This window comes from Callospermophilus lateralis, chromosome 1 (genome assembly GCF_048772815.1).
Source record: "Callospermophilus lateralis isolate mCalLat2 chromosome 1, mCalLat2.hap1, whole genome shotgun sequence".
Lineage (NCBI taxonomy): Eukaryota > Metazoa > Chordata > Mammalia > Rodentia > Sciuridae > Callospermophilus > Callospermophilus lateralis.
The window spans coordinates 22,557,347-23,134,062 of record NC_135305.1 but is presented as its reverse complement, the minus strand read 5'-3'; the positions used below and the strand labels follow the sequence as shown (position 1 = coordinate 23,134,062).

The 576,716-nt window shown below is 39.5% G+C and overlaps 2 protein-coding genes, 1 non-coding gene and 2 pseudogenes across 5 annotated transcripts; 2 read left to right on the top strand and 3 right to left on the bottom strand.

Moving 5' to 3' along the window:
- Positions 1–44,057: 44,057 nt before the first annotated feature.
- On the bottom strand, positions 44,058–44,131 carry Trnaa-agc (transfer RNA alanine (anticodon AGC)). The gene has a single exon. It is a non-coding gene; the product is annotated as a tRNA-Ala (tRNA).
- A 113,293-nt stretch (positions 44,132–157,424) lies between these two features.
- Mkln1 (muskelin 1) lies at positions 157,425–494,202 on the top strand. 3 transcript variants are annotated; one of them, XM_076833142.2, is made up of 20 exons: positions 157,425–157,584; positions 158,297–158,443; positions 183,175–183,299; positions 361,814–361,883; positions 370,769–370,911; positions 372,248–372,336; positions 378,627–378,736; positions 380,451–380,643; positions 399,105–399,182; positions 402,137–402,202; positions 416,503–416,615; positions 427,998–428,210; positions 434,904–435,125; positions 437,455–437,584; positions 461,843–461,990; positions 465,063–465,177; positions 467,832–467,971; positions 473,118–473,220; positions 480,485–480,539; positions 489,380–494,202. In XM_076833142.2, the coding sequence occupies exons 3-20, from the start codon at positions 183,283–183,285 to the stop codon at positions 489,499–489,501; spliced, it is 2,127 nt and encodes a 708-aa protein (XP_076689257.1). In that variant the 5' UTR covers positions 157,425–157,584; positions 158,297–158,443; positions 183,175–183,282; the 3' UTR covers positions 489,502–494,202. The 3 variants fall into 3 exon arrangements, with proteins under 3 accessions (XP_076689257.1, XP_076689248.1, XP_076689240.1); XM_076833133.2 differs by lacking the exon at positions 158,297–158,443; XM_076833125.2 differs by lacking the exons at positions 157,425–157,584; positions 158,297–158,443; positions 183,175–183,299 and adding an exon at positions 319,337–319,464.
- On the bottom strand, positions 343,814–344,133 carry LOC143402970 (immediate early response 3-interacting protein 1 pseudogene; annotated as a pseudogene).
- Positions 440,893–441,912, top strand: LOC143411722 (succinate--CoA ligase [ADP/GDP-forming] subunit alpha, mitochondrial pseudogene; annotated as a pseudogene).
- Positions 494,203–501,159: 6,957 nt separating the features above from the next.
- On the bottom strand, positions 501,160–574,944 carry Podxl (podocalyxin like). The gene is made up of 9 exons (XM_077109930.1): positions 574,728–574,944; positions 548,471–549,142; positions 510,755–511,342; positions 508,856–509,124; positions 508,516–508,587; positions 507,045–507,195; positions 506,753–506,814; positions 506,396–506,563; positions 501,160–505,136 (listed from the first exon to the last, which is right to left on the bottom strand). Exons 1-9 carry the CDS (start codon positions 574,942–574,944, stop codon positions 504,942–504,944), a joined length of 2,394 nt encoding a protein of 797 aa, XP_076966045.1. The 3' UTR covers positions 501,160–504,941.
- Between the last annotated feature and the right edge of the window lie 1,772 nt (positions 574,945–576,716).

Genomic DNA, 576,716 nt, shown 5'->3' with positions numbered 1-576,716 from the left:
TAGAGGATGGAGTTCTTGATTATGTTGAAAAACAAATTAATCTTGTGTAAAATCATAACTCTTAAAAAAATCAAACTAGAGGGCTGGGCTTGTGGCTCAGTGGTAGAGCACTCGCCTAGCATGTGTGAGGCCCTGGGTTCTATCCTCAGCACCACATAAAAATAAATAAATAAAATAAAGCATTGTATTCAACTACAACTAAAAATAAATATTAAAAAATCAAACTAGAAAGTTAAATGACCAAAATATATTTTGAAAAGCAGTTTTTCTTGGTATACATTGCATAGACCACTATCTTATCCTACTAATAATATAAATAATATAAATACCTAGATCTTCCTGGAAATCAACCTATAAACAACAACAAAATAAAGGATTAGGGAAAATGTTTTTGATATTCTACTTTGTAATACAAATGATGATTTAAGAGGTTTAAAATTATTACATAAATAAATAGATGGTCAAGGAAAAGTAGTACAATATTACTTGTGGAGTTCAGCTGGTGTGTATATGGGGTTCACTGCAAAATTCTTTCAATGCTGCTGTATGCTTGAAACTTTTCATAATAACATGTTAGCAAAAATTATTACTAATCCCCCACTCAGGAAATGATATCCAAAATGATTCATGGCCTACAGCTGGATATAACAGGTCAAGGAGGTAGAATAAAAAATAGAGGAAATATCAAAAATTACCTGGGGAAAGACCAATGACTCAATGTGCAAGGCTGGGGGATTTACTATGTGAAAAAAACCCTTTGAATTTTTGTTTCACACTTTCTATTTAATCATAATCCTTAAAGAGTAAATCAAAAAGTTAAATGATTGAAAAAATTGGTAAATTTAACATTAAAAAATGAAATTATTTAAATAATTAGATTAATACTGTCAAATTTCCAAGTAGGCAGAAACTCCCAAGTCCAGGGTAACAGGCTTGGGCCCCGGGGCAGGAAGGGAGGTGTTATTTACCCAACAAAGAATATCTAAAGGTTCTATATCATAAAAAACCCATAAGCAAAATTAAAAGTCAAAGAAGCTAGAAAGAATATTTCCCAAGTATCTTATATACAACCTTATTTATAAGGTTTGTTTACAGAGCAACCCTCGTATTCCCACAGAAAAACTGAAATAAACATGGACAAAAGAAAACATTCACAAAACATTCAGAAAAGAAAAAAAAATGGACTCAAACACATGGAAAAAGTTAACTTCATTGTTTAGAAATTAAAAAATGTGCTGGGCATGGTGGTGCACACCTGTAATCCTAGAGACTTGGGAGGCTGAGGCAGGAGGATCACAAGTCCAAAGCCAGCCTCAGCAACTTAGCAAGACCCTCTTTTAAAATAAAATAAAAAGGACTGGGGATGTAGCTCAGTGGTAAAGTGTCCCTGAGTTCAATACGCAGCGAGAGGGAGGGAGGGAGGGAGATTGATTTTTATCGCCCTGTGCCTGACACGGAACAGGCATTCATTACATGGCTATTGAATAAATTAATCAAAAAATAATTTAACATGTTTGTCTAAAGATTAAAAACTGATAATACTCAATGCTAATAAAGATAATAAAAAGACAGTGAGAAGGACATTTGATAACTTGATAAAATGTGTATAGTTTGGTACAAAAGCATTTCAGAAAACAATTTATAAAATGTATTAAGAATCTTAAAGTTTAGTTCTTTTGATTCAAGAAATTCATTATAAAAATTTTACCCTAAGGAAATCATTCAACAAATGCCTAAGATTCATATATTTAAAATAATAATTATTGGAATTAAAAAATCATTTTTAAAAAATGGTCTTTATAAAAATGAACACAGCCTGGTGTTTAGCCGTCGTGGTTGGTGGACAGCAACTGAGCCAAGATGCTGGAGTCTGCTGGCTCCTCATCAGACTGCCCAGAGGACCACGAGGCCTGCTTTCCACAGGCATTTTGAAACAAAAGCTGTTTCAGGAGGATATTGGGATTCCAGTGCATCTCAAGAGTGGGTGGCTGGTGCCCTCCAAACAGAGATCCCTGCGGTTCTTACGCTTGGGGTAACAGCATATGCCCTGCATCAGCTGGCTACGTCTTCACTTCTCAAAAAGCCCTGGCTGCCTTCAGTCATCCCAGCACTCATTTGGATCAGTGTACTTCAGTTTCTATGGATCAGTAACATGGTTAGTAACTGAGTTCTTTTATGGTGATTTATATTTACTGACTTAGGTACTAACTGCCACCAAGAAAATTTTTGCCATGAAAAAAACAATGGAAACAAAATAAAGCCTCCCAAATTAGAGAATGTAATGCACGGTGGTATTAAAGATGTTTTTTAGGGAATTTTTAAGCATATGAAGGATGCTTATTTAAAAAGTGGAATACAGAATGTTGCTATACAGAATGATGCTTCTCCCATGCACTGTTTATGTAGGAAACTAATGGAAAGAAATACACAAAACCTTAACATATGACATCTGCAATAATAGCTTTGGGAGTCAGAGAAAAATTTACTTCTGTATGTGTGGAACCTAACAAAAAAGTAAAATACTTGAAAAAAACAAAACAAAACAGAATAGTATGGTGGATGGGGGATGGGGAGATGTAGGTCAAAGGGTACTAAGTCTCAGTTATATGGAATAAATAAATCAAAAGTATAGCATGAGGACAATAATGTTGTACTCTGAAGAATTCTCTAACAGTAGATTCTAGGTGCTCTAACACAAAAAAGGTTAGCTATATGATATGGTTTAATTTGGCTTAATTGTAGTGAATGTGTGTGTGTGTGTGTCTGTGTGTATATATAAATATATTTTGTACCTTAAATACATGCAATAAAAATAAATGTTTTATGACAAATATAATGAAATTTAAAATACTATACAAAAAAATTCAAAGAATAATCCATCAGTTTGGAAAGAAGAGGGCACTCAAGCTGGACTGTCCTCTGAATCATAGCTGCTAATCAAATTTTGAGGTCAACGTCCACGTAAACTGACTTCCTGCTCGCTCTCCTCTCACACCTCCACTTTCTCTACCTCTACGTACTCTAGCACTCCCAAATGGGCTTCCCCTTGGACCTGCACTTGCTCTGACATTTCATTCTGTGGTGAATGGTACTGGTGAGCCCAGCCCCCCATCCTGACTCTGCCTTTTCACCTCACTACTCTTGAATCCTCTACCACCAGAGTGTCCTCATCAGAGTCCCTGGATTATAGCTGAAGCTTTCCATCTGGTCTCCTCTTCTGGCCTGACCTGTCCCCTTCTCCCTGGCCCACAAAGAGTCATTCTCTTTACTGCAGCCCAAGTGATCTTTCTAAAGCCCCCATCTGCCTGTCATTCTCCTGGCTAGAAATCCTCAGGCAACCACAGCAGGGCACATTAGACCTGTGTCAGCAATGGCTCCTCAGCTTCCACTCATCATCCCTCCCCATGGCCCACCACACCTCCCAGGGCCTCTTGCCTGGACCCTATTGCCCCCTCTCTTGTGTTGCTAACCTCAAGGGCTGTCCTTCAGGAGGTGTTCAGGCAAGTCCACATAGCATGCTACTTTTATGTCCCCATAGCACTAATCACACCATCCAATGTTTCAACCACTCAAAAGTTGAGTTCCTACTCTCATCCTGGAAGAGCTACCAAAGGTTTCGAAACTTTCCTCAGCAAGCCGCTGACCTATTTTATCACCCTGACAATTGAGAGAGTCTATCTTATCTATCAGTGAGTCAGCAAATTTATTAATTGTATTCCTTCTGTCATAACAATATCTCTTTGGTTTTACCTGAATCTACTCCTGGTAAGTCTATCACAAAAGTGTTGCTGACATCCCTAAACACAGGGGCCATTCAAAGAGCAAGAGGTTGCTTTAGGTAGTAGGGCAGGCCCCAGGGCTGTCAGGATAAAGACGGTTACTACTCTTAGACAATCAGCAAGAAATCCCCCAGCCCTTTTGAACTAAGACTCTCAGTTACATTATCTTTTCCTAGAAGGGTGTGGAACTTCTGCTGCTTGTGTATCAGCCCCTCACAATTGCCCAAAGTCTTTTTTTTTCAAGTGTGACTCAAATGGGACACAATGAGTCTGACTAACGTAAAGTCTTATTTTCCTTACCCTTTTATATCTTGCTTTTAATACACCAAGAATCATGTCTTCCCCCCTCCCAACAACAGTCTCCAGTATTAATTTAGTTGATGAGCAGAAAAGGCTTTTATTTTGCACTCAATCACCTTCTGTCGTGCATATCCCCACCACATTTTTTCTGTTAATATAGAATCATTTTTTCAGTTTGTTATCATTGTTTCCAGTTCTACCTAATTAAGGTAATATGCCCGACGGAAAAACCAAAAGAAAGGAGATAGATTTCAGTTTCATACTGTGCAAAAAGTATAGGCAGAAATAGGTCTGAGGAAAATTCTCCCTGGTGGCTTACTATTGAGTCTATAACTCCCTCCCCGAATCACACTTGCTTTAACAAACATGCATGATTAAATGCTTAGGGATTCCGGGTTCTCCATTTGGAGCTTCTGATAATATTAACTATTCTCTTTATTTAGTCAGCATTAGTCATGTATTTTCTCCACCCTTTGTCCTGTTCTCTGGCTGTGCACCCCCACCCTAGCAACCACAGAAAATGATTTCTTTTGACCTGGCCACTTCCCCTTTTATGAACAGTGCTTTAATCATGTGAAGTTCTCTGTCCAGGTCAGCCTCCTTCACCTGGGGCATATGGATGAGCTTCACTGGGTCTGTGAATGCCTTGAAAATGGAGGGAAATGTTTTTGTACAGGTGTGGTAAAAGAATTCATGTTTCCATCATAACCTCAAAGGGGCCTAAGCATCCTGTGCAGGTTAAGAACTCTGACTCTAAGGCATTCAGGAAAAAGAGTAGTAAGCTGAATAAATAGCACCAGTGCAACATACTCAACCTTTTACTTAACTACCTCCTAAGAGAATGAGAAAGTCTATGATAATTACACATCAAGCCCTTTTCGCATTAATTAAGAACGTAAGTTGAGGGTATAATGGCACAATGACATTATACAGAGGCAATAATCTAACACTTCAAATATCAAGTAGTATTGATAAAAGCAGAAACTGAGAATTGTTATCTAAGCTCAATATACTTACTGTCTTGTCCTCTTCTGAAGTGTATTTAGTAACACTGGCAGAAAACATCATGAATCATGATTTCTCTTCACATAATATTATTGGTTCCAAATACATACTTTTTACTGTTAATAATCATATTATTTTTGCTATAATATACTGGTATCTTTCATACTTGTGTTTTAAATAACATTACAAAAAAGTCTATTTAATATATCAAAACCCAAACAGTCTCCATTATATCAATATGCTGCAAAAAAAAAAAAAAAATCAAAACTTTCATGATTGTCTATGGGTTATGTTACTTTATACATTTATTATCATACCCCAAGTATTTTCTACAGGTGAATAATAATAAAAAAAATCCTCCTTAAAGCTTTTCCTTATTTGAAATGCCATTTAGGAATTTAGAAGCAAGCACTATTGAACGTCGGAAATTGCTGTCATCTGTACTCACAATTGAGCAGTTGCCCGAGGATCCTCAAGCGCAGGATGGACTTGTCCTGGAAGTAGAGGGTTGAATTCCATTAGCAGAGCAGGCTAGTAGGAGTGTCAAGGGCCAGTACTACCCTTCTCAGCCCATCTTAATTGCAGCCACACTGATTCTGGAATCCTACAGCACTAACAATAGAAACCACACTAGGTTGTTTTCCTAATTCCTATGAAATGAGTCAGTAGGTCAAACAACTTACCCACTCTGGAGAGAGAACAATCCCTCCAACTACACTCCCTGTTTTCAGTAGCCTGTTCCCTTCCTCTGCGTCTGGATAAAAGCACTCCCAATAATCTTTTGGACCACTGGGTCCAAAAGGAGACCCATTATGGAGATCATCAGGAATTTGGGATAGTTTTTCTTTTCCTTAGGAGGCAAAAGATCCAGATAGGAGGGACCTGTAGATGAAGTTTCTTCACTCAGAATGGGTCAGCAGTAACTTCTCCATTGAGACCATGCAGTCATCTATTTCCTTTACACAAGAGGATGGTATTATGTTTAAAAATAATGTAGAAAAGCAGTACCCATACCTCTAAAAGTCCCCCGCAAACCACTTCCTTCTATAAAATACCCCTTCCTTCTTAAAAGATCCAGTTGCCAAAAGATTGAATAATTATTCAATTAATCCACATTCTTAAAAACCCCTCAGGGTCCTCTGAGGTCCTGCGGTCGGTTCCACACACCGTGTTATATGAAGCTGAAGTATGTAAAAGCTTGCTAGCAGTCTTTATATTCATGACTCAAGATGATGAACACTGTTTTAGCAGTCATCTTCGGAAACTACCACCTACTCACCGAGGATAACATTTCTTGAGTTAACGACCTTCTGCATAGGAAATCACCAGCTACTGGCAATGGATCCATAATTCCAAGAACTCACCCATGCAGGCAAATACAGGGACATACAGCTCTAAATAAGAGTCGAGAGATCTGCTGTGACAGTTCTTCAGTAGGAGACCAGAGACACTTTTGCTTTCTGTATCCACAGTACTTTCTTTTTAAAGACAAGGTTTCGTTTTGATCTTGAGAAATTCTGACTGATCAAACCACCAACTGAAAACCTGCCATTATAAGCGAGGGATTTCACAACGCTCATTCCAAAAAACCGTGGCTATTCATTTCTGGAAGTGATTCACTTCAGAAGAATCAGTTTGTTGGGGGTGGAGGGAGCGTTAACTTTTAGGAGCCAGCCCACTCTCTGAGAAGGGAGCCGGCAGGGCCGCCACGTGCCGTGCTGACCCCATACGACTTCCTCTGTCACCCTCCCTCGACATGACTTGCAAGGACCAGCTTCCTGTTGTAACTCCTTTGGCAGAAAAACCCTCCTTGGTCTCTGTGCCCCCCCCCCCCTTGATCAAGCCCTCCGCTCTGAGGATCATTTTCACATAAATCTAGAGGGCAGTAGCAGCATTCTCCACCTGTCAGCATTCAGTGGCTGGTGAGTAACTAGCATATGGGGACCCACTTCCTGTGAGTATTTCCAAAAGACTTTATGATATTTCCTTTAAAAGAAAAAAGTGGGGAAGACAACTACTCAGAGAGGAAAAGTAACTCTGACGAGCAAAGCTGAAAGCATGCAAGGAGATCACTATTTACCAGACACGCCTAGTTTTAATTTGGTTTCTCAACCCCTGTGTAATTAAGACAGCCAAAGAGAACAGCATTTGGGGGTGGGGGGTATCTCACAAATGCTTAGACCTTCTGTGAGCGTGACCAGAAAAGTAATTTTAAGATTCAAGTGAACCAATCTGAAGCTGGTTAGAGCATTAACCCTTCCAGGAAAGAGAGGTTTTTTTGTTTGTTTGTTTTTCTTCTTTCTTTTTTGGTACTCAAATTTCAAATAAGGAAATCATCTTTCCTATTAAACACCATAAAACACAGCCTCTACTGCCATCCCTGGGTTTGTGAAAAGAAAGCATTTTTCAGATTTGTCTGTAACAGGAACAGAAAAATACTTATTTGTAAGACATGGTCACATTTATAGACAGTGGCCCACGTGGTGTCCACACCAAGGCTCCCTTCAAAACCGTCCACTAAGGGCCAAGATATGATATTTTTGTATTTCTCTTGGCTTTAGCCAAACTTGTTAACTTTATGTCATAGAAAATAGAACTTTTTGACTACTGGACAAAACGAGTATGAAAAACTGCTTTTATTTCACTCTAAAAAGAGTATCAATGGTGACAGCTCATTTTTGAAGTAGAACAGCACAGGTACAGCTAATAGGGCAGTCTTTAAAGCCTGCCCTTCACTTCCAGGCTATGAGGGTGCTTCCCTCCTGGGTGGAACCATGGGCAGAGGGAACTGAGAAAGGGAGGGCAAGGCAAACACATCCTTGACCTTAAGGGGAGCTGCAGAAGAAGAACCCAAACCTACCCCTGCATTTGTTCCACGGTATTATTAGGCTCTGAATTTAAAACATGGTAACATGTGGCCACTTGCACCCAAACTCCCTCATTTCTCATACTTAGATATTAAAGATATATATAACATATAATAAAACTATCTGCTCTAGAAGAAAATTTTCACTAGTGTGACTTTTTTTAGTTTTTACCACACTGCTATTTTTATATCATAGGAAAGAATAAAGAGTAGAGTTATAGAAATCATTTGTGAGATATAAATATAATTTTCAAATTGAAGATGAGTAAAACTAGCATCTATAACTGGAGGTAAAAATTTAACTTAAATCAACTTCACATCACAATCATCCCCTCTGACCTCACCCTTGAAACCTTACGAATCTAACAGAAAGGAATATTCCACTGTAGTCCTAAACAAACAGGAACTCCACACCGAGAATAACTTTAAATATTTACAACTTCAAAAAATCCGGTCGATATTGAATTTGGTGGAAGAAAAAGCACTGATTAGAGGCCTGACAACTACTCAACTGCTGAACTCGCTCATTTCCTCTCTTGCTAAAAGGAAGCTCCCTCTCCCACTGAGTCACGTGCACCATGCTCATAGCTCTCAATGCCACCTCTGCGCGCTCTGTGCCCACTTCAGACTGATTAACAGGATAAAGTTCCTCTTCAGTCCTGGGTGCCAATGCAGAGGTGTCACAAAGAGAAAGGAAAAGAAGAGAGAAACCACCAAAAGGTCATAAACAGATGCTTGGGGGAAGCACAGGGCTCATGGCTCACCTAACACTCATGGCAGCTGCAAAGATACTGCTCTCCTTTAGAAATGCTTCTTCATTTGGGGGCCATTTCTGAGAACCCAGGCCTTGCTGTCCTTTTCTGTGCGCTGTGTACGCTGTTCAAGTGTACAGAATCCACCTTCCCCAAATAAAATAAAACCCTCAGACAATGTTCTTCATGTTTAACATTTACTCAAAGTTTTCTTTTAAACAACAGAAAGGAACGCCAACTCTCGTGTGGCACTTTAATAGACAGGAGGAAGAGTGGCCTCACACTGGAAGGGCACCAGACCTCAGGGAAGTCCAAAGGCCCTGTGTTCAAGTTCGGGCTCTTCCTTTTGCTGATTTGCCCTTGGGAAGATCACCCAACCTCTGTAAACCTGCTTAATCATGGGTGATAACAGGGAGCTGAGACAGGGCTGGCTTGGGCACTGCCCAGCTAAGCTTCACAGCAACCCTACAGGTAAGTTCTATTATTATCCCCATCCTACAGACAAGGAAAGGAGGCCTAGGGAGCTTAAGGACTTGCCCAGGGTTACACAATCAGTAGGTGGTGGAGCCAGGATTCAAAGCCAAGAAACTTAACCTTGACCAGTGTGCTCTAACGCCTGCCATCCGTAGAACTGCCAGTGATAACCAGCAAGGGTACCCAGTAAGTATAACAGCACTTAGGGAATGACTTTCTAAAGCTGCAAAGCTGCTACAAGTGAGGAAGATTTTTAAACAGGTCACATGCAAATATACTCACTTTCTTCAAGATAATTTGTAATAACTAAGTACTAATAACTCTAAAACTACCACATTAGTTTGTCCTCTGAAAACAGTTTGAACTAATTTGCAAACTACTCATTTGCACAATCTGTGACACTGAGTTTTTCAGGTAAAAGAGATTCAGAAATTCTGTTTTCAATTAAGGAGGGTAAGTGAGGCTCCTGGCAAAGCCAGCTCCCTGCCTGGTGAAGTCCTGCTGTGTCACAGCCCCCAGTGGTTATGAACACATGGGGCACCCCGAGGACTCAGAGATCCATCACTCATGTGATGTGTGTGTAATACTAATCCTCAGAAATGTGTTAGTTATCAGTTTTTCTCCACTACAAGTTCTTAGGCTTTAAGATGAAAAGATAGAGGAAAAAGTTTTTTTCTTCCCCTGTATTTATTTTTATTCAAGGAAAAACAAAGCCTCAGTTAAGTTCTATCTATGGTGAATATAGCTAAAGCTCTACATAACTCCCTTTCTCTCTTAACTTGCTCATACACATCCTTTAAATGCTAAAGCACACTGTCCTTCCCAAGTGCTTGTAGAGTCATAGGAAGAAATCTACATCAGATGCCACCTTAGCGACCTCCTGGGACCCACCAACCATTCAATCTTCAAGAAAAAAAGTCATTTCTTATAGGATCTTCTAGCCTTTTCAATATTATTTACTCCACACTTGGGTTTGGCCTTATTATTTTTACTTAGAATTTTTTGTAGAACACTTGCCTATAGCATGAGCAAGACCTCAGGTTCAATCCATAGCACCACAAATAAAATAATGATGATGATAATAAAAAATAGAAAAGAGAGAAATACTTTTTAGTGTTCTATATCATGTTGGGTCACACCAAAACACCTGAAAATGTATTCTTAAACTCAAAGGTATTTGTTAACAAGAAAAATCAGGGAAAGAAAGTATCATTTAAGAGAGCAAAGCAATTGTATGCAATATTCTGGAAAATTTATGTACGTTAAATTTATAAGCTGACACTTTTCCCCCAAAGATTTATTTGCTGTGAAAAGTTACTTCCTGTACTATAATCATAAAATCAAATGTTATTTACTCCTATCATAACCATTCACACACTTCCTGTCATAAAAACTTGAACCTGGCTGGAATACTAAATAAAACATTCAAAACCTACAGGTAGGAGGTGACTTAACGTAGATATATTAAGTTCATAATCCACTCTAAAAAAGAGGTGAATCACCCACCCTTGGGAAAACCAGCACTAATGCTTTATCACTGTAGCTGACTAATTCCACAAATGGCCCACAGAATGCACTTGACCCTGAGCTCAGTCCATGGTTTTGTGGAGGCTTTCAAGGATGCCTCCCAGGGTTAGTGTGTGGACTGAGCTGCAATATACTTGCAGAGTCCATGGCTCAGAGTTAATATTATGAGGATTTTAAAGACTTCTGTAGTGTCGATGTGCATATTTAAAATGCACATGCACATTTTTCTTTGATGCCTGCCTACTTTTTAAAGAAAACAGGCTTCCTGGGCTTCTGTGTGTGTCAGTGGAAAAAGCTGAGCCAGTGTATACAACCAATGATAGAAGAAAACGTGCTTGAACAGATTTGTTTACAAAACAGGGCCCAGCAAAGTCTGTCTCTTAGTGCCACAGCAGGATCCATCCAGCAAGACAAACACACAAACACACAGGAGCCCAGGGAGCAGCTCTTCCTTCTGACAGGTGTGGTTCACCTGGGCAGTGTGCTACAATACAATCATGTGGCTCAGGCTTGCACTGGGAATATACTATACATTCCAGTTTATAATACACATACACAGCTACACACTTGTTTATAGTACAATAGTTTCAACTCTCCTTCCTCTGTGGCATTAGTCTCAAAGTTATGTCTGCAGCACTAGTCTCTTCTCCATCTTTAACACACTTCTATCTGACTAGGAAAGTCCCTTTAAACTCATCAAGAAACAAGAAAACATATATAGTTATTTATTTTACCTTTACTGTACAGCCGTCCAACCAGGCTTGAGAATCCAAACCCTGGAGACTGCCTTCACTGAGCCAAGCCAACCTACCACCCAGTCTAGCCGCACTTGTCAATGTCTGCTGCTTCTGTCTTCTCTCCCATTCCTACTTCCTATAATCATTTCAGACCTTTGTCACTTTGTTCCTGGGTAGTTGTGACAATGAGCAACTGTGTGGTAGAAGATGCGCTAGGTGGTAGAAGACTGGTTCTAGGCCCAGTTCTGCCACAAGCCATGTGACTCCAAGGGGGTTACATTAATTCCCATGGGCCTCAGTGTTCTCCCCCACAGCATAATAACCCACTTTAAAAAGGCCCCACTGTATCAAGATCCTTGCTGACATAACATGCATATATACACTTGTGTATATATTAAATGGTTTTTTTGTTTTCTACAAATATTCCTTCAATCAAAGGTTCAAGAAGGGCTATTTTGAGGAAGATTTAATGGGATTTGTAATGCAAAACCTCAAATGAATTCTGACTTAACTAAAGACAACTCTGGAATATAAAGTGTGATTGTTGAAAGCTTGCTTTTTCTAGTGACTACAACCTAATCTAAAAAAATAAATTAGTCTCCCATGCCAGGAAGAAACCCAAGGAGGCATGCCTTGAGGAGACTCAGCGTTAAGTCAGTAAATTCTGAGGCACTCATTGTAATTGATCAGAACACTCTCAGCGAGCCTCATTCCCCAAGACGCCCTCTCTGATACTGTAAGACGGCTCCCCCTTTGAAAAGCAAATGTATTACTCCTTGTTGAGAAAAATCCAGAGCTGTGATCCACATGCTATAGTTCTGAATCCTTTTCATGTCCTTTGTATAGCTTGATCAGTACAAAATTCACCTGTAAACATATGTGAAAGCCTTTCTGGAATTTAGAAATCTGAAACTGGAGCCTGAGGGAGCAGAAGTGAGATGCCAAGGAATAGGTGGCTACTTGGCAATTTGGAACTTTTAACCATGATTCCAAAAGATTTTTAACACAGCATTGGCTTTCCAAAAAAGAACTGTGTAGCCCTCACCCACAGGCAATCTAATGATGCCGTTGAAGTGTCTATTAACCATGGCCACCGATAACGGTATTCTCCCTTTGCAGACTGAACAGTCGCTGAATGTGCACACAGCTAGGGCAGAGCGAGACTGCCTTTCCATTTAGTCCCTAGAAGCAGTGAAGCCTGTGCTTGAGACGCTCTGGGTGGAATGCTTGTTTTGGAGACCATTCAGCGGATAGCATTGGGTTTCCTCCATTTAACCAGGTCACCCAGGCATGGAATGCACAGCTCTGCCAGACAGGGAGCGTTGTGGATGCCTGAGAAACAACAGCTTGCCCGGGCTACTGAAGAGAAGAGAGGCCATGGTTTTCTTTTTCTCCGCTTTGAATGGCAGCCTTGACGTCACAACAGCTAGGAACTACTAGAGGGACAAATAACAAGGCACAAGCCAAAAGGGCCTTGCTCTTGTTGCAGTGGCAGGGCCATTTTAATCTTGTTCTGATACCTTCTGTGGCTGCAGTGTCGGCTTGAGTGGAGATGAAGGCCTGGAGCTTACACATAAAGGCAGTATCTGGGCTGGTGAAATAGACCTTTGGCTAGTGCTAATTGCCTTCAAAACCTGGCTCAATGACAGTTCCTGAATTAAACTTGTTTCAGACAGCACAGACTTCCCAGGGAATGCTTGTGGGATTTTGCTGATGGTTCAGTCACTGGCACTTTCCCTGAAGGCTAAACTTCCTGTATTGAAAAGCAGATCTCTTTTAAGAGCGTTGGCACATAAGCATCCTGGAAACACAGGAGCTCATGAAAGCAGGCAGTCTTTAAAGGACTAGGATAGAAACATCCTTTAAGAGGTTTTATAATTTAAGTTTGAGCACGTGAACATGTGCATTAGCACCCAACTGCAGGTGTCTGAACAAATGGGTGAGCGATGCTGGATGCTGGCAGGCTACCCTCACCCTTGTCCACCGATGAGTTGCCTGTATAAGTCACCAGAGCAGTTTGAAAAGTATGATTACAAAGTATGTTTACAAATTATTTTTGGCTACATGAGTGTCAGATAATTTATTTCCATTACAAATGCAATGCTAACCCTAGGCGTCCTGACAATCTGCAGACTGGATCTCAAAAGTTTCATATGAACAGAAAAGAACTTTCTGTTGCCACATATGTGCTCTAAGTCTATCTTTGGGGCACTAGAAACTTTCACAAAACCTAAACCCACAGTGCTCAGGGTTCTTTGGGACAACTTCTACTGAAAAAACCAGAGGTTGAAAGGGATGTCTGTGAGGACTCATACCCAACGTGCTGGAGGAGCGGGGATAGAGCACAACATACCCAGAGGCAATGGAAGCACCTGCTCTCACTTCTGTGCTCTTTCAAGAAGTTCAGTGAAAGGAACGAGGCTTCTGAGATAGGAAATCCTATCTTAATTAAATGAGCACTCCCAAATCACTTTTTCCTAAGGTCATCATGTCAATCTTGCTTCATGAGAATGATCTGCTATTGAGACTTACACACTTTCGAAACAAAAGAAGATAAAGTTCTTATCCAAGAGTCTTTCTTACAAGGCGTACAACAGAGCATTACCCTTCTGCTGCTTCCAGGTGCTCCTGTCAACCCATGTCCTCTACAGGTATCTGGGGCCTACAGGTGTTTGGCCTTTGGATTCACATGATTTTACCTACGTAGATAGCAGCAAACCACTGTCCTGTTCCTGCTATCTAAAAAGATCTGAGTATGTTCAGAGATTAAACAATAGAGAAGGAAAAGCAAAAATGACCTTTTTTTGTTGTTGTTGTTATACTCAAGAGGTTAAACTTATTCTAGCCCTATTTGGCTATTATATTCAAGAGGCGAGTTACTGTAGCCAAACCCTTGTTTTTATAAGAGCTTTTTACAGTTTAATAACTATAATTAAGTTTCCTCTGAACTGATTTTTTAAACCTAAGTTTTCAAGAAGAGAATGATGGGATTTCTCAAATTATTATGATTCCAGAGGGGGGACAACTTGTTTTTATTGTTCTAGTATAAGGGATAAGACAGTAAGTGAGAAAAATGTTTTTAATCTGTATTCTGATTTTTAAATGTTTTTATATTTTTTAATGTTTTAATATTTTTCAATGTTCAAATTCTTAGTTATAAACTGCAGTAAACAAGCAGACATTCATTAAGAAGTAACTGCTGAAAGGGAGATATTTCAAAGAGCGGAAAAAAAATAAAACATGATGTGATTAAAACCCTACACACGTCTTTACTCCAAGGCAAACACTGTGGCCATCTGGGTGTTCAGAAGGTGCCAACCATGGTTGGGATCTAGATTTGATTCATGTCATAAAGCAAGCACCATATTTAATGTGTGAAGACCAGAAGACCTAGAACCCCATGGAAAAGATGGTGGTGACGTATGCTGGCAATATTAAAATGAAAGGTTTATTTTAAAATTATTTAAATATGCTGATTGAGAGCTGGGATTGTGGCTCCGTGGCAGAGTGCTTGCCTTGAGTGTGTGAGGCAATGGGTTCGATTCTCAGCACCACATATAAATTAAAAAAAAAAAAAAAAAAGGTCCATTAACAACTAAAAAATAATAAATAAAAGAATGAATAAATAAATAGGCCGATCAATTACAAACCTCGACACATAATGCTCTAATGTCTCACCCTTCATGAGAAACGCTGCAAAGATCATTTTCAGCTTTAACAAGTTCCTGCTCTAATTTTCTCTTCATTTGCAACTCCTTTTGGATCTTAGTGCTAGCTGTTTTTAGTCAGAAGAACCAAAAAAGATGAGATTTGTTCCTAGGGGACCCAAAGTCAGACCCTGAGAATTTATACCCTGGACATGCAACTGTTACTGAAAGCTCTGTTTTTTCTTGCTTTCCTGGGGACTGAGAAGAGCCTGAGTTCCATAATCCTCCTTTCGAGTGACAGGAAATAGGAAATGTGCTGTGCCAAGCTACTTCCAGCACACATGGTGGGCTTGGGCAAGCTGACCTGCTGTCCAGGGCCCCTCAGCAGGGCAGCCTGGTGGCTTTCTTACATCACATGCTCTCTTACTACCAGTTCTGCATGAACACAGCTCAAACCCATCTCCAGGCTGAGGACACTGATGAGATTTTCCTGTGAATTTTCTTTCAGAACTAACATGCATTGTAAATGCCACATAAATGAGCTCTCCCTGTACCAATCCCTCTTTTGTACAAGGCAGAGATAATTATATTCTAGATCAACTTACTTGTAAAAAAAATGATTTTTAGAAAGTTTTTTCCTTCTCTTTCTCATGCCCCACCCAAGGCATCATCTAATCTTCTAATTCACACATGAGAAATTTGTTTTCAGGGTCTGTCACTTGAGTGTGTTAGGGAAACTACCTATCTACTTATGTATCCTTTATGTACTTGACAAAAACAAAATAAAACCAATTTCCAAGGGTGACTGCATAGTAGACCACTTTACAGAACCAAGTCTTTCTGCCTGTGAGGTTACCCCTGGTAGATAACAACAGAAGAGCCACACTGCCCTGGGCTTGTGGATGTGCGTGTAGCTGACAGGTGCCAGGCTCCCTGGGCTCACCGAGACGCGGGCCCCAGCAGTGGGTGAGCCTTCCACTCCTGACTGTCATCACTGCTGCTGCTGCTGTCTGCGGCCTGTCTCTTCCGCTCCTCTGCACACTTCATGAAGGCGTGATGGAAGGAGGGAGAGGCAGAGGAAAGGCAAGGTAGGAGGCAGGGGACAGAAAGAACGGAGAAGGAGGGAAGGAGGGAGGCACAGAAAGGCAGAGCAGCCACTACACTGGTTCTAGTAAACAGGAGTACTTTTGCAGTTTCATCTGTTTTTCATCCCTACAGTTTAAATTTCTATGGAACTACTAACTCATCAAAACTTGTCATAATCCATGACCCTTTAACATTAAAATAAAATCCTTATTTATGGCAGAGAGGCATAGAAATAATGAATGATCCACTCCTAGGCCTTTCTTGTTTTACCTGCCCAGCACCCCCACAGCAGCCAGGTTCTGCACTGCCCCGTCAAGTTCTCTGGTGTGAACACAGGACGGGTATAGGAGCTGTGATACATATTCAGCATTTTTTCCATTTTTATTCATTCAACATGTCTTGTAAACACAAAGCTCAGACTTTAACTTTGGAGATATTTTGCAAAGGAAGAATTCATTCTTAAGCAATTCTCCTAATTTTTACCATCTATATATACAGAGGTTTCTGGTAATGACACTTTTCAATTGGGAGTCATTTATTACCAGTGAGCAGGGTCACTAAGATAGGTCATGTCACTGAGGGAGGATGCTCATGAACCCCCGGATTCCAGGTTCTGGGGGAAACGTAATATGCCAAGGGTTCTTCGTCAAACCACATATGCTATAACGTCAGAGACTAGGGCAACCACACCAAAAAGACCTCAGAGGTCAATGAGTCCCATGTCCTCCCTATCCAGATTTTAGAGCCAGATCAGAGGTCAAGGGACCTGCCCAGGCCTCCTGGTTTCTTGTCTTGTATTCTTTCCCTAGCAAAACCAACAGCACTTTACAATCACAGAAATCATTAGTCATTAATTAATCATTAAAACTGTAAGAAATCATTAATCCTTGCAACAAACAACCCATTACTGCATTTCAGGTAAGGAACTGGAGGTAGAAAGTGGTGACTTGACTGGCCCCAGCTTACACAGTTCATCACTTAATCAGGCACAGTGGTGGTGTGCAACTGTAATCCCAGCAACTCAGAAGGCTGAGGCAGGAGGAACCCAAGTTCATGGTCAGCCTGGACAACTTAGTGAGACCTATCTCAAAACAAACAAAAACTTAAAGGAGGGAAAAAAAAAAAAAAAAAAGGCTCGGACTTGAAGACTCCTGGACCAGGCCAAGGTCACATGGTTTAGCAAATCTCAGCAACTGACTGTCATCAATGAAATGGGATCAATGTCACCTGTCTTCTCACAGTGCATTTGTGGGGCACAACTACCTAATGCCCCTCTGTCAAGGTAGTGGAACATAAACTTCTACCATCTGTGGCTGTCCTGGGAATCATGAGAATCAACGGCAAGAACACATGCTCTCTAGAATCCTGATACTAGGTGTCTCCTATGATGACCCTCCCTCAAAGATCCAAACCACACCAGGCCACTCAGCTTCCATTCTGCTGAAACTCCTCTCTCAGTTATGTTTCTCAATCAACCCATCAGAATGTATCATTGGCTGAGGGACGAGTCTGTCTAGCAATCTTCTGGTGAGAAAGGTGATAAACCACTGCCCACACTCTCTGTCCTCAAGCAATTTATAACTCATGCAATTCTTCTTTCTTTTCCTGGATATTTACATCTTTTCCTTGATCAATGTGGCTTTTTCATAAATGCAGGATGCTAATTACATCATACAGCAAGAAGGACAGGAAGGTGCTAATTCAGGTGGCTGAGCTAGTTCACCTGGGTCCTGGCCTGAATCACCACAGTGTCACCAAAATGTCACCTCCCCATTACACCCTCCCAGTGGCAGTTAGCTGAGAGCTGCAGACTCAGGGAAGGATAGCATGCATTCCAGCTTTGTCTGCAAGAGACCTGTAAGCCCAGCTGCAGCTGTAGCTGCAGCCTTGCAGCCACAGCATAGGCTTCACCCTTTGGCACACCCTGGTGAGAGACAGGATCAGGGGCCAGCAGTCCATGACCTAATCCTAGTGCCCACATGAATTTGTTAAAGGCCCTCAGAGAAAAATCATGTTTTCCCTGGCTGGGGCTTGGCATCCTTGCTTTAAAAAGGATTCTTCAGTATTTACTGCAGTAAAATTAAGTACTTTCAAATTTCTGCCAGATCCCCTGGAGATATATGGTTTATTAACAAAAAACAAATGTGACACTTGAAAGCCATGCCCACTCACTGGGTGGCTGCAGGCAAGAACATAAACTGACAGACATCATTTTCAATGAGTGCAGAGTGGGCACCAGGTAGGGAGGACGTGCCCCATGAGGACTGAGGCTGGGCTCAGAAGCAAGACTAGGTACCATGGAGACAAAGCCCTCTGCTGGGTTCAAGGTAGAAAAACTTAAAATGGGATCTCAAATGTCTGAACTTTTAAAGCTGAAGGAGCTGGGATAAGCCAAGAATTTAAAGAAGGGCAATGCCACACAGGAGCAAGGACACAGCTTTTAGAAGCTGACCCCATGGATTCAAATCCCAGGTCTACCTTTATGAGCTATGGTTTCCTCATCTGTAAAGCATGAATAAACAGAACATACTTCTCATAGATTGGTTGAAGATTAGAACAGTTAACACAGGCAAAGTAGGTACTCAGTAAACATTAGCTAATAGCTAAAAGCTAACGAAGCACTATAATAAAATGTAATAATTACATGCCCTATGCGTTTCATTCGACAAAACAAATTTATCTACATGGTTTCATCTGGATCTCACAAAACTCCCTGAAATAGATACTAATCTGAATACTTAACCTTCACACCACACTTTTCTCCATTTTCTTAGAAGCTCCTATTCTCATGTCTTCCCTTGTATGTCACATTTCAGCAAACTGACTGTGCAGATATGCAAACAAACACATTTAAGAAATAAAATGTAATCCCTGTTTATAAAACAAAACAAAACCCATAACTGATGGGTTAACAGCAGTCAAGAAACAGCTAGAGGGAGAATGCATCAGACACTGCCGACGTGCTGACACTACCACCCCAGAACTCTTCCCAGAATCAGACTGAGCAGCCACCTGCTACTCAACAATGCTCCTGGATTTCTCAGACATCCCAAGCTCAGCATATCTAAAGCACAGCACTTTGCTTTTCTCTCCCTCTTCCCATAAATAAGATAGTGTATAGATTGGAACATGGTCATATACTAGAAAATTACAGCCATGTAGATGAAGGAACTGCACCTATACCCACAACACAGAGGAATTTCACAAATGTAATGTGGAGAACAAATCTCAAGCTACTAAAAGTCCACAATACAGAATAAAACTATTTTTACATATCTCAAAGTATCTTTAGCAATGCATATTTATTTGATAAAAATATTTGCCTTAAAATCAAGAAAACGATAAATAAATTAAAAATTTTATATAGTAGGGAAAAGCAGGAGAATGACAGAATCTATAATGTGCAAATTCTTAGATAGGTAGTGGTTTGCTGACATACATTTTTGAATTATGCTTTACAGTCCATGTTACCTCGAGTGTCCACTTATATGTTACCTATGATCTTCTGTATGTATATACCAAATATAAATTACAAAGAATTGCTGCCCACAAAATTTGTACTGAAAGTAACTCATATTTGAAAACAATGAACTGAGAAAAGAAAAAAAGTAACTCTTGCTTAATAATATGAGGAAATTAATTATACTAATCAATTGGTGATAGAATATCATTACTTTAGCAAGGATGAATAAAACCTAATAAGTGAATCAACAAAAAAAAAAATGACCAGGTTCACAGATCAGAACAAGTATATTTAATTCAAGGCTTTCTTTCTTAAAAGCAAAATTAACTGGTGCTACTTGCTCAGTATTATTTGGCAGATGGACTTGGACTATCTGTGGCCAAGTGTAATAGGACCACATCCCTGCTGGTCTTGGCCCTCTGGAGGCCAAGGCCGCCCAGAAGCCCTGGTGTCCTGGTGTAAGCCAGTCCCTAAGCTACTCTTCTTTCTTCCATTAGCACTGACTGCAGAGGTTTGCTACAGCAAAACCTCTGTTCCTTTTAGAAAATCTCAGTTGCAATTCTTAAAACGAATACAGTATCTGAGGTGATTTTAAAAGAAAGTGGCCGAGCTCAAAAAAACAAAACAAAACAAAACAAAAAAACACCAGGCATGATGTGCCTTGTTTATCCATCTGTTTGAACAGGCATTAACCAAAAAAAAAAAAAAAAAAAAAAAAGGCCGTATATTTCTTCTCCTTTTTATGTAAGAGTTGGATCTATGTGAATGGCCAGGGAGGAGGAGATAGTTTGGTTTAGATTTGGCATGTGGTTTAGGAGAAGAAATGTCTTTGTAGCTGGTCCTAAATATTAGGGTAACTTGGACTGAGTTAGTCTCCAAGGGAGAAGTTGCCACATGTTAAAACAGAAGCGACTGGGCTTGGCAAGGCAGGGAATGAAAGAATTACAATTAAAGCAACACTATCTCCATCATGGCAGATCAGCTACCTGGGAGAGCCACCGAGCAACTGGCTTCCTCCTCCCTCCACGTTTGACCAAATCAAGCACTGTCTTTTCAAATCTGTCTTCACCATATTACTTGAACATCAAATGGTGGAGTTAATTTATAATGAATTCTTAAAGAGAAATCTCTCTCCCTCCTTACTAATAAGTAAATTTTAAAATCCAGATTAAAATTCAAAAAGAGGGGCACCAGCAAATATTCTGAGTTTGGGAAAGTTAGGAGGGAACGTTTTCCAATGTATTAATTTTATAGCTCCATGAAATAAGATTGCCTTCCGTTTGGCTACATATGCTACCACCTCTCATTTAAATGTTTACAAATTACATTCCAACTGCATCGGTTTCACTATTTTGAGTGGTCATTACCAATCATGAGTGACCTTGCTCTGAAGCTTCTCAAAGCCCACAAAGGTGGCCATCAGGCATAAAACAGGCTGGTAATGAGTTCTTACTAAAGTTTCTGCAAGGCTTTGGTTTGGATATCAATTTCAAGGTGATTCACACTGATAATGATGGAGTTTGTAGCTATTTTGGTCATTATAAAAGGCAGCATAAATGAAACAGAATAATTATGTACACAGACCCATGTATTCATGTATTTAAGGAAACACATGAGCCTAGCAAGTATTCCTCTTCTAGACCATGCCATCTTTTTTACAGGGAAAAGAAATTCACATTATTTACTGTAACTCTGCTAGGAATCATCTTCATATTACTTGCACAATTAAAGATAAGAATATAAGGAAAGTAGAGATCAAACACTGAATGCCACCTAATTCTGACTTACATTTTTTTTGGTCAAACTTTAATAATAATTTATCATTTCCCAGAGGAAAAAATAAGCTTATATCACAGTACTGAAGAGAATTATCATTGATATCCAGTTATGAGAATCAAAAGAAATGAATTTAAGGGTAAAAAAATGCTACAAAATATAAACAATACAAATTTCAGTTTATATGGCTCCCTGTGTATTGTCATATATTTTATTTTAAAAGCAAGGAGATATGTTTATGAAATTGGCGACAAAATAAAGTAGGAGGATGGGTGTGTGAGGAGAAGTAATGAGATGATTCTGGAATAACAAAAGGAGAGAGAACTTCAGAAATGTTTTAAAAAATATATAATCTGAGGATTTCGTCAAAGCACTGGTATCACTTAGGTGTTATCCTAGACCACTGAGAAGTACAGGCGCTAGATGGATTCAGCTGTGGGACGGAGCTGTGGAGAGGCCTCATCCGGGCTGCTCCTGGGAAGGAGAGCTAATGGCAGGGCACAGAACTCCCTGACTGCAGCCCAGGCAGGTGCGCTCAACTTGAAGAATGGATAGAAAAACGTCCTCAAACTGTAGCTTGAGGGCTAAATCCCCATGAGTCCATAGTGTCCTCACAGGTCTGTGCACTCTGCCCGGCTCTGCAGTGAATTACAGAAGGGATATGGTGTTCCAACACACAGCCATTTGGACATGACCGCAGAAGGCACAACGAGCCCATTAGTCACTCTACACACACACTGAGCACATACCAGGCACTGCGTCTGATAGAAGTGAACCCAGTGAGCAAAGTCCATGCCCTCACGGAGCCTGGCTCTACCAGGAGGTACACCGGGGCACAGCAGCGTGTCTGAGAGCACTGGCTTAGGAGTCATTCCCATGAGGTTGAAACTCCTTGTTCTGCTACTTAGCCTGGAAATGTTATGTAACTCCCCAATCACTGCTTGCTTTATATATAAAATGGGGAGGGATCAGCCTTACCTTCTTTGGGCTGTTGAGAAGACTCAAGGAGATATTTACAAAGCACCTGTAATGATACCTGGCACACAACAGACCTAATAAATGCCAGAGAACCAAGGGACACAAATGAACTTTGCTATCTTCTTCCCCCAAAAATGTGAGACAAGAAGCCAACCCACATTACCACTCTGTCCTATTACTACCTGAATCTGGGCATTAGATGACCACTAGTGTCAGTCACAGGAAAGTGCAGTGACCAAAACACACCTCAGCAGGAGGCCTACAATGTTGCTGTAATAAGAATGTTGTTTTTTAAGGAGAGAAGTAGCGGTGGGCAGCCTCTTCAAAAATAACTTACAGCGTTTTCTTTAACACATTATTGCACCATAATGAATGTTCTGGACATAGCTCCAAAGGGAGAGATGGACACCCTAAGCTGAGCAGTAGCAGAGTGGTATAGTTAGGAGCACTACCTCTGCAGCCACACTACCTGAGTCCCCTCCTCACCCAGTCCCTGCTCTATTAATACCCATTAGCTCTGCAGTGAAGACCATACTGCCTATTGGGTGTCAGTGTTTAAAATCTATAAAATGGGGATTATGTTATTATGTTAGAACTAGGTTCTAAGAATTAAAATTACTAACACCTGTAAAGTTAATTACAACAATCTTTGACAGATAGCAAAAATTCTGTATTAGTAATGATGATGCATGGCAAACCCAGTAATGTTATTACCTTGCTGATTAAAACATGGGACACAAATAGTAAGAAATCAACTGAACCACGCCAGAGGACCCTTCACACTTTCTCTTGGCTCTCCTGCCAACTTTCTGCATCACTATGGGCACACCATGTCCCTTCTAATTTCACTTTTTTCATCTACACAACAAGCAATATACAGGTACACTGAGAATGCCTGGAGAAGCGGACACAGCTGTTTGCTAGTACAAGTTAGGCATCTCTAATCTAAAAATGTAAAATCTCATTTTTTTGAGCACCATGTTGGAGTTTCAAATGGAGATATCCAAGAGGGTTACAGTCTATACAAGTATCCCCAAACTGAAGGAACCTGAAACCTGAAACACTTCTTGTCATAGGCATTTCAGATAAGGGACAGTCAACTGTACATAACTCAAATTTCTACATCTTCTTATCTGTATCAGTCAAGATTCTCCAGAATGGAACCAATGGTGTGTGTGTGTGTGTGTGTGTGTGTGTGTGTGTGTGTGGGTGGTGTGTGTGTCTGTCTATGTAGAAAGGTGGGGAGATAAAATTTATCTTATAAGGAATCCATCTGGCTCATCTGATTATGGGGACTAGAAAGTCTAAAATCTGCAGGGCATGCCAGAAACCCAGGAGAGCTGACATTGCAATCATGAGTCTGGAGGCAGAATTCCTTCCTCCTCATACGACTTCTGTCTTCTCCTAAGGCCTTCAACTGACTAGGGAAGGTAATCTGCTTTACGCAAAGTCTATTAAATGTTAACCTCATTTTTAAAACACCTGCATAGAAACACCTAGCCAAATATCTGGGTAGCATGACCAAGCTGGGCTGAAATAAAATCAGCCATCACACTGTTTTTTCAAAAGAAGGGGTACTGAGGACAAAGACTTTTGACCATAAAGAAACTTCACTTCCTGTTTCAGATAATATTTGGGGTCAGAGAGTCTAGTGAAGTGCACTTTCCTTAGAGGTGAATTCAAAGTCTGCAGAATGCTTCAAACCAGCATCCAGAGGATGCTGAATCTGGGCAGTAGGATGAGCCACTGGGAGGATGCATACAGTCCCCAGGAAAGACAAGGGGCAGAACCAGGGTCCATGCACAGTGATGTGTCAGGTGGATAACAGGAAAGGTGGGTTGTAAAGCCAGGAAAGCACCCCCAGCTAAAATGGCTGCCCAGTCCACTGTCCTGTCACAGTGGACTCCATCCCAGTATGTCCATGCCACTCCATCCCAGGCAGTTCCAATATCCCACGACTCTCTAGGCAGTTCCAATGTCCCACCTCTTGCATCTCTCTAGCTTCCCCACACTCATAGTGTCCACTCATCCAGGTGTGGCTCCCCTCCTACCTGCATTATCAGGACATTCTGCAGACTCCCCACTTCTGGCCATTCACTGACCATGCTACCATGCTACCCACACGGGGACATCAGGCTGGGCTTCTTCAGGGAAAGCCCACTGCAACTCCTGAACCGCACTCTTCAACTGCTCCCCAGGGATTTATTAGGCTGAGATCATTTAGTCTACGACATTTAAGGTCCTCCCAGAGCTCACCTCTGCACACGTCTGCCATCTATCTGATTGTCACCTTAGTCACTTCTACACATTGCTGCCCAGCAACTCCAGGTCAGTAACTGCCTGTTCTGTATGCCAGTGCTTCCCGTCCCTATGGATGCCTCCGCTCATGTCTCCTTGGTCAGGGACATTCTCTCCCAAGTTCTCAACTACCTTTCTTCCAATGTCTGCCTCAAATGTTCCTTATCCATGTGGCATTTCTACATCTTCCTGCTACAGATTCGATTTCCTTTCTACAAACCTGTGGCAGGCATTAACTTTTTCTTCTACCTTTATTATACATTTCTCCCCTCCTCTGCCCTCATTCTAATTATTTCTTCTGTGCACAGAACCTTAGCTTCAAGCTCTCAAGGGCAGTGTCAGCTCCTGGTCCACAGGTCCTGTTGTGGAAAGGCATGCAAGTCCGCCTATGGACCCCAGACTCCTGCTGACCACTAGCCTTCCCTGTCTGCAGTCACGCAGCACGGGCTTCCGATGGTGCCCAGCACTGAGCCACACTCAAGTGAGGTCATCCACAAGGAATGCCAACTAAGCCACAGGATAGAAATTCTGTCTGTCTGGAATGTAACGAAGGGGGATGAGAAGATGCCTTCTCCCCTACACCCAGAGGTGCAAGACACCTTCAAGTTCACTGTCTCTGCAAGCACTATACATCTTAGCATGTAAAGTATTTAGTGTGACACAAGTACCCTCTCTTCTTTTTGGTGTGTGTGGGTACTGGTATTTGAATCCTGGGGCGCTCTACCACTGCACTACATCCCCAGCCCTCCCCCTATTTTTTTACTTTAAGACAAGACCTCACTAAATTGCTGAGGCTGACCTTCAACTGTGATCCTCCTGCCTCAGCCTCCTGAGTTGCTGAGATTACAGGCAGGTACCACCAGGCCTGAAACGAGTACCCACTTTAAACTTTCCAGATGTGGTGGCACAAATCTTTAATCCCAGCAACTTGGAAGGCTGAGGAAGGAGGATCTCAAGTTGGAGGCCAGCCTTGGCAATTTAGCAAAACCCTATCTTAAAGGAAAAAATAAAAAGGGCTGAGGATGTAGCTCAGTGGTAAAGTACCATGGGTTTAATTCCCAGTATTGAAATTTTTTTTTCAAAAAATAATCTCCCTTGGAGAATACAAAGTTATTCTAATAATGTTCAAAACCTTTTTGGACCTCGTATTTTATGTAGCCATGATTTTTTTTTTATGGAATGAAAGCCTTATTATGGAATGAAAGCCTTTCAGTGGATTGAGAATTAGAATTTCAGAAATAAATCCTAGTCTCCTCGACCTTAAAATAAGGAAATTTTTGAGGGCATTCATTTCCAAAATTCTATTATATAATCTACATTAAAAATCATGAATACAATTTGTATTTTCCTACCAAGGCTTAAAATTTGACTTTCACACCAGCTGATTCTAGAAACACCCTGGTACTGACCTCTGCTGTGGCACCTGTCAGTCAGCCTGCAGTGTTACTTCCATATATGTAATTTGCTCCACTACATGGCATGCTCCTGGAATGCCACGTCCATGACTTGCACACGCCCAAGCGAGGTACTTACTCCTGGGATGGAGCAGATGGCCCACGGAATGCTGACAAGAATCAGTGACTTGCCAGGTGCAGTGGCACACATAATCCCAGAGACTCAGGAGGCTAAGGCAGGAAGGCTGCAAGTTCGAGAACAACCTCAGCAACTTAGTGAGGCCCTAAGGACTTAGAGAGACGCTGTCTCAAAATAAAAAATAAAAAATGGCTGGGGATGTAACTCAGTGGTTAAGCAACCCTAGGTTCAATCACCAGTTTAAAAAAAAAAAAAAATCATCAGTGACTTAAATCTGTGGTTGGATCATCTATCTTATCCATCAGAGCTTACTGTTGGATCCTCCTTCCTCCTTCCTGCCTGGAGGACCAAGTTTCCCACAATTGTGGATTAACAGAGAAGATGGAAGACTCTTAAAGCTACAGCAGATGTAAACTTCTCAATGAGTTCCTGGCAGAGGGAGTATCATGGTGGTGAAGTTTAAATTCTTCCCAGCCAACACTCACTGGCATGTCTGTCTGTCTCCTGCCATGTGAGTTAAAGGTATTACCTTCAGAATCACACTTTAGTTTATTTAGTACTCTTGAAATAAACACAAAAGAAAAAAACTGAATCCCTTTAATCAAATCTTTAAAAAAGACAGTCAAAAATCTACTTAAATATCTAACATTATTGCATGAAAGGAAATAAAAATGCCAGGAAGACCTGCCTATTCAGCACTGTGCCCTTCACCAAGGGAAACCCACATCTCCAGTGTCGTCAGTCACACAAATGGAGTGCCAACATCTTCAGAAACCTGCACATGCCTGTCCCAGACTCAAAACACATATTTCCAAGAAAGTTCATTACAAGTTGGTAAAAAATTGGGAAAAAGAGTTCTAAATGAAATCATACAGAACTCTCACATTTTACATAGTTTGTAATGGGTTTAAGTAATATCACATTTCCACATCATGAACAGGAGTTCTACGATCTGGCATAATGTGGCAAGTTCATACTGTTGCCTGGGAGCTAAGCAGAGTATGGAGAGACTCTCAATCATTTTAGATGATGCCACATTTTACATAAGTATATAAAAACTGAAAATAAAAATAACCAAAAATTTTAGAATGTTTCAGTTCCAATACAGTTTTTATGGAAGACAAAGCATTACTTCATATTCTCTTAACTAGCTAGTTCTAAAAACAGCATATATTTATTCCACTGATGGGGAAACTGAGGAAAGAAAACTTTTTTCATTTTGCTAAGAGAATTCTACTTCTCAAAAGCAATTAAGCCATGGCCCTAAGCTGGCTAAATTCTCCTGTAACATATTCTCATGAGACAGTGGCTAAAAGGCTTATTGCTTAACTGAAGGATAAACAATGTGAATTATTCTGGTGATTGGTTCGAGAAGCTGCAGCATAGCACCGAGCAACTTGGACATCTGTTCACATCCTTGCCCAGGTTCTCCCCTGAGATGGCAGTATGTACTGTAAATTAACAGGTACCCTTGATTTTGTAAGAATAATATTCCTGTACACCCCCACACGGACTGTACACAACCATATGCTGCCATATTCCAATTGTACCCAGAGGAATGTGAAAATCTTTCCATGAAAAAGTAAAATCAATAAAAGTAAAGCTCCCCACTTTCCCTGCCAATAGTGTCCTCAGTAACAAAAGGGACAGAGACAGCAACACAGAGATTACAATACTCTCAGACCTAATTCAAGTGGAATTCTAAATGGATAAATGCACGTTATAAACTTTTTGTCACAAGTGCCATGCATGCTTATGTTACTATTCATTCTGAGACAGGCAGATCTTCAATGACCTTCTGGGTCACTGACTAGGGAGAAAGCTGGCTATAAAAAAGAGTGGGAGAAAAATAGGGGGGGGGGTGTGCTTCCTTCCACTCCAGACCCCCTACTGCCTTGAATGAAAGAAGACAGATGGCGGCCACCTTCCCCTTTAATTAGGAGGGGCAGCTCACAAGGGAACAGCCCTGCGCACTTGGCACCATCTTTACAAGACTGTTTCGATAGTAATGCTCTGCTCACTCACCCTTGCCTCAAACTGCTCTTGATCTTTAATTTACAAACTGAAACTCTATAAATTTTAAAAATAGCTTTGGCCATACCAGTATATTAAAATTAAAAAATAATTAAAGATGTTTTCTGAATTAATAATTTAGGGACATTCAAATGAAACACAGATACTCTAGGTCCTATCACCACAACTCTGAGATACAAGATGAATCCCTCTGACACTGACACTCTAACTTAAATCTACACAACATTCCACACTGGATTTAAAAGACCCGTCCTGCTTCTACTTCTTGATTCTGCACCAAGTTATGCTGCCGCTCCTTCTACCTTCACAACATTATTATTAAGACAGGAAAAAATTCAAGAACAGTCTGTGGCAAAATCAGTCTGCTTTATAAGGAAAGATAAGTTAATTATAAATCACAAAGACTCTGCATTTCTATTTGTTTTGCATTTTCAAAACCACGGAACTTTGTATTAAAAATTATAGAAGGCATGTAACATCTCCGGAGACAGGATAAGCATAAAAAACAAAGAGAATGGAAGCCGGCCGAGTGTCATATTTAGGCTGGGGCTAACGAACATCTGTGTAGGTGAGAAGCCTCTTATTTATCTTCTGAAGACAAATGAACACTTTCCATCAATCTACAATTCACAAAACTTTCTGACATAAAGCTCAGTTTCTGCTGACTTAGATCTCTATACATTTTGTCCCATCTTTATGTTAAGTGTTTTTCCCCATCATCATTATATAATGTATATTCCCTCTGCTCCTTTCCGTTTCCTAACAGGTTATTTAATTCCAGCCTCCTGCCTGTGACCCCTTGGCACCTGGCTTCAGCACAATTTCCACTTGGGGCCCCTCTGCCTTCACATCTGCCCCAGGGACAGGTATCCTTGCTGCTTCCAAATGGAAATCAGAGTGGTATACTGGGGCAGTCTTGATAAGGAGTTCCTGGCCATAAAACAGTCTTGACAGTGTCACTGCCATTTATCTAATGACACAGTTCTTGGGTTATTTAAAAAAAAAAGGAAAGAAAAAAAAAACTTTCTGTTTTCTCCTTGATAATACATTTCAGTCTCTTGCTATCTCTAAAAAGCAAGCCAGCATGCTAGATATGGGAAAAGAGAGAAAAGATAAAAGAAGTCATTAGCTATTTAACAAACTCCATCTCTCACTTTCCAATGAAGGGGGGAAAACTTGGCATTTGCCAGATATTAAGTGTCTAACAATGTTAGCAAGAAAAAACACGCAGAAGACTGACTAACATAAAGAAACAAACAAAACTTACTTTGTGTTCCAGCACCGTGAGCAGATTGGGCATAAGATGACGGCGATTCCTTCCTCAAGGCCCCTGCTTTCGTTTTAAAAGCTCAGTGTGTTCTCACACCCAGGTTTGCCCTGGGACTCACAGCGCCTGCGCTTTTGCAGATGCCCCAAGTTCACAGTTCACCTCAGAGACACTGCAGATACTTCTGGGGACCAGGAATCCCTGGGGCAGACTAAGACGACCTCTGGGTGCCACGTGGCACCACTGCTGCTGTTACTACACTGACACACACACCCAGGACACCCACTTGTTACCTCTGGAACCCTGCGGCCAGCAAATGACTGCTATCACGAATGCCCAGAGACTCAAGCCTCTGGCATTCTCAGGTTCAAGGTTGGAAAACGCATTAAGACAAGAGCCACGCAGTCAGCAGTATTCTGCGCCATTAACTTTCTTGTTTACGCCTGTCCAAATAAGAACCAAAGGTATAAAACTCAAGGGACTATCTCACTATTGGTTGTGACTGCTATGTGCTGTGCTTTGAAAGGACTGGGTCCCATCTTGCCCTCTCAGGGTACTTTTAAGAACTTTAGATCAGAAGTATTCTTATTTCCTTCCTATGTGAGGGTCAAAAAAAAAAAAAAAAAAAAAACAGAAAAATCAACTAAAGACAGAAAAAAAAAAAAATCAAAACCCCAAGACAGTTCTGCTAAACATTACTAAATCTCATCTATTTTTTTAATCTTAAAACACACCACACACATATAAATGTGAAGTTTGTTTTGAAAAATTACTTCATCCATGTACTGTCCAGCTCATAAAAACAAACCTTCTTTTCCAGCAAAACGGGACACTTTGACCTTGTTTACTGCAGTGTTTTGAAACTGCTGTCTCGTAACTCCTGACATCACTGGCTGTGCATTAGCACCTTTCGGGCTGCTGGCCGCACATGCTGCTACCCCGCTCTTCATGCCCACGGCGAACACCCACACAACAGTAAGGACGGTAGCATTAGCCATGAGCCCACAAAACTCATCTCCCTGGCCACTTTTACAGGAGAACAAAAGCACTATACAACTGATACTTTTTAAGCCCCAGCATCCAAACCTAGTCCCAGCCATTCTTTCTCCTGACCCTCCCCCTGCCCAAGAGACAGGCTTCCTTGTTCACCACTCACCATGACTGGCAAGAATTCCTGCCACACAGCTTTCCTCACAGAGGATCTCGACCTACTTTTCAACAATAAAGAACTCCCTCAAACTTTTCTAAAGGAGAATTTGTTTTATTATATTTTAGAGCTTCAAAGAGGACTGCATTTCTCAGTTTGATAAATCCAAATTTACTGATATTTTTCCTTTTATGGAACGTGGCTTTGGAGCTGTATCTTTGTTGCATTTTAAAAGAAATTATTTTCTCCTGTAAGTCTGACACCTCTCTCTTCTGCCATCCTCAATTCTTAATCTAAATATGTTCAAATCAAAGCAAAGGATACTTGTAGCCACTGAAATTAAGTCACAGTTACATCTTGGCAATATCTGAAACTTTCCTCTATGTAAAACAAAGTCTCGGTCCTACAGTGATAGTCTGATTTTATAGAGTAATTAAAAACCTATGTTAACTATCTGATATCAACTGATAGCAATCTTGTTCCTGTACTGAAACCACTAAGTCCTTGCAGTCATCAAGACATAAAGAACATAAAATCCACCTTTGAGCAAATATAGCCCTTGTCAGAGAGGAGGAAAAATACCAGGGTTAATAAAATCAATTAATTCGGGCTAAAGAACTACTAACAAGACCCTCCAAATGTCATGCTGTTACTATGACAACTTCAAACTGCTTTGAGTACAAGTGATACGATTGTAAGATCGAGATAAACGAGTCATCCCGCTTGCTACAAGTTACTGTCACTAGGACCAGACAGAAGAGGATTCCACAGCCACTGGCGCGTCTCAAATATCAGATCGTTACCTTTTGGGAGCTGTTGTACTCTTCACTCGGCTTGTGAAAAGAGTAGCAAGTAAATGACTCTCTCAGTCCTGTGACTGTTAGTGCTCCGCCATCTATCTAGCCGGCACATTATTTTTTATAATGAAAGCAAAGTCCAACTCAATCTGAAAGGGAAGGAACCAAAAAAAAAAAAAAACCAAACCTCTAATAGCCTCTCATTGCCAAGTACAAATGGGCAAGCACACACTCTGATGCTTAGGGGTTAACAGTGAAGATGAAAAGAAAACATCATTTTTTCCCCTCAAAATCCCTGCTCTGAGGTATTTAGGCTGATTTACAGTTTACGTAATCTTGATGGCTCAATCAGGAAGTGAAAATTTTAAGTGCGTGTGCTATGGACGGGAGAATCATGTGACCCGCAGCAATGAAAATTATGCCCCAGATAAGTATACTAAGAAAAAATAAACTTAATATGAGTTTAAAAATAGCATTTTTTTTCGAAATACCAACCCATGAATATATTATGGCTTTTGAGAAGCAATAATTTGTTTGGAAGCCTTGAAAATAAATCCCCGGGACTGTTTTAAAAATATTACAAGATCAAAGAAGTGCTCAGTGAGAAATTAAAGCTTAATTATCAAAGGAATTGTTTCTCTGAAGATCATATCCACTCAAGGCTTATGTTAAATGCTACTTTTCAATGCTATCTGCAGATCATATGATACATAACGTCATTAAATAAAACAGTTGCAGCTACATATAAACACTTTTGCTTTATTTAGCATATAGTGGTATTAGTTCCTGCAGCACAAAAACTGCTTAGTTTTATCCAGATTACACACTAAGTTCTATAAATTTCAAAAAGTCTCTGTATCATATTTAGCAAATATGTTCTCAAGAAGAAAATGTAAAAGCCATAGAAATTTTCATTTGAGCTTGTGACAGACCACCCCTGGACAGTCTGAATTATTCTTGTGAGTTACATAAGTTGTGGTGCCAATACTGGACCATGTACATTCATCTACACTAGAAATCAAAAGGTGGGAGATGAAGGTTAAAACACCGCAGGTGTAATGGACTGACTGGCTGATAGACAACTTTATATTACAGAAACTACTTAAGATATATTTAGGGCTACTTTTCTAAAACAGAATATATTAATAAAAATATACTGAAATTAAAAGTTTTGGCCTCTGGCTGTTTTCTCAATGAAATTTCTGTTACTAATATGTTAATAAGTAATTATATATTAATACCAATAGTAAAAATGTAACAAGTATTTGTAACTTCCAGTCATTACTGTTATCACTTTAATGCATGTTCCAAAGTAGTGTTCACAGTTTTATTTTAGCCTTTTAAAAAAAATTATAACAGCTCTGGGCAAGTGACAGGGTAAGGTCAGAGACATGAATCCATTCTGAATTTTCTTGATTATTAGTTCATCTTCCTTTAATTCTTAAACACAAGCAGTGGCTGGAGCAAAGAAATTATCAGCGTATACAGTAATCTTACAGAAAACAATGTTACAGTAGATCAAGAAAAGTCAGGGAAGGTAAGGAGCATTGATTCTTCCAAGGTGGGGTATTAAATAAATTTGTCATCATCTTACTAAACTTGGTATCATACTTGCTGACCTCATTAAAGAAAGATGAACTGGTCACCAAGAAACATCCCAACAATCACCACAAACCTAGCTCTGCCACTTGTCTAGACTTTAATTCTGAAAGCGTATTCTTCTCAACTCCCTCATTCCTTGAGTCAGGAAACTGGCAAAGTTAGGAGATTCTGCTGTGTTACATAGATAGCTGACTGATAGCTGAAACCAGACTCAAGATTTCTCAGTTTCTGGGCTGGTGTTGTTTTCACCAAGTGCTGCCTTACAACTTGGATCTGAGATTCAAGTAACTACCAATGAGCCAAGCCCTGGATACTTCTCTCTCATTAATAACTGAAGTGGAGTCAAGACAGAAAGCTTCACTCTGGCCCACTCTCGCCCAGTCCCCAGCTCTTACAGGCCCACTGACCCTCCTTCCTGTCTTTACCTCCTGGTCCATGCTGAGCATCATGGCCAGGAAGAGCAGGGCAAGTTCTGGGCAAGGGCAAGCTTGTTCAACTGTGAGGGTTCCAGTCCCTCTGCCTGACTCCCTCACGCAGCCACCTCATTTTCCCCAATGGAACAACCAAGGCACTAAAATAAGGAAGAGCACATATTTCAGTTCACACCAGAGCTGTATAGGGAATACAGATAAACACAAGAACCAAATAATATTTAAAAAATTACCACTTCATAATATTCACCAAAACTAATTCTAAGAGTAAGAAGTTAAATGTAAACTGGGCATACTGATGCACGCCTGTAATCCAAGCAAGCTGGGAAGGCTGAGGCAGGAGGATCAAGTTCAAAGCCAGCCTCAGCAACTTAGTGAGACGCGGTCTCAAAATAAAAAAAAATTTAAAAAAAGGATTAGGGATGCGGCTCAGTGGTTAAGCACCCCTGGGTTCAATACTCAATATTTAAAAATAAATAAATAAAAAGTTAAATATAAAAGGACAGAAAGGCAACTATTTAAGTATAAGGAAACATTTCTGAATTTAAATGGGAAAGTTAGACTCAGCTTTATAAACTGCAGTGGAAAAGGCAGCACATGGCAAAGTGAGCTGAGTCACCTACTACAAATGTCAGATGTTAAAATCCAGCAAACACAATCAAAAGGAGAGCAAAAAGTAACATACCTGTAATGGATGACATATAGTTTTTGCAAAGGTAAAATATGCTAACAAAAATTCACACAAAAAGTCAATTAGTAGGAAAAAACTTTGAAATACATGAGCAAAAACCAAGATTTTTTTCATCAATCAAATTCACAAAGATGAACATCAGAAAGAGCAAGCCACTGAAGGAAAGAAAGACCACCAAGGCCCAAAATAGTTTTGACTCATGACATGTCAATAAATATCACCTAAGGAAACACCTACAGTCACACAGGGAAATAACAAGAATGTACTTCAACATGAAACTGAGAACAACCTGAACATCCAAAAGTGGAGGGATGTACGGGACAAAATACATCAGAGTAAACCCACGTGCTTAAACAGGGGTTTTCCAGGAACACTTAATGATATTGGAAATGCTGGGTATTAAATTGCGCATAAATGTGATGTCAATATTATTAGGGAGAGGGAGGGAGGGAAGGAAGAGAAACGGAGAAGGTGCTAAGGAGGGAAGAAGGCCAGGAAGGAAGGAGTGCACAGAAGAAGGAGAGAAGCTAGTTTTGAGATGAGAATGAAAAATAATACATTAAAAAGTTTATGAAGCTGGATGTGGTAATTCCAGTGGCTTGGGAGGCTGAGACAGGAGGATTGCGAGATCAAAGCCAGCTTCAATAACAGCAAATAAATAAATAAATACAGTTTATGAAGGGGCAGAAAAGAGAATTTACATTTTCCATTAACCTTTATAATCTTGAGATGTTTGATATTTCCTATAAGAAACATTCCTTTTATAATTGGAAAAAGGATATGTAAACTAATGAATACCCTATAAATATTTCTCAGCTCCATAAAGTTGTTATTTGTGTGTGTGTGTGTGTGTGTGTGTGTGTGTGTGTGAGACAAGGTATGCTTATATGATATTTAATATGTAAAATTTACATTAAAAAACAGAAGAATATGAATTAAAATATAAACAGTGGTTGCCTTTATGCAGTGCTATTGTGTTTATTATTTTTCTATACCTTACAAATTATCTATAATTGTCATGTTGTTTTCATAATAAGAAAAAAACCCCACAAAATCACAATTATAGGACTGCTGAATGAAGAAGTTTTACTACTCATAGTTAAATTTCAAAATACAGAATATCAGTAGACACAAAAATCTGCCCTACTGCCAATAAATTTTTTTTCTTCAACTTAGAGGAACCCATGACACACCTTCAGAAAACAGTAGGAACTGGTGGGTGTGTAGGAGGTGGGAACAAATCATATTTCTTAGCTGTCAAACTGTTTTCTCCATGTAGCAGTTCAGTAAGAGTCTTACTGAAACATGAGAATCTTGATAGTGGAAACATTACAGATGCTCTCCAAGTTACGATGATTCAATTTACCATTTTTCAACTTTATGATGGTGTGAAAACAAAATGCATTCAGTGGAAACCATTCTTCTTGCATTCTGATCTGTTCCTGGGCGCTGGTGATGCTGGGCACTGCAGCTCTCTGTCAGTCATGTGATTATGGGAGTACCTCTACTCTCCAGTGCACTGTGTTGCTAAGCTACAATGTTATGCAGTTTAGGGGTACTAAATGCATTTTTTACTTACACTACTTTTAGCTTTTGATGGGTGAATCTGGACATAGCACCAGCATAAATGGAGGAGCATCTGTACTGGGAAAATGGCCCAAAGGTCATAGGCAAAAAGTAGTAAATGAACAAAAGAGGAAGGCAGGAGTCCATGAAAGCAACAGAAATATCAAGAGATTAAGATGCAAAAGTCATTAGATCCGAAAGAATTTGAAGATTGGAACTCACTTTGTACACCCCCACTCATAGTGATACTACTATTCATGGTATCTAAAATGTAGAGCAACCTGAGCGTTCATCAAACACACAACAGATGCTACCAGGATGAACCTTGAAGACCTTATACTAAGGGAAACAATCTAGTCACAAAAAGACAAATACTGTGTGATTCTATCACATGTGGTACCCAGTCTAGTAAAATTCATAGAGAAGGAAAGAAGAATGGTGTTTTCTTCTTTCTTCCATGAGGGAATGGAGATTTGTATTTTAATGGATATGGATTTTCAGCTTTGCAAGACAAAAGGAATTCTGGAGATGGACAGTGATGACAGTTGCACAGTAATGCCATTGAACTACACGCTTAAGAATGGTTAAAATGGTAAATTTTATGTTGTGAATTTTACCACTAAAGTTAGAAATAATTTTAAAAGTATATATATATATATATATATATATATATATATATGTATTTTTACATGAAGAAACACTCTAAAAAATGTGTATGTGTACACGCATGTGCATGTATTTGTATATGTACATATATATCTGAAAGAAAGAAATCAGACGTCAAAGTCTTGCAGGAGGTTCCTGATTTGGCACACATGAAAGTTTGAAGAATATCAATGGCACAGGAATCAAAATAGATATCGTTTCTGATGCTTAAATTTTAAAAATGTAATTATAGAAGTCAGCCAGAAACACAGATCAAAAGTGAAAATAAGAAGGAACACTGTGTTTAACTTGAGAAGACTATACCATGGTTCTCTGTGGTTTTATGAGACCCTCTCATTACAGCCAGCTTGAAAAACTCCTGCAACTTGGAAAGAACCTACAAATCTAAGCAACATCATCAGCTAACAGGAAAAAACAGAAGCACGAGGGAAACTCTGAGTGTCCCGAGAATATAACCTATACCCATGGCACACTATTCTCAAAGAATTAAAGGACTTTGGAACTGGACAAAGGTCCTAGGGAGGAGAGGTTTCAGGATCTAACACACAGAGAGGCTGCTCAAGGTTGCTCAGTAACACAAGACTCAGACACACCCTGGAGGATTAGTCATGTTTTGCTGTTTATCTCTTAAGTGGGTAACTTTTTAAAGGTAAGAAACATAGAATAATTGGAATGTTCTTTCTACAAGTCACTTGGCTTAGTTGATTTTGTTCAAAAAATGTCTACTGAGTTCACAGGACGTAACTACCCCTCTGAAACTAAGCTAGGTGCTGGATGGTGCCTAAGATACTGCTATTCTCCTGGCAATTGGGCAGCTGCAAGTTAAAGGAGGTACAGTGTGCTGTTGCACAAGTAAGAGGGGCTTTAATCTGGTTGGTTAGACGGAGGACGGAAACCTGTAAGTGGTAATGTTTCAATAATAAGAGCAGTCACAGGTCTGGGGCTGCAGCTCAGTAGCAGAGTGCTTGCCTGGCATATGTGAGGCGCTGGTTTGATCCTCGGCACCACATTAAAAATAAATAAATAAATAAATAAAGTCATTCTGTCCATCTACAACTACAAAAAAAATTTTTTTAAATAATAAGAGCAATCATTGTCACCAACTTGGATCAGTTTAGAACCTGTTGAATATGAGGTGCCATGCTAGGTATCATAATGGCATCTAAAAAGAAGCATGGAGCTTAGAATGGACAGAGAGAACCTGCGAAGAGCAATGGGCAGAAAAAGCCAGAGCAGTGGGACAGGGTCATGGAAGACCAGGAAGGAGAATATATCAAACACTGATTATTACAAAGAGGTCATGGGAAATAAGTACCCTAATCTATCTAACAATCTGACAATAGAAAGCACTTTAGGGAGCTTACCAGGTTGGCTAGAGCAGGATCCATTTGGAAATGCCAGAGGAAAAGAGCCTAAGTGTTGGGCAAAAGCACAGAAATGGAGATAGCAAGAGAGATGGTTCTGGACTGGGGTTGTGGCTCAGAGGTAGAGTGCTTGCCTGGCATGTCTGGGGACCTAGGTTTAATCCTCAGCACCACATGAAAATAAATAAATAAAATAAAGGTATTCTGTCCATCTACAACTAAGAAATAAAATTAAAAAAAAAAATAGAGATGGTTCTTCCCAAAGTGGAGGCCTGGCAGAAGTAAATGGAGAGGTAAATAAAAAGCAGGGTGATAATGACAGGTTAAAATTTTTAAAAATGGAGAAGACTAGAGGTGATTTCAGTACTCAAAGGAAAATGTCAATGGGGATGACTGGGGTACAGTCAGAGAGGAAAACCTCTGAGAAGGTGAGATTGGAAGCAGACGGGGATGGGGCCCAGAGCCTTGAGATGAGGAAGGACACTCGCCCGCCCCCCGCCAACACACACGCAAACACAAGAGCAGGCAAGGAAAAACAGGCAGCTGCAGACAAACCATGCCGAGTTGAAGAACCTGAGCGGGTTCATCTTCTGGATCCTCTTTTCTCTGAGGCACAGGAGGAATCGCCCACCGAAAATGAGTGTCCAAGAATGGGTCACATGAGTGGAACTGCTACTAGATGAGAGAGGGCCAGCTGGCACTGATCGGCCTCCACAGACAAGAAGATACCGTGATGAATAGGTTTCTCCCACATGTCAAATCACAAGTGCCACATCCCATCCTCCATGTGTCTGTGTGGCATTTACCAAAAGCTAAGAAAATAAAGGAAAACTCACCTGCGCTGAGCAGGCCTCATGAGAAGTCTCCTCTTCAGTATAGTAGGATCTGGCAAGCCGGCTGTCATCAGGAAATCCATTTTCCTCAGCCTCTCACCTCCTACACAGAACAAAGACAAGGTGTCCAGTGCCGGTGTGCAGAAAGACACTAGTCTGCAGTCAAGCTGGTGTGTATGGGCAACCAAGGCTGCATGATTTCATGGTCCATGCTCACTGGAACTTCTGGTTTGATCTGAGTTGGGTTTTTGTTTCTGGGGTCATCAACCCTGAAACATGTGAAGGCGTAACTACTATGAAGGCCAGACTCGTCCCCCTGCCAGCATGGTGCAGAAATGTCAAATGGGAAAGGCCTGTCCTGGCCATGGCCACTTCTCTCAGGCATGGCTCTTATTCCTTCCTGCTCCTGCCAGGAAATGCTAGAGAGAGCAGAATTGAGGCCAGGAGCTGAGCACAACCATGCAAGTCCAAACACAGTCTAGGGAAGGCAGTATTTCAAGTGAGTGGATGTTGTATTTTTCCTGAGTGTGGAAAGGCGTGAAATACATCTTTCTTTATAAAATCCTTCTGTAGAGACAGAATTCCTGTAATTAACATAAATCACTTCTGGTATTTTCAAGACATACATCTCCCAAAGAACTCAATAGAAAACCATTTAATTCTATATCCTTTTGGGTGAGAATGGTAATACAACAGTAAAACCAGATCAGTTCAGCCAACTGTGGAGCGCTGCCACAAACAGTGAGATCTCTGAATTGTAATGTGATTCTTTGGCTTTTCATGACCCTTTTTTAAAAGAATCATTTTCTTGTGTTCTTTTATTATGAAAGTGGGATAGTGGTACCAGCCAACAGGTACATGTGCGGTGAAGCAGGCCCAGCTCTCAGTGCTCGGCCTGTTCCAACCGGCCCTGCAGGCAGGTACTCTCCTTCTTCTCCCCACTAACGGAGAAGCACATGGAGGTTATTCCTTTATCTCTGGCCAGCAGCAGAGCACATGTGCCAGCCCAGGCTGTCCAGTCCCAGAGTCTTGTGCTAACCACTTCACCACACCAACGTACCACAAAATTACCACTCAAATTCTGAATTTTGGTTGTCAGAAGAGAAAATCATCATTTATCCTACCTCTGTGCTATCATTATATCCTCAACGTCCTCCAAAGGCCCATGTGTTAAAGGCTGGGCTTCCAGGCTGGTGCTATTGGAAGGCAACTGAACCTGCAGGAGGCGGGGCCTTGTGGGAAGTCCTTAAGGGGCTGCCCTGAGACAGATTATGGGACTCCAGCCTTTTCCTCTTTCCCTTTACTCCCTAGCTTGTGACATAAGCCATAGGTGTCCAACATAACATGGTTCTTCATCATGGGCCCAAAAGCAATAAGGCCAACTGATCATTAGTGGGGCCTTCAAAACTGAGAGTCAAAATAAACCTTTTTTCTTTATAATTATCACAAGCATTTGTTACAGTGACATAAAGTTAACTAACACACTCTTAGAATAATAGTGGTATATTTCTTACTCTCTTAATCCTTTGATTTTCAAATCAAGGCATCTGTTAAAAGAAATAAAAGTTTTCTTATATTCAAATTTAAAAACTGTACTATATTTAAGTAAGTAAAATTATACACAAAAATTTTTCCAAGCAGAAATTCTACCCTTAGAAAAGGCTTGTTTAAAGTCGGATCTGCTTTTGTATATAATATGTTATTAAAACAATTTTTTTCCTCACAAGCTTCTTTACATTATGAAAAACATATTTTCTAAGTGTCCTGGGTTTTGTTCTGGTCACATTTACTTAGAATGAATTCAAAATCATTCATTTTTCAAACCTGCATATACCCAATTTTTCCAATATGAAAAATAAAGTTAAAATATTTGGTTTTCCTTGAAGTTGCCTGCAAGCTCAGGCTGGACCTTAGTTTTTATGATATGTTTCTGTGCAGATAAGAACAACATCATATTTAACATGGGAATGCTGGAACTTCTGGGGGCCTCAGCACGGTTAGCTTCAGAAAACAAGCAAAATAATGTCTTCCGCCACACCCAGCTTCTGTCAGTAACCTTAGACACAAATATTCCATGATACACAAGTAGAAGACTATGCCAGTCACTTGAGGCTTATTAAGGCTGGCCAACGTGAACTGTTATTTCCTAGACTTTCCACATGTACAGACCTGTGATCTATACATTTTTTAGGTTCCTCTAAAATAGACCAATGTACATGGACAACCGATTTTCAACAAAGGTGCCAAAGCAATTCGATGAGGAAAGTGAAGTTCCTTCAACAAATCAACTGAGAAAGTATATGAAAAACAACAACAACAACAACAAAAAACCCCTGACCTCTACCTAACCTCTACCTAACAAATTAACTGGTGACGGATCACTACCAAAACATAAAGGCTAAACTGTAACTATTTTAAGAGAAAGCACATAATAGATTCACAAACTTGGAGAAAATAAACAGTACTTGGTTAACAAAGAATACTCAAAGAAAATTTAAAAAATTTTAATTAAGTTACTATGATAGTAACTCAAACCTGTTCACCAAAAAAGTCACTTAAAGAAATAAAAGGTATGCTTCAGACTGGGAAAATATATTTGCATGAAAATTTCTGACAAAATAATTTTATCCACATAATATGTACACAAAGACTCCTACCAATCAATAAGATTTTTTTTTTTTTTTGGTGGCACTGAGGCTTGAACCTAAGGCCTCATGCATGCTAGGCAAACACTTTACCAGTAAGCTACATCCTCAGCCCTAATTAGAATTAAGAAGAAAACAATGCAATTTGAATGTAGGCAAAAAAAAAAAAAACAAGCAAAATATTTAAATAGGCACATCAAAAAATATATGTAAATATGGTCAATGACTACATGCTATTAAGCAAATGCAAACTAAAAAAAAAAAAACAAAAACAAACAAACAAACAAAAAAAAACAGAATGAGATGCTACTGCATCTCTAGTGGAATGACCTAAATTAGAAAAGCCATTATACAAATGCTTATAAAAACTGGAGCACCTAGAACCCTCATGCATAGCTTCTTACTCATTGCTTATTGCATGTAAAATGGTACAATTGCTTTGGGAAATGACTTGAAGATTTCTTATAAAGGTAAACATACAATTACTATTTACTTAGCAATTAAACCTAACCTAAATCTAAAAAGGGATGTGGGTAAAGAGAACTTGTTGATAGCAGCTTAATGTTTATAATAGCCAAGAAATTTTAAAAAAACTGAAGGTGTTCAATAAGAGAAAGGATTAACAAATTAGATCTATCAACTCAGAGGAATATTTGGCAATAAAGGAAGAATGAACTGACCTTAAAGGTGATACTGGCCCCCACCTCTCTCTACCCTGAGGTGATAAGCTTTCTCTATCATGCACTTCTAACCATGACATGCTGCTTTTCCATAGGCCCCAAAAGCCAATATGTCAACATATCTCTAAGACTGATGAGTCACAATAAACCTCTCATCCTTATAAGTTGACTCTCTCAAATATTTTGTAACAGTAACTGAAAGCTGACTAATACACCTGGCTAAAAAGTATTTCAGATTTACTTGCTTTGATACACTTCTAATAAATCAACTAGTCAAAGAACTTCTCATTTCAAGATGGTGATCAGGGCATATGGAAGACTCCATTACAGTTGTAAAAAGGTATATGAATCCACCATAATAAAAAAAATATCAGGGGCAAAGGAGCTTTCCATAAATATCTGGATATCGGAAAGATGAGGGAGGAGCACTGCCTGATGAGCTAAGCAGAGGCAGTTCACACTGGTGGGCTTTCCCAGACGTACTGCTGCTGTAGAGGCAGACCAGTGGCTGTATTCAGGAGAATCCCAATGAGGTCCGAAGAAAACAAATACAACAGAGGACAGAAGAGACAAGGAAGATAAAAGGAAATTAACTGAAAATATATAAGCCATTATTCCTTCCATGCCCATTTCCTGTGCTTATAAGAAAAGACTAAGGTTTACATGTCTCCAGGCAAAAAACAAAAATAAAAAAAGGCAGATGATTCTCTAAGGAAGCTAGATAAATGTCTGGTGAGGACTGAACAGTGAGTGTGGTTATGAGAGCTCTCTTCACTCTGACAACTGCTAAGTGCCAGGGCTCTGAAGGCCTCGTACCACCCAGGGTAAAGCCTGCTCAGGACAAGAGGCACCCCGGACACACAGATTCAAGTTGGCCACAACACCACTTCATTTTTAATGTGAATGAACAACCAAAGACAAATATAGATTTAGAAAGCCTGTGATATGGAAGAGAAAACTCAAATAAACACAAAAAGACCTTGAAAGACATAGAAAATTCAAGGGAGCAATTTTTTTTTCTTTTTTTAACTCAAGCAACTTTTAGGATTTGCCTAGCATGCACAAGGCCCTGGGTCCAATCCCTAGCACTGCAAAACAAAACAACAAACCAACAAACAAAAACTTTTATTAGTAACTCTAAAAACATCTAAGAGGCAATCATTACATTCACTCATCAATGACGACAACAGAAACAATCCAAAAGAAAGAGCTATGAAATTAGAAATAAGAGCCCCCCAAAAATAAGCACTTAGGGAGCCCTCTGTGCATGTGCTTGGGTTCCCTAATCTCACAGCTATAATTCTGATTAATAATTCTACCTGACAGACAGTACCTTACCTAAGATGTACTGTTCTATACCACTGTCAGAAATCTGAAATGGCACGTGTAGAATGTGTCTGTGGCAAGAGCAGTGGCACAATGCCCCACTGCTAAGAAACCAGAGTCTATTTTTACCTTCTCTGCTAGCTTACAGCACGCCATGTAAACTTCCCTTAACACCAGTTTTCACCTTGCCTTTAGAGAGAAGGTAACCAAAGGTCATGTTTTCAAAGTGATACATGAAGACTCCCATAAAGAAGTAATGGGCAAAGTCTAAAACAGCTTAAGGGGAAGACTTCCAAATGCTAACCCATATCAGTGGGCTAGTAATGGACATTTGTGAAATCTTCCTTGCAGAGTTTCACGAACCTTCCATCTGGATGGTCTGCATACTGTCCTTCTTCAAGTAGAGAGAGGGACTGGATCACTGATTTGAAATGCTCCTAGTCCCAAAGCCCCTTTGTAAAACATAAAATCCTGTCATGTCCCATTTACTACTCTAAAATAAAATTCAATGATAATATTAACAAGTGGACACAGCTTTTAAAACATCAATACCCTAGATGTAAGGTAAACTAGGAGAAACTAAAAGAAAAGCAATTTATAATATAAACAACACTTCCCATTTCATATGTAAACAATTTTCAGGTCTAATTAACTACATTTTAAGATAGATGTTTCTTAACTTTCTTGAATTTCAGGGAAGCTTTTCATATTAGAAGTATAGGGGGAAAAGAGGTGAGATATAGGTGGACAACAGAATGAAAATGAGTATACACTTTTGTGTTATTTTTTGTGGTGCTGGGGATTGAACCCAGGACCTCGTGCATGCTAGGCAAGCACTCTACCAACTGAGCTATATCCCCAGCCTGAGTGTACACTTTAAAGCATGCAAACTTGTGTTTCATGTAAAAATGGAGTAAAATATAGGCTTAAAAAATGATAAACTATTTTTCACTGATTATTCAACAGGACAAATGAAACTCACACGGAATGATACAGGGCAATTCTTTGTATCCTTTGCACTGCAGGACATGTAACATATCTGGCTCCCTCCCCTTCAACAGCCATCATTTTATGACCAGAACACCCTCACATGTTTCCACCACGTCCTCCTGGGGGAGGCACTGTGCCCTTGAGAAGCCCTGGCTACAGGGCATTGAAGTTTGCTCCCAGCCTTCCTACCCAATCAGACTGAGCATCAAATCCTGAAGGACAAGTCAGTAACACACCTGAGAAACAAGTTAATTTAACATGGAAAATGTCTATGACGAAGTTCATTTGGTTTAGATTCACCTCAATAACTGTCACCATATTCAACACTATTTCTTCTGTTGAATTAAGGATGATTAGTGACTCCATGCAGAATATAGAGCAGAAAGTTCCAGCTTTCTGACTTTTATTTAGATAGCGTAAAGTTGCTCCAGTTGGAAAATTGTTAACATCCAAATCTGGTTAATTAATGACAAAAAGGGAGTTTTTCATAGAATTCTACAATGCTCATTTCCTCCAAACAAGACTTAGTGCATTCTTTCACATGTGGTCATTACAGGAAGAGGGGAGCAGTTTACTGTAAATGCATTCTGATGCAATTCCACCATCTCTTTCAAAGGCAGGATTCATCCAAGTAAGGCTTAGTCACGTCTTCAAGAAAAATGCCACTGCACTGAATGTACACAGACTAAACCACATGCCTAAGGAGAAAGATGAGCTGATTCCAGGATTAGAAAACAAACCGAGAGAGGGGTGGTGTGTGTGGGGGTGGGATTTGGGGGTCAATCATATAGCTTCACATCAGAATGAACTATGTGGTATGTCCAAAAATTTGGCCTTCAACTCAGGAAAAAGTCTGACAGATGTGTTACAATCATTGTTTCACAAATCATATGCAAACAGATTTCCTCTTTGCCTAGCTTTTAAAGCAATGTCCTAAAAAATAATATAAACCTCAGTCCTAACCCAGGAACTTGTGTGTCATTAGCATCCCAGCAACTATGGCTATTTAATTTCTAAAATTTTGAAAAGGTAGTCCTATACTTTAAAATTTGAAACTGAAACTACATTTTTAAGAGAGTGGATTCCACATGAAGAGGGCGAAACTGGGTAATACTATAAAGCAGTCTAGATAGAAAAACTTAAAAGACAGTTCTGAGTTCTTCCTAGTCAAGGACCAGTTCTTCCAAAATCTCAAATCTACCCAGAAGAAAAATAAAGAATGATCTCTATGGTTTACCCTTACCTAGATCACCAAGAATTCTTCTCAGGGCCAGACGCACACATTTGTTGTCATGGAGGAGTCAGTGCAAGCCCAGGAGTCACAGAAAACTCCAGGCTGCTGGCAGTTGGAGCCTGAAATCCCCTTGATGAATGAACCGCACGGTGATACACACACTCTGAGCAGGCTATTGGCTAAGCGGAGACAAGGCGTGCGCAAAGCTGATTTGCCACCTTCAGGGCAAGCCTCTTATAACCCATCTCAGGAAGAGGATGGATACACTACGCCCAAGAGAGTCAAAACTAGAGAGGGTTCGTTTTTCTGTGGCATTCTCCTGAATCCTACACAAACCACGAGGAGAACAAACCACAGAGTGATCTGCCTCCTTCAATAGGCAACGCCAGCGAAAAAAGAAATGTGATGTTGACACTGGCAATTTATAAATAAATCTCATACCACTGCCAAAGTTTGTTCGTGTTGCTCAGATGTAGGTGCATGATTTTACGCCAAGAATTGTGAGCCTTGGTTTGGGGGTTCCATGTTAACTCTTCCAAAAGATGATAAAACTTTCAAAAGGAAACTGCTATGCTGATGATTACAAGAGAAAAAAAGAAAGAATAGTGTAACTGATCTTTCTACAATTGGAGGTTTTCAATATGCCATCCGTGGGCCACCTGGATTAGAATTACCTATGACTGGACTCAGAGTCTCTAAGGTAGCACCTAGCATTTCAGGTTGTTCTTGTCTTTAAAGTTTGAGAACTTCCTTTTCCTGTTGCTAGAGCTGAACAATTATGTCAATCTTTTTTTTTTTAATTATTCACACATTTCTGATTCCTGTTGAAATCAGGAGCAACAAAAACTATGAACCTCTTTAGAACAACTTGTGGCTGTAACTCCAGGGAAAAGGACAGGCAGTCTGGGTCTGCCTGATCACCCCTGCCCCACTGCTCTGGGAAGAGAGAAGCTCAAGCTGAAGGAAAGTGGAAGATGCAGCACTTGTGGATGAATGAACAAACACAAGCATCACCTTAAGTGATGGTGCAAGTGGAAAACACAAAGCACACTGCCAAAACAAAAGGAAGACAAGGGCGGGGTGGGAGGTGCTGGCTACTTCCTGTTCCAGGTTTGGCATCAGGAACTTTATGCCTTGCCCAGAAGTGCACAGTGGCACAGACCAGGTGCCTCATCGCCAGCAGGTTCACATGGGCTGCCTTCTCCACAGAGGGCTCAGTTGGATCCGCATAACCTCTCCTCAACAGCCAACAAACCATGAAGGATTTTTAAATATGGAAATGTTTTTGGAATGGAAGCACCTTTCCATATTTCTTATTCTCATGCCTTCTTTGTTCAGTCTAAGGTTATGTAACTTTTCAGATTTCAGAGTAGCTTTACATCATCTCACCTCCCAGTTCATTTCAAGTCCAAAGTCCTGGGCAAAAACCTCATCACTAAAATACAGATAGGAAAATGTGATGTGAACAGCACCAACAGGTAGGAAAATAGTTTTTCATTTAAATAACAAGAGTTTAATCTTTTTCCAAGAGGCATGATGTTTCTGAAGAAACTTTCTGGATAAGGGGAGCTCAACTTAGAAAACAGTGTATTTATGAACATTTTTCCAAATGCCCCTCTTGTTTTAAGAAAGATAATTCTGGACTCTGACATCCTTAAACAAAAAGGAAAGAAGTTGACTTTTAACTCTTTAGTATGAGCTGATCTAGCATATCTGGTGTTCCAAGTATTGTGCTTTACAAAAAACCTGCATCTGTCAGGGTAGTGTTCTCAAATTTTGCATTAGGACTGAGGCCCTTTGTGTTCCCCTGTTGCACAGTCCAGATGAAAGCAGAGCATTCCTGACTGATGTGGCAGGCCAGGGGACCCTGTGCACACTCTGTTTTTTACCTATTCACACACACCTATGGTAAAGTTAACTTGTGCCATAGCGAAAGACTAAGAACTAACAGTAAAGCAAAACAATTATGACAATATACTATAATAAAAAGCTATGTGAATGTGGTCTCTTAATTTCTGGAACTTTCCATTTAATATTTTCAGACTAAATTGACTACAAGTTACAAACCAAGGACAGTGAAACTATGGGGAGCTACTCAGTCAACTTTTTTCTAGAAGCATGGTTAAGAGAAATACTGGCATCAAAGTAGTCCTCAATTACTCAAAACATACCTATACTTCAGGGGTTTAGGACTGAGGTCACTCCCCCCACCAAGAATACTGCTGCTAATAACAATAACCAGGACCTTACACAAAATGATTTCACTTATAATGTATATGTAATACCATATATGTGAAATGAAATGCATATTGTAACCATGGTGCAATACTAGTAATTCTATAAGGAATAAAATACTAGAAACATGAGTGATCTTTCTGTTTACAATTGTAAGGAGGAGGAGGGTTTAGTAAGAGGAGGATGAACCAGACTGAGACTCTTAAAGAGCTTTCAAACTGATGATGCTAGTATTTATGCTTTATTTTGCCCCAAACACACTGTGTTCTTTTCTCTTAATATGATGACATCATCACTCTTGACTTATAAGCTGTTGCAGATACCTTTGAAGGTGCTTCAAAATTAAACAAGAAGAACAAAAAGCTTAGAAAGAAAGATTGACTAAAAATATTTAAGAAATGTGATGAGTATATAATTGCTTTAGAATGAATAAGACTACAAGAGGCAGGAAAAGAAGAGAATGTAATAATCAAAGTTCCTCCAATTTGACAAAAAAGGTTCTGTGTTGGATATATGACCTGAACCAGGGTAGCCTGACTGCTTGTGGGGTGGGAGCTACCAGGGGCTGACCAAAAGCAGACAGTGTGAGATCAGCCACATGCATGACCGGGATGTGTGCAAGGCAGCATCTATGATCTGGGAAGCTCCAGATGGTAAACCTGGTAATAATCTGCTCATCAATATTGCAAAGAAGTAGCTATTTGGACTGGTTGATGACTCATTGAGTGAGAACCCAGAGTCAGGTGTGGTGTGGTGTGTGGTCAGCTTCGTGGTCTGAAAGCGTGAATAGAAGCAAGCTCCCAAATGCACAGCGCTGGCCAAGAAGGGCCAAGCCAAACCCTAGGGAAGCCCAGAGTAAAAAAGCAAGCCCTCCAGACCTCCATTCTAACAATAAAGCCATTCTTGTGCACAAGATTCTTAAACTCTATTGGAAGGAATGGGAGGGATAGAGGCTAGGTATCACAATTCTGAAATTTTTGTTACCATTAATGTAAGTTTTATTAGTTTTATGTATTTTTAATGTTATGAACGTGCCAAAGTGAATCTGAAATAGAATAACATTTAAAGATTTTTTAAATGACAATATAGGCTTTGATCTTACAAAACAGATGGATGACATTTAAAAATGTGTGTGGTGGGGATGTCAGGCAGGTGAAACCCAGTTCTACAAGCAGGGCAAAGTGTATAATAGAATGAAAAGGAAGGGATTTGGGCTATAACTGAAGGTATCCTTTCCTCTTTGGTACTTGAAAATATTCAAATTAGGCTAATATGTGGTAATACATTATTGGGTTGCAAAATAAATTCAGTGTACTAAAAGCAGCAGAATTAAAACAAAAAAATAAGAGTTTATCACACTCAGTGTAACTACATTTGTGTGTGTTGTGTGTACTTTTTCATGATGTAAAATAGTCGTTTCTGCCAGTTATAGGAAAGAAAATGGTCTATCAGAAGAGATTAAAAATCATGTTTGAAATGAGGTGGGTGGATCATGTACAGATTTAATTTTAATTGGGGCTCTGCCATATGTCCTTATCTTAGAAACTAATCCACAAACCACGGTTCATTTGCATTACACTAAGCAACAATTCTAAAGATATCATGCAAATCATTGTTCACTCATTCATCCAGTTTAGTGTCTACCATCCCTGAGGGGTTATGGAGACAGGATAAAAATCAAAAATGCAGAAGCAAAAAAACAAACACCCGCCTCAAAACCGTTAAATATTGGAGCCGTATAATAATAGCTAACATGTACTGAGTATGTATTGTGTACCTGAGAGTGTTCTAAGCACTTCACACATCATTAACTCATTTGATCCTCTCAATAATCCCAGAAAAGTATATGTTAACATTATCCCTGCTCTACAGATAAAGAACCTAAGAATGAAGTCAGTTACTTATGAGGCAGAGTCCGTATCTGGACCCAGGAAGTCCGGACCCAGAGTTCTACTCTTAATTGCATGGTATCCTGGGCTGTTAATACCACACCCATGCAGAACTGACAAGAAGACTGAGCACTGGTAGGAAGAACATGAAGCACTACTTCCTGGGCTTTGCCAGCCAGCCTTGTTCCTCCCACCAGTGACATACAACACACAGTCTATGCAACACAAGACAGCCTTTGCCACATTGTTCCCAGAAGCATTCTGAACATGCTTCCCAGCAAAAAGTAGTTCAAATTCCTTCTTCCCTGTCTAGAAAATTTATAAGATGTTATGGGCCCTTACTGACCTGTAGTAAACCTAACTATTATTTAAGAGATAAGAGGCATTCATTCAGGTTTGGTTCTTAAACTTCATGTCAGTCAATCATTTCCAGCATCTCCTTCAGGTCTTATTTACAGACTAGTGGTCCTATAGCTAGTGCAACTGCGGCTAGTCTGGCCATACAGACCTCTTAGGGGTACCTCTGTTCTTTCCCCATGCAATGTTTCTTAGTGGTTTCAAATAGGATTCCAGGCATAAAATACACTGAGACAAGTGTTTCACCATGTTTCATAAAAATATGAAAAGATATGTGCCCAAAGATTATTTTCCAGTCTCATCCACCCACCCTTGTCTTCAGTATATAGTAAACCTTATAACAGCGTCTATACAGATAGGAAAATAAGCAAAAATCAACACTATTGTTGGTAGCCTGATTCCTTTCTGAGAAATCTGGTCCTTGAATAAGAACCTTAATTTTTAAATGCTGAGTAAATATAATAAGCACTTGCCTCTTGTATAAGTCAAGTTAAAAATGGCCAGTGCCAATAAATTTTGGAACTAAAGGAAATCAATACTTGGGTTTTCATTTTTTGTCTGACCACTGTACCTTGGTCACAAAAATTTGAAAATTTTCTCATGAATGCACCTTTTAGCCAAATATAACATCTTTCAAACTTGTTATGATTAAAATTAATGCATAAAATGGCTTGTACCTTGTGACATGGATAATTAAATTTTAGAATAATTCAGAATTTTTTCAAAATTTAATGAAATATTCAAATAATTAAAAAATCTGAGGCTTCAGTAGACTGTGACAATGCTTCACCATACTTTATTTATATATTTATATACACACTCTCTAAATAATTTTATTAATATTGAATACAAAGAATGTTCAACATTTCCTTTGGAAAGATACAGCTAAGATAGGGTATGGTCAAAATAAAATTTCTCATTGAACAATACTGTCTACATGCCAATGTCAAAGTCAATCTAAGAAGCAGGAAGAGCTGGGTGCAGTGCTGCATGCCTTTAATTCCAACCACTCAGGAGGCTGAGGCATGAGGATCTCAAGCTCAAAGCCAATCTCAGCAACTCAGGGATACCCTCAGCAACTTGCTGAGACCTTGTCTCAAAATAAAATATGACAAGGGCTGGGGATATGTCTCTGCGGTTAAGCACCCCTGGGTTCAATTCCCAGTACCAACAAAAGAGAAGCAACAGCAGGAAATACGATGCTATTGTCCACCATTATAATACTGTTTAGGTATATTTAGGTTACTACTTTTAGTGAACAGATTAATCTGTATATTTCTACCAAGTATTCATTGTGTCTAAAACCAATACTTTCTGCATGGCTGGGACACACTTTCTGTGGTTTTGAAAAATAAAAGGATGATTCAATTATGTACTGATCTAGTCAGTCAACTTCTAAAAAATAAGTTTTGGATAAGAATGGTTAATGTCTGTACTTAACAATACAAAACGTTTTACAAGTGGTGGAAACGCACTGGGACTTTTTTTTTTTTTTTTTTTTTTTTTGATGATGATGGTGATGCTTGGTTTTTCCTGCTCCCATCACCCTGTTTCATTAGGGGCTTGGAGAGCAGGAGTACTCACTTGTAAGACAGTCCAATGGTTATGGCACAGTGGGAGGGGAATCAAATGCAAAACCATAGCCTTGGCAAACACAATGCATTCAGACAACACATTAGTGTTTAGCATCAAAACTGCATCTATACCAGCAAAAAGTGATGCAGACAGTAACCTTCTAGACAGCAGCATTTTGTCGGTTGAAGGAATTTGGCAGAGGCCTCTCTAGAATATAGAAATTAGAGGAGTTGTTTTCTGAGTAGAATTAAGGGCACACACAACTGAAAAAGACAGGGAATGTCTCAAGGAGCAAGGGCTCAGTACGTATATTTTCTCACACTGTTAGAGAAGAAAGTTGTTCCAGGCTTAAAAATGATCCTGCACAACCTTTCCTAGCACTGAGGTGAAGTGGGGGCTTGTCTTCCTGTCGGTACACATGTGAAGCTGTCCTCAAGCTAGCCGAGTGGAAATCAGTGAACCGGGTGTAAGTAGGTAGGCTTTGCTTTCTCTAACACTTTGCTAAAATGAACACTTTATAAGCAGTATGTTTTAAAAACTGCGTAACAGACTGAGCCTTAACATTCATTTTTGAAAATTACTAAACTTCTAATTGAGCAGGTACTATCTACTGGTCAGTACTAGTTTTGCCCTTTCATAGCTCTGTGGTCTTGTGCAAGTCTCATCTGCTTTCAGAGACCCAGTTTCCTTGTCTATAAATTGAAAAGCTTAAACATCCTCTCACCTTCCTTCCAGTCCAAGCTTAAATGGCTATATAAAAATTATTCTGTAACTTATTTTCTCTCTCAAATATCCTTGACCTAATCTTACATTAATTTCACTTTAAAAGGGGTGTGTGTGAAAATAGTGGGGGAGGAAGGCTTGTCAAAATGGATTTAAGTGTTAACTGTCTGCAGTCTTGGACATTACAGATGTGCAAGCAGCTCTTTAGACTTTATTCATCTAGCCTAACAAAGTTAAGACCTATTGAACAAAAACTCCCCATTTTTCTCTCCTCTAAGCCCCTGACAACCACCATTCTACTCTGAGTTTGACCATTTTAGATAACATCCTATAAGGAGAATCAGGTAGTCCTTCTGTGACTAGCTAATTTCTCTTAACATAATGTCTTCAGGTTCATCTATGTTGTCCCATTTGGAAAGACTTTCTTCTTTAAGGCTGAATAATATTCCACTGGGTATGCGGGGCAGGGATGGGGAGGATACACATACCCTGTTGTCTTTATCCTTTCATTCATTGATGAACATATAGGTTTTTTCCATAGTTTGGTTACTGTAAATAATTCACAGTGAACATGGAAGTGATCTCTTTGAGATCCTGATTTTAATTCTTTTGGATATACACTCACAATGGGATCACTGAATCCCATTTATAATTGTATCCAAAAAATGAAACACTTGCAAATAAGCTTAACATTTAAAATACTTGTACTTGAAAACTATATCAGATTAATGAAAGAAATTAAAGGTGGCACAAATAAATGGAAAGATATACCATGTTCATGGATCCAAAGATAATACTGTTAAAATTCCTATTACCCAAAGCAAGCTACAAATTTAATGCAACCTATATTTAAAACACTGAAATTCAAGTGGAGCAACAAAAGACCCCAAGAGTCAAAACAATCTTGATAAAGTATAAAGCTGGAGGATTCACACTTTCTGACCTCCAAATGTATTATTACAAAGCTACAGTATTTACACATGATTTTAGAGTGGACAATTAAAACAATAAGGCAGACATACAGTATTTACACATGATTTTAGAGTGGACAATTAAAACAATAACGCAGACATACAGGCCAGTGGATGATAAAAAAGGCCAGAAATAACCCAAACACATATAACCAACTGAACCCAGAAAGAACAATCTCAAATGGTATTGGGAAAACTGGACATCCACATGCAAAAGAACAAAACTTAGAATCATCTTACACTCTACACACACACACACACACAAATCAAATAAAACGAGTTAAAAGATTTAAATGTAAGTCCTGAATTTATAAAACACTTAGGGGGACACATAGGAGGAATGTTTTATGTCATTCGTTTAAGTGATGATTTTTTTTTTAAATATATGACAACAAAAGCCTCTGTAATGAAAGTGAAGGCAGACAAGCGGGACCCGACCCAGCTAAAAAGCCCTGCAGAGTCAAGGAGGTAACCAGGACCATGAAAAGGCCATCAGATATCTGATAAGAAGCTACTGTCCAGAACACATAGAGAACTCCGACAACTCAACAGCAGAAGCCTACCTAATGACAACTGGGCAAAGGACTGGATTTCTTCAGAGATGACATATAATTACCATCGAGTACATGAAAAGGTGCTTGACAGGTTCTTTAGGGCAACATGAAGCAAAACCACAATGGGATATCCCTTTTACGCCTTTTAGGATGGCTTTTATTAAAAAAAAAAAAAGTGCTGAGAAGGATGTGGAAAAATTGGAATCCTCGTGCAGCACTGATGGGAAATGGGAAATACGCTGTGGTACTATCTGATATGGCACTTCCATTTCTCCATATACTTTTCCTAATCATTAACGTAGGCACACCTGATATACAGATGCACAAATACCATGTTGGTTACATGCATTTTAAATAGCAATGATACTTTTAATTACTCTATTCTATTTCTGAGGACTATACAGTAGATCCATAGACTGCAAATACTTACTAATACAAAATTATTAAGATAATGCTCTGAAATTAGGAAAACTAGAGTTTTTTTTAAACCTTTTATGACTTCTTAGTATTATCTTTGTATGGCTATCACAGCTAATCAGCTATGTAAAACCAAAAGCTTTTTAAAACTTTAAACATTGTCACAATATTATTTGGAGCCAGTTAGTACCAGATTCTGATGAGACTATGGTCATGATTTGATTCCCAGATAGGTATAACCTACCCCAACAGTTTTCCATATCATGCAGGGGTCTGTAAAACTGGGGTGACAGTAGGGCTTCTCCTTATGCTGTCAGCCAATGCCTAGCACACAGGATATATTCACCAAATATTATCAACATGATTGTTTTCTTTGCCAGATTACCACCAAAAAAATGTCAAATAGATCAAAACCCCTAACCATAAGAAACAACTACCAGAATTCACTGAGTGCTTTAAGTACCTTTGTATACAGCAACCACAGGAGTAACAATGTATTAAAAGTACTTACAAAGTACATTATTTCAGAGCAACAACATAAATACTTAAGATCTCAGCATTGTTAAGCACTGAAGTTCAAAAGCAGCAATTTTTAATATACCATCTCATCTGGTTTTGGGCTACTATTTTCTTTTATTCACCCTTTTTCCTTTTAAAAAAAGTTACTTGATGAGGTCCTTGTACTTTTCACGATTCCTCTAGTAGGTTTCTTAGTAAAAGGAATAACAGTTTCTATTTTCACTTTAGTTTCCTTCTCAGAACAAGAAGGAAAATGGCCTGAAAAGTTGGAAAAGTCTACAATATTTTTTAAAAATATGTGCTTTTATTCTCGTTTGGGGTTATTAAACTCAAGAATACTTATTTTATGTTCCCAAATATGGTGTAGATTTCTGCCATAATTTGTCCCCTTGAATCACCATTCCTGTCCTTGGCCCTCCTGCCATGCTCTGAAGCCTGTGCAATCCTGTCCCTCCATCCCTACACCTCAACCTCCTCATGTGGAGCAGAGAAAAGACAAAGGCTCCTGAGCCAGAGCTGCAGCAGGGGTGAGGCTTTAGCTCCCTCTTCTGTATGCTCTGAACACTATTGGCAAAGGGGACTTACAGACATCCTCGGTGCTTCTCTGCTGCTTATGGTTTGGTTAGGCATAGGACTGGAGGTCACTCTTAGAATATTGTCCAGAGGGCTGGGCATACAGCTCAGTTGGTGGAGTGCTTACCTCACATGCCCACAAGGCTCTGGGTTCAATCCCCAGCACACACACAAAAAATAATAATAATCCTTTCAAATAAAAAAAAAATCTAGCTAAAGGCTCTTTTTAGAAGTTCTTATGTTTTTTTTTTTCCCTCTGGCATTTAGGGATGCAAATAAAGTGATTTTGAAGTATGTATCTGAAATCTCTCTAACATTACTTCTCAGGCACCTGGCTCTTACCTATGTTGTGCTAATTTTTTAATTCATCAACCCAGAATGGAATGGGACAAAAGAATGACCCACAGCTAATACCAAAATGTTAGGGTAGCTTTTAAATTACTTGGAAGAAGTAATCAGAGAAGTATGAGGAAAAAGTAGAAGGGTGTCTCAAAAGGCTAGAGGAAAGACAATGCCAAGGGAAGAGAAGAATGAACTGCAGTGGCCATCACAAGGCCAAGGAACTGAGAAGTTCCAGCTCAAGGGCAACTTTAGGGCGAGGCACATGGCCCTCTTTGGAAGGACAGAGAGGTCTGTCTGCAAGGCTTTTATATCAGAGCTGCTTGTTTAGTTCTTTGAGGATAGGACTTATCATCACTACTGCAAAACTCTTCCCTTTTCTGCTTTTCCTCATCTCAACAGAGGCTCTCAACCACCTGTTAGTCCAGCTCCTCTGGCCTTTTCCTAGGACTGTCTTCCAACTGCCCTGAAATGATCCAACTGCCAGATCCTCTGCATTTCCCAGACCTTTCTACACCCTCTTTCAGGAAGACATGATGCACTGTCTGTATCTCAAGACAAACTACATAAATGCAGAAGACCTTACACAATGGATTGGTTCAGTTAATCTTCAAGGTAAATGGTGAGCAAAGGAGGAAGAATACACCTGGGGAAGAGATGTCCCAGGAGTTAACATCCCTTACTTCAAAGCTAAGAAGAAAATGTCAGAAAATTTTACTATTCTATTCCCTTAATTTACTGGAAAAAAAATTCATGAATCATTAAAAACTGTCTCATTAAAATTCAGAGGGAAATCAAAATGAAATCCTAATGTTTTTCAAAGAATTTTTAGGGGTACAGGGGTGCTCTACCACTGAGATACAACCCCCACCCTTTTTCATTTTTTATTTTGAGACACAGTCTTGCTAAGTTGCCAAAGCTGGCCTCAAACTTGCAATCTACCTGCCTCAGTTTCTAGAGTCACTGGGATTACAGGTGTGTGCCATCACACACAGCTTTTTTTTTTTCCTCAAATGATTTTGATACAGACATCTTGACATCTAGCAGCTATCAAGTCTGCTTTATTCTTCTCTCAAAATACATCCAAATCTGAGATACTGTGTAACAAAGTGATCCAATTGTAATGTGTTCATCAATAGCACTAATACTTGGCTGATTTTCAGTGAATCTGCTGTATTTACAATGACACAGAAAGACTTTATTAATCATAAGTGAAATGAGAGCATATGAGAAGACCAAATGAGCAACTCTGGCTTGGCTTCAACAACAAAATATGTAGAAACTTCTATGACTATTCAAATGAGGTTTTTTTAGAACAGAAAACTAGGGTATACTGTCTTGCTTACTCTCTGTCAACTTTAGAACTATCCCTCAAAAACAGGTGAATTATTGGTTTAGTTTTGCTTAAGAGAACCACTTTACACAATATAATCTTTACAATTTGCTGAGCCCATGGAGTAATCTTAGGTATGCATAATTATAATTCCTTTATGAATAAATGTACCTTTGAAATCAATTGAGAATTTTGCTAAATGGGTACTGCAAAGAAATTACTATGACATTCTGACTAGAGCTTTCAAGTAAAGAAGCAATAGACTTTTTTTCTGTTCTTTTTAGTTATACATGACAGTAGAATGTATTTTGACATATTATACACACATGGAGTAAACTTCCCATTCTTGTGATTGTATGTGATGTGGAGTACACTGGTCATGTATTCGTATATGAACAGAATGAATCAGACCTTATTTTCCTATCTTTCCTATTCTCATTCCCACTCCCTTCCCTTCATTCCCCTTTGTCTAATCCAAAATACTTCTACTCTCTCTGCCTCCCCCTTATTGTAAATCAGCACCCGCATATCAGACAGAACATTCAGCCTTTGGTTTGAGGCTTTTTCACTTAACATGATAGCCTTCCGTTCCGTCCATTTACCAGCAAATGCCATAATTTCATTTTTCTTTATAGCTGAGTAATATTCCGTTGTGTATACATACCACATTTTCTTTGGCCATTCATCTGTTGAAGGGTACCTAAGCTGGTTCCCTAGTTGAGTTATTGTGAATTGAGCAAGAAGCAATAGATTTTATATTTTGTTTTCCAGCACAAGACTTGTAACTAGGACCAAAACGAACCTCTCCTACAACAAATCAAGCTGCAAAGCTACTCCATTTAAAAAGTAAGTTCTTAACTATCTTGGAAGAGTAAAGTATCATTTCCAAAAGTTTTAAATGAATTCAGGCCTGTGAGTGTTTTATTTCATAGTCCCATTACAAATGTATGAACCTCAGGACTCAAGGTTTTACTATGATATCCCTCCTCTGTCCCCACTGCCCCATGTGGTCTCAGTTCTTATCAACATACTATGAAAACATAAGGTCCTAAAATGTGATATTCAGAACAGAAAAGTAGTGCAACACTACATTTAGCCAGCAGGTGTCTCTATGCAGTACATGGCACCAACCAGTACAGACCCCATGGCTGCTCTAACTGCAATCCCTGCACATTTAACGGCATGGATCATGAGATTGGTCTATCAGAAGAGTTATGCTTCTGAGAAACTGAGTATAGCGTCTAAACATTATAGGACTTAATGAAGAATGAGTTTTGAAAACGCTATTTAACATGCAAGACCTAACAATACAGACGGATCTATTTCATTTAAATGATAAGTAACAAGATTCTTGGCTCTTGGTCAGGAGGAGAACATCAAAGTTCAAACAGAAATAAGGCTGAGGAGGGACTGGTATGTGAGAAAATAGAAACAGAAGCTGTTTCTGTTAGCAAAGGAAGGAAAGAGTTCAGTGCACAAATAGAGCTGAGGCAGGTCTGAGGTGTGTGGGGGACACAGACTGAGCACATTGGTGTAGGACATGGGCAGAAGGGCATGAAAGTGTGTATCCCGACCACAGCACTAAAGTATTACAAGTCCGTCAAAGGACAACTCACTGAAGAGTATGAAGTACAATGTGTATGTTATGACCAGCCACAGAAGAGAGAAAAAGACAAAAAGTGACAGAATACAATAGACTAGAAAACCCCCATATGCATAAATGTATTGCTGGGTCCTAAGGTAACCTATAGTTCCTCCTGTGGGTTCTAGAAGAAAGGCCTGAGAGCCATCAACCTATTCAGTGGACCTCCAGGCCCACCTCCCCTAAGTTAATCTCATCCACTATGAAACAGCTGAAGGGGAGACCTCAAATATCTAACTGCCATGTCAGACTGTGGGTCCTGCTTCCAGCATCTGTACCCCACTCCAAGTAAAGAGATGCTGAAATGCTGAAGGAGAGGGGTCAGGGAAGGCAGAAAGGCTGGACAGGAGGGGATGGCAGCATCTGCAGCATTCCCCAGGGCAGGAGACCTAAGTCTCTGAACAGAGGCCAAAAATATGCAGGAATTGGTACAAATCCAAAGAGATGTCAAACTGAATTAGGAGAAAGGCAGCATTCAACATTAAATCCCATTACCAAAAAGGAGTACTCGACACATGGTGTGCCCCTTGTTACTGTTAGCTGAGCGTGTCAGGAGGTCTCATTGGCACTAACAGCTCTATGACGTGAAGCTGCTACCAGGCAGGTTCAACAGTTTGGATTTTCCTACTCCAAGTTATCCCTTGCCACCCTCAGGAGAAATGGGAGTGCTATTCTTAACGTCACCCTTGCTGCCATTAGTGACCATCCCTATGCAAGTTCCATGGCCACCTGTAAACTAAGCTGCTCCATTTCCCAATGATAGTTAACTTTAAGAATTTTAAAGAACCTTGTTTTATTTCAAAACTGAATCTGATCTGACACTAAGAAGGTCATCATGAGTGGATGTTCAAAAAACAAAAGCAAATGGGTGCTCAGAGATCAAGACGTGAAGTTTCTCAGGATCATTATGACAGGCCATAGAGGGGCCACATCAGAACTTCCAGTGATGTTCATGGCTTTTGGGGCAAAGTTCATGGTTTTTTTGGGAATTTGTGTGTGTTTCTGGGTATGTGTGTGTGAGTATAATTGGTGTGTTTGGGGTTTGGGTACATTTAAAAGAACTTATTAGAATAATAACAAACATTTATATACTACTGACTATATTTTAATGTGCATAACAAATATATACATAACTCTTTGTTAATTTCGGTTACCTGCTCAGTGCTTTAATTTGTTCCATTAAAAGTACTTCGACTTGTTTCATTTTTCGGCTGGAAAAGACAAGGAGAATACTGTTAGTGGCCAGCACAAATGCATAAATTTCTCATCCTACTTTGCTCTTTTCCAAATCTGGAAGCATTAAACTACAGCCCATTATTCTAGCTGTCTCATGCTACTGAGATTCTAACTAGAACCATTATGAAGACATTATCCCTGCATGTATAGTAACAAGGGATTTGAAAATCAGACACCTTAGAGCTTCAATGGAAATTAAGCTGACATGGTAAAAAGTTAGATGCACAAAAAAACAATTTAGAATAAGATCCCCCTTGACTCTGGACCCTTCTGTGTTTAATACAATTTTTCAAGACATACTGTCTCTGAAATTCCTTTTTTTAGGTAAGCAACACCTCCCCATCCCCAGTTGAAATAACTGTAGTTCTAAAGCTAGGACCAAATGATGGATGCATTTTTTAAAATTTGCTTAATTTTTTAGAAACATTCTATGGAAAGCATTTTTCAAAAAACGGGGTGTTTTTCAGGAAAAGCACCTGTTCAGAGAGACTGCTCTGGGTGACATTCATCCTGCAGAACTCAGGACTATCCAGGCTCTACCCCGTACCTCTGCAGGCTCCAAAAGTCTATCTCACTGAAGTTCCAGAATTGATCATGTTTATCAATACCTACTCATGCTAATGAAGTTCACAAGAACTGACAAAGACATAATGTCTATGTATTCATTTACAGGGCAACTGTCAGGGCTACGGTTATAGCCCAGTGGTAGAGCGTTCGCCTCTCATGTGTGAGGCATCAGGTTCGATCCTCAGCACCATGTAAAAATCAAATAAAAGTATTGTGTTTAAAAAAAGAAAGAAAATGTAACTGTCGAGGCAGCCTGGACACTTGCTCCATCTAGTTTGATCAATAGATTCCCAATTCTTCAGTCAAAGGATAATTTCCTGAGAGCCAGCAAATCCCAGGACAGTCAGAGACTAGGCCCATCTATGTCAGCAGACTGTTTAGTGAGACTACTGGAGCAACCCCCAGCTCAGTGCTGGGGCCTCTCTCTTCCTCCATGTCCACCCTAGTCCAAGCTGCTCCCATGAGACACAAGGGTCCCTCCACGCCAATGATTTTGCATCCCTTATTTCTTCTTTTTGGAAATTATTCACATACTCTGCTACCATTCCTTCAAAATCCCCCCACATGCCTACCTAGTATCCAACCTGCAGATCCTAGCTCAAAGTACATGATCCCACAAGTAGGACAAACGACCCTATTTTAAGCTTCAGAGGGCCTTGATCTCCTCCTCTGTAGCCCCTATCACAGTTCATAATACATACTTACAAAACTAGTTAAGTTTATCAATCTCACTAGACTATATATAAGCAGCTCCATGAGGATGACACTGAACTTATTTCATTAACATGGCTCACAACATGGTTGTTCAATATGGCTTACGTACGGCTCTGGTCTATTAGAACCCACTGTTTCCATCACCAACACCTGGTTAATTCTGCCAGCAGACCATGTGGGCTTTGCCGAGTGGGCATCATCGTCCCCACTGTGCCCACTCCAGGAGCACTGGTAATGAGATAGGCTCTGTTTACACTGATGTCTATATAGATTTTTTTGTTTCCTATACTTAGATGAGCAAAGTAAATCTTAAGTTATTAAAAGAGAAATTGCATAGAGTTCAAGACACGTTTAAGTAGCAACTCTGCAGAGGGGAGTCTGGCAGTGAGTAACTAAGAAACACCATCAACAAAAAAGAAAACACACACATCAGTCAAAGGAAGCCCTTAACAAGACAACACTGGCAAATGGATGTGCACACTCTCTCAGAGCAGGACAGGAAAGACTGAGTTTGCTTCAGGCACTGCCACAACTGAGGAGCTGGGCAGAGGGGAAATGTGATGGTCCCTAGAGAAGCGCCCTTTGCTACACCCCCTCCCTTCCCCAGGGCATGGCACACAGGAGACTGGGGTATGCTGACTCCACTATTTATCCATTTGCCTTACAACTCAACAATTAAGTGGCATTTCCCAACTCACTGCATAGAATTTTTAAATGGCTCACAGCTGTGGCTAATTTTTAAAAGCTGTTCCTCCTAACATTTCAGTTCTCTTAGGAGATGGAATGAGAACACAACTAGTGGAAAGAAACCCCACAATGCAAGGGGCTCTAAGATTCATATCTAGTCATGAGGTTCAAGAGGGCCAATTCCATTCATTTATTCAACAAACAGTGTGTACTTCAAATAAGCCATGCATGGTTCTAAGTGCTGGGGACACACTGAACAAGACAGAGCCCTGGAGGTAACATTCTGGGAAGAGACAAATAATGAATCTGTAGGAAAATCATAAAGCATGTTAGCTGACAGTGCTATGAAGAAAAGCAAGCTGTGTATGGTGGGCCACACCCACAATCCTAGCTGCCTCCAGCCTGAGGCAGGGGAGCACAAGCTGGATTGTTTTGATTTTGGAGTACTGAGGATTGAACCTGGGATCCTTTTCCACTGAGCCACATCCCAGCCCTGTTGGTTTGATTTTGTCTATCTAGACAGGGTCTCACTAAATTGCCCTGGCTGGCAACTTGCAATCCTCCTACCTCAGCCACCTAAATTGCTAGGGTTACAGGCATGCCCTACTGTGCCTAGGAAAATTCTAGGCCAGCCTAGGAAACATAACGAGACCCTGTCTCAAAACAAAACTTTAAAGAAGGCTGGGGGTGCCGTTCATGGTACAGTGCTTGCCTACTCTGTAGGAGCTCTGGGTTCAATCCCCAGCATTGAAAAACAAGAAACAAAGAAAAAAGCAGAGGACAACACATGGGAGTGAGAGACAGAGAAAGAGAAACAGAGAAAGAGAGAGAGAGAGAGAGAGAGAGAGAGAGAGAGTGTGTGTGTGTGTGTGTGTGTGTGTGTGTAGAGATAAACACTTAGTCATGATCAAGGCAGGCCTAAATGAGAAACTGCCCTAGGAGCTAAGACCTGAAGACAGTAAGCAGATGTTTTGGGAAAGACTGTTCCAAGGCAGAAGGGTCAGCAAGTGCAAGGACCACGAGGCTGAAGTGAGGTCTGCCTGTCCTGGAGCACACAAAGGAATCGGTCGCAGGAGGTAAGGTCAGAGGTTAAGTAATACCATGGCCCCAAACCCTTTGGCTTTTGTCTTGGGAGCCGTGGAATGCAGCTGTGGTCTTCTGGGCAGAGGTACTGAGCTCTGGCTGCTGTGCTGGGAACAAACTGGAGAGAGGGCAAGGGAGGAAGCAGTAGGACCCCTCCCTGGGCTCTGGGGACAATCCAGGAGTTAGGGATGGGTGTGGCTTGGGCTACAGTAGCAGCAAGGGGATCCTCAGAAGTCCTTGGGCTCTTCCTGGAATCTGAAGGAAATGCCCTGGGGCTAATTCTGACTCCCTTAAGGGCTGATTCCAGGGTCCTCATACTTTCATCACTGCTACAGTCTGTATCTTGGTCTCCAAAGGCCCATGTGTTAAAGACTTGGTCCTCAGGGTAACTCTAGTGCGAAGTGGTGGGACCTCTGAAAGATGGGGCGTTGTGGGAGGTCCTTAGGATGTTGGGGGTGTGCCTTAAAGGGAACTATAGGAACTGGGACCCTTCCTCTTTCTCTCTTTTGCCTCCTGACAGTGAAGTGAGCAGTTTTGCTCTGCCCACCCACCCCACCATGATATGCTGCCTCACCACAGGCTTGAAACAATTTGGCCAATTGATCATAAACTACAACCTCCAAAACTGTGTCAAAATAAACCTTTTATCTTTGTAAGTTAATTATCTCAGGCATTTTGATATAGTGATGAAAGCTAGCTAACACAATCACTAGTTGTATTTGTTTTAATTATCACTTTCACAAAAAAAAAGGTTTTAATCTAGTACAGAATACATGATTATCACAGATAGTGGAAGAGATCAATAATAAACAAAAATCTCACATAAAAGAATTGAACATACAAGTACTTCCTATATTGGGTCATCACCATATATTGGCATTTTTCTTTAATTCTAAAAAACAAAAGACCTCTTCTCTATCTAAGGAGAAAAACCATTCTAGTCATCTGGCCATGCTGGTGGTCAACGCCATTAACACACATTTTTCCCCTTGAACATCAAGGGACATATAGCAGAATAAACACCAAACAGAGGTCACCAAGCATCAGGTCCATGTGGTCTGATCCTGAAATGATTTGGCTGTCTCAGTCTGGGGTCAGCTCAAAAGCAACACTTGGGACATCCTTAAGGAAGCCACACTTTTCTGCACTAAGACTTGGTCCTTGAGGAATGCATGATGATTGTGATGGAAAGTAAAATACACATGGTGAAATTCTCCAAAGTCTGTTGATGAATGGGAGGGAAAAAGAAAGATTCAGGGAGGTCCCTGCACACAACTGTCATGAAAACCGTTCTGCTCTAGGACAGGGACTCAGCCCTTCACCACAACGTCAAGCCAAGGAGGATCTCACCAGCTCAGTAACAAATCCTTGTCCTTCCCCAAACAGACTAGTTTAACCCTTTTGGTTAGCCTGGTCTCCAAACCAAATTAAACTCTGAGTTTCAATTAAACTCCCTCAGCTAACGTGCCCTATTTGTTCAGCTTCCCTCAGACTGTGGCAAGACAGGTAATCGCTCCTGGAGAATCAGGGACTACATGCCACCTTATAGCAGAGCTTTGCAAACTTCAATGTACACGTGAATTGCTTGGGGGGCTTGTTAAAAACGCAGATTCTGATACAGAGAATTCATGTGAAAATATAATACGTATAACTGTGTACATACTTCAACTCTTAACTTCTGAGCTATTAGTTCACCCTAATTCATACTGATTGATATTTCACAGCATATATTTCTTAGTTTGCTTCTGAAGAGTAAAAGTGGTGAGTTTTTTAAATACTATTTCTTTAGAACAAGGACCATCAGCGTATTTCTCGGGCAGCCCTTTAGAAACTTTTTGTTTCTCTAAAGCCCTCAAATGGCTAAGAGAACCTGGTGTGATAGAAACAGGCCGAGTGCAGTCCTCAAGTGAAGGAAAGGCTGCTCCCTCCTCCCTCTCCAAGGCTACAAAACCAGAGAGGGGGGCACCCAGAAGAAAGGAGCCCCAGGACAGACGGGAGGGTACTGTGGCAGAAACAGGTTTTGGAAATAAATCTCGGAGCATACAATCAATCATTTACAGACTATGAAAGGACCAACTGAAATTACCAGAGGGTTGCATACAGGAAAAAAAAAAAAAAAAACCCAAAAAATATTAGCCATAATCTATTAAGGGTAAACGTGCACACAGCAAACTTTACCACCTACACATAAAGGTACATGGCAGAGAACAGACAGATTCATTTTCTACAGCCCCTGCAATTTGAACCAGAAAAGGAGACAGGCTTGGGTGTAATATAAGGAGGGGGGCGCAGACAACTGAATAAATCTGAGAACCACAGAACCACTGCTAGTAACAATAATTACTATTCGAAAGGACTTCCCTAAGCCACACTGGCACAGTTCCCACAGACACTTGGACCTGTGTGCGTGACTCTGCTTCTGTGGGGTGTCCACTTCAGCACTGGCCACCTGGCCTTCCTCTCCCCATTCCTCCTGAATGTGGGGCCAGAAACACATGCCCATCCTATCTCCTACACAGCCTGTCCCTCTACTTCCCCTTCCTTCTCTGGGCTGCTGCCTGGGGTGACAACAGAATGGTCTCAGGGCTCTGTAAAGTCCAAGCCAACCCAGACTGGTGTCAGGGCAATGCCCAGCAAAGAGGCTGAGGCCTCTGCACAGTGGGTGGCAGGTCCACCTGCATATGAAACACCAGCCCCTGAGCTCAGTGGACATTCTCCATAAGAGAAGGGCATACTCTGGGAAGAGTTCATGAAGGCCTTTATCTTGCTTTATAAGACTTATTTTAAAAATAGCTTCAAAATATACATTTTAGAATTGTTTGCTCAAGTTTTGTAGCCTAACATCGGTTTTCTAAATTATCTCAAACTTATTTTAGTACACCTATTTTAAAAACACACTGTACTGGTAAAATAGAAATGGGCAGTATGGTCCAGCAATTGGCCACACGTACATTTTTATCATAGGGCTTTCTTCTTATCTTCCAGGTTTTAAAGTGGCCTGGGCTGAGTGACAGAGAACACGAATCTGCTTCCAGTTGACAGCTACTCATGCCAAGCCTCAAAAATCCCTAACCAGACTATGGCTGGTGCTGAGGAACAGGACATCTGGGGTCACTCTAGATTTGAGGCTGTATGTACACAGGATCTCATTTTCAAAATGAAACTGTTTTAAACACACTTAATTTTTAAAAATATATATTTTTAGTTGTAGATGGACACAATACCTTTATTTTATTTATTTTTATTTAATGTGGTACCAGGGATCGAACCCAGTGCCTCATGCATGGTAGACAAGTGCTCTACCGCTGAGTCACAACTCCGGCCCCTAAACATATTTAAATTTCCAGCCCTTATTAAAGGAAACTAGTGGAAAATAAAGGGCACAATTCAAGGTGAGTGTTTGCTGTTCCCAAGTTTCTCAGTTAGCTACAGGAAAAAGAACGCCTGATTCCACCTATAAGGCAAAGGCCCCCAAAGGCCTGTCCCCCCTCCCTCTGTGTCCCACATAGCTGCTTGCTCACCTTCCTTGCATCACATGGAGGAGACACACTGACAGGGTAGGTTGACAGAACAGGCTCAGCCTTTGCCCACCACATCCCACACTGCCTCACACAGGAGAGGCCTGATACACACCTGTTCTTCTGCAAAGACAACACCCCGCACACCTGCTCTAAGGAGAGGGCTTAACTAGGACAGCAGGATTCAGTGTTAAACAGGAACTGTCAACAAGAAAAACATTATATAAGCCGCGAGCAGTAACTAAACGGGGAGCAGCCCGACGCAGCTGCCACTGAAGGAACACCGCCCCCCTTTGCAGTGCCTCATCTCCCTGGGAAACAGACCAGAGATGCCCTGCAGCCACCCCTCACCCTGGTGAAGCTGAGGCCAGAGCCTGATGTGCCCCAGGGTGAAGGCAAGGAAGAGATCTCTGTTCCCAACCACAAGACCCAAACGAGACTTCAGGGCCCCTTCCAGAGGGCCTCCCCATCAAGTGCGGCACCCCACAAATGCCTTGTCGCCCTCCTGGGCTTGGCAGAAATGTACACACCACAAGGGAAACACGGAGATCTTTGGAAAACAAACCAACAGGGAAGGGGACACAATCCTTAATTGGGGAAAAGAATGAAAAGATCTTTTTTTTTTTTTTTTAAATATGAAAACGTGTGTCTAGAATTGAGAATGAAATGAAATGACCAGAAAGACTGGTGAGCTGAGGCTGGGCTATAGCGCTGATTCCAGCGAGAACCGAGTCCACATGGGCCTGGGCGTGCTCTTGCTTCCATTCTGCCCACCCACAGCTTCTGGGGCAAACAAATTCTTGGCTGAGCAGGTACATGTGGGAGGCCTGGTTATTTTCCAGCCATTTAAGAGCTTTGCCCGGAACTACTTAATCAGGATTTTTCAAGGTCATACATTCAAATATGGTGCTATAAGCCTTACAAAACAAATAACTCTGGGGTCCACAGGGCAGGAAGGTGGGGAGAATGAGGAGGGCAAGAAGGAATTAACCCTTCATGTGATCCAGCTTTCTATCCACTCTTACCTCACTGCTGTTGCAGTCAGAAAATTGGCAAATGCGTGGCTAAAAGAAATAGTAGCTAATTTTGATATCTAATCCTTGCTTTGTAGCAGACACAATTCTAAGTGCTCTGTATGCATCTGACCCTCAGCCATCCTTTGAGTGGGTACTACCTTCATCATCACGCCAGTTTTACAGAGGCTAAGTGACTCACCTGGGCTACTGCACGGGGCAGGCTCTGCATCTGCACTGTGCTTGCTCTATGCTTCCTCTCTGTGCCCTGCTGTCCTTTCAAAAAGGCAAAATTTTAACAACAGCCCTTTCCAGTTTACACACACACACACACACACACACACACACACACAAATATTCCTAAAAAGGACAGAACAGCACCAATCCTGCCACTTCATAAACCACAAAATTTAGGAGTCTACAAACTGCTAGATTAGGATCCAGCCAAAGCTTCCATCCCTGGTAAAGAGTAAGGCTGCTGGGAGCTACACACTTTGTGTTGTTGGCTGCAGGGAAGCTACACTGTTATCTTTTTAAAAACTAGTGATAAGAACTCGGTGGTTTCCAGGCATGCTGTGCACCTGTCCAGTTCTGACTTGTTCACTGCAGGGTGCCTGGAACTCTCCAGGACCTGGCACAGAAGTGGGTTCTCAAGATGGCTAGCGTGGGCGAATGAATGAATGGCTGAGTGAATGGCTGTGATTCTTTTAGATGTGGGCTTTTGGGGAAAACTCATAACACATGCAGGTTATCAAAGGAGCAGACAAGTTGGGCAAAGTTATCACTCAAAAAGTCCGAATCGGAGCAAGTAAATCATTGTCAGTATTAATTTCTAAAAAGACGTCTCAAGTGTGTTTAAACAATTTAATGTGGAAAATGGTACTTTTTGAGCTTAAAAATGGATTCCATTTTAAGACACATGTAAGCTACTATGTTTAATGCAAATGGGAATCTGTTTAGAAAGGTAAAGGATATGTCTAAGTTTTCCCCTGAAATCATACTCTCACAAAATGCAACACGCCCTACGACACCAATCTTTTCTCTTAACAGTCTCATATGCAACTCCTGTGAGTTCCTAGAGGCCTCCCAACCATCTCTTCCGAGAAGCTACCCTACCTCCAAGCCAGGGAAGCGACCACCTTGTATTCACTGAAGGCAGGTTGCTCTTTCTTTCTGTACACAAACGCACACTCTGCATGACTATTTTTTTCACTGTCACTAACTGGTCCCCATCTCCATATTCCATATAGAGCCAAACATTTTTTCCTAATGTAACTCAGGCGCCCAGTCAATACTCCTACAGAAATACCCCAAGGATACCACAAACACCTGTTTCTAATGTTCAAATATAGTTTAGATTTTTTTTAAAGCTATAAGTTAAGAAATTCACCCTGAAGCAATTTACAGGTGAACTTTTCATGAACTGGATATCATTACCCGTTAACGTGGCAGGTGCCCGTGAGCCCACAGGGTGGTCGCCCGCCCTCCCAGGAGACTGCTCTGCCCGCCTGCTGCACACACGTTAACTTCTGTGCCTGCAACACTGGTAAGAAAGCCAGAGCCCTGGCTGGATCCTGCAAAAAACACCCGTGTGCAGAGCTGCACCTCAGTCCAGCAAGCAGGCAAACACAAAAACATGCCTCAGTGAGGGCCGCCGTTAGTGCCAGCCAAGGCCCAGGGCATCCACAGGGCCTTGCTTTCGTGGCGCGGTAAGAAGTCCTTTGTGACAGGGTCCCACCTGAGAGAGGGCAAATATTTATTCTAAGAATGAGATGTTTCCTGTATGACTCTGATAAGGACTGTGAACGACGCTTTCCTCAGTTTAGTCACAAGGTTACAGTCTTGAAAACAAGCATTTACTACCTGAGACTGGGTGGACAAAGAAGAATCTTGAAATCTGAGGGCAACTTTTTATTTTCATTTTTTTATTTGTTCTTTTTAGTTTTACATGATAGGAGAATGTAGTTTGACTATATATATATAATATATATGGAGTATAACTTCCCATTCTTGTGATTATACATGATGTGGCATTTCACTGGTGGGTATTCAAACATGAACACAGGAAAGTTATGTCTGATTCACTCTACTGTCTTTCCTATTCCCAGCTCCCCCTCTTCCTCCCCACTCTGCCGTGTCCAATCTGGTGAAACCACTCTTCCCCACCCCTGCTCCACTGTGGGTCAGTATTGGAATATTAGAACAATCAGCCTTTGGGTTTGGGGGAGTGGCTTATTTCACTTAGCGTGACAGTCTCAATTTCCATCCATTTACCAGCAAATGCCATAATTTCATTATTATTTATGACTGAGTAATATTCCATTATGTATATGTACCCCATTTTCTGTATCCATTCATCTATTGAAGGGCACCTAGATTGGTTCCATAGTTCAGCTATTGTGAATTGAGCTGCTACAAACATTGATGTGGCTTTGTCAGTATAGCATGCTGAAGTTATTTAAAACAAACAAACAAAAAAACTCTTCTATGATTTAAATTATCTGTAAGAAGAGCAGAGGCAGGATTCTCAATGAAGACACTGACAGGGCTCTCTGTGGAGACTACAGTGAACATGGTTTTGGTCATTCTGCAAAGACTGCTCCAGGTGAGCTTGTCATGGTGGAACAGGGTCACTAACAGAGCCTCCCCTCTGACTGGACCCCAGGGCACTGGGCAGGTGTGTGTAGAGCAGCAACGACACATGCACGAGGGTCAGAAGTCCCTCTTCCTGGCTAGCCAGGTGTGGTGGCTCATACCTGAAATCCCAGCAACTCAGGAGGCTGAGGCAGGAAGATTCAGAGTTCAAGATCAGCCTCTGTACTTTAGTGAGACCCTGTCTCAAAATAACAGCAACCCTAAGTCTCACACCCCCGAGAGTGGGGTTGAGAGGCCCCAACAAAGGTGAGAGCAGATTTTCCACTCACCTTAAAAGCTGGGAATCCCCACCTGATTTGATTTGATTCAGAAAAATGATCAGGTTCAGCCTAAGGTCACAGAGCTAGTAAAGCAGAACTAGGATTTAAATCCAAGTTTATCTAATCCCAAAGCCCTGGCTGAGGTGAGCCATGCTGCCTCTGAGAGTAAACTTGTTCAAGCATGAGTTCCACTAACAGTGGGTCACTGGTAGTCTTCACAGGAGGAAATCAGTACATAATTTTTTCAATTATTAATATTTACTAAGTGAAAATTTCTGTTTCTTGGCAGGATTATTTGAATGGGCCAGATCAACGGGATGGCATTTACTATTCTTCCCTCCATAAAACGAATGTCTGGGAGATTATAATCCAATATGAAGATTTTGCACACACAAAAAATAACAATTCAGGTTAGCCTTCAGCATCTGTTGACATTTGTTCAGACCTGACATAAGGAATTATAAAAGGTGGCTCGCTTGGGTCAAGTCCTATGAGTAACTCAGGCAGCTATGCAGTTATGCAATCCCCATGTCCACTAGCTGGCACTCAGCCAAACCTGGCCTGCTAGTGTCTCTACCTACCTAAGCTTTGAAGGTAAATCTGATACAAGTCTTATCAATACTTAAGATATGAGGGTCTTGATGAGAAATCTCCGAGGACTAATTAATTTGATATAAATCAAAGAGCTTTTTATTTTCAAGTTGCACCCATTACTGTGGTCCAGATTTCCACAAGTGACTTAATGCCACCACCCAAAGTCAGTCGTTTTACATTATGATGTACTTCCTACTCATGAGACGAATGGCTGGAGTTAAATGTGAAAGGATGCTAAAAGGCCTTCTATTTATCCTGCTGGAGGTCAATGAAAAAGTGAAGGGCCAGTACCAACCTGCAAGGAATCAAGCAGACTTCCCTCAGCAGTTTTCCTGGGTACAGACTTTGGGAGTGTTACTAATACCAAAGACGTGTGCATCCACATGATCTGGAAAGGTGTCAGCAACAAAGAGTGTCAGCTCTGCCCAGCACCACAGCATCCGAACCTGCATTTATATAGTCCCAGGAAATGTGCACACGTGGGGCAGTTTGAGAGTACTGTGCTTCAGTATGTCACCAGTACGAGAAATAATATGTTGAAGTACAGTCAGTTCTTGGTTCTGTGACTTGAATACTTTATTAGGCCTTTCATATTTCAGAGGAGGAGGCCAACCTGGATATTCCATCCCCAGCCACCATCTCATGGCCACCCCTCTAGACAATCAGGGACTGGCACAGGCAGTGTTCCACAGCAGGTTAATCCAACAGATTTGGGGAAAGTCTGTTATATAGAAGAAGATCATCCAAACAACTATAAATTACCTGGTTCAGACTACAACTCACTGGAGAAAGAGGTCAAGGGTGATTCCCCCGCCCCCCTACTTTCTGGTTGTGACAAACAAAAGAGAAGCCTGTACTTAAAAAAGGATTCAACTAAGAGATAAGTGAATTAATAATTAGTCTTACTCATAAAAGAAAATTCAACTTTACTAATAAAGAAGTGGGCCTGAAATATCACCACAGCAAAAGCAAGAAAAAGAAAATCGTGGGAATCAAAGTCCTTAACAAGAGTTGAAGAGATGAAAGGATGGGGAGGGAGGAAGGCACTGCAAAAAATAGAGGAATTGGCTTATCAGGGAGTTCTTGGAAGTGCTGAAAGATCATTGATCAGGTCTGAGTAAGGACTGATTTTCATGTACTTGAAAGAGGGCTGCTCTTCCCATGACAGCGGGACTTTCTACTCTCTCCTATCAAGTGCACACTGACTTCTAAGGCTGAGATCCTTAATTTTTGGGAAAACGGGTCACAGACCCTTGTGAGAATCAAGAAAATCAAGCCAAGAGCCCCAGAAACACAGGACCACAGACGCAGTTTTAGCAGGACCGTCCACAGACTCTAGCTGAGTTATCTCTATCGTCTGGTGAAACAGGTCTTATTAGCCGGATTTCACTGTCATCAGAAAAGGAGCTGAGAGCACGTGGGTCGCAACCGACAGGACCATCAACAGACCTCTCTCTCGGAGGTCACACCTCCAAACCCACTTCTGACTCTGATTTACAACCAAAAACGGGACTGCTGAGGCCTGGGGGGAAGGAAACGCTTCCTTATTTACCCAGGGTAAGATGGGGAAAGGCATTTGAAGGTGGGAGAGAAAAGACCAAGGGCCCAGAGAGGGCAGCCCTGCCTGCCTCAGGCAGAAGCAAGTTTGGCCAATGGAACCTCCTTTCTACAGAACGCGCTGCTGCGGTCTGGATGTGGTTGTTCCCAAGGGTTCACATCTTGTGTAGGAAGCTTAGTCCCAAGTAGTGATGCTGGGAGTTGGTGGGGAACCATTTAGAGGTGGAGTCTGACAGAAGGGCACCGCCATTGGAAGGGCCAAGTGGTTCTCAAGTAGTTCTCCTGGGACCCTGGTCAGTTCTTGGTAGAAGGCCCCTCCCTACTTTCTGGCTTTCTGTCCAGTCATGTGACCTCTCCCTTTGACATGCTCCTGACATGATGCCATCTGCTGTTAGGCCCCGACCAGAGGCTGAACTGATGGGGTCATTTGATCTTAGACTTTTGATCTCACAAATTGTGAGCTAAGAAAATCTCTTTTCTTTATAAGTTATCCAGCCTTGGCTATTTTCTTACAGTCACCAGAATGGGCTAATATACAAGTCAAACATTCAAGTAAGTGAGTATTGCATTTCTATGTAGAAATCCATCTTTTTACAAACCTTGAGCGATGGGTTTCACACCCTCTCGATGGGTTTCACTCCCAGGAGTGCAGCCCCTCTCTAGCTCTTATAGAGTCTTCTCAGAGCCGCAGAGCTAGGCTATGGCTGAGGAAAAATGGAATGAAACTCCAACTCAGCTTCTTGGGACCACTCCTTCCCTTCAGAGAAAAAAAAAAAATCTCTCCAGGAGCAGCAGTTACCATGGCCCTTATTTCAGGATTCTAGCCTGGATATTCTTGTCTGCTCCTGTGAAGTCTCTGATGCTAATTTCACAGACTGGAGGTGAAGGTCCAATTAAATTCAGATGATACAATTGCCCAGCAAGCCCAAGGCACTCTATATAGTTCTGCATGATTTAGGAGTACCGGATTCTCCGATTCCCCCTCTACTTCAAAGCACTTAGGAAAAGCCTATATACAGTGAAGGGTAAGGAGCTTTTCCATATTATATTTGATTATTCAACCATTGAGACAAAAAGCTTCTTGCTAACCTATCTCTAGGGATGGTTACCAAGATAATTTGTCCAGTCTCTGTATTCATGGGAAATACACCACTTCAGCTCTCAAGTTGGAGTTCTGTAAACCTGGCAAAGTTTCTTCGAAGCTATTTCCTCATTTTTAACATCCCTGGTGGGAGCCACTACGCTTGGGTCAAAGAGGTGGACATCGAAGAACCCATGGAGGCACTTGGCCAGTCTGAGAAAGTGCTTTAAGTTCAAAAACTATAATATAAAGAACTATTCTAAAAAGTAGAAAGTGACAAATCCAAAAAAAGTTCATATAAATGTGGAAGGTGCTCAGAGAAGTAGGAGGTCATTTTTGTGGGGGAAGGGGAGAAGAGAGAAGTGGAGTAGACATAAGAGAACCATGAAGAAGATGGGCACTGGAGCTGCGGCTCAAACTCCAACGAGAGATGAGCAGCAACGCCAAGGGGAAGATTAAACTGGGCTCACCCTGGTATTCACTCTAAAGCAGGAAAGTAGACTAATACATCACATTCAGTAAGATCTGTATCCCTGACAACAATGGCAAGAAAAGGGGAAAATGGAGAAGGGCTTGTAGCATTTCTTAGAATATTTACTTGGCTCAAACATAACTGTTCCACGAGCAGTCTGGGTTTACAGTGCATGCTAATCAGATCATCTTCTGTCATTAATGATCTTTATTATGTCATAGGTATTCACTGCCCAATCATAAAGCTTTGTGTGTACTTCATATTCCAAGAGACTAGACAGAATCACAGTCTTATCAGTTTTACTTCCAAACTAAATGCAAATTTATTTTAATCTGTTTACCTATACATTGAAAAGTTTTCTTCTTTAAAAAACGCCTTCATATTTTTAAAAAGGCAAATAAAGGAAAGGTGCCCAGTTACCCAAGAGAAAAGATAAGAGGAACCATCTACAAGCAGAACAACATGAATAAAAATATAAAAGGCAAACTTCACGTTACAATAAAATATTGGATCTACTTCTAAAGGAAAATTTGTTTCTCTAGCAAATATGTCAGCAGAGAAACCGGGCCAGCTGTAATATGCCTTAAGCAGTGAAAACCTGTTTTTTCCTTTCTTTTTGTCCTTTTTAAAAGACAACTTGTCACAGTGAGACTTTTTTTTTAATAACAGCATCCATCCTTGTGACAAATGTTCGCCAAGGGTGTTGGGGGAGGAGGAGGAGGAGTGGTGGAATAAAAAGGCCCACCAGGCAGGAGAGGCCGGCCACAGCCAGACGCCATCTGCTGACGACAAGGGGAAAGGAAGAGGAGGGAGGCCTGAGAGCATCCAGTCCACTCATTCTTCAGCCCATTTATTCTTTTCACTGATTTATTTTGTCTTCATTGTTCTATTTAGTTGTTGATACACCAAACAGAATTTAAGAAACACTAACATTCTGTTATAGAAATGCTTGCTTTGGATCATGATGCTATACAGGGGCTTGACAAAAGCAGAAAAGAGCGAGCCATGTTCTAGAGGAGACAGGCTTTTTCAGGCCACACTGTGGTAATCTGGATTCTCAAAGCGATCATCAAGTTTTAAGTGAACTGAACGTGGCCTTGGTATAAATTGTTCTCAACGTGGGGTTTCAAATTTTCCAAGAGTTTGTCCTGTGAAGATTTTTTTCAAGAACAAATGATCCACAAAAATAGTGGTGCCCACTTACAAAATATCTATTAAGGAAAAAGAAATGTGGAGAGATCGTAAGTGATCTTCAAAGAAGATGTACCCAAGATTTGGTGATCTGGTGATGGCCCGTGAGTCCTCTGAAATGCTCTATTCAAAAATTCTCATGACACGAATAAAAAGGTTATTCCTTAGGAGAGGTCCATGTGTGGTACAGAGAATGCTCAACTGTCAGCCAGAAAGACCTGAGTTTTAATGCCAGTCCTATCAAGAGAAACTTGGAATTTTCATTCCTGTACCTCAGCTTCATCAATAGCAAAAGGAGAGACACCATGTTCTCTATTTCCAGGAAAGCCTGATATTTCTATCAAGCTTACTGGTTAATCTCTCTTTCTCTCTCTCGCTCGCTCTCTCTCTCTCACACACACACTCACACACAAAATAAGAACTCAGATTGTAGACAGTGTCTTCTCAAAAGACAATCTCCAAATTAGTCCTACTCAATCATACATTAACAAGAAAAACTGGGATCAAACCACTCTCCTGAATTTAGTGCTTACCAATATCCTATGAACGTCTTTGTATGTTTGCTACTTATTTATCTGTAAAAATTAGATAGTGGCATATTCCTGCACTAGTCTCCTTATAAAACTGTTCTAAAGTTTGTCTTGGGCATAAACCTGGAAAGGTCGGATGTAAAGATTAACTCATATTAAACAACACAATCCTATATCTCACTTAGTCAGAATTGCTTCTTGAATTAGAATCTAGTCTTAAATTTCAGTTCCTGTTGGTTTCTGACTTTATTCCCCAGTGTCCCACTGGTAGCTTATCCCTTAATACTTAACACTCGACTCAGCTGTTATCATATGACCCTGCCTCCCCTTTTCGACCAGGGATCCTCAGGTCCTACTATGCTGCCTTGATCAACATGGCCTCAGGAGTCCTTTAGTTAGGTACAGGCTTGCATGGGGATATGGATGGCACCCCCACAGAAAATCCCCATCTTCCAACTGCAAAGGTCACTACCCAATCCTTCCAAGTCACCAAATATTTATTGAGTTCTTACTCGAGGCAATGCACATACACCTAACTTGAATATCTGCAGCATTCCAATATTATTTGATTTCCCTCTATAGACTAAGTAAGCACTGTAGACCAAGATGTTCCAACTAACTAACAGAAGGCAATTAACTGAGTTACTACTGTCTGGCTGTTAAGGCAAATCCTTTCTCCTAACTCTATGGGAGATGAGAGGATGCATCAGAAACTAGACTTTGGAAATTATGCCCCAGAGTTTATCCTTGAAGGAATGATTTCACAGAAAGCAAGGCAGTGCTACAGCCTTATGATAACTTCCTTTCTCCAGGCCCCTGGGAAGAAAACCTGAATAAGGTCCAATGTAGAGTTTTCATGCTGATTGCAGCAACTTCAAACGTAGACTTGTCAACACAAAGTTTTGGTTGTAACAAATAGCACTGTTTCGCTGGAAGACTATGAACAGTATTTCATAAAAACCTGAGAAAAAATACTCAAGAGAGAACTTCACACGAATTATGTCAAGTGATATTTTGACAATAAAACAGAGAAAGAATCAATTTAGAGATCCAATTTCATTTTCAGATACATTTCAAAAACTGGGTTAAATAAAATTAAATTGATTTCTCGACATCTTTAGACTTTCAAAGTGCTAAGTGTGCACTGTGAATTTCCAGGAGAGATATTAGAATGCTGAATTTCCCCAAATTTATTTAACAAAGAATCCTTTTTCATAAAGCAAATCCTGCAGATCCAGTGTTCTCAGGAACATACTGGGAGGTTTCTGTTCTGATCAATTAAGTGCTCCACTCTCCGAAGACAGAAATTGAAAGAACATGAAGGGTCACTTGGGCACCACCAGAAGGAGCCTTGGCTGATGATCCAGATACCCATTTCCACTGCAGGTCCTGCTGCCAACTGGTTGTCTGCACTCCCCAGACCTGCTGGGACCCACCTGCCCTCTGGGCACTGGCCGCCAGCCTCCATTCACCCCAGGCCACCCAAGCCCTGCCACACAGCCACAGCCATCTCTTTTATGTTGAGGATCTCAGAAATGCTGGCTGCAGAAGCTGCCCTGCGTGACTTACCATGTAACAAAACCTTCCTTCCACTGTCATCCTAATTTCTATATCAGGTAGTAAATATGGGGAATGTTCAAAAGTTACTGCATTTTAAGAAGAATATTCCAAATTTTCTTGAAGTTTTCTTTGATGTAGATGTTGTTGGAAAAAACCGAGACAGTTCAACACTCTCTTCAGACTATTCTCTTTTCACAGAAATGTCTTAAATTAGCAAATGCAATTAAGTAAATACTGAAAACTAGAGGAACAATACAGGTTCTTTGAAATTAAGAACAAAGTTTTTCTGATAAATATTACTGCCTGAAATACAGTTAACATGTTTGTCACTTTTAAAAAGCCACAAATGAATTTCTTTGAAAAACCCAAGGTCTGTTAAAAAAAAAAAAAAAATCCACAAAATTGGGACTCTGCCAAAATGTGAATGTTACAAAACCATGGGCCACAGGCCTTTCTTTAGATTTCACAGTAACTACTAAGGCAAGGAAGGAGCTTTTAGGGGTGTGAAGACTGAAAGATCAAATGTGGATTCAAAGGCCGGCTCCACCTGGAAAGGTTTGGGGCAAGTTATTTAATTTTTCTTTAACCTTAATTCCTAATCTATTGAATGAGATTATTAAGAGTTTTAAATAAGGTAAAGCCGAATTTGCCTGGCAGACTAGAACCTATATTTGTTAGCATCAGGTTTGCCTAAGAGTGATAGGAAACCTCAAATATTACCAGCTTAAGCAAGAGCTGTTTTTCTTTTTCTGGTAAAAGTGCAGGAAGCTGTTAGGGCACCCCTCCTGTTCTGCTGCTCTTCCACTCTACCTAACTTCATGGTCTCAGTGGCATTCACATTCCAAAGAGCAGAATGGGAAAGGGACAATAAAGGGCAAAAAGCTGTCCCTTGAGGAAAGTTCCTGGAAACTTACATCCTGTTAACCAGAATTCAGCCACCTGGCAAGGAGCGCCAAGCACCCTGCTGTGGAGTAGGGATGGGCTGCTGTATCAGGATGGGTGTGGGTACTAAGGCAGCCAGCAGGCTCAGCCACAAAACCCAGTATAGGCTCCTCACCTGGGTGAAATGGCTGCATCTTTCCAGAAGTAACTCAGCCCTGAAAGGCTGGATTCCTGAACTGTACAGGTGGTTAAATTCTGTGAAAATCATCCTTGCCTTTAGAAAACCCTACCTGAGAGTACCAAATATGTCCAAGAGTTTAAGTCATCATTTCTTAAGCTCTGTTCTACAGGTATTAAGAATGCAGCATGTAAAAGGTAATTTAATACCAAGGACATTTTTTTCCCAAAAATCCATTAAATTTTTTGAAGAAAACCAAACAGTATGTCCTTTTCAGTCTAAGCAGTTTAGGATACGATTTTCCCTAACTGGTCACCCACCCCCCTTAGTTTTCTTTCCTGGGGGAAGGAAAAAAAAAAACCTCAAAAGAACAGATCCTGGCTATTTGCTTTAATAGAAAGAAATTAATTTTGTTGCATTACAGGGTTCAGTTTTCAAAACTCGATGCTTCATTTTTACCCTGTGGGCACTCCATTTTGAGGCTGTGCTCTCCGGGAAGAGATGAAACACGGAGACCTGGCAGTGGATAAAAGCAACTCTGTCCACACTCCCACACTGCTGGCCCTTCCCACCTCTGTCACTGCAAGGAGCTGTGAGTCAAGGATGGCTGAGGAGAAAAGGCAGGATGGACCCAAGGCCACGGGAGTGACTGTGGGCGGTGTGTTAGCAAGCTGCAGGGCATCACTACCCAACTCAGGCCCCATCAGCACCAGGGCTCGTTTTTTCTCCAAGACAAGCTGAAGCAGGGTGCCCCAGACCTTGAACAATTTCTTGTCAACCTCATCTTTCTGTTCTAATTATTTCCAATAATTTAAGTCATCATTTCTTAAGTTCTGTTCCACAGATATTAAAAATGCAGCATGTAAAAAGTATTTTAATACCAAGGACATTTTTTCCCCTAAAATCCATTAAATTTTTCAAAGAAAAACAGTTTTATACAGCTTTCTCTGCTATTCATTCAATAACCTGCCCATACACAAAGGTGTGCCAGACCCAAGTCCCTGTATACCAGGGAGTATCAGGACTCAAGTGACAATCACAGGAAGCCAGCCCTGTTCTTACTCAACTGTGTTGATTCTTTCTGTCCTAAGAGACCCTAAGATGACTGTATCCTTGATTTTTATTTTAAGGATTTTTTTTTCTTCATTATTTTATCGACTTTTTTTACTAAGTAATTAAAGCACATATTTATGAGTTACATAAGAAAAGGGTACACAGTGAGAATCCTTTTACCCATCTCCCTCTTTCACTTTTTCCCTCCCCAGAAGAAAGTATTTTTACTGTTTCCTATGAATCCTTCCACATCATGAATTTCCTAATGTACACAGTGGCATAAATACATCCTGTTTTGCATTCTGTTTTGCAATTTTTTGTCAACATTCTTTCTAGTCTAAAGTAAATAGTGGCATTTACTGTTTCAGATTGGTGCTATTTAACCATGTATGGACATCTATAGTCTCAAGTTATATTCTGGTGTTGAAAAGCCATAGGCACCAGTTTTCTTTCTCACAATTAACTAACTATGCAATACTAATTCTCAACAGTTAGAAGACTTGCACCTTAGAGGAAAGTATCAGAACCTCAAATGAGAAGGGTATGAAAATGCATGCTCTTCACTCACTCCCAGAAATCCCAGTGTCCTCCTGGGGACACTGACTATGCCTCATTCATGGGAAATGCAACTGAACCAAATGTCTAGAGTAGCACTGTCCACAGAGCCTTCTGCCATTGTGGAAATAGTCCCCATCCACGCAGCCCAATACTGCAGCCACCAGCCACCCACGTCTAATGTGCCCTCGAAATCTGGCTGCTAGTTCACCCGAGGGGTTCAATTTTGAAATTTTTAATTTAATTTAAATTTCAACAGCTACATGTGCCTGGTGGCAATAGACTAGAGGACAGGAAAAGACATCAAGCCCTGTTATAAAACAGAGAAACAATAAAAACTGTGCGTATATGACTATGCAGGGTAAGCACAGAGGATTGAGCCCAAGTACATCTTCTGAACCATCTTTTCTTAACATACACAAAGCTGAGTGGACTAGTTCCAAAAATAATTTGTTTAGTTAAAGTTGGAACAGACATTAAGATATGCTGCAATTATCTTTAAAATCTGAAATTAAAATCGAAGAATTTACCAAAATTCTTCATTTGATTATGCACTCGGTTTTAATTTTTTCCTGGCATGACGTTGCAATGTGGATTACATTAAATTAACAGTTTCTGTTAGGTGAAAAAAACAAACTGTGGAACAGTATGCACGACATTATGCCAAGTGTGTGTGTGTGTGTGTGTGTGTGTGTGTGTGTGTGTGTGTTTATGAATAGAAGCCATTGAGACCAGTTCAACATAGCACTCTGCAAGGGTGGGCATGTCCTGTGTCTGGGCTGTCTGTGTAGCCACCAGCTATTGGGCACCTGAAATGTGGTTAATGAGATAGAGGAACTTAATGTTCAGTTTTATGTAGTTTTAATTAATTTAAACACCCCTAGTGCCTAGTGGCTTATTAGATGGCACAGCTCTAGAAGGAAAACCCCCATGCTGTTAAACAGCTACTGCCCAAGGGACTAGGATGGGTGGAAGGAAATAAACTTTTACTTAAACTTTATACACCACTGAATTGTTTGGATTACTGAGTTCAGCACAACTGGCATATGTGATACATTAAACAAACAGGAAGGGGAGGTGTCTGCTTGAGTTGATAGAACAAAAGACACTGAATGTATTTATTACAAAACAGACTGGGAGGCTTAAACAATGACATTTATTGCTCATAGTTCTGGAGGCCTCCGTAGGAGATCAAGGGCCAGCAGACTCAGTGCCTGGCGAGGCCTTGCCTTCTGGTTTGCTGAGTCCTACAGCACACAGAGAGCAAGCATGCAAGTGAAGGGTTAATTTTATGTATGTGAATTTCACCTAAAAATTCCTTAAAAAGAGAGGAGGAAGGCCAACAGCCACCACTGAAACACTGAACCACACAGAGGGCCGAGCAGCACACTGGCTCCACTCACCTCTCTGTGCGGTGATGCCCCGGTGGACCCCTTCCTTCCTATTCTTCTCAACCAAGCTTGAGAGATTTCTTTCTCCTAACAAAACCTTCCAGAACTCATCTTGAACCCTCAAGGCTGTGAAGGAACCCATCTTCAACAGGTCTGAGCCTGACCTCTCCAACACTCTGCATTCCCATTTCCATCATCTGCTGCTCTAGAAGTTAGCCTCTGTTCATGTTTCTTCATCTTGGATGCCACCCCCGACTCCCCCAAGAACTCTCACTCAGTATTCCACAGGAATCTCACATTGAGGGAGATGCCATGTTCCTTTTCCACAGTGCTGAGGAGATCCCTCAGGAAACTGCCCCCTTGACTACCCTGGCTTCAACCAAACAGGGTGGTTGCCTCTGGACATCAGTGCCATCATCACGACTACAGTCAATGGACTGAAGAGCCCCTAAACTGACAAACAGTTGGATTAGATGAGTTAGCTGATTTCTCTAAGGTATCTTACCATCATACAGAAACCCTGGTAGGAAAATTAGATTAAAAGGCAAAAATAAAGGAACAGAGACAAATGGTTTTCTTCAGCCCTCCCTGACCCTATCTGCCACCTCCACTCCAGCCTCTTATCTGACTGTGAAACCCTTTTTTCATAGAACACCTACTGACATCTCCCACTAGTAATCCTCTCATCCCTCCCTTTCCCCATCTCATTAAATAGCACATCCTTCTACCTAGTTCCTTGATCTAAAAATCTTGACATTATTCTTGGTTCTTCTTTCTTTAGACCTCACAATTCATCTGTCAACAATCTGTACCTTCAGTGTCCCCAACCCAACACTTCTCCCACCTCCCCCTGCTACCAGCTGGTCACAGCAGCTGCTGCCACCTTTCACCTGTACCATACATTTTCCTTTCTTGCCACCCAAGCCTGCCACCCGATAGTACTCAATGACCTTTGAAAACTGAAAGTCAACACTTCTTTCCCACAGGTACAGGGCAGCACATTACCTTTGAAAATTTAAAAGTCCAACACATCTTCTCCTATTCAGAAAAGTCCCAAGCCACTGGCAATTAATAGCAACCAAATCTCACCTGCCTATCAGGGCCTACTAGGCCTCCATGAACTGCCACTGAGTATCCACCTCTCCAACTTCATTTCCAAATGCTCTAATGCTGCCTCACCTGTTCTCACCTCCTGGCATGCTATGATTTGAGTGTCCCCCAAAACTCATGTTGAAATTTAAGCCACATTATGAGGTAACAGAGGTGGGGCCAGGTGGGACCTTTAAGAAGTGGTCAGATCTTGAGGACTAAACCCTGCTTTAGTGGATTAATCCACACATTGGACAATGGAGTAAGGGATTTAATGAGATGTCTTGAGACTGAATCTGTTAGAAAATTCAGTTTGATTCCGTCTCTTGTATGTGCCCATTGTGCCATGTGATGTCCTGTGCTGCTCTAGGACTCTTCAGAGTCCCCACCAGCAAGAAGGTACCACCAGATGCAGCCTTTCAACCTTGGACCTTTCAGCCTCCAGAAGCATCAGATGAGTAAACCTTTATTCTTATCAATCACTCACTCTGTGCTTTCTGTTATGGCATCAAAAAATGAACTGAAACAGGACCCTGAACTTGCAATTCTCTGGGCCTGGAATGCTCATCCTCACTTCAATTGATTGTCACCTCCTCACTGAGACCTGGGGACAGTCTAACAGCAGTCTGCTCTGACATCCCCTCTCTCTTAACCCCTCTACTTGGTATCATGTTTCTTCTGGCGCTTTAACTGACACCTCCCACACTAGAACAAGAGCTCCAAGTGGGCAGGGATGTTGTTTTGTGTCTTTAGCACACAGGGCAAGACCGGCTAGTAACAATGCCCAGTAAGTACCTAGGGAACACACGAATAAGTCAAACCCATAGGACAGTTTCTTGGAGTCATCTGTGAGTTACTTGTTTATGGTAAAAGGAGCTGACCTGGGACACCTGAAATGACTAGGGTAAAAATATACAAAACTGGAGCCTGGTTCTTATCAGCAGTGTCCAGCCCAGGAGATAAGCTACTCAGGTTCCTCAGAAGATGCAGGGGGCTGACCAACTGCAAGAGAGGAAACTGGACAAAGCTGCTATCTTCAGTGATCCAAAAGTGGCTTCTGTATGATCTTGATGGTAGATAATTGCATATTTTCCCCTTTACTTATAATTTACCTAAAAATTTAAACCTGTTTTAAGGCACATGTTTGAAGCCAGCCTTTATGAAGGGAACAGTGAGGCAAATAAAATGTTTTAGTGATAAAAATGGAATAAATAAAATATTTTGGTGGAAGCCTGTTCCATATGAGAACCATAGTTATAATAAATGCATTACATACTGAATGCCACTTGTATGAGCTGCAGGCAGACTAGAGATACTGCCATACCAGAAATCATTCTGTAACCATTGGAGAAATAAAATTACTGTACAACATATGGTTTTTAGGTAGCTAGTTCTCTAACATCTCACTATACACTTAAGGCTAATATTTAATATGGAATTGAATTCTGCATATGAGCAGCCCTTTGAAGGAAGTCAGATAGGAGAAAACAGAGAAACTACTCATAGTAATTAAGAGCTCAAGTTGGCAGCTCCACCAAACCCACACTGTGACTTGCTGTTAAGTGACCTTGAGCAAATAACTGCACATCTCGTTGCCTCAATTTCCTCCTCCGTAAAATGAAGACAGTATCAGCCTTGCAGGATGTTTTCTTAAAGATAACATGAAACAATGTAAATAAAATGCTCAGTACAGACTCTAATAACCTGTATGATGTTGTAGTGGAGTTACCCATTTAGGTGTCTCTCCTTAATGGCCAGAAGGGCAATGCTGGTTCACTCTCATGATCTTGGCATCCCAAATACCTGACTCTGGAGCCAAATAACAAATGAATTAATTATGCTTACAAAATGTCCCTAGTTTTATGTCAAAGTCAGCTGAAGAGGTAAGCCTAAAGGAAGAGAAAATACTGAGAAGAGTAAAAAGGCAAGCAGGTGGTGGGGGCAGCACTCAAATAGGGGTCAGTGGGCAATGGGCAGCAGCCCTCCAGGAAGGAACAGGACAAACTGCCACCCACAACTTCTCAATACTGCACAAAAGCCCTGATGAGTCACGCTCAGGACAACACTTCAGAACACTGTTAACAGTAAAGCTGACCTATCTGGGAAATTTCTGCTCATTTCTAACCAGAGAGTTGCAGTTAAACTGTCCCCTGTATTATCTGAAGACTATACCCCAGGGGCTATTTTGGCAGAGTGCAGAGAGCAATTTGGCAGTCAAAGGAGAGAGTTATTGTGTGAGCCTGGTGCCACGGCTAGCTTAAGATCACACAGAAAAGCCCAGGGCCACACAGCACACAACACTTACATGCTTGCCATACAAAAGAGCAAGGAAGGGGCATGCCACCCAACATCAGTTCCTCACAGAAGGAAAGGGACACACATTCAAAACTGTTTTCCTGGGGTGGGGATGTAGCTCAATGGGAGCGCCTGCCTAGCATGCATGCAGCCCCTGTCTCAATCCCCAGCACCTCAGAAACAAAAGGAAAATGGCCCATCAGATGAAGACGAGCAGGTGTGGGTAGACAGGGGCAAAGGGGGGGGAGTTTAAGTTGGGGGTGTAATGGCAGAGGTGAGGGGGTCCCTGTGATGGTCTCTGTTAGCTCTGTTAAGTAGAAAGTAGGTCATGTGCAGAAGGGAAGTAAAAACAGAAGCAGGAAGAATTTTGAAACACATGGATTAGGCCTGCAGCAGTCACTACAAAAGACTGACAGTGAACCAGAGAAACACAGTGCACCTGCTAGGGAGCACCCAGGCGGCCAGCCCTATGCGAACAGGTCCCAGTCTGCCCTGCCATGTGACTTTCTCCAGCAATGGTCAGCAGCCCAGGAGACAACACAAGGACAAAATGGTCAGGAAGTGGAGGGTCTTGGTAAGAGAGTGAGTTAAGATCTGAACCACAGAATCTAAGTTGGCTAAGGAGGGAACTAACACCTGAGTAAACAGCAAAGGATCCCATGGGACGTACACAGACGGGGTCTACAGAGTGGGGGTCTGGGGTGAGTGGGGAAGGAGGTCACTGGCAGAGAGGTGCTCAGAACCCCAAGCAGTCAGAGAAATAGATGGAGCAATAAAATCCAATCAAGTTGGGGCAGAGCAGACAATGAGGTAGGCATTCATGATGAGTGGGAGAAGTGACAAAGTCAGCAGGTTACTAGTTACAAGGTGGGCAAAAGGGTGATGCTCTGAAGAGCAGACTGTTACATGAAAGTGGAAAAACAGTGACCCACCACAGCCATGCCACACACAGGTCCCCATCCTACCTTCTGAACTGTCACACATCTGTGCTGGTAAAACCAGTCCACCTAAGCAGATAATTCCAGCAAATTTTTAATCTGAAAAATTCCTATCAATGTGTCCTCTTCTTTTATACAAAATAAATGTTAGTGGTCTACTTATAAAGGTTACCATGGATTTCCCATTAAACAATCTTTGGGGAGTGAAAAATTCATTTTAAACTTTCAAAGTGGGTCACACATCTATCTACACGCTTTCAGGGTAAATTAATATTTCTACTAAATCTTTAAATAACAAGATTTTATTATATCTATACTAACTGGAAACAAGGGTTTGCTTGAAAACTGGAAATCTATGACTTTGCCATTTGTATTGAAGATGCAGGGATCTGATTTTTTTTTTAACTATCTCCCCATCATCCAATATTTCATCACTGATTCAACCCATGGACTCATATACATAATGCAGTTCTGTTTTTGTTTTTGTGGTACTAGGGTAAGCTATATCCCCACTCCTGGCCTCAAACTTGCCAGCCATCCTCCTGCCTCAGCCTCCCAAGTCACTGGAAGGTCACTGAGAGTAAGCAGAGGCATGTATCACTGTGCCTGGCTTAGAATGCAGCATTTTATGTTACTGAAGAAGTATTTCATGGAGAAATGTGGCTCTTCTACTCCTCTGAATAGGCTTTTTGTCTCCTTTGGGAAATGTCATTTACATCCACATCTCTATTTTTTATTTTCCCAGCAAGATGTTCCCTGTTCTTTTAGAACACTCTATGAATAGCTCTGTTATTGCACTTCATACATTGGAATGTCAACCAAAACAAGCTTCATAACCTTGGGCAAGTACTTACCTCCCTCCTTAAGTCCCTTGTTAATTTACTCATGTGTAAAATGAAGAAAATAATAAGACCTTCATCAGGCTCTTTCAGCAATCCATGAGCTAATGCCTGGAAAATAACTGGAATCATGCCTGGCATACATCAACTGCTATAGAAATGTTTGCCATTATTATAATATTTATTTTCATGTCTCTCTTTCTGGATTTGTTAGCACCTTCAAGATAGAGACTAGGTCTTAATCTCAATGCCTAGTACAATAACTGGCAAATGGGAGACATTCAGAGATTGAATTTAAGAATCAACCAGTTTTTTGGCAAGTTGTATTCCATGTATGTTCGATATGTCAAAATACATTCAACTGTCATGTATAAATAAAAAGAATAAAAAATTTAAAAAAGGAACCAACCAATTTTTATCTCACAAAGGAAATTAAAATGTATATTAAAAATAATGAACCCAAGTACTACCTTATTTATATTCATTTTGTCTGAAGAATGATTTCAGACAGTTCATAGAGGTACAGCCTTATGTTTGAACTATGTAACTTAAACGCATGACATAGAAAATTTTCACTTTTGCTATAGAAAAAAATCTAGAGCCTGGCTCCAGAGTCAGCTATGGTAGTTTCCTTCACAGATTCAGGGTATCTAGGGAGGAGGGCAGAGAATAATGGTAACAAAGCACACCCATTTAACCTGCCACCATTCTACAGCAGAGACATCTCAAAGTCGTTGGTGACAGAAAGGGAACAAGGAGGACACACAAAAAATTTCAAGCTAACTATTATTCATCAAGCCCTCAGATATGGGGGTGAGTTGGAGAGGTGGCCCCCTTGTTCTCCAATAGAAAGCAGTCATTTTCCATAGCTTGTCTTGACTTAGGACCAAAAACCTCATCCTATTCAAAATCAGCACTGCTAATATTTTAATATTCCATCTCTTTGCAGATATGTATTATTTCTAAACCCACTGAAAACTAGTCTATCATCAGCTAGTAAGACTGGCCTCCTTTCCTAGGACTTGGGGAAAAAAAACAACAAACCAAACATCTTAGTCACCAAAATGGAATTCAATGAATGTCCAAGTTAATAACTGGGTGTGCTAGTGTTTCTCAGAGGAACACAGGTTTTTATCACACCCTAAGGTCAACCAAGTAGAAACCCATATAAAATGGTTGAGGTGAAGAGTCAGGAGAATCTTCAGCAAACTGAGGTCATTTCTACTGTTGAGTCCCTCATTCTTATCCATGGATGATGGCCCCTCTACGCTTTCCAGGGGACAGTAAATTTCAGAACAACCCGAGGTGAAGTGAAATGTATAAATACAAATTCAAGCATGAACATGAAAAGAAGAAACGTACTTAACAAACTCTTCTCCACACGCTGGAGGATCTATTAATGACACCAAATTCGGACACAGGTACAGGGGAACTAATACCTGCTCTTCCTAACAGTGGAAATGCAATCACTTTGAGCAATAACTCCAGTTCTTTTTTCCAAGTAAGCCAGCATAAAATGTACATAGAAAGCATTCCATTCAGAGAAAGCCAAAAAGAAAAAAAGCACAACACACACACACACACCCCTACACACACCTTAATAACAGCATGTGCCTTCTATATAATTCACTGTTGGGTAACTAAAAAATTTTGTTAGTTCATGGAAATGTCATGTTAAGTTTTTTACAAAAAGGCCTAAGGATCAACCAGGAAAATTCAGGAAAAAACTCTTTTTTCATGGTTGGTTGTTGGTTGTCAGGTTTTAGATGGGTGGAAGGACTTGTAAATGCCTGAAGAGACGGTCTCAGCTGCCTTCCAACTTCCCTGATATTTCATATTTCTTGGAATGTTCTCAGGAAGAACAGAGGCCCATGAAGGACTGGCCGTGGCGCCAGGGACCAGGCAGAGACCATCCAGGGACACCGTTTTCCGTATGTCAATTAATAGTTTCTTTTCATTTGGGAAAACTTCCATTTGGGGCGCTGTGCAAGTGGGCTTGCAGGCTCCCGACTACTCGAAAGGGTTTGTGTCACATGTCCCTGGAGGGACAGAATAGGATAACTGAATAACACAAGTATAAAACCCCAGTCTCTCAGAAGTCATTTCACAAACTCAAGAAAGGTCTGGAGCAGCATAGGTGGCACTTACAGATGTTTTCTAACTTTTTTATATTATATTAATTTCAGGATGATCAATTTTATGATTATTAGGTAGACCACAGCTCTTAATTCAGCATATTTCCTCCAGAATGGCTCAACTTTAATCATTTTTTTTTGAAGATGACTTCAAGGTATTAGAAACTGGCCTCAACACTAATTGCAAGAAGTGTACCTGCCAGACTGGAGCAGTAAAAACATGTCCTGACCCCTGAGCAGGAAGGACGGGAGAACCTGCAGCTAACCTGACAGGGCTCGGTTAGTTTGGTAAAAGATAGGTTAGGAGAAATTTTGTATGCAAAGTTCTTTACTTGCTGGGCATGTGCATGCACACATATACACACACAGACCCAGAAAATATCCAAGATCTCATAATTAACAGGCCTTTAACCTACCTGAGAATAGTGATTATTTTTCTATAGCTTACCTGAAGATACTCATTCTTGCTCATCCATACTTAGAAAAAAATGAGTGATATAAAAACAAAGTAATGGTACATGGAACAGACATAAAGTTAAGATATAAAACATGCAATAATATCCTACATTCTACACATATATGAAAACTAAGAAAGAGAGACTTATTATAGTACATGTGGGAATCCCCCACATGCACCAAAAAATGATTTGACTGACCGAAAGTAGAACTGAAGGCCAAGGAAAGGATTTCCCCTGTGGTTGACTAAAAACATGATTCTTATTTTGAGTTGCCTTTCCAAGTGGTCATGAAGTGAGCAGAAGACCTCTTAAAACGTTTTTATTTTTTTTTCTTCTTTTTTTTTTTTTGGTGAATTTTTTTCCTTTGGTACTGGATTATAAGATGTGGCTTAAAGACAAACAACACTAATGCCCTTAAAATGTCTGCAATAAGTTCACAGTAACACAAATAAGAGGGCACACTAGGTTCAAATGCTCTGAAAAAAACCCTTCAACCAGTCCACCTTAATGATGTTCACAACTATGTGAAATGCATGTCTACCAAACAGGCCATCTCTGGCATCACAAAACTTATCACAGAGAATATCACAGGGTTTTTTTTGAAGCACTAAGTTTCCCAAAACACATAAAATGACGGTACAATAAACAAATACATCATTTCAAGAGCATTCGGAGTATATGCTAACACAGTCATCTATTCTTTCATTCTTACTGAGAATGGATTTGAGGTAAACATGAATAAAGTCATTTGAGCAGAAAAGAGTTATCAGACCAAAAATGACTTCATTGAGAATTTCACCTCAGAAACAATTTTAAAACAGCAAGATTTCTGAAATCTTAGCTCCTCAGGTTAAACCACTTTAAGGTGGAAGAGGCATGCACAAGGCTAAACTACTATGGTGTCAGAATTAGGCCAGGCAACGTTAAACTAATAAATCTTCATGATAATTTTATACATAGAAATATTTCCACTAAATTAATTAGAAAAAAACATATATTTTTGTGTTTACTAGATAAGCTTCAGGAATGGATAAGTGTTCTGATTAGCTATTGCCCATGACAGTGAGAGAAATGTGTGGCTTTCTTATGCAGAAGAACAATCTGTGCGACCATATGAGCAGAATGAGCAGCTGATGCAGTTTGCAGATTATGAAGATTTTCATGTAAAACTAAGAAACCAAAGGTTCAGAGACTGGAAGAAAGAGTCAATGTACCTACTAATTACTTCAAATCCTTCTTAGAGGTCTGGGCAATGTCTATCTATTTTTGTGCTTAAGACTTTAAATATAAAGTCTATACAATCAGAGTCCAAAAGAAAATTAGGCATAGTCTAAAATATTACAGGGTGCCAACAGGTAATTAACAAGAACTTTTAAATTGAGATTACACTGTGCTTAGTGACTTTCTTCCAGAGAGTAGAGTATGGAAAGAGGAGAAAATAAATTTACAATGTAAACACTAGGCAAACACTAAACCCTGGTCAAAAGATCAAGGTCAAGATCCACAGAGGTAAGTCACACAGACAGGTTGCTTCTTTCATGTGGATGTGATGAAAATGCCACTTTACTCTGGTCTTCCTCCCCCAAACCCACACCTTGCCTAATAATCAAAAAAAACGCCAGAAAATCCCAAACTAAGGGACATTCTAAAAATATTGGCCTTGTAGTCCTAAAACCGACAAGGTCATCAAAAACAAACCCCTGAGAGACTGCCCCAGACCAGAGGAAACTAAAGAGACATGATGACTCCCTCTAATGAGATATCCTGAGAAGGGATCCCGGAGCAGGAAACAGACACTACCCAGAGCTTCTGGATGTTTCCCTTGTGTCTGAGGGTGGATTGTTAATAGTAATATACCAGAGTTTGCTCCTTACTTATGACACATGTAACGTGACAATGTGAAAGTCAGCAATAGGAGTAGCTGAGTAAGAGACATATGGAAACTTCTATATCATCTTTGCAAATTTTCTTCAAATCTGTAATTATTCTAAAATAGTTCATGTAATAGATTTAAACTGAGAAACAACCCGCAGCACCAATGTATGGTACTTCAGATGAGCACTGTGGCACTGGTTACACCAACAGGGACAGGCCCAGACTGGGGTCCTGACTGTTCTGCAAATTGACCAATGGACACCCTGGCCAAGTTGGAAACCTGTCTGAGATGCCAGGAGACCACAGATGGCCGTGCATACGACAAGAACAAACATCTCAGAATTGCCTCACACCCCCATCTGAAGTGAAAAACAGGCAATTTTATGCAACAACAACAAAAAAGACAAAGCCTAAACAGGCTGGCCACAGGCCATCAGTGACAACACATGACAAAGCAGCCTTCAGACTTCATTAGCAAATACCATTGGCAGAATCCAAGCAGGTGCGAAGAAGTGACCCTGACTACACAGGGCTCTGTATCCTATTTCTTTACCATTCATAAGGGACATCAGGAATAGGAACACACAATTCTTTTAAAGCTTTATAGAAGAAAGTAGCCCATGTGACATAAATTATCTATTTTTAAGACTGTCTAGTCAGGAAATGCGTAGTACCATTTCACCATGTTTCGTAAGGAGGTGGTGAGCCTTTAAGTGCTAATAGGTACAGAAAAATATTTTGTCTTTACAGAACAAACGTGGCAAGATAGTGTTTGGTGCAATAGATTTATTTAACTGCCTTGAATTTCAAACCAAAAGGAAATCTGGGGATTTATCTGCTCTAACAAAAAAGTTCCAGAATTTATAAACTAGATGAATGTAGCATGTATGTAGCACTCATCAGGCCAGAAAATTAAAAACAAATGTCTTTAAATGTTTTCAGAACATCAACACACTGTCAATCAAAATCATAATAGTTTTTTGGAAACTTGGCCAACTTATCTGAAAGCTCATCTGAAAGAAAAATGATGCAGAAATAAAAAGATGCAGAAAAAAAATCCCAAAGAAACAATAACGACAGTTATGATGACGGCTCTCTGCCACACAAACTCATTCCACAACTCCGGTAATTAAAACTGCATGGCAGTCATCTAGGATGGGCAGATACACCAGTGGAAAGGAATGAAGCATCAGGTAATCAATCACACATCACAGACTGGCTCGCTATTCAAACATTCATTGAATACCTGGGTAAGCACCGCACTGTTGACAGTCACTGGGAATGGTCAAACTAAACACCGAAACCAAGTTGGCCAAAAGGTTGAAGATCTAAAAATTGGCAACTATAGAGGAAAAAATTAAGTGAGGTATTTTTCTCAAGTTTTACACCTAAACACATCTCATATAAATAACTATATAAAACTCCTAGCATTCCTAGAATATAGCTGAGTATCTACATAAATTTCATGATGGAAAAGATATGAATCCTAGAGTAATCCATTGTGAATTATGTTCTCGTACATGTTAGTAGGTGCATGGTTAAACGAATTACAATCTAGTCAAGTAAGGAGTGGCTAAGTGGACATCAAATTGTTGATGAAGAAATCTATTAGCATTTAAAATTTCAGTACTGAATAAAAAGGTAAGTTATAAAAGTATATACATAGTAAATAGACCTCCATGTAGAAATTTAGAAAGACACAGAAAACATCTACCCCAAGAAGAGGTCAATTTTCCTCAAATTAATCTATAAATCTAATGCATGCCCTCAATCAAGTGAAGGCTTTACATGGAATAATTCTGAGTTGTTTATGGAAGAGCAAAAGGCAAAGATGAGGGATAATTTTAAAGAAGAACGTGGAGGGGGGGTTTAAACCAGACAACAGGATGTAACAAAGAAATGAAGACATAATAAAGCAAGTGTGAAAGTGAATCAGGAAAATAAGAAATAAACAAGCAGAACACACAAAAAAATATTTAGATGGACAAAGCCGGGATGGTCTGCATGCACATGGTACAGGAACGGTCGCCCGCTGGATGTGGGGCGCTAAGACCACAGAGGTCATGGGAAAAACAAAACCATAGATGGGCTGTGGATGAAAACTGCAAAAAGCAAAGCCTCATAACTCTTAGTAGAAAACAGAGGGAGGAGAATATTATATAATGTATATAATATAACTTTGATCCAAACAATAATTTTTATAAATAAGACACAAAGAAACAATGCCCACAAAAAGGAATCAATAAGTTGTACTGCATTGAAAGGAAAATCTCATTCAACAAAAGACATTATTTAAAAACTGAACAACCAAGTCTAGAACCTGGAGAAGGTACTTGTATACATACAGACAACAAAGAATTGATATGCAGAATAGAAAAATATTGCCTACAAATCAATAAGTATGAGATACCAATAGAAAATGGTCACATGATTAGAACACGTACCCAAATAGCTAGTTAATGCAAATTCTCAATTTTATCAGGAATGAAGAAAATTCTAAATAAAAGTACAATGAGATACTATTTCATACCTGTAATACTGACACAATTAAAGTCTAGCAATGACAAGTGTCCACAAGACTGTTGGGTGAGATACAATTTCTTCGGAGAGCAACTTCCTTAGTGTCACTAAATTTGAAGTTGCACATGTCCCAAGACCCTGGAGTTTTCTGTTTACATATCCCAGATGAACTCTGGTACATGCAATAAGGAGGGAAATGTGAACAAATGAACACAGCCACATTTTTTAAAATATTTTTTCAAGCTGAACATGGAAACAATACATCCATCTATCTATCTATCTATCTATCTATCTATCTATGGTGCTAAGGATCAAGCCCAGTGACTCCCATGTGCTAGGTGAGCACTCTACCACTGATGATGACGGCTCTCTGCCACACAAAATCATTCCACACCTCCTCAGCCCCACATTTTTTCCAATAGTGAAAAACTGCAAGAAACTAAGTCTGTCATTAGGAAAATGTATTTAAAACCTGCTCCAGTCTGGCTGGGTACAAATAACGGAGCCGCCACAAAGCCTTGTAGGTTCAAACAGCAACTCTTTGTTCCTGAACTCTCACCGGCACTCTATACACACTTCCCGGGAACACACTCCCTCCACCAGGCTCCTTGCACCAATTCTCCGAACACCACCACCCCCCCCAAAGAACTCAACGGGGAACTCAAAAGTGGAGGCAGCAGGAAGGATCCCGGAGCCGGGTCACCTTTCAACCATTCCCTCTAGCAAAATGCCAGGCGTCATTCCGACTAAACTGTGCTCTCAACATCTCCCTGCTTCTGTTTAATTAAACAACAAGCATGTGGCTTAGGGACCTTGCCTGTCTTAGGTTGTCCAATACTACATATGGTCCTTACTCATCATCAGATGAGCTGACCTCAAGGCGTCAGCCTCCTGTCTTAGGTTGGTACCACTGTAATTGGATCTTACCCGTCATTGACCCCGGTCCAGCATTCAGCCATACTTGTGGATAGGCCTTTGCACCAGTGTGGGGGGGGGGGGTGAGGTTCTTTACCTCACCTCTGTTGGCCCCCAGATTTGGCCTTTGCACCAGTGGGGGGGTGAGGTTCTTTGGCCTTTGCACCAGTGGGGGGTGAGGTTCTTTGCCTCACCTCTGTTAGCCCCCAAATTTGGCCTTGGTGCCAGGGGTGGGGGTGAGGTTCTAGCCCTACATTTTTTCCAATAGTGAAAAACTGCAAGAAGCTAAGTCTGTCATTAGGAAAATGTATTTAAAACCAGTGACATTTATAAAACTGAATACTATAAGAAGACAATTAAAATGAATGAATTAAGAGTTATAGATATTAATAATATAAATAACTCTCAAAATCATAACATTGGGTAAAAACACAAACTGGGACAACATGTACAACATGGAGGCACTGGGGTGAACGCGGAGCTGTGCGGCTGGGGTCCCCCAGCTTCCAGGAGTGCTGCACCCAGAGACCTCTGTGGAAGAGCCCCTGCATCTCACACCCCTTCTCCGGGGGCAGCTTTCACCCAGCAACAGTCAAGGTGAGGCCATGAGGCCTGGCTCCCACCCCAGCTTGGGGGATCCTCAGAGGCTCCCTACAGGTTCCCCAGAGGCCTTTCCTGTGGCCACACTGCAGCCCAACTTTTCCCTCTGCCCTACCCTGCCTCCTCCTCTTCCACAAGCATTGGTCCCAACATCTCTCAACAACCTTCCTCCAACTCAAACTTCATAGCCTGTGCTTCCCTGGAACTGACTTGCAATAAATACAACTCACATCTTTTTTTTAAAAACCAGGACACAGCTTGCCGTGAAACACTGCCACTTGTGTTTGAGAATAAACACACAATTAGTAATATAAAAACATGCAGGGGCACGTTCATCTCTGGAAGAAGACAGGTTTAATGACTGCATACCATTTTAATTATTACACTGGATAATGTACACACGTTAGTTACAGTATTCCTTATGCTTTCTTTGTATTCCTGAAATATTCCTTAATTAAAAAAAAAAAATCACTGAGAAGGAGCAGTGTGCCCCTGTCAACCAGCGTCTACCTTCTTTCTGCTCCAATGAACAAGTGGATGGCATGCAGTAGCAACAGAGTCTCAAGGTATTCCTGCATTTGAAACAAGAACAAATCTCTTGATGAAAGCAGAAGAGAGAGAGGGAGAGAGAGAGTGCTAAAGAGCTAAAGAGTTCTTTTTTCCTTTCTTTCATTTTAAAATGTAGCAATCTTGAAAATTATTTATCATCTTTATGAATCTGCAACACCTCATGGTGTACCAGCAAAGATCACTTGAAATAGGCTGCTAGACAGAAATCACGTATAATTTCCACAGCAATTCCACTTATCTTTCTTTTCCTCAAGAAATTATCGAATTCCAAGTAAATGGCAGTGAAATTATAGGGACAACTTTGATTCTGTCAAGTTTTACACATAATGGCACCATGATTTGACTAGAGCATTTGACTCTGAATTTGTATGGTACATAATTGCCACAAACAAACCATGGAGAAAACTTCTAAAAAGTAGGATTCAAGAATAAAAGGAGATGCCTAGAATTATTCTTTCTAAATTTAGAACATGTTTCAATACAAAAACGTGTTATGGTATAATTATAGTTGTATAAAGTACAAAGTGCTCATGATTTTTCTATGTGTAATGTAAATAACAAAATATAGAGACTGCATGAGATTTTTCAATTAAAGAACACATTCACATGAATATTAATGTAACTGAGACATAACTGAATGTTTCTCCACGTTTACTACATAATTCTGCAATGGCCAACTTCACTGTTGAGCTCTAATTTTGGTTTCAAATTTTAAAATTTCACTGTGTAATAAAATGAGTTCCACAGCCCTAGGGTTGGGCCATAGGAACAGCATTTTTCCTCTTTCCCACCCAACCTTCTGAGCTATGTATGACATCAAAACATCACATGAGAGAATCCAGAAGCTCAAAAGAAGAGACTAAAAACTGGAGGGTGGGGTGGTGGGACAGGATGAAAAGGTTCAAAGATGCTTCTTCCAACTTACTAATTTGAGGCAAACAGGTTTTATATAGATATCCAAAGCATCAAGCACAAACAATCCAATCTGTGTTTAGCCTATCATTAGTTATTCAGAACCAACTACTGAAAAATTAAATTTCAGGTACCGTATGTTTGATATAAAATGTTTATAAGCAAGAACTGCAAAGGAGAATGAGAAAAAAAAAAAAAGTCAAAATTCTCAGACATAGGCAGCAACTGTTGTTGAATAAGAATTAAATATCTTCTTTTCACCACTGTAATGTTCCAGGTATAACACTGTCAAAAACAAACCAATCAAACAAACAAAAAACAACTCTTTTTATTTCTGGTTTTCCCAGTTATCTTTCCATTTCTCAATTTTCAGTCACTTCTTAGGAATCCAAACCTCAGCTCTGGTTAAGACAACACAGGCACGCCCTCTTGTGGTAGAAAAAGAAACTGCCTGATCATGCTGTACTCAAGCCCAAGGTAATCCTTCCTTTCAACTTCTGAACCAAGTCCTCGACTATCTGCATTTTATAGAAAAGGAAACAGCCACCTGAGGCCAAGCAACCTGTTTCCTGGTGGCATCAACCAGAGAACTGGGTCACATTTCAAGGCTGTTCACTTCCCACCACAGCTCCTGACCACAGGGTCTATTCATCTTGTAATTTTTGATACCAAATTTCCAAGATGACATTTAAAGCAGATATTAACCACATATTACTAAAACATAAATCTGAAGCAACAGGGAGAACCTAATTTTAACTTCTACAGTCTTAATGTAATTTCAAAGCAACTATTTCAGTTGTATTTCCAGGTTTAATACAGCATATCTGTGATCATTAACAAAACAGGAAAGTGAATAGTGGGCAAAATGTTCATAAGAAAGTTCTTTTTCCAACATTATCAAAAAGTATATGAACAGGATTCTATTTTGTGTATCACCAATCTACTTGTTCCTAAAAGTATGCCCTTAAAGGGCAGGCAGAAATAATAAGAATTTCCAAAGTAATGAACAGGTCATTTTCATTTACATCCTCATGTCAATGGATATGAACAAGGGGATTAATACTTTGTGTTAATGGCTTGTGCCAAAATTTTTTAACTCACCGATTTCTGAACACCTATACATCTTCCTCATGAATTTATAAAAATAAAAGAACCTCCCCCACAAATTTGTTTTAAAAGTTAAATTAGCTAAAGGATTAGGGAGTTTTTTCTAATATTTACCCTTCTTATTCTCTTTGTACCAAAGAAATACAAAAATGCCTTTTATTATGGAGTTGGAAAATCAAGTAGAGAAGAAAATTAAAAGGAAATAACTAAGTTCACAGGCCATCTTTTTTCTACTCTGTAAATATCCCAAAGTGTCCAACAGTGACTTCACCTGTGAAACTGATCCTGCCTAACCAGACTGCCATGTCAGTAGACCATGCTAGCTGCCACTTTCCTCCCAATGCTCTGTGTATGTCCTCCCTAAAGCTGGAAAATAAGTGGGCCTAGGAAGATCAGCCTTAAAGCTCACTCATATGCTGCACTCCCCTGATAGAACTCCAAAGTGAGTTGTGCTTTCCTAAATCAATAAGCAGAACAAAGCCCCCGGGTATCTTGTATTCTCCACTTCAGTGAAGGATACCACCACCTGCTCAGAAGACCAAGGCAGAATTTGAATTTTTCTCCTATATTCTCCATATCCCACCTGTCACAGAGTCACATCACTCCTAGCTACTGAATCCTGATTCTATTCTCTCTTCTTAAATCTAAGACTACAGCTTTCAACCAAGCCCTCAACAATCCCCCTCCCAACCCTGGACTACGGCCAAGTTCTATCATCCTTGGGAGTTCGGCTCTCACTTTCCCTGGTCCAAGGCCCCCAGCCCCTCTGCACATATGCACACTCTCCTCTCCACTCAGGGAGGTCAGACACCAGTCCCCACCCGAGTCCATGCTTCTGTTGTCCTTTCACCTTTATCTTTAGGGGGCCTAACAAATATGAGTGCCCTATAAATCTCTGTTGAATAATGGACTTGCTTTGAGGGAGGAAAAAAGGAGAAAAAGTACAGTTTGGCTAAATAGCTGGTACTTTATTAAGAAAAATGACTTAGTGAATTTCATCAAAGAATTGTTTGTTTCTGGGGCTGGGGTTGTGGCTCAGTGGTAGAGTGCTTGCCCAGCATGTGTGAGGCACTGGGTTCGATTCTCAGCACCACATATAAATAAATAAAATAAAGGTCCATGGACAACTAAAAACTTATTAAAAATTGCTTATTTCCAAAACAGATTACACCCCCTCCCATTTCCATTAGTCTTGGGCAAAATCATGAATACAATGTTCTAGAGTCATTAATTTTTCACTAAAATGAGGAAAGTGATCAAGCTCCTACTTTAGGTATGAGGACATTTAGGTGCCAAGTCATACAATCACTAGCTCCAAGGAGTCTTGATTTCTGCTCTGGGGCAGAAAATGGCCAGCTTCAGCAGGAACTGTCCTGAAGGTTTCCCTTGGGTACACTCTAGTCTCCCTAAAGAATCTTATGCCCATTATTGATGTTATGTGGGACTGTACACAGATAGGTGGATACCCAAGGGCACGCCTCTCTGTGTCTAAAAAATAAAAGGTGTTAAGCCAACATCAATTTTCTCCTGAAGAACTGAAAGTTGGAAGATAACCCACCCCCACAAATCTGAACTATTTTATAAGAACAGAATCATCTGAGCATGTTGCACATGCCTTGTGATCCCAGAAGCTCGGTGGCAGAAGTGGACGGATCACAAGTTCAAATCCAGCCTAGGCAATTTAGTGAGACCCTGTCTCAAAAAATAAAAAGGGCTGGAGGTGTAGCTTAGTGTATAGTGACCCTGAACTCAATCCCCAGAACAGCAGGTAAATAATAAATAAATAGAATAGAATCAAAATCTAAGAGGCTACAATTCCTTCTTTGAGGAGTGTTAGCAGCTACCAGGCATAATACCCATCATTCTGCACCAACGTTCACAGCATGGGAAATATAGCTATCACTGGAACCTGAATCCTAGGAAAGACACCTAGTAACAATTTGTGTTACAATTAGAATACAGTGGGGCACAGTGGCACACACTTGTCATCCCAGAAGCTCATGAGGCCGAGACAAGAGAATCACAAGTTCAAAGCCAGCCTCAGCAACTTATGAGGCCCTAAGCATCTTAGTGAGATCCTGTCTCAAAATGAAGAACGAAAAGGGCTGGGGATGTGGCTCAGCGGCTAAGTATGTCAGAGTTCAATCCCTGGTACACACACACACACCAAAAAAAAAAAAAAAAAGTAGAAATTTGGTGAGTATCTGACATAGAACCGTCATTCACTGAGTCTCAAAACAAAGTATATCAAAGCAACCTACTACAATGAAATTAGCAATATAGCCCAGTTCCCTGAATGGTCATCCTTCACAGAATTTAAAGTTTTTGAGTAGCTACCCATTTTTGGTGACTTTATTGAGGAATGCCTACATGCCACAAAAGCCACCCATTTTCAGGGTAGGATTTGAAGACCTTTTCTAAGTTAACAGCTGTACAGTCACCATCAGGATGCTCTCTCTACTCCCACAGTTCCTCTCCACACCCGTTTATAGCCAATCCACCACCAATACCAGCCCCAGTGACCACTGATCGGCCCATGGTTTGGCGTGTCTTCAAACTTCCAAGTCAGCGGTGTACCACAGCCAGTCATTTTTTGTGTCTGGCTTCCCTCACTTGGTATACTGTTTCTAAGGTTCATTCATGCTGCACATTCAGCATCACAGACCAGGACTCAATTCCCCTTTGTGGCTGACATGGATACAGCACATGCTGTTTATCCATCCATTAGCTGATGGATGTGGACTGCTTCTAGTTTTTTGTCTAATGTGAGTAACACTGCTGTGAACATCTATTTGGTTTTTGAATGGGTACAATTTTTATAACTTTGAGATATAACTGATAAACAATAAATGGCATATATCAAAAATATACAACGCAGTTAGCTCTGACTTATTACATACCATGAAATGATGAGCACAATGCAGACAATGAATACATACCTCACTCCCAAATGTTTCACTGCAATCCTCCCTTGGGAATCCTCTTCCCTTCTTTCTCAAGCCATCTCAGACAACTACTTATCTGTTCTCCATCATTGCACATCAGTTTGCAGTTTTTAGAACTTTATCTAAATGGAATCAGACAGTATGATGCTTCTGGAGGGCGTCTGACTTCATCATTATCCTGAGATCCACACGCAATGCTATCTGTATCAAAGGTCTTTCTCCTTTTTGTTATCAAGTAGCATTCCATTGTACAGATAAACCAAAACATGTTTATCCATTCATCTGCTAAAAGACACTTAAATTCTGTATAGCTTTTGACAATCACCAGTAAAACTGCTATGTACATTGTACATAACCTCTGTCTCAATATAAACTGTCATTTCTCCTGACAGCCTACTAAGGAATGGATTGAGTCCTATGTTAAATGTGTGTCAAACTTTTTACAAAGTTGCCAGAAATTTTTTCATCATGGCTGTACCACTTGATACTCCTGCTAGCAATGTGTGAGGATTTTCCACATCTTGGTCAACACTTTTACTCTCAGTCTTCTGAATTTTAGCCATTCCCATGGTTGAAAAATAATCATAGCAATATCTTATGATTTTGCCCTACATTTCCCTAGTGACTACTGGTGGTTGTGCCTGCATAGTTTAGTGGTCAGCCAATGATCTGGGCAGTGGTTGTGCCCACACATCCTACACCTAATAGGCTTCCACATGCTCTGCTGATGAAGCTGTACTGGGGTTGATAAGAGCATTCATCAAGTTGTACCCACTTATCCTTGGCTTTCAATTTTTGCTGGACTTTCCTGACCTGAGCTGCCAAGGAACGGGCAGAGAGCTCATCTCAGTCCTCCTAGGGCTCTCTCATTTCCAGAATCAGCCTACTAAATTTCTGGTTGGTGGCTCCAGCAAATTGAAAGTTCAATGTAGCAAATCTGTAGGTTTTCCATTATGAACTGAGCATGCCATTTTGAACAAGCAAACAACCCTCAACCCCACTCCTCCAAACAGAGTCTATGTTGGCTTGTAAAACTGTATTTTTCATTAAACGAGGCAGGGGGTGGAAGAGAGCAGGAGCCCCAAGCAAGAAGGCCACATATGCTCCCATTTTTCTTACTCAAAAGCTCTAGCATATTCGTAACACTTCTCAATTTACTGTCCTCCTTTCTGGTCGATAATCCAGTGCTCAGAAATAACAGTTTTGAACAATCTTGTTCAGTTTTCTACTTGTTTTATTGTGAAAGAAAACCATCCATCCTCTTCATTTCATCATTAGTGGACAAGATGACCTTGGCTACCCATTTTTAACTTCTAAATTTACACTAACATAATGTAGGATAATAATACAAAAATAAAGTGTGACTTTAATTCCACTTAAAATATCAAATATAGAAATGCTCTCAGGTCTCTGAAATCTACAAAACATAACTTGAATATTTTCCTTTAAGACAGCAACTCTTCCACAGTATCAGCATGCTAACACTACACTAAAGTACCAAATATTCCAATGTTCAGTCATTCTGAGGCTCCTGGGAGATAAACTGATTGATTGCTTGGACCTCAGCCAAGGTTCTTGACCACAAAGATTTATGATGGCCCCAACAGGATGAATTCTGTGGTGTCATTACCAAAGCCTGACACAGGCAAAAAGCAAATTTTTGCAGATTCTATTAGCATTATTTTGTTCTATAATTACTCAACCAAGATTTTGTCACATTCTACTTTTCCCCAGTTTTTTCAAATACAATGACAAAATCCTCAAGTCTCACTTGCATTTAACACCACTCCTTCCTGGTTACAAACCAATGATTTACAGCTGAGTATATTTTTTCACCTGATACCTCATTTGATCTTCCTCAAGGCTGCATGTGGTAGCAGAGCAAATATTATCCTCATTTTATCCTGCTGGTACTGAAATTCAGAGGGATTAAGAGTTCCCAATCATCTATAGCAATAGCTTATGATTTTGACCTTCCCTAGTGACTACTGGTGGTCGTGCCTGCATAGTTTAGTGGTCAGCCAGTGATCTGGGCAGTGGTTGTGCCAACACATCCTACACCTATTAGGCTTCCACATGCTGGAGCTGTACTATACTAGTCTAAAATCTAGATGTGCTAACAATGTTTCATTGTGTAACTCTGGATATGTCTCCACCTCAATTTCTTCAAATGTTTCAGTAACTTCTTAAAAGTAAGGAAAAGATAACAGAAGCACATTTTATTCTTCAGGGCCACCCAGAATCTGCCTTCTACTCCAAACTAAATAAAACTGCTGGGGTCAGAGCTTTCCCCAGAGCTGGGGTGCCTTCCCTGGCTACTGTCTGTAAAGCTGGGCTTGGACCTGCCCTCAAATCCTCTTTATCTCGCTTGCCTGTGACCATTTTTTGTTTTTGTCCTTTAGTCCCAGAAATATAACTCAATAAGGGAAGAGAAAAACATAATAAATATGATTCTTAAATTTATCAAAAATAAAAGGAAGGAAAAAAATTAGCCCTGAAACACCAGATTTTTCAATACTTTCAGTTGAAGAGAACTAGTTTTAATACATGTTGCCTTAGATTTTTAATTATAGGATGTGACTGACAGTGCTGAACAAAAAACAATTGAAAAAACAAAGGGTTGTTCTTTGAAAAAAATAAATAAAATTGACAGACCCTTAGCCATGCTAATGAAGAGGAGGAGAGTGAAAACTCAAATTACTAACATCTGTGATGAAAAAGGAAATATTACAACGGACACTACAGAAACACAGAAGATAATTAGAAATTATTTTGAAAATTTGTACTCCAATAAAATAGAAAATAGAGGCATATGATATGCCCAAACTAAACCAGGATGATATATACAATTTAAACAAATCAATTTCAAGCAAGAAAATAGAGGACGCCATCAGAAGCCTACCAATCAAGAAAGTCCAGGACCGGAGGGATACACAACTGAGTTCTATAAAACCTTTAAAGAAGAACTAACACCAATACTTCTCAAACTATTTCATGAAATAGAAAAAGAGGGAACACTTCCAAACACATTCTGTGAGGCCAATATCACCCTGATTCCAAAACCAGACAAAGACAAATCAAAGAAAGAAAATATTTTAAATGAATATAGATGAAAAAAATTCTCAATAAAATTCTGGCAAATTGAAAAAAAAATATCAAAAAGATAGTGCATCGTGATCAAGTAGGGTTCATCCCAGGAATGCAAGGTTGGTTCAACATACAGAAATCAATAAATGCAATTCATCTTTGAGTGGACTCAAAGATAAAAATCGTAAAAATCATCTCAATAGATGGTGAGAAATCATTTGATAAAATAGAACATCCATTCATGTTCAAAACGCTAGAAAAACTAGTGATAACAGGAACATACCTAAACATTGTAAAGGCTATCTATGCTTAAGCCCCAGGCCAACATCTTCCTAAATGGAGAAAAATTTAAAGCATTCCCTCTAAAAACTGGAACAAGACAGGGATGCCCTCTGTCACCACTTGTATTTAACACAGTTCTTGAAACTCTAGCCAAAAAAATCAGACAGACAAAAGAAATTAAAGGGATACAGGTAGGAAGAGAAGAACTCAAATTATCACTATTTGCAGACAATATGATTCCAAATAACCTAATCAATAAATGGGCCAAGGACCTGAACAGACACTTCTCAGAAGAGGATATACAATCAAACAACAAAAATATGAAAAAATGTTCAACATCTCTAGCAATTAGAGAAACACAAATCAAAACTACTTCCTTCTCCTGGTGTCTAGAATATCAGAATGTCCACTCAATGTCCAGCCCCAGGTCGCAGGCAGCCCCTCTTCTCTATCTACTTTCATTCCTTTGATGGTCTCAACTCCTCCTATGATTCTGAATTACAGCTAAGTGCTGATGACTTCAAGTTTCCTCTTCAACCCTGACCCTTGCTGACTTCCAGACTCTGCCTATTTGGCGTTTCTGCTCAGATGTCTACAGAGGCATCTTAAACTACATGTGGCCCCAACTGCTCCTACTGCTGTTCCAAACTGTTCCTGCAAACCTCTTTCCCTGCCCCATCTCGGCAACAGGCAACTCCACTCTTCAGCTGTTCCAGATGACACCTTTGAGTCCTCCTTGACACCCCTTTCTCTCGTCCCATATCCAGTTTCACAACAGATAACTAGAAACGCCATCATTATCATCCCACCCCTTTGTATGACCTCAGGCACCACTGTCTCTCATCCTGGTCCCAGCAACCAGCTGGAATCAGGTGTCACTCTGCTTCCACCCTTGCAAATGCTCCTATCCCACAGGATTCAAATCATAGTTTCAAAAAAAAAAAAAAAAAAAAAGCAGGGGGCTGGAATTGCAGCTCAGCGGTAAAGTCCTTGCCTCATACATGTGAGGCACTGCGTTCAATTCCCAGCACCACATATAAATAAGCAAATAAAATAAAGGTCCAGCAACAACTAGAAATATATATATATATATATATATATATATATTAAAAAAAAAAAGAAAGATCAAGTCACTGTCTTCCTAAAACCAAATATTCTTCTCATCTCATTCGAAGTCCAAGCCATCACAATAACCACTGCTTATATGATGTGACCATCCATTTCCTCTCACCTTCTCCTCTTCTCATGTCCCTCACCACCCATCCCCCGCCTCCTCATCTTCCAGAGGCCAAGCAAGCTCCTGCCCTGAGGTCTCTGCACTCCGTATTCCCTCTGCCTCCAACACTGTCCCCTAAATATCTTCATGCTCTTTCCCTCGCCTTCTTCAAGGCTTTATTCAGATATCACCTTTTCAGTAAAGCCTTCCCTGAACATCCCATTTATCACCGAGTCCCCAACCCTTGACTGTCTCATGTTTTTCTGGAGATATTTCTGCTCTCTAGTGTACTTACTGTACATTTACCTATTGATTTGTTCTTAGTCTTAGTGTCTCCCTGCTAGAAGGTCAGCTCCACAAAGCAGGAAGCTTTGTTCACTTTGTCTGCTACCATATCACCAGTGCCTAGAATACTGTTGGGCACGTGGCAGGTATTCAACAAATACTTGGTCAAGCAAAGAATCATATTCTTAAAACAATACGGATTTGTATTAATTGATCCATATGCAGACCACAAAGTTGAAGGAATACAGACTGCTAAGTAATGTATGACTAAGGATGTCGATCATAATAAGACCAGTTCTATCCAAAAGAAACATAATTCAAGTCATAGTAATTTTTTTGTGTGTGTGCTGGGATTGAACTCAGAGGCATATGACCACTGAGCCACATCCCCAGTCCTATTTTGTATTTTCTTTAGAGACAGGGTCTCACGGAGTTGCATAGCACCTCACTTTTGCTGAGGCTGGCTTTGAACTTGTGAAACTTGTGATTCTGCTGCCTTAGCCTCCCCAGCTGCTGGGATTATAGGTGTGTGTCACCAAGTCATAAGTAATTTTAATTTTATAAAGCAGAGACATGGAAAAAGTAAAAGAAAACAGATGAAATTAATTTTAGTGACGTTTTAACTCAAAATATCCAAAATATCGTTTCAACATGTAATTAATTCAAAAAATATTAATAAAATATGATAGTCTTTTAATATTAAGTCTTTCAAATATGGTATATATTTTATGCACAGTATATCTCAATTAGTAATAACCATATTTCAAATGCTTGATAAGTAAGTGTAGCCAGTGGTTACCATATTAGACAGCATAGATCTGAACCAAAACTAAATAAATCCATTGTGGTATAGATTATTTATAGATTTATCCACTATTTTTAAGATTCCAGGGCTGGGGCTGGGGCTGGGGCTCAGCAGTAGAGCACTTTCCTGGCATGTGTGAGGCACTGGGTTCAATTCTCAGCACTGCATATACATAAATAAAATAAAGGTCTATCAACAACTAAAAAGAAAAAAAAAATTATTTAAAAAATTGATTCCAAAACAAGGCTCTGATACAACCTCAGGGTATACTAGTTTTGTCAAAACAGTCTCAAAGAATATAGCAAAAGGGCAATAGCTTTTATTCTGAGAAACCACTTACATCAAGTTAACTGACTGAGTGCCTTACACCTCACCTGGGTGTTTTGACTAGTAAGAATGAACAGCCTTCTTCTTTAGTCTTCCATTAAGAAGCAAAGTTAATCTAGAGAGTCTATAATCTTACCCACATTAGCACACACACACAAAAAATCACTATCTTCAAATAGAAAGAACCATTAAAATGCAATTTCCACTAAACTAGGTTAACTAAAACTCATCCTGCATTAAAAGACAATCTTTATAGAAATACAGTTGTGGTTAAAAAAAAATTAAGTTGCCTTACTGATATATTTGAACCTCTAGACTCTTTTAAAGTAAGTGAAATAAAGCACTAAGGAGATTGCTTTGAAGTGTTTAATATATGCATTTGAGTCTTTGCTATGTTTCTTAAAAGCTGAACTATTATGTGTAGAAAATATTTTCATAACTTTTTATCAGAAGATTAATTTCTCCCAGGGTCCCATTATTTATAAATACTCAATAAGAATTATCAGTGTAACTGCCACCATTTTTCAACAAGTAAATTTAAAGAACCCAATTAAGTGCATTAGATTTTAAAACTTTAAAGTTCTAACATGTTACTTTTTTTAAAAAGCAGTAAAACAAACCAGGCAGCATCTACTCACTGGATGTTATCAATCATCTCCTGCAAACTGGCAGCTCTGAGCTGGGCTCCATGAGGCAGAGAAACTCCAGATGGCGAACACCCAATCCTCCTAACCCTGAAAAGCATGAATAAAATACATGTATGAGAAAGAAAACTTGCTAGACAGACTTCTAGCAAGTGACTACCTGGATAGGAAGTAATCTCTGCTTCTTTTCTTTCCTTTTTTAAAATGAGGACTCAGAGTAAGTTAATTCATGGCCTTGGAGTATTGGGGAGACCCAGTACTGCAACACTTGGTATCACAACTGTTTTTCTGTTTGAAGAAATCTCAGAGAGATACCTAAGTGGCCACAATAAAATATGCATCCTGCACTGTGCCTGTTGGATTTCCTATCAGTCTGATAACCAAGTAACTAAAGACCAAAACTAAGACACTTTTGAAAGTGGAAAGGGGAAAAAAATTTACTTATTGACCAAGTAAACTGATTTGATGATGTTGATTTTATTCTAAAAAATAAAGCAAATGTGTGATTACTACATTAAAGCAAATTTTAAAGGTTTCTTTTTATTATACAAGCACTAAAAACATCATAAGCAGATTAATTTTGGTATATAGTCATGCACTATAATCAGTTTTCTTAACAGAGAATGTATCTCTCATGTCATATCACCAATATTTTTCCTAGAAAAATAATTAGTACATTCTCATTGTTTAATTTATCACAAAGTTGCCACAATATTTTCAAAGTTTCACTTTAGTTGAATGCAACTTTATGTCTCTACTGGCATTATCTTTAACAAAAAGATGCTCTTGACAGATATTGAGGAATCACTGTAAGCTCAAAGCAAACTGCTGAACAGGATAATCTCAATTCTACATTTGTACCAAAATGGAATATTTCAGCTTAGATTATTTTCAGATACTGTCTTTTGCATAAATTGGTAGGTTTTTCTTCACTTTTGCCCTCCAATCCATTCAATAGAACATACTTCATCACAGGTAGTTTTGTCCCCTGCAATGCAAATCTCCCCCTATCAATTCTTACCTTAAAAGTTTTCAAAGGCTTACTCGCTCTGAGGCTATAATCTACAATCCCTAACAGGGCCTTCCGACCTGGTCCTGGTCCTGGTCCTGGTCCCTTCCTACCTCCCAGAACACAGTGGTCTGCTGTCAAATCCCTCAAAGCACTAATTTCTCCCCTGCCCCAGGGCTTTTGCAGGACCTTCTCAGTCAGGACTATCTTTTTATCCTAGATGCCTTCCTATACCCCCAATTTAAATTATACCATGCTACTTTCCTCTCTCAAAGTATTCTATATTTTTTCTATAAAACTTTCATCAAAACCTACAGAAAACCTATAAAAACTCCATGAGGCTGAGGCTATAGCTCAGTGGCAGAGCTGCTTGGCCTAGCATGTGTGAGGCACTGGGTTTGATCCTTGGCACCACATATAAATGAACAAATAAAATAAAGACATTCTGTCCATCTACAACTACAAAAAAAAAATGTTTAAAAAACTCCATGGGCTGGGGATGTGGCTCAAGTGGTAGGGCGCTCTCCTGGCATGTGTGCGGCCCGAGTTCGATTCTCAGCACCACGTACAAACGAAGATGTTGTGTCCGCCGATAACTAAAAAATAAATATCAAAAAATTCTCTCTCTCTCTCCTCTCTCACTCTCTCTTTAAAAAAAAAAAAAAAAAAACTCCATGGGCTGGGGTTGTAGCTCAGTGGTAGAGCACTCTCCTAGCATATGTGAGGCACTGGGTTTGATCCTTAGTGCCACCTAAAAAAAATAAATAAAATAAAATAAAGATACTGTGTCCATCCATAATTTAAAAATATTAAAAAGAAAAACTTCATGAGGATGTAGAGATCACACCTCACACCTTTAGCATCTCTTTTTTTTAATGACCAGAGATAAAATTAATTGTGCACATGCTGTGTGCCACTATCTCAGCTAAAAAATTTATTGTTATGCTGTGACATTAATCCCAAAAGTAACCCAATAAAGCAAATACTGTATTAATTCCAAATTTACCAGAGGCATTTAGAATTACTTGCCTAAGGCCACAAAGCAAGTCAGTAAATAGAAACTTAAACTCAAGTGTTTTAGTCAGCTTTTTGCTGCTATAAGTACCCGATCAGAACAATTGTAGAGGAGGAAAAGCTTATTTGAGGGCTCATGGTTTCCGAGGTCTTAATTCATAGGAGGCTGGTTCCATTCCTTGGGGCTCAAGGTGAGGTAGAACATCATGGTGGAACAACATGGCAGAGGAAAGCAGCTCATATGATGAGCAAGAAGCAGAGAGAGAGAGAGAGAGATCTCCACTTGCCAGATAAAATATATATGCCCCCAAATCACACCCCCAATGCCCCACCTCCTCCAGCCACAACTTATCTGCCCTCAGTTGATCCCTATCAGGGGATTCATTCAATGATTGGGTTAAGACTCACAACCCAATCACTTCTCGTCTGAACCTTCTTGCATTGTCTCATACATGAGCTTTTGGGGGATGCCTCACATCCAAACCATAATATTCCACCCCTGGCCCCCAAAAGCTCACTCTCCCATTTTATAGGAAGCTCAAGAGTTGAGTACCTCTTCCCATTTTCACATGAGCTCATTTCAGTCAGGCCTCTGTCCCCACTGCCCACCTGCAGGTACTCTTGTTAAAACGGCCCATGACTTTCATCTTGAAATACCCAACAGCCAGACAGGAAGACAAGCACTGTAAATGAATTGATTTCATCAATTTAAACTGTTCATCACAACCATTATGAGGCAGATACCACTGTTACCCAGAAGAAATGTCCAATGAGTTCATTCACAGCCACTTGGGCAAAAAGCAGCTCAGATCATTTCACTAAACCTAATGGTCAATTTCCAGTTCTTACTAGACCTTTCAGTGGTACCAACAGCTGACCACTCTCCTCTCTGAACTCTTTCTCTGCCTGGTTTCCAGGCCACCTCATTCTCCTGATTCCTTTCTACTTCACCGTCTGTTCCCTAGCCAGAATTCTCAATTTTCCCAACTTCTGCATGCTATGACCCAGAGCTCCCAGTTCTCACACTTCTTACACTTCCCCTTCCTGGTCACTTCAACAAGTCGCATCACTTTAAATACCATCCACAAGAGCCTAGACCTTCTTCCCAAATTCAAGATGCATGCATTCAGCCACCTACTTGGCATCTCCCTAGGTGTCTAATAGACATTCCACTCTAGGCATCACACAGTGCCAGACTGCAGATGAACCCCTTGGGCTGACACACTATGACAGGCTTCCCCATCTCAGTAAATGACAGTTCAATCCTCAAGTCATCCTGAACTTTTCTTTGGCTCCCTCTCTTAAAATACACCTAAATCCCAGCTCTTCCTCCCCACTTCCACCCACTCTGCCATTCGCACTTCCCTCATCTCCATCTGGAATACTGAAAGAGCCTTCCAGCTGGTTCTTCCCTTACCTTACTGTACACTGTTTTCAAAGTGAAAAGCCAGTCTGGTCTTGGAGAGACAAAGTCAGATAATGCCACTCCTTTGCTTGAAACTTTCCAATTGTACTCCTTCTCATTTATACAGTAACAGTCGTGCCAACAGCACATAAGGTACATGACTGGCCCCATGCTGCCTTCTCCCTTGCTCATCCCACTCCTGTCCCACCACCTTCTAGCAGCTCCCGGAGGATATGGACACACTTGTGTTCATGCTGCTCCCTCTAGAACATGCTTCTCCACAGACACCTGCATGGCCCACTCTCACCCACTTCAGTGCCCACCTCCCTGGGAAGCCTTTTCTGGCCACGCTCTTACATGCTTCTCTTTATCAGCATCATGCTTTACATTCCCTAACCCTGGTTTACTGTTGTTTAGATTCCCTCATTCGTTCCCTCCACGAGATCTCTCTCACCCACCCGACTTTTCTCTTCTCTATGGAGAATTTAAGCTCCTCAAGGGGAAAATTTTTTTGCTTCATGCAATCCTGTATCCCCCTGGTGACAAGAACATGCCTAGCACATAACAGGTCCCTGATTCATATTCAATAACAAAGGGCTGGAAATGATATGTTAATCCTACCATGGGTAGGCAGTTCAACTCTTGTCTCCAGACCTACTGTTCGAGCAAGCTCCTGGAGAGCACAGACCACGTCAGTTACAAATTTGCGCAATAATTGCACATAGTCTTGTCACTATTGATTATATCTGCTTCTCGAATTTTAGTTTCCCCTATATTACAAGAATGCTACTAACTTGAGGAATTAAGTAGAACACTTTAAAATATGACCTTCGGTCTCAATGACCAACACTTAACATTCTCAACTTACCCGACAACTGCCTGCCTGACTGCTTCCTTCTTGGAGGGAGGCGTATGTCTACTTAGTAATATTTTACCTGTGGTTCTGACAGAGGATCAATATCCAAAATATAAAGAGAAGTCAAAAAAGCTTAACACCAAAAAAAAATCACAACCCTATTAATAAATGGAAAAGTGAGCTGAACAATACTTCTTGAAAGAAGAAATACAAATGGCCAAGAAATCTATTTTTAAAAAAAAGTTCAACATCTTTAGCAATCAGGGAAACATATATCAAAACTACACTGAAAGTTCATCTCACTTCATTCAGAATACCAGCCATCAAGAATACAAACAATCAGGGCTGGGAATGTGGCTCAAGCGGTAGTGCATGTGTGAGGCCTGGGTTCGATCCTCAGCACCACATACAAATAAAGATGTTGTGTCTGCCAAAAACTAAAAAATAAAAAAATATTTTTAAAAAAATTCTCTCTTTAAAAAAAAAAGAATACAAACAATCATAAATGCTAGAAACACTGGAGAAAAAGGAACACTTCTACACTGTTGATTTCCAATATGGAAATCAGTCTGGAGGTTCCTCAAAAGACTAGGAATGGAACCACCCTATGACCCAGATATACCACTACTTGGTATTTATCCTAAAGAATTAAAGCCAGCTTAGTATAGTGCTACATGCATACTTACATTTTATGGCAGCACAATTCACAATAAACAAACTTTTGAACCGCCTAGGTGTCTGTCAGTGAATGGATAACGAAAATGTGGTTATCCACACAGTGGAGCTTTATTCAGCCACAAGAATTAAATTATGTAATTTACAGGAAAATAGATAGAACTTGACATTATGTTAAGTGAAATAAGCTAAACTCAGAAAGTTAGGGGTCATATGTTTTCTCTCATATGTGAAAGCTAGAGAGGAAAAATGAAAAGAAGCGGGGCGTGGGGGGGTGTCTCATGAAAATCAAAGGGAAATCAGGAGAGTATAGGGAAAGGACCAGAGGGAGGGAGGAGAGGAAAATACTAGCTAGAAATGATATTGACCAAATTATATTGTTAATATTGTATATATGTATGAATATGTAACAATGAATCCCACTGTTATGTATAATCATAATGCACCACCAACAACAAAAGAATACCTAAAAAATATGCTGCCTGTAAGTATGATCTTAGAGCTACACCAGAGCTTACACTGCTCTTATTATTTGCTGCACTGTCTGTACAGACACTTTGTAGCTATGCAGATGCTTAAACAAGGCTGTACGAAGAAAAGTGACCGAGAGTGTAGGTGTGGCTGTATTCTTTCTGCAAGGCTCTTCTATGGCCCTGGAGTGCAGCTCTAATTGTCTGAACTCTCCTGAAGGTACAACTGCTCCACACCCTAGTGTTTTCAACTTCCTCTTCACAACCAAGACCATCTGCCAAGAGCTACATGACACTCACAGAGAGACAGTCTGTATTCTACCTTTAACCCCCAGACTCTAAGCCTCCACTTATTCTTAATCCATAGTGTCCAATGAAAACATTTTATCAATCTTTTTATCAATATCTGTGTGCTCAACTAAATTTCACAGGTAAAACTGGAGCAAGTTGGATTTTGGCCCAAACATTTTACTCTTGAACACTATTGAACCTTGTTTCATTTCACAAAGGATTGAAAATCATTTGCATTCTTTTCTGAATTATCATCAACTGATAGTTCATAAAACTAACACTAAGGAAATTAAGATAGGAAATATTTATGATCCCAGAACACATAAAAATATTATCTATAGGACCTAGTATAAAAATTCTAGAAGAACAATATGTTATCAATAACATAAGAAATGATGAAGAACCAAACTTTTAAAATCCCAGATACTTAATCCACATTATCATATTTAATCTTCATTAGAAACCCTTTATGATAATAGGTATATATCATCACACTTCAAAATTACCCAAGTCAGCTCCTTAAACTCCAGGAGCACATCTTATATTGCTGGATAGCTGTGATTTGGCCTAAAAATCAGAAATTATTGGTCAGTTTTTACCATATGAGCATGTGATAATTAATACCTTACTAGAACTGCGTATCTGGTATACATGTAAAGATCAATCTTAAACCTCCAGGGCAAGTGAAGTTGTAATTTTCTTGTTGACTCACCCTAGTAGGCCAAAGGAATACAGCATTCTTAGCAGAAACTGCACTACTATGACCATATTGGAGTTTTTCAGTTTCGATTTTCTTGGGAAAGACAGATAGTTGGCTATATTTGTCCCTCAAATATCTCAGGCACAAGCTGTTTTTTCCATGTCACATTTGTTGGAAAGACAAGTTACTCCCACTATAAAAACCTGTATTAATGAACACAAGCCCTGAAAAAAATAAAGCTTCTATTGTTGCCCTTCACTCTGAACGTGAAGTAGACTTCTGTGTGGGCAAAAATATTAGCCCAGTTCTCAAAAATTCCATGAAGAATGTTGTTTTCGTCCTTTCAAGTTTAAAAGTTTCACATTTATCATCAAAATGAAATATCTCTACTGTAGTCATTTGTTAGAGGACCTGAAGGGAAACAGAATAAAACTCGCCCCCATTCAAAAACCATATAAAAAACATCTAATATTTTGCAGAAAATAAAACCTAACAGTCCAAGTAACAAGGGCAACTTTTTCTAAACTCTTTTCTAAACTTTTTCTAAGCACCAAACAGCAAGCTGTGGACTCACAGCCCCCTGAACTCCTTTCCACTCGCCTGCCGCGTGCCTGGAACGTGCACCTCCTGACTGTGCCTTCAGAGAACCTAATCCACGTGAGCTGCACTCCTAGAGCCTTTACGCAAGTGTGGTTGAAGATATTTTTCACTAGGTTTGTTAAACAAAAAGATCCACGTGATAAATTTCTGCTCAAGTTTAGTTCCAGGAAATGTTTGGTTTCTGCAGATGTTTACAAGCTTCTGGTTGTCAGAACGGGAAAACTATAGAATTCTGTGCTTCTTTCTTTCCCTTGCTTCAGCAACAAAAAAGTGTAGAATCCGATATACTGTCCAAATCTTTTCAACATCCACATAGAACACTTAGTCCTTTGACTTTTCTGGTCAAGGGTGATTGTATTTTTTATAATGTTATTCACCTTCTGGCCTGAAATGCGCAAATTACTTTGTTTTCACAAGCATGAAAAACTGCAAAATTTAAAAAATAAATACAATGTTGACCTGTTAGAAGTTCCAAAATAAATGGAAGAAAGAAAAAAGCACTGTGGTGTTGCCTCACAAAGAAGATGTGTATATACACACACACACACACACACACACACACACACACTCAGAATCACATTCTTGTTACCCAAAAGAACTTTTCTTCCATAAAGAGACAAAACAGCACTCTACTATCTTTATTCAAACCCTGTTTGTTAGTTGGGATAAAATACTCAAACATGCTCATTGGTTGACTTTCCCCAGCAACACTGAAAATCCTGAAAGGTTTTAAAAACTGCATCAGTAAGAGGTTCTTCACACACTATTCTGAAAATTTAAAACATTTTAGAAAAACCTAAACTGGCTTTATTACAGGTGTGCATTATTAGACATTCTACAGCAACCCAGTATGGATTACCTGGGTGGCTGCTGTCAGGAGCAGCAGCAGCCAAGGAATGACTAGTCCTTCAAACTATGATATTCTTAGGGACTAAAGAGATGAGTGTCAATCAAAATCTTGAAGGTATTTATTCATTATACTATATGTATAGTATATACTCCCCCCTACCTCCTCAAGAATTAGAATAAAATCACAACAAAACTTCAGATAAGAAAATAAGCATTGTAGGAAGTTAAAACCAAAGCCTTAAAAATCTAAACAAAAAATTAAAGTATACAAATTTATAGTACAGAGGGCTACTTACACTGAGTCATAAATTTGACACAAATTCTCTGGTAGACAAAGCAAAAAGGGGAAACCAACTCTGTACATGATGGGAAGATAAGCATAGGGGAGAAATATAACTTGTCCTGGTACTCAAATATGAGAAGTATTTTTCTAACAGATCACTCTATAAGCAACAATCTGGGGTCTTCAATATTGTCCCTGAAAGATACACTGACTGTCCATCCAGAAATCTCTTACAGTAAAGAGCATATACCACAAAAATAGAAAACCCTAATAACTTAGATAAATAAAAAGTCTAGAGTCCGTCCACCGGAACTTTCTATATTGGTGAAAAAGTTGTATCAACATAATCAAATATAATAACCAGGAACCATATAGGGATAATGTGACTAAGAAACTAAATTTATTTATTTATACTGGAGACAGAATGCAGGTCCTCACACACTACCACACTAAGCTATATTTCCAGCCCTCAATTTTTCATTTTGTTTAATTTCATAGTCATATTAGAAAAGTAAATATCTACCCATTAGACAGTAGAGCCTAAAATTTTAAGTTCAGTAGCAAAAACTATTTTGATGCTGGAAAATGTATAATAGAATATGACAATTTTTTTTAAAAAGATGGCATGTTTATGTTGAAACTTTTAATATTCACAGTTGATATTATTTATGTATGGCTGATAAAAATGAATATTCTTCTAATGGGCAAAATTAGAGATTGAGGGTGATATGTCAGAGTTTTAACCTCAGAGCAGCCCACACAAACATTTTTTCTGTATTTTGTTTGCAGGCACTGTTGGCCATGTGGGACTTCAAACTGTAGATACATTCTGAGATACCCAATTACCAAAGGCCACACTTATCTATGCCACCTATTCAGGAAGCACAGAAGAAAACAGAGTGAAAGCAGGTCAGTTTCTGGTATTTTTCTCCTCATTGGAGGAGACCTTACCAAATCAACAGGCCATCCAGGAACTATTTCTCTGGCATCCAGACGGCCACTCAGGTGCACAGCTGTACCAGCTTAAAAGCCTCACATCCCAAAGAGAAACCAACACCAACTAATGGTCTCAGCAGAGCTTCCAGAGTTCCCACAAAAGACATACCACCCTCTTCTGAAAAGGGAGTACACCCAGGGAGGCTCAGCTTCTAACTCAGGTACAGTTCTTCCCACTTCAAGATACATTTACCCAATAAAGGTCACAGTTTACCACAACAATGTTGCCTAGCAACATGGCTGACTTTCCCTTTTTATCCAGCCAGAGGGAATGAGTAGTAAGTTCATCCAAGTTGTCCTTACAGAATGATAAATGGTTTTTCTCTTCTTTGGCCACCTTCATTTTAAAAGAAAAACCCAAAATATCAGAAATAGGAAATAACTTGGTTAGCTTCAGAAAAAAAAAAAAACTAACAAAATCATATTTAATTGTTAAATAAAGGAGTTTTTCTTTTAAAAGCTAGGAAATTCAATGAAGATGATCACAATTATCACTTAATTCAATAATGTAATAAAAGTTTCAGTCAATATAATAAAAAAAATGAAATATAAAAATGCAAATAAAACTGTCTTTACCTTTAAGTGTTAACTGTTTATTATAGAATTATGTAGGAAAACTATTAGAATAAAAAATAAGTTCATCAATGTTACTGAATATATGAAAATTAGTAATCGTCAAGCCAAAAGTCAGTTTGTTATTTTAATAGAAAAACTACCACTTCAAAGTGTCAAATGAAACTATAAGCCTAATTTCAAGTCAAGAAATACACTACGTTTATGGTTGAAAGACAGTAAATATCCCTAACTTGTACCATAATTCAGTATGATACTAATCAAAAATCTCTACAGGGATTTTCATGGATCATAGTCAGTTGATCCTAAAATTCATAAGAAGGGCCAAGGATATCCTTAAAAAATTTGAAAAGTCAGGCAATTTGCCCTTCAGGTATCTGAGATACATATTAAGCCATGGCAAATAAAATAGAAAGGAAAATGGAAAACAATACAGCACCCAGAAGAAGACCCATAAGTGTTCAGAAATCTGATATGTGACAGCAGAAGAAATGCCCATCAGTGGGGAAGGAGTGACCTGGGATTCCTGAGACATAGGCCATCCATAAGGAAAGATAACTGTATCCTTGTTTCATACCACAGAGAAATAATTTCCAGACTCACTAGAGACTCAAATATGGAAACAAAACTTTGAAAATTTTCACAGAAAAATTTCCTTGGGATAATGAATGATTTTTTATATAAAATGCCAAAAGTAGAAATAATAAAGCAAAATGCCAATAAATGTTTTAGATAACAATCAACAGAGTGAAAAGCAACTAAGGAATAGGAGAAAAACCATATAACAGATAAGGGGTTAAATCATCATCATCATCATCTATCCCAGCTCCAGAAACTGTCTACTATCAATAACATCAGTAAACAGTTTAAAATTATCAGTCACCAGGTATTATGTTGGTTCCTAAAGACAGAATGGTGAACAAGAGGAAGTTTCTGTTCCCATAGAGCTCATAGTCAACTGTGGTTCTGACAAATAAATAAACTATTACAACAGCGTGGTAAGAGGGCTGGGCCATCAGGGAAATCTAAACAGGCCTGAAGGATAAGAGTTAGCCAGATGCCTCTGTCTGCAAATAAGACAAAATCTCCAGTCAAGCAAGATGTACTATCTTCACATAACAAGAAACCCCAAGGCAGAGTGGCTCAACACTGCCAGCATAGGCACAAGTCCCAGGTGTCCTTCTGTTCTTCCACCCTTAGTGTAGGAACTGGCATCTGCCTAGCTCCCTTCACAGCTGTAAGATGGCTGGTGCTCAGCCTACAGTAGGAAGAACTTCCCACGGAACTATCTTATCAGGAAGAAAAACCTTTTCCAAAGCTCCCACAGACTTTTCCATGTGCCTTATGGGCCAGAACTGGGTCACGTGCTCATGCTCAAAACAATCAACCAAGGATAAAATCTTCCTGATAGCTGAAGACTGGGGCTTGAGCCCACCTTCTCCAAAGCATGCAAGTATGCAAAGCATGTGGACATGCAGAGTAGAGTAGATTTTTTAACAAACTGTTAAAAGAGGGCAGTGGAGAGCTGCAGAGAAAAAAAAGCCAGGAAAGCAGTATTTCCCTTGCTTATGATACTGCATTTGATGCTAACAAGATACACAAAAAATAAGAGATCACTGTCCTTAAGCAACAGCATACACATATTCAGAATTGTAATAGAAAAAAATTACAAATAACTGAAGTTAATATATGGGAACTAAATAACACAGGGCTAGGAAATCACAGAGCAACAGAGGTGGGTAACCCACAGGCAGTTCTGAAAAGAGAATTATGATGTGACAGAGAAGTTAATTTGTATTTAAAGGCACAAAAGTAAAAACTCAGGTCAGTTTACCTGTAAGAGACTCTGTGGCGAATGCTGGGGAGATGCATGTGCACAAACAGCGACCATCCTGACACCCACCATCCAGCAAGGTGCTCACAGCTCACAGATAAGGAGTTAAATCATCATCGGCATCTATCCCATGCTGAGTAGCCGACTATGTGCAGGAGCAATGCAGGCTGCCATCTGAATACTATTTGACTTGAAGTTGCCTATAGTTTCTTAGCAGAAGACACCTATAACCCAAATTGTTCTGATGAAAACTCCTGTTTTCAATTAATAGAATGGACTGGAGCAACATGAGACAGAGTGTGGTTGCTCATAAGGCTATGGAAGCATCCAGGCATGCTCACTGAAAACCAAAAGGAAGTACAATTCTAAAAGGCAATGAATGGTTTGCTGCCTAAGTATTTTGCCTATTGTTACTTATAAAGAATGTCACATGCATCTGAAGAAGTACTCTGGTGTATTTTAAACTCATTTGTCACTGTATTAAGAGAAACAAGGGGGCTGGGGTTGTGGCTCAGTGGTGGAGCGCTCGCCTGGCATGTGTGAGGCCCTGAGTTCAATCCTCAGCACCACATATAAATGGGTAAATAAAACAAAGGTTATTTTTTAAAAAATTAAAATTAAAAAAAGAGAAAAATAATACATCTTTAACTTATTAATCTCAAGAAAATTTGCACAGAACTTCAACTGTAATATCTTTCCTGGGTTTCTTTTCCAAGTCCCATGGAAAGATGCAGGACAAAAACTCAAGTCCACCAGAATTGTGGTCTCTGTGGCCTCCTAGAGCTGGCCATCCAGAATGACAGTTTTTGTGTATTTAACACCTGAGACAGTTCAGGAGCGAATTCTTCTATTGACTAAGAGTGTAGACTTCCTCCGTTCTCTACTTTCCTTACACATGTGATAATGACACCCCACATGTGATAATGACACCCCCCAAAGCAACATCTCAAACACTACTCACAATGATACCAAGTCTGAGGGAGGCAAACAGAATATCTACAAAGCTAAGCTATTAACATTCCCATCTCCAACATTATCACTTCCTGTAACAATCCATGCAAAGCTAGTTTCCAGGACTGTTTTCTGCTTTATTTTAGTTTGTTTCAAACAAGATTTTCATTGATGTCTGATAGTATCCTGTGCGCCACCTAGTCTTCATGGCACGCCTCACAACTTTGCTTACCCCATTGTTTTATTAAATAAAATAATTGATTTTACTCCTAGGTACAAATGATGTTTAGCACATCAACAGTGTGACTAGCCACTATACAAAGTAGGTAGCTAGTGCTGATACCTTGCAGAAGACTCCTACTTGACTGAACTCTTGTTGACAAGCAGGCTTAGTCACACAGAAATGGGGCAACAGAGACTCTCCCACCAACCCAAACACAGACTAGGCTGAGTGCTGGTTGGCAATGTCATCCACTAAGGACGGGGTCAGCACAAAGTATCCCAGAGTCCATTTCATGGAATCATAACATTTTAGATACAAATGGCTAAGTCTGGAAAGAGTTTAGGAATGAATAAGTGGTTAAGTACCTGAAATCTAGGCAAGCAATAAAAAAGACATTAATACCAGGGAAAACAAAAAGTTGTGCTGAAAAGAAAAAGTATCTATAGATTACATGACTCAGCTGGGAAAATGTCTAAAAATAATAATGTAAATGCTGAATACCATTCAAAATTTAATTACAACAGTGACAAGAGAGAAGGGTCTAGCTGGGCACATAGGGCAGTGTGCTTCAGATGGATTCATGAGAGGTCAAAGCTTATGGATATTTAATGGGTCAGTACCACCTGGCAGACAGTAATTACCTGTCAGATCATAAGAAAAATAAAGCCCAAAAGATAAGCTCATGCCTACCTGATATTAAAACCCACGTGCATTCATGTACACATTTCAAAAATAACCCCATTGTTTTATTAAGCAAAAAAAAAACAAACTGATTTTACTCCTAGGTATAAATGATGTTAAGCACATGAACAGTGTTAACTCATTACGCGTGTGTATGTGTGTCTGTGTGTGTAATAAATCTGAGGATGAAGAAGTCCTAATTCTTTCTTCTAAGTTACTTTTCTAATTATTTACAAATATTTGCTTTATTTAGAAACAGTTCTTTAAAATATGTCTAATAAATTAGACACGATTAAAAGTGAAGTTCCTGATTTATCAAGAATGCAATGCTATAGTGAACTATTTTCAATAACCAGCAACTAAGTAATTTGGCACTAGATGGCACTGTACTGGATAATTTTTTTCCAAAAAAACAAAAATTTTAACACAATGACATTCAAACTGATTTGTCAACTTAAAAGGATTATTTCAAGAGAAGGGGGTAAGATTAAATTATTCCTGTTTTTTAAGTTTATTCATGGCTTTAAAAATAGCTATGACTTAGTGAAAAAGAAAACCAATTAATCAAGTTAAATATTTTTAAATGAATTTATTATCTTATGTAACTTTCCTGATATTTTCTAAGCAGATTTGTATGTCTCTCTTGTTTCCATTTCAACAAATGAGCACATAAATGTATTTAGGTCCAAGTGTGGCATCTAAATATCAGTTTGATTGGGGGTAACTACACTTCGCAGAATCCCTTTCATCTGTGGCACTGGTTAGAGCTGACCACAAGATAAATTTCCATGAGAGTGTAAGGAGGAACTGCAGCAGCAGATACTTCTCTCAAAGGTTATCACTCTCTTTGTGGCTAGATACAGACAATGGCAGGTTCCAGCTTGTCCTTACATTCCTCAGCTCCATGTTCTTTCTGAACCTCCTGATGAGCCAGGTCTAGGACCTCTCACTTCTTGGTAGGAAGCACCAATGTGACTCTCAAGAATTATCTCCTAATGAACCAAGACACATTTAGTAATCTATGATATTTCGCTAAATAACTGAAGTCGTCCTTGTCTAGCAGCTTCAATACATTGATGTTATTCTGTTAATTATACGCGATTATATAAACTTTTTCATTTCACATATTACATAACTTTTTTTTTTCAAGAATAAAGTACATCACAAGGCAGCCGGTGATCTATTTAAATATTTAGAGATATTTAAGTAAGTTGAGACCACAATGACTGAGCAAAATAGTGAGCTAAGGAAACGCAACTCCATCACTTCTTTATTATCAAATTTATCATGTAGTAGTTTTACTCATTTTGCCTGAAAATTTTCAAATGTTTACAGCCACTTAGTAGCCAAACTCCTGAACCTGAGAGTCAACTAGATGGCTCCTTAGTCATCATGATACTCCAGACCTAGGATGGAAACCTGGGGTAGGACAGGTGCATGTAACAGGCTCAAAAATTGTGTTTTATTATAAGAACTGATGAGCTGGGCACAGTGGTGCATGCCTGTAATCCCACAGCTCAGTAGTCTTATGCAGAAGGATCACAAGTTTAAAGCCAACCTCAGCAGCAGCTAGGCACTAAGCAACTCAGTGAGACCCAATCTTTAAATAAAATACAAAATAGGGCTGGGAATGTGGCTTAGCGGCAAGTGCCCGAGTTCAATACCCGATATGTTATCCTCTTATCAATATGAGTCTGATTTAACTCCCCAACATCTGAGTTACCACAAAGTTATACAAATTAAATCAAAGAAAACAAGAAATGTAATTTCTAGTCCATTTCGCAGATAACAAGATAAACTTCTCTGCCCTGTTGTTTTAGACATTTGCCTCTGGCAACGTAGTCTAGCGTCATATAATCTGAGCGACTGCTTCCAGAGATACTCCCCAAACCTTGTCCCCTGAGTCCATAGGGCAGCATTCTGTTTATCTACGTATGTGGTCACTGTTTACAGAGGAGTCAGGTACTGCAGTGTCTGTACCTTTAGGCCTCCAGCACCCCTCTGACATTAATAAAACTGTACCAATTCTGATACTTAGATGAGCTAGAGGTAAAACTTTGCCAGGTTGAGAAAATGAAAACCTTTTTTGAGGTTATACATCTAGCACACATCAACTCCAAGAACTGAATCTGGGTCGGGTCTGACTGTAGAACCTGATTCTCAGCTATCAAATGATGGTCCATTTTCTCCTATTAGATCAGACAATTTAAAAATAAGGTCTGTAACCATTTCCTCTTTGTTCCTCCCCAAGCATGTAATATGCTTTGCATTTAGTACATGTCAGCAATTCTGTTGACTAAACATATTCTGTGTTAGAAAGTTAAATGAAGAGCAATCTCCTTTTAAATAATAATTCCTTGATGGGTACATTGGTACACATGGATTATCCCAGCTACTCAGGAGACTGAGACAGGAGTATCCCAAGTTTGAGGCCAGTATGGACAGCTTAGCAAGACCCTATCTCCAAATACAACAGGGTTGGGGATGAAGCTCAGTGGGTCCACAGGGCAACATTCAGTGGTAGAGCACCTCTGAGTTCAATCCCCAGTATAATAATATTCACTATTATTATTTAAATTGGAGCAGGAATAATAATAATCATTATTTTTATTATTATTCCTGCTCCAATTTAAACTAGAAAAGACTATGTTTTATAAAACTCAGTAATGGTATAGACTATTAAGATGAAAACCAGTAACACAAACAGAGTCATGCAATCCCTATGTCTCAAATTTCTCCCAGCTTTTAAGATTCAACTCCACTATAGAACAAACACTAACAGTATCAACCTGCACATGCTGTACTCTGTGAACTGTATCAACTCCAGGACCCACTGAAGTCAAGTGGGCCAACCCCAGCTGTGCACTAGGGACAGAAGGCTGTGTAAAAACAGACCACCTTTCTGCCCACTCCCCTAGAGATGATTTCACACTTGGGTTTTGTCACCCAGTCTTAATTAAATTCACAGGAATGTTCTCCAAAGAAGACATCACATTCTGCTTTCTCTAGTCTGCTACTAAGAATCCCTTGCAGTAAAAAAACAGGCTGAGAATTTAGTCAGGGTTGACCACAACACAAATCCTATCCATTTGAACTATCACTATCTTTATCACTCAATGATCACTGTAGGTGTGAATTATTAAAAGGACTCTCTCCAGCCTCCTTGACCCTCCCCCCTTCTGGCCACCAACTCCTACAAGTCCACGCTGCTGGTGAAGCCATTCCACCTCTAAAGCTCCACTCTCTCTCTCTCTCTGAGGCAGAGAGAAATCCTATTCTCTGGGGACCCCAGATCTTTCAGGTCAAAAGCTTTCTCCTCAGCTGCTGGACCCATCCCTAAGCAACTCAGGCTTCTCCCTTCCAGAATCTTCCCTGAGCATGATCTCAGTCTCACCCAGTTCTGTTTAGCATGGATTCTCATTCCTGCTGAAAGTCAATTTTTTCTACCACTCTGCCCAGAATCACCCACTCACCTGACTCATCAACAATCACATGCACTGTATACTTTAAAAATATCCTTTGCTATATCTTGAGCATTTTTATTCCTTTATATTTGAATAGAACAACAGTGCATGAACATTCGAGTACAGTTTAAGTCCCTTGGCATGAGGCAGGCAAATGCTCTCTTTTATCTGACTTTCAAGATGAGAATTTTTTTTTAACCAGACATTAATTAGTTGTTTTTAAATTAATGCAGAATGAACAAGAGAACAGCCTCAAGTCAGAGGAGGTCTGTACCAGCTACCCACCTGGAAACTGAAACCTGAGTATGAACCACAGTGGGGGTTGTAAAATTTTTAATCCTATTAACCTTCAAGGAAAAATGAAAAAGAAAGTGGAGAGAAAGCACTATCTATCCTCCCTGTTTGGTATTATTGCCTGAAGGGAGATTTCAGGATGGTTTACAGTCCCTCTGATTTACTGTTCTTTGTTTTTATCACTACAGTAGAATGTGATCTGATCCACTCTGATGATCCCAGAGAATCACTTGTCCTTTTCCAAAGCATCCCCTGCAAGACTGAACCTGGCTTCTGGTTCTCTTCTTTCTTTAAACTCATTCCAAGAAAGGGCTTCTGAGAATACCTTTCTAAAGTCAACACAGACTTCAGACTCTGGGTCTCTCTAACAACTGGTCATAAAATGAAGGCAAAACTCACCATCACCAGAGCTCTCATAGCTTTCAGAGCAATGCACTGAACCAAGATGCAGATAAACTCCGTCTTCACGCCACAACAAAGGCCTCCCTCATACCACCACGAAGGTCCTGAGTTCTGGAAATAACCGTTCTGTAAATGACTTTGATTACTTCTCAAGATCATCTATTCAAATAACCTTGATATATCACAGTCATTGCTTAGATCTTCAAACAAAAATGTTTTTTCACTGGCACAGTATAGAGGAGAGGACTCAAGAATTCAGAGAAACATTTGTAGATTAAAAACAACAACAGAAAGACAAGAGCAGTGCTTAAGCAAAGCCAATCTCAGACTGTAGCTTTTGGCTTCAATTATAATAGTCACATTACTTGAGTAATATTTGGATTTTAGGAGAACCTTAAAAATGAATGGTCATATATTTTTCACTTTTAGAGTTTCTCCTTTCCTATTTGTGATTATTTAAATAGACTCTTACTCAAGAAAGCATTTTCCTTCAGAAATCTATCCTATAAATCTACCAGTTTAGTTCTATGAACTATCCCCAGATCAATACCAAGTTGGAAAAATACACCAGACAACATTAAACAAATAACTATGAACTGAATTAATTAACAAACGTAACTTTCCACTTTGGGCACATGTTTAATTCTGTTCTTAAAAGTTAAATACTGAATAAAAATCATCTGATGTCATGAAGAGCCTTGTACATTTGCTGAGCACTAGGAAAATCTTAAGAAGCACAATTTCATTAAATTGAAAGCAAAGAGACTTGACTCCTTTAAAGTCATAATTAGACATAAGACTACGTGGAAAACTGAAAGGTCATAAAAAGAATGCTGTGTCTAGTGTCAGGAAGTCTAGGATTCAAATCCTGGCTCCGTTATTTCCCAGCTGTGAGAGCCCACACAAGCTATACTTGAGCTCTCTGAAAGGCAATTTACTCAGCTATGAAATGATAATAATAATATCACCTCAGAGAACTGTTGTGAAGGTCCAATGCATCAAAGTATTTGCAACCAATGTAGCTCTTGATATACCGTAAATGGGACGTATGTAAACATACAAATTCCCTTCTCCCAACTCCTCTTCATGGTTGTGGAACAGTTGTGTTCTTGGGGAAAACAAAACAAAACTGTGTTTAAAGATCTTTAAGAAAAGATCTGAAAAGAGCCAGATGTGGTGATATAATCCCAGAGTCTCAAGAGGCTGAGGCAGGAGGAACTCAAATTCAAGATTAGCCTCAGCAATCTAGCAAAACCCTGTGTCAAAATAAAAAACAAAGAGCTGGGGATGTAACTCAGCGGTAAAGCACCCTGAATTTGACCCCCAGTTGGGCATTAAAAAAAACCTGAGAAATTCTGATATATGATAAACACATGAACCTGAAAACACTTTGCCAAGTGAAATAAGCCAGTCCCCAAAGGACCATTATTGCATGATTCCTGTTAAGATAGCATAAGAAGTCCCTAGAGTGGCCAAACAGAAACAGAAACAGTGCAGTGTGCCATGTGGGGGCTGCAGGGCAGGCAATGGAGAGCTGCTAAACAGGTAGAGCTGCAGCTGGGAAAGTGGGAAAGTTCTGGATGTGGATGGTAGTGATGGACATACAAACACGGGGATGTATTAATGTCACAGAACTATATCATTAAAAATGGTTAAGATGGTAAATATTATGTATAGTTTACCACACACAGAAACAAAATACAGCGCTGTGTATTTAAAAGAAGAATTATTTGTAAGTAATCATATTGCAGTTTACCTGTTCCAGCCCTCAGGCCAGAGAATCTATGGGAAAAAAACCAGAGAATTCCACTGCTCAGGCCCTATCTCAGCCAGGCCCTCCTTGCTGGGAAGTAATCCACTACCTTCCCCTAGTCAACTCTCTGTCCCTACAATGGCTGTCCCAAGCATTTTTTCTCTAAATAACCCATCTTACCTCCTCTTGCCAATGACCCTGCTGATAACACATGGTGATTCTCCCTCAACTCTCTGCAGAGCCACTTCAAACCTAACTATTCACAAAAATCAGCAAGCCCATTTCTAAGCCTCTGAAGAGAAGTTCACACATTTACTTCCCTTATATTTTTGGACTCGTCCTCTTCTCACCACCCTTGGGAACATGCTTTTCCTTTGATCTATCATTTTTTCTTCTTCTATTACTACTGTTCACACCACCTTATGCTAAAATAAAGACCTTTGTTCATCTGTAATCATCTGTAATTGACTTCCTATTTCAAACTGCTTAAAAAAAAAGTCATGCACACTCATTGTCTCTATTCATTAACATCCACTACACTCAGCCTTTGGAATGAAGTTCCTAATGCCACAACTTTTCTAGCCTCTGACCTTGGTCTCATTTTTATCTTCCATCCCATCTTGACCCCCTGGTAGCATCTTGTATTACAGATGACCACCCCCTCCCCTCGCCTGTTCTTGGGTGGTTCTTTTCCTGTGTGCTTTTTTTATGTCAACGTGTCCCCAAGTCCTCTGTGTGGCACTCTCTCACCTTGCTCAGTGAGTTCTCCTTGGGTAAACTCACCTATTCACACCATGTGACTCCACACTAGTCATCTCCATTTAGGACTTGACTCACACACCAATCTTCCCTCCCCAAGATGAATGAAGTACAAACTTCCTCAATGCTGACTACATGGCACTGCTCGTATTTGTTTCTTGCTCCAAACCCATCACTAAAACCTACCCTATGAAGCACAACATGATCAGAACTCTGCCTTACTCTGCTTTCAGTCAGGTCCAGATATCTCCTTTATGGCTGGTGCAGTCTTCTCTAGATGCAGGTCTCCAAGCCTCAATGCTGAGTGACTGCACTCAGAGGGACAGTATAAGTATCCACTATGAGGCTTGGGAACATCACTCACTGGTTCATGTTTATTAGATTTGGGGATACACTGTCAAGGATGGCTCAGCCTTTCCTTCTAAGGAGCTACAAGTAGGTATTAGAAACATGTTGTAGAAGTTTATTGACAGAGAATCCCAGGATATTCTAGAGACAGAGAGGCATGAAAGAGGATAATTTACCCTGCAAGGGTATGGCACTGGGAATGGAAGAGGTAAGGCTAATGATGCCCCAAAGAAAATGTACAGGAAAGAGATAGTGATAAGATGACAGGAGATGAGAAAAGGAAAATATATGAACCAAAATAAAGTTTTTGTCCACTGCCCAAGTCCAAGTAATAAAAGTCATGATAAGAGAATCTTTGCAAGTATATTCAGATCTCTAGTTGTAAAAATAAACAACATAGCCATTTCACACTCCCTTTTTATTTCCTGTCCCACTCTTACTCACAAACATGAAGGAAAAGCTTAATACCTACATAATGAAAACTAAGAACCTACCTGGCATTACTGCCAGTTGGCACCAGCACCCCTCTTTGCGCACCCCCCCCCTTGCTGCGGCTAACTGTGCTGCTTCCCAGCCTCCCTCCTTCTGCTATTCCTCTGCCACCCAACCCTTTTCATCTCCTCCCATGCTCACCACCCAAGCACTCCGCAGCTAGACCTCATCTGAGGCTGCCCTACTTATTCAAAGATGATCTGACTGAGAACAAGCCTATTTTTTTTGTGTGTGCTAAAAGGAACTTATCAACAAAAGTTCTTTGATGGCAGCATAAAGATTACTCTCTAATTTGGAATCATAGTAATTATTGCAATTGTGGTTTCGTTTCTCTAAGTCTTTAGTAGAGCCAAAGGTTTTTTTTTTTTTTTTCTTAAAAGAAAAATAACTCTATGGGAAAAAATAAAATGAAATCAACATCATCACACCATGTAGTGAAGAAAACTCAATTTAATTTCTGAGTTTTTCAGAGTTTTATTATATAATTTCCTAGTCCATTTAATCTCAAATCCTTATAGAAACCTCGATATGTTCATGTCACATAAGAAAACTTCTAAAAAAACGTTCATATTTTTGCTCTATCTTAATTATTTTACTAATTTGAAAGCTCATTATATATACATTAATAGGTATATAACATAAAATATTTCAATTTAGTATTTACATTTGTCATTACTATTTTAATAATATTTAATAGGTACTCATTGCAAGTTCAGTTAGCAAACCATGAATAATAGAGTCATGCTTGAAGGCAGGAGGTAAAGACAAGGAAAGATAGGTGAGGTGGTACCTTGTGGTTTTAAACTCACACTGACTGGGGGAAAGGAGTGAAGGAGAGGGAGAGCCCAGAATAACTAAAAACAGTATCTGAGTGGTTAAAATTTAAAAAAAAAGAAAATACTAGATTTCACTTACAGTTAAAAGATTCCCTGAAAACACAAGTGAGGCAAAAATCCTCCTCCATTCCTCTCCATCCAAGAACTGAGCAGAAGTAGCATTCCTGGGATGCTTGGTGATGCTAAAAAGAGGTAAGAAGATGTAAGATCTCAAAATCCAAGAGATGAATGGCATGCCAGCCACTCATCCTCCCACCTCAAGCACTTTTTAAAAAGTTAATCATCGAATTAAATATTATAATCCAATTTCCAAAATTGTTCTACTCCACTTAAACTGCTGTCACCTATAATAATCTTGCAGGCAAATGCGTTCATTTCATACATCATTCTCTTCAGATTCTGCAACATCTGATGCTCTGATCATTCCATTTTTTTCATTCCTGCCAGGAACACAGCTGGCTCTTCCTTCTCTCTACAGTTACAGATCTGGTTCCCCTCCCTAATCATATTCCAAGCCATGCTTCCACCCAAGGCCTGGTCCTTGGTAGTCTGCTCTCTCTACATTCCAAGCTCTTGAAAAACTGAGTCATCATTGCTGGGGTGGCAAGAAGAGCCTCTTTGGTTAGTCATTTCAGGGCTGTGCATTTTCAACTCCTTAGGAGCTTCCCCGGAATGTCTAAGACCAAACAAGTACCCTTATCCCCTCAACATTGGTCCATCTTACCACAACTGTACTGATCATTCTGCAGATCCTCTTCACCCTCTTCCTGCCCCTCGTCCTTGTGCTGTATGCCCTGGTCTCTGTGTCCTACCTCTCCCCTCTCACTACACCCAACTACATCCATCATCACTTGACTGACTTCCTCCCTGGAATCTACCTCCTATTTCTTCCTTTCTTCAACTCATATTTGACCTTGCTACCAGATTCATCTTCCTCTAGGTACCCTTTCAATATCATACCATCACCGCTCTTCTTTAGAAGAATACAGTATGGTGGTTTAAAATCTATTCCCAGATTCTTCAAAATTCCCCTTTGCAAAAGGTAAAACCTAGCTTCCCTCCTCTTGACTGTGGGCTGAATTTATAGCTTGCATCTGAGGAAAAGGCTAGGTCAAAGAGGGCATGGGAGCTGCCTGGTTTCCTTGCACTGTTTGATTTGGGGAGTGAAGCTACCATATCATAAGAACACTCACACAGTGATGTAAGGGACTCAGACCTCCCACCATGGCTGTGCACCAACCTGCCAACCATGTGAGGCACCATCTTGTAAGTGCTTCCTGAAGCCCACACCAAGCCTTCAGAAGACTGCATCCTGGCTAACGTTTTGACTTCATCATCAGACAAGACCAAGTCTTTAAGACCCTGTCAACCTGCTCCCATATTTCTGACCCACAAGAACTGTTAAGAGATGATAAATGCTTACTGGTGTTTTAAAGCACTAAATTTGGGGGTAATTTGTTACATGTCAGGGGATGACTAGTTCAGAATGCTCTCTGCTGCCAAGTACATCCAACCCACACTCTTCCGTTGGGCCCACACATTTATCCACTAACTGCGCTTATTTTATCCTTGAATACAAACACGACTTCAGTCCAGGCCAGTTATTTCACTGACCTCAACTAAAATGACGTGACATGCCTTCTTGATCCTTTCTGCTAACCCAGAGCCAGCATTTCCTTCTAGGCTCAATTCAAAGTCTACTTACCAGAGAATTTTTAGTGTTTTAAGTGTACATAAATAATCACACATATAATATATAAAATTACATTGCATCATTTAAGGTAAAAGTATGACTTCCAGGGTTTCGGCTGTTGTTTTTAGTTGTTTGGCTTTTTAAATTTTTTTCTAGTTGTAGATAGACATTTATCTTTACGTGGTGCTGAGGATCGAACCCAGTGCCTCACACATGGCTAGGCAAGTGCTATACTACTGAGCCCCAGCCCCAGCCTCACTTACCTTTATATTTCCCATATTAATGGACACCCAGAAAATTTTAATTAACTTTTATGTTTCTTTAAACAAAACTTTGAAGATCTTGTGACTTTAAAACCATGTCATATAGTTTAGAGAAAGAATACGGCAGCATATATTACCCCAAACCCACATGGCCTATGAGTAAGCAAGGATATTCCCTATAATATCATTTGGAAGAGAGAAAATTAAAAGCCACAGAAAGATAACAGGAAAACTTCAATCAAATTAGGGCACAATAGACTGCCATGGATTTATTTTTTAAAATGAAATAGGTCAACGAGTAGTAACCTGTTCAGATATCCATGGCTAAATGGAAAAAAAAATGCAAGTTGCATAAAGAAAATGAAATATTTAAGAAAAAATTTAGGACTGAGGATGTGGCTCAGTAGTAGATCACTTGCCTGGCATAGGCAGGGTCCTGGATTTGCTCCCCAGCAACAGAAAACAAATAAATAAATATTAATTTAAAAGAAATGTGGAAAACTTTAAAACACAAATGAAGTCTTGAACAAATAAATGACTTAGTTTGGACAGAATAAATTCATATTATAAAAATGTGAGTCCACCATAAGTTAATTTGTTAATTGAATGCAATCCCCATATATACACCAACAATTCTGTAATGAAGTAGATAATTAATACTGAACCTCATATTGAAAAATAAATGAGCAATAACAGCCAAAAAAACGCTGATGTGCTAGAGAGCAGGCTTAGTCCTTCCAGACATTATATTATACTACAAAGCCTTGGTAATGGAAAGCATGGTCCTGACAGACAAACCCATGGATTAATACAGAGGGGTCGACAAAACAAACCCATGTAGAAATGGAGCTTTAGGACTGTGCAGGACAAAGGCAACATCTAAAATCACTGGTACAAAAAACTGACTCAATAAACTGTTAAAAAGATTGTCTAGCCATTTGCAAATAGATGAAATTAGATTCACATCTCTAACCATACATCACAATATAACTCCAAATGGAACAAGAACCTAAACATAAAGTAATGAAACCATATTAGTACTAGTAGGAAAAAATGGTAAGTTCCTCTTTAAGCTCAATGTAAGGAAAGGCTTGAAACTATGACTTGAAACCAGAAAAAACACACGACCGATCAGTTGATTAAACATTTTTTTAAAAATTCTTTGTATGACAAAAAAAAAAAAACCAACAAAAAAAGATAAAAATGGCAAAAATACTTGTAGCACATCACAGATAAAGGGCTACAATCCATAATATATAAAGAAGTCTCAAAATTAAAGAAGACTATCTCAAAAGAAAAATGTTATTTTACACACATGTGACATGTATACACATATACATTTAAACACATGAAAACACATTCAATTTCACTCATAATAAAAGAAATGTGGGATGGGGGTGTGGCTTGGTGGTAGAGTGCTTGCCTAACATGTGTGAGGCACTGGGTTTGATTCTCAGCACCACATACCAGCAATTAAATAAATAAATAAAAGGTCCATCAATAACTAATAAAAATATTTTAACAAAAAAAAAAGAAATGCAATCACAACTACACTGAGATGCTATTTCTCAACTATTTAGATTGGCAAAATTTGTCAGTATAAAAAATTGCTCTTGTGTACAACTAAAAAAACCATATTTATCTTTTAAAAAAATTGCTCTTACCAGGCGTGCTGATGCATGCCTGTAATCCTAGAGGCTCAGGAGGTTGCAGCAGGAAGATCATGAGTTCAACTCCAGTTTCAGCAACTTAATGAGGCCCTAAGCAACTTAGTGAGACCCTGTCTCAAAATATAAAAAGGCTGAAGATGTGGCTCAGAGGTTAAGCACACCTGGGTTCAATTCCCGGTACCAGAAAATTTTATACATATATATATATAGATAGCTCTTGGCCAGGCTATGGAAAAACAGCTCTCTCACACAAAGCTTGAAAACATGGTCGTTCTAAAGATGAGGAGGGAAAAGAACACCACAAGCAGCATTCTCCAGAAAAGGAAAGAGATGCTCAAAGACTGACAAGGATGTGTGGAAGAGACACAGAAGCCAGCCAATGTGGGACAATTTGAGCATCAAAAGATAACTTATTAAGAATAATACAGAAGGCTGGGGTTGTAGCTCAGTGGTAGACTGCTTGCCTATCAAGTGTGAGGCACTGGGTTTGATCTTCAGCACCACATATAAATAAATAAAATATTGTGTCCATCTACAACTAAAAATGTTTTTAAAAACAATAATACAGAAAGTGAGTCTACACTGACATTAATATACAAATCAGAGATAAGAGTAAGTTCTTCTTTGGAGAAGAAATCCAACTAATAATGAAGGAATGTTGAAAATTCTAAAATCATGACTAGGTGACCCATCATAAGAATAACCAATTCAGGCAAGGGGCATCAATGGATTCTATCTAAGGACTAGGCATCGAAATTCAAAGAGGAAAAGGATAGTAATAAAACCTAAATCTTTCACTTCATAATAGTTATTAGTTGGAAAGCGGAGAGGAGCAACTTTTCTGAGACAATACTAGAGAGACCTTGCCTTAGCCAAAGGACCAGAGTTAACATCAGGACTGGGCCCACAGACATCATGTGCCTCCAAATCGATGCACTGAGAATACCATGTTCCTCCTGCAGCATTTCTACCCAAAGTGCAAAACCTGAATCTAGCCATGAGGAAACATCAAACAAACCAAAAGTGAAGGACATTCTACGTGATAATTGGCTAGTACTCTTCAAAAATGCCAATGCCAAGAAATACGGAAAAATCGTTCAGATGAAAGGAGACTATATATAATGTATGCTCTGAGAAATTTTTCAAACAGGACACTTTAGGGATAATTGACAGAATCTGAATAAGGTCTGTAGTTAGATATTATTATTGTATCAGTGTTAATTTTTGAAACAGAGGAAGGGAGTAATAAAATGGGTATATATACTTTTTTTTTTTTTTTTTTTGGTGGTGGTGGTGGTACTGGGGACTGAACCCAGAGGTACTCCACAACCAAGACACATCCCCAGCCCTTTTTAAAAAAATATTATTTTATTTCAAGACAGGGTTTTGCTAAGTTGTTGAGGCTGTCCTTGAACTTAGAATCCTGTATGTGTCTCCCAGGAGTTGCTGATATTACAGGCATGTGCCACCACACCTGGCTACGTAGCTATTCTCCTCCAATTATTTTTTTATTGCTGCTTTATAGCTGTACACAACGGTGGGATTCATCATTATATATTTGTACATGCACACAATATAATAATATAATTTGGCCAATATCACTCTCCAGTATTTTCCCTTTCCTCCCCTCCTCCCTCCTCTGTTCCCTCTCCTCTACTCTACTCATCTCTCTTTGATTTTCATGAGATTCTAACTCAACACATTTCTTTTCCTTTTTCCTCTCCAGCTTCCACATGATAGAAAATATATGAACCCTCACTTTGTGAATTTGGCTTATTTCACAATATTCTCAAGTTCCATCTGTTTTTCTGCAAATGACAACTTCATTCTTCTTTATGGCTGAATAAAACTCCACTGTGGATGTATGCCACATTTTCTTTATCCATTCATCCACATGGACACCTAGGCTGGTTCCATAGTTGGCTATTATGACTTCTGCTGCTATAAACATGGCTATGCATGTATCACTGCAGTACAATGACTTTAATTCTTTTAAGATAAATATTAAGAAGTGGTGTAGCAGGGTCATATAGTGGATTCATCCCTAAACTTTCTCAAAAGAACCTCCATACATATTTCCACAGGAGTTATACTAAATTTAGTGTTCCTTTTCCTCCACATCCTCTCCAGAATTTATTATTGTTTTTATTCTTGATGACTGCCATTTTGACTGGTGTGAGAAAAAAATCAAGGTGTGGTCTTGATTTTCAGTAGCTATTCTTTAAAAAGTTCCATACAAACATAAAGAGATGACTTTTCTAAATAAAAGTAAAGATGAAAAGTATACATATTGATAATAGTGATAAATTACTCCTAAGTAGGGATTTGGGAGTTGGGATTTGGGAGATGGGAAAGGAGAAGACAGGATCAGAGGATTAAAACAAAAATTTTATACCCCAGTTTTATAGTTCTAAATTAATCTGACAATATTATGGGAGGTTACTATCTTTTATGTTTTATGTTCTTTGTGATTTCTCAAATGTTCAAGACAGAACTTGAGATCAACAGACTTCATTTAATACAAATTAGCTTACATCCATAATTCCATACCAGTAATCTCATGTTAACATTAGCTGGTTAAGATGGAAGTTTATGAAATTATTTTTCTCTGTAGAAAACAGTCTGTGTGTGTGTGTGTGTGTGTGTGTGTGTGTGTGTGTGTGGTGTGCTAGGGATAGACCCAGGGCCTTGTGCATGCTAGGTTAATAATACAGTCTCAGGAAACTATGAGGGGTTCCTCCAGGAGGCAAGTTTTAAGAAGTGTTCATTGCACTGTTGTTCACAAAGGAAATATTAGCAGATAAAAAGAGAAACTGTGGCATATTCACACAGTGGAAAACTATACATCAATGAAAATGAATGCACTACAGCTACACACATCAGCATCATTAAATACTAAAATCTTAATGTTGATTAAAAAACATTAAAAAGAAAGAGGGACTGGAGTTCCGGCTCAGTGGTAGAGCACTTGCCTAGCACATGTGAGGCACTAGGTTCAATCCTCAGTACTACACAAAAATAAATAAATAAAATAAAGATATTGTGTCCATCGATAACTAAAAATATAAATAAATTTTTAAAAAGGATAAGGAAGAAATGGAAGAATAGATTCAGTGTGTCTTGTTTACATACAGATCAAAGACAGGCAAAGCAAAAACCTTTGTTATATTTAGATATGTAATTCAGAATTAAATTAATAAATTAAAGAAAAGTGAAGAAATTAATAATACAAATTTGAGGATAGTTGTTAACTGCAAAGGAGAAGAGAGGAGGACCCTGACAAGGGGCTTTCATAAGGCTGCAAAGGGACTGGCAAAATGCTATTTCTTAAAGGAGATCGATGTTCAATTTTATTGTTCTTTAGACCATACATATGCACAATATGGATTTTGCAGAACAACATTATGGTGAAATGTTTTAAGTTTTAAAATGAGTAACTGTGAAATGATGTTAAATGAGAATAACTTGATGTGAAGGTGTTAAAGGATTCATTTCCACTTACCTGATAGTAGTTTTCCTAAATATGAATAAACAAATCCACCCCTGGCTGAAATGACAATTTCTATTCCCAAAAGTTTATTACATATTTAAAGCAAATGTCAGATGGCAAAAATAGGAGACTGTAACCTCTTCAAAAGTCACCCACTATGTGAAAACATTATTCCTAAAATATGTATAACTTCATATCTGTATGCACATGTTCTTATGTATACATATACTGTGACTTGTGTGTACACGTATACACACACACACACACACACACACACACACACACACACATGTCCTAGCTCTGTCTGCTCAAAGGGTTTCTAATACCATTCTCCCAAAACAAAGAACCCAGGTGGCTCAAAGAAATGGTTGTTTCCAGAGCTGGGATAGGTAGTTACAAAATAATCCTTAATGGGACTGAGGGTATTGCATTGCTCACTGGTAAAATACTTGTCTAGATATGTGAGACCCTGGTTTTTACCTCTAGCACTGCAAAGAAAGAAGTTGGGGGTGGGCCTTGAATGTTATGATATCAGGAGAGCTCAAAAAACCAGTAACAATAACAACAAAAACCAATGGGTACTTGGCACAAAGAAAAACAAGCCAGCTTAAAGGCGCTACCACTGGCCAAATGGTAATTAAGCAAAAATAAGCACCTTATGAAACCATGAGGGGATAGGAATCCATGAAAATATACTAATAGTAAATAGGAAAATAAGTGAGGGATATTTGCTCATTAAGTGTGTCTCCCTATACACAACTTACTGTTGCACAAGAAGAACAAAAAACACTAATTATACAGTGGAGAAATCAGACTGACACCTTCCTTGCCCAGTGATCAAAATTAGCATAACCAGAGAGGGACAGATGGCCAGCATGTGCTTCCAGATGTCACAGCTTGAGACACACAACACTACCTATGCAGTATCCTATGAGAATGTATAACCTTGAATCAATCCATTAGATGAGGAAACAGCTGACAAACACAAAAATGAGGAACTTCCTATTATTTTTTAACAGACTAGTACTATGTTTTTAAAAAATGTCAATCTGACAAAAGACCTAGACATATAGAAATATTGCAGATTAAAAGACGTTAGATCTGAGACTATTATATCTGACCCAAAGGGGAAAATGTTATTAAAGACTTTATTATTACATCAACTGACAAAATCACAACATGAATAGCGGTTTAAATGGAAATACTTTAACAATATAAATTCATGAAGTAATAACTTAAGAGAATACTCTTATTTTTAGAAAATACACATGAAATATTATGGAACAAAGGGCTATGGTATCTTCAAATGATTCAGAAAAAAAAGTAAACAAATACCCAGAAATATGAAGAGAATAAGAGAACACACACAAATAATAAACAGAGAAAATGTTAATGTGAAATTGGGTAAAACATCATTTTGGCAAACATCATTTTTTAATGGCTATCCTCTAAATGAAGCTATTCACAATTATCATAAAATAGATAAGATCAGAAATCTTCAAAAAGAAACTAAGAGAGCTTAAATATATTAACAATAACTTTATTCCCTAAGTATACATTTGAAAGAGGTGTCCCAAAAACAACCATGCTACATTTCAAGAAAAACACAAACAGAAATAAGCTGAAACATGCAAAAAAAAAAATCATCTTTCTGCATAGTAGCCTTCTCTAGAGGCAGGCTGTGTGAGGCTCTTTATTTGGGGGTCTGAGCCCTAAACTTTCCTAAGCTTTGACTTTTTTTCTCCCATATAATGAAAATGATAATTTGTACCTCCTAGAGTTGTTATTGAAAAGATTAAAAGGAATATAGAAGAAAAACATTTTATCCAAGTGCCCAACACATCATTATTTCTCAATTATATTCTAACATATCTGATATACAACTATGGGGTTTTAGAAACAGATTTCAAAGGGAACTAGAAGAATCCAGCACCATACTACCATAAAGAAGTTCTGATTTCAGACCACTGGCCCCAGTTTCTTAGGCAGAATGGCCTCTGAATGCAAAGTGCTCTCTAGAGATTAAATTCTCTTTGATGGAAATATCCATTGAGAATATTCAATTCTTGCCCCTCTAAACCCCACAGCAATCTTCAACAAGCCACAGAGCATCTTCTACTGCACGTGAACATGGAGTACTTCATCTCCCATAAGCTTGCGTGGCTTGGCTAGACTCCTGTAGTCTCACAGATGCCCATCAACCCTGAAGGAACTGATAAAATCAATCTCTTTTCTAGCAAAGTCACACCTGGGCCTCCTGATGAAACAGTACAGGGTTCCTCTCCTTTTGAAAGCCTGCCTGAGCAATCAGTGTTGAAATGTTAACTTTCCAGAAGCATCTATAAGTGAACCATCTGTCTTCATTAACCACAAGATCACTAACGGGACACTGGAGTAATTCCACACTCAAATGATTAACAGTGGCTTTCAAGAGAAGAGGAACTAAGAACCAATCAATAACTTTGTGTTAGTCACATGAAAACAGAAAATAAACTGTGGCTGAGTTAACTCTAAAATTAGCTTTTCATGCAACATTATCTCAAAATGCTCAAAAAAGAGTAATTTTAAAGGATTCGAATATCCTAGAAGTTCACTATATAATTACAGCTGTCCCGCAGTATCCATAGGGGATTGGTTACAGAACCCCCAATACCAAAAAACATGGATGCTCAAGTCTCTTATATAGCACAGCCTAAAATCAGGAACAGTGGTGCACACCTATAATCCCAGTTGCTGATGCAGGAAGATCCCAAGTTTGATCTTGGGCAACTTAGTAAGACCCTCAGCAACTTAGCAAGACCCTGTCTCACAAGAAAAGAGGGGCTTGGGACATAGCTCGTGGTCGAGCACCGCTGTTCTACTATGTTGTTTAGGAAATAAAGTCAAAGTTCAGTAGAGATGTGATTCTTTTTTTTTTCCCCAGGTATATCCTATCCATGGTTGGTTGAATCCATGGGTAAGGAACCCACAGATAGCAAGGGTTGACCATGTATAAAAATTATCATATAGACAAACTGCTATAATGCATAAATAATTTACTAATAACATAACATTCTAGTATTTATTCAATAAGGTTTTTCTTTCTTTTTTTTTCGAATGCAGGGGAGGGGTTACAGGGACTGGAACCCAGGGGCACTTTACCACTGAGCTACATTCCTAGCTCTTTTCATTTTTGAGACAAGGTCTTGCTAAGTTGCTGAGGGTTCTTGAGGATGACTTGAAACTTATGATCTTCCTGTGTCACTGGGAATACAGGTGTGCACCACAGTCCCTGGTTGATAAGGTTTTCTTTTAAGACCTTCACATAATCTTCAGTGAAACCTGAGAATATGTCTTTCAAAAAAAAGGGAAAGTAGCCACTTGTTGCTGAATGTTTATTTTATATTTTCTAAAAATACTAATCACCTCAATATCAAATTAGTATCACTACATCTTCATTGTAAACTGAGTCCCATTTGCCATCTTCTATACTTTTCAACTAAAATAAAACTATAGGACTAGGGATATAGCTCAGTTGGTTGAGTGCTTGCCTCACATGCACAAGGCCCTGGGTTCAATCCCCTAAGCACCACAAAAATAAATAAATAAAACAAACTACAAAATTCTTTGCTTTTAGAGGAAGATAGACTTACCCCCTTTCTACAAGAGGAATATAAAAACAACTCTTCTTAAAGATCTTCCTTTGTGCTTTCCCCTTCCTTTCTATATTTCCCCAAATTTCAACATTTTCTCTATGACTTTCTAGGTATCAGCCCCTTCAAATCTCCCTCTCCCCATTAGCAGCTCCCCAAAAAATACCTTCCTACACTAGGAACTCTTTCTACAAACAGCAAATTTCCCTTGTTATGGACTGAATGCTCTGTCAACATCTAATTCCTACGTTGAAACTTACCTTTGATGGTAGTAAGATGATTAAGATTTGAGGGGTAATGCAGACTAGATGAGGTGACAAGGGTGGAGCACTCATGAATGGGACTCTGGGATTCCTTTCCTCTCTGCCACCTTGAGGACACAGCAAGAAGGCGCCATCTATGAGCCAAGAAGCTAGCACTCACCAGACAGGGAGGCTAACTGTGCTTTATTTGGGGCTTCCAGGCTCTAGAAGTGTGAAAAATACATTTATGTTGTTCATAAGCCCTTCAGCTTATGTGTGGTAGTTTCTTTCAGCAGCCCTGATGAACTAGGACACCTTATAAAACTGAGAAAATAAAAATTTTCCTCCATCTTCTTAGCTTCACATCTCCTCTAAATTTGTTTAGGATACAATAAGAAATATTCTGCACACTACAAAACTAATAATAATCACAATAAGTCTATACCTGTTTATCTACTGTTTTATGTTTTTTAAAGTAACATAATTACAAGATTCAAAAAGTAAAACAGAATTCAAAAGGTAAAAAATGGTATTCTGGAAAAAAATCTCCTTGTCCCCCAAATACCTAATTCTTTCTCTTAAAGACATGAGATGCTACAATTCATTTTCTATCCTTCCGGAGATTTTACAACCCTCTATGTGCAAATGTTTATAAATTCTCTTGCACATTCTCTTTTGCCTTGCTCTTCCTTAAGATTTTATCTTAAACAAGAAAGCATATCAGGATACAATGAGCTGCTTCTTTCTATTTTTATAGCTACATATGACTCTTTAAATATGTATAACCTGGTTTCTGTGGTTCTAGTCTCTGGTCCCACCAATTAATTCAATATATGTTGTGCCAAATTAGTCTGCTTTATTTTAAATTTAAAAAAAAAATACACCTTCCCCAAATTTCAACATTTTCTCTATGTTAAGCCATATTACAGCAGCAACATGAAGCTGCTTGGGTGCTGGAACTGTTGCACCTGTGAAGGTAAGTCCTCCTTAGCAAGGGTTTAAAAATGAATTGTGATGTCTGCAGCTAGCACTCAAGTAGTGAGTGAGGCCAGTGATATAAATGTACAACCTTGCCACATTGAGTTTACATGCTCTGGAAACCCACCCAGAGCATGAATGTGGTGAAATGGTAACTACTGGTGAATCGGGATAAAGGGTATACAGGACTTTACAGTATTATTTTTCTAAATTTTTAAGTGTTTACAATAAATACTCCATGGTACTTCCAAGGGATTCTCCTTGTGTGCACCTTACACCATAAATTGTTCTTTTCCCAACTCCTGAGCCTAAATCTTAACTTTGCCCAGCCTATCCCTGAGCTCTCCCCAAAGGAAATGTGCACCTGTTCTTCAGCTGTTCTTAACTACCAGTCCTTCAAACTGCTTAAATGTCATGGTTCTTGGGTGTTCCCCTACTGCCGTGGTCCTCCCTTCTCTCTTCTTGCCTACAACACCCTTTGGGGCTCTCAGACATTCACTGAACCTCCCATTTCATGGCCTGTTCACTTTGAACCCCACTAGAGAAGAAATGACTATACCGTAGACAGAAAAGCCCTAGATGAGCAATTCTTTTGTAATACCCATAGCATCTGGTTCAATGCTAGGCGCATGATAGGTGTGTTCAAAAAAAGTATTTACTGATGTTCGGCATGGTGGTGCATGCCCATAATCCCAGTGACTTTGGAGGCTGATGTAGGAGGACCTCAAATTCAAAGCCAGTCTCAACAACTTAGTAAGAATCTATCTCAAAAGAAAAAAACTAAAAAGAGCTGGAGGTGGAGCTCAGTGGTAGAGCACACCTGTATTCAATCCCCAGCACCCCCACCACTGAAAAGGAAGTATTTATTGAATAATGGGTTATTTTAAACAGTTAAAGAAAGGCTATAGTCCTGAACAATGGGAAGTAGGTCTCAAAACTCACTACGATATCTTCTCAGAGAACATCTCCAGTCTCCTGGGCTTTTCTCCAATGCTTTGTTTGTTTGGTTGGTACTGGGGATTGGACCCAGGGGTAATTTACCACTGAGTTACAATCCCACCCCTTTTTAGTTTTTCTTTTGAGATAAGGTCTCACTAACTTACTTAGGGCCTTGCTAAATTACTTAGGCTGGCCTCAAATCTGCACTCCTCCTGCCTCAGCCTCCTTAGTTGCTAGAATTATAGGTATGCACCACTGCACCCAGCTTTTTCTAGTACTATTAATATATCTTAAGTCTCTTATTCTTTTTTTTTAAATATTTTTATTAGTTGTTGATGGGCTTTATTTTATTTATTTATATGTGGTGCTGAGAATTGAACCCAGTGTCCCTCACATGCTAGACAAGTGCTCTACCACTGAGCCACAACCCTAGGCCCCTTTCCTATCCTTCTTGACTGTGGCATCCATCTTCTCTACCAAAAAATTTCAGAATAAGAATGCTCTCTACTAAAAAATAGGAATAAGATCTACTGAAGATAAAACACTAACAAATTGCACTAATACACAACAAGCAGCAGCTAAATCTCTCCAATTTTTTTCCACCTCTAGCCACATCATAGACTTGAGAGGCACCCTCAAATACAACCTTCCAATAATACAATTCCAAAGAGTCTAAACCCCTATTCCAACATCTTGTAACTTACAAAATGTTGAAATCAAAGCTACTTTATTACTCAAATGCTCTTCTCATGCTGTTCTGCCAATTTTATATCTAAATCTCCTAACTTTGACTCTCTGCCCCAAAAGCACAATGGATAAGGAGGGGAACATCTAACTGTAGTCAATTATGCTACTAACCAGGTGTGCAAATTTAAGTAAATTGTCTCATCTATCAAACAAGACCGAATTCAATTATCTCTGAAGGCCATGATAGTTAGACTATTCTATGATCCTTGCCTATGGCACAAGTCATAGTTCCTATTTAACACAAATTTGACTATTACATTTTGAAACCAAACTGTTACAGTTTAAGCAATTTAAAAAACATTAGTGTAATCCAAATGATATTTTTGCTTATGAAAATTTTCATAAATAGAAAGAATCCTAGCTGGGCATGGTGGCATAGGCCTATAATCTTATCGACTCTAGGAGACTGAGACAGGACGATACCAGATTCAAAGCCAGTCTGGGCAATTTAGGGAGATCCTCTTCAAAATTTAAACAACAGGATGGGGACATAGCTTGATGTGAACTACACCTGGATTCTATCCTCAGTACCACAAAAAATACATAAAAAATAATCCTGAAATTCATTATCTACATGATTACTATTACCTAAATTTTGGCAGAGTGGCCTTCAAACTTCCATCTGAACCTATTGGAATACCTACTGAAACTTATTCAAAAGACCTTGGAACTCTACATTTCACATGTATATTCCATTCGACATGAAACTGTTACATAAACACTAAACTCTTCAGAAATACTTTGTACCTTTATAGAGTTTCACAGACTACAATCTTCAACATCAGAGTAAAAGTTGTCTTTAGCTTAGGACTGTCATTAGGCTAAAAAAGGTAGGTTGTTATTAGGTCATCAATACAAAGCCAAAGGGAAAGGAGAACAGAAGAAACAGGGGAAAAAAAAAAACATAAAGAAAAAAAGTTGGGAAACCAAGTGAGGGAAGAAGAAAAAGAATAAGTGGGAATACAGCTCAGTGGCAGAGCGCTTGCCTAGCATGTCTGGGTTTCATCCCTGGTACTGCAAAAGAAAAAAAAGAATAAATGAGGAGAGGAATGCCCCCAAACTGGCTGCCAGCACCGAGGGCACAGCAACATCCCACAGAACTTTCAGATAGAGTTCAGATACTTTTAAGGTTTTTATTTGTTTTCTTTTTGTTTAGATTTGGACAGAAAGTTTACCCAGTAGGAACATGTTTACTTGTGTCTGCTTTTAGCCTTCAATTCTGGATCAGGAAGATTCTAACACTTGAAAAGTAACCCAGAGTCCACAAACCAAAATATGCTGGATGGTTTACCTGTAACATCCATGACTCTGCATGTTCCTCTTGAGGAATCTTGCCAGTGCTTAGGTCTCTTACTCCAAAAGAGCATGCTGGTGGGAAAATGTGTTTAGCAAATGATATGTATACTTATAAAATTCCAAGTCCTTGCTCGAAAACAAACACCGCCCTCCAACAACAACAAAAATACCGTCAGAACACAGGCACTTCCAGTAGACTCTTTGGATGCCACTGTGGCTTTCCACAAGAATGTAGGGCTGCTGCCTGGGTTAAGGGGCTGTAACCACTGGGACAAGAATGATCCCAGGATATCATGCAGCCACTATGTCCCACACACAAGAGCAAACACTCTGCAGTTACTAGTAGGGTGATCTTTAGAAAGTTTTAGAGCAATTCCACTGTTTGGAATCCCAAATCTTTGATTTATTTTTTGTGGTGCTGGTGATGGAACCCAGCGCCTCACGCATGCTAAACACATTCTCTACCACTGAGTTACATCTCCAGCTCTGATCTTTCTGAAAAACAAGAATCTAGAAAATATTCTGCAGATGATATAGAATGATTAAATGGGGGTACTGATTCACTCATTAAGCCTATAAAGTCCTTGTTGCAAACTGCTTTTTAGGTAGTAATAGAGATAAAATGGCAAAAGGTAAACCCTTCTGTTCCTTTTCAAAAAGAATTAAATTAGCAACAGAAGGAATCTCAATTTAGAGCGGGAGCAAAGGGAAATTTTGGTATCTCTTCCCATGAAAATAGGAGAAGCATATACATACATTAGCACAGAAACTTCACAAACTAAAAGGCGTAAATTACATATTTCAAAGATAAAATCCCCCCAAAAAAGCTATGATGGCATTCATATAATATATATATATACCTGTATATGTGTGTGTGTGTGTGTGTGTGTATATATATATAATACGACATACGCACACACACATATATTTCACTTGTTCCTACCAAATATCTGCATTTTCAGGCAAGAAATACTAAGATTGAAGAGCCATCACTATTCTTCTGTGATAGAACCTATATAAAGATGTATGATAAAATTCTGAAAAGCTACAAAATAGGAAAAGTTAAAGAAACAGAATCACACTGAGGAAAAGGATTACTAAATGATCTTAGCACAGCAATAATTAAACTCTTTGGAAACAAAAACTAATCACAAATTTTTAAAAAAACGGAACAGTATGGGCAATGACTGCATAATACATCAATATAAATCAGAAAGCAAAAACAACTGCCACTGGCCTTGACAGTGGAGAGATAAGCAGCCTGCATAGTTGTGAACGTAACAAAAATATTCTCAGTGCCTTCTAACAAAAACTCCTCTCGGAACAGAACACAAGCACTCAAGGTCACAGGCCATGTACAACTGTGCAAGAGAAATATCTGTGTGTGTGTGTGTGTGCATGCACACATGCACATGGTAGATCCAGTGCTGAGCAAGTTCCCAGAAACTCCCCAAGTGGTTTAAATACCACCACAGAAAGGATGTCTGTAGAAGAAGGCTGCCTCCTGCTGGGAGATGAAAGGCAGCAGAATGTTCCAAGTTGAGTGGGTCAAGATGGGCAACTTGGGCTGGGGTTGTGGCTCAGCAGTAGAGCACTCACCTAGTACGAGCGAGCAGTGAGGTCCTGGATTCGATCCTCAGCACCACATAAAAATAAATAAATGAAATAAACGTATAGTGTCCAACTACAACTAAAAAATAAATATTAAAAAAAAGGGTGGGCAACTTTTCCCAAGTGGTGGGTTCAGATTGGACTGCTGTGGCCTCAAGGCAGATGGCAACAGTAGGCAGAAAGGTGCCCGGGCAACCCACTCTAACTCCAGAAGGAGGAGGTCTGGCCACACTGCAAACAGTCTGGTTCAAGTCCTGGGTCTTCTCACACTGAGCCTCAAAAACATCTCCCCATTTTCCATTCACAGGCATCCTTCAGAAATTTACAGTGCTCCTATGAGGGTCTGCAACCTTATCACCATGTTAGTAAACTCCATCTAGTATCTGAGCAGCAGAAAAATTTTTCTCCATCCATGTCCTCATCTTACAGAGGAGCACAGACGCACTCCCACAGCCAGTGAAAACCAGAATTCATGGAAAGACCAAAGCACACAGCACAGTATTCAAGCAGCCATTAATCACTGTTAAAGGTGACTAACACAATTCCATCTCAGTTCTATTTTCACTTAGATTGCCGAAAAACAGAAAAAGAACTTCTGAAAAGAAAAGAGGAGGAGGAAAATGTGGAGGTAGGACTAAAGGAAACCCACATGGAGGACTTCAGTCAAAAGCAGCCAACAGGAGAACCAAATGCCTGACTGAGAAACAAACCTCAGGAGTTGGGAGAAAAGGAAAAAAATATACATATAAAGTGTCTTCAACATGTTAACTCTCTAAACATAGGAGACTTCTTAATGGTCTTAAGGAAGGGGTCAGAGGGTCAAACCCCAGGGAGGACAGAGGGAGGGAACCACAGAGTGACAATTGGCTCATAGTTGTCTCAGCACTCACTCAAACTGCCAACTCCAGCCCCAAACTGTCAAGTTGAAAGAACTCAAAACAGCTTCACAGATTTAGATGTTAAGATTATGTCACAGATATGATTCAAGAAATGACTGCATTTTGATTCCTACCACCAAAAATAAAATAAAAAACTTGTAGACTTCAGTAGTAAATCACATGCAGTTCTTCTCAAAGTAACAAACTTACTTAGAGCTATATCCATGAAACCTAGTTTAAAATCAATTACATGCATACTACATCAACTCCACAGTTTTAAGGTTCAACCATTTCATAAAAGCAGCTTAAAAATACAGAATTTCAAGACAAAACTAAAACATGTGGATGTGAAAAGCAGCGAGTCTCTGCCTTGGCCCAGCTTTACGGCCTATGCTGCCCAAATGGTTTGCTTCTTAATCCCTAAAACACACTCAGAAACAAGTATCATATGTGCCTTTCAGAAATCTGATTTAAGCAAGTTAACCATTATTAAAGCCATCTAAAAATGTAAGCACTGCCTGAGTTCTGGGCATAGATTTGAAAAACCCTTGACATAGGTCAAATAATAGTATCTGGTGACACTCATCGGAGATAAAAAAGGAAAACTCACTAATTTTTTATTTTCTAACAAAAAAGCCTTTACTATTAAAAGTAGTCTTGATAAAGTTAATACTTCTTTTAAAAGTTTTTAAAACTTAAAACATTTCCTCTTTCTCCTCCCATTCCCTACTCCTCATCTGCTGGGCTGTATTTCCCTACTCTCAGAAAAGGTTATACATGTCCCCCCTCCCCCAAAGTCTTCCTTATCTTTCCTCTCCAATAATCTACTCACCTTAGCATACACGGTCAAGCCCACTGGCTTCAACTGCCTCAGACCCTGAGTCCACCTGCCTCTTGGTCCCTAGGAGTCAAGACTTCACACAGCAGTTCCAGAGCACTATCTGCCCTCTCACAGGCCTTGGGCTCTCCACCAGCCCCACCTTGCTGAACACATATCTTGCTATGCGCGAGGGTTGCTTTAAGACAAGTCTCCTGTACCTCCATTCCCCTTCCAAGAGATTCCAGTCCTTCAGAGCTATATGATTTCCCAAAATGCATAAAAAGGGAATGACTGTATCTGATGTCCAGGTCATCCCATCTGGGCATCTCCTTCCTACACACCATGGCTCTTCCAGGGGGCAGTTATCCTAAGAGATGTCTGACTAAACACTGCAACTGTCAGCTATGGACCCATGAAGTTTCAACAACAACAACAACCAAAAAAAAAAAAAAAAAAACCTATTTCTCATAAATCCTTTTATTTAGTAAGCCCACAATTATATAATGTGCTACATTATACTCTGTAGCCGTATCTTAAAAGGCTAAAAGGCACTTGTTTAGATGTAATACAACTTTAAAAGTTTAAGGGAGTGGCAAACAGTTTGGTCATTTAGCAATATTAATATTTTAATATATTTTTACTGGATACTTGTTTAGTTAAGCAGGAATACCCAACTGGAGTTTTAAAAGAAATCTATTTTAAACTGCTAAATCTCGGGGCTAGGAATGTAGGCTGGGTAGCTGAGCATATGCAAGGCCCTGGGTTTAATACCCAGCACCAAAACAAAACACAACAATAAATAAATAAATAAGAAAGAAACTCAGTTTACCACAACAAAATTTAAATAACATAACCTTGGAGAAATCAAGCAATGATAGGTGCTGCTACTTGAAAAAGGGTGGGGGTTGAGGGGCAAAGAACGTTAGATTACTTAATAAAATGGCTCTTAAACCCTGGCCCTCAGAGCAGTTAAAAGCAGCATTACCTGGAAACCTGTAAAAAATGCACATTTTTGAGCCTCCCTAGATCCACTGAGTCAAGAAACTTTGGGTGGGGCCCAATAAGCCCTCAGTGGTATTGATACACACTGAAGTCTTAAGAACCACTGGTCCAATCCAACTGCACTCCCCGGAAATGAAAGAAATGACATGAAGCCAGTAACTTCCTTAAATTTTTCCATAAAGCTAGTCATTATAAACCATTCTCAACTGCCTTTCAAAGTAATTCTTAAACTAAACACCTGAACCCAAGCAGTTGGTCCTACAGATCTTCTGGGCAAGAGACATCTTGATTGTCTGCAGTATTTTTTTTTTTATTGGAATGTTCATTAAGAATTTTATTCACAACAGCTCCACATTGTTACTGAAACAACATATTTTTTTTTTAATATTTATTTTTTAGGTGTAGATGGACACAATACAATGCCTTTATTTTTATGTGGTGCTGAGGATCGAACCTGGGTCCCGCCCATGCTAGGGAAGCACTCTACTGCTGAGCCACAATCCCAGCCCTGTCTGCAGTATTAATTCTAGTAACATTACTAGATACTCACATATGGGCAGATAATTTTTTTTTTTGTCCTATGTAACTTAGCATGGAATACCTAAAAAAAGCCTTCACATGACTGAGCTCTCCACAAAAGTAACAAGTCAAATCCCACAGGCTTTTTTTGTTTTGTTTTGTTTGTTTGCTTGGTTAACTTTTGTTGCCATTAGCAGTGTTGGGCTCTGCCTTGTTATCCTTGTGTTTTGGTTTGGTTTCAAAGGCAACAGTAGGAATTAATGGGACACATGGTTGACAGTTTGTTTGGGGGGTTTTATTTATTTAAATTTTTGGCCCCAACAAAAAGTAATCACAAAGAACAAATGGACTAGAAATTGGTTAAAAGAGAAGTCCCTCCCCTCAAAACTCCACATTTTGTCTTAGAATGTATTCTATGACCAATATTTTCCTTTGACAATAGATATGTACCTCCAGTTGTGTTTTACATGCTCTATTAAAAAATTAGTTTCGTTGGTGAACATGTAGTGATAGCATGATAGGAAAACAGCATGTGTCACAGGAACAAGCTGTGGCAGATGAAGGCTAAAGCAGAGGATTACAAGTTCCAGGCAAGCCTCAGCAACTTAGTGAGACCCTATATCAAAATGAGAAATAAAAAAACCTGCAGATGTAGCCCGGTGATAAAGTACCCCTGAATTCAATCCACTATACATAAACAATAGTAAATAAATAAATGTAAAAACCATCTTTTGCCCTACATTGACACCCCCACCCTACCATGAAATTTAATAAAATCTACAATTTTCAGCTTTGGGGTTCTTGTTAGAAACAGATGTTTGATGTATCAATATACCTTTTTTTATAAATATTTCAAAGTCTAGGAGTCATTATCTTACAATTAAACATCTGTTTCTATTTACATGTTAAATATCCTTGTGGGGAAATCTATGACTTGGGTGTTAGGATCACCTCAGACTGCGATTTGAAGGTTTAAGAAATAAACGTTTCCATTCCTGTTCCTCATACTAAAGCTGTTTACCCAATGTCATGCCATTCTAGAGCTAATATTTTCAGTCCTCTTTTAGACTCCATTGAAATATATAATTACCTTTGATTTTACAAATCAAAATTTCTAGTTTAGTGTGTGATTTTATTTTTCCTGAAGAAGTATCATGGCCTAGTGCACAAATAGAAATGATGACTTCAATTTGATTTATACTTCCAACACTCTGTATGACCTGAGCACCAGATCTTCTTGTGACTATTTTTCAATCTGTCATCAAATGAGGGTAATAACTTGTGCTATGTATCTTACAGGAAAGAAATCAAAGTCACTGAGTTGACAGTGCCCCTGGAGAGGTCACACTTCTCCAAAAAATGGGGACTCAGTGTAGTTACTGGCCTTCAGCCTTTTCTTCAACTCTAAAAAGAAAACAATATTTCCAGGGAACCTGCCATACCACCAACTATACAATATACCCTCTGAAGCTAAACTGCAGGGATTAAATTACTTGAACATTATTCGATTCAACACATATTTATGACCATTCCTATGACCATTCCATGCCAAACACTACACTAGGCACTGGAGACTCAATGACCAGCAAGACAAATACTGTCCCTGCCCCTCACAGTCTGATTAAACTATTAATTCAACTTACAGCACTTTCACTTTGTTTATACAACAAGGGCTCATGTCCATTTGTAAATAATTGCTCATAATCATAATTACTCCCAACCTCCCCACTGTGTTCCTGAAAAAGAGACACGTGAACAGCTCAGAGAAGGGACAAATGTTGGCCTTGCAGAAGTCAAAAATATCACTCAGCAAGCACCATACAGTCTGTGAAGGGGAAATATTAGTGTTAAACCCTAGAAGATGAATCAAGATCTTTCTTTTAGAGGTAGGGTATCTTAGCTTAAACGTTTATCTGTTAAATAGTTGCTTATTTAAAAATAAGCAAATCCTCTGTAATACAGCCGTCCAAAACATTAGCAGCTGTATCAATTAGATATTCAGTTCCTATGTCATACTAGCTGCATTTAAGGTGCTTAGTGGCTTCAAGTGACTAGAGGCTAACAAACTAGGTGGTGTAGCTTTATAAATCATTTTGATCATCCCAGAAAGCTCTCCAAGATGGTGCTGCTCTACAAATACCTCTGTATACTGAACCTGAAAATTACAGTTAATGAAATATGATGAACCATCTGTGGTCTCTGCTATGGCAGTTAATGTAGTACCATTTCTTCCTGCCCAAATAAGGTGAAAAGTAGTATCAACAGTGAATATCTCACCAAGAAAATCCACACTGTCCAAATGGCAGATGAAGACTAAAATTAGAAAACAAGAGAAAAACATTATATTCAGCCCCCTTTTTTTCTATTCCTTTTAAAAGAGTGTCAGTAGCACTGTATTCTCATCCTGGGTAAGAATGTGCTTTTAGCCAAGTAGTTCAAAGACAAGGACAAGATGAGAACAGTTCAGAATGAAGATGGGTGACATGAGCAAATACCAATACAAAAAACGTAACTTGAATGGAAGTAAATTCAATTGGGACAGATGCAATAAAAGTTTTGTGACAGTGACATACAGATTAAAAAAAAAAAATCACTGTTGCCCCTTTTAAAGAACCGAACTTAGAAGGGGTGTGCAACATGGAAAAATACCATATGCTGGGATAAATATAATGAGGTTGATACTGAGAAATAAAGATGATATGGAGAGGATTTTTTCCATGGTTTCTGAGGAGAAACCAGAGAAAATTTCCTCAAGGAGGAACCCCAAAGTGAAAGAGCAAAATAAGCAGAGCTATGCAAATGAACCCCAAGTGGACTGGCAAGGCTGGAAGAAACTTGTGGTAATAAGGGGATGGGAGGGAGAGAGGGAGCCCAGGCTGGTGACCTACTCCCACACAGATCTCAGATACTTACATTCATGTCTGGTCTGCTTGGGCGGACCTTTATTTAAGTGTCCCTCACCAAAACTGCAAACAACATGAAAACCAGTTCTTAACGCTTTATATACCATACAACCAACAATATCTGATAGCAATCAGAAGAAGGAAAGGAAAATTCTTAAAAGACACAGTACCAGACTAACACAAACTAAAATCCTTTGTTTTCAGAGAGAAACTTGTTTTCTGTTTTATTTGAAATATCCCGAGGAGATATCAATGAATACACTTCAAAACAAATGAATCACTCATCCCCACCCCACATACACACCAATGTTCCCCCAAGAGTTTGCCTGGCAAGGAAACAAATGAACCAAGGGGAGAAGTGAATTTTTTCTACTCAAGACCAAAGAAGTTGGGTTTTTGTGTTTTTTTGTTTTGGGGTTCCCCCCCCCAATCCAAAATTTTCATGGAAGAACTTCTCTTTTACTCTGTACATTGCATGGCACTTTGGGGCTACATCCATCCTGTGACCACCAAAACCACACCGTGTCCACACCTTCTACTCATGTAAATGCCTGGAAAGCATCTGCAGTTTCTGGACTCCTCCCTCCGTTTTATACATACGTTCAACTCAAAAACAGAAAACTATACTTGCAGGGAATTTGTTCTCCTCAAATTACTAGGATCCTCTTGCCTTTCCTCACAGTATACTTCTAGAAAAGAGAGCCCACAGGCCTTATAGAGTTCACCAAGTGATCCCTCCCTTGCAAACAAGTAAAACTTTCCAGAGGAAATGCGTGTGTAAAAACTCACGTGGTCTTAGTTAAGTAAAGGTACAGGGTTTTTTAGTTTTTGTTTTGTGGTGCTGGGGATTGAACCAGTACATGGGGAAAGTGCTCTACCAACTGAGCTAAATCCCCAGCCCCCGCAAAAGTACATTTTAAACTCTGCTTTCATGGTTGAAAGCATGGGCTCCAAGATTGGCCTCCCTGGGTACTAGTCAGGGTGTCCAGATCAACTCTCACCTAACCTCCTAAGCTTTCCTTTCCCAGGCTGTAAAACAGGGACAACTACAGGGCCTGGCAGAGAGGGACCCCCCCTTGGTGACATATCAGTAACTGCTAATTACTTTCATTAATTTCACTATTTCTTCCCTATGTAGTCCATTCAGCTCCTTCCCTCTTTAAGTTCTCACTCCTCACTACCCATCAGAATCACGGGGTGGGAGTGTTAAAAATACACTCTGCCCAGGCCCCACCTGGATTTGGGTTCGGTTGATGTGGGGACTGCCTGGGTGTCAGAATTATTTTTAAGTCTCTCGGGTTGGTTTTATGTGTAGTCAGAGTCAAGAACTACATTTTTCTCTAGGTCCTCAGTAATAACACACACCTGTGAGGTCCCCTGGATTTCTAAGTCGATCAGCGCAGACCAGCGTCCAGCCCGGAGGGGCGGGGGGCGACGCCCGCACAGAGGCTGTGACGACGAACCCAAATACCGGTCACCAAGGACCAACTGCGACCAGTTCCAGAAGATCCTGCCAGGAGACGCCGCGGCAGGGTCAGTCGGGGGCGTCGACCCCTCCTCGCGCCCGGCCCCCTCCCGCCCCAACACGTGACTTGACACGCGCCAGCTGCACGCGGTCTCCATCAAAACAAAAACAGAGGAGGCCGGCCCGGCGGCGGGAGCGCGCGGGGGTGCCGGGGAGCGGGGAGCGGGCGGGTACGCGCGCGCGCCCCCACCGCCACTGCCCGGCGCCGCTCCGGGCGCCGCCGGCCGCGCGCCCCGGCAGCCGGGGGCGGGAGGGCAGAGGGCGCCACCTTGTTTACTGCCCGGCCCCGCCCGCGCCCGCGCTCCCGGCCCTCGCCCGGAAACGGTCTCCGGGGAGCCGGCCCGCGAGTGCGCACCCACCCGCGGCGCGAACGCCGGCCTTGCGTGGGAGGCGCCCGGCCCAGCGGCCGAGCCAACCCCGCCGCGCCGCGCTCTGGGGGCGGCCCCGGCCGCTGCGTGTCAGCCCCCGTCACGACTCTGCTACGCACTTCGCCCCCAGCTTTCAGCTCCAGCGCTTCCGCAGACCCCCTCACGTGGCCGCCTCCTCCCTGACACGGCGCTCGCCGGCGCCCTGGGCTGCGGACCCCGGCGCTCTAAGGGATCCCGAGCTTGTCCCCACCCCGCCTCGGACGTCACCCTTCTCGGACCACCCAACCCACACCTTCCGCCCCGGGCGCGGGGCGGGGAGGGGGGGGGCGCGGAGACAGCTCCAAGCTGTCAGAAGCCTACAGTTTTCCACATGACGAAGCTCACCCTCACCGTCGCCACTCACGCAGCAGCGGAGCTGCGCGCTGAAACGTACATTTAAAGCGCGGGGGGGCGGATCTTGATTTTTCTCTCTAATCTGGGGGGGGGGGACATAAAACGCAGTTCTACTCAAACGCTCGCTTTAAGACTCCCCACGTCAGTCCTACCAAATGCAAGACTTACGAACAAGAAATGCCCACCCCAAACACCTGCTAGGTAACCTGACTTCTGGAAACCTGGAGCCCCACCCACCCCGCCTGCGGGGAGACCTGCGCCTGGGGTGGGGTGGAAGTGAAAAGGCCCAGTATCCTGAAGTCTCAGGGAGTGCGCGGGGACAGAACCCCTGGCCCCACCCGGGAGCGCTCGCACCCTCCCGTCCCCCATCTCCAGAGCAAACCAAGCCATCCTGCGTCCCTCCGGCGAAAAGCCGGACCGAGTCAAAGGTCTGGGTTCCAAGGGGGTGCTTTTATTCCGGAGAACCAAGACATTGCGTCCTTTCCAGTAAGCACGCCCCCCGCCTTATTTCTTGTTGACAGCAAAGGTGGGGGACGTGGGAGAAAGGCTAGAGTTAGCTCTAGGTTCGGGATGTTGGTCTCCGCGGAGTGAAGAGGTGGGATCTCGAAATGGAAACAGCCCCCCCCCTCCCGCCGCGGTCCCTCCCCTCCTCCTCCTCCTCTTCTTCTGTTTACCTCAAGTTTGAATTTTATCTGCGCAACATTAGCTGGAATGCGGACATTGAAAAAAAAAAAAAAAAAAAGAACACTCGTTCTCTACCCGGCAGCAGCTCGGAGGAGCCATGTGGCATCAAGCCACCGCAAAGGGGAAAAAAGTGCTCTTAGCAACACAAACATGGCGAAATAGCTCCGACATGCCCGTTTCACGCCACAGTCCTACCTTCCCTCGCTCGCCAGCCGAACATCCTGGCCGGGAACTGCAGACCCTTTCCCGGGCCGGCGAAGGGGCCCAGGGGAGCGCGGGGGTGGGAACGCGGGGCGTGCGAAGGGGGAAATTAACGAGACTCCACGGGGGAAATATCTCGAATTGACTAGCAAACCCAGCTGCCTCTCCGGGACTCTGGGGACCCCTTTTACACCCCTGGAGATCGCAATAGAGAACAGAATTCTCGTCTCCAAGTCCTGCTGGACCGGCTTTCCCCACCCTACCGAACTTACCTTTGGGCAGAACGCACGCCGCTCGAATCCCTTTCTCGTTCCTTCCTCCCGAAGGGGACGCGGCGGAGAAAATGATGCGCACGTAGGTTTGTGAAGCAAATTCTTCGAGAATTTCCCTTGGATGATCACGAGGAGCGATGGAGACGCTGGAGACAGGTGCAGGGCTGGCTGGGGCTGCCGGCTAAAACTTATTCTCCGCTGGTGGGCGGCGAGGTCCCCGGCCAGGGCCAAGGACCCCCGGTTCCCTGCCCCCCGGCGTCGCCCACTTGTCACGCCAGGCTGCTGCGTGCGCTCGGCTGCAGGGGAGGTGGCGTAGTTTCTCTTCCTCCCACCTCTTCTCACTCACTTGTTTTTGTAGCCGTGGGCTCCCCTAATGCTTTCCTCTCCACAATGTTGTTTCATTATATCATGTCCATCATGTGACACCGGAGAGGCCTCTCTATGGAAACTTAAAGGGGCTCCCACGTGACTGCAGCAGCAACAACAGCAGCAGGACTGGCGGCGGCGGCCGCAGCGTTTGTACCACCACTCACCGGGAGCCCCTCGCAGCATCCCGAAGGGGCTTCTGGCGCTGCAGAAGCCCAGATAAGGGAGCCACAGCATCCGGGAGCTGTGGCGTCGGTGCGTGCGTGGAGCCCGAGCTCATTACATAGCAAGCCCAACAGAAGGAGCGTCCTTAAATCCTTTCCTACAGTCACAAAACCCACGCTCAGTTAAAATGACATTTCGTGGCTCCTACTTTACTTCCCCCAAGAGCAATGAGTTTTCTATCAGGCCTAACTGAATATTACAAAGTCAGAAAGAAAAACCGGATTTGTTTCTCTGCGAGTTCAGTCACAACATCAGTGGGAGAACAGAAATGCCAAAACAATAACAACAAATAGAATCAGGCATTTGATACATAATTACCATCATCACCAGTTTTAAAGCATTCTGGAATTACATTCCTCTGGTAACTGTGTCGATGCTCGCAGGAGACAAATGCAATGCAGTTTTTCTCTTCCGCAGCTATATTAGGGCTTTGTTGCTGACAACAGTAAAAACTTGTTTGTGTCAGGAAGTGAGGTATGAAGATATGACCTGGAAGGTACAGACAAAACCAAACTAGCAGTTTTTGCATTACTTTTCTGACCACATTCTTTCAAATGGTGACAAGAAGACTGGCTGCTGTAAGATGCGTGTTTAGTGGGAAATAATCAGAAAAATATACTTATCCCTTAATCATGCTGTACATGCTAGACAGTAGAAATTGTGTGTGCGTGTGTGCAGAGAGAGAAACGTGCATTTTAATGATATTTTGAACCACTTATTTTGTCCTCATTTCTGGCATTTAACTTAAGTATTTGACAAACAACTTTGAAAGACTTATTCAAGTCCTAAATGTGTGGAAACTGTAGCCCTTTTGAGTACGTACTCTCGGTATTGTTGACTCACAACCTTTTAGGAGTTTCTACCCTAAATTCCAGGTCTCTGTCTTAAAAGTTTTTATGGACCAGGAGATGTTATCCTATAAATCTAGGCTAGATAGCTATTTCTGCGTTTTGGTTCATTATTTTCCATTTTATAAGGAAAACTGGGTTGGCGCAATTATGGGGGAAAAAAACTTCACAGGAAACTTAACAGAGAGATGGAAGATCATCCTTTCTTCTGGCCTTGCCTTAACTATCTGCCTTTCCAGCTCATCATTTTCCCTCTATGATAAATGATCGCCACTACCTCCCTTCTAATTCTATAAGTCCCCCAATTTTTACCTTCCAATCTCATGCCTAGTTCTTTCCTCCTTCTCCTTTTCTGCTCCTGCCTCCCAATTCAGCCCTTTTTCTTCCCTGGCGCCTAGCTCAGGCCTCCCCAGATACTCCCTCCCAGTCCTCCTAACCCTGCAGATCCCCAACCCCCACCCCTTTCCCATTTGGTCTCTCTTCTCAGCAACTTTACCTCCTTACCTCTCTTTGACCTCCTTCACAGTTTGGCCCTTGACTTCGGGGCCTTCTTACCTTTCTTTACCTGAAATGATCTGCCCCTTACCCGGGTCTCCTTCACACCCTCCTCTCTGGTCCTAACCCTTCTGCGGCCAAGCCCAGCATAGCTCCCCGGCTCGGCCTGGTCAGCTTGAGCTGTATTTTGTTCGCGTGCCCCTGGCCTAGGAAAGGAGTGTGTAGTGTAAAGTGGGGCCAAGTGTCCCCGCCGGGCTGGGGCCACTGCCTCGCCCCCTCCGCCCCTCCCGAGTCCCGGTTGTGGCGCTTCCTGGGCGGATGGTTTGGACTTGCTGCAGCAGCTGCGGTTCTGCTGTGTCATGCAAGAAGGAGGCGGCGGCGGCGGCCAGAGCTGGAGTGGGAGGAGGGGAGGAACCTGATCCTCCGGTAGCGAAGGGCTGGAGGCAAACACCGAGCTCCCCCAGAGCCGCCCGGGAGCAGGGAGGGCTCCGCTACCCCGAGGGGCCCTCCCCTCGGGGCCGAGGGTAAGTCGGGCGGCGCAGGTGGTCGCCTTGGGAAGGGAGCGCGCAGTGGGGTTAGGAGGGGCGGCGGGAGCATCTGGAGGTAGCCCGGCCCAACCGAAGGAGCCCAGTGTCTAGCTGAAAGGGACCCAGGCCATAATAAGGATGGCAAGCCAAACGCAGCAATAATTACTATTCGAATAACGCCCCTTAGTTGGTCCTGGCTACACAGAGGGTGGAGTTGTGCATCCCGAACTCAGGGCTGAGCTGGAGGCAATGATTCAGGGTTGGAGAAACATCATCCCGTCAGCCCTGGCGCTTTAGGGTCCAGCTGAGTAGCAAAAGCCAGCATACCTCATATTCCCCTAGCCTTGCTGCGCTTTCTGGGTTGTCTTATTGAAAACTAGGGAAGGGGATGGGAAACCTGCCCAACCTCACTTTAGCCACAAAAATAATGCTCTTGGCCAATGGCCCTGGAAAAAACAACCTCTGGTGCAATTAAACAATCAATAGGAAAAGAGCTTCACTCCCCTCACCGCCCTCCTTCACCAGGCTCCTTCGACCAGGGTAATTCTTTGGGTTTAAAGGAGAAAGAAAATTTGTTACATTCCTTCCCACCCAGCCCCCGCCCCCATGAGCCTCTTCATCAAGCAGACTGCAAACAGCACACCCCTGGCTCACCCCACCTTCAGAGCTGAGCTTCTGAGAGAGGTTTCAATACTGTTCCATGTTGCAGGAGGAGACAGCCTTAAACTCTGAAGGATTTCATCTCCGTTGCCCTTTACCCCCAGGGGATTCAGAAACCTAGCATTGACAGCAGCGAAATGTGGGGCCAGGCTGGGCACAGAGGAACATCACTCCCCCACCCCATACAATTCTCAGGGTAACTATTTTATTATTGTTAAGTACTAGTATTCCTTTCCATTTCATTTCTAGAAAATTCAGAAAGCACTTTCTGAAACATAATTTTTTTAAAATGTCAGTCATACATTTAGAAGTAAGGGGTTGACGGGATTAACTGAAAGGCTAATGACTGTCTCAAAAGCACATGCGGTTGCTAGGGAACTCAAGCTCATCCCGCTCTCTAATCACCAGCGTGTTAGGTGGAAATCAAACTGCTCAGGGTGTTATTAAAATGAATGGCATTTGGTTAAAGACTTTCTTGCTATGTTGTAGCATCCTGGATTATTATCGATTGCCTCACACCCACATATCTTGTTTTCCTAATTTGATTTCTGTATTTGCGTCACTGCCAGGGACACTCAGACTAGACCAGTCAGGTTCACTTCCTGTTTCTCAGAACTGGTTTATATTTGGTCTCAAAGCACTAGCTGGTAAAACATTATCAAACTGGTCCTCTTGGAAAGAAACCTCTGCTTTCCGTTGAAAACAAATTATCCCAATTAAATGCTAACTCCCATGGAAAACGTCATCATTTGAGGAATAAGGTAGACTGCCAACCTACTTTATTAAGAAAACCATTCTTGAAATGTAAAGCCTAAAGAAAAAACAAAAAAAACCCCACATCATCTTTATTTCTTTTACCCAGAATCTTCAGTCTTCAGCGTTGGAACTAAAACAAACTCAAGTAGAAAACAGATTTAAATGTGATATTTCTAAAATGAAGCACAAAAAAATACACATGGAAACTGGGGAAGTCATTTTGACTAAATAAGGCATAGAACTGAATGGAATCCAGGCCCAGGAAGGACAAATAAATTAGGGTTAGCACTGTGGCACTCAGAGAACAAAGTGTAATTACAGGACTACGCTATCAATAGGAAACCTCATCACTTTGTGTACCAATCATCTCTTTTACCAAGTCTCCTATGTCCCTGGAAAAGATAACCTTGTTTTGTGGATTTTTCCCACCTCATTCCTTTCCCTTTATAAAAACGGTATCACAGAGGCAATATCATAAACATAAGACTATGCAAGTACTTGGGTTCTGATGTGATTGATATATTTAAAAAGCCCCTTGGAAAAGTTATATGTGGCATGAAGAAAAGATTGCCCGCTCAAAGTTGGGAAACTTGCTCCCACTTCTACAAACTCAATGAATTTTGGCTAGCTACTAGAGTTCTTTCAGTGAGTTTCCCTCATGGAAGCATAACAAAGTGCTAGACTAAAGGACCTCTAAGTTTCTTTGCATTTACAAAATTCTTTGACCTCACTACATAATTTCAATTTTAGCTACATTTTGCAAAGTTAGAATTTTACACTGAACCTTTAATACCTATCTATAGAGATACTGAGATAAATGATTATGGGAATGATTCCCTGCTGATCCATCAGACTTCAGTGTCAGTTGCCAGATAAATAGAAGCTACCTTGCTCCTGACATATTTACTCCCTCTTTGCCTGATATTCGTAGGGAAGCACCAGGGTAGGAAGTTCAAAACATATAAAAGTGTAGAAAAAGGCCTCTTCCTTATTTTAGATGTAGTGAAGCCAAAGTACTTTGATGAATAAAGTGGTGGAATGACAGAGAAAGAACTATATAAGAAATAATTAGCTGAATCCTCATGGAGCTTTTTGCCTGTATTTTAATTTATAAGAGGTAAAAACATATGTGACTAAGATTTTAGAATTTTCAGATCTGAGATATTAAGAAATAGCATGAAGAAATGTGAGATTTGTGGCAGAAAGAAAAATCCTGACTTTGAAACCCAACTCTGCCCCTTTATCTATTCATTATTGAGTGCCTGCTGTGGGTCAGGCACTGGGCTAGGCCTTGGGAATACAAAGATGAATAAGACCACAGTCTCTGACTCGAAGGAGCTTATAGCATAATGGGGAAGCAGATGAGTACACGGGGAGGTGGTTTCTTCAGTGGGGCTCATAGGTACCCGAGCTCAGAAGATGAATCTTGAGAGGAGTACGGAAGGATGAGTGGAAGTGATCCAGACACCTGGGCGAGTCAAAGGGAAGGTGTTCCAGGCAAAGAAAGTGCTTGTGTGAAGACCTTAAAGTAAAAAGGTGTGCCCAAAGACTTGAAGGCAAAGGACAGTGCCCAGAAGGTAAAAGGTTCTCAATGAACACATTGTACGAATGCAAGGCAGAAGTCCTGAAGGATGCATCCAGAAAGATCAGCACAGTTTTGTAATGTGAAAGATTTTGTTTATCTTCCTCAAACATTTGTCCTTATCTTGAGGCCAATGGAAAGCCATCAATTAATTTTAAGGAGCATGAAGTGATCACATGTTCATTTAAAAAGAGCACTCCAGTTTGCAGAATTTATTAGTAATATTGTGAGCAGGGAGACTAGTTAAGAGGTTATTTTAGCACTATGGGAAAGAAAAGATGGACATCTAACCTAAGGCAGCAAAAATGAAGATGGAAAGAAGCAAAGGACTCAATAAACATTCTAGGCATAGAGTCAGGGAATTTGATTGTTGATTATATCTGCAGGATTAAAGAATAAGGAGAGATTTATGGCTTAGGTAAATGGGAGAACAGTGGTATCATTCATCAAGATGGGGACCTTATGAGGAAAAGCAGGTTGAGGAAGGAAAGTAATTAATTTTAAACATGTTGCATTTGAAGTGTCCATGGGATGTCAAAGTGAAGCTGTCTTCTACATAATTGAACAGATTGGTCTGGAACTCAGGAGAGAGATCTATGTGAGAGTCATCAGAATAAGTATAGTTCCACAGAAGTAGATGAAATCCCCGAGACACAAGGGATAGTGAGAGAAAATAGGAAGACCTGCTATAAAACCCTTGGAAAACGCCAACATTTAGAAGTGTAGGGAACAGCCGAGCATGGTGATGCACACATGTAATCCCAGTTCCCTGGGAAACTGAAGCAGGAGGATGGCAAATTTGAAGTCAGCCTGGGCAACTTATGGAGACTTTGTCTCAAAATAAAATAAAACAGGCTGAGGATGTAGCTCAGTGGTAGAGTACTTGTCTAACATGTGCCAGAGAGCTAGGACCAGGAGCAAGGAGAGCTTCAGGAGCCAAGGGAGGAAATACCAACAGTATTAAATGCTAGAGAGAGGCCAAGAGAAATGAGGACTGAAAAAGTCTTGGATTTAGCACAAGGAGGTCATTGGTGTGTTTGGCAAGAAGTATATTGATAAAAGGGGATAGTAACCAGATTGCAGTGGGTTGAGGAATAGATGAGAGCAGAGGAAGTGGCTAGAGGATGTTCTCTTAGATAAGAAGGCAAAAGGGTAAGTAGGAAAGGAAAATAAAGATATTTGGAAGTATTTTTGTATGTTTGTTTGTTTGTTTTAAAACTCATAGTCTATGAGGTTCAGGCTGTCTAGGGAAAAAGGGGAAATAATATGGAATTCCAGATTCTTTTAGCCTTCTTCAAATTATGTGGTTTCACCATCCACCAATTGCTCAAGCTAGACAAGAAGTAGATTTTTTTGTTTTGTTTTGTTTTTCTCTTTTCCTCCGTTTTCATGTCCAGTCCTTGAGGAATTCAGGTCAATTCTATCTCCAAAGCATTTCTGTCTCTACTGCTACCACCCGGATGTAGACCACCATTATCTCCTTCCTGTGTTCCTGTAATAGTTTTCTAAATGGTTTTCCTGCTTCCACACTTGTCCCCATTCTCCACAGCACAGCTAGAGACATAAATCATACATCATAAAACATAAATCAGATTATTTTGCTTCTCAGAATCCTTCCGTGTCTTCTGATTGCACCTGAAATAAAGTCCAGACTCCTCTCCTGGCCTCCAAAGCCCTGCGTGGCATCTGAGACCACCTCTTCAACCTCATCCCCAACCACTCTCCCTGACTCCAATCACACCAGCCTTTTCTCTATTCCTCAAACACACTGAATTTACTCTTGTTTCAAAGGACTTACTCTTCCTGGAATATCCTTTGGGTCCTTCTGATCTTTGTTTACATGTTATCTGCTCAAAGTGGCGCTTCCTAGCCACTTCTGCCTGAAGTACCCTTCTCTGTCCACCTTTCCAACCATCCAATGAATTTTTTTTCACAGTAATACAACTTTATTGCTGAGACTTTATTACCATTTGTTTCTATTGGTTATGGTTGAGGACTCCTTCAAAATATAAACTCCACGAGGATTCCTGACACATAGTAGGTACTTAAAATGTCCATTGGATGTTTGTAGAAGGAAAGAAAGTGAACAGATCAGGAGAAATTAAAAGCATCAAGAAACAGAGTCTGGTGTGCTGAGGAGTGGCCAGTGACGATGGATTGCTAGGCTTTGAAGATTTCAGAAGAGAAGGTTACTAGCTGTGTGACCCTGGACATTCTCATTCTCTGAACTTCACTTTATGGTTAATGATATTACATGTCTCCATGAGCTGTTAGGAGAACGACATGAAGTAGAGTGGACAGACACACACTGTGGTCTTGTCAAGCTATTTCAGGAAGTCAGTACTTGCACAAATGGATTCATAAGCTCTATGGTTCATCGTGGAATTTACCCCCTTGATAATTACTTGTTATTAGAATTAAAAATGGACAAAATTGTAACTTTTTAAAAACACCTGGATATCTGATGGGAACTGGAAATTAGATTAGAACAAAGCATTCCCACCAACCAATAAGAAAAATATGAAAAACTCTGGAAAATTGGGCCAACGGTGTGATAAACAGATTTCAGTTCAAGAAGTACAAAAGGATCTTAAAAATATGTAAAAACACTTACCTTTTCTCATACCTATAGATATGCACTTACAACTGCATTGAACATATTATTTATACATTAGGTTGACAAAAATCCTAGCATTTAATAACATACTTGGCTGGCCAGCCTGAGAGGCAGGCACATTCTTATATATTCGGTGGAGGAAAAGTTGGTACAACCTCTGTGGAGGGCAATTTAGCAATATTTATCACAGTTTTAAATGCAACGCCTTGGACTTAAGCAATTCTACTTTTATATATTTATCCAATAAATAGGCTCACACATATTTTGAAGGATGACTCTTCTAGAACCTTCAGTAAAGCATTCTTTATAATCATTAAAGACTGAAAACATCCATTAATAGAGAAGCAGTTAAATAAATGATAGTAGAGCTATACAAGTGAAAGGTAGGCAGTTATTAAAATTTGTGAGGCAATTCTAGCTATATTGATGTGAAAAGATCTTCACAATACATTACCAAGTAAAAAAGTTAAAAACAACACACATACTTGACTAACACTGTATCTTTTTGAAAGAAGTTTTACAGAAACACATTAACTGTGGGAAGATCAAATACAATAGGGCAGGAGCATTTGTAGAAAGACTGGTTGAAAGGGCACTCTAGTGGTTTGTGTGAGAGATGATGGTTACTCAGGCAAAGGCAGTGATGTGCACAGGAACAAATGATTAGAGTCAAACAACTGTTTTCAAGAACTCAATGACTGTATAGGGATGGTGGTAGGGGGAAGGAGTTACTGTTATGGTGGGCTTAAGAATTCTTCCATGATGGGACACATGAGCAGAAGTGTCTGTCGGCAAGATGGGGAGTCCTGGGTCAGTCACAGAATTGCAGGGGAAAATCAGAAGTTCTGTCTAAGTGGAGATGTCCACTGTAGACTTGTAGATATGGTTCTGGAGCTCAGAAGAATTGCTGGAGGGATGAATTTGGAAGCATATTGCCTAGGGAGGGCAGATAGAATCAAAAGAAAAGTGGCACCAGGACTAAGCCCTGAACATGTAGAGATTGAATAGAAAAGAAAGATCTGGCACTGGAGACCCCAGAAACCCAAAAAATAAAACTAGGAGAACACAATGCCACAGAAGCCAAGAGTGTTAAGGTGGATGGACTTGTCCTTATTCACTGATGAAGATCAAGAAGGAACATCACAACTCGTTTCTGTTATAAATTTTAAGCTTCCAGAGCTTATTTTATATATTTTTGTATCCCAGAGCCTTGCGTTGTACATCACACATGATAAATGATCAGTAAATTTTTGTTAAATTTTGGAAAGAAATATATGCACAAAGAGAAAGGCAGACATACAGAAAGCAAAAGAGTTTATGTTTGGATCTCCAAAAATTAAAGATTAAAAAATAAACAAATAAAACAGATTCCCTTGAAGTTTGCCACAAACTAAACTTGATCTTAGGCAGTAGGGAGTCCTGCACCCTTTGTTTGCTCTCAAGCTGGCACGGGATAGGGCGTTCACAGTACCATGTTGTTGCCTTCCAAAAATATTTTGATAGGTGATACCTGTGCCTGGTCAATCTGAGTCATTTTTTTATCTTTATTTAGGTCCTGGGTGATGACAAAAAGAGCAATTTGCTTTCCCTCGTCTATCCGATCCCATCACACCACCCTGAATCAGTTGATGGAATCTGGGGAATCCATTTCCGTGCCTTAAATTCTGTAAGAACCTCTTACAGAAGCCACCAGCTTCTCAGTTTGTTATTGACTCTGCATACAGGTGTTGGCTGCTATCAGCAGAAGCCGTAGAGAATATCACAGAGAAAAAGTTGCCTTGGTTGGGAGAACATGGAAATCTACAACAAAGTGTCCTTGAAGTAGAAATTTTAGAAACTAAAATAATACATGTACTTTAAGCGATACTAAAAATGCTGTGACATCCTGTGTTATTTAGTTAGACCAGAGGACAGCAAACTTTTTCTATAAAGAGCCAGACAGGAAGTATTTTAGGCTTTCCTGGCCATGCAGTCTTTCTCAATTACTCCATTCTGCCCCTATAGTGAGAAAATAGCCACAGTGATAGGTAAATGAGCAAGCCAGTTGTTTCAATAAAACTTTATTCATGTACACTGTAGTGTTTATTTCACATAATTTCCCCATGATATGAAGTATAGTTCTTTTCTTGATTTTTTTTACCCCCAACTGTTTTAAAAATGTGAAAACAATCCTTAGCCCACAGGCCACATAAAACAAGGCATGAGCTGGATTTGGACTGTGGGCAGTATATTAGCAACCTCTGGTTTAGACACACATGAAGATGATATGATGAGAACAATATTCAGATTTGGACTTATAAAGAAAATAATGTGTTGTGTGTGTATATATGTATATATCTATCTTTATTTTAAACTCTCAAATTTACTTGAACATATAAACACATTTGCCTACATCTGACTTAATTTGGTAATAAAGTGTGTCTCTTCAGTTCAGTAATGCTTTGCTTTCTCTTCCTGGTAATGGACATGTTCATGGTTGTAGTACAGCCTTGCACCACAAAACGGAATTTTGGTCAACAACAGACCGCATACACAATGGTGGTCCTATCAGATTATAATACTAGGGCTGAAAAATTCCTGTTGCCTGGTGATGTTGCAGCCATCAGAACACCGTAGTACAACATATTACTCATGGACGTTAGTGTAAACAAACCTACTGTCCTGCCAGTCGGATACAAGTACAGCACATGCAATTTAGTAGAGTACCAATACTTGGTAATGATAAACAACTACATTACCAGTTTATGTATCTATTATACTATACTACTATTTTTGAGTATATTTCTTATTTTTAAAAAATTACAGTAAAAGAGTCTGCTGTTACACCAGCATCGGTTTCATACGTCTTTTTCTCATATTTGATTTAATCTTTTTTCTTCTATCATGGCCTAGAAGCAATAGGCTATCTTACATATGTGTGTGCATATGCACGTGTACACTTGCATATCTACATACACACACACATATACACCATATAACCTAGGTGGGTAGTAGGCTGTATCATGTAGGTTTGTATAAGTACACTCTAGGAGTTTGCAAAATGACAAAATTACCTAAGGACACATTTCTCAGAATGTGTTCCCATCCTGAAGCAACTCATGATTTCAAATAGAGCAAAATGAAGAATTCTTACTAGTTGGCTTTATAAATACCCAAATCAAGAGAGAACTGAGTGGTGCAGTTAATCACATTTCGAACTGTATTCATTCATTCAGTAAGTATGTATTAATGATCTACTTCTTGCATAGGGCAATTCATGGTAATATGGAGTTAAAGAGGTTAGATCCCTGAGAGGTAGGTAGGTAGGTAGGTAGGTAAACAAAAAAAACCTAGTGACTTATAAGTTTAGTGAAAATGGTTTGGGCATGTCACTGTATAAATGTAGACATTTGAAGCAGTGGATAGGCAGTCAGAAAAGGCTAAGTTTAAATCTGAGCTCTTCTGCATCTCAGCTGTGTGAACTTGGGTTGATTATATAAACCATATAAGCTTCAGTTTCCTCTTTTAAAAAATAGAGGTAACAATAACTACTCTAAAGGAGGTTGTGGGAATTAAATAAGGTAACATGTAAATTATCTAGCATGGTAACTGGTATGTGATCAGCAGTCAATAACTCCTAGCCATTGTTGTATTACAGCAATATGAGGATATATCACTTGTTCACCCAGAAAACACAGTAGGAGGTGGGGAGAGCGTGACCTTGTCAGTAATGAAGTCATGGATACATATGGAAACCCACAAACCTGAGGTTTGACACCTGGTAGAAAACATTTGGGTGAAAATAAAAGCAGAAGTAACATTGTCCCAGGAATATGTAATGAGGCACCAGGCCAGTTGACTTCCCTAGCAACCAGCAGCTGGATTGTTTTAAGAAGCTCCACCTACAGGTCTGACTCCCCAGCCTGCCAACACTGAGAGGCCAGTTCTAACTGGAAGAAAGTGCATCAAGGATAAGAGCCCCTACCACCTTGCTTCCTTCCAGTCAGGTCAGCTGTGAGCCTTGGACACATGTAGGTCCTTCCTACTATGTCTTCCAGCCGTGTCTGACCAATTCTTGGCCTCCAACATGACACTCCTTTCTGGCCATTGTGCCTTGCATCTAGATCTCAGTAATGTGGGGGCCTGTCCTGGTCCCTAACTTACTTTTACCATTATTTTGATGTCTTGTTTAGCTCAGCTTTGACCAGTCCTCTTCCCCAGGGGGCTATATTCTATTACCCACACTCTTGCTGTGATCATCTTAGACCATGGGACACAGGTCCCTTATCCTTCATGGATAACCTGCTGCTGGAGTAAGTCTGGACTGCTTGGTATTAGTAGCTTTCTGAATTTTTACTTTGGTATGGGACACCAGATCTTGCACAGCCTAGCTTCCCTAATCCAGGCCAGCTCCTATATTCACAGCCTGGCCCTGGGAATACCCCTACCCTGATTTTGACTCACACCCTTTCTCCACCGGCCATGTGCTGTCAACTAGTTCTAGCATGCCTTTTGATCCCATTATGGCAGCATTCAATAATGCTTTCCAAGTAAAGATGACAAAATTATTGGCATAGGAGTGTAGTGGAGAAGTTCAATTGATCTGACATCATCAACTGACAATATTGTTCTGTTGAAAAGCGAGCATCAAATAAAGTTGGCACAATTTAAATTTAAACTAATTGCTTATTGAAGAAATACTATTCTATGCCTGATTCTAACCAGTTAAGAAGAATGTGTTAGCAAAGTAGAAGTGACAGTCAACTTGAAGTAAGTGACCACAGCACCCTTGAAATTGTAATAGCCAGAGAAGGCAACTGCATTCACTAACCTCATGTGAAGACAAAGACATCATATGTACATGAGACTGTCTGGGCAGGAAATAGGGAATAAAAGCTCAAGAAAGATGACTTGAAATATATGTTCTTGTAAAATCAGTGATTTCAAGGAAGAAAAAGAAAACATTAGAATGCTTGCTGAAGAAGTGATCTGATAAACTCGTGGGTTTGCGGGGTGGGGGTATTTTGTTTTGTTTGTGGTACTGGGCTGAGCTGTATCTCTAGCCATTTTTATTTTGAGACAGCGTCTTCCTAAATTGCTGAGGCTGGACTGGAATTTGTGATCCTCCTGCCTCAGCCTCTAATTTTCTAGGATTACAGGCATGTACCACCATGCTCAGCATTAGCTCATATTTATAAAGGACATGCAGGAAAGACAGGAGGAAGGATGTATAGTAGTCCTGCCCTTATCTGCAAGAAGGTTATGTTCAAGCCCCTCAGTGGATGCCCAAAACCACGAAGAATACCAAACCCATATAAACTATGTTTTTTCCTATACATAACATACCTATGATAACGTTTAATTTACAATTTAAGACACAGTAGGAAATCAACAACAATAACTAAACTAGAAAAATTATGACAATATATTGTAAGAAAAGTGATTTAAAACTAGTGAATTGTTTATTTCTGGAATTTTCCATGTAATATTTTCAGACTATGGTTCACTAAAGGTAACTGAAACTGCAGAAAGCAAAACCTCAGATAAGGGGGAACTACTGTATGATAAGGGCCCATGAGAATAATGCTTGAGGGGTTCATGTCCAGAGGCAGCTGGAGTCTGGGAATAGTATTGAAGACAAAGATTGGTTTCCATGTTTACTTTTGCTTACATTTATAATAAAGAATAATAAAGAATGAGGGGTAGGGCTATTGAATGGGGCAGACTGACTGATGTGAATAGTTAATTAAACAAACAGATCAGTTCAACTGTAGCCTTCCCTAGATTCTAAGGTACAGATTCTTTTTTTTTAATATTTATTTTTTGGTGTAGATGGACACAACACAATGTATTTTATTTTTATGTGGTACTGAGGATCGAACCCGGGTCCCGCCCTACTAGGCGAGCACTCTACCGGTGAGCCACAATTCCAGCCCAAGGTACAGGTTCTTTATTCCCACATTTTTAATATTTCTAAAATCAGAATGTATCTTCAATAGGCACCTGTAATGTGGTAATGTTTTTTTGGAAGATCTTGAGGCAGTCATTAAAGCATGGTGCATCCTACCATAAGTTGATTTTAGAATACAGGAAATTTGGAATTTTATTCTTAGCTCTGACAGTATTAATTGCACTCAACAGATTAAGGGGTCCACTTTGTGTCCTGAAAGTGGTAGTACTGTCAGTGGTCACTGAAAGATAGGAAAGCATCAGAAAGAAGTTTGGACGCCACATTCAGAAGTGTGTTATTCCACGAAGGATACAGGATTGGATGAGCACTAGTGAAGAATAAGAGTGCCAAATACTAGGACCCAGAAAGGCCAATGGGATTCAAAACCTTCTAAAGACAAGGAGACCACTGTCATCCCTTAGAAGCCAAGTCACTGAACTTGTCACAGGGGGTCTGGATGGAGATAGGAAATGTATGTTGAAAAGGCCAAGGTGGTTAAGATGCAGAAAAGGATAAACAATTATAGAGATATTCAAGATGGGGTTAGATGGACAATGGCTTCCCCTGGGCCGGATTTTTTGAACTGTGCCCGGCACATGGTACCACTATGTCCTACCTCTTCTGAACCAATTAGGTGATTGACTTTAAACCCTGATGCCCCAGTTTCCAACTCCCTCAGCTTCTACTGACCCCAGGGAAGCCTCCTCTGAGAAGGTATTTAGAGGTCAGGGAACACAAAACAGGGGAAGATATTGCAAACTGATTGAGACTTGGGTCAATAAATAAACAAGACAAGGAATGGTCCAAATAACTAAAGAACCAGGTAGCCAGAAGACAGAGACTTGGCCAGAATAAATTCAGGGGAGAGTTGAGGCTGTTGTCTATTTGTATCACATCTTTGAAGTCCATGTTAAAGAAGGAATTCAGAGAACCTATAGATCAGTTAACCATGGAGGAAATTGTTCCAACCACATCTGATCAGACCTCTAGAAACTGCAATGTGTCCAGGTGGTCCATATATATCTTGAACATAAAGGGAAGGGACCATGTCTTTTCATGATCTGAGCTCTAGCATATGAATAGAGGTAAGATAAACCAGCTTTTGAATGACAGGGCATCTGTCATTTTCCATAAAAAAACTCAGATATTGATCCTTTAAAATAGAACATTAGTTGCCATCTTACTTGCTTTACAGCTGTTCTTTCCCCGAAAAGTTCTGGGAAAGCTGGGTTCTCCAGCACTACCTTCATCTCCCTCCCTGACAGGGCACGTGGCCAGGTTAAGCCAAGCAGTGAATAACATCCCTTCAGACTTAATGACTTACTCAAGTATGGGCATGAGACCTAAGTCAGTTTCATCAAAGAGAATGTCAGGAGTTTTGCTGGGAATGCTAGACCAAAGATGCTTCCTTCCAGAAGTTAATGCACAAGTAACCCTGAAAATTCTTGGCACCATCAAGGGACCACAAGAGGAGAGTTTGTTGAGATTGGAGCTGTCACCAGTGGCTAAAGCAAAGAAATGAAGTGAGCACTGTCAGGTCCTGTCCACATTGTGTGAGGTACCTGACCAAACAGACCTGAAGTCTTTGAACTTTTCACTTCCAGGAGCCAGAAAATTCTATTTTATTGGTTAAGACACTTCAAGTTTAGGTTTCTGTTTCTTGAAACGGAACCATCGGAACCATCCTCTCTGGTTCAATAGGATGGAACAAACACAGTTAAGAAGGAATGGAACACGTTTCAGATGAATTAAGGGGTTCATTGTGGAAAATGACCCACATAAGAAAAGTGACATGCGTTGAAAAGAGGAAAATGCCACAGGCATTGCTTGATCCGAAGGTGGTAAAAGGCCTTCGTGAACAAAAACATTAAGCTTGATGGTTTCTAAAAGAAAAATGTTGATATATCTGATTACTTAGAACTTTTAAATTTATGGAGATAAAACAACATCACAAACAAAATTAAAAGGCAAATGACATGTCTAGGACTTTAGATAGAGCTATGACAAAGGGTAGTGTCCTTAACATAGAAAGAAATCTTACACAATTATAAGAAAAACTCAACATCTCAAAAGAGTGAGTAAAGAGGCCAGGCCTGGTGGTGGGCCACATCTACAATCCTAGCAACTGGGAGGCTGAGGCAAGAGGATTTAGATTTCAATTTGGAGGTCAACTTGGGCAATTTTGTGAGTTGCTGCCTCAAAATTAAAAAAATAAAAAGGACCGGCATGTAGCTCCACAGTAGATTCCCTGTGGGTTCAATTTCCAGAGCTCCCCCCCCCCAAAAAAAAAGAATAAATAAGAACATGAAAGGACAAAAAGAAAAAAGGAATTCAAATACTCAACAAAGATTAAAAAGATTCAGTCTCACAGGTAATTAAAGAAAATGCAAATTAAAGTAAAAGCCTGGACTGGGGGTGAGACTCAGAGGTAGAGCATGTGATTAGCGTGTGTGAGGCCCTGGGATCTCCAGCTCTGCCCCAAACAAACAAACAAACAAACAAAAAACCAGCCAGATGCCTTTGAGCCTTGCAAATGGTCAAAAACATTTATAAGATGCTTTCTTGCATGGATAAAGATTCAGGGAAATAATGGCACTCCTATTATATTGGAAGCCTGAACTGATATAAGCATTCCACAGAGCAATTTGTCATTGAATGTTAAAAAACCTTAAAATAGGGCTGGAGTTGTGGCTTGGTGGTAGAGTGCTTACGGCTTGCCTGGCATTTGTGAGGCCCCTGAGTTCAAGCCTCAGCACCAGATATAAATAAATAAATAAAACAAAAGATCCATTGACAATTAAAAAAAAAAATTTAAAAAGGGAAATAAGAACATAATTTTTAAAGAATTAAAATATACAAACCATTTAACACAGTAATTTCATTTTTAAGTCGTTATTCAAAGAAAATTATTGGAAATGCTCACAAAATTTAATGCAGAAGAACATTTAGTGTCATTTTTTTTTTTTTTTTTTTTGGTGGTACTGGGGATGGAATCCAGAGTCTCACAGCTGCAATGTAAGGGCTCTCTTCTGAGCTGCATACCAGTCTTTTAATATATATTATATTATATTATATTATATTATTTTTGCAGAACTGGGCACTCTACCACTGAACTACATCCTCAGACCTTTTTATTTTATTTATTTTTAAATATTTGAGACAGAATCTCATGAATTTGCTGAGGCTGACCTTGAACTGACAATTTTCCTGCTTCGGCCTTTCAAATTCCTGGGATTAGCTTGGCTAGTACAGCATTCTTTATAACATTGAGTATTTGGACATCTAAGTGTCAAAAAGAATTATTGCATACATATTGGTATGTTCCTATGATGGAATGTATGTATACAACAAAAAGTGGGTTTGGGAAGATGTCATGGCATCAGAAAATGTTGGTCATTTATTTTAAATGTATTTTCTCAGGAAAAAAGACTAATAACATATTAACAGTGGTTATATCTTTTTGGGGTTTGGTGGGAGGGGCTACTGGAGATTGAACTCAGGGGCACTTGACCAGTGAGCCATATCCCCACCCCTATTTTGTATTTTATTTAGAGACAGGGTCTCACTAAGTTGCTTAGCACCTCATTTTTGCTGAGGCTGGCTTAGAACTCGTGATCCTCCTGCCTCAGCCTCCCCAGCCACTGGGATTACAGGTGTGTGCCACTGCACCCAGCAACAGTGGTTATATCTTGGTAGTGAACTCAAGTTGATTTTATTTTCTTCTTCATGACTTATGTATATTCTAAATCTACCTCAGCAGACATACATATTCTTCCGGTCAGGATAAAGAAAAAGTTTAAGGGACTGGGGGTATATAACTCAGTGGTATAGCACTTGCCTAATCCCCAGTTCTGCAAAAAGAAAAATGATAAGGAAGAAAGAAAGAGAGAGAGAAGAAGAAAAATTTAAGATGAAATGGGATCCCAAGGTGAATGATGGCAGTGTAAATTTAAATAAAATTTAAATTTAGATAAGATTCAAATTTAAATGAATTCAAATCTTCAGATCCATATAAACTATATCTAGGGATACAAAAAAATACTTCCAGATATGATCATAGACACATTGTGAAGAATCACTGAAAAGAGAAGTACCATATGCCTGAGGTTAGGCAATTATGCCAGTTTTTAAAAGGGGAAAAGTGAATTCTAGAACCTATTCACTGATAAGTTTAGGTTGCTTGGGAAAAGAAAACCCCTATAAGTAAGCGCCAGCATGGGTTCACTTAAGTTAAATTCCTGCAAATCACCCTCATTTCCTTATCTCCATATTCAAGTCATGAGTCCCCATTCCAGACCTCCAGAATAGGCATCATTATTATTCCCATTAAGCAGAAGCCACAGGTCAGAGATGTTAAGTGATTTGCCCAAAATCTTAAACCTGGTTTGTTTGGTTTTTTGGTTTTGTTTTGTTTTGTAGATAAGGTTCCTATGTCCAAAGAGTAGAGGCATATTTGTAGTACCTGACATTGTAGAGATTTTCTAGGGATCCTGGTAGACAATATAATGGGACAAAATTATACAGTCTATTTAGTAGATGAAATGATTATATACAAAAGTGGATTCATAGGACTTAGTTTACCTGGAGGTTTCTAAGTGGTAATAATAATAATAATACCACTCACTGATACTTATTGGATTCAAGGTTCTGGGCAGAAGTGCTTTCCATCATTAGCTTTATTAATCTTCCCTAACATCTGAGAAGTACTGATATCCTCATTTTACAGATGAGTAGACCAAGGCTCAGAGTGGTTTATAAATTCACTTGTGAGTACATAGCTAGTAAGTAGAGCAGCTGGGATCCAATCACAGAAAATCTGGATGCAGAACCAATTTGCTTAACTGTCATGCCAAAGTATTTTCTTTTGGTCCTTGGCTCCTATTATAGTCAACATTTTATTTTATTTTATTAATTTATTCATTTTAACAAGCATTGAACCCAGGGGCATTTTCCACTGAGCCACATCCCCAGCCCTTTTTATTTTTTTATTTTAAGACAGGGTCTTGCTAAGTTGCTTAGGATCTAGCTAAGTTGCTGAGGCTGGCTTTGAACTTACTATCCTCCTGCCTCAGCCTCCAGGGTCACTGGGATTATAGGCATGTGCTACTGTGCCTGGCTTTTCTTTTTATTAAAAGAAAGTTTTTTTAATCTTGAGTAGCAACTCGAAAGGCATACATCTACTAAGAACACAAAGCTGAGAGAATCCAAGGAAAGCAAGAAAACCAAAATATACTGAGCACTCAGTAGATATTCTACCCTGCTTGTTTTAGTATCAGAACCACTTTGCAATGTGGACAGGATTAGCTCTCTTCTCAGTGTTAAGCTCATTGAGACTCAGAGAGATCACATGACACATTCAAAGTCAGTAGGCTACCTAACAAAAGCAAAATTTGAATGTAAAATGCCTGACTCCTAAGCCCTTGCTCTTTTTTTTGCAGGGGGTGGGGTGGAGGTGGAAGGGTGCAGGGGGGTACCAGTTATTGAACTCAGGGGCACATCCCCAGCCCTATTTTGTATTTACTTAGAAACAGGGTCTCACTGAGTTGCTTAGCACCTTGCTGTTGCTGAGGCTGGCTTTGAACTCATGATTCTTCTGCCTCAGCCTCCTGAGCTGCTAGGATTACAGGCATGTGCCACCACACCTGGTTAATCCTTGTTGTTTTTACTACTTGGCAATAAAAATCAATGTAAAAACATAATATTTAGTGAGGAAAAAATGTTAAATCCTGCAATTGACTTTTAAAAGTGTAAGATTTGGGAGACCTAGTTTGTAAAACTTTCCAAAAGATGTCAGGATATTGATTGTGAAGCACCTGGAGGCAGCAGTATGGCCTCAGGACACATATACAATCTACAATCTCAGGTGGTGGGACCACAGGGACCATGTCCTGAACAAGGGAAAGGATGCTCCTACTGGTTTGTACACTGCTTTACTAGATGAGGACAATTGCAATTAACTTTGAATGCAACATTTTTTTTTTTGTACCAGAGATTGAACCCAGGGGTGCTTAACCACTGAGTCACACTCTCAGCCCTTTTCTATATTTTATTTAGAGACAGGATATCACTAAGTTGTTTGGGGCCTTGCTAAATGCTGAGGTTAGCTTTGAACTTGAGATCCTCCTGCCTCAGCCTCCCAAGTCACTGGGATTACAGGTGTTTATCACCATGCCTAGGTGAGTGCAACACTTTAAAAGAGATTAGCTATGGATACTTGGAGGGAAGCAGCCACCTGATAATAAAATACCTGCCTACCAACAAACATCATACACATGTGAAAAGACCAGATTATTTTGCAAAACTGAAACAAGTGGGAAATCCCCAAGGGGGCAGGGGAGAGGAATCTTCAGTTAGCAGAAGGACTGCTGTATGGAAGAAACTCTTGTTGCATCAGGTACAGCTCCAGAGGACAGAGAGCTGTGGTCAGAAGAAGAAAAGTTTAGGTTGATAAATGAAAAGCCAAAACATGATTGCACCTGGGATGTCTTTTTGAGCGTTGCAATGCTGGTCTGCTACTTTAGACATAGCAGGTGCTCCCAATGAATATAGGCTGAACCAAATAGAATGCTTGGCTGTGCAAACACTCAGAGGTTGTCTTGTGGACAGAAGCTGGATGGCCGGCCACCTGCTGTACTTAAAACTCCCATCCCTACACCTGGCCCTGCTCCACCTTCTTCCGCCACTACCTGGACTGCCCCCAGCCACACTTTAAAAAAGAGGCTTAGCTAGGTCCCTTGCAGACCAGCTTCTAACTCTCTAGACACTGTTTGTCTCATCTTCTAATTACAGAACCTCCTTGTCCTTTCATCCTGGCCCATCATTACCTCTCAGAAGGTGGCTTCTCCCTCTATTGACAGACCTTACTCTGTCCCACTCCTGTGCCACCTCTCTGCAGGTTCGTTTCTAGTCCTACCCAACCTCTGTTTCTTCTCTCCTGACAGCTGCCTGCATGCTTTCATTCTGGGCTCATGGTTTGTCTTCCCCAGGACATCCCATCCATTATGAAGGCTTATCTGAATCTGTGCATTTAGTCCAACCTCTCTCCTCATCTGCAGACCTGTCATTCATTCATACTGGACACCCTGCAATTGCTTCAAACTTAAAATGCTACTAATCATCCCCTCCACACCTGGTCTCCCTGTGTTGAATGTAACTAAACTTTAACCTTGGCCTGTCTCCCGTACTGCCAGACTTCCACCTAATCAATCATGGTGTATTTGATGCTGTTTCTAAATCCCCCCCGATTTTGTCACTATGTTTTTTTTTAAGAGAGAGTGAGAGAGGGAGAGAAAGAATTTGTAATATTTATTTTTTAGTTATCGGCGGACACAACATCTTTGTTTGTATGTGGTGCTGAGGATCCAACCCCGGGCCGCATGCATGCCAGGCGAGCGCGCTACCGCCTGAGCCACAGCCCCAGCCCCCTTGTCACTATGTTTTTTCTTTTCTTTTTTCAATACACGGTATTGAACCCTGGTCTGTTTTCCCACTGAGCTACATCATTAGTTCTTTCCCCACCCTCCACCCCTTTATAATTTTTTTTTTTTTTTTTTTTTAAGCCAGGAGCTGTGGCATACACCTGTAATCCTAGCAACTTGGGAAACTGGGGCAGGAGGATCATGAGTTCAAAGCCAGCCTCAGCAAAAGCAAGGCACTAAGCAACTCAGTGAGACCTTTTCTCTAAATAAAATACAAAATAGGACTGGGGATGTGGCTCGGTGGTTAAGTGCCCTGAGTTCAATCCCGTCCCCAAAATTTGGAGATAGGGTCTTGATATGCTGTCCTGGATGGTTCAAACTTGCAATCCTCCTGCCTTAGCCTCCGAAGTAGCTGGGATTATAGCTGTGTGCCCCTCACCTGGCTATTCACTACTTTTCATTCCACTGTTGCCATAGAGACCTTAATCCCTTCCTTATAGACTGTTGCAGTGGGTTCGTAATTGACCTTCCTGGCCACGTTCTCTCCTTAATCTAGTTCAGCCTCCATCTTGCTGCCAAAATTCATATTTTTATTTTTGAAACATGAATGCTTATGTCTCTCCCTTCTTTAAGGACCTCTAAGGATTACTTCTCATCTTCTGTGTAAAGTCCATATTCCTTAGCTGTCCATCAAAGTTCTTGAAACCTACCTAGAACCTACTTACCAATCATCTCCAACCTGCACCAGACCGCTTCCTGTTCTCTGAACATTTTCTCTTTTCACACCTTTGAGCCTATTTATTTATTTATTTATTTTGCAGTGCTGGGGATTGAACCCAGGGCCTTGCACAGGTGTGGCAAGCACTCTACCAACTATGCCTTTAAAAAAAAAAAATTTAGTTGTAGATGGACATAATACCTTTATTTTATTTATTTATTTTTATGTGGCACTGAGGATTGAACCCAGTGCCTCACACATACTAGGCAAGCACTTTACCACTGAGCCACAACCCAGCCCTCTTTTCTCATCTTCTTCCCCTTGCGGGGTGGCGGGCGGGGGGGGATATATTTTCTCCTCTTGGCCAACTCATCTCTTCTCCTCCAGGGCCCAGCCCAAACTTGAGCACCTCTGGGGAAAGAAGCCCTCTTCAGAAGACAGGTCAGGGTGACAGAGATGGTATTTGTCTATTGTTTTTGTGGTGCTAGGAAGGAAACCCAAGGTCTCATGAACCCTTTAGCCATATCCCCAACCTCCATGGTGTGGTATTTAAAGCAATGGACTGAATGGGCAGTGTCAGAGGTGCAAACCCAAGGTGACTTCCAACATTCAGAGATCAGAAGAAAGAGCCCAGCAAGAGACTAAGAACAAGAAGGAAGGAAGACAGCAAGTGTCAATAAGAAGGGACCAATCATCTGTGCTAAGAGGCTACAGACCATTGGAATCAACATCATGGAAGTCATTGAGACTTCCCAGCTGTGTGTTTAATGGAGTAACAGGAACAGAAGGCTGATGGGGTTGGCTGCAAGAGATAGAGATGAGGCAGTAGATGCTTCTTGAATGGGTGAAGCCTGGATAAATGAAGAAATGATATGTCAGAGAGGATCCCATGAATTTGGAACTAATATCAATGAATTACTTTGAACTTGTATTAAAGTAGCTGAAAAATTCCCAAGTAAAAATAAGGGTGTGATTTCAGGGTCAAAGTTTTTCACAAGTGACAAGGGAATGCAGAGTATGATCACTGAGGCAGTCGATTAGTCTAAGGACAGTTCTGTGTGAATTCTGTTGTGTTTGTATTTCTTCTCTCTCTCTCTCTCTCTCTCTCTTTCTGGCCTCAGTACATACAGGCCTCCATGCCAGCCTTCTCAGAGGGGAAGATGGAGTCCCAGGAAACAGCTGTTACTACAGGGACTTGGTGTAGAATTTTCAGAGGCCATTTCCAACTACCTCCTCCTGGTGTTGCCAATAAGAAACTTATAAGGCTGATTCTGTCCTTTTGGAGGCTGGGCAGCTCCAATCTGAACAGTCTGAAAGAGGTTAAGAGGAAAAATCCGCCCCATCCAACCATGCATTTGAAAACACTATGGGGTGTGTGTTTGTTTAGGTATTAGAGTTTAAACCCAGGGCACTTTACCACTGAGTATTATTTTAAGACAGGTCTCATAAATTGCCCAGGCTGGACTGGAACCTGCAATCCTCCTTCCCAAGTTCCCAAATCACTAGGATGGCTGGGGATATATCTCAGTTGGTAGAGTGCTTGCTTAGCGTGCACAAGTTCTGGGGTTCAACCCCTAGCACTCCCTCCCCTCAAAAAAATCACTGGAATTACACATGTGAAACCACCATACCCACTTGTATTTTGAAGTATTTCTACATACAAAATTTTTACAGTAAAATATAATGGAAATGGGCTAAGAGACCACCTAGATTTGATGAAAAAGTCCGCTGTTTCTATTAGTCCCTGGAGTATAATAGTAATGAAATATGGATAATACAAAACTTGGGGAGACCAGAGAAACCTTGACTGTGTGCTTTTCCCTCTGGGATATTCCTTAAATAGTGAGTACAGATCCACATAGAAAGTGTTTTTACTTACACGACTGCAGACAAGACATTTCCCTTTATAGAGTCATTTACGAGGATCTCCAGGCCTGAGATGGCAAACAGGACCAGTCGTAGAATACCTAAAGCACCCGCCATCATACAACCTTCTGAAGTTCTCCAGATGCATAGAGTGATCTGATTCATGCCATTGCCCATGCTGTCCCCCATACCCGGAAGGCACAGGTCCTCTTCCAGGAGTGCTTGGCTCTGAGACCACCTCTGTCCAAGGACTTCCTTTTTCTTATTCACTCAGGGACTAAATCAAGGGTCAGGCCTGTTTCCTCCCCAGGGAGAGCCATTCCTATGACCTTTTTAGGTTGGTGACTCCCAGTGCCTGAGGGTACCCCACACAGATCAAGCCAGATTTCCCCTCTGTGCTCCCCAAACTATTCTTGTGCTTATCTCTATCTCCTCACCTTCCACAGTGAACAGCAAGTGTTTAATCTGGCTCTTTACTAGGCTGTGCGTTTCTTGAAGTCTTTGATTTTGTCTTTTCCATGTTTTCATCCTTACCATCTAGAGTAGTGCTTGATATCTAAAACAATACATTTCGGGCACAAGATGTTTCTCAAATGAATGCGTGAATGCTTGAGAGTGTGAGGGAATGAAAACGTGATTAAATACATTAAAAGATCAGAAAAACTCTCTGACCTGAAGCTCATGAAAGAGCAAGAGTGTCAGTGCTTTTAGGTATGTGCTAAATTTGTATAGGTAATGGCGCTTCCCAGGTCGGGGCAACAAGACCATTATGACATAACTCCCACGGAGAGGGAATGACACCAGAGTGGCTGGTGGTGCCGGCTGAGAGCCCTGCTGAGGGGAGCAGAGTTGGCCGGGAGTTGACTGGTTAGCTCTAGATTCATGAGAGCAGCTGGATCTGAGGAGCACGTGACTATGTTGGTCCTTGTTATTTCTCCCTAAGAGATTTTTTCATTTTCGAATGTAAGGGCAAGATACACCTTTAATAAACATGCTTATCCAAAATGTGGCTTCATTGTTAATAAAAAGTGAAAAATAAACCAGCAACGACACCTCTTAAATGGAAGTTACATTGAACCAGTCATTTCATTCCCACCTCCCTGGATTTCTTTCATGCCTCATTTATAAAATGATAATAGCCCTTACTAGTATTTACATTATAAAAGCGTTGTTACTCTAAATTAGATAGTCCTAAACGGGGAGGGTGTCTTCTGTGAAAGACAAGCATTATACACAAATGAGGTATTATTATTTAGTTTTTCCTTTTCAGTCCCCTCAAATGAGAATTAGATGGAAATTCTGCTTTAAGCAATATCTAGCAGGTAAATGATGATTGACTTTAGGGAAATGGAAAAACAAAAACAAAAACTCTTCAGCTGAAAACTCGGTTGGCCTTCTGTGCACTAACCAAAAATATTGGGCTAATACGTGCTGTTTACTAGTGTTCTCTCCCTTTTCTGTGCTCTAATCACAAACTGAAGACAGTTAAGCCTTTCGGTTTCCTCACAGTGTGCACTTCAGAGAACCTAGATGTCCCGGAAGGATCATAATTTAGAAATCATGTTTCCATTCTTCAAGTCACTAGCTAGTCTTCTTATTCACTCAGGGACTAAATCAACGGTCAGGCCTGTTTCCTCCTCAAGGAGAGCCATTCCTATGACCTTTTTAGGTTGGTGACCACCAATGCCTGTGGGCACCCCCTTAGCAGCTCCTGGGCCAGAGCGTCTTTGCTGTCTCCTCAGAATTCAGGGTCATGATGGTAGACGAGGGGGTTAAAATTGGGGGACTGTTGTGAATGTCAGAAACTTCGTATCATGAAGGCCTGAGAACTAAAGCCGGGCCTCAGAAGCATGCAGTGTGGAGATGTGGACATGTGGACAGCGTAATCGCATTGGGCCTCTGAGCTTTACTTCCTTTCTGGTTCTTTGGTCCCTGTTCTTGCACGGCCCCCTGGACTCCTGAAGCATCCAAAGCCCCTCTAGCATCCATCCACTATGTCCTGGCTCACCTTCACTCCCTGGGACCAACCTTCAGCATGGCTTGCCATTCTGGTCATCTGTTTTCCACCTGACCCATTTATTTTAGCTACTGGATTTTGCTCTCAGAGAGACTCCCTGCTTGCATAGCTGCCTGGCCAGCTGTGGGGCCAGCTGCCTGTTCCTGACTCCAAGGTGACCAGACTCCTCTCCCCTCCCCTGGCTGCTCCCATTACATGAGCCATGACAATAGGTGAGAGATAATGACTGTGAGAACCGTGTCTGACCAGATTTGTCCCTCTGTAGGGCATGTCGTTGGTGGATTGCTCAGAGAGGTCAGCGTACCTTCTTGCATCTCAGCAGGCCTTGGTCCAGGAACACCTACGAGGAGAACATAAAATTATAAATAAATGGCTTTCCTTACAGTTCTGGCCTAGTCTGGGGCTGGTGGTTGGACCATGTCTGCCCAGAGCACTGCCACGGTGGTCAGCTGAGCTAGTGTAAATAAAAATCCTTGCAAATGGGCCTCCCTTAGGACTCAATTTCCTTCCCTTGGGAAGAAGGTCTAGGGATCATGTCTTCTTCCACTTTGAAGGCAAACTTTTGACACACTGTCTGAATTCATTGGTTCCGTGGTCTCCTCAATTCACTGTGACCTGACTTCTGTCCCCACCAGCCCAGCTCCTTACCAAAATGGTCAAATATTTCCTTGGTGCACCTGTGGGTGCTTCTCAGTCTTTCTTACTTGATCTCTTGACAGCGTCTGCCTTTGTTGCCTCCCACCCTCGTGTACATGAAATGTGCTTCCCCTCATCCTCTGAGATAAGCTCTGCTTCCTGTCGCCCCCTGTCTCTCTGGCTGCACCTTCTATCTGCTTCTCAGGGTCCTTCCTCTGTCTACACTGTGAGCTTCACTGTGGATTCTATGGTCATGCTGACGATTTCTAAACCTGTGTCTTCTGACTTCTGGATCAATCGCCCTCTGCTGCTCTGACTGCTCAGCAGGCATCAGAAAGGAACCCATCCGGGGCTGAATGGGTCACCTGCTCCCCCACCTACTGTCCATGTCGTTTTTCATGTTTTCCACTGTCTTAGGAGAGACATCACTATCCACCTGTTGCCCAAGCCCCAAATCCGATCTGCAGTCACAACTTCTCCCTCTTTGAAATGTCAACATGTAATCAATCACCATTCCAGCGCAGTGTACCTCCTCGATAACATGGCTTGCACATTTCTGCATAATGCAGTCCTTTTTGCCTTTCCAGTCTCATCCTTGACCACTTTGCCTAATGCCCTCTGCCTCACCTGCATGGAAGTGCATTCAGCGCTGGAACTCAGCCTGCACGTTCCGTTCTGTTATTTCCACAGCGTGTGCTGTGCCTCTACCTGAAACGGACATGCCACCTCCTTAGGATTAACTCTTTCTGCTTAGAGGTCACTGACTTCCCACTTCCCATCATTTTCTCTGTTCAACACACTGCTTCCTTAGAGTTGACTTTCCTGTTTCTACCTCCCTCTCTATTGTGAGCTTCCTGGAAGCAATGACCATATTTTATCCTATTCCCAGCACCAACAAAGTATATGGTACAAAATAGATGACTGAATGTAAATACCAAAGGTATCATTGTGAGGTATAAGATGAATTTTCAACCAAAGGACACAACTAGAATTTTAATAAACAAAAATTTATCAAGTCCCTTAATAACAGAGGGATGTAAAAATTGGAAATATTTAGAAGAACTGGGCATACCTGTAATCCCAGCGACTTGGAGGCTGAGGAAGGAGGATCACAAGGGTGAGGACAGCCTCAGCAACTTAGCAAGGCACTAAGCAAGTTAGTGAGACCTTGTCTCAAAATCAAAAAATAAAAAGGGCTGGAGATGTGGCTCAGTGGTCAAGCACCTCTGGATTCAATCCCCAGTACACACACACACATACACACACACACACACACACACACACACACATACATATATTTTAGAAGAATATATCAACCTTAAAAACATGAGCAGAGAGCAGTTGATAGAGGCAGATTTCCAATCTGTCACTATGGACTTCTTTTTCAGAATTCAATGTGCAGACTCTCTGAGCCGAGCTTTGGGGTCACCTAAGTACCCCATCCTCCAGATTCTTCGCAGGCTATTGGACTTGGAATTCACTCCATTCTTGAGAACATGGGGATTGGAATAAGGTAAGCAGTAGCTTTTCAGCTTTTTCCTCTATTGTTTTGCTTTCAACCATGTACTGTGCCTGTAGTCTCAGGAGTCTTCGTTAGGAGATGTGACTGGCTTCCTGGCAACTCTACTTGTCTTTAAGGTATTTGAATATCCTATGTGGACAGAGAAATGTGAAGTCCTTTCAAATTTTCTTTTTTTGTTTCATGACTAATTAAATTCTTCATCATTGCTCTATTGATTTTTGTTCTAATATAATTCCATATAGAGAAAGGGGGGTGTTGAGAAATCAGAAAGACTTGCTGCCCACTTGGGAAGAACGTTTGGGTCAGACGCATACCGGGAATGCAGGACATGCGCATTTTGCTTTAGCCATACAGCCTGTAGACAGTCCCCACCTCCATCCCTTTGTCCAACTTCTCCAGTCTTTTATTTGCTTTCATTTTTCATAAAATTGAATACAACTTACATATCTTATTTTTCATTGTCTCTTTCCCCTTCTAGAACGTAAGCCCCAGGAGGGCAGAGATTTTGTTTTGTACAGCACTTAGAATAGTTCATGGAAGGCACTCAATAAATATTTGATGATTGAATGAATGATTTTTTTTTTTGAGATGGTATCTCACTAGTGCCCAGGCTGGTCCCAACCTTGCGGTCCTCCCTCCTCAGCCTCCCATGTAAAATGTTCTTCCATGTAGCTAGAAATACAGCTGTCAACCACCATACCAGGCCTAAATGATGTCTTTAAAAAAAAAAAAAAAAAAAAAAAAAAAAATATATATATATATATATATATATATATATATATATATATATATATATTCTGGTTGTAGTTGGACAAAATACCTTTATTTCATTTATTTATTTATATGTGGTGCTGAGGATCAAACCCAGGGTTTCACACGTGCAAGGTGAGCGCTCTACCGCTAAGCCACAACCCCAGCCCCTAAAAGTGTCTTGTTTTTAAGAGGCAGATGCATACCCAGGTTTCTAGATCCAGTACAGGTCTGGCTTGCAACCATGGGCCCCTTACACTTTTATTGATGACTAAGCTGGTGACATTGATGGGCATACTGAACAAAGTTACAGATGACACACAACAGTCAGGATTTCCTCCCCCTAGCTCCTGACAAATGTAATAATGACTCATATCTAACAATCCAAAGCTAATGGGTACAAATATAAAGTGCTCAACGATCCCCAAATTCAATTATACAAGTATAGAGTGGGGGCGGGATAGCTTACAACTGCACATGTCACGAAGATCTAGTCCCCTGTTGATTGTGAGTGGATGATGAGTCAACCTGGTGTGATGTTGCTTCAAAAAAAAAAAAAAAATCAATCTTTTGTGTTAATAGAAATATGGTGTTCAAAAGGGAACTAGTTCTCTAATACTCTCTGGTGATCAGACCACATTTGCTCTATTTTATGAATGCTGGACTTCAGACATTCAGACGTTGAAAATCAGGAGATTATTCAAGAAAAGTAAAAAAGATTATAAAGGATCTGGTAAACAGTGTTAATCAGAAATAGCAAAAGGAGCTAAGGTTATGTGTGGGATGTGAGAGGAAGGTGAGAACTGGCAGTACATAGCTGCCTTCTGAAGTTCCAGGGACCGTCCCACATTGGACAGATTTGATTTCTTTTGGGTAATCCCAAATGATGGATGGAAGACCAAAGAGTGGAAGATGTAAGAATGCATATTTCAACTCCCTGAAACTTAGCAGCAACTCAATTTGCTTAGCAACCAAATGGACAAGCATAGGATGTAGTAAATTCCTGACCCTGGTGGTACGACACCCAGAAGTTGGGTAGCCAGGCCCAGAAATTCAAACAGTGGGGTGAGGGAGCGGGGAGAGTGGGGTTAATCATCACAGAGAGCACACGTTGTGTGTTGTTTATGTGGCAAGTACCATTGTAAAAGATTCCCAGGAGTTTTCTTTCTAACTTACCAATCCTATTAGCTCCATTTTACAGATGAGAAAAATGAGGCATAGAGGAATTTTTCTCAAGTTCTTACATCTTGGTACAAACCATATCCAGGATTTGAACTCAGGCAGTCAGATTCCTGCCTTAATTACTATTCTATAAAGACCTTTACTTCTAGTAACCCATTCTTTCCTGTAATCCAATTCAATATAGTCATCAAAACAAGGAGTTTATTATTTCAAAGAGTAGGTGATTCTACAAGTAGTTTCCTTCTACATGTAGTATGTAGGGACTAAATTCATCTGGGCATTTTCCACTCTTGGCACACTGGATGGAGCTCAGCTTTGGACCTTACAGTCAGCAGGTGCTCAATAATTATTCAGTGAAAAGAATAAACAAATGCAAACTCATAAGATTGGCAGAATCTCAGTACATTCTAACTGGAGAAAAACAAGCACTTCCTGTGTGATCTACTGAAGACACCAAGCCAAAGTGACAATCCATCTAGCAAAAGGCCTCAAGAATTCCTGCTCCATTATTTGGACAAGGCTCATTTGAATAAAAATTAATTGAGTAACTATCTGATGCTGAGGATGCAGAGGTGACTCAGATACACTGTTGGTTGGGGATTGGGGTGGACAGGTAAGCAGATCACTATTGTGTGTATGTGTGCACACATGCATATGTTTTAAGTATCATGGAAACAGAACAAAAGAAAGGAACTGATTGTTCTTGGTTGAACAAGATGTCTAAAACTTGATTATGTTTAAAAAATAACTTCTTTAAATTTTTTTTTTTAGTTGTAGTTGGACACAATACCTTTATTTTATTATTTATTTTTATGTGGTACTGAGGATTGAACCCAGTGCCTCACATATGCTAGGTGAACGCTCTACTGCTGAGCCACAACCCCAGACCCTAAAAATAACTTTTATATATGTTATCTCGTTTGAATTAATTCTGCCTTCCTGAAGACCACACGAGACAGTGATCCCTTCTAGTGTAGAAGATGAAATAGAGGGGCTGGAATTGTAGCTTAGTGGTAGAGTGTTCACCTAGCATGTGTAAGTCACTGGGTTCAATCCTCAGCACCACATAAAAATAAATAAATAAAATGAAGGTATTGTGTCTATCTATAACTAAAAAAAAAAATTTAAAAAAAAAAAAGATGAAATAGAGTCCCAGAGAGGGTCAATGTGATCCCCAAGGTCATGCAGCTGGTACTAATAGTTAGTTACTCTGGGCTGAGGCTCTGTGCTAAGCCCTTTTAGAATCTTGAAGCCTCACAAAAACTCGGTAAGGTAGTTATTGACATCATTGCTGGCTTATAAATGAGAATATTGAAGCACAAGATTTAAATACCTTGCCTAGAGTCACATAGCTAGAAAGTGGGTAAGTCGGATTGGCACTTGCATAGCCTGCTTCAGTGGGCACACCCTAACCCACGGCTCTAAAACACTTTGGTTCCCTGAAGAGCTGGAACCACACATTTGGACTCTGACTGCAAGTTCAGTTTTCTTTCACAGTACCTGGCTCTTAAGCAGCTGTTGCATCTAAATGAGAAGAAGTAGGCTGGGGCTCTAGCTCAGTGGTAAAAATGCTTGTAGAGCATTCAGGAGGTTCTGTGTTCAATCCCCAGTAACCCCTTCCTAACACACACACAGTGGTAATGTGGACGCAAAGAGGTTCATGTAGGTTGTGCTCTCCTGGTATTTCCTGGTATTTCGCCATATGGTAAAATCTAGAATGTACATTGACCCAACAACTGACCAGTAGCATGGCTCAAGCTTTAGACTTTCTGTGTTAAGTCTGCAGGGTTTTTCATGGCAGTTAGAATTTGGCCTGCTGTTCCCCAGGACAGTGCTCTGGGTTCTTGGGGGATATGACTTGTTACTCATAGAAACTAGCCACCAAAACTTACCCTGCAGCCTTCTGAAATGTAGTTTAAATTTTTCTAAAAGGAAGAAGACGAGATGTAAAATATTAAGAATAAAGCAAGTTGAATTCAAAACCTTGTAAATTAGCAAGAATGGAGATACAGCTAAGGAGAAATAAAGCATATAATTGCTTAAATTGTCCAAGCGTTCTCTCTATAATAAAAATTCTTGGGTTGAAAAAAAATAGTTCAATCCGATATTATTGTGCTTTCTTAATTAAGCTGGGCTGGCTCTGTGGCAAATCTAACTGAGAAAGAACTGGTTACTAAAATGAATGAAGTAGATTACCCCTTCCTCAATAATTACCACTTAGGCCAATGTGGATTTGACCTATGAGATCAAAGCTATTGTGTTTTTAAGATACCCATCTCCCATAATTTTTGGAGATGTGGTAATTTTAAAATCAGCTGCAGGCCGGGATTTCTGTGGTAGGCGGCAGGCAGAAAAGGTCAAAGCTCCTCGGCATTCTTTCCTTCAAAGTAGGTGGGGTTTTTTGGTTGGTTTGGTTTTTAGCGTTTTGTTTTGTCATTTATAGAAACTTGGTAGATTCGGCTGATTATCTTGGCCTTTGTGTTTATGGATTTCTATTTTCTTGGCTTTAGGTCCCTGGAAACATTTGTTCCACCAATGGCAGAAGAGTGAGTTTTGTCATATTTTATTTTTGTTGTTCCAATTGATTCCTAATATCCCTTAGTTCAAGTCTACTTTCAAGGTGTCTATCTCATAGCCCGTCTTTATGTCTCCACAAATAAAATGTTCCTGGTAATAATCGTTGTGACCTTATAGGAACAGTTGATGTGAGGCTCCCCTGTTGATGCTCATCAGGATGATTCTGTAATAACAGTAGCTAGAACATTGAATTTTATCACTGGATGTAGCATTTAGCATACGAAATTTCAAGTTTCTTAGATCAATTATTTTTGAGTTACCAAGTAGCTGTAATCTTATAAATTTTTTTTCAATTCATTATTGAATCAATAAAACTTGGAAAATTCTTTTCTCATATATTCCATTCTTTAAGCCTGAAAGTAAATTACTTTGAAAAAACCACATCACAGTTTCTCATAAAGCTAAGAGCAAATGAATAGAGGGGGCTCTGCTAGCAATTGGGATGTACCTCTAATTAGAACTCTCGGTATTTTCAACATATAATTTACTAAAAGTGAGGGTTTTAATTCCAAACTTTGAGTTCATGGGGATGAAACAAGTGACCCGTGTTGGAAATATGTCAAGAATCAATTTTCTCAGGTTGACCTTTAGCTCATTCATCGTTAAATCAAAACATTGTCTATGCCTAGATTTCAAGATGTCTGAACTTTCTTAAGTTTCCTAAAAGATCAAAGCAGAAGGCTAGCACTGCTTTGCCGTTGTGGAGAACAGATTGCCCTCTCCCTTCTCCCGGACCCTTGACTTTGATTTTGCATGAGAGCATGTTCCACCTCAGCTAGCAACATTTTTGCTCCACTACTGAGTCATCTTTTACCTCCTGTACATCTCCCAGGATGTGGGGGGAGCAGGGTACCTTGTTTTCACAACCAAAATAGATGGATATCAACCTTGAACCAGTTTGACCTACTCTCCAATACCAGGCTGGGTCCTAGACACGGAGGACTGTTACAAATGTTCTCAGTTGTCATTATTCATAATGTAAAAGTGGATAACACAAGACTTGGAATAGCTTAATTACTACGTAACCTTGAACAAGCAATTGAAACTCTTTCAAAAATAACTATCTCACAAGGTTATTGTACTAAATGATTGGGATTATATATAAAAATACTTAGCACAGGGCTGGGGCTGTAACTCAGTGGCAGAGCAGTTGCCTAGCATGTGGGAGGCACTGGGTTCAATCATTAGCACCATATAAAAAATAAAATAAAATAAAGGCACACTGTCCATCTACAACTACAAAATAATAATAATAATAATAATAATAATAATAATAATAATAATAAAAATTTAGCACAAAGCCCGGAAAATAGTTGCAAGACTGAATTTATGTGAAGCATATAATAATCCATGGAAACTCAAAAGAAAAAAAATGACATTATCTTCCTCTAGCAACTTTTTAATTAGAAAGTTTCACTTTCAAATGAATAACTACATCTACCTACTTTCTTTGAAGTCTACATTCAGAACAAAAAGGTACTTCAATGATAATCCATTAATATTTCAGAACATTTCACAACAGTTTATATAGGAGAAAGTTATGTGAATAAAAGGAAGAATGAGAATTAGATAAGTAACATTTCTCTATTTAAAAGTGATGGAGAGATTATAAAGCATCGGGATGATTTTATAATTATATATGCAATTATGAAATATGCAGTTATTTTAAGTTTATTTGGTTATTAAAAGTTTTATTGATCTGAAAGGACTGATTTTAAAAGACTAATTGAATGACTAACCATGTCATACTTCATATTAGTTTTTAATATACTAAAAATACCCATTAACTATCTTTCTTTCATTGCACCTGTCCTGGCATACATTAATTTTAGTGATACAAAAGAAGCAATTCAATTTGATAAGTGTTTGTTCTCACTGCATATCAGAAAATAGGAAAAAGAAGCATTCCCTCTGTCCTCTGAACCCTGAAAAAAGGACTCTCCCACGTTGTCAGGAACTAACACTGTAGCAAAATTACAGAGAAATTTTGTTAGGAAAACTTTGCTCATCTGCAGGTTATTTGACTGAAATCTGAGGTGCCATATTTCAGCACAAAGGTGACTTTTGAGGAGAAAGTTTGCGCCAAACTGGATCAGTTGTTTCTATGTTACGTAAGAAGGAAGGGAAAAAAATAACCATTTACTTCCAAGCTATAAATTCAAGATGATTCTATTACACCAAAAGACAGAATTTCCAAGCCACAAACTTGATGTTAGGGATAGATTTTCATAAACTATTACCTGTACCCACTCAAAACTAAATATAATTAATACTAAATGAGTCGCCTTGCCTAATTATATTTATAAAGTATGAAGTTATTTTATTCATTGCGTCAGAGTTGAATTATAGTTGAATTGTAAAAATGATATTGTTAAACAAAATATTTCTCTTTTAAAATAACTTTTTTCCTGATCATGAAGAATGCATGTGGGGGCTGAGGGTGTAGCTCGGTGGTACAGCGTGTGCTTAACATGCATGAGGTCCAGAGTTCAGTCCCCGGCCTCAGAAAATAAAAAGGAATACATGTGCAATGTAAAATATATATGTAGAATATATAGTACAGCAAAATAAAGAAAATAAAAATCACCAAATCACTCAAAAAATTTTATCACACAGAGATAATCGCCATGAAAACTTTGTAGCATTTCCTTATAATGATATTTATGCAGTGTCTGTGCACTGGCAAGGGCCTAATGTGCAAGCCTCAAAATACTGACTATATGAAATGCACATTAAATTTTATTATAGAAATTTCAAAACATAAACCAAAGTTGACAGCATAATGAACCCCATGTGCCTATCAACCTACGCTTGCCAATCAAGAACCCCTTCTACTCTCTTGTTCTTATTTTTTCTTTGTAGTGCTGGGGATCCAACCCAAGGCTTTGAGCATACTAAGCAAGTGCTATGCTACTGAGCTACATCCCCAGTCCTCTTTACCATTTTATTTTGAGACAGGGCCCTGCTAAATTGCCCAGGCTGGCTTCAAGCTTGTGATCCTCCTGCCTTAGCCTCCTGAATAGCTGGGATTGCAGGCTTGTACCACCGTGCCATCTTATTTTGAAGTAAACTCCAGATTATTGTATCATTTCATCCATAAATATTTCAATCTGGATCTTTAAAAGATAAGAACTTTTTAAAAATTCACCATTTTCACATCTAAATTAATGAATTATTTAAAAGTATGAAATATTCAGTGTTCAAAAATTGTCTCATTAATTCCCTAATGTTTTTAAAGCTTGCTTACTTTGTTGTTTTGAAGTTTGGGGTACTGAGGATTGAACCCAGGGGCACTTTACCACTGAGCTACATCCCTGGCCCTTTTTTTATTTTGAGACAAGAGTCTCAACTGAGTTGCTTAGGGCCTCACTAAATTGCCCAGACTGGCCTCAAATTTGAAATACTCCTGCTTCAGCCTCCTGAGTCACCAGGATTACAGGTGAGCAGGCCACCAAGTGTAGCCTGCAGCTTCCTTGTTTGAAGTTTGAAGCAGGATTCAGATATGTTCACACATTGAGATTGGTTGATGTTATCTGTCTGGTCTGTCTGTCTCAGTCTGTCTTAGCCTCTGTCTTTCTCATTCATTTTTTTTCCCCAGTGTTGGAATCAACTCAGGGCCTTAAGCATGCTAGACAAGCACTCTACCACTGAGCCACATTCCCAGCCTAATATGCAAGAGAGGTGGGAGTGGAGAGAAGAGGATGGGGGTGGGAAGAGAGGGGAAGAAGGAGAAAGAAAAGAGAAGAAACCAAACCTGGTTGTTTCTCCTGTAGTTTCCCATGGCTGGATTTTCCTGCCTTCATCCTCATGGTATAGTTAATGTGTTTCATGTTACTCCATCTTTTGTATTTCCTGTAACCATCTACAGCCTTCACCAGATTCAGTTCTTTTGCTTATTTGCTTCACAGGTTGTGGTGTTTTGTCATTAGGATGTGGGTAATGTCTAATGAGCTCTTCATTTGTGATGTTACCTAGGTCCACTAGTTCATTAAGGATTGGAAAATGGAAGTATTTGAATCTTATTATTCCTTGAGTTGGTATTTTGACATGTGTCAATAGTGTTTCTGATGTCTGGTTGTTTTAAATAGCTTTTGTTTTTTGTTTCTGTTTCTCAGTTATCATTAGAACTCATTCCTTGAAACATACTTAATGTATTACAGTATGTCTAATTTTTTTTCTTCTAGTTTTGTTGTTGTTGTTGTTTGTTTATTATGGTACTGTGGATTGTACCCAGGGTCTTGTGCTCATTTCTTCTACTTATTGCTCAAATGATTCCTATTTGGTCTGTGATAGCACTTCAGACTGTCTCCTGACTTCTTCTGACACAATTCCAGGTTGTCTTTGATAGTTGCCCTGCTATTTGGTATAAGATGACCTCGGCTCACCTTGTATATTTCCACATAGTAAAAATATGTTTGTATTCAAAACTTCAGAGTGTGTGTGTGTGTGTGTGTGTGTCCGTCCAAAAGCCATAGGGCAGAAACAACTTTCTATAATAAGACTAGAAATGAAGCAAATGTCCATAACTGGTTGAATAAGCTATAATACTCCACACAATGGGGTTCTCTGCAGCTATAAAATGGAATTGGGAGGCCAAGGCAGGAAGATTACAAGTTCAAGGCCAGCCTCAACAACTTAGCAAGACCTTCCTTAACTTAATGAGAACTTGCCTCAAAATAAAAAGGGCAGGAAATGTGTCTCAGTGGCAAAGATTCTTGGGTTGAATCCCCAGTACTGGGAAAGAAAAAACATATTGGGAATCTTTAAATATATGTATTATAGACTGATCTCCAGGATGTATTGTAAGCAAAAACTCAGGGGAATGCTGGGCAGAATGGCACACTCCTGTCATCCCAGCTACTCAGGAGGCTGAGGCAAGAGGATCACTTGAGCCCAGGAGTTCCAGACCAGCCTGGGCAACATAGTGAGACCTTGTCTCAAACAAACAAACAAAGAAAAAAATATGAGGAGAGAAAAGGAAGTAAAGAATACTACCACATATGTAAGAATGAACATATATGTATGTGTGTGTATATATATATATATACACACACACACAAATATATACATGCATATATGTATACGTATTTGCTTATATTAAAAACACACAATAGAAGGATAAACATCACAAAAATCATAGTTACTTATAGAGAAGAAGGGAATAAATTGGAGGGAATAGGGACCAAAACTGGACAGCTTTGAATTTACCTTGCTTTGTAGACTTGAGTTTGAAATCATGTAAATATTTTACATAATTATGAAAATATTTATTTTAAAAATGCAGTTCCTAAATGTTTTTAAAAAGACCTTGTGTATCTAATTGGTGGCCTACAGATAACTATGTAAAGTGACTTCAAAACATACTAATTTAAGCCACACACACAGCATGTGCCTGTCCCAGCTATTTGGGAGACTGAGGAAAGAAAATTGCTTCAGTCTAGGAGTTCAAGACCAGCCTGGGAAACATGGTAAAATCTGGTCTCAAACAAAACAAAACAAAAAACTCCACCTAATTTGGCTATATATCCCTATTCCAATATATACTAAAGAAAAGGCAAAAGCATTTTTAAAGAGTTTTTAGTAGTTATGAGTCAGGCATGGGCATAGGTGGGATTACGCCTGTAATCCCAGCAGCTCAGGAGGCTGAGGTAGGAGGATCCCAAGTTCAAAGCCAGCCTCAGCAAGAGCAAGGCACTAAGCAACTCAGAGAGACCTTGTCTCTAAATAAAATACAAAATAGATCTGGGGATGTGACTTGGTGATCAAATGCCCCTGAGTTTAATCCCTGGTACCCCCCCAAAAAATAAATTTTTAGTAATCATATTGTTGATGGTAGTGTCAATATTGCTATTCTGGGAAACATGAGGTAAGCTAATATGAAGGACTATTATATCATGCTTGGTGTCCTTGGGAGTCAGGATCCACCTGGGAGAAGAGGAATACAGATGTAAAATAGAAGAGGTTAGGTACAACCCTGCAGGCCTGAATTTGAATTAGAAGTTATTGATATAAACTGACAATATATATTTCTCTATATAGATATATTTCCAAGCTCCTCTGTTCACTGAAAAGACCTAGAAACAAAACCAGCAGCAGTGAGCACCTCTAGTATCTATATTATGATCTGGCTGAGGCTAGAAAAATATCAACACTTGTATACATAAACACACATCAGAAATATATGTTCACATATATAGTTAATGTACATTTAGCTATTCTTTTATTTTCAGTTCTTTACACTTAGATTTAATGATGCGACAAAGTCTTTGTGCATCTCTTATTTCCTAAGTACAAATTTCTGTAAGTGGATGAAAATGCCCAGCAGGTAGGAACACTTTGAAGCTCTTGATTGATTGTCAAATTGATTGTCAAATCGCCTCTAGAAAAGTTATAACAGGTTCCATGCCACGTGACAGGGTGGGAGAGAGTGACTGAGTCACTGTGCTCACAGTGATAGATAATTTTTGGACATTTATGCCAACATGTTTCTGTCAATCTGATAAGTGAGCTAGAACTACTCCTGTATTTCTTTGATTTCCTCTCTTTGATTTTTCTTGTAAAGAATTTTTTTATTATAAGTGCCACATGAAAAACCATATTGACATAACACTCTCATAGTTATGTTGTGAATTAATAATTATGTGTCAACAGAGATTGAAATGGCCTCTTCAAACTTAATGTATTACTTCATCATTAATGTTTTGTATTTATACTTTAGTTGTACAAGTACACATTACAAATGTATTAAGATATGACTTGTTATAGATTTTTGGTAATTTTGGTAGGTACCTTTGAAATTCCTGAGGATTTTCATTGTAACCTCATCTTTGCAGAACTCATTATATGTGAAACTTATTTCCCAGACATAGTTTAGGAAGTTAACTAACTTTGTAAACACTATTTTATATATCTTATACATACAATTCCCTAGCACTATTCCCAATCACCTATGAAAGCCAAAAAATAAAATAAAAATAGTAGCTTACAGACAAAATCACCTACTGCTGCCGCTAGAGACCTCTTAAAGTTCATCTGGTCTAACCCCTTCATTTTATACTTTGGAAAACTAAGGCAAAGGGCAGTTATGTAACTTTATTAAAGTCACACAGCTTCTTTGGGATAAAAACCCAAATCTGATTGAGTGCAGTGCCCTGTTCATGTAGCTTCTCAGAATGAGCAAAACTTGAAGGTAGTGTGCAAAAATGGGAGTAGCCACTGTGCTAGGGAACTGGAATTTGGGTGTCTATCTTCAAAATTATGTTACATTTTCAATAAAAAACCTTACAGAAAATGGATTAATAACAACAGTGTAAAATTAGATAAAATGTAGTAATATTTGAGAAGATAGAAATAAAGTATGGTGTTTCTAATATTTAGGAGGGATTTATAGTAATCAAAATATATGGCATCTGAATATACACACATACATATAATATATATAGCATATATAACATAACATTATATATGCTATAAAATACATATTATATAGCATATAATGCATATATTTTATATAATGTATTGTATATGTTATATATAGTATATGTATATGTGTTTGTATAATTCAGGTGTCATATATTATACATATTATATGTATATATAATATATTGTATAATATATTATATATATGCTATATGTGTATATATTCTTGTGCCCTGTTGAAAGCACTTTATTTGCATTATCTCATAATCTAAAATGCAGGGAGATTCTATGACTTGCCCCAGGTTGCTCCAGAGTGTCAGACTCAGGATTTGAACCTGGGCAGACATAGACATACTGATTCACTTGAAGTTTCAAGTCTCTACTAGCAATTGCATTGCCATTGAGGGTTGGTGATCGACTAAGTCTTATCAGTTATTTCCCTACAAGGTCAAAGTGACACCTTAGAAACTCATTTGTTCGAGTGAGGACGTAACTTTAGCGGTAGAGAACTTGCCTTGGCATATACCAGACCCTGGGTTCAATCTCTAGCACTGCAAAAGGAAAAGGAAAAGGAGAAGAAGAAATCTACCACTTTGAACACTATGATGAAATTTCTTGGTACAAAATTTCTTAGAGATAGTTCTTCTAAGCCCTCATCTGTCACTTGCTCACTATGTGATTTTTCATTCCCTATCTTCAAAATGGGTGTGATAATATCTATTCATAGTATTTTAGAGAAATAAATAAGGTAAATTGCATTCATTTTTAAAAAAAATTTTTTTTTAGGTACCAGGGAATGACTCGGGGGCACTCGACCACTGAGCCACATCCCCAGCCCTATTTTGTATTTTATTTAGAGACAGAGTCTCACTGAGTTGATTGGCACCTCGCCATTCCTGAGGCTGGCTTTGAATTCACAATCCTCTTGTCTCAGCCTCACAAACCACTGGGATTGTAGGCTGCACCACCATGCCCAGCAAATTGCATCCATTTTTAGCAGAATATCTAACACATAGTAAATATTCAATGAATAACTGATATCTTCAACCATCACTGATATCCTTGTTGGTATTATTAATGTCATCATTAACAACAGTGTATCTTTCTCTCTGTTGACCTCTTTTTTAATGCAAAAGCTCTGGGAAAGGATGTTGCATTACCCTTGGGGCTAGTGACTCATTAGTTGTTTTCCTCCTGACAGGAGTGAGCAGAGAGGTATTAAAGGCAAGAAAGGAAGGGAGATATCAAAGAGAGGTGGGAGACCCCAAAAGACTATTGAAGCTATTTTCCCCTAGAGTAGGTGGGATAAGTTTACAAAACAGCTCATTTGAAGTCCCGTGCTCTTTTATGAGATCCTGGGATCTTTCTTAGGATTCCAGGAGGCCTGAGAGGGAATGAGGAAATTCCCTCTTAGCAGACTGCAGACACCAACTGCCCAGGGACTCCCAGACCCCATGGTCACCTGCTTATTAAGCCAAGTTTGCAGAAGTAGCAAACAACCTTCCACAGTCTCTTATGTTTACTGTGCCTGGAAATAGGCCTTTTGCCATGGAAAAGTTCCTTATTGTACCCATAAGCCCAGGACTCGAATTGCACAACATAAAAGGTCTTATTAAGACTTCTTGTGGGGGCTGGGATGTGGCTCAGCGATAGAACACTTGTCCAGCATGTGCAATGCCCACAGCCCCCCAAAGACTTATTCCTTTATTTTTTTTTTTCCTTTGGTATTGGGGATTGAACCCAGGGGCACTTAATCACCGAGCCACATCCCCAGCCCTTTTTTGTATTTTATTTAGTCAGGTCTCAACTGAATTGCTTAGGGCTTCAGTAAGTTGCTGAGGCTGGCTTTGAACTTGTTATCCTCCTGCCTCAGCCTCCCAAGACCCTGGGATTATAGGTATGCACCTGTGTGCCTGGCTCTGAGTGCCTTTTCTGAGGTGTCCTTCCACTCTTAACTAAGAGGTTAGATGTCTAAGGGTGGCCTGCAGTGACATCCTCGTACGTCCTTCCAGAACCTTCAGGTGGTCACTGAAGTTAAGGCCACCAGTTTCTCCCTCAGGTCCAAGGATCTTTTTATCTCCTGTATTTTATTTTTCATCTTTATGGAAAGGACATAGGCAAATGGTACAAAATAAAATGGTGCACAGGGTATTCAGTGAAAGGTACATCCATCTCACTCCCAGTGCCACGGCCCAGAGGGCCCCACCGTTTCTGCATCCTGCTATTCTGGGTGCTTGGGATCGGGCACAGACGGCACAGTCAGGTCCCTGCCATCTAGTAGGAGTCGATGGCCACAAACCAGACATGTGATCGGACGATCACAGAGCATGCTAGAAACGGTGAGTGCTACAAACAGAAATGGGCAAAGGTGGGGGCAGCGTTAGAAGTCACCGAGGCCACACTGAACAAAGTCCGGAAGGAGAAGAGGGAAAGAGCTGCTGTGGGAGGGGAGTGTCCCAGACCCCAGGAGATCAAGAGCGGGCAAGTTACACATGGCATGGGGACAGGGTTTGATTTTCATTTCTAAAACGCAGAGCCTCACAGAACAGGTACTCTTCGGAGCACCTGACATCTGTTAACTCTCTGCTCGTCACAACAAGCCCAGGAACTCTTGTCATCCATTGTAAAGGGAAACTGAGGCATAGAAGAGTTAGGGGAGGTATCCAAAGTCACAAAGCTAGCGAGTAGTGAGACCTGGACTTTAACACAGGCTGCCTGGCTCTGGGCCTAGTCACTGCTCTCCGTGCCCCACAATAGGGCAGGGGGCTGGGAGAGGGGTGGGGCTGGTCCTGAGAGTGAGGTGGGACCCTCAGACAGTCTTGAACACAGGAGTGACAGGTGCATTTGCTCAGAAAATTCTGACATGCCACATGCTTACCTGTTTATGTACCTGTACATGCATTTGTCCTTTAGGTTGGACAGTAAACTTAATGCTAAACCTTAAAGCAATTTTCTTTCTTATAAATATTTTTTAGTTGTTGATGGACCTTTACTTTTTATTTACTTATAAGTGGTGCTAAGGATCAAAGCCAGTGCCTCACACATGTGAGGCAAGCACTCTACCACTGAGCCACAACCCCAGCCCCAAAGCAATTTTCATTTATGGAAAGAAGAAGGAGGTTTGCTATTACATATGCTTTAGTTAAAGATGATATCAAACAATATTTCGGTCATGAGTAATTGCTTCTATTTTTAAAGTCCTACAAATGTCTGTTCTGGGGCTCTGGCAATACTTGTACCTGTGACCAGGTTTCCTTAGGACAACAAATCAACATTTTGTTTCAACAATTCATTGGTATTTTACATTCACAGGGTTGTGCAACCATTGCTACTCTCTGGTTCCAGAACACTGTGGAAAGAAAGTCCCACACCTGTTACTCTCAGTTCTCCCCTACCCCTGGTTAACCATTTCAATTAACAATGATATCTTAGCCACGGATCTATATTCCTCTCCATGGATTTCCCCTTTTTGAGCTTTTCACAGAAGTGGAATTATGCAGTACATGACCTTTTATGATTGGCTTCTTCACTTGTTTTTAAGATCCATCCCTGTTGTAGCATTATTAGTCCCTCATTCCTTTTTATGGCTGAATAATACTCCTTCTATGAATCTACCACATTTTGTTTATCTATTCATCAGCCTGTGAACATGTGAGTTGTTTCCCCTTCTTGTCTGTTATGAATAATGCTGTAAGAAACCTTTGTGCACATGAATTTGTGTTAACATCTTTTACGATTCTCTTGAGTATGTTCCTAGTGAAATTACTTGGTTTTACTACAACCCTTTTTTTAAAGAATGTTTAGTTGTCAACAGACCTTTATGTTTTATTTATTGATATGTGGTGCTGAGAATTGAACCCAGTGCCTCACCCATGCCAGGCAAGCACTCTACCACTGAGCCACAACCCCAGCTCCAACAAATCAACTTTTAATCACAGTGTGTTGCTTAACACCCTACTACGTGGAGGAAGGAAAAATATAGGAGCAGGTGATGGCTTGAACAAATGTCTTCTCATGTCATATTTATATGAGAAGGTGACAGATCAGTAGTGCCTCCTTCTTGGGGTTTCATGAGTTAGTACTGGTCACTGGAGTTTACTGGATATATTCTCCATAAAGATCCACACATCAGATGGGGAGTGACTTTAAGGAGTCACCCCTAAAAGTAATCTGAGGACTGAGGCTTGAGCAACCAGCCTCTTCAAGGCACTTAAGAGCAGGATCGGTCTGGAGAAGTGTTGAAACGTTTCCGGAGAACTCAGACTAATATTGATGATTTTTTTTTTTTTTTTTTTTTTGCATTCACTATATGTCTAGCATAATGCGAAGGACTTTGCAGCTTTTTCAATAGATCACATTCTCCATACTGTAGCCACGAGGCACATATGGCTCTTTCTTGAGTGCTGGCAATATGGTTGGTCTAAGTGGGGAGATGCCATGTGGGTCAAGTACACGTGGGATTTCAGAGACTCGGAGAGAACGTAGAGTCGCTCACTAATATTTCCTACAAGTTGAAATGATAATTTGGACACGAGTAAAATGTAACACTAAAATTAATTTCACCTGTTTCTTTGGCCTCTTCTTAGTGGACTACTCAAACAATTTAAATTACCCCTGTGTTTCACATTGCGGCTCGCATTATATTTGTATTGGACAGCCCTTGTTCTAGATTATTCCTCACAGTAATTTGATCAGCTGGACAGTATTATCATCCCCACATTATGGGTGAGGAAATTGAGGCTTAGAGAGCTTAAGTAAATTGCCTGTGATCACACAGCTGTGGCTTAAGCGCAAATCTGTTTGTCTCCAAGCCTCAAATCTTACCCATTACTCTGTGCTGTCTCCCCCAGTCCAGAAATACAACCCGTGTAACACAGAAACAGTTACGATCATTAGCTATGGCAAAAAGCTGTCTCCATTACAGAGTACAAGAAGAGTGGCCCGTGCCATTCCATAAGGTAGAATTCACAGCTAGTTGGGGGGAATTGCTTATGGGCAGGTTTCTTAAATGCTCACTCTTTGTTTATCTCAGTGCGGGGTCACCTGCCAAGGACAGAAGAGAGGTAAAGCTTCCGGAACCTTCCTTTCATTTCTCTGACCTTGGCTTTCCTTGGACACTCAGGTGCCGCAGCTCTGACCCTCCAAGGGAGAGGGCGGACAGCAGGGTGAATCAGTGCTCCAGCTTCATCCCTGCCTCTAGCAAAGCAGAAGGCTTTCATTTCTTCCTGTTTCATTCAAATGTCAGTGGAACATTCCTCACAGCAGCCCTGCCTTCCTCTAGTTGCAGCGGGAAGGGAAACTGTGAAGGAGGCAGCCCTTCTTGTTCCTTGAACGTTCTCTCAAACACACGTCTTAACTCTGCCACGTCTTTCCTTTCCTAAGGGCCTCTGTGTTCCTCGCTCACAAAGTCTCGTGAGTGCATCGTTAATGCTAGCTGTTACTATTTTTTAAATGCTATGACTTAATTTTATTTGCATTTTTACTTATACTGGTGTATAGCGTGTATCATGAGTATAATTTGCTTATTTAATTTAAAGTTCCAAGGAGGAAACCCAGTTTAGGACACATTAGCTCTTTGACTGTTTTTGCAAGTTGGGAAAACGGGGGACTAGGATAATGGCGAATTGTACTTGGCCACTGAACCTCATTCCCAAATGTTTAAACCCTTCTCATATTTTTTAGGGGCTAGAAATGTTGCTGGGAACTGTTAAGCAAAGGAAAAGGAAAACAATCACACAGACACACATGCTTCTTTTCTTTTTTCCCCCTAGACTGCAAATTTACAACACACAAACTGGCAACTCGATTCCTATAAACACAACTCAAAAATCAAAATCTAGAAAGCCAAAAAGTTTCTAGAGGTGTACACGGTAGTGTTTTTATTGTTTGTTTTCCCCTTTTAATCCAAGTTTTTAGTTAAATTTTCACTTTGCCTTACATAGCTACATGGAAAATAAATCCCAGCATTTGTTTTTTTGCTTAGTCATTCTTCCTTAAAATAACTTAGCGGTTTCAGATGCAGTTCAGATGAGATGACAATGAACTATAGAAAGAAGCCAGAAAGATAGAATGGTGTTGGGAAAGGTATATGGAGCCGGGAACAAGATGACCTGAATTCTAATTCTGTTGTGAGAATGAATTAGCAATGGGACCTTGGGGACGTTAAGTCCCACCAACATTTTATTGAACACCTAGTATGTTCAAGGGATTGTCGTAAGTGTTGCGGGAGCTATAAAGATGTTCAAGGAACTTATCACCTGCTAGGGAAGACAGCACATTCACAAACTGGGGTACTACATGGTGCCCAATGTGTGAGTAATGCCCAATTTATGTGAGCACAGAAGGAAATAGGCAGAAGTGCAGCCAGGGAGATTGGAGATGGATTTGTGAAGAGGTGGTATCTGAGGTGGTCCTAGGAGTGTGGGTAGAATTTCTCAGTGGGGCTGGGAGGGGAGAATTTTGTTAGTTTGTTTGTCTTGTTTCATTTTGGCCATTCTGGGGATTGAACCTGGGGGTGCTCTACTGCTGAGCTGCATCCCCAGCTCTTTTTAGTTTTTTGAGGCAGGGTCTCACTAGATTGCCCAGGCTGGCCTTGAACTTGCAGTCCTTCTGGAGATTCCAGGTGTGTACCAGTGCAGCCGGTAGGAAGGGGCTTTTAAATAGAAGGTTCAAGGAAGGAGAGACCATGTGAGCAAAGGTGTGCAGACCTGGTTCAGGAAACTTGTTAGACAGGAAGGCAGTTCCTCTGAGTATTAACGGGCGATAAGTTCTAACTACTAGATTAGAATGGAATTGTGGCAGGGCTTGAATTTCACTCTGAAGAATTGGAACCTGGTGCAGAGCAGGGTGACAGCAAAGGTGAAGAGCAGACCAGCGAACTATCAGCCTTGCCAGAGTGACAGTTCTGGAAGCAAGGGTGGCCTGAGTGGAGGAGCAAAGATAGAGAGCTGGGACGAGACCAGTCAAAAAACTGTCGGGGCACGTCTAGGCAGCGGGACTGGACGGAGAAGGCAGAAGCAGGAGATCTTTTGGAGGGAACGTTGACAGGGCTTGGTGACAATTAATTTTGAGATATAAAAGATGACCATGACCCGGGCTCTGAACATTATTGAGTCAGGTAATAGAGTTGCCAAGAAAGGAGGAGGTCACTAGGAAAGATGCTGAGTTTGGTTTTGGGCATGTTTAGTCTATTCTGAACACGTTGGCTAAAGTGATCACAGAAAACGCGAGCCAATTCCCAGCTCCTCCTGCTCAAACACCTCTGTGCCTTCTCGTCTTACTCGAAAGAAAAGAATCTTTCATGGCCAGTAAGTCCTTACCCGCCCTGCTGCCCCTTTCCTTCTGACCTCATCTCCTTCCACCTTCCCATCTTCTTACCAGGCCATATGGGCCCGGCATGGATCTGCCTTAGGGCCTTCATGTTGTTTCTGCCTGAAACTCCTTCCTCAGACAGTTCTCCTTCTTTTCCTCCTCATTTCCTTCATCTCTCATTCAAATGTCAACTTTTTAAAAAGGCCTTTCCTGGATTGAATCGTCCTGTCTGAAACAGCCACGTCCCCTACTCTCCTCTCCTCTGTAGCACCGATCACCGCCTGACATGCTAGATGTTTACTGGTTTATTATCACAGCCTGGAAACTGAAGCTGTAAAAAGAAAATTAATAATGAAACAATCCAGTGTTTTCAAGGGCGCCGTGAGGTTTGTCGCTTCCACATACCCTTCTTGGGACTGGGATGATAAGTAATTTGAAGGCAGTCTGGCAGGTAAGTATGAAGAGTTCATAAAATGTTTATGTCCTGGAACATTTTGTTTTGGAAATTCTGAAAGTCAATTCTAAGAAGGTGATCTAAAGCATGGAAAAGAAAATGGGTAGGAAAATGTCGACTGAAATGTGAAATATTTATAATATCCAAAACGTTGGAAAGATTCTCAACATCTAACAATATAAGATAGTTAAATTAAGTAAATTACTGTTCATTTGCTTAATGATATATTATTCACTTGTTAAAAGGAGAGTTATGAGAAGTTGGATAGCAACAAGGAAAATGCTCATGAGATAATTTAAAAGAACAGGATCCACAATTGTATACCCTGTGATTTTGATTTCAGTTTTCTTTAAATATGCATACTAAAAAAGATGAGGAAGAAATTAACCCAAACGCTGCTATCAAATGTGCTAGGCTAATGGGATTCCAGATGGCTTATTTTTTCTAAATCTTTTGGATTTTCTGTATTTACATTATATCGTTGTTGTAACGTGGTTATTTGATTTTTAAAAATAATTCGTTTCTTAAAAAACACTCAAAAGAAACTGTGGCTACAACTCAGCTTACCCTCTAGACTGCACTGTTGGGTCTCAGTGCTCTGTGTGAGCTTCCGGGTTGATGGACTCTGCTTTTAGCACCAAGGACCACCCACATAGACCACTGGCCCTGCCACTTATTAGCCTCCCACATCTCAGTGACCCTCAAAATGACTCCTTCCTGGGCTCAGACTGTGTTCTTCTGATTATGAAGTTCACAATTATGAAACAATAAAGGCTAAAAGAACACAACTTGCCCCCATGCACCTTGCCACGTGGGTTTAGGCTAGGTCACCTTATTAACAGCTCTTATTTTAGTTACCCCTGGGTAGACATCTAGGGTTCTCCATATTTCTGTTCTCCATATTTCTGTTCTCCATATTGCTGATCACCAGCTGAAATATTGTATATTTACTTTTTATTATCATGACTGAGAAACTGAAGTTATTAAAAAAATAATAATATTCCAATATCTACCCACTAAGCACCAGGTAAACTCTTTGTATATATATGACCTCATTTTATCCTTACAAGCCAGAGAAAGAAGTGCTACATGTTAGAGATGAGGAAAGTGATGCTTAGAGACATTATGTCATCTGCTTCCTTACAAAGGAAGCTACCAAATTGGAATTTAAATCCTCATCTTGGGGCTGGGGGTGTGGCTCAGCGGTAGAGCACTTGCCTAGCATGTGCGAGGCCCTGGGTTCAATCCTCATCACCACATAAAAATAAATAAATAAAACCAGGTATCGTGTCCAACTACAACTTAAAAAATATATTTTAAAAAATAAATAAATCCTCATCTTTCTGACCTCAAATTCCGTTGCCTTAGCTGTTATGTTGAGGAACATGTATCAATTACTGAAAGGGCCAAAGTTAGTATGTTATGTAGACATTGCCCAGGCAGACTAAACAATTGAGAAACTGAACAACTCAACCTAAAACTCATCATCAATGGATCCTAAGTGTCTTTATGTCTGAGTTAGCCAGTCAGATGCTTTAAACTTTCCTGGTATATGTCCACGGTATCTTCAATAACTATTCGAGATTCTAAAATTAACAATTTAAAGTATTTAACTGTTTTGGTCATCTACAATATTCTAAGCAGTTAGTTATTAGATAAAACTTAATTTTATCTGCTTTGATTGATGCCCTCCTTTGAAGGATTTAGCAGCTTTCCTTGGGACAAACAACAACTTATTTTGATAAAACAAAATCCTTAGTTATTAAATATTAAGTGTGAGCCTTTAAAAATGGTTAGTTGGACTTCAGAATTGAGACTATTAATAGGAGATATATACCATGCCAAAAGGAATGTGCACATGTTACAACTAATACTATTTCAGAGGAAATTTCTTACAAAAAAGAGATTTTCCATGCAATAAGCCATTTATTTCAAGCAACAGAAAGTTTAATAAAGACCCTAAACAAATCTGTTGTAGTATGAAAGAAGAAACTGAATTGAATTTCTCAGGAAATATCACTCATAATGTTCACCAGCCTAGCAGTGTACTTGAATGGCTTCTTTGGCTAAAATCCTACATAGAAATGCCTTCAGCTCCTGACATAGGTATGAGCATCCATAACAGGACTGTCCCAGCCATAGCTAACATTTTTGAAAACTTTCTGTGGGCCAGAATTTGCAGCACACTAAACTTAGTTATTTCATTTTAATGTCCAGCATCCAATAAAGCAGGCACAAGTGCTATACTTGTTTTATAGATAGTCAAAGAAACTGAGGCATAGATAGGTTAAATAACTTGTTCAAGGGTCCATACTGAATAAAACACAAGATATGTTATATTGGCTATGTCGCCTTCTCTGCCATGCTGAGTGAATAACATTTTTTTAAAGGAATGTTAAGTTAGACTATGGCTTTTATATGAAAAAGAAAAATGAAAGGCGTTTCGAATTGCTGCAGTTCTTATATGCCAGTGATTAATTCCATTGGAGAATTGGTTCAGTGAGAGTTCAGATTTTAGAAGTCTAAAAAGTCTGAAAGCGGGTGTTTCCTTTGGATATTTTGTGCTTCCCTCTTGGCTCCTTCCCCCTCTGGCTGGCTGTAAGATGGTTTCCTCTTGGGTGTGTGACTGCTGGAGCTGTCCTTGGTCTGAGAGGTCAGAAGAGGAAAGTCTTGCCTGGGGTCCCTGACTTCTCACAAGGCTGTTGCACTGCTCAGCTGATTCATAAAAATCCTCCAACAGATTAAGAAAATTGTCCAGAGAGGCCATGAGAACTCTAAAGGACTCATCCTAGTACATTGTCACCTTTCTCTCCATTTGAGCAGAGTTTTCCCACCTTAGATCAGGAAGCAGGGAACCTGGACTTCACTTGTTCAGTAAAATTGTGTCGAATTCCCATTTTGTGCACAATACAATTCTAAACTCTGCAAAAGATCAAGATATCTTCGCTCTCAAAGATTTTACTGCAGTGGTAAGACACTCCCACATACAAAATTAAACAGCCCAACACCAGAAAGAGATGAATCAGAAGCCAGCAGAGTGCCTGGATACTAAGTGTTTGAAATCCAAGGCAGGGTGATGGGGAGGAAGTCAGCAGATGCTGAAGCAGTGGATAGAAGTTTATCATAGGACTTGAAGAAGAGGAAGCTACCCACAATACTGAGTGTACAGTATCACCCAACTTGTGTATGTGTAGAAGGATACCTAGGCAAGTAAGAAGGAGGGATGCCTTAGTCCGTTTTCTTTTGCTACAATAACAATACCACAGACTGATTAATTTATAAAGGAAAAAAAGTTTATTCAGCTCATGATAAGCCCAAGAGCATTATACTGACATTTGCTCACCTTCTGGTAGGGGCTTAGATGCTGCATAACACTGCAGAAGGGCAAGAGGGTAGGAACAAGAAGAGAGCAGAAGAGTCCAAATCTGCTCTTTTCGACAACTCTTGAAATAATGAGCGCAATCCCAGGAGAACTCACTCACTTCTGAGAGGAGGGCATTAACCCTCTAAACCCTCCTACAATTCCTACCCCTGACACAGACACATTGGGAATTGGGGTTCAACTCTAGAGGGAATGCATTCAAACCAAAGTGGGGAGAAGATGCAATTGGTGGGTGGTGAGGGAGGGGAAGGAAGGACTAGAATTCACAGGGACTTTCAGTTCTTATTGTACTTCTTAAATTTCTACATCGTTTAGGTCTTTCTCCAGTGAGAATGTATTCATGCATTCTTTTTTATTACTAGGAAATTTGAACTTACTCTGAAGGGGTAGGACTTGGGATTACAGAACCAAAGGAAGAGGATGTTTCAGGTGAGAAGAACAGCTGGAGAAAATGCCTTCGGGTGACAATGTACAGGGTGTGTTTAGGGATCAGTGAGAAGCATGGGACCTGCAGGAAAGGGACGTAATAGGACAGTGGGTTGGGGTCAGGTGGAGGACAGCTGTGAACACAGGACCCGGGGAGGTGAGTCTTTCACCTTTGACCAGAAGCAAAGATGAGCCTTTGATGACTTGGCTTAGGGTTGATTAATCTGGCCACCCAAAGGTTAATTTATAAGCAGGCACACTTGGAAGACCCAGCAAAGTGAGATCCATGAATTCAAATCTACCTTTCTTGGACTCCATGGAAGTGCAAGAGAATGTCTCCTACAGTAACTTCAGCAAGAAAGGCCTGAGAGACATAAACCTGTTGGTAGAGTCTTCGAGAAACTGAAAAATAAAAATGTTGTCAGATGCGATGGGGGAGCAGCCACTTACACTTGATCCATAGTATTAATTCCACTATAAATCTTTATGTAATAGTTGACATCTGTGTTGAATGATTCAAATGTATGCGGGAACATGTTATCCCTAGCAATATGAGAAAGGATGGATTCAGATCTTTAAGTCAAATAAAAATCATTTGATTTAAAAAATGAAAATCAAAGTATTCTATCACAGGTTCTTTTAGTGAATTCGTCCTTTCTTTGGGTAAATTGATGAAATCAATATTTTATTTAAACTTATGTTTATAATGACAGTACGATTCAAGTGTACACATTATATTTTGGACAGACACGCAGACACTCCTTCATACAGCAGAAATCTATGGCTACCTGGGGGTGGGGAAGTAGCTGTCCTACCGGCTCATCTAGGAGGACACAAACCCTAATATGAGGAAAAATCCTACAGCTAGTTGAACCTTGAGTCATGCATTGTGACTCTTTTCCCAGTGATTGGAGGAGATGAATTTCTTTATTGACCAAGTGGAGGAGGGACACACCAGAGTCCCAGAATGATGATGTGAGATAGGTTTATAAAAGCAGTCTGCATCTCCTGAAATGATCTTGTAACCCCAAGTGCTATTGGAGGAAGAAACTGACAGTTGAAGTTAGTCGTCGGTTTTCACTTTCCTCCTTCTTCAGGCTTTTAAGATGTAATTCCCAGTGTATCCTTCACCCCATGATCCCCACTCTGCCATCCCACGCCGTCCCTCCTATTTCAGAGAGACAGATGGAACTCTTAAGAGACAAAGCTGAGTTTCCTTGTCTGGTGATGGGAAAACAAATAATAGGACAAAATTACATGGAAAGAGAGTTTCCTAGTTTTATTTTCCTGCTGTCTCTTTTCTTAATCATTTAAAATTTATTTTGTGGCATCTCTTCCTATCACAAGGGTGAGGACAGTAGGAGGTAGACCTCTGCAAGTTGAGAAAAGGCAGGAACATGAGATGACTCTGTACCTTGTGTGCTCAAACATGTACATTGTACCATGACATTTTTCAGAATAAACAATGACCCTTAATTTTTTTTTCTAATCATTTTCTTTTTCTTTCTTTTCTTTGGTACCAGAGATTGAACCAAGGGGTGCTTAACCACTGAGCCACAGTCTCAGCCCTTTTTTGTATTTTATTTTGGAGACAGTCTTCAGTAAGTGCTGAGGCTGGTTTTGAACTGATGATCCTCCTTCCTCAGCCTCTCGAGCCACTGGGATTATAGGCGTGCCCCACCATGCTCAGCTCAAATCATTTTCATGTAGTTCTCGACACTGATTTTGAGAAGAATTGATAATTCGATACAGCAAATATTTACCTCTATCTTCCAAGTTAAATTTAAAATTGCTCTTATAGTTCTGATAACATTGTGTTAATCAAAAGGGTTGCAGAAGACAAGAATCTAAGAATCTATAGACTCCAAGCTTCTAGAATAATTCAGACTAGGTAGTTCTGTTCTCTGTCTTTCTTCTCTCTCTTTACTCTGTTTCTCCTCCCTTCTCTTCTCTCCCTCCCTGATAAATGGATACTCTGTATAAATTCTGAAAGGGTATATTAAAATCTATCACTACAGTAGTCATTTCATGTATGTATACATGTGTGTGTGTGTGTGTGTGTGTGAGAGAGAGAGAGAGAGAGAGAGAGAGAGAGAGAGAGAGAGAGAAACAGAAGCTGAAAGAAACTTCTCCCTGAGTTTGATGTTCTCCTACATCTGGAACATCCGTAAATGACAACAGCTTCAGCAGAGACTGGGAAAGAATATTTATGAATGCAGAAATTAATGAGAAGGTCATTCAAAGCAGAATACAGGAACTGGTTTTGCAATCACACAAAAATGTTTAAAAGAGAGAAAGGAATAGAGATTGGTGAAAAATAAAGGCTCTAAGACGATAAAAACAAATTGTTAGGAATAGCTAGACAAGAAATATTGTGGACCAAAAGAGAAAAACACCCTCCGTTTACCTGTTTGTATATCCACATCTTTGAGATGGAACATGCAAATGTATGCAAAAACACAAGCATTACTCTGATGATGCTGTTATAGATCCCCAGAAGCAAAGGAACAAGCACCCCATTCATTCCCAGATGACTTGTCAGTTTATCCTGGGTTTGTGGACTAAAATGAGTTGGGGAGCTGACTGTCTTCAATGGATTTCTGTTTGCCCTCTAAGTTCAGGGCTAAAACTTAATTTTTAATATAATTGATATTTTTATTATGGTTTATTTTATTAAAAGTATATATCAAGATATTGAATATTTATAATTTGTAACATATCCATATGTTTATAATTTGCTTATGTGAAATAAATAATTTATTAAAATACACACTTAATGTTATTCTTAATAGATGCACATATTTTCATAAATTAAAGTACTTGTTTCTGGAAGTTCTCGCCTTTCCTTACCTATTCTATTGTTGTTTCAGACAAGGTCTCTCTAGGTTGCCTAGGCTGGCCTTGAACTCCTGGGCTCAAGTGATCCTCCTGCCTCAACCTCCCTAGTAACTGGGACCACAGGCGAGTGTCACTGTACCCAGCTCTATTTACCTATTTTTAAATGTTTTAAATGCTTCAACATTTTGTGGGTTGTCTTGAAGATTTATATTAGTGTTTTCCTTGTTCTGACCAACAGCTCAATCTAGGAGCCCTATCTTCTGTCCCCAAAAATCTTTGTTGACTTAAAACATTTATATCTGGGGGGGCTTATAAAGACTTCTTGTCCTGTAACCCTCATTGACAAAGTTTTTGTCGATTGTCTTCGACTGTCCTTCATACTAGCTTGCCAGCAATAAGCAGAAATAAAGCTGAGACTGTGTCAAAAAAAATTCACTGCCCACATTCATCCTTCTTCAGCAGGGTTTACTCTATAGTGCTCCGCATTCAGCAACTGTGCCAGCCGGCGGAAACAGCCAGTTGTTGTCTGAAAGGAAGAATAATTGGAAACATGGTGCCTGTTTCTTTCCCTGCAAGCAACAATCCATCCATTTAACATTTTTTCGGTGCTCTTGAATTCTGTGGTAGACAGCCTGTGTTCCCTGTTCCGTTGAGGCCAGTCTGAGAAATGCTGACCTTCCAGTCTGCTGCCGGCCCTTTCAGTATGGAACAGTGACAGCCATCCCATGGCCTGGCCCCTCTTCACAGAGCTGGTTACACACCAGCAACATTATGTAGGTAAATGGAAAGGACTAGGCTGGGTGAGGTTAAAATTATGAAAGAGAAAATTTGGGACTATTTCAATCCCTACCCTACAGATAAAGAAACAAAGCCCAGAAAGGCCAAGTAACTAGCCCAAGGTCACTTTGCTGGCATGCTATAGAGCACACATGATCGAATTTGTCAACATTCCATATCCATATAAAAAGATTGCATATGTTCTCTTTGTAAGGTATAAATATCTAGTTTATATTCTGTTTACTATTCACATACATATACTCATATATATATCATAAGCTTTAAATTAATATAATTATAATCATCTGTATTCTTGCTTGTTTTTAATGTCATATTCTATCAAGTTCTGTAAGGGGTATATTAAAATCTATCCCCGTGGTTGTCATTTCATTTCATAAAGTGCTACTTGTCTTTTGATATTTTTTTAAAATTTTGTGCTTTGTTTTTTAGTGCATAATAGCTGACGACTGTTAAATCTTTTGTTCATATTTTTATTTATGCCACATGAATTGGGCTCCCTTCATATAAAAAAAAAGACACTCAAAGAATAGTGGCTTCGGGGGCTGGGGCTGGGGCTGGGGCTCAGTGGCAGAGCACTTGCCTAGCATGTGTGAGGCACTGGGTTCGATTCTCAGCACGGCATATAAATAAATAAAGTAAAGGTCCATTGACAACTAAAAAAATATTTTTTTAAAAAAGAATAGTGGCTTCAATACATAGAGATGTATTTTTCTCATACATAAAAGATGTTTGGAGGCAGGGAGACCAAAACTGGTACAATGGCTTCATGGTCATCTAAATTGCAAACCCTGTCTTTCTATTCTGCCGCCTTTAATATGTGGCGTTCACTCTCCAAGTCCTAGTTGCAAGATGGCTTCTGCAGCTCTCACTATCACATACATACTCTGGGCAGGAAGGAGGAAAAAGAGGAAGGTCAAAAGGAAGAGTTCCCCACAGAATTGAACTTCATCAGGCTTCACCCACTAACCTCTGCTTACAACTTAGTATAAAAGGGGGTGGGAAAACCATTATTTGAAAAGTCTGGACACATTGCTGTCCTTAATTAAACTGAGATTTTGTTAGCCAGGGTGAAGAGAAATAGATGGTATAGGCATCTACCAATCTCTGCTATGTACCTTTAAACATTCAATCCTCTTGTTTCTATTTAATGCTTTCGGTGTTGAATTTGATATTAATATTGCTATTTGTTCTTTTGGATTTGCCTGATGTATATCTACCCGATCATTTATTTTTAAACTTTCTTTGAATTGAGTTCCTTATCCATAGCTTAATTTTTATGGTTGAGCCCTATCTGAAAGTTTATCTTTTGCAAGGGAAATTCAACACATTTCAACATATATTATTTTTTATTCTTATTGTTTTGTTTTTACTATTTATTATATACTTCCTTGTTATTTCCTTTTTTCTTCTTTCGTTAGGCTTTACTGACTTGATCATTTGTTAAGCTATCTACCCCCCACCCATTAGGTAAAAAGTTTCCCTCTAAGTAAGTGCTTTCATCTCTTAAATTAATAAATGCCTTTTCCTGACATAACCATATCCTGGTGTCTCAGAGATTCACCCTGAAAATGCTGAGGAAGAAATGCAATTTATTTCTTCAATAGTGACATAATAGGCAAGGTCACTGGTGCCATCTAATAATTAAGGAAGCTCATTTTCCTCATTTCCTTCAATATCATAAGCAGATAGCAACAAATATCTTGCCAACTCTCTTAAGTGGAGCTGGAAATGAGCCCTGTGTTGACCAAGCTGCAACAAACAGCACCTCTTTCAGGGTCCACCAAGTTAAGGAAAAAGGAGACCTATTATCCCCAAATTCCAAAAGTCTACATGGGGATGAATTATAGTAAGTATGTATCCTTACACTTCTTTTTCTTTAGTGAATGCAAAATGAGTTATCATGGATGATAAGACAAATATCAGGAAGACTGCAGTACATTTTGTAGCTGGCTATCCACGTTGCATTTATTTATTTATTTTTGGTACCAGGGATTGAACCCAGGGGTACTCAACCACTCAGCCACATCCCCAGCCCTTTTTATTTTGACACAGGGTCTCACTATGTTGCTTAGAGCCAAGTTGTTGAGGCTGGCTTTGAACTTGTGATCCTCCTGCCTCAGCCTTCCAAATCACAGAATTTCAGGTATACATCACCACACCTGACCACATTTGTTTTTAAAGAGGTATGAGCTGGACACAATGGTGCACACACCTGTAATATTAACTACTCAGGAGGTTGAGGCAGGAGGATTGCGAGTTTGAGGCCAGGCTTGGCAACTAAGTGAGAACCCTGTGTCAAAATAAAATAAAAAATGGCTGGGGATGTAGCAAAGTTTGTTATAACTCTATATGGAACTTGCATATGAAATGTAGCTTTAGATTACTTGGTAAAATTATTGATTTTTTTTTTATACTTCTACATTTAGGTGAATAGATTGTTTCGCAAAGAAACCTTTTTTCTCTTGTCTGGCTCCAAATTATACCTTCCACTTCATGCCACAGCGGTATACTTGTTCCCAAGAGCAATCAAGGATCCTAAAATTAAGCAAATAGTACAAGTGCTACCACTTAGATAGGAACGCTGCTCTTTTTACCATGGGGAACAATATACAAGAAGAAACCCAAGTTTTATTAAAGTCATATAACTTCTACCCAACTTCACAAGTCTAATTTACTTCTTTCTTTAAAAATTATTTTAGATCTCTTCTGGGTATGATTTGACTATAAACTGTTATACATCTTGAAAAATCTTAGAAGAATAATTCTATGCTGCAGACTATTTGTACTCGGCAAAACATTTGTAATATATATGAAATGAGTTAAATAAATAAGTAACGTATTACAAACAAGAAATTGAAATAAATTAAATAAATAAGTAACATATTATATACAAGAAATTCTTTACCTGGAACATTTGGGTTATAATACCTGTCCCTAGCACATTCCCTTCCTTCGGTATTAAAATCACAGAGATGCCCCTGAACGTACCTGCCACTCCCCATCTACTATTGTGGCAAAGGGTCAAAAACGCAGTTGGGCTGTTGGCAATGCCTCCTTTCCCATTACCACTGTCTTCCTGAAACTCTCATTCCTAGGGGCATGGCATCCTAGGAAGGGAATAATTAATAAGTTTAAATCCTCACTTCCTCCTTTTCTTAGATACTTTCATTCTGCTACTGACTATGACAGGGCTTGGCCTCAAATCAGCCCCAAAGGGGGAGAGCCTGAGAGGAACAGAGAAAAGTGCCTGACAAAAATAAAATTATTCAAAAAATATAACTAGAAATAAGCATGTCATCAAGTTTGAACATTGAAACGTATTAGTGTATAGTGCGAGTATAATTTTACTGGCTACTCATATATCTATTAAAAATGAGACTTGGCCAGGTGTGGTAAAGCATACCTGTAATTCCAGCAACTTAGGAGGCTGAGGCAGGAACTTTGTGAGTTCAAAGCCAGCCTCAGCAACTTAGCAAGGCCCTGTCTTTAAATAAAATCTAAAAAGTGGTGGAAAGGTAGCTCAGAGGTTTAGCACTCATAGATTCAATCATTGGTACCAAAAAAGAAAGAGGCTTGAGGAGGAGTTGGGGGTATAGCGCAGTCGTAAAGCTTGCCCAAGACCCTGGGTTCCATCCCCAACACCAAAAAAATAAATTAAAATAAATAAAAGCCTTAGTAAGAGAAGGTAACACTTAGCAAAGCCAAGTCATTGGTTTTCTAGATATTTCTAGTTTCGTGTTATTCAGGTTTAGAGAACTCAGTGGGGAATCAGACATTTATATAAACTAACCTAGAATATGCCATTTAATTTAACTCTTAGTGTCTCTTTTACTTTCTCTCTAGTTAGAGAGGGAGTCCAGAGACTAAATTTTATACTTTCAGGAAGCATTCTGAGAAATAATTTTGTTGGAAAGATTTTTCCAATGTATGATATAGAATTCTGTTATAACAGGAGATTGTCTTTTTTGCTAACAACACATAGGGAATAAAGACTATAAACAAATTAATTGTTCTTAGAGTCTGTTTTATAATGTCAACTCTTTGTGAAATTTCCCACATAAGGTACCATGTTTTTCATTTTCTTCTCAGCTGGCCTTGGCTTACAGCCATGATCTGCCACACTCATGTATCAGTGATGTGCTGGAATACAAAATATACAGGATCCTTGCCTGGGGTGCAATTTCAGTGTTCTGCTAGCAGCGTAAGAAAGGCTCTGACACCCCAGTGGGGTATGAATGCCTTGAACTCCATGATCGTTTGTGATTGATGTGAGCATGACATGCGTTAGGACTTTTTTGGTTGGCTTACTCTGATTTCAATCAAATGTTAAGGTAACTATGGGGTAAAATGCACTAGGGAATGTATTACATGGTATCAGAAAAGATGCAGAGTGGCTTTTCTACTCAAATAAAATTAAATCCTGAGAAATAAAACCCTCAAAGGAACTGAATGTAGAGGAGAAAGGGAAAGACAATACCTTATCATTAAAAATCAATCAGATATTTACTAAGTGCGTCTTCTGAGGATTCCTTACATTTCAGTAGCTAGCAGATCTGGGTTTACAAAATAGTCTCACATGCATTATCTTATTTGATCCTCCCAACAACCAGTGAGAGAAGAGAGGCAATCTAAAGATGAGAAAATTGCATCTCAGACTTAAGTGCTTCCTGAAGACCTTACACCCAGCTTCAGAGAGTGGAGGGGCACTGAAATTCCCCTGGTCTCCACACACTCTGTCCTGGATTCACTCTTCCTCCACCCCTGGGTATTGTGCTGTGTTTGGTTCTCCAAAGGAGTCTAAAGAAGTGAAGACATGATCTCAGCCCTTAGGAAGTTTATGATCTTAGATGGGGAAAATGCAAATTTTCATAATGAAACAAGCAGAGAATCCTTAAGTGTTAAACTGTAGTACACAGGCTATAAATACAACAATTGGATTACTTTAATTGAAAAATAAGGTGCTATAAATTCTACTCAATGCCCTGAAAAAAAAAAAATATGTGAATGGGTATTTCTGAAGGTTTTCAGATAGGCCATCAACATTTTCCATGATTAATTCTTATTTATTTATTAATTATTTTTGGTAGTGGGGATTGAACCCAGGGGTGCTTAACCACTGAGCCACATCCCCAGACCTTTTCATTTTATTTATTTATTTTATTTTGAGACAGGGTCTCACTAAGTTACTTAGGGCCTTGCTAAATTTCTGAGGCTGGGCTTTGAACTTGTGATCCTCCTTCCTCAGACTCCCAAGTCACTGGGGTCACAAGCATGTGCAACTGTGCCCAGCCCATGGTTAATTCTTGACCAGGAGGAAAGCCAACAATCACAAGCTTGCACAGTTTTACAAGGACATTTGGTTGACTGGAGGACCAAATTGTTGAGTCCCTGACCTCATACTGGCCTCTGTTGTGCCTCAGACTGAGGACTGGAAGTCTGTAGGAGCTGGTCCTGGCCTTGATATATTTGTTAGGTCCTCTAAAACATCAGTGGGGCCATTGAGAAAGGCCAGTTGGCCTCCTGTTATTTACCTAATTTGCAAAGAGAGTAAAGAAAAGGACGCTTTTTTTTTTTTTTTTTTTTTTTTTTAGAAAACTGCTAAGAGACAGGAAAATGGAATACATTTGCTCTGTACTCAAAGGGACTTCCAGGCTCTGTGGAGACCCTGTGATCATTTGAATGTTCTACTGTCCTAATGTTCAAACCTAACACTTTTAAAATCCCAACTTGTTTTAGAAGCAAAATTCTATTCCAACTACTTGTTTTTTGTCTTTTCGGCAGAGCAAGGCTGTGCTGAGAGACACTTGTGGGACAGTCCCTGTCTGTCACTGTCTTTGTCTTCCCTAAGGAGTTGATGTATTGCTTGAGAGGCCCCATGGGGACTTCCAGAGCCACAGTGAGTGACTGGCCCCAAAACTTTTACCAAAAATTGCCCGTGCCAGCTTCTCAAGCATTCTAGACAATCCTGTGTAGTCTTCCTCAAAATGCCCTTTGCTTCAGCAACTTAACAACAGTAATCTGTAATATAAGCTGGTGCCCCTGAGACACTGCATCCTCTTCATCTTCTCAACACCCAGCAATGTCCAGAGCAGAGATTTTAAGCTCATCTCTGGAATAGGCTGGCATGGATGATTCTACTGGACAATTCTGCTCACCACCAGGGAAGCAGACAAAGACAGCCTGCTGACGGTGCCTGGGAGCCACTCCTCAAGCGCCAGTGAGTGCCACCCAAAGGGAAGAGAGGATGGTGGGGGAAATCAGATTGCAGCTCAGAATGCAATTGTTACTGCAAGAGCGGAACAAGAGCAGACCTTGCAGGTACCACCAATGCTACTCACAACCCTACTCACACGGAGCACTTGAGTGTCAGCGTGAACACAATGCCATCAACTTGTAAGCCCAAACACATAACCACTGTCACGCATGACCTTGCAGGCGCCTCCTTTGGAGCCATTTTTCCAGGGGCAGAAATAGATTAATGCTGAGTCAGTCACTAGCTTTCATTTCACCCCACAGGTGTGAACAGGGCCTCTGGGACCCGCTGTGTCACCTACTGGGTGTGTGATCTTGGGAAAGTTATCTAAAAATTCTCTATGTCTTCGATTCCCTGTGTGTGAAATGGTGATAATTATATCAGCTCCCCTATAAAGATGTTATGAGGATTAAACGAGGTTAGAAATATACGGAGCTTAGAACATGCTAGAACGTATTCTGTACTGTGCTCATCTAATATTAAAGTTGTTGCTCCAGACACTGTTAGGTTTTGAGAAGTGAAAACAAAGAATAGGCAGTTTGTGCCTCCGTGGGTGTACAATCTATATTGTAAATCACTGTTTTAATGATTTGTGTAGCCTAGCCCAAGAGTCAGAAATGCTCAATCAGGGTTTCTGAATGTGATTGGCCTGGGGAAACAAGCAAGTTATACCACCAATTTTAACTAAATGACGGTATATACGACTGTGTGGTGTATATATACGAGTTCTGGTCCCATAGAAGCATTACCTCTTTTATTTATTAGTTCTGTAGCATGAGTGCTGAGACTGAGTGTGGTCTGGAGGTTGAGGGTGAGGAGGTGGAGGTGCACTTGGGGAAGTCTTCCAAGAGGCTGTATCATTGAGCTTGGTTTTGATCAGTGAGTAGGCGTTAGCCAGTAAGAGAAGAGGGCTAAGAGTGTTCCAGGCAGAAGGAACATTGTGTGCACAGTTAGAGAGGCGTGAAATAGCACAATACATTCAGGGAACTCCAAGTAGGCAAAGTACAAGAGCAGCCCCATCATCAGTGTAACACACAGCCTGTGTTTGTGAAATGAGTATTTGAGATTAGAGGCTGTTAAATCAAACAAAACAAAGGAGACATTGCTTGTATCATTCTGGCCTTTAGCATTAACTAAACAACCAGCCAAGGACAAGCAGCTCTGGAGTTTTAGTGAAGCGGTATTGTATAAGCCTGGTATAAGCGATCTATAGTCAGCCCCGTTGTGTATCCTAGAAAAAGTCAGTCCACTCAATTTGTCTTTTAATTTTTTTTTCAAGGTAGTAGAGGTGAATTAACAATAAAGTTGATGGATTCATGGTATAGGTGAAGATGTTTTGGAATAGTCCTATATTGCTCTAGATCAGAGGTCAGCAAGCTGTGGCTTGAGAACCAAATCCGGTCCATGGCCTGCTTTAGTAATTAAGTTTTACTGGAGCGCAGCCATGCTCATTTGTTTGCATGTTGTCTGTGGCTGCTTCAGCGCTGCCACAGCACAGCAGACTGTACAGCCTGCAAAACCTGAAATATTTCCTACTTGGCCCTTTACGCTAAATGTTTGCCAATCCTTACTCTAGATTCAGTTTTCCTAATCTGATAAATCAAAACCAATATTTAAAACAAGGGCTTGGGTTGGTTGAGAACCAGTGTGATAAACAATAGGTTTATTGGATTTTTTTAAAAAAATTCACTAGTAAGGAGCAACAAGATCGCAAATATGTTAGCCATAAAGTATGAAATATACACAAAATAAATGAATAAACGTAGATGCTAGGATTACCTTTCAGATTTGACTCTAAGACTCCTGGCTGTCAGATACAAACTAAAAGACAGGAATTGTTCCTCTAGTAGTTACCTATTTCCTCATAACAAATTATCTGAAAATTTAGAGCCTTAAAGCAACTGTCCTTTAGTATGTCTTATGAATTGGTGTTAGCTGGGTGGTCCAGCTGATCTTGGTGGACTTGTTCATCCAGTGGTCAGCTGGCTTGTTGGCTTGGGGCTGGCTGGTCTAGGGTGACCTCAGCGGGGGACAGTTCATCCCTCCTGCACACACTCTTGTCCTCCAGCAGGCTGGCCTGGGCTTGCTCAGTTAGGAGTGGGAGGTTTCAAGAGAGAAAGTGGAAGCACAGACTTGAGGCTAGCTTGGAAGCAGCACACGGTTACTTCTGTTACATTCTAGTGGCCAAAGCAAGTCAAAAGGCCAGCCCAGATTCAAGGGGGAGGGGGAATAGACTCCCATTCGTGATGCGAGGAACTGCAAAGTCACATTGCATGGGGAAGGGAAACAGGAGGGATGGAATTGAGGCCACGTTTAAAATCACAAACAATCACTCATAAGCTAAAACAGCATGTATCCTGACCACGCATTTTTAAAAAGTCATCTCTGTGGTCTCAAGTGGAAAGAAATATTCATCATACATGTCTCTTCAGCCCCACCCACAGATATGAATCATCAGTGTCTTCGACTAAGAGGACCATTATCCTGTAGCTAATGACAGATACAGAGGAGGAGTGGAAAGAAGCCTGAACCAGACCTGTACTCAAATACCACTTGACAGATTTCACTAGGAACCAGACGCAGCAGGTATAACCAATGACCAAACTGAACAGCCTTTGTCACTAAAGTCTAAACTGACCTATGACATCCCTGCCAATCCTTCCATTCCCCTCCACCTCTGTTATCAGGTGGTGGTAAAACTGGTCCCTGAGGACATTTCTATCTGTTGTTTCTGGATGTGACTGAAAAGGCAAAAAATGGGATATATATATATATTTTTAACTCACCAGCCATGGGATGATTTTTTAAATTTCTTGCTAAAAAATCTTCACTATTACAAACTTGCCTTGATAAATAATGTTAAGTATAAATAGCAACAGTGATGTCAGAAAACCTCCTTCACTGTTCCTTTCCTGGTCCCCTAGGGATGTCAGTAAAAAGACAGGGAACTTGGTAGCCATTGCTTCTTAGACTATCTCAAAATCTTCAGAAAATCTAAAAGCAAAACAAAAGCGAAACTCCCAAACCACTCGGACAAAATCACACAGCTTTCGGTTTGAAAATGTTCTTTCTGGCCCAGAACCAGTCAGGGTCATTGGACTTGTCTGCAAGAAGCCAAAGCCTTTACATTCAGACTTCAACAGAAATGCCACTACCAGAATGCTGGGGAGGAATGTGCCAGAATTTAAGGAACTATTAGACTCCTGTTGACTGGCATCAGAACCAGCTGTGAAGGGGACTATATTTCAACTTAGATACAGTGAAAAGGAACAGAACTGTTGACATTGTTGAAGAGGGTGGAGACAAAAACCCCGGATGTTTGCAGATAACTAATTAATGCACTGGGGGTTGGGTTGGCTTTGGAAGAACAGAGAACACTTCAAATTTGGGCTGTAGAAAATCGGAAGTTAACCTTGGGCAGGTCACAGAAAGGTTAAATAGACACAACTACCTGGTGGAGTACCCTAATAAATGTTGGTTCCCTTTCTCCCTGTGGATCTCCCACCCAATTAGGGATTTCTTAAAAAAACAAGAATCCTGCCAGCCTGCTTCTACTGGGAAAAATGTCAAGTAGGATAAGCTGCTGATAGATGATAACAATCAACAAACTTCACGTTCAGCTGGAGGGAGCAGGGCGTGTCCCCTCTCCTGCCCCTCCCTCCCCTCATCATGGCTCAGTAGCAGCACAAAGATATTCCCTCCTTCCTGCGGAGGAAGCGTATGTGTTCTCTCAGACCTACCTTGGCATTCCTTGATGTCTTAGAGAAGCAGATGACCCCGGCTGAGCAAGACAGTCAGCAGAACAGCAGCCCTTGATGCTGCATTTGGAAATTTCCATTCTTTGCTTGCAGCTCTGAAAAAAAAAAAAAAAAAAAAAAAAAAATCTAAAGAGCCCAGTAGCTGGGAAATTTCCACGATGGAAAATTTTAACATATTCTTTAGCTCTAAACTATGCAGGTTTATAGACACTTTTTTTTTTCTTTTGGTAATTTCCTTCTTTAACAATAATTTATGAACATGGTAACTCTGGCGCTGTGGCAATAAAGAGGGCAAGATGACCTGGAGGGGAATGGGCTCAATTTTCCCAGTGGGAGTCTGCGCTATATAAGCACTTGACCACCCAAACCATAGAAATGCAGATCGCTGCAAGACCCACTGGTTGGGAACTTATCCAAAATAAGAGAGAGTTTGCCCTGGAGCCCTACACAGAAATCTGTATAGAGACTGGAGGTGGAAAGTGATGGATACAACTTTGGAGCAGGACATGGTGAGTTGTTGGAAAAAGCAATCTTAGGTAGATCCCTTAGACCACTGCTTCCTAAATCTAATTGTGTATGGGAATCACCTGGGAATCCTGTGAAGATGCAGATTCCAATTCACCAGGTCTAGGGTGGGGCCTGAGTCTGTGTTTCTAACTGGCTTCCAGGAGACACGGAGGCCTCCCTTCTGAGGACCACAGTGTGTGTGGGCATAGCAAGGCCATAGACAACAGGTCCTCATCAGTATGAGGTCAGTGATGGCAGTAGCAGAGCACTGCCTGAGGGGGCCGGAGGTGAACTCCTTTGGGATGGTTTTCTCAGGTTATGAAGCCGAGGTCTCAGAGTAGAGCTGACCGTCTCCTGGAGAGATGCACCCTGCCGTCCTGGATACAGTAGAACTTCTGGAATATGGGAACACGTGCCATCATCAGAAGGCTGCCTATTCTAGCAGATTTCATTTGGGGGATTGTAGAAATCAGTGCCTTTCCAAAGAAACCCCTGTACCAAGTTGATGAAGATTCTTGAACCGGTCAGAATCCTGTGACGGGGAAGAGCACTCAGAGAATAAATTACCTTCATTCCAGCCAAAAATTTGTTTTACTATTTTGTGGATAAAATAAAAAGGGAATTGGAGAATTTTTAATTTTCTTAATAGCTATTCCACCTTTGAACTACCTACATGAGACAGACAGACAGACAGATATATCAAAGTCTATGGCATCTGTCCTCCAGGATGTTACTTTCACTTGATCTGTAATGTGTCTGTTTTGTATATTTTTAAAGCAACATTTGTCCCATTTTTCATTTTCCATTCAATTGAGTTCTGGATGGGTTATTACTCCTTACTTTTCAAATAAAAGTACACAGAGGAACAGATGGAAGGAAAGGAGGAGGGAGATTACAATCATGAAAATGTGATTGAAGTCAGAGTGTAACAAGCATGGAAAGAATTTGATTACATAATAAAAAGAATTAATATAGATTAAGAGTAAATAAGTATCCTAGTATGCTAACAGCCACATGATATTTAAAAATTCTAAACGGCATACAGGATTGCTTTAGGGGTTTGGGCGTCAAGAGGTTGGTTGATGTCTTCTCTTTCAGAAATCTTCACTGTAGGGTCAAGGCATGATTCAGCATTGAAACAGGCATGCTGATTACTTGAGTAAAAGAAATCAGATGATCTTTTCTAGGTCTCCATGAGCAATTATTCACCATTCACCTACAGCCAGTCAAATAGAATTTGTTTGATCCACCTAAAGCACATATTTAAAAAAAATTTTTTTTTGTAATTGTAGAAGAACAGCAAGCCTTTATTTTGTTTATTTTGATATGGTGCTAAACATCAAACCTCACATGTGCTAGGCAAGTGATCTGTCACTGAGCTACAGTACCGGCCTCTGATGCCACATATTTAAGGAATACTTTTTAAAATAGATTTGAGGTGAATTTCCAAAATGAAAGGGAACATTTTAAAGTGAACAGTTTGCAGGCATTTAATATATTCATGACATTGTGTGACCACCATTTGTATCTAGTTCTAAATCAACTTCCTCACCCCTGAAAGGAAATCCTATATCCCATGAAAAGTTTGCCTCCCAATTCCTTCTCCCCCTATTCTCTGGCAACCACCAACAAACTTTCTTCTCTGTGGATTTAACTATTCTGGATAGTTCAGATAAGTGGATTCCTGCAATATGTGGCTCATCTTCTTAACAATAAACATAATAATTATAATAAAAATTTAGCATTGAGTGCTTATAACAGGTGAGGCATGTAATTTTTTTATGTATATATTTATTTTTTAGTTGTAGTTGGACACAATATCTTTATTTTATTTTTATGTGGTGCTGAGGATTGAACCCAGGGCTTTGCACAGGCTAGGCGAGCCACAATCCCAGCAGGAGGCATGTAATTCTTACAACAGACTTATAAACAGGTACTGTCATTATTATATAGAAGAGTGTTATGGTTTAGATATGAGGAGTCCCCCAGAAGCTCCTGTGTAAGACAATGCAAGGAAGTTCAGATGAGAGCTTTAATCTAGTCTTGGCTTCATCTACACGTATGGATTAACTGGATTATAACTGTAGGGTAGAAGAGGTAGGTCACTGGGGACATGCCTTTGGGTTTACATTTTGTCCTTGGTAAGTGGATCTTGCTCTCTGCTTCCTTGTTGCCATGTCTCCAGCTGCTTTCCACCCACGATGGCCTTCCACCATGATGGCCTGCCTCATCCTGGGCCCAGAACTGCAGAGTCAACCAGCCATGGACTGAACCTCTGAGACCATGAGCCAAAATAAACTTTCCTCCTCTAAGTTGTTTTTGTCAGGTTTTTTGGTCACAGCGATAAAAAATTGACTAAAACAATGAGAAAATTGGCACTTGGCTAAATGAATTGCCTGAGATCCATAAATTATGGCCTAACAAGGAATAACCTTTGGCCAGACCCACTTATACTAGTGCTTTTTCCAAATGCCACAGCTATATCTCAATTTCATTTCCCTTATCACAGACAGATGGATGGATGGATACTCCTTCTCAAGTTTAACAACTTCATAGAACTTGATTCAAATACTGAATGTGTTGTTACTTGCTTACAGCTGCTATTTCTCTAGCAGTGCAGTAAGTCCAGGCAAACTCTTTTGAAGAGCTCATTAAAACTGCTAAAATAAAGTCTTAGAAGCAGGTGCATTCATTAGTTGAAATGCAGACGATTATGTTAATATCGCATTCAGGTGACAAATTTAAAGGCATCAAAATCATGGAGGATAAAAGGATTTTCAAAGCTAAAGTTAACTTCTTCCTTTGTAGAACTCTTTGTTCTGTTAAGCATGTGACTGACTGCAGCTGTCCAACTTGTGGACCTCCAATGTTATCTCACAAAAATAAAGCTGTTTTGCAATAATTTATTTCCCTTACAAATTCTTGAGTCTCAATTTAGAAAAAGAAAGATAAGGAATTGTCTCCAACCCTGATGCTAGATCTGGCACCCCATTTATAACTTATTTTCCACCCTGGGTCCAAGGGTAGGGGAAACACATTTAAAAAGATGATTGAAATATGTAGGCAGAATTGGGGAACGTAGCTCAGTGGTACAGCCACATGTGTAAGATGCTGAGTTTGATTCCCAGCATTAAAAAAAATCAGGGAGCTGGAGTTGTAGCTCAGAGGTAGAGCACTAGCCTAGCATGTGTGAGGCACTGGGTTCAATCCTCAGCTCCACATAAAAATAAATAAAATAAGGTATTGTGTCCATCTGCAACTTAAAAAAAAAAAAGTTGGACGGTGAGCCCTAATTTGGGAAAGATAGCTCATCAACAATTGATGAGCCACATCCCCAGCCCTTTTTAATTTTTTATTTAGACACAGGGTCTTACTGGGCCTCCTTGCTAAGTTGCTGAGGCTGGCTTTGAACATGGGCTCTCCTGCCTCTGCCTCCTGAGCTGCTGATACAAGCATGTGCCACCATGCCTGGCTTGCCCTTTCTTAATCTGAAAGAAATGTTGAGTGTGAAATGTGTATGTGACCACATATGTGTTTGGCATATTATTTACATATTTATTTTGTGGTGGGGTGTTTGGCTACTATATCTAAGGGACCCAACCAGGACAGCTGTAGAGGAATAAGTTTATTTGAGGGCTCATGGTTTTAAAGGTCTTAGTCCTTAGACAGCCAGCTCCATTCCTTGAGGCTCAAGTGGAGGCAGAACATCATGGCAGAACAGTGTGGCAGAGGGAAGCAGCTCAAGTGATGATCAGGAAGCTAGAGAGAGGTCTCCCCTTGCCAGATAAAAATATATACCCCCAAACCACACCCCAAATTCTCACCTCCTCCAGCCACACCCCACCTGCCTTCAGTTACTACTCAATTAATCCCATCAGGTGATTAATTTACTGATTGGGTTCAAGCTCTTGTAACCCAATCATTTCTTCTCTGAACCTTCTTGCATTGTCTCATACATGAGATTTTGGGGGATACCTCACATCCAAACCATAACATGGGGATTGAACCCAGGGGTGGAATTTGCAATCCTCTGCCTCAGCCTCCTGAGTAGCTGGGATTATATAGGCACGTACCACCACGTGGGGCCAACATATATGTATTTGAGAGCCTATATGCCAGAATACTAATAATAGTTCCACTAGAATAATTTAAATTTTCTTTTTTGTCTATTTTTATATTTTATAAATTTTCTTCAATAAATACAAAATTTAAATTTTTTAAAATTAATTTTTAAAATTTTTAAATCTGTGCCTTTTAAAACAATTTTTTTTTTACTTTTTAAAAATTATTTTATTTGTTTACTTTTTATGTGGTGCTGAGGATTCAACCCAGGACCTTGCATGTGCTAGGTGAGTGCTCTACTGCTGAGCCACAACCCCAGCCCCCCAAATTTGTGCTTTCTAAACTTATTAAAAATTATTGTGGAGCACATAGCCCTTCCACACTCAACAGTTTTACTGTAAGATTAGGTTACCATTTAGTTGTCTAGCACGTGGAAGCTGGGCGAGGTGTTCCTGTAATTCCCTTCCTCTTCTCAAACCCAGGATATCTGTGGAAACATTGCTTTTTCCTTGTAGAAGGAAATATAAGAAAATACAGCTCAGTATCAAGTTACTTAATAAGAATACAAACATGGTTAAATAGTTTTATATTTTTCTTCAAAACCTTAGTCAAGAGGGCTTGCATCAAAGTGAATGTAGCTTACCTCTTGCAATGGGAAAAGGACTAAAATACCTATTTAGGACAAACATATTTATTTTTAATATTTTAGTTGTGCTCTCTGTGAAACCTTTGTAAACTATATTTGACTTTCTTTTTTAAAAGTGTACAAAAATAATTGTGTTACTGATTAAACATAAATACTGAAGCTACTATAGATTTTGAACCTTGCTACCAATAAAGCACGTTTATGTAGTGTGTGTGCATTGCTCAGTAGCTTGAAATTAAGAAGCTGAAAGACTACTTGTACAGTGTAATAGTCCTATTTTTGCCTTTCTCCCTTTGTCTTCTACTTTATCCTTCCCCTGTTCAGTATTACTTTCTCTTTTTTTCCTCTACATAATTTAGAAGTTCATCAATGCCATTTAAAAGGAAAAGCCATACATAAAGTCAGAAAAATCCCCTTGGGATGGGATTGGACAGTACTTTCATGTGGTAGTACCACATTGAAATCAGGGGATATGTTCCAAGACCCCAATGGATGCCTGAAACCATAGATAGTACTGGACCCTATAATTTAATACCTTTTCCATCTTAACTAAGCACTTATCAAGCACATGGCCATAACTTTTGCATTTAGAGGTGTGAAGCAAAGCTAATCCAGATTTTCTCATATAGAACCATAGACCTCATCAACCACAGAATAGTTTTTTTTTTTCTTTCCTTATTAAGTCAAAACTTTCACCTTTTTCCTTGGTCTGTTGTTGGCATATTTGAGTTGTTAGTACCACTACTCTTGTGCTTTGGGGCCACTATTAAGTAAAATAAAGGTTGCTTGAATAAAATCACATGACACATGACAGTCAATCTGATGATTGAGATGACTACTAAGTGACTCACGAGCAGGTAGCATATACAGCATAGATACATTGGACAAAGGGGTGATTCATGTTCCAGGTGGGATGAAATGAGATGGCATGAAATTTCATCATGCTACTTAGAACAGCAAGTGATTTAAAACTTATAAATTGTTTAGTTCTAGAGTTTTTTATTTCATATTTTTGGACCAAGGCTGATTTGAAGTAGCCAAAACCTGAGATGAGGGAAAACTGCTGTATACCTGCCCCTCTCTCTGGTTAGCAGTAGCCTAGCTGAATCCTGTTCCAAACTGCCATAATGTGTCTCATTAGCTGAAACTTACATGGATACAGCTCCTTTGACTGCTGGACAGCTCCGAGTCTCCTAGCAGTATTTTCCCACCCACCCTCTTCTCTTTCTGTTTAATTCTCAGAGCTAACACCCTCACAAAGCTGCAGATTTTAGACAAAACAAGGAAGATAGCTAAAAGAGACTCTTGTTCTTCTAATATGATCCATCACTACCATAAGATAAGAGGGTAAATTTCAGACCATAGAATTTAGAGATGAACATGAGAGGTCACCTTAGTCAAGTTTCCTTTTCATGGATGTGTTTCTTCTAGAGAGTACCTGGTAGTCATCCAGCTTGACTTTGAAATTTTCCAATGATGAAAAGCTGTTCTACTTTCGCCCCCACTTTTCTCCTGATAGATGGGTCGATAGAGCACAAATAGCATTATAACCACAATGCCAGAAAGAAAATAAATAAATGAACCCTAATCCTTAAAAAAAAAATCGGCTTTTTTTTTTTTTTTTCAAATTTCTGTTACTGATCCAGAACCCAGTCTCAAGGAAATATAACCCATTAGGATTCACGAGGAATGCAATGAGGTTGAATCATTTGGCTGAAAGACACAGATTTTATTGGTCCAGAGTGTCCATTACACCATGAGAACAATACCCAGAAAAGGAGAATTGTATAATTTATTTAAAAGCCTGAATACCAGAGTGTTGTTCAAATCTCTTTCTAATTCATCCCCTTTGTCTCCCTGATGCCTGTGCAACAAAAGAAAATTTCTGAGATTATTTAATCCAGGAATCTTGCCTTCAAGGATATACCAACATTTACAAAGACTAAGTTGAGTAGTGTGTTTCCAAGTTACCTAAATTTACATATTATGATTTTCCTTTCAGAAGAATTAGAGAGTTCAGCAGTATTCTGAAACAACTAGATATGAGAACACAAAGAAAAATAATAGAAAAATATTTTTTTTTCAGAGACAGGGGGTCCTGTGGAAGCCACCGGATATCCTGTCTTTTCACATTGGCTACGTCATCAGACCTTTTTTTTTTTTAAAGTGATTGTAATAATTAAAGTGGGGTTGAATTTGGAAAATCAATTCATTCATAGAGAGGATAGAATACAGTGAACTATAATTTTGTCTAAGTAAATATAAAGAAGAGAGTTTTTGAATGATTATTATTGTAATGAATTGTAAAAAAATTCAAGTACAAAAGAATGCAAAGAAAACAAGAAACCACCCTACATCCCAATGCCAAATAAATAAATAAATAACCACCATAAATGTTAGGGGTATATCAGTTCAGTTATAGAAGTAAGGATACTTTAGAATTTTAAAAGGCAACTTATATTTGGGCAATTGAACATGGCCTTATTTATGGCCCAACTGAAACAAACACAAAACCTGGCATTTAAAAATTATCTATTTAGGGCTGGGGATGTGACTCAAGCGGTAGCGCGCTCGTCTGGCATGCGTGCGGCCTGGGTTTGATCCTCAGCACCACATACAAACAAAGATGTTGTGCCCACTGAAAACTAAATAAATAAATAAATAAATAAATATTTTAAAAAATTCTCTCTCTCTCTCCCCCCCCCCCACACACTTTAAAACAATTATCTATTTACTCTGAACAATTTTGAGAGGAAGGGTATTAATTAGAACTTTGAATCCATAAGAAATTCTGAGAATGTGAATTTAATAAGAATTAACAAATGTCTTTAATTTCTTCTGTATATCCATCTTCAATTCAGCTGCATCAAAAGTATATTATAGTAAGATATGTTTCCCTAATTCATTTCAGTTTACAAATCAACTTTATACTGACTTTCAAGACCCTGTAAAATAATCAGGGCTCCAGTCAGCTGGTGCATGCTAGTTGGGCCTTCTAGTTTGTTTAGTCTATCCTGGTTCCTTGGACATACATTTTGATTGTTCCTTGTCTATGCTATATCAGTTATTAAGGGTTTTTTTTTTTTTTTTGGTACCAGGGATTGAACCCAGGGGCACTTAATCACTGTGCCACATCCCTAGCCCTTTTTCATATTTTATTTAGAGACAGGGACAGGGTCTCACTGAGTTGGCTAGGTTCTTGCTTAAATTGTTGGGGCTGGCTCTGAACTCGAGATCCTCCCCCCTCAGCCTTCTGAGCCGGTGGGATTACAGGCGCGGGCCACCACACCCAGACAGTTATTAAGTATTTTGAACATCATCCCTGAAATAGGAAATAGAGGAAAACCTAATAATTTTGTCTAGCAATTTAAGTTTGAAATACACACTTCTCATCTGCTGGCCACATTCCCACTGTTCTTCCCTTTGGAGCAAATACTGAAGCAAAACCACCTTCTTATGATTCTTTTAGTACAACTTTGTGCTGATTCATACTTCCACATATTAGCAACACGCTTTGTTCCCAGGATGATAGATTTCTGTAGGGAAGAGGTGACAGATGGAGAGGCATTGGTAAACACCTTGGTTTATCTGAGGAAGAGGGCGGGTGGCAGTCATTTTACCCTCGGTCTTCACCAAGGTTCGAGCAGGGACCAGCAAGGCTGTGACAGGAGCTCAATTCAGCAGGGTTCCAAGATTGTGGAAATCACATTATTCCTGGGACAGGAGATTCTGCCAGCTAGTCCTGCCCATCATTATAAATAAATGATGAATTCATTCCCATCATTAAGGCAAAAACACACACTTCAATCCAAAGTCCCCATTTTAATATTTACCTAAGAATATTTTTTGTTGTTGTTGTTTGTTTTTGCTTTGGTCAAATCTACCTCCCTCCAAGAAGAAAGGAGACTTCTTGTTATTGTAATAAATGCAGACAACAATGGGGAGATCCTAATGCATCACATCAAGGTCTATTTATACTAGTGATAGCTTGTTATATGGCCATACTAAACATTCCCATGGGCTAAATTTGTGTGTGGGAGGGGTGCTTGGGGTAGAACCCAGAGTCTCACATATGCAGCAAATGCTCTGACTCACCCCCAGCCCAAGTTTTATTCCTTTGATTTTCTAGTTTGGGGGCTAGGGTTGTGGCTCAATGGTAGAGCGCTTGCCTAGCCTGTGTGAAGCACTGGGTTCAATCCTCAGCACCATATAAAAAACAATAACTAGAGTAAAGGTATTGTGTCCATCTACAATGAATATATTAATAAATACATGAAAAATCTTTAAAATATATGTGTGTATATATATATATATATATATATATATATATATAACAAATCTTGAAAAAAAATTAAATAAAAATGTCTCTTATTAACTTCATCTACTTATGAAGGAGGTCCCACTCAGTTTCTTTCTATTGAAGAGGTGAAGTAATTTTTGTTTATTTAATTTTTCTTTATAAAAAGAAATGAGTAACCCCCCCCACACACACACACTCCCCTGCTCTTAAATATATACCTCATTAAACTCATGTTGGGGCAAATACAGAAAATTTTCAAACTCAAAGGAAGTTCTGCTTCTTTATGTTGCAAAATCAGAAACATCATGGTCTCCATGATCTTTGTGAAATTCAGGGACGTTGATTCTAACTCTCTAAATGGCAGATTATTACAATTATTTCTGTTTAAAATTTGTACGGCACTTCTCCCATCCTGCTTACACTTGAGTAATGGTAATACAAAAATTAGATGCCAGGTCCTGTCTTACTCACCGACTTACATTGAAAAAAATACAGGCCAAAATAGATGGAAGAAGAAAGCCACTACTTCCTGGGTAACCCACATATCACAATTGATGGTAATGGCCTAATCAAAAGTACAGATTTCTGTGCAATAATAGCCCTGTTTACCTCATAAACACTAGACCACTTGATTGTTTTTCCTGGAAAAAAAAAGTCCTAACTAATTTTAGTAAATTAAATCATATTTTTCCACTGACATGTTCTAATTTAAAGATATGACTTCATTTTTTAATTGATCCCAAACTGAGAGTGACACTCAACCGTCCTTCTTTTCTTTTTTTCCTCTCTCTCTCTCTTTTTTTTTTTTAACCCAGAAGTGCTGTGCCACTGAGCCACATCCCCAGCCCCTTTTATTTTTTTGTTTTGAGACAAGGTCTTGCTAAGTTGCAGAGGCTGGCCTCGACCTTGCAATCCTTCTGTCTCTGTCTCCTGAGTCACTGTGGTTGCCCTCGTGCACCAGTATGCCCAGCTACTGTTTAAAATTTCAAACTTGATTAGCATTCACTAATTAGGTACTTTAGGGAAAGGGCTAATTTGAATTAGTGAAAATTTTGAATGCTAAGATATAAAAATACAGAGTTATATCACCTCATAGTACAATATGCAATTCCAGGAGTCTATAGAGAAGTATTTCTGAGAAGAAGGCTACTGTGAAGACTGTTTTAATAAAATTCCTCTTTAAACCTTAGGTAAATTCATGCTGCCAATTTATCTGAATATGTTTAGCTCATATTCACTCTGTGGTTATTATATGCTTGGCATCATGCTAGAAAAATTTTGTCCTCAAGTTAACAATTCACTCTAAATTATCATTCATTTTGCCTGGTGACATTTTATCTCATGCTTCATTCAGCACCTGTCTCAGTGTACTCATTTATTCAAAAGACACTTTAAAGTTATAATGGGATATAAGCACAAATTCAAAATGACTGGGGTCTTAAGGTGAAAGTCATTTATCATGTGGACCAACACCAATCCATCAGTAGAGCAATCGATCAACAAGTCCCTTGTTCTAGCTAGCATAGCTGGGTCAGGGTTTCTCAACCTTGGCACAATTGACCTTTAAAACCAGAGAATTCTTTATTGTGGAGGGCTGTTCTGTGCATTCCAGGAGCTTTAGCAGGATCCTTGCCTCTTTCCATTAGATGCCAGTAATAACCCCACTTCCAGGTCTGACAATCCGAAATGTCTCCAGACTTGCCAAGTCCCCAGGGGAAGGAGGGGAGTGCCCCTGATGGAGAACCCGTGGTCAGTGTGTACATCATGCCTTCTTTATTAGATCATAAAGACTTTGAGGGCAGAGACCCAGTCTGATTCATCACTCTACCACCCCTTCTCTACCACCTGAATTTAGTTTCTGGCACAAAAATGCCTCCTGATGAATGTTCTGAAAGGAACAAGATATCTCTGTAGTGTCTCTGCTGCTGTCAGCCCTGCACAGGGCACCTTGGGAAATCCAGAAGCTGAATAAAGTAACTGGGGTGAATTGTCTAGCAAACTTTTACGATTTGAATAATCATCTGTATTGTAGACCCACTTGGCTGCAAAATGTCTACGTTTGTATAAGGCTTTCCTATATTCGAAGTATGTCTCATATAATGCTGTTTAATCCAGACACAGTGTTAATCAATTTGGCCACCACTGTTTATAATGTAAGAGCTCCCAAGTCCTAGGAACATATTCTCAGGCAAGAGTGGGAGGTATTCCGGTTTCAGTAGCCTTGACTTCGTTTATTAAATGGAACTCTTAGAAATGGTTTAATAATGTTAAATTTAAAGTTCAGATTCTCTTTTGTCACGTTAGAACATCTAAAAGGCTCTCCAGTGATCTAAGTAATTTGGGTTTGCTTAGATTCCTGGAAATTGCCAGAAGACTTTAAGGGAGGAGGGGGGAAAAAAAAAAACGAGTGAGGAAATTTTCCCTGTGGGCAATTCGGGAAAACAAAAATATTTTTGTGCTGTGGAGACTTCTCAGGAAAGGAGGGTTGGCCAGTACCGGCTGCATCTGCGCAAGGGGAATTTCCACATTTGGGAAAACATGATCATAATTAATGACTTAGGAAAGCCAAGAAAATGGACCATGTTGGAAAAATATGATCTTGGATGGCTAAGTCACTGTCAATGGATTGGGCTAGAAAATTGGACTGTTTTAGACAGAGATTTTTCTTTGTGGATATTTTCCTATAGTACCCTGCAACTGGGGCCATAGGAAGTCCTGTCCCTGGAGAACAGGCTTCCCATATCTAGATCCACTCTCCCTGTCTCCCTGCCTTCAGGGTGTGTTTGCTTTAGATGTCTGGCCTAGCCACTGACTGATCTGGAGTCTTTTGGTTTGAACACGACACAGAGGTCTAGCCAGCAGGGGCCATTAGTATCTGTTAACCAAGAACGATTATCTAGAACCAAGACGATTATCCAGGACTCTGGGGCAAAAACAAGAGGATGAGATTGCCTGGTACTAATGCAGCCATCATTAATGGAGGCTTCCATGTCCCAGGCCTGGTGCTCAGAACTTTCAAAACTGTCTTGATGTAGACTCACAAGCAACTGAGGCTCAGCAAATTTGAGCCACTTGCCCAGGGCCATGCAGTCTTTACCAACCAAAGTATACTTCCCTCCCTTCTGGTCCTTCACAGAAAGTCTACTTCCTAAATTGGAATGTTCTTCCTCGGAGTACAACCTCCTGCTTCCTTAACCGCTACCTTCCTCTTGCTCTTTCTCAGATCACTTGGTTTAAACTAGATCTGCTCACGGGAGTTCTCTATGGTTACCTCTCATTCTCCAGAGGAGAAATCCGGGTTAACAAGTTCAGCACCATTCACATCTCGGTTTACTTAGGGAATGATCATGCGCTCAGAACATTCTTGACCTGCTTTCTGGTTTTCTTTTACCTGGCCAATCAATTTTATTAATACAGGTATGATCGTCTTATGCCTCTTCTCTCAGGATTTTCTCAAGGTAGAAATAGCTTGCCAAATTTGAAGAGATTTTTTAAGGTGAAGGTCAAGTTCTTCAAAAAAGGAAATCTAACTAGGAAAGAAAAAGATCCCTATATTTGACATGTAGAAGGAGTATCCAGTGGATCACTGATAAAATGCAACACAATGTTTTGCAAATTAAAAAGATTACAGGTTCATTCGGGTCCCTCGGAAGGAACAATTCCACACCCTAACCCATATGACGTAGCTTCTAAAGTTAGCTCTGTCCTGCAACTGCAATGAATCCAACAAAACAAACGTAACCAGCATTGAAGAGTCTAATTGTCCTCGATTGACCCTTGAATATTGTAATTAATATAAAAATCACAGCATTTGGAAATAATTTAATACACTCTGTTAAACCTAAAACAACATAATTTGTGTTTGGAGTGTTTCTTGGGCATGGTCAGACATTATTAACTTCATTTAGAGATCTGAAAACTGAAGAGATGTATTCGTTTTCCATGACAATGGAAAAATTATCACAACCTTAAGGATTAGAGCAGTATTCCACTTATTCTGCAGGTTCTATAGTTTTATAGGTTGCTACGGTCCAGGTGGGCTTGGCTGGGATCTCTGCTTAGGATCCCATAGGGTAGAAATCAAGAGATGAATTGGGCTGGACTCTCATCTAGAGGTTCTGGGGAAGAACTCTGGTGCAGTAATTCGCACATATTCCTTCTCACTTGGTTTTCTCCATTCTCACAGCCAGCAGTCACGCTGGAGACTTTCTCACAATTGAAATCTTTTCATCTTCCTCTAGAAAACTATTCTTCTAAAGGATTCACTGGATTGAGCCAGGCCCACTGGATAATCTCCATATTTTAAACTCACCTGGGACTTAAAACCCTCCCCAGCTTGTACCCCAATGACAGTCTAACTGAATAACCAGGGGATGGGAATTTGGGGCTGCCATCTTTAGAATTTCGTCTGCCGTAAGGAAATAGTTACCCAGTTAATCTGAGACAAAATCTGGAGACAGACTCCCAACAGTACTGAGTCCAATAACTTAATTTTCCCTTTAGTCCTCTTATTGTTTTGTTTCTAAACATATATGTATGGTTTGTTTTTAATACATGTGTTTTGGGGGATGCATATCCCCATATTTTTCACTGATGCATGGTCAAAATCCCGTTGCCAAGGCTGGTTTGGGACATCGTGTTTCAGAGGCCTATCTGAGAATTAATATCTAGGATTAGAGCTGGACACTGTGCATGGTGGGGGAGCAGTGTTGATAGGTAAGAAAGGACAGTGGCTAAAGTTTCACTGAATACAGAGGAGGAATAGTTTAGTCTTTTCTTTTCTTTTTGAGGTGCCGGGGATTGAACCCAGGGCCTTGTCCATGTTAGGCAAGCACTCTACCAACTAAGCTTCGTTCCCAACCCCATAGTCTTATGGGGTTGAGGATGGGGATCTCTTATTATTTTCTCTTTTTTTTAATATTTATTTTTTAGTTGTAGTTGAACACAATACATTTATTTATTTATTTATTTATTTATTTATTTATTTATTTATATGTGGTGCTGAGGATCGAACCCAGTGCCTCACATGTGCTAGGTGAGTGCTCTACCGCTGAGCCACAACCCCAGCCCCTCTCTTATTATTTTCTATAGGCAATTCCAGAAGTTCAAAGATCAGGAGACAGAGGAAGGGAGGGGAAAGGGAGAGAGCAAGATTGATTTGTGAATAGCATTTGAGAATCTATTTTTTTTCAGGGAGATTTGGGAATGTGCTAGATAAGCATCACTAGCAGCTATCTAGTGTGGATCTAAATGAACTTCCCAAACTTTTTGTTGTACAATCCCAATGAGTCATGGCCTGCAGGTGTGCTGGAGGTCTTGAATGCGGGCTGAGTTCTTGGTCCCAGCTGATCCAGAAACCTGGGCCTACACAGGGTCATCTTGGGATTAGGAAGGTCTGGAAAAAACTGAGAGGATCCTAGAAAGAGAGATGAAGGAAGATGGAGTATTCATTTCTCTGACTTTATCATTATACCTGGAGGACAACCTAATAAAAAAAATCTAGTATTTTGGTCAAGGGAGTGGAGATGAATTTAGCCTTTGGAAAGTCATAGATAGAAATATGAAAATGTAAGAGAAAGGCAAGACATTTCAGAGGCTAACTAAATCTCCTCTTTCAAGTACATTTGGGTTTTCCCTTCCTTGAAATCCTGGGCCAAAAATGGAGAGGAGCAGAACATTCCCCAAATGTTTCTTTTCAAAGTCTCCCAAACCTTCAGAAAATGGTGAGACAATGCAATCATGTTATTAAGCAAAGAGAAAGAAGTCAATGGAGAAGACATTCAGAAAGAGCAATTTGGTTCAGAGGACACGTAGTTTGTTTGGCTTTGGAAATGAGGACACAAGGAAGAAAGAGGTAGGGCGGGAATTAATGTTGCTTATTAATTGTGACGTCTTAAAGCAAAACACATTTGAGATTTTTTAACTGAGTGGATTTTACTCTATAAAGGATAACTCTAAGGATCCTGATAACATGTTGCAGATGTTATTTTGATTCACAAAGTTTTCCACTTAAAAGTCTTTCCTTTCATGTCTTCATTCATTCAGAAATATTGGATGAGAACTTCCAGCAATGAACACAACAGATGAGGTCCCTGCTTGCATGAAGCTTGCATCCTAGTGGGGAAGTTAGATAATAGACAAATACACAGGTGTCTCATATTACATGATACATGAAGAGGTAAATACCGTGAAAACTAGACAGTGATAGCAATATGGAGAAATAAAAAGAGAGTGAATCGATGGATGACTGGGTGGCATTTTAGACTGCATGATTTGGGAACCCCTGTTTAGTGAGATCACATTAAACCGTGATCTCACTGACAGAGAGGAACCCATCGTGAAAAGATAGGAAAGAACAGCAGTCTAGATAGAGAGGACAGATGACTCAGAAGTCTCCAAGATATTAAGAAATATGAGTTTGAGAAAGAGAACCCAGGAGACTGGAACTCATTGGCAAATGGAAAAGTGGCACAAGATGAAGTTGGACAGGTGGACAGAGTCTAGACCATTTAGGCATGACAGGCTAGGAGAAGGAATTTCAATTTTAGGACAGATGGGAAGCCATTGGGAGGTCATAAAAAAGGAAGTGATTTTCTGTTTGGGCATAGAATTGTAGAGAGCAAGAGAAGAAGTTGAGTCGGGAAGTCTTTAGGAAGCAATTGTCATATAGGTGAAAATGGTGGTTTGATCTAAGACGGTAGCAGTGAAGCTGGTGTCTGGGGCAGGTGCAGAAGGTGGAGTCCACAGGACTCTCTGCGGGTTTGTCTGTGAGATATAAGAAAATGGAAGGACTCAAATCTATTGCCTCTACTGTCAGCTCAGGTACCACGTGGATGGTGATGCCATTGGTGAGGCAGGTGACATAGGAATAAGAAGAGTGGCTGACCCTCTTAATTCCCTCCCCACTCACTGTTCCTTTCTTGCCTCTAACAGAGCCCTGCCTTGGTTTAGAATGACAATATGTCCAGCCCCAAGTGATGAATCATGATTGGTATAATTCAGTCATAATAGTCCCATTCCCTTTTGCTAGATACTCAATTTTCCCATTTCCTTTGCAGCTAAGGAAGCCTTATTTCTGGCTAATGAAATCTCAGTGAGAGCCTCTGGGCATAGATATGTCTGTCTGGAACACCCTCATAACGGGTGGAGCTAAGGTAGATATCTTCTGATTTTAAGACAAAAGGTCTGAAGATTAAAACCCATATGCTAAGGATGGTAAAGGAGGAAAAAAACAATCACCTGAATCCAGGGTAATATGGTGGAGTTAGCTGAACCTACACCAGAGACCTTGTTTATGAAAAACAGAAATTAAATTTTGTTTAAGCCTCTTGTTGTTATTTGATATGAGATGGTTCAAGAAAAGAATCAAGGGTTCTCCTTTGACTGTGTTGAGTTGGAGATGCCCATTAGATCTTCTTGTGGAAGTCGCTGTATAATATTTCCCTTCTCTTACCAGTGGAACAAAAGTTTCTAGACCTATTAAATCTACATTTAGACAGAATCATATAGTATATGACTAGAAAACTATGAAAAGATAAATATAAATGTGAAAAAACTTTCAGTGGCTATGAGGAAGCCCAAATTAGAATCTGACCATCAATATATAAGACTGACTCCCGGGGCTGGGGATGTGGCTCAAGCGGTGGCGCGCTGGCCTGGCATGCGTGCCGCCAGGGTTCGATCCTCAACACCACATACAAACAAAGATTTTGTGTCCGCCGATAACTAAAATAAAATAAAATATTTTTTTAAAAAAAGTTCTTAACTTAAAAAAAAAAAAGACTGACTCCCCTCATTTGTTAGGTTAACAAGATTGAAGTTGTTAAAACAGGAAGTACAGCCAGGTATGGTGATGCACACCTATAATCCCAGAGATTTGGGAGGTTGAGGCAGGAGCATTGCAAGTTTGAGGCCAATCTCAGCAATTTGGTGAGATGCTGTCTCAAAATAAAAAAATAAAAAATGGCTGGGGATATAGCTCAGTAGCAGAGCACCCTGAGGTTCAATCCCTGGGACCAAAAACAAAACAAACAAACAAACAAAAACAAAGCAAAACCAAAAAAAAAAAAAAAAAACTCCCCAAGAGAATGGCCAAGCTGTGTGGTAGAGAAAGTCTGAAGACCAAATGGGTCCCTACATTTCCAAGTAACTTCCATCATCTTGGCAGGGCAATATTGCCCTAAACTAGAGCACATATTTCCATTAAGACACTTTCGTATCTATATATTACAGTGTTCATGTATTGCTATATTCCCTCCTTGAAAAACTTACTAGGGATCCTAAAGTAGGCTAAATTGGGCTTTTAGCACAGTTCTGGTTGCTGATAAAAATCAGCATCTACAAAACCAATTGCACTTCTTTCCATTAGAGCTCTCACCCACTGCTGGATCTACAGTTTTATATATTAAAAGTTTGCCAATCCGTGTATTTCTCCCCCTAGACACTTTATCTGTGTGCTGGATGGCTTGGACTTTACCTACAGAAAAAAATATATATATTTATAAATATATAGATGTATGTATTTTGTTGTTGTCTGTTTGTTTGTTGTTTTTGCCAGTACCCTGTCAGACACAGCTATTGATTTTGTGTGGACGAGTAACTGAATCTGCAAAATTGGCTCTGCAGGATAAGTACCTTGTATTCTGCCCATACTGTGAGTCTGTGTTCTCCTGAGGTTGATTGGCTCATCATATTCTGCTTTCGTGTTCCCTAGTTTATCACTGTGCTTGGGGGTTTTTGCCCCTACACCTTTCACTTTGTCTTCTCCTAATTTATTACAAACAACTCTGGTATTTTTTGAAGTCTTGGATCTGCATTAATTTTTAAGTCCCCAAGGAACATTATGTTCCCAAACATTATGTTCTGCACTCTCATGCTCATATCACTTTGTGTAGTGCCAGACACCTCCTGGGATCCCAAGAAATGTTGTTTCTTTTTAAAAGATGGGCAATTATTCCAGGAGGCCCATAAAACATCTTTCTCAGTTGATTTACTTTCACCATTTACTTATCCCCAGTGGTTTGGGTCAAAATATTGGTTAATAGAAAGATGTCGTCTTTGAGGTCTTGTTAGCTTCTCCTCATTTCTTTAAAAGCGGAGGAGAATATTGACTGATTTTATAGGAATATTGGAAAGAAATGATGAAAAGCTTTGGGATGAGAAAGGCTTTCGTTAAAAATGTGAAAAGCTAGGGAGATGACAGTGTCATGTTTACCAAGCAGGCCTCAATAAGGGCAGAGCTCACTTCACTGCTGGGAGCTGTTCCTTCATTACAAGAACAGCCATCCATGGCAAACCGTGGGAGCTTCTTAGCAAAGTCTCAAGACCGGCTGTGTACACATTTCCTCTTCTCTCAGCTTCTCAGCCAGATCTGTAGCCCTTCAGTGCTTTCCTTCCATGCAAATTGGAACCTCCCTCTGAATTGCTCTAGGGCTAGAGACACAGGATAGGACCATGGACAGAGGTTCAGCCTACCAATCACTGCTGCCTTGGGAAAGCTGTTCTCTTCCTGCCAAGAGTCCCTGGGAGAGGGTCTGGATAGAGACTTCTTTACCCTGGGGTAAATCTTCCCTTCTCTAACTTCCTCTGGAGTGGCAAACGTTTCTTCCAGAAGCACTAGCTTCCTCCACCAACTCCATGCTCCCGAGACAGAAGGAATTATCATGTTTGCAAATGGCAGCTCTTAAATGTTTGAACCTATTTCCATTATAAAATAATTTCAAGCAGAAAAGTACAATTTCAAATAGAAAAATATAGAAAAATGGTTTTAAAAACATCAATGTATAAAACACCACCTTAACAAATCTTAACATTTGATTTATTTGCTTTACAGTTTGCATATAAGAAGTCTTAACAGTACTGTTGAAGCCTCTTACCGACCCCTGGTTTCATTCATTTCTCAATTTTTTTTCTTCCCTTTTTTTCCAAAAGTAACCTATAAATTATTCTCATTCATGCTTTTAGACTTTCATATTATATATATATATATATATACTTTTATATTATATGTATATAAAACAATATTACATAAACAATATGTAATATTGCTTTGTATTTATAGAGTAAAATGTATTATGTTGTACATAACATTCTGCGTGTGTGTGTGTGTGTGTGTGTGTGTGTTACTAGGGATTGAATTTAGGGCCTCAAGTATGCTAGGCAAGTGCTGTGCCACTGAGCTATATTCCCGACCCTTTAAAAAAAATTTTTTTTTTTTGAGGTAGGGTCTCACTAAGTTGCCCATGTTGGCCTTGAACTTATGATCCTCCTACCTCAGCTTCCTGAGCTACTGTGTCACAGGTTTGAGTTGAGCCATGGTGCTCGGCTGCCATTTTAAAATGCATCATTACTTTTTAGATTTATTCATACTGCAACCTGAAGTATTAACTCATTACTTAAAACGGTTGAATATTATTCCTTTGTTTGAATATACATACATTTTTTATCCATTCTCTTGCTTTAAGGTTATTTTTAGTTTGTTGTTTGCCATAACAAATAATGCTCCCATTAACATTTAAATACCAGTTTCCTGGAGCACATTATGTGAGGATTTTTCTAGGCCAGAGCTTCTCACCCTTACCTTATTGACATTTTGGACTGTGTAATTCTTTCCTGTGGGATAGGATGCTGATCCCTCACCTCTACCCACTAGATATGAGTCACGCCACTTCTCCCTGCCCCCAGTGTGACAATTGAAAATGTCTTCAAAGGTTGCCAAATATTCCCTCAGGGCAGTCACCCTTGGTGGAGGACAGTAATCTAGTCAATGTAAGAAAGAAAGAAATTACTGGGGTTTAGGATATATTTTAATATATTTTGTCATTTTTGCCTTCCAAGAGTTCTGTTTCTCTATATCTTGTTAACTCCGGATATTTTCAGAGTTTGAATTTTTTGCTAATTTATGGATATGAAACAGTAACTTTCTATTATTTTATTTTGTTTTACCTTAATTGCTAGTGGTATGAAACATGTCCTTGAATCTCTATTGGTCATTAGGGATTCTCTTATAAGATTTGCCTATTCATATCCTTATGCGATTTTCTTTCTAGTTTTTTTTTCATTATTATTGCTTTATAGCAGTTCTTAATGATTTTTGAATACCAATACTTTGATGGTTTTATGTCTGAAAAAAAAACTCTCAGGCTAAGCTTTTCACTTTGTTAATGATGTTCTTTTCTTTCTTTTTTTTTTTTTTTGTTTCCCTACTGGGGATTGAACCCCAGGATGCTTATCCACTGAGCCATATCTCCAGTCCGTTTTTATATTTTATTTAGAGACAGGGTCTCAATGAGTTGCTTAGGCCTTCAGTAAGTTGCTTAGGCTGGCTTTGAACTCACGATCCTCCTGCCTCAGCTTCCTGAGTCACTGGGACTACATGAGGGTGCCACCGCACCCAGCTGATGTCTTTTATTTTAAAGTCGTAATATGCACCAATACTTTCTTTTATGCTTATTCTTCTGTGCTTAATTTAATTTCTTCCCTATCCTAAAGGTATAAAGACAATTTTTAAAAAAAAATTATTCTAATTTGTTATATATGATAGCAGAATGCATTACAATCCATATTATATATGTAGAGCACAATTTTTCATCTCTCTGCTTGTATACAAAGTATATTCATACCATTCGTGTCTTCTTCATACATATACTTAGGGTAGTGATGTCTATCTCATTCCACCATCTTTTTTTACCCCCTCACCCCCTCCCTCCCTCTCCTTCCCCTTTGCCCTGTCTATACTTTGTCTAATCTTCCCATGCTCCCCCTCCCAACCCCACTGTGAATCAGCATTCTTATATCAGAGAAAACATTCAGCATTTGGTTTTTGTCATTGGCTTACTTCATTTAGCATTAAATTCTCCAACTTCATCCATTTAGATTTATTCATACCATTTACCTGCAAGTGCCATGATTTTATTCTCTTTAATTGCTGAGTAATATTCCATTGTGTATATTTGCCACATTTTATTTATCCCTTCATCTACTGAAGGGCATTCAGGTTGGTTCCACAGTTTAGCTATTGTGAATTGTGCTGCTATAAACATTGATGTGGCTGTGTCCCTGATGTATGCTGTTTTAAAGTCTTATGGGTATAGCTGGGTCAAATGGTGGTTTGGTGGTTCCATTTGATTCCAAGGCATCTCCATACTGTTTTCCAGATTGGCTGCACCATTTTTCAGTCCCACCAGCAGTGTTTGAATGTGCCTTTTCCCCACATCCTCGACAACACTTATTGTTGTATTCTTGATAGCTGCCATTCTGACAGGAGTGAGATGAAATAGTAGTTTTGATTTGCATTTCTCTAATTGCTAGAGATGATGAACATTTTTTCATATATTTGTTGATTGATTGTATATCACTTTTTGAGAAGTGTCTTTTCAGTTCCTTGGCCCATTTATTGATTGGGTTATTTGTTTTTTTTTTTCTTTTTTATTTTTCTTTTTATTTTTTTAGAGTTTAGCTTTTTGAGTTCTTTATATACTTTAGAGATTAGTGCTCTATCTGATGTGCAAGTGGTAAAAATTTGCTCCCAAGCTGTAGGTTCTCTGTTCATCTCACTATCTAAGATTTCTTTTGCTGAGAAGCAGCTTTTTAGTTCACATCCATCCCATTTATTAATTCTTGATTTTAATTCTTGTCCTATAGGAGTCTTGTTAAGGAAGTAGGGGCCTAATCCAATATGATGGCGATTAGGGCCTACTTTTGTTTCTATTAGACACAGGGTCTCTGGTTTAATTCCTAGGTCCTTGATCCACTTTGAGTTGAGTCTTGTGCATGAGAGAGAGGGGTTTAGTTTAATTTTGTTCATATGGATTTCCAGTTCTCCCAGCACCATTTGTTGAAGAGGCTATCTTTTTTCCAATGCATGTTTTTGGCACCTTTACTACCCCATTTACAATAGCCTCAATAAAGATAATATTTTTCCTAGAAATAATATTTTACTGTTCACATTTAGGCCTTTAAACCAACTTAAGCTTGCTGTCGTGTGCAATAGTAAGTGCATGTGGAATTATTCCAGTGCATATTTATTGAATAGTTAACCTTTCACTCCTGGTTTGTTGTGCCATCTCCAGTTTGAAGTTTTGATATTTTAGTGGAAAAAAACGTGCTAACTTATTATTCTTTTTCAAAATTGACTTGACTTTTATGGTTATTATCTGAACAATAGTTATTACCTCTTTCTTCTTTCTAACTGAACCTCATTGTCTTTGGATATCCCTGGATTCTATCCCTTAGTGTGTACTTGAAGCCCATCATGAGGGCAGTTCTCTTCTATCAGAATTGCTTTGGACCTGGGATGTGCGACATCTCCTGCCAGTGAGAACTAAGTATACGGAATTGTGCTACACTGAGGATAGAAAGGCATGGGAAAATTTTCCTCTTAAAAAGGTACAAAAGAAAAAAGAGTTACCATTCCTTTCTTGGAATAAAAGTTGGAGGAAGATGTGATGCCTGATACTATGGCAGCCATCTTGCCACCCTGGGGGCACAAGCCACACACCCACATACTGAGAGTGGCTTAACAGAAAGATGAAAAGGTCACAGGTCCCGACAATGGCAATTGTGTGGCTGAATTAACCCAAACTGGAATCTCCTGTGATCTGAACTAACAAACCTCTTATTGCTTAACCACTTTATGTTGTATATTCTGTTATGTCCAGCAAATGCATCCTCAACTACAATAAGATTTTTGACCCCTTACTTTCTACTTGAATTCTGTGATCATTGTTCCATGTTCCCAATCAGGGCCAGGGATTTTAAAACTGAGTTTGCATTAAAAGTAAATGTTAAATTTGGGAGAACTGACATCTCACAATAATGAATGTTCCAATTCACGGGTATGGTATGTGTCTCCACTTATTCAAATCTTCTTCAGTGCTTTCTATAAAAATATTTTATATATAAAATCTACATTTTATTTATACATAAAAATCTATATGATTTTAAATATTTATACCTAGCCACAATGCTATTTCTATTAAGCCTGGTAGCTTTTGTTTGCTATTAAGTTTTATACATTTTGGCACAGTGGTGCATGCCTGTGATCCCAGCTATCGGGGAGACTAAGGCAGGAGAATTGCAAATTTGAAGGCAACTTAGTGAGACCCTGCCTCAAAATTTAAAAAAAGGTGGGGGGTGGGGAGTTACTGTGGATGTAGATCAGTGGTAGAGCATCTCTAGTTTCAATCCCAAACACGACAATAACACCGTGTGTGTGTGTGTGTGTGTGTGTGTGTGTGTGTGTGTGTGTGTGAGAGAGAGAGAGAGAGAGAGAGAGAGAGAGAAAGAGACTGAATTTTGTAACTGATCTTATACCCATCAACTTTGCCAAATTGTATTTTAATTCTAAAAAGACAATTCTTCTTTTCCACTTCTATGGAGCCTGTTTGAGTTTCTTCATAGACAATTATATTATACAATAAGAAGAGTTTCTTTTCCTTCTCAGACTTGCAGTAAAGGAAGAGAGGCCATCAGGGAGGCCTGTGGTTGTTTGGTCCAGTTGCCTGTCATGTGCACTTTCTCCTGGCCTCATTATTCCCTGGTGGGAGGCCCATCACCAGGCATCAGGCAGCTATTCCAGCCTCTTTACGGGTGGTCTGAGTGTATGGGGTGGGGGCTCAGTGTGGCCTGTGGTTTCGGGCACTGAACCTGGCTGACCACCTACCCTCTTCACCCTGGGCAGTCAGTTCTCATCCCCCTGGCCCCTCAGAAGCCCACGCTGGCATCCTGGGCCACCTTTCAGATTTGGGACCCAGTAACCCCACCTTCTGCTCCATTCATGGCTTCGCGTTTCTAATCCATGGAGAAGTTTACACATTGGGCCAACCGGGCCTTTTAATTTTTCCTGTCATATTTTAATCACTGTTGTTTTGAACGTGACCAGCATTCTCTGTTGAAATTTAATCCCCATTTTGAAGTATCTGGAGGGTGAAAAATCTGACTGTGGTATTTAGAGGTGGGGATTTGGGGTGTGGTCAGGATTGGTGAAGGTCATCAGAGTGGATCCCTCATTAGAATACTGGTGACTTTATAAGAAGAGGGACAGAGACCAGAGGATATGTACACACCAGACTCACACACACACACACACACACACACACACACACACACATACACACACACACACATGCGTGTACTCTTTGTCTCTTGCCACATGATGTCCTGTGCTACTTTGGGACTCTGCTAGCAAAAAGATTATCACCACATGCAGGCTCTTGAACCTCTAGAACTGTGAACTACATAAACCTCTTTTCTTAATGAGGTTACCCAGCCTTTGGGATTTTGTTAGGGTAATGTAAAACAGACCAATACGATAACCATTGCTTTGTGTGTAGAGATGAGCATGAGCATCAAGGGCTTAGGTACAAAAATCCTACCTTGACTAGAAATTATGATTCCAACACGTATTTTTTAAAGGGGCACAGAACTAGCTTCTGCCTCTGCTGATACTTTACACAGTAGTTATCATCAAATACAATACTATTTTCAAAAAATATTTATGTTTCAATTGTAGTTGGACACATACCTTTTATTTATTTACTTATTTATTTTTATGTGGTGCTGAGGATGAACCCAGGGCCTCGCATGAGCTAGGTGAGCGCTCTATCGCTGAACCACAACCCCAGCCCTTTCAATACATTTTTAATCATCAAATACAATACAGAATTTTCACAACTTCCTTATGCTTTGTAAACACTATAGTTGTGTTTCTGTTTGTCATCTGGCTAACAGGGAATGGAAATAAACACTATTTTCTGTACCCAAGAAAACCAATGTCTCTTACTCTTAATCAGGAATAAGCAGAGAGAGTCTTAATTCTGTGAGTTCCTCCAGAGATGGAGCTGGGTGTTGTTGATCCTGTGCCTCGTCCAAAATAACCCCAGGGAAAGATTTTGAGCTGAGTAAACCAAACTCCAAAGCCATGCCTGGCTTTATTCAACAGGCTGTTCCATCGTCTGAGGGACCCCTAATGAATGCCCTCAGGGTCTAACAGTGCCATGACTTGAGGGAAAGAAAGGGGAAGAAAGACAGAAATAAAAGTTGGTTTTAAGCAAGGTGAGTGGGAAGGAATTGTCAATGGCATTTCATCTAGAGTGGGTTTTGATTGAGATTTGGATTTTTTTTAATACTTATCTCCTTATATAAACTAGCTTACTATGTAAATATAATCAAAATAACATTCATTAAAATTGCAAAACTTATTTATTAAAATATGTAAAGCAGCCAGCTGCAATACTGGAGACTAAGAAGTGTAAAAATATTTTGTTGAACAAATATTTTTGAGTTCCTACTATGTGCCCACCCTGTACGGGAAGTGGGCATACCAGGATAAATAACAGGTCCCTGTGCAGCTAAAACTTCAGGTGGGCCAAAGGATGGGTAAACAAATAATACAAATATGATGGAATAAGCTTCTTTAAAGAGTGTTAAGTTTGTACAACTGTGTTTATTGTAGTTTGGATGCAAGGTGTCCCTCAAAAGATTATGTGTGGGACAATACAAAAAGATTTAGAGGAGAAATGATTTTAACCCAATCGGTGAATTGATCCCCGATGGGATTAACTGAGTAGTAACTGGAGGCAGGTGGCTGGAGGAAGTGGTTCATTGGGAACATGGATATGGGGGTATATATTTTGTATCTGGTGAGTGGAGTCTCTCTCTGCTTTCTGATCATCACGTGAGCTGCTTCCCTCTGCCACACCCTTCCGCCATGATGTTCAGCCTCACCTTGAGCCCTGAGGAATGGAGCCGGCTGTCTATGAACTGAGACCTCTGAAACCATGAGTCCCCAAATAAACTTTTCCTCCTCTATGATTGTTCTGGTAGGGTCTTTTAAAAAAAAGCAAAAAAAAGCTGACTAAGACAGTGCTCATGGCAGCCTTATTTACAATAGCCAAGAGGTGGAAGCAACTCAAGTATCCACGGTCAGGAATGGACAGGCCAAGTCTGTTACACATAGGATGTAATATTGTTCAGCTTTAAAAGAAAGAGAAATTCTTGATACAGGCTACAACATGGACGAACCTTGAGGATATTATGCTGAGTGAAATAAGCCAGTTACAGAAAGACAAACAACTGCCTGCCTCCACTTCTATGAGGGAGCTCAAGTAATTAAATCCATAGAAACAGAAAGTAGAGATTCTGGGGGTGGAAAGGGAAATGGGAGCGGTTTACTGTGTTGGATGCATGATCAGTTTCAATTTTATAAGATGGGAGATTTCTGGAGATGTCACAACCATGGGAATTATTCTTAACACTTTTGAACTGTACGCTTAAAAATGGTTAACAAGGTACATTTTGTGTATTTTACCACAACTTTATTAAGTAAAAAAAAAAGAAGAAGAAGAAAGAAAATGATCTTTAGGTTCCTGAGGGTTCACTCCTAGCTTCTAGCAGAAGGCCTGATACGTAGTAGGCACTTGACTAATATTTTGCCTTCCTTTGGTGTCTCCTCCCTGCCCAGTGTCCTCCACAGCAGGACAAAGGCCACGTAGTAGTTCTGTAGTTCTAGGAGCCAGTTCAGCAAACAAAGGCACTTCTCTCCTCAGGGCACAAAGGGGAAGAATTTCAAATATTTGTGATTTAATATTTGTCTGGATCACACCAACTAGGCTTTGCTTCTCAATTATGCTTATCTGAGCTCTTTGGCATTTAAATTTCCTAAAGATAGATCCTGTTCCTACTTCCCAAAACAGAATAGAATTGTGATGGCCTTTGTAAGAAAAAGGAAAAAGAAAAAAAAAAAGTGGAAGGAAATCTGTAAAATGAAATCATTATGAGGCCAACGTACAAATGGCTTGTGGGCTCTGGTTGCAGCCCAGCACAGGAGGAAGGGTGAGGTAATTAGCATGCACTTCACAGTTCTGCAGTTTGTCAGTTGGTTCCTTCCCTTCACGGGCTCTGTCTGAGTCTCTTGGTTTTTTTTTTTTTTTTTTTTCACTTGGCCAAAAATAGAGAGACAAAAAAAGTTTTCTTGTACTTACTTAGGCTTTTCTACTTTTTTTCCTGGTATGTTTGGTTTCCTCTCGCCATGATCCTTCCTTCTTCCTGCCACCTGCCGGCTTCTCTGCTCCTCCTCCCCTTTCTCTGACGTCTTCTGTGGGATGCACACTGTTGAGCCACCACAGCCAGCAGACATCCCAGGATCCCCATGGGAGGTTCTTGGAGCGCTATTCCTTAGGTTCTGGAACCCTGGCTTGGTGCAGGGTATCCATGGGGGACAGCTGCGTGCAGCGTTTGGCGATGTACAGGCAGGGAGCTGGCGAGGGTCTGAGGGACTTGGAGGGAAGGATTCCCATTTTCTGGTCCACACACTGGACACAGCTTCTCCTTCTGGCTGGGCCTTGGTCTGGGTGTGCACATTGTTAGAAGTCAGAAGGCAACAAAGGTGCCTTACCTTTTCTGCAGGAGAAAGTTGTCCGGATGCCTTTCTTCTGCCTTCTCATGCTGGAATGTTGGGAGGGTATGCACAGAGCTCACCAAAGACTTTGTCATTTAGGAAACAACCAGGGTCCAGGCGTGGAGATTTGATTATATTACTTTTTAAACATTCCACTTTCGTATTTCTTATTATGTGACAGACACTGTTTTAAATATTAACTCAATCCTTTAAATATTAACATATTTAATCCTTACAACCACTCTATGACTTGGGATCTACTATTGTCTGAATTTTTATGGATGAAGAAACTCAGGCCCAGAAAGGTTAAACGATTTGCTCATGATCACAGAGCTAATCTCTCACAGCCTGGCTCCTGCATCCACTCTTTTAACCTACTACTCTTTGCTACTGGTTTATGAACAGTTCCCCAGCATTCCCTTGGAGATTCCATGCCTGATTTTACAAAATCTCCCTCCCCAGGTATAACACTTTCTGCTGGGTATTGGGCAATGTGCACATCCCTCTGAAATGTCCACGTGGCTCCTGGGATGTCCGCTGGCTGTCACAGGTTCACAGGCGTCCGTTCTGTAGGAGACCTCAGTATCTGATTTTGTTTCTCTTCCAGAATCAGGGCATAAGGAAGCAATTTCTACCCATACAGACTTTAAGACATAAAACTGCAGCACATCACAAACTCTTCATCCTTGTATGAAGTGCCCTGCCTCCACACAAACAAGGATTCGATCTTGGGATCTGTCACCAATCGGGGTGAGTTTGCAAGGAGTCTTCCAGGCCCTTGGGAACAGGGTCATGAATTTTTTAGATGGTTGGCTGGAGTGGCTCAGAGCTGGAGGACAGACCTTCCGGTGAGTGTAGCAAACTGGTCTGGAGAGAAGCCCGTGACCTTGGCCTCCCTACCCTGGGATTCCAGGCGGGGACCTGAGCATCCCAGGGTGCTCTCCTAGCCCTCTGACCTTCCTTAGGTCCCTCCTGGGGCTGGCTTCCCTGGTGAGAACTGGGCCAGCAGAGAAGGATTCACAGAAAGGCAGGGTGACTTGTCTTTCTGCTGTGAACCTCTGACTTGTGTTTGGGCCTCACTGTTATACACAGCTCTTCCATGCCTCCTGCCAGCTTCCTGCTGGTAGTTCCCAAGGCCTTCTCCGCCCCCAGAATGCTTTTCCTAGATCCTCTTCCCACAGGGCCCCAAAGCTAAGCTGCCTGGAAGTAGTGGGAAGTGAATTCCTGCTGTAACATCTGAATTCTCTGCACATTGCATTTTTATCTTCCTGGGGACATCAAAACTGAAAAGTTTAAGAGTAGGAGTGGAATGTCAGGTTCCCTGCCGTGAGAGGGATTTCGGGGTCTGCTGTCTTGGTACATAATATCAGAGACCAGGTAGTTTATGATCACGATTTTTAGAGGCTGGAAGTCCAAGATCAAGGCACTGGCAGATCTGGTGTCTGATGAGGGCCTCTTTCTGGTTCATAGAGAGCCGTCTTCTCACTGTGTCCTCACATGGTCAAAGGACAAAAGCAGCATTCTGGGTTTTGGCTGTTGGTGGTAGATTTTTTTTTTTTTTTTTTTTTTTTTTTTTGGTACTGGGGATTGAACCTAGCAGTGCTTTTATCACTGAACCACATTCCCAGAACATTGAATTTTTTTATTTTGAGACAGGGTCTCACTAAGTTGCTGAAGTTGGCCTCAAACTTGTGCTCTTCCCGTCTCAGCCTCTCGAGTCACTAGGATTACAGGCATGAGTCACCACACCCAGCTTCTGGGGCTTCTTTCATAAAACTAATCCTATTCATGAGGACTCTGGCCTCATGACCTAATCACTTCCCCAAATCCTACTCCTAATGTTATCACTTTAGTAATTAAGTTTTCAACATATAAATCTGGGGGGATGCATTCTGACTATAGCAGCTGTTGTCCAGTGGACCTTCCTATGTGTGGATATGCATCTGAAATTGGCCCTGATGTCAGGGCCAGGCCCACAGGTGTCCTCAAGTCCAGAATTAAAACCTTTACTTTAGAGCCACAGTGCTCCCCCTGTCCCCTGCCCCCACCACCGGTTTGTAGGATTCACTAAATCTAGGACCCAGATCCCAGTAGGCATGGGGTCCAGTTTAGGCAACTGGAGTAGAGGCCTTTGTCCAGTGGGGTATTTCCTCTGACGTCACTGGGCTGATCGTCAAGGCTCCAAGGTGGGTCTCTGCCAGGAAGACCTGAACTGAAGAGGAGGAGACTTGGCCTTCCGGGAAGAGGGCCTGTCCTGGCAGGCCGGACGTGCCTGCCCCGAGCTGGCTTCTTTTTGCTGCTGATTCTCTGGGTTAGTGCACTTTTGACCCAAGAGGAGGGAAAAAAGGGAACAAACTGTGGAACTGTGACTGTCAGATGTTGCAGGAGGGACTTTTGAACCGGTGGGATGGTGATAGCCATCAGAGGCTGCTGTCTTCCCTGGCCCGTCCCCCTTCCCACCTCCTGCCCTCACCTCTGTCCTCCCTACTCTACTTCTGAAAGCCAGCTGCCTGGGCGACACCTTTTGCTTCCCAAGCCTCCTCTGTTGTTTTTCCTTGATCCCTTTCTCAAAAATATTCTCCTCTCTTTCCCTCCGCTCAGTGCCAGACTCCTGGCATCTGACTTGCCGGCTTGAGCAGGCTGCCATCTCTCTCTGGCTCACCACGGTTTTATAATTGCCTCTGGTTAAAGTTTAAATAGATGGGTTTCAGCCCAAGAGAAAAATGTAAACAAGCCCTCTCTGCAGTCTTTCAGAACTGCTGGCCTCCAGGGCTTCTGGATTCTGTGCTAGGGGATTCATCCTGCTCCTCCCTAACCCGGGAGCTGAGACAGGCCGCTGGCCTTTCAGAGCCACGAAGGCCTCTCTGAAGCCATCAAGCTATTGAGAGACTTTTAGATGGCCTGGCACTGTTCCTTTTAACTCAATCAAGCCAGCAGGATCCGGTTCCCATTCTAGCCAGGGTATCTGGTGTGATCAGGTGAAACAGGGCAGCAGTCCTCATGGGCCAGGCTTCTAGATAGGAAGGAAGTGACAGGGATTGTCATTTCCCTGCTGGAATTTTTTTCTCTGGGGGAGGATGGGGTTGGATTTGCTGCCCCGGGGTTTTAGTGGTTGAGATGGTCTCGGGACTCATTAGAATGGGGCGACGTGGAGCCATCGGAGCAGGGAGAGGGAGGCCAGGGTTGAGCTCCTGTGTTCAGGCACTGATCCCCTCCTTTGCTGTGATTCCTCAGAAGTAAGCAGGCCTTCTTTGTCTTTTTTATTTTTATTTTTTAATTGTTGGGAGTTTTTATTTGTTTGAGTCTTGATTAAGAATATTGATTTTTCTGGGGCTGGGGTTGTGGCTCAGTGGTAGAGCACTTGCCTTGCATGTGTGACGCACTGGGTTTGATCCTCAGCACCGCATATAAATAAATGAATAAAATAAAGGTCCTTCAACAACTAAACAACAACAACAACAAAGAATATTGATTTTCTATCTTTTCCTGCTTTGTGTACTTTGTGTACTTATGATCTGGTGTCAGATGGGTTCCGCAATAACTTGGAATGTTTTAGTCACGAATTTGATTGAATGATTGCCTTCCCCTACTCAAAAACCTTCAGTGTGTCCCCGTCTTCAGTTCAGGCTCTTATTCAAAACCTTCTAAGGCCTGGTTCTGTCTTCACCTCGCACCGTGCCGGCCCTGATGAACTCAGGTGACCTCTTCCTCCCTACTCCTGTGACCCATTCCCTCACTCTGCAGTGTCCTAACCCTCTGCCCCACCCCTGCCCTGCTTAGCATCTGCTCAGAAACATCTTCCTGTGTTCTGTGGGGTTCCCTACCCTCCCTCAACAACCAGGGCCAAGCATCCTTCCTTTAGTTCTCCAACAGCCACGCCCAGCCCCTTTCCTGTAACCCTATTTCCTTGTCTGATTTTCAGCCTGTTCCATCAACCTTGCACTTGATACTTAGCTCTTTGGTTGTAGGATGATTTTGTTTTTCTATCCCCATCCTCATGTGTGACCCACTGGTCAGTGCTCAATAAATATTTAATCTTTGTTTTTCAGTCTCTCTGAAAAGATGTCAATATTTTAAAAACAGCTCTTGAGCGGAACCAAAAGGAGTGAAGAAAGGATTGGGGAGTCATTAGATCTGGGTTCAAATCTAAGTTCTGCTGAGGTTAGTACTCGGACTGCTTCCCCGTCACCACCTTTTTCCCACCTTCACTTTCTTTGCAGGTAAAATGGACACAATAAGATGACTTCTATGGGTTTTTGTGCAAATTAAAACGAGATCTTTCAAGTAAAGAACCTAACGCAGTTCCATCTCGTCCTTCTCCTCTCCTGATTTCAAAACAATTTGAATCTCATCAACCAATTTAAAAGACAGGTGCCACATTCTCCCATTACTCACACAGGCTTCCTTGACGGAAGCCTTTCTTCTCATTCACACTTGCAAGTTTTTGAAAGGTTGTTTTTTGGGGGGTGGCATTGGACTTATTTATTGGTCATTAGAAGTTCTCTCAATGAGTCTGGGGTTGTGGCTCAGTGGCAGAGCGCTTGCCCAGCATGCATGAGGCATTGGGTTCAATCCCTGGTACCCCATAAAAATAACCAAATTAAAAAAGGCATTGTGTCCATCTACAACTAAAAAATATATATATTTTTTAAAAAAGAAGAAGATAGGCTGGGGTTGTGGCTCAGTGGTAGAGTGCTTGCCTTGCATGTGTGAGGCCCTGGGTTTGATCCTCAGCACCACATAAAAAATAAATAAATAAAAATAAAGATACTGTGTTCATCTATAACTAAAAAAATTTTAAACAAGAAGAAGAAGAAGAAGAAGAAGAAGAAGAAGTAGTAGTAGAAGAAGATCTCTCAGTGGTAGGGGTGAAGGTGAGGCAGCTGGTGTTCTTTACTGAGTTAATGTCACATGTCATCCATGGCATAATGTCACCTCTTCACTGCCAATCTTAACTGGAAAGAGAGGAAGATGTGCCAGGGAGGACCCCTTTCCTTTCCCCCTCCATCAAAAGTCGGTAGCCATCTCCCCCAAGGATGGAGAGTGTGGATGCCCACCGGGTGCCAGGTGCTAAAATGAAAGATGAATCGCCCAAGGCCCCAGCATTTTGAAGTTTTCAATCCAATGTGCTTGCTGCAGGTTGACATGGGCGCAACTCATCTAATTAAACCAGGATTATAGGGGTGCAGAGGAGGAGATAGCACTGCAGGAAAAGCTTGAGAGAGAGGATGACCTGGACTGAGTCTTGAAACATTGGTACACGAATGTGCCCAGTCAGGATGAAGCCTTTCACGCAGAGGAGCCCAATCCTTGATCCTTCCCCTCTGGTCCCTACCGGCAGCCTCCAGCACTGGCTCTGCCATCTTTGACTTCAGCTGTGCAGCCAGCTTCCCCTTACTCCAATGGCCTTGAGAGCTTCCTTAGAAGCAGCATTTTTAGTGTCAGAGACCTGACACTGGAAGCCCACTGCTGCTTTTGTTGCCAGGGCTAGAGAACAGCTGGAGAGGTTTGAGCTCCCTGGGGGAGGCTGGACGGGCCAGGCTGTGTGCGTGTGTGGCTTGTGCGTGGTGTTTGTGTGAGCTGAGAGCGTGTGGGTGTGTGTCCTTGTGGATGGGGGGCTAGATGTTTACATGTAGGTGTTGCCACCGAAAACAGAAATGGAGATTCTGAAAACAAAGTGGCAGCTCAGGACCTCACGGGCAGGCTGAAAGACAGCTCAGGAAAGGGGGAGGTTGAAACAGCCCCGACCAAAACAAAAACAGAGGAGGAAGTTGCATCAGAAGAGGAAGAATGCCAATGTCATGCTGAAGAGCCACAAATGTCACAAAATAAAAATAAAATGTGCTATTCCTATTTTACCTAGTCAAATACTGTTACACTGTTTTCCTCTTTACAGTGTAATAAGATTACCGAAATAATATTTTGTGCAGCAAATGTGGAAGAACAACCAGAGAGAGCCACCCACAAACAAAAATTGCTCTATTTTTTTTTACAAAATTACATACATCATATTTTATTTATTTGGATCAGTGATTGATTATAACTTTGCTCTCTACCTGCATTTAAAGTTTTTTTTTCCTCCAGCACTTAAGATTATTAAAACCAGTTATGAAACTGACTTATTGAAGAACATTTCAAAGGTCTCCTTACTATTAGCACAAACTGAGAGATTCTAATAAAGGTGTTTGAATAATAGTGAAGTGACTGAAGATATCAAAGCAAGAAATAGAGATCCCAGGGATGTTATTTACTTTTTTCATTTCAGTTAAAGTAGAAATGTTAGTCCCTTTACTGAAAAAATTAAAAGGATAGTTTTCCTTTTGATTACGTTCTTATAACTACACACATTTAAAAAAAATAAAGGACTGGTTTTAGATGTGGGGGTTCTATTTTTTAAAAATATTTTTTTAGTTGTAGTTGGACACAATATCTTTGTTTTATTTATTTATTTTTATGTGGTGTTGAGGATCTAACCCAGCGCCTTGCACGTGCTAGGTGAGCGCTCTACCACTGAGCCCCAGCCCCAGCCCCAAGATGTGGGGGTTTTATAAAAAGGTGATGTAATTCTGGGATGAACTTTGCATCTGAGGCTCAGCTAGGCTTTTTGAATCTATTTCTTTATAAGTATAGTCAGGGTTATTGGCTTTCTATCACCTTTCTAGAATTGTAATGGCATCAAATGATTAACTGAGTTGCCAATTTTGCCAATAGTTAAATGTATATTGAATTTTTGGCAGTGGACTGGGCAAATATCGTGTGCTCTGGCTAAAGTAATTCTCAACTGAATAAAGTTTTAGCACATACACTAGTTGACTAGCAAATATAGAAAGAAGCTTAGGTCAATCAGACAAAGACAAGCAGCCAGAAATGAACAACCAAGTATGCCTTTTGCTCTGTGTATATACAGTGGGTGCTCCGTATATAATGTGGAGGGGGTCTAGAGTTGTAGCTCAGTGGTAGAGTGCTTGCCTTGCATACATGAGGCACTGGGTTTGATCCTTAGCACCACATAAAACAAAAAAATAAGTAAAATAAAGGTTTTGTGTCCATGTTCAACTAAAAAAAATTTTTTTTAAATAATGTGGAAGGAAGAAATGGATGGAATGTGTGAAGGAATAAATATAACGAAAGCAGCTTGAATGCCTAATTCAAAATGAGGTTCAGATTTGGCTTTATGATAGGGTTATAGCATATTTTCCCTTTGATTTTCAGAAGTTGTAAGACTCTTTAAAAAAGAAAATATCTATAAAATTAGTTGGGGAAAAATGAAAATATATTCAAAACTAAGTTTTTAATTTTTTAAAGTTTATGTATATAAACTTCATATATATGGTATATATAAATTTAAAAATATATATAATATTTATATATTAATTTTTATGTATATATATATATATTTTTTTTTTCAGTGTTACCTTAGGAACAAAAAATTCATTAGGGGACTGAGGATGTAACTCAGTGGTTGACCACTTGCCTAACATGTCCAAGGCCCTGGGTTCAATCCCCAGCATCACACATCACACATGTGTGCACAGACACAAATTGGGAAAAAATAGGTTTATTCATAAATTATTAAATGTTTAGGGTTATAATCTATTCAAATAATAAAAATCCACTAATTTGAAATGACCTTTTTTTTTCTTCTTAAAACTAATTACTACTGGGGCTACAAGCTGCTGTATTTTAAGATAACAAATGTCATTTGGCTTTTGCAACTGAGAGGAAACCAGTAAAAAATTGGAGAAGAAATCATAAACATCATAATAAAAACAAACAGAAGCATTAAGTTCTATTTTTTCTAGATCCACTACCTTCCATATAGCATTTATTTTCAGAAAATATACAGAAATAAACATTTATTTTTAGAAAATAATTCAAAGGAGTGAACAGGGAAGAGGGAGAGAAATAGACCAAACCCATGGGCTGCAACATTTTTTCAAACAATATTTTTGTTTAACAAGTCAAAGACCCCACATTCGCCCGTTTCTCTGCTTTCTAAACTTCCACACCAATAGGGGCCTTCCACCTAGGCATACCGTTGGCTTTCTGGATCCACAGTCCAGCATCCTTGGATTCAACCATCCATTCCATTTCAACCATTCGAAGTCTTTGATTTAAAAAAAAAAAAAAAAAAATTGCATCTGTCCTGAACATATACACTTTTTTACTTGTCATTATTTCCCAAACAATATAGTCTAGCACCTATTTATACAGAATTTACATTGCTGAGGTATTTTAAGTAATCTAAGGATGACTTAAAGCATACAGGAAGATTTGCATAGGATATATGTAAATACTATGTCATTTTATATAAGGAACTGGAGCATTCTTAGATTTTGTTATCCCAAGGGGGTCCCGAAACCAATCCCCTATGGGTATGGAGGGAAGACGGTATTTCCTGACTTGGAATTTGCCAAAAATCTAAAACATTGCTCCAAAGGAATTACGCAAACTCCCTTGTGTTCTCTTCTGATGGTGTTCTCAAGGAATGGGCAGGAGGAAAGACAAGGTGTGAGCTACGAGATGTTACGTTCTGTTTAACGTCTTGAATCTATAGCTCTTTCTGTCAATGAGTGGCAGGCCATTCTTAAATTTTGCTCTTCTGCACTGAAGGATCTTAGCCTCTCTGCCCCTGGAGAGCCAAGGAACTTTGCTCTTTGCCCAAAATACCTTTCTCACCCGAAGCAGTTTCCCCTCCTCTGAGAAATGCTGTCGTGTCAGGCTGCACTGCCCTTGAACCAGACAACTTTCTCTGCGTGTCTTTATCTGTCTAAATAAAGCTAACCTACATTTGCTGTCTAATTCATTTGGATGCTTGCTGATGCTATTTAAAGCATCCCTCAAGGCCCAGAGGAAAACAAGATGCATTATCTCCAGTTGGGAACCTTTAGGTTTGCTGGTCATTTAAGGAATTCAAGAATCTTAAGAATTCATTCAGTCTTCACTGGTGCTGATGCAAAGGACAAAGGAACTCTGGATTTTTATTCTAGACAGCTTTCTTTGGGATCATTTCACAGAGAGGTAGTTACGAAGTCAGTCTCTGGCGTGTGTGTCTGTCTGTCTGCGTCCTGCTCCTCAGGCTTCATGAAATCAACTTTCTGAAGATTTATTGCTCATTAGAATACATTTTTCTCTCTAGACTCCGATGATCGGTTAGTCCACTATGTGAGCTTACTTATCTCGGGGAACAAATGTGAAAATTCAAAAGCTGCTGTCACCTTCACAAAGAGCCTTTTGATGAGTCTTTGACTTGTTTCCACCTCTCCCTCTCCAGATACCATATGTCCTTTCATTAGAGAACCCTGACACTTCTACATTCCAGAAAAGAAGAGGAAATTCTACAGGGAACGGAGCAGAACACTGGTGTTGTAACTAGGTCTCCACTGTGAATTCATGTACGACTGAGAGTTCAGAGAGGCTTCAGATCTGTTGTTTGTTTTTCCAGATCCGGCATTTCTGTGGGTCTGTTGGCTTGCTGGTACAATGGGGTTGTTTAACCATTAGTGCCCCGCTGCTACCTTAAGCACAAGCTTATTATCAGCATCCACTTGTTCAGCCAGGATTCTGTGACGTCCATTGCAGTGGGTGAGTCAGAAGCCACAAGCTAACAGGTCTATTCCTTCCCACTGTCACCTAGGAAACCATCGCATCATCCACAGGAAATGCAGGCCCCAATGGGGGGTGTGCCCGGATCGGGTTATAAAGCTGGCAAAGAGTTTTTCAAAGGAGGTCAAATAATAACAAGCAGAATCTTGGTCTAAGGTGGGAGGTGAACCCAGCCTCTGAGGCATGGATTGAGAGCTGTGGGGCAGAAATAGCAGGAGAAATTAATCAGCGCAAAGCACATAAGATGTCTGCTTTATAAGAAAGTGATCACGGGCAAGAGACATACAGTCATGATTTGATTCCCCAGGAAGCAGTCTTTATTTACGCGATGGCTGAGGGTATTTGGGGAAGGTGCAGTTGTACAGTGTGCGAAATGAGATGAAGAAATTGACAGCACATCAAACCAGGCTTTTCTGTTGAATGAAATGCATGTCTCTGTTTCATGGTCATTATCCCTTAGCTTAAGAAGGTGCTAGGCAGTACCTTGGAGAAAAGCACACAGCGCCCACTGTTTTGTTCTTGTTTGCTGGTGCTGTGCCTGATTTTTTTCCTTTCTTTGGCTGCTACAGTCCTTGGTCTGTATATCCCAGTTCACTGCACAGTATTCAGATACCTGTGGATAAGCTTAGTGCAGCTGAGAAAAATTACCTGTACCATTTCACGTTGTTCGACAAGCTTGATGTTTCTGGGAAGCTTTACATTCCCATTGCTGCTATGAGTCATTCTACATCAAAAGATGGGCACCCCCAGGTGTTTTGAGGAGAGAGGAGAGGTAGAAAACTCAGGGAGATTTAACAGGTGATATGGCCGCCTTAAGAGATTAAGCTGCTTTGACTGAAGGATGGTGTCCAGGAGAGGCAATGGGTTCCAATACCAGCTGGTCAGGTGCATGTCAAGAGTACGTCCATCCTGAGTACCCATTGAAGGAAGAGCAATGGCAAATCTGACTGTGTTCAGAGGAGGGCAAAGAAGGTGAAGACAGTTCTAGAAACTGTAACCTTAGGACAATTAAAGAGCATTAGTCTACTTACCCTGAAGGCCAGAGGATCTATCATGGGAGAGATGGGAATGGGTATCCTCAAACAGTTGAAGTGCTGTCTCAAAGAGGGTTCAGACTTATTTTGCGTGCCCACAAAGAGTGATCATAAATTGTTACAAGTTAAAGGGTGGTGGAGTTTAGCTCCACATAGCTAATTTTCTAATCACTTAAGCTGATCAAAGTGTATTAAACTGACTAATACAACAGTGAAATAATTTTGTACCTCTGGAGTTGTTCCAGTATTCCTTTATTCATCCAAAAGCATTCATTGAGTACCTGCCATATGCTAGACATATTAGGTACTAAAGATACAAAGATGACTAACGTAGTCACTTCCTCCAAAGGAATCACAGTCCAGCAGAGGTTCTGTGATCATTTAATACGCAGGGATTGTGTTTTAGTACATTTTATGTTACTATAACAAAGTACCCAACGCTGGGTAAAGGAAAGAGTTTAAATACCCTCACAGTTCTGGAGGTCCCAGAGGATGGTACCAGTCTCTGCTTGCTTCTGGCAATCGCATTACATCCCAACATGGCAGATGGCATCATGGTGGAAGTGTGAATGAGAGAGAGAGAGAACACATGGCCAGACAGGAAGCAAGAGACAGAGAGTTGAGACAGTCAAACTTGCTTTATAAAAACCCATTCTCAGAAGAACTAATCCATTCCACATGACCAGCATTGTTATTCTGTTTAGTACCCTATGTCCTCGTTACCTTCTAATAGGTCCCACCTCAACAGGAAAATTCACATAATATTCAAAGCACGTCAGACAGGATGAGCAGTAATGTAGAATGTTGTGGAAGAGATCCACGCTTTCATGCCTTGCACAGAAGATTAGATGAAGGCACTTTGAGATTGCTGTCTGTGTTAATGAAGGCAATACTAGCTGCTATAACAATCAACCCCACAATGTCTTCTGGCTCAAGAAACATGATAGGAAGCTTTTTTCCTCACCATATACACCCGAAGTGGTTATTTCTGATGGTGGGTGTCTTGCTTCTAAATGGTAATTCAAGGACCCAGTTCCTTCCAATTGGTGATTCTGTCATCTTCAACTTGCAGCTTATGGGGGACATTCTAGGCATCGGCATTTTGCTGATAATGGGAGAGAACATGGAGGATCTGGGGGGTTTGGTTATGAGTTGGACCTAGAAATGATGCTCAGATACTCTGCTCCCATTCTATCCAATGAATTTAGCTGCATGTCCACACCTAACCAGGAGGCAGGCGTGAAAGTCAATCTGGGGGGTGTAGCTCAGTGGCAGGGCACTTGACCAGCAGGCACAAGGGCCTGGGCTCAATCTCCAGCATTGGAGGGGAAAAAACACAAACCCCTCAACTGGTCGAGCTGTTTTGCCAGAAAAAAGCAGAAACTGGTTTCAATGTCTGGTGGCAGAACCAAGATAAGGAATTTGGGTTGGTGGGGGGGGGGTGCTGAAGAGATGGGCAGGGTGCTCCATTTATTTATTTTAAGATTTTATTTTTATTTATTTATTTTCTTTTTTGACTAATAAAATATGTATTTATGGCATACAACATGCTTTGATATATACATGCCCTGGGAAATGGTGAAATCATGTTAATCAACGTATTCATTGCCTCACATAGTTATTTTAAAAACCATTTTTGTGGTAGATGGACAGAATGTTTTTATTTTATTTATTTGTATGCAGTGCTAAGGATCAAACCCAGTGCCTCACACATGCTAGGTAAGTGCCCTGCCACTGAGCTATAGGCCTAGCCCAGTTATCATTTTTTGTTGTGAGACAAAAGCTTTTAAAAACTTTCTTGTTTAATGCCAGTATCATCATGTCCCATGTTTACAGTAAATGCCTTCCTATTGAAGGTCTCTACTCAGATATACTATTATTACTTATGGTTGTTGTTGTTCAGCAGTGCTAGGAATCAAACTCAGGGTCTTGCACATATGAGGCAAGTGTTCTACCACTGAACTATACCCCAACTCTCAAGGTATAATGTTAGGCTCAGAAAAAAAGAAAGCAAGGTAGAGAACGAAGCAGAGTATGCTACTTTGTGTATGAAAATGAAAGCAATAATACTATTTGCATTTGTTTTCACATATGATGAAACACTGGAAAAGTGAAAGAAACCACAGAGACCCGGATAAAGGAAGTGGGAATGAGAGTTTATGTATTCCTTTAAATACTCATTTATTACTTATTTATAAAAATATATAATTAAAAAAACAATTTTATTCTATTGCAGGAGAATGTTTCACTGACTGACCTCTTTTTGCGTTCAAATGAAGAAAAGTCAACAATAAAATTTCTTGGGAATGTAAGCAGGACATAACTTTTGAGCCTGAGGTATAAATAATGATGAATTCTGTGTCTTTCTTGTTATACTATACCGGATGAATTAGAGTTTCTGAAATAAAATAAAAGAATATTAATGCAACAGCTTGGTTTTATGTGAAATCATCTAAAAGTCTAGAATGCTTTCATATTCAACATCTTTGTTTATTTTCATAACATTCCTGAGTTAGTCAGTTTTCTGTTACTATAATAAAATACTTGAGATAATTAATTTATGAAGAGAAAGGGTTTATTTGGACTCACAGTTTTGGAGATTCCAGTCCATGATTGGCTAGCCCTTTGTCTTTGGGTCTCTGGCAGTGCTGCATAACATGGTGGAGAAGGAGCTGGGGTCCCACAGTTTCCTTTCAGGGTCTACCTCCAATAACCTAAGAACCTCTCACTAGGCCCTACCTCTCAGAGATTCTACCACTTCCAGATGATATCACTCTGGGGACCAAGCCTTTAATACATAGATTATTATTTTTTGCTACATTATAGCAATTTATAATAACTATTAATGTTCAAATTAATATCTTGTTTTGTAGGATTCTGTCAGAACCAAGAGTAGGAGTTCAATTGTCTACAAATTCATGTTAGAATTATAGGCCAATGCTTTTTAATTCTGAGTAGACTGATCATTGGAAGTATGTGATAAATATCTTTTATGTTTTACAACATTCTGAACCCAGGGGCATTCAACCAATGAGCTACATCCTCAACCCTTTTTATTTTTTTATTTTGAGACAAGGTCTCTCTAGGTTGCTTAGGACCTTGCTAAGTTGCTGAGGCTGGCTTTGAACTTGCAATCCTTCTGCCTCAGCTTCCTGAGCTGCCGGCAATATAGGCATGTGCCCCCACACCCTACAGCCAGGTGAATTAATTGCAACTGGTATGACCTTAAATTTAGAGATGCAAAAACAATGGTGGCCACTATCAATAAAGTAAAAAACCTAATGAAGCTTGCAGCTGTGGCTCAGTGGTGGAGCGCTTGCTTAGCACTTGTGAGGCCCTGGGTTCTATCTTCAGTACCACAAGGAAAGGTAAATAAATAAAATACAAAAAAAGGCTGGGGATAGGGCTCAGTGGTTGAATGACCCTGTGTTCAATTTCTAGTACCCAAAAAGGGGAAAAAATACACACACACACACACACACACACATACATACACATGCATATCAGGGCTGAGGTTGTAGCTCAGTGGCAAACTGCTTGCCTCACACATGTGAGTCACTGGGTTTGATCTTCAGCACCACATAAAAATAAATAAACAAAATAAAGTTATTTTTAAAAAATAATGAAAAGATGGGGGGAAGCAGAACTCTCAATATGTAAAGCACTATTACAAATCACCGTTGCCATTTTTTGTGGTTGTTGTTGTTGTAGTTGGACACAATACCTTTATTTTATCTATTTATTTTTACGTGGTGCTGAGGATCGAACCCAGTGCCTCACATGTGCTAGGCCAGTGCTCTACCACTGAGCTATACCGCCAGCCTGACCAAATTTTTTTTTTTTTTTTTGGTGGTGCTGGGGATTGAACCCAGGGCCTGTGCATGCAAGGCAAGCACTCTACCAACTGAACTATATCCCCAGCCCCTGGCCAATTTTTTAATAGAAATGTTTTCAATAAAAAAAATGGCAACAGACATAAATGAAATTTATAGGAAAAGATCTAAGTAACAATCAAATTTATAAACTTTAGAATTATTTGTTTCTTCTCAAAAATGAAGAGATATAAAATAAAAATGGTACCTAGTAGACAGTAACTGGTATCAACAACAATTGGTGGCAATAGGAATATTGGTATTTCTTCTGGTAGAAATATTAGTTACCAAAACCTTTCCACAGGTAAATTTGAGAACATAGTATAATGTTAAACATGTTTACATACTATAACCTGTAACTTCACTCTACTAATTTATCCTAATAAAATATTCAGAGGGGGGCTGGGGTTGTGGCTTAGGGGTAGAGCGCTCGCCTAGCACATGCAGGGCCCTAGGTTCAATCCTCAGAATCACATAAAAATAAACAAATAAAATAAATATTAAAAGGAAAAAAAATCCTTAAAATACAAGGAAAAAAATATTCAGAGGAACATAACAATTTATGACAAATGATATTAATACCAGCATCCTTATGAGATAAGCAGAAGATGGATCAGGTGACATACGGAAATGGGATACAGAGTCGCCATTAAGAATTTATGTTAGCTGGGCACACTGGGGGCACGCCTGTAATCCCAGCAGCTTGGGAGGCTTGAGACAGGAGGACTGTGAGTTCAAAGCCAGCCTCAGCAATTTAGTGAGGCCCTAAGCAACTCAGTGAGACCCTGTCTCTAAATAAAATACAAAAAAGGGCTGGGGATGTGATTCAGTGTTTAAAAGCCCCCAAGTTCAATCCCTGGTACAAAACAAAACAAAATTAAAAAAAAAAAATTTATGTTACAGAACCAGCTAAAAACTAAAGGAAAATATGACTACCCAATGTTCAGTGAAAAGGCATGATTTTTAAAAAATACAGTGAATTCTGTTAGTACATAAACTAAGACACATTGGTCCTTCAGAGCTTTAAAACTAGGCAGAGTTCTCTCCTTCTTGCTGATATCCATTCTCCTGGCCTACTTTATTCAAACTAGACTAGTTCATACAGACATTGAAAATCGGAAAAAGCAGCACTTGGTGAGTTTTGCCAAATGTCAAAGAATTCCGCTGGGTGCGGTGGTGCACGCCTATAATCCCAACAGTTTGGGAGGCTGAGACAGGAGGATAGCAGGTTCAAAGCCAGCCTGGGCAACCTAGTGAGACCCTGTCTCAATATAAAAAGTAAAAAGGAATGGGGGCGTAGCTCAGTGGTAAAGTGCTTACTTAATGCATCTGAGGCCTGGGTTCAACCCCCAGCACTGCAAAAGGAGAAAGCAAAACAAAACAAAAAACTCCTTAGCAACTCCAATGAGGGAATTTAATTTTGTGTAGAGGGAATTTAATTTTGTGTAATCTAACAGGTCTTTTTTTGTTGCTGTTGTTCTTTTTAGTTATACATGACAGTAGAATCTATTTTGATACGTTTATATACGCAGAATATATTTTGTTCTATTTAGGATCCCAGTCTTGTAGATGTAAACAATGTTGAGATTCACTGTGCTGTATTCATAAATGTACATAGAAAAGTTATGTCAGATTCATTTCACTGTTTTTTCCTATTCCTATCTCTGGTCTTCCCTTCATTCCCCTTTGTCTAATCCACTGAACTTCTATCATCCCCTCACCTTATTGTGAGTTAACATCCACATATCAGAGGAAACATTTGACCTTTGGTTTTTTGGAATTGGCTTATTTCACTTAGCATGATTATCTCCAATTACATTCATTTACCAGCAAATGTCATAAAAGTCATTCTTCTTTATGACTTAGTAATAGTTCATTGTGTACATATACCATAATCTTTATCCAATCATCTGTTGATGATCATCTGGGTTGGTTTCATAGCTTAGCTATTGTGGAACCATCCCTGGCATTCAGCAAAGATTTCAGAATGAGTATTTGCAGTATACCTGGATTTTAAATGCTTGCATATAGTTTTAGCCCTTATCTGAATAATGATTTGGATCATAGGCATTCAATGTTGTTGACAATTCTCTAATCACACATCCAAACTAGTTTCTATATCTTGGATGACGTTTCCTCATCTCTTGCAAACTGATGTTCAATGTTGCATGACCTAGACAAAGTTTTTCACATATTTTGAGTTTCTCTTTGATTTTCAGGATCACTCCTGTAGGTTGGGGGTGTAGCTCTGTGGTAGAGCGCTTGCCTAGCAGGTAAGAGGCACTGATTTGATCCCTAACATTACAAAGAACACAGAAAGAATAACTCCTGCTTATTTGTACCCACATGTAGCCTCAGGGTACACATTCTTGCCACATTCATGTTGATCTCTTTATTATCATCATAATCATAAGCCTCTTCCCGATAGCATATGCAACATTCTCATTACTTTTGCGATGATCAGACCTATTGGGCTTTATTAATGTCATGAAACACCTAGCACTGAGTACAGCAGACCTGCTGGTAGCAGAAAACTAGTTAATGGAGACTAAAACCACCATGACTAGCCACTGTTGCCATGGGTTGGGAGCAGGTGAAGAGGAACTACTTCTGCTTTTAGAGCTAAGTATTTTTCATCTCCACAAAAGTTCACAGGTTGACAAGCTGCCAAAGAACCTGTGCCTTTCCCAGGCATGGTATCACTCTAGTGAAGTGCACTGGAGACAATAACCATCAAATTACATAGAAATCGGTAATCAACCAAAATAATTTTTAGATAGCTGATTTGATTCACGTTGACTGAATTAGACTGAGACCATGGGTTTGATTTTTGGGGGGTTATTTAGCACATGGAGAAAACCCAGGTATTCTCTACCTATATCTTGCCATCTTGCAAATACATGCTCTCCAGAAGGCCGATCTACAGTGTGTGGGGGATGATCATATTATTTCTTTTTTTTTTTTCTTTTTCTTATTTGGTGCCTGGGATTGTAACTAGGGTCACTTAACCATAAAACCACATCCCCAGCCCTTTCTTGTGTTTTATTTAGAGACAAGGTCTCACTGAGGTGCTTAGACCCTCACTGTGGCTGAGGCTTTGAACTGTAATCCTCCTGCCTCAGCCTCCTGAGCTTCTGAGGTGATTACAGAGGTGTGCCAGCACCTTGTCTGGTCATATCTTTTCAATGCGGTCCATACAGGGCAATGCCTTCACCAGCCTTGATAACAGTATGCAACCTGGCATCTCCAAATTCAGAATCTCAGTTAACCATTAACCAGAGAGAAGATACCTTGGTCGTATGTTTAAAAATTTTTTAAGGTATATTTCTAATCATAGGTTGGATCAAATGGAAAATACTAATGAAATGGAAAATACTAATGAAAATCAAGAGGCTCACTTTTCTAGTTGAAAGTGTTACAAAATTAAACATTGGTACCTGCTTCCCCTCTACTCTCCAAGGACCTGATGACAATTAATTCCTATTGAGTCCGTATTCTGTGATTTGCCAGAGAGCAGGTCAGTGTCACTGGAGAAATGTGACGCGTTTCTCAAAGCACAGAAGGCTATAGATTATAACTCGGCTTCTGGCCTCAAATGTAATTTTCTCCCTCAATTTTCAGAACCCACCCCTCCCTCCAGCACCGGAGCGGCAGGCAGCTCTAAATAACACCATGTCCCTGGCCGCCTAGCTCCCATTTGAAGGGTTCAGCAGGGCTCCTTTGAGGTCTGTCCCCCCACCTCCCTCTCCCAGGCGTCTCGGTCTGAGTCTGAGTCAGCCTGTGAGTCACCTCACTCATTAGCAGAACTCAAAATGCCTCTTCATCCTGTAGATCCCTTTTGTCTCCCTTCTTCTAACTGGTTTCCTGGCAGCCTAGGGTCTGGGGACAGACAACCTTGAAGCCAGGGGCCGGACTGCTCCTAGGCTGGGCTGCTCAGCAAGGAGGTTGGCAGACGGCAAGTGGAATCAGAACAATGACAATGTTGCTCACGGTCGCCTCGGGAGGACTCGAGTGGCCGGCCAGATTGGCATCGCTGCCTGTGTCAGTTTATAGGACAGCACAGGGGTCCTTGGATCTTGGTCCCGTCTCTTCTCTTCTGACCCTTTCTCTCCCCACCTCTCCTGTCCCCGCACACCCTCCTCAGGGGTCAGAAGGTGAAAACCTGGAGGCTCCACCTTCTGGGGAAGTGCGCGGAGGTGGGGGGACCTCCCATGGTGGTGGGCACTGAAACTCCCACCTTTTCAGGTCTCTTGTTCTCATTTTTGCTCACTTGATTTTACATTCTTTTTGTGAAAGATGAATTGGAAAGGTCGAAAGAGAGGAGTTATGTCCTGTTGGTGCCTCCTGGGCACACCGAGAAGCCCAGTGAAATGATACTAATGAGAAACTCTAAATTCACTGTAGCCACATCGGTACCAATACACTGTTATTAATTCATTAATCTTACTTAGAGCCTTTGTAAAATGGGTGACGCTTTACTCAGCTGACTGCAACAGTTGCATTAAATCTGATGATTTAGCTTTGAAAGGGACCCCAGAGACCATCCTGTCCATCTTTCACTCAATGAGTCAACATTTACTGGGCACCTTTGAGGAGCAAACCCTAAGCCAGATACCATAGGGCAGTACTTCTGCCTGTCGCTGTCACTGTGTGCACATATCACCTGGGAAACCTGCTAAGATGCAGATTCTGATTCAGGAACCTGGGTGGGGATCAGGAGTTCTGCGTTTCTATAAGTTCCCCAGAGATATCCATGCTGTGACCCACAGACCACACTTTTGAGTATCAAAACTCTAGGGACTCTGCATACAGCCAGATAAGGCTCAGCCAGGCTCCATGGCCCACACCTGTTATCCCAGCCACTCGGGAGGTTGAGGCAGGAAGATTGCAATTTTGAGGCCAGCCTTAGCAACTTAGTGAGATCCTATCTGAAAATAAAAAATTAAAAAAAAGGCTGGGGGATGTAGCTTGGTGGTAGAGCATGCTTGGGTCCAACCCCTGGTACTGTGGTGGGTCCAGAGGGCAGACAAGGCTTGACTTTGTCCTTGAAGAACCTCATGAGGCCCACAGGCTCCAAGCTAAAGGATGCTTCCCTCCATATTCCTCCTTCTCGGCCACTGATATTTATTCACGAGGCCCAAACAGTGCCGACCTGTTCTTCCAATGGTCTCTGCCTTCTCTCATCATTAGCCCCAGTGTAGGTATTAAAATTGCAAGATTTAGGTTTGAGTGTAGGACAAGAAAAAGAGTTCATATATTTTCAATCTTATCTATGATATCTAGGCTATCTCAAATTACTATCTCACATTTGAGGCAGAACCTACCCAACAACAAAATATTTCTTTAATCATTACAGTGATCTCCTTTTATGATTGAAAAGTTCCTGTCCTTTGCTAATTTTTTTATTGGTGTCTTTGTCTCTTAATTATTAAGTTATGATTTCTCTTTATTAAGACATTAAAGAGAATAAAGTTTTCATTTTTTTTAAACTTCATCTATTACTTTTGGAGTTTGCATTCGTAGTCTCTAGACCAGCATTAATTTTTTTCTTGTTAATCTGAGCAAGCCCCCTTTCTTCCTTTCCTATAAATGTGAAGTCTAACTTCTCATCCTGGGGAAGTGTGAAGAGAAAGTGCACGTGAGATCCTGCCGGACAAATACAGAATGTGGTTAGTTTATTTTCAGAGTTGTATTAATCCCTTTGTTTTATTGAAACTAGTAGGAGACACGGAGGCCTGGTGTTGACAAGTTCCAGTTTTGTTTTGTTTTGTTTCTATAAGTTCCCCAGAGATATCTTTTGGAGTTTACTTTTGGAGTTTGGTTTGGGTTAAATAAACATGGATTGAGCACTTAGAAGAACTCTGAGTTCTGTTTTAGGTTCTTGTTCAGAGTCTTCGGGCTGAGTCAGAACCTGCTTGTGGAGAGTGTCGTATGTGTAAATGTGCTCCTGCTTTCAGTCTGCCTTTTGCCTCCCAGGCCACCCCTCAGTTGTCAACAGGTAACCTCTTCCACCAGAGCATGTCCAGTTGTGAAACTGCCTCAGGACTGAGGTTTTGGCCTGGCTGTTTCTGGGTTCCCATGTTTGCTGTCTCATCTCTGTAGGAAGATTTTATTTGTTAAAATTACTTATTTCTATAGTAGAAGTTATAAGAGTACTAGTATTCTCGTTTAGATTGACAGGTTTTTGTTTTAACTTTACTGGGAAACCTTGTACTCTTCCTTGCCCTCCTATCTAGAGTGTTCAATGCCTTTAAATTCTATCCACTATTGTCCATTAAAAAAATTATATATATATTTATATGTTATATTTTGCTATCTGTGACATACAAATATATAATACAATAAAATACAAATATACACAAAACCATTAATGGTAAAATATAAATATACAATATATAAATATATATAAAACCAACTATTAATAGTTAAATAGAAATACCTGAAGGCAATGTGTTTTGCCTCTGATGGGTATTTGTTCTCTGATAGTATCGAAGCAAAGAACCTCTAAAGGCAAAAATTTAACAATCATCCAGCTTGAGAATGCTCCCCCACCCTTGCTGGTACCCCCATTATTCCTTCCACACACAAATATACCTCTGAGTCCCTCCACTGAGCATAGATAAAACAAGAAAAAGTCAATATTATTGAGTCCCATCCATTTGCCAAGCACTGTGCTAAGTGCTTTCACCTACGTTTTCTCATTTAATGGATCCTTTGCTTACTTACTGCGGAGGAGAGAATGAGACTGCACCTTTGAAGGCTCCCTCCTCTGCCACAGGCCTTCCTTCTCCCTGTCTGTGACAGCCTTACACCGGGAGCAAGGGAACTCAGTTTGAGACAAAATCCACTCTTTTCTCCTCTCATCCAGCTCCATGGCAAAAGTTGGTTTCTCATTTCTAGAAGATGAGAGATGCGTTGATTTAGGAAAAAGTGAGTGGGACAGGCTGCCTGCTGCCCAATACCACCCTGTGTACCTACGTGGGTGGACACCTGCCTTGGCTGAAAGGCCTCTCTTGTTCTGGCTTCTTTCCCAGACCAGCTTTGCATTTTCTGGGAACAAGGATCCACATACGTTCAACTTCTCCCCTGACCGACTGATTGACTGATCTCTGAGCATAGGTCATTTATCACCACCACCACCCCTGACCAAAAACCGAAAGTAAGACACAGTCTCCTGGAGATACTTACTGGTCTTATCCATTCCTGAGATCACCTGCCATTTTCTCCTCTTACCGGGATTCAAATCTTGGACACCACTAAGGAAAACATTGCCAGAGTGAGGCTGCACCAGCACTGAGAAAGGAATCTTCCCGGGCCATGGGAGGAGGCCCGTCTGGCTATCTCAGCTCTTAGGAATGGCTCTCCAGCTGCTGACAGAGCCACATGGGCTTGGCCACAAGGCCAGAAAAGTCCTCCCTGGTGACTCACAAAAAGGAGGCAACCAGAAGTAACCAGAGCTGAGCAGAGGCGACTGTCCCTATTGTAGAAGTGTCCTCAAAGACAGTGGCCGGCAGTGCAAGTCACCAGGCATCAGCAGTGGGACAGACTCATAGCTGGCCCATTCTGGTGGATGATTGGCACTCAACTAAAGAAGACTCTGGAAAAGAATGTACTTATCATCAGCATGTGGTGACATTTTTATTCTAGAGACTTCTTATTCATTCTTTCACGTATACAACAGATGTGTGAATGAATGTGCTGGGTGCTAAGCTGGAGGTGGGCATGCTCACTGCCCCCCCCCCCAGGGTTGACGGTTTAGCAGAAAGGAGATAGACACAGGAAGCATTAGAAGAAAACAGCAGAGGCACTTAACAGGGGACTGAAGAGTCAGGAGAGCCAATAATGTGCATAGGGCTTATATAAAGGGACAGGAGAAGGACACTGCAGGATCAGGGGCCAGCAGGGCCAAGTCACAGAGGTGAGACTGTGACTCACTGCAGAAGCAAAGGGTGTTGACCGTTGTGGTCAGAATAGGCAGGGAAGGGGACAAGAGGTAAGGCTGGGGAGGGGAGCAGAGGTCAGGCCGTAAAGGAGTGGTCTTGCACGTCATGCTAGAGGGTCTGAAGTCTGTCTTGAGGGTCAAGAACCTCCAAATGACTTTTTGTGGGCAGAGGTCAGGGGCTGCTTTGATTTCTTTTGCACCTTGGGTGTTTATCATCATCGTTGTTTTGGAGTTAGGGGTTGAACTCAGCGCCAAGCATGTGCTAAGCATGTGCTCCACCACAAACCATATCCTAGGCTTATACCTTGTTTTGAATCAAATTTTACACATATAAAAGTGCTTATAGGGGAAACAATGAAATAATTATCCCTTTACTTTTCCATTAATAATACTTTATTTTTTAAAAAATGGAATTAATGTTTTGAAGAGACTAATACTCCAGAAGGCTCTGGAATGGATCAACACTCCTACTTTACTGCATCCCAACTCTCCCAACAAACAAATAAAAACTCAAGGGGAGTCACAAATTAGGTTACAATTAGAGTCATGCCAGGCCCAGTGGCACACTCCTGTAATCCCAGCTACTTGGGAGGCTCAGGCAGGAGGATCACAAGCTCACGGCCAGTCTAAACATAGGGAGACCCTATCTCAAGATTTTAAAATAAATAAATAAATAAAAAGGACTGGTGATATAACTCAGTGGGAAAGCACCCCTGGATTCAATTCCTACTACTGTAAAAAGAGACGGAATAGTAGTAATAATAATTAGGCATTATTATTTTTATAATGCCTAATATTTTACTCCAAGTATAAAATATTTTGTAGTTTATGGCATACTTTGATTTCTTCCCTTTTGCATAGGATTACAAGAGAACTCTAAAACAGAGCAAAATCTGTGATAAACAATATCAAATTCTGACAGTTTGGTTCTACTATCTTATTTTTAAAGCTTAATTTTAATTGTTCAGATTTATGGGGTATGCTGTAACAAGTTATATGTATATAATGTGCAATGATCAAATCTGGGTGATTAGCATTTCCATCTGGTTAAATATTTATCATTTCTTTGTGTTTGGAGCCTACATATTCCTCTTTTCTAGAGCTTTATAAAGTATATAATAAGTTATTGTGAACTACAGTTACCCTACTGTGCTGGAGAACTCTAGATCTTATTCCTCTTATCTACCTATATTTTGGCACCTGTTAGCCTATCTGTCTCTATTTCCCATGCCACACCCTGCCTAGTCTCCTTTTCTGGACATTTTATCATGGTTGTAGTGTGCAGATTGGACACAGGAAATCTAACGTGAAAGTACAAGGACCAGTTCAGAGGATCCTGCAGTAATTTCAGAAGGAAATAATGAGGGTCTGGGCTTTCACAGAGGCAAGGGGGATCCAGAGAATGGAGGGTCCCAGAGATACAAAGTGGTGGTCACTACAGATGGGACCTGAAGAGCCCACAGTGGCTCTAAGCTTTGGTGGGTGCGGGGTGATGCTGAGAGAAGGCTTGCTGAAGGGAGATAAAGAGTTCATGCGGAAACAGGAAGCTAGGACAGAACCCTTCCCTTCCACTGATAACTGCCTGAATATGATGCTGTTGGGGACTTTCCAGGTGCACCCCCAGCGACTATAGAGAGGATAGAGTTCCTAACATCCTGCCTGGCTTGTTAAGACCAAATCCATGGAGGCCAGGAGCTGCAGATGAGAGGTCTTCAGTACCTGCTGCCAAGCAGGGCCTGACAAGCTGTTTCCATGGAGACGCAGTGGTGTGCGCAAGAGGGAGTAGGAGTGTTGATCCATTCCAGAGCCTTGGGTCACAAGGCTGTAGCAGGCTAACATATAAACAGGAAAAAGACATGATCGATCCGAAAAGGATGTTCAAACCTATTGGCAATTAATTGGGGTTGTAGCACCTTAATTCTAATTTAAATCTAAAATTCAGAAGGATTGGCAGAACACACTTCATGATCCTGCTAGTTATTTTGGGTACCACTTAATGAGAACACGAGGAAGTGGATGCCAATTCAGGCTAACTCCAAAGGTACAGACATCCATCTTAAGCCCTTGTACATCCCTGGACTCTAAGTGGCTGCCTATCCCTTCTGAGTGTTTGGAGAAATAGGAAGAGATATAGGAAGTTAATTTATTTTGCATTTGCCATGCTAATGACAGTAATGTGGGAAACCTATGGAGCTCTTTAGAAAACTCAGGTGCTAGCAAAACCCCAGACTGAATGCTGTTGTTCAGCAATTTGAGTAACGGGAAGAACAGAAAGACAACAGCAATGGAGCCCCGAATGTTTGTTGTGTGTGTGCATTTTAAAATAGGCATAACATGAAGTTTACCATTTTGAACATTTTAAAGTGTACAATTCAATGGTATTAAAAATATTCACAGTCTTGTGCTGGGGATGTAGCCCAATGGCAGAGAGTATGCTTAGCATTTGCAAAGTCCTGGGTTCCATCCTCAGCACCACCTTAAAAAAAATAAATAAATAAATAAAGTTCTTTGACAGTCTTTTGTATCCAACATCATTATCTACTTCCAAAACTTTATTATAAACCAAAACAAGAACTCTATAACCATCAAGCAACAACTTCCCCTTGGGCCCTGTCTTCATCCATTTTGTATCATTATAACAAAATGGGGACTTTATAAAAGAAAAAAGGTTTATTTGGCTCACAGTTCTGGAGATTCAAGCATGGTGCTGGTGTTGTATCCTTGGTCTGGTGAAGGTCTCCTTAAAAATAGCATCACAGTAGTGGAAGAGATCACATGGTGAGATAGGGAGCAAGAAACTGGGGAGGAATCAGGCTCAGTCCTTTTTTTTTTTTAAGAGAGAGAGAGAGAGAAAGAGAAAGAGAATGAATCTTTTTTGTAGATGGACACAACACAATGCCTTTATTTTTATGTGGTGTTGAGAATCGAACCCGGGTCCCACCTGTGCTAGGAGAGCGCTCTACCGCTGCAGGCTCAGTCTTTTTATACCAACCTGCTCTTGCAGAAAACTAAACCACTTGCAAGACCCACCTTTACAAGACCAACCTTACACTGTGAATCCATCTGAAAGGTTAGAATCTCCCTAACCTTATTACTTTCCACTAGGTCTCACCACCTCACTGTGTATCAAGCCTCTAGTATATGAACCTTTGGGGTTCATATCCAGACCATAGCAGGCCCCAAAGATTTTAAACAACTTTGTTGTGCTGTAAAATCTCTGCAGGCAAGATGATGGTTCAGCTGCTGCAAGTGAGAAAACTGGGTTGGTTTTGGTTTGATGAGTTCCCCTCAATTCAGGCAATGGGAAAGGGTTGGCCAAAAGGTTCTCATCCTGTTGATGAGCTTGATAAGCATAATCTTTGGAAGAAGACTGATTATAAATATCTTAGTGACTGATGGAACTTATTAATCTTGACCTCCAAGGTATTTAAATGGCTGAAGGCAGTTCTTATGAAGAAGTCAGCAAAAGTAAGTCAGGGCCACAGTCCCTCATAAAGATTCTACTGGAGGCAAACTTTGTCCCAAAGATAGTGGGACATAACTGTGAGAGGAATTGTCTAGAATTAAATTCACTCTAAGTTACCAAAAATGGTAATGCTTGGGAGGATGAGACATCAATCTGGTGGAGAACATTGGCAATGACCAGAAGATCAGAACCTGAAATACCAAAAGTCTAATTACATTTCTTTCACAAATCAAAACACTTTGGGTGGATGGAGAAAAGGTTTGCTGACTTTACTTGCTCATCCAATAAACTCAAGGTGTTTAGAACATGGTTCTTGGAGGTCAAGGCTCAGTCTGGTGTTCTCAGCTCCAGAGCAGCAACAACCCTCAAGTTCAAGCAGATATATCACAGATACATTGTGTTAGTCACAAATGACAGCTAGAGAGAGAAGATGTGGAGTTGATTTAGTGAAAATGGCTTCACTACAATTGCAGTCTAAATCAAATGTGTTTGGGGAAATACTTTAATATGATATACTCCTGAGAACTGGAGCTCAGAGGAGGTTGACTAATTTACTCTCACCAAGAAAACCAGAGAAAGACCTAAAAATTGGTACCTGGGTTTCCTGATAACCTGGTCTAATGGTTTATTTTGATCAGTATCTGTGGTATTCTGTGCTTGGAATGCACAAGGGAGATGGTTCTTGGAGACTTTCTGAAGATTTCCTTTGATGAGGGTCAAAATATAAGCCCCTAATCTCCAAATTCACCTCCAATTCAGTTTTCTTATTTCATTGATTTTTCTCATCAAAACCCAAAAACTGAATGGAAGCTTGGAAAAACATTGTTAGCAGTCATGAAATGTTGAAGGCTAGGAAGATTGTATTCGGAGATGATTTCCTCCTAATACCTGGTGGAACGAGAAGCTCTACAGACCCACACTGAACAGACAGTCATAACTGATGAAATAATTTTTGAAAACAACTATTTAAAGTCTCTGGAAATTGTCTTAAGGGCATAAAACAAATGGCGAAACATTTATTCAGGAAAATCTACTGCATCTCCAGAAAAGGGGGAGTCTATGGCAACTGGGTCAAAAACTGTACTCTCTCTTCCACTCCCCTCCCATCTAGGTTAGTGTGATAGAAGTTCCAATCTAAGTATATGTGACTGGATAGACAGGATATGTTCTCCCCAGTGACCAGTCAAGGATTTCCATATCTAATCCTAGCTAACTCCATTTCATAAAGATTAAAGTGCAGCCAAGATGTGGGGAACTCAATCCTTTCATCAACCCCCCACTTTTAGGGCAGAAACCACCCCCCCAGGTCCAATAGACTGATTAAAACTGGGGCCTAAATTGTAACTCAGTTTACAGGTGGGTGGTGTAGAGTGTCCACAAGGGTAAATACAAGCCAAGGAGATCAGAGGCTACTGTCCCCATCCAGATCTCTTCAAGAAAAGTGGAACACTTTTCTAGACTGCCCCAAGTTCTAGAACAGAGTCTCAGAGATTTTTGCCTGAGAGAAAAGGTTCATGATAAGAACAGAGAGCTCTGAAGTAAGGGAGTTGATTTTATTTGGACTGTGGAGAAGTTCAAGCTGAAGATAATTTTTGAGAAGAATAGAGATTTTGGTGATAAGCAATTAATAGAATTCTGGTGGCTCCATGACAGCAATAAGCTAAGCTCTAGGTTGGCTAGTTTACCAGAGAAAACCAGGGAAAGAGAGAACTTTCTGAGCCTCCTGGGCTCAGAACAAACCTTAAAGACTGACCTCAAAAACTACCACTGCAAAGATGCTTAAATATAATTGGATCAAACTGTGGAGCAATTTATGTCTCAGAGCATTGTGGAAAATAATAGAGCATGTGAACATACTTCATATACAAACAGAGATATGAAAAATTGTGTTCTATATGTGTAATAAGAATTGTAATGCATTCTGCTGTCATGTATTTAAAAATTAAAAGCAATTAAAAAAGAAAATAATAGAGAAGTTAGCTGAGCCAGCGGAACCTAACAACTAGGGATCATAGTAACAGAGACAACTTAGAACAAGCAGTAATGGAGAAAGTCAAAGAGAACTTTGATAAAAGTATTTTCATCCCAGAGTGACTGTGCATACAACCAAGCCTGTATCTTCTGAGGAGTAACATCAGAGGTTTTAGACCATGGGAGGTAGCATTCATTAAAACAATCTAAACAGTTGTCAAAGAAACAAACAGCAATTATTCCTAGTTTAATAGAATCAGTAGTCAATATTGCTACAATAGCAAAAATGTCCCTGAACCACATATATACATATGGGGAGAAAAAAAAAAAGGAAGAAAGAAAGAAAGAAAAGAAAAGTCCAGTTTTCAACAAAAGGTTAGGGCAAAGAAACAATAAAATGGGTTGTGACTCACACAAGGGGCCCAGGGTAGGGTTGGGGAAGGACTCAATGGAAACTGCCTGTGAGAGGAACCGGATATCAGACTTATCAGATAAAGACCACAAAGCAATTATTATAAGTATGTTCAAAGAAATAAAGGAAATCATTCTTAAAGAAGAAAGGAAGATATGACCATGTCTTATTAGACATTTCAATACCAATAAAAGGATGGGAATTATTAATTATTTTATTCAAGAATCTTATGGAAATTCTAGAGTTGAAAAGTGCAATAACTAAAATGAACAACCACTTGAAGGATTCACTAGTAGATTGGGCTGGCAGAAGAAGCAAATTTGAATATATAGAGAGATTATTTGTTCTCAAGACAAGAGAATTCCAAGTATAATGATGCATGCCTATAATTCTAGTTATTTGGGAGGCTGAGGCAAGGGGATCAAAAGGTCAAGGCTAACCCAAGCAGTTTAGCAAGACCCTGTATTAAAATTAAAAAAAGGTATGGGGTAGAGCATGCTGGTTTCAATACTCAGTACAAACAAACAACCCAGAGAAATAATGAAGAAATATGGGGGGAAAAAAGTCTCAAAGAAATTGGGACACTATTAAGCACATCAACATATGCAGACTGGGAGTACCAGCAGTGGGTGGGTAGGGGGATAAATTTGATGAAATAATGATGAAAATTTCTGAAATTTGATAAAATACATTAATCAACACATCCAAAATCAACTAACTTCAAGTACAATAAATACAAACAAATTCATATATCAAGAACTTCAAATACAGTTAACACAGAGTCCCACATCCAGATTTACCAAAGAAAAAATATTGAAAGATAAAAAAGAAAATCTTGAGAGCAATAAGGTAGAACAACAAAACAAACAAAAACCCAGCCAACCTCATTGTGCAAAAAATGTACCCAAATAAGATTAACATCTGACTGCTCAACACAGACAATGGATTCCAGGAGGCAATGGAATGATTTCTTCAAAAAACGATAAAAAGAAAAAAAAAAGTCAATTAATAACCTAAGCTTTCTAAGATAAACAATATGAGATGCTCTTTTTCTGGGGAGGAAGATTTCTGGTAGAGATATAGTGATAGAGATTGTTGAAAAGATAAGGTCAAACCAAACCTGAGCATAATGACTTGGTGAATAAAAATCCTTTAAAGTTCCTTGCAAATCAAAGATCCATTAGAGGAAGCTACACATTTCAAGATTTTAAAGTAATATTTTAACCTAGAAAGAAATTATTAAAGTGGTTTGTTTTTTATAGCAAGGTTCCAATTATTGATATAAATGACGTGCACTGCAGATGTTACCAGATATTTTGGGCAGGAAAAGCCATCTATTTACATTCCCATAGATTTATTTTATTAGTGACATGTGTGGCTAGTTTTCCCTCTTCTTCCTTTCTCTTCTGAGCTTACTGCTAGTGAGGGTATACTAGACAGCAGGTCAGTCATGAAAAGAAATATGGATGGAGATGAGCTTTGCTAAATATTGCTAGTGATTTGTTTTTTGGTGCACTGATTTGTAAAAGGGAAATGATCTACAGAATGCCTTTGATGAAAATAGTCCCTTTCCCCTCTGTTTAGCTTCCAGAAATGCAACTGTCTAGTCTTTCAGTATGATTAAGTAAATCAATCCTTGAGGGAGAATGTGGAGGTAAATGAAGACTAGTTACAGCTGACAGCAGTGATTTCCCTGAAGAGATTTTCTGCACTCCGGTCAGATTAAAACCTTTTCTCCACTTTTTTCTATAACTGTTTTTTTTCCTTGTAGATGGACAGCATGGCTTTATTTTATTTGCTTATTTTTGTATGCAGGCTAAGGATTGAACCCAGTGCCTCACATGTGCAGGCAAGCACTCTGCCACTGAGCCCCAAGCCCCAGCCCCCATAACATTTATTTTTTAAATTTATTTTTAGGTGGTGCTGAGGATCAAACCCAGTGCCTCACATATGCTAGGCAAGTGCTCCACCACTGAGCTACAACCGCAGCCCCTTTTCTTCACTCTTGAACTTTCCTTTTTGATGTTTTCTATATTCAACACCTCTGTTAGACTTACCAGATTATGACCACTAGCACTCATCATTTGCCACCCACTTTCTTAGCCCTTGAAAGTTTGACCTTCCAGAGGGTATTGCCACAGGGAACTCATGTTTCCAATTTAGAGTTCCAATCCCAATTGAATGGCACAGACAGCTTTTTGAACATGGTTGTAGAATTTAAAAATACGGAAGAATATTTATTTGGATGCAGGAAGAAAGCAGATCTTTTGATGTTTCTTGAGGACCACTTAAATTTTAGCAAAGGAGAGAAAACAGCATACATGGGTTCTCTTTGTTTGGTGCTTACCTCTTGTCTAAACAATTGATTCAATGAAAATATAAAGAATGAAGTTAAAGGACTTCATTGTTAAAACTAAGAATTTGTACTTATAAGGGAAAATGAGTTATTTTTAATCTCCAAATAAATACTTTATTGTAGAGCAATTAAACACCCATGTCAGCTAAACTACCCAAAATTGCCCTAGATTTCTAGATCCCCAGAGGGTTTTTTAAAAATGGTTATTATTATTCTCTATTTTTTAAGGATTATTTTGTTATTTTCTATTTTAGTTAGGGCAGTTGTTGTTAGTTTTCTGCATAATGAAACAATTTAAACTTAGGATACTAAACTTGTAATTTTTATTATGCAACAGGAATTAGTCATATACCTTTTCTACATTTATAGTATAATTTTTTAAGTTTCTGGCTTAAAATTTACCAGTTGGGTAAGAGTGTTGATAAAAATCCCTTTGAGAAAATAATCTTTCAACAATAGGCCTCCCCGGGGACCTATCCCCCCGACATGCCTGTCACCTCCACTTGGGTTATTAGTTGTTTGGTGATGAAGACCCCACAGTGAGTCAAGCCAAATGGTGTAAAGCATCCTTCATCATTCACGTTATCTCTTTTCTTCTTCCTCCTCTCCGTCCTTCCTCTGCTCTCTTTGTTTCTTCTTCTTCTGCCTCTGTCCTTGTCCCTTTTCATGCCACCCATCCAATTTTTTTCTTCCCTTTCTTTGCCACTCTGGCCTATATTGGTAAGCTTCAATGACTCCCCCAATTTCCATTATCAAACTTTGTTTGCCAGTAGGATCCTCCTGGTCACATTAGCCCATGGTATGTCAACGAACACTTAATAGAAGCCAAGGAGTGAAAGAATCCCAGAGGAGGGGGGGCGCTGTGCCTAGGTCTGTGTTCCAAACTCCCCTTTGGCCAACTTCCATTTGTTTTGAACTGCCAGCTGTTGTTTCCAAGCTGGGTCTTCTACACTTGGAGTTAGTGAAACTACGTCCAGTACTTGAAGAATGCCTGAAAGATATCATATATTTACCCACAAAAAATAAAACCTGAATAGATCAACTAGAATAATGATGTAAAGTTTCTTTCTTTCTTTCTTTCTTTCTTTCTTTCTTTCTTTCTTTCTTTCTTTCTTTCTTTCTTTCTTTCTGATGCGGGGAGGATAAGGGCTGGAAGGTGGGGGAGATTATGCCACACCACCTCATTGTGAAGACTCTATCCCAGACTAGGATGTTCTGATTGGTTGTGTGTTGTCTATGGAGTCCTCTCCTTCTGGAGTCCACAGGAGAGAAGGTGAGACCAAACAGTATTTAGTTTGCAGCTATAAGACTTAGGCAATTTCCCTAACATCTCCAAACCCTGTTTACTTATCTGTACAAGAGAGACAATAATTTCTATTTTACAGGCTACTTGAAGATTCAAGATAATGTCTGCTAATCATTCATTAATATAATACCTACAGTAATAAATACTTAATTTATTTTTACAGATGTAATTAATTTGTAGAGAGAAATATTTCAAAGCATGTAACTCTTGGGGAAACAATGAATCTGGCCATTAAGAGGTTGAGAAGCATGCCCATGACATAGGTCTACAAGGCTCTATCAAGTGTTCCTTAAGATCTTATGTCAATTCTAAGGCTCTGACTTGGGGATGTACAAGGAAGTCCCACATCCTTTGGGTTGATGAGGATCCTATCTTGAGGGAGAAACTCAGTTTCCTGACGGTGCCTTAGTGACAATTCCTTTATGCTACCTGTTCTTCTGCTTGATTCCTCTGTGATTTTGACACAGCCCTGGCAATGAGTTTCGAGAAGTACCAGGTCTGCTCCTGCATACCTTAGTATCTAAGGAGACTTAGAATTTGGGGTGGGAAGAAAATGACATGGAGCATCTTGGATGTGGAAAAGATGAGATAAATGAGAGGATTATCAGGGCTTGGGTTTCACCACTTGAAAGGGAGGCAATAGAATTTGTTTTCCTCCTTAAGAGAAAAGTACTGTCCTCTTCTCCTATCTCAGTCCCATGGGGACTCTTCTAAGAAATGAGACTTTCTCCTAGGCCTCTTACTTGTTCCCTTTTTCTAGGGGAGGGCACTTTCTCTAGGCACTCCTGAGACAGAGAGATCAGTTGCCACCTTTCCGTTATTGGGCATGGGTAAACCTCTATCAGGTAGAAGCTATCTGACATTTTCTAGATGTCCTGGGCTGCTGCAGAACTTTATTTGGTGGAGCATCGGTGGCCTGTAGGATCCAGCTTTTAAGCTCAATGTTCTACTGGGCAGGCCAGATGAACTTGGAGAATGTATTCTGTTTTAAGCTGAATTTATCCTTTATTATTTTAAAGGCTGTAAGAAGTTATTTTTTAAATGTTTTCCATCAGCACTTTTTATAATGTATTGTCCTTAACACCCTGAGGCTACTTGAGGAAGGATTTAAATTTCAAAGTCTGGTTTTCAAAGTCTGGTAAGTAAACAAAAAAGTTTCTCAACAACATCTTCAGGCAAGCACCCAAAGACCTCATTTCTGACATGGTGTTTGGGTCCCTCATAATTGTCCAATAGTACTGTAGTACTGTGCCTAACCACAATGTTTTAAAAATAATTTTAAAAATACTCCTAGACACAAAGTTGCCTACCAATTTACTTGTTCTTCTTCTTCATCATCATGTTTAGCAAAAAAAAAAAAAAAAAAAAAAAGAAAGAGGTTTAAATGTGGAATTATTTGACTAGACTCTAAGCATATTAAATGTAGTAGGCTGTGTTGGGGATTCATACAACAACTAATTTGGAGAGGGTTATTCACTGTTCTCCCAAGAGTATAAAAATGTCCAGAAGGATGGATAGAGAAGCAGAGGCTAGCATGCCTGGCCTCAGCTCTACGGGAATTTCAAAGGCTTTAAAATTCACTCCAGAATCCACTCAATGCAGCATGTTGAACTTGGTCTCTGCGACCTTCTTTTACCTCCATCATCTAAGGCTATGCACTCAGACGCCAAAAAATTTACTCATCTCTTTACCTGCTTGTGACCAACAGGAGAGTTTTAAAATAGTGTCAATAGGTCAGAACAGGGTCATTGTTATGACAAATGACCTCAAAAATCTCAGTAGTTTGCTCCAACAAAACGTACTGGACTGCTCTTTCTGCAGTCCAATACACATGGGTACGAGCGGAGGTGGGGGGAACAGGTGATTAGTTCAGTCCCATAATTCAGGGCATAAGCTTCTTCCCTTCTGTGGTCATCCTCCCTGAGGTTCCAAAGGTCCTTACTATTCAGCCAGGGGGACAGAGAGCCTGAAGAGAATTGCACAGGAGACTTTTTAACGGTGAAACTAGAAACTGGCATCCATCACTTTCACATTCCATTGACTGAAACTCAGCTAATGACCCTGCCCAACTTCCAGAGAGGCCGGGAAATATGGGCTAGCTGAATGCCCAGCTTAGAGCAGTTTCTGCCACTAGCAGTTTTGTCTCACTAAGTTGCCCAGGCTACGCTTGAACTTGGGATCCTCCTGCCCCAGTCTCTAGAATAGCTGGGAGTACAGGCATGTGCCACCACCACACCTGGCTCACATTACCTTTGTCATCCATCAGATGGTGCCCATGATGAAGCTGTCAAGTAATCTCCATGTGGACTGTCTAAACCAAACCTTGTCACAAACATCCCATGAGGAGAATCAATGTGTCACAAATATTAAAAGGACTGTCTTCAGATCCATCTTAATCAAGTAGGGCTGTTATCCCCAAGTACCATTAACTGGTAGTTTATAAACAACAGAAATTTGTATCTCATAGTTCCAGAGACTAAAAAGGTCCAAGATGAAGGCACTTGGAGTTTCGGTGTCTAGTGAGGACCTGCTTTCTGGTCCATAGGTGGAGCCTTCCTGCCATGTCCTCACGGGGCACAGAGGTGAGGGAATCTCTCTGGGGTCATTCATGAGAGCTTTAGCTTCACGACCTAAGCACCTTCCAAAGGCCCCAGCTCCAAATACCAGTGTCTGAGGAGTTAGGTATAACTTTAGGCTCTTGGGAAGACATAACAGTCAGTCCACAGCAATACCTCTGCAAAAAAAATGTTTAAAACGTGTTTCTGTCTTTCTTGATCAGTGTGCTTTTCATAGTTGTCATGACTCTGTTACTGTCTGCGTCCTTTCTTCCTGTTTCTCTCATTAACCAATTTGCAAAGGCTGTTTCATGGTCCTGCCGTTTTAGAGACATCCATTTGTCCTCATTTACTCACAGGCTAGCATTCCCTTGGAGATTTTAGCTTCCTCAGATAATGTTTGTTCATCTTCTTACATAAGGCCGATAATGACATGGACTGTGTGCGGTAATAGGTAGCAAGGTCCTGATGTGCACTCTGAGCTGTTTTCCCAGTGATTCTGGTAATTTCTTTTTTTTTTTTTTCTGATCCATCCATGTTTTCCTTTTATAATCCAAGTCATGTACCTATATGACTCCTGGGGTTCAGAGTACAGTCTTCATTCATGAATGTATTCATTTCTTTGTGCATTCATTCATTCCAAAATATTGGTCGAGTACCTACCGTGTCCTGGACACTTTGCTAGGTGCTGGAGTCAGAGCAAAGAACTACTCCCATGGAGCTTATTGGAAAGATAGATTCCTTTTCCTTTTTGCAGGGGCTGGGGGTAGGAGTGGGGGGAGTTGGATGGGGCAGGTACCAAGATGGAACCCAGGAACCTTAACCCCTGAGTCACATCCCCAGCCCTTTTTATATTTTATTTTTATTGAGTTGCTTAGGGCCTCGATAAGTTGTTGAGGCTGGCTTTGAACTGGTGATCCTCTTGCCTCAGTCTTCTGAGCCACCAGGATTATAGGTGTGTGCCACCTCACCTGGCCCCCGTGATGACTGTTCTGATAGAGAAAGGTGCAAAGTCCAGTGGACAAGGAAAAGGAGGACCCAACAGCCTTTGCAAATACCAAGGAAATAGCATTTGAACTGGGGTTTCCTTCTCTTTCCCAGCTGCCAATTCTAGAAACAAGACTCTGAACCTTAAAGGATGACAGAGCTGAAAACAGAGGGACCCTGAGAGAAAGGCTTGCTTATGACATGACTAAGGAAGAAACTTCTATTGTGTTTACCTACCAATATTTTAGAGCTTGTATGTTAAAGCAGCGGAAAGCTTTATTCTGGTTAATATGTTAATATACGACATTCAAGTAAACTGTGCAAACACAGGTGTGAGTGTCTAATAGAGAGTGCAAATATCAATAAATATTTGATAATGCAATAAGGACATCGTGGGGGAAGTTCAAGTGTTCTCCTGCTGCTAGAATATAAAATACATGACTGGACAGATAAGCATGGGCCAATCATGAAGAACTTTGAATGCCACACTGGAGAATTTTGGTTTACTCTTGTGTCAGAAAGGAAGCCAATGGAGAGCACAATTGCTGGAATAACAGGGTTTCTGCAAAACATGACACTTAAGAACCTGCTTTGATTTTCTCCAAACGTAAGATGCTGATCCATTGATGAAAGAACTTTAGATAAAGGACTAAAGATAAAGGGATTTAGAACCAGAAGGCATTATGGTCTGGTTCAATCTCACTTTAACAAATGAGGCCCAGAGATGTCAAGTGCCTTTGCCAAGATCACCCAGCTGAAATTTGGCAGAGCTGGAGACTAGAAGGCTAGTCTCCTGTCGCCAGCCCTACAGCCTTGCTCTTTCTACTGTACCACAGTGCTTCAAAGCAGTTGAGACCAGCTGGTGTGCCTGTTTTCAGTTGCCTAATGAAGACATTAGGGATTTGGAAGCAGGGTATTTTCCATGGATGGCCATCTTTTCTGTAATTCCTCATCTGGCTTGAACCAACCATTCTTTTGGATAAGGTCCATCTCTTCGGCATCAAATTTCCCTGGAGGACAATGAGGAATGTGCTTATTGGCCTGTGGGGTGCCCTTGTACTTTCTGAGTTTTTGTTGAGAAGAAAGTAGCAGTGGTTTGAGCTCTTGTAAACACCGCCTGGTCCCTTGGCTTCTGGGGAGTTTGCTGGCTTGTGGAGAGTGACTATGGTTCTGCTGGCCAGCTGACTGTCCTTCAGAGGTCAGATCCAAACATCTTCTTCAGCTCGTCTGCTTCAAGGGTGGGTCGGCCACCTATGGCTAACATTTTAACATCATTTTCTGTTCGTCAATTCACTATTTCTGGTTTTCGTATATTGTTCAGCTGATCCATTATTCATTAAAACGACTGTTCCATATGCTCCCCGAGGCAATAGGACGTACATTTGTTTTTTAATGAGAAGTAAGAGTGAAGGGCAACCATGCTGAGGCCCGTCTCAGAGAAGCAGGACATGTGGTCTGACTTAAGTAGGACTGGGTATTGTTGAGTTATTTTACAACTGGGGAAGCCAGAGCCCAAGTTGTGGGGAAAGGGAGGCCATTTGTTCAAAAGTCTCCAAGAAATCCAGGGGAAGATAGATTTCTGGATGTTTTTTTACTCTGGAGTTTGATGATCACTTTGTTCCTTGTCTTTTGGTTGGGTAATCTTTGCTTCCTTTGGATGTTGGTTGCTCCATTGATATCTTAGTTCGTTATTAATAGAGGTATTAATCATAATGAGGTATTAATGAAGATTATTCTCTCAGTCTTCAAGAATTAGCACCCAGGACAAGCTCTTGAGACGGCAAAGTGCTTGGGCTTTGAAATTAGAGAGATGTCTGCCAATTATTAACTGTGAGAACTAGGCCAAGATGCTTCTTTGATTCTCAGTCTCCTTATATGTAATATGGGAGAATAACAGGGTGATGTGGGGATAACATGCATAATTAACATGAATAAAGCTCCTTTCTTAATGCTGGGGATAGAGTTGGCTGTTAAATTATTTCTTTTTTTTTTTTTTTTTTGGTATGGGAGATTGAACCCAGGGGTGCTTTACCACTGAGCTATAACCCCTGCCCTTTTTTTTTTTTTTTTTAATTTTGAGACAGGGTCTTGCTAAATTGCTGAGGCTGGCCTGGAACTTTCAATTTTCCTGTCTTAGCCTCCCAAGTTGCTGGGATTATAGGCCTTTGAAACTCTACCTGGCTAATTATTTCCTTTTTGAGTCCCTGAGAAGATCTCATTAATAGCATTCCTTTGCCCACTTCTCACCTCTGGCTGTAGTCAAGATGAGAGACCAAACAGTGAGCAGATAAAGAGGAGACTCTTGCCTTTACCGCAGGTGATATGTTCAGGTTGCTATAATAAGGTACCCAAAATGGGGTGGCTTGTCAACAGCAGACATTTGTTTCTCACAGTTCTAGAGGCTGGAAGTCCAAGATGGGTACCAGAATGGTCAGGTTCTGGTGAGGGCCTAGACACCAACTGTTAATTTCTCGCTCCAGAAAAAGATTTAGAGAACGCTGGCATCACTTTCATAAAGACATCAATCCCACTCATGAGGGTTCCACCCTAAGTCCACACCTTCTAATACCATCACCTCATTGGGGGTTAGCGTAAATTTGGGGAGAGTTGTCATTAGTCCCTAATAATGTTGATTATTGATAAAGCCTGTTCATTGTGAGAGCTAATAGGACTGCTAATTGATTTTCACAATTAGGTTTTACAATTCACTCCATCATAGGTTTATCAGGATAGGCCTATGTGCCCTGGGGTTGGGGGGGGGCTTGGAAGGGGACCCTGCACCCCTACAGGAGCAGAGCCAGGTGGTATCCTCACTGTGGGCAACGGATACCTATGAGGAAGAAGAGGGACGGTGCTGAGCATGCTCTGTGTATTTGCAAACTCACCAATCAAATTTAGTGATTCCTCTAAGGAAGAGGAAAAAGGAGTAGGGGGAACTAAGACAGCCAAATCAGTATTTGCCTTCTTTTTCCCCTCACCTTCATGTGATGCCTGTTACTTTCCAGCCATTTCTGCTCATGGTGAGTGCAGGTGTCTGTGTGGCACTGAAGGCAGCCTCAGAGAGCCAAAGTCCGGAAGCAAAGTCTGGAAGGGAGGGAACATTGGGTCAGATCTTTGGTTGAGAAAGGAGTGGACACTCAAATCCAGAAAGAAAAGTCTAAGTTCAGAGTCAGGGGTTAGAGGTCTGAAGGTAGGGTCAGGGTTCTAGACAGCAGTTGGAATTTCCAGGCAGGAGAGGAGTGTCCTAGGACCAAATCTCAAGAGGACGGGTGGGCAACAGCTGGAAGTCCAAGAACAAAATGTCAACAAGTTTGTCAACAGGCCCTCAGTGGCATCCAGGTCTAACCATGAGCCCCAGAACTGCCTCTCCAGAGATGACTCTCGGTCCTGGCATTAGGTTATATACCCTCTGCTCCCATTTTTAATCTTTAACATATAAACATTTTTTGTGATTATAAAAATAATATTACTCAATATGAAAAGTAAATAAGTACAAAAATGTACAGAAAATAAAACGAAACGAACCCATAGTCTCATCATAAGGAAAAACTGATGTTAACTTTGACTATATATTTAAAAAGTCTTTCTTCTATGCAGATTATTATGCAGTTAAGGTGATTCTGTCTATACATCTTAATTTTGCATGCTGAATTTTTCAACTACAATATAATCATCCCTCCATGTTATTAAGAGTTCTCAGTAATTAAATATCATTTAAAATGACATTTTCCCTGGTTTGAAGCACATCTGGACCAATCTCTACCAATTTATGAAAATCCTGAGGATCTGGAGAGACTTTCTTCTAAGGGTTCACCTTATTTCAGATTGGTGAACAAGGCATTCCCAAGGTCCCCCACGTGCCTGTGCAAGGCAGCCACTTGATCTGCTTGAGATTTCTCATGTTTCTAATCACTGTTGACAGAGGGGATCAAAGATGCCACCCACCACCACTAGTACAGAGGCAACAATTCAAAGCATAGTCTTTTAAAAATGCATCACGTCATTGTTACGTACTTCAAAAAACCACTGTATTAGTTTGCTCAGGCTGCCATAACAAAATACCACAGACTGGGTAGTTTAAATAGCACACACTTATTTCTCATAGTTCTGGAAGCTGGAAGTCCAAGAACAAAATGTCAACAAGTTGTTTTTTTTTTTTTTCTGTGTCCTCTCCCCTTGGATTGCACGTGGTTGCCTTTTGCTGGGTCCTTACATGATTTTTCCTGAGACAACCCTGCTGTCTCTCTGTGGTCCAAATTTCCTCTTGTAGTAATAACAATAGTCATACTGGATAAGGGGCCACTCTAAAGACCTCATTTTCACTTAATTTCCTTTTTAAAGACTTTACAAATATGATTACATTTTGAGGTATCAGGGGATAGGACCTCAATACATATTGGGTTGGAAGATAGCACCACTCAGCCCTTTACAACTACACCTCCTCAAAGAAACCATAAGTAGTCGCAGGCTTGAGATTCAGGGAAAAAGCCTAGCCACCAGATAGTAAACAAATTCTTCATCCCCTAGAAATACAGTGACATGATTACTGTAATTCACAGCTACCAAGTACAGGAATATGCTCTTTCCCAGCATCGAAAGTCATCAATTGCACAAAACACCTATTTCCTGAAAGACAGGATGCCTCAGCCCCCAGAGAAGTCAGTGGAATTGTCCTGCAACTACAGAGCCCAGCACTGCTAGAAGAATCCGCATAGGTCTGAGAGAGTCATTGTGTAAACCGCGTTCTCTAGAAAACCGGACTTCTCAAAGGGCTTCTGCTCCTTTATTTGTATTTTTTACGTGTATATCCTTTGTTTTGGAACACTGAAGCATATTGCATATATGGTAAGTTATTATGTTGTATTTGCAATCTCATTTCATATGTGCTTATTATTTTCTTCCTTACCCAAAAGAGCATCATTGAAATTTAAAACAGAAACCCCTTTAGGTGTCACCACCCCCACCATCCCCAGCACCCCCACCTGAGTTCCAAATTTTGTGAAGACAACCTTTGGTAAGTTGTGTTACTCTTTTCTAAACCTTCTGGGTTTCTTCCTTCCGTTCTCTCTCCCTTTTGGAAGACTGCCTCCTTCCCTCACTGCTTTGGTCAGTGAAAGGTGGGTAAGATGATGTGGGTCCTTCTGGACAGTGGTTCACCATCTTTCTTCTCCCTCTCCATGACAACCAGATGAGAGCTGCTCCATCAGCCTGGGCCTCGGAATGAAGAGAAGTTGGAGCAGAGCCACGGCTGACTTACAGTGGACAAGTAGCGTGAATGAGGCATATACTGTTGTTGTAAGCTGCTGACATTTTGGGGTCATTTGTTCTTTCAGCATAACCATAATTTTCATGATTGATATGCCACTATAACATATCATTTCTTTCACAAAAGACAGTAAAGCACAGCTTTATATGACTCGGACTTTTAATGAGGGTTACTAAAAATGTGATAAGCCTAGATAGATGCTGATCAGTAATACAAGCCACTTCCTAGCTATGTGAAACCACCTCACTCCTCAGGTGGTTCACAGTTATGCTTCAATAACTCCATGTCATGGATCTTTTCAACAAGGAAGAGGCAAAATTAAGTGACTACTAATTAAGTAGATACTACATTCTTGTGGAATGTAAAATAAGTGGACAAAAAGAAGATTATGCTCAATACATAGATCAACCCACTCTCTTCTCTTATGGCCATTTTTCTTTAGTCTTTCTTTTCTCCTTCCTTTTCCTTCTTCATTTCTTTTTTAAAAATGTCCTTTCTTTATAATGCAGGTGATTGCAATAATAGTTACAGATATTGGCCTTGGACAATGATAGAGCACATCCCCTTAGCATGACAAGGCCCTGGGTTTGAACCCCAGAATCACCACCACCAACAGCAAAAACAACAAAGCTGTAGCTGTTATTCATTGAGTGAGTTTAAGAAGGAGACAAATTCTAGGGTCCTTGAATACAAAATTTGTCCAACCTTAAAGGCAGGACCCAAACATTACTTTTTTCATTTATCTACAATTATCCACATCTGGGTCATTTTAATTATAGACTAGTAGTGGCAGGGCTGGGGACATAGCTCAGTTGGTAGAATGCTTGCCTGGCATGCACAAGGCCCTGGGTTCAATTCCCAGCACCACAAAAAAGAAAAAGGAAAATAGATTAGTTGTGGTGGTAGAAATACTAATAATAATTATTATTAACATTTATTGAGCATCTACATTGAGCCATGTTTTTGCATGTGTTGTTACTTAATTCTTCACAAGAATGCAATGGGCTAAGTATAATTGTTATTATAATGCCATTTTGTAGCTAGGACATGAAGATTTAGAGAGATTAAGTGGAGTTTGGAGATTAACTACTATTCATTCATTTAACATCTAATAAAATTATTGAATTCTGTGGAACAGACATTATTTTAGACATAAGTATACGGCTGTGATGAAATCAGGTCCCTATTCTCATGGGAGAGACAGATGAGAAACTAGTGAACTAAGAATTAAGATGCTTTCAGATAGTGATTAACACTATAAAAAATAAAATAAGATAATTAATAGTGATTGACAGGGGTGAGAGAGATTGACAAGACCAGAGGAGGGATTCTGAAGACCTAAAGAACGAGAAGCCAACAGTGCAAAGACTTGGAGTAACAGAAACCAAGATCCCGAGCGAGGAATGAACTTTTGTGTTCAGAAACATTGATTGAGCTGGATTTTTTTGTTTTTTAAGAGACAGAGAGATTTTTTTTTTAATATTTGTTTTTTAGTTTTCGGCAGACACAACATCTTTGTCTGTATGTGGTGCTGAGGATTGAACCTGGGCCGCACGCATGCCAGGCGAGCGCGCTACCACTTGAGCCACATCCCCAGCCCAAGCTGGAATTTAAAACTGGATTATTTATGCTTTATTTCTTTTACAGCTTTATCAAGATATATTGTATACATAAAAATCTCCTATTTTGGATGCATGGTTCAATTTTTTTTTTTTTTTTTACTATTTTCATAGAATGTGTCACATCTCAACTATCTGATTTTAGAATATTTTCAATATGCTGAAAAGAAACTTTGCATCCATCAGCAACCATTTCTCGTTCCAGCCTCCCTCTAGCCCACCCCAGCCATAGCCCACCACTAATCTACTTTCTATCTCTATGTGTTTGCCCATTCTGGACATTAAAGTAGAATCCCATGATGTGTGGTCTTTTGTAACCAGTTTCTTTCTCTTAGCATAATGTTTTCATGGTACATCCAATCGTATCCTATATCTGTACATTATTTGTTTTTTATATGGATATACCACAGTTTGTTTATTTACTCTTCAGTCAAGGGACACAGATTGCTTTCACTTTTTGTCCATTGTAAACAATACTGCTATGGGGCTGGGACTGTAGCTCAGTGGCAAAGCGTTTGCCTAGCCCATGTGAGGCACTGGGTTCGATCCTTAGCACCACGTTAAAAAAATAAATAAGCAAATAAAAAAAGACATGTTGTCCATCTACAAGAGAAATTTTTTAAAAATAATAATGTTGTTATGAACATTCACATGTGAATGTGGAGGTTATGTTTTCATTTCTTTTGATATGTGTATGCTTAGGAAGGAATTGCTGAGTAATTTGGTAGTTATTTGGTTCACATTTTGAGAAACTGCCAAACAGTTTTCCAAAGTAGCTACACCATTTTACATACTCACTGGCAACAGGAGCGTTCTGATTTCTTTATATCCTCCCTGATACTTGCTATTGTCTGTTTTTATTATAGCCTCTTCTTGTGGATGTGAAAAGGTGTCTTGTTTTGATCTGGACTTGCATTTTCCTAATGACTAATGATATTGAGTAGCTCTTCATGTGCATTGGGGTCCTTTGTATATATTCTTTAGAGGAATGTTTATTCAATTTCCTTGCCTGTGTTTTAATTAGATTATTTATCTATTATTGAGTTGTGATAGGTTTTTATGTACTCTGGATATAAGGCCTTCGTCTCATAGATGATCTGTAAAGATTTTCTCCCATTCTGCAGGTGGTTGCCTTTCCACTTTCTTGATGGAGTCCTTTGAAGCATAGAGGTTTTTACTTTTGGTGCCAAATTTATTTATTTATTTATTTATTTTTTAATTTTGTCATTTTTGCTTTTGGTGACACATCTAAGAAAATATCACCAAATTCAGGGTCATGAAGATTTACTCCTATGTTTGCTCCTAGGGTCTGTATGAATGTATGTATGTATGTACTGGGGATTAAACCCAGAGGCGCACATAAGCTAAGCACATGCTGTACCACTGAGCCACACCCCAGCCCCAGTTTTATAGTTTTTAAAAAATTATTGGTGCATTATAATTAGACAAAATAGTGGGGTTCATTATACCATATTTATAAATGCACAGAACCTAATTTGAACAATCTCATCCCCTAGTGCCTTCCCTTTCCCTCCCATCCTCCCTTCCCCATCTACTTCTCTACTCTACTGATCTCCCTTCTATTGTTGTTGTTATTATTATTTTTAGTTAGTGCATTATAATTTATGTGTATATAAATTATGTATATAACATATTATATATATATATATATATATATATATATATATATATATATATATATAATTTTTATATGTGCAGGACTCATTGTAGTTTGTTCATACATGGACATAGCAATATTTGGTAGATATTGTACTTAGAACTTCCCTACATCCTTCCTTTCTCCCTCCCTCTCTATCCCTTTCCTCTACTCTATTGGTCTCTGCCTTCTTTTTGTGAGATCCTAGTTTTATAGTTTCAATTCTTACATTTAAATCTATAATCCATTTTGAGTTAAACTTTTTTTTTTTTTTGGCATAGTCTTTGGGGGTTCCAGCTTCATTCTTTTACATGTGGATATCCAGTGGTCCCGGCATCATTTATTGGAAAAAAAACTTATTCTTTCCCCATTAAATGGCACCCTTGTCAAGAATTCCACTGAGCTGGATGAAGCTGTGCATGCCTACAGATTCCAGCAACTCAGGAGGCTGAGGCAGGAGGATCCAAAGCTCAAGGCCAGCCTGGGCAACTTAGTGAGAACTTGCCTCAAAAAAAAGGGGAGGGGTGTAGCTAAGTGGTGGAGCATTCCTAGGTTAAATCCCAAATACCAGGAAAAAATTTTTTTAATTTTATTTTTTACTTGTAATAGAACTTTATATTTATTTATTTATATGTGATGCTGAGAATTGAACCCAGTGCCTCATACATGCTAGGCAAGTGCTGTAACACTGAGCCACAGTCCAGCCTGAAAAAATTTTTTGATTGACCATAAATATGATGGTTTATTTTTGAACTTTAAATCTATTTCATTGATATATATGGTATCATTACACCTTATATCTGATGACTGTAGTTTTGTGGTAAATTTTGAAATTAGGAACTAACCATTCATCTTCCCACTTCATTCTTTGTCTTCAAGGTGGTTGTGCCTATTTGGGGCTGTACTTCCATATGAATTGTAAAATCAGCTAGTCAGTTTTTACAAAAAAAAAAAGAAAAGTTGGGATTTTGGTAAGAATTGCATTGGATTTCATTTTCAGATTCTTCAATGCTAATCCATAGAAATACAGTTGAGTCTCACATATTGATCTCGTATCCTGTCATAATTCTGAACTTTTTTTTTTTTTTTTTTTGGTACTGGGAATTGAACCCAGTGGTACTTCACATCCCCAGCCTTTTTAAATGTTTTATTTAGAGACAGGGTCTTACTGAGTTGCTTAGGGCCTTGCTAAGTTGCTGACGCTGGCTTTAAACTCACGATCCTCCTGCCTCAGCCTCCCTCACCACTGTGTGCTGCACTGTGCCTGGCACATTTCTGAACTTCTTTATCTTATATTCGTAATCATGATGCTTGACTACTTTCTCCATGTGAAGCATTGTGTTCAACACCATAGAAAACACCAAGATGAACAAGATACGGTCTTGGTTCTAAAGCTCATAGCTGAATTTAAGAAATAAGACATAAGCCTCTTAAATAAACAATAGCCTGTTTTAGCAAGGAACAGGGAAGTACGTAAGAATTGCTAAACGAATGCTACAGATAGAGTTCTAGCAAAGTTCAGGGGGATGAGAGACAATTCAAGGCGGGAGAGTTCCAGGAGGAATATAGTAGGAAGTATTTGAGCTGGGTTTGAAAGGCCCACTATGGCCCTATTTCTCTTCCTTCTTCCTCCCTTTCCTCCTTTAATTTTCTTGCTTCTTTTTCCCCCTGGCTTCTGCCCAACTTCTTTGAAAACATTAGTAGACACAACCATGGTTCATTATCATTTCTCAAACCTGGCTGGTCATCAGAATCTCTTGGCAAGCCTTTTAAACATAGATTCCAGAACCTCACCTCAGAACTACTGTATCATATTCCTCAGATGGTGTGGGCATGGACAACTGCATTAAAAATTTTATCTGATTTTCACTTTGGAAGTTTCTGGATATAATTATAATAACATGTGGGCCAATGCCTATCTTAATCCCATTGTACCTCTGATTATTTAGGATACTCACACATCTAGGAGACCACAAGGGACCTGGGTGGGAGATTGTAAGTGGACCTATACAACAGCTCCTCCACTAACCAAAGACATCTTAACCAGCACACACAATTAATTCAAAGGGCTCACTAGCGTCCTTTGTGTTTATGAGGATGGCTGATTACACAGAACAAACTTATTTTCCAAAATTGAGAATCCTAGGAACTTCATGAGATCCTTCTGCAATGCATGTCCATGATCCTCAGAGTCATGTATCCATTATCTGGATTTAATAAATAACATCAGTTTACCATATTTTCTTTTTTTTTTTTTAAAGAGAGAGAGAGAGAGAGAGAGAGAATTTTTTTAATATTTATTTTTCAGTTTTTGGTGGACACAACATCTTTGTTTGTATGTGGTGCTGAGGATCCAACCCGGGCCGAACGCATGCCAGGCAAGCACGCTACCGCTTGAGACACATCCCCAGCCCCCATATTTTCTTAATATTTTTAAATAAAGAAAACACTTTAGTTGCAAGAGAAGGCCCTTCCATCTCATCTCTCCCCAGAGATAACCAATCTCTTTTAAAGATGGTAGGAATCTTGTCCACGCATGTGTTTATATTTTACATACACAATATATAAAATTTGAGAGTTTAAACGTATACAAAGAGTATACATATTTTTCTGCAGCATGTTTCTTCAATACCATTTTGAGATTGATCCATGTAATACAGAGCCAACCCATTCTTTATAACATAGTAATATTATACTAGGAAGTACTATATTGTATCATCCCACTATGTGTGTATGTTTGTTTATTTATTTTTTGTTTGTTTTTTGTACTGAGGTCCTTTTTATTTGTTTTTAAATTTTGAGATATGGTTTTGCTAAAGTTGTTGAGGCCTGGCCTCAAACTTGAAATCTTCTAGCCTCAACCTCCTGAGTTGCTGTGATTATAGGCATGAGCCACCCCACCCATATGTATAAATATTTTAGACTCTGTTTTCTTATAAGTGGATAATTGCTATGTCTAGTTTTTTGCTATTTCAAACCACGATGCAGTTTCTGTCCTTGTATGTCTCCTTGGACACATATGTGAGAATTCTTCTAGGGAATATATCTAGAATGGAAATTGCTAGCAAAAGGATATGCATATTCTCAACTTTACTGGATTGCTTTCCAGGTTACTCTCTGTAGTAGCTGAGCCAATCTTTACGTTTACCAGAGATATATGATAATTTCTCCTGCCCCACATTCTAACCAGTACTGCTGAGTTAAGAACCAGTACACATATCTGGGTCCTACTTTAGTAGATTCTAATAGGGTAGCACCGGATTGTGGTTTGAAACTGGCTACACTTTCAAAGGATTATTGTGTATGAGGATGGCTGATTGTATAGAATGAGCTTTTATTTCCAAATAAAATAAATTCTAAAACACATTATTGAGAGCCTCTCTGCTCCATGTATGTGTGTATACAATCTAATAGGTCAATAGGCCCACAGAGACTCTGGTACTTCGTTGGTTGCATTTAGAGCTTTAAGGAAAGAAGGGTGGAAAAGTACTACTGCCTAACATACCTTGCAGAGGGATTCATTTAATTAATCAATTTATTTATTTTTGCCCTACCGGGGATTAAAGTCAGGTCCTCATGCATGCTAGGCAAGTGCTCTACCTCTGAGCTATTTATCTCCAGCCCTTTATTTTGAGAGGGGGTCTCACTAGGTTACCCAGGCTACCCTTGAACTTGTGATCCTCCTACCTCAGCCTCCCGAGGAACGGGATTACGGGCGTGCGCCACGGTGCCTGCTGCAGATGCACTTTAATACAACAGCAACGTGATTTACCAGTCCTCGGGGTGGTACTTCATCTACAGTCCTGCCTCTGCCAGCGAGGCGGATGGGAGGTGGGCCCTTTCTGGAAGCAGACCTGCATACGGGTGGGCGTCGGTTGTCAGGGCTTGCGAACGTGCGATCGCTTAGGGCAGGACGCATGTCAGCGCTGTCTGCCAGCCTGCTGGGTGGTGTCACTGTGTGGAGCATTTGTGGCTTTTTTCAAAGCCCCGAGGAATCTGAGAAGCAAGTGAGGGGAATGATGCATGAAAACAAAAGGCAGTGGAAAGAGTGACCAGCCAGCAGGCTCCAGCAGGCGGAACGCTCTGTCCTTGTTATTCCTGCTTCACGAAAATGCCGCCGGCTTCCCGGCAGGGGCTGGAAGGTAGAGGCTGCCTGAGAAAACAGGCACCAGAGATGGGGACGCTGGGCCCGGGATTCTGACTCCCCAGCGTCCCCATCTTCCAGTGGCAGCCACACGGTGAGGGTAGGGAGCCCTGTGCCCCTTAGTGGAGTCTGGCCAGGCTTTTCCTCCCTCCTGGCTGGTTTCCCAAGAGGTTTTCCTCCCACTCACCAGCTCTGGTCTCAGAGGCCTGGCAGGGCTGGCCTGGGAGAGAAGCTGGGCGGTGCCGGGGACAGAGCTGCTCCCCACGGAGGGATCTGGAGGTCAGCCTAGGGAGGAAAAAGGGCCTTGGACATGACTCCCTTTCAAGGAGTGTTTATCTCAAAGAAGGGCCTACTGATGGCGGGCCGTGGGACAGGGGCTGTGGTCAGTCCTTGCCTACTTTCCCCAGGGCTCTAAATGCCCTGCTACCACATTTTCTCCCAGGAGAGCCTAATTCAGTTTTCAGAAATGAGGTGGACACGCAGGAAAGGTATGTTTCCATTTAAATGCATTCTTGGATAGGTATTTGGACTTGCCAGGAGTCGACCTCTACTTTCCCTCCAGATAGTGTCCTTTCTCTGATACATAAAATACCTGGATGCCAAACAGGGAAGTAGCTGGCATTCTCTTCTCTTAAAAAGTAGCTAGGAGGATAATGCATCAAAATAGGCCTCTGTGGATACAATGGGACTGAGCAGGGTGTGGTTGGCTTGGCAACTGCTCAGGCAAAGTTATTTCTCTTGGTCCTGGAATGCTCTTGACTTCGCCTCTGCTTGATGAAGTCCTGAAAAACTAGCTCGAGTGTCACTTTTTGGGGAGTGAAACTCCCATCGCTGGGGTTAATCACTGCCTTATTTCTGGTCCCATAGCATTTGCCTTTATAAAAAGCATTCATCCACATTGTGTGACAATTACCGACTTGGGATCATGCTTTATTCTGTATGTGTGCCTCCTTGGCTTCTATGACTATATTTGATAAACATAGGTGATAGTTCTTTGATAAATATTTATTGAATGAAGGAAAGTTCCTGAATAAACACGGATCTTTGGCTCTTCTATTTTCTTAATTACCCCCTGCCTGCTCCTTCTTCAGTCCTTCCAGCTCTGCATGGACTAGAGAGACTCTCGAAAACTAAGTGTCACTTTTTTCCCTCAGGAATTGCTCCAGCAGGAATGGTTGTTTCGATGTATCATTCTGTTACAGGTACAGAAACTGTTTCCAGGAAACACTACCATCATTATCTCTGAAAGCCAAGTCAGTGGAAATTGTTATTTTCCATTTACAGATAGACAAATGGAAGCTTTCTTTTTCATTTACCAATTATGGCATGTCCACTCTGTTCAAAGTACTGTGTGAAGAGTTTTATGGGCTCCAAAGAGAACCTGGTGAGACAGGGTTCTTGTTGTAAAGGAGAGTGTCATAATCTTACTGGGATGAAAAGCTATTTGTATGCAAAATTAACTGTTGTTGGGAACGTATAATCTGGAACGTATGAGTCGTTCCAAGATAAGTACCAAAGGGAATAGAAAAGGTAGGAACAAGAATGTCCGGCTAATGTGATCAAGGATATATGTCACTGAGTCATTGAAATGAATAGATTTTGGCTGGCCATTGTACATTTGGCCCTGGGTTGGTTTCCTGTGACCACCATAACAAATTACTTTAAACCGGGTCGCTTAAAACAATAGTATTTTATTGTCTTACAGTTCTGGAGGTCAGATGTCTGAAATCAAGGTTTTGGCAGAGCTGGTGGCTCCTGAAGGCTCCAGGGAAGAATCTGTTTCTTGCTTCTTCCAGTTGCTGTTGGTCCTAGGCTTGTGGCCTCTTCACTCTGTGGTCACATGTTCTCCTTCTCTCCTCTCTTAAATTCCTTCTGTTTCTCTCTCTCTCTCTCTCTCTCTCTCTCTCTCTCTCTCTCTCTTTTGTTTTTAGTAGTAATTTGACACAATACCTTTATTTTTTTATTTATTTTTATGTGGTGCTGAGGATCAAACCCAGCACCTCGCACCTGCTAGGCGAGCGTTCTGCTGCTGAGCTACAACCCCAATCCCCCCTCTGCTTCTCTTTTAAGGATGTGTGTGATTGCAGGTAGGGCCTACCCCAGTGATATAGGATCTGCTTCTTCTCTTCTTTTCTGAAGATCCCAAACTTAATTACATTTTCATCATATAAGATCATATCCTTAGGTTCTAGAGATTAAGTTGCCCTGCTCTGGGCCCACATGTCATGTCACCTGGTTTCCGTTTTCTTCTGGTTTACTGTTGGGTTTGCCAGTGGGAGGTGTCAGCAAGTAGCAGAGGATAGGAGGAAAAAGAAGTCAGGACATTTCTTTTCTTTTTCTCACTGCTTTAGCACAATGGTTTTGGCAGTAGCTGTTCCAGAATTCCAGCTCTTTCCCAACTTTGATCAAACAATTTCCTTCCCTTTTCTCTCAGCCCTGGGCTCCTACTGTTGTTAGTCCTCGGGAGCCTGAATATCCTCTTAATATGCCTAGTCTCTGTAAATATGTCTTCATCAAATTCTTTTCAGCCAATTGTGCCTTCATGTTTCCTGCCATGATCGGATCTGATAGAGATTCCGAGAGGCAAAAACTTAATTTTCAGAACAGAGATACTCAGGTTTCGTCCATCTAAATTCAAGCGATGACTGGTGGGCACTGGAAGGTGGTCAGCACACAGTACAGCCATAGCAACTGGGCCATCCTGTGGGCTTTTTGACAGTAAATATCTCTTGCTGGACTGTGATTATCTGCTGTTGCTGTGACTCTGCTGGGGCTGCTGTTGTTCTTGGTACTTGCTATTCTTTTCTCTGTCTCACAGCTTCTACTGCCTCTTGGTGTCTGCTGCCACCTGACTTCAGCTTTCTTCCTTCCCTCTGTGCATCTTCTAGCTTCTGCCCCCTGCTAACAGCTGACTCCCTCCAGTGGATTTCATATTCTATTCCCCGAAAGGATCTGACTGGCTTGACTGTTCACCATCAGGTGTAGGCTACAGGGCAGAGCTTTTTAAACAAACCATCTCATCAGCATGGACTTGATGCCCAGACAGGTGCCCCCTCCTGGCCTACGTGGCTTTGTTTGGGATGGCAGAAGAAGATGATACACAATTCAGTGTCCAATTAGAAACCCCTAGAAGGGGTTATGGGTAGGACAGGCATTGTGACACTTGTAGGGGAGAGGAGTGGGTTATCAAGATCCACAGGTATATTTGTTGTCCACATCAATAGCAGAAAAAGAAAACACATACTTAGGGAAAAGTAAGCTTCCTAGGTTAGCTGGTGGCATAAATCAAATAGAGGAATACAATAGCTGGTTTGATAGCTGCAGATGTAGGTCGCAAAAGCGCATGGAAGGTCCTGAGTGCCTGGCTTTTGCTATTGTCATTCTGAGGTTAGTCTTAGAGAGCACTTTAGGCATTATTCTATGGGCAGTGAGAGGTTACTAAAGGTTTTAGAACATGTGGGAACAAGATAAAATCAGTTCTAAGACTATTTACCTGACGGTGGCAATGGTATTCAGTTAAATCAGGAGTGGAGAATGTGAAGGCAGAAAGACAAATTAGGAAGCAATTATAATAGTCTAAGTGAGAATCATGGGGACCCAAACCAGAACAGGCCTGGAAAGGAAGAGGAAAGCTAGTTCAAGACACTCAAGAAATGAAAGGATTTGAGGATTTAGGGGCTCGGTATCTTTTTAGTGCCAAGGACCCTTTTAATTACTTTCCTTCCAAACAAGTTGCACTTTTTTTTTATTGTTTTGAGGGGAAATATTTAAATTCCCCTCATAATATGGACAATATTACCTTCAGGTATTCCTATCTTTTGGAGCACATTCTTTTTTTTTTATATTTTTATTTTTTTATTTCTATGGGGTGCTGAGGATTGAACCCAGTGCCTCACACATGCTAGGCAAGCACTTTACCACTGAGTTACAGCCCCAGCCCCTTGGAACACATTCTTAGGAGCTTTGGCTTTGAGCCAAGAAGATGTAGGAAGTGATGGTTGCATTGGGAGAAACTGAACCTGAATATTTTAGCTCATGTTTCCTAGAAAAAATAGAACTCAAACCAAGAATTAATGTAATGTTTTATTTAGGAAATGCAATCCCAGGCAGTAAGAGTGAGAGAAAAAGGGAAGAGAGACAGAAGAAGATGGGAAGCGGCCTTATGATGCTTAGGTCATCGGCAGAAGGCAATAGGAACATCTGTGCCACAATATACGATACTGCCAGATGAGTGGCATGGCCACACCATGCCTCAGGTAAGTACTCAGAGGAGAAAGGACAAGGAACCATCTTCTTGATGCCTTCTCATCTACTTCCCAGTGGTCCAAGTTCACCTCCAGTAGAAGGACTTTCCTCATACTTTGGGTCCTGGCCCCTGTTCTCACTGTTAGTCTCATAGCAAGCCATACCCAGTGCTCTGTGGTGTGGCTTTTAATCTTGGTTGAGGGAATAGTGAGAAACCAACATGGCGGATAGCTGGTGAGTGCAGCCGGGGGAGAGGGCCAGGCAGAAGAGTGGCAGATTTGGTAGCAGGACTCTGTGGGCCCAAACAGAGCAAGTCAGCTGCAGCAGTGACTGAGACAGAATAAGCAACTCAGGATTTGTGAGATGGTGGGGAGAGCATCTGCTGAGGCCTCCAGGATGCAGCTGATAAACTGAGAGAAGAAGGCGAAGGTGGAAACTTGCCGTTATGGAAATTCACTCTAGAATCACTTGAAGTTATGAAAATTCACTCTAGAACGATGGAACCACTCTAGAAAAATAGTGTTTTTGAGGGTTCCAGAGGAACCAATCATATGCCATAGAGGATTGTATTCCTAGACAGCACAGCTGATGAGTGGGAACATGGGCTTTGGAGACAAGCAGAGCTATGCTTGAGTCATACGATGTATACTTTAACCAATTAATGTTTCTAAACCACCATTTCCTTGCCCATAACATGATTGAGGCTGATACTAGGTAACTCATGTTCAGGAATACAGAAAATGCTAAATAAATTGTGACTGTGATGCTCATTAATATGATTCTTAGATGACTCTGTAATCTTCCCCAACCTTCTCTTCTCCATAAGGACGCTACTGTGCTACTCCTAAATGTTCCTTAAATGGGGCAAATTGCTGGAGCCTGAGTCCTGTAAAATTAAAAAAAATAAATAAATAAAAAAAAAGCAAATGTTATTCTCAATGACATTTGCTTCAGGATCACTCCATATTCAAGGTCATGGAGCCCCAGAGGGGCTGGTGGCCTAACCAGGGTACTGGCACATTATTCCCTAAGAAGGTAGCAACCTTAACCCATCACCTTTGGCATATAGATAGGACATATCTTAAATGGTCCATTTGTTCTTATACTTTTTCCCCCTTCTCAGTAGGAAAAAAAAAGTTTGTAGTCAAAACTGTGCTTTGAGGGCTGGGGTTATAAATCAGTGGTGGAGCGCTTGCCTAGCACATGTGAGATACTGGGTTAGATCCGCAGCACCACATAAAAGTATATAAATGAAAGTTATTTTAAAAATCTTAAACGAAACAAAAATACTTTGCTTTGGTACCCCCAAGAAAGCATCACTGAGTACATGATTGTCATTAGAATCATGTAATAGAGGTTCTAGACAGACTTCAGAAATAGGAGATTATGGGGCTGGGGTTGCGGCTCAGTGGTAGAGCACTTGCCTCACAAGTGCAAGGCCCTGGGTTCGCTCCTCAGTACCACATAAAAATAAAAAAATAAAATAAAGGTATTGTGTCCAACTACAACTAAAAAATAAATATTTAAAAAAATAGGAGATTACCTTATGTATGGTAATTGATAGGGTACAGATCATATTTTCTTTGTTCCCATAAATTAAAACCTTTTAGAGTCTATTAGAAACATATTAAATGCCAAGAGTAATATATACCTAAAGTATGTAAATACTTTGGAAATTTCTGAAAAGACAACAAAAATGCATTTCCCTCTTCTGTCTAAGACCCATACCATTAAGGGTAAATGCCATACCCTCCCTTCCCACCCAGGACCTCTCCCACCCACACCGCACTCTGACACTGAATCCCATCCTAGCCCTAAAAACCAAATCTTTACCCAATAGTCCTCAGTGACCTATGGGAGCTAGTCCTCACCTCTCAGACCTCACCTCTTACTACTAAGAAGAAACGCAGCATCCTCTGGTGCTTAAAGGCATATGTCACTGGAAACAGACCACTCAGTTCCAAGCCCAGCTATATCACAAAATAGCTGTATGATTTGGGGGCAGTTATTTAACCTTCCTGTGCCTTATTTTCCTCATCTGGAAAAGAGAAAATCAGTGTTCATATCCTATAGCTTTTGGGAGGCCTACCTACTATTTTTTAAGTGCTTAAAACAGTGCCGTTAGTACAGGCTATCTGAAGTGTTTGTTAGATAAACAAAGTACTTCCCCCTCTTCCACTGCATTCCAGCACACTGGCCTCCTTGCTGTGCCTCCAGCAGGCCAAGCACACTCCTGCCCAATGGCCTTTGTGTTTATTGTTCTTCCAGATGGCTACATGACCAATTGCCTCACTTCTTTCAAGTCTCTGCTCACATATCACTTTTTAAATGATGTCAATCCTATTTAGAATTGCAATTCTCTGTACATTCCCTGCTTTGTTTATTTTCCTCATTTGCAGTCGCCTATTTTTAGCACTCTATTTAATTTGCAAATCTGTTTATTTTTCACCTATCTCCTCCAACTAGTGGGCAGGGATGTTTGTTTTATTCTCTGATGTATCCCAGGTGCCTGGAACACAGTAGGTGCTCAATATTACAGTCATGGGCCACCTAATGACATTTTGTCTAAAAGTGGACTGCATATATGATGTTGTGTCATAAAATTCTACCACCGAGTGACATCACAGTGAGCTCTAAATGTGTAAGAACACTTTGTGATGTTCACTCAATGACAAAATTGCCTAACCTCCCATTTCTTAGAATGTATTCCATCGTTATTTGTGGGACAAATGAAATCCAATGTTTCCACGTGGACAAAAGTTGGAGTTTATTTTGAAGACTGTGATTTTATAAATGAGCTTCTTTTTTTGAGGGGGCCGACCTGGGATGAAACTCAGGGGCACTCAACCATTGAGCCACATTCCCAGCCCTATTTTGCATTTTACTTAGAGACAGTGTCTCATTGAGTTGCTTAGTGCCTTGTTTTTGCTGAGGCTGGTTTTGAACTTGTAATTCTCCTGCCTCAGCCTCTGGAGCTGCTGGGATTAATAGGTGTGTGCCACTGTGCCTGGCTATAAATAAGCTTCTTTAAAAATTTTTTTTTTTAGATGCTGATGTTTACATGTGGTGCTGAGAATTGAACCCAGTGCCTCACACATACTAGGCAAGTGCTCTACCACTGAGCCACAACCCCAGCCCCATATGAGCTTCTTAATGTGCATGTAACATGCTAAAGATCTTCCTCAAAGTTGTTCCCTTATGTTGAATAGACATGATATTCTTCCTATAGTTTTTTTTTTTTTTTTTTTTTTTTAACTGGGGAAACTCAGGGCTTTGCACATGCGAGGCAAGCACTTTGCCACTGAGCTAAATCCCAGCCCCACCTTTCTACAATATTAAGAAAATGATTAATGAACTGTTTTGTTGTTGTTGTTGTTGTTTGTTTCTTGAAAGATACTTAAAGGCAAACTTTAGCTGAAACTTAGGTCAAACTACCTTTCATTCCTAATGAGCACCTTCAGAATTAATGAGATAGATGAACTCCTGATTAGTTGCTGGTGGACCGAGAAGTCCTAGCCTCTCATCAGGCTACATAACAGAGAACTAACAGCAAACTAACAGCACCTACTCTCTGTCAGGTAAGCTGCTAGGCTCAATCTATGAGGCAAATGTCATCATCATGATAGCAAGATAAACAAACCAAGGCTGCAGAGGCCCAAATCACACACCCAGTAAATGACAGAGTCAGGATTCAAACCATCAGTTACCAAAATCCATGCTCTTTCCAGTATCTCGCTTTAAGTCTCAGATTTCTGGGCTGGGGTTGTGGCTCAGGGTAGAGTGCTTGCCTAGCATGTGTGAGACACTGGGTTCAGTCCTCAGTACCACATATAAGTAATAAAAAATATAGGTACATCTACAACTAAAAAATATTTTTAAAAAGTCTCAGATTTCTCATCTGTAATATGTAGAAACACTATTTATGCACAGAGTTGCTGTGACAGTTAAAAATAAATACATGTAAAGCAGAACACTCAATAAATGACAACTTTGATTATGGCTATACATTAGGAATGACAATGTGACCTATCAGCTTGGGGAACAATCACATAACTTCCGGGAGGAAAACGAAAGCCTGTCTTAGCTGGATGACAGAAATGGGTCCTGTAGAAGTGGGTGAGTTGGAGCGATCACATTCAACATTTCTGTTTTAATTTTTAAATATTGAAAAAATTTAACAACTTATTTGTTCTTTGTTCTTTCTTTTACTAAGAGTTGACCTTAGGGACTCTCACTAGTCAAGTTTTGAGACAATTTGATCATGAAAATGTTGTTTGTATGGTTGTATAAAAAGAATGGTTGCAGGGCTGGGGAAGTAGCTCAGTGGCAGAGGGCTTGCCCAGCATGCATGAAGTCCTGGATTCAATCTCTGGCATTGAAAAAAAAAATGATTGTATACAAAGCAAAAAGTCATGAACATAAATGATTCTAAAAATGAAGGAGAAAAGAAAGGAGGAGAGAAAGATGAGAAATAGGAGAAACAAACCTTCTTCTCTTTGGAAAAATGCCAGCTAATAAAAGTTGAAGAGACAATGAAACTTTAAAAAAAAACCCACAGTTGTGCAATCTGCAAGGTGATAACTAATGCAAGCAGGGACCATCAGTGGATAGTAAAACCACTGAGTGAAGGCGATGGGCATTACCGGTTGAATTATCTCCTCCCCCACCCCCAATTTTGATATCCTAATCCCCATAATATGCTTTTACTAGGAAACAGGGTTGATGCAGATGTAATTAGTCAAGAGGAGGCCATAGGGAGTAGGGCAGGTTCAAAATGACTGGTATCCATACTTAGGGTAAGTGGCCATATGAAAACACAGGCACACGAGAGGATGCAGGCTGAACTGCTGTGCTGAGGCTGCAAGCCACACAACGTTTTGGGCTACTAAATGCTGGGAAAGGCAAGGAAGACTTTGCCCCTACAGGTTCCCAAGGGAACACACTTTCCCCCCTACTTCCAGCCTTCAGACAACACATTTTTATAGTTTTTAGCTACTCAATTTGTGAGTACTTTGCTACTATGGGCCCAGGAAGCCAAGACAATGGGGAAAAGGACTGACACCATGCACCCAAGTATCACCCCACATGATGGTAAAGATAAGGATTTCCATGGAAGACATTAGTCATGACCACTTAACCAAGGATCAAACTTTTAACATCACTAAGAGTGGGCCAACACAACATTGTATACATGCTGGTATGGCACAATAAGAGGACTCAGTATCACTGTGATAAATGGATTGCAACAGGAAGTAGAGTGTATTTTTCTACGATTCCACTCTGGGTTGGCTTTGTTACTTGCTTTTGCCAACATAATGCTGTTGAAGTGACCAGAGTGCCTGGTCTAAGCATAGGTCTCAATAAATGCTCCCCCTTTCTCATCTCCTGTCCTCTCAGAAGGTAGCTCATTATGCAGTAGTAACCAACTGGTATAGTCATCTATTTAATATTCTTGCTATTAGTTAAATGGAAACTATTCCTGAGGAAATAATCAGAAAAAAATTACCATGTGGGACAATCTACAAAACAACTGGCTTTGATGGTATAGAAGGATTAGAGTCATGAAAAACAACAACAAAATTACGAGCCGGTTTTAGATCAACTAGATGTGTTGGTCAGCTTTTCGTTGCTGTAACCAACATACCCGACAAGGACAACTTAGAGGAGGAAAAGTTTATTTTGGCTCATGGTTTCACAGCTTCAGTCCATGGATGGCTGACTTTGTAACTCATTCTGGGACTGCGGTGAGGCAGAACCTCATGGCAAGGCATGGTGGAGGAAAGCGGCTCAACTCAAGGCAAGAAGGAAGCCGAGAGGTGAAGGGGCTGAAGTGCAGATGCACCCTTCCAGGGTGCGCCCCCCAGGACCCACCTCCTCCAGCCACTCCCCACCTGCCTATAGTGACCACCCAGTCAGTCTGTTTACACTATTTAAACTAGGGTCAGGTCACAGACCTTGTGATCTGATCATTTCACCTCTCAATATTCTTGCACTAACACAGGAAATTTGGGGGGACACCTTGTATCCCAGTCATAACACTAGAACATAGTTTTCTAATCTTGGCGTTAATTGACATTTTGGACAGGTAATGCTTTGTTATGGGAGGCTGTGGATCATAGGCTAGTTAGCAGGCACCAGTGGTCTCTATCCACTAGATACCTGCTATGGGCTGGATGAGACTTGTTACTCAAAGGTGCCTGTGTTGTAAGGTTGGTGATGTTGAGAGGTGGTAGAACCTTTAAGAGGTGGGGCCTAATGAAAGGTGATTAGTGCATTAGTGGCCCTGGCTTTTGGAAGGGATTAATGAATGTAATGCTTGCCAGAGCCCAGTTAGTTCTTGCAAGTGTAGGCTGTTATAAAGCAAAATGGCCCAAGGGTGATTGGTCCTTTCTGTATATTGGATTCCTTTTTCTCCGCCATGTTGAGATGCAGGCAGCGTGGGGGCACTCATCCGAGGTTAAACACATAGGTCCCTATGATCTTGGACTTCTAGCCTCCAAAATTGTGGATCAAACAAATCTCTTTTCTTTATAAAGCGTCTACTCTCAGGTATTTTCTTATAGCATCAGAAAATAAACTAATACAATGCCAGTAGCCCCCCTAATCATGACAAAAATGTCTCCAGATGTTGCTAAATGGCCATCTCAGGACACTGAATTAGAGAGACAGAATCAAATAAAATGTATGGACCTTGCTAAGATCTTGGATCGAAGAAAAAAATGCCTATGTAAGGCATTTGGGAAATTGAGGACATTTAAATACAAACTTAAAAGATTATTGTTGAATCATTACTAAGTTTCCCAGGCCTGAGAATGGTATCATAGTTATATAGGATGCCCTTATTCTTAGAAGATGTATGCTGAATTATTTAAAATGAACTATCAACTGTAAGTATTTTCAAATGCTTCCATAGATAAGAATGGCTATTATAGAAATAGAAAAGGCAAAGGTGAAAAATGTTAATTGCTGAATTGAGGTGAAGGATATAGGGACATCTAGTGAGTCATTCTTTCAACCTTTGTGGGTTTGGAATTTTTCAGAATAAAAGCTGGGGTTGGGGAGAGAGCTCATCACATTTCTACTGCCTGACTCCTTATTAATCTAATGTGTTGCAAGAAGCAATCTGTTCTGAATGAATCTGAGCATTCATTTGGTGTTGCCTCAACAATAAGCCAGCTCAAGCCAGGTGTGGGGGCCTGGGCTGAGGCAGGGGGCTTCTCCCTGCCTGAGGAACTTTACATAAACGCAGCTTCCCATGGAATCCCTTGGCCTCCTTTCTCCCCTTGTGTAATATCCCACAGAACCCAAAGTCTAGGTGCTGGGCAGCTTTGTGTGCATTTCCCAGACAACTCTGGCACCAAAATCCAGGCTGTCTGTTTGGTGCCAAAATAGCCGGATTATTCCTTCCACTGATAAGACTATTCTCGAGATTGTATATACAAAACAGAGACAAAAAGAGGGGAAAGTACTCTTCCATGGAACTTAAACGGGATTTTGTGAGGCCAGCTAGCTGCCTGGGGACAATGGGAGGAGTCTTCTCTTTCTACAGGGAAACCTAATTTCTTCATCTACACCGTGTGATGTCGTGGAATTCAAATCAAGCTACAACTGCAGAGAGACCCAAATCAAGACAGCTTACATTTAAAACACAGGCAAAGCTTGGAAACTAAAAAAGAAAATGCTGATACATGCATTTGTGTAAAACACTTAAAACTTTTATTTGGTAAAAACAAAAACGATGACAAGAACAGCAGCAAGAAAACACGGTCAACAGAGCCAAGGATGAACGGCCCAATAGAAAAAAATTATCTCAACCCAACAGAAAAGTGCATATTTATTTATCGCACAAAGAAAGCGTACAGTCTTACCAGGATAAAATAATCAGAAAAACAGATAAAGAATATGAATAAATGTTTCATAAAGAAAACATGAAAGGCAAAAATTACTCGGAAAAAATGCTCAATTTCATTAGTGCTTAGAAAAATGCAATTCATGACGGCATGCTAAAATTTTTTCTATGAGAAAAAGTTTAAAGTTTGATAAAATCTAATTTTAGCAAAGTTATAGTGGAACATACACAGTAGATGGAAATGTGAATTGGAACAACTTCATTGGGGCTACAATTTGGGAACAACTAACCCAACTTTAAATATGCGTACATTATAATACAGAATTTCATTGAAAGGAATTTATCCTGCAAAGTCATACAAGTTACCAATGATATGTACATAAAGATATTCATAGAAACAATATTTATAATAATGATATAAGTGTGAAAATTAAATATTCATGGATTGGGGTGATGGTTAAATAAATTCATGGCATATCCAATGATTTAAAGATCTATATGTGCTGACATGGAAGTATTTTTTGATACATTATTAAGTGAATAAAGTACAGGGCACATATTATACAATATGCTTTGTGTTAAAATCCTGTATATATTATATATCCTTCCATGGAAAAAATAGACAAGAAATAGTTATCAGTGCTTACCCTATGATAAAAGTGGGAAGGAAATTTTTTCCCCTTCCATTTTAAACCATTTTTGAAGTTTTGGTTTATTTTTATTAAGGTCATGCCTTACTTTTCCAATTAAAAATATACAGATTGTGCTTTATAAACAACTTTTAAAATGTCAATCAATGTCCCTTTCAGATAAGTTTGTAGGAAACATTTTCATTACAGTAACAAGATAAGGTTGCGTGGGGGTTAACTTGCTTTTAGCTGAAGATGCAAATATGTAAATGATAGGAGCCACTGCAACTAGGAGTATAATTTTCAGACTTTCAAACCTAGGAAGGTCACATCGGTGCAGTTAGCAAGCTCCTTTAGGTCATGACCCTTATGTGGCTCAGGCCCAGCTTTCAGCAAGACTCCTATTTGGAAAGCCAAAGTGGTCCAGCAAGAAAAAGTAATGTGATAGACATTGTCTTTCCGCTTCTCTTTCTTTCCCTCTCTTTAGAGTTTCTTTAGGAACATGAAATTAAATATATAACCAGGATTCAAAGATACTGAGCTATGGGAAATTTTTGCAAAGGTATTTCACAAATACACAATGTCCATGCCTGACTGCTCCTCCTTAAAGGTATTCATCGGAGAGAACAGCCTCTATCAGGGGAACATTTTTTTGTTCTCAGTGAAGTGGCACATTCAGTTCCTGGTGCAGGCTCCCTTAATTCCTATTAGTCATTTCACAGCTGTATCTTGGGAAGAGAAAATCTCAAATACTTTTGGCTGAATTCACAAGTAAACTAAAAACAAGGCCTTCACAGTTCCCGTTTGTTTACAATTTTCAAGTCAATAAAACATGTCTGTCTTGGTGGCTGTTTCTTCTGAAGATTTTTAGTTGTGTGCTGATCTACCTACCTGCCTTCCACTGTCCCCGTGTACCTAGGTTTGCTGCCATCGTGTTGCAGGTGGATGCTAGGCCACCCACCCTAGTTTGTAATTAAATTGATGATGCAATTTTTGTTTGGCGATTTATGACTCTAAAGTTATTCAGGGACACTGTTTAGAAACATAGGTCAACTACCAAGTGAGACATCAGATCTGATCATAGGTTTGCTATTTTTTCGGTTGTTTAGGGACATTAGAGGAATGCACAAATCTGTTATCTGTAGCGTTGCTATGAATACTGAAGATGCACATACGGGGATCATTATTGTAGATTGGTTTGTGACAGCTGGCCCTGATTTAGTTATTTCCTCAAGAAGACACTTTGAACAATTATTGAAATGCCTCCCCTCTGTAATTACAATAATAATGATGATGATTTTGCAACTGAATATGCAATTCAGGGTGTATACACTCAACTACTGTTTTTAGCTTGTTGCTCTTTCTACATTGATGTCAGCTGCTGCTGTCAGAATTATTGGAGAACAGAGAATCATTTTTCTATTGAGGGTCAATGAACTACATGAAAAAAGTAACCTAGAGCCAATATAGGAAGTTATTAGAATAATTATTATAGGGCTGGAAATGTGGCTCAGTGGTAGATTGCTTGCCTAGCCTGTGTGAGGCTGTGGGTTCTATTCCCAGTACTGGAAAAAAAAAAATACACACACACACACACACACACACACACACACACACATTATGGTTTGTATTTTATGAGCATTTTTTATCTCTTTGATGAGTGAAATATATTTTCAGTACTTATCTGCTTTTAAAATTAACAAAATAGCTTAATAATTATAAATATCTGCCAAGGCCTTTTTTCTGTGTTAATTAAGGAGCTGTAAGGGAAAGATGATAAAATAGAGAAGAAAGTTGTGTGCTGTGGGAAGAGAATAGACAGTAAAAGAAACGGAGACAGATACAGAAAGAACAGGGAGGCCCAGATAGCAGTGGAGGATGAACCAGGAGTGAGAGGAAGGACACAGAAGGACAGTGATGAGCCTCCAGAGCAGGTGAAGGAGACAGCGGGTAGGAAGAGAAGCGGGGGGAGAAAGATGGGTACAGAGGAGGAGAGGGAAAAGACAGAGAAGCTTGGAGGATTTCTTTTTTTAAGTACTTGTTTGCTTTGAAGACCGTGTGGGATCCCTGGAGCATGGCGATTGTTCTCTCTGAAACAAGATGAACTCCTGTTCACAACACTTTATGTCACTGTAGAGCTGGTGAATGAGGCGGGAAAGTTGACATGGACACCTTTGAAAGTGATGTCCAAGCTGGACATCCTGGTTTCCTGATGCTGGCTCCTTGGGAGAAACTGATAATGGAAGAATCCTGATGGAAGAAGCAACTAGCAGCTTCCTGTCTGTTCATTCTAAGGCAGGAAGATTCTCAGCCTTGGCTGTACATGGAAGTATTTAGAGGATCTTCAAAACAATACATCAAGGCCTAAGCCCTACCTCTAATATGAAATTGGTTTGGGGTGTGATGTGGGAGTTGATTCCAATGCTGGGCTAAGAGTGAGAACTGTTACTTCCGGGCTTCACTATTGAATGTGCTCTCCAGAGAATTCCATTATAATGCTGGCTAGTTTTTGGCCTATGAATGCAGTAACCCAAATATTAAGTTGGATAAAATTAAGCCAAAGGTCAGAGCTTCTCAAACTTTGTGCTATGTATTTAGTAACTGCCTTGCTATAAATTGGTTGTGTAGTTGGGAAGAATGGGAGATCATTTAGAACTTATTTGAAAATGTACACGTAGAAAATAAATCAAAATTATCAACATGATAAAAAAGCCCTCTATAAAAATTTGCATTTGAGAAATGATTTGATTCCAACAACATGAGAGCATCCGGTATATTTTTGATGGCAAATTTCAGTTGACCTCAGAGTGATCTCGCATGTGGAAGAACCAGGAGACATGGTTTGCTTCCCTTTTGCTTGTTTGCTGTAGTCTTCTTGCTCATCTCTTGCTGACCTGGGCAGCTCTGTGTCCCCTTGCTGTCTGATTTGCCCTCTAGGTTCCCCATTCAAGTGTGGAGCTGTTTGGAATCTGCTATCATCACCGAGCTCTCTTATCTCTGCTGCTCTACAGTTCCCTGTGGTTAGTAACACCGAGACATTTAACCTGCCTATCACCTGTACTAATATTCTTACAGGGAACAGGTAGAGGAGGAAGCTTTCCCAGTTAGTCTGGTCCTTTCATGCCAGGTAATATATTCATGTTTCCATTTATAGTGGCTTTTGGTAGCCAAAGCACCTAATCCAGAAGGGATTCTGACACCTTTGATTTGGGAAAAAAAAAAAAAAAAATTACCTTTACAAACCCACAGGGGAAAAACCTGGTAGGACTATGGGATTATTTCTAGATGATTCTACTATATCATAGAGATAACTGTCATTCAGCTTATATTCAGCCTCTGTACTTACAAGGATAATGCTACTTCTACCACCACTAGTATTATGTTCTTTTTTTGCCCTCCCCTTCTGAATATATATTACTTCTCTATATAGTATCTGACTATTCACCTAACCTCCTTAGTAGCCAGGTATATTCCCAGAACCTGGCAAATAGGAGGTGCCTAATAAGTATTTATTGAATTAATAGATGGGAGTTCGAAGCAAGCAACATGAATCAGAGCAAACAGGATGAAGTAGGGGGAAAAAAAAAGGAACTAGTTTTACCTTATTCTTCCCAAAGACCAGGCTGACCCTCTGGCTGTGGTGGTGGAAGAAAAGCATAGAAAGGTCCCCACTAAACAATCTCCTTAAACTAAACATTTCTACCCAGAGGGATGGGATACTTTTTTTTTTTTTTTTTTTAGAGCCAATGTCACTCTTCCCCAAAGGCCTTTTAATTTCAAATACACTAGGAATCAGTGTTAATTGCTCTTTTGAAATATCATTTTGTTAGCTTCATTTAGATGGGGTAATTTGCAAAGTAGCACCTAGCAGCTGACAGTTCATCCATAGCTGTGTAGTGTCCAGACGTTTCCTGGGATTTCTGCCCACCTCCTATGCAGCTGGCAGAATCTGCCAAACCAGGGTTTGTGCTCAACTGGAATTAACTTGGAACCAGCAAAGCTTTGTTGTGTCTGAGATTTTAAAAATACTGAAAGGGTGAAGACCCAGCCCCACTTAATCCAGAAAATAAAGGTGCAGTAACTTATAAATTAAGAATTAGCAGGTGCTGCTGCATGCCTGTAATCTCAGCAACCGGAGAGGCTGGGGCAGGAGGCAGTCTCAGTAATTTAGCAAGGCCTAAGCACCTCAGTGAGACCCTGTCTCTAAATAAAATATAAAAAGGGAGTGGGGATGTTGCTCAATACTAAAAAAAAAAAAAAAAAGAAGAAGAAGGAAAGAAAAGAATTAGCAGGTGCTTTAGGATCTCCTGGTCCACACTGGGTGAAGGAGGGAATTTAACCAGCATATTTCCTATGCTAATATTCTCATCAGGAACCCGTAGGTGGACAAGGATATTGCACCTCCGACAGATTCGATGACAAGGTCAGCTGGCTGGTAGCTGGGAAGAGGTCAGAGTCTATGTTTTTTTGTATGTGGCACCAAATCGTGAGCTGGTGTCCTCTGGATGTATGCTAGTACGGATATAAGTGTTTCAATTACTGTTTGTTTCTCTCTGAAGCTCTTTTTCTCTGACCAGAGACTTCCTGACCCTCCTTCACACATGCTTCAAGGTCACAGCCCAGACCAAAATATTTACCTAAAAAAAAAAAAAAAAAGGTACTTATAGAGAGGAATCTGTGCCAGCTCCTTCCCTATGCCCTGTCTCCAACCAAGCTCAGCAAACCAAAGAAGGGATAAAATGGTCTCTGGAACCAGGCATTTTTAGGTTTGGATGCCAACAGAAAAACAGATGAGTTCTGTCTGAGTCTCTAGCAGGCTGAGCCTGCTGCTGCTGCCACCTCCTGGGAGAAGACAAACCTTAGCTTCATACCTGGAGCTGCGCTGATTTTCACCTGACTTGGGCAAAGACTCCATTAGCGCAGGGCTGAAATTCCTGGGTCCTAAATAATACAAGGCATATCTCATTACTCCGCAAACAAAACATTGGTATTCTTTGTATTTCATTTGCCCTTTTTTGGTAATGTTATGCTTAAAGAAATGATTTCAGACAACAATAACAAAGTTTGATGAGTTAGTATAGGAATGGGGAGAGTACAGAAATAAGATTGAGGCAGAACTGTTAGTTTTAGGAATATATCAGATTCCTTTCTTGGCTTTCTGAACCTTGAATCCTGAGTGATGTTAGGAATGCATACAACTGAGAATTTTATAAAAGAGAGGGTACACATGAACTCAGTGAATCCAAACCTCCTAGAGTCTTGGTTTACTTGTGAGGCTGTTGTGAGGGTTGAGATAGTTAATATGTATAAGTTCTTGGTATGTAAAAAATGCTCAGTGGGAATTACAATGGAACAAATTCACTCTTTCAATCTCCCTTGTGATTTTCATCATTTACTGACCAAAAAATTGGATCAACAGCTGCATGCCTTTAATTCTGCCTAGTCTTCGGATTTACAGATGATCCCTAATCAAACTACCCTTATTTGTTTAAAAAAAAATTTAAAAATTAGTGAGAAGTAATTCAGGAGATACTAAGAGATTCAATTCAGGAAAGATTTCTTGACTATCTACTATGTGTTAGCCTTAGAGGATTTAAAGAGGAATAATGCAGATACAGACCTCCAAATTTCCCATCAGGTGCATTAGGGAAAAAAAAAAGGAGAATTAAGGACCTGGGTTCCAGATTCAGATCTACAAACAACTCAGTGTATAAATGACTTAGGCAAGACAGCTAACATATGGGTACTAGTTTCTTCATCTACTGAATAATACTATTGTTAAAGGCCATTTTTTTTTTTCGTTTAAAGCAGAGTTTTCTCTGATCATTGCACATTGAATACTGTGTTATACTTCATCTGTCCTAACCACCGAAAGCTGTTAAAGAAGCCATGTACTTTGAGTGATCCTGGTGAGTTACAGCAAGATCCTTAGGTCTGAAAAATTTTCTTCCCTGACTAATGAATTATGGGTCTTATTTTACCCATTTATGTACACAGCTCTGGATTTATTCCAGCATATTATTATTTGTTTTTTCTCCCCAATGCAACAGTATTAAGAATTGGTGACCTTAGGAGATAATTAGGCTATCAGGGATCTTCCCTCATGAATGGGATAAGCACTGTTATAAAAGGGCTGGAGGGTACTAGTTAGGCTTCTCTTTTCCATCTCCTCCATCATGTGAGGACACGGCACTCCTCCTCTCCAGAGGATGTAGCAACAAGGTGCCAGCTTGGAAGCAGAGAGACTGGATCAGCACCAGACATTGAACCTGCTGGCATACTGATCTTGAACTGCCACCCTCTAGAACTGTGAGTTTCCAGAGCTGTGAGAGATAAATTTCTGTTCCTTATAAATTACCCGGTCTCAGGTATTTTGTCATGGCGGTATATGAATTGACTAAGAAGCATAACAGTTATGAGATACTTTCCTTAACAATGAAAAAACACTCTTTGCCCTCAGCCAACTGGTATATTGCTTTGCCTGAAAATAAAAAATTCAGCTGTGTTTGTTTTTCTTTTTAATTCTAGTGGCTATTATTATTATCATTATTATCTGACAATGTCTTATAGCCGAGTAGTACTTTATAGTTTGTAAAATCTCTTCCCATATATCATCTCATTTGAGAAGAAAAGTGATATGAACAAACAGAATGGGCTTTTGAACCAAAGAGATTCTGGCTCTATCCCTGAACAGCTATTGGATAAGTTATTATATCAGTCAGTGTCCCAGTCTCTGCGTGAAATTTTTAAATCATACAACTAGTTTTTTTTCATTGTACAGGTGTTAGCTCATATATTACCATACTAGAGAAGCTTTCCTTTACCATCTGATCAAAATTACCCTGGTTGGGCTGGGGATGTGGCTCAAGTGGTAGCGCGCTCGCCTGGCATGTGTGTGACAAGAAAGATGTTGTGTCCGCTGAAAAACTAAAACAAAATTAAAAAATTCTCTCTCTCTCTAAAAAAATCACCCTGGTTTACCCTCTTTTTTAGCATTAAAAAATGAAAAATAAAATTGTGTTATTTGTTTATTAATTATATGTTGCACCACCAGAACGTAAGCTCCATGAAGGAACTCGTCTGTTTACCCCTATCTTCCTAGCATCCAGGACAGGGTCTAGCATATCACAGGTTCCCAATTAATCTTTCTTGCAGCAAAAGAAGGTGGACAGCAAAAACTCAAACATGGTTACTCTCACTGGGAAGTATTTAATATGAGAAGCCTACTGAGAAGGTCTGTGGGAGCTGATAAGATATCTGGGTTACTGGAGCCGTTGAATCACCATAACCTCTGTTGATCCCTGAAAAAAATGAGGCCCATTGATGATCCTCATGTTCTCTGTGAGAATATCAATATGTCCCCATCTTTGAAGTGAAAGGGAACTAGGGAGACTGTATAGCTTCTGTCGATTCCCAGGCCTTCCCTATGTGTCATTTCCATACACTGCACCACCTATAGTCATGCTGCAAACACAGAAGAAAGATGTACCTCTAGGAGATCTCAAGGTATAGCTACTAGCAGCTTTCTACAGAGTTTGCAATTTTTGAGTCTTCAACTTTATCTTTACAATTATACAAATTTGAGCTCAGTATCAATACCTCTCTCTGGATTCATGTTGACATAGGAATGTTTTAAATTATTTTACCATTTATGAAATTTATGCTAGGAAAGACATGCTATCTTGGGTCTTTATACTGTGCCTGGCAGTCATACCACAGGGATACATATCTGCAGCCTGAGAAGTTTTGGCATTCTTTTCCCTTGGCGATGCACAAGTCTCTAATTCATGTTTTCTTTTAGCACATTCATTCATTCTTCAACAAATATTTATTTAGTATCTATCTACCTGCATATCGATATAAGATACAGCTGTGAATAGGATACTCATGAGAGTTATCTTTTATGGAGAATGGAAACTAAAGAAGAAATTAAGCATGTTTGTTAAGCTAAGGAAGGAGAACTCAGGATGGTATGGTAATGAACCTAATCTCAAAATAGGTGATAAGGAATATATATTTTTATATGGAGGCCTGGGATTGAACCCAGCGGTGCTTAATCACGGAGCCACATCTCCAGCCCTTTTTATTTTTTATTTTGAGACAAGGTCTCATTAAGTTGCTGAGGCTGGCCCTGAACTCGTGATCCTCCTGTCTCAGCCTCTCTAGTCACTAGGATTACAGGAGTGTGCCACCAAGCCTAGTGAGGGTAGATTTTTCAGAACAAAATAATCCGATTAATGAGTAGGAATTAGCTAGAAAAATGGTGGGAAATATTCCAGGACTGGAGGGAGAGATTACATAGAACTTACAGGCAACAATACAGCATGCTGGTTTAGTGTTGCTTGACCAGAGCGCTAAGGAGAAAGAAGAGACTTAAAGATTTTATAGATTTAAAAAAGATTGCTCAGGAACCATAACTCTATATATCATGAAAAATAACGAGTTTACTTCCTAATGTTACGGTAAGAGGTGGCATTGGCAAAATTTGGGCCCCAAATTAATTGGAGTGAGTCTACATCTTAATCTCATTCACTTTACGTATTTCTTTTTCCCAAAGATAATCACAGATCATCTCTGGCACCAAACTCCTCTGGCCCTCTTCCACTGTCTCTCAGGTAGTTCCCTAATTAAAGTCACTGGGCTACAGTAATCCCTTAAGGATTAATGAACCAACATGGTGCAACATACAGAACACATGCACTATCAAAAGTTAATATATGTGACTGGGTGCAGTGATGCATGCTTGTAAACCCAGCTACTTGGGAGGCCTAGACAGGAGGATTGCAAATTTGAGGCCTGGCTCAGCAACTTGGAAAAAAAGAAAAGGTTATTATATTATGACCTTTCTTTCTACTTGGCATTTTTGATGTGGCATCCTAACGGAGGCCTCTATTAAAATTTTCTCCCTATGGAAAAGGAAGTTAAGACAGGACTGGAGGAGTTTGGACAGGTTAATGATAATAACAGAAAAAATACAATTTTTGACTCACCTGGATATTCACGGAAATACTCTTTGAGTTTCTGCATCCGTCAGGTGAAGATGATGATATATACTATCCAGGTTTTCAGGAGTCCAACCTCTTAGACAATTAGTAACACAGACTTTGATATCTGTAGTAGCTAAGCCAAAGAATAAATATGCCTAATCCTGATAAACAGGTACTTGATAGGAGCATTATGTAAAGTTGCCAAATATTTAGACCAAGTGTTCCTTTTGTGGTAAGAAGTTGGGATGGTGTCCTTATGGTTTTCACAGAACAAGGGCTGTGATTCCCTTTAAGAGGACAAGGTCTCTTTCTTGAACTTTTTGGTCTCTAAACTTTTGGGCTTAACATTCTTTCTGAATTAAAATAGACAGATTTACCAACTGGGAAAATGATGACCCAGCATCCCAACTCCAGATTTTCCTGGTCTGTGGGTTAACGATATTTATTCCTCAGCAAACCAATGCACAAGATCAGTAGGAGAGGGCTCACAAGAAATGTTTATAGTGAAGGGCATCACAGAGTGAAAACGGATTACGAGGGTAGATTAGCATTTCCTTTACCTGTCTCCATCTGACCTGGGTACACGGTGACAAAGACTCACCCCCTGCCTCCACGCCCCGCAGGACAACTCCAGAAGGAAAAAGACATAAGACATAAGTGATTGCATTCCAATTCTCTTCAGTGCTGTTTCCTTAAGGGATTTACAAACTGGCTAGAGAGGTGGTTTTCAAAGTCGCGAGGACGTCCCTTTTCCAAACCGGTTTTCTCCTTTTACCTTACTGGTTTATGACTATCATTTCTTTCTTTTCATAATATTCTTGGCTTTATCTTTACCTCTGCTTGTAAGAAAAGTCCTTTGCGTCACTCCTGTAACCGAAAATCCCCGCAAGGGCTCACACCCCAGGACCAGCTTCGATCAGCCATCAAGGCGCGGGGAGTGTGGGAAACCCTAGGATGAGACCGCTGACCTGTGCGCCCCGGCCTCGGTGTCGGAGGAGGCAATGCAGGCCGCGGCCCCTTTAAGAGCAGGCCCCGCCCCCGCCCCGCCTCCCGGCGCGGTCGGCGGTCGGTGGCGGCCGCTACGGTGCTGACAAGATGGCGGCTGGTGGGGCTGTTGCTGCGGCGCCCGAGTGCCGGCTTCTGCCCTACGCGCTACACAAGTGGAGCTCCTTCTCCTCCACCTACCTTCCCGAGTAAGTGCCAGGCCCTGGGCTGGTGCTGTCCCGCTCGCGGGCGAATCTATGGCTGAGCCAGGGGTGCAATGAAGGGTAATTAAGGCGAGAGGCCCAGGCGGGGCCTGTGAGGGGGACGCGCGGCCTTCGGAATCTCAGTCCAGCGCCCAGAGCGCTGCCCGCCGCGGCCCGGGAAGAGGCCAGGGTCCGGGAAACGAGCTCGGGGTGGCGGCCAGGCGTGTGGCGGTCCGGGTGGGGCGCAGGGGACGCGGGAGCCTGGCGCTGCGCCGAGTTTGGGAGGTCGAGGCTGCCGAGGTCTTGGGGCCGCGGCCCGGGGCCAGGGCTGGACTCCGGGGCTCTCGGGGGCCGGCCCGCGAGTGGACTGCTCCGGACGCGCGGAGTCGTCCCGGGCCGGCGGCCGGGGACCGTTCGGTCGTTTGTTGCCGGGACGTAGAGTAGACCTGAGGAGGTCACTAAAAGTGATTAGCTCAGGAGAAGTGGGCGAAGTCACGGGAGGCGGAGAAGTTGTGGACTCGGAATCCCCGCAAGGCGCGGGGAGAAGTTGTAGGACTGGCCAGAGGGTCTCTCTCTCTCTGTCTCTCTTTAGACTGGAAGTTCTGAAAAAGAGAGGGAGTGGGGAGGAGGGATCTTGCAGAAGAATTCCAGCACGTTAAGGCTCATTAGCAGATGAATGTGTAGAGACCCAGCACTTTCACCGCCCAGGAATTAAAATGTAAACACCGAAGTCTGGCTTACTGACCTCCGTGAATTTGACTTTTAATACCCACTTGGTCTGGAGCCCTGATTTAGGTGTTAAAAAAGATATCCCTTGTATCACTAGCCTAAATTTTTCTGTAGCAGATGCCTTTTTTTCCGTAACCAGTTCTGTCTTTAGCTTATCTTTGGGAGGAGCGGATCTAACTCTAATTCTACATGCAGATGGAGAATCGGCCTAGTAAGGCTTAAGATCTCTGCACATGTTGAAGAAAAGTGCTGGTGATATCCCGTGGACCATCACCTCACATGCCCAGAGATGGTTTTTTGAACAAAACAAGTAATTAATAATACGTTACTAAACAAATTAAAGGACGGGATCTGTGAAACATACTCACAAAGTTTTCTACTTATATATTTCAAGAATTCTTCACATATCCCTTAATTTGATTTCTCTAGTCAAGTGGGTCAAGAATTTCAAAAGGAAGGTGTACCTAGAAGAATGTAATTCTCTTCACTGCCAGCCCATCCTCCTGTCAACAGTTGGCAGTTAGGCATTCAGAAGGATCTGCCTCAGTGGAAGATGCCAAGTGACCTGTGGTCTTATCTGGCCTGTGTTACCTATTGGTGGCTGCTGCATGGCAGTGTCCCTGATTGATGCTGGAACCCAGCTTTCAGTTTGAGGGTGAGCCAGGTAAACACTCTGACCCTCAGCTGAAGTTGAAATGTGTCCATAGGTACTTGACCTCTGATTTTCTGGGCCAACTTGTTTTTGCATCAGCATTTTCTATATTCAAGTTAGGATCACAGACATTTGGGGATTGGGTGGCATTGTTTGATCTAACACCGGTAAAGATGTTTTTCTGGCTTCGAGGTAGGATAATTTTAGGATCTCATTCCTTTGAATATCTGGTCTCAGATAACTTCTTTTCTAAACAGATAACTTTTTTCTAACAATGTCTATATAACAGATAACTCAATTTATCAAGTTATCTGTTATGTAGACATTTTTAAAGTACATTTTAAACAGCAAATGATTTGGTGAATGGCAACTTTAATCTGACTTCTGTCTTGTTATTCTGGCTTTTGATTTGAAGTGTTCAGAAACTAGTTTTAGAGAAGGCAACTGTTTGAAATTGGAGAAACCTATCAGTATAATTTTCTCAAGTATATTGATAGAAATAGTATTTAATACACACACATATATGTATATAAAAAACTTGAAAATATTCTCATATACTGTGCTTTATTTAATCCTGATGATATTCTGTTGGTAGATATGGTGTAGTTTTTATTTTAAAGCAGTAAATTATTTTAACTGAAAAAAAATAAACTGTTACAATTGAAGAGTAATCTGAACTTTTTTTTTCTTTGAAGGGGTATTAGTTGAGTTTTATGGATCTTGAATTTGAGCTTTTTGTGTCTGCTCTGTTGGTGTGTGCCATGCCTAAATTGTAACGCTCTTGGTTCTGAACTTCTGTTAGAAACTAAGAATGGTGTACTTTATATGATAGGAAGTGGATGAAAGGATTTGACTTTCCATTGCCCTAAAATTCCCTCTAAGGACAATTGCTATATCTTTACTGGCAGTGGAAATCATCTTAAGGACCTTCCTAAATAGGTCTCATTTTCGGTGTAGCCATTTGTTGAAATTGTTCAACAAAGTAGCAAACTTTTTTTTTCCCCCTGTGAATTTGGGTTTTTGGGATGTGTGTGTGACAATAATATGACAATGACAAAATGGTAAATAAACGCTTATAATATACCTTTCATGAACTCTGAACATACTAGGTATTTTAACTCATTTGATCCTTGAGAGGTTAAAACTTGCCTGAGTTCGTATATCTCAGTGAAACAAGGATATCAATCAGGCAGTGTGGCTCCACAGTTGATGGTCTTAACCATGGTGCTTTACTGCTTCTGCACAAAGGTAGTGAAATCAGATATTTGAAAGAATTCTTATATTGAAGTCACTTGCATTTAATGGTAAAGACATGAGAAATTGTGAAAAACAATTCCTATCTCTATTTCTTTATTAGGACTTAGAATTTCCTTCCTTCTCTCAAAGGCAGAAAGAACAAACATTTCCTATTTTAACTCTTTAGACTTACTTGGACCTTAAAAACGTTAAAGCTTGGGGTTGGGGATGTGGCTCAAGTGGTAACGCACTCGCCTGGCATACGTGCGGCCCGGGTTCCATCCTCAGCACCACATACAAACAAAGATGTTGTGTCCGCCAAATACTAAAAAATAAATATTAAAATTCTCTCTCTCTCTCACTCTCTAAAAAAAAAAAGTTAAAGCTTGTTTAGTTACAGATAGCACATTTGTATTTTGAAAGTAATGAAATAGCGTTTTTTTAGTATGCTTGAGTTTCCCTATATTTTACTGTTTTTTTCCTGAAATTTATACCTAATTTGGGAATTAAGAAATATACATTTATTTAAATGATAATTCATAGAATTAAATATCACATGATTTCCCATTGTGTATTTGTGAATGGCTGGTTTCTGAGATTGTTGCTTGTTAAGAGGTTTTGTGGTCAGATAAGATTTTGAGAAGTCTAGCACCCCGCTTTGATAAGTAATATCTTTTAACATCAGTGCACTTTGGGAAGATCTTTCTCTTAAGAAATTCTTGTGAGCTAAGTATGGTAGTGCACACCTGTAATCCCAGCTGCTCAAGAGGCTGAGGCAGGAGGATCACAAGTTCGAAGGCCAGCCTGGGCAACTTAGTGAGACCCTGTCTCAAAGAAGGCTGGGGATATAACTCAGTCTTAGAGCGTCCCTGGGTTCAATCTCCAGAAACTCCCCCAAAAAGTTTTGTGTGAGGCTGGGGATGCAGCTCAGGGTAGAGCAATTGCCAATATGTCCCAAGATGTTCAGAGCCCTGAGTTTAATCTTGTGGGGGTGGGGGGGAGAGCTGGAGGAGGGAAATTTTTTTTGTTGAAATTAGCTGTTAGGCTTGTTGCTGCTTCTTGGAATGTATGTGACTTGACTGTGCAATTGTAAGACTTTGTCTTTGGGTTTTAGCTTACGCTTTATGACGATGTACCTATATATTTCTTTGTATTTGCTCTTTTTGGGGTTTCTGGCACCTTTTGGAGTCAGCGATACGACTCTCATCACTTTTGAAAAAAGTCTTGATATTTCATAAAATATTGTTTCTCTTCTATTTTTTCCTCCTTTACTCTATGATTCCTAATTAAATCAGTATTATACTTTCTGTCCTGTCCTATATGTCTCTTATGTTTTTTTTCTGTAATTTTTTTCTCTTCTTGTTCCATCTGGATAAGTTTTGCTTGCCTGTGTTTTATTTATTTTTATTTTTGTGGTGCTGAGAATTGAGCCCATGGCCTTGTGCATGCAAGCATTTTTCCAACTTATCTATATCCCCAGCCCCCTGTGTTTTTAAAAATTTATTTATTCTAATTTGTTATACAAGACAGCAGAATGCATTTTGATTCATAGTACACAAATGGAGCACAGTTTTTCACTTCTCTGGTTGTACACAAAGTAGAGTCACACCATGCATGTCTTCATACCTAGGATACCTAGGATAATGATGTTCATCTCATCCCACCATCTTTCCTGCCCCTATTCCCCCTCCTTTCCCCTCCCTCCTCTTTGCCCTATCCAGAATTCCTCCATTATTTGCCTGTGTTTTAGTTCACTAATTCTCTATTTCAACTCTGTCCAACCTGCTTTCAATTCTTGTTTCTTAATTCCTTATACTACTATTTAGTTCTTTAATTTTTATTTGATTGTATGTAAATAGCACATGTACTAAGAGCCTTCTGTAGATACTCCAGTCTCATTTTCTATAGCACTGCTCAATGTAGTATTCTGAAATAATAAAGATATATTTAACCCCCCCCATCTCTACATGACCATCTTTCATCAACATATTAATCAAATCACTTTAAAGTCTGTCCAAAGACTCCAGTGTCTGGACCACCTGCAGGCCTATTTCCTTCATCTTTTTTTCTTTTGTTTTTGTGTCTGTTATGCCAAGCAATAGTTTACTGTTATTATTATTTGACAACTTTTGAGGTAGTAGCATTATATCAATAATTTTAGATACAATTATAAATTACAATGATAGATTATGTATCTTTAATGATATTCTGCAGAGAGGATTGCCCATTTTCAGGCAGGCAGAGAGAATAGATCACTTCGGTAGTCAAGGACTGAGCTGACTTCAGATGGGGCTTTCGGCCTTATTAAACTTGTCTCTAAAAAATGTAAAACACGCACACACACACACACACACACAAAAACTTGTCTCTAGTTTGCTTTGAATGGTAGCCATTCAGTGATACCATTTGAAAGACTGGGTGTTTCTAGGGTTTCTCTAGCTTTTTTCTTTTCAGCAGCATGAGAGTTTAAAAAGCTTCTTTCCTTTTAATTGCTTTCTGCTGGCTTTTTTAGCCTCTTTATCTGTGTGGTTTGAACATTGACAAATGCCTCAAGGAAGATTTGTACACAGTGGCAGATTTGTTCCTCTCTGCATTCCTTCATTGTGGGACCTTGACCCCTCAAGATGTCATGGGTATCATGGCAACACTTAACTACCAACTTTTGTACCCGTACCTGTGTGAAATTGCCAAAAGCTTGCTGACTTCTTTACCCCCTGGTGGCTGTTCTTTCCTAGCTTCTCAGCCTATTGTCCTGTGCCAATAAATAGGTGGAAAGACCTGACAGGGAAAACTGCACAAAATGGGAAGCTCCCTCTATTCAATGAGTTCCTTCGGCACCTTAAGTCTTAGCTGCCTCAGAAAGTTTCTGATACCTTACAAACAACTATTCTGTTTCTAGGAGGAAATGTTGGTCAGCTCTAGGCTATTCTGTGGTACTCAAAAAGTAGAATTCTTTCCATATTTAGTGTGTCTTGTGAATCTATAGGTTGCTCATGGTTATGTTATTATAATAATGTCAGACTTGAGCATTGAATTTATTTGGGTTCTTATTCAGTTTTCTTCATCTTGCATTTGGACATCTGAACTGACTATTCCTGATACTTGATGGGAAAAATTAAGGGACATAAATAACACGTTGTTAGCAGTTTTTTAAGCAATAAGCAGTTGCTTATTGTCTAAGAGTTAAAATGAGATTTTATTTTTGGTTTGGCTGGTGACCTGCAAATCTCTTTTGACACTTATGAGGTCTAAAAATTGAGAGTTAATCTTTGCTTTAAGTTAATAGTATGTTCCCTTCCTTGTAATATGAGTTTTACATTAACCTATGTCTTTATTAGAACTTTTTAAAATTTATTTTTTACATACATGACAATAGCGGAATGCATTACACCAGTTTATTAGAACTTTTGTGGTGGGAGTACTATATTTATGTGAACACATATGTTTAGAAGGAAGATAATTGAGTGTTTTTTTTTGGAGGGGGCTTGTAAATGTTAGTATTTAAATAAAGTATCCTTTTATTCCTTTAGTATATCTGATGATTGTCAATGTCATGACTGGTATTTAGCATAGTCTGTATCACCTGTGTATTTGTTGTTAAGGAAGTTGTCTTCTATAAAGAAAAATGCTAATTTACTTTCAGCAGCCTTGGATATGTCTCCTTTGTCCTTCCTTTCATTATCCTTGTTCTTTCTCTTCCCTCTTTGATTGAAGTAGTTCCATTAGAAGAGCTATAGAACCTAATTCCGGAGTGGCATTTTTTAAGGAAATTCTGTCTGACCTTTCTTCCCCAGTGAGTCTGATATCTATTTCTAGAGATTAAATGCTTTCTTAGTAATGTGTACCTGATATTTTATTTCTTGCAATTTGCAATTATGCATATTGTATGTTACTTGACTAATAGCTATCCCCCAACTAGACCACAAATTCCATGGTGAGTTTGGAATCCACTCCCCATCATTGTAGTTCAAGCATTAAATTTTTTAGATAAATAAATGAGTGAATTAACTAGCCATCTTTGTTTATTTTTCTTTTTAAAATATCATTTTGATTTTGGGACAGAGACATGTATTAGCCAAGTTCAAAACAGAAAATAATTTGTAATTTTTCAATGTATTCTATACATTTTTCATGTTTTTGTTCTTTATGTTCCTTTATCTTTGTTATCCATATATATAAACAGATGGATTGACTTTATACCTTCATTTTTATTTGTTTTGATGGTGCTGGAGATTGAACCCAGGGCCTTGTGCCTGCTAGGCAAGTATTCTACAAACTGAGCTATGTGCTCATACCTCAGACCTTCATTTTCAATGATATTTATCCATACTTATCAATGTATATACTTAATAGAACATACATATATGTACACATAATTTGCTAAGCAGTTTATGCTCTGGAAGTTAGTTGATAGTTGATGTTTTGTTTTTTTTTTTTCCCCCTGAAATTTATATTGTTTGTTTGCATGTGAAATACTGAATAGGTGATAATTTTGGAAGGTATCACACTTGTTTATGAGCTGTGGTACAAACTGAGGCATAGATTTGTTTTTTTTTACATCTTTGGCTCTGTTTATTTAGATTTTAAGATTGCCCAGACTGGCCTTGAACTTGCAATTCTTTTTTGCCTCAGCTTCCCAAGTAGCTGGGATTACAATCATGTACCACCATACCTTGCAGAGCCATAGCTTTTTAAAGAGCTAAAAATAACTTCTAGTTTCTTCTAGAGCTTCGAATTTCAGATGATTGAATATTCATATATCCTAGGTCTTTGTTTCTTTAGAAATCTCCATTTTTAACAACCTGCAGTGTCTGGCAGATTTTGTTTTTTAATTTGTTTTTATTGATACATTGTGGTATTTGAATTGCAATTATGGCTTTTCAATTTTCTGGCTATCTTTACTTTAAGGAAAGTATTGGGTGCCAGCTGACTCCAGGAAATAGCCATGCCTATTTGAAGGTAGGAGAGAGAGAATCTAGCGATTAACTACTTGTACATAAATGATTCAGTGTAAGGAAGCAAAGGTGAAGTTTAGAATGATAAAAGTAGTAAAAACTACAGAATGTAGAAGCAAAGTTCAGAGGCTAGTGCTTCTACTGTTGAGTAGAGCTTGAGGGGAGACCTCTTGAAAGAGATAAATGAGCTTTGCCTTCTTTTATATATAGATGTAATTTCTTTTTTTCTTCCTTCCTTGTTTCATTCATTCTTTTTTTTTTTTGGTGTGTGTGTGTGTGTGTGTGTGCGTGTGTGCGTGCGCTTGCGTGGGCCAGGGATTGAACCCAGGGGCACTTAATATATAGCATTATATATAACCCAGGGGCACTTAATATATAGTATTATATATAATTAATATATAGTATTATATATAATATATAGTATTATATATAATTAATATATAGTGTTATATATAACCCAGGGGTACTTAATATATAGGGCACTTAATATAGTATATCCCCAGCCCTTTTTTATATTTTATTAGAGACAGGGTCTGACTGAATTGCTTAGGACCTCTCTAAGTTGCTGAGGCTGAGTTTGAACTTGCAGTCCTCCTGCTTCAGCCTCCCAAGTTGCTGGGATTACAGGGGTGTACCATCACACCCAGCTCATTCATTCATTTTTTATTTTTTTGTGATATTGGTGACTGAATCCAGGGCCTTGTGCATGCTAAGCAGGTGCTGTATTGCCGTGCTATACCTACAGTCCAGTTCTTATTTTCTAAATGCCTTTACTTTTGATATTGCTCAAAGTTTTAAATATTATTTCATTTTAGCAAATAACCAATTTTATATACAAACAAGAAAAAATAGAGATTGTGTGCATTGGAATGATTTGTTTGCTTGGTTATAAACACAAATTACAAAGGATCTTATACCTTGTTTGTGAGTTTGAATTTTTTTTTTGGAAAGTGGGGAACTATCAAGCTATCACTTTTAAGTAGAAAAGTGATGTGAATAAAATACCTCTATGGCTTAGAATTTTACATTTTTAATATTCTTAAGACCTAATAATTTCAGTTTTTAGTAACTTTTGAGCATCTTCAAATTGGGGCTTGCTTATCCTTCGGAGTACATTAAAGCATTCAGTTTCCTGAGTTTTATTATTCTTGTGTATTGTGTATTAAAGTTGATCTGAGAATTTGTCTTTGCCTATATTCTTCCTACTCCAAAGTGCGATCCATTCACCAGTAGTATTGTGGTCCACTCACCAGTAGTATCATTATTACTTAGTGCTTAGAAATGTAGAATAGGGCCAGGCCTGGTGATTTGGTAGTTTACGTAATCCTAGCAATTCAGGAGGCTAACAGAAGGATTGCAAATTCAAGGCCAGCCTCAGCATTTTAGACCCTCAGCAATTTAGACAGCCTGTCTCAAAAAATAGAAAAAAACTGGGAATGTTGCTCAGTGGTAAAGCACGCCTGGATTCAATCCCAAGTACAAAAAAAAAAAAAAAAAAAGTGTGTGGTTCTAGGTTCCTTTTTTTTTTTGGTGGTGATGGGGATTGAACCCAGGGTCTTGTGCGTGCATCAGTTCCTTATTAAAAAGAAATTAAAAGAGGAATTAATCAACTTGTCATTTGGTAGATAAGTAATTTTTTAATGATAGCTTATTACGCAACATCTGACATGTAATGCAGAAGGTAGTAAAATTAACAATATGAACAGAAACTTTCTATGCATTGATTTATTTTAGCAAAGTTTCATGTTTTATCTATAAAAATGAAAATAATAGTGATTTAATGCTGAATCCCATTTTATTCCAACAGTGATATTTATTCATATGTATATTTGTATATATGAGTGTTTGTATGTATATATATATTTGAAATATTTGTTTTAAATAAAAAAAGACCTACTCGTGTCTTGGAGAATCATTTCTAGTACTATTTTGCTATATATTTAATCATTATCTGTCAAAATTTATAATATATCATTTTGATTAACTGTATGCTATGATATTGATAGTAGTGTCTAAATAAAGTTTTTTTTGATCGTTTAGAATCTCATACTCAAAACCAAAAAAGTTAACTCTTTGTTTTTGGTACCAAGGATTGAACCTCAGGGGTGCTTAATCACTGAGCCACATCCCAGCCCATATATATATATATATATATATATATATATATATATATGTATATGTATATGTATATGTATATGTATACACACACACATACATATATATATATATACATATATATGTATATGTATATGTATACACACACACACACACACACACACACACACACACACACATATATATATATATATTATTTATTTTTTAGTTGTAGTTGGGCACTACTATATTTTTATGTGGTGCTGAGGCCGAACCCAGGGCCTTGCACTTGCTAGGCAAACGCTCTGAACTCCTGATTCTCCTGCCTCAACCCCAATCCTCCCTTTTTTATATTTTATTAGAGACAGGGTCTCTCTGAGTTTCGTAATGCCTCACTCTTGCTAAGGCTGGCTTTGAACTCCTGATTCTCCTGCCTCAGCCTCCTGAGCCGCGGGGGTTACAGTTCTGTGCCACTGGTCTGACTCCCCTTTATTTTTAAATTTTGAGACAGGATCTCGCAGAGTTCATTAGACTGGCCTGGAGCTTGCAATCTTCCTGCCTCAACCTCCTGATTTTCGTGGGATTACAGGTGTGGCTACCACATGTGTAGCAGGGTAATGTTTTTTGACCTGGATGTAGGACTTGAGTGAGACATAGCTGAATTTTAGCTTTCAGTCTTCAGAGTGATTATCTGAAGATAATCAAATACAGTAGCTCTGCATCATCTGACTAATAGTAGATCTAAAAGAGATCAGAAAAAGAAAAAAGGGAGGAAGAAAATGGAGAAAAATTTCTCTGAGGTCAAGAACACTTCAGTTAATTTGTTTGAAAAGGCCTGCTGAATGTCAAGAAACTGAATGCAAAAATATCCACAGTTTGTAAAGTGTGCTGTGATGTAGAAACCTGATGCTAGAGAAGTTCCTCAAGCATAGGAGCTGGGCATAGGGTAGAAAAACTTGTATAGTAGGAGCCAAGAAAAAAAAAAAAAAGCCACATTGCTACAGGAGTCTGCAGGACAAGCATACTTGAATTAAGAAGCAAAACAACAACAAAACAATGTCTTTCAGTTCCTGGTATGACTCTACTGACCCCTCTATTGACAAGGCATAATGTTGTGCTACCTGGCAAAGGAAAAATACTTAAGGGCTCAAATACATTTTCAAAAAGGGTGGATTTAGTTGTGAGAGTCAATAAATCCATAACTGACACACCTGTACATTAGCTTTTGATGTGATTTTAAAAGCTATTTTCTCAGCATTTAATTTATACTTAAACTGGTTAAATTTACTTAAGTGTCTGAAGTTTTCTTCTTCTGAACCATTTGATGCCCATTATTGTTTTAATTCGATTAATATTATTATTTTAATTTCCCATTCATTATTATAAAATATTAGGGATAGTGCAATAAAATATTTTACAAATTGTGCTGGATGCAGTGACACACGCCCCTAGTCCCAGCAACTCAGGAGGCTGAGACAGGAGAATTGCAAGTTCAAGGCCAGCCTCAGCAACTTAGGGAGATCCTGTCTCGAAATAAAAAATAAAAAGGACTGGGAATATGGCTCAGTGGTAAAGCACCCTTGGATCCAGTCCCCATTGCGTGCGCGCTCGTGCCTGCACCCAGACACACAGACACAGATTTTTTTTTTTTTTTAAGAAATTGCAATAAAGGACAGTGAAGTAAAGATAAAGATGGAAACTGATATGTAGGCCGCCACGTGGGACCATCATAGTATAGTAGCATAAACTATTGGTTTATCAAACAACCTAAATTTAACAAAGGCTCACTTAAGATACTTAAATGTGAGTTTTCTGAAAGTTGATTATCACCTATAATATACTTGATTGAAAAGTTATTACTAAACTCATACCTATAATATACTTGATTGAAAAGTTATTACTAAACTCATATATTGCCAAGAGCCATCCATGAACTGTGTGTGAACTATAAAGCAATGTGGAAGCCATTAGGCAGGAAAGCCTGGGATTGGCAACTCCCAGTGGCTACCCTGCTGGTTTCAGAATGCTTGGTTCATGTGGCTTCCTACCTAGCTTGATCAAAAGTTCAGCATAGGGCTGGGGTTGTGGCTCAGTGGTAGAGCTTTTGTGTAGCACATGTGAGGTACTGGGTTTGATCCTCAGTACCACGTAATAAATTTAAAAAAATTAAGTTAAAAAAAGTTCAGCTCAGCATTGGAGATGGGGTGACCCATTGGAGACACACATCCTCTAGGAGCTGGATGTGGCTTGCCAAAATGCCAATCAACTTGTTTGCTTCAAGACCCCTGCCACACTGAGAAGCAAGAGCCCCAGACTCCTCCTGCTGAAACCTCATTCCTGGCTTTGATGTACTTCCTCTTAAATAAAGAATCGGAGCCATTTTTTTGTCCTTTGGTTCCAGCTCCCATCAGGACTGGAAGACCTGTTAGGTGCTCAGCTTATGTAATTTCTGGCTTTGTCTCTATTTCTTACTAATTAGTTAAGAATTTCTATATCTCTGGTGGCTCACTCCTCCTGTGCAGGAATCTACCCCTGTGGGGTGCTGGCTACCCTGCAATAATATATATTAATTTAAATAGTCAGAAAAGTACTCCAAATTCATAGTCAATGAACTGTAATGTGACTTGTCATATATCGTACTTTTCAATAATCTATACGGAGAGCATTAAAATGTAGAGAATAAGGGAAATTTCCCCTATACCCTCTGAAACTTTGCTGGAGTAGACTTGAGAGATAAAAATAGGAGAAGCAGCATTTAAAAATCAGTATGGAGGAAAATCACAGGAGTGTGATTACCCAGTGGCTCAACATTATTCAACTTATATAAGAAACTTATATACTCCAATTTTATAGGGCAGGATGGGGAATATAGACAGTTTCATTAAGTAAATATCTTTGGGTTAGTTAATATTGGTTTGATCTCTCCTCATTAATATAACTTAAATTACTGTGTTGTACTGGGGAAAAAGTTCTATCTGGTACAAAAAATATGGAAGAATTGAGAGTGTAAAATAGTGGAAGCACTGGACAAGGACAGAGGAGCTTTCATCCCAATTCTGTACCAATTAATTGGTAATTTTAAATCAATCGTTTAGCTGTTTCTTTATTCCCATACAAATGAGGGTCTAGATACTTATGATCTTTTGGCACAGGATACAACAGAGTTGATATTACAGAATAATTTTTAAAAGGCAGGTATACCCTCCCCCCCACCACCAGGTGCATGTGTGTGAGAGACTCAAACTCATTACTCAACTGTTGCCCAGCAAGGATATTTTGAGACTTTGATGAAGTCAGATAGTAGTTATTTCAGTAAATTTATTTACATATAAATGTAGCTTTGGGGAGTGCTTGTAAAATTTGATCTTTTAAATTTTTCAAATTCCTCTGTGTATATATTGTTATTTTGTCTGAGGTTTGAAGAATGTATGTTCTAAGAAGTAAACCTTTCCTAGATCACATCCAAATTTAATAATCTTTGCTTTAGGTGGAAAAGGGTAGTTTTTAGTTTTGAATTGTAATCTTAAGGGCCAGTCATTTGATTTCTGAAAAGATTAAGCCTTCTGAGATATTCAGTAAATGAAGACTATTTTTATCTGAATGTTTTAGCAGATTTTTTTTTTTTAATACACTAAGTCATCTTATAGCTTTATAGTTTGTTTTTTGGCCAGTAAGAATTTCCTATCTTCTTCTTCCTTCTTTTGAGGAATGTTTATTTTGTTGTCATTGTCTTTTCCCAGTGGTTGCTCTTAATCATTTGTGTGGAGTATGTACCTAGGTTTGTGTTCCCAAAGTACTCTGAGTCTGTAGAGATAATTGCTTAGGTGCAAATATTTTCAAGTGCTTGGGGATAATAAGCTGACTTGAGTTTTGTTTCATATGTTAAGCAGATATTGCAGTGGTCATTAGTGTCCTATTTTTCTCAACTTTTATCTGCACCTACCTGCTTTTCTTTATTTCTGGTGTATTTTAAAGTAAATGTAAGTTATGTTATTTCATTCCTAAATACTTAAGTATTTAGGATAGCATTAAGATAACATTATGTTAACTCTTGCTCATAACAAATCATAACTCATAACAAATCACAGCAAATTTAGTAGCTTTAAACAGTAAGCATTTGTTATCTCATAGTTTATGAGAGTTTGGGTAGAGATTAAGGGATCCTCTGCTCTAAGTCTGTTATAGACTATAGTCAAGATGGCTACTTCATCTGAATCCTTGAATGGGGAAGGATCTGCATTCAAGCTTATGTGGTTGCTGGCAGGATTCAGTTTCTTGCAAGTCCTTGGTCAAAGGCTGCCTTCAGTTTGTTGCCATGTGGGCCTCTTCAACATGGAAGTCACAGTTTTATGTACACTAGGCCCAGAAATGATATCTTGTCACCTTTGCCATTGTTCTAGACTGTCAAACACACAAGGGAATGAATTATACGAAGATGTGAATACCAGGAGAATAGGTATCATTTAAAGCCATCTTTGAATTTCTCTTCTAGAGAACTTTCCATTTCTTATAACTTCAGTACTGTTATTTTGCTTAACAGTGTGGCAATAATATTTTAATAACAACTGATACCCACCTCACTAAATTTTCTGTTTTTACCAAAATGTCTTTTTATAGTTAGTATTTTTGAATCATATCCACTCACTTCAAAATTCTTTTTATCAAGAAGAATCTTCCCATCTTTTTACCAGTTTTCTTTCAATCCATTGATTTTTTTTTAAGAAATGATGTCATTTATCCTGAAGAGGCTCCCATATTTCTGGATATGTTCACTTGCTTTTTTGTAGTTGCATTTGACTAATTCCTTTAATGTCATACTTTATGTACAGCAGTACTTGGAATTAAATGGATCTAGGTAGATTTTGTAACACTTTTTTTTTTTTCTTATAACTTCTCTCTAGGTGGTGTCATGTACTTTCTATTTTAACAATTCAGGATGTACAAAGTTCAATTTTTTTGTGAAGTTTTCCATCTATCTTTCATTTATGATGTTACTATCCAAAGATAGTCATTATAGATAAACTATTTCAGTAAAGGCATCAAAACGAATGTTTCTGCATTTCTTTCACATTTACTTGTTGCATTTTTTTTTTCCAGTATAGGCTTTCCCCTTAATTAGAGCTTTTTGGTTACTCTGAAATACAGTTGTTCTGGGAAAGCAACATAAATGCTTTTTTTTTTTTTTTTTTTAGAAAGATGGTGACATGATCCATGAAAAATTAAAAGTTTTATTTCAAATACCAACTGGTATTTGGTGTATTTCTTTAAGTATCTAATTTTATTTTCAAAAGAAAAACATTATCAACATTAGTTTATTATGTTTTAAGTAACTTTAATAGTCATTCTTTTTGATGACAGAGTATTCCATTTTTTGTCTAGTAGGTGCACCTTCAGGGTTGCTCCTGTATTCCTTTGAATAATTCCCATTCTAATAGATTTTCTTGCTTTTTGGTATAATACTTTTGTGTGAGAATGATGCTTAGAATGCAGAGTTGGAAACTAGGAACACTTATTGCTACTATAAATTGTTATTTCTTTTGGACCTTCCTAGGGTATGTAGCTGAGAAATAAAATTTTTTAGAAGAAAAAATAATTATGAGTTTATACTATTCCAATTCAAATTTGATTTACCAGATTGTAACTTCTTTCATTTAACATTTGTTATTTTTTTCTTATGCTGAAAATATTTCCTAAGATCACCATTAATATGATTACTGTTTTGCCATATCTCTGTGTGTGGGGTGAACATATCTCATAGTTTATGAGAGTTAAAAGTTTGGGTAGAGATTTAGGATCCTTTATGGTTTAAAACATAGTTTAAATGTAATAACATCAGTGTTGTTACTGGGTAAAGTTTGCATGTCTTTGCAGGTTCTTCTCCCTCTTCTCTTTATATTGTAGTGCACTGAGGATAGTAAATATTTTGTTTTTAAGGTAATTGAAATAAAACTTAATTTTTCATGGATCATGTCACCAACTTGATTTGCAGTTAAGTTCATTTGTTTTCAATTTTTAGGGGTTCATTTGTTCGCTGTGCTTTTACATTGTGTAAAACATCAACTTGATTTCAAATTTTAAACTGTACAGCTTGCATCTCTGTCACTTTTCATCCCCTCTAATATGGATAGCCAATTTATTAGCTTTTGGTCCATCCTTCTGTTGTTTCCTTTTGCAAACTCGAGCAACTACTTATGTATTCACAGTTTGTTTAATCATTCACCAATAGAATGGCATATAGATTTTTTTCTAGTTTGGGGTTATTAGAAATGAAGATGTTTTAAACATTCATGTACAGTTTTTTTTTTTTTTTTTTTTTGCTTGAATGTCAATTTTCATTTCTCTGGGATAAATGTCCAGAGTCTAGTTTTTGGGTTGTATGATAAGTGGTTAGTTTTAAAAGAAACTTCCATACTCTTTCCTAGAATGACTATACTATTTTATAGTTCCACCATCATATATGAATGATCTAGTTTTTCTGAATACTTGCTAGCATTTGGTGTCATTGTTATTTTTTTTAAATTTTGATATTCTGTTAGATATGACATCTGATTATGGTTTTTGTTTGGATTTTCCTAATGATAAATGAAGTTGCCCATCTTTTTGTGTATTTATTTGCCATCTGTGCATCCTTAGTTAAATGTCTGCTCATGTCTTGTCTGTTTTCTAATTGAATTGCCTGCTTTTTTTTTTTTTTTTTAACTGTTGAGTATTCAGAATTCTTCACATATTCTAGATGTAAGTCTTGCTGATATGTAGTTTGGAAATATGTTCTTAGTTTGTAGCTTTCTTTTTCATCCTCTTAACAGTCTTTCTCAGAGCAATTTTTCAATTTTGCTGAAGTCCAATTTTTGCTTTTATGGGTCTGTTTTTTGTATAAGAATTCCTTGCCTAGAAAGGGAAACTTACCTTGTTGGTGGGATGTAAGTTAGTATAGCTATTATGGAAAATAGAATGAAGATTCCTCAGAAAACTGGAACTAAAACTACCATATGATCCAGCAATTCCATTACTGCCTATACATCCAAAGGAAATGAAATGATTATATCAAAGAGCTATTTCACACCCATCCACCACTGTTCACAAGAGCCAAGATATGGAATCAACCAAGATGTTTATTGACAGATGAATGGATAAAAACAAGTGATATGTATTTACATGATGGAATATTTTTCAGCCATGAAAAGGATGACACCTCCATATTAATTTATTTAGTAATTTATTTGTATCTGTTTGGATTCATGCGTACTTAGTTTGTACTTTTAAGTTATGATCAATACTATTCTAATTATTTTGTTGCTTTACTTGTTTTCATCTTTGGCTGTATCCTTCCTTCTTTTCTTTCTTCACTTCCTTAACTTTCGGTACCACAAGATGCTCCATCTTGTTATTTCCTGCCCCCATTTCTCTATGGAAACTGTGATTCCTTTTATTGGAGAAAAGCATCAAAATCCAGGTGTTAGGTGTACTGCTTTTGGGATGTTATTTCTTTCAGACCCTTTCAACTGGCAGAGCAAAGAAAAATGATTATATACTAACTGTGTATATATATATATCTATAAATATTTGTATATGTGACCGAGTATGCTGCTGGTTATATTCAATTAAGAGTGAAATAAGTTCTCCTACTTTAATCTCTTACCACATGAATAATTCCAGGCTCTTCCCCTTCTAATTTGTAAATTTTCACCTCAGTAATAAAAAAACTGGACTCTATTTGTTAGGCATTTGCTTCATTGATTGATTACAGTATATGTATGCAGCAGTATTAAAATTGCTCATCTGTACTTTGTAAGACACACTTTTATCCACCAGAGTATGCATATCCTATTGTCTTTAGTTTTATAAATTCCATTTCATTTCCAGTGTCACTTAGATCTGCACCTTTTCCTCTACGCCTATCAGTAAGGCCAGTTAGTTGTACAAAGTGGCCAAAACATTTTGCATTCCCCTCAGCTGCCTTGCTTGTACTTGATACTGCCTCCTCCCCCCATTCTATTTCATTGCTGTGTTTAATAATATGTGATATTGAATGTCTTTTCAAATGTTCATTTTCTGTCTTCTTAAGTTTATATCTTTTGCTCATTTATGAATTGTGTTGTTTTCTTATTTTGCAAATATTTCCTTTCCATACCTTTGGGTTATCTTTTTACTCTTGTAATAGTGTCTGCAGAGCACAAGTTTTAATTTGAATAAAGTCCAGCCTGTTTTTTTTTTTTTTTTTGCTTTCATAGATTATACTTTTGATGTTGTATCTGAAATATCATTGCCTAACCCAAGTCTCTTATATTTACATATAAACTATATATGTTGCTTTCTAGAAGTTTTATACTTTTGTGTTTCACACTTCTAAGATCCATTTAAGTTGATTTCTTATAAAATGTATAAGATCTTGATTTTTTTTTCCTAGGTAGATATCTGATTTAGTACCATTTGTTGAAAATTCTGTCTTCATTGAATTGCCTTTGCTTTTGGTCAAAGATTAGTTGATTATATTTGTTTGGATCTATTTCTGGAGCCTATATTCTAATCTGTTGATCTGTACAGTTATTCTTTTGTTATTACTGCACTGTCTTGACCTCTATAGTAACTTTTAGTTAAGTCTTGAAGGTAAGTGATATCATTTCTTCAACTTAGTGCTTCAGTATTGTTGGCTATACTGAATCTTTTGTTTTTCATATAAACTTTACAATCTGTTTTGTCAATATTCGTAACATAACTTGTTGTGATTTGCTTATGATTGGATTGGATATATTAGAGCAAATTGGGAGGAACTGATGTCTTAAAAATATTGAATCTTCCCATCTATGAACATGGACTGTCTCTGTATTCATTTATATTATCTTTGATTTCTTTCATCAGCAATTGAAGTTTTTCTCATACTGAATCTTATGCATATTTTATTATATTTGTTCTTAAGTACTTTATCTTTCAAGTACTAATATAAATGGGTTATATTTGAAAGTCCAATTATTCATTGTTTGTATATAGAAAAGCAATTGACTTTTGTACATTCTTTTTTTTTTTTTTTGTGGTGCTAGGCCTTGTGCATGCAAGGCAAGCACTTTATCAACTGAGCTATATCCCTAGCCCACATCAATTTTAAATGCTACAACCTTTGTATAATTACTTACTAGTTGCAGGAGTTTGTTGATTCTTTGGGATTTTCTGTAGACAATCATGTCATCCATCCATACACACACACACACACACACACACAGACACACACTTTTCCTTTTAAAAATTTTATTGTACTAGATAGGACTTCTGGTATGATGTGGAATAAGAGTGATTTATTCCTATCATATGGGTGAAGCATCTAATTTTCTACATTAAGTGTAATGTTAGCTATAGGTGTTATGTGTAAATTTTTTTAAATAAATTTAAGGAAGGTCCCCTTTTGCTGGGAGCCATTAGCCAAGTAGGTATGACAATTTCCTTGCCAGCGTATCCCCACGTTGCTTTTTTTTCCTCCTAGTTTTCTTTTGTTTCCTATTTTGTGGGTTTAAAATTCTTGTCTTCCTACATCTTTTCTATCTTCCTACATCTTTTCTTATCTTTTTTTTTTTTTTACCTTTCTGTACTTCTGTTTTTAAAGTTTTTCTCTTCAAGTTTTTAATCTTTTTTATCTAAATATATTTTATCCTATTATCTTCCCATTTTCATGGTTTTTTTTTCTTTGTCATGAAGGCATCTTAACCACCTTCAATTTAATCTTTTAAAGCCTTTTAATTATCATCTATACTGTACTTTTAAATATACTTTTTCATCACCTACAGCTTTACTCTTTTAAATGAGGCTTAGATTCTGTTTAAATCGCTTAATGTTAGTTTACATGGCTGCCCTTCAACCAAAGGCCTTTTTTACTCCATTAAGAAGCTTTGTCTCAATCTGCCATGTACAAATACCTTTTTCTTCTTTCTTTTTTTCTCAAGCTTTTAAAGAAGTCTAGTTTCCTCAAAATCTTTTTAAATGGCATTTTACAACTTTTTACTTTACCACAGAGATTATCTCATCTAGAAACATTTCTTTTTTTTTAACCTTCCATATTAAAATATATTTTTACATCTTGAATCTTTTTATATCTTTTTTCTAGCCGTTAACCTTTTTTATCAATTCACATTCTGAAACAACTCTTATAAAATTTCTGATTTAGACAAATTACTCCACTTTAATAAGATGAAGTATTTTTATGTTTTTTTATGGTACTATAATACTATAATTGAAACCCAACTGAAACTTCTTATACTCTTTGTATATAAATTATACCTGATAGAATCTTAACACTTAGTAACCTTGTTTCAGCAAAGACACAGACTAAAGCAATATTAAACCTTTTTTCCATTTAACAATTTATGAAAACACACATAATGTTTAAATATATTACCTTATGGAACTTAATAAGTAAAGAGTACTTGATTTTATATTTAGTGGTTGATATTTTAACATTTTAGCTTTGTAAATTAATCAGATGTCTGTAAAAACCAAGATCTTAGACAATTGTAGTAAACAGAATTAGCTATCTTTTTCTTGTTGAAGAAAAATCCTTCTACAGGATACCATGATGGTCCCATTGATATACTTAATAACTCGTCTTTAAAAAGCCATGGGCTACATTTTTGTATTATATCAACATATGCCCTAGCTGTTCTTGGTCTTACTGGGGTGCCTCCTTTCTCTAACAATTTCTCTTCCTTGGAGGCGAACAACTTCAAACCTTGAGTCAACCATTTTCCCGAGTTTGCCTGAGAAAGTTCTAGGAACAGGCAACTTGAAATAAAAACAAAATAAATCAAAATAGGAACACATTGTTTTTTGAAATGGTCACCCATTCTCTCGCCTTCCCTCAGGGGCGAGCAATTTCACTTACCCCTAAGCTTCAGATGTTCCCCGCACGGACCACCAAATGCCCCAGTCTGGCTGGGCACAAATCACGAGCCACTCACAGCTTTGTAGATTCAAACAGTAATTCTTTATTCCCGAACTCACACCGGCCATCTACAAACACGTTCTGGGGAAATCCACGTTCTCTGCCTGAATCCACACCTCCACTGGGCTTCTGTCTCCCAAAAATACTGTCTGAATCCCGTGAGAACTCAAGAGGAACTCAGGCAGCAGGATACGCCCTATTCCCAGCAGGAATAACCTTCCTAAACCGGGAACGCCCTAAACCCGGATTATCCTAAACCGGGAACGCCCTAAACACGGATCCGCCCTGGTCCTTGAGCAAGGTCACCTTCCAGGAGTCCTTCCACTAAGCAACATGGGGGTACGCTGGCAAGGAAATTGTCATACCTACTTGGCTAATGGCTCCCAGCACCCTTTATTCCTAATTAGCTTGGGTTTTTAATTATGAATTGATATTGGATTTTTTGAAAAGCCTTTTCTGTATCTATTATATAACTTTTTTTCTTTTACCTATTGATGGAATGTATTAATTGTTTTTGGAATGCTGAACCAGCCTTGCATACCTGGAATAAATATTTTGATTATGCTATTATTACTTTCATGAATTGAATTTGATTTGCTAATATTTTGTTGAGTAAATTTTTTTGCATCTATATTTATAAAAGATACTGAGCTGAAATTTTTCTTAGGATGTCTTTATTTGGTTTTGATATTAGGGTAATGCTGGTCTCATAGAGGAAATGTTTCCTTTGCTTATTTTGTAGAAGACGTTTTAGAGAATTGGAATTATCACTGTCCTTAAATGTTTGGTAGAAATCACTAGTGAGACCATTGGGCCTGATGCTTTCTTTTTTTGGAAGATTATTATTATTTTTTTGAATGACATGAAATTTAATAACCTTGTAGGAAAAAACAGACTTTGTCTCTTGTTTTTTTTTTTTTTTTTTTTTAATATTTATTCTTTAGTTTTTTTTGGCATACACAACATCTTTGTTAGTATGTGGTGCTGAAGATCAAACCTGGGCCGCACGCATGCCAGGCGAGCGCACTACTGCTTGAGCCACATCCCTAGCCCCAATCTCTTGTTTTTAATTATTGTAGCATTCTATACACTGACACAGAAGTAAAAGAAAAAGACTGAAACTTAAATGTGAAAACTCTTTACAAGTCAATCCATAGCTTTATACATTTAAGAATATGTTAATGGACAGCTGAAGAATAAGATTATTAATTATTGATTGAATTTCTTTAGTAGTTATTGGCTTTGTCTCCTTGAGTTTTAGTATTATGTCTTTCAAGAAATTGGTCAATTTCATCTGTGTTATCAATTTTGTGAGAATAGTGTTATTTGTAATATTCATCTTATAATCCTTTGATATCTAAGATCAGTAGTGATGCTTCCTTTTCAACAAATATTAGTGATTTGTATCTTTTCTGCCCCCCTCTTCTTTGGTTAACCGAGCTAGAGGCTAGTCAGTTTTATTGGTCTTTTCAAGTAACCAACTGTTTGTTTAATTTTTCTTCCTTTGTGTTACCTGTTTTTAATTTCATTCATTTTTACTCTAATTTTTGTTTTATTTTTTTCCTACTTCATTTATTCTTAAATTGCTTTTCTTTTCTGGTTTCCTAGGGTGGAACCTTTTAAATCTGATTAACTAGCATGTATTCAATGTTGTAAGTCTCCTTCTAGTCATTGGTTTCATTGTATCTCACACATTTTGCTGACTATTTTCTTTCATTTTTACTTAGTTCAAAATATTTTTGAATTTGTCTTGAGACTTCTTTGACTTATATGTTACTTGGAAATTTGTTGTTTACTCCAATTATTTTAGGATTTTCTAGGATTTCTAGGATTATCTTTCTGTTAATGATTTTTAATTTAATTCCATTATGGTTTGACAGCATACTTTGCATAATATTCTGTCCTTTCATGTTACTAATTATGTGTTCTATAATATGCTTGATATCCCCCCCCCCCCCCGCCAGGGATTGAACCAGGGCCTCCCATGTATCAAGCAAATGCTGTACCACTGAGCTACTTCCCCAGCCCTTACTGCATTTGAAAGGAGTTTATATTCTGCTATTGTTGGATGAAGTATTCTTTAAATATCAATTAAATCTTGTTGGTTGATGGTGCTGTTCAGTTCAGTGGTATTCTGAATTTCTGCCCACTGAATCTGTCAATTACTAAAAGAGGGAGGTTGGTGTCTCCAGTTATAGTAGTGCTTCTTGCAGTTCTGTCAGTTTTTCTTTCAAGTGTTTTGACACTTTTTTGTTCAGCACAGACACATTAAGGATTGTAATGTCTTCTTAGAGGGTTAATACTTTTTTCATTAATGCCTCTCTTTATATCCCTCATGATTCTCTCTGTTCTTAAGTCTGACTGATATTAATATAGCTACTCAGTTCTCTATTTGAAGCATGATAATATCTTTCTCCATTTCTTTATATTCATCTATTTGTCTTTAGGGTGAGGTTTTTTTTTTTTTTAATAGATAACGTATTTGAACTTTGTTTTTCTTCATCCACTCAGTCTTTATTTTTAAATTGGTTTGTTTAGACTGTTCACATATAAATTTATTATTGATACAGTTGAATTGGTGTCTACATTATTTGTAACTGTTTTCTATTCAGTGCACTTGTCTTTGTTTATTCTTGTTTTCTTTTTTTTTTTTGATTTGAAAATTCAACTTTATTTACAAAAGTTCTGTCAACAAAGATGCCATTCCACCCCTTCAAAATAACTGATAATTTTCACAAAAACCATTAACATAGTTTAAACCTTTCTACATAAAACTATATTATGGGATAAGCAAACAACCTTATAAGATGATTCAAGACATATAAACAAAAAATAAAAAACAACATCTAGCATGAATGCTCTATTGACAGAATGAAGAATTAAGAATCACACTTTTTAATGTGCTGCTCCACCAAGAAATGGAAACATGATAATATTTTGGGAGGTAAAGGCTTCACAATAAACAGTGTTGTTACATAGGATAGTTTAGTTGTGATTATTTAGGGTTGATATTGCAGGCTAATATTTATGCTGATTTTATAGAATAAGTCGTCATCATTGTAAAAAGGGTACAGACATTTCTATACAGATTTTTCTACCAAAGAAAATGCGGATACTGGCTTGATCTTATTATTCAGGCCAATTAATAAAATGCATAAAAAGAACTTGAGACTACAATCATCAGGTGACTTACAAAATTAGAATTTTCCCTGAAATCAAATAGTATTATCCTTTATAGTATATATAAATCTTAATTTTTTATAACAAGACCATATAGACTATTTAACCAACAGTTTAAAATAAAATTATCCAAATTACTTATTTACCGTTTACATGTGATAATTACTTAAAAATTCTTTAAATTTAATCTAGGGGGATAATTACTCTCACATCACAGCTAAGTCACGAGGAACTTCAAAACTTTGGAAAAAAATTCATCCCTGAGAAGTGTGAGAAAAACATCTAAAAACCCAAACAAACAACCCAGAGAGAGAGTCTTGTACCCTTTAAACAATCTTTACCATAGCACAAACTGTTATTAATAGCCAGCAATCAGATGTATTTCAATCCTGGACAGCTACTACCTCTGGTGACTTGATCTTTCTGTAATTAAACTGCAAGTGCAGTATTTTTTTTTTTTTAAATCAGATAAATAGAAACTCTGGTTTTATTTTCAATTTTACATTTTTGTCAAGTGAAATATAAGCCTGCTAAGAAATGAATATTCTAGTAATGACTGAAATAATAACTTCACTGGCATCTCTTCTTCTAGGTCTCCATTTCTCCCATTGTTGTTCACCCAAATAATAAAAGCAGTACGATAGCAACTGAGTTTACTATTATCAATGGCACTCGCATTACAGTTCTTACAGATCGAATCAGGTTCGTTAGCTGAGATTTAATTCCTGGTTCCTCTCCGAATCCACTAATTCCCTGGTCTGTTCCCCAGCCAGTGTTTTCAAGGAAGCGCTCCTCATGCGGGATGGTGATGGCGTTGACACACAGCAGGGCTACCTGAAGTAGTGAATACAGGGTAAAGGCCATGGTCACCGGGAGCCTTCACGAGGCCCAACTGAACCCTCTCCTGCTGCCGCAGCGGACTTGGCGCCGCCACCACCCCCGCTCTATTCTTGTTTTCTATCCGATTTGAAATGAACGTTCAATGTGATTTCTTCTCTTGTCTTTTAGTATATCAATTATACTTCTTTAAAATTGTTTTAAGTGGTTGTGCTAAAGTTTGTAATACATATTATGATTAATCTAAATTTAGCTTTAAATGTGTATGTTGCTAGAACAGGTACCTTATATCAGAATATTTGTTATTCCTACCTTTTTTGGTCTGCTTTGTGCTGCTGTGACAGAATAACACAGATTGGGTTTGTAATTAACAGAAATTTATTGGCTCAAATTCTGGAGGCTAGGAAGCCTAGGATTTACAGGCCAGTGTCATTTTGCCACATCATTTCACCGCAAAAGGACAAATGGGGGGATAGAGGATTGCAAAACGAAGCCTAACTAACTCTTATAAAGAACTCACTTCTGCTTTGTTTAACCCACTTCCACAATAATGGTGTTCAATCCATTAAGGACGGCAAGAGCCCTCCTAACCTAGCCATTTATTGAAGTTTCCACCTCTTAATACTATTAAACTTTTCAAACTATAGTATCTCTCCTATCATAATGTAGTTCATGAATTTCACTCATCTATATGCTGTACTCATCCAATGTCAGTTAAGAATAAGAAAAAAGTTTTTTTAAAATCTTAATTTAATCTGTTACCCTATTTATGTAGATCCATGTATCTAACTGTTGTAGTCAGCTTTTTTGCTGCTGCGACCAAAAGATTTGTCAAGAAGAATTAGAAGAGGAAAAGTTCTGGAGCTCAAGTTTCAAAGGTCTCATTCCATAGGTGGCTTACTTCATTGCTCTGGGCTTGAGGTCAGGCAGAACATTCTGTCAGAAGGCATGAGAAGGAGAGCAGCTAAAAACGTGGAACCAGGAAGCAAAGAGAGATATCCCTCACCAGGGACAAGATACATAAAAGAAGGCTCCCCTCCAATGACCCACCTCCTCTAGCCACACCCTACCTGCCTACAGTTAGTACCAGATCAATGCATTGATTAGATTAAGGCTCTTACAACCCAGTCATTTCACCTCTAAACTTTCTTGCACTTCAACACTTGAGCTTTTGGTGGACACCTAATGTTTAAACCATAACCCTAACCTATATAATTTCCTTCTCTCTGAAGAACTTATGTTAACATTTCTGTAAGTAACAGTTGGTTTACTATTACTGGTATGGGTAACAAATTCCCTTAGTTTTTGCTTTAGGAAATATTTTTCATTTTTGAAAGGTAATTTTACTCAATATAGAATTTTAGGGTTTTTTTTTTTTTTTGGTTCCCCTTTCAGCAACTTTAAATATTTTATCCTACTGTTTTCTTTTTTTCTGCAATTGAGTTATATCCTCAGCCCCATCTTACTATTTTCTTGCTAGTGGGATTTTTATGAGAATTCCAGGGTAATTCTTATCCTTGTTCCCTGGTAATGACTTTTTTCCTGTGCCTTCTTTCCTCTCTTTCTTTCTCTTCTTGTATTGCAATTAGGCTTTTTGATTTTCTTAACGTCCTTGGATATTGCCTCCCCCATACAATTTTTTTTTTCTTTTTAGTTTATGAACTTTCTGTTGACATATCTTCAAGCTCACTGACTCTTTCCTTATTACATTTCCCACATGTCTGGCATCTTGTCTACTTTTTCCTTTAGTGCCCTTAAGATATTAATCATAATTATTTTTTAAAATTCTCTAATGTCATATTCTTAAGTCTACCTGAGGAAGTTAGCTGGGACCTCTAGCCTTTATTCATTATCTCCTAGCATCTAATTTTAAGTGATAGTCTTTTCCTTTCAGTTAATATTTTTAAAATATTTTATTCTAATTTGTTATATATGACAGGAGAATTCAGTTAATATTTTTTATGAAATCAATAAGAATGTTCTAACTTGCACCTATTCTTGCCATTCATTAGTTTGATTTATCCTTTCTACGTTTTTTTTTCCAGTACACATTTATATTCTATTATGTTGTACTTACCTTCATCCTTAATTTTAGTTGTGTAACTAAATATGTTTTTAGTTCATATGACCACATTTTAGGGCTTTCAAGTCATTTTGGGATTTGTATAGTTTGCTTTTTAGTGGGTTTTTTCCAGAAGAGCTCAAGGAATATGTTGTTAAGTATGCCTTTAAACTTGAAGAACAGTTTAGCTATAAAGTCCTTGGCTCACATTTTTTGTGCCTGAGTATCTTAAAATTTCTGTTTGATTGTATGAAAAGTATAGCTTTTAAGTTTTACACACACACACACACACACACACACACACCCCTATATATAGTTTATTTTTTTCTTATAAGTGACTTGATGTTTTTACCTGAATGCTCAAAAGCTTAAAAAAAAAAATTGTAGTAGGTATCTTCTGGGTTGAATTAACCTAGTATACCATGTGTCCACTTAGTGTATAGATTTCAGTTTTAATTTGAAGTTTTCCTTGTAGCAGTCTGAAATATCTGTCTGCTTCCAAGTATATATTTTTAAGATCAACAACTTACTGTTGCTTTCCTTTATATCTTTTTCATTATTTTTGTTCATTTTCTATCTTGTTTTTCCCTTATTGGCCTTATTTTCAAGGGAGAGGTCTTTTTCTGTGTGTGTATGGGGGGTTCTTTGTAATTTATGATCTTTGTTTCTGGGGAAAAGGAAAAAACCCAACTGTTATCCCTCACTTGTGAATCTGGTCTTATTTTATTTTATTTTTGATCTGTTATAGTTTTAGTTTATTTCTGCTAAAGGAAATGTTTTTCTTCATTACTTTTAGGTCATTTTGCAATACTAAATTTAATAGTTTTCTTTGGGTCTACATTGCTCAGTGTTTTTATTATTTGTTACAATGCTGTTTTCCCCACAGCATCTTAGTGTGAGCTTTCCTTTTATGTTTACTAGTATATAAACCAGTTGGTTTTCTGGTAGTTATAGAAGGAAAAACTTCTATAGGGAAGGAATGGACAAGTGTAGTTTTTGAGCTTTGTGGCTCCAGGCCCCTCTCATTTGCGACGTATTTTTAAAAATTGGACTTTTGAGAAATAATAAATAAAGTCTTTTGCCTTTGTGTCTATGTTTTCCAGATGTTTTGTTTTCGGAAGAGGCCCCTTTAAAAGTATTTTGCTGTTGTGAAACTTTTTGAGGTCTCTGTCACTTGGCCCTCTTCTCACCTATGTATTTTCTTTCTCTTTGGCCAAATTCTCATTCTTTTTGCTTTGCTTAGCCCCCCCCCCCTACTTCTCTCTCTCTCTCTCTCTCTCTCTCTCTCTCTCTCTCTCTCTTTCAATTTCTGTTCTGGGTGGATCTCTGTCTTTCTGAAAGTGAGAAAATATTGAGAGCATAGTTTTAAAATCCTCTTAGGATCTAGAATTAGCACTTTTTGAATATCTCTGGCTCCCTTACAGATTTCCTGCCTTCTCTGTGTTTACCTACATCTTGAAGTCTGTGAAAGATATTATCTGACTTTCCCTAGTTCTCATATTTCTTTATTCACATTATTTCCTATTGCCTGGATTTGAACTTGTTGGTCCTTTGTGGAGAATAGACTTTTCCTTCATTTTTACAGGAGTGTATCTCTTCCCCCCCTCCTTTCCTCTTTCTCTCTTCCACCTCCCTTAATGGACAGATGCCTTTATTTTGTTTATTTTTATGTGGTGCTAAGGATTGAACCCAGTGCCTCACACTTGCTAGGCAAAAGCTCTGCTGTGGAGAGCAGTGACAGTGACTGGGAGACCAGTGTCTGAGATTGAGTCCCTGATGACTTCAAGGCTATTGGCATACTTGGTGAATCTAGAATTAGCACTTTTTGAATATTTCAGAAACAGAAAGTTTCAGTGCAAAGGCATAGGATGCCCAGTTGCTATGGAGATGTCCTCCATGCTAGAGTCTTATCAGCCTCGACCTTATTCTCAGGCAGGCAGCTCCTTGGAATGAAGGAACTTCCTTGCTAAGATAATCACAATGTTTCACCAGTTTTGCTGCTCCTGAATCTGCCTGCAAATTAGTAACTTTAAACAATGGACTTTCTTGAGAGCTGCACAGTGCTCTTAACATTGCACATTGCAACTGTAATGTAACTGAGGAAATAGCTGCATACTGTTGCTAACTCTGTAACTTTTCTGAATACAAAAAATAATGCTAGCATAGTCTTTAATCTGATTTAGAGTCACATATAATAAAGATTGCTGGTGTCATTTTTTAGACCTTCTTCTTCATCAGAGAGGAGCAGCGCCTCCATCCAACCCCAGCTGTTTTATCTTCAAGATCTGCGTGTGTTGACTCTATTTCTTCCAATCTCCCATCGCCTGTCACCAGAACCTGTTATTTTTGCCGTGGTGGTCTGGCACTCTGCCACTGAACTGCAGCCCCAGCCCACGAGTAACTTTTTATCTCCCCCCGCCCCCCTAAGGAGAGAGAGAGAGAGAGAGAGAGAGAGAGAGAGAGAGAGTGTGTGTGTGTGTGTGTGTGTGTGAAAATTTATGCATCCTATTTCTTTTTATAGCATTGTCTGTAATTATCTTGTTTTTAACTCTACTTATTTTGTACTTCTCATTTGAATGTTAGTATCACAAATTGGGGACCTTGTCTATGTTAAATATCACTGTATTCCCAGAGCCTAACACACTGGCATATGGTGGGATTCAGTGAATATTTGTTGACTATGAGCAACTCCAGCAAATGGTTGACTCCTCTACTGGCTGAGCTCCTGTCTTAAAATTGATAAATATTTGGAAGTGAGTCTAAACCTCTTTTATGTACAAATATTTGATTTAGGAAAAAGCTGTAATTTATAGCATACTCTTTAACTTTCTAGAGGTAGATATGTAAAATTGGCTTAAGAGTTGATCCTTGTTTTACATTTTGAATTATAGTATTTTATTGTATACTTTTTTATCTCTCTTAAATTTTGTGCTATATGTATTAAAAAAATAGATTGTAATCTCTTTCCCTTTTTATACTGTTAACCTAGCAGAGTATTTACACATAATGGAAGCTCTGTTACATAATCAATTGATTATGTATTGTTATTTTTAAAGGAAACACATTGTTTTCATTCTTTGTTATTTCTTTACTGCTACTTTTTTTCCTTCAAATTCTAATTTGACTTTTTAATAAAATGTTGTTTTGATTATTATTGTTATAACATTGAGGATTGAACCAGTATAATAAATTGCTTTACTGCTGAACTATATCTCTAACTGTTTTTATTTATTTTTCAAATTTTGAGACAGGGTCTTGCTAAGTTGCTGAGGCTGGCCTGGAACTTGTAATCCTTCTGCCTCAGCCTGCTGAGCAGCTGGGATGATATGTATGTACCTCTGTACTTGACTTTTAATTTTTAATTGACACATAGTTATTATATATATTTATGGGCTATAGTATGGCATTTTTTATACATGTATGCAATGTATAATGATCAGACAAAAGTAATTGGCCTATCACCACAGAGGTGTCATTTGTGCCAGAAACATTCAAAATCCTTCCTTCTACCTATTTTTAAATGTTCAGTTGCTGTCAACCTTAGTTATCCTATATTGCTGTTGAACATTAGAAGTCATTCCTTTTAACCAACTGCACCCCTGTACACATTAACTAAGCTCTCTTCATCTCTTTCTCCCCCCTCACCTATCTCATGCTGGGATAATCACTATTCTATTCTATACTTTGAGACAAACTTTTTAGTTTTGTGTGTGTTATTATTGACTGATGTGTAGGAGGAACATTATACATGATACTTTGAAAAAAGTCTAAAAGACTATTAATTTAGCCTCCTAAATGGTGTTTCCTAGAATATGTAACTAAACTGCCCTGATTAGAGCTGGAAGAAATTTGAGATTAAGGAACTCAACTTTCCCTTCACACTACAGATAAAGGAATTAAAGCTCTGAGACATATGATGGGTTATCCAATCAACTGGTGGCCAAGATCCAAAGTCTTATGATTCTTAGTTGATTTATTTTTCTATTATTATTATTATATTTTAATTAATTATTATTATTATTTTTTTTTTGCGGTGCTGGGGATAGAACCCAGGGCCTTTCTCATTCATGCTAGGCAAGTTGCTATAGCTACATCTCCATTTAGATGTAGATCCTTCCATTTTATCACTTCATTGAAAGGGTGCAGGTTTTAGGAGTGTTTTTAAACTACCAAGGAAAAAGCTAGGTTGAATTCCTATGTTGAATCCTTTTACATTCTTTTAAATACTTTACATGACTGATTTTTCTTTATATCAGAATTAGAAGTGGTTTTTGAGTGTCAGTTGAAAATCTGGAGGATTTTCTGATAGGTTTGAAGAGCCATTAGCAGAAACAATTTAAATGCTCCATTTTCCCCCAACTACTGCTATTTATATTTAAGTATTCTTAACAGCAGTAATCTGAATATTACTAAGCAGACATAGGATTTGAGCATAAGTTTAATCAAGAAAAAATTTTGGTGACCTGAATTAAATCCAAAATGTCCAATAAACTCTTTATTTTTTTGCTTTACTGGAATAAACCCAGGGGCACTCTACCACTAAGCTAAGTCCCCAGACCATTTAAAAATATTTTCAGATAGGGTCTCTTAGCCCAGGCTGCCTTGAACTTTTTAATCTCCCAAGTAGCAGGGTTTACTGCATGTACTGCTGTGTATGGCTATTTTTATTTTTAATTGACACACAATAATTGTATATATTCATAGGATTCAATATGACATTTCAATACTTTTATACAGTGGTAGTGATCAGATTCCAAGTAGCTGGGATTGTAGGCATGCACTACCATGCCCAGCCAATAAATTCTAAGGTTGAATTTTAATAGTTTGTTTCTAAAATTTAATTGGTAGTGTATATATAGATACTGTACACTTAAAAATATGCAAAAATAGAGATATTTAACTTGGAAAAAGTCAACACTGTATTCTATTTTTCATTTACCCATGTGTTTCACTATGAATTTTTATGATCAAAATAAAAGGATTTAACTACTCATATCCTTATCTTTGTAGTCTATGCCCAAATATGCAATTATTGTTCATTTTTATTAACCTTCGGTTTTTAATCCAAATGTGGTAGAAATGAAAATGCACATTTAAAACTTAAATTAACTTGATAAAAATAGGAAGCCATTTTAGCCCAAGCCCATCTCCTTTTCAGTTCTTCTTAACCAGTTTTTAGCTATTATTTGTATTTTGCGTTGTAAATATTTTAAGCATCGTAGATATTTTATTTACTCTTACTAGGTAACTCTTATTTGATTCTTATAGCCTTGGCATTGAGTTGTGCTTTGTATAACTTTTTTTGTGGTTATTTATTTTTCTAGACAGTAGTATAAATTAAAGTTATGGGATGCCTGTAAGGTGTTGTGTCCACATTGTTTTAGTTGGCAGAGCAGAGATTCCTGGAAACTGGAATTAAGAAACCATTGATTTTTATTTCCTATTCCCTGGAGTACATGGTCTTCAAAATCTTCCTCTTCACTTCCTCTGTCAGCTACATTTTTATCATGCTACTGACTGACTTATTCCTTCATTTATATCTTATTCTTTGTATCATTTAGCTGTTTTATTGGTTCTTTTATTTATACATTTGTTTGTCTTATAATTTCTTTTTCTTTTTCATATTGATCTGTCTCATCTCCTGCCATAAGAGGAAGGCAGTTTAAATTAGCTGTCTTTGAGATAGTTGTAAGGCAAAATGTCTTACTGCAAAATTTCAATTCTAATTGTGTTAAATTTCAACTTAACATGTTACAATTTAAGTTTTAAATGCACTGTCCTGTGGCTCTGGGTAGAATAATCCTCTTTTGCACTGTCCTGTGCCTGTGAGTAGAATAATCCCCTTTTAGAAAATGGAGAGGTGAGCTGGTATCATGATTGACATATGCAATTTGAGAGGTTAATGAGTTTTACTTAGTCCTAAGAATTAGAAAAAGAAAAGACTCTGTACTGCTAATGATGGTAGGTTTTATAGGTCTTTGGAAAATATAAGAGGAATGATAATAACGAGCACATTTTATAGACTGCTACCATAGCAATAGTGGCTCTGTTACTGTTGGTGAGGGACTGATTTTAAGAGTCACTGCCCTAAACTAGTTTCTTATTTGCCTTGCATGAGAGTGGAAGAAGGTTGAGGAAGGATCATTGTGGGAGGGCAAATTAAAAGCAGTCTGGAGCTGACTTTACATTTTGGGATATGATGTGTTGCCTAAAAATTTCAAAAGGAAAATAAGCCTTTTTAGTTTCTTTTCAGTTTAATCCCAGAGACCCTAGGGACTCAAGAGGAACTCAATTTGAGGCCAGCCTTAGCAATTTAGTAAGAACCTATATCAAACTATATCAAAAAAAGAAAGAAAAGAAAAAATAAAGAAAAGTTAAGGTGGATTTGATGATGATAATGAGTCAGTTTGACATAAATACTGGAAGTTTGTTGTCATCTCAACTATGTTATTTTCTACAATAATTATTTTTACTGTTTATGTGAATTATGCATATTATAAAAAACCAGAACAACATGACAAATAAAATAAGTAAAATATTGTAATGATATTTATAACTTATTTTGGGTTCATATTTATACTTGCTTTATATGATTTGGTAAATATCCACTTGTTTATATAATTGCATACAAATATAAACATACATAAAGAATAATTTATTCTTGTAATAACTAGTTACACATGCTTCTATCTTAGGTTGTAGAAATCCCTCTGAGTTAGTCAGCATAGATCTGCATTTTTTATAATGGCAATATAATATTCCATAGTATGTTACATAATTTAATCTCCTTCTCCCCCTGTAAAAAATGTTGCATTAAACATCTCTATACATACATCTTTACATACCAGTGATTTTATTTTTGTGATGGGAGTACTAGATGAAAGAACATGTATGTTTAAAATTTTAATGTATGCTGCAAATTTATTTTCCACAAAGACTGGAGTAATTAATGCACATATACCTTTTCTTGCTGATTTTTGATAATGAGAGATTAATTTTAACTGTTTGAAAAGAATATTCTTTTGTTTTTCTCAGGCATGAAAAATACACAGAAATTTTTTTTAATATTTATTTTTAAGTTTTTTAGGTGGATACAATATCTTTATTTTACATTTATGTGGTGCTGAGGATCGAACCCAGTGACCCATGCATGCTAAGCGAGCATTCTACTACTGAGCCACAACCTCAGCCCCAGAAAAAAAATTTTTTTTATCCTTATTTATTGACCAGTTGAATGACTTGGTGAGTTGTATTTTATTTATTTTCCATTCTGTTGGTCATATTATACTCATTAAATATAATAATATTTTACACATTTTAAATAAAATTCTTTATTAGTCATAAGTTGAAAACTTTCACTTAAACTGTTGCTTGTATCCTGTTTTTCTTTATGGTATTTTTTTACAGTATAAAATTTGAAAGGTTTTTTATAACCAAAAATTACTTTTCATATATATATATATATATATATATATATATATATATATGAAATATATGTATTTTTTCATATATATATATGATATATATATATATATATATATATATATATATTCTTTTTTTTTTTTTTTGGCAGAAAGATTTTCTCAACTCTTCAGTTTGGCATCTATTTTTTCCCCTAAGATTTTTGTGTATGTGTGTACATATGCTTAAATGCTCAATTAGGATTAATTTTGTATATGGTATTAGATAAGGGTTAACTTCTGATGGATAGTCAGCTCTGCAAGATCCTTTAGTAAGCCAACTACATTTACTGCTGAATTAAAATGCTTATCAAATATTAAATTACCATCTATCCTGGACTTAATTTCCTGTTTCTTTGAGCTGTTTGTTTCTATACCAGTTCCTTTTACTTTTAATTTTAGAAGATTTAAAGTGGTTTAAATCTTTTCAATTCTTTTTTTTTTTTTTAAGTGTTTTAAAAGCTGGTGATTTGATTTTTCTCTCACTATTTTTTATAAATTTTCTTGGTTCTTTTGTATGTTTATTTTTTTGATGCTAACTTTCTGTTGCATGAACTCCTTGGGTAAAGAAAACTTTCCATAACTCCCAAATCTGGCAGTCTTGTAGGCCATTTCTTGAGTTGTTTATTATCTGTGGTTCAGGCAGACACTTTTCAGCTGAGAGGGCAAGTTCTTGTTGTCTTCAGAGGTGAAGAGAACCAAGAGAACCAGCTTAGCTCTCTTGAAGCTCTTTATGGGATAGGAAGACTAGCAGATTGTCGCAGCAAAGCTCATGTTGATGACTTTCTCTTGGGGACAGAGGTATCCTTGGATCTCATGGTTCTTCTCCTAGGACCAAGATTTGTCAGGATTCTTAATTTTTATTTTGGCCTCTATCATAGACTGGGCTCAATAGAGGTATTCAGTAGTTGTCTTTAGTGTTAGGAGTGGAGATCAGAAGAAATATATTTCAGCTTCCATCTTTCCAAACCCTACTAGGCTAATCTCACTCAATTTCTGTTCTGTATCATGCTATGATGGATCCACTGTAATTTATTTTAAGTGCTATCTACTCATATATTTTTATCAAGTATTTAATAAGTACCTTGTATGTTGCAACATTTAGGCACATGAAGATGAATACTACAGTCCCTTTCTATTTAGAAACACTTTGCATAGTTTTTTACTTCTTTCTTCTTAAAAAAATGCTTTCTTCATTTATCATCTATAATTTCTGGGTTTTCATTTTCTTTATTTTTGAGTCTATTCAGTCGCCTTTGCTTGATTGTTTTCTTCTGGACCTCTAGAACTTATTTAAGACTTAGTAAGACTTAGACTTATTTAGACTTAGACTTATTTAAGACTTAGACTTACTTAGACTTAGACTTATTTAAGTCTTTGATCTTCTTTTCTCTAGCAGTATTTCATTCCACAAGTCATCTCATTCAGTCATTGTTTTAAATAACACTGATATACTTAGATCTCTAAAGATGCATATTTTATTCTGCCCCATTATTTTCTTGGAATTTTACCATCTGACATCTAACTACCATGTTTCCAGTGGGCTAATAGGCACTTCATAATTTTCACAAGACCAAAACATATTCTAACTGTTTGCCCCCCATAACTTTGCATCCAGTGATCATCTGCTAATTTTTTAGATGATGACATGGCTAGCTCCCTTACATTATTTTATTTCTCCCTTTATTTTTCTTCCTAATACCATCATCTTTTTAACCACTACCTTGAATTATGTAGATATTTGTGTTTTGTTTAATTTTCCAGGTGCTTAAAAATACTAATTTCCTATTTTTGTCAATCTTTATATTTGTATTTTTTGCTAGTTTTAACAAAGTTTGTCTCTGCCTTATATGTTTTTTTATTTGTCATGAGTCCCTTTGTTATGTGGGCCTTTAAATAGATAGTAATGCTAGGTGTGTTTGGTAGTACTCTCCTATGATTCTAGCAGCTCAGGAGGCTGCAGGGGGAGGATTGCATTTCAGAGCCATCCTCAGCAACTTAGTGAGATCCTGTCTCAAAAAAATTAAAAAGAAGGCCTGAGGGTATGGCTCTGTGGTTAAGTTCCCTTGGGTTTAACCCCCCAGTTCCAAGATAGATAGATAGATAGATAGATAGATAGGAATTTGTCTATTTATTCACCTAATATAAAGGATATTTAAATGTATGGCTGTATTGATGCATGATGTTAATTTTTTCATTTTATTTTAAAAGTTGTGATTTTAATGTTTTTATCTTTATTTAGTCTTTATTTCATAAATTTTGCAAAAAAGTGTTTTTGTTGACTTTTCTATCTCATTATTAGGTGGATAGTATGTTTTTGTTTAATTTTAAACTTTTGAGTGGTATTCTAACATCTCGTTTTTCTTTTATCACCTTCAAAAACATTCCTTACTAAGAACTATGAAGGAATTATCTCACATATCATCTGATCTCCCTCTTCTCAAATTGATTACATTTTCTGATTTTCATTGTTTTAATTATTTGTAGTTATCATGGATTAGATTTTCCTTCGTGGTTTATAACATTGATATCAGTGGAATTTTTAAAATTTTAACTTTTTAAAAGATTTTCTTTGTTTTTAAATTTTTTTAAATTCTGATTTGTTATATATGACAGCAGAATGCATTACAATTCGTATTACACATATAGAGCACAATTTTTCATATCTCTGGTTGTATAAAACATTTATTTACACCATTTGTGTCTTCATACATGTACTTTGGATAATGATGTCCATCTCATTCCACCATCATTTCTAACCCCATGCCCCCTCCCTTTCCCTCCCACCCCTTTGCCCTATCTAGAGTACACCTATTCCTCCCATGCCCCCATCCCTACCCCACTATGAATCAGCCTCCTTATATCAGAGAAAACATTTGACATTTGGTTTGGGGGGATTGGCTAATTTCACTTAGCATTATATTCTTCAACTCCATCCCTTTACCTGCAAATGCCATGATTTTATTCTCTTTTTATTGCTGAGTAATATTCCATTTTGTGGAATCACACACACACACACACACACACACACACCACATTTTTAAAATCCATTCATCTACTGAAAGGCATCTAGGTTGGTTCCACAATTTAGCTATTGTGAATTGTGCTGGTATAAACATTGATGTGGCTGTGTCTGCCTAGTATGCTGTTTTTAAGTCCTTTGAGTATAGACCAAGGAGAGGGATAGCTGGTCAAATGGTGGTTCCATTCCCAGTTTTCCAAGGAATCTCCACACTGCTTTCCATATCGGCTGCACTAATTTGCAGTTTCACCAGCAATGTATGAGTATGCTTTTTGCCCCACATCTTCACCAACACTTATTGTTGCCTGTATTCTTAATACTGACTGGAGTGAGATGAAATCTTAGAGTAGTTTTGATTTGCGTTTCTAAATTTCTAGAGATGATGAACATTTTTCATAGATTTATTGATAGTATATAATCTTCTGAGAAGTGTCTGTTCAGGTCCTTGGCTTATTTATTGATTGTTTTTTTCTTGATTTATTGATTTGTTATTTTGGTGTTTAGCTTTTTGAGTTCTTTATGTATCCTAGAGATTAGTGCTCCATATGATGTGTGAGGGGTAAAAATTTGCTCCCAAGATGTAGGCTCTCTATTCACCTCACCGATTGTTTCTTTTGCTGAGAAGAAACTTTTTAGTTTGAATCCATCCCATTTATTGATTCTTGATTTAAATTCTTGGAAGTTGGGACCTAATCTGACATGATGGAGATTAGGGCCTACTTTTTCTTTTATTAGACACAGGGTTTCTGGTTTAATTCCTAGGTTCTTGATCCATTTTGAGTTGAGTTTTGTCCATTGTGAGAGGGGTTTAATTTCAACATATGGAAATCAATAAATGTAATTCATCACATCAATAGACTTAAAGGTAAGAATCATATGGTCATCTCAATAGATGCAGAAAAAGCATTTGACAAAATATAGCACCCCTTCATGTTCAAAACACTAGAAAAGTTAGGGATAACAGGAATGTATCTAACATTATAAAGGCCATCTATGCTAATCCCAGGCCAACATCATTCTAAATGGAGAAAAATTGAAGGCATTCCCTCTAAAAACTGGAACAAGACAGGGATGCCCTCTTTCACCACTTCTATTTATCACAGTTCTTGAAACACTGACCAGAGCAATTAGAAGGTGGAAGAAATCAAAGAGTATGGATAGGAAAAGAAGAACTCAAATTAGCACCATTTGCTGACATTATGATTCTATACCTAGAAGACCCAAAAAGTTCCACCAGAAAACTTCTCGAACTAGTAAACGAATTCATCAAAGTAGCAGTATATAAAATCAACACCCATAAATCAAAGGCATTTCTGTATATCAGTGACAAATCCTCTGAAAGGGAAATGAGGAAAACTACTCCATTTACAATAGCCTCAAATAAAAATAAAACACTTGGGAATCAACTTAAAGTGGTGAAAGACCTGTATAATAAAAACTACAGAATCCTAAAGAAAGAAATCAAAGAAGACCTTAGAAGATAGAAAGATTTACCTTGCTCTTGGATAGGCAGAATTATCAAAATGACCATTCTGCCAAAAGCACTATACAGATTTAATGCAATTCCAATCAAAATCCCAGTGGCATTCCTCATAGAAATAGAAAAAGTAGTTATGAAATTCATCTGGAAAAATAAGAGACCCAGATTAGCTAAAGCAGTTCTTAGTAACAAGAGTGAAGGTGGCATCATACTACTACAGAGCAGTAGTAACAAAAACAGCATGGTATTGGCACCAAAATAGACTGGTAGACCAATGGTTCAGAAAAGAGGACACAGAGATTAACCCACTAAATTACAATTGTCTTATATTAGACAAAGGCACCAAAAACACATTGGAGAAAAGATAGCCTCTTCAACAAATGGTGCTGGGAAAAGTGGAAATCTTTATGCAACAAAATGCAATTGAATCCTAGCTTTTTAGCTTTAGCTTTTAACTGTAGTGAAATGTTTTCATACATGGTCGCATATCTTCATTCTGTTTTATAATTCATTCTTGAAAAAAAAACCCAATCTTTTTTCTAATAATAAAAGAAAGATGTTAATTTTAGAAAATTTGAAAAGATACAACAAAGCACAAAGGAAAAACTCACTTATGATCTTATCATATGCTTGAGAGCTATATTAACAACTCAGTAAATGTTGGTTGTTTTTTTTCCATGTGTGAATATTATTATTGCATATAATTCTTGATTCCTCACATTTATACTACTTTTTCTTTTCTATGCAGTGAATATTTTTCCATGACATTAAAGTTAGGCTGTGGAATACATGATTTCTTTGTGTTCTGTAACATAGGTACATCATATTTTAACTAATCCTCATTGTTAAACAATTGGGCTGTTTATAATTTGCTGTTATAATTGTGCTATGATGAATATGGATGGTTTACACTTTATAGAATTTTTAAAATTAAGTTCCAAGAAGTGGAATAATTCTGTATAATATGGTGATTAAGAGCATAGATTGTATTTTCAGACTGCTTGGGTTCAAATCCTTCTTATGTATATATAGTTAGACAAATTAATTTATTTCTGTCTCAGGTTCTTAATTGATACTTTAAAGATAATAGTATGTACATGGAAAGCATTTACAAAACTGACAAACAGAACACATTGTCAAGGTTAGTATCACCATCATTTTTATTTTAAGGAAATGAACATTTGCAATATATATATATATATATATATATATATATATATATATATATATAATATTAAAATTTTTTCCTGAAAAGTTCTATAGGTTTCATTTTTAAACAGCAAAACATGAGAGTACCATTTTACCAGCTCTGACCAACAACTGTTATTATAATCCAAAATCTTTTTTATTTATCTTTGTGTAACGTGTGCATAAAAGCAGTTCTTTTCTTTATAGTTGGCTTTTTAAAAAATTTTATTGACCTATTTGTAATCACGAATCTATTATTTATGATGGTGTAAATAAATACATAATTTATTCACTCATCTATTAAGTTCTTTCTCTTTGCCAAGTATGCATCTAACATTTTTTAAGTATTATTTTCATTTCAGGATAATTATAGATTCATAGATGCCCTTACTGTTTTCCCTATTGGTATCATGGTACATTTATCACATCTAAGATACCAACATCGGTGCATTATTATTAACAAACTTTTCTTTGGATTTCACCATTTTTGCCTGTAATGTCCTCTTTCTGACCTAGGATCCCATCCAAAATACCCCATTTCACTTAGTTGTCAAGTTTCTTTACTCTTTTCTCATCTGTTTCTTAGTCTTTCCTTGTTGGTTATTATATTGAGAGCTTGGAGGAGTAATGCATTTTGTTAAATGTTTCTCAATTTGGGTTTGTCTGATTTTTTATTTTCCTTGTTAGACTGGGCTGGTTAATATCAATTAAGACTGTTGGATGTTTGTTTTCTATTTTGGGTTGTACTCCATTGCTGCATTCTTTATTTTGATGTCAGTTTTTTTTTAGCTTTGGCCATTTATTCTTTCATTTGCCTTCTCTGTGTTCTTTTGACATGATCCATCCTTTAAAAAAATTTTTTTGAGCATTTTTCTCCTTTTGGTATAAGGGGCTCCAGGCTCATTTTCTGTTCCCTTTTCCTGACCTACAATCAGCTTTTTCTCCAAGAATTCCCATTTTCTTTTATTGGAGAATGGTATGCAGAAATCAAGATCTGGGTGCTGGGTGTGCTTTTGACTCTGATGTGTTGCTGTTTCTAGTCCCTCCTCAGTGGATAGAGATAAAAAGACTACTTGTGTATACACACATCTGTAATTATTTTGGTATTTGTATCTCTCTTAATATATCTCTGTTAAGCAAAATATCCATGTTTATCTCTCCCACTCCAAAAGTGAGAAACCTGGCTCACTTTTGAATACATAAACATTTACATATTATTTCAACCCCAGGATACATATGAAGTATTTCAGAATTGATCCATATCTCTGAGGAAAATGATTCTACCAATTAAAGTATGCTGTTAATGTATAGTTTGGTTTCCAGTAGAAGTACTATCTTCTACTTATCTCAGTATTTTTTTTCCCCACCCATTTCTCTGCTTTTGATGCTGTGATTAAACATCCTTGCTAGGAACAGTGTGGCATGCCTGTACTCCCAGCAAATTGGGAGGCTGAGACAGGAGCATTGCAAGTTCCAGGCTAACCTCAGCAATTTAGTAAGGCCCTGTCTCAAGAAAAAAAAAAAGGAGGGGGTTTTCTAGGGGTGTAGTACAGTGGTAAAGTACTCCTGGGTTCAATCCCCAGTAGACCCCCCAAAAAAATATTCTTGATTCAAAAATTGATTTTATGTACACACACACAATGTTGTATAGTATTACACAATTGTATTATTATAAACAGTATGTGGTGTATGTACAAGTTGAGTATTATTCAAAATGCATGGGACTATAAATATGTTGAATTTTGGAATATTTCCAAATGCATAATGAGATATCTTAGGGATGGGATCCAAGTCTAAACTTGTCTCACATAGACTATATACAACATAGCGTGAAGGTAATTTTATGCAATATTTTTAGTGTGCCTGTGTGTTGACTACAACTTCATGTGAGGTAGGTGTAGAATTTTTCATATGTGGTATAATGTCAGCGGTTAAAAAGTTTAAGATTTTGACATTCTGGATGTTTGGATTGGGATGCTCAACCTGTAGTGTATATATTATATAACACTATAACTGCCTGCAATGTAATAATTTAAAATATACAATATGTATATATGATGTTTATTTTTAATTACTTTGTTTTTACCTTAAATTCTTAAATATCTTTGAAAGACTATTTTGTCATTTAGTATAAAGTAGAACTTTTTTTAACAGAAGTTGCCGTACAGAAAGTTTCCTTTCTCAATTGTTTGAACTATGACTTTTATTGTATTTTAAAATCTTATATATACTAGATGCTTTCTGTGCTTATTCTCTTTCATATGCTATTCTTATTCAAATTTCAAACATGTAATTAGAATAATTTCAGCATTTCGAAGATTATTTTTCTTTTTTTTAATATTGTTTTAGTTGTTGATGGACATTTTATTTATTTGTATGTGGTGCTGAGGATCGAACCCAGTGCCTCATGCATGCTAGGCAAGCACGTTACCACTGAGCCACAACCCCAGTCCCAAGATTATTTTTCTTTGTGTTCTTTCATGTTCACATATTATTTTAATTAAGTGCTATAATTTTCTTTTTTTAATTTCAGGAATATTTTAGTGGATAAACCAAATGACCAGTCTTCAAGATGGTCTTCAGAGAGCAACTATCCTCCTCAGGTAATAATACACGTAACCCTTAATACTATTTAAGAGTCAAAATTCAGATAGGAACTTATTCAATTGATATATCAGTTATCTGGAATCCATTAATAGTTTATTCTGTCTTTGGAATTGGGATATAAACTTTTATTTCTTTTGTTTGAATTTTGAAAGAATTTTGATTTTATAGATAAGTATAGTTTGGGATTTGATGAAATATATGTTTTGTTCTATCTAGTGGAAGATTTAAATTCTAATTTATAATTTTCTATATTACTAATGATGCAAAACCAAATTGTTAAAACCAAGGAAATTGTTAACCAAGAACTGGTTAGGGTGCCTGTTACTGTTCCATTCTGAGCAGAGGTTGTGACCCTGACTTCTGTTTCATTGTGCTCAGGTCATTCTGTAAATATTTAAGGAAATGTTAGTAAATTGAGCTTTGCCTTTGAGGAAAAATGAACTTAATATAGTTTGTTATTTTACTGAAATAATGTACTTAGGTGGCATTAGGATGGAATTAGACTAATTCCTTTTACCTGATAAGTGATCTCTGAATTACTTAATTAATTAATTAATTGGGGGGCTACTGGGGATTGAACTCAGGGGCACTCAGACCCTGGAGCTACATCCCCAGCTCTATTTTGTATTTTATTTAGAGACAGGGTCTTACCAGTTGCTTAGTGCCTGGCTTTTGCTGAGGCTGACCTTTGAACTCAAGATCCTCCTGCCTCTCCTTCCTGAGCTGCTGGGATTACAGGCATGCACCACCATACCTGTCATGATGGTATCTGAATTTATAAAAGCATTAATGCTTATTATGTACTCAGCATGCTTATAATTAAATCCATATATATATCATTAAGGAAATTAATGTTGTAATAGGTAGAATAGACACATAAATAAAACTTTATTTTTCTTTTTTAAATTTTTTTAGTTGTAGATGGACACTATATCGTTTTTATTTGTTTATTTTTATGTGGGGCTGGGGATTGAACCCAGGGTCTCACATGTGCTCTACCACTGAGCTACAACCCCTGACCTTTATTTTTCTATTCTAATGAAATTCATGGAAACCTAATCTCTATGCTTATTTTCCTTTTTCTGTTTGTACACTTGTTTGGATCACTTGGTATTTATATGTTTATTATATAATATATGTCCAAAGACTATACATTCACAATTTATATGTTCAGGGTAAAGAATCATAAAGCTACTTGATAATTCATCAATCATTTTTAGAAATGGAAAATGACCATAGCCTTTGAAGTCTGTATGTGAGCCCTCTCTTAAATCAGTCCTCAGTAACTACTGTGTATTTTGTTAAGCATTTTCTTAAGAGTATTATATATGTGTATTATAAATACCCTTTGATTTAGTTTTTCTGACTTTGATTTTTATATAAATATAAATTGATTGAGTCATTTATAAGTCTTTTGTAGCTTGATTTTCTTTTTTTCTTTTTTTAAAATATTTTTTTAGTTGTAGATGGACACATTATCTTTATTTTTTATTTATTTAGTTTTTTAATGTGGTGCTGAGGATCGAGCCCAGTACAGTGCGTCATACTTGCTACGCAAACATTCTACCACTGAGCCACAACCCCATCCCCAGTAGCTTGATTTTCTTTTGCTTATTAATATGATGTTAAGCTAACACATTAAGTTGTTGTGTGTAATGGTAGTTTGTTCATTTTCTCTTCTATATAGTATTCCAGTATATAAAGATGCTGTTGAGAGGCATTGGGTTTTTAATAATGTTTTGCTATTGGAGTTTTCTTTAAAGTATATATCTTGGAGTAGAATTACTGAATCGTAGGGTAGGTGTTATGGTTTAGATTGGGAGTATCGCCAAAAGCCTCATGTGTTGAAGACTTGATGTCCAGTGCAGCTGCATTCAGAGGTAGATCTTTTAGGAAGTAATGAGATCAGGAGAGCTATAATCTCATCAGTAGATTAATCTATCTGATGAATTAATAGTTTGAATGGACTACTGGGAGGTGATGGAAACTTTAGGTAGATGGGACATGGTTGGTTATGCACTTGTGACATGTCCTTGGGGGTTACATTTTGTCCTTCGCCCCTTCCTCCTTGCCTCCTCCAAACCCCTGCTGCTTCCTGGCTGCCATGAAGTGAGCAGTGTTTTTCCATCAAACCCTTCCCCCTGGTCCAGAGCAATGGAGTCATCTGACCATGGACTGAAACCAGGAGCCAAAATAAATCTTTCCTCCCTTGTTTACTTCAGATATTTTGGTCACAGCAACAAAATGCTGACTAATACAGTAGGTATGTATATATCCAACTTCATTGGCTAAAGCAAAGCCATTTGCAAAGTTGCTGTATAATTTATACTCTGACTAGGAGTATATGAAAGTTGCTGTTGCATTACATTCTCCTCTTCACTTCTATGACTGATTTAGATTTTTTCAGTCTAGTGGATCTTACATTATGACTCACTGTAGTTTAAATTTGTTTTTTTTTTTTTTTTTTTTTTGCTTTTTCCTGTTCAAGCCTGTTTGTATATGTTAATGACTTTGCATTTTTAATCATGTTTTTCTTAATTTACTTTTTAATTTGAATTTGAATATCCAAGTTTTCATGTGTTTTTCTCTTGTTTAGTTTTGCTTATTAATGAATTATTTTTATTTAAAATTTTTTCTGTTTTAATTGAAACTGTGATAACTCCTTACTATGAAATTCCTCTTTAAGCTATATTTTAAGGACAGTAGAATTTGATTTTTTTTTTACTTGTTTTTTGTTTATTCATTTAAAACTTTAGTAAGTATCCATGAGGTGCTAACTAAGCATTGGAAATTCAACAGTGAATTAAATATTATCTTTTCTTTTGATGAAGCAAGAAAATACTGAATCAGTTAATATCTAATGCATAAGTCCTAGAGAAGTAGTCTAAAGCTTTTGTAATTAAGACGGGTTTATTTTGGAAATATATGGAATCCATTTTCTTAATTGTAATTTAAGAACCCAGTGTAGCTGGGGTTCCATGTGGCCAATATCAAACGATAGCATTTTTACCAGAAAAACATAAGGAAATAATTCTTATTTTTCCTATTATGAAAAATATCCAGGTTGAATATAATTGGATATAATTTTGGTATCTATAGGTAGTAAGGAATCTTGCATGATAAGTGGTTATGAGCTATAGTACTTCTGAATCTTGCTCTGAAAACTACTAGAAGAGTTGGATTGAAAAAAAAACATATACACATATATACATAAAGTTTGTGAAAACTAGGACCTCAAAGTGATTCATTTTCAGGATAAGGATAAAAAAGTGGAAGTCCCCACCTCTGGGAGAGTTGCACTGGTTTTTAATAAAAGGAGAAAATGAAAGAGAAACCATCCCTGAGGGGTTGTAGCTATATGCTTTTCTTTGTTCACATTTGGTGCTCAAAGTCTCAGGACTTCGCTATCCATGAAATCTTATGGTATGATTGTGGATGAATAGTGCTCTGAAGATTCTCAGCAGAAGCAAATACAAATTCTCTTGGGAGGTGGCTACCTTCTTCCTTAAACCTCAGGAAGTCTCTACAGATTATTATAGAAGAAAAGTGAAGGGTACACACTCAAAGTTAACCTAATATATCCAGGAATGAGACACTTGAAGAACTAGCCGAAAACTTAAAAAAAAAAAAAAAAAGATACTAGAATTAAAAATACAAAAAGATGCTAGAATTAAAAACTACTTCAATTTTAAAAAGAAAGAGAAGATATCTTCAAGGAATTGGAAACTATAAAATGTGATCTAGCATATTGAAAAAGAAACAAGTAAAACTTCTAGAAATGAAAAATATAATAGCGAAATATTAATTTTGAGCAATCTTCTCACTAAAGACAGATTTCATGTTAATCCTGGATTATCTTTGCTGGTAGAGAATAATGTTGCATGAATAAAAACCCCATAAATACTTTAGGATAGTAATTTTACCCTTTTCCCTCATCAGATATATTTTATAGAAGTTATTGATACTGCCATAGAAAATATGTTTTTTTGGTGAATACTCTAAGGGTTGATTAAGATGTATAGGCAGTTACAGATGTCTTGATAACTTGCTTAAAGAAAGATTAAATCATTAACTCTTCCACTGTGATTGTTTGCTCCTTCTAAAGGTTTAAGTAGAATTATAAAATTAAGTAATATTCTTAACGGGGCCAGAGAGGCAATTGAAGTTGACCCGCTTTTTTATAATCTACTAAGCAGGTCAAAGAAACCTCAGTGATTGTTTAATACAGTTGTGTGTGAGGGGCTGGTGTATGCTTTTGCTTTTGCAGTGCCCTCAGATTATTCCTTCTGTTTGATGAACCATGACAAGAATGTTATAGAACTGAGCTATAGAAATTTTTTTAATAAGTGCATTTTGTCCAAGTTTGCAAAAGGATCATTGTTTAAATTGTTTAATACAGTTTTCATTGATATAATTTATACAGTAAAATGTGTGAGCCTTCAGTATGTGTGATATCCACTTTGAAAATGTTTACCACTGTATTATTCACACTCCTGTGATGATATTAAACATTTCCATGACTTCAGAAAGATCCTTTCTGCCTCTTTAGCAAAGAATCCCTAACTATTCTACCCTCTACCCAGAGGCAGCCACTGTTCAAATTTCTTTTGACATAGGTTGTTTTTGCCACTTCCAAAATTTAATTTAAATGGAGTCAGAGAGAGAGACAGAAAGTAAACTTCTATTATATGACTTTTTATGCTCAATGTGTGTTTTATGTTTATTCACATGAATAAACATAATATTTTTATATTAATATTAATATTCCATTTCTTTACATTGCAGAATACTATTCTATTATATGCAGATACCCAGTTTGTTTATTCATTCATTTTCTTTTTTTGGACATTTGTGTTTCAGTTTTTGGTGATTATAAATAAGGTTCAAATAAATATTGTTTTATGAGGTTTTAAAAATAATACGTATTTTCTGTATTTGGGGTAAATATCTGGAAATATTAATTTTATGCAAAATTACCTGATCATTCACACTCAATTTTAGTGATTATTGTTAATGTGAAGTGGTTTTTAAGTTACAATTCCTAGTAACTAATGGTATTAAGCACTTTTCCATTTGCTTATTAGCTGTTTTTTTTTTAAACTTTTTTTGTGAATTCTTTACCCATTTAAAAAAGGTTTGTTTGATTTTTGATTATTGAGTTGTAGGAGATGTTTGCATTTATTCTGGATATAGGTCCTTTTTTTAGTTATATACTGCAGATATTTTCTGTCATTTTGTGACTTTCATAATATTTTCTTAGTACTTTTTTAGTCACTTTTTAAAGGCTATTGAGGTATCTGTGGGAATTACATGAGGATCTTCTCTCCTTACGGAAGCCAGGGTGATTTAGATTTGGCATTACGAACTATGTATTGCTCTCCCAAGGCAACAAATTGTCCAGTGCACATGACCTTTATCTCCACTCTGCTAGGAAGATCCCTTATAGTAGCTCCTCAATATAGTTTTGATTTGCATTTCCCTAATTGCTAATGATGTGGAACATTTTTTCATGTATTTATTGGCCATTCATATTTCTTCTTTTGAGAATTGTCTATTTAATTCATTTAATCATTTGATTATTTAGTGTAAAGATTTTTGAGCTCTTTATATATTCTGAATATTAATCCTCTATCAAAGAGTAGCTAGCAAAGATTATCTCCCATTCTGTGGGTTCTCTCTTCATATTTCTAATTGTTTCCTTTGATGTGTAGATCACTCTGCATTTATAATTTTAACTTCACCTAGTAGCACAGACTTTATGATCTGGTGACTGCCTACCTCTTCATTCTCAATACTTAAGGTTTTTTGCCTCGCTTATAGGCTCTAACAACACTGATATTTTCATAAGCCTTCGTTTCTTTTTTGCCTGGCTGAATAAAATGGTTGCATACACTCCCGGGGGTAGGGGTGGAGGGAGAGCTATGTGGAACCTTGAATGTGACCTTATTTGGAATAATGGTTTAACAGATGTAATTAAGGTAAGGATCTTCAGTCAGGATCATCCTTGATTAGGGTAGGTCCTAAATCCAATGATGAGTGTCTTTATTTAGACACTGAGAAGTAGAAGAAATGAAACACAGGAAGAAATCTATGTGAAGATGGAAGCAGAAATTGGAGTTAAGCTGCTGTGAATCAGGAAACACCAAGAGCCATCAAATACATTTGGGTTGTTTCCACCTTTGGGCTATTATGAATACTATTGCTCTGAGCATACACATACAGATTTGTTCAAATACCTCTTCACTTCCTTTGAGTATGTACCTAGAGTTGTTCATATATTAATTCTTTAACTTCTTGAGGAATTGCCAAACTATTATACAGTGTATATACCATTTTACATCCATTCGCCCTGTGCCTTTGGACTATTTGTTTATCTTTTTTGGAGAAAAAGCTATTCAGGTCCTTTGCCCATTTTTAAATGGGGTTGTCTATCTTTTTATTGAGTTGTACAGAGAGAAGTCTGTACTCTGCTCTGTGTTAATCCATAATGACTAGCACAACAGTTTTCATGCTGTGCCTAACTCAGAGCAGTAGTTTGCCATGAGTTACTACATTTTGAGTTTTTTAAGTGCTGAGGCAGAATGATTCTACACTTTATTTGTACAATTAAATAACTACTATTTGCCTAGCACAACCATAAGGCACAAACCAGTAAATAAATTAATTGATAATAAAAATGACTATCTGTGAACTTACTAAATTAAATCAGAAGCACATGGATGCATTGGGTATATCAGCTTCATCTCAGAATAAAACAGGCCCATGAGCTTTTCACACATAGCAGATCACCAAATGAAGCAGTACCCTCACCTGAGATCCATAAAAGGAGGAATACCTGCCCCAAGATTGGACACAACAGTACACTGACCTGTTACCTGGTCATTTGCACAGAAGAATCACCACAGTGATGAACTGGTGATCTTCTGTCCCCATGCTTTAGCTCAGCCTCGTTTCTCATGACTGTAACTATGATGCATGGGCCACTCCAAACTGACACTTCAAGCTGACACTCTGAAAATGACATTTGACTGACACTGACATAGAATAAGTTTTATTTCTAACAGCTCTGCACCCCAAGTTCTTCATCTAGTTCTTAATTTTATCTGATCATCTCCAGTGACGCTGCCTTTGCTCTCAGTTCAGCTTCCTAGACCCCTGTGGCCATCTTAAACCCTTTCTTAGCTTTTCTGTAACCTATTCATATCATATATAAAATATGATACATGACTTGTGTGTTAAAGATATTAGTAATTAACATTGATAAAAGAACCTGTGATTGCCCAACCTGTGACTATCAGGTGATCCACAAGTACACCAAGAATAGTGAATGATGAAAGTGGTGTAGCTTGTGAATTTATTGTTCAATAAATTCTGACATTGTGGAAAGACACAAATGTTTTTGGTCTTTGTTAATGGTATAGCTTGCTCATGACAAGGTTTAAGAGTTATTTCTGTATTCTGTTTAGTAGACTAGGTTATCTTTTCATTTTTTTGATAGTGTCCTTTGATACTAAAGTTTGAATTTTAATGAAATCAAATTTTACACTTCTGTTTGTACTTTTGATGTCAATATTTAAGAAACCATTGTCGAATCCAAGAAGTCATTGAAGCTGGGCATGGTGGCAAATGCCTGTAATCCTGGCGGCTCAGGAGGCCAAGGCAGGAGGATCTTGAGTTCAAAGTCATAGAATAAGTTTTATTTCTAACAGCTCTGCAACTAGTTCTTCGTCTAATTCTTAATTTTATCTGATCATCTACAGTGACTCTGTCTTTAGCAACAGAGAGGTGCTAAGCAATTCAGAGAGACCCAATCTCTAAATAAAATACAAAATAGGGTTGAGTATGTAGCTCAGTGGTCGAGTGCCTCTGAGTTCAATCTCGAGTATGTCCCCCCCCCCCAAAAAAAAAAGTCATTGAAGATTTATATCCCTGAGTTTTTGTAAAATTTTTAAATTTTCATTCTTCTGTTCAGATCTTTGATCCGAAAGGATTGATTTTGGATCAGTTTTTATCCAAGTTAATTTTTGTGTATAGTGAGAGGTAGGAACACCAACTTCATTCTTACCACCATTATCTACCTATATTATCTATTGTTATCATAAAACATGGACTCTCTCCAAAAAAACATATGAATTGTTTTTCTAAATAGCTTTTTGCAAATGTATTCCATCAGTGATAATTTTCTCCTTAATTTTTATAATTGAGAGCATTCTGCATAATGTTTTTCACAATTAACATCTCATTTTATTGAGTGTGTGGTAGGAAACCTTGAGCTATATTGGACATATCTATAGTAGGTCTGGGTAGGTTTAATTTTTTTAAAAAATATTTTTTTTTTAGTTGTAGTTGGACATAATACCTTTATTTTTTATTTTTATATTGTGCTGAGAATTGAACTAAGTGCCCCCACATATGCTAGGAGAGTGCTCTACCACTGAGCCACAACCCCAGCCCCAAGGTTTAAAATTTTACCACAGATTTTGAACATTGATTTATCTATTAAAGTATGATCCATGGGAATATGTAATTGTGATTTTTGCGATCTAATCTTGTGTTGTTTGGTTATTCAGAGTCTTCTGATAGCTTTTATTCCATACTATCCCTTGATTAGAAGTTTTCTCACTGGTTCTATTTTCCTCCTCCTTTTACAGCATGCAGGATAATGTAGTTTCTGGGCTTTACTAGAACGAAAAGTGGTGATGTTATGGGAGCCTTTATAAAGCTGTTGTATACTATTCTTTAGCTTAAAAAAAAAAAACTTACCATTATAAGATGAGCCTTATTCATTCTTCTGTCAAGTCAAAACATTTAAAAATTTTTTTTCAAGTTGTCTATTTGTTTTAAACAGAGGAGAATATGACTTGATTGTTTCTTTTTTTAGTACTTGATTCTGAAGCTTGAAAGACCTGCTATAGTTCAGAATATCACATTTGGAAAATATGAGAAAACTCATGTCTGTAATTTGAAGAAATTTAAAGTCTTTGGTGGCATGAATGAAGAAAATATGACAGAGCTATTGTCCAGGTGAGTTACAGTAATGGGGAAGAAAGGGTTGTCTTCTAAACAAACAGCAATCTTATTTTAGTTCCCCTCAACCCCTTAAGGGAGTAAAGATTATTTATCCTATTTTACTCCTGTTTCTTATTTTAATACTGTGGCTTGAGTTAGCTTTTTTTTTTTTTTTTTTTTTTTTAGCCACCAGTACTATTAATGTTGTTATTAATGACAAGAATCAAAAGAATAATTTAATTTCTTTTTCAGTCATATTTTTTCAACTGTTACTGACTTCAGAAATATTAAACTTTTTATTGCTATAGAGAGAGTTAGGGATTGGAAAGGAAGGGTGGAAAAAAAAAAAAAAACCTTTGCTGTCATCTTTGCTATAAAAATAGAGACCCTATTCAAAATATTCATTGTGCTAATCCAGAAATGGTATTCTAAGACTTCACTGGAAATTAGAAACTAAAAAAGGAGGTTTTTGTAAATGAAAAAGTATGTGGCTACTCCTAGTGCAGTGCCTACTACTGGAAAGACCTCAGTAAATTAGAGTTTTTATTTTACAGACCACCTGGAGTGTTAAATTATCTGCCAGATAATAAAAAATCAAGTAGTCGATGGAAGGGACAAACAAACCCATGAATATATTTAGAATATATTTGTGATATGATATGTTCATTAACATAGTACATAGAAGTAAATGTTACTTTGATGCTGCATTTTATTTGAGTCATGAAAGTATTTCAGGATATAAGGCAGTCTGAAGGTAAGTGATTTTTCTGTAAGTACTTGTATCAATCCTTGTTGCTTAAGTAGAAAGGTAATATGGGTTGATTTTTACTAAGATTAAAGGTGTTGTTAAAAACCAACAGAATAGGATTGTCTCTGAAATTTTTTTGGACTATAAAAGGAGTATTAACATCTTAGAATTAAGAAATTTAATTCTTTGATATATTCTAATATTCAGGCTAAGTTGTCAGATCTGAGACAATTTGACTTTAATTTTTCCAAATTTCTCTCCTGCTTGTAAATTTATGTTACATTCAGTTACTCATTAAGGACCTTAGGTTCTGTCACACATTTCCATGCACTGTAGCCATATCCTTTAATACTGAACTGTTTTCTTATATAATTTCTTGTATAACCACTTTCATATATAATTTAGAGAATACAATTTTATTGAAGTTGATTTGAATGTACAAGTTTTAACCTATATTCCCATGTTCAACTACTTACTATTGTGTTGGTCATTTATTATGAACATAGGTTTAAACTTAAAATCTGAGTTTGGCATTAATCTGAGTTTTCATGTGTTTACTAAATTATGAAATCAGATTTGATAACCTTTTTTTTTCCTCCATAGTGGCTTAAAGAATGATTATAACAAAGAAACATTCACCTTGAAGCATAAAATTGATGAACAGATGTTCCCGTGTCGCTTCATTAAAATAGGTAAGGTTATTTAGCATTTTGGAATAAAACTTTTTTTTAATGCCATTTGTCCATAGATTGCCACTCATAGATCAAATCCTTTAGGCTCCCTATTTTTTTAATAAAATTTTATGGGGACATTTCTACACTGGTTGGTTTACATATATTGTCTTTGCCTGTTTTTGTGCTCCAAATGTGAGTAGTTGAAAAAGATCACATAGCCAACAAAATCCAAAAATTTACTATTTGGCTTTTTACAGGAAAAGCTTGCTGACCCTTGCTTTGTAAGTCTGTTATTAAAGTGACAGTTATTTCAGGTTGAACTTTTTTCATTATTTTCTCATTTGAAAGTTTCTTTAGAAAATTTTATGAGGTATAGTGATTTGATTGCTTTCGTCATCTCATGGAAGGTTTATGAGTTATTCTATAGCTATCTAAAACCAAATATGGATAAATCTCTTAAGGCAGTGTATTATGGTTATTTTCTGTGTGTGTGTATGTGTGTGTGTGTGTGTGGTTTGGTTTTGTTTTTAGTGAAATGCTGGCCAAACCCATTAAATCAATTTCACGGCTCACTAATGTGTTACAGACTACTATTTGGAAAAATACTACCTCAAGCCATATATGTATTTAGAAAGTATTTGTAATGTATCCTCAAAATGATATTTTTTAGATTATTTATTTATTTATTTATTAGGTTTTATTATTTAGAACATAGGAAAGTTGAGGACTTGGGTCTTTTAAACATTTCCATCTTTATTTACTTATTTTATGTGGGGTACTGGGGACTGAACTCAGGGGCACTCAGCCACTGAACTACATCCCCATCCCTATTTTGTATTTATTTAATTTGTATAGGATTTCACTGAGTTGCTTAGAGTCTAGTTAAGTTGCTGAGGCTGGCTTTGAACTTGAGATTCTTCTGTCTCAGCCTCCTGAGCCACTGGGTAATTTCCATCTTTATTGCATACCTTTGAAAATATTATATTATATTACAGTTGGAATTAAAGTGAATTTGATCCCACAAAAAATAATAAAAAGCCAGAATCTCACATTTTGATTTGGGAGAAAATTTCTCTTTTGGAACAAACGGTGTTCTTTATAATCATCATTTGCTGCTCTATCAAGAGTAGGCCTGTTTGTTTTGTTGAGCCCAAAGAAATATCTGAAATCCTAATAAAAAGTGCTTATAGTGGAGGGCTGGGGTTATGGCTCAGTTGTAGAGTGTTCGTCAAGCACACATGAGGCACTGAGTTCGATTCTCAGCACCACATAAAAATAAAATAAAGACATTGTGTCCAACTAGAACTAAAAGGTAATTTTTTTAAAAAAAAAAGTGCTTGTAGTGTAAAGTATAATTTCTGTTCAATTTCCAGCAAAGCATTAATTTGTAAAAACCTTTTAAAAATGTGTTGTAGTGAGGTTTCTTCTATATACCAAATGTTCTAATTGAAGTTTTGGAAGGGAAACCCTCATGAGATTTAATTAGAGAAGAGAAAATCTAAAATGTAATGAAATGAAGGTATCTGTTACAAATGACTAGAAGAGTTTACATCCTCTTTCATACCCAAGATAACAACTGTATGAGGAAATTAGGAAGAAGAAGATTGGAAGGATTCTGGAGTCAGTCCTGGTTTTGTGTAGATAGAACCAAATGGATTTCTTTGAAGGAGTCATTTTCAATTTAAATAGTTGTGGGGGCTTCAGAGAGAGGGTTTAGCTCTGACTGTATGCAGTATAAATTTTGGATCTCAAGTGTTTGGAAGTCTAGGATGGGTACTAAGTCGCTGTGGGGGTGTTTATCCTTGAGGTTTGCTTGGGTAGGTGTGGCCTATTATGAGAATATGTATAAGGGTTATATTTTAAAAGTATATTAGTAGGAATAAAATTCATATAATAATAATGGCTAATAATGATAAAGCTAATGTTTATTGAACTCTTAGTATGTACCAGTTATTATGCTAAGTACTGTGTGCTTGGTCATTGATTCTACAGTAGAATATATAAACTCTTTCAAAGTGGTTAATATTAGATTTTAGGATCTTCCAGAAACTTAAAAGGACTAGCTAGATATCTAGAAAAGTTCCCAAATAATATTGTTAAAATACATTGAATGTTTCACAGAGTTGTTTCGTTGTGTTGAGATATTGACTCCTTCAATTCTAGAGTAGCAGGAGCCCTAGCCTATTGTTCTTACATGCTATATGTATCCCATTTTATGAAAAAGGATGACAAACATGAATCTTGATCATTTTTGTATATGGTTGTACTACAGGAAAAACTGGTGGTTGAACCCTAGAAACTCCTCATCTTGAGATGTATATTAGGAGCATCTTATCTTTTTATTTAAGGTGGGAGCAGAGGCTTGATTTATCAGGGAACCTAAAATGTGTGGCTGCAGCGTCAATGCACATTTAGATTTCTTATATATTATGTGTAGTACCTAATATGCATTATTGAGGTAGTTAATGCCACCAAAAATCATTGGTAATTTTGAAATGAGCATACATCATTCTGTTCATTTCATCCATACCCTTTTAATCTATTGAAAATTAATTTATATGTTCATTTATCTGTAATATACGACTTATATGACTTTTTTATGGTGAGATGCTTGATAATTTACCTCCCTCCCTGTGTTCTTTACAAAGTATATAACATTAGAACAGTTTTTTTTTTGTAGAAGTATGTCTTTTGGACTTTTTAAATAGCTATTTTAATTTTTTTAGTTGTAGATGGACACAATATCTTAATTTATTTATTTATATGTGGTGCTGATGATCTAACCCAGTGCCTCACATGTGCTAGGCAAGTGCTGTTACCACTGAGCCACAACCCCAACCCCCTTTTTCAAGACTTTTGCATGTACAGAGGACATCTCATTAGAGCACAAGTGTTTAAAGTAAAAAAGTTTTAATTAATGAATGTTTTGCTGGGACTTAAATAGATATAATAGAAAGATCTCTTCTTCCTTTCTTTTAATTTATTAAACTTGGACCTCAAAATCTCTAACTAATGTTATGTGTCTGGTTACATATAGAGAACTATGTTATTGGGGCTTTGAGTTTTGAATCTTATTTTCATTCAGACTACTTGATGGTATTTCTGTGTGATGTGGTAATATGTTTAAATGTTAGTGCCACATTAAAAAGTGAACAACAAAACAATGATAGTAATTTAATATTTCTTGATAGAAAACATGTTAAAATTTTTATTTGTTGCACATAGAAACTGAAAGCTATATTAAATGTCCCAGGGGTCCTTCATATATCTACATAGTTAGTTGCTACTACCTATCCCTGTCTTCACTCACAGAGCTTCCTTTAAATAATGGCCTCCCATTATATCTCAGCCAGTACATCCTAGCTCCTTATTTAGTCTGTTGTACTGAAAAAGGCAATGAACCTGGAACTCAATAGGCCTGGTGTGAGATGCTGTGGATGTAATATTTTAATATTTCATCAAAACTTGGCAAGTGTTAGATTTTTATAGGTAGTTCCATTATTGACTCCGAAACCATGTCAATGAACTTATTTTGTTACGATAAAATTATAGGATCTATCCTATACTTTTTAATCCATTCATGATTTTGTAAATGCCATTCATTGGTCTTTCAAACTTTGTAACATTTCATACAGTATTTTAAAAATCATGTTCATTAATATCACCTGCAGACAGAAAAATTTACGGAAGCAGTCCAAACTCAAAGTGATAGATACTTGTTTTCCAAAATTCTATTTTTTTCTTGAAAGTTTGAATTTTTATCCTCTACAGCAGATATCATTAGTTGTTTTTTTCTTGAAATGACAGGTAAATATAGCAGATACTCAAATTGAAATAATCATAAGTTGTCTGTCAGTTTTTCTTTCAAGAATAAGAATGCCATGAAAAAGCAATGATTATTATAGCTCACAACTCAAATAGTAACCAAGTTCTAAAGATAACTATTATGCTTTGATATGCAGCAAAAATGCTTTATATAGGGCTGGGGTTGTGGCTCAGCAGAACAGCGAACACCCTGGCACGGGCAAGGCCCTGGGTTCGATCCTCAGCACCACATACAAATAAATTGATTAATTAGCAATATTGTATCCAACTGAAACTAAAAAATAAATATTTCAAAAAATGCTTTATATGTTTTTCCCAATTTGACACAGAGGATAACAAAAAGATTACTTAATTTACTTAATGTTAGGGATTTAATAACATTAATTTTTACTGCATCATCAAGAGCACCCCAAATGAACTTGCTTTAATTAAGTATAGATGGTAGTGAGAAATACAGTGTAATTTGTTGTGTACCAAGGACTACTCATACTTTTAGGTGCCATTACTTTGGTACCAAGTGCCAGTAATGGTATTCACCGTTGCTTTTGCACTATTAGTGCAGTGTTAGTATTATTTTTTTCAAAAGAAGCCTGACAAACACCTAGTGTCATTACAAAAGAATTTTGATGACGTAGAACTTCCTGAAAGGGTAATAGGGATCCCCAGAGTTCAAGGATCATGTTTTAAAAACTTCTGTGTTCTGTCATTATTGATGTGAAATTTTATCTTCATCATGTTAAATTCCTCTGAATACTTCAAGATTGTTAGATACTCTTCTTTTCCTGTTTTACTCATCTGCTTTCCTTTTCCCAGACTAATATCAGATTATATCTTTGTAGTATACTTGTATTATATAATTTTGGTTATTTTCATGTTATCTTTTCAGATCAGCTTGTTTATTTACATGGCCAAAAATGGATATATGCCATTGGGATTTTGATTGAGATTATACTGAATTTGAAATGGAGAGAATTGACATGTTTATGACCTTGACATTTCCTATCCAGGAATACAGAATATTCCTTCATTTATTCAGTTTTTCAGTAAAAATTCATGTCCTCTTTTATTATAAAGATAACATTTTTGGTTGCTTATTTTGAAATATTTTCAGCTTTTTATTGTTATCATTATCATTAATGCTATCATAAAAAGGGCTATCAAACAGGGGGCTTTTTGGGAGTTTTTGGTGGTACTAGGAATTGAAGCCAGAACCTCATATGTTAGGCAGGCACTCTACCACTGAACTACATCTCCATCCCTTTTTGCCATATTTTCTAATTGATTATTTTAATTATAGGATAGTTAATTTTTGCATATTTACCTTGTATACAAACTTTAAACAGTATTTCAATTGAATTTGAATTTTTTAGTTAGCTATGTCATCAAGTGGCATTTTTTTTTTCTTAGTATGATACGATTTTCCCCCCTTATTGCACTGGCCAAGACTTTTCATATTGTCTTGGGCAATGGATGTTGGACCTCTTGGTCTTGTTTTGACTTCAGTAAGCATATTTAATATTTCCTCATTAGTTTCATTTTTAAGGTTTGTAACACTTTCAGAAAAAGTAGGTAAAGACTTGTCCTCTTGCCTTCTATTCCTTATTGTATAAATAATTTTTAAAAATAATGAACAGAAGCTGGGTGTGGTGGTATATGCCTGTAATCCCAGTGGCTCAGGAGGCTGAGGCAGGAGGATCAGGAGTTCAAAGCCAGCCTCAGCAAAAGCGAGTCACTAAGCAACTCAGTGAGAACCTGTCTCTAAATAAAATATAAATATACGGCTGGGGATGTGGCTCAGTGTTCGAGTGCCCCTGAGTTCAATTCCTGGTACACCCCCCCCCAAAAAAAGTGAACAGAACATATATTTTATTAATTTGTTGTTAATATCAAAGTAATTGAGCACATTTTTTTCTTTTAGCAGTTTGTTAAAGTGGCAGATTACATTAATATACTTCCTATTGAACAATTCTATTTCGAGAATGAGATCCATTTGGTTATATTGAAAATCTGGTAGAATTATTTGCATCTTTTTTGCCCCTTTAATTTGGATAAATATTCATAACTGATATTGGCCTTAAATTCTTTAAAATCCTTTTTCTTTGATTTTATTTTTAGGGTTATTTACTGGCAAATGAACTTGTAATGTCTTTCTGTACTCTTATAGCTTAAATAATATAATTATTTGCTGCATGTAGATTTGATAAATTTTACCTGTTAAATTATCTAGTACTAGATATGTTTAGTTGGGAATCGGTAATATGACAATTTTGAGTTTATCTTATAATGTTTTATTAACTAAGGAAACCTCATATGGTGATTTTTGCTATTGTAGTCTTAGCACCTAGCACAGTCTAGACAGATAGAAGATGCTCAGAAAATTTTGTCAAATGAATGGTTATAGGTTTAATAGTGATTTTTGTTTTGCTGAAGTTTTATTTAAATTATGTTAATTTTTTTCTTCTCCCCTTCTTTCCCTCTTAAAGTTCCACTCTTGTCCTGGGGGCCCAGCTTTAACTTCAGCATCTGGTATGTTGAACTCAGTGGTATTGATGATCCTGATGTAGTACAACCCTGTCTCAACTGGTATAGCAAGGTAGGACTGTATTTTAAAATCCCATACCTCTACAGAAGGTGAAATATGTCAATCTCTATCTTCATTGTGAATTATTGAAAATATTGAGGATAATAATAAAAATTATAGTGATTAATCAGCGAACATTTACTAAGTATTTATAGTCTGCCAGCCTCTAAGCTATCCTGATAACTTGATTGTTATCATTCTATGAGATAGGTACAGTTGTAAGCTCATTATTTTAGAGATGAAGAACTGTACTAGAGAGAGGTTAAATATTTTGCCTTGGCCCACACAGTTGTGAAGTACTCAAGGCAATATATGAACTCAGATAGTCTGGCTCTACAGTCTGCCGTTATCTTATTAGACCCATTTGGCCCATGAATTTTGTTTTTAACCTACATTGATACTCTTTGATCATAGTGGTTTTTTTTCCTTTTATTTTTTCTGAATACCTTTATTTTTATGTGGTGTTGAGGATCAAACTCAATGTCTCACACATGCAACATAGCTTTTAGTGGGTTAGTTTTATGGCCTGATGGAAGATTTAAGATGTGAATATGATTGAGACTCCCAAAGTCAACATGATAAACAGGTGTTATTATTTAATATAATTTTATTCTTTTGTATAGATAAGCTAAATCTGGGGCTGGGGCTATGGCTCAGTGGCAGAGCCATTGCTTGCACATGTGAGGCACTGGGATTGATCCTCAGCACTATAAATAAACAAAATAAAGGTAAATCTTTTTTTAGAGTCAAAATTAAAAGGCTATTAATATAAAATTAATTGAGTACAGAATAATTCTTTGTTTATTCGATAAGGGTAAATCTTTGCAATTGTAGTCTGAAAGGAGTGTTTAATAACTTACTAATCAAGAAGTCAGCTCATTGTAAACTGATTTGTGTTTTAACTCTTCAAATTTTATTCTCTTGCTTTATTAAATAGTAATGCTTTTAAAATAAATCATTGTTGTTTGATTATCATGCTGTGGTTCTCTGTTTTCTGTTTTATTTGAATTGTACAATGGTATACTTAGAAAATTTGACATAATCCAAGGACATAGTCTTGAAGTTGATTTAAAAAAAAAAACTTTATGAGTTTATATTTTTGGCATTTATCCTGTTAGGGGAAAATTTTTATAAATTGAGTACCTACTTTTTAGGTTCTCATTAATTGAAATATCTACTTTAAATGATCAGGTACCCCAGTCTTAGAAAATGATAAAATTTAATCTCTTCATACCATACCTATTTACAAATTTAGAATACTTCGACATTTGATAATACTTGTCATTCAAGTAGTAGTTTATCAATAAGAATCGAGAACAGAAAGCTTATAATTTGTTTATATTATTTCATTGTGTCTGTGCTTTCAGGACCTGCATTGTACTGTGGTTAGTTGATGTCATGGGATTTACAATTTTTATAATTTGAAGTGGTCTTTAATACATAATATCTTGCCTCTTTTTAAAAAATTCAGACTCTGGAATTAGATCTGATTTAATCTCTCCTTCAGCAACATACTTTGTGACCTTGGGCAAGTTATTATAACGGGCTAAGCATTAGTTTCGATACTAGAAAGGTGAATATAATGGTATCTAATGAATAAGATTAGTGCAGTGCTTGGGAGATATTAAATATTCAGTTTAGATTATTTGTTTTCCCTTTTTATTATTTCTTACAGTAACAACCAAGCAAATCTCTTCTTTTCATACTTTCTCTTGTGTTCTAGTAGTACCGTGAACAGGAAGCCATTCGCCTTTGCCTAAAACACTTCAGACAGCACAACTATACAGAGGCTTTTGAATCACTGCAAAAGAAAACCAAGATTGCATTGGAACATCCTATGTTAACAGATCTGCATGACAAACTGGTATTGAAGGGTGATTTCGATGCTTGTGAAGAGCTGATTGAAAAAGCTGTAAATGGTATGAAATTTTTCTTAGGGTCATTTCAAGTATATAGGGAACTTTTTCAAAAAGAATATAGCATTATGCTTATTAATCTTATACTTTTTTCCTGCCTTTTTTAAAATTTTATTTTTTAGTTATAGATGGATGCAATATTTTATTTTGTTTATTCATTTTTATGTGGTGTTGAGGATTGAACCCAGTGCTTCATATGTGCGAGGCAAGCACTCTGCCACTGAACCACAACCCCAGCCCATTTTTTCCTGCTTTTTTACTGTATAATGACTGTTAACTCCTTGAATGAAGGAATTCTTTCATGTACAATAGTCCAAAATGTAATGAGACTTAAAGAAAAGAAAGAAAGAAACATACATAAATTTAAGTACCTAAATTTAAACTGTCATTATGGAAAATCATTTATTCATTAGCAATAAGCCAAGTTACAAATCATCTTTTGTTGCTACTTTTCTTCAATACTCTAGGCCTGTTCCTTTAAGTATTTTTGTCAGTATTCTAGCCAGTATTTACTGTTAAAATATTAAGAATTAATTTTGGGGGGGCTTGGATATTAAAAAAATATCATTAGTAGACAATATAATGAGCAAAGGGATATGACTGAAAAATAGTGTCTGTGTGGTGTGAACGCTAATAATTGCTGATTTTTCTTAATGTAGCCTAATCTGACTTTGAAAGAAATGTAAATATTTGAACATGTGTATAATCTCCCAAGGTAATAAATAACTGCTTTGGAGACTGACACCCATTTGAATACTTAAAGCTTGATAGAACATCTTTTTTTTTTTTTTTTTTTTTTTTAACCCAGAAACTTTTATAATGACAAAGAACAGAATAGGTGCTTGTGTTCAGTATAAAACTTACAGAATTGAATTTGGTGTATCATTTTGTAGAAAGATTCTAATAACAGATGCTACTGCTTCATTTTTATATGTTTTAGTCTTGAATATTTTATAACTAAAGAAATCAGAATAATACTGTCTTTTTAATTTATAAATTTAAAGAATGAAAAGAATGAATTACTTACAGCTCTGATTTGTTAAATATGACATTATATCCTAGTGGCTGTGGAGCTGAGGCAGGAGGAGCATGAGTTCAAAGACAGTCTCAGCAAAAGCAAGTCACTAAGCAACTCAGTGAGACCCTGTCCCTAAATAAAAATACCAAATAAGGCTGGGGATGTGGCTCAGTGGTCAAGTGCCCCTGAGTTCAATCCCTGGTACCGCCCCCCCCCAAAAAAAAGACATTATAATAATATAATATTATATATAAAATCTTGTCAGGGAGCCTTACACATTGTTATTATTGCCTTTTTAAATTAATGCTGATTGATCTTTAAAAATAAATGATTGGTACTTTTGAAATAGGGTATACTTTGTAGTGTAAGCAAAGAGTATATATGTAATAATTTTCTACCAAACCATTAAAATGCTGCCAGTGAAAGTATATATGCCTATATAATATTTCTAAGAATGAATTCTGTATTTTTTTTATCTCAGGATGAATGTGGCAGGTAATTTATGTTTTTCAGTTGGTTTGTTTAAAATCTTTATCATTAAGGCATTTGCTATCATTTTGTTAAGGGAAAATAAAGCAACCATGGGTAACTTTATATAATACTAAAGATAGTTACCCTTTTTGTTTTTTGGTGCTGGGGATTGAACCCAGGGCCACTTTACTACTGAGCTACATCCACAGTCATTATTATTATTATTAAGTTGCTTATGGTCTAAGTTGTTGAGACTGGCCTTAAACTTTCCATCCTCCTACCTCAGACTCTGGGATGAGTTGCTGGGATTACAGGCATGTACCACCACATCCAACTAATATAGTTAACCTTTTAAAGGTGTCTCTTTGATAGGATACTCAGATAAGAAAAACTGTTAAAAGCATATGCATCTTAGAGTACTACAGATACTTAATGTAGGAAGTTTAGGAAAATTGATAGTAACTCTAGTTTTGAAACTTAGAGCCAAATCGTATTTTTATACTGCCGTCGGCTTTCCCCAATTGGCTAGGAACACTGTTCATTAATAAACACTCTTCCGAAGGTTGTTCAATTTGCTGCTAACCTCACTGACGATGATTTGTTGGACAAATAAAGTAGTAAACAGTGCAGTTTTTTGGCTCATGCTCCTCTAAAAACAACAGAGAAAGGACAAGAAGTTCTTGCCTATTAAGTAGAAAGGTCTAGTGAATCAAAAGCATCTTTTGTAAAGCTTCTTATAATAGAAGGGGAAAAAAATTACTTTCAGTATATTAATTTACGTGATCTTCAAGTATGGTTAATATTTTTAAAAGTATCAGGCTTACTTTTTTTAAATATATATTTTTTTTGTCAATGGATCTTTTATTTATTTATATGCGGGCTGAGAATCGAACCCAGGGCCTCACACATGCCAGGTAAGCACTCTATCACTGAGCCACAGCTCCAGCTCCTGGCTTATTTATTTTTTTATTCTGTTGGCCTATATCCCTGTATTTATATTTAACTTCAATAGAGAAGACTCTTGAACCAATGATTGTTACTGCTTCTGACAATCTAAAATTTATTGATGATGGGCATAAATAATCACTTAGAAACAGGAAAGTTTTACACAAACTCCCTTTGTGTAGCTTATCTTATTTAAATAGATAAGTTTGCTTTTAGAGACCATAGACCTTCCTTTTTTTACTGTTTAAAATTCTTACAGAAGAGTTTGACTGCCTATGTTAAAAAAAAAATAGATGAAGTTATATTTAACTTTACAGAGCTTTACTGAGATATAATTGACATTGTGAACTGTACACATTTAAATTGTATAATTTAATAAATTTTGACATACCTGTATACACACACACACACACACACACACACACACACACACACGTGACACCATAACCATACTCATAGTAATGGTCACCACTCTCCAATTTTTCTCATGCCCTTTTGTAATTCAGCCCTCTTTCTCAATGCTGCCATTCCCTTCCCTGGCAACCACTGATTTGCTTTAAGTAACTGTGGATTAGTTTTCATTTCTTTATAAATCAGTCATACTGTATAACACTCTTTTTGTCTGACTTTTTCAATTGCAGTTATTTTGAATTTCATCTATATTGTTGTATGCATCAATTTTTCTTTCTTTTTATTGCTGAGTAATAATCCACAGTGTGGATGTACCATAGTTGGCTTATGCATTTATTTGTTGATAGACATTTGGGTTGGTTACAGTTTGGGGCTATTATAAGTAAGGTTGCTGTGAACACTTATATACAGGTCTTTTTTTAAAGGAAAAATATTTATTTTTTAGTTTTAGGTGGACACAATATCTTTATTTTATTTTTATGTGGTGCTGAGAATTGAACCCCGTGCCTCATGCATGCTAGGCGAGCATTCTACCACTGAGCCACAATCCCAGCCTGTGTATAGATCTTTTTGTGGAAATACACTTTTGCTTTTCTGGGTAGTTACTTAGGAATGGAATGTCTGTGTCATATGGTATGTATACATTTTAGTTTTTAAGAAACTACCAATTCTTCAATGTTGTACTGTTTTATATTTGTAGCAGTAGTGTATGAGAGTTCCAGCTGCTCTACATCCTTGCCAGTATTTCAAAAGTCAGTCAAGTGTTAGCCATTATGATAGACGTGTATTGGGGTCTTGTGGTTTTAATTTGCATTTCCCTAATTACAGTGATGTTTCTCATTTTTCCATTTGGTAATTTTATACCTTGGTGTCTTCTTTGGTGAACTTCCTGCTCAGATCTTTTGTCCATTTTTTTATTCAGTTATTTGTCTTCCTATGATGCATATTAAGAATTCTTTATAGTTTTTGGCTACAAGCCCTTTATCAAATACATATGGGACTTGAAAATATATTCTCTCAGTCTGTGGCTTGATTTTTTAGCCTCTGTGTCTTTTGAACATCAGAAATGTTTAAATTTGGGGGTTGGGGTTGTGGCTCAGAGGTAGAGCGATCGCCTACCATGTATGAGGCACGGGGTTCTATCCTCAGCACCACATAAAAATAAAATAAGGATATTGTGTCCACCTATAACTAAAAAATAAATATTAAAAGAAAGAAACTTTTAAATTTTGGTGGAGCTTAATTTATGTACTGTGTTGTTTACGCATCATACCTTTGATATTGGACCTAAGAAATTCTTATCTAACTCAAGGTCACAAAGATCTTTTGTTTTCTTCCAGAAGTAGTATGGTTTCAGATTTATAATTAATTATATGATTCAGTTTGACTTAATTTTTGAATATGGGACCGAGTAAGATTTTTAAGAAATCGTATGGAAATCAAGTATGTTTCATCAGTTTATACTGTCTAGATTACTGTAGCTTCATAAATCTTATAATCAAGTAGTTAAAGTCTTCTAACTTTATTCTATTTCATATGTATTTTGGCTATTCTAGGCTGAATTTTCATAAGAATTTTAGAATCTGCTTGTCATTTTCTACCAAAAAACAAAAGCCTGTTAGAGTTTTGTTTTGCTTTCAATAAATGTAGAGATCAATTTGGCAAAAATTGAAATCTTAGCAAAGTTTATCACCGTGTTTATGAATGTGATACATATTCTTCATTAATTAGTTCTTTTTAAAACTTATCTCAGGAATGTCTTAATTTTTAGTTTCTTGGTCTTGCACATGATTGTCAAATATGTTGCAGAAAATTTTGTATTTTCTGTTACTATTAAAAATAGTACTTTTAAAATTGTTAATTGTTAATTGCCAGTTATAATATAGAATACAATAGATTTTTGTATATTGCTTTTCTAGTGTACAGCCTCCTTAAATTTATGACTTAAGTTTTACTAGCTGCTTTTGTAGATCCCATAATTTTCAGTCATGTCATCTGCTTTTAAAAACACCTTTAAATTGTCTTGTCTAATCTTTTTTAAAAATATTTTTTTAGTGTAGATAGACACTGATTTTTATGTGGTGCTGAGGATTGAACCCAGTGCTTCACATGTACTAGGCAAGTGCTCTGCCACTGAGCCACAACCCCAGCCTCATTGTCTTGTCCAATCTTGATGCATTTTATTTGGTTTTCTTGTCTTCCTACACTGGCTAGAACCAGTAGAATATTGAATAGAATGGTGAGAGTAGATGTCTTTGCTTTATAAAGCAGTCATTAAATATATATAAATATAATGTTAGTTATAAGGTGTTTTATAGCTGCCTTTTTAAATTGTTTTTATTTTATTTTATTTTTTAGAGAGAGAGAGAATTTTTTAATATTTATTTTTTAGTTTTCGGCGGACACATCTTTGTATGTGGTGCTGAGGATCGAACCCGGGCCGCACGCATGCCAGGCAAGCGCGCTATCGCTTGAGCCACATCCCCAGCCCTGCCTTTTTTTTAGATTGAGGAAATTTCTGCTCCTACTTAGCTAGAATCTTTATCATGAGTGGTTTCATTCTATCAGCTGCTTTTCCTGCAATTTTTGAGATGATGATGAAAGGATTTGGTTTTGACATTTGTTAATATTGATTATATTGGTTGATTTTCAGTTTTTAATCCAACATTCCTGTGGGGAAAAAAATTACTTAGTAATGGTGTCTTACTCTAATTTTTATATAGTGTTAGATTTTTTTTGAAAAAAATTTATTGGGCATTTTTATGTATATCTGAGTATTTTGTAGACTGGCCTACAATTTTGTTATAATGTTCATGTCTTGGTCTGGTGCCTTCAAGAATAAAATGAGAATTATTTCCTTTTCAATTTTCTGAAAATATTTATGTAGAATGAGTAGTAACATGGTAGAATTCATCAGAGAAGGCAAATGGGCCTGAACTTAACACATAGTGATGAGGTTTTTAACTACAAACAATGTTGTTAATAGAAGAATTGCTATTTTCATCTTAAGAGAGTATTAGTAGTTTATGTCTTTTGAGGAATATGTCCATTTCTGACTTAAAATTGCACATAATATTTTATTATTTTCCTCTTGATGTCTTTATATCACATGAGAAGTCTGTCTAGAAGTCTTCTCATTTTATGTTAAGAAAATGGCTCTTTATTTTATTTGATTTCTGCTCCTTATTAATTTTTTTCTTCTTTTCCTTTTTCTTTTTTCTTGAAAGCCAAAGCCATTGATTTGAGATCTTTTTCTTTTCTTTTTTTGTAAAGGAGGCATTTATTGTTAAACATTTTCTCCTTAGCACTAGTTTAGTTGTTGTCTCACAAATTTGGTTATGCTATGTTTCATTTTTCATTTCAGTAAAAAATATTTAGGCATAATTTTTTTTTCTTTCTTGCCAGCCCTTATGCCTTTCCCCCTTGTATTTAATCTTTGGGCTAAGTTATCTAATAGAAGATTGAGAAAGATAATGATAGTATATATCCTTATATAGTTCATGATCTCAAATGAAATGCTTTCATCATTTCATTGTAAAATATAATTTTTGATTTGGAGTTTTTTGAGATCTCTATGTTAGATGTCTAGATTGCTAAGAGTTTTTGTTATAAATGAATATTGTCTTATCATTTTTTTCTCTACTTTTATGATGTGATTTTTACTCCCTATTTTGATTTTCTAGTGTTAAGCATACTTTGCATTGCTCAGATGTGCTTAGCTTTGTCATGTATTTTTTTATGGTGTATCTTGGATGTAGATTGATTAATATTTTCTTAGCATTCTTCCAACTATTTCCCCTGACTTTTTTTGCATTCTTACGTTCCTTTCAGGTTTAATATTAGTATTACCTTAATTTCACATAATGGGTCCTGGTCTCTTCATAATGTGTTAGGATTTCATTCTTATATACTTGATAGAAATGAAATACTTGGTAGAAGCAGTCTGTGCTTGAAGTTTACTTGGTGGCAGTAGTTTTTAACCTATTTAATTTTTTTAAACATTGTAAGAATAATCAGGCTTGTTTGGTAGCTTTAAAATTATATTTTTAAGGAAATTATCTATTTCATTTAAAATTATAGACTTGTGGGCATTGAAGTATACTCATCCCCTGTTATCTGTTTAATATTTGCAGGAATTCCTGGGATGCCCCTTTTTTTGTTGTTTATATTGGTATTTATGTTTGTTGTTTATATTGGCTATTTATGTTTGTTGTTTATATTGGCTATTTATGATCTCCTTCCCCATTACTCAGAAGTTTCTCAAATCCAGTAGTCTAATTTTGAGAAAACCAACTTATGGTTTGTTAATCCTTTCTGTTATTTTCTATGTCCCTTGATTTAAGCTATTTACTGTTGTTTCTTTCTTTCTTCGGGAATTGTTTTAATCACCTTTTTTGCTGCTGTGACCAAAAGACCTGAAAAGAACAATTTTAGAGGAAGAAAAGTTTATTTGGGGGGCTTACAGTTTTTCAAGGTCTCAGTCCATAAATAGCCTGTTCCATTCCTTGGAGCTTAAGGTGAGGCTGAACATCATGATTGGAAGGGTTTGGCAGAGTAAAGCTGCATGACCTCAATGACCTACTACTTCCAGCCATACCCTGCTTGCCTTTAGTTATCACTCAGTTAATCCTCATTGGGGGAATTAATTCACAGATTGGATTAAGGCTCTCATAACCCAATTGTATGCATTTAAGAATATAAAATTCCCTCTACTTATTTTTTGGTTGTACTGTGGAGTATTTCCATTTTTGTCCAGTTCATTATTTTCATTATGAAATGAAGTGAGTTTTCTATGAGCCATAATTATATAAAAATGTATTTTTAAGTTATTTTATTTATTTTTTATTATTTCTTACATACATCACAATAGAGGAGGAGTGCATTACATTTATAATATTTTGCATCGAAATTCTTAATACACCTTTATACCACAATTTATCAAATCTGTTTGTATATAAGGTATATTGACACCAAATTCACATCTTCATACATGAATTTTGTATAATGATGACCGTCTCCGTCCACTAAAATTAAAAAATGTATTTTTTATCAGTAAAAAAATAACCAGAAAACATTTATGTATTTGGAAACTAGCAAATACATAAATGTTTTCTGGTTATTTGTAACCGATTTCTAGCAAAATTGCATGATGGTTAGAGTATACATTCTGAATGATTTCAGTTCTTTGAAGTTTGATAAAACTTGTTCTATGGCTTAGTTTGTTCAATACACATACACACACACACACACACACACACACACTTGAACAACATGTAAATTCTTCTGTTGTTGGGGGTAGTATTCTCTCTCTCTCTCTCTCTCTATATATATATATATATAGAGAGAGAGAGAGAGAGAGAGAGATAGAGATAGTTGGTCAAGGTTGCTAAATCACATTGCACACATCTTTGTCAATAACGATTATCTGTTGGATTCTCAGCTATTGAGAAAAATGTGTTTACACTTTTCATTGTAATTGTAGATTTTTATATCTCCTTAAAGTTCTACACAATTTTTGCTTCATATATTTTATGCCATTGTTTAGTTACACACAGATTTTAAATTATTTTCAATTAAATCTTTTTTTTGCACCAGGTATTAAACCCAACGGTGCTTAACAACTGAGCAGCATCTCCAGCCTGTTTTATTTTGCGACAGCGTCTCACTAAGTTGCTGAGTCTCCTTAAGTTGCTGAGGCTGGCTTTGAACTTGTAATCCTCCTACCTCAGCCTCTCGAGCTGCTAGGATTACAACTGTACCCAACTCAGTTAAATCTTTTTATTATTTTTTATTTCTAGTAATATTTTTGTCTTAAAGTATAAATTGTCATATTAAAACATCCACTTTCATTGAGTGTTTGCATGACATCTTTTTCAGTATTTTATTTTCAAATTTTCTGTATCCTTCTTTTAAAAGAGTAGCTTCTATAAATTTAGTTGGATTTTTAAAATGTCCAGTGTTGACTGTCTTCTTTTGATTTGAATATTTTACATTTCATTTATGTGATTGAATTTCTGATAAATAAATGGATTCAAACTTATAGTTTGACTTTGTGAACTTTGTTATATCTGTCTTTTTGGTTGTTGTCTCTCGCGTTTTCACTTTGTAAACTTTTCATTTTTTTCCTTCTATTTGCTTTGCTGTAATGTGTTCCATTTATATTTTTTTGTATGCTTGGTCTAGAAATTATAACAAATATACCTCATTAACTTAATAAAATTGGTCAATACCTTTTCTCTCTTCCCATACAAGGACTTAGTGGACTTCAAGTTTTAGTGGAACTCACCTTCCTAATTCATATGCTCTGTTATTATCATTGATTTTGACTCCACATTTGTAGACCCTGTAAAATATTACTATTATTATTTTATACAGTTAGTGTTCACTAGTTTAACCCAAATATGTACTGATTTTTTTCTTCTTAACCATTTACATATTTGATCCATATTATATCTACGATTGTATTCCTTCTGCCTTAAGCACATCCTTTAAAATTTTTTCTAATTAAGGTTGGCTGTTTTTAGTTATACATTGACACAATATCTTTATTTTGTTTATTTATTTTTATGTGGTGCTGAGGATTGAACCCAGGGTCTCTCACATGCAAGGCGAGTGCTCTACCACTGAGCCACAACCCCAGCCCCAAGGTTGGCTATTTTTGTCTGAAATATTTGTCTCTTTTCTGAAAGGATATTTTGCTGGATGTAGAATTTTAGGATGGCAGTTGTTTTCTTCAAATACATTTGAATATCATTCTCCTGTTCCGTGGCTTCCATTATTGCTGATGAGAAGTATGCTGTAATTTTCTTTGAATATAATTTCTCTTTTCCTCAGGCTGTTTTAATATTTCGTGTTTGTTTTAGATTATTGTTTAATTATATTAGCAGACTGTCTGCATTGATAGTGCTAACCTACCGTGTGGTAGCCTTTTCATTATTTTATAGTTTGGTTTTCTTTCAGTTAAGTCTGTGTTGCCTTTGCTCTCTTTCATTTCTTTTATTTTTCTTAGTTATTCTTTTGAACTGCACATTCTTCCCCAAATCTTTTATTGTATTTACATCACTATTATTAGCATCTTTTCTCCTCCTAACACTTTGATTTTATTTCTCTGATATTTTCTATTTTTTTTTTGCAACTCTGATAATTCATGTTTTATTTCTTTTGTTATCTTACTCTTATCTTTTCAGTTGTTCTTACCTTTGCTTGCAACTGTTTCTGTTCTGTGCTATGTTATAAGGAGAGCTGTTTAACTTTTTTATATTAATGGAAAAGTATTTAGAGATGTTCATCAGTTGAATGACTACATTTTTCTTTTGGCTCATATTCATTTGGCACTTTTTAAAAATTCCTTCCTTTTCCTTTTTATATCTTGGTATAAACCCTGGGTTGGTTCTTTTTTATTATTATTAATCTTTGAATGAGGTGGGTTTTTCCTAGGTATTTTAAGGAGCTTCTTGTGAGTCATGAACTAGGGCTGTGTTCCAGGATAGCTCCATGTTTCTTTTCCATGTTTCTTTTCCTTTAAGGTGCTGTTTATTCTCAGCAGTGCTGATAATGCAAACTCTTTTTTTTTTTTTTTTTTTAAAGAGAGAGGAGAGAGGAGAGAAGGGAGGGAGGGAGAGAGAGAAAGAGAAAACTTTTTTTTAACATTTATTTTTCAGTTTTTAGTGGATAGAACATCTTTATTTTATTTTTATGTAGTGCCGAGGATTGAACCCAGCGCCCCGCACATGCCAGGCGAGCACATTACCGCTTGAGCCACATCCCCAGCCCCAATGCAAACTCTTTTTATCCCTGGTACCTGACTGCCAGACAGCCTCCTGAAACATGGTTCTTTCCATAATTCCTGCCAACCCATGCCTTCTTGCCTGTGTTTATGTCTTTTTTCTTTGCCAGCTGCTTCCTTTTTAATCATTACTTAAAATTCATTTTTCACAGTCACCTCTTTATTTTTTTATTTTTTTTATTCTCTTGTGTGTTGTTCCTTCCTTAGTGCTATATTTCCCGTTTTGTGCATTTAAAAAAGTCTTGTTAGTTTTCTTCCAAATACAGTTCCAAACACTACATCAGTTAATGATGTAGAGATCTTTACTATGAGATCTTTATAATGTACCATCGATTCTCTTAAAGTCTGACTTTAATTCTCAAACCTACCTTCTTTAGTTGTCCCCATTAAATGAATGAGAACAATTAAATAATTTGCCTAAGACAGTATAGCTAATCAGTGACAGGACTAAGATTTGAACTCTGGTAGTCAAGTACCAAAATCTGTACCACTATGGTTTACTATCCTAGTAAATTATTACAAGTTCATTTTCCCAATGTTGATTATGTATTATGAACTGATATAATTCACATATTTTCTTTTCAGAATTGAACAAACTGGTGAAATGAATAATATTTTAAAAATCCGTTTCAATTCAAAAGAAACTTTTTTAGATAACAAAAAAGAATTTTATGCTCCATAAGTTTTTACCTGTGAATATATTTTAAGTTATTTTCTTAGAATGCAGTCTTTGTTTTGGTGATAAATGAAAGTTGATGGAAGTAATTTAGTCTGTTTTTGTTTTATTTTGATCCTAGATGACCCTTAAACATTTTATTTTCCTTTTGTTAAAAGCTTCCTCATATATTTTTTTACAAGAATATCTGTTGGGGTAAATAACATACTGCCCAGTGAGAACTTTATAAAATATATTTATTTAGTATAGTTATACTCATAGAAAAAAATGAGGTGATACTTCATCCAGAGACATTAGTTAAGTAGTTTCAAAACTGTTAGCAGCTTTTTCTTAGTGTGCTTTATCCTGAATGATATTTTAATTTCTTTTGAATATTTTTACTTTCATCAGACTCTTCTGATTTCCTGCTTTAGATTTTTGTCAAAAATAGGCTCACCAAAATATTAACAGTGACTTTGTCCTGAAACATATATGTAATTTTTTTTAAATCATATGATTCACAGGCATCTTCAGATTCATTTTAAAATTTGTTTCTGAGATTTTCAAAGCAGGATAATGGGTGTTGTTTTATTTTTATAGATGGGATTGTCATTATTGTTTCTATAGAGAACATAAGGTTTTTTTTTTTTTTTTTACCAAATCATAAAGTATCTATAAGTAAATATACTAAAACTTTTAAGAATTAGAAATATAGAGAACATTGTACATTTATTTGGGGTAAGAAGTATTAGCTTTTTATTTGTTTTTAGATCCTGAAATGTTTAGAAACTTTTTTACATTAAAACAAGGTAATAGGCTGGGGATGTGGCTCAAGCGGTAACACACTCGCTTGGCATGCGTGGAGTGCTGGGTTTGATCCTCAGCACCACATAAAATAAAAATAAAAGGTGCTGTGTTCACCGAAAACTGAAAAATAGATATTAAAAAATTCTCTCTCTCTCTCTCTCTCTTTAAAAAACAATACAAAACAAAAAACCAAAACAAAAAAAAAAACAAAACAAGGCATTGAAAGCAGTGTATTAAAAAGTCTTTACCCTATGTTTCAGTCAGCATTCTCGCTGCTGTTACTAAAAGATCTGACCAAAACAATTTTAGGAGAAAAAATTTATTTGGGGACTCCTGGTTTCAGAGGTCTTAATCCACAGAGAGTAGGCTCCATTCCTAAAGGCTCAAGGTGAGGTGGAATATCACTGCAGAAGGGTGTGGTAGAGGGAAGCAGCTTACATGATGTTAAAGAAGCAGGGAAAGAGCACTCTACACTTGACAGACACAAATATATACCCCAAAGCCATGCCCTCAATGCCCTACCTCCTCCAGCCACACCCCATCTGCCTTCAGTTACCACTCAGTTAATTTACTAATTGGACTAAAACTTTCACAACCCAATTACTTCTCCTCTGAACCTTCTTGCATTGTCTCAAGATATGAGCTTTTGGGAGGCACTTCTCATCCAAACCATAAGCACCCTACTTTAATATTTACATTATTTTTATTGATTGCCTTATGAGATTTGAAGCTTACGGAAATTTGTTTCTAAAAATTTAACTTTACAAAATAGTTTCTTTAGCATGTCTTTATGGGTTTGAAATGATTTACTGTTTACCAAGTCTTTAATAAACATTTGTGTTATTATTTATCTTTTGAAGGTATAAAAGAATATTTTTAAAAATAAAGCTTGGCATTTCATTAAGAGTAACTACGTAGTTTGCTTTAGATCTGATTTGAACTAATTATTTGTAAGCCAGTTTCCTTGTGTGTTAGTCACCTTTTCATGGATATAATCAGAATACCTGACAAGAATGCTCTAGAGAAGAAAAGCCTATTTTGGCTCACTATTTCAGAAGTTTAGTCCATGGTGGGCCAAAACCATTGCTCTGAGCCCAAGGTGAGGCAGAACATCATGGCAGAAGGACATTGTGGAGGAGTACTGCTCTATTCTTGACAGCCAGGAAGCAGAGAGAGAAGCCAAAAGGGGCAGCAGGAAAGATGCACCCTTCCAGGAAATGCTCCAAGTGACCCACCTCCTAAACCACACCCCACTTGCATAGGGTACCATACAAATATGATGAACTGTCTAGCTCTCATAATCTAATTATTTCACCTCTGAATATTCTTGGATTGACACAGGAACTTTTTTTTTTCCAGCCCTGTAATTTATTTTAAATTGACAATAGTAATTATATATAACTTATGAGGTACAATATGATGTTTTGATATTAGTATATATTGTGAAAAAATTAAATTAAACTAATTAACAACACAAGAACTTTTGAGGGACTCCTCATGTCTAAACCATAATACCTGGCAATAGGCAATAAATGTATTTACATAGATTATATGCGATTGATCTTTAATTTATTATACAAAATGGCACATTGTTTATCATAGGTCTTGAGTAATATTTATTGTAGATCATGGTTGATGATTTAATATTATAAAGTGAGTGTCAATACTTGGAGGTGTGAGTGTGTTTTATTTCTCTGTATGTATAGGGGAGTGAGAAGACTGGAATTAATAAGCTTATAAAGTATATCTTAGATTAAATCATAATTTCACCAAAATAAGAGATGGTTTGGTTTGGAGTTTGGGGTTTGTTGTTGGTTGTGGTTTGGTGGAATATCCAGCTTCTCAAACTAGCCATTGCTAGTTCCACCTGACAGGAATGCTTCTGGAATGATGCCAAACTAGTGTTTTCAAGAAGAAATAAAATGTAACCTCCAGCCATAGTAGCCAATAGATCTTTAAGAGAGGTGTCACATTTTCCCTTTAAATCATAAGTAATATATTTTAGCTTTATTTCTGTTTTATTATATTGGATTTGCTTAATATTGTGGTAAAATGATTTGGAATAATGAATTTTATTTCCCAAAGTTTAACTCTTTTTCATATGTTCTTTCATATGTAAAATTACCATATCTGTAGTTTCGTTTTATCTTAGTTTTTTCTTTAAGGAACTCTATATGATATGTGTAGATAAATGTATGTATCTCTTACACACACATATATGTATGTATGTATCTCACATATGTAAATGAGATATATGTGATAAATGTGGAGTACCTAATGTTTTAAATTTTGTAAGTAATCTCTGCCAGGTTGATTGTAAATGCCTTTGGATATATTTGACTCTCTTTATCCTTGTTTAAATAAGCTGATGTCAGAGTACAGAGCACTGCTTATAGAAACACGATATGTGTAGTAAACTGTGAAGAAGAGACATTTCAGAGATAGCAAAAGGTATGAAAATAGCTTATTTTTATCCCCCTTATACAAGTCCCCCCTTATCTGTAGTTTTGATATGTTTAAGCTATCAGTAATCACCCGTATTCTGAAAATGTGAAATCAGAAATGTCATAGTTTGAAAGAGAGTAAGAGTACATTTGTAGAACTTTAACGTAGTATATTATTACTGGCAATATGTATGTTCTATTTTATTATTGTTAACTTCTGTGTTTAATTTATAAGTTAAACTTTATCCTTGGTATGTTATGTATGGGAAAACAATAGCATATAGAAAATTATATACTATCTGTAGATTCGGGCATCTACTGAGGGTCTTGGAATTTATCCCTCATGGATAAGGAGGGACTTTTGTAACAATATGGTATAAAATTCTTCTAAAATTTAAAAAATAGTTTCACATATTTATGTGTTTTCTGGTTTTTCTTCAGGTAATTATAATGCTTGGAACAAAAAATTTGATAAAATAAAAAAGTTAAAAAAAATTCCCAAAAGTATCCTAATCCCACCAACCAAAGAAATTACTTTTACCTTTCTGATGTATGCTGTTATATTTTTTTCTATCTTCGTGTGTATGTATTTACAGAATTCTGTAACAAAAATTTTGTCATATTTGAGAGTTTGGTTTTTTTTGCTTTGAAAATTTTTGACAGTATTTTTTTAGGCCAATTACTTTGTGTGTACATGATGTGTTTGTGTGTTCGAGAGAGAGATATCAAACCCAGAGCCTTATAAATGCTTAATGTGTGTTCTTACATTTGTTTTAAATGGGACAGTTGTGTTTGATAGAAAAGAAATAAACATGAGATCTGGATATGTAGAGTATATTAAACTTTTTAGGCTACTATGAATGGGGATAGAGGGTTCTTGGAGAAGCAGTTAATTTTATCTGTACTGTTCGGCATGACTTAAAGATCAGGGGTGGGATCCTTTATCTGATGACAACTATTGCTTTGATCACTGACTTGTGAGCATTTAGAAGAATTTCCCCCAGTAAATTTGTGATTTCTCTTTTAATATAAGAATCACAGAAGGCTTAAAGGACAAAGAAAATATAATAACTCTTCTAAGATAAACATAAAGTAGAATTAGGCATACACACAGAGCAAGTAAATGTACTAGTTCAAACATCTCAGAATTCAGAAGGAACCTCAGGGCCCATCCAACTAATAAATTCCAATTTTATATTCCAAGATACTTGACATCTGCAGTTTTCTCATTTTCTTCTGTTTTCTGTATGTATTTCCACCATTTGCTTTCCTCACCCCAGCTATTGCATGGACTTACTGTATATTTAAAAATCTAGGTCTTTGAATAATTGGATACTTTTATATTACCTTTAATTTTTTAAAGGAGCATTTTTAAACTTTCTTGTCCCCTTTTCAAAGTTGAATAAAAGTTCATTACTGCATTTGAATTCTAGATGTTCTAAATTTACTGTTAATATTTTTATATCGTTATATTATTACCATGAATAAGAGCCCCACGTATTTTATCTGAGAAAAAAGGGTTCCCACCTTTTATAATGCAAGAAAGATTTTGGTCAGAGTAGGCTGGATGGGGCAAAAGTCATTGGAAAAGTCCATGAGAGAGTAAATTATATGATAAAAATTCACTAAAGTAAGTTATGAATCTCTTTGTTCCTCTTGCTGTAACAATTAAATGTAAGTGCCAATTTAGAGTGTAATTTAAAAAGAAACTTTTCTTTGGCAAAAATTTTGACAAGTCCCAAAGGCAAAGGAAAAAAGAAATTGGATCAGTGTGTAGGATGGAATTTCCCATTAAAGTCAAATGAAAGATTTGAAGCTGAAAGGGTTGATTACAACTGAGTTTCATAATTATCCAGAAAAGAAGGGGATAAGGGAGATTTGTCTAAACTGCATGGTCACTGGCCAGTAAATAAGTCATGAAGAACATACCTGTTTTACTTACAAATTCTTTGAACAATTCTTTGCTTTCAATGTCTACTGGGGAAAAGTCTGGTTTTTGTTTGTTTTGTTTTTGTTTTTGTTTGTTTTGAGATGGGTTTTCACCATCTTGCCAGCGTGGTCTTTTAATGCATGAGCTTAAGCAATCTTTCTGCCTCAGTGGCCTGAGTAGCTAGGACTACAGATAGGCATCACTCCCCCCCAGCTAAGAAAATCTTTATTCAGGTTGAAGTCTATGGCAAAGGACAGAATTTATAGTAAAGGTAGCTAAAAATTATGATCTTTTTGGCTCCATGTAAAAGAAAATCCAAGCTTGGTAAGGAAATATTTCATCACTTTAAAGTCCTAAAGTAAGGTGGATTTCATGGTTGGTTGATTCTATGTTCCAGTTTCTTTCTCTTCTGTCATTAGAGAATACATTTCATTCCCATATAGACTGACTTGAGCAGTTGTACATTGCATACAGATATATCAATGTCTGGAGAAATAAAAGTAGTTTTTCTTCTTCTGTGTTTATCTGTTTCAAAGTAAAAAAACACATTGTCTAGAAGTCCCTTACGAGTTTCCTCATGTTTTATTAGCTGGAATAGGGTTCCATACCAATTGATAATCATTTGGGTTAGATAGATGCATGTGGGAATTCAGTCTCATTTAATTACAGTAACTAGTGTAGAAGCTCCTCTTAAGAAGTAGATTAAGAATTTATTGATGTTTCAGAAGTAAACAGTAGAACTTGAGTCCCAACCCCACTACTTAAGAGTTATGTGATTTTGGTTAAGTTACTTAATTTCTCTAAGTATGTACTTCCCTGTTTGTAAAATGAAGATGATAGTGCCTGGTTCTTAGGGTTGTTTTTAGAATTAAGTGAGATAAATAAAACAGCACAGATTCTAACATTTAGTAAGTATTCAATAAATATAGTTCTGTTACTGCTGCTGGTACTCTTATTGGTAAATAGTTGTATTCAAAGAAAACTATATAATAATGGAATTTGTATTTTAAAGTGTAGGTTTTATCTTTCCCTGAAGAAGTACTGTTGAAGTCCCTAGTCCAAGTATGTTGGAGCTCCCACGTCCTTCTCTAGTTCTTTTGGATTCTGGTAACAAAGTACTGACACAGAATACTCTGGACTCAAAGGGATTGGAGTGCAGTGAATGTATTTCATTATAGGGCATAAAGATGAAAAGTTTGGCGATTCAAATAAAGATGAGTGTTGGGAGATCACATAAAAGAATTAAATATAACTCTTAATCTTTAATTATCCTTTTCTCTTTCCATTTGTATTTATATTAATGCCAGAACTGTCCCCCTCCCCAGTACTAGAGCTGGAATTCAGGAATGCTCTATTCCTGAGAGCTATATCAGCCCTTTTTAAATTTTTATTTTGAGACAGGGTCTCTCTAAGTTGCCCACACTGTCCTCAAACTTGTGAACCTCCTTCCTCAGCTGGAATTATAGGAATATGCCACTGGACTTGGACAGAAACAATTTTGAAAAGGTGTACAAGTCTTATTTCAATAATATGGAACACTTACTCAGATTATTTATAAATTATTTTACTTTCTACTGGTTCTGTTTTGCAGCCTTGAATTTTCTGCCTTTTTCCCCCCTCCCAGATAATTCCCTTTTCTTTCTTTCAAGGTCTCTGTTTTAAACACCCCCACCCCTGTTAATGTCATGTACTTGACCATTGAGTGCAGTAATGACTTTATATCTAGTAAGTGAAATAATAATGGGAAACATAGTATATTTAACAGGAGCTACCACTAATGCAGTTTGTTTATGTGGTTGCGTCAACTAACACTTTACAATTTCTGTTTGGGGTAGCATGACAGGAAACTGAAGTGATGACATTTTATGAAAGTGTGCTATTGTATTAGTGACGTATTAGTAGTTTCTCTTAATGTAGAATTATTTTTTCTTTCCTATGATAAAAAATCTTGCTAAGATGTAATTCTTTCTCTCTTTTTTTTTTTTTTATATTTGCAGATGGCCTGTTCAATCAGTATATCAGTCAACAGGAATATAAGCCACGATGGAGTCAAATCATTCCCAAAAGCACCAAAGGTAAACTATACATTCTAGATGTGATGCTTCTTCATTAGTGTCTCAGTGTTCCTATGATAGCTCAAGTGTCATTATAATATTAATAAGAAGCAGGTGTTTAAAATAATACAAAGTTTCCTTAACTGGATGGCAGACTTAGTATTATATAAATGCATATGGGGTTTATATGTGTTTGTGTGGTGCTGGGGTTGAGCCCAGGACCTCACACTAAGCAAGTACTCTACCACTGAACTACATCCACAGCCCTAGTTTATTGTCTTTTAAACTCTTGTTTTATTGCTCTAACACAAGATTGGCAGTTTTGATGCATGGACTATATTTTGTAAACTACTTTTATGGAGACACTGTTAAATTATAGGCTACGTTGTATTACCATACAGGTGGTCCTGAAAAAACCTTAAGTTTGGCGAAATGGCTTTCTAAACCTGAAGAAGCTTCTGAGAGAAATCAGGAACAGACCATTCTAAATCTATGGAACTTTATAAACAGATACTATTAAAAGCTAGTATAATAATTATTATAAAAACAGTGCAGTTAAATCTTCAAAGGAGTTTATATTGAGTACCATAGTGAATTTAAATCGTAAACCTTGGGACTCATGCCTTCTTATCCTGAAGGCATTTGCTGCTTCTAATAGGGACTGTATTCATCAAAACTTGAAATCTGAGTTAGAGTTTAGACTTCTTCATTAATCCTTATTTTCTATGGGGGAAATTTTTGTCAATACTTCATCTGCACTAATTGCTTTGCATATAGTAACACAGTGAAAAGTGTAGCATTTCTTTAGTTCAACTACCAACAGTAAAAGGAAGCACTTTTATTGATATATAGCTTTTTTCCTTATGATCTTCATATATTGCCTTTTCTTTAGCTGTGAGAAAGCTTTCTTTTCTCTGATAGGATTAAACAATATGCAGGGGAAAGCTACATGTGAAGTTCCATAATTTTGTCTATAATATATGGACATGATTCTCGTATTTTATCAGTCACATATGCAATAATTTTCTTCAAAGACAGAGATGCATCTACAAATTATGGATTAAATATGAAAAATGAAGACATACTGAAAATGAATATGTTAGTGTTTTTGAAATCTGTTCTTGGAAGTGGCACTTTTGACTGGGAGAAGGAAAAAAAAAACCAGCAAAGTTTTGGTGTTAATGAGCTGCAAAATCTAAAAAAACAAAAAAAACAAAAAACAAAAAACCCTAAGTATTAGAAAGGAGAAAGAAGTTGCAGGAAACTTATAAATGATTAGTCATTGAATATACTAGTAATGAAAAGATTTGGTTTTACATCTTATTTTCTGTATTTGGTCATGTACTGCCCAACATTTTTCTCAATGATGGGGGTCCCATAAGCTTATAATGGAACTGAAAAATCATATCACCTAGTATTTTCACTGAACCTTTTCTGTGTTTTGATATGCAGATACTTGATTGTCTTACAGTTGCTTACAGAATTCAGTACAAGATTGTAGTTCAGGTGTAGCTTAGAAGCAATAAGCCTTACCATTAAAACCACGTATTCAGTAAAGTACACCATCTAGGTTTATGTAAATGTACTCTGTGATGTTTACACATTGACAGAATAGCCTAAAGACACATTTCTCTGAAATTATCTCCATTCCTAAGTAGCACATGACTGTGTAAGCACTGATATTTTAGTTGTTTGTAGTACCTTTTTACTAATTCTGGTGAAATTAGTAAAAAGTTAGATGTTTTCAATTTTACATCAGTGAAATTGCCTAAATTACATATTTCAACTAATGAGAAACTTACCAAGAAAACCTTGCACTTTCTGGTCATATCAAATAAGATATTAAAATCCATTAACCTTAACTGGGCACAGAGCATATGCCTATAATCCTATTTACTTGGGAGGCTGAGACAAAAGGATCACAAGCTTAAGACCAGCCTCAGCAACTTAGTGAGACCCTATCTCAAAACAAAAAGAAGTAGGAATGTAGCTCAGAGGTAGGACACTTACAAAGCAAGTGTAAGGACCTGGCTCAATTCCCAGTAACACTCTGCCACCCCACCAAAGAAAAATAGAGAATTAGGAGGAGGAGAATCCTATAACTTTTTGAACCATTAAAATGAATTATTTCTTTATTTATATGAGCTTTGGTGTGAATTAGGATTAGATATAAGTAGAACAGTAGTTTTCTCCTTCAGAAGTTTCTAAAAACTTCACTCATTATATTCAAATCTATTAAGATCCAAGTAGAAATAAAAAATCAAAGTGAAGTAAACCTTATATTTTCTCAGTCGGTACTCAGAATAGCTAATAAATTATGTGGGAAGTGATTTCTGAAGTAATGGCTTAAAATAATTGCAATAAAGAAATTATTAATATAAAACTTGATAACATCCTAGTTTTATTTATTTATTTATTTTAAATGTTTATTCCTTAGTTTTAGGTGGACACAATATTTTATTTTTATGTGGTGCTGAGGGTCGAACCTAGTGCCCCACACATGCTAGACCAGCACGCTACCACTTGAGCCACATCCTGAGCCCCATCCTAGTTTTAAATACCTCATTTTATGAACCTTAAAATTGCTCATTATACTAATAAAATATGTCTGAAATATAGACATGAGTTCTAATTTTGAGATTATTTTACATTTTTACTTTGGCATTCAAGTAATTTAGAGATTTCATCTTAGGTTTTTATAAGATATCCAGAATCTTTGCTGACTGATGGCTTTATTCATAAATAAATTGAAAATAGCTTCTAGTTGTGTTAATAGCCTAAAAGCAATAGGAAGAAAAATCAAGATAATTATTAGAAATATAGATTTAAGTTGATGTCTTTTTACTTACTTTTAACATTTTGAAAGAGTAAGTGTAGGTATTTTCACTACCCATTATAGACTTATGAATTAAGCTACTCTGGATTTGCAGTTGCTTTTTATTATTTCTTTTAAAGAAAATATGTTTCTGTTTCAGGTGATGGAGAAGATAACCGACCAGGAATGAGAGGGGGCCATCAGATGGTTATTGATGTTCAAACAGGTGAGTAACACTTGTAATGGAAGCAGAATCTTTTTCAAAATTATACATATTTTTTCAGGGTCTCAGTGTAATTGTAGAAGTCAAAGTATTATGTATCAATAGTATCAATAGTATCAATAGTAAATTCAGATAATAGATACTAATACCTCATTAGCGTACATTTTAAAATGTCAGATAAAATGAATATACTTTTTTTCATTCATTCTAGTGGTTAAATGTTATTGATTATAATCAAGTAACAAAATAAGCACTGTTTGGAGGTATCACCTAAACCATACAGTAGCTAGATGAGAGAGGAGATGCTGCACAAATGATTTTAGATAACCTAAAAGAAATATTAATGTGCAGACCTTTATATATGTGTGTGTGTGTGTGTGTGTGTGTGTGTGTGTGTGTATTTGTGTAGTTTACATATATTGAATTTTCAAGGAAAATTTTGAAGTATTTCTGGATTTTCAGTGCACTTATTTTAATATAACTGTGTGAAAATTGTTGGGATTAAGAGAATTAAATTATATTTTTACGGAGATATCAAATTAGGTATTGAAGTGTTAAGAAATCTTTAATTGTTTAACATTCTTCATAGCATATAAATAATTTATTTTATGTGTAATTCTTTGCTGCCTTTGAAATTTTATTCTGAAGCTTGCCTATCAAAAGTTTTTCTTACTTTTCTAGAGCCTAGGACAACTTAACTACTATTATATTAGTGAATCATTACAAAAGTATAATACTTTTCAAATTAAAATCTTGAAAACAAATAATACCAAGAATCTAGGATAATTGTGTTTATTGTTTGATTTTAGAAAATGTTACTTCATGGAATGCCAGTATCCATCCAAGTGATTTTTACTTTTTCCTTATCCACATAATAACCAGTCTTGTCCATTTTTAGCCTCTAAGATCAGACGAGGTCAGGTGGATTCAGTGTGGTATTGCTGTAGATACATTTTACTTTTTCTTAATTATTTTTTGAGGTCTCACTAAATTACTGAGGTTGGTCTCCAACTTGTGATCTTCTTGCCTCAGCTTCCTGATTTGCTGGGATTATAGGTGTGTACCACCATGCCAGGAATATTTTACTTTTTCTTAGAGTCATAAATTCTTGGTTCTGTTGCTGTGTCATGTTGACTCAAAGTCCTTTGGGAATTTTTTAAAATTGCTTTTGTAGATTTGTGTTGTAAAATAATTAAGAAAAAATTGTAATAGCATGTCATGAATATTTTCATAAAGGTTTTAAAAACAACGAGAGATTATTTTTCCTTTGAAATTTGCTGCTAAATATGTGTAGTAACCTATGAGCCAGTTTGAGAATATTGTTAGGATCTCTTTGTCAAAAGTTTATTTCAAGGTATAAGAATTCGTCTTCCTAACTTGGCCCCTCTCTCCAAACACCCATCTAATCCATAGAAATAGGCTCAAAACTACTATAGGGTCTTGGGCATTTTCTCCCCTGCCTGAGAATCTAATAAATGTGCTTGTGTTTATTTATTGAAGAGTCAGATTTATGTACAAATGGTTTTCTTTATAATAGAAAAGTTAGATATTTTATAAATATAGACATAAAATTTTGTTTTTAGATTGTGTGTAGTAGCCATATTAGTCAGAATTTTTTTGCTGTGACCAAAATTTACCTGACAAGAACAATTGGAGGAAAAGTTTATTTTGGATCATGGTTTCAGAGGGGTCAGCCTATAATTAAGTGACTCCATGGCTCTGAAGCCAAGATGCAGCAGAACATTGTGGTAGAAGGATATGTGGAAGAAAACTACTCAGCATTGGGCAGCTGGAAAGCACAGGGAAATTGAGGAGATAGGGATAAGATACAGTGTAAGGCCATGGCCCCAGTGACCTACTTCCTCCAGCCACACCCCCTGTGTACAGTTAGTACCCAGTAGCCCATTCAAATTATTAATCCATCAGATGGATTGATCCACTGATTAGGTTAAAGCCCTAAAAGCCTCACCTCTGAAAGTTGCTATATTGGGGACCATACTTCTAACACATGAGATTTTGGGAGACATTTCAGGTACAAATCATAGGAGTAGCCTTTTCCCTCTTGAACAAAGTGGAATTTGTAATATCTTTCTTTTGTTTCCCCTCAGTTCTATAAGGAAAGTTTTATCAAACTCATCTGTTAAAAAAATGCTAATATTATAATAAAGAACAGTGTTTATTTGAAAATATCCTTGAATTTTCTAAGCAAAATGCACTTTCCTTAAATGTGAAAGTAATATGGTTAACTTTAACATTTAAAGCCCACCTTAGCCAGGCACAGTGGCTTACACCTATAATCCCAGTGGCTTGAGAGGCTGAGGCAGTAGGATCTTGAGTTCAAAGCAAAAGCGAGGCACTAAGCAACTCAGTGAGACTCTGTCTCTCATAAAGACACAAAACAGGGCTGGGGATGTGGCTCAGTGGTTGAGTGCCCCTGAGTTCAATCCCTGGTAACCCACTCCTCAAAAAAGCCCACCTTATCTGAGGGCAGAAGTGGTGTTTACCGTGCTGTTTATGGGAGAGGGACTGTATACGAGGTAAAGTACATATGTAAAAAAAGAGAAAATTATTTCCTTTTTTTAAAAAAACAATACATGAAATTTGAAGATAAACCAAAAAGATTTCAATGACAAACAAATATCATGACAGAGCTTAGAGTGAGCAAAGTAAAAATTAAAAATTAACATATCAGGTAAGAAATTCTTGAAGTGAAATTTTTAACAGTAGAATAGTATAGGTTCAAATATTTTTCTATAATCTTTGTTTTATGCACTAGGGGTAGAATTTAACCTCTACTTGCTTTTTAAAAATTCCCAGAGAGCAGAAAAGAGTTTTTAGTAATTTGCTTATTTGACTTACCATATAAAGTGTAATTGTAAGAAATGACTGTAATAATCATGTGATTTAATTCTGGTGGAATCTCTTAGTAGCTTCTGAAAGGGAAATAGAACATATCTACACTTCATTATTAGTACTAGTTTATAGAAAGTAACAGAAGTACTTTCAAAATATATTTTAAGCAACTCTTTTTCTATTTCTAAAATAGAAATTTTAGGAACTGAACATGGTGGTGCATGCTTGTAATTCTGGCAACTTTGGGAGGCTGAGGCAGGAGGATTGCCAAGTTCCAGGCCAGTCTTGGCAACTTAGTGAGACCCTGTCTCAAAATAAAAATTTAAAAAGGACTGAGGATGTAGCTCAGTGGTGAATTGCCCCTAGGTTCAATCCCTTGTACCAAAAAAGAAAAGAAAATTGGGAGACTTATCTCACTAATAAAAGCATTTTATTCAGAGTCATTTTGTTCAAGTCATCCCCCTCCACCACACCCCCATTGGTTTACTTTTTGAATGAATGCTAGATAAAGCTTTATTTAAGTCTCTGGGTGAAAACAAAACTTTTCAGCCTCTAAAAGGAATCAAAAACTTAACAGAGTAATATATAGCTACATAATCATGGGTGGTCATTTAATATTAAGAATTGTTTTTCATTGTGTCACATTTCTGCTTAGATGGTAGAAAAAGTACTAACTATACATGAATGTTAAGATCAAAAGGATTTAATTAGATTGAAGTGACCCTTGTAGGAGTAAGAGAGATGCTGTGTAAAACATTTTTGTGTGAAATTCCTCCTCCTTTTTGTGTTTGAAAGATGATGCTGAGATCCCCATTTTCTTATCTTGATATGAGAATTGGGATAGACATGGATTCCTTTTAAAGAAGTAGATCCCTTTTAAAATTTATTGATGGTAACATAGATGGTAACACTTGAAGGAGACATACCAAAATAATGATGTTGGTTATTTCTGTGTGATGGATTCACCAGTGACTTTAAATTTTCTTTAAAATGTTTAAATTATTAAAACATTTTCATGATTGATATGTACTATAAGTTGGAGAAAACTTTATTCACCATTGTTCTTTTTAGAAATGAAATTGTGTTTGCTTATGAATGTTCTTTAGGAACAAAGTAAAATAGTCAGGAGAACTGATTTTAGAAAAGAATTGGCTTGTTCGGATAGGAGAAGGAAAAGGAGGCAGGAGCAAAGTAGTGTAGCCAGCAGAATTGCAGAATGCCATGCTTTGTGACATGACTTTTTCTTTGCTCCTCAAAATCCTGGATTTTTTTCTGTATTAAAGTTGATTTGGGAGAATTGAGTTTAAACTGGACTCTTACTATGTTGCTCACGCTGGTCTTGAACTCCTGAGCTCAAGCCATCCTCCTGCCTCAGCCTCCCAAATAGTTGGTAATTCACGTGCATGTTACCATGCCCAGCTTCATTTGTGAGTTGATTTTTATTTATTTATTTGTTTGTTTGTTCATTTGTAGGAATTGGTGAGATAGCTAGGCTTGAGGTCCATATTGAATAGGGAGGGCAGAAGTGAGGTAGCTTTTGAAGATTCAGGTGTCTAGAAGGAAAAATGCCCTGGGACTTTAATAAGTCATCGAGAAGGCTTTGAGCTTTTGAATGACTCTGAGATTATGGTTCTGGTTAAATTTAAACAGGTGTCTTGTTGTGAGGGTCAGTGATCCAGGAATCTGCTCTGATCAAGAGAAAACAAAAGAACCCCAAAACACTTTTAAAAATAACACTTTCACATTCTTTTCTTTCAACTAATCAGTGCTATCCATTTTTCTGTTCTGTGGAAGTTTTGTGAATGGCCATAAAGGGGGCCCACAGCAGTCTTGAAATAGTATACAAAATTTTTTCTGGGAAGATTCATTATATTTTTAAGTTTTAAGTATCTGTTATTTTTTTAATTGTAAATATACTGAATTAGGTATTTAGATAAAATTTCAAATAAATACCTTATTCCATATGGATAATATTCATTATTGAAATAAAATTATTATATAGTAAGTTATCATCAGCTTTTTTCCAGATTATTTGTTGCTAAAATCAGAGGTACAAAAGAGAGGAGTAGGAAATGAAGTCAGTAGAAGAGAGAGGACAGATTGTATTGTATCTTGTAGGCTTTGTTTAGGACTTTAGCCTATAGTCAGAGTGAGATGGGAGCCATGTTGGGTTATGAGAAATGCTATAAACTGCCTTTGCATTTTAACAAAACAAAATGAATCAAGGGCAGAAGCACAGAACCATTTTAGGAAGCTCTGCCTGAGAAATGATAAAAGAATTTGGTTACTGTTAGAGTGGTAGTGTAGTGTTGAGAAATGGTCAGGTTTTGGTTGTATTTTCAAAGAATCTGCTATGGTTTGTGGATTAGTCTCTGTGTCCTCTATTCTGTACCATTGGTCCACCCGCCTGTTTTGGTACCAGTACCATGCTGTTTTTATTACTATTGCTCTGTAGTATAGTTTGAAATCTGGTATCGCTATGCCGCCTGATTCACACTTCCTGTTAGAAATGGGAATAATAAATTAAATTGGTAGGAGAGTTAGATGAAATAATTTACTTATGTATAAAATGTACTATTTGTATAACAGACATGCAGTGTATTAACTTTGCAATGTATAGTGATTAATCATTCTGATAGGATTTTATGTAAATGTAGAGAACTTTGCATTTTTGTATGATTTGATAAAATTTTACTATGGGAATATTTTTTTTTAGAGAGAGAGAGAATTTTAATATTTATTTATTTTTCGGTGGGCACAACATCTTTGTTTTTGTATGTGGTGCTGAGGATCAAACCCGGGCCGCATGCATGCCAGGCGAGCGCGCTACCACTTGAGCCACATCTCCAGCCCCCTATGGGAATATTTTTAAACAATTAAATATTTTTTTGAAAAATATTGTTTAGAACAATTTGAAAGGCAGTGTTGAGATTAAAAGTGATTTACCTGTGAGTCCCACATTTTAAGATACTAACATTCTGCCAGGCATGGTGGCTCATACCTATAATCCCAGCAACTTGGAGATTGAAGCAAGAAGATCACAAATTTAAAGCCAGTCTCAGGAACTTAGGGAAGGCCCTGATGATCAACTTACTGAGACCCTTACTGAGGCTTTTCAAAATAAAAAGGCTTGGGATGTAGCTTAGTGGTGAAGTGCCCCTGAGTTCAATCCCTAGTACCAAAACACAAAACCAAAACTATGTTCTTTTGATGTTTTTGTTTTGTCTTTTATATATAAAGCCCTAATTGGTGTTTTAGAAAGGAATATGCTTTTAAGATTTTTAAAGAAAAAATATTAAAATTTATTTAAGAATTTTGTTGATTAAAAATAGAGCTGGGGATGTAGTTCAGTGGTAGAACACTTTCCTAGCTTGTGCACAGCTCTGGGTTTCATCCCCAGTATCACCCCCTGGCCTAAAAACAAAAAGAAAACAAACAACAACAACAAAACAGGTAGGTTCAGTAGTAAAGAATGATTTTCCCTAAGTGGTAGAGTTTAAAGAAGCCCAATCATTTCAAAATATGCATGTTGAAGATTTCTAGAGCAAGGATTCTACATCTGTTTTAGATGTAACATTTTGTCCAGTTGTACATTTTTCTGGGACAAAAATCTATGGCCTTAGGTTATCAAAGAGTCTCTTAACCCAAGAAACTAAGAGCACATCACCAGAATAAAACTAGTATTTCTTTTACCTTATTAAATGTGGCTTATATTTCAAAAACATTGCTTCCTAGTGTTTCACATACCTTATGAAACATCTTAAACATTAAATATTTAGTGATACCTAATTATCTTTTTTCCAGTTGATAGGTTTTTTTGGTTTTGTTTTTGCATATTGTCATACAAGTGTTCATAACATACATTTTACTGTTTAATTTTCAAAGCTCTCTTCCTTCCTAAGGGAATCCACTCATTCATGCCATAGTGGAGGAGAAGGAATGTAGTGTTTGGTCCTACTGGATTTATATACAGCTTTATTGATTGTAATCCTTGTACCTGACACCTTGCCATTTAACAGTATTCTACTAGCTGTAAGTTGGGTTTTAACTCTGGGTAAATAAAATAAGTAGAATGGAAAGAGAGAAAAGCCATGTCTGTTTAGTATGGTAGGCTTGAAGTTAGAAATGTAAATGTCTATTGGGTAAGGCAAGTACCTCTTGTATAACTCTTTGTTAAAAGTTTTGTTAATTTGTCTCCTCAATCACCAAAAGTACTAAGACTGGGACAAAGCCCTTATAGTTGGCATCTACCAAAGAAGTTGAGAGGGAGTTCCTTGCCACTTGGAAGAGCCCTTCTGTAGATATCAGGACCTTGAACTGTTTCTGCACCACTTATGTGAAAGTGTTTTTTCATTTTGTTATATGTGATGCCACATGTAGTTTTCCTTAAAGAAACATTTGAAAGAAGTAAGTAATATGAGTTTTAGTTATTAATTACTAATGTATTTCTGTGGCTATACTTTTTCTTTCATACAAAGTATATCATCGTACGCATAAAATGCAACTTTTTAGCAAAGAAAGTAACTATACGTTGAATTCACACAAAAGGTCCATTTCTAGATATAAAAGAGGCATGGTTTCACCCACTTGATAATCTGCTGGGTCATGATGGTTCAGGGAAATGGCTAAAGGGGGAAGAATAAAGAGCACATAAAATTATCTTTCCCTTTCTCCAAAAATTCTCATTTTAAGAGAAGGTCTTACCTATACTTTTATAGATTTTAACTCTTAATATCAGTGTCCTCATAGGGTTTCTTTTGTTTTAAAGATAAATGTGTTTTATTAAAATCTTTGTTTTGTTGATTTTCATTTTACTTTTTTTTTCATGGTGTCTCATTAAGAATTAAGCTAACTGCCTTCACCAATCTGTTAACCTTGGTACTACTTCTTTTTGCATATGAATTGTGTTTTAGGCCTAGACTATGTCTATAAGCTGTCTATGTAGTTTCAAAGTGGAAAAACTGATTTAATTATGAAGATTGTGTGCCACCTTGTGGAGGATTATGCAATTAGCAGTCTCATTTACCCTGAGAATTAGAGTAGAACTAGGGATATTCTAGTTGAACACTTCATAGAAAAAGTGTTTTTACATGTTTTAACATATCTACCTTATTTTAAATGCATATATAAGATGTTTAGGTTGGTCCAACTGGTAGCAGATAGTTCTAGAGGTTATTTGGTACTGATGCCATTCTTTGGTATAGAATATTAATACATATTCTGTACCAAAGAATATGGTTGAATTTTAGTATTTGTGGCATGAGTAATGATTGATTGGTGATTGACTGACTTAGTAGCTTAGGATTTGTACATGGCTAGAAATTTTAAACATAGACTATATTATTGACCACATTATCTTCAATACTTCTTAGTCCCTGGCTTCCCCTTTTAGTCCTATAGGCTGCAAATTCAGATCTTACCTTGTCACATCTCTGCTTAAGATCTTGTGTAACTTCTTCACTGTCTGAGGAATCAAGTTCAAATCTTTTATCTTATACTCCACTTTCTTTTAACCTCATGTCTACCTACTCCCTATGTGGTCTCTTTACAACAGACAGTGCATTTATTTATTACACAGTAAAACCACTATAATTGCAATACTTAATTTAATTCTCATGGTAGCTTTAGGAGGTGTAGGTACTCTAGGTAACCAGTGGTTTAAGAAGCCTGCTGGTGACCACATAGCTATGGTGATAGGAATATTATAGCTAATATCTGCCTGATTTTAGAGTCCATGTTTTTTAAAGCATTCTTGATTTGTTTTTCTATTTGTGTATCCTTGGGGGTTTTTGTTTGTTTGAGATGTTTCTTTGTTTTATATTATCTGCTTGAAAAATCCTCCTTTTTTGTCCCCCAATCTGCCTACATGAATACAAAACCGCCTTCATCTGATGCATAGAATAAATGCCACTGAAACCACAAACCTTACCTGAGTTCCCTCACACACATACACACTCTCTCCACTTTTGAACTCCAGTGTACTTTTTACCTCTCTTATGGTACTTAGTCTGTCCTGCACTAAGATCATTTATATAACCTGTTTTGTATTCTTAACTAGATTGTAAGCTCCATGAGGATAAGGACTATGTCTTTTTTCTTTTTAATTCCCTAAGCTGCTTTGCTAGTTCAGATCTGTACTAAAAAGATATTGAACAAATATTGCCCTAAGGGCTGGGAGAAATGGAGAACCACTGTAGGCTGCCCTTTATTAAGAAAACAGAGAAAGCATTATTGCTTACAGATTGTACTGCCCTTGGATGTACATGAATTGTTACAGAATCTCTGTGCATAGAATGAATTTCCAGTAAATCTTAGGACTATTTACTACCAGTTTATCTTTTGCATCACTGTAAAGAAATGCTTTCTGTTTTCTCTTTTCTACTTCTTTCTCTACTATTCTGCAATTATTACCATAATTTTTAAAGGCCTTTGATATATTTTATGCATTAATTAATACTTTTGCTGCTGTTTGTTTCAAGATAATTTATTTTTTGAATATCTTAAATAATTAGATGGTTAAATTGAAAATTTTTGTTATATATTTTATTCAGGTGTATCAAAAGGTCCGGTTTCCATCCAATTCATTTAATTTTACTTTTAAACTTCAACTGGGACCACAAAGCTTCCATGGATAGGAATGACATCTTGGCTTAATTCCATTGGGATGCGTGCTCTGTGCCAGATTTTATTTTGCTCAGCTATCAATGAGGCTGTTGTGGAAATGTGGGTTTTCTTTGCTGTGAGAATTTATGGTACAAAGAAACCTGCTTTTCAGAAAGAACATTGAGAACCCAGAGCCTAAGAGGAAGGGTTATTAAAGTTAATGAACCAGGGTAACCTTATCCAGAGGGTGCCCAGAAACACCATAAAACAAAAGGTCAATTGCTCTTGCTATTTTAGTTATGTGCCCCCTCCTTCTCTGAGTTTCGGAATTTAACAGGGTTAATTGCCTTTATTGTGAGGCCTTGGCAAATAATTTTTAAGCCAGATGAAAAATTCTTTAAATTTTTTTCCCTGTAAAATTGTGTCTGGACATCACTGTGTGCCATTTGGGAAACAACATTACTAATGACAATGGATTGTTTTATAGTTCTGAGATATGACAGTTTATGACTAGTTTAAAATAATTGCCATTATTTCACATGTATATAGTGTCAAAGGGTTCTAGGTGCTGAATTGGACATGGGATCAGATACAGTAATACCATTTTTTTAATATTTATTTTTTAGTTGTAGTTGGACATAATACCTTTGTTTTATTTATTTATTTATTTTTATGTGATGCAGAGGATCAAACCCATGGCCTCACACATGCAAGGCAAGCGCTCTACTGCTGAGCCATTGCCCCAGTCCTACAGTAATACCATTTTTATTGCATCTGTAATACTTAGGAATGACACAGAGTATTTTTAATTTTTGTGCATTTTAAAAATTTCTTTAATTAGTAGACAGTAGAATGCACTTTGATACTTCATATATAATAGAGTATAATTTCTCATTCTTGTGGGTATACATGGTGTGGAATCCCACCAGTACATATGTACATTTGGGTAATAATGTCTGATTCATTCTACTACCCTTCCTACCTCCATACCACTTTTCCTCCCTTCACTCCCCTTTATCTAAAGTAACACTATTCCTCCCTAGCCCTACCCCCTGTGCATTGTAAATTAGCATCTGTGTATCAGAGAAAACATTCAGCTTTTGATTTTTTTTTTTTTTTTGGATTGGCTTATTTCGCTTAGCATGATATTCAACTCCATCCATTTACCAACAAATGCCATAATTTCATTTTTCTTTAAAGCTGAGTGATATTCCAGTGTGTGTGTGTGTGTGTGTGTATAGCTATAACATTTTTTTATCCATTCATCTGTTGAAGGGCACCTAGGTTCCTTCCACATTTTAGCTATTATGAATTGAGCTGCTTATAAACATTGATGAGGATGCATCACTGTAGTATGCTGATTTTAAGTCCTTTGGGTATATGCCAAGGGGTGGGATAGCTGAATCAAGTGGTGATTCTGAGTTTTCTGAAGAATCTCCATACTGCTTTCCAAAGTGATTACACCAATTTGCAGTCTTACCACCAATGTATGAGTGGACCTTTTTTCCCACATCCTTGCCAACATTTATTGTTGCTTGCATTCTTTTTTTTTAATGTTTATTTTTTTAGTTATTGGACACAATACCTTTATTCCATTCATTTATTTTTATATGGTGCTGAGGATCGAACCCAGGGCCCTGCACGTGCTAGGTGAGCGCTCAACCACTGCTGAGCCACAATCCTAGCCCCTGTTGCTTGTATTCTTGATGATTGCCATTCTGACTGGAATGAGATGAAATTTTAAGAGTAGTTTTGATTTGCATTTCTCTGAACTGCTGGAGATGTTGAACATTTTTTCATATATTTATTGATTGATCAATTATATTTTTTCTTCTGTAAAGTGTCTGTTCAGTTCCTTAGCCCATTTATTGACAGGGTTATTTTATTTTTGGTGTTAAGGTTTTTGAGTTCTTTATATATTCTGGAGATCAGTGGTCTATCTGAGGTACACATGGTAAAGATTTTTCTCCCATTCTGTAGGCTCTCTCTTCATGTTGTTGTTTTCTTTGCTGTGAAGAAGCTTTTTAGTTTGAATCCATCCCATTTATTGGTTCTTGATTTTACTTCTCGTGTTTTAGGAGTCTTTTTAAGGAAGTCAGATCCTAAGCCAACCTGGTGAAGATTTGAGCCTACTTTTCTTCTGTTAGGCACAGGTTCTCCTGTTCTAGTGCCTAAGTCTTTGATCCACTTTGAGTTGAGTTTTGTGCAGGGTGAGATAGGGGTTTAATTTCATTTTTGTTATATGTGGATTTCCAATTTTCCCAGCACCATTTATTGAATAGACTATCTTTTCTCCAGTGAATGTTTTTGGCAACTTTGTCTATATGAGGTAGCTGTATTTATGTGGATTTGTCTCTATGTTTTATATATTGTACCATTGGTTTATGTGTCTGTTTTGGTGCCAATATCATGCCATTTTGATTACTGTGGCTCTGAAATATAGTTTAAGGTCTGGTATTGTGATGCCTTCTGCTTTACTTTTCTTGCTAAGGATTGCTTTAGCTATTCTGGGTTTTTTATTTTTCCAAATGAATTTCATGATTGCTTTTTCTATTTCTATGAAGAATATCATTGGGATATTAATAGGAATTTCATTAAGTTTGTATAATGCTTTTAGTAGTATGGCAATTTTGACAATATTCTGCCTATTTAGGAGCATGGGAGGTTTTCCATCTTCTAAGGTCTCCTTCAATTTTTTTTTTTTTTTTTTTTTAGTGTTCTATAATTTTCATTGTAGAGGTCTTTTTTTTTTTAAGGTATTGTGAATGGGGTAGTAGATTCATCAATGATGTATGGGAACACATTTGATTTATGGGTGTTTGTGTTATAACCTGATACTTTGCTGAATTCATTTATAAGTTGTAGAAGTTTTCTGGTGGGATTTTTTTGACTCTTCTAAATATAGAATCATGTCATCCGCAAACAGTAATAGTTTGAGTTCTTCTTTTCCTATTTGTATCCCTTTCTTTCTCCTATTTAATTGCTCTGTCTAGAGTTTCAAGGATGGTGTTTTGTGCATGTAATAAAGGTGGAAATTTTCTTCATGCTTGACAGCCTTTAGAATATTTTCATGTAACTTAGAGCTGAAGAACTTCACAATGCTCAGAATTTTTTAAATGAAAAAATAAGATGTGTGAAAGTTACATAACCTGTACTTGATCACCCAGTTAGCACTAGAACTTAGTCCTGCTCCAAAAGGCTATTCTTATTTAGAGAGTAGAGAAGCATTGTTTTTGTATCTCCAAGTTATTTGGGGATAAAATGGATGTTTCACTTAGAAAATTTACTTAGAATTTGAAATTATATTAAAATATGACAGCTCAGCTCTGTGAATGGCAAGAGATTTCATAGTGTAACCTAATTTCCACATGCACTTTGAAATATAATCCTTCATGGTGGGACACCATTTAGATGACAGGCCTAGGGCAGCTTTTACAGTTTTCCTGTGGTGTTTTACTTAACTTAAAAAAAAAAAAAATGGTGGACTTGTGTAACCAGTACACATAAGTATGATATTTAAAAAGGGGAAAATATTTGGAAAATGAAAATGCAGTGTCATTGTATAAGGAAGGATCTGTGATGTAGCCTAATGTATAAAGAGTCACTGTTCATCAAATAAGACATCATTTTTTTACAGTGATAAAGTCCATAAATGTAATAGACATTTTAGTCAGAAGAAACCTAATTTTCAAGATATCCAGAATGATACCTTGAAATGTTAATGTATGAAGCATTAAACCTTCCACAGTATATTTGAAAAAATTTTCACCAATTTCCATGAAAGCTATAAGCTATAAATCAGTTTATTCCTAAAATAAATAACTTCAACTTACAGCCAGTTTTTTTTAGAGAGAAATTAAAAGCCTTTTTAAAAGTTGCTTTTTTCAGAAATAGCTAGATGTTCTTATGTTGTAATTTTTTTTTTTTTTAGTTGTAGTTGGACACAATACCTTTATTTTACTTATTCATTTTTATGTGGTGCTGAGGATTGAACCCAGGGCCTTACACGTGCTAGGCAAGCACTCTAACACTGAGCCACAACCCCAGACCTTATGTTATACTTTGATAATGCATATACTTCCAAGATTTTTTATTTTTATAATCTGAGAAAAAAATGTCATAGGTCTTTAGTAAATAAAAAAGTGGTTTCGTTGTTAAGGAACTGATAAGTGTGAGTTTTTCATTACCTAACTCAGAAACTCCTAAACTAGACTGCACATTAGGTTCCTCTGGGTACAATAAAAATAGACTTTTTTTTTTCTTTTTTTTAATATTTATTTTTTAGTTATAGGTGGACACAGTATCTTTATTTTATTTTTAGGTAGCGCTGAGGATCAAACCCAGTGCCTCATGCATGCTAGGCTAGTGCTGTACCTCCGAGCCACAACCCCAGTCCCTAGACTCTTCTTTTTTAACCTACAAAAGAATATGGAATCAGAAACTTGGGGAACATGTCCTAGTGATCTCTTTTTAAAATAAATCTCTTGCAATAGTGATCTGCTGCAGCTTTTCCATATACTCGTATTTAGGAAATGCTAATCTATGCATTTTGAAAGTTATCAGTTTTTTAAAATTTCATAAAAATTTAGTTAGATGCACTTTCTTACATAATATCTGAAACAACTGACTAGATCTGGTATCTATACTTTCTCCTCAAGTTCTTGGGGTTGTGTTTTGTTTTAATTTGATGGACACAATACCTTTATTAATTTGGTTATTTTAATATGGTACTGAGGATTGAACCCAGTATCTGACCCTTGAGTGTGAGGCAAGCACTTCAATACTGAGCTGCAACCCCAGCCCTTGTTTTTGTTTTTTTTTTATACATATTTTTCTGATTTTTATAGAGACCGTTTATTTGTTTGGTGGCTGGGATGGAACACAAGATCTTGCTGACTTCTGGGCATACAGTGTGAAGGAGAACCAGTGGACATGTATCTCTAGAGACACTGAGAAAGAGGTAAGTTTTCAGACTTTTTATACACCCATATTGCATTAGAAGCATGGGTATACACTTTTTTGCAAGATTGTTTTCTTCTCTAATATTTATCAGCAGTAGTTGTAAAAGAGTTTGTCATATACAAGCTTGGTTTAAGTATTCCTACATTCTAGCTTCCATACCTGGTTTGTTAACTACTGGCACATATGCAAGACTGTTTTGTAAAGATGAAAGAAAATGGATATTTTTATGTCATTGAATTTTTACACTCCTTAGCCCAGAAATGTAATTGCATGACCATCCTTTTGTCCTTGTCACCTCTACTCTTGTATTTAGCATTTGTCTCATTTTAATTTCCTTTGGCAAATGTACTTTTGGTGTTCTAGCCTCTCTCTCTCACTATTTTGGCCTCTCACTGTTTTACTGTATAGTCATGCACTGCATAATGACCTTACAATCAATGGCAGGCCACATATGTAGTGCTGGTCCAATAATATTATATTGCCTAGTGACATTATACCTGTGCTGGTTTGTATAAATGCACTCTATGATGTTTGTACAATGATGAGATAGCATGACAATGCATTTGGGGTTTTTTTGTATTATTCTAATTAGTTATACATGACATGACAATGCATTTCTTAGAATGTGCCACCAACATTAAGCTACTTCTAGTTGTGTGTCAGTTTTCATAAATTATGTATATATTTTAAACTTTAAATTGCATATATATGTGCATTTTTATATCTATCCATATGTAGATATGTAGACATACATGGCATTTCCATACTGAATAAAATGATTTGCTTTTATGGCTTTGAATTAAACAATTATATGATTATATTATACTTTGAAATAAAACAAATATTTTTCTCAAAAATTTTATAGAACTTATTGCTGTATCCTCCATCTAGGCTGTTTGAAATTATGAACTGAAAAATAAACTATAAAATAACAGAAGCTGAATGTGAAGAGGGGGAAACAAGATTTAATTCAGACCCTCTGATTTTCATTTTGGAAAGACCATTTCAAAACATCTGATGCTGTGTCTTCAATCCTAGGAAACTGGGTTCTTGCTTACTTAGCATGTTTCAGCAATTAGTCATTTGGGTTATTTTTATTTTCTCAAAAAGACCTTGAAATTCTGATTTCTGTTTTGTAGCCTTGACAAAAGTATGTAAAATTGGCCTTCCCTTGTCAGTATAGAGGTACCATGTTCTGAAATGATTATTTCTGTCCTCAACAAAAATAAAAGACATCTAATTTTTAAAACACAAACACACACTTAACACTTCTTTTCAATGATTTTAAATCTATGTTGGTTACATCTCTAATTATTCTTGCAGTAAGCCTAGGATCATCTTCAAGTCCTCCTTCTTCATTAAGGGTATATAATTTGTGCCAAAGTTACATTAATATCCTATACTTTATTTCAGATGTCTTTTCCTTTTGGCGCTGATTCCATCTTTATGATTTCTTAAATTTTTTTGTTCACTATTGATGATCTCCAGATCTGTTCTCCATTCCTGAGCACAGTCTTGAAAAACACGTTTGGCCACTGATGCCTCTGCTTAAGCCCTGTGACTACTTTCAGTTACCAATTATATTTTATCTGTTACATTATATGCACTCACAAAACCTCAGTAATAAGCATTTATTTGCTTATGAGTCTGCAGGTTGGCTAGGCCATTCTTTTGGTTTAGGCTGGGCACACTTATTTGTCTGCGATTCAGCTGTCTATTGGCTAGTTGAGGATACCTTCCATTGGGACTACTTGGTTGTGTTCTGCATAGTTCCTTACCTTGCTCTGGGATAGCTGGAACCATGGCAAGGGCAAAGCTGCAAGAGGGGTAAAGTAGATGTAAACAATCCATCAAATTTATTCTTGTCTCCTTAGCATAAAGATCTAGAGTCAGCATGTTGTGGGAAACACTGTTAAAGACATAGACACAAAATAACAACAATAATAAAACTATTTATCTACCTCTGTTCATTTTGCTTAGAGTAAAAACTCCAAATTTCTCATCAGGATTTAGTCTTCATCTACTTTTCCAGTTTCATCTCCTGACTTTATGTTCTAACCTTCCTGGAATTATTCAATTTTCTGACCTGTGTTATTTGACAATGTTGTTTTCCCTGTTTTAGATTAACAGAGGGTCTTCCCCCTAAGCATTTACTAGTAAATACTTACTTATTCTTTAAACTCAGTTCAGACTTCACTTCCTCAGCTTGCTGTGGTGTCCACTTAAACTTTTTTTTAGTTCTTGAATGGGTTGCTATCCGTTTATAATCCTGTTTGCATCATTTCCTTTAAAATATAACTAAGCATATATAGGATTATATACTGTCTGTAGTTTTAAGCAATCATTGGTGGTCTTAGAATTTCTCCTCTCTGGATAAAGAAGGATTCATGTAATAATATGACAAAAAGTTCTTCAAAAGTGTAGAAAATAGTTTCATATATTTAGTTGTTGGGTGGTTTTCTGTCTGGTAATTATAGTGTGACATGTATGTTTACTCTCAGGGAATAAACAGATGGGGTGAATTACATTAAAAGTTAGTGCTAGGGCAAAGCAAGAGGATAAATGCAAAATTCAGGACAGTAGCTTCTTGGGGGGGTGTTTATAGTTGATTTTAGAGGTAATATTGATATTCTGCTTCTAAGGCTGAGAAATGTGTAGGTAATTGTTCATTCTATTACTTTTTATACTGTTTACATAGGTGTAAGTAATATTTAGAACTCAGTAATTATTTTAAAAGTAATGCTGAAAAACTGTAGAGGTTATTTTGATGGAAACACTTTGTTTTTGTTATTTTGAAGTTAAGAGAGAGAAGTAACAAGGTGACTTAGTACTAGATAGAGCTTATATTTATTATAGTTTATTATTACTTTCTTTATATGGACACCTAAAAGTCTTTTGTTGGTCTACCTGTGAATTGAAAGGAAATACATGGCTCTGACTACTGCTCATTGTTTTTAAAACTGAGCAGTAAATATTTCACATATCTCGTTTTATTTATTTATTTATTTATTTATTTGGTACCAATGAGTACAAATTTATCGCTAGCTAGACTTGAGCTGGGTTCACAAGAGCTGGCTACATCAATGACTGAGAAAATGGCAAAAGAAGCATGCAACACACAGAAATACCTTTTGCTTACAGGAATCAGGAACAGCTCTTGACCTTAAGGGTCCGTTGGAAAGAGAGAGAGAACACGCCTGAAACCATCCATCCTATTTATTGAGGAGAAAGACATTCATTCGAGAAAGTTCAACCTCAATAAGGCAAGGAATTAGGTTTCAGGGGGTTGCTTGGTGATGTCTTGTGGTCAGCAAATTGACTGACATCTTGGAAAGCCACACCCATCTCAGGTGCTGTGTGGGATGAAAGGCAGAGCGAGCAAAAAGGAAACATACGTCACACAGTCCAGTCAGATCAGCAATGTCATTCCAGTCCCCTCAAGTGCTCAAATGCTCATAGCTCACATACAGCCCATGGCTGGCTCGCGGCACAAATTATTGTTTGATGAAACCCCAGAGGATGTATTTTTAAAAATAATTAAAAAGCAAAATTAACTTAATTTACTGAAATGTATATCTAATAAAAGATTTCAGAGATTTAAAGATAATAGAATGACTCAGCTCTTAAAGAGAAAAAATTATTTTAAATGTTTATATGTGCAAGTAAGTTTTTATAAGTTTGAAACAAATGTATTATTGTTCAAAGTAGTTAATTAAAAAGATATTTTTATGAACCCCAATCCAATTCCATTAATATTCTTTAAATTTTTTTATTTATTCTTTTTAGTTATTCATGACAATAGACTATATTTTGACACCATACATGGAATATAACTTTCCATTCTTGTGGTTATACATGATGTGGAGTTTCACTGCTCATGAATTCATAGTTTTGGGGACCAAATCTTGGAAAGTAAAAAGAAAAGTTGAACCTTTGTTTGTTTTTCATTATATTACAAAAATTTGAGGCATGATGAACAATGCCATGTTCAACAAAGATGGGAATGGTCATGTTCCTTTAATATTCTTGTAGACTAACTATAAAAGTTCAATAGACTAACTATAAAAGTTCAATATTTTGTAATATGACTATCAGCCATGATTATTAATGAAAATGAAATTTAAAGCTGGAGACATCTTAGAAAAGACTGGATTATACCTTTTCATAAAAGCAGGGTAGGAAAATGTCCCTTACTTACATTTTTCTGAAAGTACTAAGTTTTGCTTTCTTACGTAATTCTGACTTCATTTCTGAAATTAGACAGGGCCTTCCTCTTATTGGATGATACTTATACTAATGAGTCTCAGACTTTATGACCTCAGGATTCCTTTATACAAAACTCATTGAAATTTGAAATTTATTTGGGTTATATCTATTGAAATTTACTATACTAGAAATTAAAATAGATCTTTAAAATTTCTATGTCGATTATTTTAAAATAGCAGTAATAAACCTATTACACACTAAAATAAATAATATTTTTATTAAAAATAACAATTTTCCAAAATTTTTAGCAAGAAGAGTAACATTGTTTTGCATTTTCATAAATGTCTTGGTTAGTGAAAGATAGATTCTCATATATCTGCTTTTTCATTTACTCTCTTGTGACATGTTGTTTTGCATGAAATATTGAGGAAAGTTGGACCTCAGATAGCAGTTTTTGGAAGGAGAGTGATATTTTAATATCTTTTTTCAGACAATTGTATATGTTCTTTGATCCCATATCCTAAGTTGACAAGTCATTGTTTTTTACAGGTAGTTGTAGTGTAGACTCTGAAACCATACCAGCTTACTTTTTTGTATTCTGTTACATTAAAATCCATTGGTTTGTTTTGCTCTTTGAATGATTTTTTTTTAATCCATGCATGGTTTTTAAACTTTTTTAAAATTTGTTCTTTTTAGTTATACATGACACTAGAATGTATTTGACAAATCATATGTGGTTTTTTAAACTAATGTGTTGGTCATCTGAAAAATACTGGTTCCCTGAGTTACAGATATTGACCTTTTATGTAATATTCAAAAAAATCAAATTTGTTAATATCACTGTCAGTTGTAGGTATTGGGATAGTGTTGATCACAGTAGCAATTTTCTAAAATTCTGAGGCATGCTTAAAATAAATATGAAGTCATTGGCAACAGATTTTCTCATTCACTTTTGAGATACTGTCTGACATAACCACAAACTCTGAATAATCATGCTTTTTAAAAAAATATTTTTAGACCTTTATTTTGTTTACCTTTTTTTTTTTTTTTAATGTGGTGCTGGGGATTGAGCCCAGTACTACATGTGTGCTAAGCAAGCGCTCTACTACTGAGCCACAACCCCAGCTTAAATAACCATACTTTAGTTGTTCTCTCAAGTAAATATAGAGTTCTATGGAAAAAGCACCTTTATCAGCTTGCAATGCAAACATTTGCGTAGGTGCTTTTCCTTGAGAAAACATCATACATCAAGTAGCATTGTTTTTTCATTTTCTAGACCTCTTGAATGTTTGGCTTAATAGAAGACAGCTAATTTATACATCTGTTTCTGCATTCAGGCTGCTATATCAGAAAATCATGTAGCCTCTGGAAATTTTCAGAACATTCATAGAGAATGAGCATTAAAAAAAAATGTATCCTTGTATTGTTATGAAAACAACTTTGACCTTATGGACTCCCTGAAGTGCTTTGAAGAACCCAGACTGTACTGAGAACTGTAACTTTAATCTAATTCAGTCCCTATTCAGATATAGACAGTTATCCCAAAATGACCCAGATTTGTCCTTTAGAAGCATCCCATTGTCATCGTCCCCACAGCCTCTGACCCAGGATTTAGTCCATTATCATGCATTGCGTTTTGTTTTCATGATTCTTTAGCCTCCTATTCTTTTTAACTAACATTTTTTAAGACTACAGGGAGTCATCTTGTAGAATATCCCTCAACTGGCTTTGCATGATATTTTCTTAGGATTGGATTCAGATTATGCATTTTGTATTAGTCAGAGTATTCCAGAGGAACAGAATCGACAGGAAGTATAATTATAAAAATGGAATTTATTAGGTTGGCTTAAGCGATCAGAAGCTGGATAGTCCATAGTGATTGTCTTCAGGCTAGAGAGGAACCAAAACCTGCCACAGTCCAAGACACTGAAGCCCTAGAACAAGAGGGATTTATAGTGCTACCCTAGTCCAAGACTGAAGGCTTATGGAAACTCCCTGAGAATCACCACTGGAAGAGTCCTTTGAAAAAGTGAAGAAGCGACAGTCCAATATCCTCAATCAAAGCAGCAATCAAGAACCTGTTCAAGAAGAATTGAGCTTGCATCTGCTGCTGTATCCTTGTTTTTCCAGCTTTTATTCCATCTAAGCCACTGTCCTATTGGATGCTGCCCATGCTTAAGGAGGGTCTCTACTTCAGTTGGCTATCCCACATGCCAGCCATTCCTAGACACACCCTCACTGACACACCCAGAAGCCTCTTAATCATTGACATCTCTTAATCCGATCATGTTGAGAATTCAAATTAACCATTACACATTTTTAGCAGGCATAACACATGGATTACATTGGCTTCAGGAGACAGACACATTATTTCAGTTCATCTGATGTTAGTTAGCTTTGATCACTTGGTTAAGCAGCTGCCTACCAGATCTCTCCTCTTTATAATTAATACTTTGTGGTAAATATTTTAAAAATATGAAAATATTCTGTTATTCATCAAACTCTTACCTTTTTAGCCTCCTTTCACTAATCTGTTAAAACTCTTTCCAAAGTTGTTGTGCCATTTTATACACCTGCCAATGGTATGTGAGGCTTTTGATTGCTCCCTATTGCTCTAAAAAGTTGCTTTGTTCCACACCTGAGTTGAAAATCAGTTGTTCTTATATGTTTCTGTTTGCACTCTCTATATCTTGTTTCATTATATTTGGTCTCTATTTACACCAATATGGCATTCCTTTAATTACTGTAGTTTTATAGTAACTCATAGGGTCCAAGAGTGAAGTCCTCTTTGTTTTGTTTTGTTTTTGGTCTTGGGGATTGAACCCTAGGGCATTTACACTGAGCCACATCCTCAGTCCTTTTTATATTTTATTTAGAGACAGGGTATTGCTAAGTTGCTTAGAGCCTCACTAAATTGCGTAGACTGGCCTTAAACTCGTGATCCTCCTGCCTCAGCCTTCCAAGCTGCTAGGGACCTCTTTGTTCTTTTCAAAATAATTTTGGTTCTTTTAGGTCTTTTACATTTTTTGTATGAATTTTAGAGTTATCTTGTCAGTTTCTAAAACTGTTGCAATTATGACAGGGAGTGTGATGAGTCTATAAAACAATTTGGAAAGAATTAATGTCTTAATGATATTAAGTCTTCTAATCCATGAATGTGGTTTAATCTCCACTTTGGGGTTTTCACATTAGAGTTATTGGATATTTTAATTGAATTTATTCCAGTGTATTTTATCTTGTGTGTATTGTGTTATAAGTGGGATTTTGAAAGTTTTTTACTTTTACTTGTTGGTAATATGGAAAATCATGTCATTTTGTTAAGTTCACTTATTTCTAATAGATCTTTTTATTTTTTAGGACATTTTAAACAACAGTTGTAGTGTATATGAATAGAGACACTTTTATTTTGTTCCTTTCTGTTTTTTTTTTCCACATGTCAAAATTGTAGCTGATTTTTCTTTTTCTTTTTTTAAATTTTTAATTCATGTTAAGTAGTTATATGTGACAATAGAAAGCAGTTATGCAGTTTGATATATCATACATAGATGGGGTATAATTTCTCATTTTTCTGATTATACATGTTGTAGAATCACATCAGTCATGCATAGGGTAATACATATACATACATAGGGTAATAATGTCTGGTTCATTCTACTATCCTTCCTGGCCCCAGACCCTCTCCCCTCCCTTTACTCCTTCTACCTAATCCATAGTAACTCTATTCTTCCCTAGCCCCTCCCACCTTATTGTGAATTAGCATCCACATATCAGAGAAAACATTTAGCCTTTGATTTTTTGGAATTGGCTTATTTTGCTTAGCAAAATGCCATAATTTTATTCTATTTATTCTTTTTAAAAAATATTTTAGTTGTAGTTAGACACCGTATCTTTATTTTATTTTATTTTTATGTGCTGAGGATCGAACCCAGGGTCTTGCACATGCTAGATGAGCACTCTACCGCTGAGCTACAACTGCAGCCCTCTATTTATTCTTTAAAACAGAGTAATGATCCATTGAATATATATAGCACATTTTCTTTATCCAGTCATCCATTGAAGGACACCTAGGTTGGTTCCATAGTTTAGCTATTATGAATTGAGCTGCTATAAACATTGATGTGGCTGCATCATTTTAATATGCTGATTTTAAGTCCTTTGGGTATATGACAAGGAGTGAGATAGCTGGGTCAAATGGAGGTTCCATTCCAGGTTGACTGAGGAATCTCCATACTGCTTTCCAGAGTGGTTGCACCAATTTGCAGTCCCCCAGCAATGTATGAGTGGACCTTTTTCCCTTCATCCTTGCCAACATTCATTGTTGCTTGTATTCTTGATGATTGTCATTCTGACTGGAGTGAGATGAAATCTTAGAGTAGTTTTGATTTGCATTTCTTTAACTGCTAGATATGTTAGACATTTTTTCATATATTTGTTGATTGATTGATTTTATTTCTTCTCCTTCTTTTACTGACTTGGACTTCCATCACATTGTTAAACAGAAGTGATGAGAAAGCCATCCTTGTCTTGTTCAGTCTTAGCAGGAGAATATTCAGCATGTCACCATTAAATGACAGGTTAGAGTTCAGGTTTTCTCATATTCTTTTTTTTTTTTTTTTTAATTTTTTTTTTTAGTTGTAGATGGACACAATACCTTTATTTTGTTTTCATTTTTATGTGGTGCAGTTCATTTCTATTCCTGTTTTGCTATGAGTTTCATGAATTTATATTGCATGTAAGTATTATGAATATGTGTTAAATTTTATCAAATTGTTTTCTAAATTGGTATTAATATAATCATATTTTTACCCTTCATCCAGTTAATATGACAAATTACTGTGATGGATTTTTACATATAAAATCAACTGCATTCCTTTTGTTTTGAAATATTCTTTTCATTTATTGTTGTATTCTATTTGTAAATATTTTGTAAAAGATTAATTTTGTGTCTTTGTTTAGGGATACTTGCCCATAAATTATTTCTTGACTTCCTTTCCCCTTTCCTCTTATTCCTGCTATCCCCCACCTCTTCTTTGTAATATCTTTTGATTTTAGTGTTACGTTAAATTAGGAATGGAGTAGAATATAGATTTTATTTTAATTTTTTTAGTTGTTTATGGACACAATACCTTTATTTTATTTATTTTTATGTGGTGCTGAGGATTGAACCCAGTGCCTCACATATGCTAGGCATTCTACCACTGAGTTACAATCCTAGTCCTAGAATATAGATTTTAAAATGGAGTTTTTCTTCTTCCAATATATTCCAAATAATTTTGTCTAAAAATGATGAAATTTCTTCCATAGGTATTTGATAAAATATATCAGGATAGAAATCTGGGCTTGGAAGTCTCTTTATGGGAAGATTTTAAATTGTAAATTTAACTTTTCAATAGATATAAGGATTTCATATTTTTCATTTTCATCTCAGTTCATTTTACTGTTATATATTTTTAAGGAATATGTCCATTTTATCTACATTGTCAAATTTTACCAGTTTTTTTTTTAATAGACCTTTATTTTGTTTTTAATTTTTAGAGAGTCTGTAGTACTTTTAGTTCTGATAGTGGCAATTTGTATTTCTCTCTCCCTTTATAAAAAATTAGTCTTGTTAGGGGTATAGAATGCTGTCAGTCTTTCAAATAATCAGCTGTTAATTTTCTCCATTTCTTAATGTTTTCTATCCTATTAATTTCCTTTACCTTTTTTCTTTGTGCTTAGGGTGTAATTTGCTCAGCATTTTAGAAGTACTTAAGTACTGAAGGAAAAAATTTGATAACTTTTCTATTTAAATCTCAAATTTCACATTCTCAGAAATATGACATTTATTAGATGTTATCCCATATTTATTTTTGAGGTTAATTATAAAGTGTACTGGCCACAGCCCAGTTTGTGATAGCCCAATGGGATAGGCAGCCAAGAGTTCAAAGAAAGTACCCAGAGACTGCATGACAGTGCTCTAACAGGGAAGACCTGGTGATGACAGGCTAGACAGATAGCACCTCCATTCCTAAGAGTGCTTTGCCAGCTAATGCCTCTATCCCTCTTGATATTACTCCAGAAAGCCTAGTGGCAACAGGCTAGACTAGCACCTCTGTCCTTCATGCTACTTTGCCAGAAAATAGCATCTTCATTTCTCCTGATGCCTTGTCCAGTAGTGGCTGACTGGACAAGTGTCCTCAGTTTCATACCAGTTAAGGAGAGGAGTTTTATAAGTGAGGCTGCAGAAGCAGTGGCATCGCTAGCTTAGCTTGCTTTGAATGACTAGGCATCCCAAGGAACTTGACCTGCATGTAAGAAAGCATGGAGGATATGCTAACTCACCTTAATTCCTAGTATTCATGGGAGAAAACCAGTGTCCATCAAGATAAAATAAACCTGGACATTTCAGCCCTTGAGTTGACCAGGTTCTTGGGGAACACAAAGAGGCATTTCAGTACCTAGTGTTTTATTATCCTCCTTTTCTCTGAGGATGACACATGGAGTCAGTTCTTTCTTAAATAAAATTTCTTCTTTATCTTCTAAAATCTTGACAAAAATCTTTAAAAGTAAGTTTTTTAAATAGTTAATTGTATAGATTCAAATCAACATACTATCTGGATTAATAACACTAATTGTCAAACTGTTTTCCTTTCCAATATTTCTTCCTTTAGTCAAGTTAATACTGCTGTATTATTGTTCTGATAATACTGTTTTCCCACTGCCTACCCTCTAGTATTGGGGATTGAATCCAAGGCTTTATGCATGCCAGGGAAGCACCCTTAACCCTGACCATACTTGTTTTGTCCTATATTCTGGTGAGAAATACAGAAATGTTCTTAAGGACAAAATTGATATGTAGTATGGAATTGAACTACATCACAAATGACTAAAATGCAATTAATACCTGATTGAAGCCATATGCAATTTGCAAATGAGTGTCATAGTTTACAGAATAGTTTGGTTTATCTTTCCTAGTATATTTTAAGCCTTTCCAGGATAAGATTTGTGTCTCCTACTGCTTCTGTTGTTCTTCTTCAGAGATTTATGCTTGATGTTGAACCCATATTAGTTGATTTGATATTAGTTTCTAAGAAAAACTTCTAATGAAAAGTAACAAAAGGGGCATTTAATTTTATTTTTTGTTATTTGTTCTTTGAATCACCCTCCCCCCTCGCCCTTATTTTCCTCTCTACAGAATGGTCCTAGCGCCAGATCATGTCATAAAATGTGCATTGACATTCAGCGGAGGCAAATCTACACATTGGGACGTTATTTGGATTCCTCTGTGAGGAACAGCAAATCTCTGAAAAGTGACTTCTATCGTTACGACATTGACACAAACACGTGGATGTTATTAAGCGAAGATACTGCTGCTGATGGAGGGCCAAAACTGGTGTTTGATCATCAGGTTTGATGTACAGTTAAATATGTAGTGGAATTAATTAGTGATGAGTAATTCTTGGCTTTTAGACTACTTTTTTTGATGTTGTGCAGAATGGTCTAATAGTAAACACTATAAACACCTATGACAGATTATAAAAATAATTATTGTTTCAGTATGTATAATGTTATTCTTTATTTTAATTGAGCCTACACCAAATTTATACTACACCCTGAATTTGGTGTAGGCTCAATTACCAAGATCTCAGAACATTATTGCTAATCGTAAGAACTTTAGTATGGAGAGAAAATAGAAAAATATTAGGAAAAAACAAATTTAATTTTATAGTAAATATCCACAAATTATAACATAACAACTTGCCTTTTTAATCTTTTTTATCTTACCTGGCAGAAATTTAAAATCAATTTATAATGAGTTCAGGAATTTGAAATCTTGAGCTTTTCTTCCAAATGAAGTAAAATATGTTCAGTTTTGTTTATAGCCAGAAACTTAGGAACCTAGGTAGGAATTTGACATATGCTAGTTTAAGGTTAAACTCAGTACCAGTAGAAGTCATGTAATGGTGTTAAGACAGGGAGACTGCATGCAGTAATACTGGAAGCCATTTTGATACTAATGTGCTTATAGCCATCATCATCATCCCCATCAGTATTATTCTTAGGGTATCTTATTCCGTATCATTTTAGGATAAGTCAAGTAAAACTGTAACCACTTTGAATTTTTATAGGCAGTTTTATTTGATTTAGCCCATTGGCAATGTTTTTTTGGAATGTTGGGGAAAAAAGACTCAAGATCTGTCACACTATTGATGGTAGCATTATCTAGTACTTGGGAAATGAGAGGTGGTGATAGACTTATGACAAAATCAAACATAAGTCTAAAATCTTATGTAGGAGTCAAAACCCAGGTTTTTTTTTTTTTAATCTTTTTAGATTTTTGTTAATTCTTTGCTTTAAAGCTATCTTATTACTATACTGTATTAATACTAATATGTAGTTTTTATAGGAGAATGGCAAAGAGAGAGGCATGTATTATTGCCTATGAAGTGAATTAGGTGGTAAATCATAAACTTTAGTCTTCAAAGTACTCCCCAGAATGAATGTGGAACTTTTGCTGGCTATATGTAACTGAGCTTCTCAGAGCTGTGCACACTTTGCTGACATCCTCAGTGGTGTTCGTGTAGAAAATAAGAACTCCAAGAAAGCAGTCTGGTTTTGGTCTTCTAAAACAGCATCAGCACATAACAATGTTAGGGAACAGTTTATTCTTTTGATCCCAAGTTCCTTCATATTCTTCACAGGTGATGTCTTTTATTTTTATGGATTAAAAAAAGAATAGTATAGGGATAGTCTGACTATATATAGTACATGTAGAGTTCTGTGGGGCTGGCCTTTGTCTCTTGAATTTGATAAAGTAGGATGTTCCTTAGAAGCTGGGTTCTATTAAATAATGCTTGGTCTTCACCTGAATCAGATGGTACTGCAGCATATTGGGGTGAAGAAACCAGGATTTTAGTCCTACTTCAGCTAACAGCTAGCTGTGTGGTGCTGAACAAGTAACATAATTGTATAAGTCTCCATTTTCAAGTTCAAAGACTTTTTTATTTCTAAAGAACGTAATGACAGTTTAGTTCTCAAATTTTTCCACATTGTTGCTTTGTGTGGTTTTCAGAAACAGTGAGACTCAGAGAGAGTTTTTTTGTTTTTGTTTTTTAAACACACACACAAGACACATATTTAGCAAAACTAGGAGACAAGGTAATCCCAATTCCTAATTCCTTATAAGTTTACTCCAAAACAACCAAAATACTTAGAACTTGTGTTGAAGCCCACAACAATCAATGAAAAGAATGGGAATGCTGAGGGAGGTTAGCAATGGTACATCATGGTGGGAAGTTTTAGGAGCTGAGCAGCACGGTGGTCAGTGAATTAACATGTGGAGAATGCCAGAAAGGTCCCAAGGTGGTAAATGTCTAAATGTGCAGGAAACACAGTGACAGTGGGGCACAGTGGCTCCTTTTGCAATAAATAGCTAGAAGGAACTGGAGGAACTCAAAGCTTGAGATAGAGCCCCCTGAATCAGATGAAGCTCATAGAGTTAGAGAATGCATGACATTTTAAAGAAATCATCACATTTTTAAAAAATCATTCAATTTAGTAGCAACAGAGGAAGAAATTGTTGATAAAGATCATGCCCCTTCCATTGGAATCCAGCTGGAATCCTCTAAAAGGTTTCTGGTTCAGGGAAAATCAGCACACTTAAATATGAAAAACTGTGAACAGCAATAAATACCAAATCCTTAGAGAGCTATTTCAAAGAAGACTAGTGAAAAGAAAAATAACAGCAAGACTTTCCTTCACACTAAAGCAAGTGAAAATTATATCCCAGTATCCTAACATGAATTAAATGACTTAATGAAGCTTGAAACTCTAAAGAAAACAACAATGCATGAATTTATAAATGCAGACCAGATAGCTAAATAATAGAAGCAGGTAAAACCAGATTTGGTAAAACTCAGGAAAGAAATTGAAGAAAACCATATCCCTTTTGGAAATGAAGACTAATCTACAGGAGCATAAAGAAGAACAGGTAAGTATCATAAATAATAAAAGTAGTATAAAAGAAAAGAAAAATAAAGAGATAAAAAAGATTAGCCATAAAATTACAGAGATTAGACAGAGGAAAGCCAGCATATACATAATTGGAGCCCTCTTAAAGAAGAATACCAACCAGGTGCAATTGCACATGTCTATAACCCCAGCATCTTGGGATGCTGAGGCAGGAGGATCATGAGTTCAAGGCCATCCTCAGCAATTTAGTGAGGCTCTCAGTAACTTAGCAAGACCCTGTCTCAAAATAAAAGATAATAAGGACTTGGAATGTAGCTCAGTGGTGAAGTACCCTGGGTCCAATCCCTAATAAAGAAAGAAAGAAAGAGAGAGAAGAGGGGGGAGAGGGAGGGAGGGAGGGAGGGAGGGAGGAAGGAAGGAAGGAAGGAAGGAAGGAAGGAAGGAAGGAAGGAAGGAATCAAACAATGGACTGGAACAACATTCAAAAAAAATGTAGTTAAGAATGACTTTCTCTATATATCAGATGTGCACACTATATTTAGGGAAAAGTGACCCAGACATTTAACTCTAAGACATAGAATAGTAACATTAGATTTAAAAGGCAAAGAGATTGTATGTTAGCCACTAGACAAATGATGAAGTCACCTATAAAAGAACTGAAATAAGACTGATAACAGATTTCTCTGTATCTGCATTCACAGGGAGAGTTAACTTACAAAGAGAAAGTTTATTTTGGCTCACAGTTCTGTAGGTTCTAGTCTATGATAAGGTGATGTCTTTGTTTGGGCCTCTTGGCAAGGATGGCACTTCATGGTAGGAACATGTGGCAAAGCAGACTACTTACAATAATGAGCCAGGAAGCAAAAGAAAAGGTGGGTTGTTCTCCCAGAATCACTGTTGGGGGTCACACTCCCCAATGACTCAGGGACCTTCCATAAGGCACCATCTCCTGAAGGTTCATAACACCTCCCAGTAGCACCACCCTGAAGACTAAACCTTTAAATCATGGGCCTTTTGGAGAGACAATACCTATACTACAACATAGCAAATGTCAAAAGACAATAAAATAACATCAAGAAAAGACAGTGTAAGCCAAAGATTTTTTATTAAACCAAAATGTCTATTGAATAGCAACATTTTGAGGAAATTACTATAAAATGGAGAGCAAAGTAGCAGGAAAAAACTTCAATAAAAGAATTAAAGATCTCAGCTCAATGACATTCTCCCTGGACCAAATTGGGTCATTGGCAAGCTGAACATATACTTTTTTTTTTTTTAAGAAGAAAGAGAATAGATTTATTTATTTTTCTTTTTTTCTATTTTTTTTATTTGTTTTAATTAGTTACATAATGTCTTCCTTATTGTATTCTCTGAAATAATAAGAATACATTAGCAGTAGTGTTGAAAAACAGTGTCTTCAGAGAACCTCAAAAATTTGTGGAATTTTCCTGAAAGATAGAAAACAGGTAGGATCAGATTCAACCAGAAAAAACTAGGACATCATAAGATAGCACCAAAAGCTAGGACATAGCTTGAGTTTCAAAGTTTATATAGTGGGGCAAACATTAAATAATCAGTTAGTGACTAAATAGCTGAGTGTTCTCCAGTATGACGAAGTAAGCACTTGGCAGTGATAATTATGTAATGTTAAGGGCTGGAAAGACAAAGCAAAGGGCACTGGCTGCTGAAGAACCTTCATAGCATCCTGTCTCTTCTCCCTATCCAGTCCCCTGAGAAAGTATAGCAATATGGATTTTATGAATATGGATTTTCAAATACAAAGAGGACTACCCCTCAAATCTAGTTATTCTGGAAAAATTAATGAGAAAAGGGTACCAACTCAACAAATTAATGATTAAAGAAAATAGCTAGAAGTAAACTGAAGAAAACTAATTTAAAGTGATATTTTTAAAGTAGTTCTGAAAGATGTACTTCCATAAAAGAAATCAAAAAATTATGAATTAAATATTTGTCAGTGAAATAAAAATTTCAATAAGTTGTACTCAAGGAAAAAAACCAAAAATTTCCAGATCTGAAGAAAGATTACAATTATCAGATTAATTATGACCAATTAAGCTTAAATATCACCAAAAGAAAAGAAACACTCCCCTTTTAGCTACATGAAATAGAATCATAAGGGCTTGTTAAACAGAGATTGGCCATTAGTATGTATCTGTGAATTTAAGAAAATGGAAGCAAACTCACTTAATGTGGGCCCCTCAAGATTTTCTGCATGATCTCCAGTTATTTAGAGAGCTGGGCCTTAGTAAGTTCTTAGGATAGAGTAATGTGATCAAGCTTCAGTGACACCTGAGTCAGAGTGTAGTATCTGAGTGGGGCCAACTGAATTGCCTTCAGCAATATATGAATTGTTTTTAAAGATATCATAAATTGAGATTAAAAAGCAGGAACATATTCTGTGCAATGCCAGTGAAATGAAAACTTTAACATCTTTAGTTTTCCAAACAGAATTACTATGATTTCACCCTTGGGAAAATAGTATTTACATCTTAATTTGTGGAAGTCAAGAAACCTGGGAAATGACAAATAAGGAAGGTACTTTTAGTATTAGGTAAAATTGAGAGATGCTAGACTCTTTCTTTCTTTCTTTTTTTCTGTCTGTCTATCTATCTATCTATCTATCTATCTATTTTTGGAGTTGTAGAAGGACAGAATGCCTTCATTTTTTTGTTTATTTTTATGTGGTGCTGAGGATCGAACCCAGTGCCTCGCACATGCCAAGCAAGCACGCTGCCATTGAGCTACAGCCCCAACCCCTCTTTTCTTTCTTTCTTTTTTTTTAAAAGAATACAAAACAAATTTTCTTCTCACAGTCTTTTTTTTATATACCTTTATTTTACTTATCTATTTATTTATTGTTTTAGGTGGTGTTGAGGATTGAACCCAGGTCCTCGAACATGCTAGGCGAATGCTCTACCGCTGAGCCACTGCCCTACCCCCGAGAATCTTTTCTTTTTATAGTAATGCTTTTTAAAAAAAACTTTACAATTATTCAAATAGCTTTTTGTTAAAAATACACAAATAGATGAATGACAAAAACAATCTGGTGGGAGGAGCAAATTGAATACTTGAAGGTCAGTATTTGTATTTTAGGAAAATCATACCATGTTTTGTGTACATGATTTATTCTTTTTTCTTTCTTTCTTTTTTTGGGGGGGTGTGACCCTGGGGATTGAACCCATGGCCTTGTACATGTGAGGCAAGCACTCAACCAATTGAGCTATATCCCCAGCCCTAATTTATTCTTTATAAATGTCACTGTGTTTAACATCCTAACTTCCAACTTAGACTTATATATTCTTTGAAATAGAATTTGATTCTTACTGTTGTGACAAATGGCTGTTTCTCACATATTTTTATGAAAAGCTGTAATCTTTAATTGAAAGAATGGAAGCATCAAGATTGGCTTTTGAATATGAATTACATGGCTTAATTCAAAGAGAATTAAATTTAAAGTTTTATAAATGCAGGACTGAAGTTAGCTGTATCACTCTGATTTGCATATATGCTATCTTATTAAATTGAAGCAATATTAATAGGTTGCCTAGAACAGGAAGAAGGGAATTTCTGTAAGGAAGATAAAAATGAGGGTATGATTTCTATTTTCCCATAGAGTATGATTAGGGTTCACTCTTAGGAATAAATCAACATATTGTGTTCATTGATAAAAATTATGTAGTTTTGGGGCTGTGGCTGTGGCTCAGCAGTAGCGCACTTGTTTGGCATATGTGAGGCTCTAGGTCTGATTCTCAACACCACATATAAATAAATAAAATAAAGGTCTATCAACAACTAAAAATTTTTTTTTTTAATTATGCAGTTTAAGGAAAGCAGAAAGTTCTTTGACTCAACATGCTTTATTTTCACTGGTACAAATGCAAACCTGGAAAGGTATTTATAACTCTTATCCTGAATCTCTGCCAGACTGTAAACAGTTGCAGTATGTTCATATGATAGGCAGGGGTGGTGTTTAGTGTCATTAAGGACAAATTCAGGTGGTGGTGGTCATTGTTTAAGAATGTAAAACTGCACACACACATTGGTTTCATTTGGGCACATATGTCAAGAAGAAGCTAAAACAATTTTATCTGTTGTCTTGTTCTGATAGATGTGTATGGACTCAGAAAAACATATGATCTACACCTTTGGTGGTAGAATTTTGACATGTAATGGCAGCGTAGATGACAGCAGAGCCAGTGAACCACAATTCAGTGGGTTGTTTGCTTTCAACTGTCAATGTCAAACCTGGAAACTTCTTCGAGAGGACTCCTGTAATGCTGGGCCTGAGGACATCCAGTCTCGCATAGGACACTGCATGCTATTCCACTCAGTAAGAATATTCTGTGCTTCTATTGTGTTATTTTGTCATGTATATTTTTGTAGGAAAAGAAGTGGTTAAATCTAAATCTTCACTAAGAGGACAAAGCTTTTAATTTTCTAGAAATAAGTGATTAGTTGTAGCAACGATAGAGAAAAATGAAATTTCCTTTAACAGAAAATTATTTGAGACTCTTTCCATCAACCTAGTAACTCCTAAATAGCTGTTACCTGAATACTATTCTACACAATTTTATATCTAATTTTATTGCTTATCTAGATAGTAGAGCTCTTTCCCTTTCTTATGACTTTGCACTCACTTTTAGTAATTAGAAGGGCAATATTTTTATCTGTTCTCATAGCACAGGGAAAACCTTTACTACTCTCCATTAAGTACAAAGAATTAAGAATTGATTTTATAGAATTAGAATTAAAATTTATCAGTAAAACCACAATTTAGACTTTAATCTTTTCAAATGTTTTAAGGAAATGTTAGTCTTTATTTTAAGGACAGTTTTAAAACATTATTAAAAAGTATTTCATATGTGTCTTTTAACATGTAGTTTAAACAAGTTCTCTCTCTCGAAGTAGAGAGAAGAGTATAATTATAAATTTCTGTATACTCATGAGTTCCAACAGTAATTAATACTCTTCTATTCATTTCTCACATATCTACTCTGCCCATACTTAATTTCATTCCTTGATATGCCTTTGATTTTTATTCTTAAATTTTATTGTGCTTGAGTATTTTGTCCCATTTTCATAGATATGGAGCAACCATAAATACCTAAAACATAGTATATAACATTTAATATAGTTATAAAACTAAGAATATAGTTACAATATTAACACTATAATTATAATATGAAGATTAATAATTTATGTAAACTCTAGATTATGGTTTTTACCTGTTTTAGCGTACCTTTGTCAATTTTGTTGAAATATTTGCATAATTGAAAACTTGGAACTTAATGGGTTACATAGCAGATCTCAGATATTTTATTTTAATATAGTTGTCATATCCATGAGTTCTGCATTCTAAGATTAAACCATCCATGGGTTGAAAATATATATTTTTTAAATCTTGAAATTGAAAATTGTTTTCTTTAACTTAATGATTTTGATTTTGTACCTGTGTATCTTTTAAGGTTAAAACCTGCTTCCTGCAACAATACTGTATTACTTGCTTTATCTATAACAATTTTCAGAATAATGAAGCTAACAACAAAAATTTCTGAGAACTGTTTGAGATTGCTTTCTGATTATTTTTCAGTTTAGGATTTAGCACAATAGGAATGACTAGCCAAAAAAATTATGATTGTAAAAAGCACTACAGATAATACTTTCTCAGTATAGTGATGTTTCCATTTGGTCAGATCATTATGTACAGACAAGTTTTTTTTTCTTTCTTCAAATTTCAGAGGTTTTTATTTTTGAGTTCTGAGTAAATAATAACGTATACACAGTACTAGAATCAAAACCATAAGTCAGGATACTTTTTGGAGAGATCTTTTATTTGTTTTTCAGGGTTCCCTTCCTTTGGGATTGACCCAGGCCACTTATATCTGATTAAACTCTATCAGAGCTACATTCCTTTTCGGTTTTATTTTGAGACGGATCAGCCTGGCGTTGAACTTATAACCTTCCTTCTGCCCTCAGGCTTTGGAATAACTAGAAATACAGGTGTGCACCACCACACCTGGCTGTGAGATCTTGGATTTTTTGTGTTTTGTTTTTTTGTTTTTGTTTTTTGAGTAGCATTTTAACAACAGAAGTTTATATCTCATAGATAATTCTGGAGGCTGGTACATACAAGTGAGAGATCTGGTTTTTATCCCTGTTTTCTGGATAGGGATTAAAAAGGAGCTCTGATCATTTCCCTGTAAATAACTGTCCTTTATTAGGTTTTGGTTTCTCCTTCCTTTGTTTAAAAAAAAAAAAAAAAAAAAAGCAGTAGCAAATGCACACATACACATAGTTGAAGCACACAGTGTGCGCTCGAGTTCTCGCTCTCTCTCTCTCTCTCTCTCTTTCTCTGTCTTTCTCTCTCTCTTGCTGTCTCTCTCATACATATACAGATATTACTTGTTGTTTCTTACACAAAGGCAACAACCTGTGTACATTATTTAGCACCTTGCCTTTTTACATTAACAGGGTATCTTTGAGGTCATCTCTTAGCAGTATGTAGAAAGACTTCTCTTTGCTTTTTATTCCAGCATGGTTCTTCACTGCATGGGATCTATCATAAACTACATTTGTAGTGATTTAAATTTTAAAAGAACCATTCTGAATTCTTCACAGAAGTGACATATTTCTCCCTTCTTTGTTCCTTTCTTTTTCAGAAAAATCGTTGCTTATATGTGTTTGGAGGCCAGCGATCAAAGACCTATTTAAATGATTTCTTTAGTTATGATGTGGACTCTGATCATGTAGACATAATATCAGATGGCACCAAGAAAGACTCTGGGATGGGTAAGAGCATTTAGGGATTGATTTCCTGTCTCATGCCTTAACTACTTTAGGTAGAACACTCTAACCCATTTTTTTTTTAAACCATCCTTAACCCTTTCTCTATTTTTATTGAAATAATTCTGAGTAAGAGGAAGAAACTCCCTAAATCTTTTTTAAAATATGTGAATAACTATTGTTATTTTATTCAAGCAGAAAGACATATGACTTTCTACAGCAATTTGTGTATGTGTGGGTATATACACACTTTTGGGGGGAGGGTTATTGCAAGAAGCAATATCTTAAAAACTGTATGTTTTATATTTGCTAATTCTTTCTACCTTCTGTTTTCACTGTAGTGATCTGTAGATTAGATAGCAGCATAATAGGAAATATCTTTGTTCTGAGGGAAGATTCATGTTATTGGTAACATCTGATAAGTTTATAAGCTTAAGAAGTTATTAGCCTAGTGATAAAGTAACTGGTTTGCCCAGTTTATGTATGTTGCCCTGTCATAATTATTTTTTAAATTTTTTTTGTTATACATGAACACAATATCTTTATTTATTTTTAAGTGGTGCTGAGGCTCGAACCCAGTGCCTCACATGTAAGAGGCAAGTACTCTACTGCTGAGCCACAACCCAGCCCCTGTCATAATTATTAATAGTTTCCTTTGTACTCTCAAAAGTGTCTTGTTTTGATAGTTTATGGTTACTCTACATAATAGCTGATTTACCTGTGATTTCTATACCCAATAGAATGGCTTTGATCAAGCCCAGTGGTTTAAATTGCATATATGTGTGTGTGTGTGTGTGTGTGTGTAATTATTATTATTATTATTATTTGGGGGGGGCTGAGATTGAACCCAGGGCTTTGTGCATGCAAGGCAAGTACTCTACCAACTGAGACATATCCCCAGCCCTACAAGATAGATTTTTAAGTTGCTGGTTGTTTGAATGTGGATAAAATGGGGATAAAAATACCTGTCTTAAGTATATCATTTATGGATACTATGTTGATTAGTCTTCTAAAACAGAGCCAAAACTAGAAAAAATATCTTTTTCTTGAAATTGTTCATATTAAAGTAGAAACACCTTATAAATATTCTTCTATAAATAGAAGATAGCACCAAAGTTTAAAAACTACCTGTGGAGTAGTTTGACTGGAGGACTCTACTCCAATCTTTTCTGCTAGATAGAAAGCAAGAGGTTCACCCTCTAGAGATTTATCTTCACTACTACAACTAATAAATTGGTTAATCTTGATGTCCAGTTCCCAACACAGGGGCTGGGTTCACAGCCCAGTATTCCTGAAGTGTTGCCCACTTTAGGAATACTGGGCTGTGTGAACACAGATTTCTATTAAGTTTTTATTTCTTCATTTTTGCCACACAGTTTGTTAGACATCTTCTGGGTAGGACCTTGCCCTTGAGAGAAAGACAAAACCTAAACAAATCTGAAATAATGAGCAGGACACAATAAATAAAAAAATAATCAAGATCACCTTAGAGAAAAAGATATTATAACCATTAAATTATAATAGGATGCAAGGAGAGATAGATGAAAAATAGCTTTTAAGGAATTTGTTTTGCTAGAATAAAAAAAGTAGAAACACTGTGAGATTAATAGAAAGAAATCTCCCTTAAAGTAGAGAAAAAAAATCAATCTAGCCAGGCACCATGACCCATATCTGTAATCCCAGTGCCTTGGGAGGCTGAGGCAGGAGGATTACAAGTTTAAGGCCAGCCTCAGCAACTTAGCAAGGCCCTAAGCAACTAAACAAGACCCTGTCTCAAAATAAAAAGTGGTGGGGATGTAGCTCAGTGGTAAAGCACCTCTAGGCTCAACCACCAGTACCCCCCCCAACACACACCAAAAAACAATCAATCCAGAAAATCCGCTTTTTCTTCAGTGAGCAAAAAGAATGTAAGAGACTAAAATAATAATAGAAATTTTCCGGGGCTGGGGATGTGGCTCAAGCAGTAATGCGCTCGCCTGGCATGCGTGCGGCCCGGGTTCGATCCTCAGCACCACATACAAACAAAGATGTTGTATCCGCCAAAAAAAAAACTAAAAAATAAATATTAAAAAAAAAATTCTCTCTCTAAAAAAAAAAAAGAAATTTTCCTCAAATTAAAAAGTATTGACCTCCAGATTATAAATGTTCTCCTACAGAAGTCAGTAAACTGAATTTAATGAATAAATTAATGAAGTCCTCTTACCATGAAGTCATATCATTATGCATTGTGCAGTTCCACTTATCTGGTATAAAGAGAAGTTCTTAAAAGTTTCTAGAGCAAAATGAGGTTCAAAGGAACAGGACTTAACAACGATAGAAATTCTCAGCAACATTAGAAGCTATAAGATAAGGGGAAACCACATTCTTGAAAATTTTGAGAGAAAAATTTTATCAACTTGGAATTCTATTTCTAGACAAACAGTAAAACAAAAGGGAAAAGTGTTATTTTCATACATGCAAGGTTGATCAGTGAAATATGTTTTCCTCCTAGTAATAGAAAAATCTATTAAATGCTAGGCCTGGTGGCACATGCTTTATAATCCCTGCAACTCAGGGGATTGAGGCAGGAGGTTGACCCTGTCTGAAAATAAAAAGAATTTGGGATGTAGCTTAGTGGTAGAGTGACCCTGAGTTCATTCCCAGTTGGGAGTAGAAGGGGAAGTAAAGAAAAGCCATTAAACAGTGACTTAAACAATTATAGAATCATTTCTCTCACAGAATAAGAAATCCAGAGTTAGATCGTCTGGCATTAATGTAGTGATTCAACAATTTCTGTTATGCTCTTCTTTAACATGAAGCTGTAGCCTCATGCCAGCAAGTTGTGTGAACTACCTCAAACATAATTCCTTTGTTCCAGGTAAGAAAAGAAAGAAACAAAGCAAAACGTGCCCAGCAAACTCCTTGTGGTACTCTGCATACATTTATTTCATTGACTAGAACTGTGAGACCTGGCTTCAGTAAGTCTAGGAAAGCAAGTATTTAGCATTTCCAGTCTTCATGTAGTACACTGTGGGTAGTGGTTTGGAAATGGCTATTAGATCATGCAATTAGTGGTGTCTTAAGCAGTCTTTCTTGGGATGTTAGTACACCTTATACACTAATAAAAATCAGTAAAAGTAGCAAAAAGAAAACATAGGAGCTGGGAAAAAGAAGATCCAATACAGGAAAGCAACAAAGGGGCATCCCAAGATGACACTTGCACAGTGAACTTAATGAGTATCCAGTTCAAACTAGTGCCGGATAACAGAGAATAGACCTTTTTTTTCCTTACCAAAAATGAGGTTTATAGAGCCACTGCAGTTGCGACTGCAACCATGGCCTCTGGCAGCAGCTGCCTGGCTGCCACTTGCCTGCTGTCATGTGCCTTTCTGCTGCAACAGAATGCAATTTAGCATTGTTCCAGTATAGCTTTCTAGAGACATCTCTATGGTGATAAAAATACAAAGGTCGTTTGCCAGGGTTTCACAGGTAAGCAGGGCACCTTTCATAGCTAGCCTGCAGGCATTGGATTATGGCACCAAACTCAGTGAAGGAATCACTCCAGGGAAAGGAGGCAAGATACATCTGGATTTACCTGCCTTTAATACTGTGAAGGAGGCCAAAGAACAGACAGGAGCAACAGCTTCTGTCATGTATGTCCCTCCTTCTTTTGCTGCTGTGGCCATTGATGAAGCTGTTGCAGCAGAACTGTCCTTGGTTGTATGCATTACTGAAGATATTCCACAACAGAATATGGTAAGGTTCAAGCACAAACTGTTAAACCAGGGAAAAACAAAGCTAATTGGGCCAAACTGCCCTGGAGAATGCAAAATTGGCATCATGCCTGGCCATATTCACAAGAAAGGAAGAAAAGGTATTGTGTCCAAATCTGGCATCCTGGCTTATGAAGCACACCAAACAACACAAGTTGGATTGGGGCAATCTTTATGTGTTAGCATTGGGGGTGATCCTTTAATGGAACCAGTTTTATTGACTACCTTAAAATCCTTTTGAATGATTCAGCCACAAAAGACATCGTATTGGTTGTTGAATTGGTGGTAATGTAGAAGAAAATGGTGCAGAATTTTTGAAAAAAACATAATTCAGTTCCAAATGCCAAGCCTGTAGTGTCCTTCATTGCTGTTTTAACTGCCTCCAGGCAGGAGAATGGTTCGTGTAGGAGCAATTATTGCTGGAGGAAATAGTGGAGCTAAAGAGAAGATTGCTGCTCTTTAGAGTGCAGGAGTTGTGTTATCATGTCTCCTGCACAGCTGGGTACCACCATCTAGGAGGAATTTGAAAAGAGGAAGATCCAAAAAAACAAAAAGGTCCTGAAACTGTGGAATGAGTCATGATAGATTTATGAACCATTGAAGTTTACTTCTGTTGTCCACCAATTGTCAGCCTTTGTCCCTGGCCTTGGTCTTTCATCAAAACAGGAAGCCAAAGTAAAGTTTTAGAATGTCCTAAATTGAGATATTTTCACCTGTTGTGTAACAGGGACAGCCATTTGATTTGGGGAAGGAAAAAAATATGAGGTTTCTAGACAAAAATAGACTAAAAGATGTGCTTAAGCTTTTGGAATAAAAAGGTAATTAGGTAATTAGCATTATCTGAGAAAAGACAGGAACACACACAAAAAAAAGGAAAAAATTTGTAAGAAAGGGGACACCATCACAGTAAATTTATTAGCTGTGCAAGGGAGTAGTATTTCTCTAACCATAATTGTGCAAAAACTCCAATAAGTTTAACCAAAAAAGGGATTAAAATTTAGTGGGAAGGTGTGTTATACAAATCTTAAAACGGGAAGTCATTAGGTAATGTCTAAAATAGTAACTTCAGCATATATGATTTAGAGGTATGGATCTAAATGGCTAGTAACATTACCTTGTTTAAAACTATCTTTTTTTTTTTTAATTCATTTATTTTCTGTTGCCATAAGATAGTGTGGAGGCATCTGATTTAATCTTTTACTTCTTTTGGCTTTTAAGAGTTAATTTAGATTCCCAGCATCACACACACACACAGAGAGAGAAAGGGGTTGGTTTTTTTAAAACTTTCCATTAGAATAATTAGGAGAGTGGTAAGACTCCTACAGTTCTGACCATAGCTCTCACTGAAAAAGATAGTGAATAGTAATTGATAGAACAAATGTGCTGGCTCAGTGTTAGACTTGGGTGCAGTTGTGAAACAAGGAGATCATAATATTTCAAAGTGCTCATAGTCTAGCTAGTAGATAATATTCTCATGGATAATAATGACTACTCTTTATTTAGACAATGTTGGGGATGCCAGAATATCTTCAATTGTTGGTGTTATTTACAAGTTGGAAAATTGAAATTATTGAAGTTAAGTAATATATTCAGCATTACACAATGAGAATTGAATTTAGAAGTTTAGAATATAATGGAAAGAGGGTATTTTTTCCTGCCATTCTGAACTGTATTTTTCAAGATTAGAAAAAAAACTGCTAACTGTGATAATGGCAGAATAGTAGTTTAAAAAAAAAAAAAATCTAAAGTAAGTAGGCTTTAATGGTTATCATCTGAAAAAAATTTTAAATGAGTTATATGTAATTAGATAGTAGTTTGCAAAATTGTTTATTTGAATGTTTTAGTCATAGTTATCGCTAGTTTTAGAATTAACAAAGTATGGTACTTATTATTTTTTTTTTCAGTTTTTGTTGTGATTCTACAAGTAATAATATTGTAGAGAATTTTTAAAATATACAATGATACCAATAAAAATTATCAAACCATCCAAGATAAACTATTAACATTTTGGCATATGGCATAATCTTTGATAGAATTATTTATTATATAAAATCTGGCATAATTTTTGTCTTCTGTATTTTTTTTTTTTTTTTAGGTGTCAATAGACCTTTATTTTTATTTATTTGTGTGAGGTGCTGAGAATTCAAACCCAGTGCCTCACACATGCTAAGCAAGCGGCTCTACCACTGAGCTGCAACCCCGGCCCTACTGTATTTTTAAATTTACATTAAATTGTAATTTTTTTCATCATTCTGGTTTTTTTACCATGAACTAGAGTTATTAGTAGAAAAGACAAGTGGACTCATTCCCTAATTACTACTGTAATCACCTTTTCTAAAATCAGAATCACCATTTTTCCTGTGCAATATTCAATTTTTAAATGGTTTATGGTGAGCTGCACCACAATGTAATAATTTAATTCATTAATAATATTTGTTGATTGTCTGCTAATATCTAGGTTTGTCTCTCTTATTCCCTCCTTTCCCACATAGTTCATTATCTTCTGTATGGAAAGTATTATTTCAGGCATTTGGGAGTCAACTGTGGACCTAGGGAATGAAATTCTCTCAGAGGATTCACATTCTTGTGGAAAGAAACCTACAGTGGTGTTTAAAGTACTGTAAAGAAAATAATTAGATGCTGTGGTAATGAGTAACATTGAGGTTTCATTTAGATAGAGTAGGTTAGTAAACCATGTCTGAGGAGATACTCTTTAAGATTTAGGATGAGAAATAGAAAATGAGGAAGAACCACATGAAGAACTAAAAGCAGAGTTCCTGAAGCAGAAAAGAAGTTGATATGTTCCAGAAACAGATGGGCTGGTGCAAAGGAGGAATGTGGGTATGAAATGAGATTAGAGATATAGATATGAGGGTCTTGTATACATGCTAAAAATTTGTTCTGTTTCTAAATAAATTAGAAAGTGTTAGAAAGGTTTAATGTCAGTGTCTTGATCTGATTTGTTCTGAAAATACCACTCTGTTGTCTAGGTATACATTTTCCAAGTGGTTAATTTTGATAGTTTTCATTGAGTTGCACTGATCAAAGGCTATGTGTATAATGGGTGTTACACTGAAGATTTTTATGACAGAGTTGAGCATCCATAGGATTAATTGGAAATCCCCTCCCCCAAAACTGTTACAGTTATACTTGGAATTGAGGAACTTCAGTGACTCTGTTGATATATTAGAGTGAAACTGAAATTACTTTCTTGTCTTCCTTTTTTTCCCCCTGTTCATTTCTATCTCCCTCCTTTTCTGTTTTCCTTCCCTTCCTTTCTTCTCCCTTTCCTTTTACCCTTTTCCCTCTTCCCCTTCTCTTTCTCTCTCCTAGAAGATTCTAGGAGAACCACTATTCTAGCTTTCCAGGACCTATTTCAGTTATCAGAACTATGATATATTGCCCTATATTGTTCCAGAGCCTGTTAGTCGAGACACTTTAGGCAAATTACCCAAGGTCTCAGACTTTGTTTCTGCATTTGTAAATTACCAGAATTATAATTTAAGGAAAATAATGTGCCTGCTCATGGCTTCTCTGTGAGTGGAGATGGATTAACTCTCAAGTTTGAGTTGCTGTTATTGTTACATGTCTCAGTTTTCTCAAGAGGATATCAATACTATCCTCAGGTAATACTTATCTGTCCAGTAACTATCAAGTCATGTCAGTTTTACTCCATCTGTTAGCATTGCTGTTTCACTGTGTACTAGTTTGGACATTATTGCCTATTTGGTTTGACTCTAGTCTTGTTGCGTACTCCATATCTTCCCCAACCCATTCCCCATATTGCATGTACAATACAAGCTGTTCTGTTTTACCAATTAAGAATAGAACCATATGCCTTCACATTTATTCAATAGATATTTTTGGCCAACTGTTAGATGCCAGACAGTAGGCTAATAAGCAGTAGGTAAGCACCTTGGAACAAGCACTCTATTTTCAAGAAGTTTATGGTTATATATGGAGAGGAAAAGGAAATAAATTGACCTTATCTTTTGATGAGTGGTAATTAAGATCAGAAAATATCTTTTAAAAAAATACACAATTGGTGGTTTTTCTTTCTTGCTTTAAATCGTTTAATCATTTGTGCTTGCCTTCAGATTAAGTTTAAACTCAGCCTAACTGAGTCATGACAGGCCCCAACTTAGTTCTTCAGTCCCATTCTTGATTTCTCCATCCTCTCTTCTACCAACTCTTCCTTCATGATCACTATAAAATATTAAATTTTTATAGTTAATATACATTTTCTTGCTTTTGGACTTTCCCTCATTCAGTTCTCCCCAACTTTCCTTCCTACATTCAAAATACAGTTAACTCATGTTCTCTTCTTTTAGCTTGTAGATAGCTATCATCTTAAATTCTTCTGTAACTCCTTAAGTCCAGGTTACAAATTCAAGTATATGGCTCTAGCCATAATTGTTAACACAATCATTGGCAATATAATCTTTTTTCCCCCAGTGGGTTTTTTTTTCCTGATTATCTTTTTTAAACTTTATTTATTTATATTTTATGTGGTACTGAGGATGGAACCCAGTGCCTCACACATGCTAGGCAAGTGCTCTATCCCTGAGCCCCAGCCCCAGCCCCAGCCCCTGGCAATATAATGTTGACTCTTGTTTTTAAAATCTGTGAAAACCTCTGAGCAAATAAACATACTTTATTCAGGATTTCTTAAAGAGGATTCATTCTTTTAAGTACTCTAGGTCTCCCAAAAAGCATACTGGATTCAGAAAACCTCATATCAAAATTATGATGTACTGTTCTTCCATGAAATTACCTCACTTTAAAAAGTACATTTGCATTTTATTTGATCGTACTAGATTACTATTTACTTTGTAAGGCATAAAAAGTTCTTTTAAGGGGCTGGGGTTGTGGCTCAGAAGTAGAGCACTCACCTAGCATGCATGAGGCTCTGGGTTTGATCTTAAGCACCACATAAAAATAAAGATATTGTGTCCATCTATAAAAAATAAATTATATAAATTTTTTTAAAAAAATGAAGCAGTATATTAGCTGGATGCAGTAGTGCCTGCCTGTAATTCCAGCAGCTCAGGAGGCTGAAATGGAAGATCTTGAGTTCAAAGCCAGCCTCAGTAAAAGCGAGGCTCTAAGCAACTTAGTGAGCCCCTGTCACTAAAGTACAAATTAGGGCTGGGAATGTGGCTCAGTGGCTGAGTGCCCCTGAGTTCAACCCCCAGCACTCAAAAAATTAAAAAATTAAAAAAATAATGGAGCAGTATACTATTTAAATTCTATTATTATTTTGTGTGTGTGTGTGTGGTACTGGGGATTGAACCCAGGGCCTTGTGCATGCAGGGCAAACACTCTACCAACTGAGGTATATCCCTAGCCCTAAATTCCCACATTATTAAATATTCTTAGAAAATACCAATTTTACCCATTATATATATGCTATGTAGCTTATTTAACCAGTCTATTGTTTATTAACTGTTCTTCTAAATCTTGTTTATTACAATTAATTACTGTAATTTGAGATGGATTTAACATATAATTACTGTGCTTATGATTCACTAATGCGGATTATTTGATTAAAACTATATTTACAATGTGTGTTGCAAATTATATTTTTGGATGTCACAGAAGAAATTTCTTTGAACTATTGAGATCAGTAATTAGAAATGAGATATCTCTAATTGCTGCTTTTAATGATTTTGTATAGTCAAATACTGTAAAAAATCGTAAGTCATTGCTCTTTATAATGATTTGAATGTATTATCTTAGATTTAACATCTATGAAGAAACTTCAACTCCAGTTTTTTTAGGAGTATAACAATTTTCTGCTTCGCTCAGAAGGAAATTATAATTTAAATCAGTGGACTTGGCAGCTACTTAGAAATAAGAGATTTATTAGCATTGTGTCTAACACACACATAATTACATCAAAATTCAGCATATCTAATTTGGGTTTATCTCTAAGTTTTGGCAATATGACCATGAACACAAGGGGTTTAGCAGACTCCCTGTATGTAAGCTCTGTATTTAACAGTAATTATGTTTAGAAGATGATCTGTCACAACACTAGAGTTTTATGATTTGCTATAGAACCTGTTTTATAGTAGAAGTACTTTCTCATATCTGTATTCACTCAAGGTAACATATATAGAGTTTTCAACATTTGCCAGATGCTAATGTAATAGGGAGGGAAAAGCTTTACAGCTTTTCATTCCACTGAAACTCTCAGGAGACAGGTTGGTGAGAAAAATAGATTTATTCAAAGCCAGCTTTGAGGAAAATAGAGGAGATCTTTTTATTTTTCAAATCTCCATTTTGGGAGATACCAAAAGCCTTTTTAAGAGAAAAGGAGAAACCAGGCTTAGTTGTGCCTACCTGTAATCCCAGCTACTTGGGAGATTGAGGTAGGAAGATTGCAAATTTAGGTCAGTCTCTGCAATTTAGTGAGACCCTGGGTCAAAAGAAAAAATAGAAAGGGATGGGGTTTTAGTTTAGTGGTACTATACATCTAGGTTCAATCTCTAATCCTACAGGGGTGGGGAAGAGTAGAACAAAAGGGCAGGAACTAGACACATGCAGATTTAAGTTAGGCTGTGTTAATCCAGGAGCATGTCAAATTTAAATTCCTTGACATCTGTTCTCAGCATGAGGAAATAAGAGTAGTTATCAGGAAGTTGGGATGCAGAACAGTAGTTATCAGGGAATTGTTTATAAATTCAAAGGGGTCTTGTTTATTAAGTCAAGCATTGGTGATATAGTGCTCTTACAACTGATCCCTGTTCTATAATAGTTATATGTTTACTTTTTAAATTTCTTAAATTCTTTTAACTCTTTTTGTTCTAACCATTTTAGCAGATTGGATGTATTTGAAGAAATGGAGAATTGAGAATCAAAAGATTTGGCCTCTATTCATCTGGGTCTGCCTATAATCCCTTTGCAACTTTGGCAAATTTATGTAATTTCTCTGAACCTGATTATTCATCTGAAAATGAGGGGATTGGACCAGTTGATCTTAAGACTTCATCTAGCTCCAGAATCTTGACAATTTAATTTCATTCCCTTCTGCTGTTTGGCTGTAAAACTAACATTAAAGGGCTGTGTGAGTTACATCTGCAAGAAATGATATATCTATAAATATATTTTCATGAAAACCTTAAAGGCAAAATCTTATTTTAATTTTGGCCCCAGGAATGTACTTATTAACAGTTTTTAAAAACATAATGAGTCTTTATGTTTTTTGACCCTTTTAGACTTTTAGCAATTAACTAAGACCAAGTTATCATTATAGAGAAGACTTTGACCTAATGATTTGCTATAATTAATATATTGCTGAGCTATGAATGATAATACTTATTTTCAATGTAACCTTACTTCTTTGTTGACTTTAGTATCTTTCATATTTGGAATGTTATTACCTCTGATAAAAACAGATTCTCTCAAAACTATTAGTAATAGTAATTTTCCCTAATTTTTTCTTCTACCTGTTAGTATAGCTTTGCTGGTTACAAGCTTATGAAAATATTTTAAGTTGTTAATATAATAATTTGAACTTATTTATTTGATAGTATATGTGAATGAATTAGTTCATCTAAAAATATTCAAGAACACTAAAGACAGCTTTGAAAATGAAAGATAATGAAATAGTACTAGCATTACCCGATATTTATAAAGCTACTCTTTGTTACAGATTAACAGAATAGAATAACAGCATTAAAATATCCCTAGATTTGTTTGATAATTTAGTATATGGTAAAGTTGGCATTTCTAATCAGAGAGGGAAAGTAGATTATGATATAAATCTTTAAGAGTTAGCATTTTAAAAAGAAAAAATGAAGATCTGGATCCCCGTTTGACTCCAAAAGCATAGAAAACAAAAAAGGAGAGAGGGAAGGGGGGAAGGAAGGAGGATTTATAGAGATAAGCATATTTATCTCTATAAATCATATTTTTTTTTCATAACTTTCCTTTTTCTAATTCCATTGATACCACTGTAATAGCCCAGTTAATGATGATGGAGTTAGTGGGCTTTTCATTCTTCATATTGTATGATGACTATGATTTTATAAACATTTATGTAAAGTTAAGTGTGTGGCCAAGTAATTAATATATATATATTTCCAACCATATAGGACTGTGTGTTAAAAGTGATGACTTTTCAAAAGTGGGAATTTTTCAAAAGCAAGATATTTTAATTATAAACTATTAAGAGTATTGTTTCTTTCATTCTGTCTTCCCTTCTTTTAAGAAACTTTCAAGTGGCATGAAGACAGTTTTAAGGATTGGACCAAGACAAAATTTAGTTTAAAACGAATTTAATTTGGCATTTTTGAAATATTTTTGGATTGAGATCACTTCTGCATATTCAGTTACTCTGTTAATAGCTAGGAATTAGAATAGTTTTAAGAAATGCTCATACCACCACTATGCTGACTCACCTGCCCAATGACACAAAACTACAAAACCAGTTACAAGGCCAAAATTGTAATACAGATTTTTAAAACAATCTAGGATTGGGAGTAGATATTTTCAAACATGCCATAAACCCCAAAAATCATAGAGAGATTGTTTGATATTTTGCAAATCAATAAAATTATATATGAATACTTAAATATCAAATAGTAAATGACCAACTAGCAACTAAGATAAAACTTAGTATCTTACTGTAAACAAAAACTCTTAGAATAAATCAGTCAAAAAGGGATAATCCTCTAGTAAGACAGTGGCACATGGCTTGAATAAATACTTCAAAGAAAAAAATAATTCAAATAATGAGGAAATGTACTTCTGTAAAGATGCTCAACTTCATAATTTTTAAAATAAAAATTAAAAGATCATTCATGAATGTTGGTATGGTCATGAGAAAGCGGACATTCTCTTAACTCTGGATGAAATGTAAATTAGTACAGTCTTTTGAGAATACTTTTTATCAAAATATGAAAGATATATACTCTTTATTTATTTTATAATACTTTTTTTAATTGACAAAAAAATTTTACATGTTTATGGGGTACATATAATGCAGTATATGTATATAATGTATGATGACCAAATCAGGGTAATTAGCATTTCCAGTTCCTCAGATATGCATCATTGATTTGTGTGAGCAACTTTTGAACTCTCTTCTAATTATTTTGAAACATATAACAAACTGTTGTAAACTACAGTCACCTTACTGTTCTACAGAGCACTATTGCTCTAATCTAAGTGTAATTTATCAACTTATATATTCCCTCCCCTCTACCCTTCCTAACCTCGAGTGAGAACTCCTCTACTTCTAGATCAACGTTTTTAGCTTTCATGAATAAGTGATATTATACAATGTTTGTCTTTCTGTGCCTGACTTATTTTCACTTAACCCATTTTGCCCCATCATCCCAGATGTGATGGGGCAAAATGGGTTAAAAACTTAAATATAGAACATGTGATTATATAATATATAATAGGAATATAATTATAATATTAATATAATATATAAGCTTGAGATTATTATTTCCAACCTATTTCAATGCACCTGTGTGAGTTTTATTGAGATATATATTCTTTAAATAAGCACTTTTCCCCCAGGAATTCATCCTACTCACATAATTTACAGCTACATTTAAAAAATAAATGAATGAATGAAGAAGTAAGGAAATAAGTAAATAATGATATACAGATATATTTATTGCAGTACTCTTTGCAAGGGGAAAAAGTCTGGAAACAACTTTTAATTGTTCACCAGTTTATGTGGTTAACCATTGGTTAGATGGTTGATCCACTGAATGAGATTAATGTTTTGTAGCTTAATATAAATGAGGTAGATCAGTAAATACAATATTGTTGAATGTCAAAAACTAGTTACAGTTTTACAAAAAATAAATGATGAGTGGTGGAAACCCAGGTTTAAGAAAAAATAATAATTTGAAACTGGAATTGTTGCTAGAGCTTAATAAGGTCCTAGCCAACACTTAAAATATCCCAACTTTGGATGATAAGAATGTGGCAACATTGTTATTTGCCTACCCAATTATCCATTGATTCTTTCTTATTAAACAAATCATAATTTTGTTAAATGGCAAGTTGCCCAATCCCAGAGAATGAATCATAATTAGTTTAAACCAGTCATTATTACCCTTTTGCAGATTATTTCTTCACATCTTTCCCATATAACATAGTTCTGGCCAGTGAGACATAGAAAACTCAGCTGGAGGACTTTGGAGAAAAAAGTCCTTTCTAATGACAATGGAGCTAAAGAGTCTTTTTCCATCCTTTGATAGGTGTTCCATACAAGGATATGATGTTTAGAGCTGATACTGACAACTTTCAAAAATGAGGGGAGGAGAAATCCAAGATAATTGCAGAGATGTTAATCTAGTACCATGACCATGTTTTGGTTGAACTATCAAAATAGTCCTGAGACCGTATATGCAAAATTTTGTTACGTGAGCTAATTAATCCATGTTAGGTTATCTTGATTCCTAACAAAAGAGAACTCTTTTTATTAAGTTTCTTATTTCTGTGATAATTCCAAAGCTTGTTCTTTTCCTATGCTAAAGTAATCAATAATAAATATGGGCTTTTGACCATGAAGTTAAAGGAGGGGTGTGTAATACATGAATTAATGCAGTAATGTGTCTTTTTTTGGAATTGAAAAAATATTTTAAAATATTGCTATTTTTATCCCCCCTCTAAGATTTCCTTATAAGTTAAAAATTCTGACAACCATCCTCATTTGCTTATTAGATAAATCAAGAAATGAGAAAAAAATATGATTCAGACTGTCAGATAAAATATTGTTTGACTTCCTCTTTCAGTTGTCCTATTTTAAGTTTTGAAGGTTCTGGAGAAGAAATAGGAAAATTGGAGGATTATTATTGTGATTTCTTACAAAATTTCTAAAAATAACAGATTGGCAGTGATAGTTGTTTGTTATATAATTCTCATCCTCTTGTTTTTTCATACAAGTATCCTTTCAAAATGTGTTCATTATTAACATATGATCTCATTTATTTATCTTCTTGATTAATTTTTCTTTGAGTCAGTTTATTAACTACTCTTTTAAGATTCCTGGCATTGAGTCAAGCTTTTTGGCAGTTGAGTTTAGAAGTCTTTAAAGTCATTGTAAATTTGTCCTTTTTCTCTCCTCCCCCACCCATTATAAACTATTAAATTGAAGGTTGTATTAGTAGTTGTGACATGTTAATATAACAGCTTCTTTCTGGGTTTTGGCCTTTAAGTCTTTTTGGTTGTTGATAATACCATTTTTATTGAACCAATTATTGTAATTATAAATGTACACATAATTAGTGAAGCAAAATTCAAACGACGTAGACTACTATAAAATACTTCTGTCAACGTAGTAGACTAACATAGACTCTTAATTCCATTACCCAAAATCAAAACTGCAGAAATAAAATTGAGAGGCTACTAGATTTCAGAAACTCATTTTAAAGGAGTCTGAAGGCTGTCTCTCACCCACCTTACATCAGTTCTTGTCCTTTCACTATAGAAGCAAAGAGCAACATTATGGCCTCACAGAAACTATTGGAGTTCAGAAGTGATACAGATATGTATTGATAACTGCTTTCAATAGTTTATTTTTTCTTCTATTCCTCCTTTAAGTCCAGGGAGACTGCCATCTGCTTTCCCCAAAGATTGAAAACTGTAAAATCCTTACATAGGAGCATGAGAGTATACAGAAGTGATTAACTGGTTCTTTGTGCCTGGGCATCACTGCCCTATGACTTTTCCCTTCATTTCCCTTAAACTCACTAGTACTGTTCCCAGTTCAAGCCTAGCTTCTGAGTCCTCTGAGATGTATCTTATCAGAAGGAATAGCTTATGTCCTGAAAAGTATTACCACACAGATCAACATAACTAGACAATTATCTCAAAAGAAATTCATAAATTTACAATATATATGATCTAAAGCAGTGTTGTTAGAGTAGATAAACCAAGAATTTAAAATAAATGTGATTGCCTTTCAACCAGAACCTCCATCTTTCAGTAGTTTGCTAAAATGAGGAACACGAAGGGAAAGAGGACAGGTTCCTGACACAGGTTCTCTAGGCATTATAGAAAACATGGAGTTGTTCCTTTGGTCACATACATCTCGATCTATATGATAACTGGTACTGTAGACCTCAAGGGGATGAGTACTGTTCAAAAAGGAATGGGTACATGGTAACAAATGTTATCATGGCAAAACTGAGTGTACATTCTGTCAGCAGTACTGGGTACTGTGGCCCACACCTGTCATCCCAGTGACTCAGGAGATTGAAGCAGTAGGATCACAACTTTGAGGCCAGCCTGGATAACTTAGAAAGACCTTGTCTCAAAAATAAAAAGGGCTGGGGGTATAGCTCAATGGTAAAGTGCCCCTGTGTTCAGTCCCTAGTACCAAAAACAAAGCAAAAATTCTTTCGATATTTTTGTAAGCAAATAGAGACAAGATTTTTGCCAAGAGAATTAATTTGTTTATTAAGCATATTACTCTTAAGACTCATGACATCTTATTAAATTGCATGAAGGAAATGATCAGGAGGACCAGTGGAAAGGAACCTGAGCTGCTAGAACCTATTCCCTATTAATTCATAGCATAATTAAAACAAAAAAATCTGTGTAAAAACAAAACAAGTTCTGTATACTTAAAGCTATAAGGGGACATATGCTACAATCATAATATAGGCTGGGCGTGTTGGCACACACCTGTAATCCAGCAGCTTGAAAGGCTGAGATAGGAGGATCGCAGGTTCAAAGCCAGCCTTAGCAACAACAGCAAGGGACTAAGCAACTCAGTGAGGCCCTGTCTCTAAAAAAAATACAAAATAGGGCTGGGGATGTGACTCAGTGGTTGGGTGCCTCTGAGTTCAGTCCCTAGTACCCTCCCCGCTCCCCCAGAAAATAATACAATACATGTAAGCAGGGTGAGTGAATTAATCATTTGAAAAATTAGAATGAATACACTTCCAAAAAGAAGTAGGGAAAAATAAAGAGAAAGTATGAAAGAAAGGCTACATGTGGTGGTGCATACCTGTAATCCTAGCTATCAGGAGGCCGAGTCAGGAGGATCGAAAGTTTAAGGCCATCCTGGGCAACTCACTGAGATCCTGTCTCAAAATAAAAAGGGCCAAGATATAGCTCAGTGGTAGAACACTTACTAGAGACCCGGGTTTGATTCCCAGCACTGCCGCCAGGAGAAAACAAACTAAGAAATATAGAGAATAGTTGTACACATGCCAACATCTTAAAAGGAATTTCAGTTAGAAAAATAAAAATTTTAAGAAGACAAAGGAAATGAAAAAAATAAAAGAGGAGGTAAGATTTTCAGAATGCAAAAAAGATGAAGGGCTTCCTATTGGTGAAAGAGTTCATGGCATATCAGACAAGACAATTAAGGAAAAATGCAAACTTAAGCATATTAAGAATATCACAGAGAAAACTCTGAAAGATTTTTGAAAGGACAGATAATGTATAATAAGGTAGGAATATATCAGAGTGTTTAACAGTAGTACTAAATGGAAGAAAACAGTAAAGTTAAGAACTACCCAGGGATGGGGCTGGTGTTATGGTTCGCTTAGCACGTGCAAGGCCCTGGGTTCAATCCTCAGCACCCATTAAAATAAATAAAATAAAGGTATTGTGTTCAACTACAACTAAAAAATAAATATTAAAAAAAAACTACCCCACAAAAACAACTTTAAACCAAGAAATTTAAAACCTTTTTAACTTTCAGATGTGAGAGAGAATGAAAATATTCTCATGTATATTTGCCTCAGAAAGTGTGGCATATCAATGACTCATGTTGGAAACTCATTTGGAAGAAGGACTCCATGAAAAATAAATAGGAATGTTAGAAGTCTGTGATAAATGCTGATCAAAATTTATTGTTGCTTCAAAAACACTAGGGCCAAAATTCAAAGTAATGGAAAAGGGAGGTATGTGATGTATTAGAAACTTTCAAAGGAGTTGCCTCATACTGTATATCTGGGGTTTTGGGGGGGTTTTTTTTGGTATTTGATGAAAATTTTCCATGTTTTATCTGTGGTGCATTGGCCTTTTTCTTGACAGGTTTCTCTTGTCAGTATGAACTCAACTGCCATATTTTAAGATTGTTGATATTTCAATTTAATATACTTTTTTTTTTTTTTTAGTTGTCTATGGACCTTTATTTTATTTATTTATATGTGGTGCTGAGACTCAAACCCAGTGTCTTACACATGGCTATGCAAGTGCTCTACCACTGAGCTACAACCCAGCCCAAATTTTCATTTTTTAAAGAAAAGAAATTAAAACTCTCTTTAATCTTTAAAACATATTGCCTAGTTTTAGTTTTATTAACTCTAATGTCAGCAAAATTACTTTGAAATTTATATATATATGTGTGTCTGTGTGTGTATTTTAGTGCCAGTTAAGCTGTCTCGACCCCATCTAAATAGCAACATTTTAGATATTAATGTAAAATATTCTTCATGAAAAATTTGGGAGGATATGTGAGAATTTTTCACTCACTATAAAAAGTCCTCAGTACTTACTACCCATATAGATTTTTTTTATAGTTTGGTTGGACTTTTTTTTTCCTTACAATTATAAGAGGATTATATATTGGAAAAAATAGTTCTTATAGAAACTAAAAGTAGGGCAGGGGCTGTAGCTCAATGGCAGAGTGCTTGCCTAGCATGTGTGAGGCACTGGGTTCAATCCTTAGCACCACATAAAAATAAACAGATAAAATAAAGGAATTATGTCCATCCACCTACAAAAAAAAATTTTTTTTAAAGTACCCAAAGACCACTCCCTCCCACATAACAATTATTTATAATTTATTGTATGTTCTTTAATTTTTGTTCTATTCACCTGGAAATATTTTATATGTAAACATTTTCTTATATTTGAAAGGGATTGCAAATTTAAGGGTTAATAGAAATTTTGTACCTTAAAGAGATTTTGCCTTTGCGTATTCTTAGAGAAATTTTGTTTATTTGTTTGTTTGTTTATTGCAGTGCTAGGGATCAAACCCAGGGCCTTCTGAATGCTAGGCAAGCATTCTACCACTGAGCCATATCTCTTGCCCAAGAAAAATGTTTTGATACCTATAAAATATTTGGTGAAAAATGTTTAGTCTTGTTTTTCACAAATTTCTGCTCCAATCTTGGTCTCTTAATCCTGGTCCAGAGACTTTTTGTACTTAGATATCACATCTGCTGTTCTTGTACTGAATGATATCTATTTGGTGGGAATTGTTTCTTTACAAACACTTCCATCCTACCTGCTTTGAGTCTACTCTACTGCAATTGCAACAGCCTCCTAAATTCTCTGGCCTTACTTATCCATGGCTACTATTTATTGCTAGGAGCTTTTATCCTAATACTCTGAGTCTTATCACAACAGAAATTGCCACCTTCAAAAGTCCCAATAAACTATCTAGATTAACTTTGAATTTTAGATGAGAAAATAGACACCGAAATTTTCTAGTATGAAATTGCATAGTTAGTTGAGAAGTTTAGACTAAAACAAGATTTCCTGCTTCAGTTCCCTTTGCTTCTCATACTAATTGGTATTTAAGTTCCTAAGGTTGGCCTTCAAAAACCCATTGAGCACACAGATCTATTTTTTGTGTTATAAGCAAAAGTAACTCCAAACCAATGTTTGTACCTTGGAAATGATTTATAAATAGGGATAACATTGCAAACATATTTTAAGAAGTTTGATACACTGTCAAAAATAACATTTTTTTAAAAAATTAACCATTTCTTCCACTCCCTAAAGAATTGTATTATTTGGAAAGACTAAAGATTTACTGATTTGAAATCATTTTGAGACAGTGAAGCCAAAATCAGTAATAGAATACAAGGAACAAAAAATGAATAAACTGGACTTCATGAAAATTTAAAATCTTTGTGCTTCAAAGAATACCATTAAGACAGCCAGATGCCATAGTGCACACCTGTCATCTCAGTGACTAGGGAGGCTGAGGCATGAGAATCCCAAGTTCAAAGCCAACCTCTGCAACTTAGTGAGGCCCTAAGCACCTTATTGAGAGCCTGTCAGATAATAAAAAGTAAAAAGAGTTCAGTGTCAAAGTGTCACTGGGTTCAATCCCCAGTACCATAAAAGAAAGAGAGACAGACAAATAAGAAAATGCAAATACAACCTAAGGAATGAGAGAGAAATTTTGTAAATCATAAGGGACTTAGATCCATTATATGTAAAGAACTTATAGCTCAGTACTAAAAGAAAAAAAAAGACAAATAGACACAGGAAGAGATGCTAAGCCTGCTTAATCATTAGGAAGTACAGATCAAAACCATAATAAAAATGCTACTTCACACACACTAAGATAATTATATTATGAAAGACAAACAATAGCCAGGTACGGTTGTATATACCTGTAATCCAGTGGCACAGGAGGATCCCAAGTTCAAAGTCTCTAAACAAAAAAATAAAATAAATTTTAAAAAGGGCTGGGGATGTGGCTCAGTGATTAAGCACCCCTGGATTTAATAGGTGGTAGCAAAAAACAAACAAAACCACAATAACAAAAGTTATTAAAAAACAATATGTTGATAATGATGTGGAAAGATTGGAAACTTTATAAAATGGTAAAATGGTGTGGGCATGAGGAGATGGAAAGTGACTATTAATTAGGTTACAGTTTTCTTTTTGAAGTCATGAAAATGTTCTAAAATTGAAAATGATTTCACATCATTTCACAATGATGTGATTATACAAAAAAAATCAGTGTCCATATTAAATGAGTAAATTGTATGGTATGTGAATTATATCTGTTTTTTAAAGCCATAAAAAGCTTGAGTAGGTAATAGCTTTGAGTATAAAACTTGTAGGCAAAATCAACAATATGAAGTATAAGCGTCATATTGGATATCAAAAATGAAAGAAATGGGACATGAATAGTTTGTAGTATGCTTTGGGTGAAAACTTTTTTTTTTTTTTTTTTTTTTTTAGTTTTAGGTAGACACAATATCTTTATTTTACATTTATGTGGTGCTGAGGATTGAACCCAGTGCTTTATGCATGCTAGGCGAGCGCTCTACCACTGAGCCACAATCCCAGCCCCCCAAAAAACAATTTTTAATAATACCTAATAGTACAGCTTTATAAACATTGTAGTCTTACCTCTCTGGGTATTATAAACCTACTCACTGCTTCTGTTTATACAAGGCAATCCTTTCATTTTCTCTTCTGCCACCAATATTCTTCTAAGCAGAATTTGATATTATATAAAATGAAATGTATAAAATTTGATTTTATACTTTCTATGCTCGTACATGCACCTTTCAGTCCATTGTTTCTTTAATCCATTCTCTTTGATGGCATCCTCCCCACTCTACCATTATATAGAATTTGGATTTTCTTTCTTTCTCCATTAATTTCCATTCCTCTTCCAAATTTCTATTCCTTCAGTGGGTCCTTATGTAGGGATTCTAAGGTAAATAATTTGTTGCATGGGCTCATTTAAGATTATGCTTCCTTAATGATTCTATTTTATTGTGGAACAGAGGTCAACAAACTTTTCATATAAATAGCTTAGATGTGAGCTGGAGTTCTGACTCTGAAGTAGAGCACGTGCCTCACATGAATTTGATCCTTAGCACCACATACAAATAAATAAATAAATAAAGGTATTGTGTCCATCTACAACTAAAAAAATGTATTTTAAAAAAAGAGTTAGATGTGATGATTATTTTTACTTTTGCCTGCCGTACTTTGCAGTAACCTTTCTATTTTGGGGTGAGAACAGTCATAGATAACATATAAATGAATGAACATGGCCTGATATGACTGAGCAGGCCAAATCAAGCCATTGTTTGCCAAGGTGTGTTTGAGAATTCTTAATTCATATACTCACTATAAAGACAAAATAAGATAAATTTAAGTGGAATACATTTAGGTATTTATATCTTCTACTTTCACCACTTAGGAAAGAGGTCCCATTTCTTCACTGTTTTATCTTTCTTCAGGATTATCTGAGGAACAGTAGTTAGAACCTTAGCACATCCCTTGAAAATTTACCAAACTTTATTAATAGAATACCAGACTTAACCACTAAAACTATGGTGTGAGAGTTGTTATTAAGATTAGATCAGTGACTATAAAAATAAATATAAATATTGTGCATAGATGCATACAAATTATGCATTATATTTTATATGTGCTTATAATTTTGTGGATTACATTTGGATAGTCTTTGAAATGTCCCAAATTTATTGAATAGGAATGTAAAAGGACACATGAATTTAAATAAACTCAGAAGAAATCAGTATTTGGCTGTACAAAATTAGAGTAAGAATCAGTCCAGGCGTGGTGGCACACACCTGTAATCCCAGCAACTGGGATGGTTAAAGCACGAGGATTACAAGCTTGATGCTAGCTAGCCTCAGCAATTTAGCAAGATCCTCAGCAATTTAGCCAGACGCCTGTCTCAAAATAAAAAGGACTGGGGATGTATTCATTCAATTGAACACAATGGATTCAATTCCCCATACCAGAAAAGGAAAAAAAAAAAAAAAAAAAAGAAATCAAGATCAGTATAGCTAGCATCTCCTGCCATCATATTCTAGATTGATATAAGTATTTTTCTTCAATCTGATGTTTGTTAAAGCTTTTTGAGGATTTGATAATTGTTCATGGTTAAAAGAAATGTAGTGTTGAAGCAGTGACATTATTTTATATTATAGCAATTATGTTGTCAAATTGCTGAGACCATAAAATATATAAACTATATATATAATTACTTTACAACTAATGTGTCCAAATAATAAGAAAAATTTGCATTTGCTATATCAGTGTATTATAAATTACTTGATAATGCAGAATGATCATAACTTATTCAGTGGATTCCTTAGAAAAAAATTCTACCTGGGGAGTAAAAGATACTCAGGAAAACAAAATGACATAATATACCTCAGATTTTTTAATTTTTTGTAGAAATTATTATATGTCATGAACAGATATTTGAATGATCCTGATCTTATTAAACAAACATATCTCATTTTTGGTCTTAAGTTTTTTTTGTTTCCAGGTCAGAAATTGAATATTTTATCTCTACTTTTAAATGAAACTGACCCAGTAATAAGTTAATTAAAGCATTATCTTTTCTACCTCCGATTAAAAAGATTACGTTGTATACCTCTCTCTCCTTCTAGCTCCATTCTGATAGTGGACATTTATTTATTCTTTCAAGAAAAAGTTTTTAAAAATGTTCAACATCTATAGTAATTAGAGAACTGAAAATTGAAACTACCCTGAGATTCCATCTCTAGTCATAATGGCAGTTATGAAGAATACAAACTACAGGGGTTAGGGTTATGGCTCATCGATGGAGTGCTTGCCTATCACACAGGTGCTGGGTTCGATCCTAAGCACCACATAATAGATAAATAAAATAAAGGTATTGTGTCCAACTACAACTAAAAAATATTTTTAAAAATTACAAACAACAATAAGTGTTGGCGAGGATGTAGGGATAAAGGCACACTCATACGTTGCTGGTGGGACTACAAATTGGTGCAACCAGTCTGGAAAGCAATATGGAGGTTCCTTTGAAAACTTGAAATGAAACCACCATTTGACCCACTCCTCGATGTATACCCAAAGGACTACATCAACATTCTATAGTAATGCAACCACATCAATGTTTATAGCAGCTCAATTCACAATAGCTAAAGTGTGGAAGCAACCTAGATGCCCTTCAATAAATGAATGACTAAAGAAACCATGGTATACACAATGGAATATTACTCAGCATTAAAAGAGAATAAAATTATAGTGTTTGCAGGTGAATGGATGGAGTTGGAGAGTATCATGCTTAATGAAGTAAGCCAATCCTCCCAAAACAGGGCCTGAATGTTCTCTCTGATAAGTGGATGCTGACCTATAATGGCGGGGATGCGCATGGGAAAAATGGAGAAACTTTGATTGGGCAAAGGTGAGGGAGAATGGGAGTAGGAAAGATGGTGGAATGAGATGGACATCATTACCCTAGGTACATGTATAACTGCATGTATGGTACAACGCTACATGGTGTATAACCAGAGAAATGAAAAGTTGTGCTGCGATTGTGTACAATGAATCAAAATGCATTCTGCTGTCATATATACGTAATTAGAATTAATTAATTAATTAATTTAAAAAGAAACAGTTGAGTAAATATTGTATGTCAGGCACTATTCTAGGCTGTAGGAACAAAATAGTGAACAAACAACCTCTGCCCTTGTGGAGGTTACATCTAGACAGGGAAAAGGCAATAAGCCATCTTCTACTATTTAGTGAAATGGATTATGGGGTTGGAGCTCAGTGGTAGGAGGGCTTTGCCTAGCATGTGCAAGGCATTGGGTTTGATTCTCAGCACCACATTATAATAAAATAAAAATTCATTGACAACTAAAAAATATATATATTAAAAAAACAGATTATGCCATTTGTTAGAAGATAAGTACTGCAGATACATAGAACAGGATAAAGATGTATAATATTTTAAAGAGTTAGTACTAATCTATGTAACATGAATATTGTCATCTTATTTTTTCCCCCCAATTTATAGTTCCGATGACAGGATTCACACAGAGAGCAACTATTGATCCAGAACTGAATGAAATACATGTCTTATCTGGACTCAGCAAAGACAAGGAAAAAAGGGAAGAGAATGTCAGAAATTCATTCTGGATCTATGACATTGTGAGGAATAGTTGGTAAGCAACCCTTAACTGTGCTGTATTCCCAATGTTATATTTATGTGAGGTTTATTCAAAAGATGAGAGAAATAAGAGGTTTGTGTTAATTTAAATATCCATATTTTTTAAAAATAGGTGTTTTTATAATGTCGGTATCATAGATAAAAATCTGTGTGTATACAGGAGTGTTGAGTGAATGGAATTCTGTGTTGTGCAGTTAGTAGATAGTTCCTGGTCAGGGAGTCAGGAGAATTATATTTAGTCTGCTACAAAATAGATGTATGAACTTGAGAACAATGCTTTTTTTTTTTTTTTTTTAGTTGACACATTATATGTAAATGGTGTATAATTTTTTATTCTTCTGGTTGTACAAGATATAGAATCACATTGGCCGTGTAGTCATATATATACATAGGGTAATAATGTCTAATTCATTTTACTGTTCTTCCTAGCCCCAGGCCCCCTCCCCTCCCTTCACTCCCCCTACCTAATCCATAGTAAACCTATTCTTTCCTAGCTCCCCCAACACCTTATTGTGAATTAGCATCCACATATCAGAGAAAACATTTAGCCTTTGGATTGGGGGGGATTGGCTTATTTTGCTTAGCATGATATTCTTCAGCTCTATCCACTTACCGGCAAATGCCATAATTTCATTCTTCTTTAAGGCTGAGTAATATTACATTGTGTATATATACCACATTTTCTTTATCCATTCATCTGTTGAAGGACTCCTAGGTTGGTTTCATAGTTTAGCTATTGTGAGTTAAGCTGCTATAAACATTGATGTGGCTACATCACTGTGGTATGCTGATTTTAAGTCTTTGGGGTATAAACCGAGGAGTTGGATAGCTGGGTCTGAGGAATCTCCATATCACTTTCTATAATGGTCACACCAATTTGCAGTCCCACCAGCAATGTATGAGTGAACCTTTTTCCCCACATCCTTGCCAACATTATTGTTGCTTGTATTCTTGATGATTGCCATTCTGACTGGAGTGAGATGAAATCTTAGAGTAGTTTTGATTTGCATTTCTCTAATTGCTAGAGATGTTGAACATTTTTTCACAAATGTGTTGTTTGATTGTATTTCTTCTTCTGTGAAGCATCTGTAAAGTTCCTTAGCCGATTTATTGATTGGGTTATTTGGGGGGTGGGTTGGCATTAACTTTTTTGAGTTCTTTATATATCCTAGAGATTTATGCTCTATCAGAGGTGTATGTGGTAAAGATTTTCTCCCATTCTGTAGGCTCTCTCTTCACGGTATTATTTCCTTTGCTGAGAAGAAGCTTTTTAGTTTGAACCCATCCCATTTATTTTTTATTTTTTAAATATGTATTTTTTAGTTGTAGATGGACACAGTGCCTTTATTTTATTTATTTATTTTTATGTGGTGCTGAGGATCAAACTCAGTACCTTACACATGCTAGGCAAGTGTTCTACCACTAAGCCACAACCTCAGCCCCCATCCCATTTATTGATTCTTGATTTTACTTCTTGTGCTTTAAGAGTCTTGTTAAGGAAGTCAAATCCTAGGCCTATGTGGTGAAGATTTGGGCCTACTTTTTTTTCTATTAGGCACAGGATCTCTATTCTAGTGCCTAAGTCTTTGATCTACTCTGAGTTTTGTGCAGGATGAGAGATAGGGGTTTAATTTTATTTTGTTACATCCATTTTGTGGATTTCCCAGTACCATTTGTTGAATATGCTATCTTTTTTCCCAGTGAAAGTTTTTGGCGACTTTGTCTAGTATGAGACAGCTATATTTATGTGGATTTGTCTCTGTGTCTTCTATATTGTACCATTGGTTTTTGTATCTGTTTTGGTGCCAATATCATGCCATTTTTGTTACTGTGGCTCTGAAATATAGTTTAAGGTCTGGTATTTTGATGCCTTCTGCTTTACTCTTCTTGCTAAGGATTGCTTTGGCTATTCTGGGTTTTTTATTTTTCCAAATGAATTTCATGATTGCTTTTTCTTTCTTTCTTTTTTTTTTTTTTAGTTGTACATGACACAATACCTTTATTTATTTATTTGTTTATTTATGTTGTGCTAAGGATTAAACCCAGTGCCTCACATGTTCTAGGCAAGTGCTCTACCACTGAACCACAACCCCAGTCTGCTTTTTCTATTTCTATGAAGAGTGTTGTTGGGATTTTAATATAAATTGCATTAAATCTGTATAACGCTTTTGGTAGTATGGCGATTTTGACAATATTAATTCTGCCTATCTAGGAGCATGGGAGGTCTTTCCATCTTCTAAGGTCTTCTTCAATTTCTTTCTTTAGTGTTCTTTAATTTTCATTGTAGAGGTTTTTCACCTTTTTTGTTAGATTGATTCCCAAGTGTTTTTTTTTTTTTTTTTTTGAGGCTATCAAATATGGGGTAGTTTTTCTAATTTCTCTTTCAGTAGATTCATCACTGAGAGAACAATGCTTTTTTAAATGTCCCCAGGTCTTAGTTTTTATAAACTGTAAAAGTTTGACTAGAGTAAATTGAGGACATTATTACTTAGCATTTCCAGAGAGGACCCTTTGTCACAGAGCATCTCACAAAACTGGTTCTGCACAGTTTGTTTGGGAAATATTGACCCAGAGGATCCAGCTGTCACATTCTGTGGTGGCACCAGAAATGAATATTCTACAGAACAGAAACACTTCAAAGAACTTCCTCCATTTGGTAATGGATAGTAGTACTCAGAAACTAAGAGATTTATTGTTTTCTAAATAGGATGTTTACTTATAATCAGAATGAAAGCAGTGTACTATGAGTCTTTTTATTGTGAATAATAAACAGGATTGCCTCCCTTTCAACTTTCAGTTTGAGCCTTTATATATACTGTTTGTGTTTCACAGCATGAGATAGGTTGTTTTAGAGTGAGCTATTTGATGGCCATTAAAAGAATTTCAGAACTCAGTTCTAACAAATGCATATTGTTTTATGAGAGTTATCAGAACTTTAAGCTTTGATGAGAACAAATATATAATTTGATTTTTTGTTGGTAATTGGCAATTAATTTGCTTGCTATATTTGTATTAACATTGCTGCAAATTTTCCAGAGTAGAATGCCTTAAAAGCAATGTCTTGCAGGTCTTGCGTCTATAAGAATGATCAAGCTGCAAAAGACAATCCAAGTAAAAGTCTGCAGGAAGAAGAACCATGTCCAAGATTTGCCCACCAGCTTGTTTATGATGAGTTACACAAGGTGTGTTCACTACTTTGACCTGTAAATGTTTTGTGGCCTAATCTGAAAAAACCTCCAAATATATCTCTCTCTCATTTTTTAAGTGGATTTGAATAAAAAGTTATGATCTATAGCAAATAGTAGTATGTGTATTAGATATTCAGTATCAGTTCTCTCTAAAATTCTTTAAGAGAACAATTATTTTTTTTATAGGCTATAATTCTTGGCACTTCTCTTTTGAAAACTGTTATTGGCTGCTTCTACACTTGTATAGTATATATAAAGTCCTGGGTCTAATCCTTAGCTACACACACACACACAAAAAGTACAGTTTTGAGTATTTGGGTACCTTTGCCAATGATATGAAAAGGAGGAGATAGATTTGTAACTTCCTGGTTTTAGAGACTTTCCATTGTGTAAAGAAGCCATTTTATCTATATTTTTCTGTATGAATGACCTCTCTTCCACCATCCTTTTGAAAATCATCGTGCATTCTGAAGTTTGAATGTAACTAAGTATTTAAAGTGGTTTCTTTAACTATTTCTGCCTTTAATTAAGCAGGTAGTTTAGTGATTAGACACAGATTATATGGAAATTTACTGACAGAGCCCTGTTCTTTCTGTTAAAGCTATAGGTGATTAAAAGTCTGGGCTATATAGTTTGGGACCCCTAGGTGAAAGATACATGAGATGAATAAAAGTCTCTTAGAGTCTTCCAATTTAGAAGGTTAAATGAATTTCACATGTGGAACAGAAATAAAATCTCTATGGTATAATACTAATACTGCCGGTTATCGGTGACGAGTTCTGCTCCCTCACATGTTGAAGTTTGAACAGTAGAGAATCATGCCGAGGCAAGCATATAAAGCAGGGTTTACTTTAAAAGGGATAATATAGACTTCTCCCTGGAGGGAGAAGGGGGCCATAGCTGGTGTCCTGGTATACCAAGAAGCAATGTGTTCTACCTCTTTATGTCTTTCTTCCCCTTCCTTTTTCCTTCCTGCATACCTGTGACTGTGCTCAGTGGGATGGCCAAAAGGTGGGAAACAAGTGGGCTGAAAGGGGAAAGGCAGAATGGAGCAGCCCTGGGACACATTAATTAACAACTTTATAGCTCCCTGTAGGTACCTGGGACAGTTCCTCAGCAATAGATTGGAGCAGAGTAGAATGCCTTAAAAGCAATGTCTTGCAGGTCTGGTATTGTGATACCTTCTGCTTTACTCTTCTTGCTAAGGATTGCTTTGGCTATTCTGGTTTTTTTATTTTTCCAAATGAATTTCATGATTGCTTTTTCTTTCTTTCTTTTTTCTTTAGTTATACATGACACAATACCTTTATTTATTTATTTGTTTGTTTATTTATGTTGTGCTAAGGTTCTTCTTCTCTGAAGGAATTAACATTTCAGTCCCTCAGGGAGCAGTCCCCAACTTCCTGTACTCACTCAAATTGGCCTCCTTGATCTGACCTGACTCAATTTATCTATCTGTATTGACTTCCTGTCTAATTTTGGCTTTAATACCATTGACTGTAGTGTTTTAAAATTTCAGGAAATGCTTTAAAACTTTTGACAGAATAACATTAAAACTCTAATATAAGCCAGGCACAGTGGTGCACGCCTGTAATTCCAGTGGCTCAGAGGCTAAGACAGGAGGATCACAGATTCAAAGCCAACCTAAGTTGTTGAGGCTAGCCTCATTCTCCTGCCTCAGCAATGGTGAGGTGCTAAGCAAATCAGTGAGACCCTATGTCTAAATAAAATACAAAATAGGACTGGAGATGTGGCTCAGTGGTTGAGTGCCCCTGAGTTCAATACCTAGTATGAGGTGGGGCGGGGAAAGGGGGAGAAGGGGTAGGGGGTGGGGAGGGAGTGGTGTGAAGGAGTAGGGGGGCTGGGGGAGGGGTGGGGAGGTTGGGGGTTAGGGGGAAAGGGGGATTGAGGGGGTGGGAAGGTTGGGGGGTGAGGGAGATTGCGGGGGTAGGGGGTAGGAAGGTTGGGGGGGGATGCGGGTCACAAAGCATCTAATATAATAGTGACATTATTGCTTTCCTTTTACATTTCTTTTTTGGTATTAATTAAATAATTTTAAAACTATTTTACAAATTATATGTTCCATTTAATATTTGGTATTTAGGTTAAAGCAAAATAAGATAACATTTTTATAAAGTTTTTAGATTCAGTGATTCAATTCAACATGTATGTCAGTTTTTTTTAAAAAATATTATTTGCTATTTTAATCAATACTTGATTAACTTGATAATGCCTATTATTTGTTGTTTTCCACAAATTTATCTTGATTAAATTCTTCCCCTAAGTATTTGTTTGTCTCTTTCTTTTATATCATTGCTTTTGTTTTATGTCTTCTGCTATCATTATAATTGTGGTAATACAACTTATTTCAGTATGAAGTGTAGTTTAGGAAAGTAGCCATAGTGCTTTATAGCTCAGTGGTAGAGTATGCATGAGACCTAGGTTCAATTCCTAGTTATTTAAAAAAAAAAAAAAAAAAAAAAAAGGTTGGGGGACATTGGGGGTAGAAGAGGAGGGGAGGGGAGTCTTTGGTAAAAATTATATTTGTAGTATTACATATTACTACCCAAATGAAAACATACCAGGGCTTCTATAGTTTCTTGAAATATATGAATTTTTAAAAATTTGGTTTGTTGTGTTTACCATAGGTTCATTATTTATTTGGTGGAAATCCAGGAAAATCTTGCTCTCCAAAGATGAGACTTGATGACTTCTGGTCACTGAAATTGTGTAGACCTTCAAAAGATTACTTATTGAGGCATTGCAAGTATCTCATAAGAAAACACAGGTATGAAAATAATTTACTGAAAACTTTAACATTATTGGCTATTGTTGGTAGCTAGCTCTGGAGATCTGACTTTGTTTTTGCAACTCTAACAAGAAAAGAGTGTAGCCACATGTGGTGGTGCACACTAGTAATCCTAGTGATTTGGGAGGCTGAGGCAGGAGAATGAGGCTAGCCTCAACAACTTAGCAAGCCCCTGTCTCAAAATAAGAAAGAAAGAGGGATGGGGGTGTAGTTCAGTGGTAGCATGCTCCTGGGTTTAATCCTCAGTCCCACCAAAAAAAGAAAGAAAGAAAATAGCATAAATACTGTGAAGATCATATTGTTTTGTAGATGCTTATTTTTTGCTTTTCTCTCAAAGGCAAAGTGCTAAGATTTTTAATACAGAGAAAGTGAAATTTTGTGAATATTAAAATAATAGAAAAAAATTTTTGTGAAGGCTTGTACCTACTTTGGAATAACTCAAGTCCTAACTACTACAAATCAGATCAGCTTTAGAGTATTGATATATGCCTGACTTGTTCTTAACTCTTCATAGTGAATGTGGTGGTATATTAGATTACATATCTTTATGGTTTGATTTTTCACAATATAACTTTAAAATATGGTTATAGTTTTCTTTACCAATTAAGTTTTGTTTTTGTTTTAATTGTCACTTTATTTTCCCTTTTAAAAATATTTTAGGGGCTGGGTACAGTGGCATATGCCTGTATACCCAGTGATTCGGTGGTTGAGGCAGGGTGACTGCAAATTCAAAGCCAGCCTCAGCAACTTATGGAGGCCCCAAACAACTTAGCAAGACCCTGTCTCAAAATTAACATTAAAAAGGGCTAGAGATGTGGCTCAGTGGTGGAGTATTTGCCAAGATTGAATGAAGCCCGATTTTCAGCACCACAAAATAATAATGGTATTCATAATAATGCTTTTATTAGATAGGTAAAATGGCAGTTTATGGTGCAAACATCATTGCATCATTGTTAGTGACTTTTCCTAATTAAGACATAAAGTGAGCCAGGTGCAGTGGCTCATGCCTATAATCCCAGTGCTAGGGCAGCTGAAGCAGGAGGATTACAAATTCAAGACTAGCCTCATCAACTAGCTAGTCTTGAGACCCTAAACAACATAGTGAGACCCTGTCTCAAAATAAAAAATAAAAGGGGCTGGGGGGGCTGGGGATGTGGCTCAAGCGGTAGCACGTTCGCCTGGCATGCGTGCGGCCCGGGTTCGATCCTCAGCACCATATACAAACAAAGATGTTGTGTGCCGAAAACTAAAAAATAATAAATATTAAAATTCTCTCTCTCTCTCTCTCTTAAAAAAAAAGGGGGGGGGGCTGGGGATGTGACTCAGAATTTTAAGTGCCCCTGAGTTTAATCACCAGTACACCCCCACCCCATAAAAAGGAAAAATAAAGTCAAAGTGAGGAGTGAAAATGGATAAAGAATTTTTTTAAAATGTATCATTTAAATATATGATGAAAGATTAACAAAACTTGTGAGTGTGAGAATAATTTATGAAACAAAGAAATTGAAATTAAAAGATAGGAAGTTTGTGATTGGAAACATTAGTGTTGGAAATTAGCTACTATGGGAAAAGAAATGTGTTACCTTATCTCAGAACTTAAACAAAAAAAACCTTTAAAGGAGAATTTAAGAATATATAAAGAACTTATCCATTTATATAAACTGTTTTCAACTAAAGTTAATAATAGTAACATAAAAATATGAAGCATAGTATTCTTTTCTGTTTATGATTGCTTTTTGCCTGTATTCTGATAGCTAGTGTCTAAATGGAAAAAGGGCTAGGTCTTGATGGATAGACCTGGTATTCATTTTAAGTCTTCTGTCTTGACCTCTCTGGAGATCACTTTGCTCATTTGTAGAATGTCAAAAGCAACCACATAAATGTCTTTATAAAAACGATCGATAAAACTATTTGTTTATTTAAAAAATATTCATCTAACTGTGTGTACTAGATTTTGTCCTAGGCTCTATGGATTTATCAGTGAAGAATAAAAAGAAAAGTTCCTGCCTTCAAAGGGAGATTAATAATAATTATATAATAAGTACTATGAAAAAAAATAAAACAGGTTAAGAGCTATTGTTACAGGTGAAAGAGCTGGAGGGTTGTTTTTTTGTTTGTTTTGTTTTGGTTTTTTGTACTAGGAATTGAACCCAGAGGTGTTTTACCCCTTGAGCTACATCCCCAGCCCATTTTATGTTTTATTTTGAGGCAGGGTCTTGCCAAGTTGCTGAGTCTGGCCTCAAACTTGCAATTCTTTTGCCTCAGTCACCCAGCTCACTGGGATTACAGAAATGTGCTACTATACCTGGCTTGGAGATGCAATTTTAAATAAAATTATTAGGGTAGACCTCACAGCCCCCCCCCCCAAAAAAAAAAAGACTTTTTGTTTATTTGTTTCTACTTAGAGACCTAATGGATATGAGGGAATGCATTATGTAGATATTTAAGGGGAAATGTTCCAGAAAGGCAAGGCTCTGAGGTTAAAAAAATATGCCTGGATTATTTGAGGAGTATAAGAAGGGTAGTGTGGTAGAAGTGAAATGAGTGAGGTGATTAGGTGAGATGAGGTCAAAGAGATACAAAAAGGGAAGGACCTTTGGCGCCTTCTCAGCATTTGAACAATGAGGCCCAAAGAGAATGTTTAGGAGACTAGAACATTTCTAACTACCAGGAGCTGCAGTAGTCACATTTTTTTTTTGTACTTTTTTCTGCTGCTTTGTCTGCTTCTGCTATTTAACTGACTGCTCCTAACTTTGTTCCCTAGGCTTCAGGACCTGGAGAGAGAGGGTTAGGTCCAACATTTCATGACTTCTGTTTATTGCCCTCTCTATTTGCCTTTTACATGTCCTTATATATCTCACCTTTGATTCTTGGAAAGAATTCCTAGGAGAGAGTGGACCTTTTGGGAAGACTTCTGCCAAGCCACTTTATAAACTATTGATCAAGCTTGAGACTGTTGACAGGCTCATGTGCCAAAGGTCTGATTTAATCTGTTGTAAATAAAATGTAAAATGACCTCAGCCTAAGGGACTCTCATTGAGGACTAGCAGCTTGGCTGTCCCTGTCAGGGTATTACCTGGTACATGAGAGTTGTGATATTTTCCTAGTCTTTGTCCCCTATCTAATGTATAGAGAGCTTGCAACTAAGATTGCCATCAGCCTGAATACCTCTGGGAAAGGCCATTTTCTTTACCCAAAGTAAATTATATGAATTTTCTTTGTCTATGATATTTAGAACAGTGTGGCAATTTATTAGAAATAAAATACATAATTAAAGCATGTATAATTATACTTTAATAAAAGGACATTATCTTATTTAAATAGACCCTGATAGTTGTGTTCTCCCCACCCTTCATGGTATACAAGATTAAACCTAGGAGTGCTCTACCACTGAGCTACATCCGCAGCCCTTTTATTTTTTATTTTGAGACAGGGTTTCCCTAAGTTGTCCAGGCTGGTCTCAAACTTACAGTCTGGGCTGGGGTTGTAGCTCAGTGGTAGAGCACTTGTGTAGCATGTGTAAGCCACTGGGTTTGATCCTCAGCACCACATAAAAATAAATAAATAAAATAAAGGTATTGTGTTCATCTACAACTAAAAAATTAAAACAAGAACTTACAATCTACATACCTCATCCTCTCAAATTACTGGGATTGCAGGTATGTGCCATTGTACCCCGCTACATTTTTTTTTTTTTTTAAGAGAATGTTTCTGTTGCCTGGAATGCCCAAAGCCCTGGGGTTAAATCCTTAGAGTGTGTGTGTGTGTGTGTGTGTGTGTGTGTGTGTGTGTGTGTGTCTGTCTCTTTCACACACACACACACACACACACACACACACGCACACACAGACCCCAAACAAGCAAAAACAGAGCAAGAGAACTCTTTTCCTTTTCAGTTTTGGAATCCACCTGTATTTTATTCTGTTTTTCTGCTCCTTACTAGCTCTTATCTTTGCCAGATTCATTTTAGAGGCCTCAGGTTCTTATTTATTTGTTTAAACTGTTGAGCTGGATGTGGTGGCACACGCCTGAATTCCCAGCAGTTTAAGAAGCTGAGATGAGACAGGAGGATCACAAGTTCAAAGCCAGCCTCAGCAACAACTAGGCACTAAAGCAACTCAGTGAGACCCTGTCTCTAAATAAAATACAAAATAGGGCTGGGGATGTGGCTCAGTGGTCAAGTGCCCCAGCTTCAGTCCCCAGTACCAAAAAAAAGCAACAAAAAAACCTGTTGAAAAATGTTTCACCATCATAGAGTTATTTTGATATAGCTTAAAAATGATAACAGAGCAGGTAATAAAAATTGAATAGGCATATTTTCTAACAAATTTAAAATGCTTGCTAAGTGGTTGGTGCAGTTGTTCTGTTACTTTCTGTTACTCTTAATCAATGACTGAAACATGGAAACATTCTCATTAAAAATATTGAATGTTAAAAAATATATTGAATGTTAATAATACTCATTAAAAGAGACCTTATTCATTTCAGTTTCCAATGTATTTATTAAATATCTCCATGGGAAAATATATTGTACAAATCTAAGCAAGTAGATTTTATAAGCACTTGTTTTTTTTTTTTTTTAAAGAGAGAGGGAGGGAGAGAGAGTGAGAATTTTTTAATATTTATTTATTTTTTTATTTATCGGCGGACACAACATATTTGTTTGTATGTGGTGCTGAGGATCGAACCCGGGCTGCACGCATGCCAGACGGGCGCGCTACCACTTGAGCCACATCCCCAGCCCAAAGCCACTTGTTTTTTATGAAAGCATTGAGCTCTTTTGGAGTTCTGTTATCCAAAATATTTGACATAGAGACTGTTTTGTAGTGGACTTAATTCTCAGTTATAGTTTTAAGGCAAGGGTAGGATGTACTCTCTAGGTAGGATGTATTCTCTAGCATCGCAACTGCTTGTGGCCACCTGGCATTGCCATTGTGTCTCTATGTGCTCTACATCTACACTATTTGCATGTTAGTATTCTTACCCAGGAATCCCAGACTCAAGTTTTTTAGATAATAAGAATAACTCATCTTGTACACAATGTATTTCATTCTGGGTCTTAAAAGACATTTCTTGTGTTATCTTATGACTCGAAATAATTATTATTATGATTTATATTTTCTAGGTTTGAAGAAAAGGCTCAAATGGATCCCCTTAGTGCTCTAAAATATTTACAAAATGATCTTTATATAACTGTGGATCATTCAGATCCAGAAGAGACAAAAGAGGTAAGGAAAGGTGGTAATGACCTACAGGAATTGAGTATGTTTTAAAATGTCTTTCTAACTTGAGTGTTGAAAATGAAAATTTGACACTAAGCTTAAAAATGATAACAGAGCAGGTAAATTAAAAATCGAACAGGCATGTTTTCATTTGATAAAATTCAGGTGACACAGGAAACCCATTCGAATTCTCACATATAAAGTTTTAACTTAGACATTAGTTTTGTTTTTCAGGAAGAAAACAAAGTTTTATTTTTTCCATAATCCCATGATTCTTTTGCTTAAGGATTATGTAATAGTTTAGTACCAACTTTTCTACTGATATTTAAGATTGCTCAAGAGTAAAGAAAACTTAGGTTTATGGGAGTAGCATCCTTGCTGTCTTAATGTTTATTATATGAATGTTGTAGCAGTATAGCTTGACTGTAGGTTACTACATTCAACAGTAGTTCTAAGCCTGAAAAACAATAGCTGACCATGATTATTGAAATTTTTGTTACATGGGATAAAGCAACTGTTTCAAAAGATTTCACATTCTTAAGGGCATATTTGCCCATCCACTGTGTGAGTGTGCCTGCAATGACTTGCATGGTTTTATATTTTATAGTCTTTCTTCCCACTAACGGCTGAGATTCCTTTTGTCATTTTTTTTTCTCTGCCAGCCATCTTGCAGCATCTGAACTATATTCCATTTTGCTTTTCTGCTCATAGAATTGGTACTAATGATATGTAGTTCTCTTCTTTATATCCATTTCCCTTTTAGTTGTTGCTTTGCTTTGACTTTGTAAAAACAATATTAAGCAGTGTTTTTCTCTCCTCAGCATCAGTATAAGTGGTTTCAGATTTAACATCAAATCCCTTTCAGGCACCAGGTTCATTGTACTTTTCAATCAGTAGAGCCAGCCATGTCCTCAGCACCAAAATGAAGACAGATTCTTTCATAGTATCCTGTTGTGAAAATAAGTCCTGTTGCTCTTACTCAGTATTGGTTATTACCCCAGGGTAGGTAGAGAATCAGCAGAACACACTTTAGAACCCTGTGTGGGGACAGTTAATTTTAATTGTCTTTTCTTGAGACTTAATCAATTCATGATAACTATTTGAAAGAGGGGAAATTATTTACTTTTGCTCAGAAGCAGAATACGTTTGGTATAATCCATTTTGACTTACAACTCTACATAGTTGCAGAGAGAACATTAATGTTAATTTTGTTGGATCATGCATTTAAGAGTTGTAAATAGATATCCTTGTGATCTGTCCATATTCTATATAAAATGGCTATAACTGGGCATTTTCCTCTTATTTTTAAAACCAAAACAAAGTATTTCAAAGTAAATAATTTCAGCTGTGTGAGCTGTAAGTAGGCCATAGAAAACAGTTTGTTCTTAGCTAAGTTAATAGGCAAAAATCAGGACAGGGAGGAATTTCAAGTTCACATAGACCCATTTATTAATTTTGGTAGCTAATTTCTATTTTTTTTTCTTTTTCAAATAGTAACAACTTCTCTTTTATATGCTATATATTTCCATTTTATTTCCTAAAAAACTTAAGCCAGAGTTGTTTGGTCCTGTTATAAATTAATAAAATGACATTCTGGGTGCTAGGGTTGTGACTCAGCAGTAGAGTGCTCGCCTAGCACATGCAAATTTCTGGGTTCCATCCTCTGCACCACATATAAATAAATAAATAAAAATAAAGGTGTTGTGTCCATCTACAACTAAAAAATAATAAATAAAATAAAATGGCATTCTGTGTGTTAGTATCAGTTACCTCAAGAAAATTTTATAAAACAGTAAGTACTCCTACCCAAATTCTCCTCTGGCTGCATATCTAACAAAAAACAGAAAAAACACTTGATATTGGGGATTATTGGTCTGAAAGGCGATTATTTTGTTTAAGGATGCGTGAACAGATATAACTTTCAAAACTTCTTATATTCCGATAATCCATTTTGGGGAAGGAAATCCCCAGTGACAGAGTATTTATTATATTTGCAGTACTTTTCAGTAAGACACCTAAACTTTCACTTTTCATTATAGGAGATCATTCCCCTCTTTGCGAAAGGCCTATTTCTCATTTTCTGTAGTAGCTTGCTTTTGTTCTATTTGTATGTTTTACAAATTTTTCATTATTTAAATGACTTTCAGAAACCAAAAGGTTTTTTGGATTTTGTACACATGGTTGTCAATATGATTATCATCATTGTGCCAATTATTAGGATGAGGACAGTAAACTACCAGCTATATACCAGAACATGGTTCTTTGTTTCCTCTAGTCTCCACAACATGTTTTCAGAATCGGTGATAAAATTCAGTAATTTTATAAACTGATTTTTTTAAAGTATTTTTTTTCTAGAAAAGGCTTGAAAAATGTGTACCAAATTCAAGTCTACCATTTTCAGAGGGTACTTATATAGTAGAGAAGGAATGAAAAAAAGTAGTTTTCAGCCAGTATAGCATGTTCTGAATTAATTATATAGTGCCTGCACTGTTTCCACAGTACTTGTATCATTCATTTAATAGTTTGATTTCCTACAATGTGCCAGGCATTTTAGGCTTAGGAGATACATCAGCAAACAAAACAAGATCCCTGCCCAGAAGGCTCTTATGTTCCTTTGGGAGAGACAATAAACAGTAAGCATATTAAATTAGCAAGGTATATAGCACGATAGAATTTGATAAGCATTACAGGAAAATAAAATAAGCTACAGGAAGGATAAAGGGGATCAGAAGTACCAGAGGTAAGAATTGGGCAATTCTAATAAGATGATCATAATAGACCTCAATTAGAAATAAGACTTGCACAGAGACTTGAAGGATTGAGGAAATGAGTTAGGCAGATAATTTGGTAAAGATAGTATCTAGCAAAGGGGGGGTTAGAACAAAGATACTAGGGTGGAAACATTCTGGCATGCAATCCATGGTGACTGAAGTAGAGAAGAAGAGTGAGAGTAGTCAGAGATGAGGTCACAGAGTAAGAGCAAGGACTGGGAAAACAGATGGTGAAAGCCTTCCAAAGCCTTTTTAGGACTTTGGCTTTTAGCGTGATTGAAGAAGTCAGTTCGGGCTATTGTGTAGAAGAATGATGTGATCTACACTCTGTTTTAATTAGATCACTGTGACTGCTATATTGAGAACAGACTAAAGGGGGAAAAGTATGTTGGCAGAAAGACTCACAAAGAAGATTTTAGAAATCTAAGCAAGAAATTGTTCAAGTTCAGATCAAAATAGTAGAAATAGAGAGAATAGTAGCAATAGAGAGATAAGCAAAATTGACCAAATTTTCAGTATATGTAAATGTAGAACCAACAAGTTTTTATGGTAAATTGAATGTAACATTCAAATAAATAACTCCAAAGTTTTTTACCTAAAAAACTGGAAGGATGAAATTAACTTTCAGTTGAAATGAAAAGGTTCTGAGGGGAGTTGTTTGTGGTGGTAGGTGGGGACTTCTTACTGGAAATCAGAAAGTTGATTTTGGGTATGTTCATGAAACAACCAGCTAAGGTGGTAGTTGGATATTTGAGTTCAGAGTTTGGGAAAGGGGTCTATAATGTCACTTGGTATATGTTAAAATCATAGGCCAATACATGTCAGTTCCACTTATTTAATCAGATTGTTAAAATAAGCTTTCGACTCCTCCTCCTCTATGTAGAACCAGTTAAGTTTATCTTTTACCTTAGGAGTTAGAAAAGATGAGCAAGTTAAACCCCAAATAAGAAAACAAGAAATTAGTGAAATAAGAAACAAGCAAAAGAGAAAAATTCAAAAGTGAAAAGTTGGTTTTTTGTAAAGGTAAATAAAATTGATAAACTCCAAGCAAGACTTATGAAGAAAAAAGTGAAAATTATATCAACATTCCAGATAAAAGGTAGAAATCACTATGTTACATTAAAGAGTAATAAATTTAGGATCTTGATGAAATGGACAATACTTTAATGATATGACTTACCAAAACTGACATAAGAAGAAACAAAATCTTAAGGAACCCATATCCATTACAGAGATTGACTTTGTAATTAAAAATGTTCCACTGGAGCTGGGGTTGTGGCTCAGTGGTAGAGCACTTGCCTGGTATGTGTGAGGTCCTGGGTTTGATTCTCAGCACCACATATAAATAAATAAGGTTCCATTGACAACTAAAAATATATATATATATAAATATATATATATTTATATATCAATAAATTCTGTCAACCATTTAAGGAAGGGAAAAAAAATAACTAGTTTTGCATGGACCTCAGAAATCTGAAGGACATATGTGAGTCCTAAATCCTTTTATGAAGGTAGTTTAAAATGATATAAAATGTTGGTAAAGACATTACAAGCAAAAAAAAAAAAACAAACAAAAACAGTATCCTTCATTAATGTAGAAGCAAAATTCTTAAGAAAATTTTATCTGATTAAATTCAGCAATATATTAAGTAGTTAATATACTATTACCAAATAGAAGTTTATCCCAGGGGCCAGGCCCAGAGGCACATGACTCAGGAGTCTGAGGCAGGAGATTACAGGTTCATGGCCAGCCTCAGCAACTTAGTGAGGCCCTAAACAACTTAATGAGATTCTGTCTTAAAATAAAAAAATCCAAAGAGCCGGGGATGTAACTGATAAAGCACTCCTAGATTCAATCTCCAGTAAAAAAAAAAAAAAAAAAGTAGTAGTAGTATTAGTATTAGTATTAGTAGTAGTAGTAGTAGTAGTAGTTTTATCCTAGAACTACATGATTAGTTTAACATTTGAAAATCACTGTAACTAACCACACTAACACAATGAAAGAGAAGAACTATAGATTATCTCCATAAATGGAGAAAAGCATCTAACAAAATTCAAACTCATTATGATAAAAATTCTTAGCAAACTAGGAATAAAAAGAAACTTCCAAAAATCTCATAAAGGACATCTATGAAAAACATGTAATAGGACCATATCTAATTGTAGAATATTAACCTCTTTCCCCTGAGATTTTTTCAAAGAAAAGACATATGCTCTCCTTACCTCTGTTCAACATATACCAGTAGTTTTAGCTAGTGCAGTAAGGTAAGAAAAAGAAAGAAATAGCATAAAAATTGGAAAGGAAAAACTAATTTTTTTTTTGCATTTGTAGATAACTTGATTGTATTATAGAAAATCCCATATAATATACAAACCAATATAAATGAATTTAGGAAATTTACATAATATAAAGTCAATAGAAAAGAACAACCATATTTTTTTAATAGCAATAAACAAGTAGCAAATGGAAACTTAAGTCATACTGATCATATTAGCATAAAGAAATGTCAAATATGTAGTCCTAAGTCTATTATAAGAATTTATAATATTGGAGAGATTTATGGATTGAAAGACTAAAATTTTTTAAAGTTGCACATTGTCCCCAAAATGGTCTTTAGCTTAATGCTGTCTCTTTTGATAATCTGCGAAGTTTGATTTTTATTGTTGTTGAGGACATAAACAAGCTTATTCTAAAATTTATGTAGACATTCAAAGGATGTGGCTAGACTACCTGATATCAGGTCTTTTGTATAAAGCCACAGTAATGAAGGCAGCATGGTACTGGTCTAAGGACAAACAAATGGATCAATAGAATAGAATAGAGTCCAGAAATAGACCTGCATATATATAATCAACTGGTTTTCGACCATGGTGCCAAATTCAAGGAAAGTTTATTTATTTATTTAGTTTTTTGGACAAATGATTTGATTAACTGGTAATCTTAACCTGTGTTACTCTTTACATAAAAAATTAAGGTAGATTACTGATCTAAATATAAAATAATAATAAGCTTCAAGGAAAGAAAACATATTTATCTTCACAACCTTAAAATAGGCAAGATTTTATAGACAATACAAAAGGTACTAAATATGAATGAGAAAAACTTGTTATTGGTCTTCAACAGAATTTAGATTTTTACTCATTAAAAGACATTAAGAGGGCTGGGGATATAGCGCAGTTTGTAGAGTGCTTGCCTTGTACGCACAAGGCCCTGAGTTTAATCCCCAGTACCACCAAAAATTAAAAAGACATTAAGAAAAGAAAATAGACAAACCACAAACTAACCAGTATTTTGCAGTAGAGATATCTAAATGAATATATATAAAACTTCCATATATTTTTAACTCTTCCTTTTATCCCCTCCTTTTTTTTAACTTGTACTTAGATAGATACATCTGGAATATTTGTACCATTTATGACCTTCAAAAGACTGTTAGGGCTTATAAATATTAATGCAATTAATACCTGAAAATTTAAAGGTTGCAAACATAGATCCTGAGGAAATTGTGCTATCAATTGCTTGAGCATTGAGAAGTGCTACTCTACCCATTTGTCTATTCTTAGTCTTTCCTTTAACTTTCCTTTTTTCCAGCATCCTCCTTCAGGATAAATATAGTTTTGTAAAAATTTTTATTAATTTGTTAAATTGTCAGTGTTGCAATGGTTTGTCTTACCCTATTTTGTCATTATTTGGTTGCATTTTCTATTTTAAAGTAACTTTAGCTGGCTAGCCTGCAGATAATGTTTACAATATTATTTCCATTTGAAAAGGGGCTTTGAGGGCTGGGGTGGTGGCTCAGTGGTACAGCGCTTGCCTAACACATGTGAAGCACAGGGTTCCATCCTCAGCACCACATAAAAAATAAATAAATAAAATAAAGATATTGTGCCCATCTACAACTAAAAAATAAAAAAGAATACAATAGAAAGCCACTTTAAAAAAGAAGAAAGAAAGAAAAGGGGCTTTGAGTTTTAATAATATAATTATACATGATTGTGGGATCCCAGTCTACTTTTTTGGGGACCCGCGTGTTCCTCACAGTTTGATTTACACAGCAGAGATATCAGGTGTTTTATAGGGATATGGTTTTGTTTTGTTTTGTTTGGAGATAAGAGTGCATTACACTAAAAATTCAGTGACTACATCTAGGGTACCGGTCTATTCATCTGTGACAAAGTCCCAAGTGAGTTATTTTATTTATGAGTTATTTTATTTTATGGCAGTAGACCTGCTGTTCCTTAGTAAATATATACTTTAATAAATTTTTTAAGTAAAATAATTTCAGTACTTGGTCTCATGTTTAGGAAAACAATAATAGCAGTCCAGTAGAAAAGTCAGCATATTGTTTAAATGTGATGTGCTTGCCAATATTTGTTGAATAGACTTGGGCAAAACATGTGCAAAAATACACAGATACTAATAAATAGTCAAAGTTATAGAAAGTATTATTCTTAAATGTGCTAGCCATCTGATTTTCTTCTGTTTTACTTTGCAGTTTCAGCTCCTAGCTTCAGCTCTATTCAAATCTGGTTCTGATTTTACAGCTCTAGGTAAGTACATCAAGTAAGTAAGTCTAGTCAGGTACCCTAGCATTTAAGGTTGGACTTTGGTTTCTTTAAAATGAAACAGTACTAGAAATATTCATCCAAATAAGTGGAACAAGTTTCAAGATAGGGTGTAAAATTTCTTATAACCTGCTTTTGCTTTTAAGGTTACTTTCCAAGTATCCTTGCCAGTTTGTAGATCAGTCTGTAATTCCTGTTATGCCACTACTGACTGGTGATACAATAGATGGCAGTAGAAGCATGGTCAAAATAAATTAGTTTAATACTGCTTGGAATGTCCACTCTATGTTATACTTGCTATGAGATAGCACTTATTGGTTGAATGGTTTTTCCTTTTAGTTTGTTGTTTGTGGAATTGTATGGTGTCAAAAGAATGGTAATTGGGTAAGGCAATGAAATAAATGTTATGAGAGTAGAGAAAGTGAATAACCTCTTCCTTTAAAATTATAATTTTTGTTTGTTGCTATTTTAATTGTTCCAAGATAAGTTCCATTTGAAACTTAAGTTTTCTCAAGTAGATTGTAGTAAATTGAGGAGTTTGTAGAAATTCCAGAACCAAGAGCTTTAGTCTGGTAAATTTTTAAAAATTATCTTTGTTAGGCTAACTTATTATTGATCTCTTCAGTTTTTCACCATCACATAGTAGTTGTTTGAAATGAGAATATCCACCTCTCTACTTGTCATTATAAAATGGTTATACAGTGAGCTGTATTAATTCTATTGATACTAATATTGTTGTTATTTGCCTTAGAGTTGGGCAGTAGTGTTGGAATTTTCTAGTACATATAACATAAATACTACTTTTTATATGTGGAATAAAATAACTCTTGAGGATATCAGTTTTTGATTTCTTCATTGTTTGCCTTTTCTCTCTCAAAGGTTAATTATTCCTCACAGTTTTTAATACATACGTAATTCTGGTGCTTTTCACTGGAATGGAAAAGAACATTCCTTGGGGTCTTGTTCTTTTCCATAACAAGTAATTGGGGCTTCTTTACTGATCAAGACAACTCCAGTCCTAAGTTCTAACTCCAGAATATGTAGGATTCCACAATACTAAACTAGCAGATTGCTGTGAAATGTAACTTCAGTAGGATCTCCTAGAATTTAGATAATAGCTTAACACTATCTCATACATTCAAAAGCTTTTTTTTTAAAATTATTTTTTAGTTGTAGTTGGACACAACAACTATTTATTTTTATGTGGTGCTGAGGATCGAACCCAGGGCCTGGCATGTGCTAGGCGAGCATTCTACCACTGAGCCACAATCCCAACCCCTCAAAAGCTTTTTGAAAAGGTCTTCAGACTACTAGATATCACAACCCTGTGAGGATGGAGAATCTCTGGCCTTTCTGGATTTCATTATTTGAAATAGAAATCTAGTGATACATGATTTGGAAACTTGGCACATAGATACCCAATTTGAATGAATGTGTGCCTTATTATATATGCATACCACAGCCCAGGGCCATTATTTTTATTTATTGATGAGCGGTACTAAATTGTCTCTGGCTAATTTTTAGCTTTTGAAACAAGAATTTCTTGACAGTTATTTGAATTATGTTTGATAGCGTCAGCAAATATTCTACCTTCAGCTCTACTCCTTTCTACTCTCTCTTCCCTTTTCCCTGCAAGCTAATATATTTTGTCAGGAACAATTTGTTTTACTTGGATGTTCAACAAACCTCAGATACACAGAGAACAATACAAACACAACAGAGAAAAATACAAAAAGGGAAAATTCCTGTGAGACTTTGTTTCCTATCTTGTCTGAAGGGAGGCAGTAGTTTAGTGGTGAGGAACTTGGATTATAGCACAGTGGTTACCAGTTAGAGTTAAGGTTCAGATATGAGCTCTGCCTTGGCTGATTTTAGAAGTGACTTTGGGTCTGGAGCTTGCTGGTAGAGGCCTTACCTGCACTGTGAAGTCTTGGGTTCCATCCTACCCCACCCCACTGCCACACACACACACACTCTAAGGTGACCTTGATTTTTCTTTTTTCTCTCTTTTTTTTCTTTTTTAGAATTTTTTATTATTCATTTTTTAGTTTTCAGTGGACACAGCATCTTTATTTTATTTTTATGTGGTGCTGAGGATCGAACCCAGCACCCCGCACATGCCAGGCGAGGGCCCTACCGCTTGAGCCACATCCCCAGCCCCAACCTTGATTTTTCTAATCATCACTTTCTTTATCTATAAGATAGAGGTAATAAGAGATCTTACCTGATTTGTTCAGAGAATTAAATGAAATAATTATGGAAATCATCATAGTAAAATACCAAATTCAGGTTGTAAATTTTAATAATGATGAATTTGATGTTAATTATAATAGGTTCTTTTTATAAGGTTTCATGCCTATTTAGAGTTTGTGAGTTTTGCTCTCATTCATTTTCTGTCAGACTATTTTAGATAATCAAATGGAAAGTAATTTATAAACAACTGGTGTTATCTTATTTTTAGAAAAATAACTGATTTTAGAGACAGATAACCTCCAGGGATCCTTATTTTAAAACTTTTGGTGACTGTAAGCACATTTGAGATTGAACAGAATTATTATGCTAACTTGAAGAGCTGTTTCTTCTAGAAAGTATTGGAGCAATTGAGCTTCTCTTCAGCAAGATGTCTGACAAGTAGGAAAAATATGGTGTTTATAGCACAAGTTGCCATTTTCACTCTTCCTTCCTCTAGAAGTTTACAGTCCAAATATGACATACATATAAGAATCCAGACAAATGCTTAAAACATTTTATGCCTCAAGTACAAGCTTTGGGGCACTCTGTTGATATTTATGAATTAGAAGCCTTATGAATTTCACATTTGGGGCTGAGGTTATGCCTTAGTGGTAGAGCACTTGCCTAGCATATGTGAGGCGCTGGGTTTGATTCCCAGCACCATAAATAAATAAATGCCCATCAACAACTAAAAAATTTTTTTTAATTCACATTTGCTTTGTATTTTTTTTAAAAAATATATTTATTTCTTAGTTATAGGTGGACACAATATCTGTATTTTATATTTATGTGGTAATGAGGATCGAACCCAGTGCCTCACACATGTTAGGCGAGTGCTGTACCTCTGAGCCACAACCCCAGCCCCTGCTTTGTACTTTTAATCTTTATATTTTTGCTGTCTGTCAAACTTATATTTCAGCAGATACTTTCTTCAACCTCCTATCTGTAACCCACATGTTAACAGGGGCTTTTATATAAATAATAAGTTTACTATTAGAATAGAAAACATAGGTGAAAAGACATATTCATATGCCAGTGGAAGAATTAAAATTCTCACAATCTCTTCTTTACCATAAATAGGAAAGGCCAGCCAGTCTGTGTAGGGTGTTAAAAATATATTCCTAATTGATCATCTTCCTTTTAGAGCAGTCATTGTCTTCAGTCATAGTACAGCCATAGAGTGATAACTAGTTAATATTTATTGAGCATTTACTATGGGACCAGGTGTTATTCCAGCCATTCAGCATGCCATAACTCATTTATTCCCCCACAGTAACTCTATGAAGTAAGTATGTTATTCCCTTGAGTGTACAAAATGTTGAACACAAGCTGAAGTTACTTGCTTAGAAATAGTGCTAGTGAGCAGCAAAGCCAGGATTCAAACCCTATCATTAGTCCTTCAGAGTTCATTCTCTGAATCATAGACTATTACTGTCTCTTATAGAGCTTTCCCAGTTCCCATTGTTTCCATTTTATGGTGAAAATAAAGTGAGAGAAAAATAGTGATTAGGAGAAGAGTTATATTACTAAAGTGCGTTACTACCTTTCCAATGTGTTTAAAAAACAAAACAAAACAATGACTATAGATAAAGTTTAAGATTTTCCCTAAAGAACTTCCTCAGGCTCTGTCCCCTACCTTTAGGTATAATCACTGTATCTCCTGCCATGTCTGGTAGATCTTTCCATACACACATCTGTATAAAGAGACTATTGTAGATAAAGTTGATTCTCATTATTTAAAGTAATTATGTTATGAAGTCATAGGGAACATTGACTTAGTGAATGTGAAACATAGCCCCTATGGGAAATTCAGAGTTAGGTTTCTATGAACCTTTCTGGTCAAAATAGTCTTTTAACTGCTCAATACCTAACTTTGACTTATATGTGTTTTTGTTTAAAGTTTTCATATTTTATATATATATATATATTGTTGATTCGTTAACATTGAACTCATGGTCAGCAGCACTACAATTTGTACCTGAATGAAGCTTATCTAACACATGTATTTTCTTCACCAGGCCTTCTTACACTTAGAAACAGTAGACATCACTTCAGCACTGTACTTGGGGGGGGACATTTTAAACAACAAAGTCACCAACAAAATCATACATATTTGAAAAATGTGTCACCACATAGAGTGTGAAAGGACGTTTGTGTTTAGTATGAGACTTGAAACTTGAATATCACATACTTCACCTTAGTTAGGGATGTGTATGTGGTGACTCAGATATTTTGTTGCTCTATACATGTCTACAAATGTCCCCAAAAGTGTGCAACAAGTCTTGATTTGAGGGTTACAAGTAAATATTAGTGACTACATGAATTTGCATATATAGACTCTAAATCATCAAGATTGACTATATATTTCCATACATATAAATTTGTATTTGTGCTAGTTTTTGTTAATAACAAGGCATTTTGCAACATAATTTTTTTATAAAACTTAATGATGTGGATCTTCATATTCTTGTGAAGCGATACATATACATAATAGGGACCTGCCATAATTTACTTATTTCATCTAATGATTGTATAAATCTCAATTTCCTCATTTGTAAATAGTAAAAATTAAAGAATACTTTTAATAAATATTAATAATAAAAATTAAAGAATACTTTTTAGGGTTAAATGAGAATGCATAGCACATTGCCCTGCAATTGAAGGCCTCAATAAATATGAGTTAATAAAAATAAATAGATGGGCTTTGGAATCAGGCAGATAGGGATTCACATTCTATCTCTTTCCTTACCGGCTATGAGACCTTATTAAATTACCGAATCTCTTTGTCTTATCTGAAAGTGGAGTTTATGTGTACTTTATTATTTTTGTGACAGTTTAATATAGTCACACATGAAGTATCTAACATGTAGGGTAACTTAATGTTTCCCTCTCACATCATTTGATATCACGAAAATAGTATTAACTTCACTAGACTTTGTTACAGAATTAAGGTCTTTTATTAAAAATGCAGCATACCATGTATTTTTACAAATTCACAACAAAATAAAGAAGAGAAAAACCCTAAAGTTGAATACGTACAAAAACGAACCTCTTTATGAAATTAGTAACATAATTTCACAGTAGGGGAAAAAACTATTTTAGTATGGTATTTAGGCTACATACTTTGTTGGAAGTGGTAGAAGCATAATAATTCTAGAACTCTAAGTTAAGCAAATGAGTAAATATTACAGTGTTGCTGGGAGTCAGACTTTTCCTGGTCAAAGAAAGGAAATATGGGATGAGATTAAAAAGAAGAAGAATACCTGTGGAGTTTTAAAAAGTGAAATTAGCAATAAAGGTATGAATTCATGATTTTGTTTAAGTATGTAAATATATAGACCCAGAAATGATGATACCATGGCAACTAGTATAACTGATCTTGGATTTTTAAATATCATTTGCTACTGAAAGAAATTAGGGCTTCTTGGAGAAAACCTGACTCCAGAGCTGTACACAGGTGAGCTTGGTGAATCAGAAAGTATGGAAGTGCCTCAAATATGAATATATTTCAAGAAGGCACGAAAGCCAGCCTTTAAGAACTCTCATTGACCAAATCTGAGTGTCAAAATGATTGATGACTGTAATAACAGTGAATAAGAAAAGAATCTAAGAGTACATTTTACTAATATAAACAAAAATAAATAAAATGGAAGGAGTAGAAGAAAAAGCACTTTATACTAGAGTGTCAGGTAACACTTGTAGAAGGAATTGTAGAATTCAAAAATTACCATCAAGAATCATTATTGAGGGCTAGGGATGTGTCTCAGATCTTGCTTAGCTTGTGTGAAGCCCTGGGTTCAATTCCAGCATCTCCATGGTGTGGTGGGGAGGCTGGCAGGGGGATAATCAGTGATTACTAAATTATTGAAGGGAACAAAATATAGATATTTTTTACAGTATCCAGCTATCTCCCCATCAAGAGTTTATTAATTTACCATTAAGTGATTATGGCAGTCAAAAATGATGGTAAGTAATTGAGTTATGCAAAAGAACAAAGGGTGATTTCAAAATTTTAAATCAGTGAAATAGGTAAAAACATACATATGATTGAAAATGTCCAGTCAGTTCAATAAAGGCTACACAAGCAAAGTAATTTAGCCACCAATCACATAGTGATAATCTGTTTATGGGAGAATAAATACTAAAGTTATCTGGAATAACAAAGACATAACAAATAATTAAGTCAATAAAAATATCCCTTTCAAGAAAAAAAAAAGAGTTTATTAATTTAAAGGTAGAAAAGAACAACTTTAAACTGGAGAAATTTTGGTTCAACCACATGAAAAACAGTTAATATCATTGAGCCAGGTATAGTGGGGCATGCCTATAATCCCAGTGACTTGGAAGGCTAAAAAGAGAGATCAAAAGTTTGGGTTCAACCTGGGCAACTTAGTAAGACCCTGTCTCAAAATAAAAAAATAAAAAGAGCTGGGCTGTAATTCCAGTGGTTCGGGAGGCTGAGGAAAGAGGATTGTGAATTCCAAGTCAGCCTTAGCAACTTAGCGAGGCTGTAAACAACTCAGTGAGACCCTATCTCAAAATAAAATATAAAAAAAGGTCCCCAGTACCAAAAACAACAACAACAAAACGGTGGGGTGTTAGTGGTGCTGGATATAGCTCAGTGGTATAGCACCCCTGGATTTAATACTCTGTAGTGCCAAAAAAAGTTGACATAGTGAATAATTGGGACAAACCTCATGCCTTCTGAGCTGACATACTAAGGACATACAGTCTTACTTCTATAATATTCTGGCCATACTGCATAAACTGTATCTCGTCATATTGGACAACCCAGATTTAACACATTCTACTCAAGTTCTCCTCAGAAAAATCTATCATAAAAAACAAAGCACTGAGAAGCTATTTTGGATTAAAGAGACTTGAAAACTAACTGCAGCGAGTTAATCTTGGCTTAGATTTCAGATTAGTGGGGGGGAAATGACTATAAAAATGGTTATTTGGATATCAATGTTAAATTTCCTTAATTTAATATATAATGGATATGAAGTAGGCATTCTTGTTCCTAGCTGAAATGAGCTCAAGAAAATAAAGATGTATAACATTTATTACCAAGTAGTTCCACAGAAAGATTGAGTGGGGCATATACATACATACAGTAAGAACATATTTGGCAAAAACAACTGTGATTTAAGTGAAGGATATATATGAGTGTTCACTGTACTCTTCTTGAAACTTTCCTGTGAGTTTGAAATTTTTGAAATAAAAAATTGAAAATAAAGCAATTTGGAAAATTCAGAAGAGCATACATAACATAGGGGGGAAAAGATGATAATCTTACCAGGTATAAGCTATGCTAATATTCTGGAGTATTTCCTTCTATTCATTCCTATGATATCCTAGTAGGCATTGTTACAGCTTAAGTTCAGCTCAGAAAAGGAAACATTTTCCCTTCAAACTTAAAAAAAATAATAATTTTTAATTTTTTTTAAATAAAAAGAAACATACCATTCTTAAGGCATTGTTTATTTCCTTCCGGGAAACTGGTATCCTTGACAAAGTTAGGTTCTATTCCTGTTTTTGACAAGACTAAAACAAATCAAACCTAAAACTATTCTAAGTTAAATGGAAATTAGTCTGATTTGAAACAGTCTCCATGGAACCATCATAGCATATATAACTCTGTATGGCTCTAGTTTTGTTTCTGTTGACACTTAAGAATGAAAAGATTGTTTATTTTATTATTTAAATACCTCTTTGGTGTGTAAGAAATCTGAAGCAGCTGAGATCAGTATACCATCTGACTAAAAGGAGGAGACATCCAACTGGATATTGCATTAGTTGATGTGAATTTGAAAATTAAATGTTTACTAGAGGTTAAGAGTGGGGGAGATCCTTTAGATTAACCATTTTTACCTTTTAAGATTATTGTTCACTTTCTAAATTTATGTGGATAAAAGCCTTCATCATTCTTGTAATATGTGCTTAGTGTAGAGCCTGGTATGTAGTACCACAACGTATGGCATGTGCTGTGTGCTAGGTACCATTCTGACTGTTACACATATATTCTTGACAAGATTAAAAATCAAAATCCCTCAATTGTCTACATTTTTACTCAATTCTCTGATAGTTCTTCCAGCTCTCAACGTCTTAGTGATTTTAGACCACTTTCTGAAGATCCCTTTCGTTGTGATTTTATCGTAAAAAATTTAATGTATCAAAAGCATTAAAAAGTCAGAAAAGAGTGGAATTTCCTCAGTGGACTAGCAGAGGAAAAATCTTGCAAGGAAGAGAAATCAATATTATTTAATTACCAAAGTGCCAGTCTTTATGCTAGGTGCTTTTCATGGGAATTGCATTTAATCTGCCTAATAATCTCATGAAGTGATCAGGATTATCACATATTTACACCTGAGGAAACAGAAGTGCTAAAAGCCAGAGAGAGGCTGGTACTGCCACACCACTGCCAGGTAGCAAAACTAAGATCACATTTAGTAGTGTCTCTGTGATTTTAAAGCCTGATTTGATTTTGCTTTTTCCAGTATACTTTGCTGCTGGTCTCAGCTAACTTTTCCATTAGGTATAGAGTTTTAAAACACAGTGGATGAATTTCTTTGTTATCTCTTCTTCACCAGGCTTTTCGGATGTGGATCACACCTATGCTCAAAGAACTCAGCTCTTTGACACCTTAGTAAATTTCTTTCCTGACAGCATGACTCCTCCTAAAGGCAACCTGGTAGACCTCATCACACTGTAACCGAAGAGTCCCCGAGCACAGAAACAGAAAACGAGAGTCTGCTTTCAGCGTTTTGGAGTGCAACTCTGTTGACTGAGGTGAAGCTGCAGTGATTAAGGACTGTGCTGGAGTTTGAAAGGGATCTTTACCATCAAAAGTTTTAACCCTCTTCCTTCATACTTGACCTCAACCCCATTCTCCTCATCTTATTTCTAAATTAGGCTAATAAAGTGAAATTGGTATACTTTCCATTTAAATATACATATTTTTCTTTAACTTTTAAGAATTAATGAATATTAAAAAAATAGGCAGTTTACCCTTTTCAGATTTTTCTTTCTTTCTTTTTTTTTTTAATCGGGAGATCAGCATTATTAACAGATTGAGTACTCCAAGAATTTTGGGTTTTGTTGTTGGATTATTTGGTCTTTATTTCTTCTTTCTCTTCTTTCACTTTACCTCACATAGTACAATTGCGTGTAAGTGGTGTCACTAGTTGACCTCTTCGTTCATAACAGGTATATAGTTCTGTAGAACAGTTGATGTACGTCAAGGTGACATGTGAATATGTTGACTTGTCTAGTATTACATTAAACAGTAGACAGGATAGAGAGCTCCAGTTTGCACTTCTTGCCATAGAAACTCAAGATTGACCCAGGTATCCTATCAGATATTGGTATATAATGTTTCTATAATGATATATTTTATAGTAGATATTATAGTAGCATTTGGCTTTAAGTCACAGAAACCTGAAACAGAAGATTATAATTGAAAAATGTTAAGAGCCATTCTAAAAATGACCAGCAAGAGAGATCCAGTGAGTAATTAATATGTTTATTCTATCTTTTTAGCAATTTTAAAAGAAAATGGCTCTTTCCTCTGGTAGAGCTATGCAGAACCAGGGCTCTCTTTTCTCCTTTGTGCTGTCTGTATGTAGTAGTTCCCTTTGGGAGTGCAGGCTTCCAGAGCTGCTCTTCCATTTTTTTTCCATGCATCTCCCTGCATCTACTTCTAAACACTGGTATTTTGAAGAGTAATAATTTTTGCTTATTCATTAGTATACAGCTAATAAGCATTTTATTAAGCACATGGATCAGGCTTTTTTAAGTGGAGAAAAGGAAAATAATGGTACGAATTAAACAGAAACAAAATCATAACAGGTGGGGTGTTCCATAGTTCCACTTTTGTGCAGGAATGGGTATATATCTTCCCGTAAGAAGTTGTGGAATGTAATATGAGAAACCTACATATAGCTAGGGCTCACATTTGCTCAAAATGTGTGCCTCATGCAACTGATACCACCATGCTGAAAGCAGACTCAATATAATGTTCATCTCAGCTGTTAAAAGAGTGGAAGACTTTGTAGAATTATGTCCCTGAGTAGAAAGATGAGGTCTCACTAGAAAAGGAAGAAATTGACCTGCACTTTCAAACAGTATCATGTATAGGAATGAGATTTTGAGATATCTTTTCACTCTCTTTATTACTTGGTTTTCCTTATTTTGGGGATGAGCAGAAGTATATTTTTGCTAGTTTTATCCTTGAATCATGGACTTTATGATTTTCAAGTGTCCCAAAAAATAATAGTGATTTATTAAACATTTAGGTCTGTACCTTTATCTTGTGAAAAGTATACTGTGTAATTCAGCAAATGCCAAATTATGTAGATACATAATAATTCATTGACTGTACAATCAAGTAAATTTATTCTAGTTAGACTTGTACAGTTTTATAAATAATTCCAAGTGACAGTCTGAACATAAAATATTAATATCACTAATATTATAGCACATTGAATTTGATTTTGTGGAAATAGATGCAAATTAGAAGATTAACAGAAAAGAACTTGGACTTTATCAACTGCCAAAATTTAAAATCTCTAGTTTGGTTACCATGAATTCTGGCACTTTAAAACATTTACCAAATGAAATTTTGCTGCCCTCCACCATTTGTTTTAACAGTGCCTTTTTTATCGTTTTTTTTTTTTTTTTTTCTCCATCAATTCCTCAGTCTCCATATTATTTGGAGAAAATTTAGTTCTTAATTGCAGTGATTTTTGTCTTTTTTCCTAACTACATTTCTCTAGTTTTTTTTAATATATACCTATTTTAATTTCATGTTTTCTTATTTTTAGGTGAAAATCCCCCCCCCCCTTTTTTTTGTTGTTGTTACATGTTTAAATGTTGTTGAATCATACTTTGTGTTGCCTAAGTGAGATAGACTTACTGAGGAGAGAACTAACTAGATAAGTTAGGATCTGTCCCTTGGAAATTTAATGGAGCACTGCCAGGATTGACTGCAGAGAACATAGGGCTTTGAATATCCACGTTCAAGATCGATACATCGTTCACCCCATTGCATATCAGAACCCTCGTTTGGAACATGTTCAGTGAGGACCAACGTACATTTCTCAAAATTCCAACATTATATTATAATTTAAATAATCAAATTTGGTATTTAGCTCGCCAAATATGTATGCTCTATTACTTAAAAATTCTTTCACTCTAGCTTAGTACCAAATTCAAACACCTGGCTGATGCTTTAGACACATTAATTGGTAGGGTACAATTTGCTTAATTTTATCCTCATTCCCAATTCTCTTTTCCCCAGTGGAATATATTATATTCAACCAAAAATAAACTAGATCTCTAATATCATTTTTAGTGCTTGTATTTTGTGAGAAATGATTTGATTTGCAAGTCACTTCTCAAATGCATTTTGTTTTGTGAAATAACAAAGACCTCACATGGACAGCTTGATTAATTCGGAGTACATCACTCTCATTCAAGCAAAGGAATTCATAATTGGGTGCCTACCTCTGTGATGCAGTTGACAACGTTAACCTTTATCAAAGGTATCTTTTTAGTTGTGACTGTCCATGTCTAATAAGTAAAATCTGAAAGAAAACATTAAAAAGTAAAGTCACTGGTTTGTCAGAAAATCTTGTTGGATGTAGGGCTCAGTAATTCTGTAAGCTTGAAAAGCTCCATTTGTGAGTGAAATATGTATATCGTTTATAAGTGGCTGGCAATTTGTTATTCCAGTAGATCTCTTCACATCTGCCTTAAAAGTCTTCAGTCTCAGTTACTTGGAGGAAGCCAGTCTGGGCAACTTAGGGAGACCCTGTGTCCAAACAAAAACAAAAACAAAAAACATATTGGGGATATAGCTTAGTAGTAAAATGCTTCCTGGATTCAGTAATGCCAAAAAAAGAAAGTGCTGTGTAGAGATACACATTAACAGAGTTTTGTTTAATAAAACAAGATTTTAAAATCTAACTTACAAATGAAAACTAGTTTGAGACACTTGATCATTTTGTGAGAGATTAAGAATGATGCTTAATAAGTCAAAAAGCACAAGTATTTTCCTAATTTTGTTTCCTGAGTTTTAATTTCGTGGTAATTACACAAAGATGTTAATCTGTAATTATTCTTAACACTACATGAAATTCTTTGGTATTGGTGAGTCATTTGATTTTTCCTGAGTGAAAGTTGTGTGAAATCCTTGGCTGAATGGTGCATAACAGTTGAGGATTATGGTTTGAAGTGATTTCTCTGGGAGGAGATCATTACAATGTGTACTGTAAGTCATACAGCTATAACATATGTACTCTCTAATGCTTCTTAATAATCCTTGTTGATCCACAGTCTCATCCCCTTTGCCAAAATTTCTGGCTAAATTTCCACCAAGTTGAAATTAGGAGGTGGTCTGGGATGTGAGGTTCCCCCAAAAAAGTCTATAGTGGGAGGAGTATCATGGAGGTCTGCATATAACAATACTGTTAGATTATCTTTGGGCTCTTTAATAATACAAATATTTTTGTTTTCCATATTAGAGAAATAACATTATTATTTTGTGGGTTTGACTGTGGCTTATATCTCTGTATGATTTGTCTTAATGCTGATTGGCTATCCAAACCTTGTGGTCTAGCAATATGTCATTTAAGGGTCATAGTTTCCAAGTTGGTGGAAGTAACATGGAGCCAACTAGCTCAGCTGAATGACATTGCCAAAGTCACGAAGTGGGGGACTTATTATTACAGTCTGTTGATTTCTTCACCAAATGCTCTTTTTGTTTTTCTCAGACCTATTTCAGAGTTTTTATTTATTCCTGATTTTTTTATCCTTCAATTCTTCCTACTCACCAAATACTGTGAATTGTGTTTCCATTTATTTTTTCTAAGCTAATTTAACTTTTATTAACTTTTGTAGCCCTGGACTTCCTTGATATCCATGCATTGCTTAGGACAATTGTAGTGCTTGGAAAAGACAGGTCAACATCATTTTGAGGCAGATATGTTCTGTTATCCTTGCTTATGACAAGAGAGTAGTGAAATTTTGAAATGTATATTATTAAAGAAATAACATTTTGATATTGCTATAAACATGTACGTGTCATTTTCATTGGGGAATAGTAATGGTGGCTTTGCAGGGCAGCTCTTATGGGGGAGCTATTGGTAGAGTTTAAATTTTATAAGAGAACACATGGAATTTGGCATGCCATCAGAATTTTCATTTGCCTAGTTTCTTTTTATTTTATTTCTATCCTTTTTATCTCCGTTCCCATTTCACTTAAGTAGTTTTGATTTTCTGTTGAAGTTGGAATTTGTGTTAAGAACTGGCATTTGACTTCTGATATAGTTGAATATTAGAAATAGCTTTAACTGCCATGAAAATGATGGGTATTCTCTTTTTTCCTCCAAATAAAAATAACATGGCCACATAACATTTCTTCCCCTCAAGAATGTGAATTTAGATCCAGTTCCAAATGACAAATTTCCTTCTCATACAGCCAGTGATGAAATCATCTTATAGTAACTTTTATAGACCTTAACCTAAGGAGTCATTAGAGGATAGAGTAAATGAGAGAAGACCCTTCAGGGGAAACTATCTTTTTCTGTCAAGTAGCATCTTGAATTGTATCCCAGGTCACTACTTAACACAAAAAAAACAGGATGGTTCTGGTTGATCTTCTAATTAGAGTCATCATTTAGAAATTCTATTTATACAATCATGTCCCCCGAACACTGTTAAACTTGCTTAAAACCAGAATTTTATGTGGATGTTATCTGAGAACTAGAGTGTCAACGAAACATGGTGGTGGAAGAGGAGAGTGTTTGGTAGGGAAGGAAACCAGTTGTAAGAAATCCCTTACAATTATGAGATCATGGGTGTTCCTTTTCGTCTCCTGTTGAAACAGCATGAAGTGTGTGTGATGCCCTATTTTGACTAAGACATTTTGATTTTGAAGTATTGAACTTCAGAAACAGCTGAAGAGGTGAGGATATATTAGAAAAGATAGTAGTAACTTCATGAGTTTGAAGTTTTGAATTTAAATAAAGCAGAAAACTCTTCGTTTTTAACTGTGAATAATTTTCATAATGTAGTACTATGGAAAAGAATCAAAAGTAATCAAAGCTTATGTGTCTAGAATATTCAGTTATTGTGACTAGTCTTTGGAAAATAATATGTCTTTGTTAGTTACTGTTCACCTCTTCTCAAGAAGTTGTTGGAGATCTTAAGATAAAACAGAAACCCCAGTGTAGACAATTCCTTGCTAAGTATCCAGAGGAAAAACTAGCAGTAAAATATTTTAACATGCAGTTGTTGAGCTCCCAAAGGACTTGCTTCTTCATCTAGTTTAAGCACTTGCTGAAACATGGTTCTGGACCATCTGGGATGCTGGCATTCCCAGCAGTGAATTCAGAATTCTGAGCAGTGAATTGTGACTGCCACACAAATAACAGCTTGAGGAGATACCCTTCTTCACTTTCAGTCATGAAAGCCAGATTAATTGGCAGAAGGAGAAATACACCGATATATGGAACAGTTCTGTGTGTGTGATTAAGAAGTTGCTCAAGTAGCCAATTTTGAGCTTTATTTCTTTCCTTTATTAGCATATCTCAAGAAAATCTTTCTTACAGTTAGCAAGTGTCATTAGGTCGATATTCATTTCGTAGGCTTTTAAAATAGGAAGAAATTTGTTATCTCATGTATAACTTACAACCCATGCAGTATTGACATGACATTAGTTTCATGCTTTAAAATGAATTAATCATATATATAATCCTAGGGGTCTCAGTTCTGCTTTGCCAAGAAATACATGAGTCCTGGATATTACAGGTATTTGATAATTTTGGTTTTTTTCTTTAGGTCTTCTCCACATCTGTAAAGTGATTGATTAGGTAGCTAGAATAAGCCCCAACTCCCTTGCAACTGGCATAACTTTACAAATTCAGTTGAATCAAGAGTGGATCTTAAACTATAAGCATATATTTACAAATGACTCTTCAACATGTCGCGTTGTAATTGCCGTATTTACCTTTGATTATTTGTTTGTGGTGCATGGGATCAACCCAGGATTTCTATCAGATTTCAATCAGAGAATTTCTAGTTTACCTTCCGACCACTGAGGACATAGATGGGTGGCTTTATATTTTTGAATTGCATCCTTATGAGATCCCACGGTACTTTTACCTTTGTAAAATCTTTGCTGTGTTTTACATACACATTAGCTATGCTCATAAAAGCACTAACTACAAAGTTGTAAGGCATAGGAAAGTAATTGTCAGCCCAACCCCCAATTTGATAAGATATCAAGGTCTAAAATATGAGATTAAATATGAGGAGAAGTCTTCTATAGGGGAAGACTTTTTTTTTTTTTAAGTCATGTACTTAATTTTGAGATTTTTTTTCCTTTCCCAGAAAAAATGATTTTGGTGAGTAACCAGTTATAAGTGATTTTCTTCCTTAATTATAAAGCTTCTATTTAGAAAAATAAAAGTGGATTACCTTTCTTACCCATTACATTTAGCCTGAACAAGAGGTACTTTTGATTGTATTATTCTTTAAGCTAGCCTACTTTTGTGACTTGTGTGAAATGTCTTTTGAAATTAAATTAGATTAGGAAGTATGAATTATCTTTTTAATTTTTTTTTAGTTATAGATGGAAGCAATACTTTATTTATTTATTTTTATGTGATGCTGTGTGTTTCTTTTTAAAGATTCCTTCCCTTACCATCACTTCAAAATCTATGTAAAGTGGAGTCTTCAACCTCAAAATAATATGACAGAAAAACTAAGCAGAAAACCTCTTTGTCTTAGGCTTGGGAACATACAGTATTCCATCTTTCCAAATGACATATTTATAAACAGCTTGGGAAAGATGTTAGAATTTTTTTTAAAGTCAGCTCATTTATGAACTAGAAGTACTTAGTGGCCAGAAACTAAGATCCCTTCAGACAGAAAGAGATCTTCAAAACCCAAAGTTGGACTGGAAATTAGATGGAGAAGATGAAGCTCCACCATCACCAGGGGAATCTCATCCTTCAGGGAAACATGCTATGATAGCAAGCAGCTCATTTGACAGTTGGACTGTGTTAAATGCCATTTATGTCATTTTAAAAACATGAATTGATTTTGTGATTATAAAAATATGCTTATCATAGAAAACTGCTAATTGTAAAGAAGGAAACCCCTTGTTAATTGATGAGGCCTCTCCACTTTCTTTTCTGACTTTTTTCCATTATGAAAAGTGGCAACATCCTGAAAAGATTAAAAAAAAAAAAAAAAGTTAACAGAGCCATTCTCATAGTTTTCTACCACCTGCATGTAGGAAGGCCCAGACAGCAAGATATATCCCACCCTTACTTACCTTCCTTAAGCATTATCTTCTGGACAGTCTGAAAATAATGATGTTGATAAGTATCTTTAAGCCTGAAAAGTTCAGGTCATTGGAAATTTCACCCCTGAGACTCATTTGAATTTTTATGCTCTTTAGATATATGGAATCTGTTCAGACTATGAGGAGCCTTCTGTTTGTGATACACTTCATTACATGGCCAAAATTCAACCCACACTCAAAAAGGTAGAGTTACTTTTTTGCAGAGCAAAACAAAATGAACATATTTCTCTAAACATCAGCTAAGATTAACAAGTTTTCCACCTCCATAACATTTCAGATGAGATTGTATGAGAAAACACCTTGTTGGGTTCTCCTCTTTCCTTTAACCCTGTCTTATGGGGTTAGACTGTATCCTCAAGTACCTGAATCAGATGGAAGGCTGGCAAGAGCTATTTGGAGAATTTAAAGAGTGTTTTTTTGGGTATCAGATCTCTTCTAACATCAGTTGTTTAAATTGTTGGGTTACATTATGTTCTATGGTCTTCCCTATCCCTTTTGTGATCCTTTCTGGTTTGCCTTTTATCCAATTCATGTGGATATTTTGGGATTTTTTTTTAAGTACAGGTAATTTTCTAATCCCAGGTTTGGTACATGTTATCACTACTTTGTGAGTAAATATGAGTGATCTGCTGAACAATTGCAATTGTAGAATTATGTTGTATGTAATGTACATATGGAGAAAGAATGTATTTTGTTCATTTTCTTAATAAAAAGTTATATATGGACACCACAAGTTGCCAAAATTACTTTGAAGTCAACTTTTAAAAGGTGCTTTATTCAGTTTTCCAGAAATGGAAAATGATACAATGTAGAAGGGCCTTTGGGTGTTTGTCCTTAGAGACTGCTCAAACAAAAAAAATATTGGCTGAGCTCACAGAGTTTCTGGGAGATGTTTCCATTTAAAAAACAAACAAACCCTGGTGAAGCCGGACACCACAGTGCACGCCTCAGCAACTTGGGAGGCTAAGACAGAAGGATTGCAAGTTCAAATCCAGCCTCAGCAATTTAGCAAGGCTCTAAGCAACTTAGACCCAATCTCAAAATAAAATTAAAAAAATTTTTTTATTAGTTACACATGACTGTACAATGATCTTGACAATTCATACTCAAAATAAAATTTTTAAAAAAGGGCTCGGGATGTGACTCAGTAATTAAGCACCTCTGGGTTCAATCCCTGGCACCAAAAAAACTGGTGGAGCAGAGTGTGGTATACACCCCTGATTTTGGTGACAAGAGCTGGTGAGATAGCTCATGGTGAAGCACACCAGCAGCAATAAAGTAAAGGATCTAGCAAATTATTTGTTTGTTTGTCTATTTATTTGTTTTTTGTTGTTGTTGTTGTTGCTGGGTTTGTTTTTTTTTTTTTTTTTTTTTTTTTTTTTTTTGGTACTGGGGATTGAACTGAGGGGCACTCGACCACTGAGCCACATCCCCAGTCCTATTTTGTATTTTAGAGACAGGCTCTCACTGAGCTGCTTAGCGCCTCGCTTTTGCTGAGGCTGGCTTTGGCAGTCCTCCTGTCTCAGCCTCCCCCACGCACGGCTGGGATTACAGGCATGTGCCACACCTGTCTTCATTTCTTGTTGTTTTAACCACAAACATTTTTCTGTGTATGTCTGTTTTGTGAATTTGGACTTGTTTCCCAAGTCTTATGGGGTCACGCTTATACCAATTAGGAACTAAGAGAAAAAAACTGGACTGAAACAGAAAATTGTAGAAAAAAAACAGTAAAGGGAGAGAACCTGCAAGTGTTGCTGAATTAACTCAGAAATATGCCAAATAAAGGCCTTAGGTTGTCTGGGTTGAGTTGTGTGAGCTCTCCGTTTGGCCTCAGAATAACAGAGGTCTCAGCCTTTGTCATCTCCTGCCTGGCTCTGTGGTCCTACATTCTGGAGTTGTCAGCTATTCACTCCATGTGGGGATTATGTTTTCTCAACTTACAAATCAAGCCATATCTTACTGCATAGCTTTCATTTCTACGGTGTGCTTTAAGTGTGGCTCAGAAGTCACATTTCTTTGGGTTCTAAAAACAGGAAAACATGAGGTGCTGTGATAAGGTAAGGAATTGACCTTTCCTTGGTTAATTCTCCAAAGAATTAACACAAAGGGGTCAAACTGTAGGACACCACCCCTGACATCCGTCACTATCTTCTAGTGGGAAAACAGCAATGAGCAAAGACTTGGTGCTGAACACCATTGAGGTGTCAGCTGCAACAGTCCGGTGAGCATGCAGTTGCTGTTTTGGGCCCTATATGCCCATACTTAACTCCCGCCTTCCTTTGCCTGTTGCAAGTCTGAGGCAGAAAAGGAAGAGTGGAGCTTTTTGTCGCAGGGAAGAGGACAGCAGAGCAGGGTGCTTTGAGTTAAGCTGCTGTGAGCTTTTCTGATGTCTGCAGTGGACCTTCCTGCTAGGTTTCTCACCCAGGAAAAGCAAGGGGAGTCAGATAAATGGCCTTGCCAGAAATATTTTCCTTACACGGGGGAGAGAAGAACGAGGTAAAAAATGGCTTGGCTAGGGAAGTTTGATGATCGGCAAAACTCAAAATGGGAGCTGAGGACACTTGGCTGTATTTGTAGCACTACCCTCTGAACTTGGCCAAAAGGATGAACAGTCGAGGAGCCAGGAATCCCGTTTACCTCCACATCCACCACCAACCTCCAGGTAGCCTTAGAAGTCTCAACTTGGTTAAGTAAATATTGGCAGCAGATGGTCTTTGCTAGGGTTCCATTGATTTTTGCTTATCCATAAATTGCCAAGGTCTTTGAAAAATACTCCGTATTTATTTATCACAAGTATTCTCTCTCACAGTAGCCAGACCTATTCTTCATCTATTTTTCTCCGGCAGCGGGGGCTGGGAGGGTATGCAAGGCATGAGTGGTTTCGGAGGGAACTTAAAGAACAGGGAGGTTGTAAATAGCAAAAGAGGCATACCATTGAAATGCCAACTGAGAGCACCTCTTGGTAGGCAGGGAGCAGGGTCAGTGCCCTATTCAGGAAGAATGGAATCTTAGAAGAATTTGTGGCCTTTGATAAACTCTGAGTCACTCAGATCAGTGTGCCCATGATCAGGGCCAGGGACCTGCAGGAAGTCCTGGCATTTGGACTCCTTCCAGTATCCTTGGCATATTCGTGAAGTTAACCTCAAAATACCCAGGCCCAACTCTGACCCACCCCTTCAGGGTGGCGTGACCTTATAGAATTACCAAATGGAAGGAAAATCCTGTTAACAGATACTACATTCTAGAAATAAACTGTTGGAAGTCAAGCGTGAATGCTGTTAAGAATATAGGCCTGAAGAGAGAAAAGATGTAGTCTAGGCCTTAAATGGCTGTGTAAATCTCTGCACTTCATTTCTCTAAGTGGTGCCAGCTCCCTAGACACTACGTTAAAATGTTCTGTAAACTGAATGGTGGAGGCAAACGGACCAAATCTTTCTGCCATGTTCTATAACCTGGGAATGATGACGCCCTGAGCTAATGTGCAGCTGTAGCACTACCACCCTTGGAGATGAAAAGAATCAGAATCATCTGAGGCCTTCCCTGAACCTCCTCCTTCACTGTGTACCTGCAGAAGTAAGCAGATCCTCTAAGGGGCAGAAATAGGGCCCAAACAGAGTTGGTTGTTTTTTATACTTATATTTGTGTTCTTCTCTTGGCCAGTTTTTCATACCTGATCAGGGCTCAGCAACCCACATGGGATCTTCCCTGGTGGTTACTCAGCTGTACCCAAAACGTAAGCATCAGGGAGGGAGAGAAACAATAGTGCCTGAGAGAAAATGACATCCTCTTAGGATCCACAGGGTGGCCTGAGGTGGAGTGGAGAACTCGCCACCTCTAGGATGCCCTCCTTCCTTCCTACTTCATCCCACTCCCCTCCTGCACCCACACAGAATCAGTGTCACTGGTCAGTGTCACTAAGAGCAGGGGAGTTTTTTTTCTGTGATGAGACAGCTCAGTTAAAGAATTTAAGTCAAGCAAAATACCAGGGCTTGAACCAGCTTACAGAAAAGCATTTTAATTGACAGTGTACAATTTCTCAAAATATATTTTTGTAAGAAAATGCAATAATTAACTATAGTCTTTACAAACAAGTTTCTCAGTAAATTCCAGTGTACTTCAGACCCCTGTCCACTAAGACACATGCTCCCCCAGTCTCCTGGGCATTATTTTTAACATTCACTAATAAAAACAAAACCCCATGAAATAGTAATCCCCTGCTTTCCCTGGGTGTTGGGAATCAGCGCAACATTGACGAAAAGTAGGCTCTGGTTTTCTCTTGCGCTGCCTTCCCTGACTTGTTCCCTTTGATCCTCATCTACTAGTAGGTTTCCTAAGGGAGAGCTCATATAACACGGTTTCTTGGCAGAAAGAATTGTTCATTTACATCTTAGACCTATATGATGTAGTGACATAAAATAGGAACATCACTAGACTGTTAAAACTGCTGTCACTCTGCATCTCTGGCTTTGTTAGGGTAGTTTGGGGGAAGAAATGGTGTCGTGTCTGTGTCAACCTGCCTGCAAGTGGCAGTCCTTAGTTCCCTGATTTCTTTGGAGGCACACAGCATGGGACCATCAACGGATCCAGGCTTTAATCCTGTTTCTGTCACTTTACCTATGTGGGCTTCAGGTTTATCTGTGGAAAAAAGACTGGACTAGATCTCTACATCTCTGTCCCCGTGACCAGAGTATCACTCTTCATCTAGTGCACCTGACCCTAGCCCTTACTGGGATGGGACTGACACTTGGTGGGAGAAGAGATCATATTTTAAAATTAAAATGCCCAATCTGCAAGACAAATATTTTGTCCCCAGCCTGTCTTATTGAATCTTTTTGTTGTTGTTAAAAAAGAAAACAAAAACTTGCCATTTCTAGTAAGATAGACATTTACATTCTTGTTCAGAGAAAGAAAAAAAAAAGCCTCGCCATCTCCCTTAGCTAATGGATTTATTTTCAAAGTGATTTACTTAAAAGCAGTGCAGGGTAGATTAACATGGCTGTTGTATTTACACTGTCAAAAATATGTATATCTATATATCAGTTTGAACTTATTCTTCAAAGTTTCTCCAGTATGTTGTCAAAAAAAAAAAAAGGTAAAGCTCAAAAATGGTTTAAATAAATCTTCCGATAGTTTTTCTTACCAAGCAGTGAGCGTGCCCGGTGTCTACTAGATTAAACCCGGACTCCGCCTTCCAGTGCAGATTTGTCTGTACGTGCTACTCTCCCACTCACAATGCAGCATGCTGCCCACTGAGTTTCATCCAATCAAAATCTTCAGATCTATGGTTTTTGTAACTTGGGGAATTATCAGATTCACGGTTTTTGCAGCATGGGGAAACAGTGGTTTGCCACTGAAATGGAGTTCTTAAATTCTCTTTGGTACAACTGGTTCAGAGTCTTGCTAAGCCTCTGGTGTTGCCATTATCTCTTCTTGGCCCCAGAATCTGAATTATCAGACAGCACTCGGACTCAGGCATGTGGGAAGATGAGTTTTACACTTGCTGATGGCATGGCCTGTTGATATAGAGGTCCTAGCAGCAAGAGCGAGCCAACGCCAGGTGTCAGATCCGAAGTGCCACTAAAAGCACAATTTGGATGCACAAAAAGAAGGAACCTCTCAGTTAGCCCAATGCTTCCCCAGGTTCTCCCTGGATAAAGCTGTGTTCACTGCCCCTGACCAGGCATGGTTTCTGCTCTCTAGTCTTCACAGTCGTCATCTCTAAGAGGCCCTGGGGCTGCATCCTTTGATCATTTGCAGAAGCAATATTTGCTGTCTCTGTCAAAAGCCCTTGCCAGTGAATGTGACCCAGAATCAGCAAAAGAGCAATAATCCACTATGGCCTCTCACAGGCCATGACAGAAACCCACTGGACAGACAGAACCCTGGGCAGAAAGGAAGCAAACAGACCTCTCTCCATTGTCCCAACATTCCCTCTCTTTCTCCTCAAATTGGCACTGTTCCCCATCCTGCCCACCTCCAAATACTAGTGACAGAAGAGCAGAGCAGATGCATTTGGATACTGGTAACCTAGCATCTCTCTAGCGCTTGGAAAACTTCCTGGGTACAATCCATGATCACCTGGACTTCCTGTTCCCTAGGATATTTAATGACTACAGGCCTCAGAGCAGGACACAGAGAGCTAGGAAAGGAAAGACCTTTCCCCTTTGTCCCCCATCTATTCTGTTTAAAATAAACTGTTCCAATGCAGATAGCTGGTTCCAGGGTATTTATGCCCAGGAACATACAGGCCATGGCCAGAGTTCAAAAACTCCATGCAGGAGTTCCCCTCTCAGAAAACCAGATGAAGCCTCACTATGCCCCATCCTCAGATGCCTTCTACAAGACAGCTAACTGCTGAGCCTAGAAAACCCTGTGCTGGGGAACAGACATGGCTTTGTGTTTCCCTGAGATGCCACCAGAAACAGAACTGCAGTCGCCCCACCAGCAACACAGGGGAGAGGAAACAGCAAGGCCTAGCTCCATGCCAGAAGAGTGGGAAGTCAGGCACCTTACAGTGCACTCATGTCCCGGCTTTTCTCTCTCTCTCTGGAGAATCAGAATCCATGAGGTGAGCTAAGAGTCTCCAGTAGCTGAAGCTTTGGCCTTTGACAGTGGAGTGCTGAATTTAAAAAAACAAATACAACAAAACTCTCAGCAACTTGAAAAGTCCCTGAGTATCCTGTGAAACAAGTAACACCTGTCTGCCAGCAGTTTGATGAATCGATTGTCTGTTCAGGCACACCTCTGCTGATCGGGGTGGGGGTGGGAGGCCTGCACAGATCTGCCTTACCACTATTGCTCTTTCTGGCTGGGCCTTGCGGGATTCATCCATTGGCTGAGCAGTGACCAAAAAGAAACATCTTACTTTCTGTGGCTACTGCAGATTTTAATCCCTGGTGGGAGCAGAAGGCCAAAGGAGATCTTGGAGAGTGTCCATTTTCAAGGGGTGCTTGGGTAATGGGCCAGTGTCATTTCTGAGCCCTGAATCAGCTGCCATGAGGAGACAACTCTGGGACGAAGAGCTCCTCTCTTCACCTGCCCACTGCTCCCTTGAGCAGGCCTCAAGAACACTGGGAGGCCTCTGCATCATTAAATGGATGCAAAGAAATCAGAATCCAGGAAAAGAGGTTCAAGGTGATGAATGACCTGTGCTGATCCCTGGTGCTCTGGGGCAGAGTGGGACTGAAAACTGAGTGAAAAGGGGTGAGAGGAGGGGAGGGTACTGGCAGGTGAAGCTGGAGTCAGAGATGGAAACATGGGACCTGTCCTTATAATCAGATCCCACTGAAAAGGGTACAGGCCAGCTCTCCTCCCTAGCCCACCTACTATCGGGAGTGTTCCCCTACCCAGGGCTGCTCTGGAAAGAGGGCACAAGTGAAGAGCAGTGTGCTTGGTACAGATGAGCCCTGGAGTGAAGGGAGGAATCTGTCACCAAGTAACTGTGACCTTGTGCAAGTCGCCTGCCCTCTTCAATCCTTAGGTATCTCACTTGGGAAATGAGGGTATTGTTCTAGTCCATCTCCCTTCTCATCCTCCAGCAGCGCTGAGCTCAGGCACTAGTGGGTTACTTTACAAGAGGGATCTAGACAACAGGATATGATCGGCTTGAAAAGGGAAAAATTAAGGCCCTGTGGGGATTGGGAGGTAGCAACCCTTGAAGTCCACTCTTCTTCCCCCAGTCTTTCCCTCCTCAAACGGAGGAATTTTCCCCCTCTGTCCAAATGGCACTTCAGGTGGTCAGTCTGGAGCCTGTGGCACTGTGGAGGCACCAGCAGACCCAGTTAGAGATGTGTATCTTCCTCATCTAGGTCATCCTTGGTCAGGTTGTCCAGAGGGACGATCCAGCTGTCCCCCAGCTCCCCATTAAGGTTCACCACCTTCTTCTCCTGCATCTCGGAGGAGGTCTCCATCACTTCCAAGGTTGGGTTGTCATGGTAACCATTCTCCACTGTCTGTAGCTCCTCTGTGAGTCGTTGCTAGCGTGGGGAAGATGATCCAGGGAGAAAGAGTAATTTTGGAGGGTTATAACCCTTAAGTTTTTCTTTCTTTCTTTTTTTATTTTTCCTTTGCAATATTGGAGATCAAACGCAACACTTCAAGCGTGCTAAGCAAATACTCTATCACTGAGTTACTCCCCATTCCTTTTTATTTTATTTTGAGACAAGGTCTCAGTTGGTTGCCAAGGCCGAGCTCAAACTTGCAATCCTGCCTCAGCCTCCCCCGTAGATGGGATCACAGGTGGCACACGGTGCCTGGCTTAATATAGTGTTAACATGTGCTACCTCCTTCGACACAGGGAACCCAATTTGACTAAAGCAAGCACTCTGCTCACATGTAGGTGCTGGCTGTCCAGGAAGCCACCCTGGCTAAAGGTCTGCCTCATACCCTAAAATTCCCCAATGGTTTCACCTTCATCCCGTGGGCAAGTCTGAATCGCTGATGTCAGCGAACATGGACTTTGTTCTCCAGGGCCTTCTAAGTATTTTCGTCTCTCCTCCATTACTTTCCCTCAAAACTTCTCCAAGCACCCACATTACCCCATGGATTGAGCAGTACTACTATGAGAAAATGACCTCCCTTCAGGCCAGGTGACCAAGAACCTCTCTCCAAGCCTGGACAAGACAGGTAGGGCAGTCACTATGGGCATCCCTGCTGCAGCAATGGGACAGTCCCGTAACCCCCCTCTCTCAGATTTGGCTCTGACTGTATGTTAGAATCACCTGGGCAGCTCTGAATACACGCTGCCCCAGAGATTGGGTTTCAGGTGGAGCATGAGGAAGCTAGGCATGAAAATTTTCCCAAAGCTCCTTCAAGGGGCACTGCGGGGGGGGGGGGGGGACCATAAATCTGGGTGGAACTGAAAGATAAGAGTTTAGCAGGTGAGAGAAGTTTGGTGAGACAGCACACACAGGGCCATTTATTTCAATCCCCAGAACAGCTCTGCAAGATGGAAACTATCTCTACTGTGTGGGAACAGCTGAAGCTCCAAGAGGTTATATGATGGACTCAAGGTCACACCAAGAACAGGGCTTCAACCTAATCTTTTTCTTCAAAAGTCCTGCTCTTGCCTCAGGCCATGGTGCCTCTTCAGTAGCTGGCGGCTGCCTAGGCGGTGCTCTGCCTGCCTGAAGGGTCCAAGGCCACTCACTGTCCCCTGCTGGACTACAGGAGTGATAAGCCGAGAGCTCGTCTGGTAACGGGACTGCTTCCCTAGTCAGAGGAGGGATATGCTCACCTGATCCTTCCTCTGGGAGAGTCGCTGGTGGCAGCAGCCATAGAGGGCCGCAACGAGGAGCAGGAAGGATGCCATGCAGACGATGGTGATGATGAGCGGCATGCTGAAGCGGTCTTCAGCCTCCTCCGGCGGTCCTTCATCCCCCAACTGCATGTGGCTGACTCCCACCTGGCCAGGTAGGAGACATCATGTGGCAGAGAACAGTCTTTGCTCCCCGCTCCCCCAACCCCCCGGGATGGAGAGCTCTTCCATCTGCTGCAGAAGCTTGCACGGGCAACAGCCCTGCCACACTGAGAGGTCGCTGGACGTGACAGAGAGGCTCCTGATCCAGCCCTGCATACGGAGCAGCCCACCTACCTCTCTTAGGTCATCCCACTTGTCCTTCAGCAGGGCGTACACATTCTCAGGAAGGAGATTTGCTGTAGGAGAGAAGAGAGGTGCTGCCTCAGAGCCATGTGGTGGCAAGGGAGAGGAAGCCCAAGACAGGGGTATTCTGCATGGCCCAGCCTCTTGGGTGGCCCTGAGAGGATGCGTGGCTTGACAGTTCCTAGCGGCACCACCCTGACCCACACTCCAAGCAGCTCCTGGACCATCACCTCCCATTCTGTTCCCACCCACACAAGCCTAGGCCCTCTGGCCTTCAACTCACTTTGAATAGTGATTTTTTTGAGGGCCACCGCCTGGCTTTCCTGAATGGGAGCCAGCTGTACTGTACACGAATCCTGAGCCGGGTTGAAGGTGGCTTTGACTGCTTGGCACAGCTGTGTGATCAATTTGTCATCCGCTGGAGGGCTCTTTGCCTGTTGTGAGGAGAACACATGCATTGCAGAGGGCTGTGACAACAGTCTAGGCTTGTGGGGCTGCCCTCTGCCTCCTCAGATTATGGGCGCAACAGGGCCTATATCCTCCATGTTCTTTGAGACTCCTGTACTGTGGGCAGGGGAACACAGCACAGCACCCCACCACTGGCAGCAGGGGCTCCAGTGCTCTCTGAACTTGTCATTTGCCAGCCTTTTCTGCCCCTTTTGAAGACCACAGGAGTGGAAGACCTCAGCTCTGCACTCAAGGTGATCTAGTCCCAGAGTGATGCACCTGTGTCCCTCTGAGGCTCGGACTAAGGCAGTGAACAGGCTGACGGGGAAGGCGAGGAGCCACTGAATGTGTGCAGAGAACATGGAGAAGCAGAGAGGACATGGCAACGTGGCGTCAGGGCTCGGGGTGAGGAATACAGTGCAGGGAGGTCATCAGGGCTCCCCTAGCTGATGTTTCTCTGACCTGCGTCAAGACCTCCGTAAGCTACCCCTGGAGGTTAAAACTCTGATGGGCAAATGTATACTTCTGTAAGGTTTACCTAGAAAAGCCAGTAAAAATGGATGCCCAAGAAAAAGCACAATGGCAGAAAAGCTCTCCAACCTGTAGAAACCAAATCCTGTTCTCTTCTAGTTCCTAGAGTGGGTGCAAAAATAGGCACTGGCCAGGAGAGGGCAGCAGTGAGCCAGCCACCACCTGCACTCAACAGCTATTCCCTGAGCAACAGAACATCCCCAGCTCAAGTCCTTGGTCGCCCTCTCGCTCATACAGTGTCCACGCATCACTCAGAATAGAACAACTACAGGCAGGGGCTCCCTTATGTTCAGTACCAGGACCCTTTTATCTCCCGCCCACCCCCCAACTCCTTGGGTTTGAAGAAGGAGACTCTCCCTCATGGCTTGCCGCCACTGAGGCTCTCAGAAAACACATGGACCAGGAAACAAAGCCACTTTGAGAACAAGGGAAGTGAGGCCGACTTAAATTCCCATTTCCAAACAGACCAACTGTCTGAAGTCACACCCAGAGCTAGAGGCAAAGGGCAACCAGGATCGGGGCCTCCTGCCCCTCAGACCACTGTGAGTAAGCACAGTGAAAGGAGGAGACTTGGGAACTTGTTCTGGCCTGTGGCAGTCCTATCTGTGTGACCTCAGAGAAGTCTGAACCTTAGTTTGTTGCTCTGTAAGATGGCAAGGGGCAGATCCCTAGGTGAACACACCACTCGGCCTGTTCTAGTCGGAGCACTTTGGTCCCCTCTGCTTCCTTCCCCCTGCCAGCCTGCAGGCTGTGGAGGGCTGATGAGCAGTACTCACACAGGGGCTGGTTTCTGTGAGGTTCAGGATGAGCAGCTTCTTATCCAGCCTTTCAGGAGGCATGCAGTCTACCTGGAAGAAGCCATGAGAGGAAGGGTCAGGCCCAAAGATCCAAGGATCCTGTTCTCCTCCATCCCGTGGGTGGTAACCAGTTCGTGGCAAGCTAGGGGCATGGCTGGGCCAGTTTAAAATCAGGAATGTCTTTGGAAGCCTTAGGAAAAACCAGGGGAGATGGGGCAAATGGACAGTATTCCTCATTTTGCTCCTGGCTGGAGCAAAAATAGAAATAGCTTTTCTTGGAGCATGGGCTCTCCTTTTTGTCCCACCTTGCTGGAATTACCTTGGGTTTCCCAGGAGCCAGGGTGGAAGAGGTTGTGCTGAGGCCTTGGGGGGCAACTGAAGCCGAACGAGTGCTGGAGTGGGTGTATCCCCCAACAGTAGATGTGGCCCCAGTTCTTGACGAAGGATGGGACGAAGAGCCCTCAAGCGGAGATGTCATGGAGGAAGACGGGGTGGGCTTGGGTGGCATCTGGCTGGAGGTCTGCTGAGTTCCTTCTGGGGTGCATTGTGGGGGTTCCTTCTGGGGTGCTATGGTGGAGACTGAAGAGGCTAGAAGAATAAAAGAGCAGAGAAAAGTCCAGTCTTTTCTGGTTCCAGTGTGCAGAGGCAGAGGGATGAAGTGGTGTCCTGTACTATTTTACAGGACAGTCACACTGGACAAGCTAGTTTAAGAGCTAAGCCAAAGAGGTCTAGGAGGACTCAATGATTTTCCCAAGGTCATGTGGCAGCAGGTGGCACAGCAGGGAGTTGCATTTGTCCAATTCAGAGCCTCTCACCATAGGAGAGGGCCACCCTCGCCCAGTGTGATGGGCTGTTTCAAGATGTATCTATGTTACCTGGGAGTGCCTGGATCTCCAGATTCTTCGGTCACTAGCAGAAGTTCCAATTCAGCAGATCCCAGATGGGTCAGGATTTTGAGGCTCATGATCCATCTGTAGATTTTTCTCCTGCCTCAATTTTTTTTTTTTTTAAATGATACTGGGAATTGAACCCAGAAGCACGCTACCACTTAACTACAACCCCAGTCCTTTTTAATTTAGAGACAGGGTGTTGCTGAGTTGTTGAGGGTATCACTAAGTCGCTATGGCCAGCCTCAAATTTGCAATCCTCCTGCCTCAGTTTCCCAAAATAGCTCACCCATCTCCATCACTAGATTTTGAAATTATTTTACTAGGTTAAGATGAGCACTTGAGAAATCAGTTAATAAAAGAAAAAGGAAATGGAATAGAATTGAAAATATCAGCTTATATAAAAAGTCCTATAATAGTGAAATTTGTTTCATTTAAATGCATTATATGTGGTTTTTTTATTTATTATTTTTGGGGCGGCAGGTACCAGGGATTGAACTCGGGAGCACTCGGCCACTGAGCCACATCCCCCAGCCCTATTTCTTCTTTATATTTATTTTTTAGTTGTAGTTGGACACAATACCTTTATTTTATTTATCTATTTTTATGTGAATCAAGCCCAGGGCCTTGCATGTGCTAGGGAAGTGCTCTACCACTGAGCCACAACCCCAGCTCCCCCAGCCCTATTTTGTATTTTTTTTTAAATATTTTTTTAGTTGTAGGTGAACATAATACCTTTGTCTTATTTATTTTATTTTTTTTATGTTGGTGCTGAGGTTTGAACCCAGTGCCTCACATGTGCGTCTTGCTTGTCTTAAGCACTCTACCACTGAACTACAAGCCCGCTTTTTTGTATTTTATTTAGAGACAGGGTCTCATGGAACAGCGTAGTGTCTCACTGTTGCTGAGGCTGGCCTTGAACTCAGATCCTCAGGCCTCAGCCCCCCAAGGCACTGGGATCATAGGCGTGTGCCACCACACCCGGCTATATGTGTTTTTTTAGACCCTGATGTATTAAAGTGTGTTTCTTATGATGGGTTGTCATTGAACAAGTCTGAGGAGCACCATTCTAGAATATTCTAACACCCTGCTGCCACCCCACAGTGCAGTCTTGCCTGTGTGTAGACGGTTGGCGTGTTTACCCTGGGCAGGCCAAAACCCTCAAATGTCGGCCTTGCTCATCAGAAATGGGAAACCAGCTCTGAGTGAAGGAGTCTCCTCATGTTCAGGTCTCAGCATGGCCCTCCCAGAGAGAAACTGTATAGAGGGAAAAAAGCACAGAAAAGTTTCTTTTTGCTTGAAAAACAGTAACAAGTCGAGGCCCTACTTACTTTGTGTGGTGGGCAACACCTTGGATGTGGGGCTGCTAGTGCCAGGCGCAGGGCTTGAACCACTGGGGACCGAGGAAAGGCTGTGTTGTCCACTGGTAGAGCTCTCTGGGGTCTTCACAGTGACAGTGGTTGGATGGTGAGAGCCTGGGCTGCCAGGTGAAGCCACAGGAGAGTTTATTGTGGTAATGGACCCTGAAGGAAGAGAGCTCGGCACCTCAGTTCTCTGAGTGGCTGTGGTGGCTGTGGGAATGTGGCCACTGCTGCTGTCTCCAGGGACAGCTGTTCCTTTGTCCGTGCTCTGGGAGGTTGCTTTTTCAATGTTGGTTAAAGTGGGAGAGGAAGACATGGTACTACCACTCCGTGTGACACTGACGGTTGTAGAGGCTGTAGTCACCGCAGGGGTGCTTGGCTGAGTCGGGTTCAAGGAACTCCCTCGGGATGTGGATGCCGAAGAGTCGGTCGTGTACGACTTGGTGGATGTTGCTGAGTCTGAAATGGCTCCTGAAGTTTGGAGCTTCGCACCTGAGACTGTGCTAGTTTTTACTGTGGTAGCCGGGGCTGCTGGTGGCGAGCCGTCCTTACCTGCTGCTGACAAAATAACACAGATCAAGACAGGGATCAGAGGGAGTTTTTTCTCTCTGCCGTCCTCTACCTCTGCTTTGGGATTCAGCGGCCTTGCTCCTATCCTGCCATTTGCCTTGCTGGGTCCGTCATGAGTCCAGAGTTTTCTGGAATTCGAGAAACTTCTAGCAGGCATATTAGAGTGAAGCAGGGGAAGTAAAAGGAAGTTCCCCAGAAGAGAAGGAAGCCAGCGGGACGGGACGGCTGCACGCTGAGCTGGTGTCCCGCCCTCCCCACCTGGGCTCCGGTCAACAGCTCTGCCCCCCAGCACCAAACGCAAGGCCCCACAGAAGATGCCAGACTGATGCTTCCTGAACTGCCCTGGCCCCGTTGCAACTATCCCAGGTTAGTCCCAACCTAGGAGAAACTGATGACCACGGGAGTCACACAAAGGATCGTTTCCATGCCGCTGTGGCCTGTGCCAAGGAAGAAGAGTGCAGAGTCTTGGGCTGTGTCCATCACGGTGGCTTAACCTCAAGTGGAAGGGGGTCAGGAAGGAAGGCCTTTTATTGGCTGATTTCACAAAATATTTATGGAGGGTACTGTGATCTGATGGGTCCTGTGTTGGTGAGAAAGCACCCACACCCACAGGGAGGTGACAGGCAGGCAGAACAAAAAAGTCAGATTCTGGTCACTACAAGAGGGATGTGACCAGTACAGAAAAGGGGTGTGGACAGGCGAAGAAAGGGGGCCCTAAGGTGACCATTATTAAGCCAAGACCTGAAGGATCCAAGGAGAATGCTGTGTGGAAAGTGGGAGGACACGTGTCTCTGACAGAGGGAAAGGGGCCAAGGGGACGGGTGCACACACGCAGCTCAGGGCAAGGGGACCTCACAAATGCAGGGCCCGTGTCTGAGCTTTTGCAGTGCTAGGGAGTGAACTCAGCGGCACTTTACCACCGAGCTACATCTCCAGCCCCTCTGAAGGTTTTGAGACAGGGCCTCACTCAGTTACCAAAGTTGGCCTTGAACTTGTGATCCTCCTGCCTCAGCCTCAAGTGACTGGGGTTATGGGAGTGCACCTCTATCCCCAGTTTAAACCAGACATTCTATTTTTTTTCTAGTTGTAAATGGAGATAATACCTTCATTTTTTATTTGTTTTTATTTTATGTGGTGCCAGGGCCTCACGCATGCTAGGCAAGTGCTCTGCCACCGAGCCACAACCTCAGCCCCCTAAACCAGACATTTCTGAGAGTATAAGAAGGTGCTCTTAAAAACTGTCCCCTTGGTAAAATGAAACCTAAGCTCAGAGGTCCAAATAAGGATTTTTGGATTTTATTCTGTGTAAAGATGCCGTGGAAGGTGCTAAGGCAAGGAAGGTGCACAGGTGAGACACAGGCTTTGCTCAGAGCTGCTCTCCGGCAGTCCTGCAGGGGAAAGGGATCAAGCCAGACAGGAGGGACTGTGACTGTTCGAGGAGATGGGCTGCTTGCTGATGCACCAAGTGAGAGGAAGGACAGCAGAAGGGAGGGCCTGGTGGGAAGGGAGGTCATGGACCTGAGCTGCTCCCTGGAACCAGTCGGCACCTGTACCATCTGCCTCTGCTTGGGCACTTCCCCACCCAAGTGCCTCCTCTCTCAGGCTGAAAACACCAGATACCTGCGTCTCCAGCCCCCCAGGGACAAGCACAAGCATGTCTCAGCAGCTCACGGTTGGGTCCTCTATTGCCAGCTAGGGAGGGAAGAGACCACAGACCAGGAGGAACTCTGGTGGCACACACTCACTTTGCTACTGAGAGGCAGAAGTTTCTCAGGAGCCCCTAGAGGGGCCCAAGGCAGTCAGAATTCTAAGTAACAGGGCTCTACCCGGTATCCTACGGCATCTTGTGCATGAGAAGTCTAAGAAGTGGCTTTGGTGGGACTGAGTATATCTGCCACAAACGAATGAAAGGCCCATTTACCAGGATGCATGTTAAAAATCAATGTAAGCTTGGCACAGGGGCACACATCTACAATCTCAGCAACTCAGGAGGCTGAGGCAGGACGATCCCACGTTTGAGGCCAGCCTCAGCAACTTAGTGAGACCCTCAGCAATTTAACGAGACCCTGTCTCAAAATAAAAAATAGAAACAACTAGTTCGGTGGTAAAGTACCCTGTGTTCAATCTCCAGTACTTGTTGGTGGCTGAGGGGGTGGGAGGGGTTCAAGGCGAAGCTCGTTTGACAGGGGTCTCCCCTTCTTATAGTTCATAAAGTAATGTGCTTCTTATCATTGATGGTGTCTTTTGTCAAAAGATACTATGAGAGGTATCAGCACAGTTAGGGCATCATGGAGTGGGATGGTCACTTCTTCCTGTGGTAAACTGCTGAAAACTATTGATATTTTGCACTGGATTCTTCTTTGCCATGGAAGTCCCATGCATTAGAGGACATTTAGCGACCTCACTGGCCTCTGTCCAGTAGATGCAAGTAACACACACACATGCCCTTCTCCAGCTGTGACAACTAAAAATGTCTCCAGATATTGCTAAATGTCCCCTGGGGGGATAAATAAACACTACTCCATTAAAACTACTAGTATAAGTAAAGAAAGAGTAACTTGAATTCCTAAATTCCATCATCAATTGCTGTTTTGGGTTTGGTTTGGTACTGGGGATTGAACGCAGGGTTGCCCCACCATTGAGCCCCAGCCCCAGCCCTTTTTAAAAATATACATTCTATTTAGAGACAGGGTCTCAGTAGGTTGCTTAGGGCCTTGCTTAGTTGCTGAGACTGACTTTGAACTTGCAATCCCCTTGCCTCAGCCTCCCGAGCTGCTGGGATTACAGGCATGAGCCACTGTGCCCAGTTAGGGATTGCTTCTTCTTTGCAGCTAAAGAGCTGAAAAGTCCAAAAGACAGATACTTGATCCCATGAGTTGGCAAACTACAGTGTTAATTTAATTTGCAGCCTCACGGTGCTCCATGTGGAAACAGAACCTTGACTGATTGGGTGGGGGACCTGGAGGATGGGGATGAAGACTACTTGTAATCTCCATCATCAATGGAATTTATTTGCCAATCCTTTCAACCACCATTCTCCTATCTGTTCAGGTTGCTCTGACCTTGTTTAAGGCTCTCAATAACCTCAGCAGGACTCACCCAATCAACGGAGCAGAAGCCAAATCTCCTCAGTATTCGAACCACTCTCATTTTCTTCAAACCTACTGACAGTCAAGATTCTAATTCTAGTAGGACCCAGAGGTACACAGTCTCACCTAGAAGAATGCTTATACACTAAAAATACCTGCAGAGACCCACACATCTACAGTCATCTGATCCTTGAAAAAGGTACCCAAAATATATATTGGAGATAAAACAGCCTTTTAAACAAATGGTGCTGGCACAACTGGTTGTTCATATTTAAAAGAATGAAACTAGACCTTTATCTCTCACCCTGCACAAAAATCAACTCAAACTGGATCAGAGACCTCAGAATTAGTCCAGTAACTATGCAACTTCCAGAAGAAAATGTAGGTTCAACACTTGTTTAGGCACAGGCAAGACTTCCTCAACAGGACCCCTAAAGTTCAGGAAATAATGCCAGAGTTAATAAATGGGATGGCATCAAATTAAAAAGCTTTTGCACAGTCAAGGAAACAAATAGGAATGTGAAGAGAGAGCCCACAGAGTGGAAGAAAACCTTTGCTAGCTACTTTTCTGACTGAGGATTAATGTCTAGAATATATAAAGAACTCAAAAATCTTCACACCACAAAAATTAACACGTGGGCAAACGAATTAAACAGACGTTTCTCAAAGGAAGTACAAATGGCCAACAAATGTTCGAAAAATGTTCACATCATTAATAATTAGGAAAATGCAAATCAAAACTGCACCGAGAGTTCAGCTTACACCAGTCAGAATGGAAGTCATCAAGAATACAAATAGTAAATGCTGGGGAGGATGTGGAGGAAAAAAGAATTTACCACCCAACTGTTGGTTGGATGGTAAATTAGTACAACCGCTAAGGAAATCAGCATGGAGCTTCCTCAAAGTAGAAGACATCAAACCACCATATGATCCACTTATACCGCTCCTCGGTATCTATCCTGAAGAGTTAAAGTAATCCCGTTATAGTGATGCATGCAAACCCGTGTTTGTAGTAGCCAAACCATAGAACTAGCTTAGATATCCATCAATAGATACATGGATCAAGAAAATATGGTAAATATACACAATGGAATTTTATTCAGCCATAAAGAAAAATGAAATTATGTCACTTGCAGAGAAATGGATGGAACTGGAGATTGTGTTAAGCAAAAAAGTCAAAATTCAGAAGATCGAGAGTTGTATGTTTTCTTCACTTGTGGAAGCTAGAGAGGAAAAAGGAACAGAAAGGTAGGGGCGAATTTCCTAAAAAAAAAACACGGAGATCAGTAGAGGAAAGGGTTCAAGGATGGGAGTCAGGGAGGGAGGGGGAAAGGGCTGGGGAGTGACACTGGCCAAATGACATTGTGCGCATGTATGAATATGTAACAACAAACCCCAGCAATATGTACAACCATAATACACGGGTAAAAAAACGTGAGAAAAAAAAATAAAAATACCTGTAGGAAGAAATGTAGCCAATACATAGCTGTGTTTACCAACATGGGTAACGCATACCAGAGGCTTTACGTTCAACACACTGGCTCAAGCAGCTAGGAGCAGTTCTAATTGTTTCCGTAGCTGGCCGAAACCAGGCCTCCATGGTAGCCCACGTTAAGTCGATCCGCTGCCATGGCTGGAGTGTGCTTTGCCCCCCAAAGGTGCACTTGCTGCACGCTTGACCCCCAGTATAACAATGTTGGAAGGAGTGGGACTTTTAAGAGGCAGGATGTGATGGGAGGTGCCTGGGTCATGACTGCCCTCATGGTCTCCTGGAGTGGGCTAGGTCTTACAGGAGTGGATGACTTCCTGTGAGAGCCTGTTCTCATAACACAAGAAGCCTGGTCCTCTCTGTCTTACTTGACCCCTCACCATGTGAGCTCTCTTTATAGGCACTCCTGCCATATGATACCACCTGCCAAGGGGCCCTCACGAGCCACTAACACCATGCTGTTTGGACTTCCCACCCATCATGAACCAAATAAACCTTTTTTCTTAGTAAAGTACCCAGCTTCAAGTGCTTTATCATAGAGACACAACATGGACTGTAACAGATGAGTTTTACCAGAAATTCCCTGCAATAATGTTAGAAGAAATCCAAAGCCTTGGAGAGATACAAGAGTGTTTTATCTTGTATGACTGGACCACTCAAAACTCTCTGTTTGTTCCCTAAAAGAGCTCAAAGGATACTCCATTCACAAGGCTTTCAGAAATAAAGGATTTCATGAGTTCTAATTCTCTGAAGTGATGACAGCAATTGACTGAAGCTCACACTTTGATATAGTTTGTTTAATCTAAGTGGTTCATAAAATAATAGTGCACCTTAAAACTGATGGTGGTTTGAATTTGATTAAATTTGAGATCTAATTGGGAGGGCTGTTAGCAGATTGTAAGATCTTTGCTGTGGCTGTTCCTCATTGGGCAGATGTTAGTAGGAAATGCTGATTTCAGTGGAAGAAAACTAAACCACTTGGGTAGTAGAGACAAGAGTAGAATTTAATTTCCAGGGGAAAAGCTATGTGTAATTCCATAATAGCAACAAAACCAGCATGAACAACAGCTAAAAAATCACTTGTTCTAAGGATTAAAATGGATGGGCAGTTCACTGGTGTCCCGTTCCTACTATGGGCCCAGCACATGAGGCCTGGGTTGAAGGATAATAAAGAACAGTCACTCACACGGTTCCCAGGACTCTGAAGGAGCGGACTCTTCAGTGACGTGTATACTTCTTGCAAAAGGTTGCTGTGGCTTAATACCACACAAATGCATTTCCCCCTTGATTGACAGGACCAAGCTCCCTATGGAGCCCTGGGGAAGAATCTTTCCTTACCTCCTCCAAGCATTTCTTGATCTCCCTGGCTTGTAGTTATCACTACGATCTCTGACTCCATCAACACGCATCTCTAGATCTCTGTGCATGGCAAAGGGCGGTTGGGGGGGGGGGGGGTTCTGGGAATTGAGCCCAGGGCCTTGCATGTGCTAAGTACATTCTCTCCCACTGAGCTACACCCCCAGCTGCTCCCCTCATAAGGACACATTGGATTTAAGGACTGTCCTAATCCAGTATGATTTTATCTTGTCCCGATTACATCTGCAAAGACCTATTTCCAATTAAGGTAAAATCCACAATGTTACAGTTTAGTGGTGAGGTGTTCCCCTAAAGCTTACATGTGAGACAATGCAAGAAGATTCAGGAGAAATGATTGGGTTGGGAGAGTCTTAACCCAATCAGTGAATTGATCACCCGAGTGGTCACTGAAGGCAGGTGGGGTGTTTCTGGAGGAGGTGGGGCATTGAGAACATGGCTTTGGGTACATATTGCACTTGGCAGGTAGAGATGTCTCCCTCTGCTTCCTCATCATCACTGTGAGCTGCATCCCCTGCCACACTCTTCTACCATGATGTCCTGCCTCACCTTGAGCCCGGAGGAATGGAGCCAGCTGTCCGTGGACTGAGACCTCTGAAACCGTGAGCCCCCAAATAAACTTTTCCTCCTCTATTGTTCTTGTCAGGTCTTTTAGGGAGATCAGTGAAAAAGCTGACTACATACAGCGTCAGGGGATGGGCCCTGAACATATCCTTGCGGGCCTGACCATTGAGCCTCCTGATCTTCCCCTATATCCTCCTTCTACGAGAATCAGGGTCTCAGTTTCAAACATTAGAAACCAATTCTGTGCTTTCAACAGAAAGTGAATTTATTAAGAAGAGAATCAGTTAGCTAATAAAACCCTGGGGTAGCCAAAGAATCAGGCTTCAGTCAGAAGCCGGGTCCAGACTCTCCCACACTGCTCTGGTGAGGTCATGGTCTGCTACCACCCAGGGTACCACAGTGAGCACCACTGACGCCATGAAGGCGGATTCTAGACTGCATTTCTGAGAGATGCAGCCCTCAGGGACACTGTTGGTCAGAGGTCCCTCCATTTACTTTTATGACTGGGCACCACAGGGAATCCCCTGGGTCCCATCCATATTCCTCCCTGCTTCATTATTTAGCAGCAAGAGACTCACAGCAAGAAGAGTAGACCCGGGCTGGGCTTGTGCTCAGTGGCAGAGCGCTTGCCTAGCACGTGCGAGGCCCTGGGTTGGATTCTCAGCACTGCGAATAAATAAAGTGAAGATCTACTGACAACTAAAAAATATTTTAAAATATTAAATATAAAAATATTAAATATAAAAAAATGTTTTTTTAAAAAAAGAAGAGTAAATCTTAAAGCTTAGTGCTCCGCGGACTCGGCCTTGCGGTGAGTCCCGTGGAGAAGCTCTGTGCTCTGCGGGCCACTGTGGTGGGACAAGGAAGGCCTTCCAAGTCTGTGTGCAGAGCGGGGCCAGCACAGGTCCAGAAGGTGCTGCTTTAGCAGTCTCCCTACCCCAAGGCCACTTAGTCGTGAACTTGTCAAGCAGCCATGAGGTGACAGAGAAAGAAGGGAACTGACATACACAAGGAGCCATCTAGACCACCAGATTCCCCAGAGCCTCCCCGAGTGACACACAGCCACACTCTCCAGAGGCACCCAGGCCATCTGTGCCTAAATCCCATGCACCACTCCTGCTCCCTCCAAGTTCCTAAGAGCACTCGCTATTGACTGTAAACCTGCTCACATCCTCACCTCAGAGTCACTCTCCTTCAAAATAAGTAAGTAAATAAACAAACAGCCATGAAACGCACTGTTCAAAGTCCTGGCCATTGGAAGAATTTTCTTCCCAGCCTTTTCTTTAGGGTCTCCCCTAAATAGGGCTGTTATCCTCTAGCAGCCCACTGGTGGCACCTGTGGCCAGCACCAGCCCGTTATCCCACACCATCTACAGCTTGACCTCCACACTCCTCAGACAGCTGATCACAGGGCACCAGCTCCCTCTGGCCCTGGAGAATGGACTGAGGGGAGGGGCCACCTGCTGAGGATACAAGGCACCCTAGAATTTTCATGAGTCTTTCTTTAGCACCTACTCAGGCTAAATCTGATAATGGAAAGCTGCAAAATAATCCTTGGGAAAAACAGGAGGTATGAAGTAATGATGATAAAAATCAACAATGAAATAGAAACCAAAATCCAATAGCAGAAATAAAAAACAAAAAAAGAATTTTGGTCTTGTTTTTCTTTTTGAAATTGGGTCTCACTATGTTGACCTGAGTAGACTTGAACTCCTGGGCTTAAACAATCCTCCCGCCTCAGCCTCCCAAGTAGCAGGGACCAAAAGCATGTGCCACCACACCTGGCAATCAATCAGTCAATCAATCAATGATTTCTTAAGGGTAATAAATAATAAAACCTTTGGGGAAATTAATCAAAGGGGAAAATCCAAAGGCATAAATAATAAGATTTTAAAATAATAACAGATATTTAAAGCATAGGTCATTATGAACGAATGCTGATAAATTTGAGGCAGAAAAGATGGACATTTTCCTTTAAAAAAACTTCAGAGTAACTGTAGAAGAAATAATAATTTGTCCTATGATTGAAAAGAAAGTGAATAGGTAATCATTACTTCTCCAAAAGTGGGTTTGAAGATCAAATAATTCTAGCCTTGCACAAACTTTCCATAACACAGTCTTCTCTACTGCAAAATATCTGTAAAAAGAATTAGTTTATAATAATAGTGATTGGCCATTTATAATGATAGTGATTGACCATTAACAAAACATGAACAGTACAAGCCAAAGAAAGAGACTGATGGCTTCATCGAAGTTAACAACTTGTGTTCACCAAAAGAAATCACAGGACGTACAGTTTCAGCCAACAAGAGCAGAGATGCTGAGCAAGGTGTGGTCTTACCATCTGTAATCCCAGCTACTCAGGAGGCTCAGGCAGGAGGAGTGCTAGTTTTGAGGCCAGCCTTGACAATTTAGCAAGACCCTGACTCAAAATAAAAAACACAAAGTACCTGCCTAGCATGTGTGAGGTCCTGGGATTAATCCCAGGTACTAAAATTTATTAATAATAATAATAATAATAATAAAGAAGAGAGATCTGGAACAAAAAACAAAAAACAAAAACAAACAAAAAAAAACTTCACTCTTATTCCTACAACAAAAAAAGGACTGAGAAACCAAAAAAGAATGATGACTCTTCCTCAGCCCATTGGAGAACTGAGGTCATGAGGGAAAATTCTACACTGAAAACTGGAGGCAGGGGGCGACTTCAGGAAAAACTGGCCAGAGCATTCGCTTACCCGGGGACAGCCAGCTAAAAGATTTTTCCATTTGTTCCTTCGCTCACTGCGATGCTGGGAACGGATCTCAAGACCTAGTGCATGTTAAGGGCTCTGCCATCAAGCTAACGCCCCAGCTCCAGGTAAATTTTTACATGAATAGCTAAAGGCCGGGCACAGGCTTGTGAAAGTGCAAAGCTCTAGGAGCATGCACATCAAAAGGTTTCCAGCAGATCGTGAGAAGGAAGCCAACAGCCGGGCACAGTGGTGCACGCCTGTGATCCCAGTGGCTTGGGAGGCTGAGGCAGGAGGACTGTGAGTTCAAAGCCAACCTCAGCAACTTAGCGAGATTCTGTCTCTAAAGAAAATATAAAATATAAAGCAGGCTGGGGATGTGACTCAGTGATTAAGTGACCCTGGGTTCAATCCCCAGTCCCGCTAAAAAGGAAGGAAGCCATTGCTGAAACTCCAGGCAGGCCCATATCCTTTAAGAAGCGCAGGGTAGGAAGCCCTCTGAGCCAGAGAAGAGAAAGGAACAGTGACAAAGTCCTTGAAGGGCCATGTGCTAAGCAGAACATGGAGGGAAGAGGCAGGAAGGCTGGTGAAGGTCATGCCCTCAAGCAGCAAGTTACCAGTGCCTAAGTGACTCTTAATCAGAACATCGGAGAATGTCCCTCCCCTGCTCCACAATGCCAGCAAGTGGGTGTAACAACGGATACTGCTGGGGGTAGCCAGATAAGGGAGACTCTCAGAGGACCATCAAAAAAGACCCACAGCCAGGCAGAGAGAAGGGCGGTGTTACTGAAGGACTTTGTGGGGTGCACTGAAGTTTCTATAGCAACAGCAGACATCAAGCACAACCCCGAACTAGATCAATAAAAACCCACACTAAAGACATAGCAGAAGAAAAGTGCCTCTGGTTGCCATGGGCAACCACTGATGGACCTTCCGTCTAAAGATCTGCCTATCCTGGACACGTCATGTACATGTTATCATACAGTATGGGGTCTTCTGACAAAGTTTATCTGCAAGCTTTCCTTCTGCCTTTTATTTTCAAAGTTCATTCATGTTGTAACCTGTGTCACAATCCGCTGAATGATATTCCACTACATGGATCGCCTACATTTGGTTTATCCATTCAGCATTTGATGAACATTTGGGTTATTTCAACATTTAAGCTATTCTGAATAACGCTGCTATGAGTATTTGTGTACGGGTTTTTTACACAGACGTATGTTTTTGTTTCTCTTGGATATAGACCTAGGAGTGGAAGTGCTAAGTCATAAGGTAACTCTGTGTTTAGCATTTTGAAGAACTGCCAAACTATTCTGCACAGTGGGTACACATTTGACGTGGCAACCACCAGTGTTTGTGGGTCCAGTTTTCTTGCCTCCTCACCAACAATTTCATCTGCCCTCTTCATTATGGCCATGTTAGTGGACATGAAGTGGTTCCTCACTGTAGTGTTAATTTTCGTTTCCCTGATGACTAATCAAATCCGGCACTATATAAAAAAGACAGTATATCACAACCAAGGGATGTTCATCTCAAGGACAGTTCAGAACTTGAAAATAAACATTCTCTAAGAAATAAAAACCAGGGTTGGGGATACAGCTCAGTTGGCAGAGTGTTTGCCTTATAAGCACAAGGCCCTGGGTTCAGTCCCCAGCACCACTAAATAAATAAATAAATAAATAAATAAATAAATAAAAATAAAAGCCAGCAATGGAAAAGAACTTCCCTTACCCAACAAATGATGTGTCCAAGTAGACCTACATCCTATGTCACAGTTATTGAAAGATGAGTGTCTTGCCCTGAAGTTTGGGGGAAAGACAAGGATACCCTCTCTCACTGCTATTGAACATTATACTAAAGTCCTGGCCAATTCCATAGGGGAAAATTTTTTCTTAAAACTCAACAAAAGCCTGGTGCTGTGACACCCACCTATAATCCCCGCTACTTGGGAGGCTGAGGCAGGAGGATGGCAAGTTCCCGGCCTGACTCAGCAATTCAGTGAGACCTTATCTCAAAAGGGCTGGGGGTATAGTTCAGTGGTATCTCACCCTGGGTTCAACTCCTAGCACTGCAAAAATAAAGAACTCAACAATTAAAAAAAAAGAAAAATTTTAACGGGCAAAAGATCTACAAGGAAAATTTGCCAAAGATATTCAGATGATAAACACGAAAGGATGCTCAACATCTTCAGTCATAAGGCAAATGAAAATTAAAACTACGATGCAATACCATTATATAACTATTAGAATAGCTAAAATCAAATGGACAGTAGCAAATGCACAACAGGAACTCTCAAACAAGGCTGCTCAGATTGCCAGCTAGCACAGTGCTCTGCCAACAGCCTAGTGCTGCCTTTTAAGTTAAGCATATGTTTACCATGTGACCCAGCAGTTCCATTCTAGGAAAAGAAATAAAAACTTGTGGTCACAAAAAAACATAAGTGCACATGTCTATAGCAGTATTATTTATAATCACTCAAAACTGGAAACCACCAAGATGTTCTTCCACAAGTGGATGGATAAGAAAACTGGTATGTCCACTCAACAAGTACCCAACAGGAACAAGGAACGAACCTTGTTCATAGCAGCATAGATCAACTGGAAATTTATGTATTTTGCTAAGTGAAAGAAGCCAGGGAGGCTACATAGTAATTTGATTCCATTTTATGATATTATGGAAAAGTTAAAAACATAGGAATAGAAAACAGATCCGTGGTTACCAGAGGTGAAGGGATGGGGGATAGGAACTCCTCCACTCCACACAAGGTTATTTTTAAGACAATGGAATTGCTATGCATCATACTAGGGTGATAGACACAGGTCTACCTTTGTTAAAACCCACAGAATCATAAATCCTATAGAGTTAGCTTCATTTAACACAAAGTTAGAAAAAGACTCAATTGAGATCTTCAGGAAGTTCCAGGATGCAGTGGAGACTCAGAAAGTAAGTTTACACACAATGTAGGACATAAACTCACCGGAGGACAGGGTAGCAGGTGTGTAAGTTTTTCCTCCAATAATGAAAAAACTGGCTCATGTTTTCTGTATTTGTTTAATTATGCATTTGTTTTAGTCAGTTTTTTCACTGCTGTGACTAAAAGACACAACCGGAACAATTGTAGGGGAGGAAAAGTTTATTTAGGGGCTCATGGTTTTAAAGGACTCAATCCATAGATAGCTGACTCCATTCCTCAGGCTCAAGGTAAAGATGAACATTATGGTGGGGTGTGTGGCAGAGGGAAGTGGCTCACATGATGATCACAAGCACAGGGAGACTCCACTTGCGAGATATAAAATATATATACCCCAAAGCCACACCCCCAAAGCCCAGCTCCTCTGCCACACCTACCAGCCTTCGGTCACCACTGAGTTAATCCCCATCAGAAGATTAATTCACTGATTGGGTTAAGACTCTCATAACCTAACCAATTCAACTCCGAAAAGTCTTGCATTGTCTCACACATGAGCTTTTGGAAGATACCTCACATTCAACCCTACAGTACATGTGAGGTTGAGACGAAATTGTAACCCATATCCTTGGGGAAACTGTAACCCATATCCTTGAGAGAAACAATTTTGTCTATTTTACACACAGTTCTTTATGTTACAGTATCCAGTCAAAAGGCCACTCTTAGGGACTACAAATAAGCAAGGGGACGCGGAGGAGGGTCCTGAACCCAGGATACCTAAGAACGAGGCCAGTACCGCCTCATACAGATGGAGAGACAGAAATAAAGCAATGTGGGTACTTACAGTGAAGTACCAAAATGTGTACTTCCTAGCTCTGTCCACAGAGAGCATCTAGAAGCAGTGATCAACAAGCAGCACAGAGCACGCGCAGTGCCCAGATTTTTTCTAGTACCATTCTCCAATAAAATAAGTAGGGCTCCCTGGAGAAATTACTTGATTCTCAGCAAATCCACAGGGGAAATTTTTTTCAGTAGACATGGGGAAGATGCAAGATGAGCCGGAATATCTGATAATGCCAGAAAGTGAGAAACTGCTAAACAACAAGACCCCAAGAAGCAGTCCAGTTCAAAAGACATAGGACACAATTCTGGAAAAGGGGCACACCTGAGAGAGCTCCCAGTGAGCAACTGAATAAAAGAGCTGGGGAGGTAGCTCAGGGGTAGAATGCCCCCTGTGTTCAGTCCCCAGTAACACAAGCAAAGCAGAAGAATTAAACAGGTCCTCATAGGTGGAGAGGAATGATACAAATAGCCCATGAACATCAAAAAAAATGTTAGTAATGAGGGAAATGCAAAATAAGAAGGAATTATCATTTCAAACCCAACAGAATGGTAAAAATTTTAAAATCAGACAAGCAGCAGCAAAACTATGGAGAGGTATAAATTGGTACACACACTTGGAAAATAGTATAGCCCCAAAGTTTCTGGGTCAGCCAGTCTAGAACAGAACACGAGAACCTGCCCTTCTAAGGAGTTCCCAGACGACTCTGATGCTGCTGGTCAAAGGACCACACTTGAGGAATAAAACTCCACTGCCAGGTGGCATTCCGCGCCAGGTGGAGGCGTGGTATCACGAACTTAAATCCAATTAGCCAGACTGTGCGAGTCTCCTCTGGCAGAGGATGGGAGGTGGAGGTGCTGGCTCCCCTGGGCTTTGTAGGTGAGCGTGACGGCAGGAGAGGTTGCGAGGGCTTGGGGGTATCTGCCAGACGTGGATTATGATGACATACTAGGAAATACAGGATGGGTCTAGAGGAAAATAAAGGTCATAGACTGAGAAAGGCCACAGGCTGGCCATCTCTCTCTCTCTCTCTCTCTCTCTCTCTCTCTCTCTCTCTTTGGTACTGGGGATTGAATCCAGGGGCACTCAACCACTATGCACATCCCTTTTATATTTTATTTAGAGACAGGGTTTCACTAATCCCTTAGGACCTCACTAAATCGTTGAGGCTGGCTTTGAACTCGCGAACCTCCTGACTCAGCCCCCTGAGCAGCTCAGAGTACAGGTGTGCACCACCATGCCCGGCAGACTGGCCATCCTGAGCTCAAGCATCGTGATATGAGTACAAAGTCCACCCTCTGTATCCGCGTGCTTCACATCTGCAGATTACACTACCAGATTAGAACTATTTGAAAAAAAAGAGCCAGGTGCACTGTTGCATTCCTGTAATCCAGGCTACTAGGAGGCTGAGGCAGGAGGATCACAATTTGAGGTCATCTTTTTTTTTAGGGGGAGGGGAGGGGAGGGGCGTGGTGCTGGGATTGAACCCAGGGCCTTGTGCATGCCAGGCAAGCACTCAACTGACTGAGCTATATCCCCAGTCGAGGGTGTGTCTTAAAATAAGGAATTAAAAGAGTGGGATGTAGCTCAGTATTAGAGTGCTCCAGTGTTCAATCCCCAGTACTGGGAAAAAAAAAAAATTTTTTTTTTTTAAATAAAAATCTGTGTCTGTACTAAACATGCACAGACTTTGTCATTATTCCCTAAACAATATACTATAACAACTATTTACATAACATTGATATTGCATTAGGTAGTGCAGGCAATCTAGAGATGATTTAAAGTATGATATGCAAATACTGGGCCATTATATACAGGGGGCTCAAGCACCTGTGGATCTGGGTATCTGTGGGGTGGTGAGAAGGGGAAGTTCCTGGAGCCAGTCTCCCGCAGACACTAGGGATGACTAGGGATGACTGCGCTATGGTTTGGATGTGGTGTCTCCCAAAAGCTCACGTGGGAGACAATGCAAGAAGATTCAGAGGAGAAAAGCTTGGGTTTCGAGAGACTCAGTCCAATCAGTCAATTCATCTCTGATTAACTGAGTGGTAACTGAAGGCAAGCAGGGTGTGGCAGGGGAGGGGGCACTGGGGGCGTGGCTGGGGAGTGCAGTCTCCCTTTGCCTGCTGATCACCACACTCTTCTGCCCCAAGAATGGAGCCCGCCTTCTATGGACCGAGACCTCTGAAACCATGAGCCCCTCAAACTTTTCCTCCCCTGCTGCTGTGCTGGTCAGGTCTTCTAGTCCCAGCAGCGAAGAAGCTGAGACACCGTGCGCCGGCCAGTGTTGGTCTGCAGGCAGCGGCGATCTAAGAACAGAGTTCTCGGCGCTCCGTTTCAGAAGTGGTGCGGCCGGGGGTGGCGATGAAGTTCAGGGGGCAACAAGGGAGTGGCTGGGGAAGTAGAGAGGGGCAGGACGGAGTCCAGAAACAGAGGCTGGCATCCCACCGTTCACCCCAGTGGGTCCTGAAGTCACTGAGAATGAGAAAGACGCCAGGAACCGCTCAGCAGAGAATCGCAGACACCCACGGGGAGGACATGACACGGACACTGTGTCCTGAAGGCCAAGCCAGCCGGGTGCCAGTTCCTCCAGCAGGGTGGAGGATGGAAGTGGAGGAGAAGGCCAACTCAGTCTCCTCTCAGAGAGCGGTGAGCACTGCTTAAACCCTCCATGAGGGCTGCTTCCTCCTCTCCCTGGCCGTTTCCAGACCTGGGACTGACTCTTGACTATTAATAGCAGGAAAGGAAACTCGAAAGAATGCCCCAGGAAGAGGGTGTGTGGAAGGCAGGCAGGAAAGCAAGGGGACGGGAGGTCCAGGCCTGGACACTCGTATCTGCCTCTCCTTCCTCCCTCCCTCACGCCCAGCTCATCACCCCAGCTGTCATCTCCGTGGAAGTGGAACCCTCCAACTCCAAGGGTAGAGAGTGCGATTCCAGCTGCTGTCCTTCAGGATGGGTATGATCAAGGGGAGCACACAGATGGGAGAGAGGGCCTTCTGGTCCTGATCTGCCTCAGCCCCTGAGGCCCGAGGCACATCACCTTGAAACTGTGAAGTGGGCCATGATATTTATGGACCCGCAAGATGTGGTTGCACTTCCTGACCCATGATTCATACTCTTAAGTCTGCTTCTGCTGCCACTTCAGAGCCACCCCACACAGCCACTGCGGAAGGCTTGCTCGGGGCCTCTCTGAGGCTTCAGGCAAAGCCTTTTCCGAGGACTGCCCAACCTCAACACATTTTGTTCCAGCAGGTCACCTGCTTGGTGAGCCCCTTCCTCCCCAGAGCTCCTGTCATTGGAAGGACATCACGATGTGATGCTGTCCCAGGCTCGGCCAAGTCGCGCCCTTCCCAGTTCTCCAGGGCCCATTCTTTATTGCCAGGTTCTGGGTGACAGCTGAGAAAGACAGCAGAGAAGAATGGCCTGGGAGAGGGGCCCAGGCTCACTGCAGGCCCGCCTAGCACCTTCTCCAGGCCAGTACACCAGGGCTCCATTTCCCACTGTGTGCAGCCAAACACACACACACACACACACACACACACACACACACTCCCCTACCTTCATTCTGAAAGACATGGTCTACCCGTCTCAGGTTTTATTATTTAAGTCAGCACCCCTCAGGGGGGTCTTTACCACCCGTCTCCACACAGTCTGGCCTTCCTTCCCCACCACTCCCTCTCTGCTGAACGGGGCTCATGTTATAATTTAGATATGAAGTGCCCCCCAAAGCTCATGTGTGATGCAATGCAAGAAAGCTTACAGGTGAAATGATTTAAAATCTGCTGGTAGGTATTAACTGGGGGGTAACTAGGCAGATAGGCCGTGGCTGGAGGAGGCAAGTTCCGGGGCATTTACTGGTCTCTTTGGGGTATACCCTTTGATCCAGGGGAGCCTGGCTTAGTCTCTTTCCTCCACCACCCTCTTCTGCCAAGACGTTCTGCCTCGCCTTGGGTCCAGGGTCATGGAGGTGGCCATCCACAGACTGAGCCCTCTGCAACTGTGAGCGCCAAATGAGCTTTTTCTACTCTGTTGTTCTTGTTGGGCCTTTTGGCCACCGTGATGAAAAAAATGACCCAAATAGCTCAGTTCCTCCTTCCGAAGGTCCTTCCGGACTCCCCTCCAGCCCAGCGCAGATCCTCTCCTCAGAATCTGTGTGCTCCAGGTTTCTGCTCTGGGGATCCCGTTAGTCCTATACCCGCTTCACAGAACCACTCAGCCGTGGGCTTTAAGAAAGCTGGCTGGCCCCCTCCCGGCCTCCAGGTGCTCCTGGTGCTCGAGGTGGGCTCTGGTCTGGGGAGACAGCACCGGCAGAGGACTCCCCGGGAGAGAAGTCAGACTGGGGGGCCGGGAACCTGGAGTGGGGACCCAGGCACTGAGTCACCTCACTTCTGCCACCCAGCTCTGGCCACCTCCCAGGCTGCACTGAGCCTGGGTGGCACTTGGATCCTCTCTGCCTTGTGGGTCCTTGCATTAGCTTCCTGTGGCTGCCGTCAGTCACCATGAAGGCTTTCAGACCACAGAACTGTGTGACCCCCAGCACGTCTCTCTTCTGCCTTCTCTGGGCGGCTTCTCTAGTGTGGTCTCCATGTGGAAAATGGGGACATGAGGACACTGCCCCTGGTGTTGCTCTCTGTACCGTGAGTATTAGGGATTAAACTCAAGGATACTCAGCACTAAGCTATATCCCAGCTCTTTTTTATTTTTTATTTTTGAAACAGGGTCTCCCCAAGTTGCTGATTATCTTCCTGCTATAATTGCTGAGGGTGGCCTTAAACTTGTGATCCTCCTGCCTCGGCCTCCCAAGCTGCTGGGACTTCAGGTCTGCATCTCAGCGCCTGGCCTCTCTGTAACTATTTAAATGGCCCCCAGCTTGGGCTAAAGGCCCAAAGATGGGCCTGCTCAATTTCCTTGGCATAAGGGGTATGACAAATTGAATATGTCCTCCCTCCAAATTATGTCACAGCCCTTACCCTAAAGTGATGGAGTTAGGAAGAGGGGCCTGCAGACGGTGATTAGGTTTAGTGGAGGCCTTGAAGGCGGACCCCATGATGAGATTAATATCCTTTAAGAAGAGGAAGAACTTTCTTTCTCTTTGTCAGGTGACGTCACAGCAAGAAGGCAGCCATTTCTAATCCAAGAGGCAGGCCCTTACCAGAACCTTCAGTCTCCAAACTGACTAGAGAAATTCTGTTCTCTAGTTATTTGATACAGTATTTTGTTGTATTGTAACAAAACCTGAGCTCGCTACAGCAGGGGGGTCCTGGGTAGAGCCCATCAGAGGGGCAGCTTCCACCGTCTGGGGAGGGACGGTCCCCAATCCGCCCTCATCACCCCCACCCAGGCTGAGTGTCAGGTAGACACATGTGGCCAGGGGTTCTGGCCATGCTCCGCCCTGTCCCTTCCCGCTGCCCACTGTGAGTCTCACTACTGGACCACACCCTTCGGCCCACCTCCCCGAGCAGCCCCCTCAGGGAGACGGTCCCAGGCGTTTCCTGAGATCTGGAACTGTCTGTCCCATCAGCAAGTTTCAGCTGGCCGGCCAGGCACTCACTCCCCAGGGCAGGGCCCTGTCCACCTACATCCCGAATGCCACTGCCGAGTGGGGACAGCTGAGTGACGTGAAGGCACCCTTCACCTGCAGGCCCTGGTTCACAACACTGCTTCTTCCTCAGGCCACAGTTCCTCGTGCTTCCCTGTCCTCCGCACCTGGGAGTGGGGGCACAGGGACCTAAAGTGCCCCGGCTCCAACCTGCCACATGTCCCTGCCTCATCTCCACAGAAATAGTGAGGACAGCAGGGAAGAACCCAACCACGGAGCCCACCACCAACGGGGTGGCCAGGCAGGTGTCTCAATTTACTACCAGGGTCTTAACCTCCATCCTGCCTCCTCAGCTGTCCAAGTGGGCAGGGGTGTCCCCACAGCAGCCCACTCATACCTGTGAGCACCTAGAGCAGTGTGTGCACACAGCAAGTGCTCAGCTAACGTGGGCCACTTCCTGCAGAGCGTGCCCAAGGGAGAGGGGGCGAGGCACCTCCACTCCCCAGCCCCCACCCCCGGCTCTGGAGCAGGAGCTCCACTCCTGGAAGCTCACCCCCGCACAGGCCTTGGTCAGGGCAAGGAGGACACAGGCTTGTGCAGACCCCCTGGGCTCTTCCCCTCCAGGTTTTCAGGTGAAGCCTGACTGAGGGAGAAAAGATGGCAGCCCCAGGGGGCGTGGTCCACGGAAGACTGAGACCAGGCACTGAGGCTGAGTCTGCTGGCAGAAAGAAGAGGAAAGAGGCCTGGGTGGGGCCTGGCTCCAGGAAGTCCATCCTCCCCACCTCAGAAGCCAGGGGAGAGGGAGGGGTTGCCAGGGAAGGCCTTCCTGCTGTCCCGACTGAAGTCCTGCCCCCCACCACCACCCAGACCCCAGGCCTGGCAGGGAAGGGCTAGTCAGCTGGGGCCTCCGTCTGTCAGAGCTGGGCTCCCAGCTCCTGGGTCAGGACCACGTGGGTAGGTGGCAGAATGGAGCAGGAGGGAGCAGCTCAGCCTTTCCTGGATGCACCCTCTCTTAGGCCTGGGCTTCCAGGTCAGGGAAACGGAACTCACTCTCTTCTGCCTCTTCCCCCAACCCCCCACCTACCACCCGCACCCCCGCCGCACCCCTGCGGTCCTCTTAAGCAGTGTGGATGTTGATGAGACGCTGATAAGTGACTCCAGGGAAGACAGGGAACTAAAATGTATTAAAATAGGCCCGATGCAGTGGCTCACTCCTGTAATCCCAGCTGCTCGGGAGGCTCAGGCAGGAGGATGGCAAGTTCAAAACCAGCCTCTGCAAAAGCAAGGCATTAAGGCATTAAATAAATAAAATATACTGACCACCCCGAAGGGCCAGGTACTTCTGTCTAGTACCTCACTTAACTCTGAAAATGACACTCCATTTTGAAAGTGAGGAGTCCCTGGGGCTAGAGGAAGGGGTGGGCAGTGTTTGAGGGGGGCCCAGCTTCCTGTTGGGCAGGTGGAAGGTTTGCAGGTGGATGCTGATGATGGCTGGGAGCTGCTTACTGCACTGTCACCTACATTCTATGGTATGAATACTAGACCACAAAAAAATAAAGAAACCAAGGTGGAGAAAGGTCACCTGACCTATTCAACGCCCAGCAAGTAGGCAGTCGGGTCACTTTGGGGCACCAGCCTCAGTGAATGGCTTTTTTGCCTCCGCACCTGCATTGTGTGGGCGAGGAACTACCCCCTCAGTGGTCTAATGACAACGTGACACACTAAGGTACAACAAGCACTGGCAAACTGTTCTGCTGGTCTGTTTACTAGCTCGTCTAAGCTACTCAACTTTGCCATTGCAAGCGCAAGAGCAATCGCTGCCAGGTGAGGCTGTGTCCCAATAAAACTTTACTCACAGATACAGGCAGCCAAGCATTCAGTTTTTTTTTTTTTTTTTTTTTTGGTGTGTGGGAGGGGTGCCAGGGATTGAACTCAGGGGCACTCAACACTGAGCCACGGGGCACTCGACTACCGAGCCACATTCCCAGTCCTGTTTGTATTTTATTTAGAGACAGGGTCTCACTGAGATGCTTAGTGCCTCACCATTGCTGAGGCTGGCTTTGAACTTGAGATCCTCCTGCCTCAGCCTCCTGAGCCGCTGGGATTACAGGCAGGGATTACAGGCACGCGCCAGGCACCTGCTCACCTTTAATATATAAGATCCCTCCTGGGTCTGGGGCTAGAAGCCTGTTTCTATCCAGCTGCAACAAGTGCCACTCATACTAGCCTATATCAGGAGAAGCCCAGCCACATGACAACAAATGGCAGACAATATGTCACCAACAAAGGAAACAACACCCAAATGGTTACCTGTTCAAAACCAAATTAAAAGGCAAAAAAAATATCTAAACATTCCACCTCCAATAAGAGACATCAGGAGTGACCATGGCAAGATGGAGATCTTACAGAGGAACCCTCCCCTCTGTGCACAGAGGTCACTGCTCAGGATTTGGGATGCAGAGGAGACTGTGACCAGCCCCCTAATATCCTTGGAACCTCATAGCACCCAGTCTCAGTGGACGCCCAATAAGTGTGGTCCAGGGATGGTGCCAACAGGTGCCTCGCAGAAATGCCCAGTGCCAGCTGGTGTCGGGGCTGGGGGCTCACAGCAGCCAGGTCAGTGCACCCAGCTTGCTCTTCCCTTCCCTGCTCCTCAGCGGGTCCCTGCTTTTGGTCCCCACAGCAGCTCACCTGAGCTACCAGGCTGGAGTCTGATGGTGCGTATTGAGCATCTGCTGCCTCCACAAGTTCACGGAGGTCCTGGGAGAACATCCCCTTCCCATCCATCCATCCATCCATCCATCCGTGCTGAGGATGGCAGGCAAGTGTTCTACCACGGAGCCACCTCCCCGCTTCATAGAAACAAAAACCAAAACCACTCCATTGAAGAATTACAGACATTCAGAACACAGTGCATATCTCAGCAAAACAGGGAGTGTACCTCGGAAGCCCACCCCAGGTTCCCGCTCCATCCCCCTGGATAATCACTATTCTGATACACAGCATCACGTTAGTTCTGTCTGTTTTTAAATTTTGTATCAAGGACAGCCTGGTCATCTTCAGTCCTCTGGCTCTGGTTTCAACCACCCAGTGTGATCTGCACCCGGCGTGACTGGCTCTTCTCCGGGTGCGGACTTGGGGCCTGCTGGTGCTCAGTACAGCATTCTCCTCTGTGAACATGTCACTGGGAAGCATTCCACTGCTGATGGGCATCTGGGTGGCTTTTAATTTAGGGCCATTATGAATAGGGCTGCCATAAGCCTTGCAGACTCTGACTTTGGGGAACATCTGTGTGTACTTCAAAGAGGTCAGTGTCAAGGCTGGGCAGGGCCCGGTGCTGTGGTCCTGCAGAGCGTGGGGTGAGATGGGGCGGGAGCCTGGTCCAGTGCACACTGCACTCCAGCTCCAGGCCTCCTCACCCAGGGTCCCAGGCCATCCCTGCACGGGCAGCTCCATCTGCTCTGTGTGTCAGACCCACTTCCTGGAGGGCACCCGTCACTCTGGCGACAGGTACAGCAGAGCACTCTGGGGCCAGGGACTGCTCTCCAGCAGGCCACCCCTCCAGCTCAGCAGGCCCAGTTCCACATACTGCAGAAAGCGGTGGGGCTCCTGGACCTTAGCATCCCTTCTAGAAAATAATCAGAGGCCCAGGACTGGCAATGCCTCCCCACCCTGTTCCCCTCAGACCCTGTGACAGAGTGATGTACAACAGGGGCCAAACCCCACCCTCAGTCCCACCCCGGAGCCCCTGAGCAGGAAGCTGCTAAAGACATTCCTTGCATTGCTCATTGCTCACTAGTGTAATTCCGAGGCTGGAGGAGGAGAGGCAAGAGGAGAGCTTGGAATTCTGTCAATTGTGCCCTCAAAGGCTCGGGCCCTGCTGCTACCTGGGGCTGAGTTCACCCTGCCTCCTCTGGCTCCTTTCCCTGCCTCTGCTCCCATCCTGTGCCCTTGCCTGTCATGGATGGTCCCAACAAAAGGTGGGGGCCGAGTCCCCAAGGCTTTGTCCAGGGGCTGACGGAAGGCCTGCCCGGGGAAGGGGCTGGGTCCTTCCTGAGTTGGAAGGAGTGGACTAACCTCCTTAAAACAATACCCTGCCAGGGCCTCCTAATCCCTCCGCCTGCTGCAGACCATGTGAATCCTGATCTGTCTGGCCGGGCAGGGCGCCCAGGAGCAGCCAACCCACTGCGAGCAGGCGGGCAGGGGCAGGCTGGTGGCCAGCTGCCCCAGCTCCCCTCACCTGCCAAGACAGGCTGCCGGACAAAGGTCAGGACAACAGGACAGCACCTGGGGGAGGTGACAGAGTGCCCTTCGCCCTGTCTTAAGGTCCGTTTCAATGGCCACCTGTGTGTCTTGTTACACTTATGACCACTCTGGGACCACAGGGCAGAGGCGTCAATGTGCTCTTGCTCACACGCTGGAATTTCCTATGCATTAGGAAATTAAATATTAATTTTAAATATCTACCTATTAAATATTAATATCTACCTAAATATTAGGTAGATATTAAATATCTACCTCCATCACTGGCACTCTTCAACTTGACAGAGGCTTCCCACATTGGCCCAGATCCTGAGCCAAGTCCCTCTGTGTGTGGTGTCTCAGGGAACCCTGTGACGGGGTGTCTTTACTACATTCCTTGTGCAGACGGGAGACCTGGACTGGGGACACAGGTGACTAGACCAGGGGAGACCCCACAGCCCAGGTCAGGGAGGCGGACTGCAATCTATCCCCTGGGAAATTCACAGGCTCCACTTCCACAGAACCTTCTCTCTTGTTCCCAGGGGCCACTCTGGGTTTGGAGGTGACAATCCCACCGCCATGGAAGAGGGGACTTCTAGGCTGCCTAGTGCGCCACTTCCTCCCTCCCGGCACGGTGGCTGGGCAGGCAGCCCTCCTCCCAGGGGCGCCTGCTCTGCGACCTCGGGCACATACACACTTCCAGAGCCATGGCGCGCACACATTTGGCACTGGGCTCTTCCCTTTGCAGTAAGTTCAAAAACAACCTTGGTAAATATTTTTCTGAGGGAGCACACTGTCATTCCCACGCCACCTCCCGCCTCCCGCAGCCATGAAAGGAGGCAGATGTGTAGTTTTCTCAGCAGCCCCAGGAAACCTCTAGAGGCCAGCCTCCACTGTGGGCCTGAAGCAAACAAGGGCTGGGACCAGAGGGAAATCCCCACACTCACGGCTGTGGGACAGTCGCCGTCCAAACCCAGAGTGGCCTCTAGGAAAGAGCTGTGTGAACTGGAGCCCGTGAGTTTCCCAGGGAATGGCCAGCTCCCACCTGGTGGAAGCCAAAGGTCACGGCCACCAAGTGTGGCTTTCCAAATTTCCAAACTCTGTGTTCTATCCTGGAGAGCAGTCTCTCCTTCCAGCAATAACACCTGTGTCTCCGGGCTTGGTGGCGCACGCCTGTAATCCCAGCCGATCAGGAGGCTGAGGCAGGAGGATCGCGAGTTCAAAGCCAGCCTCAGCAACAGCAAGACCCTGAGCGACTCAGGGAGATCCTGTTTCTAAATAAAGGGCTGGGGATGTGCCTCAGTGGTTGAGTGCCCCCAGTTCAATCCCCAATACTCCTTCCAAAAAAAAAATAACACCCGTGTCCTTACTGCAGGATAATCCACAAGTGGGGTGGGGGGATGTTCCCCAGGCTAAATACCTGTGTGCTCAGGGTGGGCTGGGGACTCATCCAGCTCTACAGCTACCACCCCATTTACTCGGCAAAGTAAGAAAAACTCCATTACCCCAGCTCCCCCTGTTCCCAGTAGGTGAAGAAAAACACATGGCTGCCCCCTCCCCCAGGGTGTACAAAATCTGACTTTCTTTGGTGACTCCAGTGGAGTTTTGGGCCTGCTCTGGGGGAACAGAGGTCTGATGGGGAGGGACAGATGGGGGCGGGGGTGTTGCTTAGAAAGAACAAACAAACCAAGTGAATGGATATAACCAAACAATTGAGGACCGACTCCCCCATCTCCAGGAAAGTTAAAGGCAGGTTCCTTTTAAACAAAGCCAAGTCTCACCCTGTTTGAGAGCCAGGGCCAGGTAAGGAAGCCCGCTTCCTATGGGCTCCACCTAGGAAGTGAATCAAGAGTCCCAGGCCAGCCCTGGGTGGAGCCAGGTGTCCAAAGAGCTGCACACTCATGCCCTAAAAGGGGTCCAGGAGGCTCATGACGTGTGTGTCTTTCTCCAGACACTGGGAAGACCCCTCTGTAGCCTGGCGGTCAGGGAAGGGGCAGGCGAGCTTAGGTCACGTGAGACTATTTCTGAAAGCAGACCTGAGGCTCCTACTGGGGTGCAGGAGGGAGGGCAGCACCTTCTTTCTCTGCTCTCTTTGGCCACTCCCAGGTCCAGAACATTCAGGGGAAACTAAAGTGGACGGGGCCTACACAGAACCCTGAGAGGTGACCCTGGGTACGTACTAAGTCCCCACCATCTTCCCGCCCTGGAGTCCCATCTGAAAGGTGGCCATAGTACCTCAGCGAGACCCCCCTCAGCTGCAGCAGGCCAGCCCCACAGGACTTCGGAGGCCATGGTCCAGGGAGCCTGCCTTTGTTTCTCTTAAGCCTGGTCCTTGTGGTACAGTGACAAGATGCTCAAAGACACCCGGGTATTAGAGCTGATACCAATGCCTCAGGATGAGGGAGGAGGGGACAGAGCCAGGCAGAGCTACAGAGAGCCCAGGGCCAAGCTGCGGTTGACTCCCAGTGCCCAGGATCCAGTGGCTGAATATGCTCCCTCTTCCTTCAAGGCCACAGGCAAGGCTATGGCGGGGCACGCCTGAACTTGGGAGGCTGAAGTAGGATTCCAAGTTCAAGACCAGCCTCAGCATCTTAGCCACATCTTGTTTCAAAATAAAAAAATACAGAGGTCTAAGGGTGCAGCTCAGTGACAAGGTGTCCCTGGGTTTAGTCTCTAGTATAAGAAAGAAAGAAAAAATTTAAAAGGCTAGGGATGTAAACTGCTGAGTGCGGTCCCAAGTCAGGTGTGTGTGTGTGGGGGGGCAACTTTCCTCTCTGTTGAGAGCCACAGCCGAAGGGGCCCCAGCAAACTTTCAGACTGCCAGCTGATGATTGGCTCACAGCGGCCCCAGCAACATCTAGCTGATTGGCTCCTCTGCAGTGATGCTCATTGGGCTGTTTCCCTGCCCTTTCAGACCACGGAGCTGCTCATTGGGGGACTTTTTTGGCTCCGCCCATGCGACCCAGCCAATCGGCCTTAAGAGCAGGAGGATTGTGGGAGGAAGAGGTTGTTGGGGTGTGTGGCTTGTGGGAAGCCGGTGGTGGCAGTTGGGCTCTGAGAGGTTTTTCCTGAGGAGCTGTTTTGTTTATCTTGTGTGGTTCTAAAAATAAAGTTAGTTTCTTTTGACAAGTGGCTCCTGAATTGTGCCCAGCCAGACTGCGGCACTCTCCACCCTGGGTTTGTGGTTTGTAACATCAGAACTAGGGGGACCCTTGGCATCACTGATCCCACCCAGATAAGGGAGAGATGGCAACGGAGGGTCAGTGCTAGGTCACCCTTCCTTGGCCTCTATGTCCACCCTCAATGCGGCTGTGCTATCTAGTGGGGCACAATGTCCATGGACACCTGCCTTCAGCTCCTGCCTCTTCTCCTGGCCACTGGACACAGGGAGACGAAGAGGAGAGAGGCCCCAGAACACATGGGGCAGGGACACATGCCCTCCCACGTCATCCTGAACCTCACGGTATCCCTGGCTGTCCCCAGCAGGCAACTGCCTCGAGGCCAGCTTCCCCTCCAGCCACCCCAAGAGCCTAGAGCATCAGCACTGTCTCCTCCCGGGTGTCCCCTCCCAGGTTACCTCAATCTGTGAACCCCGTCCACAGAGGAGGAAACTGAGGCCCACAGAGGAGGCCTCTGACCCAGCATGTTCAAAGGGACCACCTCCTTCTGCAAACCTATTTTCTTTGTCTCCCTTCTCCACAGTTCAAACCCCTCCTGCGTTTCGTCCCCAGTACTGCCGCCAGTCCCCACACCCCACCTCACACCCTAAGCCAGAATACCAGGGGACCCCAGGAGCAATGATGGCTGGTGTGTGGACACAACTGCCTAGAAGCGCCTGTGGAATTCACAGATGTGATTTTGTGGACAGGATCCGATTTCCAAGTTCTCCCAGGATCAGGGGAAAGACAAAACGAAGTGCCCTCAGAATGAGAAGCTACTTCATGGAGGGCTCTAAGTTGGGCCACGGGGCAAGAGTGCAGGTGACAGCACAGGCCTGGGGAATGGGTGCAGGTGACAGTACAGGGCCACTGCATTTGCCCAGAGTCACTCAGCAGCGCTCCCTAGGGCTGGGATACAGGGCTGTACCTGGCTGAGCAAGAGACCCCCCTCACTCACTGTCCCACCTGGGGAGGGGTGCCCAAGTGTTCACTGCAGCCAGACTGCGCATGCAAACTGGTGGCTCCCTGCAGCCACCGAGCGGCTCCCAGAACTAGGACAGCCTCAAGGCGGCGAGATGCGTGCGCTCCTTGGGTCTTTGCTCCGTCAGCCCTGCTGAGCAGGCTATGGAGTGACTGCGGCAGGGCCAGGGCAGGATGACAGCGTCCGCAGCAATCCACTGCTCCAGGCTGCTGGGGCAGCAGGCAGATGGCAGGATGATGGGACTCAGACTGAATTTAAAACAGAAGCTGTCAGGGTCAGGAACTCCAACAGCAGCAGGGGACAGAGGCACAACAGGAAAGAAGCAACCAGCGAACCACAGAGATCAAACGTCAAAAGCACATTCACTCAGAGCCACAATTTTTTAAATAATACCTCCGACTTCTGTCTGAGAAGTAACACCATTGTTAAAAGCCATGAGGGGACCACAGGCCTTGAATGTCACTGGACTCTGGTACTTCTAGTGGCCACTAACCTCCCATGGGGTTTTCTATACATTCCCAAAAGGCCCTCTGAGGTTTCATTTTCATTTCAACAGGGTCTCACTTGGCCACCCCACCCAGACACATCCTTGGTGTGTTTCCAGTTGATGCTTTTTCAGTGTGGTTAGTGACACAGGGCTGTCTGTGTTTTATCCTGTTAGCCCTGGGCAAATTGGGGCAGTTGGTCACGCTACCCTCATGTGGGCATTTCCCCCCAAATTTCCTGGGGACACCAGGGCTTCACAATGGTGGTCCAGAGGACTTTAATAGCCAGGTATGGTGGTGCACACCTGTAATCCCAGAGGCTCAGGAGGCTGAGGCAGGAATTTGAAGCCAGCCTCAGAAACGTAGGGAGGCCCTGTCTCAAAATAAACCATAAAAAGAGCTGGAGAAGCCGAATATGGTGGCACATGCTTGTAATCCCAGTGCCTAATCCCAGTGCCTTGGGAGGCTGAGGCAGGAGGATCGCAAGTTCAAAGCCAGTCTCAGCAATAAGTGAGGCACTAAGCAACTCAGTGAGACCCTGTCTCTAAATAAAATACAAAATAGAGCTGGGATATGGATGTGGCTCAGTGGTTGAGTGCCTCAGTCAATCCCCAGAACCCATCCCCCACAAAATAAAAAAAAAAAAATAATGAGAGAGAAAATAGGGCTGGGGATGTGGCTCAGTGGTCGAGTGACCCCGAGTTCAATCCTGGTACCCAAAACAAGGAGGGGATGTGGCTCAGTGCTAGAGCACCCCTGGGTTTAACCCCTGGTAACAAAAGAACAAAACAAACAAAAAACCAGGATGTTAATCTACCATCTGGAGAAACACGTGTGGCCCCCTGGTTAAAGTGAATTGGAGAACATTTTAATACTGGCTCTCTGCAAACCAGCACCACTGTTGGGCCTCAAGCCCCAGGTTAAAGGTAGCAACAGCCCTACTCAGGGTCATCTCAGGGCATAGAAGACCGGAATGTGCACTGGCCTTCCAAGAAGGGGAAGAGCAGAGGGCATTTCCAAACTCTTGGATCTGTTTCCGTTTATTTGGATAACAATTCTTTACTCATGTATCAATCATTCATGGAGAGCCTATTAAAATCTTGAGGAGTACTACTGTTCTTCTTGGACAGCTAGGTATGCAACTTGCTTTACAGAGCATAAAAGTAAAGCCAGAAACCCATATGGGGGCTGGGGTTGTGGCTCAGTGGCAGAGCGCTTGCCTAGCATGTGTGAGGCACTGGGTTTGATTCTCAGCACCACATATAAATAAATAAAATAAAGGTCCATTGACAACTAAAAAATAAAAATAAAAAAAAAAAAAGCCCATATGGGTTGGGTGCAGCAGCACACACCTGTAATCCCAGTGACTTGGGAGGCTAAGGCAGCAAGTTCAGGGCCAGTTTCAGCTACTTTGAAGACCCTGTGTCAAAATAAAATATAAAAAGAAGCAAGGATGCAGCTCAATGGTAAAGTGCCCCTGGGTTCAATCTCCAGCATCAAAAACAAAAAGACCCCAAAAGCACAAAATCTCACTATTTGGGTAAACCAAGGCATAGAGCATAGTCCCCCCCGGGTTTGTGCAGATCTGTGAATACTTCCCACCTTCCCTTCCTAGCTCCCTCCCACTTCTCTGTAAGTAACTACTCCTTTCCCTGGTCCACGTTAGATTGCAGTTTCAGGTACCTCCTCCCTGGCCACCCCCTCCCTGAAGAGGAAACCGGTGGAGCTGGCTGCAGAAGAACCACGTCCCCCTTCACTGTTCCACCGCCTGGCTCCTCGACATCACTGGGGATCTGGTGCCGGAGTCCAGGCGGAGTCAGTCGATGCCAGGAAGGAAGCTGCTTGGAGGAAGGGAGAGGGAGATACCTGGACCTTTGAGCAGGTCAAGGTGTGCAGCAGGCCTGGCCAGAGGAGCTCAGAGGCATTATGGGAGCACTGGTCCAGCAGGGGGAGGGCCATGGAATGTGAGACAACAGTGAACCATGTGATGGCACAACCTCAGGACTGTAGGAAAGGGGCACAGGCTGGGAAAGCCTCTGTGACTCAAATGCCCAAAGTGGAGAGCAGCGCCCCCTAGAGCTGGGTGAGATGCATCAGCATGGGGGCTGGGAGAGGTGGGAGCACACCCTGGCCGCCCTCATCAGAGACTGAGGTCTGCAATTACCTGTCCCCCAAGTGACTGGCCATGGAGCAGTAACTAAATGGTAAAGGACCTCAAAAGAGAAAGCCTGAACCTTCAAGGTCACAGGGGATACTCCACCATGGCTTAGAACCTCACTTTTACTGAGGCTGGCTTTGAACTCACGATCCTCCTCAGCCTCCTCAGCCTCCAGAGCTGCTGGGATTACAGGCATGGGCCACTGTGCCTGGCTCTTCTTTTTGACAGTAGAACTTTTTTCTCAAAGGTACTCTTCGCGGAGACGCACAATTCAGAACAGGGAAGGGTAGGGCTGCACCCAGTAGGTGGACATGAACCCTGCCCCTGAACTGTCCTACTCTTACACTGCCCCCAAGAGTGCACCCCAAGGTCTCAGTGGCACCTCCACAATACACCTTCACCAGGAGGTAAAGTCACCTGCTCCCAGCTGCTCTCACCAAGGGTGCAGAGACCCAACTCCTCAGCAGGTGTCTCCCTGGGTCCTGACCTGGCCCACACGGGGGTAAGAGGAGAATATGGGACTCGGGGACACTTCTTCCCTACCCAGAGGCCCACGGGGAAACCCAAGTTGTCCAGTGCCTGCCCTGGGCAAGGCCTGGCTCACGGGGAGTCTCCAGGGCCCTGGCTGGAGCTCAGGGCTGAGGGACCGAGTGGGAGAATCCAGGTTCTGCCTCCTCAGTGCCACGAGGCCAGAGCCTGAATACTGGGCGAAGCTGGGCAGAGCTCAGCCAAAGTGGGCCTCGGCCTCAGCCCACGGAGGAGGCTACTCATGTTACCCTCCTGCAGGGGTGGAGTTGACCTGGCTACCACGGGAGGACCCAGGGCAGCCAGAAGCCCAAAGTTTTCAGGGACCAGCTCTGTGGTAGCGTTTGCCAATCATCCACTCCAACATCCACTGTCTGATGCTCCTTTCTAACTGAGCCATTGACTTTTGGTGAGGTATCTAGGTACCTGAAATAAAAAATTACTCTAAGGAAAGTTCTCTTTCCTGCTTCCCTTGCAGCTAGATGTGGACATGTAACTAAGTTCTGTTCAACAAAACCTAACTTGTGTTTGGTTTTTAGGAGAAACCCTCCAAGAAGGAGTTGCAGCCTTCTTGTTCCTCCCTTTTTCCTGAGGGATAGGACCCCAGAAGCCATTCTGGGCCATGAGGATTTATGTTAATTATGCAGAAGCACTATATCAGCCCTCTGAACTCCCATTACATGAGAAATGTAACTTCTGTCTTGTTTAATCCACTGCTTATATTTTTAACTATTTTTTATTTTTAGGTGGACATAATATCTTTATTTTTATGTGGTGCTGAGGATTGAACCCAGTGCCTCATGCATGCTAGGCAAGCACTCTACCACTGAGCCACAACCCCAGCACCCCTCCTGCTGGTTTTTAATTACTATAAGCAGCCAAATCAAGTCCTAGTAAACAGCAGCCCTAATGCTCCACTGAGGGATCCTGAGCCTGCTGCACCATCCATAGCCCTCCTTCTGCCAGGAGTCTCCTGCATGCTCTCATGCCCACCACGCATTCCTCTTGAGACCCAGGGGCAGCCCTGCTTGCCACCTCCTCTCTTCATCTAAAGTCAGGTCAAGAAAAGAAGTTCCTGCCCCCGTGGAACCTACAGTCTAATGGCAGGCGGGGACGGGGGGCAGGTAGGGGAAACAGAAAGAAATGCACAGACCTCAGGTAAAAGTAGCTAGGGAGAAAATAAAGCAGAGTGCAGACACAGGGTGTGTGGAGAGAAGAGTTTTACACAAAGCGGCCCTGGAAGGCTTTTCTGAGAAAGTGGCCTTCAAGCAGAGGTAGAAAAGAGGAAGCCCTGTGGACACCTGGGAGAACAGCTGGTGGTATGGGGTATGCAAGCCCAGGTCTGTGCTCAGCTTCCCCCCTCTGGACTGGGCGGTGAGAGATACGTGTCCAATGGTAACGAGGTGCCAGCCCAGGTGAGTGCACAGGGGCTCCTCCATCATCCTGCCGAGCATGGGAATCAGGCTGGATGGAGACTGTGGGACCTGGTGTCTCGGACCAAGCTCCTGTGCATTTCAGCCAGGTGGCTGTGACCTCACGCAGAGCCAATCACAAGTGCCCCCTCATTAGGCCTGGCCTTTCCACCACTGTCCCATCTATCCCAACCAAGGTCAAGCAGCTGGAAGGTTAGAGATGAGAGGTGTTGGCCCAGGTCTCCAGGGACCTGGCTCTGGGAGGGCCCCCTACACCCCAAACCAGGCCTGAATGCAAGCCACACTCAGCCACTCCTCAGAATTCTCCTCCCCTGGGCTGAGGCACGCAGCCTTCCGGCCATGACAATTGGCGGACGGGGTGCCACCCCATGCCCTGGCCCTAGGGAAGTGCGAGGTGGCTGACCTGAGGGGAATAAGGCTACAAAGGAAGAGAGGGTGGTGGTAGTATGTGTCAGGGAGAGGGGTGGGAACACAGGGAGGAGAGAAAGGACTGGTGGCCCAGAGGCCAACTCCAGCTGCGGGGGGTCTGTCTGGCTACTGCTGTGGTGGTACAGGGTAGGGTCAAGGCTGAGACAACATAAGAGCTTGGGATGTGGGACACGAGAGCAGGGGCTACTCCTGAACTTGCAGGTGGCTCTGTATTTGTGTGCTGATTATCCCCTAGTAGTTCCTGACCACCTACTTACTGCGGGCACTTACTGGACACTACAGGCTTACAGGCCTCGATGGGAGAGAGAGACTCAGTCACAAGGCACAGCAGCCAGGAGCTCTTGGGGAGCTTAGCTCTAACCCGGTGGCCCCAAGCCTCAGTTTACCATGATGGTGGAGGGGTGGGGAGAGATTTGAACAATCTAGAAATTTCCTCATTACTGCGGTTCTCCCAGGAGAGGACTGGCCCTGAGACAGGCTCCGTGTCTAGTTAGACAGCTGCCCACACCTGTATACACACATCTGGGAGCCACCAGGAACTCTGGGCAAGTGACCCACTTTGCTGGCCTGTTCTACCTCAACTGGAAAAGGAGCAGGTTTCAGCAGATGACTTCCAGAAGGCTCTGCAGCTCTAGAGCTCTGTGCCCTATGGCTGTCGGGCCTATTTAGAAATGGTCCGGAAATCACTCTTTGCCAACTGGCTTCCATTCTGAACAGCCAGCAGGCTGCTGCGGGGAGGAATCTTATGGGAAATCCTACCGCAAATACGAAGAGGCTCCTCGAAATAGATCTTTGATGTAGATTGTCCCGAAGGCTTTTCTTACAGAGAGAATACCTTTGTCTTCGGCGGCCCCTGAGTGTCACCATCCCAGGTCTGCTACTTCTTCCCATCTTCTAACAGCCCAACCAGGGTATGGGACACATGATAAAAGAGAGATCTGCCCAAATCCATGGTGTTCCAGGGAACAGGACGTGACAGGAAGCCCCACCAGCCGAGCTCCTTGCCTGGCCTCACACCCCGTGGGCACAAATAGGAAACGACTGGAGCTGAGGAAAGAGCTTTGGCCCCAGGTCTGCAGAGTCCCCAGGGGGTTTAGGCTCAGGCTGGCGGGTGAGGGGCAGGGACGGCCTCTTTGTCCACTTCTATGGGAGCCACTTCCACTCCAACTAGAGCAAAACCTGGCATCCCCCAGACCTGAAGAGGGCCCTGAGGCGGGAGCAGCCACTTTCCTGAGGGGTAAAAGGCATTGGCATCCCCTTCCCAAGAAGGGCCCAAGCTGTAGACAGGGCTCCTCATACCTCCCGCTTGGAGTCTGGGGTTCTGAGCTAAGCACTGAACTCTCCTTCCCGCAGCCACCCTGTCACGGCGGCCCCAGTTCCAAGCCCACAAGCCCTGGTGCCCAGCAGCTGCTCCTGCCAACTCTGGCCCCTGCAGAAGGAGCCCACCAGCCAGGTTCCACCGCCCAGGACTCAAGCTCACCTGGGACGCCCCTTGCAAAGAGCTGAAGCCAGGGGCTGGGGGCAGCTCCCTTCAGCTCAACAACCCAACACTAAAAACTCCCGAGTCGGTGGAGACGAACACGGAGCTGACCTCACCCTTGAGGGACTCACCACACGCAGGACCATGGAACACCATGGAACAAGGTGCAGTTCCATCTAGGACACCAGGGAAGCCTCTAGGACACCTCCCGCCCTCCGGCCCAGGCCAACTCTAACCCCACAGGGCTCCTTCCTCCTTCCCCTCTCAGCTTCCTGAGGGCAGAGGCATCAGAATCAGTGGCTTCAAAGTGGATTCCTCAGAGAAAGGCAGGGGCAGGGAGCAGCCCGCAGGGCTCTCCCCACAGCTGTGGATGGCCTGATCTAGGCCCAGGGTGACCCCTAGGGACCCTTCCTGGGATGCCTAGCTGCTGGCTTTACCCTCTAGCTCTAGCCACACTGCCACCTGGTGCCGGTGTCTTGCTGACACTCTCCCCTCAGGCCTGGCCTGCCCCAGGTCTGCTCACTCCTGCCTGCACCCCCCCCCCACCTCATCCCTTGGAACCTTCTCTCCAGCTCTGAGAGTTCAGTTCTCCCCAAAGCCCTCCTGAAGTTCACTGACCCCACCTTAAGATTTCCCATCAGGTTCCCTCCTAACCTGCATCTCCCCCACATCCTACAATTAATTTCCCCTCCGTCAGCCTGGGAGGATGTCTCCCAGCTCAGGTTAGCGCTGTTTACATCAAAATCCCTATATGAAAACTTTCCCTCCTCACTGGGCATGGTGGCCTGTAATCCCAGGAGGCTGAGGAAGGAGGCTTGCCAAGTTCAAAGTCAACCTCAGCAACTTATCGAGGCCCTAAGCAATTCAGCTGTCTCTTAAAAAAAAAAAAAAAAACTGCTAAAAATGATGTGGCTCAGTGGCTACGTACCCCCAGGCTCTTGCCTAGCATGTGTGAGGCACTGGGTTCAATCCAGTACCACATAAAAATAAATAAGTTTAAAAAAAAAAAAACAAAAAAAACTAAACAAAACAAAGAAAAAGAAAAACTTCCCTTCTTCCCCAGGGGTCCCGACAGGCAATCTTACCCCTCTTTCCCAGGGGTCTCCCTCTCCCTCACTGGGCTTCTATTTCTCTCACTATGCACAGACTACACCCACAATCAGCAGAATCCTGATGTTTGAGGTGCCTCAAACTGATCAGCGCTCAATAATCAGACTTTATTAATCATCACTACTTTTGCTGCCCAAGAGCTGAGCACAGAGCCAAATCTGTCCAGGTTGTCACCAACAGGGCAAATGCGAGGCAGGTCTGCAGTCACTTTACAGGAGGAAACTGAGACTCAAAGAGGTTCACTATCCACGACCACATAGGTCATCTGACCTAAGTCTGACCCCTTTCTTGTGCCCAGAATTTACCCATCAAATGCCTATCAGAGTGTGGGTGTTTCATCAGGCTGTTCTTTCAGCAGCTTGGGGAACACGGAAGCCCAGAAACCTTATAATGGGGAAACGAGATCCCTTCCATTTTTATTCTATCTCACATATAAGAAAACTCAGGTTTGGAGGTATGACTTGCAACGTCAAGAGGATATCAAAGCAAAAGGCCGGGCTGGGGATGTGGCTCAAGAGGTAGCGCGCTTGCCTGGCATGCGTGTGGCCCAGGTTCGATCCTCAGCACCGCATACAAACAAAGATGTTGTGTCCGCCGAAAACTAAAAAAATAAATATTTAAAAATTCTCTCTCTCTCCCTCTCTCTCTCTCACACGCACTCTCTCTTTTTAAAAAAAAAAAAAAGCAAAAGGCCCGGGGCTTAATGCTGTTTACCTTGGAGACCCCATGATCCACCTGTATGGAAGGTAAGCTTGACCACTGTAAACCAGTTGTTTTGCATCAAATCACAGAATTCCAGGGCTCATGCCAGTCCATTGAAAACAGCCTGATGGAGCCTCCCCAGCTCCCTAGAGTGCAAATTGGCGACAGCAGCAGCAGCAGCCCCCCTGCCACTGTGCACTGCTCAAGCACCTCACACTGTAATAATGGCATTGTGGGGACTGAGCACCCAGGGCTGGGGAAAGCCAGGCGCACTGAAAATAAACATGGCAGTGTTTGTGGTGGGGTGTGGGGGTTATGGGCATTTTTGTGTGTACATATCAAGCTCCCACCATGGCTCATCTCTATCCTGGGCTTGGGGAGGGTTTGTGGCAGCATAATCTGAAGCATCTCCCTCTTCAAGAAAGGACAGTGGGGGTCTTAGCTCAGAAGCACCATGAACTAAGCCATCTGGCTCTATGGTAGTGCTAAAAGTCTCCCTCCTCCGACAGGGTTGCAAGTGACTACCTCAAGAACAGGGCTAAGGGGAACCAACACCCTCCAGCAACTCCTCAACCCTGAGGGTTGTGCAAATCTGCAGAGACAGCCATCCTAAAAATTCCTCACAATGTGCCCCCTCCTGCAGGGGCATATACCCTACCCGATTGGGAGTGGCCTTCCATTTCAGACCAGGCTAGAGTCCAGAGCCATCCAACCACTGGAAGCCTGCATGATGTGAATGCCAGCCCTCCCGCACCTCCAAGGTTTGCTGAGATGCTGAGGAAACATTGCACTGCCATCTCATTGTCCCTCCACAGAATCTAGTCCCAAACGCCAGCACCTGCAGCAGCAGAGTCCCTTCCCTCTATGGACTGTCACCAAAGTCATCCTGTCCCTAGGGTGGGAGTCTGCTTTCCACTCTTTCTCCCTGCAAACAAGTGCTAAGGTGACAATAATATGAACCCTGCCTTTCTCTTGGACTGAGTCTGTGGCCATTTGCAGGGGCTTTGGGACACCTGCTATGGTTGGGTTTGCAGCCATTGTTGTCTCTCCAAAAGAAAGTAACACTTTGCTTTTAGAAGTAACACAGTGGGGGTGTCCCTGAGATGCAATTCTCTCTTTCATATAAGCCTGTACAATCTCTAAGGTGTATGTAAGAGCAGCTCAATCCTCTTTCAGGAGAGAAGTTCCTGTTTTCACAAAGGGGCTAGAGGGAGTCCCACCACTCTGGCTATGCACTGAGAAGGGGTCTGTTCCTTTGGCAACAGGGTGGCAAGGTCGCATTCAGACCAGTGATTCTGGGACTGTGGAAGGTCCACTTACTCTCCTCTACCAGCTCCAACAAGGGCTCAAGTGGGTCGAGCCTGCACCCCCGAAGAAATCCGTGAGCCAGAAAGCCACCGCCATCGTGGGCCCATACTGGAAGCTTATCACCTGCTTTAGGGACTTCCTCGTGAATCCTTAGCAAGCCGCTTTGCCTAGAATCAACGACTGCCAATTCTGTCCCTTACCCGCTCCAACACAAGAAGGAAGCGTAATCCGACCCTGAGGGTCCCGCGGTAGCGTGGAGCCTCGCTATGCCCAAAGTTTCCCTTCTCTTCCCCGTAAACCCATTCAGCTTCGGGGCTCCCGTTTTGCCACTGCACGCTCCAACGCCCGCTCCAGGAAAGGCTGAGCTAATCCACGCTCAAGGCATCTGAGGCGTTCTGGGTTTGGAGGGGGCGTGGATGTTGCAAGGTCAGGCTCTGCGTGTGGCCCGGGCGCACAGTGGCTGCTCGGGGTCGGACCACGCGGCGCAGCGGGTTTCCCTGTAGCCCTGCCGGACCGGGGGAGTAGGAGCCCTGCACGGGTCTCAGCGGAGCCTGGGCTGGCTACTCACTGTCATTCTGGGAGAGCGACGGCGGCGGCAGGAGAAGCAGCAGAAGCAGCGCGGAAAGCGCCAGCGCGGAGCGCATCGTGCCCTCGCCTCCGGGCCCGAAGCAGGTGGCTGCGGGGTTGGCGCAGGGTCTGTGCGTCTGGAACGTGGGCGCCGCTCTGGAAGGCCTGGCGGTGGCTCCCAAGGCCTGGCGGTGGCCCGGCACTCTGGAGTCGGCGGCCCCTCCTCCCTGCCGCAGAGCCGGGTTGGGGCGCAGAGCCAGCGGTAGAGGAGCAGCGGCGGCTGCGTCCGGGCGGTGTCTGAGCGTTTGCTGCTCCGCCGGCGGCTGCGGCGACTCCCGCCCCGTCCCGTCCGCGCCGGCCTCTGCCCCCTCCCCCAGGAGCGCGCCAGCAAGCCGCAGCGGGGCCGGGCGGGGCGGTGGCTGGGCGGGCGCTGGGCCCCGAACAATGAGCAGAGGAGGAAACTCCGCCCTGGAGCGCAGCGGGAGGGGGAGCGCGGGCGGGCGGCCCCTAGCCAGAGGGTGCGTGTGTGTGCGTGTGCGCGAGCGCGTGGGGGTGGGGGGTGCGGTACTGGCGGGGAGTTCCCGCTGGGCAGCCTGCCCCGACGCTGGGATATCCTGAGCAGTTTTTGGAGGGATCTGATGGGATCTCCCACACCTCCCGGACCCCAGGAAGTCTTCAGCGAGGCAGACCCCCAGCCTTCAGTGTTAGCTAGTGGCCTCGCGTGCTGTGGCACTTGCTGCAGCTACGCCCAGGAAGCGCGTCTTCCACTAGGCAGGTGGAATTCACCTGCAGGCCGGCCCGATCCCGCACGACTTCTGAGCAGATGTGTGGTGCAGGATGCGCACCCGGCAATCTGGATCAATTTATTGCTCAATCTCTCCAAGCCTGTGTTCCTCCCTGTGACATGGGTGATGGTTTTTTAAAAGGCAAAATTTTGGGGGACTAATATATGCCAATCTGTGTTCTAAGTGCTTATATTCGTTAATTCACTTATTCTCACAACAGCCCTATTTTAAGCTTTAATTTGAAGACAGGGAAATTGAGTCAAAAAGAAGCTAAGAAATTTGTTCCGGATCACATAACTGGTAAAGTGGCAGACTACCTACCTCTGACAGTAGTTTGGGGAAATGCTTTGTACGGTACCTGTCATGTAATAATTGCTCGATAAGATTTAAGTCATTCTTGCTGTGTTAAAAAAAAAAAAAAAAAAAAAAAGCAGTAATAGGGGCTGGGGTTGTGACTCAGTGGCAGAGCGCTTGCCTCACAAATGTGAGGCACTGGGTTCGATCCTTAGCACCACATAAAAATAAATAAACAAAATAAAGATATTGTGCCCATGAATAACTAAAAACATTTTGGAAAAAAAAATTTAAAAGCTGTAATAGAGACTTAGGGCTTTGGAGTCAAACCAAACTTGGGCTCAACCCTAAGTGTGCCAACTTATTCTCTTCATCCAAAAACTAGGGATGATAACACCTACCTCCAAGAGACTTAAATATGATAATGCAGGAAAAGCGCTTAGCCTAGGGCCAGGAACACGCAAACCCTCAATGCTAGAAGCAGCTCGTGTTCAACGTGAGGATGAGAGAAATTGGCAAACTCGGGGATAGGGAGTGGGAGTTGGAGAATTCTATTAAGACGAGTTTACCCAGCGAAAGAACAAAGAAGCCACCCGCTCCCTCACCGTCACCCTACCCCACCCAGCTGCATTTAAAAAACAAAAATACTGCTTTTGGGGATGCAAACCCAGTAACCTGCTGCAAAGAAGGCACTACAGTGTCGCCCGGATGAAGAGCTGCAGGGGGAGGGGGGATTAACACTGGAATCGGGGAAGGCGTAAATTTGTCTCACGTGACTCCTGGGTTGCTAATCCGAGTCTCTCTGCCAGATGGGGCCTAGTGGGGGGATTCCCCCACCCCCATCCCAGACCCAGCCGCGTCCTAGGGACTCTGGACTCTGTAAACTACTCAATTCGATGGCGCGCAACCGCTGCCCACAGGGCCCCAGAGTCCATGGATCTACTAAGGACGCGCGGGAGACCCGCCTGGGGTTCGGCGACACTGGGCTTCAAGCTTGGGAAGGGCTGACCGGCTGTTTTCATCAGGAAGTTTCTGCAGGATCGTTCTGGCCCCATTTTCCACGCCACATATGGGAAATATGGGAAAGACAAAGGGTGTTCCCTCTGAATACCCTAGGGTGTGTGTGTGTGTGTGTGTGTGTGTGTTATCTGATGTTTTTTTAGTGTTGTTCCTCTGACATTCGTGCCAACAAAAGGCTCTCTTCTCATCTGAAACCAAACAATACTTTTTTAAAACTAAGATTTAATTTTTTTTTTTTTTAAATCGTATCCTCTCCGACTTAAGCAATGTTTTTACAGTGGTGAATCAACCCTAAAAACTCAGAAACCATCACATTAACTTTGCAAAACTTGGAACATTTAAAATCCACACACTATTTAGGGCTGGTCTCATGACCAGATGAGCAGATATCTGGACTCAGTAAATGAGCTACTTACTCTCCGCATCTGAAGACAACGTTGTCAGAATTGTGCTGGACTGTCCCTGGGGTCACAAAGGCCTCCCAGCTTCCCTACAACAGAGCTTCAGGAAAGAGGCAGTCTGGCTTTAGAGTTCACCTGTGGTCAGTGAGCAGAGCTGTCCCCAGGTAACTGGCTTGTGCCACTGGCCCCATTTAACAGTGTGCTCCAACTAATGAGCTTGCTGGCCCAGAACAAGAATTTGTAGTTGAAGTAAAAAACCCTTTATAGATGCTATTCCACAATCTTTCTGGGATTTGTTGCATTTTGGTTATTTGTATACATGTGTTAACTCCCCTAGTAGACTTAATACTTCTTACGTGGGGTCCTCCTGGTTATCTTTTACTTTCAGATCACCCAGAGCACATCATATATATGATATAGATACTGAATGCAAGTGTGAATGAGAGATGTTACACAGGAACCTATGGCACAAGGCTTTAAATAGTTTTCCATCATCTCTGGCATGCAGTGTTAGAGGTCATGACTCTTGACCACAAGTGTAATTTGGTGATGTTGCTGACCTCATCCCCAAGTGCAGGCCCTGTAAGTCCTGTTGATGATCCTCATCCTGAATAACTTTTGATGCCCCATCCACATCCTTAAAAGTTAAGGGCACACATTTAACCCTCCAGAAGACACTGTACCAACTCCTAACTCACAAGAAGTCAGGGATGCTTTTGCTTTTGTTGTGCTGGGGTTTGAGCACTAGGCAGGTGCGATCACTGAGCTATATTCCCAGCCCTAGGGGATGGTCTTACCTTGGCTTTCTAATCATTGGCATAGGAGTTCTCTGAGGGCCAGAGCAGTGTTTTGTTCGCCTTGGAGTCTAGTGCCCAGCAGGTCACTGACCCCAAGAAGGTGCTTAGTACACAAAAAGCTGAATATATAAAGAAGTATTTGAATTTTATCAACAAGATTGGGCTTTATCTGACTGCTGAGTTATGTGATTCTACCAAGATCAACTTGATCTGGGCACCTCGCCCCACATCATGCCCTATGTCATTATTATTCAGGCACATCTACCGTCACAGTCAGAGTGTGCCAAGTCTGAGCACCACACTGAGAATGCAAACACCGTAGCCTCCACCTCTAGGGAGAAGCAACACCTGTACACAGACATGGCTAGCTTTTGGTGGGGGCTGTGATCCCTGGTGCAGGCAGACACACAGGCAGCAGAAAGCAAGACCACCCATCAGCAAAGGCTCCTGGAGGAGGGACATGAGTCTCTGAGGAAGATGAGGACTTCACCAAGGGAAGAGAGAATGAATGGGAAGGCATCCAGGCAAGTGGAGCCACAGGGAAAAGCAAAGAGTTGAGATCAGCAGAGATTTTTTTCCTAATCCAAGCACAGGTGGTGTGAGATCAATAGGAAATGAGCCTGGAGAGGTGCATGGAGGCAGGATCTTGAAGACCAGAATCCCTGAAGAGTTGTAAAGAGGGAGGGGCAAAGCCCGCTTTCCACGTGATCAAGATCATTCTAGTTGCAGTGGAGTTCGGGACCAGAGAATGGAGGTGAGCAAGGGCGGCAGTCCTGAAGGCCCTGAAGTTGGGCAGTGGTGGCAGAAGAGAAGGGGCTGATGTGAGAGGTATCTGGAGGGCAGAAGGATGTGCACGGTGGGCACAGTGTGTGAGGTGTGTTGAGGCAGACAGGCGCTGCAGGGATCCAGGCTTCCAGTAGGGGTGGCTGGGGGGATCATCTGAGTGCCGGGGTTGGGTGTGAGAGGGAATGGCATTAACTGAGACAGAGATGAGGAAAAGAAACATGGAGAACATGATGAGTCCAACTTCAAACGTGTTGACACTGAGGCCTTGTGGCACACTCAGGGGCCCGGTCTAGACGATAGCAGGAGCAAAAGAGGTGCACCGTGGAGATGGAATCACAGGGTTGAAACGAAAGAAGCCTGAGCCTGGCTCAGCCCCCATGGTCCACTCCAGCCTGCTCCCTAGACTCTCTGAGCCCAGGGCCATCTTCCCTTTGCTGTGCTCATGCAGAGGAATGAAACAGCCTGCCTTTAGCTGCTTTCACCCTGGATGCTGACCAGGCCAGAGCCCGCACCCACGTGGTGCTGAGTCGAGCTTCACCTGTACCCTGGGCAGGATGGCAACACCTCACTTCTTCACTTGATGGAATTCTTATAAATCCAGAAAGGGAAATGTGTTACCATTACCTGGTTATACAGACGAGGAAGGGAAAACCTTACTTCCCTGGCATGCACCCAAAGGTGGATGTGACTTTGTCATGTGGCTTCCTCCTTGGATGTTGATGTGGGGATGCTGCATCTTCAGACAAGCTCGGAGCACCTGGAGGACAGAGCTGTGTCCCGCTGCCCTCTGAACTCTGGCGGTGCCTGGTGCTTGAACTTGCACCTCTCTCCTCTCCTGCCTTCCCTTCACCTGCCACCAACCCACCAGAGTGTTGGCCTCAGATTCAGAAGTGACCATATTCATTACCTGATCAAACTCTTCAACTTTCCTCTTGCCCAGATTCCCTAAAGTGGTACTCAAGGCCTTCCAAGTTCTAGCCCCAATTAACCTTTCCCTCTTCCCTCCCATTGCCTGGTAGGGGGCCTTTGAGTCTCAACTCTGATCTTTGAGATTTACTCTCAAGTCTTTGCGGATGCCAGTCCATTCAAAGGCTCAGTTATGGTGTAGCCAGTTCTGATCTGGCCTCTGCCTCTCAGGCCAGAAATAACCATTTCCTACCTGAGTAACCCTTGCCTTTTATTAGTGACTTAATCCACTGTCTGACTTCACATGTTTTGTTACAGACTTCTAGTTCTTCCTTTGAAGGCAAGAACCTCACTTACTTACTTTATTTATTTATTTGATACTAGGGATTAAACCCAGAGGCTCTTTACCACTGAGCTACATTCCCAGTCTGTTTTTTATTTTATTTTTTCTTTTTAAGACAGGGTTTACTGGTGCTGGGGTTGTGGCTCAGCAGTAGAGCACTTGCCTCCCATGTGCGAGGCCCTGGGTTCGATCCTTAGCACCACATAAAAATAAATAAATAAATAAAGGTATTGCATCCAACTACAACTAAAAAATAAATATTCAAAACAAAACAAAACAAAGGATAGGGTTTACTAAGTTGCTTAAGGCTTCACTAAGTTACTGAGGCTAGCCTCAAATTTGTGATCTTCCTGCCTCAGCCTCCCAAGTCACTGGAATTACAGGCCTGCACCAATGCATCCTGCAGAATCTCACTTGATTTCATGTGCATTTAATACTTAACACAGCATCTGGTACATAAGTTCTGGATAGTTAAATACTTGTGACTTTGTCCATTTTCTGTTGCTACATCTGAATCCCTGAGACTGGGTAACTTATAAAGGATACAATTTTATCTAGCTCCTAGTTTTGGAGGCTGGAATGTTTCAGAGCAAAGGTGCTGGCATCTTCTGGGCTTCTGTTGAAGGCCTCTTGCTGCACCATTGCATGGCAGAGGGCATCACAGGGCACACGGAGCAGGCATTCTAGAGAGAGCTCAACTTGACAACAAGACAACTCATTCATCCATTCATGATGGCAGGGCCCTCCTGACTAATCACCTCCCAGAGTCTCATCTCTCAACACTGGGGATATGCTGCATTGGGGATTAAGTTTCCATCCATGAATTTTGGGGAAACGTTTTAACCATGGCACGCACCAGGGTCTGGTCCCCAACCCTGCAAAAATGAATAAATAAATAAGTAGTTGTGTTTCTAGTCTCTGCTCAGCTATCCACTTGGCTTCAGGAAACTCTTTTAAGTGTTCACTCCTTATTAATCACATTGTGAATAATAGCTGGGGTTTATTGATCCTCTCCGTGGGTGCCAGCACCAAGCCAGATGAAAACACAGCCCCGTTTAATCTTCACAACAGTTCCATGAAGTAGGTGCTATCATTAATCCTGATTTACTGATAGGGCATTGAGGCTCTCGTGGGAAAGTGCCTGAGATCACCCAGTGGAGTCAGGATTCACCCCCTCCAGCCTGACTTCTAAGCCACTCCCATTCAAAGAGTGAATGAAAGTGTTGTAACTGCACACTGATGTTCATTGTACCACTGTTTGGCTACTGTGTCTCATAAACAGTTAAAAGATGAAATGTCTACCCCTGGGAGCAGACAATATAGGATGCAGATGAAGCCGACTTTGAGTGCTTCCTTGATACAAGGAAGTGATTGGTTGACCCACACCCCTCCCTTGTACACAGTCACACCAGCCCTACCCTGTATCCCCAACAAAACCCACCCAACCCAAATAAAAGTGGACATGGCTCAGTCTCACAGTTGGCAGCTACTTAACCTGCTTCATACAATGCACAGGAGACCATGCCTTGAATCCAAGTTAGAAAGTGCAAAACATTGGCTTTGAATCACAGGACCCTTCACAGATACAGACTATTTCCTTCACCAGTAAAAATCAGAAATTGCTTCCGGCTGGGGCTGGGGCTCAGTGGTACGGCGCTCGCCTAGCATGTGTGAGGCACTGGGTTCAATCCTCAGCACCACATATAAATAAATAAACAAAATAAAGGTATTGTGTCCGACTACAACTAAAAAACTATTTTTTAAAAAAATCAGAAATTGCCACAGCACCCCCATGTCTTCATGCTATCATTCGCCTTTCCAGGGGTTTTCTAAACTGTCTTACTTGGTTGGTAATTGTTAAAGATTTGTATTCACCTTCCTGGTGGTTTGGTGAACAACAAACACCCAGGTTTTAGGTAGCCCCATTATTACTTCCGTCTTGGGGTACATTTTCCATTGGGGAAGCTTTGGGTACGTGGGGAAAGTCAGTAAGTAGTTCAGGTGTTCTTCCTGCCTTCAGAATGAGTACCACCCAGCAGCCCTGCCAGGAGCCCCAGGGGACAGGGCTGCAGACCCTCAAAGGTAAACACACTGGCCAGATAGGGACAATTAACAGCAACTGGAGGTTCAGATTTAGCAGGGGACGTTCCCATGACTTCATGAACCTCTGAAGCATTGTTCCTCCCCATGTCACAGGGGCATTTTGATAACAATTGCACTCCAGAGGCACACAGCTGAGTGGTGGGAGCTGCCTCTCTTCACCAGAAAGACTCAGGGACACAGCTGGGAGAGGCCAGCCTTTAGCAGTGTGGGGGTGGGGTGGGATGGGGCAAGGGGGTTGGGAACTCCCTGATTTTTGCAGAGATCAAGTAGGAACTATAGAATTCTCAAACTGGAAAGAATCCTGACAGTTGTATAGCTTAGGAATTTGAACAAAATCACTGATTGGGCTGGAGCTGGAGCTCAGTGGTAAAGTGCTTACCTAGCACGTGCAAGCCCCTGAATTGGATGCAAAGAAAGAAAGAAAGATCACGGACTTAGAGAAGCCTATAGCTTAAGGGGTCTCCCAGGACAGCCCCTTCTCTTCCTTCAGAGCGTGACTGATGCGTGCATTTCTGGATCTATCTCTCTGTATGTGCAATAGGGTCCTCCCTACTGCACTCAAAACATAAGGTCACTGCCATGTCTGTGTTCCTGCCTCCATCCCGACCACAGTGCCTGGCTTTAGTATGTGCTCAGGAAATACTGGTTGGAAAAATGGAACAATCTCCAGAGATAATTTAAGAAGGAAAAAAATTGTGTTTTGAATTGCCCGGCTTGGTAGTGCATGCCTGTAATCCCAGCAGCTTGGGAGGCTGAGTCAGGAGGATCACAAGTTCAAAGCCAGCCTCAGCAAAAGTGAGGTGCTAAGCAACTTTATTTAGAGACTCTGTAAATAAAATACAAAATAGGGGGCTGGGGATGTGGCTCAAGCAGTAGCGTGCTCGCCTGGCATGCGTGCGGCCCGGGTTCGATCCTCAGCACCACACACAAAGAAAGATGTGTGTATGCCAAAAACTAAAAGAAAAATAAATAAATATTTAAAAATTCTCTCTCTCTCACTTTCTTTCTCTCTCACTCACTTTTTCTTTAAAAAAAAAAAAATAGGCTGGGGATTGTGGCTCAGTGGTGGAGTGTCCCTGAGTTCAATCCCTAGTACCCCCCAACCAATTGCGTTTTTGGCTGGCAGTGTAGCTCAGTGGTAAAGCACTTGCCTGGCATGCACAATGCCCTGGGTACTGTCTCAAGCATTGCAGAGAAAAAAAAAAAAAAAAAAAGGTTGTGTTTTTACTCTGCTCCACAATCTGCCTGCTTATGATAGCAGGAACTCTTCAAGTGTTAGTTCCCTATCTGTGAAAGGGGGAAAGAGTATCTGTCCTAACTCCTTTTGAAACACAAGACCAAACTCTGAAGGTAAAACTATTGAAGCATTTGAAAAACCCAACTCTCTCTTTGCAGCTATCAGATTTGTTCATATGACGGTCACTATTTCATTGCAATCTCTTGTGGACTCGATGCAGGTAGCTCTCTAATACTGACCAGAGCAAAGCATTCCAACTCCAAGGATGGACACTGCCTCTTACAGCCCAGAGCTCCTCAAGATGCTGTTCTTTCAACTTTCAGACCTTGGGGGAGGGAGGGTTTATAGGCACCTTCTCCACGCTCTTTGCTCTGAGCCTTTTACCCATGACACCCTAGACAGAGAGGGTAATGGGTATAGGAGGACGAAAGGACTGAGATGCAGGGTCTGTTCCTCTCCCTGTTTCCTTGGGAAGCAAGCACTCTTTCACCTCTTGGGAGGGATCTAAGCTCTTCCAAGGAGTTCTTACACCCAAGTTCTTCTGTTCAGGCTGCAAATTTACCAGGTAAAATAGTTCAGACTCTTTAGAAGTAACCCTGGGTCCCATGCTAATTAAGATATCTCCTTGCACCTCCCCTCCCCCGCTCCCCTTCATCATCTGGTGACAGAAGGGGCCTTGGCTTTTCTAACAGCAACTGACTACTACAGGATCAAGACTGTCCTGTCTGTGCTACTGTTGATATGCTGCCCCAGCCTGTTGCTTTATACCTAGAAATAAGGCTCCAGGCTTCCTCCTTCTGCCCAGCACCCTGGACATTCCCAGTCCCCAGGACTTCGCCATGTGGACCACCCCTGAGCTCAGCTTCCTTGCGTGACCCACCAGCATTTTCCTCCCTTCTTTTCTTTACATTTCTTCCCTCTCTTCCTCCGTCTCTCTCCTTCCTTCCTTCCTTCTTTCTTTCTAGATGGGGTCTTGCCAAAAATCCACCCAAGGCAGTGAGGTTTCACTTGGACGCTGTAGCATATTAACACACTGAGTGCATGGGATGGACCTAAGTCAAGGTGACAGCCTTCTTTTTTTGGGGTATGTGTGTGTGCTGGGGATTGAACTCAGGGGCACTCCACCACTGAGCCACATCCCCAGCCCTATTTTGTGTTTTATTTAGAGACAGGTTTTCACTGAGGTGTTTAGTGCCTCGCTGTTGCTGAGGCTGGCTTTAAACTGGCGATCCTCCTGCCTCAGCCTTCAGAGCCACTAGGATCACAGGTCAGCTTTCTTTGGAGTGACAGAAGAAGAGCATACCCAAGCTTTTGCCAGAACTATTCCCTGTTTCTTTCCATCTTCCCTTCCTTCCCTCTCTTTCTTTCTTTTCTACAGTACTGGGACTTGAACCCAGGGCCTTGATTATGGGAGACAAGCACTCTGCCGCTGAGCTACATCCCCAGCCCTTCACGGTACTGCTGGGGCTACAGAAAGTTTGCCAGCCTGGAGTTGTCTGTGAAATTTCTACCCTTGGACTCAATCCTCGCAGATGGTTTTTTTTTTTTTTTTCCCAATGGATCAGGTGACAATCTATGATCTAATAATGACTACCGTTTGCTGTGCATTCACTTTGTGCTGGGTCCTCACTGAATTGCAACACACTTATTATCTCATTTAATTTTCACAACAAACCTATGAGGAAGTAACTATTGTCTTCCTAACTTACAGATAAGAAAGCCAAATCCTATCCGGTTAAATAATGTGCCCCAAGTCACCCAGGGAGAGGCAGAGTTAGCCTTCAAAAGCCACACAGTCAACAGCCCACTCTGAAGCATGCTGCCATGGCTGCTTGAAGAGCTGTGCCCTTCAGGTGGAAGTCCTTTCTCCCTGGGCACCCTCTGTGTTTTTGAAGGCTGGCTTAAAAGTGCCCCAATTGCAAAGCCAGTAGTCTGCATTTTCCCGCCCTGTGGAGCTCTGTTCATATCACCTCAGGTTCCTGCCGAGCTCTGATAAATGGTGGCAACCACACTGATGCCCCTTCTCCTGAAGTAGAGGATGCTTCTGCTTTATGCCCATGGCTGGCTCCCCAGCTCTCAGAAGCAGCTGCATGAATGTTTGCTGATTGAAATCACGGCGAACACTAAGGCGCTGGATTTAGCCACAGGCAGTTCTGGGGACCAGAATGAGCTTCATGCATAGTTGGGAGGATAGAGTGAAGGAAAAGCACGATATAAGGCTTTTTTAGACGTTTAAGATCTAACTGGGAAATTACATATGCATGACTTAAAGCGCAACAAAACCTAAACCAAACAAAACCGAAACTACGTAATTCTAAGGGCAAAAATATGCATATCTAGATGTTAACTAGGGAGGAAGAGCAACTTCAAACAAATTTTGGAATAGATAGTAAGTCACCTCATTCAAAAAGTACAAGTAATACAGGTGCAGTGGTGCATACCTGTAATCCCAGCAACATGGGAGGCAGAGGCAGAAGGATTGGAAGTTCGAGGCTAGCCTCGGCAACTTAGTGAGACCCTGTCTCAAAATAAAACATAAAAAGGGCTGGGCACATAGCTCAGTGGTAGAGCTCCCCTGGGTTCAAACCCACTGCAAAAAGCAAAGTATAATGACTGATCTCCTTCTTATCATATCCCTTAGCCACTCATTCCCCACCCCATAGACGACTAATATTCTTAGTGTTTTTTGTATCCAGATACTCTATGCATAAGCCTACACACACACACTCACACACACACACACACACACACGTATATATATACAAAATATTTATATATTTTTTATGTGTGGACTCTGGATGAGGATATTCAATAATATAACAGCCCATCAATTAAAATCTACTATTTAATGAGCTTGTCATGTGCACAGTATGTGTTAGGAATTGGGCCCCCAAGATGGATATCTCAGAAAGCTGGAGCCCTCTCTGCAAGGCGCTCTGTTCAGGATGCATTGAGACAGGTCCATTTTGGTCTTTAGCTGGGGATGCCTGGGATCCGGTGGAGAATAGGGAAGGAAGAGAGAGGGGGGGGGTGAAAAGTAATTTTTTTAAGAATTAATTGCTCTTTGGGCTGGGGATCCAGCTCAGTTGGTAGGGTGCTTGCCCTGCATGCACAAGGCCCTGGGTTCAATCCCCAGCACCCCCCACACACACACACACAAGAATTAACGGCTCTTCTCCATTTCCTGCCCTGGAAACTAATCAGAAAGTAAGTCGTTGTAAAGCAGATCATATTGTCTCCATAAAAATAATGCTGTAGTTGGAGCTTTCATTCTGAAATAAGAGCTTGACATCAAAATATCCAGGTGTGACGGGAGAGCTATAAGGGCAAAGAACCATAAGCCTTCACAATCACTTAAAATAATAAACATATGCTCTGAAGCTCTTAAAAATGTACAAATCACACTGATCACCGTGGAAAAGGCACATATGAACCATAAAATGAATATGTAGCACAGCATTGCTGTCTCGTAAATGTTCCCTGATATATCACTTATGATAATCATTAATTAAAAGATTCATTAACAGTAATTCTTTCTGCCCTCCATATACTTTAGAAAGGCTTTTTTAAATATATGATAATTTGAAGATATTTTGAGATAATGATTGCAGAGGCCTTTTTTTCTTTGTCCTGGGGACCAGAACCCAGGGCCTCCTGCATGCTCGGAGAGGGCTCTTCCACTGAGCTACATCCCTGGCCCCTGGAGGCAATTTTGACTTAATAATTTCACAAAAATTGATAGACATTAGGAGCCCAAAGCTCATTAAGAACTTATTCCAGGAAGAAAGAAAGAAGAAAGAAAAAAAAAAAAACCTCTAAAATTGTGAGGGGCAGGTGAGGTGTGGTTCCGTGGTAGAGCCTATGCTTAGTATGTGGGGGACCTGGGTTCAATCCCAGCACCACAACCCAAACCATCAAACAAACAGACTTATCCAAGAAAGTTTGGGGTCTGGAGTTGTAGCTCAGTGATAGAGCACTTGCCTAGCACGTGTGAGGCCCTGGGTTCCAACCCCGTCACCATCCTTCAAGAATCCTTCAAGACAGAGGGCAGTGCCATGTGACCATACTGAGTCACTCAAGGGAAGATGGCCGTGCGGAAACGAAGGCAGAGATTGGAGCACTAGGTCGACAAACCAATGAATGCCAAGGATTGCTGGCCACCACAGCCAGAGAGAGGCACCCAACAGATTCTCCCTGAGTCCCAAGAAAAACTCCACATGGCCCACAGCCTGATTTCAGATTTCCAGCCTCCAGACCTGGGAGACCATCAGTTTCTATTGTTGAAAGCCACCCAGAGTGGGGCATGGTGACACACACCTGTAAACCCAGCAATTTAGGAGGCTGAGGCAGGAGGATCCAGAGTTCAAAGCCAGTCTCAGCAATTTAGTGAGGCCCTAAGCAAAAAAGTGAGACCCTGTCTCAAAATATAACATAAAAAGGGCTGGGGATGGGGCTGAGGTTGAGGCTCAGTGGTAGAGCACTCGCTCAGCAATGGGAGGCCCTGGGTTAGATCCTCAGCCCTGCATCTAAATAAATAAATAAATAAAGGTATTTATTATTTAAATATATAAAGGTGTTTATTTAAATAAATTAAAAATATATTAAAGAAATAAAGATATTAAAAAGGGGGTGGGGCTGGGGATGTGGCTCAGTGGTTAAGTGGACCTAAGTTCAATCCCCAATACCAACAAAACAGAACAAGCCACCCAGTGTGAGCAGCCCTGGCACACAGCTCTTGGATTGGGATCAGGGTAGGGTCTGCCTCCAGGGCCCACTCAAATGTCACTTGAAGTAGAAGGGCCAGGCAGAACAGGCAGGAGCTATCCGAGGCTTCTCAGAGGAGGAAGGTTTTGAGCTGGATCTCGGTGATTAAGTAGGAGTTTGCCAGGGCAGAGGGGTGCGTGGAAGGGCACGTGGGCAGTAGGATCAGCATGCGTGAGGTGTGAGCTGTGCATAAGAGACTCAAAGAGAGGACAGCAGGTTTGTGTTGCTGGTGGAGTTGAGAACGGTTTAGGCCCCAGAAAGAATTCCTTCCAGAGCAAGGACTGACTCCACTTCCCTTCACCCTTTACTACTGCCTAGGGACAGGACAGACAGAGGTCCGTTCTCGATTGCCTGCCCAAGTGCCACCAGTCTCCTCTGACTGCTATTCTACCCTCGCAGTCTCTGCTGTCCCCATTCCATGACTGACCCCTGTGGTCCTCAGACCTCAGCCTAACGCTCACCTCCTTGGAGAGGCCTCCAAGGAGGACATTGACGGAGTCCCCCATGCATCCTGGGACAGAGTGTCAGGCTCTGTTCTCATGGTAGCATTTTACTGCCTGAAGCTATCTGGTTATAATTTATACACTCTGTTATCTGCCCCTCTCGCTCCCATGTAAACTTAAGTGCTAGCTATGGTGGCCAGGGATGAAGTATGGCTTGTCCTCAGAATTGAGGGTAAGGTTTGGGACTCAGGAATGGTTGAAGATTGGTTGAATGAATTTTCCACCAGGAAGAGCAAGTTTGAAAGTAGAAAACATAGCCCAGGAGGTCCCTTGGCTGAAGGGTTCATGCAGCCCCCTGATGCACCTTCAGGCCTGAGAGGGCCTAGATCAAAACACTCGGAGACTCCAGGTGTGGCTCTGTGCATAAGCTGGGGCCCTGCCAGTTTGCAAACTCGGCCTTGCTTATCAGAGGGAGGCCTTCGCCTGCTCAGGCAGCTCAGGCAGCTCAGGCAGCAGATTCTTCCTAAGGGACAAAAGAACCAGGCACTTCATTGATGTCCTAGAACAGGCCCAGGACAGAGCGGATTCAGAGCTGAGGCCAGACAGGATCTGTTTCCAAGGCCGTCCTCTGGGCTAGCTCCTGTAGGAAGGGGACTGCATCATGGAGAAAACAGGAACAAAGAGATGCCTCTGTGACCAGGCTGCAGTAGCTGGACGTGGTCGGCAAGTAGCCCTGCAGATATTGACATCAACAGCACCCAGTGGGGCCATCGTTGCAGGGGCCTGAGGGGCCATGGCACACCGTTAGGTGGCCTGCCCAGAACATGGTGCCTCTAGAGGTGTCAGCTGGGGCTAGAACCCAGAGACGGGCAGGAGGTTGGTGAGTGGCTCACAGGTGTTGGGTGTGGCCCTGCGACTCAGGGAGGGAGGGAAATACAGTCCAGGCTAGTCTTTGGACTGGGTTTGTTTGGTGCCTTCTGCTATTAAATGATGCTTCCTGAACCTTGAGTGTGAGGCACTTCCTGACCCTTCCATAGGTCAGTGACAGGCCAGAAAGGAAGCCAATGGACCTAAAGCTGGGAAGGATCCCTCAGCGACTTGGTGAGAGTGGACAGTTTGCCTGACCCTTCCAGTGGCACCACGGAGGGAGAGTCTGGCTCGCTGTGTCAGTCCCTCCCTCCCAGGAGCCTGCAGTCTATTTGGGGAAGCAGAACACAAAGCATGTTGCAGGCTGAGACGGGTCGATTGCTGTGACATCCAGAGCCCCATGGGGAAGGAGTCTGGAAGCATCTTAGGCATCTGCACTGAGCAGACAGAGTAATTTAGCCAGTGGCTAGGTCTTCTTGTTCAGAAGTAAGTGTGACCTTGAGGGCACTTTTGGAGAAAGAGCTAAGCGTGACAGACATTATTATGTGTCTGATGTGTCATATAAATCAAGTCACTTAATTCTTAGACTAACGGCTATGCAAATAATGACACAATGCTTAAAGAGCTGTCCCGACCTGCTGCACTGGCTCATGGGACTAACACCGGGACCAGGGGAATGAAGCAGATCTGTCCTGTGAGGACAAGCACCATTTGTGGCTTTCCGCTTCTTTCATCACTGACTCCTCAGGGCCTAACCGAGTAATCAGTGAACACCCAAGGCATCGCGGTATGGAGTAAAAACATCTGTAACTCGAGTGAAAGCCTGCTCAGCTATCATGGTGTAAGTCGCGAGAGCCCGCGCACATGCACGAACTCACTTGATCTTCACATTGACCTTGAGACCTGGTGGTTGTGGCTGGGTTGTTTTTGTTGAAGTTGTTTTCAGTCTCCTTTTTTACAATGAAGGGAACTGACAAGAAGCTCACAGAGTTTAAATATCCCCAAGGTCAACAGTTGAAGGCTGGGGCTGGGGTGAAGTTCAGGGTGGAAGCGCATGCCCAGCGTGAAGAAGGGCCTGGGTTCCATCCCCAGCATCACAAAACACAAATGAAAACACACAAGTTTAGGCTGCCAGAGCTCATGTGTCACGGTTTTAAATGTGGTGTCCCCCAAAAGCTCATCTGTGAGACAATGAGAAGGTTCAGAGGGGAAATTATTAGGTAGGGAGAGCCTTAAACTAATCAGTGGATTAATGCCTTTTGGGATTAACTGAGCTGTAACTGAAGTGGCAGCGAGTGGCCAGAGAAGGTGGGAATTGGGAGCGTGGCTTTGGATATGCATTTTGTATCTGGCAAGTTTCTCTCTGCTTTCTGAACATGATGTGAGCTGCTTCCCACCACCACACTCTTCCGCCATGATGTTCTGCCTCACCTTGAGCCCGGAGAAATAGAGTCCGCTGTCTATGGATTGATACCTCTGAACCCATGAGCCCCTAAATAAACCTTTCCTCCTTTACAGTTGTTCTGGTCAGATCCTTTTAGTCACAGCAGTGAAATAAATAGCTGACTAAAACATCATGGCCCAGGGCAAGTCTCTAATACCATATCCCAGGTTTTCCCCAGGCAATATGTGACCTGAAATCCACCACAATCTCCCTTCTTCTTCTTCTTCTTCTTCTTCTTCTTTTTTTTTTTTTTTGCATCAGGGATTGAACCCAAGAATTCTTTTTTTTTTCTTTTTAACTTTATTTATATTATTTTTTAGTTGTAGTTGGCCACAATGCCTTTATTTCATTTATTTATTTTTAGGTGGTGCTGAGGAGCAAAGCCTGGACCCTCACGTGTGCTAGGCAAATGCTCTACCACTGAGCCACCCCAACCTCTGAACCCAGGAATTCTTAACCACTGAGCCACAACCCTAGCTGCCCCACATTTTCGGAAGGGTACCAGGGATTGAACTCAGGATCACTTGGCCACTGAACCACATCCTCAGCCCTACCTTATATATTTTTATTTAGAGTCAGGATTTCACTGAGTTACTTAGTGCCTTGCTTTTGCTGAAGCTCGCTTTGAACTCACAATCCTCCTGCCTCAGCCTCCAGAGCCGCTGGGATTATAGGCATGCGCCACCACACCTGGCTCCCCAGTCCTTTTTATGTTTTGAGACAGGGTCTCCCTAAATTGCTAAGGCTGGCTTTGAACTTGTGATCCTGCCTCAGCCTCCTGAGCTTCTGGGATTACAGGCGTGCGCCACCACACCTGGTTTCAAACCCCCTTATTCTAATGAGGAAGCTCAGGTCTTCCTTGGGACCCTGTGCTTCTGCTTTCCTGCCTCCTCACCTGCCGCCCCCCCACCCCAACTCAAAGAAAACTCTGTCCTCGCCCCTTTGGAAACGGATGGCCCCCAACACCAACTCTCCCCTTCTGGCTTCCCGCAGCCTCTCCAGTAGAGAGTTGGATGCACTGAGAAAAGCTTTGGGATGAAACCTGCATCCTGGATGGAAACCCAGCCCTACCAGGCCCTCCAAGTGCGGGCAATACCGTCTCAGCTTCGGGGAGCTGGTTAAGTGAAACAGGACAGTCATGGGTCACCTAATGGCAGGGACACGTTCTAAGAAACACATGCTTAAGGCAACTTCATCATAGAAGTGACCTATAGAAATCTAGATGATTCCTGCGCAATTAGGAGATACAGTAAGCACAAGATGTGGGAGACTGGATGGGGTTGTGGCTCAGTGGTGAAGTGCTCGCCTGGCATGCGGGAGGCACTGGGTTCGATTCTCAGCACCACATGAAAATAAAATAAAGATATTGTATTCACCTGTAACTCATAAATAAATAAGTAAATGTGTGGGAGGCTGCTTTAGGCATAAGAGCATACCATTTGACAGTAATTTTATTTTTATAAGTAGAGGGATTGGCTCTAAAATAACAATAAAAAGTATAGTATAGGCTGGGCATGTGGCTCCGCAGCAGAGCGCTTGCCTGGCCCAGGTTCCATCCCCAGCAGCAACAACAGCAAAAGCATAATACAGTAAATACGCAGCCAGACGCCCAGACATGTGCTGTGGTTATCAAGTGTTCCGCACTATCCATAATTGTCTGTGCTGTATTTTTATGTGACTGGTGGCTCAGTAGGTTGTTTACAGTAGCATCCCCATGAACACATGCATAATGAATGCCTTGTGCTGTCGTGGTCCTTGGCCTACATCCCTAGGCAATGGAATTTCAAAGGGACCATCATGGAATACCCAGCTTATCATTGTGTGAATTTCTAAGTTGGTGCAAATGTTAGTTATCCTCCTCTTCTGAGCATTTTCCCCCTGGAATGCCTCTGTGTGGCTTCTCAAAAGGTCTTGGACTTCCAAGTTGTACTCTGAGGATAGGTGACGTGTAATTAACACTTCATCCCTTTCCTCCAGGGTTGGAGCCCCCATAGGGTAGGAGGCAGGTTGGGAGGACAGGAGGGTCACTATGTTTTAGAGGAAGAATGGGGAGGAGAGGGATTTTGTTAAATGGAAAGAGCATATAGGCTTGGCCAGCTTCACACCTTACAGATAACTCCCAGATAAACTTGGATGAGGCAGAATTTTATTTAGGTGATTTTTTGGTACTGGAGATTGAACCCAGTGGCACTTTACCACCAAGCTGCATCCCAGCCCTTCTTACCTTTTATTTTGAGACAGGGTCTTGCTAAATCACTGAGGAACTTGCACAGTTGACCAAGCTGGACTCCAATTTGCAATCCTCCTGCCTCAGTCTCAGCCTCCAGAGTTTCTGGGATTACAAGTATGTGCCACTGTGCCCGGCTTTCGGTGAATTTTTGAGTAGAAGGGGAGGGTAACCTATCTAACAGTAATTTATTAACCTTATGGTGTTCCTTGAAGGCCTAACAGAACTACATGAAAAAGTGAGAACAGTACCTCATGGTTCAGACAACTTTATCTCTGTAGAATAAGGGCAAGAACTAAGTAGGGAAAAAGTCATTGACTAGTCCGAAAAATGACACATAAACTGTGCACTTGTGTCCTTTGGACCATTTACTCTGCACACAGTTTTTTTTTTTTTTTTTTAATTAATATTTTATTTTTTAGTTGTAGTTGGACACAATACTTTTATTTTATTTATTTGTTTTTATGCGGTGTTGAGGATCCAACCCAGGGCCTTGCATGTGCTAGGTGAGTGCTCTACCGCTGAGCCACAACCCCAGCCCTGCACATAGTTTGAGTAGATTAAGAAGTCACAAACTGAGCTAGGCGCGGTGGTGCAAGCCTAATCCAGTGACTGAGGAGGCTAAGGCAGGAGGATCACAAGTTCAAAGCCAGCCAGCCTCAACAACTTAGCAAGGCCCTAAGCAACTTAGGGAGAACCTGTCTCAAAACATGAAAAGGGCTGGGGTTGTGGCTCAGTGGTTATCCTCCTTGGATTCAAAAGCCACACACTGGAAAGAAAAAATGTTGCCACTACAGATGAGGCCATAATTAATGATCTAAAATTAGCTTAAAAGTAGGTAGGGGTTGGTAGAGCACATGCTTAACAGTCCTAGGTTCAACCCCCAGTACCACAAAGAGGAAAAAGGGTAGGATAAAAGAGACTCTACCAAACACAGAAGTGAGAACTTAAGAAGCCAGCCACGGCTTAAGCTTTTGGGACAAATGGCCTGATGTTCCTCAATAATTTTTGTATCGACAGCCCTGTATGACCACATGGTCCTAAACAAATCGCGGAGCTGCAGAAGATGAACATTGAGATGAACACTGTGTCGTCAGGCCAACCTCAGCAGCTAGAGAGGTGGAGGGCCTTGCTTCAGGCTGGATAGCTCGCCAGGCAAGAGAGGACTGGAGCCCAGGTCCCTTGGTCCTCTCTGATCAGGGGTCATCCTTCCTCTCCACACAGGACTCAGAGCCCAGACCCTAAGTTTCCAACAAAAGCTCAAATTCTGTACGGCACCTTCCATCTGAGACAATAGGGATAGGTGTGATTCCTTCCTTGTGGAAAGAATTCCACCATAAGTGCTCATAATAGAGAGAGGGTTGGGGATGTAAAGTGATCTTTCGTGCACCATTGCCCCCCCCCCCACACACACTGGTTATCCAGAAGCTACAACAAAGGTGTTCCTGTGTGGAAAGGAGCAGCTCCCTCCTTCAAGCATCTGGCAGGCAGACCAGACTCACAGGCAAAGGCAGGGGCCACAAGCACCCAGGGTGGTAGGTCCCTAGCAGGGCTACTGTCCGGGCAAATGGATTCCCCAGAGCGAGCCAGAGGAGCCCGGTGGAAAAGTGAGCAGGTATATAAATAACATACGGGCTTTTATTGAGTGTATATGGCCACATTATTTTAATTCGGCAGTCCTGCCCCTGGTGGGCATCCTGCCAGTCTGCATTCCCACATCCTGCTGCCGGCTCCTGGGCCCACCCGTTTCTATATTGAGCTGCTCCTCTCCATAAATAAAGAACAGGAGCCAGGCACAAAAGAAAGGCTGTCACATGGGCCAACAAAGGGCAGGAAGTGCCGGGTGGTGGCCCATGCGTCCATCCCAGGGTTCAGCTCACCTGGCTGTGCTATGGGGCCTTTGTGCAAAAAAATGTCAGGCCCAAGTCCCCAACTTCCTGCCATTTGTCAGGCTGTGTCGTGACCCGGAGTTCACCGAAATGCTTGCTGCTCCCAACAATGCGCATACATCCTTTGGAAAAATTCTCACTCTCTCTCCGCGTAGCAGCAGTGACTTTTTATGGAAGTGGCTGGAGGGATCCAGGGCTAAGCAGTGGAAACTTAGGTTGGACTTCTGCTCTGTAGAGCTGTGCTCAGCCAGGGAGGCAAGAGGCGGCCCCTGGATGGGCCCTGATGCCCCAGGAACAGTAAGCCATGGCACCGAGGGATCTGTCCTGTGCGACCTGCCACCTCTGAGTCCAAGGATGCCGCTGTGCAAAAGTAGGATGCAGTCAGTCACCATCATCTGCAGGCCTACAGAAGGCGGCTCCCAGCTGCATGGAATCAGGAGAGCTACCTAAGGCCACTTCCATCCCTATGGATGTGGCCTAGAGGGATCGCCCACTGCAAGCACTAGGCATGTTCGAGGTGAGGCCAGGGGCTTGAGGCCGCCAGAGGAGAGTCCAGACAGCTGCTCCAGCCAATGACTGAACAATGGATCTACCAACCACTCCGCTTGCCTGGGCTGCGCTCAGCCCTGGCCAAGGCTGTAGACAGGGTGCCCAAACTCTGGGACGGACTTTGATAGATGGTCACCTGTCCTCCATGAACAGAAGAAAAGGAGACCATGATGAATTTTTCATCTTGCTAAATTTATTCCACTGAAAGGGTGGTCCTTTTACTCTAAGATCAGGTTCTGAAATGAAGAAAAAGAAAAATGTAAATTTTCCCATACTGCTGAGTTTTATTCAGCATAGAGTTGTCCTCTATTATGGGACTCTCCCCCTCCTCCTTTCTTACTGTTAAAACATGGTTGCACATGGCAACAACAGGGTGATTAAAGAAGGTATTTGTCTGATAAAACAAAAGCTGGCAGTCCTGTGTTAGTCTTCCAAACACAAATGAACCTCATGGCTGTAGTTTGTGTTTGTGAATTTCACACATCCAGGAGCCCTGCCCTGAGGAGCAAGGCAGATGTAAGAAAGTCCTTGCCCTCAGGCAGCTTATGACACAGTGGGAGGACCATAGACCCCCCGGATGTGACCATTCTAAGACCTCCAGGAATTCTGTGAAAACGTGAGTGGCAGAAGTTTGCTCTGCATCTCAAAGGAGGGGCTGGTCTGCCACATTTGCCTGATCTATAGTAAGTGCTCAATTAATGCCGGCTGAATAAACCGGGCACAGTGGCACACACCTGTCATCCCAGTGACCCAGAAGGCGGAGGCAGGAGGATCAACAAGTTCCAGGCCAGCCTTGGCAACTTAGTGAGACACTGTCTCAAAAAAAAAAAAAGGCTGGGAATATTACTCAGTTGGCAGAGTACGGATGCACAAGATCCTGGGTTCAATCCCCAGCACCACAAAAATAAATAAGTAAGCAAGCAAGTAAATAAATGAATACAAAATAAAAAGAGCTGGGGATATAGCTCGGTGGTGAGGCACCTCTGGGTTCAATCTCTGATATCAAAATAAATAAATAAATGAATGACCACCAGCAGGCTCGGAGGAGGTCTAACAAAACTGGGAATTGAAGGGAGACGTCTTGATGAACGTGGAGGCCCCAAAGAGCAGGCTTGTGTGGGAGCTCCCAGGGGCCGTATCTGTAAGAGTCATGGGATGTGATGTTGAAATGGAGGTGCCAGATGAACGTGTTCAGACTTGATGCAGCCAGAAGCAGGGAGCCATGGAACATTCTTGAGCAGGGAAGCGCCAGGTGAAATGACAGCTGAAGTCTACTCTGGCTGCGGTGCGTAGAGGCTGAGAACCCTAGAGCCCAGGGGAAAGGCTGTCAGAGGACTCCTCTGAGGACTCCACCTGGAAGGGCAGAAGGCCTGGGCTTGGCAGTGGTGCTGCAGGAAGACCCTGTCAGGATGCTAAGGCTCTGGTGAAGAGGGGAGCCCCGGGAGGGGGCTGCTGGGCCTCCCCAGGAGGCCTCCAGCTTGGCCTAAGGATCTGTGGATTCTGGATCTTGTGTGTGTGTGTGTGTGTGTGTGTGTGTGTGGTGCTGGGGATTGAACCCTAACCCTAACCCTAACCCTAACCCTAACCCTAACCCTAACGGAGCTCCCTACCAACTCTATCCCCAGCCCCTGGATCTGTCTTAAAGGAGAAGGGCCTCCAGGGCTGAGCTGGCACTGTCCCTGAAGGCCAGCCCTCCACTCCGCAGTTCAGATAACCCCGGGCTATTTCAGGAAGAAAGCTTAAGAAGATAAAGAGGCCAGGCCAGCAGATGCACAGATAACTGCCTTATCCCTGAGGAAAGGCAGAGAGGGACCTTTGGGGACAGGAAGGTGCTGAAGTGCCTCAGAGGGAGGGTGGAAAGAGGTGGAGCAGGCCCTGGGGAGGAGCAGTGTGTGCGCCTGCCCAGTCATGGCTGGCCGGGTCCTGTGACCCCAGTGGACGATGAAGACCAGAGTTCCCTCAAGTCACCCTACTTGGGGAGCCCTGAACCTTATTTGGGGTCTGAATGCCCAAGTATGGCACCAAAGCCCGGAGGCCTTTGTGTTTTGCTCTTTCAGGTGTCTCACGGGTGGGACAGGTATGGGGCGTGTGTTACAGGTGATGTGTGTGCAGGTGTGTGTGGGTCAGAGTGTGTGTGTGTGGTATGTGGGGTTAGTGTGTGGTGTATGTTGTGTGTAGTGTGTGGTGCACTGTATGTGGTGTATGGTGTATGTGGAGTATCTTGTGTATTGTGTGTTGTGTGTGTTTTGTGGTATGTTGTGTGTAGTGTGTGGTGTACTGTATGTGTGTATGGTGTATGTGGAGTATCTTGTGTTGTGTAGTGTGTGTTGTGGTGTTGTGTGTGCTGTGTGGGTGTGTTGTGTGTTTCGTGGTATGTTGTGTGTGTCTGCTGTATGAGTGGAGCAGAGCCACAGGCGTCTCAGGCTTTGGACCCAGCTCCCACCTGCGTCTCTCTTGGAAGTGGAGCTGGCCTCTCTGGCCAGCCCAGAACACTTGGGGACCAGGTTCCCTCAGATCTTGGTCCCCACACCTCAGGCCATCACAGCCTGCATAGCCACCTCTATGCAGGGACCTGCCTGTCCCCTCAGGCAGGCCGTGTTTCCTGTGTCTGGGTCTCCATTTGCTTGACTTGCTCTCTGGGGAGGCCCTGCCCATCCTCTCCACCTTTAGAAAGCCACTCTGTCCTGGAAGGCTGGTCCCAGGCTCCTTTGCTGGCCGACTCCCTGCCCTGGTCCTCCCCTGGCTCGCCTCGCCGAGCTTCCTGTGCACTGTGTGCACCCCCATCCATCCCAGGGTGAGCCCAGGGGGCTTGGGTGTGGCTGGGTGCTGTGCTGCCACAGCCGAAACTCCCAGGAGCAGGGGCAGGGGCCTCTCTCCTAGGAGCTTGTCTGGGACAGTTGGGGAGTTTCACTCCGAGGACAGGCCTCACCTCAGGTGGTGGCTGCTGTGGGCATTTCCCATCATACCCTCAGGACCACACCTGGTCCCGTGCCTCAGTCCTGACCTTCCTGAGGCCTGTGCCACTCACCGGCTCCAGGCTAAACCACACCCCCACCCCGTCATGACTTCTCTGTTCCTTCTTTGTCGTCACCATGTCCTTACAGTTTTTATTGGGTGTTTATTTTCCCCTGATTAGACTACAATAATAACAGCAAATATGTATAAAGCAGATTTTAGACTCAGGGTCAGAGGTTGACTCTATGAAACCCCTCAAAGAGCACTGGCCTCCAACCCCAGACCCCACCAGGGAAAAGCTGCAGTGAGCATCCAGGCCGAGGGCCCCATGGACCTGGGAGAGCGTTTCTTGATACTCAGCAGCCAAAAAGCTCCATTAAGCCTGAGGACCGTCACAGAATGCCCAGAAGGGATATGCCACTAGTGTCCCCAGCCTGCATTTCTCTGGCTACTGGCCTCTGAGCCTTCCTCACATGCTCTCGATAGCTGTCTAATCTAGTCTTATCTCCCCCCCGCCCCAGTACTGGGAATTGAACCCAGGGGCACTTAACTCCGCAACTACATCCTGGCCCTTTTTATTTTTGTTTTGAGACAGGGTCTCACTAAGTTGCCCAGGTTGGCCTTGAACTTGCGATCTCCCTGCCTCAGCCTCCTGAGTATCTGGGACTACAGGAGTGCACCTCACACTGTGCCAATCTATTCCATCTTTTCCCCCTTTTCTATTGGGTTAGTATCCTCTACTTGTTGGTATCTTAGAGTCCATTGTCTATTCTAGATATTAAAATATTTGAAGTAATAGAATAAATTTTACATTGGTTTTAGATCCGGCTTCTCCCATTTCATGTCTAGCTACTAATTTTGTTCACGGTATCCTTCACTGGCAATAAATCCTTTAGTTAACTAATTAATTAATTAACGTTTAATTTATCGCAGGGCTTCACGACTGCTGGAATGGCATGCCACCAGTGCGCTATAAACCCAGCCTGACACTCAGTTCTTTTAAACAATGGCAAGTGCTTTTGAAGGTTTTTTTTTTTTTTTTAGTACCTATTTGAACTTTTAAAGGTTTTTTTAAAAATATATATATTTTTAAAATATATCTATGTTATATATAGATATATGTATTTATATATAAATATACCCTATTATATTTACATATAAATATGTAAATAAATACATATATATTTATATATATATTTAGTTGTAGATGGACACAATACCTTTATTTTTATGTGGTGCTGAGGATCAAATCCAGTGCCTCACATGTGCCAGGCGAGTGCTCTACTACTGAGCCACAACCTCAGCCCCTGCTTTTGAAGTTTTAAGCTGCCTTCTAATTCCTAAGCCACACAAAATATTCTCTTATATATATATTTTTTCTTTTTCTTTTGGTACTGGGGATTGAACCCAGGGCGCTTAACCACTAAACCACATGCCTAGCCATTTTTAATTTTTTTTTTTTTTTTTTTGAGACAAGAGTCTCAGTGAGTTACTTAGAGCTTCACTAAGTGGCTGAGGCTGGCTTTGAACTCCCAATCTTCCTGCCTCAGGCTCCCAAGCCGGGCCTGCATTTTCTTGTACTAGCTTTACATTTTTGCCTGTTTATTTTCCAAAGTGACAGATATTCTGTATAGAGCTCTGCAGACATGGGCGTAGCAGGCAAAGACTGTTTTAGATACTGCCTGCATTAACTCACATGATCCTCCTCATAACGGTGCTGTGAGTGATTGCTGTCCCTGTACTCTTGATACCAGGAGGAAGCAGAGATGCAGGCAGGTTGAGCAACCTCTCCAGGGTCACACAGGTAATGAGTTGAAGAGTCAGGAGTCTGGCTCTAGGCTTGTGCTGACCATATTTGCTAAGGATCTCTTCAGCTGACTTTCACAACAACCCTCTGATGAGATGAGATGAGATGAGATGAGATGAGATGAGATGAGATGAGATGAGATGTGGCCTTTGACCCAGCTCACAGGCCTGGCCACTGGCAAAGGCAGTTCAGACCCTGAGCTGCAGTGCCCTTAGCCTCAGCTCCTACTGGAAAAGAACTCCCAAGAGCTGGATGGACTGGACCCAGGCAGTTCATCTGGGCAAGTGATTCCACAGAGCAGGAGCAGGGGACTGTCCGAGTGATGGAAAGAGGGTGAGTCGTCCCTGAGCCAATTCAAGGATGAGTTTTCAGGCCACTTGGCTGCTTTGAGCAGCCGGGGTGTGGATTCTCTGAAAATGGATCTCACAATCATCCTGGGAAGAGTGGAAGGGAACAGCACCAACTCCATCCCGCATTGGCCAGGCATTGTCCCATCCCATGTGTGAATGCCCAGAGGGCCCTCCTCTTCACAGGGGAGCCCTGGGGCAGAGCCAGTGGGCTGCAGGTGCAGCAGAGGGTGGGTGCTCTCAGATGACCTCTGGGCAAAACTGGGTGAGAGCAGGAGGGGCCCGAGGCCCTACCTGGTGTATCACACTTGGTCTCCTGAAGTTTCTCTTCCCACGTGTTTGGCTCACATCTCAGGCAGACAGCTGGCGCTGGCAGGGGGACACTTTGGTTTCCTCCCCCCACACAGAGCCCAGCACTGGGAAGAAGCACCCGTTCTGATAATAACAACGGCTGCATTTCACCGAGATCTTTAGGCCCCAGGCACCGGGGTGGGTTCTCTGTGGCGAACATGGCCTTGAATCCTGGCTTGCACCTGCTCTAACAACTTTAGGGTAGGAACAGTGAGGTTGGGAGATTAGGGACTCAGGGCAGCAGAGTTAAAAACCAGAACCAGCTGGAGCATAGGAGGCCCCAGAGCTGCCTTCCTAAGGCTGAACTGGGGAGATCCCTGGGTCTGGCAGAGGGGCTTTTTTTTTTTAAATACTGGGATTGAAGTCAGGGGTGCTCTACCACTGAGCTGCATCCCCAGAACCTTTTATTTCCTTATTTCAAGATAGGGTCCTGTGAAGTTGCTGAGGCTGGCCTGGAACTTGTGATCCTCCTGCCTCAGCCCTCTGAGTCACTGGAATTACAGGCACGCGCCACCACACCTGGCTTCAGGCAGCGGAAACAGCTGGAGCCTTCTGCCCCAGGGCTCCTCTCTGACCAGGATGGGCCTCTGGACATTCACAGATGGCGGTGGGAATGACCCTTGGCCAATGCTGGTGAGAGCTGGAGAATAGACGCTGACCCTTCCACTCTTCCCAGGATGATTCTGAGCCCAGTTCTCTGTCCTCCTCCTCTTCCTCCTCCTCCTCTTTCTCTACCTCCTCCTCGGAGAACACCAGACCTGGCTGCTCAAAGCAGCTAGTGGCCAGAAAATGCATCCTTGGACTGGCTTGGGGTTGGCTTGCCCTCCTTTCCTACCCTCTATCCAGTCCCCCACTCCTGCTCTTTGGGACCATGTGCCCAAATGAAGGGCCTGGGCCCAGGTTCCCCTCTCAGGGGTTCTTTCCCAGCTGGTCAGAGGCGGGAAAGCCACACTCTTAAGGATGAACAGTTTGGCCAGGTGGGGAAACTTGTGAGAGGGTCTCAGGAGAGTGGCCGCCTTGTTTGGGGCACCAGAGGTGGGGGGGCTACAGCAGGGAGGGGCGTGTCCTTCCACAGTGGGTGCAGGGCCAGTGCCGGCCTTAAAAAAGCCCCTGTCACACTGCAGCTCCCTGGAGGCCAGAGATGCCCGCTTATTCTTTGTGTTGGGAGAGGTATATGGAGTCCCTTCACCCCGCCCTGGTTCTGTTATGGGGTGTGTCACCTTCGTCATGCACATGGAGGACGGGAAGATAAAGCCTGGTGTCTGACAGGATGAGGACTACCCACCAGATCTACCCTCTCAGCCCTTTGTCATCACTTCCTTATAAGAGCTGCAAAATCCTGGAGGCAGAGGGGGGCTGCTCTCCCTGTGGCTTCCTGGAAGCTGCACCCCACCCAGGCCTGCACAACTCAATGGCAGCCGGCATGGAAGAAAAGGAGATCCCCGGAGCCAGGGCCAGAGAGCAGCAGAACTGATCCTTGTCTCCCTCCTGCATAGCCAGCCCTCTTCTGACTTTGGCGATTATCTGTCTGCAAGTACCAGGCCTTCTGTTGGCCTTAAGCCTGACTCCTGGCTCCTCCTCCAAGATGTAGGAGGTGAACAGGCAGCTGTATAGATTTGTCCTCTCTCTCTCTCTCTCTCCACATGCACTCATTTACATACATACACATCTACATATATATTGACATGTATACTCACACAAAATCCCATGTGTATTTGAGTATCTATTTTTTCAAAGAAAGAACCATACAATCTCCATTCCTCTTCAAATTGCTTCTGGGTGCAAACCCTGGTATTAAAAAAAAAAAAAAAAAATTCTCCCTTGCCTCAGAAATATGGCCACCCTTCCAAGTAGGTATTCCACATGCACTCAACTCATTCTTCTCAATGGCTGCTAAATATTTTATTATGTGAATATTCTGTGGTTTTTTGT

Excerpts from the sequence above, each read along its gene's own strand:
- Mkln1 (XM_076833125.2), top strand. The coding sequence starts at position 319,367 with ATGGCGGCTGGTGGGGCTGTTGCTGCGGCGCCCGAGTGCCGGCTTCTG. Across the intron at positions 399,183-402,136 it reads CATTCCCAAAAGCACCAAAG|GTGATGGAGAAGATAACCGA; the intron begins GTAAACTATACA and ends TTTCTGTTTCAG. Across the intron at positions 437,585-461,842 it reads CAAGAAAGACTCTGGGATGG|TTCCGATGACAGGATTCACA; the intron begins GTAAGAGCATTT and ends CCCAATTTATAG.
- Podxl (XM_077109930.1), bottom strand. The coding sequence starts at position 574,944 with ATGTTCGCCACAGAGAACCCACCCCGGTGCCTGGGGCCTAAAGATCTC. Across the intron at positions 506,564-506,752 it reads AGTGGGATGACCTAAGAGAG|GTGGGAGTCAGCCACATGCA; the intron begins GTAGGTGGGCTG and ends CTACCTGGCCAG. Across the intron at positions 505,137-506,395 it reads TCTCCCAGAGGAAGGATCAG|CAACGACTCACAGAGGAGCT; the intron begins GTGAGCATATCC and ends TCCCCACGCTAG.